We start from the raw sequence: 576,716 nt of genomic DNA on the forward strand, positions 1-576,716 counted from the left end.
ACCCATAGCCCAAGCTACTTTATTTTTAAAAATTCGACGAAACTAACTTTGAAGCCATATTTACAAACACACTCCAGACACGTCCAACAGCTGTAGCGACGCCAGCGCTCGAAGGTGAAAAGAAAGCTTCACGCCACAAGCCCGAAGTGCGGCACTCAGTGTTACGAGCGTTAATGGGTAACATCGTGTGACAGATACCACGTGTAATCTACTCTAGCGCCCTCCGTACCAGCAATCGACGTGGATCACTTCTGGATATTAGACAGACTCACAATCTACAAGTCGACAGAGAACTCTCAGGGCGGACTTTCCAGCAATTAGCTGGGATAGGGAAAACAGTTTCAGTTAAGCTATCAAGGAAATTTAATAAACGCGATATTCCACTTCAGCAAGAAAGATGGCACACTAGCGTCCACTGTAACGTTTCTTTCCTTATGGGTAGTTAAAAGTGAGAGAAATATTCAAATAAATGAAAAGAAATAATCTGCGCATAATTATGAGTTTAACCCCACCGTGGCATCATATTTGTAACGTGTCCTTCCTGTGGCAGTATCTGTACGCGCATATATATATAATTAACCTTTGTAATCTACTGGACCATTACTATTATTTACCCTCTATGCCAACTCTGTTACATTCTTTCAATGTATGAGATCCTGGTGTTACTGAACACCATCGTCAACCGCTGTTTTAAGGCTCGTTGACTGCACGACACTGCTGTCAATGATCTACTGGTCTTCCTGAAAGCAGGCCTTCAGGTCCGACCTATGGAGAATAATTGCTTATCGCAATGTGCCGCTTAAGTATGTCGTTCATCTTGCTTTCAAATAACGTGACCACAATTTCATGATACATCTACCTAAAAAGTATAAAATCATTTAAGTAGTTCAGTGCGGTAGTATTAAAAGGTTCACTACAATAACTGCAGAGACCGATATTTATGAATGATAATCTTATTATTCCATAAAAAAAATAAGACGTAGGAATTTCGGCAACCCTCCTCTTAGTACATCGAATGTCAAAACAGAAGTGAATCATAAGAAGAGAAAGTCTTCGTTTCTTTACAAAATCACTTGGTTTTTTCGAAAACTTAATTTGTTTTTCCTACAGAGGTCTCCTTTTACGTTTCATACATACAAGCTCTGAGTTCTCATCAACATCTGTTACTAAATCAATTGCTTTATATATATTATTCGTGACACAAGAGTTTTTAATATTGGATAGTTCCTCTTTTTTTTTTTTTAGATACACTTCAGTAACCTTATGAATTCTGGAAGCTACTGTATAACAGTATCTCATTCTAGCATTCAGGTAAAATTGGAGTGGTTACTTGACTAGACTACACACCAATTCCTTCCTTCACATATACTTGCAAGTTAACAAAAAATGACTATTTTGGGCAAAACGTTTGTGCCTTCGTTCCAGAAGTGTGGAAATATTTTGTCCTTGTTCCGGACTGATATATTGGTTTGATCACCAAGTTGTTGAGAAAATCGGACCTAAAAAACCAATCTGAACATTTGGACTTACTTAATTTCAATGTTTCTGATTACTTGAATTGTACTGCTTCTTACAGTCTATTACATCAACTTAGAAACTTCTTCTGTGTTCTACTATGGTGCTTTTAGTGTTTCCGCATACCGCAGCACGCAACATGGTTTTGCAGACGATAAGTGAAACTGTTTCTTAGAGAAGAGAGGACAAAGAGACGATCTGGCATTAAGTCGATTCGATAGCAAATGACAAAAACGGGCGGATTTCTCAGGTTTTTACTACATATGAACACTTTTCACATTCTCCCGTGCAACGCGGCTGCTTGTCCTCCTTTCATGCAAAATCTTAAGGTCCTAGCTCATGTCCAAGGCACCACAGCCGGCTAAAAAGTCAATAATCGTTAACTAAAACTTGATTTGTACTGCTTCTTACTGGGTATTACATAAACTTAGGAGCTTCTTTTGTGTCAAATTATTATTTTCAAATCAACAGCTCATTGCATACACTCCTTACTAGAAACATGAATAATCTCCACAAAAATTTGGAAGTTAATTACTTTGGTGCAATAAAGTCTCGATCATTCAGGAAAACGGATTTTCAATAACTTATCAGCAGCCATAAAAGTTTTACTACTGTCAAAATTCATTTTAAGTGCAGCCTAAAGGATTTATTTAACCATCTCCTCCGACACCATTAATGAATTGAATTTTTTAGTAGAACTAGGGCGTGCGCGATTGAGAGTGAGTGAGGAGTGAGTGAGTTAGAATAAGAGAGAGAGAGAGAGAGAGAGAGAGAGAGAGAGAGAGAGAGAGAGAGAGAGAGAGTGGGGGGGGAGGGTGTCAAATAATACGAGTACGATCAGAAGTACGTTTAAATTTTCATCCCTCATTTCACGTCGATGATCAGTCCACTTGCGATCTGTGGAAGGTAAATTAGCATATTAGTTTCCCACTGAGCATCTCCTCATTATGGATCATTTGCAACAGAAACTACATATAGTCTAATCTAACCGTCTTGTCTGTCCTATCTCTGTTGAAGGGTACACATGAGACAGATGCCTTCTTATTGTTGTTGTTGTGGTTTTCAGTCCAGAGACTGGTTTGATGCAGCTCTCCATGCTCCTGTATCATGTGCAAGCGCCATCTCCCAATACCCACTGCAACCTACATCCTTCTGAATCTGCTAGTGTATTCATCTCCTGGTCTCCCTCCTCGACCTTTACCCTCCGCGTTGCCCTCCAATACTAAAATGGTGATCCGCTGATGCCACAGAACGTGTCCTACCAACCGATTCCTTCTTGTAGTCAAGTTGTGCCACAAAGTTCTCTTCTCCCCAATACTATTTAATACCTCGTCATTAGTTAAGTGATCTACCCATCTGATCTTCAGCATTCTTCTGTAGCACCTTATTTCTAAAGCCTCTAGTCTCTTCTTATCCAAACTCTTTATCGTCCATGATTCACTTCCATACATGGCTACACTCCATACAAATACTCGGATAACACACTTCCTGATACGTAAAGCTTTACTCGATGTTAACAAGTTTTTCTTCTTCAGAAACACTTTCCTTGCCATTGCCAGTATACAATTTATATCCTCTATACTTCGACCGTCATCAGTTATTTTGCTCCCCAAATACCAAAACTCCTTTACTACTTTAAGTGTCTCAGTTCCTAATCTAATTCCTTCAGCATCACCAAACATGTTTCGACTACATTCCATTATCCTCGTTTTGCTTTTATTGATGATCATCTTATATCATTCTTTCAGGACACTCCACTCCATTCAGCTGCTCTTCCAGGTCCTTTGATGTCTCTGACAGAATTATGTCATGAGCGAACCTCAAGGTTTTAATTTCTTCTCCATAGATTTTAATTCCTACTTCGATTTTTATCTTTTTTTCCTTTACTGCTTGCTCAATAAACAGATTGAATAACATCGGCGATTGACTAGAACCGCATCTCACTACCTTCCCAACCACTGCTTCCCTTTCATGCCCCCTGACTCTTGCAACTCCCATCTGGTATGTGTACAAATTGTAAATGGCCTTTCACTCACTGCATTTTACCACTGCCACTTCAGTATTTGAAAGAGTTTTCCAGTCAACATTGTCCAAAGATTTCTCTAAGTCTACAAACGCTAGAAACGTAGGTGTGCCTTTCCTTAATCTAGCTCTTAAGAGAGGACGTAGGGTCAGTATTGCCTCATGTGTTCCAGTATTTCTACGGAATCCAAACTGGTATACCCCGAGGTCGGCTTCTACCAGTTTCTCCATTCGTCTGTAAAGAATTGGCTTTAGTATTTTGCGCCTGTGACTTACTAAACAAATAGTTCGATAATTTTCACATCTGTCAACAACTGCTTTCTTAGAGATTGGAATTATTATATTCTTCTTGAAGTCTGACGGTATTTCGCCTGTCTCATACATCTTGCTCATCAGATGGTAGAGTTTAGTCAGGGCTGGCTCTCCCACGGGTGTCAGTAGTTATAATGGAATGTTGAATACTCCCGGGGCCTTGTTTCGGCGTAGGTCTTTCACTGCTCTGCCAAACTCTTCACGCAGTATATCATCTCTTATTTCATCTTCATCTACATGCTCTTCCATTTCCAAATTCTGTTTTCAAGCCCATTGCCCTTGTATAGATCTTCTATATACTCCTTCCACCTTTCTGCTTTCCCTTCTTCGCTTATAACAGGGTTTCCATCTGAGCTCTTGATATGCATACAAGTGGATCTCTTTTCTCCAAAGCTTTTATTTTTATTTATTTATTGTTCCGTGGGACCATATTAAGGAGAAATCTTCATGGTCATAGAACGAGTCAATACATGAAATTATAACACGATAGTAGAAACAGATAAAATGAAATATAAAAACATATTAAGGCGACAAGTCGTAAGTTTAAATAAAGAAAATTAACTACGTAACACTGAAATTTGCATAATTTTTTAGCTCTTCCAGGAGCTCCTCGACAGAATAGAAGGAGTGAGCCATGAGGAAACTCTTCAGTTTAGACTTAAAAGATTTTGGGCTACTGCTAAGATTTTTGAGTTCTTGTGGTAGCTGATTGACAATGGATCCAGCAGAATACTGCACTCCTTTCTGCACAAGAGTCAAGGAAGTGCATTCCACATACAGATTCGATTTGTGCCTAGTATTAACTGATTGAAAGCTGCTAACTGTTGGGAATACGCTAATACTGCTAACAATAAACAACATTAAAGAAAATATATGCTGTCAGGGCAATGTCAGAATTCCCAGACTATTGAATAGGGGCCAACAAGAGGTTCTCGAACTTACACCCCATATAGCTCGAACAGCCCGTTTTGAGCCAAAAATACCCTTTTTGAATCAGAAGAATTACCCAAAGAATATAATACCATACGACCTAAGCGTATGAAAATATGCGAAGTAGACTATTTTCCATGTTGAACTGTCACTAATTTCAGATACTGTTCTAATGGTAACTAAAGCAGCATTTAGTTTCTGAACAAGATCCTGGACATGGGCTTTCCACAACGGCTTACTATATATCCGATCGCCTAGGAACTTTAACTGTTTCGTCTCGCTTATAACATGCCCATTCTGTCTGATCAAAATATCGGTCCTTGTTGAATTGTGAATTAGAAACTGCAAAAACTGAGTCTTACTGTGATTTAGCATCAAATTGTTATCCACAAGCCATGAAGTTAATCCATTAACTACATTATTTGATACTGTTTCAGTATTACACACAAGATCCTTCACTGCCAAGCTGGTGTCGTCAGCAAACAGAAATATTTTTGAATCACCTGTAATACTAGAGGGCATATCATTTATATAAGTAAGAAACAGCAGTGGCCCCAGAACCGACCCTTGGGGGAATGCCCTCTTAACAGAGCCCCATTGCGAATGATTATCACTACCACTCTCAATATCGCAGAGAATTACCTTCTGCTTTCTGTTCTTAAAGTAAGAGGGGAACCAATTGTATGCTACTCCCTTACTCCATAATGGTCCAACTTGTGCAGTAATATTTTGTGGTCAACACAGTCAAAAGCCTTCGTTAAATCAAAGAAAACACCTAGCGTTCGCAACCTTTTATTTTATCCGTCCAAAACCTCACAGAGAAAAGAGAATATAGCATTTTCAGTTGTTAAACCATTTCTGAAACCAAACTGTACATTTGACAGCAAATAATGTGAATTTAAATGCTCCAGTAACCTTGTATATACAACCTTCTCGATAACTTTAGCGAACTCCGATGGCATGGAAATAGGTCTAAAGTTGTCAACATTATCCTTGTCTCCCTTTTTATAAAGTGGCTTCAGTAGAGAGTACTTTAATCGGTCAGGAAACCGACCACCGCTAAAGGAAAAGTCACAGATATGGCTAAGTACTGGGCCAACATACACAGAACAATACTTCAGTATTCTGCTAGATAGCCTGCCATATCCATGAGAGTTCTTGGTCTTTAGTGATTTAATTATTAACTCAATCTCCCTCTTGTCAGTATCATGGAGGACCGTTTCAGGTAACAGTCTCGGAACACTTTTTTCTAAGAGCGCTATATGATTCCCTGTTGGGGCTAGGTTTCTATTTAGTTCACCTGGTACATTCAGAAAGTGATTATTAAATACTGTACATATATGCGACTTATCAGTAACACGAACATTCCCACTACGCACTGATTCTATATCGTCGACCTGTCTCTACAGACCAGCCACTTCGTTTACGACTGACCATATGGTTTTAATTGTATCCTGAGACGTAGCTATTCTATCTGCATACCACTTTTCCATACCAGTTTACATATGATTATATGAATTAAGGAGATCTACCAACATCCTTTTACTTGCACAATCACTTTACAATTAATATTGAAATCACCATATATAAATAATTTTTTGTACTTCCTACAAAGTGTACCAAAAACCTCCTCTAGCTTTAGCAAAAATGTTGTGAAATTGGCGTCTGTGCCTCTATAAATAACAATTAGAAGTTTAGCTCCATTAAATTTAACCATACCTTCACAACAGTCTAACACCTTTTCAGTGCAGTACTTAGAAACATCAATTGACTGTAATGGGATGCTGCTTTTCACATACATGGCTACTCCCCCACACCGAAAAGAGCTCCTAGAAAAGCTGCCAGCCAACCTGTATTCTGGTAAAGGAAGCCTCTGAATTATCTCCTTATTTAAGAAGTGCTCAAATATACCAATAATTTCAGAGTCAACATCTATAAGCAGTTCACTAACTTTATCTCTAACATCTTGTATATTTTGATGAAATATACTAATTCTCTCATTACTTGGATACTTAAGCTTTGTCAAAAGTGGATCTTTTGTTAGAGAGACTTCCCTTAAGCAGGAACACCTATCAGCTGACTGGTACAGCTCTAACATCAACTACTGCAGGAATTTTCCCATGAGTGATCCCACCACCTCGATCTATGCTGTCACTTTAATTTTCCTGTAGGCGGTGTCTATCTTACCCATGGTGATTTTCGCCTCTACATCCTTACATTTGTCCTCTAGCCATCCCTGCTTAGCCACTTTGCACTTCATGTCGATCTAATTTTTGAGACGTTTGTATTCCTTTTCGCCTGCTTCATTTACTGCATTTTTATATTTTCTCCTTTCATCAATTGAATTCAATATTTCTTCTGTTACCCAAGGATTCCTACTAGCCCTCGGCTTTTTGCCTACTTGATCCTCTGCTGCCTTTACTACTTCATCCCTCAAGGCTACCCATTCTTCTTCTACTGTATTTCATTCCCCCATTCCTATCAATTGTTCCCTTATGCTCTCCCTGAAACTCTGTACAACCTCTGGTTCTTTCAGTTTATCCAGGTCCCATCTCCTTAATTTCCCACATTTTTGCAGTTTCTTCAGTTTTAATCTACAGTTCATAACCTATAGATTGTGGTCAGAGTACACATTTGCCCCTGGAAATGTCTTACAATTTAATACCTGGTTTCTTACCATTATATAATCTATCTAAAATCTTGCAGTATCTCCAGGTCTCTTCCACGTATACAACGTTCTTTCACGATTCTTGAACCAAGTGTTAGCGATGATTAAGTTATGCTCTGGGCAAAAACCTACCAGGCGGCTTCCTCTTTCATTTCTTACCACCATTCCATATTCACCTACTACGTTTCCTTTTCTTCATTTCTCTACTATCAAATTCCAATCACTTGTCACTATTCTATTTTCATCTCCCTTCACTATCTGAATAATTTCTTTTATCTCATCACACATTTCATCAATTTCTTCCTCATCTGCGGACTACTTTTAAGATTATGGTAGGTGTGGGCTTCATGTCTATCTTGGCCACAATAACGCGTTCACTGTGCTGCTTGTAGTAGCTAACCCGCATTCGAATTTTTTTTTTATTCATCATTAGACCTACCCATGCGTTAGGTTCATATTGGCCTTCCTAATACTTAAATCTATATTCGATGTTAACAATGACGCCGGTGGATAGACTATATGAAATTACTGATCGTCGATAAAGTCGCGAATATAACCGACATGCTATTGGGCCCTTCGCAGGGAAAGGGTTTTCGCCGCAAAAAGCGGGAAACTGGAATCCAGCAAATGAGTAAAAAATACATATTCGGTGACAAAAAATTAGTGTACGTACACAACAATAGACTGGGATTTCTGTATTACATAAAGCAGTTTTTGTAATTGTATCTTGCAGCTTTAGTTATTTTTAATTAAAAGAGATTTTAAAAGGACAGAAAGAGCGTTTTGGTCTACGCTACACATCGTTCTGTTAGTATAGTCTTGACTTCGTAATCACTTTCGTGGACTTCTGCAACTCTCAATCAAAATCTCCAACCTAATCGAGACAATACGCTACGATACAGCCGACATCATGACAAGAGAATGGGCTACATCAAACTCGAGGTAATTTTATATAGATAAGGATCTCAATGACCTGTGTACGTCTAATATAAAAGATCTCCTAACCATTCTCCTCAAATAGATCGCCATCTTCACTTGACCTTTAACTGAAACTGTTTCAGAATGAAAGACTGAATTCAAAGAAAATTTGGCTTCCAGTCACAAAACTAGAAAAATAAAAATAATAAAAGTGAGAATGTGAAACAGGTTAGCAATAACCACAAACAGGAGATTCTACAGAAAATCAAAGTGAGAAAGGAAATTATTAATATTATCGACCGTTTAGGAACTCTATGCTACGAAAGGGATGAAACCACATATAGAATAACTGGTGTAAAAGTTAGTGTGTTTTAAGATTAAATCCAAACAACAATTAGAGAAAAATATATCGAAGCTAGGCCTATATTACGAAAAATTGCTAAATCTCGAGGCATATTGTGTCCTCCAGTATTTGATGAAGTGTTTGTGCCCCTAGCACGGATAAAACAGGATCTACAGCATCAACAGAAACTTCGGATATGTGTTTCATATTTCATCCAAGCCTACAGTCTATAAATACTAAAACAAAATACCACTACAGGGAAACTACCTACGAAGAAGTTCTTGGTAAAACTATGTAGCTGTAGTTGCCTTGGACTAACGACGTGTGATTATCAATGTAACCTGTACAGACTGTACGCTTTCCAAAGCTGTTATCCATGAAAAAGCTAAACGACGTTTCGTGAACAAAACACAATTTAAGACCGGACCACTAATAAAATTATCTGACAATAGGCACTGTTGAAAATTTGTGCCAGACCAGGATTACCACCCGAGTCTCCTGGTTACTAGGGAGAGGCAATGATCACTGTGTCCGAATTACGCAGTGGTCAACATAATAGCACGAACTGCCCGAGCATGCCGTTCGTCAGATCCAAATTCTCAATTTCTCCATAGACTGCTAATGCAGTGCTCCTTGAACATTATCCTCCTCGCCTTAATTAAACAGACACAGAATATATACAAGCTTGGCCTTACGAACATTGCAGACGCCGTCTATGCAACACGCGTCACACTTCGAAGAGTTTACCAATACATTGCATTGTTTACTATCGACCACGGATCAAGCAACGTAAAAAGCACTGCGTCTACTGAGATCATGATTCAGAGTTTTTTTTTTAAAAAAAAAAGAAACTAATAAGTCGCCTACATATTATAGTTGCTGCCGAAAGAGGAGAATCACTATTTTCCCACAAACGGAAATATAGTTAAAATTACGCTTCTAATTCGGCTAGTTTCGGCGGTTACTAAAATTTGTAGTGAAAGTTACATAGGGAACTCTCCCGTCCCCCCACCAGAAACGTAGTTTTCGTCGCTGTTGTGCGACTTTTGTACACAGCCAGAGAAAGTGTGTTAAACATGGCGCGGACGGAAACACTAGGCTACGCTACAAGGAAATCTGCTTACACAACGTTTACACCGTCAAAGGAAAACTATGCAAAGATGTACACTCGAATGGCACGACTGAGTAGTACACACACAAACACACAAACAGTAATATCTGTAGAACGTCCATCGACACGCGCAGAACGAAATTCTTCTCGCGAACGTACAGCGTCTCCGAAAAAAATCTCGTGACTATATTCCGGCGTTACGGCCAGGTTCTCATTCAAATGAGCAAAAAATGTTATATATTTTTTTTGAGACAGTGAAAATACACTTGAAGGATCTGTTTGGGAGTTACGAGTGATCATACTATGAGCTTTATTTTAGATTTTCAGTAAAAAAAAATGGCGCCCGCAATTATGATTTGATCACGCGGACTGCGTGCAGTGTGGCCTCTCAGATGTTACCTGAAATCAAAAATGGATGACATCAGTTGATACTAAATTACTTCTCTGAAATTGAAAATGGAAAACATCAGTCGATGGTACATAAAATTTATGGGAGCGCATACCTAACCGCAATGAAACAACCGTAAATTTAACGATACGGTACTAATTCGAACTCTGAGTTCGATTTTTTGGGTGGTTTGTTTCACTCCTTATGCCTTCACAAAAATTACTTAATATTAATCAGTGTCATATATTATAGGTATAAGCTCCTAAGAAAATTGTTTACTTTTCTGGGTAAGAGGTAGAAGTTAAGAGATTGAACCATTTTTAGTTAATGCTGCATGCCGTTCTGAGAAAATTGTTTCTCCAAAAAAAAAAAAAAAAAAAAAAAAAAAAAGTTCAACGTCTAGGGAAACCTTTTAGTTATATTATTACTTCGATTTGCATGAACTGAGGGTTACATGTATATTTTTAATGTCGCTGAACACGAATCTGCAGTAAGATTTTCAATATTCAAAACGGCTAATGCAATACGGAGAGCACAGGATTATGCTTTGTCCAATTTTTACCAAAAATGCATTTTCGTTATTTACGTTTAGTGTGCAATCCAAGGAGCACTTTTCAACCCTTCCTCTGGCTGGAATTGTTCCTAGATAGCAACTCCCTGTTCTTCTTGGCAGGAAAAGCCGATCTGTCTAACCTGGATATGCAGCACTCGTTATTCGTCAGTGTTATCGGCGAGTATGTTTGCAGTATGAATCATTTTGTGGACGTGCGTCACGGGACGAGCTTTGATCTACATCTATATGGATACTCTGCAAATCACATTTAAGTGCCTGGCAAAGGGTTCTTCGAATCCCCTTCACAATTGATAGTTAATTGAAACCCTCAGCTGCCGACAGGTGTTGTTGATACACTTCGATGGGGACAGCTGAAAATGTGTGCCCCGACCGGGACTCGAACCCGGGATCTCCTGCTTACATGGCAGACGCTCTATCCATTTGAGCCACTGAGGACACAGATGAATACCGCGACTGCAGGCATTTATCCCTTACACGCTTCCCGTGAGACTCACATTTCCAACCGGCCACAATCCACAAACGTAATGTACGTAATAGGTGTTTGCCCATCCACTCAATTCTGGCCCACACTAAGGTGACGATTCCCGTAAGATTTCGGGCAATCTGTGCGCATTCGCACAGACGAAGGTCAATGGCTGGGTAACGTTTAACCATATATATGAAGATAGTAACTGTTCTCGAAAGAACAGGCGCCACTGACGACCGGGCAGCTTCTCTAGAATACATGGTAGACCGGCCTATGTGGCCGAGCGGTTCTAGGCGCTTCAGTCGGGAGCCGTGCGACCGCTACGGTCGCAGGTTCAAATACTGCCTCGAGTATGGATGTGTGTGATGTCCTTAGGTTAGTTAGGTTTAAGTCGTTCTAAGTTCTAGAGGACTGATGACCTCAATTGTTAAGTCCCATAGTGTTCAGAGCCATTTGAACCATCAGTCCCTGTGCTTACACACTACTTACATTAACTTATGCTAAGGACAACAAACACACACAACGATGCCCAAGGGAGGACTCGAACCTCCAACGGGGGGAGCCGCGCGAACCGTGACAAGGCGTTTGAGACATGGCGGATACCCCGCGCGGCTCATGGCAGTCGTGACACTGCTTCAAACAATGGGCTGTAGAAACTTTTTTAAAGCACGGATTAAAAAAAAAAACTTTTCCGTTCCAAGAGTCTGGACAAGTACACCTTAAAAAAAATGCAACTACAAAGAAATTGAATTTTCGAACTTTTTGGATGAGAACCTGTCCCTATGGAACACCGTTGATAAAATGTCACAGGGATTATGTACTCAGGTTTCACATGTGGATTAACAATTCCTAATCGAGGAATTTGCATCTCCCACCTTGGAATTCTCAGTACAGAATTTTTATCCATTACGAGATTCTCAGCCACTTGCAGAAGTGATTTCCCGTGATTCTGCAAAACTTTTCCGTTAGCCAATCGTAGCAACTATAATATTTGGTTCCTGGTGCATGACATGTGTCTTAACTTAAAGTGACCAACTCATTTGCATAAAGAGCTAACTTATCATCCGCTTCTTTACTTGCGTAGACCGTTTATGGTCTTCAAAGATTTTTTTTCTTTAATCGTTTTTATATGTCTTTTATCAACTGCAACACTTTCTAAACTTAACGCCATTGAAGCATGGTCTTTTACTGAATGACCAAAAAACAATGCCGACAGCTGGAGTCGAAGGTTTTTGTTAATCAAGCCGTTTGTATTCTTGTGGTGATATCTCCATAGAATCTTTCATTCCGCAACACATATTTCTTTTATATAACTGAGAAGTGAAATACCGGTTTTCATAGATGCCGATTTAACATATTTTAATATAACGCAATAAATATTTCATTAAAATTTTCATCCCCTTACTATCGAAGTTCCAAAACCACTGAAACACATAGTTTTTAAAAATTCTAACAGAGGAGCCGAATACGAATTGTCAGATATATTTAGTAATGCTTTCATAATGAACCATTTTGAGAAACATCTCACACCCTTTAGGAGTTAGGTTTTCAAAAACAGTTAAACATGTATTCTTCTATTTAGAACCAAGGAGCCAAATTCAAATCTTCATCCATTTAATTCTAAAAATGCTTTCATAGTGAAATATTTCATAAAACTTTTCATCCCCTATTTCACTCTATTAATGAGTTAAATTTCCAAAAGCAACGAAACACATTCTTTTTACATCCAACTGAGAAGTCAATTACCTATTTTCATAGATGTAACTTTAACAATGCTTTAGTAGTTCTTTAATAATGATTTATTTTCAAAAAACCTTCACTATTTATTCTATCCCCCCCCCCCCAATGAAAGAATTTCGGAAAATGATAAAAACCTTTTTTTTTTGTTTCTGGCTGAGAAACCAAATGTCAATTTTCGTAGTTTTGTAGTTCTAGCTTCAACAGTGACATAGGGACATATTTTTTTTAAAAAAACTTTTCAACTCATATTTCACCCCCTTAGGAGTGGAATTTCGAAAAATCTCTTCTTAAATGGTGCTTTCAGCGTAATATTTACACCTTCATCAAATTTCAAGTCTGTATACTTTGCAGGTTGGGCTGGAAGGCGATGAGTGAGTGGATACATGTGCCCCTATCGCATCTCCTTGGAGGTTGTAGTTCCAAAAACAGTGAAACACGTATATTTCAATAACAGAATTTCCATAGATTTATCTTTAAAAATTCTTTCACACTGAATTATTTTCATAAAACATTTCATCCTATATTCCCCCTCCTTATGAATTGAATGTATCAAAAACAGTGAGACATGTAATTTTTTTTTTATTTTTACTTCAACCGAGAAGCCAAATTCAGGTTTAAATATATTTAGCTTTAAAAATGCTTTCATAATTAAATATTTCATGAAACATTTCATCCTCTATGTAATGGGATTGTGGTAGTGACACACCAAAATCACAATAGTAATCCGTTGTAGTTGCTACACATTTTATTACAATCAAAAGCATTATAAAATCACAATCACAAAAATACAAGAGATTGCCTTATAAGGCCAGATCAGATGGACAAATAATAAATAAATTTCTTTACGTGGAACAAGACCCGTTAATCTTCAAATTTGGATATGACTAGGTAAATATACTTAGGAAAGGCTTTACTTAAATAGTACAAATGTGCATAGAATGCGCAGCAGAACTCTCATTACTTCCAATCAGCAGAGAAACAGATTAAGCCTAAGAAACAGATTTTTTAACGTTTGGCTACCCAACTTTCCATAACAAAACTATATACAAATGATTAAAGCAATTAAGGAGGTACTTTAATTTTGACCAAACCGACCTTCAAATTTACTTACTCAATTGATTAATCAACAATATTCTTAGAATGATTACAACTAGAACATGACCATATGACAATTCCCTTAAAATAAGGTTGCTTCAATATTTCGTGTGAATTGGCGATAGACGCGAGCAGACCAAGGATTCAAATCAATACGAGAGATCCACGAGACAGGGAGTGACATAGAAATATACTCAACTTGACAATGCAATTGAACTTTGGATGCTATAGTTCTCCACCGGAACGATGGAATCACGCGAAAGTGACAACATAACCGAATATGTAAAGGAGAGGACATGGCCTTAAACATCTCTCTGCCGCCGTGGTGCTCTGTTCCCAGTATGCTAGCGTCGACCGCTGCCAGTTATCTCTAACACAACACACATCAAGGGTAGAGAGTTTTCTGAGACATATACTACACAACCTTATCTGGAGAGAAGGTGAGCATTACAACTGAACTGAAACAAATGAGCCTCCGTCAGTTACTTGCCCAGTGCCAGCCCTTAAACTTTGATTAATAAGTTCGCTAAAAGTCATGCCGAAGTTAAGATGACAAGATTTATCTCCAGGTTCCGCATATTAGGGGCAGAGACAATGAATTGGCGACGCTCTTAGCCGTATGTTCGCGGGAGAGTCTGGGGAAGGCAAGGGCCACGTGGAGCCGGATCTTGGAGCGAATTTCCTTCTCTCCGAGACACCCGGTTTCTTCTGCGACTCAGCCGGCAAACAGGCTGTGGACCCCGGGTGGGGACCGAATAGGCAGCAGTAGGCGGATGGCGACGTCGTTACTGGCTGTTGCCCTGTTGCCTTCGGGGGGGCGGGGGGCTCTTGTGTAAAGGGGGAGACAACCGTGGTGAAGTGAAGGTCTCTATTCCACAGGAACGAGTTAGCATGATATATCCACGATTCGGTGGTCGGGGGTCATTTGGCGCTATACAAGACCTAGAACCGAGTTCGGGAACACATGTTTTGGCCCAACCTATATCGCGATGTCAGGAGATTTGTTGGCAACTGTGTCCAGTGTAAGCGCGGTAAGCCCGATGTGGGTCCGTGCAGAGAACTACTACAGTCGCTTAGGGAGCAGTGTCCTCTGGACCGCGACTCAAAGATCGAAGCAACGATCGATGGAAACTGGCGCCAGAAACGCACCAGCTCACTCTATTTCATCCCCTTAGGGGTTGAACTTCCAAAAACACTAAAACACGTATTTTCTTATTTGTAACCTTGAAGTCAAATACCAATTTTCGTAGATGTAGCCTTAAAAATACTTTCATAGTTATTCCATAATTATTTATCTCAAAATAAAATGTTCACCCGCTATTTCACTTCATTCCCAGTAATAATGGAACACATATTTCTTTATTTCTGACCTAGAAACCAGATACAAATTTTCGTATGCCTAGCTTCAAAATTACCTTAATAGCTACATGTTTCAAAAATCCTATAATTTCCTGTGTCTCCCCCTTTCAGTGTAGGAGGGATAGTGTCGTACAAGAGACAGTATACTCAGTAGACAACGAACTGCTAGTTGTGAAATCAGCGACATAGGAACCGAGACTGACACAGAAGGTGCTGAAGGTGAAGCACACTAGACTCGTGTCTACCACGGCTTCTAATAATATCGATTTACCATGAACGGAAGTTCCGAAAAGTGAGCAAGTAATTTTACAGTAAATTCAGTACCGATGGAGAGGATATACAACGAAAAACATTTCTATAAAATTTCAGAAATAATGAAATATTCCACTCAAGTCGCGCGGCAGAACACGCAATGGATATGCTTGCACTTAAGACGGAAAGCCCCACGTGCTTACGCAGGCTTACGACAGATCGCAAAATTCGGCAGTAGGCGTAAGCCAACCTCGTGTGCTGCTACCTGTTGTTGATGCCAGGCATCAAGGTCTCAGTAGTACGGCCATGCACTGGAGAGTAGTTGCTTTGTAAGCACTCCGTCTTCAGTCCACGAGTGGCCTACTGGGACGGGACCATCCGACCGCTGCGTCATCATCCGTGGAGGATGCGAACAGGAGGGGCGTGGGGTCAGCACACTGCTCTCCCCGTCGTTATGGCGGTTTTCTTTGACCGGAGCCGCTACTATTCGGTCGAGTAGCTCCTCGATTGGCACCACGAGGCTGAGTGCACCCCGAAAAATGGCAAGAGCGCATGGCGGCCTGGATGATCACCCATTCAAGTGCCGACCACGTCCGACAACGCATTTAACTTCGGTGATCTCACGTGAACCTATGCAACCTCAGGGGCAAGGCCGTTGCCGCAGATATTTTAGAGTAGTTGCTAACGTTTCATAATTATCTAGTTTACGGGGAAAATGTAAAAATGGCGATTGTCACCAAAGCTACAACTAATCTGAATTTCTGGTTAGTTATCAAGTGGTCTTGTGTGCGAGCCTGAATTTTTCATCCTTTGCGGTGGGAATGATTCAAACCTGTCATGTTCTTCTTATGAAGTGTTCTATTTATTTTACACACAATGATCATTTGTAGTTGTGTTGAGTTACTACCTTGATAAATTTTTGGATGGCGCACGTATCATAACTGAGATCTGCGCTTGCGCTTAATGGCTGAAGGTGAATTAGCGTAATGAGTAGTAGCGAATGTTATAGTAACATGTTTGTACATTATTTCAGGTAAATTACGTTAGTCGTGTAATATTATCCGTATACCAGTATAGTATGTGGGCCAATTACGTTAGTCATGGAATACTATCTGTATAAGACTATGTCACCTTGATGTCCCGGAATTTGCTTCAATTTTGGAATCCACGAAAGAACTGGAAATTTTCCTTTACACAGCTTTCCATATAACTTCTATTATAGTGATTCAGTCTTGTCTGTCACTCGACTTTTCTGATCGGGAAATAAATTCTATCGCTCAGATGCTTATTACCTCTTCGTGTTTCTATTTGCCGATATTGCTCATAAACACTTACATATCTCAAAGTTGCTATGGACAGTGATGGAACGACACACTTTTCTATGGCGACACTGCACTTTAGAGATAGAAAAACCGATCGGTTAAAACGATATGGGTATTTTAGTTCTGAATAACCCATGTCTTTCGGTATTTGTTTGCTCTCGGTTATAACAAGTATCTTTTTTTTTCCCTGATAACCACATAAAAACAGATATATCGATTAGCCACAGCAGCCGCCGTAAAATTTTTAGTTTTCAAGTAAACCTTTTTTTAAAAAAGACGAGTAATTTTTATTCGTAAGATTTCCATAGCTCTGAAATACTGCGTTATTACAGAAAAATGGGAAAAGTGATGTATGCCACTTTAATAACACTGCTGACAGAAACGAGCAACAAATGGATTGGTCCAGCATTGCCGAGACAATATTGTGCCTGTTATACAAGCAGTGCGCGAGACTGGACGCAGTTTCTCGCTGTTGTCGAACGTCAGTTGTAACACAGAATGGCACCATCTGGAAATCTGGAAGTATTTTACGATATGCGGTAACGAGTGAAGCACATGGGTTGATTTGGTCGACTTGAAACATCATACAAGGAAAAAAGTTAAAATTTCCGGGATAGAAATAGAAAGTGCCTGATCTGCTGCCTGTGTCTACGTAGTATGCCGTTATCTGCTTGTAGCCCTTGAAAACAGAGAAATTAAAACGAAAAAGAGTTCTCCAGCCGAAGTATTCACCCTTTATTGCAGGACTATACGTAACTCCCGCATAGTGCTGTGATAACCGATTACAATATAATTTTTGAGCAGAGCTTCTAAAAACTAAAATCAGTAGGAGAATACTGGCAGTTTTCTGTAGTACGGAAGCACTCGCCATATTTTGAGAGAAGCAGCGAACAGCTGACAAAGTTTTATTTGACTATTTATTTTAAATTATGTCCGAAAGAACAGACACTATATCCATATACGTATATGGTTCTGGCAATACCAGCCATGACCTTCTTCTGTGAAGATGCACACGTATTCCCCGAACTGTTACGGCACTTGGTAAGAATGTCTTCCACGAGTAATGAGTGTGTTGGTGTGGGACACTACGAATGTAGTGTGTGCACATACTATGTGAGTCTCGCGGGAGGCCTGTGCGAGATAGTCCCTGCAGTCTGTGCCCTCGGTGGCTCAGATGGACAGAGCGTCTGCCATGTAAGCAAGAGATCCCGGGCTTTAGTCCCAGACGGGGCACACATTGTCACCTGTCCCCGTTGATGTATATCGACACCCGAGAGCAGCTGACCGTATTAATATAATTCTAATTTCGTTCTGGACGGCTGCAGGTCATCATAAAAGTATTTAATTTTACGTGTTGATTCCATTTATCAAGAAACTGAGAAAGTCAAATTTTTTAAATCTTTGTAGGATTCCTACGTTTACTAGAGGAAATAATGTAAATAAAAGACTGAAAATCGGTTATTACAAGCACTGGAATAGTGACGGGCTTTAACAATTAGGTTAAAGTGAGCCGAAAACCAGTTGTTTCAGCGATAACCGACATTCCCACTGGAGTTCTGCGTGGTAAGATTGACGCGCAATTGACGCATGGTGCACGGAATGGCAATTGAATCTCAATGTAGACAAGTGCAATCCGACAACAGAGGAAGTGGGTTACAATACGCTTGTTCGCCCACTGCTTGAATACTGCTCAGCAGTGTGGGATCCGTACCAGATAGGGTTGATAGAAGAGAGAGAGAAGATCCAACGGAGAGCAGCGCGCTTCGCTACAGGATCATTTAGTAATCGCGAAAGCGTTACGGAGATGACAGATAAACTCCAGTGGAAGACTCTGCAGGAGAGACGCTCAGTAGCCCGGTACGGGCTTTTGATAAAGTTTCGAGAACATACCTTCACCGAAGAGTCAAGCAGTATATTTCTCCCTTCTACGTATATCTAGCGAAGAGACCATGAGGATAAAATCAGAGAGATTAGAGCCCACACAGAAGCATACCGACAATCCTTCTTTCCACGTACAATATGAGACTGGAATAGAAGGGAGAACCGATAGAGTACCCTCCGCCACAGACCGTCAGGTAGCGTGCCTAGTATGGATGTAGATTTAGACATCTAGAACAGTTTTTCAGGAAGGTTACTGCAGCTCTGATGTTCTCAAAATGAACGGGCCAGCCATTGGCGTCCTCGAGGGGGAGGGGTGGAGGTGGGGAGGGGAGAAGAGGCAAAGGGGCACTTTCACCCATAGCCCCCAACCCTCCCTGGAATCTGGAGTAAAGAGGTTTTATTCGTTACAGTATACTCATACTCTTCCAGATAAGACTTCTCCACAATACTGCTAAACCTTAGCTTTGACCAGTTGTAGCGCTTATAGAGTTAGGGTCATGCAGCTTGTTGCATCTCGTAACTGACCAGCTGATTTGTACACACAGTGCCAGTTTCAGAATCATGCACTCCAGCCCCGACGCGCCTCCCGCACTCCCCTCCACTGGAAATATTTCTGCAGATTCCAGTCTGCCACTGTGCATATGTTTTGATAACATCCTGGTTTTAATAGCATCGAAGGAACAGCATTGTGCAGTAAAGGGTAGACCTAGCACAGACCACACCATTCACATTGAAACGCATCACTTAGTAGACGGTGAAGTACTCTGAAGCTAGCCAGATAGAAACAGAAGTTCCTGGCACTATATTTGACCCAAATTCTAATCTTACACTAATCTCTTGTATCTACCTACCACGCCCTCAAAAAGCCAACGATTTACTATTATCAGAAGTTCCGAAAAATGAGGAAGAAATTGGCCCACACTTTTTTCCGTTGTGTATTATTTCGATTCCCCCATAAAGGGAATGGACTTGTAGCCACAGGTTACACAAGCGATAGATGGCTTAAAATACATAAAAAGAGATGACAATAAGAGACGATTTTTAAAAACACAATGGTACACGGTATTTTCGATTTTTACAGGAAAATAATGGATGACAAAATAAAGGTTTTTGAAAAATACGCTGGTGGACAATATTGGGGATTTTTTATCTTTATAGATGACTAGCGGAAAAGCATGGCGTTGACCAGGCATTTATTTACAGCTGTGCGTCCACGCCCGTACAATGCAGCGTCTGGCCTTGTCCTGAATTTTTATAACGTATCTCCTGAAACATGTGTCGTACAATGATATAATTTTGTAGGTACGTTCAGCGTCATATGCGGATACTGTCTGCGAAATTTATTGCGAATATAGTAGCAAAGAAGTAACAAATTTAAATGTCACGAATGCTGTGATGCCCACACACTTGGGTGCAACTAATGTACACGGAATGCTTGGCACGATCATTATAGCTACCATCACCTATGGTCGAAATTGGACCATTTGTGTCGACGTAGTGAAAATATAAATGTGCATAACATGGTAAACGTCCATTCTTTCGAGCCATCGGACCTGATCTACGATCAAAAATATCTTGTAAATGTGGTAGGGGCCACGGCCTTGCCGCAGTGGATACACCGGTTCCCGTCTGATTACTGAAGTTTAGCACTATCGGGCGAGGTCGGCACTTGGATGGGTGACCATCTGGGCCGCGATGTGCTGTTGCCATTTTTCGGGTTGCACTCAGCCTTGCGATGCCAGTTGAGGAACTACTCGACCGAATAGTAGCGGCTCCAGTCAAAGGAAACTACCACAACGAGTGGGAGAGCCAGCTCCTCCTCCACCCTCAGTGAGGATAACGTGGCGGTAGGATGGTACTGATTGGCCACTTGTGGCCTGAAGACGGAGTGCTTTTTTAAAGTAGTGCTGCCTAGATAAAACTGACAGTCTAGGCTCAGGGACTGTCCACGGTAAATGCTGCATTGGACCTACGAATACTATTAAAATAACAGTTTGAGTTCTCTTTAATTGTCCAATCATCTGAAGTGAGTCCTTATTACAGTGCGCTGAAAAATAGATTTTACGTTAATGGAAGATAAATTTTATGTTTCCAGAATGAGATTTTCACTCTGCAGCGGAGTGTGCGCTGATATGAAACTTCCTGGCAGATTAAAACTGTGTGCCCGACCGAGACTCGAACTCGGGACCTTTGCCTTTCGCGGGCAAGTGCTCTACCAGCTGAGCTACCGAATCACGACTCACGCCCGGTACTCACAGCTTTACTTCTGCAAGTATCCGTCTCCTACCTTCCAAACTTTACAGAAGCTCTCCTGCGAACCTTGCAGAACTAGCACTCCTGAAAGGAAGCTGTGAGTGCCGGGTGTGAATCGTGCTTCGGTAGCTCAGATGGTAGAACACTTGCCCGCGAAAGGCAAAGGTCCCGAGTTCGAGACTCGGTCGGGCACACAGTTTTAATCTGCCAGGAAGTTTCATATCAGCGCACACTCCGCTGCAGACTGAAAATATCATTCTGGAAACATCCCCCAGGCAGTGGGTAAGCCATGTGCCCGCAATAACCTTTCGTTCAGGAGTGCTAGTTCTGCAAGGTTCGCAGGAGAGCTTCTGTAAAGTTTGGAAGGTAGGAGACGGATACTGGCAGAAGTAAAGCTGTGAGTACCGGGCGTGAATCGTGCTTCGGTAGCTCAGATGGTAGAGCACTTGCCCGCGAAAGGCAAAGGTCCCGAGTTCGAGTCTCGGTCGGGCACACAGTTTTAATCTGCCAGGAAGTTTCAAATTTCATGTTAATGGCGGCAAATTAACTTTACCCTAATGACACACAAGGTCAATGCCGTTCTATCACATAAAGTATTCTCAGATCGAAATGTTTAGCATTACAAAATCTCCAATGTAGATTCATCATGCCACAATTATAATTCTCAAAATAATTTGGAGCTACGTTCAATGCATATTTAAATGCATCTTTCAAAACAATAACAGAATTCTCATTAGATCATCATTACCAGTGGCTAGAGAATTCCTATTATTTCGTCTACCAAAAACCGCGTCTCACTATGGCTACTTCAGTACAGTTTTGTTTTCCACTGCTGACAATAGAAACGATCTGGTAGATGTGGCATTGTAGATGCCCAGTATGCGTGTCTTAATGGAAATAAACCGTCTGGAACGTTTACCCTTGAACGTCCCTGGAATGGGATTTCATGGAACGTTATTACTTTCCTGTGTCCATTTCTATCACACCAGCTGATCGCCATGACTGGGGAGGGGGAGGAGGGGGTGAATTTAAAGTTGGCAGCACTTTGAGTGGCAGAAAAACCGAAGAAAACCTAACGTTTTCGTCATTTGTTTGACGTAGTGCCAGTTCGTCACATAGGACGCTTTTCTTTCGGAAACGTTTACATTCATCGTCTGGCAATCAATGTCGCCTGCCGAGGTATGCAGTCGCACCACTCTGTACGAAACAGAAGCTTAAGTAATGGAGTCGACAGAAGCTTAAGTTGATGGAGTCGACAAGTAAGGAGCAGTGTCTGTCTTGTTTTAGATATGGAAAATTCAATTATAGGCCTTATTTTCTGCCTTGTAGTTGACATAGGACCTTGCGATTTTGCACGACCGAGGTCCGGTAGCCACACCACACGGGAAAATGCGAGGAGTGTTAATGTGTAGTAAAAACCGAAGAAAACCTTACGTTTCCTACATTTGTTTTCCTAATAACGAAATGGGAAATCGTCAGAATGAACGCTTTTCTCTCAGAAACGTTTACATTTATCGTCTGGCAATTAATGTCTCGTGCTGAGGTATGCAGTCGCACCACTCTGTACGAAATACAGTAGGTTCTAAGGTGATTCAGTCGACAAGTATGGTCGCAATATATTGTCACCTCGAAATACATCGACACCTCGAAATAAATCAACACCTCGAAATAAATCGTCACCTCGAAATAAATCGCCACCTCGAAATAAATCGCCACCTCGAAATAAATCGAAACCACGAAAGAAATCGAGACCCAGAGATAAATCAAAACCTCGATATAAACCGACACATCCAAAACAACCGACACATCGAAATGAGTCGAAATATCGAAATGTATAGACATCAAGATGCATTACGACGTACGAAATGGATCGATAATTCGAAATAATTCGAGGTCTCGATATGATGCGTGGTCTAGAAACACATCGATATCTGGAAATATATCGATACCTCGTAATACAAAGATTTCTCTAAAAAGAGGGATATCTAGAAATTTATGGTTACTTGAGATATAGAGATATCTCGAAATATATCGATATCTCGAAAGAAATCGCTATCTGGAGTACACCTATACATGGAAATATATAGATACCTCAAAAAATATAGACAACCCGTATTGTGTCGGTATATCAAAATAAATCGATATCTCGACATAACCGGATACACAGAATCAATCGATATCTCGAAATACGTCGACTACTCGATATAGACAGATATATAGAAATAAATCGACTGCTCAATACAAAACTGGGCCTCGAAATAAAATGGTATATCGAAATGAATCGATAATGTGATATGTATGGATGTCTCAAAATAAATCTGACCTCTAAGAAAACGATTCACGAAATAAATAAATAAATATCGAAATATATCGCTAACTCGATAAATAACGATATCTAGTGGTCAGATATATGTTTCAAGATGACAACACATATCAGTATAGTTCGATATACATGAAAATAGTTTCGATTTTCAATATAACGATAGCTTCCTAGACCTGGGGAAACAAAACGCCGATCCGACCTCGGGACAAAAACGCCGACCTCGGGGGAAAAACGCCGACCTCGGGGAAAACCGCCGACCTCGGCGTTATGACATGGTCATAACAGAAAAGACCCATTCTTTAGAAAGTTTAGAATGAGATGTTCTAAATATTACAGATAATCTATTTACAATAATCTACAAGTACTGCACAATGAGAAGAGACTTTGAAATAGTGCACAGCCAGGAAGACAGAGGTTGCATTGCTGTTTCTAATCTTCTGGTGTTTGAGATTCAGAATCTAGGATTGCCTATAATGAGAACAGCAGGAATGAATGTCCTGCACCAGTATAGAACATACTCTGAAACTCCATAGAAAATCACATGGCACAATTATTTTACATCATTCTCAGCAAGCTACAGAAGCCTCTAATGGACATAACAACGTCGTCACCTCCTTCACCAGTGAAAGATCTTAGTAGCTATTGAGTCATGACTAGGTGGCCAATTAATAATTTGTTGTTCAAAGCTAATTTCAGTATAAATGGGAATACTCAGTGGACATCTATTACAGTCATATTTTACTGTCTAAGATATATCAACTTTCCAGACTATAAGTATAAGCAGAGCTCGGTCTTTCCCATTCCGAGTTTGTTTAGAATGTATCAAGGGAATCAGATCCACTGGGCATTTAGAGCAACCTGCTTTAAACAATATGAGCAGGCAGTAGACACAGACACGGAATTTTTCATTTCTCTCTGAAACGGTTACCTTCATCGTCTGCAAACTTATGTTCCGTGCTGCGGTACGTGGAGGCACTTATAGCAATAAGGTAGAACACAGAAGAAGCTTATAAGTTGATGTAATCGGCCAGTAAGAAGTAGTACAATTGAAGTTTAGTTATCGATTATTGACTTATTAGCCAACTTTGGTGCCTGGGACATGAACAACGACCTTAAGATTTGGCATGAAACGAGACCTAGCAGCCACGTTACACGAAGAATGTGAAAAGTGTCCATATGTATTAAAAACCTGAGAAATCCGACCGTTTTCGTCATTTGCTATCGAATTGACGTAATGCCAGATCGTCACATTGGCCGCTCTTCTCTCGAAAACGGTTACATTTATCGTGTGCAAAGCTATGTCGCGTGCTGCGGTATGCGGAGACACTAAAAGCACCATAGTAGAACACAGAAGAAGCTTCTAAGTTGATGTAATAGACAGCAAGAAGCAGTACAATTCAAGGTTTGTTATCGATTATTGACTTTTTAGCCGGATTTGGTGCCTTGGACATGAGCTATGACCTTACGATTTTGTATGAAGGGAGGTCTAGCAGCCACGTTGCACGGGAGAATGTGAAAAGTGTTCATATGTAGTAAGAACCTGAGAAATCTACCCGATTTCTTCATTTGCTATCGAACCGACTTAATGCCAGATCGTCACATTGGCCGCTTTTCTCTATCAAACGATTACATTTATCGTCTGAAAACTTATGTGGGATGCTGCGGTATGCGGAGACACTAAAAGCACCACAGTAGAACACACAAGAAACTTTCTAACTTGATATATCGGTCAGTTAGAAACAGTACAATTCAAGTTTTAGCTATCGATTATTGACTTATTAGGTGGATTTGGTGCCTTGGACATGACCGACGACCTTAAGATTCTGCATCAAACAACGACTGGCAGTCACGTTGCACGAGAGAATGTGAAGAGGGTCCATATGTAATAAAACCCTGAGAAATCGCACCGCTTTCTTCATTTGCTATCGTATCGACGGATTGCAAGATCGTCACATTGGAAGCTTTTCTCTCTCAAACGGTTACATATATCGTCTGCAAACCTATGTGGCGTGCTGCGGTAGGTGGACACACTAAAAAGACCATAGTAGAACACAGAAGAAGCTTCTAAAATTATGTAATCGGCCAGTAAAGAGCAGTACAATTCAAGTTTCAGTTATCGATTATTGACTTATTAGGTGGCTTTGGTGTCTTGGACATGACCGAGGACCATAAGATTTTGCATGTAACAACGGCTGGCAGCCACGTTGTTGTTGTTGTTGTTGTTGTGGTCTTCAGTCCAGAGACTGGTCTGATGCAGCTCTCCATGCTACTCTATCCTGTGCAAGCTTCTTCATCTCCCAGTACCTACTGCAACCTACATCCTTCTGAATATGCTTAGTGTTTCATCTCTTGGTCTCCCTCAACGATTTTTGCCTTCCATCCTGTCCTCCATTACTAAATACGTGATCCCCTGTTGCCTCAGAACATTTCCTACCAACCGATCCCTTCTTCTGGTCAAGGTTTGCCACAAACTTCTCTTCTCCCCAACACTGTTCAACACTTCGTCATTAGTTATGTGATCTACCCATGTAATCTTCAGCATTCTTCTGTAGCACCACATTTCAAAAGCTTCTATTCTCTTCTTGTCCAAACTATTTATCGTCCACCTTTCACTTCCATACATGGCTATACTCCATAAAAATACTTTCAGAAATGTCTTCCTGACACTTAAATCTATACTCGATGTTAACAAATTTCTCTTCCTCAGAAACTCTTTCCTTGCCATTGCCAGTCTACATTTTATATCCTCTCTACTTCGACCATCATCAGTTATTTTGCTCCCCAAATGGCAAAACTCCTTTACTACTTTAAGTGTCTCATTTCCTAATCTAATTCCCTCAGCATCACCCGACTTAATTCGACTACATTCCATTATCCTCGATTTGCTTTTGTTGATGTTCATGTTATATCCTCCTTTCAAGGCACTGTCCATTCCATTCAACTGCTCTTCCAAGTCCTTTGCTGTCTCTGACAGAATTACAATGTCATCGGCGAACCTCAAAATTTTTATTTCTTCTCCATGGATTTTAATACCTACTCCGAATTTTTCTTTTGTTTCCTTGACCGCTTGCTCAATATACAGATTGAATAACATCGGGGAGAGGCTACAACCCTGTCTCACTCCCTTCCCAACCACTGCTTCCCTTTCATGTCCCTCGATTCTTATAACTGCCATCTGGTTTCAGTACAAATTGTAAATAGCCTTTCGCTCCCTGTATTTTACCCCTGCCACCTTTAGAATTTGAAAGAGAGTATTCCAGTCAACATTGTCAAAAGCTGTCTCTAAGTCTACAAATGCTAGGAACATAGGTTTGCCTTTCCTTAATCTTTCTTCTAAGATAAGTCGTAAGGTCAGTATTGCCTCACGTGTTCCAGTGTTTCTATGGAATCCAAACTGATCTTCCCCGAGATCGGCTTCTACTAGTTTTTCCATTCGTCTGTAAAGTATTCGTGTTAGTATTTTGCAGCTGTAACTTATTAAACTGATTAGTTCGGTAATTTTCACATCTGTCAACACCTGCTTTCTTTGGGATTGGAATTATTATGTTCTTCTTGAAGTCTGAGGGTATTTCACCTGTCTCACACATCTTGCTCACCAGATGGTAGAGTTTTGTCAGCACTGGCTCTTCCAAGGCTGTCAGTAAATCTAATGGAATGTTGTCTACTCCTGGAGCCTTGTTTCGACTTAGGTCTCTCAGTGCTCTGTCAAACTCTTCACGCAATATCGTATCTCCCATTTCATCTTCATCTACATACTCTTCAATTTCCATAATATTGCCCTCAAGTATTTCGCCTGCGTACAGGCCCTCTATATACTCCTTCCACCTTTCTGCTTTCCCCTCTTTGCTTAGAACTGGGTTTCCATCTGGGCTCTTGATGTTCATACAAGGGTTCTCTTATCTCCAAATGTCTCTTTAATTTTGCTGTAGGCAATATCTATCTTACCCCTAGTGAGATAAGCCTCTACATCCTTACATTTGTCCTCTAGCCATCCCTGCTTGGCCACTTTGCACTTCATGTCGATCTAATTTTTGAGACGTTTGTATTCCTTTTCGCCTGCTTCATTTACTGCATTTTTATATTTTCTCCTTTCACCAATTAAATTCAATATTTCTTCTGTTACCCAAGGATTTCTACCAGCCCTCGTCTTGTTACCTACTTGATCCTCTGCTGGCTTCACTACTTCATCCCTCAGAGCTACCCATTCATCTTCTACTGTATTTCTTTCCCCCATTCCTGTCAATTGTTCCCTTATGCTCTCCCTGAAACTCTGTACAACCACTGGTTCTTTCAGTTTGTCCAGGTCCCATCTCCTTAAATTCCCACCTTTTTGCAGTTTCTTCAGTTTTAATCTACAGGTCATAACCAATAGATTGTGGTCAGAGTCCAAATCTGCTCCTGGAAATGTCTTTAAAACCTGGTTCCTAAATCTCTGTCTTACCATTATATAATCTATCTGATACCTTTTAGTATCTCCAGGGTTCTTCCATGTATACAACCTTCTTTCATGGTTCTTAAACCAAGTGTTAGCTATGACTAAGTTGTGCTCTGTACAAAATTCTACGAGGCGGCTTCCTCTTTCATTTCTTAGCCCCAATCCATAATCAGCTACTACGTTTCCTTCTCTCCCTTTTCCTACACTCGTTTTCCAGTCGTCCTTGACTATTAAATTTTCGTCTCCCTTCACTACCTGAATAATTTCTTCTATTTAATCATACATTTCTTCAATTTCTTCGTCATCTGCAGAGCTAGTTGGCATATAAACTTGTACTACTGTAGTACGTGTGGGCTTCGTATCTGTCTTGGCCACAGTAATGCGTTCACTATGCTGTTTGTAGTAGCTTACCCGCATTCCTATTTTCCTATTCATTATTAAACCTACTCCTGCATTACCCTTATTTGATTTTGTGTTTATAACCCTGTATTCACCTGACCAAAAGTCTTGTTCCTCCTGCCACCAAACTTCACTAATTCCCACTATATCTAACTTTAACCTATCCATTTCCCTTTTTAAATTTTCTAACCTACCTGCCCGATTGAGGGATCTGACATTACACGCTCCGACCCGTAGAACGCCAGTTTTCTTTCTCCTGATAACGACATCCTCCTGAGTAGTCCCCGCCCAGAGATCCGAATGGGGGCTATTTTACCTCCGGAATATTTTACCCAAGAGGACGCCATCATCATTTAATCATACAGTAAAGCTGCATGCTCTCGGGAAGGATTATGGCCGTAGTTTCCCCTTGCTTTCAGCCGTTCGCAGTACCAGGACGGCAAGGCCGTTTTGGTTATTGTTACAAGGCCAGATCAGTCAATCATCCAGACTGTTGCCCCTGCAACTACTGAAAAGGCTGCTGCCCCTCTTCAGGAACCACACGTTTGTCTGGCCTCTCAACAGATACCAATCCGTTGTGGTTGTACCTACGGTACGGCTATCTGTATCGTTGAGGCACACAAGCCACCACACCAACGGCAAGGTCCATGGTTCATGGGGGGGGGGGGGGGGGGGGGGGCAGCCACGTTATGCGAGAGAATGTGAAAAGTGTCCATAAATAGTAAAAACGTGAGAAATCGAACCGTTTTCGTCATTTGCTATCCTATAGTCGGAATGCCAAATCGTCACATTGGAAGCTTTTCTCTCTCAAACGGTTACATATATCGTCTGCAAACCTATGTGGCGTGCTGCAGTATGCGGAGACACTAAAAGCACCACAGTAGAACTCGCAAGAAATTTCTAAGTTGATGTTATCGGTCAGTAAGAAGCAGTACAATCAAGTTTTAGTTATCGATTATTGACTTATTAGCCGTGTCCATAAGTAGTAAAAACCTGAGAAATAGCACTGTTCTCGTCATTTGCTATCGTATCGACGTAATGCCACATCGTCCCATTGGCCGCTTTTCTCTCTCAAACGGTTACATTTATCGTCTGCAAACTTGTGTGGCGTACTGCGGTATGCGGAGTCACTAAACGAACCCCAGTAGGACACAGAAGAAGCTCCTAAGTTCATGTAATCCACCAGTAAGAAGCAGTACAATTCCAGTTTTAGTTATCAATTATTGACTTATTAGCCGGGTTTGGTGCCTTTGACATGACCAACGACCCTACGATTTTGCATGAAACAACGACTGGCAGCCACGTTACGCGAGAGAATGTGAAAAGTGTCCATAAGTACTAAACACCTGAGAAATTGCACCGTTTTCGTCATTTGCTATCGTATCGACGCAATGCCAGATCGTCACATTGGCCGCTTTTCTCTCTCAAACGGTAACTTCTATCGTCTGCAAACTTATGTCGCAGAGACACTAAAAGCACAACAGTAGAACACAGAAGAAGCTTCTAAGTTGATGTAATAGCCAATAAGAAGCAGTGAAATTCAAGTTTTAATTATCTATTGTTTACTTTTAGCCGGCTTTGGTGCATTGGACATGAGCCAGTACCTTAAGATTTTGCATGAAGGGAGGTCTAGCAGCCGCGTTGCACGGGAGAATGTGAAAAGTGTTCATATGTAGTAAAAACCTGAGAAATCGCACCGTTTTCGTCATTTGCTATCGTATCGACGTAATGCCAGATAGTCACATTGGAAGTTTTTCTGTCTCAAACGGTTACATTTATCGCCTGCAAATTTAAGTGGCGTGCTGTGGTATGTGGAGACGCTAAAAGAATAACAGCAGAACACACAAAAAGCTTCTAAGTTGATGTTATCAAACAGTAAGAAGCAGTACAAATCAAGTTTTATTCATAAATTATTGATTTATTAGCCGGCTTTGGTGTCTTGGACATGATCGAGGACCATAAAATTTTGCATGTAACAACGGCTGGCAGCCACGTTACAAGAGAGAATGTGAAAAGAGTCCATAAATAGTAAAAGTCTGAGGAATCAGACCGTTTTCGTCATGTGCAATCGTATTGACGGAATGCCAGATCGTCGCATTGGAAGCTTTTCTCTCTCAAACGGTTACATATATCGACTACAAACCTATGTGGCGTGCTGCGGTATGTGGAGGCACTAAAAGCATAACAGTTGAACACACAAAAAGCTTCTAAGTTGATGTTATCAAACAGTAAGAAGCAGTACAATTCAAGTTTTAGTTATCGATTATTGACTTATTAGCTGGCTTTGGTGACGTGGACATGACCAACGACCCTAAGATTTTGCATGAAACAACGACTGGCAGCCACGTTAAACGAGAGAATGTGAAAAGTGTCCAAATGTTGTAAAAACCTGAGAATTCGCACCGTTTTCGTCATTTGCTATCGTATCGACGTAATGCCAGTTCGTCACTTTGGCCGCGTTTCTCACTAGAACGGTTACATTTAACTTCTGCAAACTTATATCGCGTTCCGCGATATGCGGAGACACTAAACGCTCCACAGTAGAACACAGAAGAAGCTTCTAAGTTGATGTAATCGGCCAGTAAGAAGCAGTACAATTCATGTGCTAGTAATTGATTATTGACTTATTAGCCGGCTTTGGTGCCTTGGACATGACCGACGATCTTTCGATTTTGCTGGAAACAACGACTGGGAGAAACTTTACAGGAGAGAATGAAAAAAATATCCACATGTAGTGAAAACCTGAGAAATCGCACCGTTTTCGTCATGTGGTATCGAATCGACTTATACCCGGGCCGTTGAAACATTGCACTTGACGTTTGCGTATGAAGTTGGCAGTGTAACAGAGTAACAAGTGAAGAACGATAGGCACTAGGCGTTCAGCGTGGGGCGCCAGCCAATCACAGCGCAGTGAGCACTGCTGTTACTCACGTGCTGTGACGTTAAAGTTACCGCGTTGCCGGCTTTGTTTAGTGAATGTGTATACAACGTGAGTTGTGTGTTGTTTACCGCGTATTTTCGTTGTACTGTGTGCTATATCGTTGTGACTTTTGTTACGTTGTGAGTTTACGTACTTGGAAAATGCCACCGAAAAGACTTCGTTCACCTAGTGACAATCCTTTGCGTCGAGGGGTGCCGCTAAACAGCCAGGCACTGGAGTTGCTACGCAGAACTCGTGAGTTTTACGAGCAGGAGAAAAGCTACGTAAGAATTCATGGACAGCCATCAATTCCTGCCGACAAAGTGGTGGAACGTACGTCGAAAACTCTTGGTATTAGTGCAAGAACGGTAGTAAGTAAGGGAGTATTACTACAAAACTTTGAAGATACTGAAGTGAGCCGTAACGACTCCGAGCTGTCTGGATCAAATAATACATTTTTATCAACCCCGGGAAAGAAGAAAAAGCGGCGTAGTCCTATCACAGATTTAGATTCTTTCCAGACTGATGCAGTTCGTAGGCATGTTTATGCTTACTACAGCAGAAAAGAGTATCCGACTGTAGCTAAGTTATTAATCTCTTTAAAAGAAAGTGAACTCTTCAGGGGTGGTAAAACATCACTAAAATTTGTGCTAAAAAATATGGGTTTCCGTTACAAAACGCTAGACGGACGCAAAGTACTGTTAGAGAGGGCACATATTGTTACCGCTCGTAGCATTTTCTTGCACAAAATTGTGGGCAGAGACATTCATTCCATAATTTGGCTAGACGAAACGTGGGTTAATGCCGGGGAAGCTGTCAGTAAATGTTGGAGGGATAACACACCCAGCAGTACCGGCCATCAGCCGAAGGGAAGAGGAGCTAGATTAATTGTGGTCCATGCAGGCTCCTCCAGTTGTTTTGTCCCTGACGCACTTTCAGTTTTTAGATCAAAAAAGACTGGTGATTACAATGAAGATATGGATCACGCACGATTTGTTGAGTAGTTCAGGAACCTTTTAAAACAATTTCTTGTCCCTACAACAATTGTAATGGACAATGCTCCATATCATTCGGTGATACAGAACAATGCCCCAACTACAAATGATCGGAAAGAAATTATGGTGCAGTGGTTACAGGCTCGAAATATTGCAGCGGATATGGGTATGACAAAGGTTCTGTTATATTCTCTCGTTAAAGAAAATAAGCCTACGACACCTACATACGTAGTAGACGAAATTGCCAAGGAGCAGGGTCATACTGTAATAAGGCTGCCACCATATCACTGCCATTTCAACCCTATTGAGTTAGTATGGAGTGACGTAAAAATGTATGTAAGGAACAACAACAAGTCCTTTACAATAGCAGAGGTGGAAAAGCTGTTGCGTGAAGCTCTTGTGACTGTGGATGCAGCCTCACGGAGAAAAAAAGTAGAGCACGTCGAGAAGCTTATACGAGCAGCACAGACAATAGAAGGCATTATCAGTGGCCTGAACAATTAATGATTTGTCTTGCCGATGACGACGATGAAGACGGTTTTAGCGATGAATCGGACAACAGTGACGATGGCGAGCTGGATGGAATTGCGCCATTATCGCTGTAAATTGGTGAGTGAAAAAATTCTAATATTGGTTATTTATTGCAATCTCGGTTATTATTTATTTTGTAAACTACGTACATTATTGATTTTAAAGTACCAGTCGTCAGTTGCTTGTTTTTTGTATTTCTATGCTCCGTTATCGAAAGGGTGCGCATTGTTATGCTTTTACATGCATTATTATACGGTTGTTTACTTCCTGTCATTGTAGTACAACTAAAAACGAGTTTTTATATACATTGCAATTGCTCAATCGCTTGCATTTACGAGACGGGACGGAAAACTGTATCGTCTGCTGTGTGTATAGAGGCTGCTGTTACAACATCGCTATTACAGTATAGCCAACCTAGCTAGACAAAAAGCGAACTGTCAAGTGCATTGTTTCTCCGGCGGGGGAATAATGCCAGATCGTCAGTTGGGCCGCTTTTCTCTCTCAAACGGTTACATTTATCGACTGCAAACTTATGTCGCGTGCTATGGTATTCGGAGACACTAAAAGACCACAATAGAAGACAGAAGAAGCTTCCAAGTTGATGTAATCGGCCAGTAAGAAGTTTTAGTTATCGGTTATTGGCTTATTAGCCGGATTTAGTGACTTGGACATGACCGACGACCTTAAGATTTTGCATGAAACAGCGACTGGCAGCCACGTTACACGAGGGAATATGAAAAGTGTCCATATGCAGTAAAAACCAGAGAAATCGCACCGTTTTCGTCATTTGCTATCGTATCGACTTAATGCCAGATCGTCTCTTTGGCCGCTTTCCTCTTTCAAACGGTTACATTTATCGTCTGCAAATTTGTGTGGCGTGCTGCGGTATGTGGAGACACTAAAACACCACAGTAGAGCACAGAAACTTCTAAGTCGATGTAATCGGCGAGTAAAAAGCAGTACAGTTTAAGTTTTAGTCGTCGATTATTGACTTATTAGCCGGCTTTGGCGCCTTGATCATGAGCTAGGACCTTGCGATTTTGCATGAAACGACATCTGGACGCCACGTTGCACGGGAGAATGTGAAAAGTGTTCATATGTAATAGAAACTTGAGAAATCCGCCCCTTTTCGTCATATGCTATCGAATTTACTTAATGCCAGATCGTCACATCGGTCGCTTTTTACTCACTGAAACGTTTACATTTATCGTCTGCAAAGTTATGTCGCGTGCTGCGGTATGCGGAGACACTAAAAGCACTATAGTAGAACACAGAAGAAGCTTCAAAGAAGATGTAATCGGCCAGTAACAAGCAGTACAATTCATTTTTATTTATCGGTTATTGACTTATTTCGCTGCTTTAGTGCCTTGGACATGAGCTTGGACCTTGCGATTTTGCATGAAACGACGTCTGGACGCCACGTTGCACGGGATAATGTGAAAAGTGTTTATATATGGTAAGACTTGAGAAATCCACCCTGTTTCACCTTTTGCTTTCGAATCGACGTAATGCCATATCGTCACATTGTCCCCTATTCTCTCTGAAACGTTTACATTTATCGTCTGAAAACTTATTTCGCTTGCTGCGGTGTGGGGTGACACTACAAGCAACAAAATAGGAGCTTCTTAGTTGATGCAATCGGCCAGTAAGAAGTAGTATAAGTGAGATTTTTGTTACTGATTGATGAATTATTGGCCGGCTTTTATTGCCTTGCATGTGAACGAGGACCCTATGCTTTAGCATGAGCCGAGGTCAGGCAGCCACGTTACACGCAAAAATGCGAAAACTTTTAATATGTATTTAAAAACTGTAGAAGAGCACCCGTTTGCGTCACTTGCCTTATCACGTATTGCTAGATAGTCACATAGGTATCTTTTCTCTTGGAAACGTTTACATTTATGGTCTGGAAACCTATGTCACGTACTGAGGTATCCAGTAGTAACACAAGGAACAAAATAGAAGCTTCTAAGTTGTTGCAATTGACTAGTAAGAAGTAGTACAAGACTAGTTTCGGTTACGGAATGTCAATTATTGGCCAGTTTTGGTGTCTTGCAGTAGATTGAGGACCTGGGAACTTATCTGTCTACTTACGCTCCCCCCTCCCCTCCCGTCCGGTAGATTTCTGTCTACCTATCGCTCTTCCGCTACCGCTACTCTCGTATTAGGTCTGCCTACCTACCACCCCTTGGAAGATCTCTCTCTACCTACCTCACCCATTTGTCTACCTACTCCCCTCCATGGAATATGTCACTCTACCTTCCTCCCATCAGAAGATGTCTGTCGACCTCCCCCTTTCCAGAGATGTCTGATTACCCACCCACGCAATCGGAAGATGTTTGTCTTCCTACCCCCTTGGAAGATGCCTGTCTACCTACCCCATGCCAGGATGTGTCTATCCCCCCCTCCTTGGAAGATGTCTGTCTACCCCCTCTTGGAACATGTCTTCCTACTCCCCCTCGGAAGATGTCTGTCTGCCAACCCTCCCCACAGAAGATGTCTGTCGACCTTATCCCTCACTCGGAAGATGTCTTTCTACCATACACACTGCTTTGGAAGATGTGTGTCTATCTACGCCCTCCCCCCTCCCGTCTTGGAGGATTTCACTCTACCTACCACCCCTAGGAAGAAGGCTATCTAACCAACTGTCGGAAGATGTCTCCCCCCTCTCGGAATATGTCTATCTACCACCCTCTCAGAAAGTATCTAACCCCCTCGGAAGATGTCTACCACCACTCGGAAGATGTCTACCTACCCTCGGAAAATGTCTGTCTACCTACCCCTTCAGAGGATATCTGTCCACCTACCTCCCATCTGAAGATGTCTGTCTACCTACCCGCACCCTTGGAAGATGTCTGTCTACCTACCCCACTTGGAAGATATCTGTCTACATACTCACTCTCTATGAAGAAGTATGTCTCCCTACCCACCCCTCGGAACAGGTCTGTCTACCTACCCCTCCCCCCCCCCCCCTGGGAAGATGTCTGTCTACCTACCCTATACTTTGAAGATGTCTGTCTGCCTACCTCCCCTCGTAAGGTTCTGACTACCTTTTTGTTTAGCCCATCCAGTACTTCACAGAGAAAAGAGAATATACCATTTTCAGTTGCCAAACGACTTCTAAAACCGAACTGTGCATTTGATACAAATCGTGTGATATAAAATGATCAACTAACCTTACATGCACAGCCTTTTCGGTAACTTTTGCAAACACTGATGGCATAGAAATAGGTCTAAAATTTTCTACATTATCCCTTTCTTTTCATAAAGCGGCTTTACAGCTGATTACTTTAATCGCTCAGGAAACTGACCGTTCCTAAAGAAAAATTACAAATTTGGCTGAATACAGGACTAACATGTGCAGCACAGTACTTTAATATTATGCAAGACACTCCATCATAACCATGAGAGTCCTTAGTATTCAGTGATTTAATTATTGACTCAATCTCCCCCTTGTCTGTATCACAGAGGAGTATTTCAGACATCAATCTCAGAAAGGTATTTGCTAAGAAATTTGTATGATTTCCTGTTGAAACTAAATTTTTATTTAGCTCGCCAGCAATGCTCAGAAAGTGATTGTTAAATACCGTACATATATCTGATTTATCACTAACGAAAATATTATTACTTAGAACTAACTTTATATCATCGACCTTGTGCTGATGACCAGTCACTCCCTTCACAACTAACCAAATGTCTTTAATTTTATCCTGTGAATAAGCTATTCTATTTGCATATCACATACTTTTTGCCTTGCTAATAACATTTTTAGGCACCTTATAATCCTGTTTGTAAGGGGCTATGGTAGCTCGATTGTGACTACTTCTAACATTTTGATGTAATTCCCACTATGTTCTACATGATATCCTTATCCCACTAGTCAGCCAACCGGGCTGTCCATGACTGCTAGTACCCCATTTAGAATGTTCTAATGGAAAACAACTCTCAAAGAGCATGAGAAATGTGTTATGGAAAGCATTGCATTTATCCTCTGTATTATTGGCACTATAAACATCTTGCCACTCTTGTTCCTTGACAAGTTTTAAAAAACTCTCTATTGCTGTTGGATTGACTTTCCTATGTTCTATGTAACTAAATATGACATTGGTTGGAGTAAAAAAACCTTTTAGTGTTAAAATTTGTGCATTATGGTCTGAAAGGCCATTCACTCTTTTACTAACAGAATGCCCATCTAGTAATGAAGAACGAATAAAAATATGGTCTATGACTGTGCTACTGTTCCCCTGCACCCTAGTTGGAAAAAAACACAGTTTGCATCAGATCATATGAATTTAGGAGATCTTCTAACATCATTTTTCTTGGGACCGAGCGAGGTGGCGCAGTGGTTAAGACACTGGACTCACATCCGGGAGGACGACGGTTCAGTCCCGCATTCAGCCATCCTGATTTAGGTTTTCTGTGATTTCCCTAAATCACTTCAGGCAAATGCCGGGTTAGTTCCTCTCAAAGGGCATGGCCGACTTCCTTCCCCATCCTTCCCTAACCCGACGAGACCAATGACCTCGATGTCTGGTCTCCTTCCCCAAACAACCCAACCCCCCTTTTTCTTGCACAATCATATACAAAATTAATATTGAAGTCCCCACATATAACTACTTTCTGGTACTTCCTACACAAGTGAATCAAGAACCCTCTCTAGCTTAAGCAAAAATGCTCTGAAGTTGGAGTTAGAGGCCCTATAAACAACAGCAATTAGAAGTTTAATTTCACTAAATTCAACAAATGCTGCACAACTTTCAAATATCTGTTCAGTGCAGTGTCGCAACAAGTCTATGGACTCAAATAACATACTGTTTTTTTGTGTACAGAGACACTTCCCCACCCCGCAAGGAACTCCTTGAGAAACAGCCAGCTAATCTGTAGCCTGGTAAAGCAAGCCTATAAATTATCAATTTATTGAAGTGGTGCTCTGATGTACCAATAATTTCAGCATTAACATCTATTAGCAGTTCACTATCTTTATCTCTAATAAATCTTATATTTTGATGAAATATGCTAATTCCTTCTTTACTTGGAAACATTACATCCTCTGGAGGAGAGCCCTTAAAGGCACTTCCTTTAAGCAGGTATACCTATCAGCTGACTTCAGTATTAAAAAGGTGCAGCTCTAACAGCAACTACTACAGGAACTTTTCCATGAGTGACACCACTACCGCCACCACCACCCACTACACTGTCACCTATAAGCTTAGGTAGCCTCCCCTTCGCATACCTATTGAGGTGCAGGCCATCCTAGTGAAACCCAATTTACTGATAGACCCAACTGGTACCACTGAGATGTGATCCATGCCCTCTGTCATCAGTGCACCCTCCAGCCCCACATTAACGCGCCTAACAGCCGCATTAAGGTGTGGCCGATCATGATGCTGAAACAGTTTCACGAAAAGCACATTAGTGCCACCAGTTTGAGTAGCTATCTTAACCAAGTCACCACTGACATCATACCCCCTGTCCCTATTGCGACTGCTCCCAGCTCCATCCACTATCACTACCTTATCCTCCTTTGTAAAATTCTTACATAACTCCCCTACGCTTTCAGCCACCTGAGCCAACCCTGCACTAGGCTTCACAATGCTTGTGACCTGGTACTGACTCCACAAAACTTCCTGCAAATGCTGGCCCACACCTCTACCGTGGGAACTACCTAGCAGCAGAACCTAGGCCTCCTAATTGCTGAGGACTGCTGCAAGTTACCTACATATACAGCTTCACGAGGCTCCTCTCCGCTCTACTCTGACAGTTTGTCGTATCTATTGCATGTATGCAAAGTAAAACTGTCTGACTACCTCCTTTTCCTAGCTATCTTCCTGCCAACTGCCAGTTCCCATTCCCTAGCACCCTTCACCCTCCTCAACTTATCTAGTTCCTTCTTTGCGCATTGTAACTGCACCTGAAGGGCACAGATCTTACACTCCTGCTCCTCTATTAACTTGTTTCTACTACAGATTCTACATTCCCAGGACAGGATCACCCTAAAATTACCACTGGCTTCCCCAATGCATTTCCCGCAATGAAAACACTTTGAACAAATCCCACAGTGTAATCCACTACTCACAAACCTACGACAGAACCCACACTTCTCACTCATGATAAAATTTTACAGTTACTAAAAAAAACTATACGTCTACGTTACCAAAGTTCAGTTACAAAAGCAGCACTGTTTAAGAACTAACAACTATGGTCTCGAAATTCTCTAACTACTAAGAAAGCAGCTACTTGTATTAATACTACTACAACACAGCCGATACCAATACCAGCAAAACTTCACAAAATTATTGGCTAAAACCAAAAAATTAAAACTAAACGCCAGTTCAAAACTAAAGCACGAAATTTACTGAAAACTCTATAAAACACAGCGAGCGAACGATTACAAAAGTTTATTAAGTCATTATTTCACCACAAACGGCAAGCAACACCACTGTAATCCATTCAATTTAATAACTGTATTACAGAGCACAAACAAGTTCGTCAGTACTTAGCTTATAACCGCTACAGATGCAGTGCACGCCGCAAAATGTAAACACACTGATGAGGCGCGAGGCTTAGACGAACCACGAAAGCACACTCACAAATAATAGACCACTCGAGTCAATGCAACAGGAAGAAAGACGGAGGTAAATGAATATCCACTAATAAGTTGCTTTTACGGCTAAAATAATAACACAAACAAACTATAAAATACGTAAATGAAGCCTAAAAGTTATAAAACATTAACAACCTATTTCAACAGCAGTGCAGCTCACTTGACGTCACACCCATGACCATCTGCCCCCCCCCCCCCCCCTGGGATGGTGCCTATCTACCCCACACTCGAAATATGCCTATCTATCCCCCTCAGAAGATATCTGCCTAGCTACCCCCCCCCCCTCGGAAGATATCTGTCTACCTACCCCTCCTCGGAAGATCTATGTCCACCTGCACCTACCTCCCCACCCCCTCAGATGATGTCTGTGTACCTACCCACACCCTTGGAAGATGTCTGTCTACCTAACCCCCCCCCCCCCCCCTCAGAATATGTATGACTACCTACCACTCCCCTCGGAATATGTATGTCTACCTACCCCACCCCTCGGAAGATATCTACCTACACCTCCCACATCGGAAGATGTCATTCTACCTCTCCTCATTGAAAACTGTCTGTCTCTCATCGCCCCACCACCTAATATGTCATTCTACCTACTTGCCTCCTTAGAAAATATCAGTCTACATAACCCCCCCACAGGCGATGTCTGTCTACCTGCCCCGTGAAATACGTCTATCTGCTTAACCCCCTCGGCAGATGTCTGCCTACCTCAACCCCCTAAGGAAGATGTTTGTCCACCTACCTCACCCTCTGAAGATGTCTATCTACATCCCCCAGAAAAACTTTCTCCCCACCTCGTAAGATGTCTATCACTCTGGAAGATGTCTCTCAACCCTCCACCCCCCCCCCCCCCACTCGCTACGCAGATGTCTATCTACCTACCTGCCCTCTCGGAATATGTCTGTCTACCTATCCCAACCCCCATCCAGCCCCCCGCTCAGAAGTTGTTTACCCCTATCATGGAAGATGTCTAGAGACCCCCAAACTTCAGAAGGTGTCTTCCAGCCCTCATCACCATTCGAAGATGTCTACCCCCTTGGAGGATGTCTACTCCCCCTGGAAAATGTCTGTCTACCCATGTTGGATGATGTCTGTCTATCTACTCAGCCCCCCTGGAAAGATATCTGTTAAACTACCACCCCTTGGAATATGTTTATCTATTATTACCAGCACAAAAGATGTCCATCAACCTACAATCGCCCTCTGAAGATGTCTGTCTACCTGTAGCTCCCGCTTGGAAGATGTCTGTCTACCTACACCCATCAGAAGATGTTGTCTACTTACCACCATCGGAATATGTCTCTCTACCTATCCCCTCTTGGCAAATGTCATTCTACACCAACCCTCTGAAGAGGTCAGTTTACCTACAACCCCCCAGAAGAAGTCTGTCTACCTACCCCCCCTCTCGAAAAATGTCTATAGTCACCCTACCTCGGACAATGTCTCTCTACCTATGCCCCATCATGGAAGATGTCTGTCTACCCACCCACCCATCAGAAGAAGGCTGTCTACTACCATCCCCTCACAGAAGATGTCTGCCAACCAACCCCCTATTGGAAGATGTCTGTCTACCTACCCCACCCCACCTCTGAAGATGTCTGTCTACCAACCCTCCACTTGGAAGATGTCTGTCCTCCTACAACCCCTCAGAAGATGTCAGTCTACCTAACCCTCTCTCAGACGTTATCTGCCTAAATACCCCTCCTCAGATGGTTTCTGTCTACTTACACCCACAACCCCTCATAATATGAATGTGTACCTAAACCCCTCAGAATCTGTATATTTACCTACCCAACGTCGAATGATTTGTGTCTATCTTATCCCTATCTCGGAAGATGTCTGTCTCCCTACCCACCCCCTCTGAGGGTGTCTGTATACCTACCCCCCTTCTCAAAAGTTGTCTCTCTACATTCACCACACATTTGAAGATGTCTATCTATGTACCTCCTCTCGAAAGATATCTATCTATTGCCACCATGGAAGAAAAGTATCTCTCCCCTCTCGGAAGATGTCAGTCTACCACTCCTCTCAGAAGTTATACACTCCCCATCTGAGAATGTCTACACCCCTCTCGGAGGATGTCTGTCTACCAAACTACATCCTTTAGAAGCTGTTTCCCACCCCTTGGAAGATATCTGTCTTCCAACACCCCCATCCCCCCATGGAAGATGTCTGTCTACCAAACCCAGCCTCAGAAGATGTCTCCATACCTACCACCACTCAGAAGATGTCTGTCTACCTACCCACCCCCATCATAAGATGACTGTCGACGTTATCGCCTTCAGAAGATGTCTGTCTACATACCCTCCCTCAGAAGATGTCTGCCTACCTAAGACCAGTGGATGATGGACAACTACCTCCCTCTCGGAGGATGACTACCTCCTCTCTGAAGATATCTGTCTATGTACCCTCCCCTCGAAAGATGTCTCTTCCCCCTCAGATGATGTATGTCTACCAATGCCCACATGGAAAGTGTCTGTCCTTCTAACCCCTTCGGATGATGTCTGTGTACCTACCCACCTGGAAGATGGCTGTCTACCTACCCCCAATCGGGACATGTCTGTCTACCTTCCCACCTAGGCATATGTCTGTATACCTACAGACGGCCGTGGTGGTCTCGCGGTTCTAGGCGCACAGTCCGAAACCGTGCGACTGCTATGGTCGCAGGTTCGAATCCTGCCTCGGGCATAGATGTGTGTGATGTCCTTAGTTTAGTTAGGTTTAAGTAGTTCTAAGTTCTAGGGGACTGATGACCACAGCAGTTGAGTCCCATAGTGCTCAGAGCCATTTGAACCATTTTTTTTATACCTACACCCTTTCGGAAAATGTCTGTCTACCTACCCCATCACCTCAGAAGATGTAATTCTACTTACCACATCTCGGAAAGTGTCAGTCTACTTATGCCCCACCCTCAGAAACTGTCTGTCTACCTTGCCCCTTTGGAATATGTCAGTTTACCAACCCCACTCAAAAGATGTCTGCTTACCTACTCTCCCATCCAAAGATATCTGTCTACCTACCACTTCTCGGAGGATTTTGTCTACCCCCCCTCTGAGATGTCTTCCTACATCCCCTTGGAAGATGCCTATCTAAACCCCTAGGAAGATATCCCTCCCTCTAAAAATGCCTACCTAACCCCTTCCACATCGGAAGATGCCAATCTCGCCCCTTAGGTTGATGCCTACCCACACCCACCTCATAAGATTATCTATCCATTCCCTCCAAAGATGCCAATCTCCCTCCTCGGAAGAGGTCTATCTACACCCCTCAGAAGATGTGTATCTACCACTAATCTTGGAAAATGTCTATCTACCCCCCTTAGAAGCTGTCTCCCTACCCCCATGGAAGATGTCTACCCCCTTCTGAAGATGTCTATCTACCCAGCCCAGGCGGAAAATATCTATGTATCCCTCCACTCGGATGGTGAAAATCAACCAACAGCTTGGAAGATGTCTATCTACCCCACCCTCAGATGACATCTACACCCTCTGGAAGATACCTATCCCCACCTCAGAAGATGTATATCCCCCAGGAGGATGTATATAACCCACCTCATGAAAGATGCCTGTCTACCAACCCCCTCCTCTTGGAATATGTCTGTCTACCTACCCCACCCCTGTAAGATTTCCATCTAGCCCCTCCCCTCAGAGGACGTTTATCCTACACTCAAAAGATTTCTACAGCCTTCCTTCATTTGGAATGTGTCTACCGCCTATTCTGAAGATGTCTGTCTACCTCCAAATTCTAGGAACATGTCTGTATGTCTGTCTTCCTCACAAACTCGGGAAAAGGCTATCTATCCCCCCTATGGAAGAAATCTATCTAACCCTCTCTCGGAAGATGTATACCTACCCTCCTTGCCGAAGATATCTACACCCCATCTTCGAAGAGCTCTATCACCCCTTCACGGAAGATGCCTGTTTATCTACCAGAACCCATTGGAAGATGTAAGTGTACATACCATCACTCCCCACAGAACATGTCTGTCTACTTACCGACCATTCTTGGAAGATGTCTGTCTACCCCCCTCCCCCTTTGAAGATGCCTGACTACTCACCTCCCCCCATGGAAGAATACTATCTCCCCCCCTCCCAGAAGATGTCAATCTACCTCTCGAAAATATCTACCTCCCCCCCCCCCCCAGAAAAATGTCAACCCTCTCTCTCGAAGGATATCTGTTTACCTATCCGGCCCGAATCGAAAAATGTCTCCCCCTTGGAAAATGTCTGTCTACCAAGCTCCCTCCTGGAAGACGTCTGTCTAAGAAACAACCACTCAGAAGATGTCTGTCTATCTACCCCTCCTCGGAATTGTTTGTCTACCATTATCACCACAGAAGATGTCTACTCCCTCCCCCCTTGGAAGATGTCTGTCTACCTACCACCCCCTCAGAAGATGTCTGACCACATACCCTGCTTCGGAATATGTCCGTCTACTTACCCCTCGCAGAAGATGTGTGTCTTCCTACCTCCCCACAGAAGATGTAGGTAAACAGATATCTTTCGAGAGGGAGTAGGTAGACTGACATCTTGCAAGGGAGTGATATGTAGACAGAAATTACCAAGGGGTGGGGATAATTTAGACAGACTTCTTCCGGGGGGGGGGGGGGGGGCGTGGGTATACATACATTTTCTGAGTGTATGTAGGTAGACAATCTTCTGAGGGAGTAGGCAGTAAGGCACCTTCCGAGGGGGGTAGGTAGACAGACATCTCCCATTGGTGGGTTGGTAGACAGCCAACTTCCGAGGGGCGTACTTAGACAGACATCTTCTAGAGGGGTAAGTAGACCAACATCTTCCAAGAGGGGGGGGGGGGTAGGTAGACAGACATCCTCAGAGGATAGGGGGGGGGGGGTAGGTAGATAGACATTATCTGTGGAGGTGTGGATAAACAGACATCTTCTGAGGGGTAGGTAGACAGACATTTTCTGAGTTGTGTTATAGGTAGACAGATATCTTCCAAAGGGGGGTAGGTAGACAGAGACTTCCTTGGTGGTAGTTTGAGAGACATCTCCTGATGGGGGGTTGGTAAACAGACTTCTTCTGAAGAGGGGTAGGTACACAGACATCTACTGTTGGTGCAGGACAGATAGACACAATTCTTCTGAGGCTGGGGATAATAGAAATCTTCCGAAGGAGGGCACATGGACAGATATTTTCCAAGTTGGGCAGGCTGACAGACATCTTCCGGGGGGTAGAAAGACATAGATATTCCAAGGGTGGTAGGTAGACAGACATCATATGTGCGGTGGAAGGTTGATAGACATCATCTTAGTTTGGGTATGTAGACAGGCATCTTCCAAGGGGAGGGGGTATATAGGAAGATACCTTCTGAAGGGGATGATAGACATCTTATGGGAGTAGGTAAACAGACATCATTTGTGTGGATTTGATAGACATATATATTGGGATGGGGTAGTTAGACATCTTCCGAGTGGTGGAAAATAGACAACTTCCAAGGGGGAAGTAGGCATCTTCCTAAGTGAGGGGGCAGGTTGCCTGACATCTTCCATGGGGGAGGTAGCCAATCATCTTCCAAGGATGGGTTCAGTGGACAGATATATTCGATGGGGGGGAGGGGGGTAGGTAGAGAGAGACCTTCCTGGGGCGTAGTTTGACAGACTTCTCCTGATGGAGGGTTGGTAAACATACTTCTTCCGAGGGGGGCTGGAAATAGACATTTTCCGAGGGGGCGGGACAGATAGACACACATCTACTGAGCTTGGTGATGTTAGACATTTTCCGAAGGGGGCATGTTGACAGACATTTTCTGAGTTGGGCAGATAGACATATATTCTTTGAGGGGGTAGACAGACATACATCTACCAAGGGTGATAGATATACATTTTCTGAGGGGACGGGTATGTTGGCCGACATCTTCTGACGAGGGAGTAGATAGACAATTTCTGAGCTGGGGTAGAAAGGCATCTTCGAAGGTGGTTAGATAAGCATCTTTCAAGAGTGGATTGGGTAGATAGACAGACATTTCCCGAATGGGGGGGGGGGAGGGGGGTAGGTAGTGAGACATCTTACATACAGGGGTAGGTAGACTATCATTTTCTCAGGGTAAGATGGGTACACAGACATTTTGCGGGGGGTAGGTTGACAGACATCTTCAAGGGGGTAGGTAGACAGACAACTGGGGGGGGGGGGGGGTGGTTGTTAGACAGACATGTTCCAAGGAGGGGTAGATAGCCAAACATCTTATGGGGGGGCAGGTAGACAGACATCTTCCATGTGGGGTACGTAGACAGACATATTCTAGGGGGTGAGACTGGCATATACCGAGGTTCGTTAGTTAGACAGACATCTTCCAGAGGGGTCCTAGGTAGACATACACCTTACGAGGGTAGTGATAGGAAGTCATACATCTTCCAAAGCGGTTTTTTCGGTTGTCAAATGACTTCCAAAAGGGGGGTATGTACACAGACATCCTCCAGGGATGGGGGAGGGTTTGACAGAGATCTTCAGAGGTGGGGTAGGCAGTTAAACATCTTTCGAAGTGGGGGTAGGTAGGCAGACACCTTCTAAATGGCGGTACCTAGGTAGATGGGCAGACATCTTCTGGGGGGGGGGGGGGAGGTAGGTAGACAGGTATCTTCCAAGGGTGTGTACGAAGAAAGTCATCTTCTGATGGCGGGTTTGAGAACACGTTTTCCGGTTGAGGGGATAAGTAAAGAGACATCTCAGGGGGAAGTAGGTAGACAGACATCTTACGATGGGGGGTGGTGTACGTAGGCTGTCATCTTACGAGGGGGGGTGGTAGATAGACAGATATGTTCCAAGGTACTCTATCAACTGCGAAACACCAAAACCGACAAATAACTGAATTTTCTATTACTAAAACTAGACTTATAATATGTCTTACTTGCCTATTACATCAACTTAGAAGTTTCTATTTTGTTTCTTGTGGAGTCATCACATACATCAGCAGGCGAGAGAAGTTTTCAGATGATAAATGTAAACCTTTCCGGAAAAAAAGAGATCAATGTGACGAGATGTCATTACGTCATTACGAAAGAAAAAGACGAAATCGTGAGGTTTTCTCAGTTTTTTACTACATATTATCACTTTTCGCATTTTCTCGTGTAATGTGGGTGCCAGACCTCGGTTCATGCGAAATCATAAGGTCCTCGGTCAAATGCAAGGCACCAAAACCGGCCTACAGTTTAATTTTCGATACCTAAAACTTGAGTAGAACTACTTCTTACCTACCTATTGCATCGACTTAGAAGCTCATATTTTGTTGGTTGTGGTCCCACCGCATACCTCAGCACATGACGTAAGTATCCAGATGTATATGTAAACATTTCCGTGAGCAAAGCTGCCACTGCGACGATCTGGCATTACGATTAAGCGCGTGAGTGCGTGTGAAATCGCTCTCTAAGTTTTCATACATTTTTAGGTTTCAGATACATATTTTAACGGTTTTTGTGATAATATTTACTATATAAGTTACTTATTAATGGTTTCTTCAGTCACCTCCGCCTTTCTTGAGTTGTGACCCGATCTTTGTGAGTGTTTCGTATCGAGCACCTTAACTTCTTACCTGTGTTTACATTCCGCGCTGACCAGGTACAGCTGTAGCGGCGCATCCAAAGCTAAGTACTAATTACTTGTTTGTGTATAGTGGCTTATTTTGGAACTTTAAGAGTCTTCGTCCGGTGTTCTTATTGTCATCTGGTGAAATAATTTCAAACGAAATTTTCGCGAACTGTTTTCAGTTTCGTTACTGTGTCATTAGACGTTTGATTATCTTTCTGTTTTGTCTTTTGTTATATTTGCTGTTGATAAATACTGTTAATAATAGTAGCTACTTGATTTGTAGAGCAAGATTATGATTATTGTAGCCAGTTTCTTTTTGTACTGACGGAACTTAAATAAATGCGAAAGGTTTTCTCAGGTTTTTACTACATATTAACACATTTCACATTTCTCCGTGCAACGTGGCGGCCAGACCTCGATTGATACAAAAGCTTAAGGTCCACGATCATGTCCAAGGCACCAAAGCCGGCTAATATGTCAATAATCGATAACCAAAACTTGAATTGTACTGGTTCTTTCTGGCCGATTACATCAAATTAGAAGCTTCATCTGTTTTATACTTTGTTGCTTTTAGTGTCTCCGCATACCGCAACACACGACATAAGCTTGCAGACGATAAATGTAACAGTTTCAGAGAAAAAAGCGGCGAATGTGACGATCTGGCATTACGTCGATTCAAAAGCAAATGACGAAAACGAAAGGTTTTCTTAGAATTTTACTACATATGAACACCTTTCAGATTCTCTCGTGTAATGTGGCTGCCAGACCTCGTTCGATGCCAAATCTTAAGGGCCTCGGTCATATCCAACGCACCAAAGCCAGCTAATAAATCAATAATTGATAGCTAAAGCTTGATTTGTACTGCTCCTTACTGTCCGATTACATCAACTTAGAAGCTTCTTCTGTGTTTTAATATGGTGCTTTTAGTGTATCCGCATTACCGAAGCACACGACATAGCTTTGCAGACGATAAATGTATCCGTTGTAGGGAGAAAAGCGGCCATTGTGACGATCTGGCATTAATTCGACTCGATAGCAAATGACTAAAACGGGCGGATTTCTCGAGTTTTTACTACATATGAACACCTTTCACATTCTCCCGTGCAACGTGGTCGACAGACCTCGTTTCATGCAAAATCTTAAGGTCCTAGCTCATGTCCAAAGTACCAAAGCCGTGTAATGAGTAAATAATCGATAACTAAAACTTTAGTTGTAGTGGCACTTGCTGTCCGATTACATCTACTTAGAAGCATCTTCTGTCTTTTACTGTGGTGCTCTTAGTGTCTTCGCAAACAGCAGTATGTGACATAGCTCTGCAAACGATAAAAGTAACCGTTTCAGAGAGAAGAGCTCCCAATGTGACGATCTGGCATTAGGTCGATTCGATAGAAAATGACGAAAACGAGCGGATTTCTCAGGTTTTTACTACATATGAACAGTTTTCACATTCTACTGTGCAACGTGGCTGACAGACTTCGTTCGATGCCAAATCTTAAAGGCCTCGGTCGTATCCAACGCACCAAAGCCAGCTAATAAATCAATCATTGATAGCTAAAACATGATTTGTACTGCTTCTTACTGGCCGATTACATCAACTTAGAAGCTTCTTCTGTGTTTTAATATTGTGCTTTTAGTGTATCCGCATTGCCGCAGCACACGACATAGCTTTGCAGACGATAAATGTATCCGTTGCAGGGAGAAAAGCTGCCATTGTGACGATCTGGCACTAAGTCGATTCGATAGCCAATGGCAAAAAAGCGCGGAATTCTCAGGTTTTTACTACAAATGAACACTTTTCACACTCTCCCGTGCAACGTGACTGGTAGACCTGCCTTCATGCAAAATCGTAAGGTCTTAGCTCATGTCCAAGGCACCAAAGCCGGCCAAAAAGTCAATAATCTTTAACCAAAATTTGAATTGTACTGCTTCTTACTGGCTATTACATCAACTTAGAAGCTTCTTCTGTGTTCTACTATAGTGTTCTCAGTGTCTCCGGTTACCGCAGCACGCAAAATAGCTTTGCCGACGATAAGTGTAACCGTTTCATAGAGAAGAGCAACAAAGTGACGATGTGGCATTAAGTCGATTCGGTAGCAAATGACAAAAACGGGCGGATTTCTTACGTTTTTACTACATATGAACACTTTTCACACTCACGTGCAACGTGGGTGCTAGATCTCCCTTCATGCAAAATCGTAAGGTCTTAGCTCATGTCCAAGGCACCAAGCCGTCACTAATCGAGAACTAAAACTTTAATTATACTGCTTCTTACTATCCACTACATCAACTTAGAAGCTTGTGTTCTACTATGGTACTTTCAGTGTCTCCGGATACCGCAGCACGCAATATAGCTTTCCAGACGATAAGTGTAAACGTTTCATAGAGAAGAGAAGCCAAAGTGACGATCTGGCATGAAGTCGATTCCATAGCAAATGACAAAAACCGGCGTTTCTCTCATGTTTTTACTACGTATGAACACTTTACACACTCTCCCTTGCAACGTGGCTGCTATACTTCCCTTCATGCAAAATCGTAGGGTCTTAGCTCATGTCCAAGGCACCAAAGCCGGCTTAAAAGTCAATAATCGATAACTAATACTTGAATTGTACTGCTTCTTACTGTCTATTACATCAATATAGAAGCTTCATCAATGTTCCACTATGGTGCTTTCAGTGTCTCCGGATACCGCAGCACGCAAAATAGCTTTGCAGTCGATAACTGTAACCGTTCCATAGAGTAGAGCCGCCAAAGTGACGATTTGGCATTAAGTGGATTCGATAGCAAATTACAAAATCGGGCGGATTTCTCAGGTTTTTACTACATATGAACACGTTTCACACTCTCCCATGCAATGTGGCTGTTAGACCGCCCTTCCTGCAAAATCGTAACGTCTTAGCTCATGTCCAAGACACAAAAGCTGGCTTGAAACTCGATAATCGATAACTAAAACTTGAATTATACTGCTTCTTACTGGCTATTACATCAACTTAGAAGCTTCTTCTGTGTTCTACTATTGTGATTTTAGTGGTTCCGCATACTGCAGCACGCAACATAGCTTTCCAGTCGATAAGTGTAACCGTTTCATACAGAAGAGCGGCCAAAGTGACGATCTGGCATTAAGTCGATTTGATGGCAAATGAGCTAAACGGGCAGATTTCTCAGGTTTTTACTGCATTGTAACACTTTTCACATTCTCCCATGCAACGTGGCTGGTAGTCGTCCCTTCATGCAAAATCGTAAGATCTTAGATCATGTCCAAGACACCAAAGCCGTCTAAAAAGTCAGTAATCGATAAGTAAAACTTGAATTGTACTTCTTCTTACTGGCTATTCCACCAACTTAGAAGTTTCATCTGTGTTCTACTATGGTGCTTTCAGTGTCTCCCGATACCGCAGCACGCAACATAGCTTTGCAGACAATAAGTGTAACCGTTTCATAGAGAAGAGCTGCCAAAGTGACGATTTGGCATTAAGTCGATTACATAGCAAATGACAAAAACGTTCGGTTTTTTCAGGTTTTTACTACATATGAACACTTTTCACACTCTCCCGTGCAACGTGGATGGTAGACCTCCCTTCATGCAAAATCGTAACGTCTTAGCTCATGTCCAAGGCACCAAAGCCGCCTAAGAAGTCAATAAACGATAAGTAAAACTTGAATTCTACTGCTTCTTACTGGTTATTACATCAACTTGGAAACTTCGTCTGTGTTCTACTATGGTGCTTGCAGCGTCACTCGATACCGCAGCACGCAACATAGCTTTGCAGACGATAAGTGTAACCGTTTCATAGAGAAGATCGGCCAAAGTGACGTTCTGGCATTAAGTCGATTCGATAGCAAATGTGGAAAACGGTCGGATTTCTCAGGTTTTTACTTTTCACATTCTCCCGTGCAACGTGGCTGCTAGACCTCCCTTCATGCAAAATCGTAAGTTCTTAGCTCATGTCCAAAGATCCAAAGTCGGCTTAAAAGTCAATAATCGTTAACTAAAACTTGAATTGTACTGCTTCTTACTGGCTATTACATCAGCTTAGAAGCTTCGTCTGTATTGTACTATGGTGCTCTCAGTCTCTCCGGATACCGCAGCAGGCAACATAGCTTTGAGAACGAAAAGTGTAACCGTTTCATAGATAAGAGCTTCCAAAGTGACGATCTGGCATTAAGTCGATTCGATAGCAAATGACAAAAACTGGCGGATTTCGCAGGTTTTTACTACATATGAACACTTTTCACATTCTCCCGTGCAACGTGGCTGCTAGACCTCCTTTAATGCAAAATCATAAGGTCTTAGCTCAAGTCCAAGGCACCAAAGCCGTCTAAAAAGTCAATAATCGATAACTTAAATTTGAATTTTACTGTTTCTTACTGTCCATACATCAACATAGAAGCTTCTTCTGTGTTCTACTATGGTGCTTTCAGTGTCTCCGGATACCGCAGCGCGCAACATAGCTTTGCAGACGATAAGTGTAACCGTTTCATAGACAAGATCGGCAAAACTGACGATATGGCATTTAGTCGATTCGATAGCAAATGACAACAACGGGCGGATTTCTCAGGTTTTTACTACATATGAACACTTTTCACATTCTTCCGTGCAATGTGGCTGGTAGGCCTCCCTTCATGCAGAATCGTAAGGTCTTAGCTCATGTCCAAGGCAGCAAAGCCGGCTTCAAAATCAGTAATGGGTAACTAAAACTTGAATTGTACTGCTTCTTACTGGCTATTACATCAACTCAGAAGCTTCGTCTGTGTTCTACTATGGTGTTTTTAGTGTCTCGGCATAGCGCACCACGCAACATAGCTTTACAGACGATAAATGTAACCGTTTCATAGAGAAAAGTGGCCAAACAGACGATCTGGCATTAAGTCGTTTCGATATCAAATGACCAAAACAGGCGGAATCCTCAGGTTTTTACTACATATTAACACTTTTCGAACTATCCCGTGCAACGTGGCTGGTAGACCCCCTTTCATGCAAAATCGTAAGGTCTTAGCTCATGTCCAAGGCACAAAAAACGGATTAAAAGTCAATAATCGATAACTAAAACTTGAATTGTACTGCTTCTTGCTGTGTATTACATCAACTTAGAAGTTTCTTCTGTGTTCTACTATGGTGCTTTCAGTGTCTAGGGATACCGCAGCACGCAACATAGCTTTCCAGACGATAATTGTGACCGTTTCATAGAGAAGAGCGGCCAATGTGACGGACTGTCATTAAGTCGATTCGATAGCAAAAGACAAAAACGGGCGGATTTCTCAGGTTTTTACTACATATGAGCACTTTCAACATTCTCCCATGCAACGTGGCTGCTAGACCTCCCTTCTTGCAAAATCGTAAGGTCTAGCCCATGTCTAAGGCACCAAAGACGGCTAATAAGTCAATAATAATTCACTAAAACTTGAATTATACTGCTTCTTACTGGCTATTACATCAACTTAGAAGGTTCCTCTGTGTTCTACTATGGTGCTTTTAGTGTCTCCGCATACCACAGCACGCGACATAGCTTTGCATAGAGAAGAGCGGCCAATGTGTCGATCTGGCATTAAGTCGATTCAATAGCAAATGACGAAAACCGGCAGATTTTTCAGGTGTTTACCACATATGAACAGTTTTCACATTCTCCCGTGCAACGTGGTTGCTAGGCCTCGCTTCAGGCAAAATCTCATGGTCCAAGCTCATGTCCTAGGCACCAAAGAAGGCTACAAAGTCAATAATCAATAACTAAAACTTGAATTGTACTACTTCATACTGTCTGTTTCATGAACTTAGAAGCTTCTTCAGTGTTCTACTATGGTGCTATTAGTGTCTCCGCATACCGCAGCACGCGACATAGCTTTGCAGACGACATATGTAACCGTTTCATAGAGAAGAGCGGCCGATGTGACGATCTGGCATTAAGTGGATTCGATAGCAAATTAAGAAAACGTGCGGATGTTACAGGTTTTTACTACATATGGACATTTTACTCATTCTACCGTGCAACGTGGCTGCTAGACCTCCTTTCGTGCAAAATCTTAAGGTCCTAGCTCAAGTCCAAGGCACCAAAGCCGGCTAAAAAGTCAATAATCAATAAATAAAACTTGATTTGTACTGCTTCTTACTTGCTATTACATCAACTTAAAAGCTTCTTCAGTGTTTTACTATGGTGCTTTTAGTGTCTCCGCATACCGGAGCACACGACATAGGTTTGCAGACGAAAAGTGTAACCGTCTCATAGAGAAGAGCAGCCGATGTGACGATCTGGCATTAAGTCGATTCGATAGCAAATTTAAAATCGGGCGGATTCTACAGGACTTCACAACATATGAATATTTTTCACATTCTACCGTGCAACGCGGGCTGCTAGACCTCCCTTCATGCAAAATTTTAAGGTCCTAGCTCAAGTCCAAAGCACCAAAGCCGGCTACAAAGTCAATATTCGATAACTGAAACTTGAATTGTACTGCTTCATACGATCTATTACATCAACTTAGAAGCTTCTTGTGTGTTCTACTATGGTGCTTTCAGTGTCTCCGGATACCGCAGCACGCAAAATAGCTTTCCAGACGATAAGTGTAAATGTTTCATAGAGAAGAGCGTCCAAAGTGACGATCTGGCATTAAGTCGATTCCATAGCAAATGACAAAAACGGGTGGTTCTCTCAGGTTTTTACTACGTATGAACACTTTACACACTCTCCCGTGCAACGTGGCTGGTAGACCTCCCTTCATGCAAAATCGTAAGGTCTTAGCTCATATCCAAGGCACCAAAGCCGGCTAAAAAGTCAATAATCGAAAACTAAAACTGGAATTGTGCTGCTTCTTACTGGCTATTACATCAACTTGGAAACTTCGTCTGTGTTCTACTATGGTGCTTGCAGCGTCACTCGATACCGCAGCACGCAACATAGCTTTGCAGACGATAAGTGTAACCGTTTCATAGAGAAGATCGGCCAAAGTGACGTTCTGGCATTAAGTCGATTCGATAGCAAATGTGGAAAACGGTCGGATTTCTCAGGTTTTTACTAAATATGAACACTTTTCACATTCTCCCGTGCAACGTGGCTGCTAGACCTCCCTTCATGCAAAATCGTAAGTTCTTAGCTCATGTCCAAAGTTCCAAAGTCGGCTTAAAAGTCAATAATCGTTAACTAAAACTTGAATTGTACTGCTTCTTACTGGCTATTACATCAGCTTAGAAGCTTCGTCTGTATTGTACTATGGTGCTTTCAGTGTCTCCGGATACCGCAGCGCGCAACATAGCTTTGCAGACGATAAGTGTAACCGTTTCATAGACAAGATCGGCAAAACTGACGATCTGGCATTTAGTCGATTCGATAGCAAATGACAACAACGGGCGGATTTCTCAGGTTTTTACTACATATGAACACTTTTCACATTCTTCCGTGCAATGTGGCTGGTAGGCCTCCCTTCATGCAGAATCGTAAGGTCTTAGCTCATGTCCAAGGCAGCAAAGCCGGCTTCAAAATCAGTAATGGGTAACTAAAACTTGAATTGTACTGCTTCTTACTGGCTATTACATCAACTCAGAAGCTTCGTCTGTGTTCTACTATGGTGCTTTCAGTCTCTCCGGATACCGTAGTGCGCAACATAGCTTTGCAGACGATAAGTGTAACCGTTTCATAGAGAAGATCGGCAAAAGTGACGATCTGGCATTAAGTCGATTCGATAGCAAATGACAAAAACGGGCGGATTTCACTGATTTTTACTACATATTAACACTTTTCAATCTATCCCGTGCAACGTGGCTGGTAGACCCCCTTTCATGCAAAATCGTAAGGTCTTAGCACATGTCCAAGGCACAAAAGCCGGATTGAAAGTCAATAATCGATAAGTAAAACTTGAATTGTACTGCTTCTTGCTGTGTATTACATCAACTTAGAAGCTTCTTCTGTGTTCTACTATGGTGTTTTTAGTGTCTCGGCATAGCGCACCACGCAACATAGCTTTACAGACGATAAGTGTAACCGTTTCATAGAGAAAAGTGGCCAAACAGACGATCTGGCATTAAGTCGTTTCGATATCAAATGACCAAAACAGGCGGAATCCTCAGGTTTTTACTACATATTAACACTTTTCGAACTATCCCGTGCAACGTGGCTGGTAGACCCCCTTTCATGCAAAATCGTAAGGTCTTAGCTCATGTCCAAGGCACAAAAAACGGATTAAAAGTCAATAATCGATAACTAAAACTTGAATTGTACTGCTTCTTGCTGTGTATTACATCAACTTAGAAGTTTCTTCTGTGTTCTACTATGGTGCTTTCAGTGTCTAGGGATACCGCAGCACGCAACATAGCTTTCCAGACGATAATTGTAACCGTTTCATAGAGAAGAGCGGCCAATGTGACGGACTGTCATTAAGTCGATTCGATAGCAAAAGACAAAAACGGGCGGATTTCTCAGGTTTTTACTACATATGAGCACTTTCAACATTCTCCCATGCAACGTGGCTGCTAGACCTCCCTTCATGCAAAATCGTAAGGTCTAGCTCATGTCTAAGGCACCAAAGACGGCTAATAAGTCAATAATAATTCACTAAAACTTGAATTATACTGCTTCTTACTGGCTATTACATCAACTTAGAAGCTTCCTCTGTGTTCTACTATGGTGCTTTTAGTGTCTCCGCATACCACAGCACGCGACATAGCTTTGCATAGAGAAGAGCGGCCAATGTGTCGATCTGGCATTAAGTCGATTCAATAGCAAATGACGAAAACCGGCAGATTTTTCAGGTGTTTACCACATATGAACAGTTTTCACATTCTCCCGTGCAACGTGGTTGCTAGGCCTCCCTTCAGGCAAAACCTCAAGGTCCAAGCTCATGTCCTAGGCACCAAAGAAGGCTACAAAGTCAATAATCAATAACTAAAACTTGAATTATACTACTTCATACTGTCTGTTTCATGAACTTAGAAGCTTCTTCACTGTTCTACTATGGTGCTATTAGTGTCTCCGCATACCGCAGCACGCGACATAGCTTTGCAGACGACATATGTAACCGTTTCATAGAGAAGAGCGGCCGATGTGACGATCTGGCATTAAGTGGATTCGATAGCAAATTAAGAAAACGTGCGGATGTTACAGGTTTTTACTACATATGGACATTTTACTCATTCTACCGTGCAACGTGGCTGCTAGACCTCCCTTCGTGCAAAATCTTAAGGTCCTAGCTCAAGTCCAAGGCACCAAAGCCGGCTAAAAAGTCAATAATCGATAACTATAACTTGAATTGTACTTCTTCTTACTGGCTATTACATCAACTTAAAACCTTCTTCTGTGTTTTATTATGTTGCTTTACGTATCTCCGCATTCCGCAGCACCCGACATAGCTTTGCAGAAGAAAAATGTAACCGTTTCATAGATGATAGCGGCCAATGTGACGATCTGGCATTAAGTCGATTCCATAGCAAATGAAGAAAACGGGCGGATTTTTCTGGTTTCTACTACATATGAACACTTTGCACATTCTCCCTTGCAACGCGGCTGCTAGACCTCCCTTCATGCAAAATCGTAACGTCTTAGCTCATGTCCAAGGCACCAAAGCCGGCTAAAAAGTCAATAATCAATAAATAAAACTTGATTTGTACTGCTTCTTACTTGCTATTACATCAACTTAAAAGCTTCTTCAGTGTTTTACTATGGTGCTTTTAGTGTCTCCGCATACCGGAGCACACGACATAGGTTTGCAGACGAAAAGTGTAACCGTCTCATAGAGAAGAGCAGCCGATGTGACGGTCTGGCATTAAGTCGATTCGATAGCAAATTTAAAATCGGGCGGATTTTACAGGACTTTACAACATATGAATATTTTTCACATTCTACCGTGCAACGCGGGCTGCTAGACCTCCCTTCATGCAAAATTTTAAGGTCCTAGCTCAAGTCCAAAGCACCAAAGCCGGCTACAAGGTCAATATTCGATAACTAAAACTTGAATTGTACTGCTTCTTACTGGCTATTAAATCAACTTAGGAGCTTCTTCAGTGTTCTACTATGGTGCTTTTAGTGTCTCCGCATACCGCAGCAGCAGACATAGCTTTGCAGACGAAAAGTGTAACCGTTTCGTAGAGAAGAGCGGCCAATGTGATGATCTGTCATTAAGTCGATTCGGTAGCAAATGCCGAAAACGGGTAGATTTTACAGGTTTTTACTACATATGAACACTTTTCACATTCTTCCGCGCAACGTGGTAATAGACCTCTCTTCAGGCAAAATCTTAAGGTACTAGCTCATGTCGAAGGCACCAAAGCCGGCTAAAGAGACAATAATCGATAACTAAAACTAGAATTGTAGTGCTTCTTACTGGCTAATACACCAACTTAGAAGCTTCTTGTGTGATCTACGATTGTGCTTTTCGTGTATCCGCATACAGCAGGACGCGACATAGCTTTACAGACGAAACGTGTGAGAGTTTCATAGAGAAGAGCGGCCAGTGTGACGATCTGGCTTTGAGTCGATTCGATAGCAAAGGACGAAAACGGGCGGATTTTAGGTGTTTTTACTACATTCGAACACCTTTCACACCCTTCCGTGCAACGTGGCTGCTAGACCTCACTTCATGCAAAATCTTAAGTTCCTAGCTCTTGTCCAAGGCACCAAAGCCGGCTAAAAAGTCGATAATCGACAACTAAAACTTGATTTGTATAGCTTCTTACTGGCTATCACATCAACTTAGAAGCTTCTTCTGCGTTCTACTATGGTCCTTTTAGTGTCTTCGCATACCACAGCACGCGACGTAGCTTTGCAGACGGAAAATGTAACCGTTTCTTAGAGAGGAGCGACCAATGTGAGGATCTGACATGAAGTCGATTCCATAGCAAATGACGAAAACGGGCAGATTTTACAGGTTTTTACTACATATGAACACCTTTCACATTCTCCCGTGCAACGTGGCTGCTAGACCTCCCTTCAGGCAAAATCTCAAGGAACTAGCTCATGTAAACGGCGCCAAAGCCGGCTAAAAAAACAATAATCGATAACTCGAACTTGAATTTTACTTCTTCTTACTGGCTATTACATCAACTAAAACTTGATTTGTATAGCTTCTTACTGGCTATCACATCAACTTAGAAGCTTCTTCTGCGTTCTACTATGGTCCTTTTAGTGTCTTCGCATACCACAGCACGCGACGTAGCTTTGCAGACGGAAAATGTAACCGTTTCTTAGAGAGGAGCGACCAATGTGACGATCTGGCATGAAGTCGATTCCATAGCAAATGACGAAAACGGGCAGATTTTACAGGTTTTTACTACATATGAACACCTTTCACATTCTCCCGTGCAACGTGGCTGCTAGACCTCCCTTCAGGCAAAATCTCAAGGAACTAGCTCATGTAAACGGCGCCAAAGCCGGCTAAAAAAACAATAATCGATAACTCGAACTTGAATTTTACTTCTTCTTACTGGCTATTACATCAACTAAGAAGCTTGTTTTTGTTCTACTATGGTGCTTTTAGTGTCTCCGCATACCACAGCAAGTGAAATAGCTTTGCAGACGAAAAGTGTAACCGTTCCATAGAGAAGATCGGCCAATGTGACGATCTGGCATTAAGTCGATTCGATAGCAAATAACGAAAACGGGCAGATTTTACAGGTTTTTAATACATATGAACACTTTTCACATTCTCACGCGCAACGTGGTAATAGACCTCTCTTCAGGCAAAATCTTAAGGTACTAGCTCATGTCGAAGGCACCAAAGCCGGCTAAAGAGACAATAATCGATAACTAAAACTAAAATTGTAGTGCTTCTCACTGGCTAATACATCAACTTAGAAGCTTCTTCTGTGTTCTACTATTGTGATTTTAGTGTCTTCGCATACCGTAGCACGCGACATAGCATTACAGACGAAACGTGTAACCGTTTCATAGAGAAGAGCGACCAATGTGACGATATGTCATTAAGTCGATTCGATAGCAAATGACGAAAACGCTCGGATTTTACAGGTTTTTACTACCTACGAACAACTTTCACATTCTACCGTGCAACGCTTGCTGCTAGACCTCCCTTCATGCAAAATCTTAAGGTTCGAGCTCATGTCCATGGACCAAAGATGGCAAAAATGTCAATAATCGATGACTAAAACTTGAATTATACTGCTTCTTACTGGCTATTACACCAACTTAGAAGCTTCTTGTGTGATCTACGATTGTGCTTTTCGTGTCTCCGCATACCGCAGCACGCGACATAGCTTTGCAGACGGAAAGTGTATCCGTTTCATAGAGAAGAGCGGCCAATGTGACGATCTGGCATTGAGTCGATTCGACAGCAAGTGACGAAAACGGGCGGATTTTAGAGGTTTTTACAACATTCGAACACCTTTCACACCCTTCCGTGCAACGTGGCTGCTAGACCTCACTTCATGCAAAACCTTAATGTCCTAGCTGTTGTCCAAGGCACCAAAGCCGGCTAAAAAGTCAATAATCGACAACTAAAACTTGATTTGTAAAGCTTCTTACTGGCTATCACATCAACTTAGAAGCTTCTTCTGCGTTCTACTATGGTCCTTTTAGTGTCTTCGCATACCGCAGCACGCGACATAGCATTACAGACGAAACGTGTAACTGTTTCATAGAGAAGAGCGGTCAATGTGACGATCTGGCATTAAGTCGATTCGATAGCAAATGACGAAAACGCTCGGATTTTACAGGTTTTTACTACCTACAAACAACTTTCTCATTCTACCGTGCAACGCGGTCTGCTAGACCTCCTTCATGCAAAATCTTAAGGTTCGAGCTCATGTCCATGGACCAAAGGTGGCAAAAATGTCAATAATCGATAACTAAAACTTGAATTGTACTGCTTCTTACCGGCAATTACATCAACTTAGAACCTTCTTTTGTGTTCTACTATGGTGATTTTAGTGTCTCCGCATTCCGCAGCACGCGACATAGCATTACAGACGAAACGTGTAACTGTTTCATAGAGAAGAGCGGCCAATGTGACGATCTGGCATTAAGTCGATTCGATAGAAAATGACGAAAACGCTTGGATTTTACAGGTTTTTACTACCTACAAACAACTTTCACATTCTACCGTGCAACACGGTCTGCTAGACCTCCCTTCATGCAAAATCTTAAGGTTCGAGCTCATGTCCATGGACCAAAGGTGGCAAAAATGTCAATAATCGATAACTAAAACTTGAATTGTACTGCTTCTTACTGGCAATTACATCAACTTAGAAGCTTCTTTTGTGTTCTACTATGGTGATTTTGTGTATCCGCATACCGCAGCACGCGACATAGCATTACAGACGAAACGTGTAACTGTTTCATAGAGAAGAGCGGCCAATGTGACGATCTGGCATTAAGTCGATTCGATAGCAAATGACGAAAACGCTTGGATGTTACAGGTTTTTACTACCTACAAACAACTTTCACATTCTACCGTGCAACGCGGTCTGCTAGACCTCCCTTCATGCAAAATCTTAAGGTTCGAGCTCATGTCCATGGACCAAAGGTGGCAAAAATGTCAATAATCGAAAACTAAAACTTGAATTGTACTGCTTCTTACTGGCTATTACACCAACTTAGAAACTTCTTGTGTGATCTACGATTGTGCTTTTAGTGTATCCGCATACAGCAGGACGCGACATAGCTTTACAGACGAAACGTGTGAGAGTTTCATAGAGAAGAGCGGCCAGTGTGACGATCTGGCTTTGAGTCGATTCGATAGCAAAGGACGAAAACGGGCGGATTTTAGGTGTTTTTACTACATTCGAACACCTTTCACACCCTTCCGTGCAACGTGGCTGCTAGACCTCACTTCATGCAAAATCTTAAGTTCCTAGCTCTTGTCCAAGGCACCAAAGCCGGCTAAAAAGTCGATAATCGACAACTAAAACTTGATTTGTATAGCTTCTTACTGGCTATCACATCAACTTAGAAGCTTCTTCTGCGTTCTACTATGGTCCTTTTAGTGTCTTCGCATACCACAGCACGCGACGTAGCTTTGCAGACGGAAAATGTAACCGTTTCTTAGAGAGGAGCGACCAATGTGACGATCTGGCATGAAGTCGATTCCATAGCAAATGACGAAAACGGGCAGATTTTACAGGTTTTTACTACATATGAACACCTTTCACATTCTCCCGTGCAACGTGGCTGCTAGACCTCCCTTCAGGCAAAATCTCAAGGAACTAGCTCATGTAAACGGCGCCAAAGCCGGCTAAAAAAACAATAATCGATAACTCGAACTTGAATTTTACTTCTTCTTACTGGCTATTACATCAACTAAGAAGCTTGTTTTTGTTCTACTATGGTGCTTTTAGTGTCTCCGCATACCACAGCAAGTGAAATAGCTTTGCAGACGAAAAGTGTAACCGTTCCATAGAGAAGATCGGCCAATGTGACGATCTGGCATTAAGTCGATTCGATAGCAAATAACGAAAACGGGCAGATTTTACAGGTTTTTAATACATATGAACACTTTTCACATTCTCACGCGCAACGTGGTAATAGACCTCTCTTCAGGCAAAATCTTAAGGTACTAGCTCATGTCGAAGGCACCAAAGCCGGCTAAAGAGACAATAATCGATAACTAAAACTAAAATTGTAGTGCTTCTCACTGGCTAATACATCAACTTAGAAGCTTCTTCTGTGTTCTACTATTGTGATTTTAGTGTCTTCGCATACCGTAGCACGCGACATAGCATTACAGACGAAACGTGTAACCGTTTCATAGAGAAGAGCGACCAATGTGACGATATGTCATTAAGTCGATTCGATAGCAAATGACGAAAACGCTCGGATTTTACAGGTTTTTACTACCTACGAACAACTTTCACATTCTACCGTGCAACGCTTGCTGCTAGACCTCCCTTCATGCAAAATCTTAAGGTTCGAGCTCATGTCCATGGACCAAAGATGGCAAAAATGTCAATAATCGATGACTAAAACTTGAATTATACTGCTTCTTACTGGCTATTACACCAACTTAGAAGCTTCTTGTGTGATCTACGATTGTGCTTTTCGTGTCTCCGCATACCGCAGCACGCGACGTAGCTTTGCAGACGGAAAGTGTATCCGTTTCTTAGAGAAGAGCGGCCAATGTGACGATCTGGCATTGAGTCGATTCGACAGCAAGTGACGAAAACGGGCGGATTTTAGAGGTTTTTACAACATTCGAACACCTTTCACACCCTTCCGTGCAACGTGGCTGCTAGACCTCACTTCATGCAAAACCTTAATGTCCTAGCTGTTGTCCAAGGCACCAAAGCCGGCTAAAAAGTCAATAATCGACAACTAAAACTTGATTTGTAAAGCTTCTTACTGGCTATCACATCAACTTAGAAGCTTCTTCTGCGTTCTACTATGGTCCTTTTAGTGTCTTCGCATACCGCAGCACGCGACATAGCATTACAGACGAAACGTGTAACTGTTTCATAGAGAAGAGCGGTCAATGTGACGATCTGGCATTAAGTCGATTCGATAGCAAATGACGAAAACGCTCGGATTTTACAGGTTTTTACTACCTACAAACAACTTTCTCATTCTACCGTGCAACGCGGTCTGCTAGACCTCCTTCATGCAAAATCTTAAGGTTCGAGCTCATGTCCATGGACCAAAGGTGGCAAAAATGTCAATAATCGATAACTAAAACTTGAATTGTACTGCTTCTTACCGGCAATTACATCAACTTAGAACCTTCTTTTGTGTTCTACTATGGTGATTTTAGTGTCTCCGCATTCCGCAGCACGCGACATAGCATTACAGACGAAACGTGTAACTGTTTCATAGAGAAGAGCGGCCAATGTGACGATCTGGCATTAAGTCGATTCGATAGAAAATGACGAAAACGCTTGGATTTTACAGGTTTTTACTACCTACAAACAACTTTCACATTCTACCGTGCAACACGGTCTGCTAGACCTCCCTTCATGCAAAATCTTAAGGTTCGAGCTCATGTCCATGGACCAAAGGTGGCAAAAATGTCAATAATCGAAAACTAAAACTTGAATTGTACTGCTTCTTACTGGCTATTACACCAACTTAGAAACTTCTTGTGTGATCTACGATTGTGCTTTTAGTGTATCCGCATACAGCAGGACGCGACATAGCTTTACAGACGAAACGTGTAAGAGTTTCATAGAGAAGAGCGGCCAGTGTGACGATCTGGCTTTGAGTCGATTCGATAGCAAAGGACGAAAACGGGCGGATTTTAGGGGTTTTTACTACATTCGAACACCTTTCACACCCTTCCGTGCAACGTAGCTGCTAGACCTCACTTCATGCAATATTTTAAGGTCCTAGCTCATGTCCAACGGACCAAAGCCGGCTAAAAAGACAATAATCGGAAACTAAATTTGATTTCTACTGCTTCTTACTATCTATCACATCAACTTAGAAGTTTCTTCTGCGTTCTACTATGGTCCTTTTAGTGTCTTCGCATACCGCTGCACGCGACATAGCTTTGCAGACGGAAAGTGTATCCGTTTCTTAGAGAAGAGCGGCCAATGTGACGATCTGGCATTGAGTCGATTCGACAGCAAATGACGAAAACAGGCGGATTTTACAGATTTTTACTACAAATGTACACTTTTCACATTCTCCCGTGCAACGTGGCTGCTAGACCTCCCTTCTGGCAAAATCTCAAGGAACTAGCTCATGTCCACGGCACCTAAGCCGACTAAAAATTCAATAATCGATAACTAAAATTTTAATTGTACTCCTTCTCACTGGCAATTACATCAACTTAGAAGCTTCTTTTGTGTTCTACTATGTTGCTTTTACTGTCTCCGCATACCGTAGCAGCAGACATAGCTTTGCAGACAAAAAGTGTAACAATTTCACAGAGAAGAGCGGCCAATGTGACGATCTGGCATTAAGTCGATTCGATAGCAAATAACGAAAACGGGCAGATTCTACAGGTTTTTACTACATATGAACACTTTTCACATTCTCCCGTGCAACGTGGCTGCTAGACCTCCCTTCAGTAGCTCATGTCCACGGCGCGAAAGCCAGCTAAAAAAACAATAATCGATAACTCGAACTTGAATTTTACTTCTTCTTACTCGCTATTACATCAACTAAGAAGCTTGTTTTTGTTCTACTATGGTGCTTTTAGTGTCTCCGCATACCGCAGCACGTGTCATAGCTTTGCAGACGAAAAATGTAACCGTTTCAGTGAGAAGAGCGGCCAATGTGACGATCTGGCTTTAAGTCGATTCGATAGCAAATGAAGAAAACTGGCCGATTTTACAGGTTTCTGCTACATATGAACACTTTTCACATTCTCCCGTGCAATGTGGCTACTGGACCTCTTTTCATGCAAAATCGTAAGTTCCTAGCTCATGTCCAAAATACCAAAGCCGGCTACAAAGTCAATAATCGATAACTAAAACTTGATTTGTAGTGCTTCTTTCTGACTATCACATCAACTTAGAAGCTTCTTCTGCGTTCTACTATGTTGCTTTTATTGTCTCCGCATACCGCAGCACGTGACATAGCTTTGCAGACGGAAAGACTAACCGTTTCATAGAGAAGATCGGCCAATGTGACAATCTGGCATTAAGTCGATTCGATAGCAAATGACGAAAAGGAGCAGTTTTTAAGGTTTTTACTACATATGAACACATTTCACATTCAAGCGTACAACATGGCTGATAGACATCACTTCAGGCAAAATCTTAAGGTAGTAGCTCATGTCCAAGGCACCAAAGCCGGCAAAAAAAACCATAATCGATAACTCGAACTTGAATTTTACTTCTTCTTACTGGCTATTACATCAACTTAGAAGCTTGTTTTATGTTCTACTATGGTGCTTTTAGTGTCTCCGCATACCGCAGCAAGTGAAATAGCTTTGCAGACGAAACGTGTAACAGTTTCATAGAGAAGAGCGGCCAGTGTGACGATCTGGCTTAGAGTCGATTCGACAGCAAATGACGAAAACGGGCGGATTTTACAGGTTTTTACTACAAATGTACACTTTTCACATTCTCCCGTGCAACGTGGCTGCTAGACCTCCCTTCAGGCAAAATCTCAAGGAACTAGCTCATGTCCACGGCACCAAAGCCGACTAAAAATTCAATAATCGATAACTAAAATTTTAATTGTACTCCTTCTCGCTGGCAATTACATCAACTTAGAAGCTTCTTTTGTGTTCTACTATGTTGCTTTTACTGTCTCCGCATACCGTAGCAGCAGACATAGCTTTGCAGACGAAAAGTGTAACAATTTCACAGAGAAGAGCGGCCAATGTGGCGATCTGGCATTAAGTCGATTCGATAGCAAATGACGAAAACGCTCGGATTTTACAGGTTTTTACTACCTACAAACAACTTTCTCATTCTACCGTGCAACGCGGTCTGCTAGACCTCCCTTCATGCAAAATCTTAAGGTTTGAGCTCATGTCCATGGACCAAAGGTGGCAAAAATGTCAATAATCGATAACTAAAACTTGAATTGTACTGCTTCTTACTGGCAATTACATCAACTTAGAAGCTTCTTTTGTGTTCTACTAAGGTGATTTTGTGTATCCGCATACCGCAGCACGCGACATAGCATTACAGACGAAACGTGTAACTGTTTCATAGAGAAGAGCGGCCAATGTGACGATCTGGCATTAAGTCGATTCGATAGCAAATGACGAAAACGCTTGGATGTTACAGGTTTTTACTACCTACAAACAACTTTCACATTCTACCGTGCAACGGGGTCTGCTACACCTCCCTTCATGCAAAATCTTAAGGTTCGAGCTCATGTCCATGGACCAAAGGTGGCAAAAATGTCAATAATCGAAAACTAAAACTTGAATTGTACTGCTTCTTACTGGCTATTACACCAACTTAGAAACTTCTTGTGTGATCTACGATTGTGCTTTTAGTGTATCCGCATACAGCAGGACGCGACATAGCTTTACAGACGAAACGTGTGAGAGTTTCATAGAGAAGAGCGGCCAGTGTGACGATCTGGCTTTGAGTCGATTCGATAGCAAAGGACGAAAACGGGCGGATTTTAGGTGTTTTTACTACATTCGAACACCTTTCACACCCTTCCGTGCAACGTGGCTGCTAGACCTCACTTCATGCAAAATCTTAAGTTCCTAGCTCTTGTCCAAGGCACCAAAGCCGGCTAAAAAGTCGATAATCGACAACTAAAACTTGATTTGTATAGCTTCTTACTGGCTATCACATCAACTTAGAAGCTTCTTCTGCGTTCTACTATGGTCCTTTTAGTGTCTTCGCATACCACAGCACGCGACGTAGCTTTGCAGACGGAAAATGTAACCGTTTCTTAGAGAGGAGCGACCAATGTGACGATCTGGCATAAAGTCGATTCCATAGCAAATGACGAAAACGGGCAGATTTTACAGGTTTTCACTACATATGAACACCTTTCACATTCTCCCGTGCAACGTGGCTGCTAGACCTCCCTTCAGGCAAAATCTCAAGGAACTAGCTCATGTAAACGGCGCCAAAGCCGGCTAAAAAAACAATAATCGATAACTCGAACTTGAATTTTACTTCTTCTTACTGGCCATTACATCAACTAAGAAGCTTGTTTTTGTTCTACTATGGTGCTTTTAGTGTCTCCGCATACCACAGCAAGTGAAATAGCTTTGCAGACGAAAAGTGTAACCGTTCCATAGAGAAGATCGGCCAATGTGACGATCTGGCATTAAGTCGATTCGATAGCAAATAACGAAAACGGGCAGATTTTACAGGTTTTTAATACATATGAACACTTTTCACATTCTCACGCGCAACGTGGTAATAGACCTCTCTTCAGGCAAAATCTTAAGGTACTAGCTCATGTCGAAGGCACCAAAGCCGGCTAAAGAGACAATAATCGATAACTAAAACTAAAATTGTAGTGCTTCTCACTGGCTAATACATCAACTTAGAAGCTTCTTCTGTGTTCTACTATTGTGATTTTAGTGTCTTCGCATACCGTAGCACGCGACATAGCATTACAGACGAAACGTGTAACCGTTTCATAGAGAAGAGCGACCAATGTGACGATATGTCATTAAGTCGATTCGATAGCAAATGACGAAAACGCTCGGATTTTACAGGTTTTTACTACCTACGAACACCTTTCACATTCTACCGTGCAACGCTTGCTGCTAGACCTCCCTTCATGCAAAATCTTAAGGTTCGAGCTCATGTCCATGGACCAAAGATGGCAAAAATGTCAATAATCGATGACTAAAACTTGAATTGTACTGCTTCTTACTGGCTATTACACCAACTTAGAAGCTTCTTGTGTGATCTACGATTGTGCTTTTCGTGTCTCCGCATACCGCAGCACGCGACATAGCTTTGCAGACGGAAAGTGTATCCGTTTCTTAGAGAAGAGCGGCCAATGTGACGATCTGGCATTGAGTCGATTCGACAGCAAGTGACGAAAACGGGCGGATTTTAGAGGTTTTTACAACATTCGAACACCTTTCACACCCTTCCGTGCAACGTGGCTGCTAGACCTCACTTCATGCAAAACCTTAATGTCCTAGCTGTTGTCCAAGGCACCAAAGCCGGCTAAAAAGTCAATAATCGACAACTAAAACTTGATTTGTAAAGCTTCTTACTGGCTATCACATCAACTTAGAAGCTTCTTCTGCGTTCTACTATGGTCCTTTTAGTGTCTTCGCATACCGCAGCACGCGACATAGCATTACAGACGAAACGTGTAACTGTTTCATAGAGAAGAGCGGTCAATGTGACGATCTGGCATTAAGTCGATTCGATAGCAAATGACGAAAACGCTCGGATTTTACAGGTTTTTACTACCTACTAACAACTTTCTCATTCTACCGTGCAACGCGGTCTGCTAGACCTCCTTCATGCAAAATCTTAAGGTTCGAGCTCATGTCCATGGACCAAAGGTGGCAAAAATGTCAATAATCGATAACTAAAACTTGAATTGTACTGCTTCTTACCGGCAATTACATCTACTTAGAACCTTCTTTTGTGTTCTACTATGGTGATTTTAGTGTCTCCGCATTCCGCAGCACGCGACATAGCATTACAGACGAAACGTGTAACTGTTTCATAGAGAAGAGCGGCCAATGTGACGATCTGGCATTAAGTCGATTCGATAGAAAATGACGAAAACGCTTGGATTTTACAGGTTTTTACTACCTACAAACAACTTTCACATTCTACCGTGCAACACGGTCTGCTAGACCTCCCTTCATGCAAAATCTTAAGGTTCGAGCTCATGTCCATGGACCAAAGGTGGCAAAAATGTCAATAATCGAAAACTAAAACTTGAATTGTACTGCTTCTTACTGGCTATTACACCAACTTAGAACCTTCTTGTGTGATCTACGATTGTGCTTTTAGTGTATCCGCATACAGCAGGACGCGACATAGCTTTACAGACGAAACGTGTAAGAGTTTCATAGAGAAGAGCGGCCAGTGTGACGATCTGGCTTTGAGTCGATTCGATAGCAAAGGACGAAAACGGGCGGATTTTAGGGGTTTTTACTACATTCGAACACCTTTCACACCCTTCCGTGCAACGTAGCTGCTAGACCTCACTTCATGCAATATTTTAAGGTCCTAGCTCATGTCCAACGGACCAAAGCCGGCTAAAAAGACAATAATCGGAAACTAAATTTGATTTCTACTGCTTCTTACTATCTATCACATCAACTTAGAAGTTTCTTCTGCGTTCTACTATGGTCCTTTTAGTGTCTTCGCATACCGCTGCACGCGACATAGCTTTGCAGACGGAAAGTGTATCCGTTTCTTAGAGAAGAGCGGCCAATGTGACGATCTGGCATTGAGTCGATTCGACAGCAAATGACGAAAACAGGCGGATTTTACAGATTTTTACTACAAATGTACACTTTTCACATTCTCCCGTGCAACGTGGCTGCTAGACCTCCCTTCAGGCAAAATCTCAAGGAACTAGCACATGTCCACGGCACCTAAGCCGACTAAAAATTCAATAATCGATAACTAAAATTTTAATTGTACTCCTTCTCACTGGCAATTACATCAACTTAGAAGCTTCTTTTGTGTTCTACTATGTTGCTTTTACTGTCTCTGCATACCGTAGCAGCAGACATAGCTTTGCAGACAAAAAGTGTAACAATTTCACAGAGAAGAGCGGCCAATGTGACGATCTGGCATTAAGTCGATTCCATAGAAAAAGACGAAAACGGGCAGATTTTACAGGTTTTTACTACATATGAACACTTTTCACATTCTCCCGTGCAACGTGGCTGCTAGACCTCCCTTCAGTAGCTCATGTCCACGGCGCGAAAGCTAGCTAAAATAACAATAATCGATAACTCGAACTTGAATTTTACTTCTTCTTACTCGCTATTACATCAACTAAGAAGCTTGTTTTTGTTCTACTATGGTGCTTTTAGTGTCTCCGCATACCGCAGCAAGTGAAATAGCTTTGCAGACGAAAAGTGTAACCGTTACATAGAGAAGATCGGCCAATGTGACGATCTGGCATTAAGTCGAATCGATAGCAAATGACGAAAACGGGCGGATTTTAGAGGTTTTTACTACATTCGAACACCTTTCACACCCTTCCGTGCAACGTGGCTGCTAGACCTCACTTCATGCAAAACCTTAAGGTCCTAGCTCTTGTCCAAGGCACCAAAGCCGACTAAAAAATCAATAATCGATAACTAAAATTTGAATTGTACTGCTTCTTACTGGCAATTACATCAACTTAGAAGCTTCTTTTGTGTTCTACTATATTGCTTTTACTGTCTCCAAATACCGCAGCACCCGACTTATCTTTGCAGACGAAAAGTGTAACCGTTTCATAGAGAAGAGCGGCCAATGTGACGATCTGGCATTAAGTCGATTCGATAGCAAATAACGAAAACAGTCAGATTTTACAGGTTTTTACTACATACGAACACTTTTCACATTCTCCCGCGCAACGTGGTAATAGACCTCTCTTCAGGCAAAATCTTAAGGTACTAGCTCTTGTCCAAGGCACTAAAGCCGGCTGAAAAGTCAATAATCGACAACTAAAACTTGATTTGTATAGCTTCTTACTGGCTATCACATCAACTTAGAAGTTTCTTCTGCGTTCTACTATGGTCCTTTTAGTGTCTTCGCATACCACAGCACGCGACGCAGCTTTGCAGACGATAAATGTAACCGTTTCTTAGAGAAGAGCGGCCAATGTGACGATCTGGCATTAAATCGATTCGATAATAAATGACGAAAACAGTTGGATTTTACAGGTTTTTACTACATATGAACACTTTTTACATTCTCCCGTGAAGCGTGGCTGCTAGACCTCTCTTCATGCATACACTTAAGGTCCTAGTTCATGTCCAAGGCACCAAAGCCGGCTAAAAAGACAATAATCGATAACTCAAACTTGAATTTTACTTCTTCTTACTGGCTATTACATCAAGTTAGAAGCTTGTTTTGTGTTCTACTATAGTGCTTTTAGTGTCTCCGCATACCGCAGCACGTGTCATAGCTTTGCAGACAAAAAATGTAACCGTTTCAGTGAGAAGAGCGGCCAATGTGACGATCTGGCTTTAAGTCGATTCGATAGCAAATGAAGAAAACGGGCCGATTTTACAGGTTTCTACTACATATGAACACTTTTCACATTCTCCCGTGCAATGTGGCTACTGGACCTCTTTTCATGCAAAATCGTAAGTTCCTAGCTCATGTCCAAAATACCAAAGCCGGCTACAAAGTCAATAATCGATAACTAAAACTTGATTTATAGTGCTTCTTTCTGACTATCACATCAACTTAGAAGCTTCTTCTGCGTTCTACTATGTTGCTTTTATTGTCTCCGCATACCGCAGCACGTGACATAGCTTTGCAGACGGAAAGAGTAACCGTTTCATAGAGAAGATCGGCCAATGTGACAATCTGGCATTAAGTCGATTCGATAGCAAATGACGAAAAGGAGCAGTTTTTAAGGTTTTTACTACATATGAACACATTTCACATTCAAGCGTACAACATGGCTGATAGACATCACTTCAGGCAAAATCTTAAGGTAGTAGCTCATGTCCAAGGCACCAAAGCCGGCAAAAAAACCATAATCGATAACTCGAACTTGAATTTTACTTCTTCTTACTGGCTATTACATCAACTTAGAAGCTTGTTTTATGTTCTACTATGGTGCTTTTAGTGTCTCCGCATACCGCAGCAAGTGAAATAGCTTTGCAGACGAAACGTGTAACAGTTTCATAGAGAAGAGCGGCCAGTGTGACGATCTGGCTTAGAGTCGATTCGATAGCAAAGGACGAAAACGGGCGGATTTTACAGGTTTTTACTACATACGAACACCTTTCATATTCTACCGTTCAACGTGGCTGCTAGACCTCTCTTCATGCAATATTTTAAGGTCCTATCTCATGTCCAAGGCACCAAAGCCGGCTAAAAAGACAATAATTGAAAACTAAATTTGATTTCTACTGCTTCTTACTATCTATCACATCAACTTAGAAGCTTCTTCTGCGTTCTACTATGGTCCTTTTAGTGTCTTCGCATACCACGGCACGCGACATAGCTTTGCAGCCGGAAAGTGTAACCGTTTCTTAGACAAGAGCGGCCAATGTGGCGATCTGGCATTAAGTCGATTCGATAGGAAATGACGAAACCGGGCGGGTTTTACAGGTTTTTTACTACATATGAACACTTTTTACATTCTCCCGTGATACGTGGCCGCTAGACCTCTCTTCATGCATACTCTTAAGGTCCTAGCCATTGTCTAAGGCACCAAAGCCGTCTACAAAGTCAATAACCGATAACTAAAACTTGAATTGTACTGCTTCTTACTGGCTATTACATCAACTTCGAAGCTTATTTTATGTTCTACTTGGTGCTTTTAGTGTCTCCGCTTACCGCAGCACGTGTCATAGCTTTGCAGACGAAAAATGTAACCGTTTCAGTGAGAAGAGCGGCCAATGTGACGATCTGGCATGAAGTCGATTCGATAGCAAATGAAGAAAACTGGCGATTTTACAGGTTTCTGCTACATATGAACACTTTTCACATTCTCCCGTGCAATGTGGCTACTAGACCTCTCTTCATGCAAAATCGTAAGTTCCTAGCTCATGTCCAAGATACCAAAGCCGGCTACAAAGTCAATAATCGATAACTAAAACTTGATTTGTAGTGCTTCTTTCTGACTATCACATCAACTTAGAAGCTTCTTCTGCGTTCTACTATGTTGCTTTTATTGTCTCCGCATACCGCAGCACGTGACATAGCTTTGCAGACGGAAAGAGTAACCGTTTCATAGAGAAGATCGGCCAATGTGACAATCTGGCACTAAGTCTATTCGACAGCAAATGACGAAAAGGAGCAGTTTTTAAGGTTTTTACTACATATGAACACATTTCACATTCCCGCGTACAACATGGCTGATAGATCTCACTTCAGGCAAAATCTTAAGGTAGTAGCTCATGTCCAAGGCACCAAAGCCGGCAAAAAGAACCATAATCGATAACTCGAACTTGAATTTTACTTCTTCTTACTGGCTATTACATCAACTTAGAAGCTTGTTTTATGTTCTACTATGGTGCTTTTAGTGTCTCCGCATACCGCAGCAAGTGAAATAGCTTTGCAGACGAAACGTGTAACAGTTTCATAGAGAAGAGCGGCCAGTGTGACGATCTGGCTTAGAGTCGATTCGATAGCAAAGGACGAAAACGGGCGGATATTACAGGTTTTTACTACATACGAACACCTTTCACATTCTACCGTTCAACGTGGCTGCCTGACCTCTCTTCATGCAATATTTTTAGGTCCTATCTCATGTCCAAGGCAACAAAGCCGGCTAAAACGACAATAATTGAAAACTAAATTTGATTTCTACTGCATCTTACTATCTATCACATCAACTTAGAAGCTTCTTCTGCGTTCTACTATGGTCCTTTTAGTGTCTTCGCATACCACAGCACGCGACATAGCTTTGCAGACGGAAAGTGTAACCGTTTCTTAGAGAAGAGCGGCCAATTTGGCGATCTGGCATTAAGTCGATTCGACAGGAAATGACGAAACCGGGCGGATATTACAGGTTTTTACTACATATGAACACTTTTTACATTCTCCCGTGATACGTGGCCGCTAGACCTCTCTTCATGCATACTCTTAAGGTCCTAGCCATTGTCCAAGGCACCAAAGCCGGCTACAAAGTCAATAACCGATAACTAAAACTTGAATTGTACTGCTTCTTACTGGCTATTACATCAACTTCGGAGCTTATTTTATGTTCTACTTGGTGCTTTTAGTGTCTCCGCATACAGCAGCAAGCGACATAGCTTTGCTGACGATAAATATAATCGTTTCATAGAGAGGAGCGGACATTGTGACGATCTGGCATGAAGTCGATTCGATAGCAAATTACGAAAACGGGCGGATTTTACAGGTTTTTACTACATGTGAACACTTTTCACATTCTACGGTGCAACGCGGGCTGATAGACCTCCCTTCATGCAACATCTTAAGGTCCTAGCTCGTATCCAAGGCACTATAGCCAGCTAAATAGACAATAATAGAAAACTTAAACTTGATTTGTATTGCTTCTTACTGGCTATCACGTCAACTTACAAGCTTCTTCTGCGTTTTACTATGGTGCTTTTAGTGTCTTCGCATACCACAGCACGCGACATAGCTTTGCAGACGAAAAGTGTAACCGTTTCATAGAGAAGAGCGGGCAATGTGACGATCTGGCTTTCAGTCGTTTCGATACCAAAGGACGAAAACGGGCGGATTTTACAGGTTTTTACTACATATGAACACTTTTCACATTCTCCCGTGCAACTTAGATAATAGACCTCTCTTCAGGCAAAATCTTAAGGTTCCAGCTCATGCCCAAGGCATCAAAGCCGGCTAAAAAGACAATAATCGACGACTAAAACTCGATTTGTACTGCTTCTTACTGGCTATCACATCAACTTAGAAGCTTCTTCTGCGTTCTACTATGGTGCTTTTAGTGTTTCCGCATACCGCAGCACGTGACATAGCTTTGCAGACGAAAAGTGTAACCGTTTCATAGAGAAGATCGGCCAATGTGACGATCTAGTAATTAAGTCGATTCGATAGCAAATGACGAAAACGAGCTTTTTTTAAGGTTTTTACTAGATATGAAATCATTTCACATTCCCGCGTACAACATGGCTGCTAGACCTCGCTTAAGGCAAAATCATAAGGTACTAGCTCATGTCCATATCACCAAAGTCGGCTAAAAAGTCGATAATCGATAACTAAAACTTGAATTGTACTGCTCCTTACTGCCTATTACATCAACTTAGAAACTTCTTCTGTGTTCTACTACGGTGCTTTTAGTGTCTCCGCATACCGCAGCACGCGACATAGCTTTACAGACGAAACGTGTAACCGTTTCATAGAGAAGAGCGGCCAATGTGACGATCTGGTATTAAGTGTGAGATGATATACATGAGTTCCAAAAGAAATCCGCTGAAATTCCATTACTCGATAAATAGTATAATTCTCAAGGCTGTCAATTCAACTAAGTACCTGGGTGTTAAAATTACGAACAACTTCAGTTGGAAGGACCACATAGATAATAATGTCGGGAAGGCGAGCCAAAGGTTGCGGTTCATTGGCAGGACACTTAGAAAATGCAACAACTCCACTAAAGAGACAGCTTACACTACACTCGTTCGTCCTCTGTTAGAATATTCATGCGCAGTGTGGGATCCTTACCAGGTGTCTCCACATACCGCAGCACTCGTTATAGCTTTGCACACGATAAATTTAACCGTTTCAGGGAGAAAAGTGGCCAATGTGACGATCTGGCATTAAGTCGATTCGATAACAAATGACGAAAACGGGCGGATTTCTCAGGTTTTTACTACAAATGAACACTTTTCACATTCTCCCGTGCCACGCGGCTGCTAGTCCTCCTTTAATGCAAAAATCTTAAGGGCCTAGCTCTTGTCCAAGGCACCAAAGAAGGGTAAAAAGTCAATAATCGATAACTAAAACTTCAGTTGTACTGCTTCTTACTGGCTATTACATCAACTTAGAAGCTTTATCTGTTTTATACTATCGTGCTTTTAGTGTCTCTGCATACCGCAGCACGCGCCATAGCTTTGCACACGATAAATGTAACCGTTTCAGAGAGAATAGCGGCCAATGTGACGTTCTGGTTTTAGGTCGATTCTATAACAAATGACGAAAACGGGCGGATTTCTCAGGTTTTTACTACATATTAACACTTTTCACATTCTCCCGTGCAACGCGGCTGCTAGTCCTCCTTTAATGCAAAAATCTTTAATGCCTAGCTCATGTCCAAGGCACCAAAGAGGGGTAAAAAGTCAATAATCCATAACTAAAACTTCAATTGTACTGCTTCCTACTGGCTATTACATCAACTTAGAAGCCTCTTTTGTGTTGTACTATGGTGCCTTTAGTGTCTCGGCATACCGCAGCACGCGACATTGCTTTGCAGACGATAAATGTAACCATCTCAGAAAGAAGAGCGCCAATGTGAAGATCTGGCTTTAAGTCGATTCGATAACAAATGACGAAAACGGACGGATTTATCAGGTTTTTACTACATCTGAACAATTTTCACATTCTCTCATGCAGCGTGGCTGCTAGTCCTCCTTTCATGCAAAATCTTAAGGTACTAGCTCATGTCCATGGTATCAAAGCCGGTTAAAAAGTCAATAATCGATAACAAAAACTTTAATTTTACTGCTTCTAACTGGCGATTACATCAATTTCGAAGCTTCTTCTGTGTTGTACTGTGGTTCTTTTTGTGTCTCCACGTACCGCAGCACGCGATATGGCTTTGCAGACGATAAATTTAACCGTTTCAGAGAGAAGAGCGGCCAATGTGACGATCTGGCTTTAAGTCGATTCGATAACAAATGGCGAAAAGGACGGATTTCGCAGGTTTTTACTATATATGAACACATTTCATATTCTCCCGTGCAACGTGTGTGCTAGACCTCCCTTCATCGAAAATCGTAAGGTCCTAGCTTATGTCCAAGACACCAAAGGCGGCTAAAAAGTCAATAATCGTTAACTAAAATTTGAATTGTACTGCTTCTTACTGGCTATTGTATCAACTTAGAAGCTTCTTCTGTGTTCTACTATGGTGGTTTTAGTGTCTCCGCATACCGCAGCACGCGACATAGCTTTACACACGAAGGATATAACCGTTTCAGAGAGAAGAGCGGCCAATGTGGCGATATGGAATGAAGTCGATTCGATAGCAAATTACGAAAACGGTCGTATTTTTCAGGTTTTTACTAGATTTAAACACTTTTCACATTCTTTCGTACAATGCGGCTCCCTCACCTCCCTTCATGCAAAATCTTAAGGTCTTACCTCATGTCCAAGGCACCAAAGCCAGCTAAAAAGTCAATAATCGATAACAAAAACTTTAATTTTACTGCTTCTAACTGGCGATTACATCAATTTCGAAGCTTCTTCTGTGTTGTACTGTGGTTCTTTTTGTGTCTCCACGTACCGCAGCACGCGATATAGCTTTGCAGACGTTAAATGTAACCCTTTCAGAGAACAGAGCAGGCAATGTGACGATCTGGCCTTAAGTCGATTCGATACTAAATTACGAAAACGGACGGATATCTCTTGTTTTTACTACATATGAACACCTTTCACATTCTCCCGTGCAACGTGGCTGCTAGACCTCGATTCATGCAAAATCGTAAGATACTAGCTCATGTCCAAGGCACCAAAGCCGGTTAAAAAGTCAATAATCGATAACTAAAACTTGAATTGTACTGCTTCTTAAAGGCTATTACTTCAACTTAGAAGCTTCTTCTGTGTTCTACTATGGTGCTTTTAGTGTCTCCGCATACCGCAGCACGCGACATAACTTTGCAGACGATAAATTTAACCGTTTCTGGGAGAAGAGCGGCCAATCTGACGGTCTGGCTTTAAGTCGATTCGATAACAAATGACGAAGACGGATGGATTTCTTATTTTTTTAATACATATGAACACTTTTCACATTCTCCCGTGCAACGCGGCTGCTAGTCCTCCTTTCATGCAAAATCTTAAGGTCCCGGCTCATGTCCAAGGCACCAAAGAATGGTAAAAATTCAATAATCGATAACTAAAACTTGAATTGTACTGCATCTTACTGGCTATTACATCAACTTAGAAGCCTCTTCTGAGTTCTACTATGGTGCGTTTAGTGTCTCCGCATACCACAGCATGCGACATAGCTTTACACACAACAAATGTAACGGTTTCAGACAGAAGAGCGACCAATGTGGCGGTGTGGAATGAAGTCGAATCGATAGCAAATGACGAAATCGGCCGTATTTCTCAGGTTTTAACTACATATGAACACTTTTCTCATTCTTCCGTGCAACGCGGCACCCTGACCTCCCTTCATACAAAATCTTAAGGTCTTAGCTCATGTTCAAGGCACCAAAGCCAGCTAAAATCAATAATCGATAACTAAAATTTGAATTGTGTTGCTTCTAACTGCCTATTACATCAACTTCGAAGCTTCCTCTGTGTTCTACTGTGGTTCTTTTAGCGTCTACACGTATCGCAACACGCGATATAGCTCACAGTCCATAAAGACAGTCCTGATCGTTCATCATAGTAAAATAGCAGTGTTTTTGATCAATGTCTATGGAGTAAAAGAAAGTGCACACTGAAGTAGTGGATTTCCATGCAGTCTTGAAGAAGTAGTGTTTTCCTTCCAACAGAAAGACAGTGCTGGCTCTTCAGATGCTGACAGGTAATGGGCCACCACATAGCAAACCCACAGCAGAGTCAGCCCAAGTTTTGAAGAATATTGGTAGGTAGGTCGTCACAGAATAGGCCCATTGTAGTCCTGGTAGAGATTACGGTATTGGTGGGCCACCAGAGGTGCAGACCCATTGCAGTCCTTGTAGAAATAATGGTATTGGTGAGTCATCAAAGGTGTAGACCCACTGTAGTCCTTGTAGAGATGGCCAGCAGCTATCTGTTTGACTGTGCAGGCGCACAATCACCATTGAAGAGTCTTGCGGATAATATAACAAGTCCATAACCACCACTTGTGCACTCAGAAAAATTGTTTTTGAATTGTCCTTAGAACCAGCAATGCTGTTATCCATTCCCTTACTGAGTTATTAACACACGTGCAAACACTATCAGTCCCTACTTCTCACATATTGTCCATATACTATGACCAACAGAAACGTGTGACGTGAAATGTAATTTACAAGTTACTTAATTTGATGAACTGGTGTCAATTACAATTTTATAACATAAGAATGCAATAACAAAGGTACAAAATACATCTTTAAAGAACATAACAATACAGATAACATTTGCAGTAGTACAGGCTTTACAAAAGAATCGAAATAGCAAATATATCAGTGTTACAAAAATTACAACAAAAGTACATACATAAGGTTCAGAATAACTTTTGAAACATCAACTTCACACATGAGCATTAAAACAAAACACTATAAATAATGTCTGAACATATTTACAAAGAAAATGACATAGTATTTGAAAAATTCTACAACATAAATCTTATTAGCTAAACACATAAAGACAGGAAAAAGACAAATACACAAGGGTACATAAACACATAGAGGGATAATACGAAAGGAAAGGACAGGGTTTGTTTTACTGCAGTATTTTGCATAGAGATCTCCCTTAGTTCATCATTTTTCCAAAAAGTCCTATCTAAACCTGCTTTCTGTATTCGGTTCACATCCTCTTTCAAAAATAGTTTTTCTCCACTGTACACTACTTTTTTGGCCAAACCAGTTTCTTAAAGCTTCTCAATGCTTTTCTTCCAATTCATCATAGTTAGTTTCTTATATAGTCTACCCCCTCTTAAGCTAACTTAAATCTACTGAGCTCAGATACGAAACTAAGGGACGAGGCAATGCAGCAGCACAAAACAATTAACACAAACAGCAATGATAAAAAAATGGAAATTGGCAAAAAAAGGCAGCAATATTACAACTAATATAAGGCAAACAAGAAAAATAAATCAGTAATAAAATTAGCCTAACCTAGTAATACAAAGTGACATTCAGTAGCACTATGAATGGCAAGCAGCCGCAGCAAATGCTATAACTTATACCTAAACATGACAAAGCTGAAGCAGAAAAAATATTACAGTATAAATGTTTAATACCTATGTCACATCTTAACATTAGAGTGATGCATCACGAAAACATACGCTAGCAGATAAGTTACCAAATCGTAAAAAGATTATTTTTGCAATTCCTGTGAAGGGAAATGTCTATTTGTGTTCTCTTTTCTAAGAAAGTATCATAAAATGATTCTTTACTGGGTCTGTAGACAGAAAATAGTGATATTAGTACATCTATTAAATTTTGTTTTAGCCAATGCTGCAGTGCAGATAGAAACTGGATATTAAAGAAAATGAGCAATCTCTCAGCTATAAAGACAATAGATATAAAATATTTCTCATCATTTCATTTCAGTAAATATCATAAATTAAGAGCTTCACAGTGTAATCATATGTTTTCAGGTTTGGGCGTGGCGTATTTGCGATGCTTTCTACAAAGGAATGAATGTCAATAGCGAGGATAATGGCCTCTTTTTTTTTACCTGTGTCTCTGAAAGTCACACACTAATGGCTTTCTTTTTGTCAGGTGGTTGTCGCGCAGCTGGGTGCCCACGACGCATTACATGCAGTTGGTCACTTAACTGTCTTATCGAAATATTTACGACACCAGTTTCCGCTACAGTGGCAGGCTCATATAAAAAAATTCACAGGTCAAGAATTTGCGTTACACATCTGTAGAAACAAAATACTATTGATATAACAGTGTCCAAAAAATTTTCGTCGGCATTGTAATACGTTCACGCATTTACATACATCTCATAACTCTTAAAGTACGATTCTTGGTTTCCAACAACTTTTTTCACAAACCAGAGTCCCTAACCTCTTCTCATTATTTCTTACCTTATTCGTCGACACTTCTTCAATATTTCATCATAACAGATACATAGCATAATCAAATGACTCATATAGCATCGGCTTATTGATCATAAACATACCGCAAGAGCATAATACACATAGTAATCGTAATAATAACATCATAACACCTCAGTCAACTCTCAAAATCTCCGTAACTTCCTCCAATAATTTCAAAACCTAAAAAAAAAATTCTCTGCTCATGTCAAAAGTGTCATCTGCCTCAAACGTACTTTAAAAATCGTGATCCCATACCAAATATGTCATTCAAAGCTCTCATAGTATCACAATGGTTCCGAAAAAATATGAACAGTTCACAAAGTACAGACAAAATACAACTTCGTAAGTGTGAAGTTATCCAATGGTGTAATTACGTAAACATCTGTCGCTGATGTAGTAAAGTAAATGTTTGTCTCTCTCAGTTAAATGATCAGATAGCTGTGTAATTTATGTGTTAGAGAAATATGGTACCGATGTGTAAAGTTGTATAAGCAAATACCATATTAGCTAGGGCTCCTTGTGCTTGCCAAACACATGGTACACAAAGCATGCGTGTACCCCCCTGAGGATAATGTAATTATATCCTCAAGTGTTACAGATTACAGCAATGGAATGAAATGTATTACGGAAAACTTTCTTTGTAATTAAAATATGTTGAAAAATAAATAGTTTAATGCGTGTCCTGTAGCGCTAAATGTGCGTCTTGCTGTAAGACAATCTCTGTGGAAGTGTCGTAGTTGTTGTCCTCCGAAGGCTAAGTTCTGCAGAAGTCAATGTACTTACCTCATGATAAACGAAATTGAAATGCTATGCGTATAGATATCATAGTTATTACACTTATTGCCGTGATGAAGTAAGTACTGTACTGTACGTATTGTTGTGCTACAGAAAAGGCTGTCTCATTGTAGCTATACCACAAACGTTACTACTAAAACATGTTTTACTTTCCAGAAAAATTCAGAAAAACTGTGTAGATATAAAACAGATAAACTGCAAAAGCAACGTTGTAAATTGTCACTCATCAGTAGCGTCGTGATAAAATCGTGTAGCTGTCACATAAACTAACCACTGTATCATCTGGTATCTCACAGAAAGTACTTTAAATCCAGAATGTATTTTCAAGTAAACCAAAATGTTGCATTAAAATCCCATTAGCAATACTGGTAAATGTTCTAAGTATGTGAACCTTATGGTCGTTACGTAATCGTGCAACTAACAAGCAAGAATGTACACGCACAATAACACTGTGACGTCTGTTCACTATAACAATGCATTCGTAATTTCTGTTTAAATATGTTCCGTAGGTTCTAAACTGGATAGTAAACTTCAAACATTGTTGCATGTTAACAGTTTCTCAGTGTGACAAAGCATACTAGAAATGTGAAGTGAAATGTTTTATGGCAAAGACAAAGTTAAAAAGCAGATTATCTTTCAATAAACGGTTTTACATGTGAAATGTGGTGTAAACCTTTACTCTTCCTAGTACGCAGAGTTTCAACTTCAACGCAATTATCATGTGGTATACGTCGGATTCTGTAAGGTCCATTGTAAACTAGAAAGAATTTGTGACTCAAGTGTTTCTTCTTATGTGACAATGGATGAGCTTTAATGAGAACTTTCTGACCAATATATAATTTCTTTGCATTTGCTTTACCGTGTAATTTTTTCCTTTTGTCTGCAGCAGAATTTATATTTTTAATAGCCAAATCAATTATGTCTTTGTGTCGAAGTTTACGTGTATTCGGAAAAGGTACAAGCTCTCTGATTCTGTTTGGTGGTTCTTTATTCTTCAGTACAAGAACAGGTGGTAAAGCAGTGGAGTCATGAGGCATTTCATTCAGCACGTTTTGAAATAAGTGTAAATATCTGTCCCAATGCTGATGCTTTCTGTGACAATAAAGTCTGCAAAGCTTATTGATTTCTTTCATAATCCGTTCAGACGGGTTACAATGTGGTGAGTACAATGAAATAAAAACAGATTTGATTTTATGGTTACGAAGCATGCGTGACCAAACAGCAGATCTGAATTGCGGTCCGTTATCTGAAATTACTTTACTAACGTGTCCAACTTCACGTAAGAAATTTCTAACAAAGGCGTTGGATACAGACCGTCCAGTGGCTTTACGTAACGGAGTGAAAGAAACGAATTTTGAAGTAAGTTCAACAGCGACTAGAACGTACGAAAATCCATTAGATGTTCTGACAAGCGGTCCCAAGAGATCAACAGCAGCAAATTCTTTTAATTTAGAAGGAATGATAGGAAACAATGGAGCACGATGAGTGACAGTAGATGGTTTCGCCTTTTGACAAAGTTTACAAATAGACAAGACTCTTCGAATTCTCTTTTCCATATTGTTAAAATAACAAGTCGTTCGAAGAATATGATAACATTTTCGTGGACCAAAATGTGCATAGCTGAAATGAATGTACCAAATGAGCTTATTAACAAAATCGTCTGGAATGCAAAGTACCCATAGCTTGTCATCAACAGTGCATCGTTTGAACAGTATGTTGTTTCTAACCAGATAATAAAGCCGAATCTGTGTGTGTGTCTTTTCATGCCATTTACTTTTGATGTCTTTCCAAATCGGATCTTTGTCTTGTTCATGAGCAATGTCCTTTAAAGATGTGGTGATGAAGTTTTCAAAGGCGACTTTCTGGATGTAAAGAATACTGAAATTTCTCTCGAGGTTGCTTTCTGTGTTACTTTTCTCAAGCCCAGCCGGTGCGCGTGACAGTGCGTCCGCAACAATGTTCTCCTTGCCGGGAATGTAGACTATTGTGAAGTGGAATTCTTGCAGAAACAATGCCCAACGTTTTAACCTGTCATGATTTAATTTTGAAGACATAAGAAATTGTAATGCACGGTGGTCACTGTATACTTTTACGTGCTTACCATAAAGAAAGAAACGGAATTTGTTAAATGCCCAAACGATAGCTAAAGCTTCTAATTCAGTAACGGAATAATTTTTTTCAGATTTTGTTAGCACTCGGCTAGCAAAAGCAATGGTTTTCTGAACAGTAATGTCATTTTCTGTGTCTTCTTGAAATAAATGGGCACCAAGACCGACTTTAGAAGAATCCGTGCTTAGGCAAAAGTCTTGTGAAAGATCTGGATGAGCTAGTATTGGCGCGTTAAGGAGCGATTCTTTCAAAGAATTGAATTCCAACTGTGCTTGTTCGTCCCAGTTCCAAATAGTATTTTTTCCAGTGAGAGAACAAAGTTTTGGTGTAACTAGAATTTGCATATTCAGAAAACGACGGTAAAAATTTACGAGACCTAGAAAACTGCGGACTTGTTTTTTTGTGGATGGAATTGGAATGGCTCTGATTGCTTCTAACTTTTCAGGAACCGGCTGGATGCCTTCAGAAGAAATAATATGTCCCAAAAACTTCACTTTTGTCCTACCGAATTCAGACTTTTCCAAGTTAACTGTAATTCCAGATTCTGCAAAAATATGTAACACGCTGTTGAGGATGCGATTATGTTGTTCCCATGAGGCTTCTGCTATCAGAATATCGTCCACATATAAGGTGATGTGACGTTTTAAGAGCTCAGGTAATATGGAATTTAGCCCGCGAATGAATGCTGCCGAGGAAATGTTCAAACCAAAAGGAAGTTTCCGAAACTGATAACAAACGCCAAAACAAAGAAAAGCTGTATATTTTCTACATTCTGGATGAAGTTCGATCTGATAAAAGCTGGATCTGAGATCAATGGAAGACAACACTTTTACACCATTAAAATTTTGAAGAAGTTCTTCCAACGTTTGCGGCCTGTCTGTTTCAGGAATAATGATAGTATTGATTTGTCTCGAATCTAAGACAAGCCTGATCGATCCATTTTTCTTCTCAACAACATGTAATGGATTGTTGTATGAGCTTACTGCAGGCTCAATAATGCCGTCGTCAAGCATGGATTGTATTTCTGTTCTAACACGGTCCCTATAATGTGCTGGAATTACGTATGGTCTAACACAAAATTTAGTATGCTCATGAACACGAAATTGGTATTGAAATCCCTTGATTGTTCCTGTTTTGTGAGTAAAAACTGTGGAATGTGCTTGTAAAATCTCAGAAAGGTCCTGCCTATCAGTGTAATTACAATTCTCAATTGTTTGAATTTTATTCTGAATTAACTCATTAGTTTCAATTGTGCCGTCGATATCATCCCTGTCAGTACTTGCAGAGCGACTGTTAGTGTCTAGTTCCGTAGAAAATTCCGAACTGTTGTCTAACAGAAGGAAAATCCGATTAATTTCCTCGTCATGGTTTGAGAGCCAATCTTCAAATTTCAAAGCTATTGACTTACCTTCTTTCTCTAAACTTATTTCAGCATCGTGAAAGTTTAAGATTGCTTTGTATTCATTCAAAAAGTCTACTCCCAGTATAATTTCCGTCGACAACAATGGAACAATAAGAAAGTTCATAGAGAAGCTGTGGCTCTGACAAAAGAATTCTAAGTTGGTTTGTTGGTGTACATCTACACTTTTTCCAATGACTGCACTTTGTAATTTAATCTTGCGTAACGGAAGTGTGGGGCAATCGTTCGATTTATTGCATTTGCTAAAAGCTGTTTCACTAATTACTGAAATGGGACTGCCTGAGTCAAGTACTGCCGTAAATTTTACGTCATTTACAGTAATGTGAATCACAGGATATGCAATGTTGTTGTGTTTTACGTCGTGTTCCTGGAGTAATATGTCCCTAATTTCTTCCATTTTAACGTAATTACTAGCTACGGCAGCTGCGTCGTCAGTTTGATAACTACGTTTTGAGGCTGCCAGCGGTATGAGTCATTGCCTACTGTGTCTTTGTTGGCGCGCGTCGTTATTGGGATTTGGAGACCTAACTTCTACAAATTCACCTTGTCGAGAGGGCCCTGCTCTGTTTGATTCCCGCCAGTTCTGCTGCAATTCAGGTCTGTCGTTACGATCATATCGTCTGTCGTCATGTCGGTAGATTCCATAGTTTCTTTCTTGTCGGTCACGTGGTGGAGAATTTCTCTCTGAATCGTAACTGCGCGCTGGACCGTTGCGTCTAAAGTTATTCTGTCTCCCTTGATAGTAATTATTTTGGTTCCCATATTGTCTGTTTCTCTGATTGTCTCTGTGATAGTCATTACCGCGGAGAGGTGACCTTTCCCTGTAATTATTACTACTCTGCCAACGGTTGTCATACGGGTGGTGTCTGTTTTGGTCACGATTTGTATTGTGAGAATAGCCTTGTCGTGTCCAGTTATTATTTCTTTCATCGCGGAATTGCGACGGATGTGACCTGTAATTGTTGTGTTCCTGTTTTCGCGTTCCGCGATTGTCAGTGTCAATTTCTAATTCTTGTAAGAGTCCCTGAAAAGCTTCAATGTCGTCTTTGCAACGGCCTGCCAAAATAATATGCCGTAAATGTTCAGGCAATTTGATTAAGCAAATGCGGATGAGTTCTGACAGGCTGTATGGGTTTGACAGGTACTGATTCTTGTGCAACATGTCTTCAAAATATTTCACAAGACTGGAAAATTCAGATTGTTCGAAATGTTTCATCATCATGATGCCATGTTTTACTCGGTCTTGTGTGGCTTGCGGCCAATATGCTGAGAGGAAGGCATGGTAAAATTCTCCTTCACTGTGGCAATCGTGAATGACCGATCGCATTCTTACAGCTGGTTCATTCTCTAAGCAGCCATACATAAATTCTAATCTGTGCTCTAGTGACCAGTTGGGAGGAAAACAATGAGAGAATTGATGGAGCCACGCTTGTGGATGAATGTCGTTGCCAGAATTCTTAAATGTTTTGAATTTACGTGCAGTAATGAACAGCTTATAGTCAAAATCATCGTCTCGGCGGGTAGCATATCGGTCATTGTTACGTCGTGTCGGCGGTTCCATCTCAGAATTCGGTGTACCTTGCCAATTTCTTTCATAATTTCCGAAGTGCCCTGTGATATTATTTTGTGGCTGTTCCGTATTTCTATGTCGCTCTTTCCGTGTTGGAGCGCGAGTGTCCTCTGAAATACGTAATTGTTGTATTACCTGTGTCAGCTGATCCTGTACTTCCCGGATTTCTCTTTGGTGTTGCGTACTAATTTGATTCAGACTTTGTTTGAATTTCCTAATTTGTTCGCACTCTTCTGTGTCATTAAAGACTACCGGTTTTGTGTCATTCAAATTATCATCTACCTTCGTAGATAAATTAGTGAACTGATCCGAAAGTTCGGCTACTTTCTCCGATAGTGAACACATTTCCTCAGTGTGATTTTCTGAACCAAATTTCAGAATGTCCATTTGTGTTGAAATCGAATCTACTGTGTCCTTTAAGTTTTCCTGAGTTCTTGCAAGTTGCATAACCGAATCGGTGGATGCAACTGAGTCCATTTTAGCTTGCAAGGTGTCGTGATTTTAACGAACAACAGTTTGCAATTCTTTTATGGCTGCTTCGTGATTCTGTAATGAGTTTTCATGCCGCGAAAAAATAGGTTGAAAATGCTCACAAATTTGTGTTTTTACGTCATTACAGATTTTTTGACATTTCGATTCAATGTTATGTAACTCAGTAGTTAAATCTTCACGTGTTTGTTCAAGTGTGGTGTCTAACTTCCGAAGATTATGTTCCATTGTGTCCAACTGTTGCTGTGTTTGTCTCTGATTTTGTTCCATTGTGTCTAACTTTTGAAGATTTTGTTCCATTGTGTCTAACTTTTGAAGATTATGTTCCATTGTGTCTAACTTTTGAAGATTTTGTTCCATTGTGTCTAACTGTTGCTGTGTTTGTCTCTTGTTTTGTTTCATTTGTTGCATTAATTGCAATAATAATGTATTAGTGTCTGGAATTTGATCATCTATGCATTTCATCAGTGCATTTGCACCGGCAACATTCACAGTTTGACAAGCAGAAAATGTGTCTCGGCTTATTTGAGAAAACGGTGAGGACGCAAACCTGAATGTACAGTATTTGCAAGATTGTGTCCTGTCATATCGGATTCCTGACGCGAGCTGTTGCCGACCAATCGATCGATAATGCTTCCCTGTTCACTAACTGTTTCACTTCCTACACCATTATTTGCAGCCCGCTCCATTTTCCTATGCACTATTACCAAATTACTACTTTGAACATTTGTGAATTCATTACATGGTGGCGCTAACACATTGCTTCCGTCTTCACTGTCATTTCCCAGTTTACTTTGTAGCCTAGTATTACGTTTTTCACACGCCATTATTGTCACAATATTTCACACGATAAAACAGAAAAGCACAATTTGAAGAGCAAAAATAACAGAACACATTAACATAGCACTGAAAATAATATCTAGTTAATTGCAAGCGCAGCTGCGAAATACTTGGTGCAACTCTACATGCATGCCACAACTGTTGTACTGTACAACAATGAAAGACTACAACTACAAAGGAAATTCACTCTAAGATTAGGCGCTAGCAATAAACAAAAGCTACACTAATTACACAAACTACAAGGAAAAAATCAGAAGATTCCAGTGAGGTATCCTCGGCTAAGGGTCGACATATGAAACGTCCCCTTAGAAAAATTATACAAGACTGTGCTTAAATTGACACACAATAGTTTTTAGCGCAACGCAATCTGACTTTCAATAATCCCTACAAAAGAATGGCCCTGACTAACGTTAACCTATATGTTTCACAAATCACTTACCTCACAAAAATCTTCGTTACTCGAACTACTGCAATACAGCGAGCGCCACTACTGCCAGCTAACTAAAATAATCAAACTGCGGAAGGCACTAACTACTGATAGGTACAGTTAGCAAATGAAAGATTTTGATAGAGAACAAACAATGTATTTACTTTAATAGTCATAATATATATATCAGTTCATGACACCAATTCTTACAAATTTCAAAACTCCGCCATCTCTCTCCCCACGTCCACCACTGCTGGCGGCTCACCTCCAACTGCGCAACGCTACGCGCTGTTAGCATTCAGCTGCCGCTGCCCAACACTACAATGGCAGACAACAATGCAAACTAAACACAGACTGCACACGGCACAGCCAGTGATTTTTTCATACCGAGCGCTATGTGGCGTTACCAATAAGAAGACCTAAACAGCCTACTTACAAGCTCATGTCCAAGGCACCAAAGATGGGTAAAAAATTAATAATCGATAACTAAAACTTGAATTGTACTACTTCTTACTGGCTATTACATCAACTTAGAAGCTTCATCTGTGGTATACTATGGTGCTTTTAGTGTCTCCGCATACCGCAGCACGCGACATACCTTTGCAGACGATAAATGTAACCGTTTCAGAGAGAAAAGCGGCCAATGTGACGATTTGGCCTTAAGTCGATTCGCTAACAAATGACGAAAACGGACGGATTTCTCAGGTTTTTACAACATATGAACACTTTTTACATTCTTCCGTGCATCGCGGCTGCTAGTGGTCCTTCCATGCAAAATCTTAAGGTCCTAGCACATCTACAAGACACCAAAGAAGGGTAAAAAGTGAATAATCGATAACTAGTACTTGAATTGTACTGCTTCTTACTGGCTATTACATCAACTGAGAAGCTTCTTCTGTGTTCTGCAATGGTGCTTTAAGTGTCCCCGCATACCGCATCACGCTACATAGCTTTGCAGACGATAAATGTAACCGTTTCAGACAGAAGAGCGGCCAATGTGACGATCTGGCTTTAAGTCGTAACGATAACAAATGACGAAAACGGACGGATTTCTCTGGTTCTTACTACATATAAACTCTTTTCACATTCTCCCGTGCAACGCGGCTGCTTGTCCTCGTTTCATCCAAAATCGTAAGGTCCTAGCTCATGCCCAAGGCAACAAAGAAGGGTAAAAGGTGAATAATCGATAAGTAAAACTTGAATTGTACTGCTTCTTACTGTTTAATACACCAACTTAGAAGATTCTTCTGTGTTCTACTATGTTGCTTTTAGTGTCTCCGCATACCGCAGCACGCGACATAGCTTTGCAGACGATAAATGTAACCGTTTCAGAGAGAAGAGCGGCCAATGTGACGATCTGGCTATAAGTCGATTCGATAGCAAATGACAAAAACGGATGGATTTCTCAAGTTTTTACCACATATGAACACTTTTCACATTCTCCCATGCAACACTGCTGCTAGTCCTCCTTTCATGCAAAATCTTAAGGTCCTAGCTCTTCTCCTAGGCACAAAGGCCGGCTAAAACGTCAATAATCGATAATTAAAACTTGAATTGTACTGCATCTTACTGGCTATTAAATCAACGTAGAATTTTTCATCTGTAATCTACTATGGTGCTTTTAGTGTCACCGCATACCGCAGCACGCTACATAGATTTGCAGACGACAAATGTAACCGTTTCACATAGAATAGTGGCCAATGTGACGATCTGGCTTTAAGTCGATTCGTTGACAAATGACGAAAACCGGCGGATTTCTCAGGTTTTCACTACATATGAACACTTTTCACATTCTCCCAAGCGACGCGTCTGCTAGTTCTCCTTTCATGCAAAATCTTAAGGTCCTAGCTCATGTCCAAGTCACCAAAGCCGGATAAGAAGTCAATAATCGATAACTAAAACTTGAGTAGTACTGCTTCTTACTGGCTATTACATCAACTTAGAAGTTTTTTCTGTGTTCTACTATTGTGCTTTTAGTGTCTTCGCATACCGCAGAACGCGACATAGCTTTGCAGACGATAAATGTAACCGTCCCAGAGAAAAGAGCGGATAATGTGACGATCTGGCTTTGAGTCGATTCGATAACGAATGACGAAAACGGACATATTTCTCCTGTTTTTTCTACATATGAACACAGTTCACATTCTGCCGTGCAACGCGGCTGCTAATCCGCCATTCATGCAAAATCTTAAGGTCCTAGCTCATGTCCAAGGCACCAAAGCCAGTTAAAAAGTCAATAATCGTCAACTAAAATTTGAGTTCAACTGCCTCTTACTGGCTATTACATCAACTTAGAAGCTTCTTCTGTGTTCAACTATGGTCTTTTTAGTGTCTCCGCATGCCGCCGCACGCGACATACCTTTGCAGACGATAAATGTAACCGTTTCAGAGAGAATAGTGGCCAATGTGTCGATCTGGCTTTAAGTCGATTCGATAACAAATGACGAAAACGGACGGATTTCTCAGGTTTTTACCACATATGAACACAGTTCACATTCTCCCGTGCAACGCGGCTGCTAGTCCGCCATTCATGCTAAATCTTAAGGTCCTAGCTCATGTCCAAGGAACCAAATAAGGCTAAAAAGTCAATAATCGATAACTAAAACTTGAATTGTACTGCTTCTTGCTGGCTTTTACATCAACTTAGAAGCTTCTTCTGTGTTCTACTATGGTGCTTCTAGTGTCACCGCATACCGCACCACGCGACATAGCTTTGCAGACGATAAATGTATCCGTTTCAGAGAAAATAGCGGCCTTTGTGACGATCGGGCTTTAAGTCGATTCGATAACAAATGAAGAAAACGGACGGATTTCTCAGGTTTTTACTACATATGAACACTTTTCACATTCTCCCGTGCGACGCGGCTGCTAGTACGCCTTTCACGCAAAATCTTAAGGTCCTAGCTCATGTCCAAGGCACCAAGGAAGGCTAAAAAGTCAATAATCGATAACTAAAACTTGAATTGTACTGCTCCTTACTGGCTATTACATCAACTACTATGGTGCTTTTAGTGTCTCCGCATACCGCAGCACGCGACATAGCTTTTCAGAAGATAAATGTAACCGTTCCAGAGAGAAGAGCGTCCAATGTGACGATCTGGCTTTAAGTCTATTCGATAACGAATGGCAAAAATGGGCGGATATCTCATGTTTTTACTACATATGAACACTTTTCACATTCTCCAGTGCGACGCGGCTACTAGTACGCCTTTCACGCAAAATCTTAAGGTCCTAGCTTATGTCCAAGGCACCAAGGAAGGCTAAAAAGTTAATAATCGATAAGTAAATTTTTATGTACTGCTTCTTACTGGCTTTTACATCAACTTAGGAGTTTCTTCTGTGTTCTACTATGGTGCTTTTAGTGTCTCCGCATTTCGCAGCACGCGGCATAACTTTGCAGGCGATAAATGTAACTGTTTCAGAGAAAATAGCGGCCAATGTGACGATCTGGCTTTAAGTCGATTCGATAACAAATGACGAAAACGGACAGATGTCTCCGGTTTTTACTACATATGAACACTTTTCACTTTCTCGCGTGCAACGCGGCTGCTAGTCCTCCTTTCATGCAAACTCTTAAGGTCCTACCTCATGTCCAAGGCACCAAAGAATGGTAAAAAGTCAATAATCCATAGCTAAAACTTGAATTGTACTGGTTCTTACTAGCTATTACATCAACTTAGAAGTTTCTTCTGTGTTCTACTATGGTGCTTTTAGTGTCACCGCATACCGCAGCACGCGACATAGCTTTGCAGACGATAAATGTAACCGTTTCAGAGAGAAGAGCGGGCAATGTGAATATCTGGCTTTAAGTCGATTCGGTAACAAAGGAGGAAAATATACGGATTTTTGAGGTTTTTACTACATATGAACACTTTTTACATTCTCTCGTGCAACGCGGCTGCTAGTCCTCTTCTCATGCAAAATCTTAAGGTCTTACCTCATGCCCAAGGCACCAAAGAAGGGTAAAAAGTCAATAATCGATAATTAAAACTTGAATTGTACTGCATCTTACTGGCTATTACATCAACTTAGAAGCTTTTTCTGTGTTCTACTATTGTGCTTTTAGTGTCTTCGCAAACCGCAGAACGCGACATAGCTTTGCAGACGATAAATGTAACCGTTCCAGAGAGAAGAGCGGCCAATGTGACGATCTGGCTTTGAGTCGATTCGATAACGAATGACGACAACGGACATATTTCTCCTGTTTTTACTACAGATGAACACAGTTCACATTCTCCCGTGCAACGCGGCTGCTAATCCGCCATTCATGCAAAATCTTAAGGTCGTAGCTCATTTCCAAGGAACCAAGGATAGCTAAAAAGTCAATAATCGATAACTATAACTTGAATTGTACTGCTTCTTACTGGCTTTTACATCAACGTAGAAGTTTCCTCTGTGTTATACTATGGTGCTTTTTGTGTTTCCGCATGCCGCAGCACGCAAAATAGCTTTGCAGACGATAAAAGTAAACGTTTGAGAGAGAATAGCGGCCAATGTGACGATCTGTCTTTAAGTCGATTCGATGACAAAAGACGAAAACGGACGGATTTCTCAGGTCTTTACTACATATGAACACTTTTCACATTCTCCCAAGCAAAGCGTCTGCTAGTCCTCCTTTCATGCAAAACCTTAAGGTCCTAGCTCATGTCCAAGGCACCAAAGCCAGCAAAAAAGTCAATAATCGATAACTAAAACTTGAGTTCAGCTGCTTCTTACTGGCTATTACATCAACTTAGAAGCATCTTCTGTGTTCAGCTATGGTGTTTTTAGTATCTCCGCATTCCGCCGCACGCGACATACCTTTGCAGACGATAAATGTAACCGTTTCAGAGAGAATAGCGGCCAATGTGACGACCTCTTTAAGTCGATTCGATAACAAATGACGAGAAAGGACGGGTTTCTCAGGTTTTTACTACATATGAACACTTTTCACATTCTCCCGTGCAACGCAGCTGCTAGTCCTCCTTTCGTGCAAAATCTTAAGGTCCTAGCTCATGTCCAAAGCACCAAAGAATGGTAAAAAATCAATAATCGATAGCTAAAATGTGAATTGTACTGCTTCTTACAGGCTATTACATCAACTTAGAAGCTTCTTCTGTGTTCTACCATGGTGCTTTTAGTGTCTCCGCATACCGCAGCACGCGACATAGCTTTTCAGACGATAAATTTAACCGTTTCAGAGAGAATAGCGGCCAAAGTGACGATCTGGCTTTAAGTCGATTCTATAACAAGTGACGAAAACGCACGGATTTCTCAGGTTTTTAGTATATATGAACACTTTTCACATCCTCCCGTGCACCGCGGCTGCTAGTCCGCTTTTCATGCAAAATCTTAAGGTCCTAGCTCATGTCCAAGGCACCAAAGAAGGGTAAAAAGTTAATAATCGATAGCTAAAACTTGAATAGTACTGCTTCTTACTGGCTATTACATCAACTTAGAAGCTTCTTCTGTGTTCTACTATGGTGCTTTTAGTGTCTTCGCATACCGCAGAACGCGACATAGCTTTGCAGACGATAAATGTAACCGTTCCAGAGAGAAGAGCGGCCAATGTGACGATCTGGCTTTAAGTCGATTCGATAACAAATGACGAAAATGGACGGATTTCTCAGGTTTTTACTACATATGAACACAGTTCACATTCTCCCGTGCAATTCGGCTCCTAGTCCGCCATTCATGCTAAATCTTAAGGTCCTAGCTCATATCCAAGGAACCAAATAAGGCTAAAAAGTCAATAATCAATAACTGAAACTTGAATTGTACTGCTTCTTGCTGGCTTTTACATCAACTTAGAAGCTTCTTCTGTGTTCTACTATGGTGCTTTCAGAGTCTCGGCATTCCGCAGTACGCGCCATACCTTTGCAGACGATAAATGTAACCGTTCCAGAGACAAGTGCGGCCAATGTGACGATCTGGCTTTGAGTCGATTCGATAACGAATGACGAAAACGGACGGATTTATCCTGTTTTTACTACATATGAACACAGTTCACATTCTCCCGTGCAACACGGCTGCTAGACCGCTATTCATGTAAAATCTTGAGGTCCTAGCTCATGTCCAAGGAACCAAGGAAGGCTACAAAGTCAATAATCGATAACTAAAACTTGAATTGTACTGCTTCTTACTGGCTTTTACATCAACTTAGAAGTTTCTTCTGTGTTCTACTATGGTGCTTTTAGTGTCTTCGCATACCGCAGAACGCGACATAGCTTTGCAGACGAAAAATGTAACCGTTTCAGCGAGAACAGAGGCCAATATGACGATCTGGCTTTAAGTCGATTCGATTAAAAATGACGAAAACGGACGGGTGTCTCAGGTTTTTACTACATATGAACACTTTTGACATACTCCCGTGCAACGCGGCTGCTAGTCCTCCTTGCATGCAAAATCCTAAGGTCCTAGTTCATGTCCAAGGCACCAAAGAAAGGTAAAAAATGAATAATCGATAACTAAAACTTGATTTGTTCTGCTCCATACTGGCTACTACATCAACTTAGAATCTTCTGCTATGTTCTACTATGGTGCTCTTAGTGTCTCCGCATATCGCAGTACGCTACATAGCTTTGCAGACGATAAATGTAACGGTTTCAGAGAGAAGAGCCTCCAATGTGACGATCTGGCTTTGAGTCGATTCGATAACGAATGACGAAAACGGACGGATTTATCCTGTTTTTACTACAAATGAACACAGTTCACATTCTCCCGTGCAACGCAGCTGCTAGACCGCCATTCATGTAAAATCTTAAGGTCCTAGCTCATGTCCAAGGAACCAAGGAAGGCAAAAAAGTCAATAATCGATAACTAAAACTTGAATTGTACTGGTTCTTACTGGCTTTTACATCAACTTAGAAGTTTCTTCTGTGTTATACTATGGTGCTTGTTGTGTCTCCGCATACCGCAGCACGCGACATAGCTTTGCATACGATACATGTAACCGTTTCAGAGAGAATAGCGGCCAATGTGACAATCTGGCTTTAAGTCGATTTGATAACAAATGACGAAAACGGACGGATTTCTCAGGTTTTTACTACATATGAACACCTTTCACATTCTTCCGGGCAAAGCGGCTGCTAGTCCTCCTTCCATGCAAAATCTTATGGTCCTAGCTCATGTCCAAGGCACCAAAGCCGGCTCAAAAGTCAATAATCGATAACTAAAACTTGAATTCTACTGCTTCTTACTGGCTATTACATACACTTGTAAGCTTCTGCTGTGTTCTAGTATGGTGCATATAGTGTCTCCTCATACCGTAGCACTCGACATAGCTTCGCAGACGATAAATGTAACCGTTTGAGAGACAATAGCGGCCCATTTGACGATCTGGCTTTATGTCGATTCGATAACAAATGAGGAAAACGGACGGATTTCTTAGGTTTTTACTACAAATGAACACTTTTCACATTCTCCCAAGCAATGCGTCTGCTAGGCCTCCATTCATGCACAATCTTAAGGTCCTAGCTCATGTCCAAGGCACCAAAGCCGGCTCAAAAGTCAATAATCGATAACTAAAACTTGAATTGTACTGCTTCTTACTGGCTATTACATCAATTTAGAAGGTTTATCTGTGTTCTACTATGGTGCTTTTAGTGTCTCCGCATACCGCAGCACGCGACATAGGTTTGCAGACGATTAATGTAACCGTTGCAGAGAGAAGAGCGGCCAATGTAACGATCTGGCTTTTAGTCGATTCTATAACAAATGACGAAAACGGACGGATTTCTCAGGTTTTTACTGTATATAAACACAGTTCACATTCTCCCGAGCACCGCGGCTGCTAGTCCTCTTTTCATGCAAAATCTTAAGGTCCTAGCTCATGTCCAAGGCACCAAGGAAGGGTAAGAAGTCAATAATCGATAGGTAAAACTTGAATTGTACTGCTTCTTACTGGCTATTACATCAACTTAGAAGCTTGTTCTGTGTTCTACTATGGTGCTTTTAGTGTCTTCGCATACCGCAGCACGTGACATAATTTTGCAGACGATAAATGAAACCGTTTAAGCGAGAAGAGCGGCCAATGTGACGATCTGGCTTTGAGTCGATTCGATAACGAAAGACGAAAAAGGACGGATTTCTTCTGTTTTTACTACATATGAACACAGTTCACATTCTCCCGTGCAACGCGGCTGCTAGTCCGCCATTCATGCAAAATCTTAAGGTCCTAGCTCATGTCCAAGGAACCAAGGAAGGCTACAAAGTCAATAATCGATAACTAAAACTTGAATTGTACTGCTTCTTACTGGCTTTTACATCAACTTAGAAGTTTCTTCTGTGTTACACTATGGTGCTTTTTGTGTCTCCGCATACCGCAGCACGCGACATAGTTTTGCAGACGATAAATGTAACCGTTTCAGAGAGAATAGCGGTCAATGTGACGATCTGGCTTTAAGTCGATTCGATAACGAATGACGAAAACGGACGGATATCTCAGGTTTTTACTACATATGAACACTCTTCACATTCTCCCGTGCAACGCAGCTGCTAGTACTCTTTTCACGCAAAATCTTAAGGTCCTAGCTCATGTCCAAGGCAACAAGGAAGGCTAAAAAGTCAATAATCGATAACTAAAACTTGAATTGTACTGCTTCTTACAGGCTATTACATCAACTACTATGGTGCTTTTAGTGTCTCCGCATACCGCAGCACGCGACATAGCTTTTCAGACGATAAATGTAACCGTTCCAGAGAGAAGAGCGTCCAAAGTGACGATCTGGCTTTAAGTCTATTCGATAACGAATGACGAAAGTTGGCGGATTTCTCAGGTTTTTACTAGAAATGAACACTTTTCACATTTTCCCGTGCAACGCGGCTGCTAGTCCTCCTTTCATGCAAAATCTTTAGGTCCTAGCTCATGTCCAAGGCAGCTAAGAAGGGTAAAAAGTCAATAGTCGATAGCTAAAACTTGAATGGTACTGCTTTTTAAAGGCTATTACATTAACTTAGAAGCTTCTTCTGTGTTCTACTATGGTGCTTTTAGTGTCTCCGCATACCGCAGCACGCGACATAGATTTGCAGACGACGAATGTAACCGTTTCAGAGAGAATAGCGGCCAATGAGGCGATCTGGCTTTTACTCGATTCGAGAACAAATGACGAGAACGGACGGGTTTCTGAGGTTTTTTCTACATATGAACACTTTTTACATTCTCCCGTGCAACGCACCTGCTAATCCTCCTTTCATGTGAAATCTGAAGGTCCTAGCTCATGTCCAAGTCACCAAATAAAGATAAAAAGTCAATAATCGATAACTAAAACTTGAATTGTACTGCTTCTTACTGGCTATTATATCAACTTAGAGCTTCTTCTGTGTTCTCCTATGGTGCTTTTAGTGTCTATGCATACCGCAGCACGTGACATAGCTTTGCAGACGATTAATGTAACCGTTTCAGAGAGAATAGCGGCCAATGTGACGATCCCTTTATGTCGATTCGATAACAAATGACGGAAACGGACGGGTTTCACAGGTTTTTCTACATATGAACAATTTTCACATTCTTCCGTGCAACGCATCTGCTAGTCCTCCTTTCATGCAAAATCTTAAGGTCCTAGCTCATGTCCAAGGCACCAAAGCCGGCTAAAAAGTCAATAATCGATAACTAAAACTTGAATTCTACTGCATATTACTTGCTTTTACATAAACTTGGAAGCTTCTGCTGTGTTCTACTATGGTGCATATAGCGTCTACGCATACCGTAGCACGCGACATAACTTTGCAGACGATAAATGTAACTGTTTGAGAGAGAATAGCGGTCAATGTGACGATCTGGCTTTAAGTCTATTCGATAATAAATGAGGAAAACGGACGGATTTCTTAGGTTTTTACTACATATGAACACTTTTCACATTCTCCCGTGCAACGCGTCTGCTAGTCCTTCTTTCATTCAAAATCTTAAGGTCCTATCTCATGTCCAAGGCACCAAAGCCGGATAATAAGTCAATAATCGATAGCTAAAACTTGAATTTTACTGCTTCTTACTGGCTATTACATCAACTTAGAAGTTTCTTCTTTGATCTACTATGACGATTTTAGTGTCTCCGCATACCGCAGAACGCGACATAGCTTTGCAGACTATAAATGTAACCGTTTCAGAGAGAAGAACGGTCAATGTGAAGATCTGGCTTTACGTCGATTCGATAACAAAGGAGGATAACGGACGGATTTTTCAGGTTTTTGCTACATATGACCAGTTTTGACATTCTCTCGTGCAACGCGGCTGCTAGTCCTCCTCTCATGCAAAATCTTAAGGTCTTATCTCACGTCCAAGGCACCAAAGAAGGGTAAAAAGTCCATTATCGATAGCAAAACTTGAATTGTGCTGCTTCTTACTGGCTATTACATAAACTTAGAAGCTTCTTCTGTGTTCTACTATGGTGCTTTTAGTGTCACCGCATACCTCAGCACGCGACATAGCTTGGCAGACGACAAATGTAACCGTTTCAGAGAGAAGAGCGGTCAATGTGAATATCTGGCTTTAAGTCGATTCGATAACAAAGGAAGAAAATGGACGGATTTTTCAGGTTTTTACTACATATGAACACTTTTCACATTCTCCCGTGCGACGCGGCTGCTAGTACGCCTCTCACGCAAAATCTTAAGGTCCTAGCTCATGTCCAAGGCACCAAGGTAGGCTAAAAAGTCAATAATCGATAGCAAAAACTTGAATTGTACTGCTTCTTACTGGCAATTACATCACCTTAGAAGCTTCTTCAGTGTTCTACAATGACGATTTTAGTGTCTCCGCATTCCGCAGCACGCGACATAACTTTGCAGACGATAAATGTAACTGTTTCAGAGAGAATAGTGGCCAATGTGACGATCTGGCTTTAAGTTGATCCGATAACAAATGACGAAAACGGACAGATTTCTCCGGTTTTTACTACATACGAACACTTTTCACATTCTCGCGTGCAACGCGGCTGCTAGTCTTCCTTACATGCAAATTCTTAAGGTCCTACCTCATGTCCAAGGCACCAAAGAAGCGTAAAAAGTGAATAATCCATAGCTAAAACTTGAATTGTACTGCTTCTTACTGGCTATTACATCAACGTAGAAGCTTCTTCTGTGTTCTAATATGGTGCTTTTGGTGTCTCCGAATTACGCCGCACGTGACATACCTTTGCAGACGATAAATGTAACCGTTTCAGAGAGAGGAGCGGCGATTGTGACGATCTGGGTTTAAGTCGATTCGATAACAAATGACGAAAACGGACGGAATTCTCAGGTTTTTACTACATATGAATACATTTCACATTCTCCCGTGCAACGCGGCTGCCAGGAATCCTTTCATACAAAATCTTAAGATCCTAGATCATGTCCAAGGCACCAAAGAAGGGTAAAATCTCAATTATCGATTACTAAAACATGAATTGTACTGCTTCTTACTGGCTATAACATCAATTTAGAAGTTTCTTCTTAGTTCTACTATGACGCTTTTAGTGTCACCGCATACCGCAGAATGCGACATAGCGTTGCAGACGATAAATGTAACCGTTTCATAGGGAACAGCGGCCAATGTGTTGATCTGGCTTTAAGTCGATTCGATAACAAACGACTTAAACGGACGGGTTTCTCATGTTTTTACTACATATTAACACTTTTCACATTCTTCCGTGCAACGCGGCTGCTAGTAATTTTTTCATGCAAAATCTTAAGATCCTAGCTCTAGTCCAAGGCTCCAAAGAAGGGTAAAAAGTCAATAATCGATTACTAAAACTTGAATTGTACTGCTTCTTACTGGCTATTACATCAAATTAGAAGCTTCTTCTGTGTTCTACCATGGAGCTTTTAGTGTCTCCGCATACCGCAGCACGCGACATAGCTTTTCAGACAATAAATTTAACCGTGTCAGAGAGAATAGCATCCAATGTGGCGATCTGGCTTTTAGTCGATTCGAGAACAAATGACGAGAACGGACGGGTTTCTCAGGTTTTTTCTACATATGAACACTTTTCACATTCTCCCGTGCAACGCACCTGCTAGTCCTCCTTTCATGTGAAATCTTAAGGTCCTAGCTCATATCCAAGGCACCAAAGAAGGGTAAAAAGTCATAATCGATAGCTAAAACTTGAATTGTACTGCTTCTTACTGGCTATTACATCAACTTAGAAGCTTCTTCTGTGTTCTCCTATGGTGCTTTTAGAGTTTTCGCATACCGCAGCACGCGATATAGCTTTTCAGACAATAAATGTAACCATTTCAAAGAGAATTGCAGCCAATGTGGCGATGTGGCTTTAAGTCGATTCGATAACAAATGACGGAAACGGACGGGTTTCTCAGGTTTTTGCTACATATGAACACTTATCACATTCTCCCGTGCAACACGGCTGCTAGTCCACCTTTCATGCAAAATATTAAGGTCCTAGTTCGTGTCCAAAGCACCAAAGAATGGTAAAAAAATCAATAATCGATAACTAAAATATGAATTGTAATGTTTCTTACAGGCTATTACATCAACTTAGAAGCTTCATCTGTGTTCTACCATGCAGCTTTTAGTGTCTCCGCATACCGCAGCACGCGACATAGCTTTTCAGACGATAAATTTAACATTTTCAGAGAGAATAGCGTCCAATGTGACGTTCTGACTTTTACTCGATTCGACAACAAATGACGAGAACGGACGGATTTCTCAGGTTTTTCTACATATGAACACCTTTCACATTCTTCCGTGCAACGCGGCTGCTAGTCCTCCTTTCATGCAATATCTTAAGGTCTTAGCTCATTTCCAAGGCAACAAAGCCTGCTAAAAAGTCAATAATCCATTACTAAAACTTGAGTAGTACTGCTTCTTACTGGCTATTACATAAACTTGGAAGCTTCTTCTGTGTTCTCCTACGGTGCTTTTAGTGTCTTCGCATACCGCAGCACGCGACATAGCTTTTCAGACAATAAATGTAACCGTTTCAAAGAGAATTGCGGCCAATGTGGCGATCTGGCTTTAAGTCGATTCCATAACAAATGACGAGAACGCACGGATTTCTCAGGTTTTTAGTACATATCAACACTTTTCACATTTTCCCGTGCAACGCAGCTGCTAGTCCTCCTTTCATGCAAAATGTTAAGGTCCTAGCTCATGTACAAAAGCACCAAAGAAGGGTAAAAAGTCAATAACCGATAACTAAAACTCGAATTGTACTGCTTCTTACTGGCTATTAGATCAACTTAGAAGCTTCTTCTGTGTTCTACTGTGGTGCTTCTAGAGTCTCCGCATACCGTAGCACGTGACATTGCATTGCAGACGATAAATGTAACCGTTTCAGAAAGAAGAGCGGACAATGTGACGATCTGGTTTTAAGTCGATTCGATATCAAATGACGAATACGGACGGATTTCTCTGGTTTTTACTACATATGAACACTTTTCACAATCTGCAGTGCAACGCGGCTAATAGTCCTCCTTTCATGCAAAATCTTAAGTTCCTAGCTCATGTCCAAATTCACCAAAGAAAGGTGTCGATGAAAACACAGAAATTGCATCGCGATTGAATACAACAGGCACCATGCGGACTTTTCCCCATGGGAGTAATGTCTCAAACTCTCCACGCTTTGATCGCTCCCTAGCAGACCAATAGTAGTTTCCGAAGCACATCTGGAGGCAGTTTGTAATCTGTGGACCTTCAGAGTGTTGATGAAACACAGAAGTTGCACCGAAATGGAATACAACATTCACCATGCGAACTTTTCTCCTTGGGAGTAATGTCTCAAACTGTCTGCGCTTTGATCGATTCCTTGGAGACCAGTAGTGGTTTCTGAAGCACATCTGGAGGCAGTTTGTAATTGTGGACCTTCAGAGTGTTGATGGATCACAGAAATTGTATCGAGATTGAATACAACAGGCACCATGCGAAATTTTCTCCATAGGACTAATGTCTCAAACTGTCTACGCTTTGATCGTTCCCTGGAAGACCAGTAGCAGATTCCGGAGTACATCTGCAGGAACTCTGTAATCTGTGGACCTTCCTTTCAGAATGTTGTTGAAATATTAAAATTGTATTCTGATTGAATACAACAGGCACCATGAGGACTTTTCTCCATGCGAGTAATGTCTCTAACTGTCTACGCTTTGATCGTTCCCTGGAAGACCAGCAGTAGTTTCCGAAACACATTTGGAGGCATTCTGTACTCAGTGGAGCTTCAGAGTGATGATGAAGCACAGAAATTGCATCGTGATGGAATAAGATATTCACCTTGCGGACTTTTCTGGAAGGGAGTAATGTCTCAAACTGTCTACGCTTTGATCGTTCCCTGGAAGACCAGTAGTTGTTTACAAAGCACAACTGGAGGCATTCAGTATTCTTTGGACCTTAAGAGTGTTGATGAAACACAGATATTGCATCGGGATTGAATACAACATGCCTCATGCGGACTTTTCTCCATGGGAGTAATGTCTCAAACTGTCTACGATTTGATTGATTTCTGGGAGACCAGTAGTGGTTTCCGAAGCCCATCTGGAGGCATTCTGTAATCTTTTGATCTTCAGAGTGTTGATGAAACACAAAAATTGCATCGGGATTGAATACAACAGGCACCATGCGGACTTTTCTCAATGGGAGTAATGTCTCAAACTGTGTACGCTTTGATCGTTCCCTGGAAGAACAATAGTAGTTTCCCAAGCATATCTGGAGGCTGTTTGTAATCTGTGGAACTTCAGAGTGTTGATGAAACATAGAAATTGCATCGGGATTGAATACAAGAGGCACCATGCGGCTTATCTTCATGGGAGTAATGTCTCAAACTTTCTACGCTTTGATCGATTCCTGGGAGACCAGTAGTGTTTTCCGAAGCCCATCTGGAGGCATTCGTAATCTTTGGACCTTCAGAGTGTTGATGATACACAAAAATTGCATCGGGTTTGAATACAATAGTCACCATGCGGACGTTTCACCATGTGAGTAATATCTCAAACTGTCTACGATTTGATCGATTCCTGGGAGACCAGTAGTGGTTTCCGAAGCCCATCTGGAGGCATTCTGTAATCTTTGGACCTTCAGAGTGTTGATGAAACACAAAGATTGCGTCGGGATTGAATACAACAGGCACCATGCGGACTTTTCTCCATGAAGTCACGTCTCAAACTGCCTACGCAATGACCGTTCCCTGGAAGACCAGTAGTAGTTTCCGAAGCAAATCTGGAGGCATTCTATAATCTGTGGACCTTAAGAGTGAAGGTGAAACACAGAAATTGCATCGTGATTGAATACAGCATTCACCATGCGAACTTTTTTCTATGGGAGTAAGGTCTCAAACTGTCTACGCTTTTATAGTTCCCTGGACGACCAGTAGTAGTTTCCGAAGCATATCTGGAAGCTTTGTGTAATCTGTGGACCTTCAGTGTGTTGATGGAACACAGAAATTGCATCGGGATTGAATACAACAGGCACCATGCGGACGTTTCTCCATTGGAGTAATTTCTTTAACTGTCTACAGTTAGTTTGTTCCCTGGAAGACCAGTAGTAGTTTCCGAAGCCCATCTCAAGGCATTCTATAATCTGTGGACCTTCAGAGCGTTGATGGAACACAGAAATTGCATCGGGATTGAATACAACTGGCACCATGCGGAGTTTTCTCCATGGGAGTAATGTCTCAAACTGTCTACGATTTGATCGATTCCTGGGAGACCAGTAGTGGTTTCCGAAGCCCATCCGGAGGCATTCTGTAATCTGTGGACCTTCAGAGTGTTGATGAAACACAAAAACTGCATCGGGATTGAATACAACAGGCACCATGAGGACTTTTCTCCATGGCAGTAATGTCTCGAACTATGTACGCTTTGATCGTTACCTGGATGAACAATAGTAGTTTCCCAAGCATATCTTTAGGCTGTTTGTAATCTGTGGACCTTCAGAGTGTTGATGAAACATAGAAATTGCATTGGGATTGAATACAAGATGCACCATGCGGCTTATCTTCATGGGAGTAATGTATCAAACTTTCTACGCTTTGATCGATTCCTGGGAGACCAGTAGTGGTTTCCGAAGCCCATCTGGAGGCATTCTGTAATCTTTGGACCTTCAGAGTGTTGATGAAACACAAAGATTGCATCGGGATTGAATACAACAGGCACCATGCGGACGTTTCTCCATTGGAGTAATTTCTTTATCTGTCTACGGTTAGTTTGTTCCCTGGAAGACCAGTAGTAGTTTCCGAAGCCCATCTCAAGGCATTCTATAATCTGTGGACCTTCAGAGTGTTGGTGAAACACAGAAATTGCAAAGTAAAGGAATACAACATTCACCACGTGGACTTCTCTCCGTGGGAGTAATGTCTCGAAGTGTCTACGCCTTGATCGTTCCCTGGAAGACCAGTGGTAGTCTCCGAAGCACATCTGGAGGAATTCTGTAATCTGTGCAACATCAGAGTGTTCATGAAACACAGAAATTGCATCGGGATTGAATACAACAGGCTATATGCAGACGTTTCTCCATGGGAGTAATGTCTCAATCTGTCTACGTTTACATCGTTCCCTGGAAGACAAGTAGTAGTTTTCGAAGCACATCTGGAGGCATCCTGTAATCTGTGGACTTTCAGAGTGTTGATGAAACACAGAAATTGCATCGGGATTGAATACAACAGGCACCATGCGGACTTTTCTCCATGGGAGTAATGTCTCAAACTGTCTACGATTTGATCGATTCCTGGGAGACCAGTAGTGGTTTCCGAAGCCCATCTGGAGGCATTCTGTAATCTGTGGACCTTCAAAGTGTTGATGAAACACAAACATTGCACCGGGACTGAATACAACAAGCACCATGTGGACTTTTCGCCTCATTAGTAATGTCTCAAACTGTCTACGCTTTGATCGATTCCTGGGAGACCAGTAGTGGTTTCCGAAGACCATCTGGAGACATTCTGTAATGTGGGGACCTTCAGAGTGATGATGATACACTAAAATTACATCGGGGTGAATACAACAGGCACCATGCGGACTTTTCTCAATGGGAGTAACTTCTGAATCTGTCTACTCTTTGATCGTTCCCTGGAAGACCAGTAGCAATTTCTGAAGCACATCTGGAGGCATTCTGTAATCTGTGGACCCTCAGAGTGTTGATGATACACAGAAATTGCATCGAGATTGAATACAACAGGGACCGTGCGGACTTTTCACCATGGGAGTAATGTCTCAAACTGTCTACGCTTTGATCGATTCCTGAGAGACCTGTAGTATATTCCGAAGCACGTCTGGAGGCATTCAGTAATCTGTGGACCTTCAGAGTGTTGATAAAACTCAGAAATTGCATCGGGATTGAATACAACAGGCACCATGCGGACGTTACTCTATGGGAGTAACGTATCAAGTGTCTACGCTTAGATCGTTCATTGGAAGACCTGTAGCAATTTCCGAAGCACATCTGGAAGCATTCTGTAATCTTTGGACCTTCAGGGTGTAGGTGAAACACAGAAATTGCATCGGGATTGAATCCAACAGTAACCAAGCGGACTTTTCTCAATGGGAGTATTGTCTCAAACTGTCTACGCTTTGAACGTTCCCAGGAAGACCTGTAGCAATATCCGAAGCACATCTGGTAGCATTCTGTAATCTGTGGACCTTCAGAGTGTTGATGAAACACAGAAATTGCATCGGGATTGAATACAACAGACACCATGCCTACTTTTCTCCACGGGAGTAGTGTCTGAAATTGTCTACGCTTTGATCGTTCCCTGGAAGACCACTAGTAGTTTCCAAAGCACAACTGGGGGCATTAAGTAATCTTTGGACCTTCAGAGTGTTGGTGAAACACAGAAATTGCATCGGGATTGAATCCAACAGTAACCAAGCGGACTTTTCTCAATGGGAGTATTGTCTCAAACTGTCTACACTTTGATCGCTCCCAGGAAGACCAGCAGCAATTTCTGAATTACATCTGGAGGCACACTGTAATCTGTGGTCCTTCAGAGTGTTGATGAAACACAAAAATTGCAACGGGATTGAATACAACAGGCACAATGCGGACTATTCTCCATGGGAGTAATGTCCTAAACTGTCAACGCTTTGATCGTTCCATGGAAGACCTTAGTAGTTTCCGAAGCACATGTGTAGGCAAATCGTAATCTGTGGACCTTCAGAGTCTTGATGAAACATAGAAATTGCATCGGGATTTAATACAACATTCACCATGCGGACTTTTCTCCATAGGTGTAATGTTTCAAACTGTCTACGATATGATCGTTCCCTGGCAGACCAATAGTAGTTTCCGAAGCATATCTGGGGCAGTTTGTATTCTCTGGATTTTCAGAGTGTTGATGAAACACAAAAATTGCATCGAGATTGTATACAACAGGCACCATTCGGGCTTTTCTCCATGGGAGTAATGTCTCATACTGTCTTCGCTTTGATCGTTCCCTGGAAGACTAGTAGTAGTTTCCGAAGCACATCTGGAGGCATTCTGTAATCTGTGGACCTTCAGAGTGTTGATGAAACACAGAGATTTCATCGGGATTGAATACAACAGTGACCATGCGGATCTTTCTCCATGGGAGGCATGTCTCAAACTTCCTACGCTTTGATCGTTCCCTGGAAGACAAGTAGTAGTTTCCCAAGCAAATCCGGAGGCATTCTATAATCTGTGGGCCTTCAGAGTGTTGGTGAAACACAGAAATTGCATCGAGATGGTGTACAACCTTCACCATGCGGAATTTTCTCCATGGGAGTAATATCTCAAACTGTCTATGTTTTGATCTTTCCCAGGAAGACCATTAGTAGTTTCCGAAGTACATCTGGAGGCATTCTGTAATCAGTGGACCTTCAGAGTGTTGGTGAAACAAAGAAATTGCATCGTGATGGAATACAACATACAACATGCGGACTTTTCCCCATGGGAGAAATGTCCTAAATTGTCAACGCTTTGATCATTCCCTGGAATACCAATTGTAGTTTCCGAAGCACATCTGGAGGCAGTTTGTAATCTGTGGACCTTCGGAGTGTTGATGAAACACAGAAATTGCATCGCGATTGAATACAACAGCCACCATGCGGACTTTTCTCCATGGCAGTATTGTCTCAAAGTGTTTACGCTTTGATCGATTCCTGATAGACCAGTAGTAGTTTCCGAAGCCCATCTTTAGGCATTCTGTAATTTGTGGACTTTCAGAGTGTTGATGAAACAAAAAATTGCATCGGGATTGAGTTCAATATGCACCATGCGGAGTTTTTTCCATGGGAGTAATGTCTCAAACTGTCTACGCTTTGATCGTTACCTGGAAGACAAGTAGTAGTTTCCCGAAGCAAATCTGGAGGCATTCTATAATCTGTGGACCTTCAGAGTGTTGGTGAAACACAGAAATTTCATCGAGATGGTATACAACATTCAACATGCGGAATTTTCTCCATGGAACTAATGCTCAAACTGTCTATGCTTTGATCGTTCCCAGGAAGACCAGTAGTAGTTTCCGAAGTACATCTGGAGGCATTCTGTAATCAGTGGACCTTCAGAGTGTTGGTGAAACAAAGAAATTGCATCGGGATTGAATACAACAGGTACCATGCGGACTTTTCTCCATGGGAGTAATGTCTCAAACAGTCTACGCTTTGATCGTACCCTGGAAGACCAGTAGTAGTTTCCAAAGCATATCTGGAGGCTTTCAGTAATCTTTGGACATTCAGAGTGTTGATGAAACACAGAAATTGAATCGGCATTGAATACAACACGCACCATGCGTACTTTTCTCCATGGGAGTAATGTCTCAAATTGTCTCCGGTTTGATCGTTCCTGGGAGACCAGTCATAGATTCAGAAGCACATCTGGAGCCATTCTTTAATCTGCGGACATTCAGATTGTTGAAGAAACACAGAAATTGCATCGGGATTGAATACAACAGGCGTCATGGAAGTAATGTTTCAAACTGTCTACACTTTGATCGTTCCCTGGAAGAACCAGTAGTAGTTTCCAAAGCACATATGGAGGCATTCAGTAATCTTTGGACCTTCAGAGGTTTGATGAAACACAGAAATTGATAAGGGATTGAATACAACAGGCACCAGGCGAACGTTTCTCCATGGGAGGAATTTCTGAAACTGTCTACGCTTAGATATTTCACTGGAGGACCAGTACTAGTTTCCGAAGCACATGTGGAGGCATTATATAATCTGTGGACCTTCAGAGTGTTGGTGAAACAAACAATTGCATCGTGATGGAATACACCATTCACCATGCGGAATTTTCTCCATGGGAGTAATGTCTCAAACGTCTACGCTTTGACCGATTCCTGGGAGACCAGTAGTAGTTTCCGATGCAAATCTGGATGCATTCAGGAATCTTTGGGCATTCAGAGTGTTGACGAAACACAGAAATTGCATCGGGATTGAATACAACAGGCACCATGCAGACTTTCCTCCATGGGAGTAATGTCTCAAACTGTTTACGCTTTGATCTATTCCTGGGAGACCTGTCATAGATTCCGAAGCACATGTGGAGGCATTCTGTAATCTGTGGACCTTCAGAGTGTTCATGAATCACAGAAAGTGCATCGGGATTAAATACAACAGGCACCATGCGGACTTTTCTCCATGTTAGTAATGTCTCAAACTGTCTACGCTTTGATCGTTTACTGAAAGACCAGCAATAGTTTCCGAAGCACATCTGGAGGCATTCTGAAATCTGTGGACCTTCAGAGTGTTCATGAAACACAGAAAGTGCATCGGGATTGAATACAACAGGCACCATGCGGCTGTTCCTCCGTGGGAGTAAAGTCTCAAACTGTCTGGATTTACATAGTTCCCTGGAAGACTAGTAGTAGTTTCTGAAGCACATCTGGAGGCACTCTGTAATCTTTGGACCTTCAGAGTGTTGATGACACACAGAAATTGCATCGGGATTGAATACAACAGGTACCATGCGGACTTTTCTCCATGGGAGTAATATCTCAAACTGTCTACGGCTTGATCGTTCCCTGGAAGACCAGTAGTATTTTCCAAAGGACATCTGGACGCATTCAGTAATCGTTGGACATTCAGAGTGTTGATGAAACACAGAAATTGCATCGGCATTGTAAACAACAGGCACCATGCGGACTTTTCTCCATGGGAGTAATGTCTCAAACTGTCTACGCTTTGATCGTTCACTGAAAGACCAGCAATAGTTTCCGAAGCACATCTGGAGGCATTCTGAAATCTGTGGACCTTCACAGTGTTCATGAAACTAAGAAAGTGCATCGGGATTGAATACAACAGGCACCATGCGGATGTTCCTCTGTGGGAGTAAAGTCTCAAACTGTCTGGATTTACATAGTTCCCTGGAAGACTAGTAGTAGTTTCCGAAGCACATCTGGAGGCACTCTGCAATCTTTGGACCTTCAGAGTGTTGATGACACACAGAAATTGCATCGGGATTGAATACAACAGGTACCATGCGGACTTTTCTCCATGGGAGTAATATCTCAAACTGTCTACGGCTTGATCGTTCCCTGGAAGACCAGTAGTAGTTTCCAAAGGACATCTGGACGCATTCAGTAATCGTTGGACATTCAGAGTGTTGATGAAACACAGAAATTGCATCGGCATTGAAAACAACAGGCACCATGCGGACTTTTCTCCATGGGAGTAATGTCTCAAACTGTCTACGCTCTGATCGTTCCCTGGAAGACCAGTAGTAGTTTCCGAAGCACATCTGGAGTCATTATGTAATCTGTGGACCTTCAGAGTGTTGATGAAACACAGAAATTTCATCGGGATTGAATACAACAGGCACTAGATTTTTCTCTATGGGAGTAATGTCTCAAACTGTCTACGCTTTGATCGTTCCCTGGAAAACCAGTAGTAGTTTCCGAAGCACATCTGGAGGCATTCAGTAATCTTTGGACATTCAGAGTGTTGATGGAACACAGAAATTGCATCAGCATTGAATACAACAGGCAACATGGGGACTTTTCTCCATGGGAGTAATGTCTCAAACTGTCTACGCTTTGATCGTTCCCTGGAAGACTAATAGTAGTTTCCAAAGCACAACTGGAGGCATTATGTAATCGGTGTACCTTCAGAGTGTTGATGAAAGATAGAAATTGCATCGGAATTTAATACAACAGGCACCATGCGAACTTTTCTCCATGGTTGGAGAGGAATGTAGAAAATTGGGATGTGGAAGTAGGTGAGAACCAATGATTATGCAACACTGAGTCTGTGACAATGGCGAAAAAGAAGAGAGACAGTGTGTCAGTGAGAAGATACAGCAGCAGTAGGAAGGAGTGAAACAGATAGTAGCAGTAAGATAGAGCAAGGCAGAGACAGTGACAGCAAGAGGAAATACTACTACTACTACTACTAGTACTACTAGTAGTGGTAGTAGTAGTAATAGTAGTAGTGAATGAGTGAGAATGGGCAAGCCGCTGTGAGGGGTATGAGTGACATATTAGTGAGAAGAGAACAAGTATATTTGTGTACCAAAAGTTTTGGGAAATTTTTGGGAAGGTGCTGTGTAAAGTAGGATGAGGCAGCTAGAATCAGATTTTTCAGTCAATTATTTAAAAAGGAGCATATACACTTATTTGTGTTTAGAGAGGAGCATTTTCCCATTGGTAGATAAAACACTCAAAAAATATTACGTGTAACTGAACCAAGACATCAGATTCTTCCATTTTGTCCCTATATAACACTTAAAATGCTGAGATGAAGTGAGAGATATGATGCTGCGCGAAGAGTTTGACAGAGCACTGAAAGACCTAAGTTGAAACAAGGCCCTGGGAGTTGGCAACATTGCATTAGAACTACTGACAGCCTTAGGAGAGCCAGTCCTGACAAAACTCTACCATCTGGTGAGCAAAATGTATGAGACAGGTGAAATACCCTCAGACTTCAAGAAGAATATAATAATTCCAATCCCAAAGAAAGCAGGTGTTGACAGATGTGAAAATTACCGAACTATAAGTTCAATAAGTCACAGGTGCAAAATACTAACGAGAACTCTTTACGGATGAATGGAAAAACTGGTAGAAGCTGACCTCGGGGAAGATCAGTTCGGATTCCGTAGAAATATTGGAACACGTGCAGCAACACTGACCCTATGACTTATCTTAGAAGCTAGATTAAGAAAAGGCAAACCTGTGTTTATAGCATTTCTAGACTTGGAAAAAGCTTTTGACAATGTTGGCTGGAACACAGGGAGTCGTTTCTGAAAGTATTTGTATGGAGTGTAGCTATGTATGAAAGTGAAACATGGATGATAAATAGTTGGACAAGAAGAGAATAGAAGCTTTCAAAATTTGGTGCTACAGAAAAATGCTGAAGATTAGATGGGTAGATCACATTACTAATGGGGAGGTATTGTGTAGAATTGGAGAGAAGAGGAGTTTGTGGCACAGCTTGACTTGAAGTAGGGATTGGTTGGTAGGACATGTACTTAGGCATCAAGGGATCACCAATTTAGTATTGGAGGGCAGTGTGGAGGGTAAAAATCATAGAGGGAGACCTAGAGATTAATACACTAAGCAGATTCAGAAGGATGTAGGCTACAGTATGTACTGGGAGATGAAGAAGCTTGCACAGGATAGAGTTGCATGGAGAGCTGCATCAAACCAGTCTCAGGACTGAAGATCACAACAACAACAACAACAACAACAACAATAACACTAAAAATCTTGAAAACGGCTTAATGTTTTTACCATTTGTGTGTTATTATTAGTGTATCAAAGAAATAAAAGAAGAAACTACTCCATCTTCATCAGTGACCCATTATAAAGTTAGTTAGTTACACATTCCATGGACAATTTTGCATGACAGATTGTAATGATGTGGAGAAAGTCATTTTACATTGACATTCCAAGTTAATTTGTACATATAATTACTTTCTGATCATTTCCTAGTTTGTGTTTTTTCTTTATTATTTACAAAAAGAAAAGTGTGTTCAGATTTAAGTAAGTAATTACTGTTCACCATAGTATCCTTTGCATCACATACATGATGTAGGTATTGTCATAATGAGATACAGCATACATACATCACAATTCTAGATGTTAATATAACTAATATGAAATTAACATTATACAATGTGTTTAAAAAATTTCATAATGGACTAATGGATTGGTATTAGATGTGCCCTATAACAATTCTGACATACAAGCAGTACACTTCAAGAAACAAGAATATACAAACAATATTTAATATTTACAATCAGAACAGCATGTTTGAATGACAATGAAAAGAAAACAAGTGGTTATTAGTCATCAAGGAATTCAAAATACTCATCCATGATATAGAAACATTAATTTAATACTTAAGTTTTATTTCTGACTTAAATTTTTTGTCATCCATAATTCCCTTGATCTAAATTGACAGTGTGTTATACAGCTTTATTCCATAATGGCTCAACCTGTTTTGAGTTTTTGTTTTTATAGCTCTTTCTACATGCAGATTCTTACTGACGTGTGTTGTACTTCTGTAAATCTGAATTCATATGTAAATTACTTGTGTGTGTACTTCTATCAGACATACTTTTGAATATGAACAACAATGGTACTGTAAGTATTATTAAATGCATGAATAAGGGCTTGCAGTGTGTTTGTGGAGAGCTGTATTTAATAATTTTAATGACATTTTCCTGTCATTTCAAAGTATCTGCAAGTGAGGTTTTTTGACACCTCAGAACATTCTTCTATAAGATACAGCAGACTGGAAATAAGCAAAATACAGTAACGTTGTACATTGTTTGTAACAAATTCCATAAATTATGCTCGGTGCAAAACATGCAGAATTGAGTTTTTGGGATATGTAAATGCAATGGCTTTTCCAGCTGAAGACATGGTCAGTGTGCATGCCCAATAATTCTGTAAACTTTACTTTCTCTATTTCGTGGGCACTCAATAAAAACTGGAGGATATACTTCTCATTTCCTTTACTGTACTGTAGCTAATTTATTTTATTTAAATTAAATGTTAACTTATTAGGAAGAAACTGCTGCAGCACGCATTTCACAACTTTTTCAGCAGTAATAGATAAGGATTTTCCATCATCACCAAATTATGGTTGTATGGTCTGCAAATAACATCATTTTTGACAAACTGTTTGGGCTTTTAATGTCAATTATATAGATAAGAAATTATAGGTGGGGCCATGAACAGTACCCTACAGGACACCTTTTGCCACCCTCTTAGCATCTGATAGCCACTTTATTTTTTGCCTGTTTTGAGACCCTGTGAGTTCCAAAACCTGTGTTCTATGTTGTAGATAGGATTAAGTTAGTTCCTTGCCAATATCTTTGATGCTATAGCTTCCAGTTTCTCATGGAGTATTTAGTGGTTTACTGTATCAAAGGCATTGATAAGATCTTGGTTGATTGCTACAACACTTTTGTTATGGTCGAAATTCCTTCTGGCTCCTTCATGAGGCTTGTATGGCTCCTGTGTTATAACCTGTATGAAAGCTGTGTTGATTACAATTCAGAAGATTGGAGGTGTCGAGATAGCTTATGATCCTGATTTTCATCAACTTCCTAAAGATTTATGAAAGAGATTGAAGGAGGGACATACGTCTGCAGTTTTCTACCTAGCATGAATACCCATTTTTGAACAGAGTTCTAACCTTAGAAATTTTCATCCTCTGTGTGAACACACCTTCACTGAATGAGAAATTGGCAGTATGTACCTGTGGCTACAAAATTTGTGGCGCAACTTTTTTATTTGTGACACTTGCACTTTATCCATTTCTGCAGACATTTTTGGCCTCAGACTATTAATTACTTCCACATTTCATATTCATTAGTGGAACTTGGAACTTATTCTCCTACTGATGCCTACTTTGGTGCTGGTTTTTACTTTTGTTTGTTAAAGTTCATGCTTAGTTTCTCAAGTACACTTAGAAAGTAGTTAATAATGTAATTGAGCAATGCTTCTTTTTTTAGTTGATTGTTATCTCCAGATATAAGTATAGTCTCCTGTTCCTTACTGCTTTTCCCAGTTCTCTTTAACTATTTACCATGTTCTGCTTGATTCATTGTCTGACTCCCTTACCAATCTATAATTATGTAATATGTATGCTACATTAATTATCCTTTTTATACACTTACATTTGCAGTTTCATACTTTTTTTTCTTTTTTAGTGACAGAAAAAATTTTCACTTCAGTGTAGAAGTTTCTCAGTGTGTTTTTGTAAGTGTATGTGAGTGGACTTTCATGAATCTTTATAGACAGCACATTTCCAGATCTATCATGGAAAGAGAGAACATGTCATTTGTATTTGTTTGTGACAATACGTATGCTGAGGATTGGTCAGTCAGTGTGGTAGTAAACTGGTGGCAGTTTTCAGGGGAGAAAATTCTTTTGTACCTATGATGTACTATTGTTGTATTTACGGGAAGTGTGAGAACTGTAATGAGTGCATTGTGGTCAGATAAGCCTAGGTCAATGTTCCTTACTTCTAAATCTGAGGTTTCTAGATTTGAAGATGTATTGTCTATGAAACTTTTTGAAGAGTTTGTTAGCATAGCTGGGATATTTATACACATGCCGGAAAAGTTTTGCATCATCCCAGTTCCAAGAACTCCTGAAGATAGATGTTGACTGTTTATATTGTATTACAGACACAGTCCCTTTGACTGTTAAGAGATGTCACTAAACCCACCCAAAGATGTAAACAACCATGCATGAGCAGCACCTATTAGACGGAGGGGCTCCGACAGCCAATAAGTTCGAGTCATTCCACCTGAAAGGAGGTAGACAGCTCATGTTGTCTGAAGTTCAGCCATGCCTAGATGGCCAATACTGTGGTTTGAACACATCCACATAGTTACTTTGTGCTAGGAAGGTCTCTCCACAGGGGAAGTGTCCAGGCATCTCGAAGTGAACCAAAGTGATAATGTTCAAACATAGAGGACCTACAGAGATACAGGAACTCCTGATGACAATCCTCACTCAAGCCACCCAAGGGCTACAACTGCAGTGGATGACTGCTAGCTATGGATTATGGCTCATAGGAACCCTGACAGCAATGCCAGAATAATGCTTTTTGTGGAGCCACAGGATGTCGTGTTATGACTCAAACTGTGCACCACAGGCTGTATGATGGGCAGCTCCACTCCTGACATCCATGGTGAGGTTCATTTTTGCAACCATGACAACATGCAGTGTCTTACAGATGGGTCCAACAACATGCTGAACAGACCACTCAGGATTGGCATCACATTCTCTTCACTAATGAGTATCATATATGCCTTCAACCACACAATCGTTGGAGACGTGTTTAGAGGCAACACGGTGAAGCTGAACACCTAAGACACACTGTACAGCAGGTGTAGTTTCATTATGTGGGGCTGATGTATGTTGCTGCTGGTCATGGAAGGCATCATAATGGCTGCATGATACATGAATGCCATTCTCCAACCAATAGCGCAATGATATCGGCAGCATATTCGTGAGGCATTAATTGTTGTGGACGAGAATTCATACCCCCAAGAATGACTTCCTTCGGGATAATTATATTGTTTAACTAGAGTGGCCAGCATGCTCTCCAGACAGAACCCATCAAACTTGTCTGGGATTTATTGAAAATGGCTGTTTATGGATAACATGACCCGCCAACCACTCTTGGGGATCTATGCCAAATCGCCGTTGAGGACTGTGACAATCTGGACCAACAGTGCCTTGATGAACTTGTGGATGGTATGCCATGACAAATACAGGCATGCATCAATGCAAGTGGATGTGCTATTGGGTATTAGAGGTACCAGTGTATACAGAAATCTGGACCCCCTACCTGTGAAGGTATCACTGTATAGTGGTACAACATGCAGTGTGTGGTTTTTATGAGCAATAAAAAGGGCAGAAATGTTGTTTATGTTGATTTCTATTCCAATTTTCTGTACAGGTTCTGTACTCTCCAACTCTAGGGAATGAGGTTATGCAAAACTTTTTTGATGTGTGTATTAGAATAAAAGTTGAAACTACATAGAAAGTTAAGGAACGGAATTTTATTTGCACTGTGTACCAACATATTGACATTATAAAGTCCCCAGATACAATTATTGACTTTTTCTCACCACATAAGATGCGCAGTCTAATTAATAAAAATGTCTGGATCTCAGTTCTAGTTTCTAGAACACTTTCACAGCTGCAACACTTTCTATACCAAGAAGTCCCTTCCATACAGCCTAGTCATCCATGGCTGTTGCATCAGTAGTGATGAGCAGTTCCTCTGAAAATATGCTGAGGATCTCACTGAGGCCTTCACACACTGTTATTACCTTCCCAGCTTCGTACAACAACACATCCCCGTGCCTTATTGCTCCAGTCACCCACCACCTCCCAAAGGTGCAGCATTCCACTCATGACATGGTAGCACAATCAGGACTGGAGCAACCATATCATATTCTCCTTCTCCCCTGCAGGTCCGGGGTATTCCTGCCTGTCGTACAAGGTGACTAAAAGGAGTTTCACTTGTTTCAGCCTTTATGTGATGGCCCCCTGTAGGGTTTGACTTCCATTCTTCAAACATTTCCAAAAGAATGAGCCAACTGGAGAAGGGAGCCTTAAAAGGTCCATCGTGTTCTTCGTGAATTAAGATCTTTAGACCCATAACCACACAGGCATTGTGCTGCTGATGACTGCACTGTTAACTCCCTGCATATGCCAAGGGGTAGATGCCCATCCTCCTGAGGCATCAGGACTCCCAGCAAAGGCCATCCTATCAGGTGGCGCCTGTTGGGAGGGCCCCTGGTCAGAGTGGGCGGCATCAGGGTGGATGACAAACGATGAAGCGCAGTCCATCACCTCTTGCTGGTGGTGAAACACCAGCAGTCTCTAAGCGATCACAAGCACAATTCAACACACAACAGTACAACAAGTAAGAGCCTAAATGTGGTCCAGGGTATCACATTTCATAGAGACATTCTTTTGCAGTCCGAAATTGAGCTGCTGGCCAATTTAGAGTGACGAGGTGTAAATTTCGTCCAGCATGTCCACCGGGGTCGGAAGGATAATGAGGTTGCCAGCGGTGCCTTCATATTGGCCTTTGAGGGTGATACATTGTTCGAGAAGGTCAAGGTGATGGTCTACTGGTGTGATGTAAGGCCCTGTATCCACCCCCCAACTCGGTGCTTGAAGTGCTGGAAATTCAGCAATATGTTTTCCCTCACTACTTCCAGTGTCACAAACCAAGATTTTGGATGCCCATCACATCCCAATACTCCATGTGCACTGCCTTCCACCTGTGTCAACTGCAGAGAGCACCATTCACCTTGCTCACCTGACTGCAGGATTCTCCAGAAAGAAAGGAGAATCATGGAGTACAAGACCCTGGAATGAATGACCTACACTGAGGATAAGAGAAAATTTGAACACCTGCATCCTGTGTGTATGACATAGTCTTACACCACCACTACAACAGTTCTGACACCATGAGCTCTGCCAACCCAGGTCAACTCTCAGAGCTGGTAGACTCACCTGCCCCCTTGATGTTGGAGAGCATTTCCATCCCTGTTGATCCTGCACCACCTACTTGAGGAGCAACACCACGCTGCCCCCCCCCCCCCCCCCCCCGCCGCCACCATCATTGCGCAACAATCATGGCTGGAGCTGGAGAAGCGTAAGTGTTCTTCAGCTTCTCTCCCTAGGAAGTGGTCCCTTGGGTCACTCCATTCCTAGGTAGCTTCTAGTGGGAAACAAGACACCTGCCAGTGGCCAAAGAGCAAAAAAGCAGCTGGTTGTAGGACGTCACGCTCATCCTCAGTCCTGGAGACTGAGCCAGTGAAGTCCTCCCAGCCAGGGAAACCCAAGGAGCAGTGAGAGAAATCCAAAACGAAAACCGCTAAGACCAAAGAAATTGCGGTCGCACCCACACCACTGCTACCTACAGGCTCTGCAGCTGAGGGTGGGGTGGAGATTTGGGCACCTGCTAAGTACCTACACTCCTGGAAATTGAAATAAGAATACCTTGAATTCATTGTCATAGGAAGGGGAAACTTTATTGACACATTCTTGTTGTCAGATACATCATATGATCACACTGACAGAACCACAGGCACATAGACACAGGCAACAGAGCATGTACAATGTCGGCACTAGTACAGTGTATATCCACCTTTCGCAGCAATGCAGGCTGCTATTCTCCCATGCAGACGATCGTAGAGATGCTGGATGTAGTCCTGTGGAACGGCTTGCCATGCCATTTCCACCTGGCGCCTCAGTTGGACCAGTGTTCGTGCCGGACGTGCAGACCGCGTGAGACGACGCTTCATCCAGTCCCAAACATGCTCATTGGGGGACAGATCCGAAGATCTTGCTGGCCAGGGTAGTTGACTTACACCTTCTAGAGCACGTTGGGTGGCACGGGATACATGTGGATGTGCATTGTCCTGTTGGAACAGCAAGTTCCCTTGCCGGTCTAGGAATGGTAGAACGATGGGTTCGATGACGGTTTGGATGTACTGTGCACTATTCAGTGTCCCCTCGACGATCACTTGAGGTGTACGGCCAGTGTAGGAGATTGCTCCCCACACCATGATGCTGGGTGTTGGCCCTGTGTGCCTCGGTTGTATGCAGTCCTGATTTTGGCGCTCACCTGCACGGCGCCAAACACGCATACGACCATCATTGGCACCAAGGCAGAAGCAACTCTCATCGCTGAAGACGACACGTCTCCATTCGTCCCCCATTCACGCCTGTCGTGACACCACAGGAGGCGGGATGCACGATGTTGGGGCGTGAGCGGAAGACGGCCTAACGGTGTGCGGGACCGTAGCCCAGCTTCATGGAGACGGTTGCGAATGGTCCTCGCCGATACCCCAGGAGCAACAGTGTCCCTAATTTGCTGGCAAGTGGCGGTGCGGTCCCCTACGTCACTGCGTAGGATCCTACAGTCTTGGCGTGCATCCGTGCGTTGCTGCGGTCCGGTCCCAGGTCGACGGGCACGTGCACCTTCCGCCGACCACTGGCGACAACATCGATGTACTGTGGAGACCTCACGCCCCACGTGTTGAGCAATTCGGCGGTACGTCCACCCGGCCTCCCGCATGCCCACTATATGCCCTCGCTCAAAGTCCATTAACTGCACATACGGTTCACGTCCACGCTGTCGCGGCATGCTACCAGTGTTAAAGACTGCGATGGAGCTCCGTATGCCACGGCAAACTGGCTGACACTGACGGCGGCGATGCACAACTGCTGTGCAGCTAGTGCCATTCAACGGCCAACACCGCGGTTCCTGGTGTGTCCGCTGTGCCGTGCATGTGATCATTGCTTGTACAGCCCTCTCGCAGTGTCCGGAGCAAGTATGGTGGGTCTGACACACCGGTGTCAATGTGTTCTTTTTTCCATTTCCAGGAGTGTAGATCTTGCCAGATCCTCTCACATGATGGATATAGACTATTCAGGCAATAAATCAGTGGAAGCAGGTGACTGTGAGCCATACAGTGCTTCACTGAATTTTCCGTGCCTTCCCAGTCTCACGATGTCATCTTCCAGTGCAACTGTGGTGGTTTTATCCACTGCCTGGCTGAGCTACAGCAACTGTTGAGGTTTAAACCTGCCATCTGCATTGCCCTCCAGGTAACCTGGTTCCCTGCCCTCCGTGACTATAAGGCATATTACAGCAACTACAGTGACTATAATCGATTGACAGGTGGAGTTTGCGTTTATGTTCTAAACTCAGTCTGTAGTGAACATGTGCCCCTTCAAAACTCTCTTGAAGCTGTGGCTGTCAGAATAAAGATGATGCAGGAAATAACTGTCTGAAATGTATATCTTCATCTAGATGGTGTAGTACCCCTGAATGTATTAGCTGCACTAATTGATAAACTGCCTAAACCTTTCCTTCTTCGGGATGATTTTAATGCCCATAACCCCTTGTGGGGTGGTACCATAGTTACTGGGCGAGGCAGAGTTGTCGAAATTTACTGTTGCAATTTGACCTATGACTCTTAAATACTGGGGCCGCCACATGTTTCAGTGTGGCTCATGGGAGTTACTAAGCCATTGACGTATCAATCTGCAGCCCAGAACATCTCCCATCCATCCACTGAAGAAGACATGACTACCTGTGTGGTAGTGAGCACTTCCCCATCTTCCTGGCAGTGCCCCAGCATCAGGCACACAGATGCCTGCCCAGATGGGCTTTGAACAAGGCTAACTGGGTAACTTTCACCTTAGCTGTCACCGCTGAATCTCCCCTACATTGTAATATCGATGTGATGGTTGAGCAGATGACTAGCACAATTGTTTATGTCACAGAAAACGGAATCCCTCGCTCTTTAGGTTGCCCAAGGAGTAAGGCAGTCACTTGGTGGTCACCGCAAATCGTTCAGGCAATTGAAGAGTGTCTGCAAGCTTTACAGCCCGTAAGTGGCACCCTTCCCTGGAGCACATCATAGTCTTTAAATGGCTCTGTGCCAGTGTTCGCTACCTTATCGAGCAACAGAAGGAGTGGTGTTGGGAGAGATAAGTCTCCACCATTGGAGGCCACATGTCTTCCCAAGTCTGGAAAAAGATCAAATGTCTCTTTGGGTACCAAGCCTCAATGGCTGTCCCTGGTGTTACCTTAAATGGCGAGTTATGTACCAACACAAATGCGATTTCCGGGCACTTTGCCGGGCACTGCATTGGATAATCACCCCCCAAGGTTTCGCACACTGGAACGGTGGCTGAAAGGTAATGTACTCTAATGCACTACATGCTGTGGTGAATCCTATAACGCCCCATTTACAAAGTGGAAGCTTTTCAGTGCTCTTGCACATTGCACCGACACAGTTCCTGGGCCTGACCGCATCCACAGCCAGGTGATTAAACATATCTCATCTGACTACAAGTGACATATAATCATCATCTTCAACCGGCTATGGTGAGATTGTGTAAAAACGCACTTGATGTGGACAGCTATCACACCATCTGCCTCACCAATGTTCCTAAAAAGCAATGCCACAAGAGTGAGAATAAAACGGATTAAATGTGTAACACAAAACAGAAAGAAAGGAAAAGCCATAAGAATGAAGGGCACACTATGAACACTAAAAGGAACAAAAGAGGACAAGGAAACAACAGAAGAGAGTAAAACATGAAAGCAGATTACAGTGGCTGGCAAGCACGAGAATAGAAAGGGAAAGCCAGTGACTCTGCAACACATTAAAAACTCAACCGTAAAGCACTAGGCTGGAGGACACAGAGGGTCAAAGGATACACTAAACCCTATATAGAAGTATAAAACCCACTCTCACGGATAAAATGTAGAACTAAAGCTGCTGTGGAGTCATTGTGTCCAACACCGAAGGCAGGTTGGTGGGAAAGTTGAAAGTCTGTCACAGAGCGGTTAAATGTGAGTAGTCCAGCAAGAGGTGAACAACTGTCATTTGGAAGCCACATCGACACTTAGGTGGCTTCTCGCTACAGAGTAGTTAACCATGCATTAGCCTCATATAGTCAATGCAGAGCCGGAAGAGGATGACTGATTCCCTGGGAGAGGCCTGCCTGGAAGACTTCCACACATTCATAGCCTCCTTAACGACATGCAGTTTGTTATGTGTGCTGTTATGCCATTCCCTCTCCCAAAGCCAGAAAACCCCATGGTGTAGACAGAATGTAGGTCAGCTTCAGAGAATGCCTATCTCATGAAGCAGTTTCCACGTCGCCTGCTTGGGAGCCATTCCGTGGTTTATCAGTGGACCCCAGGACACGTCATTATCCCTGGCCATGAACTTGTATGATAGGCAGTTGTGAGAAAATGCAAATCACCAAAATGTGAATTTAACTGTTTAATAATATGAAACTAACACAACTGTATCGTTATAAATCCCACTGATGATACCTTAGAACAGGAGAAGGTGAAAAGTGTATGGGATAAATAAAGTAACTAGCAGCAGGGTAAGGCAGCTTTATTTACAAAACAAATTTTTATATGCTTGCTGCAGAGGATGGCCACACAAACAGACTTGTTATTCATACCATGCCAGGCATTTCCACATGGCCCATACCAGAAATTCAGAAGAATCATCTGAACATCCATAAAACCATACAACACACAAAATTCAACATATGCAAATGTAACAATCTGGTACCTAAATATTCAATGTAAAAATTAAAAACAGTTCAACCACCACCCAAAAAGCAATGCATTCTGCTCAGAAAATATGGTTAAAATACGAGATAAAATCCCTAGACTCTAAAAAACAAGAGTTAAATTACGAGTTGTATAAAACATATTTACAACTCACAGACACCATAAATAATATGAAAGTTTTCTCCCATCTGGTCAACAGGGTCGAAAAGCTTACAAAAACTGCTGCACAAAGAATAGAAACAGTTAATAGAAGAAAGATCAACCTACTCAAAAAACTCCAGTTACAACATATTACCTTTACTCACACACACAAATTCTACCCAAGATTAGTGAACCTTACAGACACACAGTTAAACAGTAAAGAAAGACAGCTGTTGGAGAAAGGATGAAAATACAATCTAAATTCAGAAATAGATGAAGGTTACTTATGAAATCTAATTATAGAAGCATAAAGTGTTTTGACAAGGGATGATAGGAATGAAAATAGCAGTGTCAGCATTGGATTAACTAGAGAACTAGTAAAAAAAGAAATCCAGAATATAATAACCAGCATAAAAATGCAACAACACAAAACAACAAAAACTCAGATCTGCAACACTAGGAAAAATTAGGAGAAAACTACAAAAACAAAATGTTATCATTTTAAAATAATAATTCCAATCCCAAAGAAAGCAGGTGTTGACAGATGAGAAAATTACCAAACAATCAGTTTAATAAGTGACAGCTGCAAAATACTAACATGAATGTTTTACAGACGAATGGAAAAACTAGTAGAAGCTGACCTCTGGGAGATCAGTTTGGATTCCATAGAAATACTGGAACACATGAGGCAATACTGACCTTACGACTTATCTTAGAAGAAAGATTAAGGAAAGGCAAACCTATGTTTCTAGCATTTGTAGACTTAGAGAAAGCTTTTGACTATGTTGATTGGAATACTCTCTTTCAAATTCTAAAGGTGGCAGGGGTAAAATACAGGGAGCGAAAGGCTATTTGCAATTTGTACAGAAACCAGATGGCAGTCATAAGAGTCGAGGGGCATAAAAGGGAAGCAGTGGTTGGGAAGGGAGTGAGACAGGGTTGTAGCCTCTCACTGATGTTATTCAATCTGTATATTGAGCAAGAAGTAAAGGAAACAAAAGAAAAATTCAGAGTAGGTATTAAAATCCATGGGGAAGAAATAAAAACTTTGAGGTACGCCTATGACATTGTAATTCTGTCAGAGTCAGCAAAGGACTTGGAAGAGCAGTTGAATGGAATGGATAGTGGCTTGAAACGAGGATATAAGATGAACATCAACAAAAGCAAAATGAGGATAAAGGAATGTAGTCAAATAAAGTCAGGTGATGCTGAAGGAATTAGATTAGGAAATGAGACACTTAAAGTAGTAAATGAGTTTTGCTATTTGGGGAGCAAAATAACTGATGATGGTTGAAGTAGAGAGGATATAAAATGTAGACTAGCAATGGCAAGGAAAGCGTTTATAAAGAAGAGAAATTTGTTAACATCGAGTATAGATTTAAGTGTCAGGAACTCTTTCCTGAAAGAATTTGTATGAAGTGTAGCCATGTATGGAAGTGAAACATGGATGATAACTGGTTTGGACAAGAAGAGAATAGAAGCTTTCGAAATGTGGTGCTAGAGAAGAATGCTGAAGATTAGATGGGTAGATCACGTAACTAATGAGGAGGTATTGAACAGGATTGGGGAGAAGAGAAGTTTGTGGCACAACTTGACTAGAAGAAGGGATCGGTTGGTAGGACATGTTCTGAGGCATCAAGGGATCACCAATGTAGTATTGGAGGGCAGCATGGAGGGTAAAAATCATAGAGGGAGACCAAGAGAAGAATACACTCAGCAGATTCAGAAGGATGTAGGTTGCAGTAGGTACTGGGAGATGAAGAAGCTTTCACAGGATAGAGTAGCATGGAGAGCTGCATCAAACCAGTCTCAGGACTGAAGACCACATCAACAACAACAACAACAACAACAACAACAACAACAACATTTTAAAAGGAGACAAGGAGACCACAATATTACTGATACACAAAGAACAATACATTGAAAAAACACAAGAATTCATTTTACAAAATAGCATTACAAATTTAAAATCAGACATGACATTCAGATTAAAGACAAAAGTAAAAAAAAAAAAAAAAAGAAAACACACTCTGAAAAATATTGACATCATATTGGATAACATAGAGAAAAGAAAGTTGTCATAGATCAGTCCCACTGCGCTGGTTCTCCAAAGCCAACCAAAAATCCACAAACCGAATCTTCTGTGAGGCCAATACTGGATTTCAGAAACTCCCCCCACTTCAGAGCTTGCAGGATACATGTTAAAATTTCTGTCTGAAAATTTCAAAGTACAAGAAGACAGAACCATTAAAAACACTACACAGCAAACACAATGAACAAAAAATATAACCCTCTTTTCATTTGTTACAGAAATCATGTATTGCAACATACCAGTACCAGAAATGGTTCAAATGGCTCTGAGCACTATGGGACTTAACATCTGAAGTCGTCAGTCCCTTAGATCTTAGAACTACTTAAACCTAACTAACCTAAGGACAACACACACACTGTCATGCCAGAGGCAGGATTCGAAATTGCAACCTTAGTGGCTGCGCAGTTCCTGACTGATGTGCCTAGAATGGCTTGGTCACACCAGCCAGGAGTACCAGAAGTAATAGAAATTACAGATAAGTACCTGAAAACTTATAGTCACCTTCCTGATGAACAGATTAAGGAAATATACACACTAATAAAGCTCATAACACAACAAAATTACTTCAAATTCAGTAATGAATATTATTTAGAAGAAGATGGATTACCAATTGGGTCCCCAGTTTCAGAAGCCTTAGCAGATATTTTGGTAAACCACATTTAACAGATCATTTTCACAAAAATATTAGCAAAAGAATACAACATATTATAGTGGTTCAGATACATGGATGACATCCTTTGCTTAACAAATATACCACAAAGTTAAATTGAAAAACTACATACTGACATCAGCAAGATCCATAAAAATATAAAATTCACAATTGAAAGAGAACAGAACAACCAAATTAACTTCCTGGATATAACAATAAAAAAACAGAACCATAAGCATATGTTTGAAATTTACCGTAAACCCACAGCAACAGACAATATGATTCCTCAGTCCTCTAACCACCCGCACACACAAAAGCAAACAGCACTTCAACACATGCTCCATAGACTCAACACAGTACCACTTGCCAAAGAAGGCTACCAAAAAGAATGGGACATAATGATGCAGGAGGCACAAAATAATGGTTACAACAGTAACACAGTAACAAAGCTTAACAACAAAATTAAAAGTAAAATAAAAGCAGAAAGCTCCAAACCACAGACAACAACACAACAGAACCAAACACAAACATGTAGTCCCATAACAACTGCACAGGATAATCAGAAAAAGTTGAAAGAAAACAATAGATGGTACACAATGACATACGAACGCAAACTCACCTATCAAATCACCAACATTTTCAAGAGACAAGGAATAAACATAGCAGACACAACAGACAGTTCTATGCAAAAATACACCCCAAAACTGACTAATAACAGAGACATATACCAGAAAGCAAGTATATATCAGCTACAGTGTAACACTTGTGAAGGCAGTTACATAGAGCAAACAGGGGAACATCTGATGTCAGATAAAAAAACACATGAGAGTTTGGAAATATGGGACAAACCACATCACATTTGCAGAATGCCTAAGAGAAAATGACCACAAACCAACCACTAGAGACAATGACATAAAATAATTTTAATCGACAGTAAAACAACACCTCCTAATAATGCAAGAAAATTACCACATACAGAAAACCAAATCAGAAGGGAAAATCCTGTTGAATGACCAAGTACACATGCCAAGCCATTCATTATTTAAAATAATAGAATACCATCTGCAAAAAGGATTAATAAAATAATACAGTCCAATATAATAATAATAGAATCCAAAAAATCCATGAGCCCCTCCACAGAATATTGAAAGGAAAAGTCAAATCAGCTGTCGCTGTCACCAAAGTTTTCAACCACTCACTGATAGCTTGTATTCCCCCCTCCACTGCCCCCCCCCCCACCCAAATTAAAACTCGTCAGCTCTATCCCCCTCCCTCCCTCTCTCTCAATCATACGCACACACAGTATAAACATCAGAAATAGAAGTTAGTCTCGAACATATACTTCGTTACATTTGCAACAAATAGGTAAATTTCTCAAAGAAGATGAAACAAATAATAGAGTTGCAATATTTACGTTGAGAAAAACGGTGTACGACGAAATAAATGTATTGAGTGACAAAGGAACAATAGTCGACCAAAGAAAGGGAAGAAATATGGTGAATGGTGTATGGAAGGTGAGAACACAAAAATGTGATTATATGGCAGTGATAAAAGTGGTAGTGTGACCTCCAGACCAGATGTGAGGATAAGCAAATTAGCAAATCATAAGTAATTACTTTTTTTTACAAAGTGAACTGTTTAATAATCTAAAGCTAACAAAATTGTATCATTATATATCCCACTGATGATGCCTTAGAACAGAAGTCGAAACACATATAGGATAAATAAAGTAACTAGCAGAAGGAAAAGGAAGCTTTATTTACAAACCAAAAATATATATCATAGTACCCTGGAATGGGGAATGTATTAAGCACTATCTTTTACATCCCTTCCACAGTAGTATTCCACTGACCACTGAACCTAGAGAATATCACTACTACACAACCCCTGCTTGCTGCCCTTTACCTCATGGCTCATGCCCCTGTAATAGACATAGATGCAAGACTTGTCCCATACATCCTCCCTCCACCACCTACTCCAGTCCACTCACAATTATCGCTTGCCCAATCAAAGACAATGCTACCTGTGAAACCAGTCATGTGATCCAAGAGCTAAGCTGCAACCACTGAGCTGTATTTTATGTTGACACGGCAACTGACAAAATGTATGTTCACATGAATGACAACCAAAATCCTGTGATGAAGAAACAGTTGGGCCAATCAATTTCTGAGCATGCTGCGCAGCATGACATTTGTCATTTCAGTGACTGCTTCACAACCTGTGCCTTCTGGATTCTTCCCACCAACACCAACTTTTCTGAATTGCACTAGTGGGAACTCTCCCTACAGTATAGCTTACATTTAAGTAACCCTCAACCTTCATTAGTCACTGTCTACCACCAAACTATACCATTCCTTGTTCCCATTCCAGAACTCAATTCCAGTAATGCACCCACAGTTTTTATAGCTACCTCCTTTTCTGATGGCCCTCCCACCCCCCTGCTGACATCTGTCTAATCTCCTGACTCCAACTAGCTGCCGTACTCTCTCCCCACTTTGTCCCTGTAACCGTCCACAAGCAGCACATAACTGTCCCCCTACCCTACTATCTCTCCCTGCCCCATTCTCCTCCTTCCCTACCACCTGTTTGCTTCTCCCACCATGTGCTTCTGCTTGCAGTCTGGTCTTGGGTGCCAGAGCTTGTGTGCTTTTGTGTTTGTTTTCCTTGCTCTGATGAAGATTTGTTATGATTATTAATATGCAGCCAATATGCAAGGTATCAACATTCTATTAAGGAATGGGATTATCATTGTCTACTGTCAAAGAAAAGCTCTACAGTTGGGTGCATTTCCTTGAAGAAGCTTCTGGCTTTGAAACATTTAAAACACTGTGGGCTCAATCTTATTTCTGTTATCTCTCTCTGAAAATAATGCTAATAATCAAGAACATATATTTAAGATTATTTCTATTTTCTTCCATCTGTGATCAGATTCTACATATTTCAAAAAATTTACTTATTTTCAGTTTTAATATCTATTGAGCAATAGTGACTGTTTACTAGCACTGAAGTTAACTAAATCAAAACAATAGTTGTTAGCAACACTATCCCACAAGGATTTTTGTGCATGATCTTTCACACAGCACTGAAGATGAGCTCCCACTGTCGTATTTGTAGTCCTCTACTATTTCATGTTTCAGGTTCAGAACCCACTAAATTATTGAGATGTTCATCATCATGATTATGGTTCAAGTAAGGTTAAACCCTGTAATGGATAGAATGGGATCTTCATTCCAGATGACAATAGAAAATATACCGTAGGTGTTATGTCACATCAATAGTTGTGATACAAGCCGTTCAGAAGCTGTACAGTTTCAGAGGATCAGCACCTGAAATTACTGTTGATAGTTCCGTACTTAAAATGGATAGCCAGAAGTTTCTTTTATAAGTTCAAAATTATGAGCTCACTAATCTTTAATCATGTCTTTAAGATCCTGTTGGGGATGACCAGATCTCTTACAGTTTCTAATGATGTATGCAGACAGGTACTTAGTATGGACATCTGTGGAGCACAATACTTATTATCTCTTCAGAAAGTAAATGTGCACACAATACAGATGAAGTGATCAAAAGTTGTTTCACATACAGTTAAGTAAAACACAGCAAAGAATGGTTGTTGTAAACACAAATATTACTAAACAAAACTGAAATACACACATAATGATATTTATTGCTCATAATTGTAAAAGGAGTTCTCTCAGCCTGACTCAAATGAATGGAGAGGCAACACAAATAGTTCCCAAGAGTGGTCTAGAATGCAGCCAAGTTAAACTGAAGCCATACCTGAAGAAGATTAACAGCAGAATCAAGAAAGTGGAGTGAATGTAGGCCGTAAACAGATTTGTTCTACGGTATTAATGAATTATGTTAATTTATTATTATTTACAAAACCTGTGAGCCAGAAGGCTAAGTTTTATTGGCTGTGGATATTGTCATTATATTTTGTTTGTAGCAGTATGTTACTTTGCATGAGCAGCGTCTATTCAAAAGTTCAATTCTAATTTATGCCTATGCATTGGAAATCAAGGGCTTATTATTATTATTATGGGACCCATCTTGCATATTAAAATGTAGTTACTGAAAAATCTGTAATTTGTAATTCAGGACTCTTGCTCATTAGTACTGGTGTCAATAGAAATTAGAAAAATCAGATGATCAAAAGTGTATCAACAGATCCTGGAAATTCACAGCAATATGTCCATAACTGGCACTACAAATGTGGATAAAGTTAAACTAACAATTATCAATATCTGTTAATGCATATAACAAAGAAAGTTGCTGTGACTTACCAAATGAGAAAGTGATGGTAGATAGACACAATAAAAAATACACAAACACACACACAAATTTCAAACTTTCACAACCCATAGATGAAGCAACGTCTGTCTACCAGTGTTTTATCATTTGGTGAGTCACAGCATCTTTGTTTTTTATGTATATTTTTACCATGTGGAATGTTTCCCTCTATTATATTCAATATCTGTTAAGATAGTAAAGTTTACTGAAAAGAGGAAAAATAGCCCTTTAATTTGAAAGTGATCTTTCCTTCAAAATATACCTATTAACTCGTAAGACTTTGCATAAAGTATGAACTTCATCATCAGAATTTTGAAAATAAAGTTACCAAAAGTCTTATGTGGATCTTAATATACGATATTGGTGTGGTGCCACTGCTCCACACTTCTCTCCAGTGCTAAACTAGTGATCCGTTAACATCTTAGAATGCATCCTGTCCGCTAATCCTTTCTTTTAGTCAGATTGTGTAGGAAATTTCTTTTCTCTCCAAGTCCATTCACCCACCTTATGTTCAGTATACATCTGTAGCACCACATTTCAGAAGCTTCTATTCTCATCCTGTCTAGCTGTTTGATATCCATGTTTCACTTCGTATATGACAACAATCAATACAAATGTTTCCAGAAAAATCTTTGTAACACCTAAATCTATAAACATGTTTTGAATATTGCAGTTCCATGTTGTGAATATTGCAGTTCTCTTTATTTCTGTGCCTAAGAAAATTAGAGAGAAATTTCCCCTCTCTTTTTTTTTCGGGCATGTTCATAGCTGTGTTTTCACACAAACCTGTTTTAGCATTTTCTGTACTATCTACATCTACATGTCTGAAGATAGCAAAAAAAAGTGCTGAAAAATGTCTCACTGAAAACAAAGCTACAAAGGTGTCTTGCATAAAGTGCAATTACTCTACAACCTAAGTTTATATTCAATGCTCCAAAATTTCTCTTCTTCAGAAACACTTTCCTCTCCATTGTCTGCCTAGATTTTATATCATCTCTACCTTGAACATCATTAGCGATTTTGCTGCCCAAATAGCAAAAATCATCATCTTTAAGTGTCTCATTCATTAATCTAATTCCCTCACATCACCTGATTTAATTTGACTACATTCCATTATCTTCTTTTGCTTTTGTTTATGTTCATATCATATCTTCCTTTCAAGAACTGTCCATTCCGTGCAACTGCTCTTGCAGGTCCTTTGCTGTCTCTGACAGAATTACAATGTTGTCAGCAAACCTCAAAGTTTTTTTAATTCTTCTCCATGTATTTTAATTCCTATTCTGAACTTTTCTTTTGTTTCTTTTACTGGTGGCCAAATATACAGTTCGAATAACGTCACGTATAGGCTACAACCCTGTGTCACTTGCTCCCCAACCACTGCTTCCCTTTCATGCCCCTCAACTGTTATAGCTGCCATCTGGTTCTGTAAAAATTTTAAATAGTCTTTCACTCCCTGTATTTCATCCCTGCTTCATAATTTGAAGAAGAGCATTCCAGTCAACATTGTCAAAAGCTTTCTCTAAGTCTACAAATGGTAGAAACATAGGTTTGCCTTTCCTGAATGCATCTTCTAAGATAAGTTGTAGGGTCAGTATTGTCACATGTGGTCCTACATTTCTCCAGAATCCAAAGTTATCTTCTATGAAGTCAGTATCTGCTGCTTTTTGGTCCTTTTATATAAGAATTTGTGTTTGTATTCTGCAACGACAAATTCCTAAACTGACAGTTTGGGAATATTCACACCTCACAGCACCTTATTTCTTTGGAAGTGAAATTAATACATTCTTAGTGAAATTTGTGGATATTTCACCTGTTTCGTACATCTAGCACAGCAAATGGAATAATTTTGTCATTGTTGTCTCTCCCAATGCTATCGGTAGTTTTGACAGAATGTTGTCTACCCCTGGGTACTTGTTTCCTTGTTTCACTGTGAGTCTTCAGTGCTCAGTCAAATGCTTTTCACAGTATATCTCCCTTGTTACCTTCATCTGTCTCTTCTACTATTTGTATGATGTTGCCCTCAGTTATATCTCCCTTGTATAGATCCCCTATACACCGAGGAGCCAAAACATTATGACCACTGCCCACTGTGATGTCAGACGCCACCTGATAGCGTTACAGGCATATGACACTCTAAAAACAGTAAGTAAGTGGGAAGCAGATGCATATGGGGATCACCCTAATGAAGATACAGGTCCTCACAGCTTTACTTCTGCCAGTATCTCGTCTCCTATCTTCCAAACTTTACAGAAGCTCTCCTGTGAACCTTGCAGAACTAGCACTCCTGAAAGAAAGGATACTGCGGAGATATGGCTTAGCCACAGCCTGGGGGATGTTTCCAGAACAGTTTTAATCTGCTAGAAAGTTTCATATCAGTGCACACTACACTGCAGAGTGAAAATCTCATTCTGGAAACATCCCCCAGGCTGTGGCTAAGCCATGTCTCCGCAATATCCTTTCTTTCAGGAGTGCTAATTCTGCAAGATTCACAGGAGAAAATCTGTAAAGTTTGGAAGGTAGGAGCCGAGATACTGGCAGAAGTAAAGCTGTGAGGACCGGGCGTAAGTCATACTATGGTAGCTCAGATGGTAGAGCACTTGCCCACAAAAGGCAAAGTTTCTGAGTTCGAGTCTCGGTAGGGCACACAGTTTTAATCTGCCAGGAAGTTTCATATCAATGCACACTCCGCTGCAGAGTGAAAATCTCATTCAGGAAACCAACAAAGTGATTGTATTGTGAGGGGGCTTCGTGCAGCTTATGTCCCATAAAGCACTTAGGATTATGGATGAAATGGGATGACTGTTGCTTTGTAGTAACCATACCAACATAGTGTAATAGAGTGAGAGGAGCTTGCTGGAGCTTCTTTCAGAAATAATTCACATAGGGTTTTGGATGAAGTGTGATGATTGTGGCCATGTAGTAACTATACCAACAGGATGATAGTATTGTGAGTGGAGTTTTCTGAAGCTCCTTTCAGAAATAATTCACATAGGACTATGAATGAAATGCAATGATTGTGGCTTTTTAGTAACTGTACCAAAACCCGTGGTATTGGTCGGAAAGCTTTTTACAGTTTCTTTTGGAAATAATTCACATAGGACTACGAATGAGATGAGATGATTGTGGCTCATTAGTAATTATACTGGAAAAGTGATAGTATTGTGAGGGGAGCTTCCTGCGGCTTCTTTCAGGAATAAATCACATAGGCTTATGGATGAAATGCTATGATTGTGGCTTTGTAATAGCTATACCAACAGATTGATACTTGAGTGAGAGGAGCTTGCTGCACCTTCTTTCAGAAATAATACACATATGGTTATGGATTAAATGCAATGGTTGTATGTCTTCAGTAACTATAACAACAAAGTGATAGTATTGTGAGGGAATCTTCCTGCAGCTTCTTTAAGAAATAAATCTCATAGTGTTATGGGTGAGATGCCATGTATGTGGTTTTGTTGTAGCTATAGCAACAAAATGATTCTACAGTGAGAGTACCTTTGTGCAGCGTCTTTCAGAAATAATTCACATAGGTTTATGCATAAAATGCGATGGATATGACTTTGTAGTTACTATACCGACAAGGTGATAGTATTGTGAGCTTTCTGCAGCTTCTTTCAGAAATAATTCACATACCATTATGAGTGAAGTGCAATGATTGTCACTTTTTAATAACTATACCAACACTTTGGTTCTAGAGTGAATGGAACTTTTTGCAGATTCTTTCAGAAATATTTCACAGCATGCTATGAATCAAATGCAATAATTGTGGCTTTGTAGTAACTACACCATCAAGGTTTATAGTATTTTGAGGGGAGCGTTCTGTGGCTTCTTTCAGAAATAATTCACATGATGTTACAAATTAAACGCAACGATTGTTGCTTTGTAGTAGCTATATGAACAGATTGATTGTTAAGGAAGAGCATCTTACTGCAGATTCTTTCAGAAATAATTCACATAGTGTTATGAATGAAATGTGATGATTCTGGCTTTATGGTAACTACACCAAGAAAGTGATTGTAGTGTGAGAGGAGCTTTCTGCAGCTTCATCCAGAAATAATTCACATAGTGTTATGGCTGAAATGAGACGACTGTGGCTTTGTAGTAACTAACTGTGAAAGTGATTGTAGTGTGAGAGGAGCTTTCTGGAGCTTCTTCCAGAAATAATTATCATAGTGTTAAAGATGAAATGCCATGATTGTGGCTTTTTTGTAACTATACCAACAAAGGAATAGTAATTTGAGAGGAGCTTTTGTCAGCTTCTTTCAGATATAATCTTCATAGGGTTATCGATAAAATGCAATGCTTGTTGCTTGTTGTGGACCTTTCCTACAAGAGAGTGCAAGAATTCAAATACCTAGGGGCACTTTCCACTGTGAACTCGTCATGTGATGCAGAGATCAATGCCAGAATACAAGCAGGAAACCGATCTTTCCACAGCCTAGCACAACTGCTTTGGTAGAAATATCTCTCCAGACAGTTCAAGATTCAACCGTACAAAACCTTTATCCAGCCTCTTGTTCTATATGGCTGTGAGATATGGAGTATCCAGAAACAGGGCTTCCATAAGCTCCTTGTTTTTGAGAGAAAAGTGCTTCGGAAGATTTTTGGTACAGTTCTGGATGCAGATACTGGGGAATGGAGGATCAGATACAATGAAGCGCTTGAGGAACTATACCAGTGGCCCAACATAGCAGGTACCCTCAAAGCCAAACAAATGCAGTGGGCCGACATTATAGCTTGGATGGAGGATCACAGATGGCCTCGGAAGCTCCTGGATTTCACACCTACAGGAAAGAGACTTCCTGGGAGACCCAAGAACCATTGGAGTGGTGGATCCCATGAAGATTTAATCCAAGTGTCAATAGATGTGGACGAATGGCAGATAGCAGCATTGGACAGAATACAGTGGAGGAGGTAACTTGTAGATGTGTGTGGTCTACTGGGCCTGATCACGTAGTACTAGTAGTAGTAGTATTGCTTCGTGTAAAATTTCAAACAATGTGACAGTACTGAGAGAGGTGCTTTTGCAGCTTCCTTCAGAAATAGATCACAACTGAACCAACAATGTGATAGTAATGTGAGAGAATCTTTCTGCAGCTTCTTTCAGAAATAATTTCCACAGGGTTGTGGATGAAATGCGATGAATGTGGCCTTGTAGAAACTGTACTAACAAAGTTACAGTACTGTGAGCAGAGCTACAAGCAATTCGTTTCAGCAATAATTAACGTATGGTAGTGGATGAAATCAGAAGATTCTGGCCTTGTTGTAACTATACCATGAAAGTGATAGCAGTGTGGTAGGAGCTCCCTGCAGTTCCTTTCAGAAATAATACTCATAGGGCAATGGATGAAATGTGATGATTCTGTCTTTGTAGTAACTGTAGGATCAAAGTGTAGTAGTGTGAGTGGAGCTTTCTGCAGCTCCTCTCAGAAATATTTCAGGTAGTGTAATGGATAATATGCAATGATTCTGGCTTTTATGTAATCATACCAACAATGTGAAGCTGCTGTGGTATGAGCGTTCTGCTGATTCTCTTGAAAAAAAAAAATTCACATATGGAAATGCATGAAATGCGATGATTCTGGCTTTGTAGTAATCATACCAACAAAGTGATGCAAATGTGGGAGGAGCTTTCTGCAGCTTCTTTCAGAAATAATTTGCATAGGGTTATTCACGAAATTCAATGACTCTGGCTTTGTAGTAATCATACCAACAAAGTGATGCGAATGTAGGAGGAGCTTTTTGCAGCTTCTTTCAGAAATAATTCGCATGGTGTAATTGATGAAATGTAATGATTCTGGCTTTGTAGTGTGATGCAAGTGTGGGAGGAGCTCTTAGTAGCATCATTTAGAAATAATTCTCATAGGGTAATGGATGAAATGAAATGATTCTGGCATTGTTGTAATCATAGCAACAAAGTGACACAACTGCGGCAGGCCCTTTCTGCAGCTCCTTTCAGAAATAATTCACATAGGGTAATCAAAGAAATGCAATGATTCTCACTTTGTAGTAATCATACCAAGAAAACAACGCAAATGTGAGAGGCGTTTTCTGCAGCTTTTTCCGGAAAAAAATTCAAATAGGGTAACAGATGAAATGTGATAATTGAGGATTTGTATTAATCATACCAACAGAGTGACGCCATTGTGGGTGGAACATTTTGCAGCTTTTTTCAAAAGTAATTCACATAGGGTAATAGATGAAAATTGATGATTCTGGTCTTGTAGTAATGACACCAACAAAGTAACGCAAATATGGGTGGAGCTTTCTGTAGCCTCCCTCAGAAATACTTCACATCAGGTAATGGATGAAATGTAATGATTGTGTCTGTGTACTAATCATACCAACAGATGCAAGTGAGGGAGGAGCTTTCTGCAGCTTCACTCATAAATACTTCACATAGGGTAATAGATGAAATGCGATGATTCTGGGCTTGCAGTAACCGTACCAACAAACAAACACAAGTGCGGGTGGAGTTTTCTGTAGCATCCCACAGAAATATTTCACATCAGGTAAGGGATGAAATGTAACCATAGTGTCTGTGTTGTAATCTTACGAACAAACAGATGCAAGTGAGAGAGGGGCATACTACAGCTTGTCTCAGAAATACTTCACATAGCGTAGTAGATGAAATGCGATGTTTCTGGCTTTGTAGTAACCATACCAACAAACAAATCCAAATGAGGGGGGAGCTATCTGTAGCTTCCCTCAGAAATACTTCACATTAGGTAATGAATGAAATATAATAATTGTGTCTGTGTAGTTATCATACCAACAAACAGATGCAAGTGAAGGAGGCGTTTTCTGTACTTTTTCTATGAAAAACATCACACACGGTAATGGATGAAATGCAATGATTCTGGCTTTGTAGTGACCATACCAACAATCAAAATCAAATGAGCTAGGAGAATCCTGCATCCTCTGTCTGAAATACATCACAAAGGGTAATGGATGAAATGCAATTATTGTGGCTTTGTAGTAACCATACCAACAATCAAACCAAAATGAGGTGGGAGCTTTCTGTACCTTTTCTCAGCAATACTTCACATAGGGTAATAGATGAAATGCAAGGATTCCGGCTTTGTAGTAACCTTACCAACAAACAAACACAAATGAAGGAGGAGCTTCTGTAGCTTCCGTCACAAATAATTCACATCGGGTAATGAATGAAATGTAATGATTGTGTCTGTGTACTAATCATACCAACAAACATATGCAAGTGAGGGTGGAACTTTCTGCAGCTTCTCACTGAGATACTTCACATAGGGTAAAAATGAAATGCGATGATTCTGGATTTGAAGTAACCATACCAACAAACACACACAAATGAGGGAGGAGCTTTCTGTAGCTTCCCTCACAAATACTTTACATCAGGTAATGGATGAAATGTAATAATTGTGGCTGTGTCCTAATCATACCAACAACAGATGCAAGTGAGGGAGGATCTTTCTGTAGCTTCTCTCAGAAATACATCACATAGGGTAATAGATGAAATGCGATGATTCTGGGCTTATAGTATCCATACCAACAAACAAACACAAGTGCAGGTGGAGCTTTCTGTAGCATCCCACAGAAATATTTCACATCAGGTAAGGGATGAAATGTAACCACAGTGTCTGTATAGTAATCTTACCAACAAACAGATGCAAGTGAGGGAGGAGCGTCCTGCAGCTTTTCTCAGAAATACTTCACATAGGGTAGTAGATGAAATGCTATGTTTCTGGCATGGTAGTAACCATACCGACAAACAAAATCCAGATGAGGGGGGAGCTTTCTGTAGCTTATCTCAGAAATACTTCACATTAGGTAATGAATGAAATGTAATGATTGTGTCTGTGTACCAATGATACCAACAAACAGATGCAAGTGAGGGATGAGCTTTCTGCAGCTTCTCTCTGAAATACATCACAGAGGGTAATGGATGAATTGCAATGATTCTGGCTTTGTAGTAACCATACCAACAATCAAACGCAAATGAGGGAGGATCTTCCTGCAGCCTCTGTCTTAAATACATCACAAAGAGTAATGGATGAAATGCAATTATTCTGGCTTTGTATTAACCATACCAACAATCAAACCAAAATGAGGTGGGAGCTTTCTGTAGCTTGTCTCAGAAATACTTCACATAAGGTAATGAATGAAATGTAATGATTGTGTCTGTGTACTAATCATACCAACAAACAGATGCAAGTTAGGTTGTAGCTTTCTGCAGCATCTGTCATAAATACATCGCATTGGGTAAAATATGAAATACGATGACTCTTGCTTTCTAGTAACCATACAAAAAATCAAACACAAATGTGGTAGAAAGCTTTCTGTAGCTTTTGTCAAAAATATTTCTCGAAGTCCAATAGATGAAATGTGTTGATTCTGGCTTTGTAGTAACCATACCAACAAACAAACGTAAATGAGGGGCGAGCTTTCTGTAGCATCCCTCAGAAGAACTCAACATCAGCTAATGGATGAAAAGTAAAGATTGTGTCTGTGTGATAATCATACCAACAAACAAATGCATGTGAGGGAGGAGCTTTCTGCAGCTTCTCTCTGAAGTGCATCATTAAGGGTAAAAAATGAAATCCGATGATTCTGCCTTTGTAATAACCATACCAATAACCTAAGGCAAATGTGGGAGGAGCTTTCTGTAGCTATTCTCAGAAATGGTTCACACAGGGTAATAGATGAATTGCGATGAATCTGGCTTTGTAGAAACCATACCAACAAACATATGCAAATGATTGAGGAGCTTTCTGTAACTTCCCTCAGAAATACTTCACATCATGGAATAAATGAAATGTATTGATTGTGTGTGTGTACTAAACATACCAACAAACAGATGTAAGTGAGGGACGAGCTTTCTGCGGCTTCTCTCAGAAATACTTCACATTGGGTGAAAAATGAAATGCTATGATTCTGGCTTTGTAGTAACCTTAAGAACAAACAAACACAAAAGAGGGTGGAATGTTCTGTAGCTTCCATCAGAAATATTTCACATCAGGTGATGTGTGATATGTAATGATTGAGTCTGTATTCTAATCATATCAACAAACAGATGCAAGTGAGGGTGAAGTAACTGCAGTTTCTCTTTGAAATACATCACATAATGTAATAGATGAACTGCGATGATACTGGCTTTGTAGTAACCATACAAACAAACAAACGCAAGTGATGGAGGAGCTTTTTGTAGTTTCACTCAGAAATTCTTCACATTGTGTAATAGATGAAACGCGATGTTTCTGGCTTGTAGTGACCGTACCAGCCAACAGATGCAAGTGAGTGAGGAGCTTTCTACATCTTCCCTCAGAAATACTCCACATCAGGTAATGGATGGAATGTAATGATGGTGTCTGTGTACTAATCATACCAACAAACTGATGCAAATTAGGGAAGAGGTTTCTGGAGCTTCTCTGTGAAACACATCACGTAGGGTATTGTGTGAAATGCAATGATTCTTACTTGGTAGAAGACATACCAACAATCAAATGCAATTGAGGAAGGAGCTTTCTTTAGCTTCCCCCAGATATACCTCACATCTGGAAATGGATGAAATGTAATGATTGTGTCTGTGTACTAATCATACCAACAAACAGTTGCAAGTGAAGGAGAAGCTTTCTGCAGCTTCACTCTGAAATACATCACAAAGGGTAGTTGATGAAATGCAATGAATCTGGTTTTGTAGTAACCATACCAACAAACAACCGCAAATGACGGAGGAGCATTCAGTAGCTTCTCTCAGAAATACTTCACATCATGTAATAAATGAAATATAATTGTTGTGTCTGTGTACTAATCATACCAACAAACAAATGCAAGTGAGGGAGTAGCTTACTGCAGCATCTGTCTGAAATACATCACATATGGTAAAATATGAAATACGATGTTTCTTGCTTTGTAGTAACCATACCAAAAAACAAAACCAAATGAGGTAGGAGCTTTCTGTAGCTTTTCTTGAAAATATTTCACATAGTGCAATAGATGAAATGCGTTGATTCTGGCTTTTTAGTAACCATACCAACAAACAAACATAAATGATGGGCAAGCTTTCTGTAGCATCCCTCAGAAATACTCCACATCAGGTAATGGATGAAATGTAGTGATTGTGTCTGAGTACTAATCATACCAACAAACAGATGCACATGAGTGAGGAGCTTTCTGTAGCTTCTCTCACAAATACTTCATATACGTATAGGATGAATTGCGATGATTCTGGCTTTGTAGTAACCATACCAACAAACAAACGCAAATGAGGGAGGAGCTTTCTGTTGATTTCCTCAGAAATATTTCACATAGTTTAATAGGTGAAATGCTATGATTCTGGCTTTGTACTAACCATACCAACAATCAGATTAAAGGGAGGGTGGAGCTTTCTGCAGCTTCTCTCTGAAATACATCACATAGGGTAATAGATGAAATGCAATGATTCTGGCTTTGTAGTAACCATACCAACAACCAAACGCAAATGAGGGAGGAGCTTTCTGTAGCTTACCTCAGAAATACATCACATCAGGTAATGGATGAAATGTAATGACTGTGTCTCTGTACTAATCATAAAAACAACCATATGCAAGTGAGGGAGGAGCTTTCTGACCTTCTCTCTGAAATACATTACATTGGATAATAGATGAATTCTGATGATTCTGCCTTTGTAGTAACCATACCAACAAACATACGCAAATGATTGAGGAGCTTTCTGTAGCTTCCCTCAGAAATACTTCACATCAGGTGATGGATTAAATATAATGATTGTGATGGTGTACCAATCATACCAACAAACAGATGCAAGTGAGAGATAAGCTTTCTGAGGCTTCTATCTGAAATACACCACATAGGGTAAAATATGAAATACGATGAATTTGGCTTTGTAACAACCATCCCAACAAACTAACGCAAATGAGGGAGAAGCTTTCTGTAGCTATTCTTAGAAATACTTCAATAAGGGTAATAGATGAAGTGCGATTATTCTGGCTTTGTAGTAACAATACTAACAAACAAACGTAAGTGATGGTGCAACTTTCTGTAGCTCCCCTCAGAAATACTTCACATCAGGTAATGGATAAGTAGCTGGAACTATTCTGGAATTTGTATCTATCATCGCCACCAAGAAATGACAGAGTCCAGCAATTCTACCCGCAATTCCACCTACTGACATGCAGTCGCCACTACATTGCGCAATCACTGTAATAGAGTACTATAATGATGTACAGTGATGGATCAGCTAAATGGATGTGTTAGTGTGCTCAAATATAAGGTAATTTATAACTGAGTTTATGTACCTACCTTGATTTTTCTCCTTACCATAACACCTATCAGGTTCCACTCCGTTTGAAGTAAAGAGATTTCCGAGTGTCCCTACTGAAAGAACATTAAAGACCAGTGTTTTTGCTAATTAATGCCTCTTGAACATAAAAAAAGAAAGTTAATGAAAGTAATTTTGCTAATAAAACTGCTTATTAATGCATTGTTGCCAACTTCAAATTAAAAAGTTCGTGAGGCTGAGGCTTATAAAGTTTTGCTTCGTAAATGATCTCATTACTGCCTGTTGTAAATCACAGAAGGTGAGTCAGTATCTTACATATATGTTAATTTTGTGTGTCAATGTAGTAAAAGTGGAAAACTGCTGTGTGGAACATTATATACTCAAGACTGCTAAGTGTATGTCTCTCCTGTGTATTAGAAGTGCTTATTAATAATATAACAGGATCCACAGTTTGTATATTGGGTTAATGCTTGGTAACAAGTAACAGAAAGACCACTAATTAGGAAAACCTTAATTTCTTTAATCAAATGATAGTGAGGAGCAACCTGTAAGTGGATTCAAATTAACTTTTATTTTAAATAGTAACGCACTTAACTGAGAGAGACTTAACCTATATCCAATTAATGATTCTGCAGTTAGTAGTAATAATGTTATAAAGACCATTCAGTTTGTGTAAGCCCTGAAAGTAATAGTGTGTTTCAGTATCTGTTATAATTTTGCAAATAGTTTGTGCTGCTTTAACTGTTAGTTTCAATCTTACCGTACCCACATGAATGTGTCAAGAGTATACTGCTCTCGCATGTGACAATGTATAGGTTGTGTTTATCCATTCAAGTTACTAATAACTATTTTCTTGAACGAGAATGTTAATCATTCTCTTGCCTACTTAGGCTGGTGACCGTTTTCTTTACCTGTTAAACAGTGCAGATAGACAAAATTTTGTTTATTACTGTTCAAATATTTCCGTAATTCTGACTTTCATTTCCGATAAGCCACTTCCGTTAGGTACAACACGGTCAACACAACAAAATTCCTCCCAGAGGGTAACACTGCTCTGTTGCATTATACCATAATTGCTTTAATAATATTGTTTTACTTCACAACCTGCTTTAAGGTTATGGTTCAGCAGCAGCAGACAATAGTGTTATAAGCTTTCATCAGCTTCCCTCAGAAATATTTCACATCAGGTAATGGATGAAATTTAATGATTGTGTCTGTGTAGTAATCATTCCAACAAACAGATGCAAGTGAGGGAGGAGCTTTCTGCAGCTTCCCTCTGAAATACATCACATAGGGTAATAGATGAAATGTGATGATTCTGGCTTTGTAGTAACCACACCAACAAACAAACGCAAATGACGGAGGAGCTTTCTGTAGCTTCCCTCAGAAATACTTCACATCAGGTAATGGGTGAAATGTAATGATTGTGTCTGTGTTCTAATCATTCCAACAAACAGATACAAGTGAGGAAGGAGCTTTCATCAGCTGAAATAAATAACATAGGGTAATGGATGAAATGCAATGATTCTGGCTTTGTAGTAACTATACCATCAAACAAACGAAAATGAGGGAGGAGCTTTCTGTAGATTTCTTTAGAAATACTTAACATTGGGTAATAGATGAAATGTGATGATTCTGGATTTGAAGTAGCCATACTAACAAACAAATGCAAATGAGGGTGGCGTTTTCTGTAGCTTCCCTCAGAATTATTTGAAATCAGGTAATGGATGAAATCTAATCATTGTGTCTGTGTACTAATCATACCAACAAACAGATACAAGTGAGGGAGGAGCTTTCTGCTGTTTCTCTCTGAAATACATCAAATAGGGTAAAAAATTAAATCCAATGATTCTGGACAAACTAATGCAAATGAGTTAGGAGCTTTCTGTAGCTATTCTCAGAAATAATTCTCATAGGGTAATAGATGAAATGCGATGATTCTGGCTTTGTAGTAACCATACCAACAAACAAACACAACTAAGGGAGGAGCTTTCGGTAGCCCCCCTCAGAAATACTTCACATCAGGTAATGGATGAAATGCAGTGATTGTGTCTGTGTACTATTCATAACAAAAAACAGGTGTAAGTGAGATAAGAGCTTTCTGCAGCTTCCCTCAGAAATATTCCACATCTGGTAATGGATGAAAAATAATGATTGTGTCAGTGAACTAATCATAACAACAAACAGATGCAAGTGAGGGACGAAATATCTGCAGCTTCTCTCTGAAATACATCACATATGGGAATGGAAGAAATGCAATGATACTGGCTTTGTAGTAACCATAGCAACAAACAAACACAAATGGTGGAGGAGCTTTCTGTAGCCTCCACCAGAAATACTTCACATCAGGTGAAGGATGAAATGCAGTGATTGTGTCTGTGTACTAATCTTAACAACAAACAGATGTAAGTGAGGGAAGAGCTCTATGCAGCTTCCCTCAGAAATACTTCACATCCGGTGATGAATGAAATGTATCGATTGTGTCTGTGTACTAATCATACCATAAACAGATGCAAGTGCGGGAAGAGCTTTCTGCAGCTATTAACTGAAATACATCATGTAGGGTAATAGATGATATGCAATGATTCAGGCTTTGTGGTAACCATACTAACAAACAAACACAAATGAGGGAGGAACTTCCTCTAGCTTGCCTCAGAATTACTTCACATCATGTAATAAATGAAATGTAATGATGGTGGCTGTGTACTAATCATTCCAACAAACAGATGCAAGTGAGGGAGGAGCTTTCAGCTGCTTCTCTCTGAAATACCTCACATAGGGTAATGGGTGAAATGCAATGATTCTGGCTTTGTAGTAACAATACCAACTAACAAACGCAAATGAGTGAGGAGCTTTCTATAGCTTCCTTCAGAAATATTTCACATCAGGTAATGGATGAAATGTAATGATTGTGTCGGTGTACTAATCATACCAACAAACAGATGCAAATGAGGGAGGAACTTTCTGCAGCTTCTATCTGAAATACATCACATAGGGTAAAATATGAACTAAGATGATTCTGGCTTTGTAATAACCAGCCCAACAAACTAACGCAAATGAGGGATGAGCATTTTGCATCTATTCTCAGAAATACTTCACATAGGGTAATAGATGAAATGCAACGATTCTGGCTTTGTAGTAACCATAACAACAAACCAAAGGCAAATGACACTTGAGCTTCCTGTAGCTTTTTTTAGAAATACTTCACATAGAGTAATAAATGAAATGTGATGATTCTGGCTTTGTAATAACCATACCAACAAACTAAAGCAAATAAGGGTGGAGCTTTCTGTAGCTATTCTCAGAAATTCATCACATGGGGTAATAGATGAAATACGATGATTTTGGCTTTGTAGTAACCATACCAACAAATGAAACCCAAATGAGGGTTGTGCTTTCTGTAGCCTCCCTCTGAAATATTTCACAACAGGTAATGGATGAAATATAATGATAGTGTCTGTGTACAAATCATATCAAAAAGAGGAGCAAGTGAGGCACGAGCTTTCTTCAGCTCCTCTATGAGATACATCACATAGGATAATGGATGAAATGCGATGACTCTGGTTTTGTAGTAATCATAAAAACAAACAAACGCAAATGACACTTGAGCCTTCTGTATCTTTTCTCAGGAATACTTCACATAGTGTGATAGATGAAATGCGATGATTCTGGCTTTGTAGTAATAATACCAACAAAGAAACGCAAATGATTGAGGAGCTTGCTGTAGCCCCACTCAGAAATACTTCACATCAGGTAATGGATGAAATGAAATGATTGTGTCTGTGTACTAATCATAGAAACAAACAGATGTAGGTGAGGGATGAGCTTTCTGCAGCTTCCCTCATAAATACTTTACATCCAGTAATGGATGAAAAGTAATGATTGTGTCTGTGTACTAATCATACCATAAACAGATGCAAGTGAGGGAAGAGTTTTCTGCAGCTTCCCTCAGAAATACTTCACATAAGGTAATGGATGTTATGTAATGAGTGTGTGTGTGTGTATTAATCATTATAACAAACAGATGCAAGTGAGAGTGGAGCTTTCTGCAGCTCCATGCTGAAATACATCACATAAAGTAATAGATGAATTGCGATGATTCTGGCTTTGTAGTAACCATACCAACAAACAAACGCAAATGACACTTGAGCTTCCTGTAGTTTTATTTAGAAATATTTCACATAGGGTAATAGATGAAATGCGATGACACTATATTTGTAGTAACCTTACCAACAAACAAACGCAACTGAGAGAGGAGCTTTCTGTAGCTCCCCTGAGAAATATTTCACATCAGGTAATGGATGAAATGTAATGATTGTGTCTGTGTACTCATCATACCATAAACAGATGCAAATGAGTAATGAGCTTTCTGCAGCTTTTCTCTGAAATTCATCACATAGGTTAATAGATTAAATGCGATGATTCTGGCTCTGTAGTAACCATACCAACAATGAAACGCAAATGAGGGTTGTGCTTTCTATAGTTTCCATCAGAAATATTTCACATCAGGTAATGGATGAAATGCAATGATTGTGTCTGTGTACTAATCATACTATAAACAGAAGCAAATGAGGGATGAGCTTTCTGCAGCTTTTCTCTGAAATACATCACATGGGGTAATAGATGAAATGCAATGATTCTGACTTTGTAGTAACCATACCAACAAAGAAACACAAATGAGGGAGGAGTTTTCTGCAGTTTTTTTCAGAAATACTTCACATTGGGTAATAGATGAAATGTGATGGTCCTGGCTTTGTAGTAACCATACCAACAATCAAACGCAAATGAGGGAGGTGCTTTCTGTAGTAATCATTCCAATGAACCGATGCAAGTTAGATAGGAGCTTACTGCAGCTTCTCTCTGAGATACATCACATAGGATAATGGATGAAACACAATGTTTCTGGCTTCACAGTAACCGTACCAACAAACAAACGCAAATGAGGGAGGAGCTTTTCTGTAGCTTCCCTCAGAAATTCCTCACATCAGATAATGGATGAAATGTAACGATTGTGTCCGTGTACTAATCATACCAACGTTCAGAGCAAGTGAGGGAGGAGCTTTCTGCTGCTCCTCTCTGAAATACCTCATATATGGTAATAGATGACATGCGATGATTCTGGCTTTGTGGTAACCATACCAACAAACAAATGCAAATGAGGGAGTAGCACTCTGTAGCTAATCTCAGAAGTATTTCACATATAATAATAGATGAAATGCGACGATTCTGGCTTTATAGTAACCATTCCAACAAACAAACGAAAATGAGGGAGGAGTTTTTTGTAGCTTCCCTCAGAAATGCTTCACATCAGGTAATGGACGAAATGTAATGATTGTGTCAGTGTACTAATCGTACCAACAAACAGATGCAAGTGAGGGAGGAGATTTCTGCAGTCTCTCTCTGAAATACATCACAAGGGGTAATAGATGGAATGCAATGATTCTGGCTTTGTAGTAATAATACCAACCAACAAACGCAACTAAGGGAGGTTATTTCTATAGCTTTCCTCAGAAATACTTCACATCAGGTAATGGATGAAATGAAATAATTATGTCTGTGTACTGATCAGAACAACAAACAGATGCAAGTGAGGGAATAGCTTTCTGCAGCCTCCCTCAGAAATACTTCACATCAGGTAATGATGAATGTAATGATTGTGTCTCTGTACAAATCATTCCAAAAAACTGATGCGAGTGAGGGAGGAGCTTTCTGCAGCATTTTTCTCAAATACATCACATAGGGTAAAAAAAGAAATACGATGATTCTGGCTTTGTAATAACCATACCAACAAACAAACGCAAATGGCGCTTGAGCTTTCTGTTGCTTACCTCAGAAATACTTCACATAGGGAAATAGATGAAATGCGATGATTCTGGCTTTGTGGTAACCATACCAACAAACAAACGCAACTGAGAGTGGAGTTTTCTGTAGCTTCCCTCAGAAATATTTCACGTCAGGTATTGGATGGAGTGTAATGATTGTGTCTGTGTACTAATCTTAACAACAAACAGATGCAAGTGTGAGAGGAGCTTTCTGCAGTTTCCATCAGAAATAATTCACTTTAAGTAATGGATAAAATGTAATGATTGTGTCTGTGTACTAATCATACAAACAATCAGATGCATGTGAGGGAGTAGCTTTCTGCAGCTTCTCTCTGAAATACTTCATATAGGAGAATAGATGAAATGCAATTATTCGTGCTTTGTAGTAACCATACCAACAAACAAACACAAATGAGGGAGGAGCTTTCTGTAGCTTTTCTGAGAAATATTTCACATATGGTAATAGATGAAATCCAATGATTCTATCTTTGTAGTATCCATACCAACAATCAAACGCATATGAGGGAGGAGCTTTCATTAGCTTCCCTCAGAAATACTTCACATCAGGTAGTGGATGAAATGCAATGTTTGTGTATACGTACTAATCATACCAACAAAGAGATGTATGTGAATGAAGAGCTTTCTGCAGCTTCTCTCTGAAATAAATAACATATTGTAATAGATGAAATGCGATGATTCTGGCTTTCTAGTAACCATACCAACAAACAAACGCAAATGAGGGAGGAGCTTTCTGTAGCTTCCCTCAGAAATACTTCACATCAGGTAATGGATGAAATGCAATGATTGTATCTGTGTACTAACCATACCAACAATCAGAAGAAAGTGATTGAGGAGCTTTCTGCACCTTCTCTCAGAAATACTTCACGTAGGGTTGCGTACTAATCATACCAACTATAAGGCTTTACCATTCTGCACCTTCTCTCCTAAATACATCACATAGGGTTATAGATGAAATGCGATGATTCTGGCTTTGTAGTAACCATACCAAAAAACAAACCCAAATGAGGGAGGACCTTTCTGTAGCTTTTCTCAGAAATATTTCACATAGGGTGATAGATGAAATGCCATGATTCTGGGTTTGTAGGAACTATACCAACAAACAAACGAAATGAGTGAGGAGCTTTCTGTAGCTTCCCTGAGAAATATTTCACATCAGGTAATGGATGAAATGTAATGATTGTGTCTGTGTACTCATCATACCATAAACAGATGCAAATGAGTAATGAGATTTCTGCAGCTTTTCTCTGAAATTCATCACATAGGTTAATAGATTAAATGCGATGATTCTGGCTCTGTAGTAACCATACCAACAATGAAACGCAAATGAGGGTTGTGCTTTCTATAGTTTCCATCAGAAATATTTCACATCAGGTAATGGATGAAATGCAATGATTGTGTCTGTGTACTAATCATACTATAAACAGAAGCAAATGAGGGATGAGCTTTCTGCAGCTTTTCTCTGAAATACATCACATGGGGTAATAGATGAAATGCAATGATTCTGACTTTGTAGTAACCATACCAACAAAGAAACACAAATGAGGGAGGAGTTTTCTGCAGTTTTTTTCAGAAATACTTCACATTGGGTAATAGATGAAATGTGATGGTCCTGGCTTTGTAGTAACCATACCAACAATCAAACGCAAATGAGGGAGGTGCTTTCTGTAGTAATCATTCCAATGAACCGATGCAAGTTAGATAGGAGCTTACTGCAGCTTCTCTCTGAGATACATCACATAGGATAATGGATGAAACACAATGTTTCTGGCTTCACAGTAACCGTACCAACAAACAAACGCAAATGAGGGAGGAGCTTTTCTGTAGCTTCCCTCAGAAATTCCTCACATCAGATAATGGATGAAATGTAACGATTGTGTCCGTGTACTAATCATACCAACGTTCAGAGCAAGTGAGGGAGGAGCTTTCTGCTGCTCCTCTCTGAAATACCTCATATATGGTAATAGATGACATGCGATGATTCTGGCTTTGTGGTAACCATACCAACAAACAAATGCAAATGAGGGAGTAGCACTCTGTAGCTAATCTCAGAAGTATTTCACATATAATAATAGATGAAATGCGACGATTCTGGCTTTATAGTAACCATTCCAACAAACAAACGAAAATGAGGGAGGAGCTTTCTGTAGCTTCCCTCAGAAATGCTTCACATCAGGTAATGGACGAAATGTAATGATTGTGTCAGTGTACTAATCGTACCAACAAACAGATGCAAGTGAGGGAGGAGATTTCTGCAGTCTCTCTCTGAAATACATCACAAGGGGTAATAGATGGAATGCAATGATTCTGGCTTTGTAGTAATAATACCAACCAACAAACGCAACTAAGGGAGGTTATTTCTATAGCTTTCCTCAGAAATACTTCACATCAGGTAATGGATGAAATGAAATAATTGTGTCTGTGTACTGATCAGAACAACAAACAGATGCAAGTGAGGGAATAGCTTTCTGCAGCCTCCCTCAGAAATACTTCACATCAGGTAATGATGAATGTAATGATTGTGTCTCTGTACAAATCATTCCAAAAAACTGATGCGAGTGAGGGAGGAGCTTTCTGCAGCATTTTTCTCAAATACATCACATAGGGTAAAAAAAGAAATACGATGATTCTGGCTTTGTAATAACCATACCAACAAACAAACGCAAATGGCGCTTGAGCTTTCTGTAGCTTACCTCAGAAATACTTCACATAGGGAAATAGATGAAATGCGATGATTCTGGCTTTGTGGTAACCATACCAACAAACAAACGCAACTGAGAGTGGAGTTTTCTGTAGCTTCCCTCAGAAATATTTCACGTCAGGTATTGGATGGAGTGTAATGATTGTGTCTGTGTACTAATCTTAACAACAAACAGATGCAAGTGTGAGAGGAGCTTTCTGCAGTTTCCATCAGAAATAATTCACTTTAAGTAATGGATAAAATGTAATGATTGTGTCTGTGTACTAATCATACAAACAATCAGATGCATGTGAGGGAGTAGCTTTCTGCAGCTTCTCTCTGAAATACTTCATATAGGAGAATAGATGAAATGCAATTATTCGTGCTTTGTAGTAACCATACCAACAAACAAACACAAATGAGGGAGGAGCTTTCTGTAGCTTTTCTGAGAAATATTTCACATAGGGTAATAGATGAAATCCAATGATTCTATCTTTGTAGTATCCATACCAACAATCAAACGCAGATGAGGGAGGAGCTTTCATTAGCTTCCCTCAGGAATACTTCACATCAGGTAGTGGATGAAATGCAATGTTTGTGTATACGTACTAATCATACCAACAAAGAGATGTATGTGAATGAAGAGCTTTCTGCAGCTTCTCTCTGAAATAAATAACATATTGTAATAGATGAAATGCGATGATTCTGGCTTTCTAGTAACCATACCAACAAACAAACGCAAATGAGGGAGGAGCTTTCTGTAGCTTCCCTCAGAAATACTTCACATCAGGTAATGGATGAAATGCAATGATTGTATCTGTGTACTAACCATACCAACAATCAGAAGAAAGTGATTGAGGAGCTTTCTGCACCTTCTCTCAGAAATACTTCACGTAGGGTTGCGTACTAATCATACCAACTATAAGGCTTTACCATTCTGCACCTTCTCTCCTAAATACATCACATAGGGTTATAGATGAAATGCGATGATTCTGGCTTTGTAGTAACCATACCAAAAAACAAACCCAAATGAGGGAGGACCTTTCTGTAGCTTTTCTCAGAAATATTTCACATAGGGTGATAGATGAAATGCCATGATTCTGGGTTTGTAGGAACTATACCAACAAACAAACGAAATGAGTGAGGAGCTTTCTGTAGCTTCCCTGAGAAATATTTCACATCAGGTAATGGATGAAATGTAATGATTGTGTCTGTGTACTCATCATACCATAAACAGATGCAAATGAGTAATGAGCTTTCTGCAGCTTTTCTCTGAAATTCATCACATAGGTTAATAGATTAAATGCGATGATTCTGGCTCTGTAGTAACCATACCAACAATGAAACGCAAATGAGGGTTGTGCTTTCTATAGTTTCCATCAGAAATATTTCACATCAGGTAATGGATGAAATGCAATTATTGTGTCTGTGTACTAATCATACCATAAACAGAAGCAAATGAGGGATGAGCTTTCTGCAGCTTTTCTCTGAAATACATCACATGGGGTAATAGATGAAATGCAATGATTCTGACTTTGTAGTAACCATACCAACAAAGAAACACAAATGAGGGAGGAGTTTTCTGCAGTTTTTTTCAGAAATACTTCACATTGGGTAATAGATGAAATGTGATGGTCCTGGCTTTGTAGTAACCATACCAACAATCAAACGCAAATGAGGGAGGTGTTTTCTGTAGTAATCATTCCAACGAACCGATGCAAGTTAGAAAGGAGCTTACCGCAGCTTCCCTCTGAAATACATCACATAGGGTAATAGATGAAATACGATGATTCAGGCTTTGTAGTAACCCCACCAACAAACACACCAAAATTACGAGGAGCTTTTACAGCATCCCTCAGAAATACTTCACATCCAGTAATGGATGAAATGAAATGATTTTGTCTGTGTACTAATATTGCCATAAACAGATGCAAGTGAGGGAAGAGCATTCTGCAGCTTCTCTCTGATATACATCACATGGGGTAATGGATGAAATGCGATGATTCTGGCTCTGTAGTAATCATACCAACAAACAAACGCAAACGAGGGAAATGCTTTCTGTAGATTCCCTCAGATATATTTCAAATCAAGTAATGGATGAAGTGTTATGATTGTGTCTGTGTATTAATCACAACAACAAACAGTTGCAAGTGAGGGACGAGCCTTCTGCAGCTTCTCTCTGAGATACATCACATAGGATAATGGATGAAACACAATGTTTCTGGCTTCACAGTAACCGTACCAACAAACAAACGCAAATGAGGGAGGAGCTTTTCTGTAGCTTCCCTCAGAAATTCCTCACATAAGATAATGGATGAAATGTAATGATTGTGTCCGTTTACTAATCATACCAACATACAGAGCAAGTGAGGGAGGAGCTTTCTGCTGCTCCTCTCTGAAATACATCATATATGGTAATAGATGAAATGCGATGATTCTAGCTTTGTAGTAACCATACCAACAAACAAACGCAAATGAGGGAGTAGCACTCTGTAGCTAATCTCAGAAGTATTTCACATAGGATAATAGATGAAATGCAATGATTCTGGCTTTATAGTAACCATTCCAACAAACAAACGAAAATGAGGGAGGAGCATTCTGTAGCTTCCCTCAGAAATACTTCACATCAGGTAATGGACGAAATGTAATGATTGTGTCAGTGTAGTAATCGTACCAACAAACAGATGCAAGTGAGGGAGGAGATTTCTGCAGTCTCTCTCTGAAATACATCACAAGGGGTAATAGATGGAATGCAATGATTCTGGCTTTGTAGTAATAATACCAACCAACAAACGCAACTAAGGGAGGTTATTTCTATAGCTTTCCTCAGAAATACTTCACATCAGGTAATGGATGAAATGAAATAATTGTGTCTGTGTACTGATCAGAACAACAAACAGATGCAAGTGAGGGAATAGCTTTCTGCAGCCTCCCTCAGAAATACTTCACATCAGGTAATGATGAATGTAATGATTGTGTCTCTGTACTAATCATTCCAAAAAACTGATGCGAGTGAGGGAGGAGCTTTCTGCAGCATTTTTCTCAAATACATCACATAGGGTAAAAAAAGAAATACGATGATTCTGGCTTTGTAATAACCATACCAACAAACAAACGCAAATGGCGCTTGAGCTTTCTGTAGCTTACCTCAGAAATACTTCACATAGGGAAATAGATGAAATGCGATGATTCTGGCTTTGTGGTAACCATACCAACAAACAAACGCAACTGAGAGTGGAGTTTTCTGTAGCTTCCCTCAGAAATATTTCACGTCAGGTATTGGATGGAGTGTAATGATTGTGTCTGTGTACTAATCTTAACAACAAACAGATGCAAGTGTGGGAGGAGCTTTCTGCAGTTTCAGTCAGAAATAATTCACTTTAAGTAATGGATAAAATGTAATGATTGTGTCTGTGTACTAATCATACAAACAATCAGATGCATGTGAGGGAGTAGCTTTCTGCAGCTTCTCTCTGAAATACTTCATATAGGAGAATAGATGAAATGCAATTATTCGTGCTATGTAGTAACCATACCAACAAACAAACACAAATGAGGGAGGAGCTTTCTGTAGCTTTTCTGAGAAATATTTCACATAGGGTAATTGATGAAATCCAATGATTCTATCTTTGTAGTATCCATACCAACAATCAAACGCGTATGAGGGAGGAGCTTTCATTAGCTTCCCTCAGAAATACTTCACATCAGGTAGTGGATGAAATGCAATGTTTGTGTATACGTACTAATCATACCAACAAAGAGATGTATGTGAATGAAGAGCTTTCTGCAGCTTCTCTCTGAAATAAATAACATATTGTAATAGATGAAATGCGATGATTCTGGCTTTCTAGTAACCATACCAACAAACAAACGCAAATGAGGGAGGAGCTTTCTGTAGCTTCCCTCAGAAATACTTCACATCAGGTAATGGATGAAATGCAATGATTGTATCTGTGTACTAACCATACCAACAATCAGAAGAAAGTGATTGAGGAGCTTTCTGCACCTTCTCTCAGAAATACTTCACGTAGGGTTGCGTACTAATCATACCAACTATAAGGCTTTACCATTCTGCACCTTCTCTCCTAAATACATCACATAGGGTTATAGATGAAATGCGATGATTCTGGCTTTGTAGTAACCATACCAAAAAACAAACCCAAATGAGGGAGGACCTTTCTGTAGCTTTTCTCAGAAATATTTCACATAGGGTGATAGATGAAATGCCATGATTCTGGGTTTGTAGGAACTATACCAACAAACAAACGAAATGAGTGAGGAGCTTTCTGTAGCTTCCCTGAGAAATATTTCACATCAGGTAATGGATGAAATTTAATGATTGTGTCTGTGTACTCATCATACCATAAACAGATGCAAATGAGTAATGAGCTTTCTGCAGCTTTTCTCTGAAATTCATCACATAGGTTAATAGATTAAATGCGATGATTCTGGCTCTGTAGTAACCATACCAACAATGAAACGCAAATGAGGGTTGTGCTTTCTATAGTTTCCATCAGAAATATTTCACATCAGGTAATGGATGAAATGCAATTATTGTGTCTGTGTACTAATCATACCATAAACAGAAGCAAATGAGGGATGAGCTTTCTGCAGCTTTTCTCTGAAATACATCACATGGGGTAATAGATGAAATGCAATGATTCTGACTTTGTAGTAACCATACCAACAAAGAAACACAAATGAGGGAGGAGTTTTCTGCAGTTTTTTTCAGAAATACTTCACATTGGGTAATAGATGAAATGTGATGGTCCTGGCTTTGTAGTAACCATACCAACAATCAAACGCAAATGAGGGAGGTGTTTTCTGTAGTAATCATTCCAACGAACCGATGCAAGTTAGAAAGGAGCTTACCGCAGCTTCCCTCTGAAATACATCACATAGGGTAATAGATGAAATACGATGATTCAGGCTTTGTAGTAACCCCACCAACAAACACACCAAAATTACGAGGAGCTTTTACAGCATCCCTCAGAAATACTTCACATCCAGTAATGGATGAAATGAAATGATTTTGTCTGTGTACTAATATTGCCATAAACAGATGCAAGTGAGGGAAGAGCATTCTGCAGCTTCTCTCTGATATACATCACATGGGGTAATGGATGAAATGCGATGATTCTGGCTCTGTAGTAATCATACCAACAAACAAACGCAAACGAGGGAAATGCTTTCTGTAGATTCCCTCAGATATATTTCAAATCAAGTAATGGATGAAGTGTTATGATTGTGTCTGTGTATTAATCACAACAACAAACAGTTGCAAGTGAGGGACGAGCCTTCTGCAGCTTCTCTCTGAGATACATCACATAGGATAATGGATGAAACACAATGTTTCTGGCTTCACAGTAACCGTACCAACAAACAAACGCAAATGAGGGAGGAGCTTTTCTGTAGCTTCCCTCAGAAATTCCTCACATAAGATAATGGATGAAATGTAATGATTGTGTCCGTTTACTAATCATACCAACATACAGAGCAAGTGAGGGAGGAGCTTTCTGCTGCTCCTCTCTGAAATACATCATATATGGTAATAGATGAAATGCGATGATTCTAGCTTTGTAGTAACCATACCAACAAACAAACGCAAATGAGGGAGTAGCACTCTGTAGCTAATCTCAGAAGTATTTCACATAGGATAATAGATGAAATGCGATGATTCTGGCTTTATAGTAACCATTCCAACAAACAAACGAAAATGAGGGAGGAGCATTCTGTAGCTTCCCTCAGAAATACTTCACATCAGGTAATGGACGAAATGTAATGATTGTGTCAGTGTACTAATCGTACCAACAAACAGATGCAAGTGAGGGAGGAGATTTCTGCAGTCTCTCTCTGAAATACATCACAAGGGGTAATAGATGGAATGCAATGATTCTGGCTTTGTAGTAATAATACCAACCAACAAACGCAACTAAGGGAGGTTATTTCTATAGCTTTCCTCAGAAATACTTCACATCAGGTAATGGATGAAATGAAATAATTGTGTCTGTGTACTGATCAGAACAACAAACAGATGCAAGTGAGGGAATAGCTTTCTGCAGCCTCCCTCAGAAATACTTCACATCAGGTAATGATGAATGTAATGATTGTGTCTCTGTACTAATCATTCCAAAAAACTGATGCGAGTGAGGGAGGAGCTTTCTGCAGCATTTTTCTCAAATACATCACATAGGGTAAAAAAAGAAATACGATGATTCTGGCTTTGTAATAACCATACCAACAAACAAACGCAAATGGCGCTTGAGCTTTCTGTAGCTTACCTCAGAAATACTTCACATAGGGAAATAGATGAAATGCGATGATTCTGGCTTTGTGGTAACCATACCAACAAACAAACGCAACTGAGAGTGGAGTTTTCTGTAGCTTCCCTCAGAAATATTTCACGTCAGGTATTGGATGGAGTGTAATGATTGTGTCTGTGTACTAATCTTAACAACAAACAGATGCAAGTGTGGGAGGAGCTTTCTGCAGTTTCAGTCAGAAATAATTCACTTTAAGTAATGGATAAAATGTAATGATTGTGTCTGTGTACTAATCATACAAACAATCAGATGCATGTGAGGGAGTAGCTTTCTGCAGCTTCTCTCTGAAATACTTCATATAGGAGAATAGATGAAATGCAATTATTCGTGCTTTGTAGTAACCATACCAACAAACAAACACAAATGAGGGAGGAGCTTTCTGTAGCTTTTCTGAGAAATATTTCACATAGGGTAATTGATGAAATCCAATGATTCTATCTTTGTAGTATCCATACCAACAATCAAACGCGTATGAGGGAGGAGCTTTCATTAGCTTCCCTCAGAAATACTTCACATCAGGTAGTGGATGAAATGCAATGTTTGTGTATACGTACTAATCATACCAACAAAGAGATGTATGTGAATGAAGAGCTTTCTGCAGCTTCTCTCTGAAATAAATAACATATTGTAATAGATGAAATGCGATGATTCTGGCTTTCTAGTAACCATACCAACAAACAAACGCAAATGAGGGAGGAGCTTTCTGTAGCTTCCCTCAGAAATACTTCACATCAGGGAAAGGATGAAATATAAGGATTGTGTCTGTGTACTAATTATTCCAACAAACAGATGCATGTGAGGGAGGAGGGTTTTGCAGCATCTCTCAGAAATACTTCATATAGGACAATAGGTGAAATGCAATTATTTTATCTTTGTAGTAACCATACCAACAAACAAACACAAATGAGGGAGGAGCTTACTGTAGCTTTTCTGAGTAATATTTCACATAGGGTAATATATGAAATGCGATGATTCTGGCTTTGTAGTAACTATACCAACAATCAAACGCAAATGAGGGATGAGCTTTCTGCAGCTTTTCTCTGAAATACATCACATGGGGTAATAGATGAAATGCAATGATTCTGACTTTGTAGTAACCATACCAACAAAGAAACACAAATGAGGGAGGAGTTTTCTGCAGTTTTTTTCAGAAATACTTCACATTCGGTAATAGATGAAATGTGATGGTCCTGGCTTTGTAGTAACCATACCAACAATCAAACGCAAATGAGGGAGGTGCTTTCTGTAGTAATCATTCCAACGATCCGATGCAAGTTAGAAAGGAGCTTACTGCAGCTTCCCTCTGAAATACATCACATAGGGTAATAGATGAAATACGAGGATTCAGGCTATGTAGTATCCCCACCAACAAACAAACGAAAATTACGAGGAGCTTTTACAGCATCCCTCAGAAATACTTCACATCCAGTAATGGATGAAATGAAATGATTTTGTCTGTGTACTAATATTGCCATAAACAGATGCAAGTGAGGGAAGAGCATTCTGCAGCTTCTCTCTGATATACATCACATGGGGTAATGGACGAAATGCGATGATTCTGGCTCTGTAGTAATCATACCAACAAACAAACGCAAACGAGGGAGATGCTTTCTGTAGATTCCCTCAGATATATTTCAAATCAAGTAATGGATGAAGTGTAATGATTGTGTCTGTGTATTAATCACAACAACAAACAGTTGCAAGTGAGGGAAGAGCATTCTGCAGCTTCTCTCTGAGATACATCACATAGGATAATGGATGAAACACAATGTTTCTGGCTTCACAGTAACCGTACCAACAAACAAACGCAAATGAGGGAGGAGCTTTTCTGTAGCTTCCCTCAGAAATTCCTCACATCAGATAATGGATGAAATGTAACGATTGTGTCCGTGTTCTAATCATACCAACATACAGAGCAAGTGAGGGAGGAGCTTTCTGCTGCTCCTCTCTGAAATACCTCATATATGGTAATAGATGAAATGCGATGATTCTAGCTTTGTAGTAACCATACCAACAAACAAACGCAAATGAGGGAGTAGCACTCTGTAGCTAATCTCAGAAGTATTTCACATAGGATAATAGATGAAACGCGATGATTCTGGCTTTATAGTAACCATTCCAACAAACAAACGAAAATGAGGGAGGAGCTTTCTGTAGCTTCCCTCAGAAATACTTCACATCAGGTAATGGACGAAATGTAATGATTGTGTCAGTGTACTAATCGTACCAACAAACAGATGCAAGTGAGGGAGGAGATTTCTGCAGTCTCTCTCTGAAATACATCACAAGGGGTAATAGATGGAATGCAATGATTCTGGCTTTGTAGTAATAATACCAACCAACAAACGCAACTAAGGGAGGTTATTTCTATAGCTTTCCTCAGAAATACTTCACATCAGGTAATGGATGAAATGAAATAATTGTGTCTGTGTACTGATCAGAACAACAAACAGATGCAAGTGAGGGAATAGCTTTCTGCAGCCTCCCTCAGAAATACTTCACATCAGGTAATGATGAATGTAATGATTGTGTCTCTGTACTAATCATTCCAAAAAACTGATGCGAGTGAGGGAGGAGCTATCTGCAGCATTTTTCTCAAATACATCACATAGGGTAAAAAAAGAAATACGATGATTCTGGCTTTGTAATAACCATACCAACAAACAAACGCAAATGACGCTTGAGCTTTCTGTAGCTTACCTCAGAAATACTTCACATAGGGAAATAGATGAAATGCGATGATTCTGGCTTTGTGGTAACCATACCAACAAACAAACGCAACTGAGAGTGGAGTTTTCTGTAGCTTCCCTCAGAAATATTTCACGTCAGGTATTGGATGGAGTGTAATGATTGTGTCTGTGTACTAATCTTAACAACAAACAGAAGCAAGTGTGGGAGGAGCTTTCTGCAGTTTCAGTCAGAAATAATTCACTTTAAGTAATGGATAAAATGTAATGATTGTGTCTGTGTACTAATCATACAAACAATCAGATGCATGTGAGGGAGTAGCTTTCTGCAGCTTCTCTCTGAAATACTTCATATAGGAGAATAGATGAAATGCAATTATTCGTGCTTTGTAGTAACCATACCAACAAACAAACACAAATGAGGGAGGAGCTTACTGTAGCTTTTCTGAGTAATATTTCACATAGGGTAATATATGAAATGCGATGATTCTGGCTTTGTAGTAACTATACCAACAATCAAACGCAAATGAGGGAGAAGCTTGCTGTAGCTTCCCGTCAGAAATACTTCACATCAGGTAATGGATGAAATGCAATGATTGTGTCTGTGTACTAATCATACCAACAATCAGAAGAAAGTGATGGAGGAGCTTTCTGCACCTTCTCTCAGAAATACTTCACGTAGGGTTGCGTACTAATCATACCAACTATAAGGCTTTACCATTCTGCACCTTCTCTCCTAAATACATCACATAGGGTTATAGATGAAATGCGATGATTCTGGCTTTGTAGTAACCATACCAAAAAACAAACGCAAATGAGGGAGGACCTTTCTGTAGCTTTTCTCAGAAATATTTCACATAGGGTGATAGATGAAATGCCATGATTCTGGGTTTGTAGGAACTATACCAACAAACAAACGAAATGAGTGAAGAGCTTTCTGTAGCTTCCCTGAGAAATATTTCACATCAAGTAATGGATGAAATGTAATGATTGTAGTAACCATACATAGGGTAATGAATGAAATGCAATGATTTTGGCTTTGTAGTAACCATTCCAACAAACAAACTCCATAAAAGAAATGTAATGATTGTGTCTGTGTACTAATCATACCAACAAAGTGATGCCATTGAGGAGGCCTTGCGCCACTACTTTTATTCCATCTTAGCCACGTATCACGGTTCTGGCATTGTCTACACTGTTGGTTCGATGGTTGTTGGTCGTGTCCGTTATGCCCTAACTCTAGTGGACCATTGTGAACAACTTTCATTACCGGCTGGCTGCAGTTTTTACACTGCTAACGTGGTCACCATCTTTCGAGCTCTAGAGTATCTCTTCTCCTGCTCAGGTGAGTCCTTCATTATCTGTGGTGATTACCTGAGCGGTTTACCAGCTCTCGACCAGTGTTTATCTCATTCTCGTCTGGTGATGGCTATCCAGTTGTCCCTGCATAATCTTGCCCGTTGCGGCGGATCTGTTGTCTTTGTTTGGAACCCAGGCTATGTTGAGATAGCTTGCAATGAAACTGTTGACTGCCTGGCGAAAGAGGCCACCAGTAAAGCATCTCTGGAGATTAGCCTCCCGGAGACTGATTTGCGGGCACTATTACGCCAAAAAGTTTTAGATTTATGGGACAGTGATTGGCGCAACCTGCCCATGCCAAACAAACTCCGTCATAACAAGGAGACGATGACTGTGTGGTGGTCATCCATGTGGGCCATCGCAGGGACTCAGTCATCCTTTGTCGTCTCCGCATTGGCCACACCTGACTGATGCATAGTTATTTCCTGTGTCGTGAGGATCCACCTCTTTGTCGTTGTGGGGCTTCCTTGACAGTGGTCCATATTCTGTTGGAGTGCGCCCTTTTAACTGTGCTCAGGCAGACTTTTGCGATGGCTGAAATGCTCTCTGCGCTTTTAACTTATGACTGTTCCATAGCGGACTTAGTTTTGCATTTTATTCGGGCAGGGGGATTTTATCGCTTAATGTAAATGTGTGTGTTTTTGTGTGTGCTTTGTGTTGATTCTGGCCTATGGGCTACGATTTTAGTCTGCCTTTTTTAATGTGTTTCTCGGTGGTTGGCTTTTCCTTTCTGTTTCTATGGTCGGCCACCCACCGTCACTCTCCGTGTGATTTTAGTTCGTCTTGTCTGGTCTTTGTCTCAGTTTCTCTCATTCTGTGTCATCTGTCCTCTGGTTTGTTGATTGTTCTTATTCTCTGTGGGTGTTTTTAGTATTAGAAAAAGGGACCAATGATCGTAGCAGTCTGGTCTCTTTAACCCCCAAAAACCAACCAATCCTAAGATGTCTACCTCAGTCGGAGATGAAATGTCAGAAATAATTTTATTCATCGACTGTGCCGTCCTCCCACAAGCCAGTCCAGAAGTTTTGACTAATGTGAACAGTCGCTGTGAAAGCCTATGTTGTGTAAATGTGTGCTTGTCTCCTGAAGTGTACCTTGTGAAAGGAGGAGTAGGAGGTGATTTAATGCTCGTGGTGTGAGTAGCTTCGCAGTATTTTCTATCCTTCATGTAACATGTGTTTTCATTCTTGATAAAACACTGAATAGTAGTCATCGAGAAAGTATTTGTTGTAGCTCGTGTATTTAGAGGAAACAGCACTAACCTGGCGTACATGTTTCCTTGGGATTGAACTAGAATGTCGTGAATTTCAGCCACAGTCTCCAACTTTTGTCACTATTTAACTTAAATTATTATAGGACCTGTCTGAGGAAATGTGTGTCAAGTAATGTACTTCAAAAGGCCATTCTGCTGTGCTCTATTTCCTCATGTTCATATACAGGATTGAAGCAGTTGAGAGTTGAGAATCGTTATGGGTTTGGGAAAGAATAAGATCTTTAGTCAACGTGAAAACACAGACAAAGCTATTGTGGTAAACTGCAGTATTAAAAATTCTGTAACTTTACAAAAGGTCTAAAAGAGTCAGTAGAATCAGGTGTGACTGGTAAACCATTCTTTTTCAGGTGGTATACATTTTGTTATTTTTCATTTATAAATGTATATCTATCTGCTCCAGGAGATACATTTTCCTGCCACTGGAATGAATATGCAGGTTTTTCTGCATATCATTAACAATGTGTTTGTTGTAGAACATGTCTTCCACAGTGGCCGACATTGAAAAATGATTTGAGTGAAAGCCATTTCCTTCTGTAAATGAGTGTCCTATGTCTGTGTGGTAAGGCATGGCAACTTGGCCATTGTATTTTATATTCTGTACCATTGCAAGTTGAAATCAAGCTTCACACACACACACACACACACACACACACACACACACACACACACACACACACACACACTAACTACGTAGATCTTCTTTAGTTACATCTGAGCTTCCAGTGAACATAATTCATATTTATGCATTATATTTAGCACATGGGGAACATGTGCAAACTCAGTTGATGAGAAATAAAGGATATAATGTAAGTAACTAATTCATTTTTCACCTAATTAAATCTCTCCTCACTTTCAGGCAGAAAGCTTTAATCTATGTCACAGTGAAAGCCATGTGCAGACAGTGGCCAATAGCCGCTCTCTCCGGTTTCGTAATAGGGACCCGCTCTGCCCTAGTCCAGCCAGTCTGGTACCCGCTCTGGGTTTTGTTTCTATCTCGGTGGTAGTGCATTCTGGTTGTTGCTCGTTGTTGACATTTGCCTGGCTCTGGTTCCGAGTGGATTTACGTTTGGTGTTTGGTGTCCACAAGCCTCTGTTGTTTATCTCTTCCTCCTTGTGTCGCCTATAGTCGGTAGCGGTTGGTTGTTGTCAGATGTCATTGGTCTGTCGTCCGACTTGTCCTGTGTTTACCTTGTGGTGCGTGCTCCACCGCTGGCGTCTTCCCTGCCTGGCGGCTCCGATCCACAGCCCAAGCCATTCCTGCTGTTGGTTGTGGTTACCACAATTTACTTCGCTCCTACCACATTGTCGTCAGTAATTGCAGTAGTCATTTTCAACATCTTCTCAACCATCTTTGAAACATTTGTACCACTTGTAAACTCTTGTACTCGTAGTAGAGTCGCCAAAAGCCACATTCGATGTTTCCAATGCGATACTGCACTTTGTTCCATTTTTAAACAAAATTTAATGGAGAATCTTTGATCCAACTTTTTCGAAAGTAAAAATTCTCTGAGCACTCAAAAACAAAGACCTCCTTTTCCACTGTCAACAATGAACTAAATACTGAAAATAGATGTAAATATATGTACGGTACATCAGGAACACGTGTACTAACAAGAAAACAACAAAAATGTATACAGCCAACAGAATTAAATTCCTGTAACTTTTTGATCACACCTCGTATGCAGTGTCTGGAAAAAGGAAATAAAGCACCCATAACAGTGTAACTTTGTACAAGTACAAACTATTAGCGGGCATGTAAACAATTAGAGCAGTGGTTCTCAGCAAAAGTAGAAAGGCCACTAGTGTTGATGGTGGAGGGTATACAAGAGGTGTGAGCACCATCTGGTAGACTACTGATGAGAGGTGTCACATTGTGTTCAGTGTTGAATCACGGTTCTGCACTATCCCCGATGACCACTGTCAGCACGTGTGGCGGCAGCTTGGGGGACATTCCATTCTTCCAGTGTTTTGGAAAGGCACAGTATAGCCAGCAAATGGTTATGAATGTAGGTTGCAGTTGATAGTGATTGAGGGAACTGTGACGGAACAACAATCTTTCAGATGTCGATAATCCTCGTGTTACATCTTGTATGACAGTATCGTGATGTTATTTCCAACACAACAGTGCTCATCCACATAGTGGCATGTGTATGTATCAATTGTATGCATGGTATTAGCTGCTCCCATAGTCAGCAAAATCCTTAGATATGTTCCCTGCAGAGCATATGTGGCACGAGCTTGGACGTAAACTCTGCCCCAGTGTCAGTATCCAGAATATTGTGGACCATTACAACAGTTTGAGGCCAGCTTGCCCGAGGAAGGAATCTAGTGGCCTTATGACACCCTCCCAAACAAACAAGTGTATGCAAGAAGGGCAATTGGGTGCATGTCATATTGATAAGTGAGCTCATACTGCCAAGTTCTTTGTAAATCTGACTCAATTTTGTAATCACTAAAGTAACATCACATACCGACTGAACCCATGGCATTTCTTTTCTTTCTGTGAATTTCAATTTCTTAGCTGGGCAGTGTTTATGAACATCTTGGGCTGAAAGAAAATCAGCATGATATAGAGACGTAAAACTATTAGAGACGTAATTAAATGTAAAAGTGTCACCAAAAACACATTTAAAGTGAAAAGCCTGAAAAAACACCAAGTTGTGTGTCCAGAAAATCTGTATCACAATGGGTTAACAGTGAGCAGCAACTGCAACCAAATGGGAAAAATATCTTCTTCCGGCCCAGGATGTTGTAGCAGATTTTCTGCAACTTCACATTCCTAATGCTTCTGTATATTTTTTCCTGTTTCTACAAAGTCCATTCCTGGCAACTATAATTTAAAATGATCCAAGTCACTGTCCTTCTTCTTTGTATACTAAGGTGTCTGTCTGTAAATAATTTACTCTTATTTCTGAAGGCTTGGGCATTCCAATTCTTCTCTTAATATCCACTAGCTTTTGCCCTCAACTATGTTGGCACGGATATTGAACCTGCATGAATTTTGAGTAGCCCTGAAACTTATTATACATGGGAAAAATGGATATAAAGAACTGAAAGTGAAGTTGTCAAAACGATCCAATGGTAAAGAATTGATATGTTTGTAAGCACAGATACAGATATTTGAAGTATGAAATAGCAAAACGCCTGGATAGGGGAACAAGCTAGTGGCGTATTTAATGAAAATACAAAAAATTAAAGAATCTGTAGTTACAAATAAGTCAGTTCTTTACTGTTGCACCCTTTTGACAGTGTCACCTTCAGTCTTTTATATCTGTTTTTCTTGCTAACAAGCTTCAGGATATTTATGAACATTCATGTCAATGAAGTCGTTTGCTTAATAAGCTTATCAGTGACAATAGTTACAGTAATTTGTGAATGAATTCAAGAATGTCTGTGGGTAATGGAATTGAACTGTTAACATTAGTAATATTTTGGAAAGTTTCATCATCATAACACTATTTACTACTTTTTACTGATTTTTCTCATTTCTGGTCCCAGTTTGTTTCGTTTAGTTTTATAAAACTTCCACTGTCCCGATGTTTTTTTCTTCCAGTATAATGAAATGATGCTTATATGAAACTGAGTTGATCCACATAAAGCACTTGCAGTCCCTTGCAGGCCTGCATACAATAAAAAGTATTTAATATTGCATTTTTTGTAATCAGTTCAGCATGCATCTCTGTATACATAACCTGTCAGTAGCTGCCCACAGAGTTATTTTCAATTTTCCTGTAATTAAATAACATAAAACATGATAAATAGATGTAAAAACTTTTTATAATATGGAAAAATGCCTGTACACCATTATTATTTGCAGTATGTAGATAGTCACAGGATATGTGATGCATTCCCTTATGGATCTGAGTTACTGGGTACACATTTGTTTCCATACTATTCGGGCCCACATAGTTAAATGTACAGTTCAGTTTATCATGTTTTATAGATAATTTCACTTCAAAATTTCTCTGAGGGTTGAAATGCTTTTATAAATATGTAATGTTGAATCATTGGCTGTTGTCAGCTTAGCATATAATTTTAATGGTCTTTTATCCATTCTGGATCTTCCTGAACTCAACAGCTGTGAACATATGTTCATTAATAATGCAACCAACCATGAGTACTTCTAAAAGTATTTATTTAAATGCCATTACCAGTCTCAAGCTATTATGTCTGTCTACAGGTTTTTATTTTATTTACTTACTTTTTTTTAAGTAATTGCAACAATGTGCTAATATACGTGTATTTGATAAAATATAAAATGAAATACTTACATACCCTCGATTTGTTTTGTCGGTATCATTTAGGCTTTCTTTGGTCCTTAAGCATTTTCAGCATGACACACGAAGAGTTAAGAATTATAGACAATGCACTTATTCTAAACAATCCACTGTGTTGTGCACACACTTCACATTATTTTTCATCAGTTGCAGCCTTTGACAAGTTCTTCACATGTAATGATTTTGCTTACAGTGAAAAGTCTATCCACTGACCAACGATATCACTCATTTCTCAACAAGGAAACATCTCATCTACTGTATGTTAAGTAAAGAATGTGTGGACGATACAAATCTGCACTTCTTACAAGTGAGGAACTCTAATTGTAGCATGTCATAGGAGAAATTAACAAGAAGATTTATCAGGCTACTCTCGAGAAGCAATGGCATGTGTTTTGATTTTGGTCCCTGACAATATTCTTCAATGGATGTTAAGTTGGGCAGCTAGTGGAATAAGGATACCCTTGTTCAGAGTCCTAACACAGACCAATCATGTTTAATTTGTGTGAAAAGTGCAATGAACATTTTCAGGATTGTTTGTTAGCCAGCTGTAGTTGCTCATTTAGAATTTGCTGAGATGAATTGAAGGTGTGAATGCATATTTCTAGTTATTTTAAGATACCCATTTTCCTCCATAAGTTAGTTGTATATTTTGTTTGTAGATTATCTTTAGTGTTTGAAATGCTGTATCTATATTGAGCCATGTGAGTGGCAGTTGCAGATGTAGTTAAATGTTTTTAGTCTAAAAGCATCCTTTTATTTAAGATATCTTGAAGTTGCTGCCAGTCAGGCCAAGATAAAATCTGATGCAATTGCACAATCAGTACTGTGTACTCCTCAGTTTTTAGAGATCCAGCCCAATGGTTTTGGTTTTATGTACTATGTTATGTTGCAGCATTTAGTGTGCATCTATGGGCCTAAAGTCGAAATTGTGCAGAAAATATTAGTAAGTTACTTTATTCAACCATAGAATGTTTATGAAATATTACATATGTCATGTTAATTGAAAGAGGAAACAGTATTTTAATTAACTAATCCATACATACAGCAATAACATCTTTTACAGTTGTAGATGATGATGATCTGCTGTTAATTTTGAAGTGTTTTGTACAATTTTTTATACACATTGCCAAACAAGTTTACAATTTACGTAAAAAAAAATACAGTTTTTGTCAGATAACTACACACTGGGTGAGCAAATATTTGTAGTTTGGGCACTGCGTTTCAGCTGTCTTAAGTACCTTGACAATACTTTTAGCATCCACTTGTATTCTTTGTGTTGTCTCTTTAGCCCATTTGAAAAAGCAGAGTCATCAGCTCACCACAATGTTAAGATGACAAAATTGGATGAAGTATGGAAATTACCCATCACAGACCCTGGGTGCAGAATTTCACATTATTTCTAATTAAATAATAATAATTTTTTCAATGCCTGCTTGATGTTACATAAATAATCATGGACTTTTTAGTATTAACCATTTGAGAGGTATGCTTCATTTTTTTTTAATATTAGGGGTTTAATGCATTCAAAAAATTTATGGTGCAGTTTTATTCCTTTGTAGAAAATACTGGCTGTTGTTTTGTTTATCTTGAAACATGAGTCGGACAAAACTGACATTTACTCAGATCATGTGAATACAGCTGTTTGTGAGATAACTGCTTTGTTCTGTATAAGCCAAAAATATTGTTATTCAGTCTGATATTATGTTATTGCCCAAACTATGAGGTTTGTGGTGGGATTATTTGGGACAGAGATGCTACATATTAGTATGTTGTGCAAACAATAATGTAAAATGAATGACAGACAGAGGATGATGTGAAGTTTGCACTATGTGCATATTTAGACTGCTCAGCTATAACTGAAGTTGTATTTACCAAATGTTGAAAATTGATCTTCTACCTTAAACTTATAATTACCTTTGATGTTTACATTCTGTATGTAGCAAACATCACTATAGAAATCTGCCATTATGCTGCTTGTAAAAGTTGTAACTGCTTGATAGTAATTTGTCATGTTGACATAATGATTATTCCTTAATCTAGAATGTTTCTAGTTACGTAAGTACTTTTATTCATGTTATATAGTAACCTGTTTATACATTATGTATGTAAATGTTTATTGTTCGGTAGGAAACTTAAGTTTGGGTCAACACAATTCCAAACAGACAGTTATAATTTATGATAATAATTAAAATAGTTTATGCACAATTATCTTAAAATATTCAAAATTAAATGTAAACTTAGTAACATTCAGATTAATGTTTAAAGACATTCTTTCCTTTCTTACTGTACACTGATTTCTGCAGGCATTTTTAAGTGTAAAGATGCCTTGCTGGTATCTGATACTTAATGCTGTAAATGTTAGCTGTGTTAGCTTCAGTTTTGCTTGGTTACTTTATATTTGTATGCATCATATAGGAGAAGTCAAAACAATACTACTTTTGTGTAAAACAAATGAGCTCTGTATTCGCATGTTAACAATACTATCAGAGCTAATGACATTCTGTGATAATCAGAAACGTCATTTCTATGATGTTTCTGGATGTAACAGCATAACTAGTGCTACGATGGGGCTGATTTGACGATGGGACTAGTGCTACAATGGGACTGGCGTGGAAATGAAAACATTCTTGAGTGGATGACCATCTCTGGGGTGCAAGAATTTCTCTTGATAGGTGTGCAGCCACCAGGATTACGCTCTGTTCCTAGCTGTACTGGACATTCCATATTTCTTAGACTCCTGGATCAATCTGTACTGCTATCACGCTGTCTACCACACCCTGTTCTTTGTACCTCCCTTTGCAGGTGCAGTGGGTAACATGACACTTGTGAAGAGGCTTCAGTTTCCTTTCCAAGAGAAAATTGGTCCTACACAGACCCATCCTCACTCCACCCATGAACAACAGTTCTCAAATTTTATATGGATATGAATCTGTATGTGCATCAAAGCCCTTCTTATGCAACACAAGACATGGGTAGCCGACATACGTTTGCGGCACTGTGAACTGTAACTTGACAGCTTACCGCTACCTTATCCAAGACTGCCTCTAAAGTAGTGGCAATAAAGGCTGTGCATATGTGGCATGTACTTCTTTTTGAGAACATCCATCAAGGGTTTCAGAGTATTTAATTCTACAGCATCAAATGTGTCACGAAGTGCTCTTTGACCCAGTTAAGTTATAACATTATATAAATAACACACAGCACAGTGAACAGTATTAATGGCGATGATAACGATGTTGATGACATGAACAACAATTATAATAGTCTATTCACTGGACAGTAAATTTGTAATTATTTATTTATTCTGTTAGATGAGTTGATTGTTAATCAGTGCAATGATGACTGCATTACCACCTTAAGCAAGACTGCTTAATACAAATTTCTGCTTTATTCAATAAATTTTTGGTGTGCACATATTTTGCTGCAACAATAAAGTAAAATTAAATGATATGATTGAATTGTTCATTTGATGGAATTCTGTATTCATTTGGATGTTAAATACACCATTGCATCATTTCTTTAATGCCTCATCTGAATCCTGGTCAGTATAGCCATTTTTATCTCGAATTTATGTATAGCATTGCCTAACACTTGTTTGTAATTTAGTTTTCAAAGCTATAATTGTAAAAAAAAAAAAAAAAACATGTTGTTTGTGTTTAATATGTTGTTTAAGTTTAGTATGTTGTTTCACTGTTAGTATGTTCTGAACATTAAAGAATATTACTAACTATCCTGAAATACATTATTAAAGTTATCCCCTACTGTCACTCGCAGTGTTTTTTGTAAGTCATTGTAATATGTTGATGATGATTTACACTTTTATGGCCACTTACCATTATTTTGTTACTGATCTCTTATAAAAGCAAATTCTTGATTTATATACAGCATCTATTTTTATATCTTTATTGCCTGTTGCGGAAAGTGGATGTTAACAATGTTGTTGAATTATAGTGTAAGCGGCTATGCCTTCATCCAGAAAGAAATAAAAATATGTTTGACATGTATAGGTATTTTAATTCATCTCCCTAAGGATATCTCACATATAACTTATTTCATCTCTGGCAGTGTTTATTAATTTGATGTGGTAGTCAGGAAGCAACCTCAAGATGTAAAACAAACTCTTGCAACGTTTTTGTCCATAAAATTTGGAATTGGGAAGAAAGATAATGGTGGCAAGTGCTGTTATCAAATACACAACACTGAGATGGTTGTATCTGAGTGGTTATACACTACATTAGAACAGAATTTTCCAATAATCAAAATTTCTTTTGTGACAGCATTATGGGATAACTTTATCCTATTCCCACATGGGGGTGCACAGATAGCTTGAGCATTTGGGAGCTTCTTCCATACTCAGTTAAGAGAGTTAGCTCTGCCAGTAACACTGTGACAGTTTTTACATACAGAGGATGACAGTGTGCGGTTCAACAGGCAGGTCCTGTCAATAACAGAGAAGCTGTTAAAAGCTTGATTTCTCCCTAAAACCTTAAGGGGCAAGTAAATCTGAAAAACATATCTAAAAATTTCATAATCTTGTTCTGATTGTGTAGAAACAATTGTTACTCCTAAGTAACACTCGGACGCAATAAATAAGCCCTGTTGTGGTAAGTAAATTTACACTCGTATTTAGGGTACGCTAATTATCACATTCGTTTAGGGAGTGACTCTTTATCATGTTAAGGCACCATTTTCAAAATTTTAAGTGGTATGTAAAATCTTGTGGCTTTTGCAAACTGAAAAAGAGGAACTTGCAGTTTATTCCATGCCATCGACAGGAAAACTGTGAAGGCCTAATGATGTAAACAGAAAGGTGTACTAGGGTTTAACGTCCCATTCTTAATGATGCTTTCACCGTGCTCTCCCAGAAAGTGGGTGGTCACAAGTGCATGGCATACTGTCTCATCTGTTCCAAAACACAAATATTAGGGTATGAGATTGATAACCATTTACCATTCATTGTTCCACAGTGAGAAATATTTATTGGATTTTTCAGATTGGTGCAACAGGTAAATCAAATATACTGGTGCCCGTTGAAATTTATTGCTTCAAAATACCTATAGAAACAACTGTGGGAGCTCTCACACAGAATCTTTGGTTTGTCATCTCTCTGTACTTATGTCTGGTTTAGGCAGCGCACGTTCCACATCTCCATTTAACAACCTGTAGTAGTATTCATGGAAATCCATAGGAAACCCACCGTTCCATAGTAACACTCTTGTCTCTCATTTGCTGTGAATAGATCTTTAAATTTGCTGCTGCACTTTGTACTTTCTTGATGCAGTGGAGCTGCTGTGCAGTACCAATACTTCTGGCCATGTAATTTTATTTCTGTTTGCAGATGATTGAGGACCGTAAGAAAGCACATATCTACTCAGACTCACGATAAAGTAATTTAACCACTCTTAACAAACTCCTCTAATGAGATGAGTGTTCAACTGAAACAATGGTATTGTCAGGAATGCCCCTAGGGAAGTGTTTTCTGTAAACATAATGATTTGGCAGGCAGGGTGGGGAATAATCTGCGGTTGTTTGCAGATGATGCTGTGGTACAAGATGATTTAGACAACATTTATGGTTGTGTGTGTGTGTGTGTGTGTGTGTGTGTGTGAGAGAGAGAGAGAGAGAGAGAGAGAGAGAGAGAGAGAGAGAGAGAGAGAGAGGGAGAGACAGAGAGAGAGAGAGAGAGAGAGAGAGAGAAGGATGTGTTAACGGTATTTTCAAATGCCATATAAGTTGTACATAGATGCTTTGGGAACTCGTATGGGAATCCCTGGAGAGAAAGCAATATTCTCTTTAAGGAACACTGTATAGAGAAATTTAGAGAACTGGCATCTAAAGCCGATTGCAGAATGATTCTACTGCCAGCAGCATACATTTTGCATATGAATTGTAAAGATAAGCTATAAGATACTGGGTCTTACACAGACGCATATAGATATTCATTTCTCCCTCACTCTTTATGCGAGTGGAAGAGGAAAGGGAATGACTAGTAGTGGCACAGGGTACACGCACACTACAGCTTCTGGTGGAATATGTATGTAGGTGTGGCCAGGCTCATAACAGGAGCTCTCATTCAATCTGGCTGTGACAGAAAAGTTTCTGGATCATTGTCGCCAGTGTCCATTTTCTCCTCGAGTTCAAAGACACTGCCAAGCCATGACTTCAACCCACAGGTGGACCTCCACAGCAGGGTGGAAGCACAAACACTGCTGTGCCTTGCTGATCTTAATGAGTTAACTCCACTTTTCACAAATCTATACATACACGACAAAGGGCACACACGGTTGGTTGGCCCACACTTACTGATTACTTAAAATATGTTTTTAACAATTACGAATGTCGTTCCTCGGCGTGAGAGATAATACATGCATTTCAAGTTCTTGTTAAGATTGATCACACTTATAACATTTCCAGTTAAGTGTAATAGTATGTAATTAATTCGTAAGGACATAGTTTATAACCATGTTTTGGTGGAAATAGTTTAACTGTTCTTTACCATAGGGAGTCACATGCTGATTCTGGGCTCTGTACTGCACTATGTTACTTCAAATCTGATTTGTGACAAATATTAAATGGTGTCTCTGTATAGGTTGACTTGTCATTTTCCAGCTAAGTCTCTTTACTTTTGACTATTTTGGAGACTATGACATTATTGTGACACAACATCACATTGCAGCTTAAGATATTTGTAGCACCAACATTTACAACTCAATTTTTGGACAGACACTGTGTACATATATTATTTTTGAGATGATATTGTCCCTTCTTTTATACCTCCATACAAAAATAGTATAGGTAATTTCCTCTATGTATCCACCTGACCCCACGTAACACCATAACTCCTATGGGTCTGTCTATGTCCCCCTCACTTCCATACATAAAATGGGGTTCACTGAACTTAAAAATTGAAACTATATCTCTTTCTGTGTCAAAAGTGTCTACATAGCATATTTAAGTTTTACTTGATACATGGGTTTCCTACTACTTTCCATTCTGTCACTCTTACTGTGCCTTTCACAGAGTCATACCTTCCCTCCATGTTATATTAACATTTAATAACGTGCTTTCTCTGATACAACTTAAGATTAACTACAGACTGTTCATTAAGACCTCATTTGCTGTTACACACGGAAATGTTGTTATCCAGTTTGTTCTTATCAATAGAGTTGTGCACCACTCATTTTGAAATCATGAAGTAGTACTGAGAATACAGAAGTTTCCTTCAATTTGTTACTTTTCCTCTCAACTACTTTGTCATATACTAGGTATATATGTGATACAGCAGCTTTTCACTTTCCACTGAGAACACATCTATCTTTTTGTTAATCCCAATTGAAAAAAACATTAAATTATCAAACTCAAAACCTTTATTTATTGTGTGTCAAACACTTTATGCCCAATTATGTAACATATGTATAACTATCAGCTTTTTCATACACTTTGACACGTATAAGGTTCACACACAAGTTAATAGCATTTTCGTTTCGCATGTTGCTACGGGTCTCTTTATCAATTGCCATTTTAATTTGTAGTTCACTGTTGCTATCTCAGTTTACATTTTGCCATTTGGAGATAGTGAGTGGAGCTGTGGACGCTAGAAAGTGGAGTGCCAAATGGAATAATCTGAACATTTTCTTCTTGAGTTCAGTAGAGGGGTGACAGCAGTGAAGGCAGCCAGAAACATCTGCACCATATGTGGGGATAATGCTATTCATCAGAGCACAGCAAGAATATGGTTTTCTCATTTAAAGGAGGACCATTTTCATATTAGTGACCCACTAAGTTCATAAAAATGTGAAGGCCTTCCTGAAGATCATGGAAAGATTAATCCACAGTGATGCATGCCAGTGTATTCAAGATCTGGGTCATTGATGATCATGATCATTCCACCACTGTGCAAATTTTGCATGAAACAGAAAGGTTACAAAATGAGGTGTATGAGTACCGCATGTCCGAAGTGAAAATCGCAAAAATCAGTTGGTGGCCATATCTATCTCTATTTGCTCATCATCAAGCGGCTCATGAAATACTGAACATTACAATTGTGGTGGGGTTAGGGGACAAACCCGGGACTCCACATGGCAGACCAGAAGCTGGAACCCACCACACCGTATTTCGTCAGGAGGCCGAGCAAGTTCAAGAATTTTGAGAGACAGTGCAGAGTGATACAGCAGTATTCAGTAACATTGCTTTATTCAGCTAATTTACAGTATTTGATGGTGAAGCGTAGTGTCAGCGTGCTGCCTGCCCGATGTCCTGCAAGTCCAGCCGGCTCAGCAGACTCCTGGTATGCCGATGCCACTGCTGATGTTATCAAGGCTGCCTGCCAACGGAACTTGGCCGCCGCTCTCCCGGTCACCACCCAGCGATGCGTAGCGCCTTGCGACTTACTCCGCCCCATTAGGCCTGCTCTGCCTGACCAAGGGATGAAGGTGGATGTACTGGTCACCCGTGGCCCTCAGGCTACCGCTGCTCCCAACTAGTGACCTGACTCAAATCCACGCGCACCTGGATTCTGTGCTGAAATTTTCCGCTAATGGTGCTTGCCGGATGGCAACACCCACTGTCATCTCTGGCGCTGTCGTAGCGCTGCTCTGCTACCCTCAGGGTATGCCTCGCCCAGACCCAGTATGCAAGGTGGGAAGCAAACTTGGCCACTACACTAGAGTGGAACTGAGACCCTCCTGGACCTGCTGCAGACCTCTCTCACTGCCGATTTTCAGGCAGACCGTGCTATCTCCAAGTGGAAGGATGCCATTCCACCCTCCCCTGGCGTTGTGTCCCCCGATGCAGAATATAGCCCGAGCAACAACATAGAAACAAAGTACAAATTTATACAGAATGCTTATAATATTGCTGCCAGACTGGCCACTATAAGCATAGAGCAGCACAGGTCTGTCCCGACGTTCCACTGACCTGGCAGCCCCTGTCAAGCTAAACTTGCCCATCTATTTATATTGGTTTCTCCCTTGCTTCTGACATAGTGTCAGAGAGAGACACTAACAATTGCAGGATAAATTTCTACAGGTCAGCCATTTACAAATATCCACTCCTGGCTCTGGCCTAGTGCCCCACCTAATATATCCACTAACTAAGAGCAATGCTGCAGTTTCCTACCTTATTGTTGCTCCACTCAAAACAAATCGTGCATGCAATACCGCTGTCGCAGCTCTGCGCCGGCAGGTGCCATGTTTACCTTGCCTGGCCTGCTGGCTGTCGTCCAATATGCCACTCTGCCAGCGGCCCCAGATTTCATCCCCCAACAGCGCCTTCATTGAATTTCGAAAAAATTTCCCTTTCCCTTGGCTAGATTGACACTAGTGCAGCACTATCCTGGTGATGAAAAATTGTGTCTGTATTCTAACATAAGGAAAGGAAAGGATTGGTTGAGGCCAAACAAAGGAGCAACATTCCATACAAAAATCTACATGCTTTCACAAAAGATAATGTTATGCATCTAGTGGGACGACGATGGTGGGGTGTATTATGAATTGCTTCCGCAAGATGTAACCGTCATTGCTGACATTTTCTGTCAACAGAAAAGATGTCTTGCATATACAGTCTAAGAACAGCAACCAGGAAGTCCATGTGAAGCAATATTGATCCATGAGAGAGCCTGCCTGCATTCCGTACAGTATTTTTTTGTCAGTCTAGCAAAAGTTGGGTTGGGAAGTCATGTCACACCCACCTTATTCACCTGATCTTGTGCCTCAGATTTGAGCCTTTTCCACTCTCTATCAAATAACTTTCATGGAACTTCCCTTTCGGATTAAAAAAGTGTTCTGAAGATGACTCAATGAATTCTTCCCCAGAAAACCATGCCATTTACATTTCGCAGAATCGAAAATTTCCCCAATGTTTGCTGTCCATTGTAAGCACTGAATGATGATATATTATTGTACGCTGAAGTCTCTGTTATGTTTATTAAATCTATAGAAAAAATATACAAACTAATGCACCAGCTACATACCTGTGTTGGGGCCTAGCGCAATGGTTATCATATAAACATGATGTAGAAGGTTGTTGGATCAAAAAACGACAAATGAAACTTTTTTTCAATTTATAAATCCGATCAAAAGAATTTTATTATTATTTTTATTCAATTAATTCGTTTACATGTAATTTTTGATATTATTGTTTGTTTTATTTACCCTTATTTTTTCTTTCTGCCATTCTTTTTTCTCCTGGACTCTGCCTGTGTCACCTATAATGTTGAAATAAATGTTAATGTGTGTGTGTCCGTCTCGAGTTGCTTCATAGAGGTTAGCTTTAACCACCATAAACAAAGCAAGTGCGATTTTTAAATCTGCACAGATTGTTGATTGCTATTCTCTCTTATGCATTTCACATCGTGGGGTTGTGGTTAGCTTAGGACACAAATTTGAATTCAGGGCTTTGTCTGCCATGGTTGTCCTTTCTCACTCAGAATCAGCTGTCCATAGACCATCTCACATTTCCAACGTACCTGGAAGTGGCTGCCTCCGACATTACTCTGCATTAATTGGTGCATAGTAATGAAGTAAAACAAATTAATATTTCTACTTTGACAGCTCTCTGCAATTTATTGCATAATTTGGTAAACCATAGTGTTTTTTCTGACATGCTCTGGTGGTTTCCGGTGATTAAGGGTGTCAGTGTGGTACTGGTGTGCAAGACTCACACTCCCTCTTGGCTATCAAACTTACTTGGAGTTGCTTCCCCGATCATCTTTTCAGGATAGCCAGCTGTGATGTCCTGCACGACTTCTTCTCTGAATATAGGATGCTACATGGAGGAAATTTTTTATACTTTAAAATATTCTCGAGTGTACAGAGTTATTTTAAAACTCAATCTCACTGTATTTTCATCACACACAACAGTTTCTGACAGACCGGAAGGTTCCAAGCTTACAAAAAATGTTTTAGTTGTATGAAAACTATCACATTAATTTTTCCATAAATACAGTCTACAAATCTCACAAAGTTTAACAAGACAACTGTCTAGACCTTACTTATTGATTCTTTCTCTTACATTCGTAATTGTCCCTTCTCTTCTTTCAACAACATTCAAATGTTCACACAGTAATGTTTCATGTCGCATGGAGTACGGCGCGTTTATTCCTTGAGCTGGATGTGTAACTATAGGCGACCACCTGCCCACGCCGATCATCCGTCCCATACACGTCCGTCCTGCACACACATAACTGTGGTGCAGTAGACACAGATCTACTCATCTCTAAAATAACGCGTGTTCAAGACGGTGGAAATACGAGGGTCTCTAGAATTTACTCCGAAATTCCTTAGGCATTACAATGCCTTCCAGAATGCTGGAAGTTAGAAAAGTATAATTATTAAATTGTCATTACTTCAACACCCCCCCCCCCCAAATCAATTTAATAATTTCCTAAATTGCCCATAAAATTCACTATCCCCAGCTTTTAACACAGTCTATTGAAACGTGCACTCTTAGCTACTTTTGGTAAAATATGGGCCATTTGTTCCTAGGAGCTAATGTATTGAACATTCAGATGGCCTTTGTTGTATAGCTCTTGTGTAGAACGGATTTCACATCCACATGCTTCAGTCATCTATGTTCCCACTTCCGTAATTGACATATTCTTCAAGAAGATGCTTAAGCCATGGGGTGTCTGTCATAGCTGTCGACGAAGCTGGATATTCTGCTTCTATTTCATAGTGAAACTCATATGTCTCCTTGTCACAAGAAACAGTATTTTCAAACAAAAAACTATAAGAAAGTGAAGAAGACAGAAGATCTACAACATAACACAGTCAGAATCAACATAGCAGTAATAGCATTTAAAATTTCCTTTTTGTATCACAGGCCAACATCAAGTGTTCCTTTAATATATCAAAGAATTCATTTCAAAAATTTCTACTCTAATTCTGTTGGTTTATTTTGCTGTCTACTAAAATAGTTAAGTGATGCACTTCGTCTGGTCACAGCTGTCATTATATACATTGAAAAACACAGTAATTGTCCATCTGGTTTAAATTCATCCATTTGACCACAAGCATCTCCACTGCATTTGACTTCCATCGATGTTCTCAGTGTTTACAGTCTTCCATGTTGAATCTTTTCAATAAGTATTCAAGATGAACATAGTGACAAAGAAACATTTTGCCACTGTTGCTCTGCATATTTATTCTGAGGAATGATTTTGGTTCTCCAAGTTCTCACATTCGACATTTTAACTAGTTCTTAATGTAGGTGACTTTTTTTTTTACTATTACATCCAGCTGGAATATTATCTACATATGGAAGCAAATTGAGTATAATGATCATCAATGCTTTCAACATAGAGACATCTGCCAATTTTGGGTTGTCGAAACATGATTTCCTTCCTAAAACTGTCAAAAGTTTTTTTTTTAGTTTGCATACAAGACTTTTCTTAATCTTTACACCAGGTCTCAATGCAGGAATCAATTTTGTACATCTGTTTGTTCCATAAATGAATTATGTTCCTTCAACACACTAAGGAGCATTCTTAGTGTTGTGAATTGAGCAAGTGGAGTATAGTCATATCTCTTTCAATATTTCCAGACATGTCTATTTTTACTTTGAACATCCTCTTACTGTCAGTGATACTTATATTTGCTGTAAGTGGTTCATAAGTCAAAGTTCCATTAGATGACAGAGAGCCCAATTTTTCCTTAATTTTTTTTCCATTCTTCTCCTACATCTTCTTCATGATGCCTTACCTGAACGTCTTCATACTTCTGAGGTAAGTTTTCCCATGAATGTTTTTGCATTCAAGGGAAACACTGCATAATACTTGAAAAACCAAAATTTTCTTGTTATTCTATTGCTTTTCCACAAAGTTTCTGCTCGCTTCCACTTCTTCTGACATCGTGGGCCTTGAGTTACCTTCAACAGTTTGCACAAAATCAAGGACTTCAAAACAGAACTAACTTTGAGGAAACTGAAGAATGTTCTGAATTACATTGTTCACTTGAATGGTCTTCTTCAAGATCCAATCATCACTGCTTTCACCTTCAAATAGAAACATATCTTTTTCAAAAATTACATCTCTCCCAAATACAACCTTGTGTTGCTTGGCACACCATATTCTGTGGCTAATTAGACAGTTTCCAGTCACGTAACATTTTAATGGGCTAGTTCCTTTTCAATACTTTCCTTGGAATGTGCCACTATGCAACACACCCAAAGTCATATTTGTTCAAATTTGGCTTTCTTCCATCCGATAGCATTTCTAAAATTTCTGCATCTAAAACTGAAGTATAACTATGGTTAATGATAAAAGTATCTGCCAGTAACTTTTGACTAAAATTGCTTTCAAACTTCGCGTCCAAAAATTGTGCAATGAGCCTTTTCAATGACAGTATGATTTAGTCGCTCTGCCACTCCATTTCGTAATTGACTTTGCAAATATACTCATGACCGTTGTCACTTTTAAATCTCCTGATTTTCAGCAAATACATACTTTGGAAATACGAAGCAAGAATTGTTACCAATATTGTATCGACCACTGTGCCATACAGTTCAGTGAGCAGACACATGGGTATTATATACTGTAGGACTGAAAGTTTCAGAGTGTTTTTCTCGTGAGTGGCTAGCCATCTGGCCGTATGGCTGGGGCGTTGTAACTCTATGGGGTAGTGCTGCCAACACATGCCATCCCACTCTTAACTTCATTTCCCAACCCTCGCACTCCCCTTGTTAGTGTGTGTATATACACAATTGAATCATTTCTGTGAGCTGCAGCTATAGCTATCACACTTTTGAATTGAACCCGCTGAATTTTTAAAAACAAGCATCATCCAGCCATTTATAGTTTATGCACTGACAATTAATTATTTAGTGAACCTGACACTAGAAGAGCACCTTTTAGTTTTAATTTGAAATTCCAGTCCACAAACTATGCTTTCAACATAAATTTCTCCAAACTTTATTCTTATTTGATTCACCAGTTTGTTCACATCCATCAAAGAACAGATTAATTAACTAAATATCCTGTTACCCTCAAATCTAGAAACCAATCCACTTTGCCACCTGGAAAATTTCCAGTAACAGCTGAGAAAGAAAAGTTACTTTCATTTCTGTTTATTTTTTGGAGAGATTTAGCTAAATTTGCAGAACTATACTTCTATGCGTTTGTGGCAATCTAACATTGTATTTTTCCCCAATAATGGCATTGTTTCCCATGTCTGTAACACATATATTGGGTTGATACATAAGTTTGTTGCGTTTTTCTGTACGTTTGAAAAACACAACAGATACACATACACACCCTACTCATCCATAATTATTCTCCTTCACTATTTACAACAGTCTGTCAATGCTGAGATAACTTTTTGATTCCATGACTGTAGACATCGAGTGGTTTTGAGGTGAAGAACTCGCCGAGCCATGGTAGGAGAACCTTTTGCATCTGGCAAAGCTTAGCTTGAAGTTTGTTCGATAGGGAGCAGGAAAAACTGAGGGTGCAAGATCAGTTGAATAAGGTGAGTGCAGAATGACCTCCCAACCCAACTCTAGTATAAAGTTTTTGGTCAGTCTAGCAGAATGGGCGCGGGCGTTATCGTGGAGTAGCATCACTTTTCGCAGTCTGCCTGGTCGTTGTCCTCGAATTGCGTCCACAAGATGTCTCAGTTACTGACAATAAATATCATCAGTGATGGTTACATCTCAGGGAAGCAATCTGTACTACACCACACCATCACTGTTCAACTAGATGCATAATATTATGGATGCATGCAGGCTTTTATATGGGGAGTTGCTGCTTTGTTTGGGGGCAACCATTCTTTTCTTTTCCTTATGATCTTAGGATAAAGACACCATTTCTTGTCACCTATAAGGCTATGACAATACAAGTTAGGAATGGTCAACGTTGCTTTCAAGCAAATTGATCACGAACAATGAGAAAAGCACATACATTCACCTACTGATTTATGTGTTTTCGGCTTAGAGCATGTGGTACCTTTTTTCAACCTTCTCCATTGCATGCAAATGTCGCACGATGGTAGAATGATCACAGTTAATAACATTTGCAGTTCTCAAGTTTGCTGACATTGATTATTGTGGGTTAATGTGTTTAAACAATCTTTATGAAACTTCGACTGTCTTCCTGAATATGCTGAATCACTTATGTCAAAATGATCCTTCTTAAAACGAGAAAACCGCATTCTTGCCATGATCTGTCTCATGGAATTATCCCCCTCCCACATGTGGCGTGAATGTTTCTGACTGCCTCCGTAGCTGTCATTCCTATTGAAATGTAATAGAAAAATACATCAGAAATGTTTAGATTTCTCCACTAGGCACTCCATTTTCTAGTGTCCAAACCTCCACTCATTATCTCTATATAACAAAATGACAATATGTGAACTCATATAGCAACAGTGAACTACAAAGTAAAAAATGACAACTCCTAGCATCCACAATATCAACTAAAATCTTATTTTTAGACAAAGCTTTGGCTGCATCATACATAGCTTGAGACTTGGTTGTCTCTGAATACATCCTTTTACCTTTCTGTCAGATGCTGTCGACGATGGCAATTCATTTACTGTCCAGTTGTTACCTTTAGAATTATTAAGTTTTGCTTCTTTGTCAAGTAATCTACCCTTTAAGAAATCCAGTTCCAATTCCTCACTTGAGAAGGTATTCAGAGCAGTAACAACTACTTAGGATTCTGGTGGAATTGTTTGTAAGTTACCGCATACTATATCAGTTCCTCCAATATTATCATCCGATCCTTCAAATGACCCATTAACTTACGAAACTCCAAAAAATTAATTTCAAGAGTTATTGTCATTTGCAGTAAACTTTAAAGGCCGTTCTTAATAAAAGCCATACCTTTCAGCTCAAATGTTTGAATTAATGTATTTCTTATTTTTGGTGTAGGCCTACTCCAAGCAACTTTGTGAAATTCTTTGGATTACTTGAGACTTACACTTCTTATCGGTTTTGCCGTACAGCTGTCTCAGCCATGTCCATGTATCTCTTTCAGACAAAACTCACTTCCAGCTCACATAGAAGTATTTCAGTCCTAAATTTTCAGTTGCTAAAGTTCTTCCCATTAAACAACAGTACCTTGTATTCCTCCTCTTCTTGAGCCATGACTCTAAATTAGGTACTGGATTAATTTTTTCCACCTTTATTTGTTGTACTGCAACACCTGGCACCTGGGTCCATGACCACTTGCTAAGAAAATAACACTTATTTAGGATAAATAATTTCAACTTGTTACTTCACACAATTTACAATTACAACCAGGGGACAACAATGAAGACAAAATACAAACAGAGCGAAGAAACACAGAAAAAACACATAAAAAAGACAAAGAGGAAATAACTGAAACGATTATTATTACATTATCATCATTTCAACACACTTTGTATTAGATAGGAAACTCCATGTCCAAACAATGAACAATAAACCATTTAACCAAGATACAGAACAGCCTGCCACCACAAGTGAAAAACATAGCCTTGATTTTAGAAATCTGAAATCATTAACTGATCATTGCTCTGAATTGTGTGAATTTTTGGTCCATATGTGTACAGTGAAATGTCAAACAAGCTGCAAGTGCATGAATGATTTTTATAAAAATAATAATCACTGTGAATGAGACTTTTATACAATGTGTAGCTATCTCCATACTGTTGTCTTTGTCCATGTTTGTACTGTATTGTAACACTCTTTTGGTCTCCTTCAACTATTATTTATGCTACTTGTCAACTCAGATTATACAACCTGGGTCCAGCAAAAATTGTCATTTTAACAGCCCTGGACATCTGCTGCCATTTAGGTTACGGAATCTTCTTCTTGATACAGTTATGAAGTGTAGTGGCATGACCGAGAGGGAATTTGTTCTCGCTTGATATGGCTAATAACTATATGACATTGTTTGTCGTCTATCTTGATATATACACTCCTGGAAATTTAAATAAGAACACCATGAATTCATTGTCCCAGGAAGGGGAAACTTTATTGACTCATTCCTGGGGTCAGATACATCACATGGTCACACTGACAGAACCACAGGCACATAGACACAGGCAACAGAGCATGCACAATGTCGGCACTAGTACAGTGTATATCCACCTTTCACAGCAATGCAGGCTGTTATTCTCCCATGGAGGCAATCGTAGAGATGCTGGATGTTGTCCTGTGGAACGGCTTGCCATGCCATTTCCACCTGGCGCCTCATTTGGACCAGCGTTCGTGCAGGATGTGCAACCGCGTGAGACGACGCTTCATCCAGTGCCAAACATGCTCAATGGGGGACAGATCCGGAGATCTTGCTGGCCAGGGTAGTTGACTTACACCTTCTAGAGCATGTTGGGTGGCATGGGATACATGCGGACGTGCATTCTCCTGTTGGAACAGCAAGTTCCCTAGGAATGGTAGAATGATGGGTTCGATGACGGTTTGGATGTACCGTGCACTATTCAGTGCCCCTCGACGATCACCAGAGGTGTACAGCCAGTGTAAGAGATCGCTCCCCACACCATGATGCTGGGTATTGGCCCTGTGTGCCTCGGTCATATGCAGTCCTGATTCTGGCGCTCACCTGCACGGCGCCAAACACGCATACGACCATCATTGGCACCAAGGCAGAAGCGACTCTCATCGCTGAAGATGACACGTCTCCATTCGTCCCTCCATTCACGCCTGTCGCGACACCACTGGAGGTACAATGCACGATGTTGGGGCGTGTCCGGAGCAAGTATGGTTGGTCTGACACATCAGTGTCAATGTGTTCTTTTTTCCATTTCCAGGAGTGTATATAAGGCTGTAAAAATGAATTTTACTGCAGATGTTTTCCCCAGTATTCAGTAAATTAGTATCTCCTGGCGTAATGGTGTACATTAGAGGTGACAAGAAAATAACATAACTGATAGAAATAACTGGTTATTGAGAAGTAGCAGTTACTGTGATAAGGGCTCATCTGATACTAAAAGTTACTTAAATAACAGTGCTTTGCGCCACCTGTTTACAGAAGATCATACTATGCTTTCACGTCAACTAATCTGAGATCTGGCTATGATAGAGAGGGATATATCATCTGGAAGAGCTGTTATTATTCTCTCTAAGTTTCATTCTCTGACACTTAACACGCTACCACTACAGGTAACCCAGTGACATTTCCGGAGAGAATAGTTACTGGAGTGAGCAAAATATTTTTGTACCGCTATGGAAATAAATATCTAGAACCCCCAGTGTCCAGCAGTTGACAACTAATGGGATTCTGTTCTTTCCATTTCTTGTAGTTCCTGAAACAGTTGACCTTCTATCTGACCTTCGGTTGTGTTAGAGGGTATTGTTAATGGTTTTTAGGGTTTTACACATATTGAAATATTTGAGCATTGTAGGTGATCTAAAAATGGAAAATAGTGGAGTACCTTCTCAAAGAATACCATATCCCCAATGCCTAGCTGGACCATTATGATGAAAAAACGCTGCTGCTGTATGTAATTAGTGTATCTGATCAACTTGAGTACAAAAAAACTTGTGTAATTTCATAAAACTTGTCTTTGTGGCTTTACTAAGAAAAATGAGCTTTCTCAATTTGTACATATACACTGCAAATGGACTTTTTTTATTTGATTAATTATTGGCTACTGATTTTGAATCATTTTCCACATAGTATTGAGCACATCAGTTTTATACAGGGAAATAGTACAATGGAATATTTACACTTCACACACAAGTATGGAAAATTAACCATTTGATCGCAGCATAGATGGAATGAATACAGGTATGCTTACAACAATAGTCAGATCAGGTACTTTCTCAGGAGCATTCAAATAAAAATATAGATTTACTTATATTAGGGTCTTCTTGTACTTGGGCATTCTACATGAAATTTTTTGAATAATATATGCTCTTTCTGTTTTGAAAGAGGCCAAGGGAGTTCATTTTGGCCCTTTGGCCCTTTATTTTAAGTGCTCATCTATCTCGTTCATGAATTAGTATAATACATATTCAAATAATGGAAAATCCAGGATAGAATGTAACAATATTACGAGAAAGAAAGCTGCTACTCACTATCTAGCACAGATGCTGTGTCGCTGATACACACAACAACGACTCTCACAATTCACTCACACACACACACAGACACACACACACATACACACAGCAACATTGCATGATGGGAGTGGCAACTGGGTGGGGGTATGGAGGATACTGGGGCAGGGAGGGAGGGTGGGTAGTGATGTAGAGTAAAGTGCTGCAGGTTAGACCACGGGCAGGGGAGAGGTGGGGAGGGTGGCAGAAGTAGCAGAAACGGAGGGAAATAAAAAGACTAGGTGTGGTGGTGGAATAATGGCTGCATAGTGCTGGAACGGGTGCAGGGAAGGTGTGGGATGGATGAGAACAGTGACTAATGAAGGTTGAGACCAGGAGGGTTATAGAAATATCGGATGTATTGCAGGGAAAGTTCTCACCTGCACAATTCAGAAAAGCTGGTCTTGGTGGGAAGGATCTATATAGCACACACTGTGAAGCAGTCATTGAAATATCATGTTTTGCAGCATGTTCAGCAACAGGGTGGTCCACTTGTTTCTTGGTTGCAGTTTGTTGGTGACCATTTGTGTGGACAGACAGTTTGTTGATTCTCATTCCTACATAGAATGCAGCACAGTGGTAGCAACTTAGCTTGTAAATCACATGACTAGTTTCACAGGTAGGCCTGCCTTTGATGGGATTAGTGGTGATGGTGCCTGACCTGGAGTAGGTGGTTTCAGGAGAATGTATGGATGTAGGTGTGTTACAGAGGTATGAGCCATGAGGTAAGGGATTGGGAGCATTGGTTGTGTAAGGATGGGTACATTATGTAGGTTCGGTGGATGACAGAATACCATGTGAGGCATGGGAAGGATAGTGGTCTGGATACTTATCATTTCAGGCCACGACAAGAGGTAATTGAAACCCTGGCATAGAGTGTAATTCAGTTTCTCCAGTCCTGGGTGATGCTGAGTTATGAGGGGCATGGTTGTCTGTGGTCAGACAGTGGGATTTTGGGAGGTGGTGGGAGACTGAATAGATAAGGCATGCAAGATTTGTTTTTATACAAGGTTGGGAGGATAATTATGGTCAGTGAAGGCTTCAGTGAGGTAGTTAGATTGGGGCTGCTCATCCCTGCAGATGCGGTGACCAAGTGGGGATAGGCTATACGGAAGGGACTTCTTGGTATGGAATGGATGGCAATTGTTGAAGTGGAGGTATTGCTGGTGGTTAGTAGGTTTGATAATGACAGAGGTACTGATGTAACCACATTTGAGGTGGAGGTCAACATCTAAGAAGGTAGATTGTTGGGTTGAGTAGGACCTTGTGAAGCAAATGGGGGAGAAGTAGTTGAAGTTCTGGAGGAATGTGGATTGGGTATCCTTATCCTCACTCCAGATAGCAAAAATGTAATCATTGAATCTGAACCAGGAGTGGGGTTTAGGATTCTCTGTTTTTAGGAAGGGTTCGTTTATATGGCCCATGAATAGGTTGGCATTAGATGGTGCTATGAGGGTGCCCATAGCCATACCCTGAATTTGTTTGTGGGTAATGCCTCCAAAGCAGAAGAAATTGTGTGTGAGGATAAACTTGTCATGGTGACTAGGTTGTTGGTTTGGAATCTGTCAATCTTTGGGAAAGGGAGTGTTCAATAGCAGGAAGGCTATGGGCATTAGGAACATTAGTGTACAGGAAGGTGGCACCAATAGTGAGAAGCATGGCACTTTGTGGTAAAGAGTCAGGAACTGTGGAGAGTCAGTGAAGGAAATTGTTCAAATGCCTCTGAGCACTACGGGACTTAACTTCTGAGGTCATAAGTCCCCCAGAATTTAGAACTACTTAAACCTAACTAACCTAAGGACATCACACATATCCATGCCCGAGGCAAGATTCGGACCTTCAACCATAGCGGTCGCGCGGTTTCAGACTGTAGTGCTTAGAACCACTCGGCCACTCTGGCTGGCTGGAGGAAATTGTTGGTATCTTTTAAATAGGAAGGTATGTTAGGGGTAATAGATTGTAGGGGTTGGTCTATGAGAGCAGCAATTCTCTCAGTAACCGGCCACAATGGGGCGTCTTGGGTGATTAGGTTTATGGACTTTAGGAATCATGTAGAAGGTAGGATTTATTAGTGGAGTGAGAGAGGTGAGCCGAGGCATGGACTCCAGGGAGAGGGTCTGATGTGCGCATAAGGATTTGAGTAGTGATTGGAGATCTTGCTGGATTACTGGAATGGAGTCGCTGTGGCAAGGTTTGTAGATAGAAGTATCTGACAGCCAGAAGAGTCCTACTGCCAGGTAATCCTTGCAGTTAAAAACAACAGTGGTGGAGCCTTTGTCCACAGGTAGGATTAGAAGGTCAGGATCAGTTCTTATGTGGTGGACTGCAGCCCATTTCTGCAGATGTAAGGTTAGAATGCATGTTGAGGGATTTGGGGAAAGATAGTGAGGCAACTGTTTATGCCATGCTCTGGCAGTTTCCGGTGATTAAGGGTGTCAGTGTGGTACTGGTGTGCAAGACTCACACTCCCTCTTGGCTATCGAACTTACTTGGAGTTGCTTCTCCGATCTTCTTTTCAGGATAGCCAGCTGTGATGTCCTGCACAACTTCTTCTCCCAAGATAAGATGCTACTTTGGAGGAAATGTTTTATACTTTTAAAATAACTCCGTACACTCAAGAATATTTTGAACTCAATCCCACTGTATTTTTATCACACATAACACTTTTCATACAACTAAAACATTTTTTCCCCTCATGAACCATGGACCTTGCCGTTGGTGGGGAGGCTTGCGTGCCTCAGCGATACAGATGGCCGTACCGTAGGTGCAACCACAACGAGGGGTATCTGTTGAGAGGCCAGACAAACATGTGGTTCCTGAAGAGGGGCAGCAGCTTTTTCAGTAGTTGCAGGGGCAACAGTCTGGATGATTGACTGATCTGGCCTTGCAACATTAACCAAAACGGCCTTGTTGTGCTGGTACTGGGAAAGGCTGAAAGCAAGCAGCCGTAATTTCTCCTGAGGACATGCAGCTTTACTGTATGATTAAATGATAATGGCGTCCTCTTGGGTAAAATATTCTGGAGGTAAAATAGTCCGCCATTTGTATCTCCAGGCGGGGACTACTCAGGAGGACGTCATTATTAGGAGAAAGAAAACTGGAGTTCTACGGATCGGAGCATGGAATGTTAGATCCCTCAATCGGGCAGGTAGGTTAGAAAATTTAAAAAGGGAAATGGATAGGTTACAGTTAGATATAGTGGGAATTAGTGAAGTTCTGTGCAGGAGGAATAAGATTTTTGGTCAAGTGAATATAGGGCTATAAATACAAAATCAAATAGCGGTAATGCAGGAGTAGGTTTAATAATGAATAAAAAAATAGGAGTGCGGGTAAGCTACTACAACCAGCATAGTGAACGCATTATTGTGGCCAAGATAGACACAAAGCCCATGCCTACTAGAGTAGTATAATTTATATGCCAACTAGCTTTGCAGATGATGAAGAAATTGATGAAATGTATGATGAGATAAAAGAAATTATTCAGGTAGTGAAGGGAGACGAAAATGTAATAGTCATTGGTGACTGGAATTCGTCAGTAGGAAAAGGGAGAGAAGGAAACATAGAGGATGAATATGGATTGGGGCTAAGAAATGAAAGAGGAAGCTGTCTAGTAGAATTTTGCACAGAGCATAACTTAATCATAGCTAACACTTGGTTGAAGAATCATAAAAGAAGGTTGTATACATGGAAGAATCCTGGAGATACTAAACGGTATGAGATAGATTATTTAATGGTAAGACAGAGATTAAGGAATCAAGTTTTTAATTGTAGTAGATTTCCAGGGGCAGATGTGGACACTGGCCATAATCTATTGGTTATGACCTGTAGATTAAAACTGAAGAAACTGCAAAAAGGTGGGAATTTAAGGACATGGGATCTGGATAAGCTGAAAGAACCATAGGTTGTACCGAGTTTGAAGGAGAGCATAAGGGAACAATTGGCAGGAATGGGGGAAAGAAACACAGCAAAAGAAGAATGGGTAGCTCTGAGGGATGTAGTATTGAAAGCAGCAGAGGATAAAGTAAGTCAAATGACGAGAGCTGCTAGAAATCCTTGGGTAACAGAAGAAATATTGAATTTAATTGATAAACATGCAGTAAATGACGGAGGCAAAAAGGAATACAAAAGGTCTCAAAAATGAGATTGACAGGAAGTGAAAATGGCTAAGCAGGGATGGCTAGAGGGCAAATGTAAGGATGTAGAGGCTTATCTCACTAGGGGTAAGATAGATACTGCCTACAGGAAAATTAAAGAGACCTTTGGAGAAAAGAGAACCACTTGTATGTAGATCAAGAGCTCAGATGGAAACCCAGTTTTAAGCAAAGAAGGAAAGGCAGAAAGATGGAAGGAGTATATAGAGGGTCTATACAACGGCGATGTACTTGAGGACAATATTATGGAAATGGAAGAGGATGTAGATGAAGATGAAATGGGAGATAAGATACTGCTTGAAGAATTTGACAGAGCACTGAAAGACCTGAGTCGAAACAAGGCCCCAGGAGTAGACAACATTCCATTAGAACTACTGACAGCCTTGGTAGAGCCAGTCATGACAAAACACTACCAGCTGGTGAGCAAGATATATGAGACAGGCGTAATACCCTCAGACTAAAAAAAGAATACAATAATTCCAATCCCAAAGAAAGCAGGTGCTGACAGATGTGAAAATTACCTAACTATCAGTTTAATAAGTCATAGCTGCAAAATACTAACGCGCATTCTTTACAGACGAATGGAAAAACTGGTAGATGTGGACCTCGGGGAGGATCAGTTTGGATTCCGTAGAAATGTTGGAACACGTGAGGCAGTACTGACCTTATGACTTATCTTAGAAGAAAGATTAAGAAAAGCCAAACCTACGTTTCTAGCATTTGTAGACTTGGAGAAAGCTTTTGACAATGTTGACTGGAATACTCTCTTTCAAATTCTGAAGGTGGCAGGGATAAAATACAGGGAGCGAGAGGCTATTTACAATTAGTACAGAAACTAGATGGCAGTCATAAGAGTCGAGGGGCATGAAAGGGAAGCAGTGGTTGGGAAAGGAGTGAGACAGGGTTGTAGCCTCTCCCCGATGTTATTTAATCTGTATATTGAGCAAGCAGTAAAGGAAACAAAAGAAAAATTCGGAGTAGGTATTAAAATTCATGGAGAAGAAGTAAAAACTTTGAGGTTCGCCGATGACATTGTAATTCTGTCAGAGACAGCAAAGGACCTGGAAGAGCAGTTGAACGGAATGGACAGTGTCTTGAAAGGAGGATATAAGATGAACATCAACAAAAGCAAAACGAGGATAATGGAATGTAGTCAAATTAAATCGGGTGATGCTGAGGGAATTAGATTATGAAATGAGACGCTTAAAGTAGTAAAGGAGTTTTGCTATTTAGGAAGTAAAATAACAGATGATGTTCGAAGTAGAGCGGATATAAAATGTAGACTGGCAATGGCAAGGTAACCATTTCTGAAGAAGAGAAATTTGTTAACATTGAGTATAGATTTATGTATCAGGAAATCGTTTCTGAAAGTATGGAGTGTAGTCATGTATGGAAGTGAAACATGTACGATAAATAGTTTGGACAAGAATAGAATAGAATCTTTCGAAATGTGGTGCTACAGAAGAATGCTAAAAATAAGGTGGATAGATTACGTACCTAATGAGGAGGTATTGAATAGAATTGGGGAGAAGAGCAATTTGTAGCACAACTTGACTAGAAGAAGGGATCCGTTGGTAGGACATGTTTTGAGGCATCAACGGATCACAAATTTGGCATTTGAGGGCAGCGTGGATGGTAAAAATCGTAGAGGGAGACCAAGAGGTGAGTACACTAAGCAGATTCAGAAGGATGTAGGTTTCAGTAGGATCTGGGAGATGAAGAAGCTTGCACAGGACAGAGTAGCATGGAGAGCTGCAGCAAACCAATCTCAGGACTGAAGACCACAACAACAACAACAACAAAACATTTTTCGCAAGCTCGGAACCTTCTGGTCCGTCAGAAACTATCACATTCATTTTTCCATAAATACAGTGTACAAATCTCACAAAATTTAACAAGACAACCGTCTGGACCTTACAAAAGTAAGAGAAAGAATGAATAAGTAATTGTTCCTTCTTCTCTTTCAACAACATTCAAATATTCACAAATAATGTTTGACATCGCATTGAGACGGCGCGTTTGTTCCTTGAGCTGGACGTGTAACTCCTTACAAATGGAAGGCCTCAGACATGGCCAACCGATTCGGCTAAAATTTGGCAGGTCGCTTGTGTACCACTTAAAACGGAGGAATCTAAGATATTTTAGGTCAACACCGCCGCGTTATTGAAAAAATCACCCCTAAAAGTTATGAAGGGCAATCGACTCAAAATTGGCGGGATCGATAGATAATTGTAAACAGAGCATTTTTCATCATCAGCTATGGTATCCGAAAACGCATACTATTCCAGAAATCGAGGAAAGAAAGTTTTGCAACTGTCGCTTCTGTTCCAACTTTTTAAACGGTTTTTGCCGACAGCACTGAAAGCGTAACAGCCAAGGTAATTGGCTGGGAATCTGAGAACCCGGGTTCGAATCGCGAGGAAACCCAGTGGATGTTATTATTTTCGTTTGTACTTTTCCATATCTCAATTGATAGGAATAGGAGGGTTTATAAGGTAAGTAAATCTATAAGGAACGATAAAAATAAGGTAGGTAAATAAATTTCTGAAACTTCTTGGGGTAGTAAACATCTAAAATGTTACTCCAGGTCACTTTAGAATGGCTCTTCCAGTCACTGTTACGTGTCCTCATTTTTCGTCGAACAACGAGATGGGTGGTACTTGTCACATAAAAATTTGAAACAAATATACTCACGGCACCAAGAACATCTCATGAATGCAATCTTTCGAAAGCTACACTGTTCCTTCCCAAGAGTAGGCGGAAAACAAACTTGGTTTACATTTCAAAATGTCTTTTTCGGGAATTAATTTTGATGCGTACCACGCATACGATATCATTGCGTGAAAAATCGATGCTGAAAGTTGGTTATGAATTATGTTGTAAATAGTTATTGTATCCGTGCGGTTGTCCATTCCCGCTGGGTTTCCAGAAGCACACTGCAATCCTGAAGCCTGGAAATAAGGTTTTTAACCTGGCGATCGAAATCAACATTACACGGCTGGTACACAGGTGTACAGTTGGGCGGTATTACTTTTACCGTGCACGTTGGCTGACCCTCGCCAACTATAATCATTGTGTCATATAATATAGCATTACTTTGTCCACTCCAGGAATCCACTACTAGAAAAAACTTGCTATCGGAAACGTATGGTTTTAAAACATTCTCAAGAAATGTTCTGTAAATCGCATTCGTCAGTTTGGAGAAGGTAATGTAAAAATTTTTCAACGAGTCGGTTAAACGGTTGACCTCTTCTATAACCTGAGGACCAAATGTAACATTCGTTTCTTGTAAACACAGGAAAACCTTACGTAACAGTTTTCCAGAGGCTGTAGTGGCATGTTGCGCCGTGTACGAATGTGTTACTAGGTTTTTACTACCAACTGCGACAAGGATTAGTTTTTCTCCCTTATGCGATAACGTGCTTCGAATGTTCACCCAATACTCGCATCCTGTATGACCGGTGTTGATCACGTAATCACTATTAAAACCGCTCATAAGTGACGCCGTTTGCCTGTTGAAAAGAGCTCCCACTTTCTGTATATCTTCTATATTTTGTACTTCCTTATGAGAGACGTATTTAGTGACGCGCCGTTGACGAATTTTATACCCCGATCTGAAATTTTTTGCCCAAGATAATGATGCAGCAGACGTAGAATCCTTGTTGGCCGTATATTGAAGCGCTGCACCTGCAGCCCACTCCTGAAGTATTCTCGCTGTTACATTCTCGTTACGTCAACAAGATTCGACAAATCGGTCGTAAGTCCACATATTTATCGCCTGGTATTTGTCGTATCTTGTCCCTCCTTTAACGATATCACTTTCCCACAATTTCAAGTCCTTCTTCCGTTCCAGGGCTGTTGTTGCTCCATTCTTTTGCAGTGTTTGTAAGTTCAAATTTGGATGATTCCAGGCTAGCGCTACCGCCTTAACTTTTACTTCAAGGGGTATAGAGCTGTAGTTAAGTCGTTTAGTAACTGGTTCGTGATACTCATCGGGAACGGATGAAGCACATATTCCCAGAGAAGTGGAGATTTCTGAAGTGTTATGACAATTTAGCGATTCACTAGTCGGGATATCTTCCACTGAATCACCTTCTGCTTCGTCTTCATGGTATAGTACCTCAGTATCAAGAAAAGTCATTTCGTTCGTCACCACCAAAAATCTCTCGACCATAGCCGTTCTTATCAACCTGGAACGCCGAGAAACAGACCTGGCTGCTTCCGGTAGTGCGTTGATAATGCATCTGTATTTTGCAAACCAAAACACAGTGACGGTAACTTCCCGCTTGCCATCGTCTGTGACAGGCTCCCAACTATATATTACAACGCTAGTCGAAGGGTGTACATCCTCCGTTACTCAGATTATGCACCTGAAAGATATGACAACAAATAATAACTAGTTACTACGGCATAAACAGACGAGCTAATTTCTACAAACTACATACAACACTCGTCATATGTTACTTACAGAATAACACTGTATTCATTCACGAAACTTATTTCATTCGGCACATTAATGATGGAAAAATCACTACTGTATCCGCCAGGATCGCGGCAGCCTAATGACGGAAAACAACTCTTTCCGATTTACGTCTATAAGGCTCGTGCTGGACACCTTCTCTTTTCCAGATTCACAACTATGATATGACGAAGAGGCAACCGGGACAACATAAATCTCCCCGCGTGCATTCTGTCCCGTGCCTCGCTGTAAACAACCGTCGCGCGGTTGGCTGTCTGTGATCCCTCGTGAGGAATTCGAAGCACTCTTACAAGGGGAGGCCGCCAATTGTGAAATTCAGATTCAATTCATACTGCGCATAATAAAAGCTCATAGCCAGAGGTGCTATGTGGGAAAGCACCAAGATGTCCTTCTCAGCCGCTGTCGAGAAAATCGACACTTAAAAGAAACCGGCGTGAAATACTCACTACGATTGATAGTTTTCTACAGCGTCGTTGCGCAGCGGTAAGCTCTCGGGTTCGGGTTCGTAATTCCGAAGTTCGCCGGATCGAATCTCGCGCCATGCAACCATTTTTTTTTAGTATTTGTTTTTTGTAATTCAAATGTGTGTACATACATACAATATATATATAATTCCCAGCAATCAGTTGCAACAATTATGCATATAATAAGATGTTGAAAGTCGTTTGTCGTGGAAAAACTGGCAACTTCGAACATCATTATGTTTTCCGCAAACAAAGTTGTATTTCATTAATGTTATTAATTGTCTTCATAATGTTAACCAAGTATAGTTAATGGAAGACGTAGAAACGATATTCCGAAACGAATACGTATAGCGTAAATCAAGCGTTCGAATTAGAATACAAACCCCACGTACACAAATTTGCTGTGGCAGGTATGAAATATAAACTCCGTTACTCGCTCGTTACACTCGAAGGACAGATGTTGAATGGGCCGAAACGAGTCGCCGCATAACAGCGTAGTTGCCTGCCAACTTCGAAAGAAGGTAGGTGCGGTCCCTAGCGCAACTTATAACATCGTCGAAAATCAGTGCGGACGTGAGAGCTTTGGTACACCCTGTTAAACAAACGGAAAAATTGAGGCGGTACAATTGGACAGCGATCCGCCTTCACCAACATGTGTAAGCAATTCATATATGAATTACAAAACACTAATAATAAAAAATGTTGCATGGCGCGAGATTTTGTTTTTTTTTATTTTTCCGCCTCTCCCGACACGCTTCATATACCCTGCACTGCTTATGCTGCTAATTAGTTGGTTAGGCGTTCCAATGATTTTTTTTATTTTGTATATTTGTTTTATTTCATTTTTGTTCATTGTATCTGCTCGGGGCGGACATCGCAAGACACCCGTTTCAGTTAGTCGTTGATCCATTAACTCAGTTTTTTTATTACAGATGGCAGCTAACACACTGACCGAACACGCTAAGCTACCGTGCCGGCTGTTCGATCCGGCCACCTTCGGATCACGAACCCGAGCGTTTACCGCTGATCCACGACGCTGTAGAAAACTATCAATCGTAGAGAGTATTTCACCGCAACGGTTTCTTTTAACTGTCGATTTTCTCGACAACGGCTGAGAAGTGCATCTTGGTGCTTTGCCACATTACACCTCTGGCCATGAGCTTTTATTATGCGCAGTAGGGATCGAATCTGAATTTCACAATTGGCGGCCTCCCCTTGTTAGTCGTAGTTGTGGTCATGTGACAAGCCTTAAAAGTTTAATACTTTACTAACCAATGGCGTTGGGGTAATTAGTTTGCCTACTTTATTATTATCATTCTTTATTAATTTATTTACCTTATTAACCATCCTATCCCTATCAATTGAGATATGGAAAAATACAAACGAAAATAATAACATCCGCTAGGGTTCTCCAATTCCCAGCCAGTTAGTTACCTTAGCTGTTCCGCTATCGCCGCTGTCGGCGAAAAGCGTTTACCATGTGGGTACAGGAGCGACAATTGTAAAAGTTTCTTTCCTCAATTTTTGGAAAAGTTTGCGTTTGCGGACCCCATACCTGATGATGAAAAATGCTCTATTTACAATTATCTATCGATCGCTCTAATTCTGAGTCCGTTGCTCGTCAAAACCTTTAGGGTTGATTTTCTCAAAATTGCGGAGGTGTTGACCCAAAAGATCTTGGACTATTTCATTTTAGGTTCTACACAAGCAACCTGCCAAATTTGAGCCGAATCGGTTGGCCGTGTCTGAGGCCTTCCCCTTGTTAGCCAGGATCGGCGACTACCTGCCCGCGCCTATCATCCGTCCCATACATGTCCGTCCTGCACACACATAATTGTGGTGCAGTAGATACATTCTACTTTACCACACTCGTCTCTAAAATAACCCGTGTTCAAGACGGTGGAAATACGAGGGTCTCTAGAATTTACCCCGAAATTCTCGAGACACTACAATGCCTTTCAGAATGCTGGAAGTTAGCAAAGTATAATTATTAAATTGTCATTACTTCAACACCCCCATCAATTTAATACTTTCCTTAATTACCCGTAAAATTCACTATCCCCAGCTTTTGAGATATTTTACCAAAAGCAACTAGGACTGGACATTTCAGTAAACTGCCATTTGTTCCTCGGAGCTAATGTATTGAACATTTAGATGGCCTCGCCCTGTATAAAGAACAACAGCCGTTCTATCACATTTCGTTGTCTCTGATGAACCCTCACCATCGAGGACAACATACTGCGTACTATTTTTCAAGAAGTTTTCGAGCCATTCACATATCTGTGAACTTATTCGATATGCTCGTAGTTTCTTTAACAATCTACAATGGGGCACGATGTCAAATTCTTTCCGGAAATCTAGAAATATGGAATCTGCCTGTTGCCCTTCATACATAGTTCTCAGTATGTCACGTGAGGAAAGGGCAAGCTGAGTTTCGCACTTACGATGCTTCCTAAAGCCATGTTGATTCGTCGACGTATGTTGCTTAGCCTCACGTAAGTCTATTATAATCGAACTGAGAATGTGTACAGGGAGTTTGCAGCAATCAGAAGTTTGGGATATTGGTCTCTAATTTTACGGGTCCGTTTCTTTACCTCTCTATATACTGGAGTAATCTGCGCTTTTTTTCCAGTCGCTTGGAACTTCGCGCTGGGCGAGGGATCTACGACAAATGCAGGTAAGGGACCAATGACGTATAACACTCCTTGTAAAATCCCAAACCTATAACAATATTAATATACAGAAGAAAACGCTGCGATCTTATGCACCATCCTAATAGCTTGCGATCTCAGAATTTGCGGCGTGAGGCACCGTCACACGTCGCGAGGGCCAGGGAAGACCACCCTCCCTTGGAAAAAGCACTTGCATTAACGTGCCTGTATACTAGACTTGCAGTCATTACGACACTCGCTTTCTAAGTGGCGCACACATTCCGCCAGTATCACGGTTATCGCCTGCTCGTTAGACAGCCAGCTATACACGCCAGCTCCTATCTAGCTCAGCTCCACCTGTCTGTCAAAACAGTGCGCATATAGCCGCGCCAGTCTCTCGTACTCTGCGCGAGAAAATTCAACATTTCTTCTTTTAAAATATGTAAAATTAAATCAATACGTTTTTCAGTTTACTGCAAATATTACTTTTTGAAGCACTGTAATCATTTTCTTTCTTTAACTACAAATAGTGGGGATAATATGAAAAATGTTCTCAAACATAATTTTGAGTGTCGAGTGTAGAGTATATACGAAATTTGGAAGGCTTCCTAACACCAAACGCTGACTGGAAGTATCTTGTATGATGAGGGGCCCTGTAGTCTGCAGGTTGACAGAAACTGTTCCGTCAGTGGAGGCGCGCCTATTTGGTAAAACATCCACACCACGTCTCCGTGCGACTTATCGCCAGCCACGGGTGGGTCTTGCACCTGTCCTGGAGAGTGGTGGCGTGTTTCAGCCCGAATTAATGGAGCGCTCTGTTAGTTCAGAGACAGGTCTCCGTGCCGGCGCTGACGCACGGCGTGGTAGGAGGTCCGCAAAACCTCAGGCGTGGTGGGGATGTTTTGGACTTTGCGAGGGAAATAAGGAATCAACTTTTACATTAGTATGGCCAGTGTAGCGGGCTGTGTGTAGCCTTCTTATCTTGAGAATCTGCAACTCTATTGGAATTTTCGTAAGAATCTTTACATACTTCTGCAGAACTGATATTTTTCATGTTCATTAGTGAATGACGGCGCTGCTGTTATTACGCAGTTTAATCTTAGTGATTCAGCTCATATAATGTGAGTTACTTTTTCGTTGTTTAATGAAGCTGTTTAATTAAACAGTAATAAAGTACCCAATATCAATCTGGAAATATCCACCAGGCTGTGGCTAAGCCATGTCTCTACAAAATCCTTTCTTCCAGGAGAGCCAGTTCTGCAACGCTCGCAGAAGAGCTTCGGTGAATTTAGGAAGGTACAATTGAAGCTGTGAGGACGGGTCGTGAGTCGTGCTTGGGTAGCTCAGACGGCAGAGAACGCCGTGAGGCAAATATCCCGAGTTCGAGTCTCGGTCCGGCACACAGTTTTAATCTGCCAGGAAGCGCCAGTAATAAAGTAAACTTTCATTACATCAGATTGTTGCTGCTTACAAGTGTTACTCCACAGTAATGGCCCATACGAAGGAATGAACACCGCAGCTGCAACAAATCCCAGCCACCAGGTTATGCGATGAAAGCTGCCTCGTTGTGGGATTGTGGTTCTGGCTCGGAACCTGGGTCATTTTCTTGCAGGTATCGCCAGTTTTTCTCATCCAGATCGTTGCCCGAGTCAGAATGTGTGGCATGAGAACACCCATGCGTACCGGTCTAGATATGAGATGCACACAGACGTATATCTCATTAAGGATATTATGAATGCAGTTACCATGTTAGTTTGGTCGCGGTACGTGGTAGTGGCTGAGTGAAGTAGACAAAATCCGCGAAATATGGAGCAATAAATACTCTTCGGTAATACTAAATAATATGCACTGAAGCGCCAAACAGACTGGTATAGGCATGCGTATTCAAATACAGGCTGAATACGGCGCTGCGGTCGGCAACGGCAATATAAGAGAACAGGTGACACGCTCAGTTGTTAGATCGGTTACTACTGCTACAATGACAGGCTATCAAGATTTAAGTGAGTTTGAACGTGATGTTATAGTAGGCGCACGAGCTATGGGACACAGCATCTCCAAAGTAGCGACGAAGTGAGGATGTATGTGTAGTGAACCGTGAATATCAGGAATCCGGTAAAATATCAAGTCTCCCACATCGCTGCGTCCGAATCATTTAACGAAACATCATCGATATGGGCTTTCGGAGCTGAAAGCCCACTCGTGTATCCTTGATAAGTGCACGACACAAAGCTTTACGCCTGCACTAGGCCCTTCAACACCGATATTGGACTATTGGTGACTGGAAATATGTTGCATGGTCGGACGACTCTCGTCCAAAAGAACGGACACAATTGCTGACCTGAGGCCGTCTAGAACGAAATTACGATTGTATTAATACCTTGAGCTGCTGACGGGCGTTGACGTATAGCAACGGGGACTGGTGAAAATGTGTGCCCGACCGGGATAGAGCGTCCTTCATGTAAGCAGGAGATCCCGGGTTCGAGTCCCGGTTGGGGCACACATTTTCACCTGTGCTCGTTTATATATATCAAAGCCCATCAGCAGCTGAAGGTGTTAATGTAATTCTAACCTCAGACATTAGTCAAGCCATGCCACGTCGAGTTGCGGTACTTCCGTGTACTCACGGGGGCTTTACACGATGTTAGGGAGGTGTCCCAGTTTCTTTGGCTCTTCAGTGTATATGACTTAGGAGCATTGCCATATATGTAAAAGTGTTTTGATTGTATCACTTATGATGCAATTTAGTGGTGATAGAGTCTTCAACGTGTTTCATCAGTACTGTGGTGGCCCGAGGTGAGTGATTGTGGTTGGCAGATACCTCAGTGTACTGTGGGATGTAGAACACTTAGTTCTCTCAGAAACCACGTGAATGCATCGCCGGGCGTTGTGGCCAAGCGGTTGTAGGCGTTTCAATCTGGAACCGCGCGATCGCTACTGTCGCAGGTTCCAATCCTGAGTTCTGAGTTGTAGGGCACTGATGACCTCAGATGTTAAGTCCCATAGTGCTCAGAGCCATTTGAACCATTTGAAGCTGAATGCTTCACTTCGGTCGTCTCCCTCGAACTCCTCCAACAGGGTGACTGATTTAGATGTGCGTTTCCGCCCAACCGCTGTAAATCTCACGCTGGCCGCTACGCGGAACACAAACCACAACCACTCTAATAAGTTAAAATGCCCACAAGGTGTTAATGACAGGCTCGCCTGCCATGGATACTCTACGAAATCAAGCATTCCAATGGTGAGCGGCATGGGTGCTCAGCGATAGTAAGCATCCCGATGGGAACAAAATAGTATTACCTCAAAATCTTGTTACCGGATCACGTTAAACGTCGATTCTAAGCAGACACTGGAACCGGTAACCACGTTACACTCTACAGGCCAATTTGGAAGAGTCAAGTAGGTATCCCACTGCTGTCCAGGGCGCCTCCAGACACACTTTCGCTCAGTTCGAAGCGGGACTCAAGAATGAAGACAGCTCTACCCCAGCCAATGAGATTCCAGGCCGAAAGCGTTTGTGGAAACCTCATGGACAGTGGTGGTATACCATCATACGACCCGACAACCAGGAGTCATGCTCCGGGGTGCCATTACTTTTCACAGTAAGGCCTCTTTGGTTGTCAGCCACGACACCCTTACAGCACAGCAGTCCAAGACATTGCACGTGCTGTTTTTTTTTTGTTTTTTTTTTTTTTTTTTTTGGTTCTTCATGAGAAGCCATTCTGGTCTGACACTTCAGAAAGACAATGCCTGTCAGCACACGGCGAGAGTTTCTACTGCTTGTCTTCGTCCTTGCCAAACCATACCTCGGCCGGCAAGATCGCCTGGTCTCTCTCCAACTGAGAACGTTCGGAGCATTATGGGCAGCACCTCATCTGCATGGATACTCTGCAAATTACATTTAAGTGCCTGGCAGAGGGATCATAGAACCACCTTCACAATCCTCTATTATTCGAAACTCATAAACCTCGCGGAAACAACGAACACCCTTATCTTTTCGTACGAGCTCTGCTTTCCCTTATCATGGTGATCGTTTCTCCCTGTGTAGTCAGTGTCAACAATATATTTTCGCATTTGGAAGGGAAGGTTGGTGAATTTCATGACAAGATTCCGTCGGAACGAAAAACGGCTTTCTTTTAATGATGTCCAGCCCAAATCCTGTATCATTTCTGTGGCACTCTCTTCCATATTTCGCGATAATACAATACGTGCTGCCCTTCTTTGAACTTTTTCGATGTACTCAGTCAGTCGTATCTGGTAAGGAACCCACACCACGCAGCAGTCTAAAAGAGGACGGACAAACGTAGTGTAGTCAGTCTCGTTAGTAGATCTGTTACATTTTCTATGTGTCCTACCAATAAAACGGAGTCTTTGGTTAGCCGTCCCCACAACATTTTCTTTGTGTTACTTCCAATTTTTGGTTGTTCGTAATTGTAATTCCTAGGCATTTAGTTGAATCTACGGCCTTCATATTTGACTGATTTATCGTGTAACCGAAGTTTAACGGATTCCTTTTAGCACTCAAATGGATGACCTCACGCTTTTCGTTATTTAGGGTCAATTGACAATTTTCGCAGTATACAGATATATTTTCTAAATCGTGTTGTAATTTGTTTTGCTGTTCTCACGACTTTACTAGTCGATAAACGACAGCGTCATCTGCAAACAATCTTTGACAGCTACTCAGATTGTCTTCCAAATCGTTTATAAATATAAGGAACAGAAAAGGGCCTATAACACTACCTTTGGAACGCCAGAAGTCACTTCTGTTTTGCTCAATGGCTTTCCGTCGATTGCTACGAACTGTGACTTCTCTGACAGCGAATCACAAATCCAGTCACAAAACTGAGACGATGTTCCAAAGCACGCAAATTCACTAAAAGCCGCTCATGTGGTACAGTGTCAAAAGCCTTCTGGATATCCAGAAATACGGAATCGATTTGAAATCACTTGTCAATAGCAGTCAACACTTCACATGTTACATAAGAACGATCTTCACTAAATCCATGTTCACTGTGTGTCAATAGGTCGTTTTCTTCGAGGTAATTCATAATGTTATCCTACTACCTTTCTTGAATATTGGTGTGACCTGTGCAACTTTCCAGTCTTTGGGTATGGATCTTTCGTCGGGATTTCGCCGATCTAACGCGTCAGTTCGACAGAATTTTGGTACGATATACCTCAGGAGAACATCCAACAACTGTACTTAATAATGCCGAATCGAATAAATACCTGAATAAGCACCAGATGTGGATCAACGCGTTACTTACTTGCTCGATTTCTGAAGCACTTTCTGTTGGATAAATCATCCACATTGTTCTGTACATGTACTACACATCGACGGATTTTCGTCTCATTCGCATTATTCTTTCATGACCTATAGTTTTTATGTGTGTTATAACGTATATCCATACTCCCAGAATGACTAGGAAGATGTGTTATAAATATGGTGAAAATACTATTTAATTATTTGCAGTATCCTTAATATGGGAAAACCAATAATAATTAGTCTACAACAGATTGCTGTTCAAAAAGGACTGTCATCTGTTTTTTGCAAAGCATTTGCTGAAGAGAACGATTCTGCTCATATAATGTGTTTACCTTTAATCAGTTTCAACAGATGGTTCAAATTGCTCTGAGCCCTATAGGACTTAACATCTGAAGTCATCAGTCCCCTAGACCTGGAACTACTTAAGCCTAACTAACCTAAGGACATCACACACATCCATGCCCGAGGCAGGATTCGAACCTGCGACCGTAGCAGCAGCCCATTCCCGGACTGAAGCGCCTAGAACCATTCGGCCATTGCTTCCGGGAAATTCCAATAGATCATCGAACATTGAGAACAGCTGAAATCTCTCAAATTGAATGAAGCTCCATGGCTCGACCGATCCCTTAACACGGTGCATTGTATTTGCAGCTGCGTTAGCAGTTCTGTTAACTATAATCCATCGCCCATCGCACGAACAAAAGCCCTGCCCAGTAGTTGGAAGAAATCACAGATCGTACCCGGTATCCTTGATATCGATTTGTTATAGAATCTTCGAATATATTCTAAATTTAAAAAATAACGAGGTATCTCTGACAGAATGACCTCCCCATGGCAACCTGTATGATTTCCGAAAACAATGATCACGTGAAACCCAACTCGCTATTTTATCAGATGACTGCTAAAAGTAATGGACGAAGGCAGATAAATGCAGTATTTTTCGATTTTCGAAAAGTATTTGATTCAGTACCACGGCTATACTATTATCAAAAGTAAGGCACTATGAGGTATCAATGAAAATTTGCGTCAGTTGAGGATATTTGATAAGGAGAATGTAGCTTGTAATCTTGGATGAAGAGTCATCATTAAATATCAAAGTAACTTAGATTGTGCCCCAGGGAAGTGTCTTGGAAGCCTTGCTGTTGATATTGTGCAGGGATATGCTAAAGTCCGTATTATTTCAAAAGTCAATATTTCACGGAATAATGCAGGTAGAGAGAGCCGCACGCGGTAGCCGATTTGTCTTGGGCGCCTTGCCACGGTTCGCACGGCTCCCCTCGGAGGTTCGAGTCCTTCCTCGGGCCACGGGTGTGTGTTTTGTCCGTAATGTAAGTCAGTTTAAGTTAGGGACCGATGGTCTCAGCCGTTTGGCCCCATAGGAACTTACCACAAATTTCCCAAATTTAGGTTTTTACTGAAACTAAAGAAAGTGCAAATGACAAATAATCGTGAGTTAATAACGAGCATCAAAACCGTTATAGGGATTAGTGAACACAGGGTTGTCGTAGTGAGACTGTATATTGTAATCCCGAAATCCTCGAAAAACAAACAAAAAGTATACCTATTCAAAAATGCTGATAAAAATTCACTTGACGCCTTCCTGAGAGACTCATTCCAAATTAATAATATAAGTGTAGACCAGAAGTCGTTTGCATTCAAAAAATAGTATCGGCAGCAATTGAGAGATTTATACGAAATAAACTAAGAAACGGCGGAGCTGATCCTCCGTGGTACACAAAACGGGTTAGAACACTGTTGCAGAAACAACGAAACAAACATGCCAAATTTAAACAGACGCAAAATCCCTAAGATTGCGCTAAATTCCGGGCTTCTCTAAAGGATAGCCAGAGTTCAATGCGAGATGCCTATAACAGTTTCCACGACGAAACTTTGTCTCGAAACCTGGCAAACAAATCCAAGATATTCTGGTCGTATATGAAGTATGCTAGTGGCAATTTACAATCAATGCCTCCTACATCTACATCTACGTCTACATGACTACTCTGCAATTCACATTTAAGTGCTTGGCCGAGGGTTCATCGAACCACAATCATACTATCTCTCTACTATTCCACTCCCGAACAGCGAGCGTGAAAAATTAACACCTAAACCTTTCTGTTCGAGCTCTGATTTCTCTTATTTTATTTTGATGATCATTCCTACCTATGTAGGTTGGGCTCAACAAAATATTTTCGCATTCGGAAGAGAAAGTTGGTGACTGGCACAACTTGCCCAGAAGAAGGAATCGGTTGGTAGGACATGTTCTGAGGCATCAAGAGATCGCCAATTTAGTATTGGAGGCCAGTGTGGAGGGTAAGAATCGTAGAGGGAGGCCAAGAGATGAATACACCAAGCAGACTCAGAAGGATCTAGGTTGCAGTAGGTACTGGGAGATGAAGAAGCTTGCACATGATAGAGTAGCAGGGAGAGGTGCATCAAACCAGTCTCAGGACGGAAGACCACAACAACAACCACAACAACAACAGTGTAATGGACGAAATGCGATGATTCCGAGTTCGTAATAATCTTACCAACAAAGATATGCCTATGAGGGAGGAGCTTACTGCAACATCTCTCAGAAATACTTCACATAGGGTAATGGAGGAAACGCGATGATTCTGGCTTTGTAGTAACCATACCAACAAAGAGAAGCAAATGAGTGAAAAGCTTTCTTCAGCTTCTCTCAGAAATACTGCATATAGGGTAAAGGGTGAAGTGCGATGTTTCTGGCTTCATAGTAACCATACCAACAAAGACATGCAAAGGAGGGAGGAACTTTCTGTAGCTTCTCTCAGAAATATTTCACATAGGGTAATGCATGAAACGTGATGATTCTGTCTGTGTAGTAATCATATCAACAATTAGACGCAAATGAGGGAGGAGCCTTCTGTGGCTCCTCTCATAAATACTTCACATCAGGTAAATGATGAAATGTCATGATTGGGTCTGTGTACTAATCATACCAACAAACAGATACAAGTGAGGGAGGAGCTTTCTGCAACATCTCTCAGAAATACTTCAAATAGGGTAATAGAAGAAATGCGATTATTCTGGCTTTGTACTAACCATACCAACAAAGAGACGCAAGTGAGGGAGGAGCTTTCTGATGCTTCTCCCATAAAAACTTCACATCAGGTAATGGATGAAATGAAATGATTGTGTCTGTGTACTAATCATAGCAACAAACAGATGGAAGTGAGGAAGGAGCTTTCTGTAGCTTCTATCTGAAATACACCACATAGGGTAAAAAATGAAATCCAATGATTTTGGCTTTGTAATAACCATACCAACAAACTAATTAAAATCAGGGAGGAGCTTTCTGTAGCTATACTCAGAAATACTTCACATAGGGTAATAGGTGAAATGCGATGATTCTGGCATTGTAGTAACCATACCAACAATCAAACGCAAATGAGGGAGGAGCTTTCTGAAGCTTCCATCAGAAATACTTCACACCAGGTAATGGATGAAGTGTAATGATAGTGTCTGTGTACTAATCATACCAACAAACAGATGCAAGTGAGGGAGAAGCTTTCTGCAGCTTCTCTCAGAATTACATCAAATAGGGTAGTGGACAAAATGCGATTCTTGTGGCTTTGTAGTAACCATACCAACATAGTAACACAAATGAGGGAGTAGCTTTCTGTGGCTTCTCTCATAAATACTTGACATCAGGTAAAAGATGAAAAGTCGTGATTGTGTCTGTGTACTAATCATACCAACATACAGATGCAAGTGACGGAGGAGCTTTCTGAAGCTACTCTCTGAAATACTTCACATAGGGTAATGAATGAAATGCGATTATTCTGGCTTTGCAGTAACCATACCAACAAAGAGACGCAAATAAGAGAGGAGCTTTCAGTGGCATCTATAACACATCAGTTAATGGATGAAATGTAATGATCTTTTCTGTGTAACAATCAAACCAGAAAAGAGGATGCAAGTTATGGAGGATCTTCCAACAACTTCTCTCAGAAATACTTCACTTAAGGTAACGGATGATATGCAATGATTCTGGCTTTCTAGTAACCATACACAAAAAAAGAAACTCAAATGGGGGATGAGTTTTCTGTAGCTTCCCTCAGAAATACTTCACATCAGGTAATGGATGAGATGTAATGATTGTGTCTGTGTACTAATCATACCAATAAAAGATGCAAGTGAGGGAGGAGCTTTCTGCAGCTTCTTTCTGAAATACATCACATTAGGTAATAGACAAAATGCGATGATTCTGGCATTGTAGTAACCATACTAACAAACAAACACAAGTACGGGAGGAGCTTTCTGTAGCATCCCACAGAAATATTTCACATCAGGTAAGGGATGAAATGTAACCATAGTGTCTGTGTACTAATCATACCAACAAACAGATGCAAGTGAGGGATGAGCTTTCTGCAGCTTTTCTCTGAAATACATCAAATAGGGAAATAGATGAAATGCAATGATTCTGGCTTAGTAGTAAACTTACCAACAAATGCACGCAAATGTGGGGGTGCTTTCTGTAGCTTCCCTCAGAAATTCTCCATATCATGTAATGGGTGAAATGTAATGATTGTGTCTGTGTACTAATCATACCAACTAACAGATGCAAGTGAGGGAGGAGCTTTCTGTAGCGTCCCTCAGAACTACTTCACATCAGGAAATGGATGAATGTAATGATTGTGTCTGTTTAATCAAACCAACAAAGAGATGCAAGTGAGGGAGGAGCTTTCAGCATCTTCACTCTGAAATACTTCACATATGCTAATGGATGAAATGAGATTATTTTCGCTTTGTAGTAACCATACAAACAAACAACCATACCAACAAAGAGACGTAGACGAGGGGGGAGTGGGCAGAGCGTCCTGCAGCTTCTCTCAGTAATAGTTCACATAGGGTAATAGATTAAATGCGAGGGTCTGGCTTTGTAGTAACCATACAAACAAACAAACACAAATGAGGGTGGAACTTTCTGTTGCCTCCCTCAGAAATACTTCACAACAGGTAATGGATAAAATGTAATGATTGTGTCTGTGTACTAATCATACCAACAAACAGATGCAAGTGAGGGAAGAGCTTCCTGCAGCTTCACTCAGAAATACTTCACATAGGGTAATAGATGCGATGATTCTGGGCTTGTAGTAACCATACCAACAAACAAACGCAAGAACGGGTGGAGTTTTCTGTAGCATCCCACAGAAATATTTCAGATCAGGTAAGGGATGAAATGTAACCATAGTGTCTGCGTTGTAATTTTACCAACAAACAGATGCAAGTGAGAGAGGAGCATACTACAGCTTGTCTCAGAAATACTTCACATAGTGTAGTAGGTGAAATGCGATGTTTCTGGCCTTGTAGTAACCATACCAACAAACAAATCCAACTGAGGGGGGAGCTATCTGTAGCTTCATTCAGAAATACTTCACATTAGGTAATGAATGAAATATAAAGATTGTGTCTGTGTACTAATCATACCAACAAACTGATGCAAGAGAGGGAAGAGCTTTCTGCAGCTTCTCTCTGAAATACATCTAATAGGGTAATAGATGAAATGCAATGATTCTGGCTTAGTAGTAAACTTATCAACAAATGCACGCCAATGAGGGAGGAGCTTTCTGTAGCCTCCCTCAGAAATACTCAATATCAGGTAATGGATGAAATGTAATGATTTTGTCTGTGTACTAATCATACCAACAAACAGATGCAAATGAGGGAGGAGCATTATGTAGCTTCCCTCAGAAATCCTTCACATCAGGAAATGGATGAAATGTAATGATTGTGCCTGTTTAATCAAATTAACAAACAGATGCAAGTGAGGGAGGAGCTTTCAGCATGTTCTCTCTGAAATATATCACATAGGGTAATAATTAAAATGCGATGATTCTGCCTTTGGAGTTACCAGGCCAACAAACAAACGCAAATGATGGGGGAACTTTCTGTAGCTATACTCTGAAATACTTCACATAGGGTAATAGGTGAAATGTGATGATTCTGGTTTTGTAGTAACCATACCAACAATCAAACGCAAATGAGGGAGGAGCTTTCCGATGCTTCCGTCAGAAATGCTTCATACCAGGTAATGGATGAAGTGTAATGATAGTGTCTGTGTGCTAATCATACCAACAAACAGATGCAAGTGAGGGAGAAGCTTTCTGCTGCTTCTCTCAGAAATACATCAAATAGGGTAGTGGACAAAATGCGATTATTGTGGCTTTGTAGTAACCATACCAACATAGTGACACAAATGAGGGAGTAGCTTTCTGTACCTTCCCTCATAAATACTTCACATCATGAATGGATGAACTGTAATGATTGTGTCTGTGTACTAATCATACCAACAAACAGATGCAAGTGAGGGAGAAGCTTTCTGCAGCTACTCTCTGAAATACTTCACATAGGGTAATGATTGAAATGCGATTATTCTGGCTTTGCAGTAACCATACCATCAAAGAGACGCAAATAGGGGAGGAGCTTTCAGTGGCTTCTATAATAAATACCTCACATCAGTTAATGGATGAAATGTAATGATGGTTCCTGTGTACTAATCATACCAAAAAAGAGATGCTAGTGAGGGAGGATCTTCCAGCAGCTTCTCTCAGAATTACTCCACTTAAGGTAACAGATGAAATGCGATGATTCTGGCTTTCTAGTAACCACACCAACAAAGAAACGCAAATGAGGGAGGAGCTTTCTGCAGTTTCCCTCACAAATACTTCACATCAGGTAATGGATAAAATGTAATGATTGTGTCTGTGTACTAATCATACCAACAAACATATGCAAGTGAGGGAGGAACTTTCTGCAGCTTCTCTCTGAGATACTTCACATAGGATAAAAATGAAATGCGATGATTATGGCTTTGTAGTAACCATACCAACAAAAAAACTCAAATGGGGGATGAGTTTGCTGTAGCTTCCCTCAGAAATACTACACATCAGGTTATGGATGAGATGTAATGATTGTGTTTGTGTACTAATCATACGAAAAAAATGCAAGTGAGGGAGGAACTTTCTGCAGCTTCTATCAGAGATACTTCACATAGGGTAATAGATGTAATGGGATGATTCTGGGTTTGTAGTAACCATACCAACAAACAAACACAAATGAGGGAGGAGCTTTCTCTAGCTACCCTCAGAAATAGTTTACATTAGGTAATTGATGAAAGGTATTGAATGAGTGTGAGCACTAATCTTACCAACAATCAGATACAAGTGATGGAGGAGCGATCTGCAGCTTCCCTCACAAAAACTTCACATAGAGTATTAGATAAAATGCGGTTATTCTGGCTTTGAAGTAACCATACAAGCAAACAAACGCATATGAGGGATGAGCTTTCTGTAGCTTGTCTCATAAATACTTTACATCAGGTAATGGACGAAGTGTAATAATTGTGTCTGTGTCCTAATCATACCAACAACTGATGCAAGTGAGGGAGGATCTTTCTGCAGCTTCTCTCAGAAATACATCACATAGGGTAATAGATGAAATGCGATGATTCTGGGCTTCTAGTATCCATACCAACAAACAAACACAAGTGCAGGTGGAGCTTTCTGTAGCATCCCACAGAAATATTTCACATCAGGTAAGGGATGAAATGTAACCATAGTGTCTGTATAGTAATCTTACCAACAAACAGATGCAAGTTAGGGAGAAGCGCTCTGCAGCTTGTCTCAGAAATACTTCACATAAGGTAGTAGATGAAATCCGATGTTTCTGGCTTTGTAGTAACCATACCAACAAACAAATGCAAATTAGGTAGCAGTTTTCTGTAGCATCCCTCAGAAATACTTCACATCATCTAGTAAATGAAATTTAATGTTTGTGTATGTGTACTAATAATACCAACAAACAGATGCAAGTGAGGGAAGAGCTTTCCACAACTTCTCTCTGAAATATATCACATAGAGTAATAAATGAATTGCGATGATTCTGGCTTTGTAGTAACCATAAAAACAAACAAACGCAAAAGACACTTGAGCCATCTGTAGCTTCTCTCAGGAATACTTCACATAGGGTAATAGATGAAATGCGATGATTCTGGCTTTGTAGTAATAATACCAACCAACAAACGCAAATGATTGAGGAGCTTGCTGTAGTCCCCCTCAGAAATACTTCACATCAGGTAATGGATGAAATGAAGTGATTGTGTCTGTGTACTAATCATAACAAGAAACATATGTAGGTGAGGGATGAGCTTTCTGCAGCTTCCCTCATAAATACTTCACATCCGGTAATGGATGAAAAGTAATGATTGTGTCTGTGTACTAATCATACCATAAATAGATGCAAGTGAGGGAAGAGCTTTCTGCAGCTTCCCTCAGAAATACTTCACATCAGGTAATGTATGTTATGTAATGAGTGTGTGTGTGTATTAATCATTATAACAAAGAGATGCAAGTGAGGGTGGAGCTTTCTGCAGCTCCATGCTCAAATACATCATATAAAGTAATAGATGAATTGCGATGATTCCGGCTTTGTAATAACCATAGCAAAAAACTAAAGCAAATGAGTGAGTAGCTTTCTGGAGCTATTCTCAGAAATACATCTCATGGGGTAATAGATGAAATGCGATGATTCTGGCTTTGTAGTAACCATACCAACAAACAAATGCAAATAACACTTGAGCTTCCTGTAGCTTTATTTAGAAATATTTCACATAGGGTAATAGATGAAATGCGATGAGACTATATTTTTAGTAACCATACCAACAAACAAACGCAACTCTGAGAGGAGCTTTCTGTAGCTCCCCTGAGAAATATTTCACATCAGGTAATGGATGAAATGTAATGATTGTGTCTGTGAACAAATCGTAACAACAAACAGATGCAAGTGTGGGAGGAACTTTCTGCAGCTTCCCTGAGAAATACTTCACATCCGGTAATGGATGAAATGTAATTATTGTGTCTGTGTACTCATCATACCATAAACAGATGCAAATGAGGGATGAGATTTCTGCAGCTTTTCCCTGAAATACATCACATAGGGTAATAGATGAAATGCGATGATTCCGGCTTTGTAGTAACCATACCAACAAAGAAACGCAAATGAGGGTTGTGCTTTCTGTAGCTTCCCTCAGAAATATTTCACATCAGGTAATGGATGAAATGCAATAATTGTGTCTGTGTACTAATCATACCATAAACAGAAGCAAATGAGGGATGAGCTTTCTGCTGCTTTTCTCTGAAATACATCACATAGGGTAATAGATGAAATGCGATGATTCTGGCTTTGTAGTAACCATACCAACCAACAAACGCAACTGAGGGAGGATTTTATTGTAGCTTCACTCAGAAATTCTTCCCATCAGGTAATGGATGAAATGTAATGATAGTGTCTGTGTACTGATCAGAACAACAAACAAATGCAATGAGCGAAGAGCTTTCTGCAGCTTCCCTCAGAAATACTTCACATCAGGTAATGGGCGAAATGTGATGATTGTGTCTGTGTATTAATCATTCCAAGAAACAGATGCAAGGGAGGGAGTTGCTTTCTGCAGCTTCTTTCTGAAGTACATCACATTAGGTAATAGACGAAGTGCGATGATTCTGTCATTGTAGTAACCATACCAACAAACAAACGCAACTCTGAGAGGAGCTTTCTGTAGCTCCCCTGAGAAATATTTCACATCAGGTAATGGATGAAATGTAATGATTGTGTCTGTGTACTCATCATACCATAAAGAGATGCAAATGAGGGATGAGCTTTCTGCAGCTTTTCCCTGAAATACATCACATAGGGTAATAGATGAAATGCGATGATTCCGGCTTTGTAGTAACCATACCAACAAAGAAACGCAAATGAGGGTTGTAATTTGTGTAGCTTCCCTCAGAAATATTTCACATCAGGTAATGGATGAAATGTTATGATTGTGTCTGTATACTAATCACAACAACAAACAGGTGCAAGTGAGGGATGAGGATTCTGCAGCTTCTCTCTCAAATACATCACATAGCGTAATGGAGGAAATGCTTTGAATCTGGGTTTGTAGTAACCATAATACAAACAAACGCAAATGAGGGGGGAGCTTTCTGTAGCTTCCCTCAGAATTACTGCACATCAAGTAATAAATGAAATGTAATTATTTTGGCTGTGTACTAATCATTCCAACAAACAGATGCAAATGAGGGATGAGCTTTCTGCAGCTTTTCTCTGAAATACATCACATGGGGTAATAGATGAATTGCAATGATTCTGGCTTTGTAGTAACCATACCAAAATCAAATGCAAATTAATGAGTAGCTTTCTGTAGCTATTCTCAGAAATACTTCACATAGGGTGATAGATGAAATGCGATAATTCTTTCTTTATAGTAACCATTTCAACAAACAAACGCAAATGAGGGAGGATCTTCCTGTAGCTTCCATCAGAAATACTTCACATCAGGTAATGGACAAAATGTAATGATTGTGTCTGTGTACTAATGGTACCAACAATCAGATGGAAGTGAGGGAGGAGATTTCTGCAGTCTCTCTCTGAAATACATCACATGGGGTAATAGATGAAATGAGATAATTCTGGCTTTGTAGTAACGATACCAGCCAACAAACGCATCTGAGGGAGGATTTTCTGCAGTTTCCCTCAGAAATATCTCACATCAGGTAATGGATGAAATGTAATGACTGTGTCTGTGTATTAATCATTCCAAATAACTGATGCAGTGATGGAGGAGCTTTCTGCAGCTTCCTTCTGAAAGACATCACATTAGGTAATAGATGAAATGTGATGATTCTGGCATTGTAGTAACCATACCTACAAACAAATGCAAAGGAGTGAGGAGCTTTCTGTAGCTTCCCTGAGAAATACTTCAATCTGGTAATGGACGAAATGGGATGATTGTGTCTGTGTATTAATGATTCCAACAAACAGATGCAAGTGAGGGAGGAGCTTTCTGCAGGTTCTCTCTGAAGTACATTACATAGGGTGATGGATGAAATGCAATGATTCTGACTTCGTAGTAACCATTCCAACAAACAAACGCAAATGAGGGAGGAGCTTTCTGTAGTTTCCCTCAGAAATACTTCACATTAGGTAATGGACGAAATGTAATGATTGTGTCTGTGTACTAATGGCACCAACAATCATATGGAAGTGAGGGAGGAGATTTCTGCAGTCTCTCTCTGAAATACATCACATGGGCTAATAGATAAAATGCGATATTTCTGGCTTTGTAGTAACCATACCAGCAAACATACGCATCTGAGGGAGGATCTTTCTGTAGTTTCCCTCAGACTTACTTCACATCAGGTAATGGATGAAATGTAATGATTGTGTCTGTGTATTAATCATTCCAAAAAACAGATGCAAGTGTGGGAGGAGCATTCTGCAGCTTCTTTCTGAAATACATCACATTAGGTAATAGATGAAATGCGATGATTCTGGTTTTGTAGTAACCATACCTACAAACAAACACAAAGGAGTGAGGAGGCTTCTGTAGCTTCCCTGAGAAATAATTCACACCATGTAATTTTTGAAATGTAATGATCGTGTCTGTGTACTAATCATACCAACAAACAGATGCAAGTGAGGGAGAAGCTTTCTGCGGTTTCCCTCTGAAATACATCACATAGGGTAATGGATGAAATGCAATGATTCTGACTTCTTAGTAACCATTCCAACAAACAAACACAAATGAGGGTGGAGCTTTCTGTAGCTTCCCTCAGAAATACTTCACATCAGGTAATGGACGAAACGTAATGATTGTGTCTTAGTACAAATCATATCAACATACAGAGCAAGTGAGGGAGGAGCTTTCTGCTGCTCCTCTCTGAAATACCTCACATAGGGAAATAGATAAAATGCAATGATTCTGGCTTTGTAGTAGCCATAGCAATAAACACATGCAAATGACGGGGAGTTTTCTGTAGCTATATTCAGAAATACTTCACAGAGGGTAATAGATAAAATGCGATGATTCTGGCTTCGTAGTAACCATACCAACAAACAAATGCATATTAGGGAGGAGCTTTCTGTAGCATCCCTCAGAAATACTTCACATCATGTAATAAATGGAATGTAATGTTTGTGTCTGTGAACTAATCATACAACAAACAGATGCAAGTGAAGTAGGAGCTTTCTGCCACTTCTCTCTGAAATACATCACATTGGGTAATAAGTGACATGGGATGATTCTGGCTTTGTAGTAACCTTACCAACAAACAAATGCAAATTAGGGAGCTGCTTTCAGACCATATTTGATAAATACTTCACATCATCTAGTAAATGAAATTTAATGTTTGTGTATGTGTACTAATAATACCATCAAACACATGCAAGTGAGAGAAGAGCTTTCCGCAACTTCTCCCTGAAGTACACCACAAAGAGTAATACATGAAATTCAATGATTCTGGTTTTGTAGTAAGGATACCAATGAACAGATGCAAGTGAGGCGGGAGCTTTCTGCAGCTTCTCTCTGAAATACATCACATAGGGTAATGGATGAAATGCAATGATTCTGGCTTTGTAGTAACCATACCAACTAACAAACGCAAATGAGGGAGGAGCTTTTTATAGCTTCCTTCAGAAATATTTTACATCAGGTAATGGATGAAATGTAATGATTATGTCGGTGTACTAATCATACCAACAAACAGATGCAAATGACTGAGGAGCTTTCTGGTGCTTCTATCTGAAATACATCACATAGGGTAAAAAATGAAATCAGATGATTCTGGCTTTGTAATAACCAGCCCAACAAACTAACGCAAATGAGGGAGGAGCATTTTGTGTCTATTCTCAGAAATACTTCACATAGTGTAATAGATGAAATGCAAGGATTCTGGCTTTGTAATAACCATATCAAGAAAGTAACGCAAATGAGGTAGGAGTTTTCTGTAGCTATTCTCAGAAATACATCACATGGGATGATAGATGAAATACGATGATTCTGGCTTTGTAGTAACCATACCAACTAACTAAACGCAAATGACACTTGAGCTTTCTGTAGCTTATTTAGAAATACCTCACATAGGGTAATAAATGAAATGCAATGATTCTGGCTTTGTAGAAACCATACCAACAAGCAAACACATATGATGGTGGAGCTTTCTGTAGCTATTCTCATAAATACTTCGCATATGGTAATAGATGAAATGCGATGATTCTGGCTTTGTAGTAACCATACCAACCAACAAACTCAAATGAGTGAGGAACTTTCTATAGCTTCCTCAAGAAATATTTCACATCAGGTAATGGACGAAATGTGATGATTGTGTCTGTGTATTAATGATTCCAACAAACAGATGCAAGTGAGGGAGGAGCTTTCTGCAGGTTCTCCTTGAAGTACATTACATAGGGTAATGGGTGAAATGCAATGATTCTGGCTTCGTAGTAACCATTCCAACAAACAAACGCAAATGAGGGAGGAGCTTTCGGTAGCTTCCCTCAGAAATACTTCACATCAGGTAATGGACGAAATGTAATGATTGTGTCTGTGTACTAATGGTACCAACAATCAGATGGAAGTGAGGGAGGAGATTTCTGCAGTCTCTCTCTGAAATACATCACATGGGCTAATAGATAAAATGCGATAATTCTGGCTTTGTAGTAACCATACCAGCAAACATACGCATCTGAGGGAGGATCTTTCTGTAGTTTCCCTCAGAAATACTTCACATCAGATAATGGATGAAATGTAATGATTGTGTCTGTGTATTAATCATTCCAAAAAACAGATGCAAGTGTGGGAGGAGCTTTCTGCAGCTTCTTTCTGAAATACATCACATTAGGTAATAGATGAAATGCAATGATTCTGGTTTTGTAGAAACTATTCCAACAAACAAACGCAAATGAGGGAGGAGCTTTCTGTAGCATCCCTCAGAAATACTTCACATCAGGTAATGGATGAAAGGTAATGATTGTGTCTTAGTACTAATCATATCAACATACAGAGCAAGTGAGGGAGGAGCTTTGTGCTGCTCCTCTCTGAAATACCTCACATAGGTTAATAGATAAAATGCAATGATTCTGGCATAGTAGTAACCATACGAACAAACTAAAAGCAAATGACACTTGAGCTTTCTGTAACTTTCTTTAGAAATACTTCACATAGGGTAATAAATAAAATGCAATGATTCTGGCTTTGTAGTAACCATACCAACAAGCAAACACATATGATGGTGGAGCTTTCTGTAGCTATTCTCAGAAATACTTCACATATGGTAATAGACGAAATGCGATGATTCTGGCTTTTTAGTAACCATACCAACAAACAAAATGCAAATGACACTTAAGCTTTCTGTAGCATTTTTTAGAAGTACTTTAAATAGGGTAATAGACGAAATGCGAAGATACTGGATTTGTAGTAACCATACCAACAAACAAACACATTTCTCTCAGAAATACTTCACATCAGGTAATGGATGAAATGTTATGGTTGTGTCTGTGTACTGATAACAACAACAAACAGATGCAAGTGAGGGAAGAGCTTTATGCAGCTTCCCGCAGAAATACTTCACATCAGGTAATGGATGTAATATAATGAGTGTGTGTGTGTATTAATCATTATAACAAACAGATGCAAGTCAGGGAGGAGCTTTCTGCAGATCCTTTCTGAAATACATCACATAAAGTAATAGATGAATTGCGATGATTCTGGCTTTGTAATAACCATACCAACAAACTAAAGCAAATGAGGGATGAGCTTTCTGTAGCTATTCTCAGAAATTCATCACATGAGGTAATAGATGCAATGCGATGATTTTGGCTTTGTAGTAACCATACCAACAAATGAAACGCAAATGAGGGTTGTGCTTTCTGTAGCCTCCCTCTGAAATATTTCACACCAGGTAATGGATGAAATATGATGATTGTGTCTGTGTACTAATCATAACAAAAAAAGGAGCAAGTGAGGCACGAGCTTTCTGCAGCTACTCTTTGAGATACATCACATAGGATAATGGATGAAATGCAACGATTCTGGCTTTGTAGTAACCATTCCAACAAACAAATGCAAATGAGGGATGTGCTTTCTGTGGCTTCCCTCAGAAATACTTCACATCAGGTAATGTACAAAATGTAATGACTGTGTCTTTGTACTAATCATACCAACATACAGAGCAAGTGTGGGAGGAGCTTTCTGCTGCTCCTCTATGAAATACTTCACATAGGGTAATAGATGAAATGCGATGATTCTGGCTTTGTAAAAACCATAGCAACAAACAAATGCAAATTAGGGAGGAGCTTTCCGTAGCATTCCTCAGAAGTACTTCACATCATATAATAAGTGAAATGTAATGGTAGTGCACGTGTACTAATAATACCAACGAACAGATGCAGGTGAGGGAAGAGCTTTCCACAACTACTCTCTGAAATATATCACATAGAGTAATAAATGAAATGCGATGATTCTGGTTTTGTAGTAAGAATACCAACAAACAGATGCAAGTGACGGAGGAGCTTTCTGCAGCTTCTCTCTGAAATACATCACTAAGGTTAATAGATGAAATGCGATTATTCTGGTTTTGTAGTAACCATAAAAACAAACAAACGCAAATGACACTTGAGCCTTCTGTAGCTTTTGTCAGGAATACTTCACATAGAGTAATAGATGAAATGCGATGTTTCTCGCTTTGTAGTTATAATACCAACAAACAAACGCAAGTGATTGAGAAGCTTGCTGTAGCCCCCCTCAGAAATACTTCACGTCAGGTAATGGATGAAATGAAGTGATTGTGTCTGTGTACTAATCATAACAACAAACAGATGTAGGTCATGGATGAGCTTTCTGCAGCTTTCCTCATAAATACTTCACATCCGGTAATGGATGAAAAGTAATGATTGTGTCTGTGTACTAATCATACCATAAACAGATGCAAGTGAGGGAAGAGCTCTCTACAGCTTCCCTCAGAAGTACTTCACATCAGGTAATGGATGTTATGTAATGAGTGTGTGTGTGTGTATTAATCATTATAACAAACAGATGCAAGTGAGGGTGGAGCTTTCTGCAGCTCCATGCTGAAATACATCTCATAAAGTAATAGATGAATTGCGATGATTCTGGCTTTGTAATAACCATAGCAAAAAACTAAAGCAAATGACACTTGAGCTTCCTGTAGCTTTATTTAGAAATATTTCACATAGGGTAATAGATGAAATGCGATGACACTATATTTGTAGTAACCATACCAACAAACTAACGCAACTGAGAGAGGAGCTTTCTGTAGGTCCCCTGAGAAATATTTCACATCAGGTAATGGATGAAATGTAATGATTGTGTCTGTGTACTAATCTAAACAACAAACAAATGCAAGTGTGGGAAGAGCTTTCTCCAGCTTCCCTGAGAAATACTACACACCAGCTAATGGATGAAATGCAATGATTGTGTCTGTGTAGTAATCGTACCATAAACAGAAGCAAATGAGGGATGAGCTTTCTGCAGCTTTTCTCTGAAATACATCACATAGGGTAATAGAGGAAATGCGTTGATACTGGCTTTGTAGTAACCATACAAAACCAACATACGCAAATGAGGGAGGATTTTATTGTAGCTTCACTCACAAATACTTCACATCAGGTAATGGACGAAATGTGATGATTGTGTCTGTGTATTAATCATTCCAACAAACAGATGCAAGTGAGGGAGAAGCTTTTTGCAGCTTCTTTCTGAAATACATCACATTAGGTAATAGACGAAATGCGATGATTCTGGCATTGTAGTAACCATACCTACAAACAAACGCAAAGGAGTGAGGAGTTTTCTGTAGCTTCCCTGAGAAATACTTCACATCAAGTAATGGACGAAATGTGATGATTGTGTGTGTGTATTAATCATTCCAACAAACAGATGCAAGCGAGCTAAGAGCTTTCTTTAGCTTTAATTTGAAATACGTCACATAGGGTAATAGATGAAATGCAATGATTCTGGTTTTGAGTTAAACATACCAACAATCAAACGCAAATGGGGGAGGAGCTTTCTGTAGCTTCCCTCAGAAATATTTCACATCAGGTAATGGATGAAATGTTATGATTGTGTCTGTATACTAATCATAACAACAAACAGGTGCAAGTGAGGGATGAGGATTCTGCAGCTTCTCTCTAAAATACATCACATAGTGTACTGGACGAAATTCTTTGAATCTGGGTTTGTAGTAACCATAAAACAAACAAACGCAAATGAGGGGGGAGCTTTCTGTAGCTTCCATCAGAATTACTTCACATCAAGTAATAAATGAAATGTAATGATTTTGGCTGTGTACTAATCATTCCAACAAACAGATTCAAATGATGGATGAGCTTTCTGCAGTTTTTCTCTGAAATACATCACACGGGGTAATAGACGAAATGCAATGATTCTGGCTTTGTGGTAACCATACCAAATACAAACGCAAATTAAAGAGTAGCTTCCTGTAGCTATTCTCAGAAATACTTCACATAGGGTAATAGATGAAATGCGATAATTCCTTTTTATAGTAACCATTTCAACAAACAAATGCAAATGAAGGAGGATCTCCCTGTAGCTTCCGTCAGAAATACTTCACATCAGGTAATGAACGAAATGTAATGATTGTGTTTGTGTATTAATCATTCCAAAAAACAGATGCAAGTGAGGGAGGAGCTTTCTGCAACTTCTCCCTGAAATACATCACAAACAGTAATAAATGAAATGCAATGAATCTGGTTTTGTAGTAAGAATTCCAACAAACAGATGCAAGTGAGGGAGAAGCTTTCTGCAGCTTCTTTCTGAAATACATCACATTAGGTAATAGACGAAATGCGATGATTCTGGCATTGTAGTAACCATACCTACAAACAAACGCAAAGGAGTGAGGAGTTTTCTGTAGCTTCCCTGAGAAATACTTCACATCAAGTAATGGACGAAATGTGATGATTGTGTGTGTGTATTAATCATTCCAACAAACAGATGCAAGCGAGCTAAGAGCTTTCTTTAGCTTTAATTTGAAATACGTCACATAGGGTAATAGATGAAATGCAATGATTCTGGTTTTGAGTTAAACATACCAACAATCAAACGCAAATGGGGGAGGAGCTTTCTGTAGCTTCCCTCAGAAATATTTCACATCAGGTAATGGATGAAATGTTATGATTGTGTCTGTATACTAATCATAACAACAAACAGCTGCAAGTGAGGGATGAGGATTCTGCAGCTCCTCTCTAAAATACATCACATAGGGTAATGGACGAAATGCTTTGAATCTGGGTTTGTAGTAACCATAAAACAAACAAACACAAATGAGGGGGGAGCTTTCTGTAGCTTCCCTCATAATTAATACACATCATGTAATAAATGATATGTAATGATTTTGGCTGTGTGCTAATCATTCCAACAAACAGATGCAAATGAGGAGTGTGTTATCTGCAGCTTTTCTCTGAAATACATCACATGGGGTAATAGATGAAATGCAATGACTCTGGCTTTGTAGTAACCATACCAAAAACAAACGCAAATGAATGAGTAGCTTTCTGTAGCCATTCTCAGAAATACTTCACATAGGGTAATAGATGAAATGCGATAATTCTTTCTTTATAGTAAACATTTCAATAAACAAACGCAAATGAGGGAGGATCTTTCTGTAGCTTCCGTCAGAAATACTTCACATCAGGTAATGGATGAAATGTAATGATTGTGTCTCTGTATTAATCATTCCAAAAAACAGATGCAAGTGAGGGAGGAGGTTTCTGCAGCTTCTTTCTGAAATACATCACATTAGGTAATAGATGAAATCCGATGATTCTGACATTGTAGTAACCATACCAACAAAGAAACGCAAATGAGGGTTGTGCTTCCTGTAGTTTTCCTGAGAAATATTTCACATCAGGTAATTAATGAAATGCAATGTTTGTGTCTGTGTACTAATCATACCATAAACAGAAGCAAGTGAGGGAGGAGATTTCTGCAGCTTTTCTCTTAAATACATCACAAAGGGTAATAAATGAAATGCGATGATTCTGGCTTTGTAGTAACCATACCAACCAACAAACGCAACTGAGGAAGGATTTTATTGTAACTTCACTCAGAAATACTTCACATCAGGTAATGGATGAAATGTAATGATTGTGTCTGTGTACTGATCAGAACAACAAAAACAAATGCAATGAGCGAAGAGCTTTCTGCAGCTTCCCTCAGAAATACTTCACATCAGGTAATGGACAAAACGTGATGATTGTGTCTGTGTATTAATCATTCCAACAAACAGATGCAAGTGAGGAAGGACCTTTCTGCAGCTTCTTTCTGAAATACATCACATTAGGTAATGGATGAAATGCTATGATTCTGGCATTGTAGTAACCATACCTACAAACAATCGCAAAGGAGTGAGGAGCTATCTGTAGCTTTCCTGAGAAATACTTCACATCAGGTAATGGTCGAAATGTGATGTTAGTGTCTGTGTATTAATCATTCCAACAAACAGGTGCAAGTGCGGGAGGAGCTTTCTGCATGGTCTCTCTGAATTACATTACATAGGGTAATTGATGAAATGCAGTGATTCTGGCTGCGTAGTAACCATTCCAACAAAGAAACGCAAATGAGGGAGGAGCTTTCTGTAGCTTCCCTCAGAAATACTTCACTTAAGGTAATGGATGAAATGTAATGATTTTGTCTTAGTACTAATCATACCAACATACAGAGCAAGTGAGGGAGGAGCTTTCTGCTGCTCCTCTCTGGAATACCTCACATAGGGTAATATGTAAAATGTGATGATTCTGGCTTTGTAGTAGCCTAGCAACAAACAAATGCAAATGACGGAGGAGCTCTCTGTATCTATACTCAGAAATACTTCACATAGGGTAATAGATGAAATGCGATGATTCTGGCTTCGTAGTAACCATATCAACAAACAATTGCGAATTAGGGAGGAGCTTTCTGTAGCATCCCTCAGAAATACTTCACACCATGTAATGAATGAAATGTAATGTTTGTGTCTGTGTACTAATCATACAACAAAATGATGCAAGTGAAGGAGGAGCTTACTGCAACTTCTCTCTAAAATACATCACATAGAGTAATAAATGAAATGCGGTGATTCTGGTTTTGTAGTAAGAATACCATAAACATATGCAAGTGAGGGAGGAGCTTTCTGCAGCTTCTCTCTGAAATACATCACATTGGGTAATGGATGAAATGCAATGATTCTGGCTTTGTAGTAACAATACCAACAAACAAACGCAAATGACGCTTGAGCTTTCTGTAGCTCTTTTCAGAAATACTTCACACATGGCAAAAGATGAAATGCGATGATTCTGGCTTTGTGTTAACCATACCAACAACAAAACGCAAATGAGCGAAGAGCTCTCGCTAGCCCCCCTCAGAAATACTTAACATCAGGTGATGGATGAAATGCAGTGATTGTGTATGTGTACTAATCATACCATAAACAGATGCAAGTGAGGGAAAAGCTTTCTGCAGGTTTTTTTTTCTGAAATACATCACATAGGGTAATAGATGAATTGCGAAGATTCTACATTTGTAATAATCATACGAAGAAACAAATGCAAATGAGGGATGAGTTTTCTATAGCTATTCTCTGAAATATTTGACATAGGGTAATAGATGAAATGTGATGATTCTAACTTTGTAGTGATCATACAAACAAAGAAATGAATATTAGGGAGAAGCTTTCAGAAGCAGCCTTCAGTAATATTTCACATCATGTAATAAATGAAATGTAATGATTGTGTCTGTGTACTAATCATACCAACAAACAAACACAAATGAGGGAGGTGCTTTCTGTAGTAATCATTCCAACGAACTGATGCAAGTGAGAAAGGAGCTTTCTGCAGCTTTCCTCCGAAATACATGTGTCTGTGTACTAATCATACAAAAACAGATGCAGGCGAGGGAGGAGATTATTGCAGCTTCTCTCTGAATTACATCTATTGCAGCTTCTCTCTGAAATACATCACATAGGGTAACAAATGAAATGGGATGAATCTGGCTTCGTAGTAACCATACCAACAAACAAATGCAAATTAGGGAAGAGCTTTATGAAGCATATCTGAGAAATACTTCACATCATCTTGTAAATGAAATTTAATGCTTGTGTCTGTGCACTAATAATACCAACATACAGATTCAAGTGAGATAAGAGCTTTCTGCAAACTTCACTCTGAAATACATCACATAGAGTAATAAATGAAATGTGATGATTCTGGTTTTGTAGTAAGAATACCAACAAACAGATGCAAATGAGGGAGGAGCTTTCTGCAGCTTCTCTCTGAAATACATCACATAGGTTAACAGATAAAGAGCGATGATTCTGGTTTTGTAGTAACCATACCAACAAACAAACGCAAGTGACACTTGAGCCTTCTGTATCTTTTCTCAGAAATACATCACAAAGGGTAATAGATGAAATGCGATGATCCTGGATTTGTAGTAATAATACCAACAAACAAACACAACTGAGGTAGGAGCTTCCTGTAGCCCCCCTCAGAAATACTTCACATCAGGTAATGGATGAAATGCAGTGATTGTGTCTGTGTACTAATAATAACAACAAACAGATGTAAGTGAGGGAAGAGCTTTCTGAAGCTTCCCTCAGAAATACTTCACATCCGGTAATGGATTAAATGTACTGTTTGTGTTTGTGTACTAATCATACCATAAACAGATGCAAGTGAGGGAAGAGCTTTCTGCAGCTTTTCCATGAAATACATTACATAGGGTAATAGATGAAATGCAATGATTCTGGTTTGGTGGTAACCATACCAACAAACAAATGCAAATGTGGGAGGAGCTTTCTGTAGCTCTCCTCAGAAATACTTCACATAGGGTAATAGATGAAATGCGATGATTCTGGCTTTGTAGTAACCATACCAACAAACAAAGTCCATAAAAGAAATGTAATGATTTTGTCTCTGTACTAATCATACCAACAATGGGATTCAATTGAGGGATTAGCTTTCTGCAGCTTCCCTCAGAAATAATTCACATCAGGTAAAGGATGAAATGTAATGATTGTGTCTGTGTACTAATCATACCAACAATCAGATGAAAGTGATGGAGGAGCTTTCTGCACCTTCTCTCAGAAATACATCACGTAGGGTAGTGTACTAATCATACCAACGATCAGATGAAAGTGAGGGAGGAGCATTCTGCACTTTCTCTCTGAAATACATCACATAGGGTTATAGATGAAATGCGATGATTCTGGCTTTGTAGTAACCATACCAAGAAACAAACGCAAATGAGGGAGGACCTTTCTGTAGCTCTTCTCAGAAATATTTCACATAGGGTGATAGATGAAATTCCATGATTCAGGGTTTGTAGGAACCATACCAACAAACAAACGAAATGAGGGAGGAGCTTTATGTAGCTTCCCTCAGAAATATGTCACATCAGGTAATGGATGAAATGTAATGATTGTAGTAACCATACACAGGGTAATGAATGAAATGCAATGATTTTGGCTTTGTAGTAACCATTCCAACAAACAAACTCCATAAAAGAAATGTAATGATTGTGTCTGTGTACTAATCATACCAACAAAGTGATGCCATTGAGGGAGGAGCTTTCTGCAGGTTTCCTCAGAAATACTTCACATCAGGTAATGGATGAAATGTAATGATTGCGTCTGTGTACTAATTATACCACATAGTGTATGCTGCCTTGGTGTGTGCCTCGCCCTTGCCTTCGGCTGTAATTGGCACAGTGCCCGAAGGACTCAGTCCCTCCGGATTTCTTGCGCCACCACTTTTATTCCATCTTAGCCACGTATCACGGTTCTGGCATTGTCTACAGTGTCGGTTCGATGGTTGCTGGTCGTGTCGGTTATGCCCTAACTCTAGGGGACCATTGTGAACATCTTTCATTTCCGGCTGGCTGCAGCTTTTACACTGCTGACGTGGTCATCATCTTTCGAGCTCTAGAGTATCTCCGCTCCTGCTCAGGTGAGTCCTTCATTATCTGTGGCGATTACCTGAGTGGTTTACCAGCTCTCGACAAGTGTTTATCTCATTCTCGTCTGGTGATGGCTATCCAGTTGTCCCTGCATAATCTTGCCCGTTGCGGCGGATCTGTTGTCTTTGTTTGGAACCCAGGCTATGTTGGGATAGCTTGCAATGAAACTGTTGACTGCCTGGCGAAAGAGGCCACCAGTAAAGCATCTCTGGAGATTAGCCTCCCGGAGATTGATTTGCGGGCACTATTACGCCAAAAAGTTTTAGATTTATGGGACAGTGATTGGCGCAACCTGCCCATGCCAAACAAACTCCGTCATAACAAGGAGACGATGACTGTGTGGTGGTCATCCATGCGAGCCACCGCAGGGACTCAGTCATCCTTTGCTGTCTCCGCATTGGCCACACCTGACTGATGCCCAGTTATTTCCTGTGTCGTGAGGATCCACCTATTTGTCGTTGTGGGGTGTCCTTGACAGTGGTCCATATTCTGTTGGAGTGCGCCCTTTTAACTGTGCTCAGGCAGACTTTTGTGATGGCTGAAATGCTCTCTGCACTTTTAACTGATGACTGTTCCATAGCGGACTTAGTTTTGCATTTTATTAGGGGCAGGGGGATTTTATCGCTTAATGTAAATGTGTGTGTTTTTGTGTGTGCTTTGTGTTGATTCTGGCCTTTGGGCTACGATTTTAGTCTGCTTTTTTTAATGTGTTTCTCAGTGGTTGGCTTTTCCTTTTCTGTTTCTATGGTCGGCAACCCACCGTCACTCTCCGTGTGATTTTAGTTCGTCTTGTCTGATCTTTGTCTCAGTTTCTCTCGTTCTGTGTCATCTGTCCTCTCGTTTGTTGATTGTTCTTATTCTCTGTGGGTGTTTTTAGTATTAGAAAAAGGGACCAATGACCGTAGCAGCCTGGTCTCTTTAACCCCCCAAAAACCAACCAATCCTAAGATGTCTACCTCAGTCGGAGATGAAATGTCAGAAATAATTTTATTCATCGACTGTCCCGTCCTCCCACAAGCCAGTCCAGAAGTTTTGACTAATGTGAACAGTCGCAGTGAAAGCCTATGTTGTGTAAATGTGTGCTTGTCTCCTGAAGTTTACCTTGTGAAAGGAGGAGTAGGAGGTCATTTAATGCGCGTGGTGTGAGTAGCTTCGCAGTATTTTCTATCCTTCACGTATCATGTGTTTTCATTCTTGATAAAACACTGAATATTAGTCATCGACAAAGTTTTTTGTTGTAGCTCGTGTATTTAGAGGAAACAGCACTAACCTGGCGTACATGTTTCCTTGGGATTGAACTAGAATGTAGTGACTTTCAGCCACAGTCTCCAACTGTTGTCACTATTTAACTTAAATTATTATAGGACCTGTCTGAGGAAATGTGTGTCAAGTAATGTACTTCAAAAGGCCTTTCTGCTGTGCTCTAATTCCTCATGTTCATATACAGGATTGAAGCAGTTGAGAGTTGAGAAGCGTTGTGGGTTTGGGAAAGAATAAGATCTTTAGTCGACGTGAAAACACAGACAATGCTATTGTGGTAAACTGCAGTATTAAAAATTCTGTAACTTTACAAAAGGTCTAAAAGAGTCAGTAGAATCAGGTGTGACTGGTAAACCATTCTTTTTCAGGTGGTATACATTTTGTTATTTTTCATTTATAAATGTATATCTATCTGCTCCAGGAGATACATTTTCCTGCCACTGGAATGAATATGCAGGTTTTTCTGCATATCATTAACAATGTGTTTGTTGTAGAACATGTCTTCCACAGTGGCCGACATTGAAAAATGATTTGAGTGAAAGCCATTTCCTTCTGTAAATGAGTGTCCTATGTCTGTGTGGTAAGGCAGGGCAACCTGGCCATTGTATTTTATATTCTGTACCATTGCAAGTTGAAATCAAACTTCACACACACACACACACACACACAAACACACACACACACACACACACACACACACACACACACACACACACACACACACACACACACACACACTAACTACGTAGATCTTCTTTAGTTACATCTGAGCTTCCAGTGAACATAATTCATATTTATGCATTATATTTAGCACATGGGGAACATGTGCAAACTCAGTTGATGAGAAATAAAGGATATAATGTAAGTAACTAATTCATTTTTCACCTAATTAAATCTCTCCTCATTTTCATTCAGAAAGCCTTAATCTATGTCACAGTGAAAGCCACGTGCAGACAGTGGCCAATAGCCGCTCTCTCCGGTTTCGTAATAGGGACCCGCTCTGCCCTAGTCCAGCCAGTCTGGTACTCGCTCTGGGTTTTGTTTCTATCTCGGTGGTAGTGCATTCTGGTCGTTGCTCGTTGTTGACAATAGCCTGGCTCTGGTTCCGAGTGGATTTACGTTTGGTGTTTGGTGTCCACAAGCATCTGTTGTTTATCTCTTCCTCCTTGTGTCGCCTATAGTCGGTAGTGGTTGGTTGTTGTCAGGTGTTGTTGGTCTGTCATCCGACTTGTCCTGTGTTTACCTTGTGGTGCGTGCTCCACCGCTGGCGTCTTCCCTGCCTGGCGGCTGCGATCCGCAGCCCCAGCCATTCCTGCTGATGGTTGTGGTTACCACAATTTACTTCGCTCCTACCACATTGTCGTCAGTAATTGCAGTAGTCATTTTCAACATCTTCTCAACCATCTTTGAAACATTTGTACCACTTGTAAAGTCTTGTACTCGTAGTAGAGTCGCCAAAAGCCACACTCGATGTTTAGAATGCGATACTGCACTTTGCTCCATTTTTAAACAAAATTTAATGGAGAATCTTCGATCCATCTTTTTCGAAAGTAAAAATTCTCTGAGCACTCAAAAACAAAGACCTTCTTTTCCACTGTCAACAATGAACTAAATACTGAAAATAGATGTAAATATATGTACGGTACATCAGGAACACGTGTACTAACAAGAAAACAACAAAAATGTATACAGCCAACAGAATTAAATTCCTGTAACTTTTTGATCACACCTCATATGCAGTGTCTGGAAAAAGGAAATAAAGCACCCATAACAGTGTAACTTTGTACAAGTACAAACTATTAGCGGGCATGTACACAATTAGAGCAGCGATTCTCAGCGAAAGTAGAAAGGCCACTAGTGTTGATGGTGGAGGGTATACAAGAGGTGTGAGCACCATCGGGTAGACTACTGATGAGAGGTGTCACATTGTGTTCAGTGTTGAATCACGGTTCTGCACTATCCCCGATGACCACTGTCAGCACGTGTGGCGGCAGCTTGGGGGACATTCCATTCTTCCAGTGTTTTGGAAAGGCACAGTATGGCCAGCAAATGGTTATGATTGTAGGTTGCAGTTGATAGTGATTGAGGGAACTGTGACGGAACAACAATCTTTCAGATGTCGATAATCCTCGTGTTACATCTTGTATGACAGTATCGTGATGTTATTTCCAACACAACAGTGCTCATCCACATAGTGGCATGTGTATGTATCAATTGTATGCATGGTATTAGCTGCTCCCATAGTCAGCAAAATCCTTAGATATGTTCCCTGCAGAGCATATGTGGCACGAGCTTGGACATAAACTCTGCCCCAGTGTCAGTATCCAGAATATTGTGGACCATTACAACAGTTTGAGGCCAGCTTGCCTGAGGAAGGAATCTAGTGGCCTTACGACACCCTCCCAAACAAACAAGTGTATGCAAGAAGGGCAATTGGGTGCATGTCATATTGATAAGTGAGCTCATACTGCCAAGTTCTTTGTAAATCTGACTCAATTTTGTAATCACTAAAGTAACATCACATACCGACTGAACCCATGGCATTTCTTTTCTTTCTGTGAATTTCAATTTCTTAGCTGGGCAGTGTTTGTGAACATCTTGGGCTGAAAGAAAATTAGCATGATATAGAGACGTGAAACTATTAGAGACGTAATTAAATGTAAAAGTGTCACTAAAAACATATTTAAAGTGAAAAGCCTGAAAAGACACCAAGTTGTGTGTCCAGAAAAACTGTATCACAATGGGTTAACAGTGAGCAGCAACTGCAACCAAATGGGAAAATTATCTTCTTCCGGCCCAGGATGTTGTAGCAGATTTTCTGCAACTTCACATTCCTAATGCTTCTGTATATTTTTTCCTGTTTCTACAAAGTCCATTCCTGGCAACTATAATTAAAATGATCCAAGTCACTGTCCTTCTTTGTATACTAAGGTGTCTGTCTGTAAATAATTTACTCTTATTTCTGGAGGCTTGGGCATTCCAATTCTTCTCCTAATATCCACTAGCTTTTGCCCTCAACTATGTTGGCACGGATCTTGAACCTGCATGAATTTTGAGTAGCCCTGAAGCTTATTATCCATGGGAAAAATGGATATAAAGAACTGAAAGTGAAGTTGTCAAAACGATGCAATGGTAAAGAATTGATATGTTTGTAAGCACAGATACAGATATTTGAAGTATGAAATAGCAAAATGCCTGGATAGGGGAACAAGCTGGTGGCGTATTTAATGAAAATACAAAAAATTAAAGAATCTGTAGTTACAAATAAGTCAGTTCTTTACTGTTGCACCCTTTTGACAGTGTCACCTTCAGTCTTTTATATCTGTTTTTCTTGCTAATAAGCTTCAGGATATTTATGAACATTCATGTCAATGAAGTCGTTTGCTTAATAAGCTTATCAGTGACAATAGTTTCAGTAATTTGTGAATGAATTCAAGAATGTCTGTGGGTAATGGAATTGAACTGTTAACATTAGTAATATTTTGGAAAGTTTCATCATCATAACACTATTTACTACTTTTTACTGATTTTTCTCATTTCTGGTCCCGGTTTGTTTTGTTTAGTTTTATAAAACTTCCACTGTCCCGATGTTTTTTTCTTCCAGTATGATGAAATGATGCTTATATGAAACTCAGTTGATCCACATAAAGCACTTGCAGTCCCTTGCAGGCCTGCATACAATAAAAAGTATTTAATATTGCATTTTTTGTAATCAGTTCAGCATGCATCTCTGTATACATAACCTGTCAGTAGCTGCCCACAGAGTTATTTTCAATTTTCCTGTAATTAAATAACATAAAACATGATAAATAGATGTAAAAACTTTTTATAATATGGAAAAATGCCTGTACACCATTATTATTTGCTGTATGTAGATAGTCACAGGATATGTGATGCATTCCCTTATGGATCTGAGTTACTGGGTACACATTTGTTTCCATACTATTCGGGCCCACATAGTTAAATGTACAGTTCAGTTTATCACGTTTTATAGATAATTTCACTTCAAAATTTCTCTGAGGGTTGAAATGCTTTTATAAATATGTAATGTTGGATCATTGGCTGTTGTCAGCTTAGCATATAATTTTAATGGTCTTTTATCCATTCTGGATCTTTCTGAACTCAACAGCTGTGAACAAATGTTGATTAAGAATGCAACCAACCATGAGTACTTCTAAAAGTATTTATTTAAATGCCATTACCAGTCTCAAGCTATTATGTCTGTCTACAGGTTTTTATTTTATTTACTTACTTTGTTTTAAGTAATTGCAACAATGTGCTAATATACATGTATTTGATAAAATATAAAATGAAATACTTATATACCCTCGATTTGTTTTATCGGTATCATTTAGGCTTTCTTTGGTCCTTAAGCATTTTCAGCATGACACACGAAGAGTTAAGAATTATAGACAATGCACTTATTCTAAACAATCCACTGTGGTGTGCACACACTTCACAGTATTTTTCATCAGTTGCAGCCTTTGACAAGTACTTCACATGTAATGATTTTGCTTACAGTGAAAAGTCTATCCACTGACCAACGATATCACTCATTTCTCAACAAGGAAACATCTCATCTACTGTGTGTTAAGTAAAGAATGTGTGGACGATACAAATCTAAATAACAGAAAAATGCTTTGTCCAGAAAAGTGCACTTCTTACAAGTGAGGAACTCTAATTGTAGCATGTCATAGGAGAAATTAACAAGAAGATTTATCAGGCTACTCTCGAGAAGCAATGGCATGTGTTTTGATTTTGGTCCCTGACAATATTCTTCAATGGATGTTAAGTTGGGCAGCTGGTGGAATAAGCATACCCTTGTTCAGAGTCCTAACACAGACCAATCATGTTTAATTTGTGTGAAAAGTGCAATGAACATTTTCAGGATTGTTTGTTAGCCAGCTGTAGTTGCTCATTTAGAATTTGCTGAGATGAATTGAAGGTGTGAATGCATATTTCTAGTTATTTTAAGATACCCATTTTCCTCCATAAGTTAGTTGTATATTTTGTTTGTAGATTATCTTTAGTGTTTGAAATGCTGTATCTATATTGAGCCATGTGAGTGGCAGTTGCAGATGTACTTAAATGTTTTCAGTCTAAAAGCATCCTTGTACTTATGATATCTTGAAGTTGCTGCCAGTCAGGCCAAGATAAAATCTGATGCAATTGTCACAATCAGTACTGTGTACTCCTCAGTTTTTAGAGACCCAGCCCAATGGTTTTGGTTTTATGTACTATGTTATGTTGCCGCATTTAGTGTGCATCTATGGGCTTAAAGTCGAAATTGTGCAGAAAATATTAGTAAGTTACTTTATTCAACCATAGAATATTTATGAAATATTACATATGTCATGTTAATTGAAAGAGGAAACAGTTTTTTAATTAACTAATCCATACATACATCAATAACATCTTTTACAGTTGTAGATGATGATGATCTGCTGTTAATTTTGAAGTGTTTTGTACAATTTTTTATACACATTGCCAAACAAGTTTACAATTTATGTAAAAAAAAAGTACAGTTTGTGTCACATAACTACACACTGGGTGAGCGAATATTTGTAGTTTGGGCACTGCCTTTCAGCTGTTTTAAGTACCTTGACAATACTTTTAGCATCCCCTTGTATTCTTTGTGTTGTCTCTTGAGCCCATTTGAAAAAGCAGAGTCATCAGCTCACCACAAAGTTAAGATGACAAAATTGGATGAAGGATGGAAATTATCCATCACAGACACTGGGTGCAGAATTTCACATTATTTCTAGTTAAATAATAATAATTTTTTCAATGCCTGCCTGATGTTATATAAATAATCATGGACTTTTTAGTATTAACTATTTGAGAGGTATGCTTCATTTTTTTTAATATTAGGGTTTTAATGCATTCAAAAAAATTATGGTGCAGTTTTATTCCTTTGTAGAAAATACTGGCTGTTGTTTTGTTTATCTTGAAACATGAGTCGGACAAAACTGATATTTACTCAGATCATGTGAATACAGCTGTTTGTGAGATAACTGCTTTCTTCTGTATAAGCCAAAAATATTGTTATTCAGTCTGATATTATGTAATTGCCCAAAGTATGAGGTTTGCGGTGGGATTATTTGGGACAGAGATGCTACATATAAGTATGTTGTGCAAACAATAATGTAAAATGAATGACACAGAGGATGATGTGAAGTTTGCACTATGTGCATATTTAGACTGCTCAGCTATAACTGAAGTTGTATTTACCAAATGTTGAAAATTGATCTTCTACCTTAAACTTATAATTACCTTTGATGTTTACATTCTGTATGTAGCAAACATCACTATAGAAATCCGCCATTCCGCTGCTTGTAAAAGTTGTAACTGCTTGATAGTAATTTGTCATGTTGACATAATGATTATTCCTTAATCTAGAATGTTTCTAGTTACGTAAGTACTTTTATTCATGTTATATAGTAACCTGTTTATACATTATGTATGTAAATGTTTATTGTTCGCTAGGAAACTTAAGTTTGGGTCAACACAATTCCAAACAGATAGTTATAATTTATGATAATAATTAAAATAGTTTATGCACAATTATCTTAAAATATTCAAAATTAAATGTAAACTTAGTAACATTCAGATTAATGCTTAAAGACATTCTTTCCTTTCTTACTGTACACTGATTTCTGCATGCATTTTTAAGTGTAAAGATGCCTTGCTGGTACCTGATACTTAATGCTGTAAATGTTAGCTGTGTTAGCTTCAGTTTTGCTTGGTTACTTTATATTTGTATGCATCATATGGGAGAAGTCAAAACAATACTACTTTTGTGTAAAACAAATGAGCTCTGTATTCGCATGTTAACAATACTATCAGAGCTAATGACATTCTGTGATAATCAGAAACGTCATTTCTATGATGTATCTGGATGTAACAGCATAACTAGTGCTACGATGGGGCTGATTTGACGATGGGACTAGTGCTACAATGGGACTGGCGTGGAAATGAAAACATTCTTGAGTGGATGACCATCTCTGGGGTGCAAGAATTTCTCTTGATAGGTGTGCAGCCACCAGGATTACGCTCTGTTCCTAGCTGTACTGGACATTCCATATTTCTTAGACTCCTGGATCAATCTGTACTGCTATCACGCTGTCTACCACACCCTGTTCTTTGTACCTCCCTTTGCAGGTGCAGTGGGTAACATGACACTTGCGAAGAGGCTTCAGTTTCCTTTCCAAGAGAAAATTGGTCCTACACAGACCCATCCTCACTCCACACATGAACAACAGTTCTCAAATTTTATATGGATATGAATCTGTATGTGCATCAAAGCCCTTCTTATGCAACACAAGACATGGGTAGCCGACATACGTTTGCGGCACTGTGAACTGTAACTTGACAGCTTACCACTACCTTATCCAAGACTGCCTCTAAAGTAGTGGCAATAAAGGCTGTGCATATGTGGCATGTACTTCTTTTTGAGAACATCCATCAGGGGTTTCAGAGTATTTAATTCTACAGCATCGAATGTGTCACGAAGTGCTCTTTGACCCAGTTAAGTTATAACATTACATAAATAACCCACAGCACAGTGAACAGTATTAATGGCGATGATAACGACATTGATGACATGAACAACACTTATAATAGTCTATTCACTGGACAGTAAATTTGTGATTATTTATTTATTGTGTTAGATGAGTTGATTGTTAATCAGTGCAATGATGACTGCATCACCACCTGAAGCAAGACTGCTTAATACAAATTTCTGCTTTATTCAATAAATTTTTCGTGTGCACATATGTTGCTGCAACAATAAAGTAAAATTAAATGATATGATTGAATTGTTCATTTGATGGAATTCTGTATTCATTTGGATGTTAAATACACCAGTGTATCATTTCTTTAATGCCTCATCTGAATCCTTGTCACTATTGCCATTTTTATCTCGAATTTATGTATAGCATTGCCTAACACTTGTTTGTAATTTAGTTTTCAGAGCTATAATTGTAAAAAAAAAAGTTCTTTGTGTTTAATATGTTATTTAAGTTTAGTATGATGTTTCACTGTTAGTATGTTCTGAACATTAAAGAATTTTACTAACTATCCTGAAATACATTATTAAAGTTATCCCCTACTGTCACTCGCAGTGTTTTGTAAGTCATTGTAATATGTTGATGCTGATTTACACTTTTATGGCCACTTACTATTATTTTGTTACTGATCTCTTATAAAAGCAAATTCTTGATTTATGTACATCATCTATTTTTATATCTTTATTGCCTGTTGCGGAAAGTGGATGTTAACAATGTTGTTGAATTATAGTGTAAGCGGCTATGCCTTCATCCAGAAAGAAATAAAAATATGTTTGACATGTATAGGTATTTTAATTCATCTCCCTAAGGATATCTCACATATAACTTATTTCATCTCTGGCAGTGTTTATTAATTTGATGTGTTAGTCAGGAAGCAACCTCAAGATGTAAAACAAACTCTTGCAACGTTTTTGTCCATAAAATTTGGAATTGGGAAGAAAGATAATGGTGGCAAGTGCTGTTATCAAACACACAACACTGAAATGGTTGTATCTGAGTGGTTATACACTACATTAGAACAGAATTTTCCAATAATCAAAATTTCTTTTGTGACAGCATAATGGGATAATTTTCTCCTATTCCCACATGAGGGTGCACAGATAGCTTGAGCATTTGGGAGCTTCTTCCATACTCAGTTAAGAGAGTTAGCTCTGCCAGTAACACTGTGACAGTTTTTTATATACAGAGGATGACAGTGTGCGGTTCAACAGGCAGGTCCTGTCAATAACAGAGAAGCTGTTAAAAGCTTGATTTCTCCCTAAAACCTTAAGGGGCAAGTAAATCTGAAAAACATATCTAAAAATTTCATAATCTTGTTCTGATTGTGTAGAAACAATTGTTACTCCTAAGTAACACTCGGACGCAATAAATAAGCCCTGTTGTGGTAAATAAATTTACACTCATATTTAGGGTACGTTAATTATCACATTCGTTTAGGGAGTGACTCTTTATCATGTTAAGGCACCATTTTCAAAATTTTAAGTGGTATGTAAAATCTTGTGGCTTTTGCAAACTGAAAAAGAGGAACTTGCAGTTTATTCCATGCCATCGACAGGAAAACTGTGAAGGCCTAATGATGTAAACAGAAAGGTATACTAGGGTTTAACCTCCCATTCTTAATGATGCTTTCACCGTGCTCTCCCAGAAAGTGGGTGGTGACAAGTGCATGGCATACTGTCTCATCTGTTCCAAAACACAAATATTAGGGTATGAGATTGATAACCATTTACCATTCATTGTTCCACAGTGAGAAATATTTATTGGATTTTTCAGATTGGTGCAACAGGTAAATCAAATATACTGGTGCCCGTTGCAATTTATTCCTTCAAAATACCTATAGAAACAACTGTGGGAGCTCTCACACAGAATCTTTGGTTTGTCATCTCTCTGTACTTATGTCTGGTTTAGGCAGCACACGATCCACATCTCCATTCAACAACCTGTAGTAGTATTCATGGAAATCCGTAGGAAACCCACCATTCCATAGTAACACTCTTGTCTCTCATTTGCTGTGAATAGATCTTTAAATTTGCTGCTGCACTTTGTACTTTCTTGATGCAGTGGACCTGCTGTGCAGTTCCAATACTTCTGGCCATGTAATTTTATTTCTGTTAGCAGATGATTGAGGTCCTTAAGAAAGCACATATCTACTCAGACTCATGATAAAGTAATGTAACCACTCTTAACAAACTCCTCTAATGAGACGAGTGTTCAACGGAAACAATGGTATTGTCAGGAATGCCCCTAGGGAAGTGTTTTCTGTAAACATAATGATTTGGCAGGCAGGGTGGGGAATAATGTGCGGTTGTTTGCAGATGATGCTGTGATACAAGATGATTTAGACAACATTTATGGTTGTGTGTGTGTGTGTGTGTGTGTGTGTGTGTGTGTGTGTGTGTGTGTGTGTGTGTGTGTGTGTGTGTGAGTGAGTGAGTGAGTGAGTGAGAGAGAGAGAGAGAGAGAGAGAGAGAAGGATGTGTTAACGGTATTTTCAAATGACATGTAAGTTGTACATAGATGCTTTGGGAACTCGTATGGGAATCCCTGGAGAGAAAGCAATATTCTTTTTGAGGAACACTGTATAGAGAAATTTTGAGAACTGGCATCTAAAGCCGAATGCAGAATGATTCTACTGCCAGCAGCATACATTTTGCATATGAATTATAAAGATAAGCTATAAGATACTGGGGCTTACACAGACGCATATAGATATTCATTTCTACCTCACTCTTTATGCGAGTGGAAGAGGAAAGGGAATGACTAGTAGTGGTACAGGGTACATGCACACTACAGCTGCTGGTGGAATATGTATGTAGGTGTGGCCAGGCTCATAACAGGAGCTGTCATTCAATCTTGCTGTGACAGAAAAGTTTCTGGATCATGGTCGCCAGTGTCCATTTTCTCCTCGAGTTCAAAGACACTGCCAAGCCATGACTTCAACCCACAGGTGGACCTCCACAGCAGGGTGGAAGCACAAACACTGCTGTGCCTTGCTGATCTTAATTAGTTAACTCCACTTTTCACAAATCTATACATACACGACAAAGGGCACACACGGTTGGTTGGCCCACACCTACTGATTACTTAAAATATGTTTTTAACAATTACGAATATCGTTCCTCGGCGTGAGAGATAATAAATGCATTTCAAGTTCTTGTTAAGTTTGATCACACTTATAACATTTCCAGTTATGTGAAATAGTATGTAATTAATTCGTAAGGACATAGTTTATAACCATGTTTTGGTGGAAATAGTTTAACTGTTCTTTACCATAGGGAGTCACATGCTGATTCTGGGCTCTGTACTGCACTACGTTACTTCAAATCTGATTTGTGACAAATATTAAATGGTGTCTCTGTACAGGTTGACTTGTCATTTTCCAGCTAAGTCTCTTTACTTTTGACTATTTTGGAGACTATGTCATTATTGTGACACAACATCACATTGCAGCTTAAGATATTTGTAGCACCAACATTTACAACTCAATTTTAGGACAGACACTGTGTACATATATTATTTTTTAGATGATATTGTCCCTTCTTTTATACCTCCATACAAAAATAGTATAGGTAATTTCCTCTATGTATCCACCTGACCCCAGGTAACACCATCCATTCTATGGGTCCGTCTATGTCCCCCTCACTTCCATACATAAAATTGGGTTCACTGAACTTAAAAATTGAAACTATATCTCTTTCTGTGTCAAAAGTGTCTACATAGCATATTTAAGTTTTACTTGATACATGGGTTTCCTACTACTTTCCATTCTGTCACTCTTACTGTGTCTTTCACTGAGTCATACCTTCCCTCTATGTTATATTAACATTTAATAATGTGCTTTCTCTGATACAAACTTAAGATTAACTACAGACTGTTCATTAAGACCTCATTTACTGTTACACATGGAAATGTTGTTATCCAGTTTGTTCTTATCAATAGAGTTGTGCACCACTCATTTTGAAATCATGAAGTAGTACTGAGAATACAGAAGTTTCCTTTAATTTGTTACTTTTCCTCTCAACTACTTTGTCATATACTAGGTATATATGTGATACAGCAGCTTTTCACTTTCCACTGAGAACACAACTATCTTTTTGTTAATCCCAATTGAAAAAAAACATTAAATTATCAAACTCAAAACCTTTATTTATTGTGTGTCAAACACTTTATGCCCAATTATGTAACATATGTATAACTATCAGCTTTTTCGTACACTTTGACACGTATAAGGTTCACACACAAGTTAATAGCATTTTCGTTTTGCATGTTGCTGCGGGTTTCTTTATCAATTGCCATTTTAATTTGTAGTTCACTGTTGCTATCTCAGTTTACATTTTGACATTTGGAGATAGTGAGTGGAGCTGTGGACGCTAGAAAGTGGAGTGCCAAATGGAATAATCTGAACATTTTCTTCTTGAGTTCAGTAGAGGGGTGACAGCAGTGAAGGCAGCCAGAAACATCTGCACCATATGTGGGGATAATGCTATTCATCAGAGCACAGCAAGAATATGGTTTTCTCGTTTAAAGGAGGACCATTTTCACATTAGTGACCCACTAAGTTCATAAAAATGCGAAGGCCTTCCTGAATATCATGGAAAGATTAATCCTCAGTGATGCATGCAAATGTATTCAAGATCTGGGTCATTGATGATCATGATGATTCCACCACTGTGCAAATTTTGCATGAAACAGAAAGGTTTCAAAATGAGGTGTATGAGTACCGCATGTCCGAAGTGAAAATCGCAAAAATCAGTTGGTGGCCATATCTATCTCTATTTGCTCATCATCAAGTGGCTCATGAAATACTGAACATTACAATTGTTGTGGGGTTAGGGGTCAAACCCGGGACTCCACATGGCAGACCTGAAGCTGGGACCCACCACACCGTATTTCGTCAGGAGGCCGAGCAAGTTCAAGAATTTTGAGAGACAGTGCAGAGTGATACAGCGGTATTCAGTAACATTGCTTTATTCAGCTAATTTACAGTATTTGATGGTGAAGCGTAGTGTCAGCGTGCTGCCCGCCCGATGTCCTGCAAGTCCAGCCGGCTCAGCAGACTCCTGGTATGCCGATGCCACTGCTGTTGTTATCAAGGCTGCCTGCCAACGGAACTTGGCCGCCGCTCTCCCGGTCACCACCCAGCGATGCGTAGCGCCTTGTGACTTTCTCTGCCCCATTAGGCCTGCTCTGTCTGACCAAGGGATGAAGGTGGATGTACTGGTGACCCGTGGCCCTCAGGCCACCGCTGCTCCCAACTAGTGACCTGACTCAAACCTTCGCGCACCTGGATTCTGTGCTGAAATTTTCCGCTAATGGTGCTTGCCGGATGGCAACACCCACTGCCATCTCTGGCGCTGTCGTAGTGCTGCTCTGCTACCCTCAGGGTATGCCTCGCCCGGACCCAGTATGCATGGTGGGAAGCAAACTTGGCAACTACACTAGAGTGGAACTGAGACCCTCCTGGACCTGCTGCAGACCTCTCTCACTGCCGTTTTTCAGGCAGACCATGCTATCTCCAAGTGGAAGGATGCCATTCTACCCTCCCCTGGCGTTGTGTCCCCCAATGCAGAATATAGCCCGAGCAACAACATAGAAACAAAGTACAAAATTTATACAGAATGCTTATAATATTGCTGCCAGACTGGCCACTATAAGCATAGAGCAGCACAGGTCTGTCCCGACGTTCCACTGACCTGGCAGACCCTGTCAAGCTAAACTTGCCCGTCTATTTATATTGGTTTCTCCCTTGCTTCTGACATAGTGTCAGAGAGAGACAGGAACAATTGTAGGGATAAATTCCTACAGGTCAGCCATTTACAAATATCCTCTCCTGGCTCTGGCCTAGTGCCCCACCTCATATATCCACTAACTAAGAGCAACGCTGCAGTTTCCTACCTTGTTGTTGCTCCACTCAAAACAAATCGTGCATGCAATACCGCTGTCGCAGCTCTGCGACGGCAGGTGCCATGTTTACCTTGCCTGGCCTGCTGCCTGTCGTCCGTTACGGCACTCTGCCAGCGGCCCCAGATTTCATCCCCCAACAGCGCCTTCATTGAATTTCGAAAAAATTTCCCTTTCCCTTGACTAGACTGACACTAGTGCAGCACTATCCTGGTGATGAACAATTGTGTCTGTATTCTAACATAAGGAAAAGAAAGGATTGGTTGGGGCCAAACAAAGGAGCAACATCCCATACAAAAATCTGCATGCTTTCACAAAAGATAATGTTATGCATCTAGTGGGACGACGATGGTGGGTTGTATTATGAATTGCTTCCGCAAGATGTAACGGTGGTTGCTGACATTTTCTGTCAACAGAAAAGATGTCTTGCTTATACAGTCTAAGAACAGCAACCAGGAAGTCCACGTGAAGCAATACTGATCCATGAAAGAGCCTGCCTGCATTCCGTACAGTATTTTTTTGTCAGTCTAGCAAAAGTTGGGTTGGGAAGTCATGTCACACCCACCTTATTCACCTGATCTTGTGCCTCAGATTTGAGCCTTTTCCACTCTCTATCAAATAACTTTCGTGGAACTTCCCTTTCGGGTTAAGAAAGTGTTCTGAACATGACTCAATGAATTCTTCACCAGAAAACCATGCCATTTCTATTTCGCAGAATCGAAAATTTCCCCAATGTTTGCTGTCCATCGTAAGCACTGAAGGATGATATATTATTGTACGCTGAAGTCTCTGTTATGTTTATTAAACCTATAGAAAAAGTATAAAAACTAATGCACCAGCTACATACCTGTGTTGGGGCCTAGCGCAATGGTTATCATATAAACATGACGTAGAAGGTTGTTGGATCAAAAAACGACAAATGAAACTTTTTTTCAATTTATAAATCCGATCAAAAGAATGTGATTATTAATTTTATTCAATTAATTCGTTTACACGTAATTTTTGATATTATTGTTTGTTTTATTTACCCTTATTTTTCTTTCTGTCATTCTTTTTTCTCCTGGAATCTGCCTGTGTCACCTATAATGTGGAAATAATTGTTAATGTGTGTGTGTCCGTCTCAAGTTGCTTCGTAGAGGTTAGCTTTAACCACCATAAACAAAGCAAGTGCGATTTTTAAATCTGCACAGATTGTTGATTGCTATTCTCTTTGATGCATTTCACATCATGGGGTTGTGGTTAGCTTAGGACACATATTTGAATTCAGGGCTTTGTCTGCCATGGTTGTCATTTCTCACTTAGAATCAGCTGTCCATAGACCATCTCACATTTCCAACGTACCTGGAAGTGGCTGCCTCCGACATTACTCTGCATTAATTATTGCATAGTAATGAAGTAAAACAAATTAATATTTCCACTTTGACAGTTCTCTGCAATTTATTGCATAATTTGGTAAACCATAGTGTTTTTTCTGACATGCTCTGGTGGTTTCCGGTGATTAAGGGTGTCAGTGTGGTACTGGTGTGCAAGACTCACACTCCCTCTTGGCTATCAAACTTACTTGGAGTTGCTTCGCCGATCATCTTTTCAGGATAGCCAGCTGTGATGTCCTGCACGACTTCTTCTCTGAATATAGGATGCTACATGGAGGAAATTTTTTATACTTTAAAATATTCTTGAGTGTACGGAGTTATTATAAAACTCAATCTCACTGTATTTTCATCACACACAACAGTTTCTGACAGACCGGAAGGTTTCAAGCTTACAAAAAATGTTTTAGTTGTATGAAAACTATCACATTAATTTTTCCATAAATACAGTCTACAAATCTCACAAAGTTTAACAAGACAACTGTCTAGACCTTACTTATTGATTCTTTCTCTTACATTCGTAATTGTCCCTTCTCTTCTTTCAACAACATTCAAATGTTCACACAGTATGTTTCATGTCGCATGGAGTACGGCGCGTTTATTCCTTGAGCTGGATGTGTAACTATAGGCGACTACATGCCCACGCCGATCATCCGTCCCATACACGTCCGTCCTGCACACACACATAACTGTGGTGCAGTAGACACAGTTCTACTCCATCTCTAAAATAACGCGTGTTCAAGACGGTGGAAATACGAGGGTCTCTAGAATTTACTCCGAAATTCCTTAGGCATTACAATGCCTTCCAGAATGCTGGAAGTTAGAAAAGTATAATTATTAAAATGTCATTATTTCAACACCCCCCCCCCCCCAATCAATTTAATAATTTCCTAAATTGCTCATAAAATTCACTATCCCCAGCTTTTAACACAGTCCATTGAAACATGCACTCTTAGCTACTTTTGGTAAAATATGGGCCATTTGTTCCTCGGAGCTAATGTATTGAACATTCAGATGGCCTTTGTTGTATAGCTCTTGTGTAGAACGGATTTCACATCCACATGCTTCAGTCATCTATGTTCCCACTTCCGTAATTGACAGATTCTTCAAGAAGATGCTTAAGCCATGGGGTGTCTGTCATAGCTGTCGCCGAAGCTGGATATTCTGCTTCTATTTCCTAGTGAAACTCATCTGTCTCCTTGTCACCAGAAACAGTATTTTCAAACAAAAAACTATAAGAAAGTGAAGAAGACAGAAGATCTACAACTTAACACAGTCAGAATCAACATAGCAGTAATAGCATTTAAAATTTCCTTTTTGTAACACCGGCCAACATCAAGTGTTCCTTTAATATATTAAAGAATTCATTTCAAAAATTTCTACTCTAATTCTGTTGGTTTATTTTGCTGTCTACTAAAATAGTTAAGTGATGCACTTCGTCTGGTCACAGCTGTCATTATATACATTGAAAAACACAGTAATTGTCCATCTGGTTTAAATTCATCCATTTGACCACACGCATCTCCACTGGATTTGACTTCCATCGATGTTCTCAGTGCTTACAGTCTTCCATGTTGAATCTTTTCAATAAGTATTCAATATGAACATAGTGACAAAGAAACATTTGGCCACTGTTGCTCTGCATATTTATTCTGAGGAATTATTTTGGTTCTCCAAGTTCTCACATTCGACATTTTAACTAGATCTTAATGTAGGTGACTTTTTTTTTTACTATTACATCCAGCTGGAATATTATCTACTTATGGAAGCAAATTGAGTATAATGATCATCAATGATTTCAACATAGAGACATCTGCCAATTTTGGGTTGTCGAAACATGATTTCCTTCTAAAACTGTCAAAAGTTTTTTTTTAGTTTGCATACAAGACTTTTCTTAACCTTTACACCAGGTCTCAATGCAGGGATCAATTTTGTACATCTGTTTGTTCCATAAATGAATTATGTTCCTTCACCACACTAAGGAGCATTCTTAGTGTTGTGAATTGAGCAAGTGGAGTATAGTCATATCTCTTTCAATATTTCCAGACATGTCTATTTTTACTTTGAACATCCTCTTACTGTCAGTGATACTTTTATTTGCTGTAAGTGGTGCATAAGTCAAAGTTCCATTAGATGACTGAGAGCCCAGTTTTTCCTTGATTGCTTTTTTTCCATTCTTCTTCTACTTCTTCTTCATGATGCCTAACCTGAACGTCTTCAGACTTCTGAGGTAAGTTTTCCCACGAATATTTTTGCATTCAAGGGAAACACTGCATAATCCTTGAAAAACATAATTTTCTTGTTATTCTATTGCTTTTCCGCAAAAGTTTCTGCTGGCTTCCACTTCTTCTGACATTGTGGGCCTTGAGTTCCCTTCAACAGTTTACACAAAATCAAGGATTTCAAAACAGAACTAACTTTGAGGAAACTGAAGAATGTTCTCAATTACATTGTTCACTTGAATGGTCTTCTTCAAGATCCAATCATCATTGCTTTCACCTACAAATAGAACCTTATCTTTTTCAAAAATTACATCTCTCCCAAATACAACTTTGTGTTGCTTGGCGCACGATATTCTGTGGCTAATTAGACAGTTTCCAGTCACGAAACATTTTAATGCGCTAGTTCCTTTTCAATACTTTCCTTGGAATGTGCCACTATGCAACACACCCAAAGTCATATTTGTTAAATTTGGCTTTCTTCCATCCGATAGCATTTCTAGAATTTCTGCATCTAAAACTGAAGTATAACTACGGTTAATGATAAAAGTATCTGCCAGTAACTTTTGACTAAAATTGCTTTCAAACTTCGCGTCCAAGAATTGTGCAATGAGCCTTTTCAATGACAGTATGATTTAGTCGCTCTGCCACTAAATTTCGTAAATGACTTTGCAAATATACTCATGACCGTTGTCACTTTTAAATCTCCTGATTTTCAGCAAATACATACTTTGGAAATACGAAGCAAGAATTGTTACCAATATTGTATCAACCACTGTGCCATACAGTTCAGTGAGCTGACACATGGGTATTATATACTGTAGGACTGAAAGTTTCGGAGTGTTTTTCTCGTGAGTGGCTAGCCATCTGGCTGTATGGCTGGGGCATTGTAACTCTATGGGGTAGTGCTGCCAACACATGCCATCCCACTCTTAACTTCATTTCCCAACCCTCGCACTCCCCTTGTTAGTGTGTGTATATACACAATTGAATCATTTCTGTGAGCTGCAGCTATAGCTATCACCCTTTTGAATTGAACCTGCTGAATTTTTAAAAACAAGCATCATCCAGCCATTTATAGTTTATGCACTGACAATTAATTATTTAGTGAACCTGACACTAGAAGAGCACCTTTTAGTTTTAATTTGAAATTCCAGTCCACAAACTATGCTTTCAACATAAATTTCTCCAACCTTTATTCTTATTTGATTCACCAGTTTGTTCACATCCATCAAAGAACAGATTAATTAACTAAATATCCTGTTACCCTCAAATCTAGAAACCAATCCACTTTGCCACCTGGAAAACTTCCAGTAACAGCTGAGAAAGAAAAATTATTTTCATTTCTGTTTATTTTTTGGAGAGATTTAGCTAAATTTGCAGAACTATACCTCTATGCTTTTGTGGCAATCTAACATTGTATTTTTCCCCAATAATGGCATTGTTTCCCACATCTGTAACACATATATTGGGTTGTTACATAAGTTTGTTGCATTTTTCTGTACGTTTGACAAACACAACAGATACACATACACACCCTACTCATCCATAATATATTCTCCATCACTATTTACAACAGTCTATCAATGCTGAAATAACTTTTTGATTCCATGACTGTAGACATCGAGTGGTTTTGAGGTGAAGAACTCGTCGAGCCATGGTAGGAGCACCTTTTGCATCCGGCAAAGCTTAGCTTGAAGTTTGTTCGATATAGAGCAGGAAAAACTGAGGGTGCAAGATCAGTTGAATAAGGTGAGTGCAGAATGACCTCCCAATCCAATTCCAGTATAAAGTTTTTGGTCAGTCTAGCAGAATGGGCGTGGGCGTTATCGTGGAGTAGCATCACTTTTCGCAGTCTGCCTGGTCGTTGTCCTCGAATTGCGTCCACAAGATGTCTCAGTTACTGACAATAAATATCATCAGTGATGGTTACATCTCAGGGAAGCAATCTGTACTACACCACACCATCAGTGTTCAACTGGATGCATAATATTATGGATGCATGCAGGCTTTTATATGGGGAGTTGCTGCTTTGTATGGGGGCAACCATTCTTTTCTTTTCCTTATGATCTTAGGATAAAGACACCATTTCTTGTCACCTATAAGGCTATAACAATACAAGTTAGGAATGGTCAACGTTGCTTTCAAGCAAACTGATCACGAACAATGAGAAAAGCACATACATCCACCTGCTGATTTATGTGTTTTCGGCTTAGAGCATGTGGTACCTTTTTGCAACCTTCTCCATTGCATGCAAATGTCGCACGATGGTAGAATGATCACAGTTAATAACATTTGCCAGTTCTCGAGTTTCCTGACATTGATTATTGTGGGTTAATGTGTTTAAACAATCTTTATGAAACTTTGACTGTCTTCCTGAATGTGCTGAATCACTAATGTCAAAATGATCCTTCTTAAAACAAGAAAACTGCATTCTTGCCATGATCTGTCTCATGGAATTATCCCCCTCCCACATGTGGCGTGAATGTTTCTGACTGCCTCCGTAGCTGTCATTCCTATTGAACTGTAATAGAAGAATACATAAGAAATGTTTAGATTTCTCCACTAGGCACTCCATTTTCTAGTGTCCGAACCTCCACTCATTATCTCTATATAACAAAATGACAATATGTGAACTCATATAGCAACAGTGAATTACAAAGTAAAAAATGACAACTCCTAGCATCCACAATATCAACTAAAATCTTATTTTTAGACAAAGCTTTAACTGCATCATACATAGCTTGAGACTTGGTTGTCTCTGAATACATCCTTTTACCTTGCTGTCAGATGCTGTCGACGATGGCAATTCATTTACTGTCCAGTTGTTACCTTTAGATTTAATAAGTTTTGCTTCTTTGTCTAGTAATCTACCCTTTAAGAAATTCGGTTCCAATTCCTCACTTGAGAAGGTATTCAGAGCAGTAACAACTACTTCGGATTCTGGTGGAATTGTTCGTAAGAAACCGCATACTATATCAGTTCCTCCAATATTATCATCCGATCCTTCAAATTACCCATTAACTTACGAAACTCCAAAAAATTAATTTCAAGAGTTATTGTCATTTGCATTAATCTTTAAAGGTCGTTCTTAATAAAAGCCATACCTTTCAGCTCAAATGTTTGAATTAATGTATTTCTTATTTTTGGTGTAGGCCTACGCCAAGCAACTTTGTGAAATTCTTTGGATTACTTGAGACTTACACTTCTTATCGGTTTTGCCAAGCTCTCCCAGAAGAGTTTTCTTCCATGCACACTATTCAGCTGTCTCAGCCATGTCCATGTATCTCTTTCACACAAAACTCACTTCCAGCTCATATAGAAGTATTTCAGTCATAAATTTTCAGTTGCTAAAGTTCTTCCCATTAAACAACAGTACCTTGTATTCCTCTTCTTCTTGAGCCATGACTCTAAATAGGTAATGGATTAATTTTTTCCACCATTATTTGTTGTACTGCAACACCTGGCACCTGGGTCCATGACCAGTTGCTAAGAAAATAACAGTTATTTAGGATAAGTAATTTCAACTCATTACTTCACACAATTTACAATTACAACCATGGGACAACAATGAAGACAAAATATAAACAGAGCAAAGAAACACAGAAAAAACACATAAAAAGGCAAAGAGAAAGTAACTCAAAGGATTATTATTACATTATCATCATTTCAACACACTTTGTATTAGATAGGAAACTCCATGTCCAAACAATGAACAATGGCACCATTTAACCAAGATACAGAACAGCCTGCCACCACAAGTAAAAAACATAGCCTTGACTTTAGAAATCTGAAGTCATTAACTGATCATTGCTCTGAATTGTGTGAATTTTTGGTCCATATGTGTACAGTGAAATATCAAACAAGCTGCAAGTGCATGAACGATTTTTATAAAATTAATAATCACTGTGAATGAGACTTTTATACAGTGTGTAGCTATCTCCATACTGTGGTCTTTGTCCATGTTTGTACTGTATTGTAACACTCTTTTGGTCTCCTTCAACTATTATTTATGCTACTTGTCAACTCAGATTATACAACCTAGGCATAGCAAAAATTGTCATTTTAACAGCCCTGGACATCTGCTGCCGTTTAGCTTATGGAATCTTCTTCTTGATACAGTTATGAAGTGTAGTGGTATGACCGAGAGGGAATTTGTTCTCGCTTGATATGGCTAATAACTATATGACATTGTTTGTCGTCTATCTTGATATATACACTCCTGGAAATTGAAATAAGGACACCATGAATTCATTGTCCCAGGAAGGGGAAACTTTATTGACTCATTCCTGGGGTCAGATACATCACATGATCACACTGACAGAAAAACAGGCACATAGACACAGGCAACAGAGCATGCACAATGTCGGCACTAGTACAGTGTATATCCACCTTTCACATCAATGCAGGCTGCTATTCTCCCATGGAGACAATCGTAGAGATGCTGGATGTAGTCCTGTGGAACGGCTTGCCATGCCATTTCCATCTCGCGCCTCAGTTGGACCAGTGTTCGTACTGGACGTGCAACCACGTGAGACGACGCTTCATCCAGTCCCAAACATGCTCAATGGGGGACAGATCCGGAGATCTTGCTGGCCAGGGTAGTTGACTTACACCTTCTAGAGCACATTGGGTGGCACGGGATACATGCGGACGTGCTTTGTCCTGTTGGAACAGCAAGTTCCCTTGCCGGTCTAGGAATGGTAGAACGATGGGTTTGCTGACGGTTTGGATGTACCGTGCACTATTCAGTGTCCCCTCGACGATCACCAGAGGTGTACAGCCAGTGTAAGAGATCGCTCCCCACACCATGATGCCGGGTGTTGGCCCTGTGTGCCTCGGTCGTATGCAGTCCTGATTGTGGCGCTCACCTGCACGGCGCCAAACACGCATACGACCATCATTGACACCAAGGCAAAAGCGACTCTCATCGTTGAAGACGACACGTCTCCATTCGTCCCACCATTCACACCTGTCGCGACACCACTGGAGGCACGATGCACGATGTTGGGGCGTGTCCGGAGCAAGTATGGTTGGTCTGACACATCGGTGTGAATGTGTTCTTTTTTCCATTTCCAGGAGTGTATATAAGGCTGTAAAAATGAATTTTACTACAGATGTTTTCCCCAGTATTCAGTAAATCAGTATCTCCTGGCGTAATGGTGTACATTAGAGGTGACAAGAAAATAACGTAACTGATAGAAATAACTGGTTATTGAGAAGTAGCAGTTACTGTGATAAGGGCTCATCTGATACTAGCAGTTACTTAAATAACAGTGCTTTGCGCCACCTGTTTACAGAAGATCATACTATGCTTTCACGTCAACTAATCTGAGATCTAGCTATGATAGAGAGGGATATGTCATCTGGAAGAGGTTCTACATGTCATGGAAATAACAGAGACTATGCGCCATCTATTAATACAACTATGTGTTATTTTGTGCGCTCTCACTACTTTCAGCACAAAAACTAAATAAAGTTAATGTCAGAGTGGTTGCTGATAGGAGCAAACTTAAAGGCATTGTACATGTACTAGAGTTCCCTTGCGTCATTAGTTTGGTCAGTTAGTACAAATAAAGCAATTGGAGCGACAATGGAAATAACTGTCAGAGGTTGTTATTTTTCTCTAGCTGTTATTATTCTCTCTAAGTTTCATTCTCTGACACTTAACACGCTACCACTACAGGTAACCCAGTGACATTTCCGGAGAGAATAGTTACTAGAGTGAGCAAAATATTTTTGTACCGCTATGGATATAACTATCTAGAACCCCCAGTGTTCAGCAGTTGACAACTAATGGGATTCTATTCTTTCCATTTCTTGTAATTCCTGAAACAGTTGACCTTCTATCTGGCCTTCGGTTGTGTTAGAGGGTATTGTTAATGGTTTTTAGGGTTTTACACATATTGAAATATTTGAGCATTGTAGGTGATCTAAAAATGGAAAATAGTGGAGTACCTTCTCAAAGAATACCATATCCCCAATGCCTAGCTGGACCATTATGATGAAAAAACGCTGCTGCTGTATGTAATTAGTGTATCTGATCAACTTGAGTACAAAAAAACTTGTGTAATTTCATAAAACTTGTCTTTGTGGCTTTACTAAGAAAAATGAGCTTTCTCAATTTGTACATATACACTGCAAATGGACTTTTTTTATTTAATTAATTATTGGCTACTGATTTTGAATCATTTTCCACATAGTATTGAGCACATCAGTTTTATACAGGGAAATTGTACAATGGAATATTTACACTTCACACACAAGTATGGAAAATTAACCATTTGATCGCAGTCATTGAAATATCATGTTTTGCAGCATGTTCAGCAACAGGGTGGTCCACTTGTTTCTTGGTTGCAGTTTGTTGGTGACCATTTGTGTGGACAGACAGTTTGTTGATTCTCATTCCTACATAGAATGCAGCACAGTGGTAGCAACTTAGCTTGTAAATCACATGACTAGTTTCACAGGTAGGCCTGCCTTTGATGGGATTAGTGGTGATGGTGCCTGACCTGGAGTAGGTGGTTTCAGGAGAATGTATGGATGTAGGTGTGTTACAGAGGTATGAGCCATGAGGTAAGGGATTGGGAGCATTGGTTGTGTAAGGATGGGTACATTATGTAGGTTCGGTGGATGACAGAATACCATGTGAGGCATGGGAAGGATAGTGGTCTGGATACTTATCATTTCAGGCCACGACAAGAGGTAATTGAAACCCTGGCATAGAGTGTAATTCAGTTTCTCCAGTCCTGGGTGATGCTGAGTTATGAGGGGCATGGTTGTCTGTGGTCAGACAGTGGGATTTTGGGAGGTGGTGGGAGACTGAATAGATAAGGCACGCAAGATTTGTTTTTATACAAGGTTGGGGGGATAATTATGGTCAGTGAAGCCTTTAGTGAGATATTTAGATTGGGGCTGCTCATCACTGCAGATGCGGTGACCGAGTGAGGATAGGCTATATGGAAGGGACTTCTTGGTATGGAATGGATGGCAATTGTTGAAGTGGAGGTATTGCTGGTGGTTAGTAGGTTTGATATGGACGGAGGTACTGATGTAACCACATTTGAGGTGGAGGTCAACATCTAGGAAGGTAGATTGTTGGGTTGAGTAGGACCTTGTGAAGCAAATGGGGGAGAAGTAGTTGAAGTTCTGGAGGAATGTGGATTGGGTATCCTTATCCTCACTCCAGATAGCAAAGATGTAATCACTGAATCTGAACCAGGAGTGGGGTTTAGGATTCTCTGTTTTTAGGAAGGTTTCGTTTATATGGCCCATGAATAGGTTGGCATTAGATGGTGCTATGAGGGTGCCCATAGCCATACCCTGAATTTGTTTGTGGGTAATGCCTCCAAAGCAGAAGAAATTGTGTGTGAGGATAAACTTGTCATGGTGACTAGGTTGTTGGTTTGGAATCTGTCAATCTTTGGGAAAGGGAGTGTTCAATAGCAGGAAGGCTATGGGCATTAGGAACATTAGTATACAGGGAGGTGGCACCAATAGTGAGAAGCATGGCACTTTGTGGTAAAGAGTCAGGAACTGTGGAGAGTCAGTGAAGGAAATTGTTCAAATGCCTCTGAGCACTACGGGACTTAACTTCTGAGGTCATAAGTCCCCCAGAATTTAGAACTACTTAAACCTAACTAACCTAACGACATCACACATATCCTTGCCCGATGCAAGATTCGGACCTTCAACCATAGCGGTCGCGCGGTTTCAGACTGTAGTGCTTAGAACCGCTCGGCCACTCTGGGTGGCTGGAGGAAATGGTTGGTGTCTTTTAAATAGGAAGGTATGTTAGGGGTAATAGATTGTAGGGGTTGGTCTATGAGAGCAGCAATTCTCTCAGTAACCGGCCACAATGGGGTGTCTTGGGTGATTAGGTTTATGGACTTTAGGAATCATGTAGAAGGTAGGATTTATTAGTGGAGTGAGAGAGTTGAGCAGAGGCATCGACACCAGGGAGAGGCTCTGAGGTGGGCATAAGGATTTGAGTAGTGACTGGAGATGTTGCTGGATTACTGGAATGGGGTCGCTGTGGCAAGGTTTGTAGATAGAACGGAGGGGTATCTGTTGAGAGGCCAGACAAACATGTGGTTCCTGAAGAGGGGCAGCAGCCTTTTCAGTAGTTGCAGGGGCAACAGTCTGGATGATTGACTGATCTGGCCTTGCAACATTAACCAAAACGGCCTTGTTGTGCTGGTACTGGGAAAGGCTGAAAGCAAGGGGAAACTACAGCCGTAATTTTTCCTGAGGACATGCAGCTTTACTGTATGATTAAATGATAATGGCGTCCTCTTGGGTAAAATATTCTGGAGGTAAAATAGTCCGCCATTTGTATCTCCAGGCGGGGAATACTCAGGAGGACGTCATTATTAGGAGAATGAAAACTGGCGTTCTACGAATCGGAGCGTGGAATGTTAGATCCTTTAATCGGGAAGGTAGGTTAGAAAATTTAAAAAGGGAAATGGATAGGTTAAAGTTAGATATAGTGGGAATTAGTGAAGTTCTGTGCAGGAGGAACAAGATTTTTGGTCAGGTGAATATAGGGCTCTAAATACAAAATCAAATAGCGGTAATGCAGGAGTAGGTTTAATAATGAATAAAAAAATAGGAGTGCGGGTAAGCTACTACAACCAGCATAGTGAACGCATTATTGTGGCCAAGATAGACAGAAACCCCATGCCTACTAGAATAGTATAATTTATATGCCAACTAGCTTTGCAGATGATGAAGAAATTGATGAAATGTAGGATGAGATAAGAGACATTACTCAGGTAATGAAGGGAGACGAAAATGTAATAGTCATTGGTGACTGGAATTCGTCAGTAGGAAAAGGGAGAGAAGGAAACATAGTGGGTGAATATGGATTGGGGCTAAGAAATGAAAGAGGAAGCCGTCTGGTAGAATTTTGCACAGAGCATAACTTAATCATAGCTAACACTTGATTGAAGAATCATAAAAGAAGGTTGTATACATGGAAGAATCCTGGAGATACTAAAAGGTATCAGATAGATTATTTAATGGTAAGACAGAGATTAAGGAATCAAGTTTTTAATTGTAGTAGATTTCCAGGGGCAGATGTGAACACTGGCCATAATCTATTGGTTATGACCTGTAGATTAAAACTGAAGAAACTGCAAAAAGGTGGGAATTTAAGGACATGCTATCTGGATAAGCTGAAAGAACCAGAGGTTGTACCGAGTTTGAAGGAGAGCATAAGGGAACAATTGGCAGGAATGGGGGAAAGAAACACAGCAGAAGAAGAATGGGTAGCTCTGAGGGATGTAGTATTGAAAGCAGCAGAGGATAAAGTAGGTAAAATGACGAGAGCTGCTAGAAATCCTTGGGTAACAGAAGAAATATTGAATTTAATTGATAAAAATGCAGTAAATGACGGAGGCAAAAAGAAATACAAAAGGTCTCAAAAATGAGATTGATAGGAAGTGCAAAATGGCTAAGCAGGGATGGCTAGAGGGCAAATGTAAGGATGTAGAGGCGTATCTCACTAGGGGTAAGATAGATACTGCCTACAGGAAAATTAAAGAGACCTTTGGAGAAAAGAGAACCACTTGTATGAATATCAAGAGCTCAGATGGAAACCCAGTTCTAAGCAAAGAAGGAAAGGCAGAAAGGTGGAAGGAGTATATAGAGCGTCTATACAACGGCGATGTACTTGAGGACAATATTATGGAAATGGAAGAGGATGTAGATGAAGATGAAATGGGAGATAAGATACTGCGTGAAGAGTTTGACAGAGCACTGAAAGACCTGAGTCGAAACAAGGCCCCAGGAGTAGACAACATTCCATTAGAACTACTGACAGCCTTGGTAGAGCCAGTCATGACAAAACTCTACCAGCTGGTGAGCAAGATGTGTGAGACAGGCGAAATACCCTCAGACTAAAAGAAGAATACAATAATTCCAATCACAAAGAAAGCAGATGCTGACAGATGTGAAAATTACCTATCAGTTTAATAAGTCACAGATGCAAAATACTAACGCGCATTCTTTACAGACGAATGGAAAAACTGGTAGATGCGGACCTCGGAGAGGATCAGTTTGGATTCCGTAGAAATGTTGGAACACGTGAGGCAGTACTGACCTTATGACTTATCTTAGAAGAAAGATTAAGAAAAGGCAAACCTACGTTTCTAGCATTTGTAGACTTGGAGAAAGCTTTTGACAATGTTGACTGGAATACTCGCTTTCAAATTCTTAAGGTGTCAGGGGTAAAATACAGGGAGCGAGAGGCTATTTACAATTTGTACAGAAACTAGATGGCAGTCATAAGAGTCGAGGGGCATGAAAGGGAAGCAGTGGTTGGGAAAGGAGTGAGACAGGGTTGTAGCCTCTCCCCGATGTTATTTAATCTGTATATTGAGCAAGCAGTAAAGGAAACAAAAGAAAAATTCGGAGTAGGTATTAAAATTCATGGAGAAGAAGTAAAAACTTTGAGGTTCGCCGATGACATTGTAATTCTGTCAGAGACAGCAAAGGACCTGGAAGAGCAGTTGAACGGAATGGACAGTGTCTTGAAAGGAGGATATAAGATGAACATCAACAAAAGCAAAACGAGGATAATGGAATGTAGTCAAATTAAATCGGGTGATGCTGAGGGAATTAGATTATGAAATGAGACGCTTAAAGTAGTAAAGGAGTTTTGCTATTTAGGAAGTAAAATAACAGATGATGTTCGAAGTAGAGAGGGTATAAAATGTAGACTGGCAATGGCAAGGTAACCATTTCTGAAGAAGAGAAATTTGTTAACATCGAGTATAGATTTATGTATCAGGAAACCGTTTCCGAAAGTATGGAGTGTAGTCATGTATGGAAGTGAAACATGTACGATAAATAGTTTGAACAAGAATAGAATAGAAGCTTTCGAAATGTGGTGCTACAGAAGAATGCTAAAAATAAGGTGGATAGATTACGTACCTAATGAGGAGGTATTGAATAGAATTGGGGAGAAGAGCAATTTGTAGCACAACTTGACTAGAAGAAGGGATCCGTTGGTAGGACATGTTTTGAGGCATCAAGGGATCACAAATTTAGCATTTGAGGGCAGCGTGGAGGGTAAAAATCGTAGAGGGAGACCAAGAGCTGAATACACTAAGCAGATTCAGAAGGATGTAGGTTGCAGTAGGATCTGGGAGATGAAGAAGCTTGCACAGGACAGAGTAGCATGGAGAGCTGCAGCAAACCAATCTCAGGACTGGAGACCACAACAACAACAATAACAAAACATTTTTCGCAAGCTCGGAACCTTCTGGTCCGTCAGAAACTATCACATTCATTTTTCCATAAATACAGTCTACAAATCTCACAAAATTTAACAAGACAACCGTCTGGACCTTACAAAAGTAAGAGAAAGAATGAATAAGTAATTGTTCCTTCTTGTCTTTCAACAACATTCAAATATTCACAAATAATGTTTGACATCGCACTGAGACGGCGCGTTTGTTCCTTGAGCTGGACGTGTAACTCCTTACAAATGGAAGGCCTCAGACATGGCCAACCGATTCGGCTCAAATTTGGCAGTCGCTTGTGTACAACCTAAAAAGGAGGAATCTAAGATATTTTAGGTAACTGGCTGGGAATCTGAGAACCCGGGTTCGAATCGCGAGGAAACCCAGTGGATGTTATTATTTTCGTTTGTATTTTTCCATATCTCAATTGATAGGAATAGGAGGGTTAATAAGGTAAGTAAATCTATAAGGAACGATAAAAATAAGGTAGGCAAATAAATTTCTGAAACTTCTTGGGGTAGTAAACAACTAAAATGTTACTCCAGGTCACTTTAGAATGGCTCTTCCAGTCACTGATACGTGTCCTCATTTTTCGTCGAACAACGAGATGGGTGGTACTTGTCACATAAAAATTTGAAACAAATATACTCACGGCACCAAGAACATCTAATGAATTCAATCTTTCGAAAGCTACACTGTTCCTTCCCAAGAGTAGGCGGAAAACAAACTTGGTTTACATTTAAAAATGTCTTTTTCGGGAATTAATTTTGATGCGTACCACGCATACGATATCATTGCGTGAAAAATCGGTGCTGAAAGTTGGTTATGAATTATGTTGTAAATAGTTATTGTATCCGTGCAGTTGTCCAATTCCCACTGGGTTTCTAGAAGCACACTGCAATCCTGAAGAATGGAAATAAAGTTTTTAACCTGGCGATCGAAATCAACATCACACAGCTCGTACACAGGTGTACAGTTGGGCGGTATTACTTTTACCGTGCACGTCGGCTGACCCTCGCCATCTATAATCATTGTGTCATATAATATAGCATTACTTTGTCCACTCCAGGAATCCACTACTAGAAAAAACTTGCTATCAGAAACGTATGGTCTTAAAACATTCTCAAGAAATGTTCTGTAAATCACATTCGTCAGTTTGGAGAAGGTAATGTAAACATTTTTCAACGAGTCGGTTAAACGGTTGACCTCTTCTATAACCTGAGGACCAAATGTAACATTCGTTTCTTGTAAACATAGGAAAACCTTACGTAACAGATTTCCAGAGGCTGTAGTGGCATGTTGCGCCGTGTACGAATGTCTTACTAGGTTTTTACTACCAACTGCGACAAGGATTAGTTTTTCTCCCTTATGCGATAACGTGCGTCGAATGTTCACCCAATACTCGCATCCTGTATGACCGGTGTTGATCACGTAATCACTATTAAAACCGCTCATAAGTGACGCCGTTTGCCTGTTGAAAAGAGCTCCCACTTTCTGTATATCTTCTATATTTTGTACTTCCTTATGAGAGACGTATTTAGTGACGCGCCGTTGACGAATTTTATACCCCGATCTGAAATTTTTTGCCCAAGATAATGATGCAGCAGACGTAGAATCCTTGTTGGCCGTATATTGAAGCGCTGCACCTGCAGCCCTCTCCTGAAGTATTCTCGCTGTTACATTCTCGTTACGTCAACAAGATTCGACAATTCGGTCGTATGTTCACATATTTATCGCCTGGTATTTGTCGTATCTTGTCCCTCCTTTAACGATATCACTTTTCCACAATTTCAAGTCCTTCTTCCGTTCCAGGGCTGTTGTTGCTCCATTCTTTTGCAGTGTTTGTAAGTTCAAATTTGGATGATTCCTGGCTAGCGCTACCGCCTTAACTTTTACTTCAAGGGGTATAGAGCTGTAGTTAAGTCGTTTAGTAACCGGTTTGTGATACTCATCGGGAACGGATGAAGCACATATTCCCAGTGACGTGGAGATTTCTGAAGTGTTATGACAATTTAGCGATTCACTAGTCGGGATATCTTCCACTGAATCACCTTCTGCTTCGTCTTCATCGTATAGTACCTCACTATCAAGAAAAGTCATTTCGTTCGTCACCACCAAATATCTCTCGACCATAGCCTTTTCTATCAACCTGGAACGCCGAGAAACAGACCTGGCTGCTTCCGGTAGTGCGTTGATAATGCATCTGTATTTTGCAAACCAAAACACAGTGACAGTAACTTCCCGCTTGCCATCGTCTGTGACAGGCTCCCAACTATATATTACAACGCTAGTCGAAGGGTGTACATCCTCCGTTACTCAGATTATGCACCTGAAAGATATGACAACAAATAATAACTAGTTACTACGGCATAAACAGACGAGCTAATTTCTACAAACTACACTCCTGGAAATTGAAATAAGAACACCGTGAATTCATTGTCCCAGGAAGGGGAAACTTTATTGACATATTCCTGGGGTCAGATACATCACATGATCACACTGACAGAAAAACAGGCACATAGACACAGGCAACAGAGCATGCACAATGTCGGCACTAGTACAGTGTATATCCACCTTTCGCAGCAATGCAGGCTGCTATTCTCCCATGGAGACGATCGTAGAGATGATGGATGTAGTCCTGTGGAACGGCTTGCCATGCCATTTCCACCTGGTGCCTCAGTTGGACCAGCGTTCGTGCTGGACGTGCAGACCGCGTGAGACGACGCTTCATCCAGTCCCAAACATGCTCAATTGGGGACAGATCCGGAGATCTTGCTGGCCAGGGTAGTTGACTTACACCTTCTAGAGCACGTTGGGTGGCACGGGATACATGCGGACGTGCATTGTCCTGTTGGAACAGCAAGTTCCCTTGCCGGTCTAGGAATGGTAGAACGATGGGTTCGATGACGGTTTGGATGTACCGTGCACTACTCAGTGTCCCCTCGACGATCACCAGAGGTGTACGGCCAGTGTAGGAGATCGCTCCCCACACCATAATGCCGGGTGTTGGCCCTGTGTGCCTCGGTCGTATGCAGTCCTGATTGTGGCGCTCACCTGCACGGCGCCAAACACGCATACGACCATCATTGGCACCAAGGCAGAAGCGACTCTCATCGCTGAAGACGACACGTCTCCATTCGTCCCTCCATTCACGCCTGTCGCGACACCACTGGAGGCGGGCTGCACGATGTTGGGGCGTGAGCGGAAGACGGCCTAACGGTGTGCGGGACCGTAGCCCAGCTTCATGGAGACGGTTGCGAATGGTCCCCGCCGATACCCCAGGAGCAACAGTGTCCCTAATTTGCTGGGAAGTGGCGGTGCGGTCCCCTATGGCACTGCGTAGGATCCTACGGTCTTGGCGTGCATCCGTGCGTCGCTGCGGTCCGGTCCCAGGTCGACGGGCACGTGTGCCTTCCGCCGACCACTGGCGACAACATCGATGTACTGTGGAGACCTCACGCCCCACGTGTTGAGCAATTCGGCGGTACGTCCACCCGGCCTCCCGCATGCCCACTATACGCCCTCGCTCAAAGTCCGTCAACTGCACATACGGTTCACGTCCACGCTGTCGCGGCATGCTACCAGCGTTAAAGACTGCGATGGAGCTCCGTATGCCACGGCAAACTGGCTGACAGTGACGGCGGCGGTGCACAAATGCTGCGCAGCTGGCGCCATTCGACGGCCAACACCGCGGTTCCTGGTATGTCCGCTGTGCCGTGCGTGTGATCATTGCTTGTACAGCCCTCTCGCAGTGTCCGGAGCAAGTATGGTGGGTCTGACACACCGGTGTCAATGTGTTCTTTTTTCCATTTCCAGGAGTGTACATACAGCACTCGTCATATGTTACTTACAGAATAACACTGTATTCATTCACGAAACTTATTTCATTCGGCACATTAATGATGGAAAAATCACTACTGTATCCGCCAGGATCGCGGCAGGCTAATGGCGGAAAACAACTCTTTCCGATTTACGTCTATAAGGCTCGTGCTGGACACCTTCTCTCTTCCAGATTCACAACTATGATATGACGAAGAGGCAACCGGGACAACATAACTCTCCCCGCGTGCATTCTGTCCCGAGCCTCGCTGTAAACAAGCGTCGCGCGGTTGGCTGTCTGTGATCCCTCGTGAGGAATTCGAAGCACTCTTACAAGGGGAGGCCGCCAATTGTGAAATTCAGATTCAATTCATACTGCGCATAATAAAAGCTCATGGCCAGAGGTACTATGTGGGAAAGCACCAAGATGTACTTCTCAGACGTCGTCGAGAAAATCGACAGTTAAGAGAAACTGTTGCGGTGAAATACTCACTACGATTGATAGTTTTCTACAGCGTCGTGGCGCAGCGGTAAGCTCTCGGGTTCGGGTTCGTAATTCAGAAGTTCGCCGGATCGAATCTCGCGCCATGCAACCATTTTTTTTTAGTATTTGTTTTTTGTAATTCAAATGTGTGTACATACACACAATATATATATATAATTCCCAGCAATCAGTTGCAACAATTATGCATATAATAAGTTGTTGAAAGTCGTTTGTCGTGGAAAAACTGGCAACTTCGAACATCATTATGTTTTCCGCAAACAAAGTTGTATTTCATTAATGTTATTAATTGTCTTCATAATGTTAACCAATTATAGTTAATGGAAGACGTAGAAACGATATTCCGAAACGAATACGTATAGCATAAATCAAACGTTCGAATTAGAATACAAACCCCACGTACACAAATTTGCTGTGGCAGGTATGAAATATAAACTCCGTTACTCGCTCGTTACACTCGAAGGACAGATGTTGAATGGGCCGAAACGAGCCGCCGCATAACAGCGTAGTTGCCTGCCAACTTCGAAAGAAGGTAGGTGCGGTCCCTAGCGCAACTTATAACATCGTCGAAAATCAGTGCGGACGTGAGAGCTTTGGTACACCCTGTTAAACAAACGGAAAAATTGAGGCGGTACAATTGGACAGCGATCCGCCTTCACCAATATGTGTAAGCAATTCATATATGAATTACAAAACACTAATAATAAAAAATGTTGCATGGCGCGAGGTTTTTTTTTTATTTTTCCGCCTCTCCCGACACGCTTCATATACCCTGCGCTGCTTATGCTGCTAATTAATTGGTTAGGCGTTCCATTGATTTTTTTATTTTGTTTATTTTTTTTATTTCATTTTTGTTCATTGTATCTGCTCGGGGCGGACATGGCAAGACACCCGTTTCAGTTAGTCGTTGATCCATTAACTCAGTTTCTTTATTACAGACGGCAGCTAACACACTGACCGAACACGCTAAGCTACCGTGCCGGCTGTTCGATCCGGCCACCTTCGGATTACGAACCCGAGCGTTTACCGTTGCGCCACGACGCTGTAGAAAACTATCAATCGTAGAGAGTATTTCACCGCAACGGTTTCTTTTAACTGTCGATTTTCTCGACAACGGCTGAGAAGTGCATCTTGGTGCTTTGCCACATTACACCTCTGGCCATGAGCTTTTATTATGCGCAGTAGGGATCGAATCTGAATTTCACAATTGGCGGCCTCCCCTTGTTAGTCGTAGTTGTGGTCATGTGACTAGCCTTAAAATTTTAATACTTTACTAACCAACGGCGTTGGGGTAATTAGTTTGCCTACTTTATTATTATCATTCTTTATTAATTTACTTACCTTATTAACCATCCTATCCCTATCAATTGAGATATGGAAAAATACAAACGAAAATAATAACATCCGCTAGGGTTCTCCGATTCCCAGCCAGTTAGTTACCTTAGCTGTTCCGCTATCGCCGCTGTCGGCGAAAAGCGTTTACCATGTGGGTACAGGAGCGACAATTGTAAAAGTTTCTTTCCTCAATTTTTGGAAAAGTTTGCGTTTGCGGACCCCATACCTGATGATGAAAAATGCTCTATTTACAATTATCTATCGATCGCTCTAATTCTGAGTCCGTTGCTCGTCAAAACCTTTAGGGTTGATTTTCTCAAAATTGCGGAGGTGTTGACCCAAAAGATCTTGGACTATTTCATTTTAGGTTCTACACAAGCAACCTGCCACATTTGAGCCGAATCGGTTGGCCGTGTCTGAGGCGTTCCCCTTGTTAGCCAGGATCGGCGACTACCTGCCCGCGCCTATCATCCGTCCTATACATCTCCGTCCTGCACACACATAATTGTGGTGCAGTAGATACATTCTACTTTACCACACTCGTCTCTAAAGTAACCCGTGTTCAAGACGGTGGAAATACGAGGGTCTCTAGAATTTACTCCGAAATTCTCGAGACACTACAATGCCTTTCAGAATGCTGGAAGTTAGCAAAGTATAATTATTAAATTGTCATTACTTCAACACCCCCATCAATTTAATACTTTCCTTAATTACCCGTAAAATTAGCTATCCCCAGCTTTTGACATATTTTACCAAAAGCAACTAGGACTGGACATTTCAGTAAACTGCCATTTGTTCCTCGGAGCTAATGTATTGAACATTTAGATGGCCTCGCCCTGAATAAAGAACAACAGCCGTTCTATGACATTTCGTGGTCTCTGATGAACCCTCACCATCGAGGACAACATACTGCGTACTATTTTTCAAGAAGTTTTCGAGCCATTCACATATCTGTGAACTTATTCGATATGCTCGTAGTTTCTTTAACAATCTGCAATGGGGCACGATGTCAAATTCTTTCCGGAAATCTAGAAATATGGAATCTGCCTGTTGCCCTTCATACATAGTTCTCAGTATGTCACGTGAGGAAAGGGCAAGCTGAGTTTCGCACTTACGATGCTTCCTAAAGCCATGTTGATTCGTCGACGTATGTTGCTTAGCCTCACGTAAGTCTATTATAATCGAACTGAGAATGTGTACAGGGAGTTTGCAGCAATCAGAAGTTTGGGATATTGGTCTCTAATTTTACGGGTCCGTTTCTTTACCTCTCTATATACTGGAGTAATCTGCGCTTTTTTTCCAGTCGCTTGGAACTTCGCGCTGGGCGAGGGATCTACGACAAATGCAGGTAAGGGACCAATGACGTATAACACTCCTTGTAAAATCCCAAACCTATAACAATATTAATATACAGAAGAAAACGCTGCGATCTTATGCACCATCCTAATAGCTTGCGATCTCAGAATTTGCGGCGTGAGGCACCGTCACACGTCGCGAGGGCCAGGGAAGACCACCCTCCCTTGGAAAAAGCACTTGCATTAACGTGCCTGTATACTAGACTTGCAGTCATTACGACACTCGCTTTCTAAGTGGCGCACACATTCCGCCAGTATCACGGTTATCGCCTGCTCGTTAGACAGCCAGCTATACACGCCAGCTCCTATCTAGCTCAGCTCCACCTGTCTGTCAAAACAGTGCGCATATAGCCGCGCCAGTCTCTCGTACTCTGCGCGAGAAAATTCAACATTTCTTCTTTTAAAATATGTAAAATTAAATCAATACGTTTTTCAGTTTACTGCAAATATTACTTTTTGAAGCACTGTAATCATTTTCTTTCTTTAACTACAAATAGTGGGGATAATATGAAAAATGTTCTCAAACATAATTTTGAGTGTCGAGTGTAGAGTATATACGAAATTTGGAAGGCTTCCTAACACCAAACGCTGACTGGAAGTATCTTGTATGATGAGGGGCCCTGTAGTCTGCAGGTTGACAGAAACTGTTCCGTCAGTGGAGGCGCGCCTATTTGGTAAAACATCCACACCACGTCTCCGTGCGACTTATCGCCAGCCACGGGTGGGTCTTGCACCTGTCCTGGAGAGTGGTGGCGTGTTTCAGCCCGAATTAATGGAGCGCTCTGTTAGTTCAGAGACAGGTCTCCGTGCCGGCGCTGACGCACGGCGTGGTAGGAGGTCCGCAAAACCTCAGGCGTGGTGGGGATGTTTTGGACTTTGCGAGGGAAATAAGGAATCAACTTTTACATTAGTATGGCCAGTGTAGCGGGCTGTGTGTAGCCTTCTTATCTTGAGAATCTGCAACTCTATTGGAATTTTCGTAAGAATCTTTACATACTTCTGCAGAACTGATATTTTTCATGTTCATTAGTGAATGACGGCGCTGCTGTTATTACGCAGTTTAATCTTAGTGATTCAGCTCATAAAATGTGAGTTACTTTTTCGTTGTTTAATGAAGCTGTTTAATTAAACAGTAATAAAGTACCCAATATCAATCTGGAAATATCCACCAGGCTGTGGCTAAGCCATGTCTCTACAAAATCCTTTCTTCCAGGAGAGCCAGTTCTGCAACGCTCGCAGAAGAGCTTCGGTGAAGTTAGGAAGGTAGGAGACGGGGTACTGGCACAATTGAAGCTGTGAGGACGGGTCGTGAGTCGTGCTTGGGTAGCTCAGACGGCAGAGAACACCGTGAGGCAAATATCCCGAGTTCGAGTCACGGTCCGGCACACAGTTTTAATCTGCCAGGAAGCGCCAGTAATAAAGTAAACTTTCATTACATCAGATTGTTGCTGCTTACAAGTGTTACTCCATAGTAATGGCCCATACGAAGGAATGAACACTGCAGCTGCAACAAATCCCAGCCACCAGGTTATTCGATGAAAGCTGCCTCGTTGTGGGATTGTGGTTCTGGCTCGGAACCTGGGTCATTTTCTTGCAGGTATCGCCAGTTTTTCTCATCTAGATCGTTGCCCGAGTCAGAATGTGTGGCATGAGACCAGCCATGCGTAGCGGTCTAGATATGAGATGCACACAGACGTATATCTCATTAAGGATATCATGAGTGCAGTTATCATGTTAGTTTGGTCACGGTACGTGGTAGTGGCTGAGTGAAGTAGGCAAAATCCGCGAAATATGGAGCAATAATTACTCTTAGGTAATACTAAATAATATGCACTGAAGCGCCAAACAGACTGGTATAGGCATGCGTATTCAAATACAGGCTGAATACGGCGCTGCGGTCGGCAACGGCAATATAAGAGAACAGGTGTCACGCTCAGTTGTTAGGTCGGTTACTACTGCTACAATGACAGGTTATCAAGATTTAAGTGACTTTTAACGTGATGTTATAGTAGGCGCACGAGCTATGGGACACAGCATCTCCAAAGTAGCGACGAAGTGAGGATGTATGTGTAGTGAACCGTGAATATCAGGAATCCGGTAAAATATCAAGTCTCCCCCATCGCTGCGTCCGCATCATTTAACGAAACATCATCGATATGGGCTTTCGGAGCAGAAAGCCCACTCGTGTATCCTTGATGACTGCACGACACAAAGCTTTACGCCTGCACTAGGCCCTTCAACACCGATATTGGACTATTGGTGACTGGAAATATGTTGCATGGTCGGACGACTCTCGTCCAAAAGAACGGACACAATTGCTGACCTGAGGCCGTCTAGAACGAAATTACGATTGTATTAATAGCTTGAGCTGCTGACGGGCGTTGACGTATAGCAACGGGGACTGGTGAAAATGTGTGCCCGACCGGGATAGAGCGTCCTTCATGTAAGCAGGGATCCCGGGTTCGAGTCCCGGTCGGGGCACACATTTTCACCTGTGCCCGTTAATATATATCAACGCCCATCAGCAGCTGAAGGTATTAATGTAATTCTAACCTCAGACATTAGTCGAGCCATGCCACGTCGAGTTGCGGTACTTCCGTGTACTCACGGGGGCTTTACACGATGTTAGGGAGGTGTCCCAGTTTCTTTGGCTCTTCAGTATATATGACTTAAGAGCATTGCCATATATGTAAAAGTGTTTTGATTGTATCACTTATGATGCAATTTAGTGGTGATAGAGTCTTCAACGTGTTTCATCAGTACTGTGGTGGCCCGAGGTGAGTGATTGTGGTTGGCAGATACCTCATTGTACTGTGGGATGTAGAACACTTAGTTCTCTCAGAAAAAGCTATATTCTCTATTACCTTTGAACTTTACCGCATTACTTAATATACTCGCTTATACAATCCTCTCCCTGTTGCATCTATACTGGCATTAACGTTGCGTTACGCGACATATTTAACAGCAGTAATACTCTTTTAAAATAATGCTATTTAAATGAAGCTCGAAATGCGAGGAAGCTGCCTTATGTCATTAGGCATGTACTTTTCATTGCATATATGTAATATATTGTTTTCATAATATTTTCTTACAGGCTATATTTGCAGTTACTGACGGAAACGCGCAAAATCGTGAAAAGTATTATACATATGAAGAATAAGCGAAATGCTTATGCGAAATCACTGTAGAGAATCGTTCGGTTACTCATTTGTTTTTACGAGTGGTTTTACCTCGTAGTATATCTGGATTTTTTTTCTTTGGGACTCTGTTGATTGTCGGCAAACTGCAATTAACGAAAACGCACTGGGACATTAAAAACTGATATATTTATTAAAGTTTGAATAACGAAACTGGGCAAGCATCGTATGGCGTCCGTCAAATGAAACAATAAACGCATTATCATATGTACGGTAAAGTTCGTAAATCACAGAGTATGTAGCTCTTCCTAAGAGTATTTGTTGCTCAGTATTTCGCGAATTTCTGTTCGCCACACTTATCTTCTATCACGCACCAAGACAGAAGTCCCTTACTATCTTACTAACAGCGTGAGACCAAGCGATAGCTACTAACATAACAACGAGTCGGTGGCAGTCCGTCATGCAGGAAAGTGTGTAAGTAAAAGAAAGAAAAGAAAAGAAAAAAGAAACATTCCTACGGCCTACCCAAACCATTGTTTCCCAATCGCGGAAGATGGCGCTGTAATCGACAAATATCCACTGTGCCTGTTTTTGCATTTAAGACACAAAGCATTTGATTCTACGTTTCATTTACGATGTAAATGTAAACCTTTCTGTTCAAAAGGTACATACTGATCTTCAGACATTGCTTGAGTGTGTTGTAAATGTGTACGGGGAAAATAAAAGACATTTCTAGCAAATAAGCTACTTGTATGGTAACGTAGTTTTCTGTTTCCTACGGGGTTGGCTGTGATAAGTGCCCAAACCACGTGAATGCTTCGCCGGGCGTTGTGGCCGAGCGGTTCTAGGCGCTACTATCGCAGGTTCCAATCCTGAGTTCTGAGTTCTAGGGCACTGATGACCTCAGATGTTAAGTCCCATAGTGCTCAGAGCCATTTGAACCATTTGAAGCTGAATGCTTCACTTCGGTCGCCTCCCTCGACCGATTTAGATGTGCGTTTCCGCCCAACCGCTGTAAATCTCACGCTGGCCGCTACGCGGAACACAAACCACAACCACTCTAATAAGTTAAAATGCCCACAAGGTGATAATGACAGGCTCACCTGCCATGGATACTCAACGAAATCAAGCATTCCAATGGTGAGCGGCATGGGTGCTCAGCGATAGTGAGCATCCCGATGGAAACAAAATAATATTACCTCAAAAACTTGTTACTGGATCACGTGAAACGTCGATTCTAAGCAGACCCTGGAACCGGTAACCACGTTACACTCTACAGTCCAATTTGGAAGAGTCAAGTAGGTATCCCACTGCTGTCCAGGGCGCCTCCAGACGCACTTTCGCTCAGTTCGAAGCCGGACTCAAGAATGAAGACAGCTCTACCCCAGCCAATGAGATTCCAGGCCGAAAGCGTTTGTGGAAACCTCATGGACAGTGGTGGTATACCACCATACGACCCGACAACCAGGAGTCATGCTCCGGGGTGCCATAACTTTTCACAGTAAGGCCTCTTTGGTTGTCAGCCGCGACACCCTTACAGCACAGCAGTGGTACGTCCAAGACATTGCACGTGCTGTCTTTTTTTTTTTTTTTTTTTGTTCTTCATGAGAAGCCATTCTGGTCTGACACTTCAGAAAGACAATGCCTGTCAGCACACGGCGGGAGTTTCTACTGCTTGTCTTCGTCCTTGCCAAACCATACCTCGGCCGGCAAGGTCGCCTGGTCTCTCTCCAACTGAGAACGTTCGGAGCATTATGGGCAGCACCTCATCTGCATGGATACTCTGCAAATTACATTTAAGTGCCTGGCAGAGGGATCATCGAACCACCTTCACAATCCTCTATTATTCCAAACTCGTAAACCTCGCGGAAACAACGAACACCCTTATCTTTTCGTACGAGCTCTGATTTACCTTATCGTGGTGATCGTTTCTCCCTATGTAGTCAGTGTCAACAATATATTTTCGCATTCGGAGGAAAAAGTTGGTGAATTTCATGACAAGATTCAGTCGGAACGAAAAACGGCTTTCTTTTAATGATGTCCAGCCCAAATCCTGTATCATTTCTGTGGCACTCTCTCCCATATTTCGCGATAATACAATACGTGCTGCCCTTCTTTGAACTTTTTCGATGTACTCAGTCAGTCGTATCTGGTAAGGAACCCACACCACGCAGCAGTATTCTAAAAGAGGTCGGACAAACGTAGTGTAGTCAGTCTCGTTAGTAGATCTGTTACATTTTCTATGTGTCCTACCAATAAAACGGAGTCTTTGGTTAGCCGTCCCCACAACATTTTCTTTGTGTTCCTTCCAATTTTTGGTTGTTCGTAATTGTAATTCCTAGGCATTTAGTTGAATCTACGGCCTTCATATTTGACTGATTTATCGTGTAACCGAAGTTTAACGGATTCCTTTTAGCACTCAAATGGATGACCTCACGCTTTTCGTTATTTAGGGTCAATTGACAATTTTCGCAGTATACAGATATATTTTCTAAATCGTGTTGTAATTTGTTTTGCTGTTCTCACGACTTTACTAGTCGATAAACGACAGCGTCATCTGCAAACAATCTATGACAGCTACTCAGATTGTCTTCAAAATCGTTTATAAATATAAGGAACAGAAAAGGGCCTATAACACTACCTTTGGAACGCCAGAAGTCACTTCTGTTTTACTCGATGGCTTTCCGTCGATTGCTACGAACTGTGACTTCCCTGACAGCAAATCACAAATCCAGTCACAAAACTGAGACGATATTCCAAAGCACGCAATTTCACTAAAAGCCGCTCATGTGGTACAGTTTCAAAAGCCTTCTGGATATCCAGAAATACGGAATCGATCTGAAATCACTTGTCAATAGCAGTCAACACTTCACATGTTACATAAGAACGATCTTCACTAAATCCATGTTCACTGTGTGTCAATAGATCGTTTTCTTCGAGGTAATTCATAATGTTATCCTACTACCTTTCTTGAATATTGGTGTGACCTGTGCAACTTTCCAGTCTTTGGGTACTGATCTTTCGTCGGGATTTCGCCGATCTAACGCGTCAGTTCGACAGAGTTTTGGCACGATATACCTCAGGAGAACATCCTACAACTGTACTTAATAATGCCGAATCGAATAAATACCTGAATAAGCACCAAATGTGGATCAACGCGTTACTTACTTGTTCGATGTCTGAAGCACTTTTTGTTGGATAAATCATCCACATTGTTCTGTACATGTACTACACATCGACGGATTTTCGTCTCATTCGCATTATTCTTTCATGGCCTATAGTTTTTGTGTGTGTTATAACGTATATCCATACTCCCAGAATGACTAGGAAGATGCGTTATAAATATGGTGAAAATACTGTTTAATTATTTGCAGTATCCTTAATATGGGAAAACCAATAATAATTAGTCTACAACAGATTGCTGTTCAAAAAGGACTGTCATCTCTTTTTTGCAAAGCATTTGCAGAAGAGAACGCTTCTGCTCATATAATGTGTTTACCTTTAATCAGTTTCAATAGATGGTTGAAATTGCTCTGAGCCCTATGGGACTTAACATCTGAAGTCATCAGTCCCCTAGACCTGGAACTACTTAAGCCTAACTAACCTAAGGACATCACACACATCCATGCCCGAGGCAGGATTCGAACCTGCGACCGTAGCAGCAGCCCATTCCCGGACTGAAGCGCCTAGAACCATTCGGCCATTGCTTCCGGCAAATTCCAATAGATCATCGAACATTGAGAACAGCTGAAATCTCTCAAATTGAATGAAGCTCCATGGCTCGGCCGATCCCTTAACACGGTGCATGGTATTTGCGGCTGCGTTAGCAGTTCTGTTAACTATAATCCATCGCCCATCGCACGAACAAAAAGCCCTGCCCAGTAGTTGGAAGAAATCACAGATCGCACCCGTTTACAAGAAGGGCAGGACACGTGATCCTCAAAACTTCCGTCCGGTATCCTTGATATCGATTTGTTATAGAATCTTCGAATATATTCTAAATTAAAAATATAGCGAGGTATCTCTGACAGAATAACCTCCCCATGGCAACCTGTATGATTTCCGAAAACATTGATCACGTGAAACCCAACTCGCTATTTTCTCAGATGACTGCTAAAAGTAATGGACGAAGGGAGGTAAATGCAGTATTTTTCGATTTTCGAAAAGTATTTGATTCAGTACCACGGCTATACTATTATAAAAAGTGAGGCACTATGACGTATCAATGAAAATTTGCGTCAGTTGAGGATATTTGATAAGGAGAATGTAGCTTGTAATCTTGGATGAAGAGTCATCATTAAGTATCAAAGTAACTTAGATTGTGCCCAAGGGAAGTGTCTTGGAAGCCTTGCTGTTGATATTGTGCAGGGAAATGCTAAAGTCCGTATTATTTCAAAAGTCAATATTTCACGGAATAATGCAGGTAGGGAGAGCCGCACGCGGTAGCCGAGTTGTCTTGGGCGCCTTGCCACGGTTCGCACGGCTCCCCTCGGAGGTTCGAGCCCTTCCTCGGGCACGGGTATGTGTTTTGTCCGTAGTGTAAGTCAGTTTAAGTTAGGGACCGATGGTCTCAGCTGTTTGGTCCCATAGGAACTTACCACAAATTTCCCAAATTTAGGTTTTTACTGAAACTAAAGAAAGTGCAAATGACAAATAATCCTGAGTTAATAACGAGCATCAAAACCGTTATAGGGATTAGTGAACACAGGGTTGTCGTAGCGATACTGTATATTGTAATCCCGAAATCCTCGAAAAACAAACAAAAAGTATACCTATTCAAAAATGTGATAAAAATTCACTTGACGCCTTCCTGAGAGACAATCTCGACTCATTCCAAATTAATAATATAAGTGTAGACCAGAAGTGGTTTGCATTCAAAAAATAGTATCGGCAGCAATTGAGAGATTTATACGAAATAAACTAACAAACGGCGGAGCTGATCCTCCGTGGTACACAAACGGGTTAGAACACTGTTGCAGAAACAACTAAACAAACATACCAAATTTAAACAGACGCAAAATCCCTAAGATGCGCTAAATTCCGGGCTTCTCTAAAGGATAGCCAGAGTTCAATGCGAGATGCCTATAACAGTTTCCACGACGAAACTTTGTCTCGAAACCTGGCAGACAAATCCAGGATATTCTGGTCGTATATGAAGTATGCTAGTGGCAATTTACAATCAATGCCTCCTCTGCGCTATAACACTGGAGATACTATCGAAGACAGAGCTACCGAAGTAGAGTTACTAAACGCAGCCTTCCGAAATGCCTTCACAAAAGAAGAAGTAGTAAATGTTCCAGAATTCGAATCGAGAACAGCTGCCAACGAGAGCAACGTAGAAGTAAATATCCTTGGAGTAGTGAAGCAACTCAAATCACTTAATAAAAGCAAGTCTTCTGCCCCAGACTGTATAAAAATAGGTTCCTTTCCGAGTATGCTGATGCATTAGCTCCATGCTTAACAATCATATACAACCGTCCGCTCAACGTGAGATCTGTACCCCAAGACTGGAAGGTTGCACAGGTCACACCAATATACAAGAAAGGTAGTAGGAGTAATCCACTAAATTGCAGGACCATATCGTTAACGTCGATATGCAGCAGGACTTTAGAACATATATTGTGTTCGAACATTACGAATTACCTCGAAGGAAACGGTTTATTGACACGCAGTCAACATGGGTTTAGTAAAGATCGTTCCTGTGAAACACAACTAGCTCTTGTTGAGTGCTATTGGCAAGGGATTTGAGATCGATTCCGTATTTCCGGAAGGCCTTTGACACTGTACCGCACAAGCGGCTCGTAGTGAAAATGCGTGCTTATGGAATATCGTCTCAGTTTTGTGACTGGATTGGCCATTTCCTGTCACGAAGGTCACAATTCTTAGTAACTGACGGAATGTCATCTAGTAAAGCAGAAGTGATTTCGGGCGTTCCCCAAGGTAGTGCTATAGGCCCTTTTCTGTTCCTTATCCATATAAACGATTTGGGAGACAATCTGAGCAGCCGTCTTTGGTTGTTTGCAGATGACGCTTCCGTTTATCGACTAATAAAGTTATCAAAAGATCAAATTGAAATTGCTCTGAGCACTATGGAACTCAACTGCTGTGGTCATTAGTCCCCTAGAACTTAGAACTACTTAAACCTAACTAACCTAAGGACATCACACACATCCATGCCCGAGGCAGGATTCGAACCTGCGACAGTAGCAGTCGCATGGTTCCGGACTGCGCGCCTAGATCAAAAGATCAAAATAAACTGCAAAATGATTTAGAAAAGATATCTGATTGTGCGAAAAGTGGCAGCTGACCCTAAATAACGAAAAGTGTGAGATCATCCACAAGAGTTCTAAAAGGAACTCTTTAAACTTCGGTTACACGATAAATAGGTCTAATCGAAAAGCCGTAAATTCAACTAAATATCTAGGTATTACAATTACGAACAAGTTAAATTGGACAGAACACATAGAAAATGATGTGGGAAAGGCTCACCAAAGGCTGCGTTTTATTTTCAGGACACTTAGTAGGTCGGTTACATTTTCTAAGGAGACTGCCTACAGTACACTTGTCCGTCCTCTTTTAGAATACTGCTGCGCGGTATGGGATACTTACCAGATAGGACTGACGGAGTACATCGAAAAAGCTCCAAGAAAGGCAGCACATTTTGTTTTATGGCGAAATATGGGAGAGAGTGTCACCGAAATGATACCGGAAGTGGGTTGGGCATCATTTAAGGCGTTTTTCGTTCTGACGGAATCTTCTCACGAAATTCCAATCACCAACTTTCTCCTCCGGGTGCGAAAATGTTTTGTTGACACCAAACTATATAGGGAGGCACGATCACCACCATAAAATAAGGGAAATCAGAGCTCGTACGGAAAGATACAGGTTTTCATTCTTTCCCCGCGCTATACGAAATTGGAATAATAGAGAATTGTGAAGGTGTTTCTATGAACCCTCTGCCAGGCACTTGAATGTAATTTGCAGAGTATCCATGTAGATGTAGATGCAGATGTACACCAACAGATGGCTCTTTATATGATACAAAAGCAATATTTAGCATAGCAATGGAGTTTTGAAGATGTTACTTATAACAAATGCTCAGTATGTCGGCCGTCATTCACCCACAGTGCCTGTAGTCAGGCGACAACGTTGTGAAATGCTCTGTACAACTTACCAGTTGGTATGGTGAAAAACTGCCGTCCAGTGTTGTCTTTTAGCATCGTTAATGCGGTCGGACGATCGCGGGTGACTTGAGACTTCAGCTAAGCCCACAGCCAATAATCACACGTACTGAGGTCTGGGGAGCCGGGAGTGGCTGCTCAGCTCGTGATCCTCACTAAATAATGTGCGCGAGACATCTTGCACACGTGTAGCAGTGCGGAGTGGGGCGCCGTCCTGGATAAAAGTCGTACCTTTCGGAGAGTGTTTATTAGCCAGACATGGGACGATGCGATTTAGTAACATCGCCCTACCTCGCACCCGCCACGCTGACAGTTTGCAAAGTTGCCCGTCTGTTGCCCAGTTTTACTGTCTTTTTCCATTTCAATAAAAGCCAATGCCATTTCAGGCATTTGTTTCACTTTTTACCACTCGACCGAAATTGTTCTGTGAATTAGGCTACAGGAAAGTTAAGGAGGTATTCGAGAAAAAAAGAGAAGCAGCTGTACGAATATAAAGATCTCAGATGGAGAACCAGTCTTCAGCAAAGATGGGAAAGGTGGGAGGTCGAAGGAGTATGTAGAGGGTCTATACAAAATGTAGGGCAGCGGGTTAACAGTAGTCATTGTAATCACTCACGTTGTTGTTGTTGTTGTTGTTTTGGTCTTCAGTCCTGAGACTGGTTTGATGCAGCTCTCCATGCTACTCTATCCTGTGCAAGCTGCTTCATCTCCCTGCACCTACCCCAAACTACATCCTTCTGGATTTGCTTAGTGTAGTCATCTCTAGGTCTCCCTCTACGATTTTTACCCTCCACACTGCCCTCCAGTACTAAATTGGTGATCCCTTGATGCCTCAGAACATGTCCTACCATCCTATTCCTACTTCTAGTCAAGTTGTGCCACAAACTCCTCTTTTCCCCAATTCTATTCAATACCTTCTCATTAGTTATGTGATCCACCCATCTAATCTTCAGCATCTTTGTATAGCACCACATTTCGAAAGCTTCTATTCTCTTCTTGTCCAAACTATTTATCGTCCACGTACTCCATACAAATACTTCTCAATCTATACTCGGTGTTAACAAATTTCTCTTTTTCAGAAACGCTTTCCTTGCCATTCTCGGTCTACATTTTATATCCTCTCTACTTAGAATATCATCAGTTATTTCTTTCCCCAAATAGCAAAACTCCTTTACTACATTAAACGTCTCATTTCCTAATCCAATTCCCTCAGCATCACAGGCCTTAATTCGACTAAGTTCCACTATCCTCGTTTTGCTTTTGTTGATGTTCATCTTATATCCTCCTTTCAAGACACTGTCCATTCCGTTCAACTGCTCTTCCAAGTCCTTTGCTGTCTCTGAGGTTCGCAAATGACATTTTAACTCTGTCAAAGTTTTTATTTCTTCTCCATGAATTTTAATACCTACTCAGAATTTATATTTTGTTTTCTTTACTACTTGCTCAATATACAGATTCAACAGCATCGGGGAGAGGCTACAATCCCGTCTCAATCCCTTTCCAACCACTGCTTCCCTTTCGTGCCCCTTGACTCTTATAACTGCCATCTGGTTTCTGTTAAAATTGAAAAACGACTTTCGCTCCCTGTATTTTACCCCTGCCACCTTCAGAATTTGAAAGAGAGTATTCCAGTCAACACTGTCAAAAGCTTTCTCTAAGTCTACAAATGCTAGGAATGTAGGTTTGCCTTTCCTTAATCTTTCTTCTAAGATAAGCCGTAGGGTCAGTATTGCCTCACGTGTTACAGCATTTCTACGGAATCCAAACTGATGTTTCTTGAGTTCGGCTTTTACCAGTTTTTCCATTTGTCTGTTAAGCATTCGTACTAGTATTTTACAGCCGTGACTTATTAAACTGATAGTTCGGTAATTTTCACATCTGTCAACACTTGCTTCATTTGGAATTGGAATTATTATATTCTTCTTGAAGTATGAGGGTATTTCGCCTGTCTCATATATCTTACTGACCAGATGGTAGAGTTTTGTCAGGACTGGCTCTCCCAAGGCTGTCAGTAGTTCTAATGGAATGTTGTCCACTCCCGGGGCTTTGTTTCGACTCAGGTCTTTCAGTGTTCTTTCAAACTCTTCATGCAGTATCATATCTCCCATTTCTTCTTCATCTACATCCTCTTTCATTTCCATAATATTGTCCTCAATTACATTGCCCTTGTATAGACCCTCTATATAATCCTTCAACCTTTCTGCTTTCCCTTCTTTGCTTAGAACTGGGTTTCCATCAGAGCTCTTGATATTCATGCAAGTGGTTCTCCTTTCTCCTTTCTTCCTGTAGGCAGTATCTATCTTACCCCTAGTGAGATAAGCCCTCTACATTCTTACATTTGTCGTCTAGCCATCCCTGCTTAGCCATTTTGCACTTCCTGCCGATCTCATTTTTGAGACGTTTCTATTCCTTTTTGCCCGCTTCATTTACTGCATTTTTATATTTTCTCCTTTCATCAATTAAATTCAATATTTCTTCTGTTACCCAAAGATTTCTAGCATCTCTCGTCTTTTTATCTACCTGATCCTCTGCTGCCTTCACTACTTCATAACTCAGTGCTACCCATTCATCTTCTGCTGTATTTCTTTCCCCCATTCTTGTCAATTGTGCCCTTATGCTCTCCCTAAAACTCTGTACAATCTCTGGTTTAGTCAGTTTATCCAGGCCCCATCTCCTTAAATTCCCCCTTTTCGCAGTTTCTTCAGTTTTAATCTACAATTCATAACCAATAGATTGTGGTCAGAGTCCACATCTACCCTTGAAAATGCCTTACAATTTGACGGCCTGAGTGGCCAAGCGGTTCTAGGTGCTACAGTCTGGAACCACGCGACCGCTACTGTTGCAGGTTCGAATGCTGGCTCGGGCATGGATGTGAGTGATGTCCTTAGGTTAGTTAGGTTTATTTACTTCGGATTTCTAGGGGACTGATGACCTCAGATTTTAAGTCCCATTGTGCTCAGAGCCATTTGAACCTTTTTTTGTCATTAAAATTTAAAACCTGGTTCCTAAATCTCTGTCTTACCATTATATAATTTATCTGATACCTTCTAGTATCTCTAAGCTTCTTCCATGTATACAACCTTCTTTCATGATTCTTGAACCAAGTTACATTCACTCATAGGGGGAAATATTTGAAATATTAGAATTATTTAGAATTTCTGTAAATGTTTCTCGCCGTCGTTTACGAGAGCCTGGAACATTTTGATGGTGACAATGTAGTTCGGAATATTTAAACAATTGTGGCACTTTTTTATCCCAATTGTGCAAGGAATTCCATCAACATAACTCACCAAGCGTTATTACACTGTTGAAAATCCTTTTCATCAACCTCATAGCACTGTGCGACCACACCTCCAACCACTTCGCGAGGCTGGCCATTTCGCCTATTTCTTCATGCGGAGGCTGCACTACTCCCACTCAGGTCCATGACTGGCTACTGGCAGAGCGGAAGTTGCACTAATCCCTAAACAAAAGCTTCAGCTGGTGGCAAAGTTTCGATATTTGATACCTGAGAAATTCCTGTTGAAGCACATGCTCTCTCTCTCTCTCTCTCTCTCTCTCTCTCTCTCTCTCTCTCAAGCAGTCACGTCATGTAGTGTGACACTGCCAGGACTGTACGCACCGTTGGTCATGGTTGGTTAAAACCACAAACAAAGCAGCATTTACCTAGTAAACCCCAGGTGTGCATGTCTTGGAAATATTCCCGCACTCTATCTGACTGATTGAGTAATTAATTACATCGATACCCTTTTTGTGGACAGTTTTTCCTTGCTTCCTATTGGTGGATAATAGAACTGGAATATTTGATGGGATGTTATCCTACAACCTCCCAGCCGGCCGGAGTGACCGAGCGTTTCTAGGCGCTTCAGTCTGGATCCGCGCGACTGCTGCGGTGGCAGGTTCGAATTCTGCCTCGAGCATGGTTGTGTGTGATGTCCTTAGGTTAGTTAGGTTTAAGTAGTTCTAAGTTCTAGGGGACTGATGTCCTGAGCTGTTAAGTCCCATAGTGCTCACAGCCATTTTTACAACCTCCCAGTATGCAAACATCGGTCGGTACTAGTACAGTTACGTCATTTGGTAGAAAGTCCATTAAGTTGAAGGTAACTGAAAATTTCGAAGTTCAGTTCAGTTGCACGCTATGTCTATAAACAATCTGTGGAGGGTTTGTACTGGTGCTACAATGAGATGGAGATGGAGGAGAATGAGCAGGAAGGGTCTACTGCCTGATATGATAGAGACAACAGCAAATACCACTGAAAGACAGAGATCACTGTGATGTATTGAGAAGCACTAAACCTGACACACTTAAACCACCTCCTGATCGTCCACACACAGCGCACCTGTCCCCTCGTACACCGCCATTGCCAACGCTCAGAGGTCAGAGAAAACTGTAGCAGCCATGGATGTGCGTGTATACCAGAATGCACCATCCAAGCCATGGGGTGCGTCCAGGGATAATTGGAGTGGTAGGACTTCGGATTTCATCAATGCGTTCAGGACCAACACTTGGCAGTGATCAATACTGAATTGCTCAATTGTCCATGGAGAATACATGCAACACACGCGATCGAAAAGACAGCTCAACTCGTACTGAGTATCAGTTCGCTATTCAGCTATCCAGAGTGCATAATCGCCGGGAGTTGTCCTGCAGCTGCGCGCAAAAAACGACTAGTCCGCTGGCCTGAACTTTTCTTTGTCTCTACCACTAGCAAGAGCTTTTAGCCAACAAAACCATTTGTTCTGGCCACAGTCTATCTCTGCCACGTGCTCCTCATGACGAATTTTGTCGTCCTAGGAAACCAGCGACGTATTTACCACTATAATTACAATCACATAGTTCGATTGCAGCCCCAACCTGATTACATTAAACAGAGATCGAAGTAACAGAAACACCTCCTCCTGAAGACTGTGGCTCTGGAAATATCAATAACCCTCTTATGACAGGGCATCTCCTTATGGCTATCGATGCCTTGAAACTGCAGTCCCCCACGTCAAACCAATATCTCCCTTATGGCTGGACACAGCCGATTTCTTTGTACATGTTGCAACAACAACCACAATCACTTCACACCCCCAAAACAAGCTTTATAAGCATGCCATTCATACCGCCAACTAAGTACAATACTTCGCCAGTAACTGAATGCTGGTGGCTCCAAGCAATATTCAGTGGAGAACCGCGATGGATCGACATGCCTCATTTGTTTACCTTGCATGTGTGTCTTAGGAAGAGAGACATAATCGTCTTATGAGCGACCAGATATTAAAAATACGATCGCAAAGACCGTGTTATTGTAACCCCGCATAAAAATCGGTCTTCGTTCTACAGACACCCAAGTATCAACAACGATATCCATGCTGAAAAGTATACCTTCCTTATAAATCGAGGTATGCTAGTGCTTCTGAATAAAGTAGTCTTCCGCACAAATACCAAGATATTGAATGTGGATAGTGATTGCGGTTTCTGTATTAACAGACCGAAAGTGTAGGTGCACATTGCTAGCGATGTAAGCCCGTAATAAAGTCAACACTATCACCGAATTTAGAAAGTGATGCAGCTAAGAAACATGGTACTAGTCCAATATTTGCAACTGCTTCTTGCAGCTGCTACGTATTTGTCACACTAACAAACAGTATTTGTAGCGTCTTCTATATCGATAGTATGTAGACAGTGTAACAGAGGTTCTGCGACATGTCCACGTGGTTATAGGGGAGGTTGATGGTTGATTGAGAATGATCGCTTACAGTGGATGGTGTGTTAGATGAGCAATCACTTAAAATGCATCACTAGATGGACCTCATAAAATATGTATAAAATCCCATGACTTCTCAGGTCTTTAGTGGCAAGCTTTCAGCCAGAAATGCTGTCTGGTATTTAGTACCATTCAGCCACATATTTTGGGTGCATCCTATCGCGTTGTCTTAATGATTACAGCGTCCGGTCCCGGTAGCTGAGTGGTCAGCTCGACAGAATGTCAATCCTAAGCGACCGGGTTCGTTTCCCGGCTGGACTGGAGATTTTTTCCGCTCAGGGACTGGATGTTGTTGTGTTCTAACCATCATCATTTCATCCCCCATCGACGCGCAACTCGTCGAAGTGGCGTCAAACCGAAAATGTCGTCCTAACCGCCGTCTGATTCACGTCTGCTGTGCAGCGAGCTACGTTATGTAAGTATTAACTGTATTTTTCTTACTTGTCACTTCTTTTTCCGTGTGTTTTTGCTTTTAGGAAGCTTTAATTGTCGATTGCTATTAATAGTGTTCCATAAATTTCCTGTTAGTTTTGAATACAGTCAGAGAGAGTCCCTTTAGTCAGCCATAGTGCCAGTAGTGCTAGTGATTGTTTTCAATACAGTCCAGAGACGGGTAGTGCTATTTTCATTGTTTTCTACAAGAAGTGGCTAGCAATCACAGTTTAGTCAATAATCAGCCGCCTTTAGTGAATTAGCAGTAGTTAAAAGTTGATTAAGTCTCTTCAGTAAATTAATTCCTTAGGATGGATAGGATGTATGACTGCTGTGTACGGACGCACGAGGAGCTGGCCACTCTTCACGAACAGCTGAGCGTGTTGATGGCCGCGGTCATCCGTCTTCAGGCTGCTGCCTCGGAGTGTAGCGGCAGTAGGGAGTCTAGTGCGTCGCAAGGTACACCGCAGGTGTTACATGCTTCACCCACTGTCCCTTCTGTCGAGATACCTTCGCGGGTACCGGGCGCGGTTGGGCCACCCTCTCTGCTAGGGGAGTGGCGGGTTCAGTGGCGTTCGCGGCGCACGAGGCGGAGGGTCAATGTGGAGGCTGGCCGTGTGGCATCGCCCGCTCTGTCTGTGAGTGGACATGTGGCTGCTCCTTCAGCAAGGTCCGAGCAGGCACACGGGGGGAGGGGTTTATTAGTTATTGGGAGCTCCAACGTTAGGAGGGTGATGGAGCCCCTTAGGGAAATAGCGGAAAGGTCGGGGAAGAAGGCCAGTGTTCACTCTGCTTGCCGGGGGGTCTCATCCGAGATGTGAAGGAGGCCCTACCGGCGGCGATAGAGAGCACTGGCTGCACCTGACTGCAAATTGTTGCTCATGTCGGCACCAATGACTCCTGCCGTCTGGGTTCAGAGGTCATCCTCAGTTCGTACAGGCGGTTGGCGGAATTGGTGAAGGCGGAAAGCCTCGCTTGCGGGGTGGAATCTGAGCTAACTATTTGTAGTATCGTTCCCAGAACCGATCGCGGTCCTCTGGTTTGGAGCCGAGTGGAAGGCTTAAACCATGGCCGGATGCGGCTACAAGGCTAGCGGAGTACGTGTGGAGTGCACATGGGGGTTTTTAGGTTAGAGAATTCCCTCCCTAGGCCCTACAAGACGCCTCTTGAGACGCGGCAAGGTAGGAGTAGGCAAAATGCAACAGGGAATAACAATATTAATGTGCTAATAGTAAACTGCAGGAGCGTCTATAGTAAGGTCCCAGAACTGCTCTCATTAATAAACGGTCACAGCGCCCATATAGTACGAGGGACAGAAAGTTGGCTGAAACCAGACGTAAACAGTAATGAAATCCTAAACTCAGATTGGAATGTATACCGCAGAGACAGGCTGGACAGTGAAGGGGGAGGCGTGTTTATAGCGATAAGAAGTGCAATAGTATCGAAGGAAGTTGACGGAGATCCGAATTGTCAAATGATTTGGGTGAAGGTCAAGGTTAAAGCAGGCTCAGACATTGTAATTGGATGTCTCTATAGGACCCCGGGCTCAGCAGCTGATGTGGCTCAGCACCTGAAGAATAATTTGGAAAAAATTTCGAGTGCATTTCCCTACCATGTTATAGTTCTGGGTGCAGATTTTAACTTGCCGGATACAGACTGGGTGACTCAAACGTTCATAACGGGTGTCAGGGTCAAAGAATCCATTGAAATTTTTTTAAGTGCTTTATCTACCTTGAGCAGTTAAACAGAGAACCGACTCGTGGCGATAACATATTAGACCTTCTGGTGACAAACAGACCCAAACTATTTGAATCAGTTAATGCAGAACAGGGAATCAGCGATCATAAAGCGGTTACTGCATCGATGATTTCAGCCGTAAATAGAAATATTAAAAAAGGTAGGAAGATTTTTCTGTTTAGCAAAAGTGACGAAAAGCAGATTACAAAGTACCTGATGGCTCAACATAAAAGTTTTGTCTCAAATACAGATAGTGTTGAGAATCATTGGAGAAAGTTCAAAACCATCGTACACTATGAGTTAGATGAGTATGTGCCAAGCAAGATCGTAAGCGATGGAAAAGAGCCACCGTGGTACAACAACCGAGTTAGAAAACTGCTGCGGAAGCAAAGGGAACTTCACAGCAAACGTAAACATAGCCAAAGCCTTGCAGACAAACAAAAATTACGAGAAGCGAAAGGTAGTGTGAGGAGGGCTATGCGAGAGGCGTTCAATGAATTCGAAAGTAAAGTTCTATGTACTGACTTGGCAGAAATCCTAAGAAATGTTGGTCCTATGTCAAAGCGGTAGGTGGATCAAAACAAAATGTCCAGACACTCTGTGACCAAAATGGTACTGAAACAGAGGATGACAGACTAAAGGCCGAAATACTAAATGTCTTCTTCCAAAGCTGTTTCACAGAGGAAGACTGCACTGTACTTCCTTCTCTAGATTGTCGCACAGTTGACAAAATGGTAGATATGGAAATAGACGACAGAGGGATAGAGAAACAATTAAAATTGCTCAAAAGGGGAAAGGCCGCTGGACCTGATGGGATACCAGTTTGATTTTACACAGAGTACGCTAAGGAACTTGCCCCCCTTCTTGGAGCAGTGTACCGTAGGTCTCTAGAAGAGCGAAGCGTTCCAAAGGATTGGAAAAGGACACAGGTCCTCCCCGTTTTCAAGAAGGGACATCGAACAGATGTGCAGAACTATAGACCTATATCTCTAACGTCGATCAGTTGTAGAATATTGGAACACGTATTATGTTCGAGTACAATGTATTTTCTGGAGACTAGAAATCTACTCTGTGGGAATCAGCATGGGTTTCGAAAAAGACGGTCGTTTAAAACCCAGCTCGCGCTATCCGTCCACGAGACTCAGAGGGCCACAGACACTGGTTCACAGGTAGATGCCCTGTTTCTTGACTTCCGCAAGGCGTTTGACACAGTTCCCCACAGTCGTTTAACGAACAAAGTAAGAGCATACGGACTATCAGACCAATTGTGTGATTCGATTGAGGAGTTCCTAGATAACAGAACGCAACATGTCATTCTCAATGGAGAGAAGTGTTCCGAAGTAAGAGTGATTTCATGTGTGCCGCAGGGGAGTGTCATAGGACCGTTGCTTTTCACAATAAATGACCTGGTGGATGACATCGGAAGTTCACTGAGGCTTTTTGCAGGTGATACTGTGGTGTATCGAGAGGTTGCAACAATGGAAAATTGTACTGAAATGCAGGAGGATCTGCAGCGAATTGACGCATGGTGCAAGGAATGGCAATTGAATCTCAATGTAGACAAGTGTAATGTGCTGCGAATACATAGAAAGATAGATCCCTTATTTATCTACAAAATAGGTCAGCAACTGGAAGCAGTTAATTGCATAAATTATCTGGGAGTACGCATTAGGTATGATTTAAAATGGAATGATCATATAAAGTTGATCGTCGGTAAAGCAGATGCCAGACTGAGATACGTTGGGAGAATCCCAAGGAAATGCAATCCGAAAACAAAGGAAGTAGGCTGCAGTACGCTTGTTCACCCACTGCTTGAATACTGCTCAGCAGTGTGGGATCCGCACCAGATAGGTTTGATAGAAGAGACAGAGAAGATCCAAAGGAGAGCAGCGCGCTTCGTTACAGGATCATTTAGTAATCGCGAAAGCGTTACGGGATGATAGATAAACTCCAGTGAAAGACTCTGCAGGAGAGACGCTCAGTAGCTCGGTACGGGCTTTTGTTAAAGTTTCGAGAACATACCTTCACCGAAGAGTCAAGCAGTATATTGCTCCCTCCTACGTATATCTCGCGAAGAGACCATGAGGATAAAATCAGAGAGATTAGAACCCCCACAGAAGCATACCGACAATCCTTCTTTCTACGAACAATGCAAGACTGGAGTAGAAGGGAGAACCGATAGAGGTACTCAGGGTACCCTCCTCCACACACCGTCAGGTGGCTTGCGGAGTATGAATGTAGATGTAGAAAGACTTGCACCCGGCGAACACTCTACCCGACGGGAGGCCATAGTTACATCAGATTTACATTTTAATGATTACTGCCACTGGTAGATTATATTCACGGCACTCTCCTATCTCAAAACTAGTTACCTCTTTCGATCCTGTCTGCTAAGGACCCTGTACGGCAAAACTCCATCGTGATTTTAATCAGTCCCTCGGCACCTTGTAACTCTCCCTCGGTCTCTGCCACGATCTCACTGCAGCCTTGTCCATGTGGTCATCACAGTTTGAGTCGTAACTGAGCCGAAGTTGGAGAGACAAACACGGAGAGCTGAGTTAATGCAACGGGACGATCTTTTTACCGTCTGGTGGAAATGGGAACATTTTGTCGTAGCTCTGATAACCGTGTGCAATGTGTAAAGCCAGTGCCAAACAAAGCTTTCTCCTGCGACACAAGCTAGTAGGAAAGACAGTACCAGCAGTTACAGTAGTGTTTATGAGGAAAGTTAGGTAGACTCCACATAATATGTCAACTAGAAGATGGACAATGATTTTGCTACAGCTTTGAGGGATGTTTTCAAACTACAAATGGTTCAAATGGCTCTGAGCACTATGCGACTTAACTTCTGAGCTCATCAGTCGCCTAGAACTTAGGTTAGTTAGGTTTAATTAGTTCTAAGGACATCACACACACATCCATGCCCGAGACAGGATTCTAACTTGCGACCGTAGCGGTCTCTCGGCTCCAGACTGTAGCGCCTAGAACCGCACGGCCACTCCGGCCGCCAGCGGCGGACTTAGCGCACAGTATCCCTCAGGGTGCATTTCTATCTGTCACCAAAACATTATCTCTATCTTCGTTATTTTGTACCATCCAATAGAAAGAAACTATGAGCTATAAAAACTTCACTCTCACCCAATAGAGAATTTGATAAGGTGTTACTGTGTTCCTCTCTTCCGATATGTCAAAAACAAGTACCGTCTGTGTGCTATGTGGAGATCCTACTGAAAATATACAGGTACTGCTCGACTGGAGCAGGTAACCAGTGATCGAAGTCGCTTCAGGACCTGCACTGTAGGACCACCATATCCCACAGACTATCAATTAAAATAGAGTGTCATTGGGCCTTTGTTTGATATGTTGCTTTCCGCTGTAACACATCGAAGTAGTATATGTCTGCAGCTTTGTACACCGCCATACCTTTTTTTTTTTTATCCACCACAACTTCAAGGGCTGTGTCATGTGTTAAACCGACATAAACACATTTCGATCCATTGGCTCTCACAGAAAGCTGGACATTGCATGGTGTAAACTATGATGCTGTTCTCACAGCACACAGGATGGTTGAAATAAGAGAGAGGCGGTGTTTCTTACTGACAAAAATGTGAAAAACATCACAACATGTGGAAACTGGAAGAGTTTGCGGCATTGTGGAGCGTTTCCAAACAGCTATACAGAGGTGATGACCTGTACATTTAATCTCACCTTCAATAGTGATGGGGGTAGCAGACGTCTTGGTGTTCCATTATGATTGAAACAGATATCACGTACATAGCTGCAATATGAGGAATCGGTGCTGGTCATCCCTGGAACGTGTTGCTCTCATAAAGACTCTCTCCCCCTCAAACAGGTGGAGTCGGTCAATCATTATGTGGTAATCAACCATGTACCAGTAGATGGAAAAGATGCCACAGATGCACTGTAATAAGCACCACAGTTGATGGTGCTATCAATTTCAGCAATATTATCAGTTTTTCCATAATGTCAACGCGGACCAGTGACATGGTAGCATGTTTCCCAGGTTCTGCATCATCACTAAACTGCCCCCCCCCCCTCTACTTTCCGAGTACCATTGCGAATGTAGGTAGATGACTGGTGCTTATGTACAAGAATTATCGATGAACAGATGTACTGCACAAAGTAGACCAGACAGCATCTCTACTCATGAAGTTTGGTTATCTACATATTTCTAGCAGTTTGATCACAGTGTTTAATTTAGTATTACGATTGCCCATCTTTCCCTGCGTGGATGTGGGTCACAGACTATTCTTGAATTGATTAGATAAAGTTGGATATTGAAAGGTCTCCTTGCACTGTCTTTGACCAACCCTCCCTACAAACTGTCTCCTATTTAATTTTCAACTGACCAGAAGTAGGAGGTTATTATACCCATTAAACCCCAGGTCTCGTGAAGGAACAGAGAGAGCTGAATCCGTAACAGGTGTTCAGGGAGACTATTCTACACCAATCGTTCTCACAGCGCATCTCCAGATGCAGACATGTCGAAGAGGTTAGCACCCCTCATCGGTGTATGGTAGATATGAAAGTGTTGTGATGATATAACAGATGATCGTAAAGAAGAAATTTGTGCATGATTGAGCTCCAGACGAATGTAGTTTAGAACTGGTAGCACAGTAGATTCATATAAAATATTCTAAATTATTGGTCCTGTGTTTGGTGCCCATACAAGTACGGTATCAGAAAGAGAGAAATGATCGTGGAACATAAACACATTCCAAGGGCTACATGTTCCTGCATTAAACACGCTATAATGCTAGAGCTGTGCTGCTTGTGCCTTCTTAGTCGTGTGGAATACAACGCTGTTAATATTCCAGTGTAATAAAGCGCATGATAAACATTCTTTCTGTGAGTTTCTTTATGGTGAACTATGGTGACGCACTGTATGGTGATAAAACTACTACCTATCACGTCAAAGAAGGCATTAATTCTTTGTAAAACAAACACTCAAACTTTGTAAACACCTGGTGTCATACACCTCTGTAAAAGTATGAAGGCCAAATACAGTTCGGAAATTGTGATCTTTTCACAACAGTCCCATAAAATGGTCGTCAGCAGGCAAAAATGCATACGAAGGAACAGCGACATCTTACAAGGAAATAAGCACTACAGGCAGTGCCAGAGATTGTGTAACAGTCCTACAGTTTACCATTGCCCCTTGTAACCTTCCTCTTGCACACTGAAGTCATGGTCCGATTTTAGGTTGTATTGCTCATGTGCACGATAATATTGCCATCTCCGCTATTAAGGTGTCTTTATGTAGCGCCATTCTACCACCCTCACCCAGAATATGCAGTCCTATTGATTTCGCTAACTTCATATCTCATGGCATTCTTCTCTAATTTTGTATATTTAACTAGTTTTTCGCGATTTTACGTATTTTATCGCTTTTCCCTCAATTTCAACGTATTTCACATCAGTATTTCGTGATGAAATCGGTAAAATTCGAGAAAAACCTCGTATAATGCGTTATTCAATTTTTCGTCAAAGTTTCCCATAGGTGTGGTCGTAGTGCTGACATCCCATGTACTGTCTGATATTCTACAAGAATATTTGCGTTTATTGTACACCAAACTATTAAAAATCCAAAGACTTGCCCTCTCCCTTATGGTCCACATGCATGAATGTTGGATACGCCTATCATTAAAAATATAGTAGCAGTCGATTAGTACCTGTATGAGACTCCACTACATCCATCATCTGCGCCAGCCGTTGAAAAACAATTCCGTGTGCTGATATGATCCATGAGAGAGGCTGTCTGCAGACTCATGTAGTGCAGCTCCCGTGGCTTTAGATATTGACTTGTCTTGTGCAACAAATCGCCTCCTTTGCTTTTTCTAATGTTTAGAATTAGCATTCAGTGTAATAGATAGTCTGAACACAAATCAAATGTGCTAATCAGACCCCTACTGCAAGTATCGAGTCTCAACATCTGCATCTCTTGTATATGCCCTGTGACACCGTTTGACGCTGATCCAAATCATCAACCTCCCTTCACTGGATATTTGTCTGCCGGCATTTACTTCTCACCATTCATAACTTGTAGACTGACCTTAAACCCCTGTCTTCCCTTCATCCTCTGTTAGGACACGACAACACTTAAATTCGTGCTGCTAAAGATCATACCACGTTCGATATAATTTATATTACCAATATTTGTGCAAGACATTTCCAGGGGCAGATTTGGACTCTGGCCACAATCTATTGGTTATGAAATGAAGATTAAAGCTAAAGAAATTGCAAAAAGGTGGGAATTTAAGGACATGAGACCTGGATAAACTGAAAGAACCAGAGGTTGTACAGAGTTTCAGGGAGAGCATAACAGAACAATTGACAGGAATGGGGGAAAGAAATACAGTATAAGAAGAATGGGTAGCTTTGAGGGATGAAATAGTCAAGGCAGCAGAGGATCAAGTAGGTAAAAACACGAGGGCTAGTAGAAATCCTTGGGTAACAGAAGAAATACTCAATTTAACTGATGAAAGGAGAAAATATAAATGAAACAGGCAAAAAGGAATACAAACGTCTCAAAAATGAGATCGACAGCAAGTGGAAAATGACTAAGCAGGGATGGCTAGACGATAAATGTAAGGATATAGAGGCTTATCTCACTAGGGGTATGATAGATACTGTCTACATGCAGATTAAAGATACCTTTGGAGAAAGGAGAACCAATTGCATGGATATCAAGAGCTCAGATGGAATCCCAGTTCTAAGCATAGAAGGCAAAGCAGAAATGTGGTAGGAGTATATAGAGGGTCTATACAAGGGCAATGTACTTGAGGATAATATTATCGAAATCGAAGAGGATGTACGTGAAGTTGAAATAGGAGATATGATACTGCGTGAAGAGTTTGACAGAGCACTGAAAGACCTGAGTCGAAACAAGGCCCCGGGAGTAGACAAGATTCCATTAGAACTACTGACAGCCTTGGGAGAGTCAGTTCTGACAAAATTCTAGCATTTGGTATGAGACAGGCGAAATACCCTCATACTTCAAGAAAAATATAATAATTCCAGTCACAAAGAAATCAGGCGTGGACAGATGTGAAAATTAATTAACTATCCGTTTAATAAGTCACAGCTGTAAAATACTAACGCGCATTCTTTACAGACGAATGGAAAAACTTATAGAAGACGACCTCGGGGAAGATCACCTTGGATTCCATAGTAATGTTGGAACACGTGAGGCAATACCTACCCTACGACTTATCTTAGAAGAAAGATTAAGGAAAGGCAAATCTACGATTCTAGTATTTGTAGACTTAGAGAAAGCTTTTGACAATGTTGGTTGTAATACTCTCTTTCAAATTCTGAAGGTGGCAGGGGTAAAATACAGGGAGCGAAAGGCTATTTACAATCTGTACAGAAAGCAGTTGGCAGTTATAAGAGTCGGGGGGTATCAAAGGGATGCAGTGGTTGGGAAGGGAGTGAGACAGGGTTGTAGCCTGTCCCCGTTGTTATTCAATCTGCATATTGAGCAAGCAATGAAGGAAACAAAAGAAAAGTTCGGAGTAGATATTAAAATCCATGGAGAAGAAATAAAAACTTTGACAGAATTACAATGTCATCGGCGAACGTCAGAGGCAGCAAAGGACTTGGAATAGCAGTTGAACAAAATGGACAGTGTCTTGAAAGGAGGGTATAAGATGAACATCAACAAAAGCAAAACGAGGCTGATGCTGAGGGATTTTGATTAGGAAATGAGACACTTAAAGTTGTAAAGAAGTTTTGCTATTTGGGGAGCAAAATAACTGATGATGGCCGAAGTAGAGAGGATATAAAATATAGAATGGCAATGGCAAGGAAAGCGTTTGTGAAGAAGAAAATTTTGTTAACATCGAGTATAGATTTAAATGTCAGGAAGTGGTTTCTTAAAATATTTCTATGGAGTGTAGCCATGTATGGAAGTGAAACATGGACGATAAATAGCTTAGACAAGAAGAGAATAGAAGCTTTCGAAATGAGGTTCTACAGAAGAGTGCTGAAGATTAGATGGGTAGATCACATACCTAATGAGGAGGTATTGAATAGAATTGGGGAGAAGAGGAGCCTGTGGCACAACTTGACTAGAAGAAGGGATCGGTTGGTAGGACATGTTCTGAGACACCGAGGGATCACCAATTTAGTATCGGAGGGCAGCTTTGAGGGTAAAAAACGTCGAGGGAGACCAAGAGATGAATACACTAAGCAGATTCAGAAGGATGTAGGTTGCAGTAGGTACTGGCAGATGATGAAGCTTGCACAGGATAGAGTAGCATGGAGAGCTGCATCAGACCAGTCTCAGGACTGAAGACCAAAACAACAACCAATATTGTCTAGATTCTCCAGTAATAATAAACATGCAAGGTGTACGATTGCTCCTATCACACCTCCTTTTATACTCTAAAAATCCACAGTGATGGCACATGATCACCCCAATGAAACTATTTTGTGAGCTGGATGTCCATTGTACTAATGCACCAATATCGCCAAGGAGGATGAAGCATTTTATGTGTTAATCTGTACCCAGTTATAAGGGGGATATTTCCAGAGTTAGTGTCGAATGTTATGAGATTAGGGCTGCAAGTGTAATATTTAATTCTAATTACAGCGATAAATAAATTTTGCTGGTTTCCTAGGACGACGCGGTTTCGAATGTGAGGCGTGTGCCAGAGGAGGCATGTGGCCAGAACAAATGGGCTTTTCTGGCAATCCGTGGTTACAACGAAAAGTTCCAGTAGGCCAGCTAGTCGGTTATTGCACACAGCTACAGGAGTAAGTCCCAGCCACAGTGCCCTTTCGATAGCTAAACAGTAAACTAATACACAGTGTGCATTGGGCTGTCTCTGTGATCGTATGTGTTGCATGTATTCCCCTTGGAAAATTGAGTCATTCAATATCGATAACTGCCAAGTGTTGGCAATGAACGTGTTGATAACATCCTAATTCCTACCACTCCCATCACTTCCAGACGCCCTCCACGTCAGGGTGGTGCACTCTGGCGGACACACGCGTCCACCAAACTGGCTACGGCCGTCCGACCTCTGAGCGTTGGCGCTGGTTGTTCATGAGGAGATTGTCGAGTGACGTGTGGACACTGGGCATGTGCATTTAAGCGATATCCAACATCTAGCCATGACAACTACTGCTACGGCCTGGATTGTGGTATTTTCTGTGTCTTTGTCCTATCCCCTAACACACCCTTTCTCCTTCTCCTCCTCCTCCTCCTTCCGAATGTAGTGGAGAGAACCAATTTAGGAATTCTATAAAGGTTTAAAAATCCAATCGCAATATCCAATCCCTGTTTAATCAATTTATTGTTGTTGCTTTATTGCGAGCACACATACCAGTCCAAAATCTCCACAGATTTTCTATGGACACAGCATGCAGCTGAGCTGAAATTTGAAATTTTCAGCTACCTCCAGCTTAATGGACTTTCTATAAATGACTTAACTGTATCAGTATACACCAATAGGAGGCAACGGGAATAAATAACAGTAGGGTTCGGAAATTGGGAAGCTGTAGGATCGAATCCCATCAAATATTCTAATCCTAGTAATCCACCAATAGAAAGCAACGGAAAACTGTCCCACACGAAGGGCATCGATTTAATTAATTAGACAATCAATCTGATGGAGATATTACCTCACTCTAAGAATTGCACAGGTGGGGTTTACTAGGTAAATGCTGCTTTGTGTGTGATTCGATCCGACCATGGCCAATGGTGCATGCAGTCCTAGCAGGGTTACACTACAGGACATGACCGGTTGTGAGGAGGGGGCGGTGGAGGGAGAGAGAGGGGGATAGGGGAAAGAGAGAGAGCGCATGTGCTTGAACAGGAATTTCTCAGCAATCAAATAATAAAGGACAGCCACCATCAGAAGCTCTTTTGTTTGGGGAATACTGCAACGTCTGCTCTCATAGTGGCCAGTCACGGACCTGAGCAGGGGTAGCGTGGCCTCCACATATAGTAATACGTGGAATGACAAGCCCAATGAAGTGATTGGGCGGGTGGGCTAAAAAAAAATTTCGAAGTTGTTTAATATTCCAAGTATCTTCTCACCCTCAAAGAATTTGTAGGGAATGGAATTTTGTCTATTTAAATATTTAAAGTAAATAAATGAACTATATGATATACACTGCCTTGTATCCCTTAAATTGTTTAAATAAAGAATCTTTCACACATTGTCTTGTGTATGAGAAACTTTTTAACCCTTTATTTGGCAAATGGTGAAAATTAAAAAAAATTAAGTGCTTATATCTATTTATTATACTTAAAGAAATACAATTCAGTCAGTTTTAGAAATTTTTGACAAAAATTATGAAAATTATGAAACGTTGCTTACAAGCAACATTGCCAGCAGTAGATCACACTTATACATATTATAGGAAAAAGGAGTTTGCCGATAACCTGAAGCAAAATGTTTGCCGTACGTGAATAATTTAATTTATAAACACATTTATGCATTCCTGCTGTGTAATAGAAGTGTTTCATTTTCCCTTCTTGTTCTTCTTGCAATGGAATTTTTGGAAACAGTTCCTCTTTGGATCGAAGTACAATACTAGATTGCAATTGGAACACATGACTGTAGAATACTCAGACGGACAATAACGACAACGACCTTTGGGACCGTATACAGGCCAATGCTCCATATTATCAAATCGGACATCTTGTGTAACAGTCGGAGCTGTTGCCTTCCTCCTATTCTTTTATGGTGGTGGTTTGTCTGTTGAAGGTCTTCCTACTTTACTTTTACCTGAAAATATCAAACCATTGGCAGTATCTGCCCTAAATGACTTTGATGAGGTCTTCTTGTCCAGAGATTCTCTTCGAAAAATGCAGGAAAGCATTTAAAACACTCAGATCTAGAATAAATCCAAACCATCTCATGTACCATCGCCTAGTTTTCATTGGTACTCTGTAGAGCTCTATCAGCATACCAGCAAGATCAACTCCTCCCATGTGCTTGTTGTACTGACGTACAATACTGGGACAGGGCACATCAATTCTTTTTTGATTGCTGTCCCATCGTTTTCCTGTTGAGAGTAGTTGGACACCAAAAAACGAGCTTGCAAGTGTCACGATTTTATAGCCTGCCCACCTTACTAAAATGAGGTCTGAGTGACTGTCCTTCCTGTAGTCATAGCTGACTCGTCATTCAGTAACCGCTTCTCGTCATGTAGAGGACAGTTGTTTATTCAGTTCTTCCTTATGGTGCCCATGGACTCATTGTTTGATGTTTTGTAAGTATGTTTTAAGTTCAAGGCTGCAAAATAAATTGTCAAAATAAAAGTATTCCAATTCCATTATTTTCTCGTCATCAGCAAGATCAGTTATCATCCCCTTGCCAGTATAGGGAAGAAAATCATAGACAACTCTAGACACACCAGCACGAACAAAAATCTTAAAACGCCACTTGTGTGGCTTATTTGAATATATTGACGCAAATTACCTGCTCTTGTACCTTTATATGCAACCATCTTCTCATCTGTAGAAAATGCCGACTCTTGTTTCTGCTCACGGCAGTTCTATACAATTGACTCAAGAACAGGTCTTATTTTCAAAAGTCTTTCAGAACAGTTCACAGCATTCTCATTGCTCGTAAAATGCAGGTATCGGCGGAGTTTCTGAAAGCGCTTCAAACTGAAAATGCTGGTGAATTTTTCACAGTTCATTGACTGAGACCAATAGTCAGTCTACTAAGACATAGAAACAAGACCCATGTATATCAGAACACCGAAAAATTGTTCTATTTAAATTAAATTGCTGTTTACTGACGTGTAGTTCGTTGGTCAGAGTTTAAGTTCGTTTCCTGCACAATTAGTTCTGAATCAAAGAATCTTCTGAAATAACCCAGTGGTGTATTGCCTTCATCAGAAAACACAGGAGAGAGACTTTCTGCCCTAGCAGTTGTATCTTCCTTTACCCACATGTAAGTGACTGCTTTTGTAATTTACTTTTTCACTTGACTGCCACTTTCATTAGAAGGATTCACTGCAGAAGGTCCTTGCACATGTTCAGCTTCTGAGATTTCACTTCCTAAATCAGAATCAGTGTCTGGTATAACTTGGTTATGGAACTGAGATTGACGCTCTGGAATATAGTCTGGATCATCATCACTACAGCCTGCAAAAACTTCGAGTGCAGTGTCTTCAGATTCACTTAGATCAGACAAAGTCGGGTTTTCTAGTGGAACTACTATTCCTCTAGCTTTTTTAATTCCATAAAATATTCTGGAATCCATTGCTAAAAAGCCCCTAAAAATAAAAACATCTTCTTTGTCACGCCGTAAACATGTGTAATATACTAATGTCACATGTCCTAACTATAGGCAATGTTGCTCACAGGCAACATAAAAGTTTTATACTACTTACGTATTTCAAAACAAAGATTGAAATATTACTGCTCTAAACACACCTCTGGGTATATCTTGCCAGTAATCATAGCAGTTTTTCTTCAATCTATTTAAATCCACTCTTTTAGAACCAAAATAAGACACCCCTGTTGCTCACACGAGGAGATCTCTGTAACACCACTGCACAAACTGCTATCTCGTGTGGAAAACCTTAAGCTATTACAAAAACTGGCGTTCGCAGTGTGTAAAGGAATGTTGCCTGGAGGCAGTAATGCCAGTGAAATGCACTGGGAAGAGTTTGTTGTCCCATAAGGCCAAGGTAAATTTGATGTTGCTTGAAAGCAACACTGCCAAATAAAGGGTTAAACAATATTCCGTACACTGAAATCAATTTTCCACCTGCTAGCCAATCAATTGAGTCTTTTTCCAGACAAATTCCTGGAGGGGGAGGGGAGGGGAGCTGCCGGGGGTGTCCCCGATAGGGAGGGGTTAATTAATTGGTCGATTTAATTAATTAGTCAAATAGGTCCATATCATAAGTGTGCTTGTATTGAGAGACAATTTCCAGAGTGGTGGTGGAGAAGGAGGAGAAGTGGGGAGTAGGAGAGGGAAGGGAGGAGTGTGGAGGGTTTCTTGGAATGACGGATTATCCTCAGATGGTCATAATCCACTTAGCAAAATAGTAAGTTAAGGACTCGTCAATCAAAAGAGTACAATAGGTTTTCCACTGAATGTATGCTTGCTCCTGATGTAGGCAACCTGCGCTAACAAAATGTGCGGATCCTTTCCTTACCCAACTGCTCCTGTTCACAGACAAATGTGAGTTCACTGGGGAGGGACTGTGTTCTGAATTCGCTAAACAGCCATGTCTGGCAGCCAAAAAGCCCCATGCGAAGCACATTCCGAGGCTTCGGTGCCTGTTGGATATTTGTTTGTTGGCAGGCATTCCAGACTGTCGTGTAACTGGGCCGTACCTCCTTCCACTCTAACTGGTCTTGCATATCTTATGTTTCTACAAAAGATATTGGGGCCGTTCTTGAAAGTTGTGCCACTGATTGCCCATCAGGAAATGTGGTTTAAGCATGATGATGCACCAACTCGCTTGTATCGTGCAGTTCGCAGACATCTGAACAAACGATATGGTGACAGATGGACAGGGCGAGGAGTCTTAACACAAACAAATGTGCTTAAGTGATAAACAGGTGTTCCGTTATGTTTCATTTCGAATTGTTTTGTATTGCCTTATGCGTAATTTAATCCCTCAAACAGAAGTGGATGAGTTAAAAATCGAAGTTGAAACCATTGTAGAACTGAAACGGTACATTCCTGGGCATGGGTTTGTACTCAAAATATTCTTTCCTGTCTCCCTTCTAAAAGTCCTAGAAGTTTGTCCGAACACCCAGCATTCAGATTTTTAGTTCGACTATCGATCGTTTATATGCTTGGACAGCGTTTTGTGTTTGTTCTTAGTTTTGACAATTATTAGCGAAAAGTGTTTTACCGTGGAACACACTTCAGACTTTCACACTTTAATAGACCTTTACTCCATTTTGTTATTCTATTTTGAAATGACAGCATTCACTTTAGGAGTGGTGCACTTTCTTTCTGAAATTACAATTACTCTGGAAAAGTAAGATTTTTGACAAATGAGAGACTGTTCCAAGATACAACATGGTCATGTACCTAGGTACAAATATCAGTTCAGATCGTTGCAATCGAGAAAAAATTTTGTCAGTAGTCTATTTCTCTATGAGAAATGTCTTACGTTATTACTCTACTACACAAGAATAATCAGCAAGCGAAATCAATCGTTTTATCAAAAACCAGTTAGAAGTTAACAACGATCTGAAATAGAAGCTGTTGCAGCTATCAAAAATTTCCCTTTTCGAGACAGGTAACTTCGTTAATACATTACATAAACTTACTTCTTTTGCAAATCTCATATACTCCATGGTGCAAGGTCTTCCGTTTGAAGGTACGAGATGGTTTGTGACTCACGAACTATAACTTATTCATCCACACGTTATGTAACTAGTCAAAATTTAACAATATTTTATTCGCCACAAAATTCTTTAACCATAGAACAGACAGTATCCTCCAAATATCTTTAATATATTACACAACACTAAATATGTAGAACTCGTTATATTTGCAAACCCTGCAGAAAACAAAACCTCAGGCCCCACAACAGCAGCAGTCGAAAATGCCAGGAACTACTTACCGCGTCCTCTAGTACGCGTTGCTTCATATAGTTCTAAAATCGGTGACTAACTGAAACACCGACCAAGAAAGAAGATGTGCTTGTAGGTACACTATCCTATGCCCCCCCCCCCCCCCCTATTCTCATATTGTCATAAATGGAGCACCAGAAACCGATATTGCTTACATACAGTTGTAGTCAGTTTCGTATTCTAGGATCCCAGTCACATTTCTTTGGAATAGTAAATAGCGTTTTCAGGAGCTCTTAATTTTAGTCTCTGAAAGTAGCGGTTCACATGCGATTAACTTTAATCTTCAGCATATACTCGACAAATGAAGATCAAGTACTTTCAACTAAATTCAGTCCTTCATACAATAAAGCAGCCGCCACAGTGGTATGGAATCAGCTCCCGTGGTCTCACTTCACCCCAATAGACCCCGTCAGACCTTTTTCGTTTTCGATTATAGTGCTTTGCGAAACTCCGGGCCAAAGTAACTTTCACATGTTGTGTCACTGTCAAGCAAAATAGAAATAATTGCTGCTGCATGGTACAGATGGTAACAAAGAAACATGCAATGATACGAACATAACTGACGTTTTTGTTCAAAGACAGTAGTCACATTGCAAAAGGCAGAACGTGTTCTCCATAAAGCATGTGATCACCAAACACAGCTATGCGTGCTCTGTAACCAGCTCCCAAGCTGGGCACGAGGTTGGTAAGGAAATGTGGTAGAGCGTTCCATTCCTCAACAAGTTTGACTGAGAACTCTGGATGGTCGGTGGAACATGTAGGCGAGCTGCGGTATGCATCCCCAATGCATAACGACGTGGCCCACGGGGTTTAAGTTTGCCGAACATCCACTCATTCAAAGACCTCCTACATCAGTGCTTTCGATGCGATCACGCATTGTCGTCCTTAAAAGTACAGTGACGGTCGCATACAGCCTGAAAAGATACGCATTGGAAACGAATGCAGTGTCACAATGCCGCTGACCTGCGAGTGTACCATGATCAATTTGCCCAACCAACGGTATGCCTCTCCAAAACATAACACGTGAGCGCATCGGAACGATTATATGGAGAATTCTCGTCGTACCCTCATATGGCCAGAAGTGGGAGCACGTAATGCACCCAGGAACGTCGCCGAATTTCAAGATCACTTACTGCCCTCCAGTTTTTGAGGGGCAAGACGACCCGCAAATAATAATTATAACCTCTTCTATTCGTAAGCTGTTCATCGCAAGGAGACGGTATTTGCGTTGTGCACAGCGATGAACGATCAGTTACTTAACACATTTCGCTCGTCTTGTATGATTATAGAGATCGTTTATTTATTGGCGGGAGATAGTAATTTCGATTTTCCCTTGGTTTGTATTGTTTCAAGATACAGAGATCACAGCTTCCGCAGCAAAAGGAGCAAAAAAGGTCATGCGGACATATGGCCGGAAATGCGTTCCCAGTGAGGTAGGCCATTTTGATGGCGAAGGTAAGAGATCATTATCAGAGAAGGTATCAATGACACTTGAGAGCGCACCAGACGAATGGGAATGTTCTGCCTCTATCAGTGTTCCAGCTGCACACTCTAGGGGGCGCAATGTTATCCACGAGGGCGGTGCACTCGCACTTTGTTATCAGGGGCAACGGCCGTGCACCGCAAAGTTATGTGCAGACTATGAACGTAACTATACAGCCGATTTTGGTAGGCTTTACGTTAGTCAAATATTCGAATCAGTTACATTTTTTGAAAATTTGAAGCAAGCCATGTTAATAAGCCAGTATCTTTCACTACTACCTCATTTATCGCTTTCGCCGGCCGTTGTGGCAAATCGTTTCTAGGCGCTTCAGTCCGGAACCGCGCTGCTGCTACGGTCGCAGGTTCGAATCCTGTCTCGGGCATGGATGTGTGTGCTGTCCTTAGAACTACTTAAACCTAACTACCCTAGGTCTATGGGACTGATGACCTCAGATGTTAAGTCCCATAGTACTCAGAGCTATTTGAACCATTTATCACTATCTCTGTTGGTGTCTCGTTGTTTACATTGACAATAATTCATTAAGATCTTAAGAAAGAACTAATTCATTGACCGGAGACTGTTGAATGACGGAAGTCTGTCACCTGTCATAATGTTTTTATTGTACACTAGCTGACAGCCGGCACTGCCGGTCGGGGTGTTCACTTTGCCAGTTTTCCACAACGAGGAACCTTGCACGCACACCTGCCAGTAGGCTCGGCGTGGGATGATGCGCTTGGCACAGCTGCTTCAAGTATCTGCACGCCTCTGTGGCGAGGCCTACAACCGTTTGCGCCTCATAGTTGAAAGCTGCCAAAAGCGCTGCCTGGAGTCACTTTACTCGACTGCACGAGTGGCTCGGCAGTAAAGAGTCCTACAACGATGCATTCATGTAGGCGCATTCAGCGGCGTATGTCGATACCGTCAGCAAAATATGTTGCTAACAAAGTGAGCAGCAAGGATAAATATAAACATTAGGCACACTCCAGCAGTTCTTCACACATCTTGGTGTTCATGACGTCGGATCTCCCGAATTATGTGTGGCATCATGATATAATTTTGTATGTGCCTTTCGCTTCGAATGTCTGCGAAATTTGTTACGAAGAGAGTTAGTAGTGCAGAAGCAAATTTCAACATCAGGCATGGTGCGGCTGATTTTCATGCATCTCATTGTTTATGATGCCGCACCTCCTGAATTATGATTGTTACCTGTCAGTAAGGGGTATGTGCACAAACTTTGGTCCATATCAGTCCAGTGGTCTAGGGGGAGATGTGCCACATACGTACATACATCAATTTTTTGTAATATGTGTGGGTTCTTTCCACGTAAACAGTGCAGTTACAATCGTCTACTGTGTGTATCTGAATAACCCAATTCCTTCTGTCCTTCACTTGAGACAGTTCCACACCACCAGTCAGAGACGTTAATCTCACCCACCGTTATCTAAGATTAACACAGCTATTTCATGGAGACTACGAAAATATTCAGATTTCGTAAGTCCCCCAAATAAAAAATAAGAGTAGTCATAACAGTTATGAGAGAACTAGTTCTGTATTTGTTTTTCGCATTTACCACTACATATTTCCCGTGTGTCTTTCCTAAAATAAGCTCGTATAGCATATTGAAATAGTACTGTGTTTACGACACAATAAATTCTTTTAAAGCTGAGGGCCTCCTGAGCTAAATGAAGAAGAGAGTTTCAACTACAGGGTGAGGCATAAGAAAGAGCGATTTTTGAAAAGCTGTTAAATAAAGACACTTTTTCTATTTCATAATCTTAAAATATACGAAAAAGTGTTTTCTGTAACAGTAAAACGTCAGTTACTTTTTCACCGAGCGAGGTGGCGCAGTGGTTAGCACACTGGACTCGCATTCGGGAGGACGACGGTTCAATCCCGTCTCCGGCCGTCCTGATTTAGGTTTTCCGTGATTTCCCTAAATCGCTTCAGGCAAATGTCGGGATGGTTCCTTTGAAGGGCACGGCCGATTTCCTTCTCCATACTTCCCTCACCCGAGCTGGCGCTCCGTCTCTAATGACCTCGTTGTCGACGGGACGTTAAACACTAATGTCCTCCTCCTCCTCAGTTACTTTTTCAAGATAACTGTCTTATTATGGCGTCCGCTTAGAAGCACGCATTCCTCCAGCCAGACCTTGTACTGGCTCATCACACTTCCTGTCGCATCCACTCTTTCAGGGCTTCAGTTGTTCGAGGTGGGTTATCTTGCTAAACTTTCCGCTTCAGACAACCCCAAAGAAAATGTCACAAACATGTGTCGTCCAGTGAACGAGAGGGCCATGCAATGTACCCATTTCGGGAGGCCATATCTTTGGAAACAAACGACTGACTATATTCATGATTACTAGCGTATCTCTGCGAAGTCAGTGTTACAACTTAAAAATCGTTTGGCCTTATGATCCCTAATTGAAGACATTACGAACCACACAGTAACTTTTGCCCAGTGCAGTGGTTGCTGATGCAGTTCTCTAGTATTAACGTCACTGCAAAATCGAAAGTTCTGCTTGTTCACATAACTGGAGAGACGGAAGTGAGCTTCATCCCTCATCCACAAACGGTTTACAATGTCCTGGTCCCGAATAATCATGACCAAAACTTTTAATCAGAAGCGGCTGCGGATCACATAATCTATTCCCTTAAGGACCTGTACCGTTTAGATTTTGTAGGGGTGAAAGTGCAAATCCTGGGGTTAAATCCTTCCTACCGTTCTCTTTGAAATCCCAAGTTTAGCGCGCGTTTTTGCAACTTCACAGGTTCAAATGGGACCGCGCAAACTGCGACGCGACGCGACTGGGACGCGACACGCGCCTGCGCCAGGTCGCGCGGCTTTGTGGTAGCGGCGCAGTTTCTCGCGCCGCGCGTCACGCGGGTACTGACGGATGTGTGAGGCGGGGAGCGGGAGGGCAGTTCTGCCATATACTCACTTCGGCATGGCGCATACGGACAGTGGAAGTATTGTCCATCCGAAGAGTACGGCCTGTAATGTAAACTGAAGTTTTCTATCACTGAGCATTATTCTTTTTTTCGCTGTTTAAGCGCTCCGTCCATTTTCGTTAGCACGTAATAGTTTTCATTTACATACATATGTACAGTTCTTTTGTTTTGTTTATTCTTTGTCAAAAAACCCAATGCACAGTTCAATAACCGGTGAGCCATTAGCCACTGAAAGTATATCGTTTGCCTCCACAATTTTTTCAGAACGTAAGAAGGGACAGACGATTTACCGTGAGGGTAGTGAATAAGGAAGTAAGGAATATTATAAAATCGTGTCATCTAGAAGGAAGACAGGAAAGTAAAACAAGGTTACCTACTTGCTGCCTCTTATGCTGAAGTATCTCTGCGATCCATTACAAAAAGTCGGAAACGCATAATTTCCACAGGTATGACCCCTTTGCGCTCCTGGTAAAAAGCGTCCGAGATAGTAAAACTTACGTACTTCATATCATCATGTGGATATGGGTCTAATAAGAGACGTTAAACTTCGTACATGTGGACGTGACATTTCCATTGCAAGCCCGAAATAGTCGAGAAGCCCTCGTAAATAACGATGTTTTAATCGGCTCGTCGTGACGAGGAAAAGTATTTCAGTGGTTGCATACACGCTATCAGCATTAATAAACTAATTACACAACAGGCTACACAAAGGAATTAGTGGTCGGTACTATTATAAAAGTAGGAATATCCTGAAAGAGTGTGGTGATATGTAGAAATGTAATGGTGACAATGTTTTCGGAACGATGTGAACTCTTCCTCTCACAAAGCATACTTGCTGGCTTCCGCATTCCTGTCGCGCGATTTATTCCCAGCTGCTGACGATACACTGGCCATTGTGTTGTGCCACGTATCAGTTGTTTACTTTTCTCAGTAACAACTATTTTATTCGCGAACCACGGACTGTCAGTTTGGCAAGGCGTTGGTGAGGAACCGGCATCAGTAGTGTGCGTGGTATCCCGCCTGAAGACCACGCTCTTCATTACTTTGCTATTGCTCAGATGAAGGAAAGGAATAAAACTCTTTGGTAAGTTTCCATTTCAGTCGCTCGGTTTTAAAAATAAAATGGGTTGTGAGATTCAACAAAAATTCCAACAGAATTAGCGATTTATTTTCGTGTGAGTTGTTAACCTCGTCTCATTCGAAGATGCAATACCATTTGCGAGTAACGGCCACACTTCTCTTGTTGAAGGGTTTGAGAGCACTTCTTTTGCCAAAACACAATATGATTTGCATAAACTCATTTTTGCACCAGTTATTGTGACACACTGTTTTAGAAATCTGTCTCATTAAACAAGTAACTGGCGACCAGAGAGCCGAATATCTTATCAAAAAACTCATTGTGACGGTTTGTGGCAACATAAGAGAAGAAATTTCATGTTTACTTTCATATTAGGACACTCTTGTCTCACTAGCTGTCGATAACTCTAAAAAAATTAGACAGTGGAATGAAAAAAAATAAATAAATAGGGAAGTGTAACTACTGATATACCGTGATAGATAAGAAAGCTCAGTGTGTTTACGACGTGGCAAAATATGGTTCAAATGGCTCTGAACACTATGGGACTTACAATCTGAGGTCATCAGTCCCATAGAACTTAGAACTACTTAAACCTAACTAACCTAGGGGCATGACACACATCCATGCCCGAGGCAGGATTCGACCCTGCGATCGTAGCGGTCGCGCGGTTCCAGACTGAAGCGCCTAGAACCACTTGGCCACACCGGCCGGCGTGGCAAAGTACTCTCTTCCTTGTTTCATCATTAACCAAAATCTTGTTTCCATGTCTCGAGCGGTTTAGGAAATACCAGTGATGTAGGAATATTTCATTCCCGTGGCGTAAGATTCTGAGTGAATGCTCTACATGGGATCCATTTTCTCGAAATCGAAGACAGATGGAGACCTCCTCCTAAGTCTAAACAAAAATTTAATATGTTAGCTGAATTTCATACTCATAAACATATGGTGTAATACGCACCAAACGCTAAATCATAGCGCCCTCTATTTTTCATTGCAAACTTTTTGAGTTTTGCGTAGTGACTTACTAAAATGTGTAGATCACAGTAAGCATGACTATTAGCCAGATGATAGGCACTTGGCCAAGAAGTTCACACGTAAAGCCACAAGTACGGAAAAAAATCAAATATTTTCAGTGAATAGTTTCTGTAAATTATTAGAGAAAGATAAAAAGGTGCGCGCGCTTCGGTTCTGTCAGCGCAGAGCGTCGCCAGTCGGCGCGTGCTAAGTACGGTGTACGTGTCGCAATATGCACTGCAGCCGCGCGACTCGTGCGGCACGTGCGTGTCGCGCTGTAGTGTCGTGTCAAATCACACGTGCTATACGCGTTTCATTTGGCGTACACGTTCGATGTTTTTCAGGCGAGCGCACAGTTTTTGGTCTCCCAGTTGGCGCTGTCTCCTCAATGTTCCCCAGCCACTTTCTAATCGCCCAGGCAGGTGCACCGGCCGATTTCGATTAACGCTGAAGTGGTTGCGGATTGCACGACGTGCTAGCTGGTACGAACTACCGTTTTGATAAAAATGCTTTGACAGTGTACGCTCCATTATGACTAAATGCTATTTCGCGTCAAACGTAACTGAAGCTATCCCCTCCACCTCTATCCGACGCAGCTTGATTCACTCGCTTTTTAAAATCGCTAAATATTATATCTCACTGTGCATAAAACTATAAAAAGGTAGCACGTGCAAGAATGTAATGAATCATCAAGAAATCCCAAAAAAGATCATCGAAATGCCAGCAAGATTATTACCGAAGTAGACGCCTTGTGATTAACCGAAGAACCTTAACTTGGAAGCCACGGTCACATTATTTGCTACTTGTGGATGTCTGCTCATGTCCGAGAAAAGTGAACTAATAATACAAATTAAGCCCATAATACTGAAGTAGCCAGATCAGTTATTCATGTTTTCCGAGTGAGCTACGTGGTGTGCTTACAATTTAAAGCCACAGTGGCCACAAGACGGCAGCCTTTTCTGATGAACGGAGTGCTCCAGTATTCATCTACAGACAAGAAAACGAAGTAAACGCGCTCTCATACGGCTTCTATTTGACTTTCTCTGCAGGAAAGCCACAACAAACGACAAGACTAAAGAAATACTTGCATTAAGGTCTATGTCCATTCTGTTTGAATGTTTTTTGTTTTGTCATATTTTGCCTGATAAAGAGGTGATAGCTCGAAACGCGTTGCAATATTAAATAATTTAAGTAAGTGAACTGGTAGGAATTTCTGAAAAACCTGTTTGTAAAGTCCTGTGATAATATTCTTTTGTACTCGCTTCGAAAGATGTATTCGAATCCAGACCGATTGCTTCGGTTTACGCTTTCGACGACACCACCTCAGAATGAGTTTTTGATGTCGCCGTAGAGAACGTCACAACTACTTCTCACCTCAGGTTGTGTACAAAACGGTGGGACCCCGAGTGAGTAAACAAAAGAGTTACTATAACGGATTCAGTTTTTAGACTACAATAACGCACCGATAACTGATTACCGCCCGAATGCACGGTTATTGGTTGCGGGACTGAATTAACGCAAAAGATAACAACAGGAACGAATCGCCTTACGTAACAGGTTAAAGAGTGACTGATACGGCGCACTCGGAGTGTCTCTTAAAAACAGTGTAAATTACCAGTCTGTGTGAGAGGATCTCTTGAAAAATACTCAGCCAGTAAGCAACTACGTCGTTCCACTATACGAAAGGTATCGACTGCCTTTATTACCTAATTCTGCCTCAAGTAAAACGTGTGAAAATTTAATTTTATTTACGTTTCGTACTCCTAACACAAAGTACCTCTTAGAAAGCCACCGAATGATTTTATAAAATAAGGGCAACAAAATATATTAGGAAAATACTTTAATCGGTCTTCATGATCAACTCCATTAGCCACGATACACTTCTGGCTACATTTATAAAGCTGGAACTGTTTTTCGGACAGATTGAAGCATTACCGCCACACTACTTCGGATGTCTGTTCGGATACCAACCACACAGCTATACCCAACTACCGTAAAGGCTACCTAAACCGTTCTGGATTGAACTATTAGTACTACGTTTTTTTGAGGATCAACCTCAATAACCACGAGGCTAACGATGTAGCTTGGATTCTTATGGGAAACCATTTCGATAAGGGAGAAACCACGAATAGATCTTACATCAAACCTCCTCCATCCTTTCTGGTGCGATAGAAACGCTTGCATATAATTTTATATGCAGGGAACAAAACCAGATCTAGACATAGGGTGGAAAAAAGTTAGCATAAATCAAGAGAACCACCCACAACGTTAATAAATATTGACGGCATCTTATGTTCGTCACTCTTCTTTCAACCTGTAGTGCAAAGTGTCGAATATTTGGAGAGGTGGGGCTGTCCACCAAAACAAGAAAAAAAAATCCATTACACGTTGTAACATTACAGGACATATTGGGACATATTGAAGTATTCGATACTGTAGACTTTTAGGGGATGTCGATACAGATATGCAAAATGTAAAGGGAAACTTTGGTGGTGTTTAAATATTGTGCTGTGTCAATATTAGGACTTTTGCACAGAAAGAACAAAAATAGAATTAATGTAAATATATATTAGTGTTAGTAATCTATTTTCATTCAATTTTGTAATTATATTTCATTTTGTAAAAGAAAGACTCACTGTTTGCTGTAGCTCTGATTAATTGTATAAATTATCAGTTTTGAGCTAAATTATTTCGTATAATATGGACAAGATACTTTTAAAAACTCTCCAGCTAACGAGAAAGTCTGTAAATGAACGTTTAATGCACACTTCTGGAACTTTCAATGGAGAAATTCTATATTATGATCGCAAAAATACGAAAACTTGTGAAAACTGTTTCATAACCTAATTTCGAAAGACGATTTGTATCAAGAAATATTGCTAAAAAGATTTATTTACGTTTTGAAACACGATTTAAATCATTTTACATATAAATAGTTGTTCTAAATCACTCAAGAAATATCCAGAATCAAATGTCAAAATATTTCTGGAAACACCGGTACAAATCTGGTGAAGGTTATCCAGAAGCTGGTAGAAAAACGTTATGAAATCTATTTGTAAATAATGCTTGTAAGAATTTATATGTACTGATCCTCTTCCTTACTTTAATCTGTACTAAAATTCTGTAATGTCTAATTTAGTTTTAAGTCGTGAATTGCTATCGTATTGTAAACAAAACATTGTCAAAGACTCTCATTGTTTGGAAAGATATTAATACACCTAGGAGTTGTCAGTTGCCAGTTCGGATATGCAGTGCGGTTAGCTTGGAGAGTCAGTTATTGAGTTTGTGAAGTCTGTCAGTTCTGTTTGTATATAAACGTCTGTAACGAAGAATTACTTGTTGTCGTCAATATGAACTCAAGACCTTTTGCACAAAGGAGACACCTCCTAATGCAACGTTTTAACTTGGTGTTGAGGAGCTGAAATGTTATAATTTGGTGCAGAAAGTCCTGGGACGTTATAATTTGGTTGAGGAAGCTGGGATGTCATAATTTGGTGGAGGCGCTGGAGCTGGGATATTTTAATTTGGTGGAGGAAGCAGACGATTTGACGACCACCTAGTGATTCTTCTAAATAAAATACGTCTCTTCTGGGATCACAAGAAGTAAATACGTCGATTCTGGGGTCACAAGAAGAGGAGTGAATCAACCGAGTGAAACCATCCTGGAATTGAAGAAATTTCGCAAAACACGGACACCAACGACCGCCGACGGACACTAAGATAAGTAACTGCTTCCTAAAATAATGGAAAAAGACGCAGATTTCAGTACTGACAGCGGTGTAGCGAGTACACCTATTAGGGAAAGTGCTTCTGACAGTGTAATAATGTTGGAAATGTTAATACAAATGTTTTCAGAGTTAAACTCGAAGATGGACGATTCTCGTGCCGAATTACGTCAACAAATTGAACAGACACAACAACAGATGGACAGGTCGATTTCGAAGGCTGTGTGTGATTTAAAATCAGAAGTAAACTCAAATACAGAACAGATTGCTCACACTAATCAGGTTCTCGAAGAATGGCGAATTACTTTTGAGTCAAACCAAAAAGAACTTAGTTGTCGTGTGGACACGGTTGAGTTCAAAATTTCTGTCCTTCAAACTGATTTAAGTAACAAAATTTTAAATAACAGTCAAAACTTAAAAAAGTTGTTGATTTTGTAAATGAGGAAAATTCTCAATTGAGAAATGAATTTGACCAGACAAAACGATTTTTTGAAAACGAAATTGAATCTTTCAAATCTGATACGGAATCTGATACGGACAAAAAGGTCACAGAAATTTGTAGTAGAGTAGGTAATGTCGAAAAAACTGTAGACAGAAAATTTGTAGAAATACAAGAAACTATGTTTCAAAAAGGTTTTAGTAATAGTTGTAATGGGATATGGGGAAATTTTCCAATTAAAACTTATCCCGGTGACAAGAATATACACCCAAAAGACTTCATGCTATTCTGCAAGGAGCAGTTCACGTCCATAATGACAGATAGTGTTAAGACAAAATTTGTAAAGAAATTACTTGATGGTGAGGCGCTTTCGTGGGCCAATCAGAATTGTTATGCGGAAATGTCCTTTGAAGATTTCGAAAAAATGTTTTCTAACCAAATTTTGGTCTGAAACTGAGCAAGCTCGAATCAAAAGTGAATTCTTGAATGGTCCTAGTTACAGAGAATCTGATGGGTCAATGAAAGCCTATTGTGAGAAACAGTTGCAAAAATTAGTGCATCTGGATAAGCCATTTGATGAGCTAACTCAAATTGATGCACTAAACCGGAGACTTCCGAAAAGAGTACAATGGGGTTTAGTTTATGGTCCAGATGAGTCCATAGAACAATTCTTGAAATATGTGGACAAACTTGATAGAGCCTTTGAACAAAACAACACATTCAACGACTTTGTAGGTTCAGCACACAGAGGGTGGGAACCGAACCGTGCTAATAATAACAGTAATAGTGAACGAAGAAACTTTAACAACAACAGGGATAATTATAATAGCAATGACAGAAGAAATTTTGGTAGGAATGATCAGCACTTTAATTCAAACAGAGAATGGGAAAATCGAAACAGGTCCTGGGGTAATGACATGAGAGAAGGTAACCCGAGGCAGGGAAACGACAGACATAGGCCTTTAAACGACTAAATGCTCCACTGGGAGTCTGTCAGTTTGAGGCAAGGAATTTTCAAAATCAGGCTAATTTCACCCGGAACAGACAGCACTATAATCAGAGACCTAACCAGTATAGACAGTATGCTATGATCGATCTGTAGATAGAGGTAATGAAAAAATTAAATTTGACAGGAAATTTTGGAACGTCATCAGAGAAAATACTAGAAACAACTGTAATAGGAACCAGGCTACCGTTGATGAAGTAGGCCTAGAAGATGATATAATTGCAAATTTATATAATCAAGAAGAAGCACCTAATGCTGAAATGAAAGGTAAGAATAACTTTGATAATTTTGGATTGTACAAACTTATGTGTGGTGATGTTTTAGATGTAAGTTGTCATAATGATGTTCGTACTGAAGTTTCTGGAGAGTCTGATATTCATGTGGATGTGGTTGGTGAAGATGGTGTTGTGAGTAATGTTGGTGATACTAGTAGTGTTTGTAGTGTAAGCTCAGGCAATGATGATGATAATGTTGATGATAAGGCTAATGGTGATTATGTACTAGAAGATTTTGATGGTGAATTGGATGGAATAGTTTATGTTGAGGTTAAAGAGAATGTTATAAGCAATAGTGTTGAGAATAGTTGTGCCAGGAACTCTAACTACATTCCACATGAGAATCAGATTGTGCCAGTTCAGCTTAGTAATACATCAGGAGACAGGGGGGTTGATTGTGCTGATGCATCTGTGATTATTTTGAAATCTATTTGGGACAAATTTAAAGATTACAGTGATGACAATGATGTTAAGATCAAATTAAGGGAAATTTGTGAACCAGTTTCTGCTTTTAAGCCTAATGAAATCATCAAACGGGGTACTAGTCAGGATGTGAGTGAGGTAAATAGTAATCCAGACATTCCAGTAAATTCCAGTAGATCTAGAAGTTTGAAGAAAGTATTGCCTAATAAAGAAAACCTAAATATGGAACAGAGGTATGATGAGATAGCAGAAGATCTTTTGTATGAAGAACAGGAAGAAAGGGAAAACACCACTATGGGTTGTCCATACATAAAAATTAAAGCTGCAGGTTGGGAAGGGTATTTTTTGATTGACACATGGAGTCCAATTAGTGCCATTTCAAGCAAATTAAGAGATATAATTAACCATGATCCTGACTTTGTTGAATTACCAGTTGTTGGAATAAAAATTAGAGGCATTACTGGCAAACTGAGCAAAATTGTTAATAGACAGATGCTGTTGTCCTTCAGTATAAATGATGTACAGTTTACTCGAGGATGTCCTGTAATAAGTGACCTAAATGAGAATGTACTGTTGGGTATGGACTGGATATTAAAAGCTAATGCAGCATTTGATTGGGAAAAGAGTTTGTTTACCTTTATTGATCCTAAGACGAGAGTATGTTCCAGTACTGACATGTCGGTTCAAAACTGTGCTGATAAGGGAATTGAAATTAGGGACGTTACATTTTCTAAAGACAGTGGTTATTGTGTAGAGGAAATTACTGAGGATTATGATGATGGAGAATATGGGGATATAGTTCAAGAAAAATTATGGGAATCAGATAATTTGAACCAAGAACAGAAGGTAGAGTTAGAAAGATTATTGTGGAATTACTGTGATGTTTTTGATGATAGACCTGGCAGAGTAAAGAATTACCAATGTAAACTCAGGTTAAAACCACATGAGCCATTCTTTATAAAACCTTATAGTGTACCCATTGCAAAGAGAAAAGATGTAGAAAAGGAACTTCAAAAGATGGAAGAGTGGGGCATCATTGAGAGAAGTAAGAGCCAATACAATAATCCTTTGGTAGTGGTTGCAAAACGTGATGGCAGTGTCAGGCTTGTACTAGATTCAAGACACCTAAATAAGTATGTGGAAAGAGAGACCGATCATCTCGAGAATATAGACGTACTACTTCATAAATTTGAAAGAATGAAATACATGACCAGTTTAGATCTCACACCAGGATTTCACCAAGTAGAATTAGAAAATGATTCCAAAAAGTATACTGCCTTTTTGTATGGGGGAATATGTTACCAGTATTGTGTGGTACCATTTGGGCTGAATGTCTCAGTAGCCGAATTCATTAGAGCAATTGACTTTGTTTTGGGAAAAGATCTTTTATCAAAATTAACTGTGTATGTAGATGACATTTTGATCACTGGAGAAACTTGGGAAGAACATGTTAATACTTTGAGGGAGGTTTGCAATAGATTAAGGAAAGGGGGAATGTCACTTAAATTATCTAAATGTAAGTTTGGTATGAAAAAATTGAAGTTTCTGGGGCACAGTATTTCTGAGGAAGGTATTTTGCCAGATCCTGAAAAACTCAAGGCAATTCCAAAATTCCCAATTCCAAAAACCAAGAAACAACTCAAGTCAATTTTCGGGATGTGCGGTTACTACAGAAAGTTCATTAGTACCCAAGCTCTAAATGCTCCAAGTCTTAACAGATTGCTGAAGAAAAACGCAATGTGGGTTTGGGATCAGGAATGTGAAGCGGCTTTTGAAGAAATAAAAACACAGTTATGTAACAGTAATATTTTGTACCGTCCTGATTTAAGTTTACCTTTTTGCATTATGGCAGATAGTAGTGATTATGGCCTAGGTGCTCACCTTTTCCAAGAAGTAAATATAAATGGGAAAATAGAACACAGGTCTACTGCTTTTGCTAGTCGAACCTTGAAAAAACATGAGAGGCAATACACTGTTACCGAGAAAGAGCTTTTGGCCATTTACTGGGCATTTTCTAAATTCAGAAATTGTTTATTGGGAAACCAGGTAGTTGTCTACACAGACCATAAGGCATTAATTTATATTGAAGAATGTAGGTTGCATCATGGAAGGATTACCAGGTGGGCACTCTTGTTACAACAATTTAATTACTCAATAAAATATCTTAGAGGACCCGATAATGTAGTTGCTGATGCTTTATCTAGCCTACCTGTGGGGGCTGACTTTGAAGATGACAGTGGGGAATGTGAAAAAGAATTCAAAATTATGTATTTAAGAGGGGTGGACAATGAACAAGAAATCAGAGACATTTGTAATGACATCCGACAGAATCAGAAACACGATGAGAACTGTAAACTGGTCAAAAGTTATTTAGGGAAAAAGGGACATGAAAAAGTGGGAGATTATTACAAAATCTACAAAGGGATTCTATTCAAGAGAAACAGTGTACATAGCGATGTATGGAAATTATGTTGGCCTGAATAGTACATCAATGTACTCATCAAGTACATTCATGAAAGTTTTGGTCATTGTGGGATTCAAAAGTGTATCCAGAAAATCCAAGAAAATGTGTACTTTAACAACATAGCCAGGAGGGTTAGAAAAATTTTAACGGGTTGTGACAGGTGCCAAAGAGTAAAAGTATCCAACCAAACTTGTCGAGGATTGATTCAAAACATCTTACCGAAAGAACAACACGAGTTTGTCGCTGTCGACTTATATGGACCATTACCAAAGACCAGAGGAGGCTATTGCTACATTTTTGTTATGGTTGATGTTTTTTTCAAAATTCATTAAGTCATACCCTCTTCGCAAGGCAAACAGTAAGAGCATTATTTCAAAAATCAGAGGAGACTATTTTGGCAGGGTTGGAAAACCTCAGAAAATCTTATCAGACAATGGGACTCAATTTACTTCTGGAGTATGGAAAGCTTTTGTTGAAGATGAAAATATAAGTCACATTCTTATTTCAGCTTATCATCTGTCAGGAAACCCTTCGGAGAGATACATGAGGGAAATTGGGCGATTCTTTAGAACCTACTGCAATACTGATCATGCTAGTTGGATTGACTATGTTGAGAAATTCGAAGATGTTGTGAACAGCCTACAGCATTAGTGTTTTCGCCGTATGAAATACAGTATAATAGCAAACCACCACATCCAATTAGTGATTTCATTGATTTTCCAGTCTGCAAACCATTAAGTACTCAAGAGAGAGAGGAAATAGTGAGAAAGACCATGAAATCTCAAGGTGATAAGAGGAAATGTAGACATGACAAAAGATTGAAGCCTACTCAATTTAAAATTGAAGACTTGGTCCTTGTTGAAACACAAGAGAAGTCTAAAGCCATCAGTGGTGAATTAAAAAAGTTTTTTGACATATATATTGGACCTTTCAAGATTCAGGACAATCCTCATCCGAATGCTTACCGTCTAGTCTACCCAAATTCTGGCAGACTGTTTGACCTACGAAACGTGACCGAACTGAAATTGTACAAAAAAATGTAAAAAAGTATTTTAGATAATAGATGTTTATAGACTTTTATATGTAATCTTACCAGGATATTTTTGTATACTTTGTTATGTTGTATTTATCTGATTCCTCAGGGGAGCATACATTCTTTGTGTGCTAAGTGTTTGGCGAGCACTAGGTCCCCTAGCTATGCAATTGTCATATTTCATGTTCGTATTCTGGCATTGCATCTTACACTTATTCTGTGATCCTGTATAATCAATTTTCTCCACCTGTCAGTCTATCCTCTCTTAGCTTTAAGAAATTATTTAGAGTAAATTTTCTTGAGTAATTAGACTTTAGAGAATTCAAATTTCTGTGTCCTTAAAAACCGGTGCACCGACTATTAAATGCTTTTGCTAATGTTTAACTGGGTTTGACCACTGTGTGCTGTATATTCATAGCGGACTGTGCTATTGCAGCCTGTGATAGCATGCAGTGTATATGGAAACCATACGGACTGTGAAGATGAGACTGAAATACAGTGTGCGGCATTGAGGTATACCGACCTTTAAGGAAGAAGATCACTGACCTTCAAGAAAGAAGATCACCGGTCTTCAAGAAAGAAGACACCAAAGATATGTGTAAAACTTTTCTGTTTTGTAATGTAAGGACATCAACCCTTCCGTGTTTCACGTGGAAGTGCTGATGGGGGGGTTGTGTAACATTACAGGACATATTGGGACATATTGAAGTATTCGATACTGTAGACTTTTAGGGGATGTCGATACAGATATGCAAAATGTAAAGGGAAACTTTGGTGATGTTTAAATATTGTGCTGTGTCAATATTAGGACATTTTGCACAGAAAGAACAAAAATAGAATTAATGTAAATATATATTAGTGTTAGTAACCTATTTTCATTCAATTTTGTAATTATATTTCATTTTGTAATAGAAAGACTCACTGTTTGCTGTAGCTCTGATTAATTGTATAAATTATCAGTTTTGAGCTAAATTATTTCGTATAATATGGACAAGATACATTTAAAAACTCACCAGCTAAAGAGAAAGTCTGGAAATGAACGTTTAATGCACACTTCTCTAACTTTCTATGGAGAAATTCTATATTACGATCGCAAAAATACGAAAACTTGTGAAAACTTTTTCATAACCTGATTTCGAAAGACGATTTGTATCAAGAAATAGTGCTAAAAAGATTTATTTACGTTTTGAAACACGATTTAAATCATTTTACATATAAATAGTTGTTCTAAATCACTCAAGAAATATCCAGAATCAAATGTCAAGATATTTCTGGAAACACCGGTACAAATCTGGTGAAGGTTATCCAGAAGCTGGTAGAAAAATGTTATAAAATCTATTTGGAAATTATGCTTGTAAGAATTTATATGTACTGATCCTTTTACTTAATCTGTACTAAAATTCTGTAATGTCTAATTTAGTTTTAAGTCGTGAATTGCTATCGTATTGTAAACAAAACATTGTCAAAGACTCTCATTGTTTGGAAAGATATTAATACACCTAGGAGTTGTCAGTTGCCAGTTCGGATATGCAGTGCGGTTAGCTTGGAGAGTCAGTTGTTGAGCCTGTGAAGTCTGTCAGTTCTGTTTGTAAATAAATGTCTGTAATGAAGAATTACTTGTTGTCGTCAATATGAACTCAAGACCTTTTGCGCGAAGCAGACACCTCCTAATGCAACGTTTTAACTTGGTGTTGAGGAGCTGAAATGTTATAATTTGGTGCAGAAAGTCCTGGGACGTTATAATTTGGTTGAGGAAGCTGGGATGTTATAACGTGGATCGGGAAATGTATACTTTCTGTGATCTGTACACTTGTCCATACGAGCCGTCCATCCTGATATCCGTTAATGACATTTCTCATATGAGGTGCTCAACGTGACGTTCCTCCAATGGAAATGTATCACTCTGATCCTCAGCTTAAGAGATCACGCACTCTCCGAAATACGCTTGCTCGTTGTTGCGTCGAAGACGCGATCCTGTAGTGTCTGGGTATCATTGACCGGCGTGGCGTCGGCTGAAATGTTACAAGCAATCTGGGTTGCTCCATCCATTGATAAAATAACACCACCCACTCCTTATGACGGAGAAATGCTGGAACACGATTCTCATCACTTTATTAAACTCTCATTAATATACTTGATTTTCACTATTGTGCCTGATAAAAATTCCAGAGGTTGTGTGTCTTAACTTACATCACTTCAGCTGAGAGAATTCGTGGGAACCTCGGAGTTCGTTTCCCCAAGAGTTGTAGAACGTACGAGGCACACAACAATGGGAATAAGGGAGGGACAGCCTGCTCACCGCTCAGAGCATTGAGTCCCCGGTTAGAAGTCCGGCAGGGCAGCTACATTGGGGCCCGCAGGGGTCACGCGCCGTTTGGAGGAGGGTGGGATCTTTGGTGTTGCGTGCGCCACTGGCGGCTAGCAGGTCTGAGTCTCAAGACCCGGCGTTAATTCCTTAGCTTTCTGGGATTGTGACTCCCGACGTCGCGCCAAAGGTACCCAGAGCTGCCGCTAGGTGTCACACTCAGCGAGTCGGCACCAGAGACGGAGAGAGAGAGAGAGAGAGAGAGAGAGAGAGAGAGGGAGGCCAACGCCGCGACTGTGCGGCAACCGGGTTTCTCTCCAAAAATGTAGCGGAACATACGAATGGATGACAGCCAAGCGCAAACTCTGTTGTTGTACCTCTGACACTGAGGCAAGAACGTAAGATCAAATTGCGGAAAATGAGGTAGTAAACGAGTTTTGAAGTATTGTACGCTTACTGAATCTATAATGCACCTCCCTAGCGCTATTTACGCTAACAGTGTATACAGTTCTGTACAGACAAAGTAAAAATGTACATACATCAAAAAAGTTTCGCATCACCTTGGCTCCAAGAGCTCCAGAACCTGTACACAAAATTGGAATTGAGATCAACATGAATATCCTTTGCACCCTTTTTATTGCTAATGAAAGTCAGGCATTGCATCTTGTACCACCATACAGGGACACCTTCGGAGGTGGTGGTCAACATTGCTGTACACACCTCTCCCTCTAATAGCCAGTAGCACGTCCTATTGCATTGATTCGTGCCTGTATTCGTAGTGGCATTTTAGCCATAAGTTCATCAAGGCACTGTTGGTCAAGATTGTCCCACTTATCAACGGCGATTGGGCGTAGATCCCTGAGAGGGTTGGTGCGTCACGTCTTCCATAAACAGCCCTTTTCAATCTATCCCAGACATGTTCTATAGCGTTCATGTCTGGAGAAGATGCTGGCCACCCTAGTCGAGCGATGTCGTTATCCTGAAGGAAGTCATCCACAGGATGTGCACGATGGGGGCGCGAACTGTCGTCCATGAAGACGAATGCCTCGCCAATATGCTGCCAACATGGTTGTACTATCGGTCGGAAGGTGGTATTCACGTATCGTACAGCCGTTACGGCGCCTTCCATGACCACCAGCGGCGTACGTCCGCCCTCCATAATGCCATCCCAAAAGAGAAGGGAACCTCCACCTTGCTGCACTCGCTGGACAGTGTATCTTGAGGCGTTCATCCTGACCGGGTTGCTTCCAAACACGTCTCCGACGATTGTCTGGTTGAAGGCATATGCGACACTCATCGGTGGATAGAACGTGATGCCAATCCTCAGCGGTCCATTCTGCGTGTTGTTGGGCCCACCTGTACCGAGCTGCAAAATGTCGTGGTTGCAAAGATCGGCTTCGCCATGGATGTCGGAAGTGAAGTTGCGCATCATGCAGCCTGTAGCGCAAAGTTTGAGTCGTAACAAGACGTCCTGTGGCTGCACGAAAAGCATTATTCAACACGGTGGCGTTGCTGTCAGAGTTCCTCCGAGCCATAATCCGTAGGATACGGTCATCCACTGCAGTAGTAGTCCTTGGACGGTCTGAACGAGGCATGTCATCGACATTTCCTCTCTCTGTGTGTATCTCCTCCATACCCGAACAACATAGCTTTGGTTCACTCCGAGACGCCTGACCCCTCCCTTCTTGAGAGACCTTCTTGGCACAAAGTAACAATGCGGACGCGATAGAATACGGTATTGACCGTCTAGGCATGGTTGAATTACAGATAAGACGAGCCGTGTACCTCCTTACTCGTGGAATGACTGGAACTGATCTGCTGTGGGATTTCCAGCTATTTTGGTGGAACGAATTATGTTTGCAGAAACAAAATAATATAGTCACATAAAACTCTCAGAGTTCATGTGAATAAAGTGAAAGAGCAAATAAATATCGTGATAAGCATCCTTCACAGAAATAGATTATAGTACTTAAAAATTCAAAAGGATAGACTGTATATGCAGAACGATCTGCTGGTCAACTGCAAATGTGTATTGATTGCCCTTTTTGTACATACTCTAGTCACTGTGAATGTCGAGTAATTCTTTTTTCTCCATTACATGGAGAAACGAACATATAAAGCGCACCAGTATTACTGATGGAACCTTCTGGCAGATTATTCTAGTTCTGAGAGGACGTTTCATCGCAGCGCACTCTCTGCTGCAGAGTGATATTCTTTCTGGGAGTTTTATTAGTATAGACAAGTCATTTCACATGTCTGAATCAAATTTTAATTTATTTGATTTGACTCAAATAAAATCGTATTTTCATTAGAATATTATAATTCAGTATTTCCAGTTGACAAAAAAATACAATATTAATACAATTAAAGAAACTGCTGAAAATGAGGTTCTAACCTCGAGACTGTTTCAATATGAAACTCAAATAGTTACGAACAGATTTGTATTTAAGTGAGCCGGAAAAATATCTCCCTTTTTTAGAATTAACACTTTTGAGTTTTACAAAATTGTCACGTTGTTTTAGTAAACTGATGTCTGGGCACAGATTTTCGAATTACATAAATGTACGTAAAGGAAATCGAACAGGGCCAGTCCACAAGCTCCGCTAGCCACATAACAACGTATATATACGCTCACAAGCGTAAAATCTATACCAGCTGCTGTCTGAGCAGGGTGAAAGCACATACAGAGCGCATAACAAATCCGGCAATAACTCACGCATTACAGTCATTTTCACGCCTTGAAGAAGAAAGTTTTTCCGAGTCTGACATCCAGTGGCACACATAGTGACGTCCCGAGTCACGACCCCAGGAAGCTCAGAATTTGACGCTCAGTGTCTTACCCGGTAACATCTGGAGAGAACTGACCAGTTCTTGACGAGGAGCGGCCTGCTGCTGTGTGAACCTGACCTGGTGGGGTTCCAGCGGCGTTTGCTTGGCTTGTTGGAAATTCTGAGTTGTTTATACAAGGCTCTGTTCCGTCTGCTGTCATTGGACAGAAGTACATAACGTTTTACCTGACACGCTTGTTGCCATGACGGCCCAAACTGAGGAGTTGAATGTGGATGATCGAACACTCTTGGGTCGATCGTCGTAGAGGAGACTTCTCGTGCTCGATCGCTGAGGGGAGGCGAACATTCTGGTGTTCTGCACTAGGAAGTCGTCCCGACAACTTAGCTCGGTCCACAAGTTCCATGGGGGCGCAGATCTCGTGTTGACGCACACATCTTAGTGTTGCAGGCCCTTTGCTGTTCCTTATCCGTATAAACGATTTGCGAGACAATCTGAGCAGTCGCTTAGGTTGTTTGCTGATGACGCTGTCGGTTATCGACTAATAAAGTCATCAGAAGATCAAAACACATTGCAAAGAAATAGATAAATGGCTATGAGCACTATGGGACTTAACATCTGTGGTCATCAGTCCCCTAGAACTTAGAACTATTTAAACCTAACTATCTTAGGGACATCACACATATCCATGCCCGAGGCAGGATTCGAACCTGCGATCGTAGCGGTCACGTGGTTCCAGACTGTAGCGCCTAGAACTGCACGGCCACACCGGCCGGCAGACAAATTGCAGCGACCATAAATAACGAAAAGTGTGAGGTCATCCACATGAGTGCTAAAAGTAATCCGTTCAACTCCCGTCACACGATAAATCAGTCAAATCTAAAGGCCATACATTCAACTAAATACCTAGTAATTACATTTATGAACAACTTAAATTGTAAGGAACACACAGAAAATCATGTGGGGAAGGCTAACCCAACACTGCGTTTTTAGCAGGTACATCGAAAAAGTGCAAAAATGGTAGCATGTTTTGCATCAACGCGAAATAGGGGGGAGAGTGTCACTGAAATGATGGAGGATTTGTGATGGAGATTATTAAAACAAAGGCATTTTTCGTTGCGGAGCAATCTTCTCACGAAATTCCAGTCACCAGCTTTCTCCTCTGAATGCGAAAATATTTTGTTGACGCCGATCTAGATAGGAAGAAACGATCACTAGGATAAAATAAGGGAAGTCAGAGCTCGTACAGCCGGTCGTTGTGGCCAACCGGTTCTAGGCGCTTCGGTCTGGAACGGCGCTTCTGCTACGGTCGCAGGTTCGAATCCTGCCGCGGGCATGGATGTGTGTGTGGTTAGGTTCGTTAATGTTTAAGTAATTCTAAGTCCAGGGGACTGATGACCTCAGATGTTAAGTACCATAGAGCTTAGCGCCATTTGAACCATTTGAAGAGCTCGTACGAAAAAGATGTAGGTGTTTGTTATTTCCGAGCGCTATACGACATTTGGAGAATAGAGAATTTTGAAGGTGGTTCGAAGAACCCTCTGCAAGGCACTTCAACGTAATTAGCAGAGTATCGATGTAGATGTGGATGTAGATCGAGATGGCTAGTGATTGGTGAGCACATTGTAGCGGCACCAATTTGTCTGGGAGATTACCATTTTATAGTTGTACACCACCGCAGTACCGTAAGATTACAGATACGAAGAGAGGTTCTTTTCATTTTAGTCCCGACAAGGAACCACTACATAGTAAAATTCAGATTCGTAGGGTTTATTCACATTGTAATGACACATTCCGACGCAGAGGCATACAACACCTCAAAGGCTGCGCCAAAGATCAAATTGAGAGGGATGTAGAATATAATCTCTGTAATGTTCATATTGGATTCGCTTTTGTTTCATACTCCAAGAAGGAGCTAAGAGACACTTTCGATTGTTGCCTTGTGGAGGACGGACGTAATTTCGGACTGTGCGGAAAGGCAGCCATGTTGTTAGTAATCATGATTTGTGCGACGAGCAGAGCAAGTCTTATTGTCTTGTGAATAAATAATTTTCGTAACACTTCGATACTTCTCACTATTTTTTAAAGTGACGTAGCATTGTATTTCCTTGGTTTCCACCGTCTACGTGAAGTGAACCGATGCCGACTTAGGAAGGTACACACGGTCAACAAAGAGAAGAACATCGAGGGCGACTAAAGAATTAATATTGTGGCAGAAGGACTAATTCTACGTCTAAGGTGAGAACTCTGATTAAATCAACAGTGACGTAGAATTCAAAAATGTAATTAATCGGAATGGTAAATTATATTACAGGCATATTTCACGCAGCACTGAATTTGTCCGCATTCAAGCTGGTCAATACATCCCGTAAAAAAAGAAAGGCCTTTCAAAAATTCTGAAGTTATAATTCCATGTCCACAATTTTTCCTCTTTACAAAAAACCAAGAAATTTAATTTTTTTATTTATTCCGCCTCAACATCGTGGAGGGAATGTGCAGCATGAACACATTATCCTTCCCTGGACATTATGCTTTTGCTGATTGTCAGTATTAGTCTAACATGATAGACAGTTAGTCTATTGGTTTTCTTGTGTACGAAGAAGACTTTTTGCAATAAATCACCAGTTCATTTTTTACTTGAATTTCATTTAAAGAATGTAGTGTTCCTTTCATTCGATTTGCATTATTAATTGTTTTTAAAATACAGTTATTAAGTAATTTTATACAAATTGTTCACCCTAGGACCTCAGGTAAGGGCCAAATTTCAAGTAGCATATTTCCATTGTATTATGTATATCAAAACTGTATCTAAAGGGATTTGTCAGAGTCTAAATAGTCTCCAACTCTGGTAACGATTTCTAATTTCACATACATGTGGTACTGCAAGACTAACGCATTGAACTGTTCCCATAACCAAAACTACACAGGACTGAAGTCGAGGGAACAGGGGACCAAGGTGTGCCCCCTCCGCCCCAACCATTCCAAAAGACATGAAGCGTCAGCATCCGATATTCACACACATTGCAGATGAAATGTGACATAATGCATAAACCACATTGGTAGTCTTTACTGATGTGGTACCTCCTCAGACAAGGTAAGCAAAATGTTAACAAGAAGTTGACGATAATGAGCTCCATTAAATGTTTGGAGTAGGATATATGGCCCTAGTAACTTATCACCAAGAATGTCTATCCATTAGTTGACGGAGAAATGAGGTTGATGTACTCTTTGTACAGCAGCATAGGGGTTTTCATAAGCCCACACGTGCTGAGTATGGAAGTTCACAGCACGACCCTTTGTGAACCGCACAGGATCAGAGAAATAAATTCTTCGTCGAAAACAGTGGACCTGCAGCACGCTTCTGTATGGGCCAATGACACAACTATGATAGGCTATCGTGGTCCTCTGGAATTAGTGCCTGGATGTGTTGAAGGTGTTACGGATACAGCAATAGCTCAAGCAGTACCAGCCGGACAACAGGATGACTTATGCCTTCTGTTGGTGTCAATCGCCAAATCTCCACACTGCTGTTGCACGTCTTTCGTCCAGCAAATCTGGTATGTCCTCCTGCATCTTAGGTGTGTGAACTGACTCATACCGTCCACTACTCGTCTTTTGGAAGCTAGAAAATCCGTGTCCTTAAGAAGCAGAAAACTTTGGGTCAACAATTTATCGCATGGTACTCTGCAACGTGGGTATTTTTCTGCGTAGTGGGAACGTGCTTACGGGCTATTTCCAATTGCTAACCCATAGCAGATAATTATATCCGTCATGTCACTTTAGGAGTAGTACGCTTCCATTGTTAACAAGCAGAAGAGAAATGGAAATTTACCAACCCATTCGTGCACAGTGCATTACAAATATCACAGTGACAGTAAACATTGCGATATGACTTACAGGGACTAGATGTTTGTCTGTGAACACATGTAATATAGAATAACGTGATGCAATTCTGAAATGTACTTAAATGCCATACTCCGAATAAATAAATGCGATACATACCCATAGTTGCAGGCAATTTACTACAAAATAACACACACTAACAACGCTAAAACTATAGTACATGCAACACAACTGCCTGTAGATTACCCAGTGCTCAGACTTGTGTGCACTGGAGTACGTCAGTACGGAAAGACACGTACAGTAGTGAACGCTATTGACGGATCATGGGTTGGGGTTCGGTTGTTTGGGGAAGGAGAGCTGACAGTGAGGTCATCGGTCTCATCGGATTAGGGAAGAATGGGGAAGATAGTCGGCCGTGCCCTTTCAAAGGAACCATCCCGGCATTTGCCTGGAGTGATTTAGGGAAACCACGGAAAACCTAAATCAGGATGGACGGACGCGGGATTGAACCGTCGTCCTCCCGAATGCGAGTCCAGTGTGCAAGCCACTGCGTCACCTCGCTCGGTTCACGGATCATGGGGGCAGCACCTGTCGCCATACATCACTTGTTTATTTAATATCTACCTTGTGTGTCAGGCGGACATATTCACACCCGAACGTCTTCAGCCACTATGGACAAGTGTAGAGATCTCACAAAGTATGCATTTCCAGACCCACGTTCAAGGTATTTTTTTTCTTGTTCTTGTGGTTGGTATCACCTATCAAAATATTTGCCACTATTTCTCCAATATCCTGTGTAGGTATTCCACCCAAGAGTCTTCAGGCGCATTTGCTCTGGTGTTCCGACAGATATTTTCGATTTCGTTTTTGGAATGTGTAGGTGGAGTGAGTCGAAATTAATACTGTTCATTACGCCTGTCATGATGTGCCACTGTCGCCGCAAAGCGTCGGTTTGTTCCCCATTAAAAAAAAAAATAATTTATTTTCAAAGCGGAATTTCACGTACCCATTCGGATGGACGGGCCACAAACTAGTCTACAACGTTTTTCGCTTCATCCATTTGTATTAACAGGAGCGGGAAAACTCTAAGAATAACCGATACTCTAACAGCGACAACAAGGCCCTGGCCCAAATTGATAGCTACCGCCACTCTCCGTTCTCCAGTTTTCCTGCTAATACGTATCGCTAAAACGAATACCAATCTGGACTAATCTCGGGCCGCCCTAACGAATGAGAATGTAAAATTCCGCTTCAAACAGCATTTCGCGTGTAACGGAAACAAACCGAAGCTTTCCGTCGACGTGATGACCAGTACACGTTTGGACTGACTGCATCTACACATTTAAAATATCTACTGAAAAACCAGAAGAAATGTGCCTGAAGACTTTTAAGAGAGACATCCGGTACATTTATACACTGAAGTAGCAAAAGTCACGGAGCACGTCGTAGCATCGTGTCGGACCTCGTTTCACCCAGTACAGAGCATCATCTCCGTGTGGCGTGTACTCAAAAAGTCGATAGAAGTCCCTTGCAGAAATATTGCACGCTGCCTCTGTAGCCACACATAGTTACGAAACACTGCCTCACCTGTAATAGAACACAGGCAGATGCAGCTCAAGTGCGTTCTGGGTACTGATACTCTAATAGAGGTGGTGATATCTGGTATAAAAGCTGAAACCTTACTGCCTGCAGCCTCCTGTAACAAATCGTCCCGTGTGCTGGATTTTTCCACGTGTAGAACATTCGCACTTACCTTGCTCAGAGATCCGTCCTGTTCCGCACCATTCTGTCGCGAGAGTTCCCGCCACTCATTGTCGTTAAGTGGATTATGTTGTGGATCAGCGGGTTCGATTTTCTCCAACTGTGGTGGTCCCGCCAAGGCATTCCTATTCTGCTCACGGTCCCCTCATGAGCAGTCTCTGCTTTCGTGGTGTAACGTTCTCTGGCAGCATGCATCCAAAGTGAAAGTTAAAAGAACATTTCGATGTATAATGTTCATTGCAACAAATAATTTATATGTATTTCTGTTAATTGTATTTCAAAAGGACATTTAAAAGATAATTATGAATTTTGCTATTATAAATGATTATTCAAAGACTGTTAAATACTATCTGTGGCGGAGGATGTGAAAACCGCTACAGAAGAAAGGATATGTTATCAAAAACGACAAAGACTGTACAAAAATTAGGTAAGATATAAATTGGCAATATATTGTAGTAGAATCGCTTGCCTTCTGCACAGACTGAATGGGAGAGGAACCCGTAACGTTGCATTAGGCTATTACGTAGTCTTCATTTGTCATAAGTCGATGATCGACGCCATTTGTAGCTCGGATTGTAAACGGTGTGTAAAGATTTTAATTGTTTCTGTTAAAATATATTTATCTAGTAAAATCTGTTTGTCACAATTACTGCAAAGTTCGCACCGGACATTACCCATTTTATTTTAGAATTTCCAGCATTTTATTGGATATCGCTGGCAGTACGGAGCTGCACCGTGAGCGAGCATTCTGGAACAGCGGCAGATTAAAATATACCATCGCAATAACGACCACATCCTAAAAAGGGTACAGGTAGAGGTGAACGAAAATAAAAACGTGTTTCTTTTCACAGCATTCCATAGGCAGAATACAAAGAGATAGTAGATTTTATCTTGTGCATTCACAGGTGGATACAAGCTGCAGCTCTTTTAAATTTTCATTCAAAAAGTGATAAATTCTGAACATAACGTGAAGTGTATTTAAAAGTGGATAATTCTTCAGGAGAGCTTAGAAATATAAAAAAGAATTCATAAAGTAAAGATAGTCTTATGCTTCAAAGCTAGTCGGGCTATATCCAGTAAACAAAAATCCAGTGCAACGTGAAAATCTTTGCTAAGTTCGATGGAAAATTATATTTTCATTCTTGTACAAACAGCTGTAGTCCTTGAATAAAAATAAAACTTGAACATTATTTTGGGAACATTCAAAGAAATTCGTCTTTATTAATCTGCAATAGAATATTTCATATGTAAAGTAATAATCATAGATGAAAAATTTATTGCAACCTTTGAAACCTCCCTTTAGAAAAATTTATGAATGATTGTGCTGATAATCTCCTTTACGTTATTTGATTTTCAAACAGCTGAGCAAAACTCAACGTACTCAGACATTTCTCTTTACTTACTCTGATCATCACTAAACGGACTCACAATATTTTAGCGCAACGCAATCTGACTTATATAATCCCCACAAAAGAATGGCCCCGACTAACAATAACCTATACCTTTCACGAATCACTAACCTCATAAAAATCTTCCTTACTCGAACTACTGCAATATAGCGAGCGCCAGTACTGCCAGCTACATAAAAGATTCTAACTATTGAAGGCACTAACTAGAAATCCAGTCCTACAAATTTACTCTGATGGACACACGTCCAGATCATCCGCTCTCAAAACTCTTGTCATCTCTCTCCCCACATCCAACACTGCTGGCGGCTCACCTCCAACTGCGCTACGCTAAGCGCTGTTCACATCCAACTGCCCAACACTACAATAGCGAATATTTCAACAATGCCAACCAGCCACAGACTGCACACAGCACAATCAGTGATTTTCATACAGAGCGCTATGTGGCGTTACCAACATAAAAACCTAAACAGCCTACTTACACCTTTCATTTCTCATGTCCATCCATGTATATGTTAAGTTTAATCTCAACGGTTTCCCAATCAAATTAAACGCAGAAAACAAAGTTTAAAACCAAACGGTCAGCTCCCGAATAATTAAATAGACAGAAAGGCATTAAAGTGGTTTCTGATCCCACTGCTTCCAGGGTTTTGTGATTGCGTTCGCGTGTCTCTTCATTCCTGTACTGATTTGCCCTATCTTTTTCTATTTCCCAGTTGTTCCCAAATTACCGCCACCCGTTATTGCTATCACCACTCAGCTGATTCAAGCCCCGTAATCGAACTCACTACGACCGCCCGTTGTTGTCGCTACTACATCTACATTTATATTGCGCAAGCCACCCAACGGTGTGAGGCGGAGGGCACTTTACGTGCCACTCTCATTACCTCCCTTTTCTGTTCCAGTCGCGTATGGTTCGCAGGAAGAACGATTGCCGGAAAGCCTCCGTGCGCGATCGAATCTCTCTAATTTTACATTCGTGATCTCCTCGGGAGGTATAAGCGGGGGGAAGCAATATATTCGATACCTCATCCAGAAACGCACCCTCTCAAAACCTGGACGGCAAGCTACACAGTGATGCACAGCGCCTCTCTTGTAGAGTCTGCCACTTGAGTTTGCTAAACATCTCCGTAACGCTATCACGCTTAATAACCCTGTGACGAAACGCGCCGCTCTTCTTCGGATCTTCTCTATCTCCTCCGTCAACCCAATCTGGTACGGATCCCACACTGATGAGCAATATTCAAATATAGGTCGAACGAGTGTTTTGTAAGCCACCTCCTTTGTTGATGGACTACATTTTCTAAGGACTCTCCCAATGAATCTCAACCTGGTGACCGCCTTACCAAAAATTAATTTTATATGATCATTCCACTTCAAATCGTTCCGCACGCACACTCCCAGATATTTTACAGACAGAAATGCATAAAAATGGTTTTTGATCCCACTGCTTCCAGGGTTCTCGTGACCGCGTACGTGTGCCCCTTCATTCGTGTACTGATTTACCCTACGTTTTTCTATTCCCCAGTTGTTCCCAAAGGAACTAGGGTGGCCGCGTACGGTCAGTCACTCTGGTCTAGGTTTTCGACAGCGCCCGCAACTGGAATCGTGCGTTTGCGCACCGCGTGACTAGATCGTATACTTAGACACATACTCCCCCAAATCGTACTCGAACTCTTATTGCGCCGCTTTAAATGCTTCCACATCATCCTTTCATTTTGCAAAACGATGAGGTATCAGTCCCCTATAACTTAGAACTACTTAAACCTAACTAACCAAATGACATCACACTGAAGCGCCTAGAACCGGCCGGCTGCATTTGGCAGCTGGGATGATGTGACACATGTGGGTTGGCATTATAGTCAGGCAAATACTGATCAGCTCTGCTGCTCCGAACGTATAAAATAAAAATTGATTAGCCTGTACCATGTGTTCGAGCAAACGGGCGGCGCTCGTAAATCCAGAATATTTAAGGAAGAGTATTACTATAGTGTTGTGTGGGCTGAAAGGAATGTGTGTGAGTGAATTCCTAAAGTACCAAACTGCTGAGATCATCACTTACACTAACCCCACCTAAGAACAACACACAACCCATGCAAGAGACAGGACTCGAACCTCCGGCAGGAAGGGCTCTCAATCCGTGACATGGCGCCTCAAACCTCGTGGCTACTCCGCCCGGCGCTGAAAGGAAAGCCTGCCGAAATTCCCTTACTGTCTCACAACGCCGCTATCTGGTCCTCATTGGCATGGCAGGTTCCCCTGCTAAGAAACAACGCACGAATTCAGTTGTGTGTGCTGGGCCACACTGGGGAAAGCACAAATTCGAACAGTTCCGACCAGGCATTGGGTGAATTCAGTTAACCGAGTTCAGGAACAACTCAAACTAACGTAGTGAAAGGAAATGCTTAAAACAGAAGCTTTGCTTTTCTCTCGCGAAGGTCTGTCCTCCGCCGCGAGAACCTCCCGCAACATTGCTTTCCCTGTAATCGCACTTATCCTCGCGTTCCGAGTCCCTCTTTGCACTTTATTCCCTGAGGCTCCAACTCCATCAGCCCCTATACATCTACATTTACATGGATACTCTGCAAATTATATTTAAGTGGCTGGCAGAGGGTTCATCGAACATCGCGTGACCTTTACGGTTGCAGGTTCGAATCCTGCCTCGGGCATGGATGTGTGCGATGTCCTTAGGTTAGTTAGGTTTAAGTAGTTCTAAGTTCTAGGGGACTGATGACCTCAGATGTTGAGTCCCATAGTGCTCAGAGCCATTTGAGCCATTTCGTCGAACAACCTTCACAATTCCCTATTATTCCAATCTCGTATAGAGCGCAGAAGAAACTAACATATATATCTTTCAATGCTAGGTCTGGTTTCCCTTATTTTATTATGCTGGTCGTTTCTTCCTATGTTGGTCTCCGTCAGCAGAATGTTTTAGCATTCGGAGGAGAACGTTGGTGATTGAAATTTCGTAGGAAGCTTCCTCTGCAACGAAAAACGCCTTTGTTTTAATGATCTCCATCCCAAAGCCTCCAACATTTCAGTGACACTCTCTCCCCTATATCGTGATAATACACTTTTTCGATGCACCCCGTCAGTCCTATGTGGTAAGGATCCCACACCGCACAGCAGTATTCTAAAAGATAACGGACAAGCATAGTGTAGGCATTCTCCTTAGCAAATGTATTACACTTCCTAAGTCTCCTGCCAGTAAAATGCAGTCTTGGGTTAGCCTTCCCCAGAACACACTCTGTGTGTTACTTACAATTTAAGTTGTTCGTAATAATAATTCCTACGTATTTACGGCCTTTAGATTTTTCTGATTTATCGTGTAACCGAAGTTTAACGGATTACGTTTAGCACTCATGTGGATTACCTCACACTTTCCGTTATTTAGGGTCGATTGCCAATTTTCGCACCATCCAGATACCTTTTCTAAATGGCTTTGCAATTTGTTTTGAACTTCTGATGACTTTATTAGCCGATAAACGACAGGGTCATCTGCAAACAATCAAACTCGTTTATAGAGATGAGGAACAGCAAAGGACCCTGGAGAACGCCAGGAATCACTTCTGTTTTACTCGATGACTTGCACCACCAAACTCTGATAGGAACCTAATTGGTATACACTCTGGGCCAGAAGACTTGCCTTTATTAAGTAATTCATGTTGCTTCACTACTCCAAGGATATCTACTTCGACGTTACTCATGTTGGCACCTGATCTTGTTTCGAATTCTTGAATATTTACTTCGTGTTCCTTTGTGAAGGCATTTCGGATGACTGTGTTTAGTAGCTCTGTTTTGGCAGCACTGTCTTCGATAGTATCTCCATTGCTATTGCGCAGAGAAGGCATTGATTGTGTCTTGCTGCTAGCATACTTCACATACGAACAGAATCTGTCTGAATTTTCTTCCAGGTTTGGAGATAAAGTTTCGTTGTGAAAACTATTATAAGCATGTCGCATTGAAATCAGCGCTAAATTTCGAGTCTCTTTAAAAGATCGCCAATGTTGGAGATTTTGTTTCCGTTTAAATTTGGCATGTTTGTTTCGTTGTTTCTGCAACAGTGTTTTGACGCGTTTGGCGTACCAATGAGGATGAACTGCGTCGTTTGTTAATTTATTTGGTGTAAATCTCTGAATTGCCGCCGATACTATTTCTTTGCATTCAAGTCACATCTGGCCTGCAGTGACATTATTAATGTGGAAGGAGTGGAGGAAGATGTTATGTGAATTTTTATGTGCTTTTTTTGAACAGGTATATATTTCGTTTATTTGTGGAGGACTTGGGGATCTGGGTACGTTCAATAATACCAGTATACGTTTTAATCCTCGTTACTAGTTCAGGATTATTCCTTGTTGATCTGGGTACGTTCAATAATACCAGTATACGTTTTAATCCTCGTTACTAGTTCAGGATTATTCCTTGTTAACAGGTAAAGCGCGGTTTTCACAACCTTTTACTATTCATGAAGTAACTGCTCGAAATAGTTGTCGGAGAAAGCGTTTAGCAAAATTTCGGATGATGTTTTATGCGTACCTCCGGAATTAAACATGTATTTTCACTAACATATCGAGGATAGATTAAAGGCACCACGAACTATATTTGTATGAGTCGGGTACGCGTTTGAAATTAAACTCAACTCGTCTTTGAACCTTTCAGCTACTGTATCATCTGAATTGGGAGGTCTGTAAAAGGATCCAGTTATTATTTGATTCCGATTGCCAAGAATGTCCTCTGTGCATACTAATTCGCAGGAACTGTCTACTTCAATTTCGGGACAACCTGCTTTGAGGTGAGCCACACGTTTCTTCAAGTCAGGAGTTACGTATCGTCCCCTCCGGACCAAACCTGGGTGTTGCTCACAGTAGCCGGCAGTCTGTTGCTTTATCGCCACCGCCTGCGGCCGAACTGGTGCTCGCTGTCTCTGCGACGTTAACTCCCGGCTCTCGGCAGCTCTTTGGAACAGGAACTCGGGCGCAGCAAAAGACGGAGTACGTATCGCGCTGATTCTCTGCTCTGCCTGACCCTTCGTGGCTTCCAAACGCCCGGCAGCCGCTCTCTCAGCTCGGGACAGTAGCTCTACGCGTTCACTTTGGGACAGCCACGAACGTCGCCATAACCCTGCTCTCCTGTTCTTCGAGCACTCTGTTTAGCGGCAACTGCTCGCTTTCAGCTTCACAGACGCTTCTCGACGACCCTCGACGTTTTCGCTAACTCGATCGCTATTTCATCCTGTAGCATCTTCTAAAGTCATTCGCTTTACTTTCCACGTTCCGTTCGAGCTTAAGATTCGCAGCTTCTAAGTCATCAAATAGCTTTTCATTCACTTTCCTCGGCTCATTAAATTTCTCTTCAGTCCCTTCGTGAGTTCACCAACCGGCAGAGAGGTTGTTTGAGCATAGTGGAAAAAAAATTTGCATGCAGTTAATGCAATACTAAATCTAACCATAGTACATAACATCGTTAAATGAACCTGTATAATTAATCAATGGATTGTGAATTTGGCACATTAGTTCTACTCATTCCTCTCTCTGGGTACTTCGTTATCACTGTCTTTTTGTGCAGCATATAAAAATCAGGCTAATATTTCAAAGAAAGAAGCCGTTAAGAGCATCGAGTTGCAAGTCTGGCAGCTATTTGGTGCGTTCTGAAGTAGTTAGAGGACACACGATTTGAGTTTTCATGAAACACATTTATTCAAAAATAGCCACAAAGAATTATGGGTGGACATTCTGTAGATATACTTAAGTTGTGCCTGAACACGAAATAAACTAATCTGATCTGGCAAGAAGAAATTACATAGCGCAATTTAACTATGCATACGTGAGGGAAAAGAGAGGAAAGGGAACAGGAACATATGACTTCAGTTATCCAATCAAGCTTCACACGAAAACGACGAAATTCAGAGGAACATTACCTGCATTGCCTGCATGCACTAACATCAAAGGGGTTTACACCGATTGAAACATCTTGTTACAGCAAATACACCACCTGAGAATTCACGCAAGCATCATGAAAAGAAGTCACCTGAGTTGCACATCCAACTGTTTCAAACAGATGTGAGTGAAAATCGCTAAATGTATAAATCAATGAGAGTACACCACTGTAAGAACGAATAGATCATGAATCACGCCGAATTCATAATAAAACCATCAAGGCGGAAGGCCCCAATGATTCGAGAAACATATGGCCCCCATTAAACAAAGGCAGCTGCTACACGTTCCCACAAAACACGGAAATGCAGTAACGCAAATATTCACCCATCACTTATCAGTTAAAATAACACGGACCAACTATTGAGATTCAGTAATAGAGCGCAACGCTCACAGAATAAAGACAACTCGAGATCACAGCAGAAAATAGAACATGCGATAAACTACAATACATAAAAAGAAATATCGCACATACACGAAAACACAAGTTCTGTCATATTCACAAAGCTTTAAAGCACATTAACTCAGGCTAACCATATCCCGTAGAGCGCATTGACACCACAATAGTAGAAAGGAACAAAGCAAACTCCGGACACTGACAAAATCATAGACTCAAGCATTGCCTATCAAGAGCAATATAAAACAAGAAGTAATCGAAACACTTCATTCAGGCCAAGAGGTTTTCCGAACGGCTCCACGCATGAAGACCGCGTTTGAAGCTACGACCTATCTCATCACTGGCAGGAGAGGGCTCACTTAAGAGCACAGCTACATCCACCGAGTTCAGTCCGGAACCGCGCGACTGCTACGGTTGCAGGTTCGAATCCTGCCTCGGACATGGATGTGTATGATGTCCTTAGGTTAGTTAGGTTTAAGTAGTTCTAAGTTCTTGGGGACTGATGACCTCAGATGTTACGTCCCATAGCGCTCAGAGCCATACATCCACCGACAGCCACCGCTCGGCTCGGAGCGCATGGAAAGCCCACACGGGAAACGGACAATACCAACTTGACAACCACGAAGCTGTCGAACAGCACCGATAGAACTCTTTGCCCACGTAAGAGGTACAAAATTGGTTATCCTGTGCTTCTAGCAGACGAAAAGCAGCTCAAGTACCAAACCCAAGACAAACCTGAAAAGACACATAAAAAGACCTGGTCACACAAGGTAGGCTAATGGACGAACTTTATAAATATGGGGCTAGATTACACATGGAATATTAATGGATCACTTAAAGTACTGACATACTGATGCGCAGAACGAGTTGCTTGCACTTAACGTCAGATTATCACTGAAACTTCTCAGTCCTTCTGGGAGGGTTAGTAGAACAAACTGCAGACAAACAGAATCAAACAGGGCAACAGTCTTATGAAGCGACTCTACACAGACATTTCAACATATCATAAACACACTAATTATAATCCTTCATGCAGTGATTTTTGCGTTTTCTCCTGTGGAGTTACGGGGTACTTTTATTGATATGAGCGTCCACTGTCTACATCTATATCTCCATGGGTAGACTGCAAATCACACTTAAGTGCATGGCAGAGGGTTTATCGAACCACCTTCACAATAATTCTCTATTATTCCAATCTCGAACAGCGTGGTGGAATAACTAACACGTATATCTGTCAGTGCGTGCTCTTATTTCCCTTATTTTATTATGATGATCGTTTCTCCCTATGTAGGTCAGCGTTAACAAAATATTTTCACGTTCGGAGAAGAAAGTTAATGACTGAAATTCCGTGAGAAGATTCCGCCGCAACGAAAAACGCCTTCGTTTTGATGACGTCCTCCCCTAACTGTGTATCATGCAGTGACACTCTCTCCCCTATTCCATATTAATACAAAACGAGCAGCGCTTCTTTGAAGTTTCTCGATGTACTCCGTTAATTCCATCTGGTAACAATCCCACACCGCGCAGCAGTACTTCGAAAGGAGACGGACAAGCACAGTGTAGCTAGACTCATCAGCAGATCTGTTACATATTCTAACTGTTCCGCCAAAAAAACGCAGTCTTTGGTTTGTCTTCCCCGCATCATTTTCTCTCTCTTCTTTCCACTTAAGTAGTTCGTAACTGTAATTTTTAGGTATTAATTTAAAATTACGGCTTTTAGATTTGATTTATCGTGTAGCCGATGTTTAACGGATTCCTAGTAGCACTCTTGCGGATAACCCCACACTTTTCATAACTTTGCGCTAATTGCCAACTGCCAACTTTCGAACCATACAGATATCTTTACTAAATCGTTTTGCAACCGATTTCGATCTTCTAATGACTTTACTAGACATTACCTACAAACAGTGATCGTAGATGGCAACTACTCATGATCGCAACAGAGTTTCACTGGACACGGGGATAAGAACATTTTTCCATAACACATCCGTCAGTAGTTCTCTTTGATGAACAGGATGTGCTTCACTTCAGCAACTGCTTCATTTCTGCGCTACAATAGGGTGTCTCACGGAGACCTAGGAGCTATAAAGGGCTTGGAAAATCTCTGTCGGCTAGTCTCATAGTCTTTAAACCGGAGATGCTTATTTTGCTGTAATTGGTTTTGTGGAACCGAGAATTCATTGAGATCTTCTCTTGCAATGCTGCGTGGTGATTGCCCTTTAATCGCCTTAATGAGCTCCGGTCTTATTGCCAAAGGTAATTCAAACTGAGTTCGAGGATGTTATAAATGCATAAGATCCAAAGTTGATGAGATGTAGATTGTTTACATAGGAAAGTATCACTTTGCTTATGTCACCGAGAAATACTGGCAATGAGTGTTGTGTATAGAGTTACTAACTTATACTTCTCCACAGTACTGCTTGTGAGTCAGGTAGATCTGTGGTACATCTACATCTACATCTACATCTACATGACTACTCTGCAATTCACATTTAAGTGCTTGGCAGAGGGTTCATCGAACCACAATCATACTATCTCTCTACTATTCCACTCGCGAACAGCGAGCGGGAAAAACGAACACCTAAACCTTTCTGTTCGAGCTCTGATTTCTCTTATTTTATTTTGATGATCATTCCTACCTATGTAGGTTGGGCTCAACAAAATATTTTCGCATTCGGAAGAGAAAGTTGTTGACTGAAATTTCGTAAAAAGGTCTCGCCGCGACGAAAAACGTCTGTGCTGTAATGACTTCCATCCCAACTCGTGTATCATATCTGCCACACTCTCTCCCCTATAACGTGATAATACAAAACGAGCTGCCCTTTTTTGCACCCTTTCGATGTCCTCCGTCAATCCCACCTGGTAAGGATCCCACACCGCGCAGCAATATTCTAACAGAGGACGAACGAGTGTAGTGTAAGCTGTCTCTTTAGTGGACTTGTTGCATCTTCTAAGTGTCCTGCCAATGAAACGCAACCTTTGGCTCGCCTTCCCGACAATATTATCTATGTGGTCCTTCCAACTGAAGTTGTTCGTAATTTTAACACCCAGGTACTTAGTTGAATTGACAGCCTTGAGAATTGTACTATTAATCGAGTAATCGAATTCCAACGGATTTCTTTTGGAACTCATGTGGATCATCTCACACTTTTCGTTATTTAGCGTCAACTGCCACCTGACACAGCATACAGCAATCTTTTCTAAATCGCTTTGCAACTGATACTGGTCTTCGGATGACCTTACTACATGGTAAATTACAGCATCATCTGCGAACAGTCTAAGAGGACTGCTCAGATTGTCACCCAGGTCATTTATATAGATCAGGAACAGTAGAGGTCCCAGTACGCTTCCCTGGGGAACACCTGATATCACTTCAATTTTACTCAATGATTTGCCGTCTATTACTAAGAACTGCGACCTTCCTGACAGGAAATCACGAATCCAGTCGCACAACTGAGACGATACCCCATAGCTCCGCAGCTTGATTAGAAGTCGCTTGTGAGGAACGGTGTCAAAAGCTTTCCGGAAATCTAGAAATACGGAATCAACTTGAGATCCCCTGTCGATAGCGGCCATTACTTCGTGCGAATAAAGAGCTAGCTGCGTTGCACAAGAGCGATGTTTTCTGAAGCCATGCTGATTACGTGTCAATAGATCGTTCCCTTCGAGGTGATTCATAATGTTTGAATACAGTATATGCTCCAAAACCCTACTGCAAACCGACGTCAATGATATAGGTCTGTAGTTAAATGGATTACTCCTACTACCCTTCTTGAACACTGGTGCGACCTGCGCAATTTTCCAATCTGTAGGTACAGATCTATCGGTGAGCGAGCGGTTGTATATGAGTGCTAAGTAGGGAGCTATAGTATCAGCGTAATCTGAAAGGAACCTAATCGGTATACAATCTGGACCTGAAGACTTGCCCGTATCAAGCGATTTGAGTTGCTTCGCAACCCCTAAGGTATCTACTTCTAAGAGACTCATGCTAGCAGCTGTTCGTGTTTCAAATTCTGGAATACCCCATTCGTCTTCCTTGGTGAAGGAAGATCGGAAAACTGCGTTCAATAACTCCGCTTTAGCGGCACAGTCGTCGATAACAGTACCATCGGCACTGCGCAGCGAAGGTATTGACTGCGTCTTGCGGCTTGTGTACTTTACATACGACCAGAATTTCTTCGGATTTTCTACCAAATTTCGAGACATTGTTTCGTTGTGGAACCTATTAAAGGCATCTCGCATCGAAGTACGTGCCAAATTTCGCGCGTCTGTAAATATTAGCCCATCTTCGGGATTTCGCGTTCTTCTGAACTTCGCATGCTTTTTCCGTTGCCTCTGCAACAGCGTTCGGACCTTTTTTGTGTACCACGGGGGATCCGTTCCATCTCTTACCAATTTATGAGGTATAAATATCTCAATTGCTGTTGCTACTATATCTTTGAATGTGAGCCACATCTCGTCTACATTCGCATAGTCAGTTCGGAAGGAATGGAAATTGTCTGTTAGGAAGGCTTCTAGTGGCACTTTATCCGCTTTTTTAAATAAAATTATTTTGCGTTTGTTTCTGATGGATTTGGAAGAAATGGTATTGAGCCTAGCTACAATGACCTTGTGATCACTAATCCCTGTATCAGTCATGATGTTCTCTATCAGCTCTGGATTGTTTGTGGCTAAGAGGTCAAGTGTGTTTTCGCAACCATTTACAATTCGCGTGGGTTCGTGGACTAACTGCTCGAAATAATTTTCGGAGAAAGCATTTAGGACAATCTCGGCAGACGTTTTCTGCCTACCACCGGTTTTGAACAAGTATTTTTGCCAACATACCAACTATAACCGTATGAGTGGGGTATTTATTTGTTACGAGACTCAAACTTTCTCTGAACTGTTCCGCAACTGTATCATCGGAGTCTGGGGGTCGGTAGAAGGAGCCAGTTATTAACTTAATTCGGCTGTTATGTATAACCTCCACAGACACCAATTCGCACGGAGTATCTACTTCGACTTCACTACAAGATAAACCACTACTGACAGACACAAACACTCCACCACCACTTCTGCCTGATCTATCTTTCCTGAACACCGTCTGAGACTTCGTAAAAATTTCTGCGGAACTTATTTCAGGCTTTAGCCAACTTTCTGTACCTATAACGATATCAGCTTCTCTGCTTTCTATTAGCTCTTGAAGCTCAGGGACTTTTCCAGCGCAACTACAACAATTTACAACTATAATTCCGACTGTTCCTTGATCCAAGCACGTCCTGTATTTGCCAAGCACCCTTTGACATTGCAGCCCATCCCGCACTTTCCCGAGGCCATCTAACCTAAAAAACCGCCCAGTCCACGCCACACAGCCTCTGCTACCCATGTAGCCGCCAGATGAGTGTAGTGAACTCCTGACCTATTCAGCGGAACCCGAAACCCCACCAACCTATGGCGCAAGTCAAGGAATCTGCAGCCAATACGGTCGCCAAACCGTCTGAGCCTCTGATTCAGACCCTCCACCCGGCTCTGCACCAAAGGTCCGCAGTCGTTTCTGTCAACGATGCTGCTGATGGTGAGCTCTGCCTTCATCTCGTAAGCAAGACCGGCAGCCTTCACCAAATCAGATAGCCGCTGGAATCCAGAGAGAATTTCCTCAGATCCAAAGCGACACACGTCATTAGTGCCGACATGTGCCACCACCTGCAGCTGGCTGCACCCTGTGCTCTTCATGGCATCCGGAAGGACCCTTTCCACATCAGGAATGACTCCTCCCGGAATGCACACGGAGTGCACACTGGATTTCTTCCCCTCCTTAGCCGCCGTATCCCTAAGGGGCCCCATTACACGCCTAACATTGGAGCTCCCAACTACCAGTAAGCCCACCCTCTGCGATTGCCCGGACCTTGAAGGCTGACAATGATCCTCTGAAATAGGGCAGGCAGCTGCATCTGGCTCAGCCAGAGACAGTGCCTGAAACCGGTTTGTCAGACACACCGGGGAGGCTTTCTGATCAGCCTCCGGGGACGCCTTTCGCTGCCTGCCAGGCCTTGGAACGACCTCCCAATCAACCACAGGCGAGGGCTCAGCCCCACTGCGGGCGGCAACCGGGGCAACCACAGCGGCAGACCAATAACTTAGGTTATCTGAACATGAGAGAAACTACAGATTAAGAAAGAAAGGTTAAACCTTTGCTAATTATCTGATAACAGAAAACTAATCGCTCAAATTACGTTGATTGTAAGATTTTACATTCTGTAAAGAATATCAAAAGGATGATCCACCTGGAAATACTTGAAATGAAGAAACATATGACTCAGAATGCCATGTTAGTATTAAATGACAAAACTCAGTTTCCTTGGGTCTCTGAGTGGAGGACCATCCTGCAGGTGATGTGCTGTTCATTAGGTAGGTTTGTTGCAGATACTGCTCACCTCTCCAGAGGCATATTTTGTAGTGCTGTTGTACAAACACAGTAGCTTTGATTGGAAGCATCAAAATATCGCTATGACATCACACAATCTGACGATGTATTTGGTATTTATGTATCACAGTGTGGTATTTGTTATACATAGAATATCTTTGGTTAGAAATTCTTTGTTATGTATTAGACGAGACGTCACTATTTCTACCAATTTCTTCATTTCTAACACTATGACGTAACACACACACTAGTAATGGAGTGGTGGCTTAGCAGTGATCCGTAAATCGTAACCACGCTGGACTGTGATTGGCAGATAGAGTCACAATGGCGACGTGACGCCGGGAAAAGTGTGGTGGAAAATACGTAAAATTGTGGAAAATCTGGTAGCAATAAGAAAAAGAAAGAAAAATACGTAAAACTGAGGAATACACAAAAAAATATGAAAATGGGTGAAAACTACAAAAAATATGGAATAATGAGAGTACTTCCTGTATGCGGCATCCGCTGGTGCCTCTAATTATATAATACTGGTATTAACAAATATAACTCAAGTGACATGACTTAATGTAATTCGTTACAAACAAATAGCCATTGGCTGATGCCCCCCCCCCCCCCCACGTGCTTTACAGCTCTGGAGTAGCCCCTCGCACTCAAGTGTCCCAGTTATAAAAGAGGGGAGGAGGTAATGCTTGATCCTCACTGCTTAGAGGGGAGAGTAAGTGAGCCGGTTGTCGTCACCTTTGTCACATGACAAAGTTGCCTCGATGACTACTCTGGGGACTTTAATCAATTCTCACTGGTTCTCGGGGAATAGGGAGGGGGGGGGGGGGGAGTTTACCAAGCATTCCCAAGTTGGTGACCTGACACCTAATGTAAGATATTTGCAGATTCAGCACACCTATCCTGCAGTCCTCCATTGCCTCAATAGACATCTCTGCTGGCCAACGTCCCGTACTGAACAGAAAGACTTGCTATGTGGGTCCCATTAAATAATGTAGACGGCATTAGCACATCTGCATCTTAGCAGGATGACCAACTGAAAATAGAATGTTTGCAGTTGTGCACATGTACATTTAGATTGGAGATCTGCATCTCAAGATTGCACATAGACCGAGTATTGGGGACTGAAGACGCCAAATAAACTGTTTCAGCGCAGTGGCTCCGGGGTAAACTGACCTTATGGCATCTTCCTCAACCGAATCAGTGCATGGCAGCTAGCAGAGAAGGAGCGCAACGTCAAACTGATAAATGGGCTCATACTGTCAAGTTCTTTGTAACTTGACATGATTATGTAATCACTGAAATAGCGTCACACATGCAGTAACCACTCACAGACAGCAAGTGCAGCTCTAGCAGTGGAGGGTGTACGCATAGCGTGTCAGGGGACGCGGAAAACGGTGCAGTCGTTGATAGGAAAAGGAGAAACTGAATTGGCGACCAAAAGGGCACGACAATTGTTTTTCGAGCCAGGGATAGAAAGGGCTAAGTTTAAAAATTGTTCGCTGTCACCGTGGCTGAAGCATGAAGTCAACGGTAAGACGGCGCTAACCAAACCTGGCGCCAGTGGAAGTTTAGTGCAGCGCGCCCCACAGATGACAGGAGTGAATGATGGCTGTGGAGACGTGTACGGCCGAAGAGACGAGCAGCTGTTGAGCAGCTGGCCGCCCATCTTAGCCGAGGGGCTGCCGACTGCGTCTCCTCAGCGGCCGTTCACCACACGTTGCTGTGTCTGAACCTCTACAGCAGGCGCCCGCTTCAGGTCAGCATGCTGACCGCTGTTCGTCGTCGACAGAGGCTGGAATTCGCAGCCCAGTACCGTAATTGGACGTCCACCCAGTGGCAACAGATGGCCTCATCACGTGGTTCCCGTTTTTATGGTCCACTAGACTGACGGCTGCTGGCGCGTATGGCTAGAAACATCTAAAAGAAAACACCCGGCAACAGTCGTCAGAAGAGTCCAGGCCAGAGGCGGGAGCGTTGTGGTATTGGGAACGTTTTCATGGCAAACCCTGAACAGTTTTGTGAACGAAACGGCATTCGTCATCTAACAAGTGCTCCGTTTCACCCGCAGACCAGCGGACAAGCAGATCGCTTCATACGGACTTGCAAACAACAGTGGCCAAGCTTCTCACCACCTACACATTTACTATAATACAGAATAAAATCTGATTAATAGTTTAAATTAAAAACCTCGGAATGGTGTTTTATTGTAAAATTATTAAGATTCTAATTCGGAACAGGCGCTGCAACTCTTTTCCACCTCCTATCGCTCACACCCACGAGACGAACCATCACTGCCGGAACTTCTGCACGGCCGCAGCCATAGGTCAGTGCTTCACTTGCTACACCCACCACAGCACCCGGTGCCGCGAATGGGCCTTAGGTACCGCTTCGTGCCGCGTAATCTTGTTTTTTTTTGTACTGTTTATGGCAACAGTGAGCGCTGGTGCAAGAGGCGTGGTTCAGGAACGCATTGGCTCTTTACACATTTGATTGCAGCTCCGAATGGTTTGCACCGCCGCCATCAGAACCAAATTCGTGCGTGTCATCTCTCCACCATTCTGCTGCTTTCCTTTCCCCATGTTCACTGCCTCACAGGAGCGCACGGCCTTCGCAGATGCCCGCTGGTGCCACCAAGGAACAGATGGACGATACGCCCTCGCCCTGACCGTACCCGCTCGCCGACCCAATGGAGGTGGACATGGCATCAGCATCGCCGTCGCCCTCGTCGCCCCAGGACACGCCCTTAGGCCTGGATGTGCGGCCTGGCAGCAGTTTTCTGGAGTGCGTTGCTGTTGCCTCACAAGCCACAAGGCAGGGTACAGCCAGAAGCACGCCATTCTCCACAGCTACGGCTCCTCGCTCATCTCTACGTCCAGCATCGTGCCTCCCTCCCCATTGTCATTAACTGCCTCACTACACGGCAACGGTGTGCCATTTCGGGGGGAGGGGGGGGGGAGGTAATGTGTTGGCATAAGATCTCGCCAGCACAGCAGGTGACACAGAGGTTGTGAGAAGATTGATTGTAGTCACCGGAGCAAGCGAGCCTATCGGGAGAGAGGCCAAAGACACACTCGCAAACAATGCGCCGCCAGCGCCCTCTCGACCTCCAGTATTTAGATCGCCACCGCAGATTTGGGGTGGAGAGGGGGGTAGTCAGCAGGCGTCCAGTGAGTCAACGAACTGAGTCATCAGTCACAGCCTAATGGGAGTCGAAATCGCAGTTAGCTCAGCCTCTAGCTCACAGTCACTACCTAGCCATCAGAATAGTGTGCATAGTCCAGGTCTTGTGTGAAGTAAAAGTCGGCCGTCTTAAGTAACTTCTTGTTCTTATAAGTAAAGAACCCTGTTAATACACCCATGCACTTTTTGTTATAGAAGAGGATACTGGCCACCAAACAACATGCTCTCCTTGCTTCCCACAATACAAGTCTACAGTGACAACAAGACGACACAAAATTCCTTGAATGATCTTGTCATTCTGGAAACCACAGTGGATCAACACAAATATGCGTCGATGTCAACCTCTACATGCAGTTTGTTTTTCCTAAGCGCGATGGCATCTACCAGCAGGACAATGCAACGAGTCACACAGCTCACAGTGTACGAGTGGTTTCAAAGAGTGGCTGGATGGGGCTGCTCGTTCCATGCTTGCTCAGCTGAGACAAGTAGCCAGGCTGGCCACGGCTGTAGACTTGGCACGGCTCCACATCCCTGCCGGTACCTTCCAGAAACTCAGCGACTCTCTTCCCACGCGTCTCCCAGCACTCTTAGCCGCAAAGTCATCCGACAGATGTTCACATTAATGTGAGTGCACATTGGAAGTCACAGGCAGCACTGCAGCCCTGCACGCCTTAGAGCTGAAGAGTGGGAAGCAATCAGGGCGCCATGGTTCTCAGACACTTCGTACCTCCTGTAAACCTCCAGAGGCAAAGAAGTAAGGAAGGCTGCATAGCACTGGCGTAACGGGATATTAAAGTTTGTGTTGGGATAGCAACTTTCTAACGAAATACGACACAATTAAATAAGAAACACCTCGAATATATCGCTCTTGAATATCATAAGAATTCTCTTCATTATTAAGTACCGTACAAAAAATTTATTACCATTAACGTATTCACTGGCATTGAAATGCATAGTGTAAAGGCCTTGGCCATGTATGTGTGTAATGTGCATAGAACTACTTAAACCCAACTAACCCAAGTTCTAAGGGACTGATGACCTCAGATGTTAAGTCCCACAGTGCTCAGAGCCATTTCGTAGAGGCCTGTAAGCGTAAAATCGTTAGTTCCAATTTCGCTATTAGCATCCACTTTTACTTTTATTTAAATACCGAATTTGTGATGATATGGAAACGTTTCTTATCAAGTATCGAATCACATTTTTTAATAAAAATAACGTCCTTTTTAAAATTTATTGGGTACAAAAATGCGAAACACCAGATACAAAATAAACCCTATTTTCATTTCTAGAGATTGAACTACGTTGTTGATGTACAACTTTCTTATTTAATAAACGCATTTCGCCTCTCTATATCAAATTTTTACGCGGTCAGTAATTGGAAATGGAGAGATTTTATTATCATTAAAGACTATGAGATAATGTCAGTTAATAACATTTTCATTTGTTAATAAATGTGAAACATAAATACTAAAAATAGACATTGCTACTAGCAAGATTCGAATCACAGCTACGCTCCTTTTTACTTTTCCCATTTAGCTCCGTCTTACGCTCACCATAAAAGAATTCCTAAGTTGATGGAGGCTTGTAGCTCGTAACGGTATTTTCCTCACAGGATTCGACCTGATTCCTCTTCCAGAATGCTTAAGTAACCCTCTCAAAACTATAACCTGGTCTTTGTACAAGGTGAGCTGCTTCGTGAAAAGCAGAGAAACAACTTCTTCATACAAAAGAATGGAATAAACTGTGAAGTAACACTCCTCATCGCGAAATTTTTAAACATCGTCACGCGAAGAAAGGAAGTTATAACAAATTACTCTGGAAGACAACAAGAAAAAGGCTCCTCTTCACAGGAAAAACAAGCAATAACAACTCTTCTTAAAAAAACAATCAAAATACATGTACAGCGGGCATTAATCTATTTTACTGGGAGAAATTTCTAGAAAATTGCAGGAAAATTATTTCTATTTCTGTTGTAAGTTGGTTATTAAAACTACTGTTGCATATTTAAGTAGTCACTAACGCCCGTTGTGTCTCTCGTTGAAGTGAGTATGTAAGGGACAATGTGAGTCACGTACCACACGCAAATGTTATGTTAGAACTGCCAATCCGATGGTAATATACACTGAAGAGCCAAAGAAACTGGTACACCTGCCTAATATCGTGTAGGTCCCCCACGAACACACAAGTGCCGCAACACGACGTGGCATGGACTCGACTAACGTCTGAAGTAATGCCGTAGAGAACTGACGCTGTGAATCCTGCAGGGCTGTCCATAAATCCATAAGAATACGAGGGGGTGGAGATCTCTTCTGAACAGCACGTAGCAAGGCATCCCAGATATGCTCAATAATTTTCGTGGCTGCGCACCTTGGTGGCCAACGTAAGTGTTTAAATTCAGAAAAGTGTTCCTGGAGCCACTCTGAGGCAATTCTGGACGTGTAGGGTGTCGCACTGTCCTGCTGAAATTGCCCACGTCCGTCGGAAAGCACAATGAAAGTGAACGGATGCAGGTGATCAGACAGGATGCTTAGGAACGTGTCAGAGTAGTATCTAGACGTATCAGGGGTCCCATATCACTCCAACTGCATTGCAATTTGCAGCAATTTTCGAAAGGACTGCACTTCTGTCACATTGAACGATTCTCTTCTGTCGTCGTTGGTCCCGTTCTTGCCGAATATTTTTCCGGCCACAGCGATGTCGGGAATTATATGTTTTGCCGGATTTCTGATATTCACGGTACCCTCGTGAAATCCTCGTACGGGAAAATCCCCAATTCTTCGCTACCTCGGAGATGCTGTGTCCCATCGCTCGTGCGTGGACAGTAACATCCCGTTCAAACTCACAATCATGACCTATTGTAGCAGCCTTGACAGGTCTAACGACTGCGCGAAACACTTGTCTTACGTAGGCGTTGCCGACCGCAGCGCCGTATTCTCCCTGTTTACATACCTCTCTGTTTGAATACGCATGCCTATACCAGTTTCTTTGGTGCTTCAGTCTATTTTCTAGCGGTATGGTTGAAGGCGCCGTGTGCGTGACACGGGCCAATCATTTCGCTGCACACTCACTTGCGGAGGAATATATTAAGAAGATAACTATAAGAGTTCTGTGAAGGTTACAGAACTTCCGAGTATATTAAGCAAAGGCGATATTTCAACCTTTTTTGAGAACTGTGTCGTACTATACGTACGCAAGGAAGTACACGTGCGACACTGACCTTGAACAGCGGTAGGTATGAAGGAAGTGGCAGAGGTCAATTCAGCAAGGTCCTCTCGTCTGCCCCAGAGCAGGTTACAGCAACGGAGCGTATCCGGTATCGGGACATCATTGTCGTTTCTTTCGTGTCAGAAGCGCTACTTGAAATTTCTCTATAGACCGTAAGAACACGTTTGCTAGAAATTGTTGGTCCACTTTATCAGTTTTGATGCAATTTTTGTGATGGCGTAGTGGCGCTATCGCAGGTCAAAAACGACACACTCAGAAAATGTTCGTTAAAAAAAATTGTTAGTAATGCGAGCAATATCGTTTCTTTTTTGCGAGTTAGTAGTATATCGGTCAAATATAGTAATGGAAATCCTAATCACTTACAGTCTTGACCAGTAACCCTCGCAATACTCGCATTACCAGGGGGGGGGGGGTACTTTGTACCCACCTTTTGAAAATATTGAAATCTACTCGGGTACTTTATTTTCTTAAGTTTTGTAAAAATTGTTTGTTGTCTTTGATGAAATCTTCTTACAGATTTTATGATTGTTTTACATTTTTCGTTTAAGATTAATCCGAAATTTTAAGTTGAAGGGAGGTGGTCATAATGTCTTACCCCCTTGGTAGTAGATGAGACTTCCCACAATGTTTGTCTTACTCCACAAATAACAGCATTATATGACCTTAGAACACATGGAAATTATATTTCTCTGGACTGATAGCAACAATAGTCCCAACAATGATTCATTTCCCTTTGTTTCTTTATTGTTTCCTGTTCAGTGGCACTTAGTTCAGTCTTAATACAACTGTGCTTCAAAACTTGTCGACATTCACTTACTGATGGAGAAATATCACAGATTTTGGAAGAAGCTACGGCTTCTCAAATGGAATCTGATCAAACTGAAGCTGTAGTGAGTGGACCTGAAGAGGATTGTGTTGTGCGCTAGGATGTGGACAGTGATAGAGCACTTACAGAAGCTGATGATGAAATCTGGGTACCTGAAACTGATGACGTCGCAGTTTGCGAGGTTAGTGACAAGGATATTACAAGCACTGGAAAAATTTATACCTCCAAACCACCTCAAATTAGAAGACGATTAGCAGAAAACACAGTGAAAGAAAGAGAAGGCATAAGAGACGAAGGTAAACTAGGAACAATAACAGACATATTTGAAGAGTTTTGGTCTCCAGAAATTGTCAACATCATAATAAAGCATACCAATCAAGATGCATTGAGGCAGAAAATACCCAAGACAGACCGACAGACAGACAGACAGACCTGCGTTCATGGCGTATATAGGACTATTTATTATAATGGGGAAGGAAAAAGACAGTAAGTCATCATTTACAGATTTATGGTTCTTTACTTAAGGAACGTTTGTTTATACTGCTACGAGTCGTACCAGATTGGAGCAGCTTACTAAAGTAATAAGATTTGATCACAGAGAGTCACGAAGCGATCGCAATAAACGTGATAAGTTTGCTGCAATACAAGAAGTTTTTGATAAAAAGAATGAATTTTGTCCAAAATATTATTCTGTTGGGATGCACACTGTTATTGATAAAAAGTTTCCATTGTTCCGTGGCAGGTGTCCCGTCAAGGTCTTCGTGAAGGAAAAGCATGGTAAATACGGTGTACTTACACGCATGCTCACAGACGCTAAAACCAGATATGTTATCTGCACGGAGCCTTATGCTGGGAAAAGAAATAATGGTACACAGCACTCAAATTCCGCTGCAGCTGTGGTCAAACGCCTGAAAGTTCCTATACATAATTCAGTGAGAAAGGTCACCACATATAGATATTACACTTCAATTGATTTGGCCGAAGATCTATAGAGGAATCACAAGCTGACTCTCGTGGGAACATTACAAGCTAATTGGAAACACATACCTCAAGAACTGAGAGACATCTCAAGACGAGAATTACATATTAGTGTTGGAAATATTCCAATCACAATTGTATCCCCCGTAAAAAACCCAAAAGAAATCTGCTATTTCTATCATCTGATCATAAATTTATACTATAATGAGACTAAAGGTGGCGTTGACACGATAGATCAAATGGTGAGAAAATATTCAACTAAGAGGGCTACAAAAAGGTGGGCGCTATCTCTTTTCTGTACTCTTGTGTACATAGCAGTGGTGAATAGGTCTACACTATTTTTGTTGAACTTGCCGGACTGGGATAAGAAGAACCTAGTAAGTGACGACTTATTCTTCAAGAACTTGGACTACAGCTCGCGAAACCATACACTGAAGAAAGGGCTAAAAAAATTTCTGGACTGCCAAAGCCTGTAGTTTCAAGAATGGAGGGTATTCTCAGAGGAAAATCCAGCAGGACTACGGTGCAAAGGAAGCTCATGGAGGTAAAGGTAGATGTCTTTTGTGTGTTAGTGAAGGCCTTTCGAAAGCAGAAAAGTACAACAAAGTGAACAAAACAATAATAGTCTGCCACAATTGTAAGAGGTACATATGTGCAAAACAGCAAAAAACTGTTGTATGTTCCAAGCCCAAGAAAGTCGTGAATAATTACTCTCACGACACTATGTTATGTACATAACATATATTTCTATATTACGTCAGGTATTTGTAACTATTTTAATTATAGTAAAGTGCACTTCAATAGTATTATAACGACTTTTACTACTAATTTTTCTCAAGATAAATAGACTTACTTAACTTAAAAGTGAAGTAAGTGAAGTAAGTGAAAGGTTAAAACTGTTTTCAAAAATGCATTTTATAAGACATATTGAGGTACTGGATCCTGATTATGTTCATAACGCAATTTAAAAACAAGTAATGAAACGTTTTTATTTTATAAATTCTTTACGGTGTGTACAAAGTAGCCCCCCGCCCCCCTCTCTTTGGTAATACACGTTACTGAAAATGGCTTGGTATTGAGAGTGTTAAAACTGCACTGGAAGGAGAGTAAATAACTAAATCTTCTCACTGTGTACTTCACACAAATTATATACATGTTTGTATGTATATGTGTGTGTATGTATGTATGTTCGTTCCACACCTCTGCCTAAACCACAGGACGAATTTCAACCAAACTTGGTGCACGTATCATTTACTGAGTGGAAAGGAGCACTGTGGTGGTAAGGACCACAAGGGTTGGGGGTGGGGGGTGGGAGTGCAAAACCAGCGCAGCCCACGAGCGAGAACACCCACTCTTCAGTCATCCAGCATTTGTAGCTCAGATCACTTACAGACTTGCAATAAACTTGACACATAATTTCAAATCTTTAGGAAACTTTTTCTTTCTCATAACACCAAAAAATGATGAAAACAAAAAAAATGTCGCTTACTACAGTGTTGCTGTTCACTTGGCAAGCGACGTTTTAATTAATTGGGTATTTGTTGCTAACGTTGTCGTGGAAAATTTTTTATGCAGACAGTATTCGCCTATAGCTCTGAATGTAGCAGAAAATTACATCGTGGAACGACATTTACACTCCTGGAAATTGAAATAAGAACACCATGAATTCATTGTCCCAGGAAGGGGAAACTTTATTGACACATTCCTGGGGTCAGATACATCACATGATCACACTGACAGAACCACAGGCACATCGACACAGGCAACAGAGCTTGCACAATGTCGGCACTAGTACAGTGTATATCCACCTTTCGCAGCAATGCAGGCTGCTATTCTCCCATGGAGACGATCGTAGAGATGCTGGATGTAGTCCTGTGGAACGGCTTGCCATGCCATTTCCACCTGGCGCCTCAATTGGACCAGCGTTCGTGCTGGACGTGCAGACCGCGTGAGACGACGCTTCATCCAGTCCCAAACATGCTCAATGGGGAACAGATCCGGAGATCTTGCTGGCCAGGGTAGTTCACTTACACCTTCTAGAGTACGTTGGGTGGATCGGGATACATGCGGACGTGCATTGTCCTGTTGGAACAGCAAGTTCCCTTGCCGGGCTAGGAATGGCAGAACGATGGGTTCGATGACGGTTTGGATGTACTGTGCAATATTCAGTGTCCCCTCGACTATCACCAGAGGTGTACGGCCAGTGTAGGAGATCGCTCCCCACACCATGATGCCGGGTGTTGGCCCTGTGTGCCTCGGTCGTATGCAGTCCTGATTGTGGCGCTCACCTGTACGGCGCCAAACACGCATACGACCATCATTGGCACCAAGGCAGAAGCGACTCTCATCGCTGAAGACGACACGTCTCCATTCGTCCCTCCATTCACGCCTGTCGTGACACCACTGGAGGCGGGCTGCACGATGTTGGGGCGTGAGCGGATGACGGCCTAACAGTGTGCGGGACCGTAGCCCAGCTTCGTGGAGACGGTTGCGATTGGTCCTCGCCGATACCCCAGGAGCAACAGTGTCCCTAATTTGCTTGGAAGTGGCGGTGCGGTCCCCTACGGCACTGCGTAGGATCCTACGGTCTTGGCGTGCATCCGTGCGTCGCTGCGGTCCGGTCCCATGTCGACGGGCACGTGCACCTTCCGCCGACCACTGGCAACAACATCGATGTACCGTGGAGACCTCACGCCCCACGTGTTGAGCAATTCGGCGGTACGTCCACCCGGCCTCCCGCATGCCCACTATACGCCCTCGCTCAAAGCCCTCAACTGCACATACGGTTCACGTCCACGCTGTCGCGGCATGCTACCAGTGTTAAAGACTGCGATGGAGCTCCGTATGCCACGGCAAAATGGCTGACACTGACGGCGGCGGTGCACAAATGCGGCGCAGCTAGCGCCATTCGACGGCCAACACCGCGGTTCCTGGTGTGTCCGCTGTGCCGTGCGTGTGATCATTGCTTGTACAGCCCTCTCACAGTGTCCGGAGCAAGTATGGTGGGTGTGACACACCGGTGTCAATGTGTTCTTTTTTTCATTTCCAGGAGTGTAGTTTAGGCGACAAGACTTCATAAACACTGACTGCGTGGAAAACTACCATATCATGCAAGACGTTTAAATCTATTACTTAGTTGCTACTTATTCTATTCGCAACATTTTTTATAGACAATATCCACATTTGTCTCTGAATGTACCTACAATATATAATTCTACAACTCATCTCAGTATTTGACATGTCTCCTGAACCATGAGTGAAAAACGTTCAGATTATGCATGACGTTTTAATTTATCACTTATTTGAAACCAACTCTAGTCGCAAACATCATCCATATATGCCGCTCAACGTAACTACAAAAATATATAATTATATAACAAATAGTTCAAGAGATATTACGTCATAAACAGTGAGATGCGCGAGAAACTGTCAGATGATGTGTGACGTTTTAATTTATTACTTCTTTACTGCCAACTGTGTTCACAACGCATTTCGCAGATAGTGGCCACGTATACTGCTGGATGTACCTGGAAAATTATCTTTTTGTACAACACATATTTCAGGATATACGACGTCATAAACATTTAGCTATATGAAAACACAACAGCAGGGTGAAAATTCGCTAGGCATACAGGTGAAATATGTATACAAATATGATCGAAATTTGTCTGAAATTAGGTGACGTGTACGTATACGAGCAAACTAGCGGTAAAATGCTCATCCTAATCCTTCGAACGACTTCAGTCATATTTGGCACACATATTAGTCGCTGTCTAGAATGAAGAGCTAAAAACCACCAGCTTCCTGCTGGGGTGAGCGTGATAGCGTGGAGAGAGACGAGGGGAGGAGGAGGAGGAGGACATGGACAGCAGAAGAGAGGAAATGGACAGAGAGAGGGGAGGGGACGAGATGGCAAGAGACAGGGGAGGTGTGGAGGCCGTGGATAAAGGAGGGACGGGAGAGAAGAGTGGATAAAGAGAGAGAGAGGATGGCTAGAGAAAGGGGGGAAGAAGGTGGACAGAGTGAAGCGGGAGGAAGAGATGGAATAACGGAAGACTAGAAGAAATAAATACTTGCTCAATGCCTGGTTTCTCTTCTAGTTAGAGTACTTAATTTTTTGTTCATTCAGGCTTCGAAAATTAATAGACAGTGAAGCTACATCAGGCAGTGACAAGCGGCAGCACATCGAGTCGAACTAAGCTCGTGTGACAGACAGGGGTGCCGCGAGGCATTCCACGCTGATACGACTCTGTATCGTACTGAATGGAGGGTGGTGATCCGCCACACAGAATACCAAAATATCACAAGAGTAGCGACTATGTTAAGGTACGGTCGCAGAAACCGACACTAGCGCTCCAAATGGCCTGGCGGTGAACTTTGAATTCGGGGAAATATGACGTGATAATCTGTATTCTTGCTCTGCAAAATGCGAGTACTATATGATAATATTTTTCATTTATATGAGTGGGTCTGGTGCCAAAGTGCATTTATTTTAAAACCCAATAATGCAATTTCTACCGCTTGGCTGTAATCGAGTTGAAATTATGTTCCCGATTAAGATATCTCTACCGCGCGACCGCTACGGTGGCAGGTTCGAATCCTGCCTCGGGCATGGATGTGTGTGATGGCCTTAGGCTGGTTAGGTTTAAGTAGTTTTAGGAGACTGGTCACCTCAGATGTTAAGTCCCATAGTGCTCACAGCCATTTAAACCACTTGAGGACCTCTCTATGTGTATTGCAGTCTTTGAATTGCATTGCAAATACGTTGCTCGTACTCTGTTTAATTTTTGCTGACATCCGTATTATAGGGTGAACTAAATGCTTCTGTATTTGTTTTTGTTGCATGCTAAAGGACGCTGGTTTTGTCTCGCGGTGTTCTGCAGACTCACGTATTTTTGTTACAGCTTAAGAACCTCGATTGAAATCCATTGTTAGTGTACTCTTCGTATCCTTTGTTATTTTTGTTCCCATTCGTTTTTCGTACTCCACCAAAATTTTCATTGACTTCTGCTAAAATGCACTATCTGCACTGCCTGTTAATAACGTGTGAAAACAAACACAGAACCTAAAGATCATCCAATAAGAAAGCGACATGATGCATTAATAAACTTGCAGCACTGCAAGTGCCCTGACAGCGAACCGAAGTCGTGTTACGTGTAGCCCCTACACGGGTTTCACCCCCTGTTGTGGCTGTCTCTGCACAGTTCGTAGCCAGTGTTTCTGGTGTCTGTTTAAAGCAACAGTCTGGAACGCTCTGTATCGACGCAAAGAGGATTATATACTGAGCATGGTGGCGCAGTGGTTACCACACTGGACTCTAGTTAGGGAGAACGACGGTTCAAACCCATTCCGCCATCCTGATTTAGGTTTTCGGTGATTTCCCCAAATCGCTTCAGGCAAATGCCGGGATGGTTCCTCTGAAAGGGCATAGCCACCTTCCTTCCCCATCCTTCCATAATGTGAGGGACCGATGGCCTTGCTGTTTGGTGCCCTCCAACAATTCAACCAACCAACAGTGGATTACATGTACCGAAATCCTGGCCAAAATTATTTTTGATAGTTTCAAACCTTTAAAGCACTCCCTTTCACTACTAGGTTAACTGTAGTTGTGAATACCCCTAAACTACTCCACTGCCGTCCATAGAGATGGGCCTGGGATGACTCGGCATGCATTTGTTAGTTTGTCTGCCTGTCTTTCAGTTTGTACCATGCCACTTTCCACTAGTTCTTAACCTTTTGTACTTGAAAATTTCAAAGTAGATTCGTGTGATACCCTTAATTTGCTGTACCGATTTTACTGGTGACGTGATGACAGGACTGCTTCTACTAGGGCACCGAATTGCTCGTCACGTGTGTGATTGTTCCATATGTAGTTACTTTGCCATACTTTTCTCGCAATTTTTAAATGCGCCTTCAAACTAATTATAGCTATGTACTGTGTTATATATGTGCGTATTGAGAAGTGTATGTTAGTGTGTGTAATCTAGGTTGGTTCTGCTACGTTCACTTGTCTAATGTTACCGATCACAGCAGGTGATTGTCCCAGGCCTCTCGCAAAGTTCTTTTCAATTGCACGTTGGTTTATTGTCTTACTTCTCGCAGTTCACAGCCTGATGCGATAGATGGTGCTGCATGCAGCGCTAGATTGCAAGCAAAATCTATCTACGTAGGGGGGCAACACATCTGTATGCTCCACCGTGACGTAATCCAGCAAATCAGATGCCTTCCTATGAGTATGAAAGAGGGAACCTTGCCAGTTCACGACAGTCAGTTTTAGTCCCTGACGACGATGGTGGAGGGTATCATCGAAAGCGTGGAATTTTCTGAAAATTTGACGAGGCAAGTGAACCGAGAACCTTTCATGTACTTGCTACAATAGTTGACCAAACGTCCATTTTTGCCATTTTGGCCATAATTTCGGTAAATATACTCCGGTGTGCGGCACAGGTCAGCACAGCATGGGAAACATGCGATGTTGGTGTAATGTGTTGAAAGATAATGTCATGAAGATCTCGGAGAAGGGTCATAGCCACCGTCCTTAAGGCGCCAGAAATGTGATAGGTACAGTCCACATTACCATCTGTGTGGACAAGATGCGGTCATCTTATTTACCCAGTGGTACCCCATACCAACAAGTCAGATGATGAGCCCATGAGAAGATGACGAAAGCATTCTGGCAACGTTCGTCCTCCTCAGAGCTTGCATGCATGGATACGTCCAATGTGATGTTGTACACAGGACTGGGACTCGTCTGCAATGACGACATAGTGCCACTTTGGTATGTCCAGTCTCCTTGTTGGGAGTTCCACTGTCGGCCGCCTCGGTCTCCTGCCGCGTCGATGTGGGCTTCGACAGGAGTTGTCGCTGGACGTCGCCGCACTGTCCGTGAGGGCGCTCTTCTGGCCACCAGTGAGCTCGCTGCGTTCCATGACACAGGGAACCTGGTGTGTCTGTGTGGTCCTGCACAGCCAACCAAACAGCACGTCGAGCCTCTCAGGCGCTAGTCACGTAGGGCCATTAACAGCCTACGTGACCCTCGCGAACCGATGGGCACCGTATTCACGTGACAGCGCGAGCAGCGTAACGACAAACTGCAGTCTCGGACTTTGGTAAGTGCTGGTAGACGTTTCCCCTTCGTACACAAGGTGTCACACAGTCTTCCCACAAACAAACAACACTCAAATGCGATTTCTGAACGACAAACCCGCTGTAAAATCTTTACTTACATACAGAGCATAGTGGCAGCTGTGGAAAATCACTGGTCCACATCTACCCTATACCTTGCAAGCCGTGTAATATGCTGTGGCAGATGGTGGAATCCGTGCTGGATACAGTGGCCGATGCGCAGGGAACAGTTACTGAGCGATTTCATTTGTTTCTTTAGGCGGGGCCGACCTTGTCTGGCCACTTCCAGACGGCTGGCGACACACTGCGATGGCAGAAGCGAGCCACACGCCCTGCGTTCTTCCTCAAACGATTTTACAGATACTATTCCGTAAAAAAAAAAAAAAAAAAAAAAAAAAAAAAAAAAAAAAAAAATCTTTTTTCCCTACTTATAGCTTTATATGCCAGCTTCGTGTGACGTGCCCATCATTTCGTTAATGGTGACAGTTATTATGGTACTTTGATTTAAGTAAGACATTGCATGAAATATGAAAAAGTTTAAAATAGAAAATAGGGGTTGCTAAGATTTTGCGTTTGGTACACATTACATAATATGTTGCCGCGTATAAAATTCAGCTGAGATAATGAATTTTTCTTTAGACTTTGGTGGAAGTCTCAGTCACCAATGACGGAAAAATTAATCTGATGTAGCGCACTCATCTGCAACCGTCCGAGCCAGCGAAAAAGCCAGAATGAGATATTCTCAACATTCCTCACATCTCAAACGGTTTGAGATATGGAAACAAGATTTTCGCAAATGACAGCACGCAAAGAGAAGAGTGCTTTGCCGTATGGTTAACATGCAAAACTTAATTATTGACCGCATTATACGATGAAACAATGTAATTATTAAGGGGCATCGATAGCTGGTGAAACGAGACATACTGTGGGATATAGTACAACGTAAGTGAAGACATTACAAGCTCATTTTTGAATCGGCGATGTGCTTTTTCATAAACGTTTCCTCCCTATTTTTCCTCAGTTTCTCACTTAAAAAACTTCATAACCACTGTCCATTTTCAATTTCTCGCGGTGTAATGAACAGTCCATTAAATTTTGGGCACGCAGCCACGCAAATAAAATTTCCTCCGCTGATATTTCGGCCGCGTATCGTCCGGCCATCCTCAGAGTGAGTCATAAGACTGACGACAAGATGCCAAGCGCGGCCTTAGATGCTCCACCGCGGCGGTACTGCGCATGCGATTGAGAGATGTTGGTCGGCGGCAAAGAAATACGCTTATACATGCACCGCCTGTGGCGAAGGCGTACAGATATTCGATTCGCTTATCGATGTATGATCGGCGGCGGTGACACCGTGACGACTTCTCTGCAGTTCAATTACCCCAAGAGCCGGATTCCATGCTTTGTCCAAATTAAAACAATTATCTCTGTTTATTAAATTATTAGCTGCTCTCATCTCGATACCTTGACGGCAGATTCCCAAAAGGAAGACGTGGATGTTAAAATATTCACATCACTGTAATTCATGGAATGACCTGTACCAAGACAATGTTCGGCCACAGCTGACTTGTCTGGCTGTAATAAGCATTTGTATCTTCGATGCTCTACACATCTCTCATGAACGGTGCGTGTTGTTTGATCTCTGTACGATTTCTCACAATTTCCGCTATAAATCTGATACACACCCGCTTTTCGAAGCTGTAAATCGTCCTTCACAGAGTAAAGCTGCAGCAGTCTTCGTTGGGGGGGATGGGGGGGGGGGGGGTGAAAGACCACCACAACACAGAATTTCTCAAGAATACACCCACATCGGCAAAAAAGTACTAGATTTGAAAGAATTACTATCTTCTTCCTAGGTTTTACATTGAATGCTCTACAAATTTGTTGCGGAGAAAATCCATTCGATTTAAAAATGCTCTTAAGGTATGTGAGCTCTTGTTGCAAATTGTCTTTATCGGAAATACAGTGTGCCCTATGCACTAAGGTCTTAAGAACACATACGGTCTGTGAAGGGTGATAGCAGCTACTGGCATGAACATTTAGATTTGTATACGTTGGTTTCCGGTATACGGCGTGTCCTAATGTGCCATCAACTTTACGGCGAGCGACAACATCCAAAAATGGGAGGTAGACTTTTTTTATATTTCCATAGTAAATTTGATACTAGAATGGATGGAATTCTAATGCTCAAGAAATCGATGTAATTCATTCATCCCGTGCGTCGATACCACAAATGTGTCGTCCACGTACCTCCAGAAGACCGTTGGTTTAAAACTTGCTGAGTGCAGTGCCTTGTCCTCGAAGTCTTCCATGAATAAATTATCTACCAGAGGGTAGAGGGGGCGTCCCATGACAACACCATCGATCTTGTATGAATGCATGGTTTCTCGGCGATATGAATTAATAAAATATTCTCAGGCTTCCAGCGGTTAAAATCGCACGAGCTTCCGACCGAGCTCTTCCCGGTCATTGTCAAGTGGTAAGACTGACTGCTGTGTCGACGTGGCCGCGTCGTTATACAGCCGCACTGCTAGCTGTGACGTCACTGGTGCTCTCTTCCTCGACAAACAGGGTGTTGCAAAAAGGTACGGCAAACTTTCAGGAAACATTCCTCACACAAATAAAGAAAAGATGTTATGTGGACATGTGTCCGGAAACGCTTAACTCCATGTTAGAGCTCATTTTATTACTTCTCTTCAAATCACATTAATCATGGAATGGAAACACACATCAACAGAACGTACCAGCGTGACTTCAAACACTTTGTTACAGGAAATATTCAAAATGTCCTCCGTTAGCGAGGATACATGCATCCACCCTCCGTCGCATGGAATCCCTGATGCGCTGATGCAGCCGTGGAGGATGGTGTATTGTATCACAGGCGTCCACTATACGAGCACGAAGAGTCTCTACGTTTGGTACCGGGGTTGCGTAGACAAGAGCTTCCAAATGCCCCCATAAATGAAAGTCAAGAGGGTTGAGGTCAGTAGAGAGTGGAGGTCATGGAATTGGTCCGCCTCTACCAGTCCATCGGTCACCGAATCTGTTGTTGAGAAGCACATGAACCCTTCGACTGAAATGTATAGGAGCTACATCGTGCATGAACCACATGTTGTGTCGTACTTGTAAAGGCACATGTTCTAGCAGCACAGGTAGGGTATCCCGTATGAAATCATATTTACGTGCTCCATTGAGCGTTGGTGGAAGAACATGGGGCCCAATCAAGACATCACCGACAAATAATGCCTGCCCAAACGTTCACAGAAAATCTGTGGTGATGACGTGATTGCACAAATGCGTGCGGATTCTCGTCAGCCCACACATGTTGATTCTGAAAATTTACAATTTGATCACGTTGGAATGAAGCCTCATCCGTAAAGAGAACATCTGCACTAAAATGAGGATTGACACATTGTTGGATGAACCATTCGCAGAAATGTACCCGTAGAGGCCAATCAGCTGCTGATAGTGCCTGCACACGCTGTATATGGTACGGAATCAACTGGTTCTCCCGCAGCACCCTCCATACAGTGACGTGGTCAACGTTACCTTGTACAGCAGCAACTTCTTTGACGCTGACATTAGGGTTATCGTCAACTGCACGAAGAATTGTCTCGTCCATTGCAGGTGTCCTCGTCGTTCTCGGTCTTCACCAGTCGCGAGTCATAGGCTGGAATGTTCCGTGCTCCCTAAGACGCCGATCAATTGCTTCGAACGTCACCCTGTAGGGACACCTTCGTTCTGGAAATCTGTCTCGATACAAATATACCTCGCCACGGTTATTACGCCGTGCTAATCCATACATCAAATGGGCATCTGCCAACTCCGCATTTGTAAACATTGCACTGACTGCAAAACCACGTTCGTGATGAACACTAACCTGTTGATGCTACGTACTAATGTGCTTGATGCTAGTACTGTAGAGCAATGAGTCGCATGTCAACACAAACATCGAAGTCAACATTACCTTCCTTCTATTTTGCCAACTGGAGGTGAATAGAGGAAGTAGGGTACATACTGACGTAACTAAAATGAGCTCTAACATGGAAATTGAGCGTTTCCGGACACATCTCCACATAACATCTTTTCTTTATTTGTGTGTGAGGAATATTTCCTGAAATTTGGCCGTCCCTTTTTGTAACACACTGTATATAGTCATGTTTTCATTCCGCGTCCGTCGCGCCCGTTTTAACATCGCGATAGTCGGGTTCCGTCCTTGTTGATGGTGTTTTCAGCGGTTTTTATTTCAATAGCTTCTTTTATGACGCTATCGCAAAATCCCTCCTTCATATCGACATGTTTCGTCGAATAGAATTCGATGTCCACTTTCTAAGGCGTGTTCTTCCACGGCTGAATTTTCTGGATAGCGTAGGTGTAAGCACCTCTCGTGTTCCTTCCCGACGTTGCTCTACCATGCGTACTGTTTGGCTGACGTAGTAACAGCCGCACTGACATGGTATCTTGTACACTCGAAGCGTTCTAAGATTTAGATCGTCCTTGATGTGGCCGAGGAGAGCTCGGTCGAAAGTTCGTTGGATTATAACCACCTGACGCGGCTGGAAGCCCGAGAAAATCTTATTAATTCATATCGCCACGAAACCACGCATTCATACATGGCGTACCTCTACGGGGGGGAAACGTGGCGCCTAGGGAACCTGCTTGGGAAGAAGGCTAACCTGTTAAGCTCTCTAGCCTTCCTGCTACGCTGTCGAGATGAGAACGCGATTCCACGATTTACCTCGGCAGCCAGGTGAATCTACCGTTCAGCCAGCTCTGCCCTGTTGCGGGAAACGATACACTTCACCAGGCGGCAGCTGGATTTAAAAGGTCGCGAACTGCTGGCTATACATCTGCAGTTGACAGAGGTACTCTCACAATTAGATTTTGAGTGGGTCGACGCGGCCACTACAGCAAAAGAAGGCCACAGAGAAACAGAAAGGGTAGTTCGCGCGGATTTCTTAACAACAACACGGTGCAGAACGGAAATCAACAGAAGGAACTGTCATCAATATGACGGAGAAAGAGGTCGATGCGGGTGCCATTTCGGCGCTTAAGAAAGGTATTAACTTCGCACCAGCGCTTCAGAGAATCCCTGTCTGTGATGATATAAGTGGGGTTGAACAAACAATCCGTAAGATGCCTAGTGAGAATGCTGACTAAATTCATCGCGAAACGTGTCGCATCATTTCAAAATCTAAACCACCGAGGTCTAACTTGACTAGGGCTAAACGCAATGGTCTTCACGCACTCCGCAACGACGCACTCATCGTGGTTCTGCCAGTCGACAAGGGCAATGCATCCGTCATTGTAAATAAAGCTAACTACGATGCCAAAATTCAGTTAATGCTTGAAGAGGATATATAGCGTTAACTGCCACGGGACCCGACGTCAAGAATAATGAGGAAGACATCAGAGCTTCTAAAACAGTCAATGCTGGAAGAGGGCGTTATTAAGACTCTCCTCCCTCAGGCGCCGAGACCACCTACGCTTTCTGGACTACCAGAAATCCACAACCGATTCTCCTCTTCGTCCCATTGTGAACAGCATTGGGTCACCAACTTATAGACTGGCAGAACACCTGACCAGCCTCCTTGCACCGCATGTGTTTCGTTGTGTGCATCACATCAAGAACACCGTCGACTTTCTCAACAGAATTAAACAACTGCGTCTTAGTCAAGGAGATTTGATGGTTAGTTTTGGTGTGGTCTCCCTGTTTACACGTGTTCCGGTCAAAGACTGTATAGATCTCCTCTCCCAATTATCTGATAGCACAATTGTGGGACTGTTTAAGCACACAGTGACATAGTCGTACTTCCTACATGGCGGCCAGTATTTCGACCAGTTGGACGGCGTGGCTATGGGAAGCCCTCTGGCTCCATCCATAGCCAAACTTTTTATGGCAAAATTTGAAGACTTCGCCTTGGACACGGTTCCAGCTAAACCAAGTTGCTTTTAGCGTTACGTCGATGACACTTTCATCATGTAGCTCCATGGTCGTGAATTTTTGGAACACCTGAACAGCATTCACGGCCACATCAAGTGTAAGATGGAAGTCGAAACAGAGGGTACATTGCCCTTGCTTCACGTCCTCATTCGACGGAAAACCAAGGGGCACCTCAGCCGCAGTGTCTACAGAAAACCGACACACACACACACACACACACACACAGATCAGCATCTGCACGCTCTCAGCCACCACCATCCGGCACAAAAACGTGGCGTTCTGAATACCCTCGTCCATCGTGCTAAAGTCGTCCCAGGCGCAGCAAGTCTGCCACTAGAACTGAGCCACCTCCGAAACGTCTTCCGGGAAAACGGGTACAGCCACGGACAGGTGTCCAGGCTATATCTGGCGTGACACGCAAGAAACACACCAACAGAGAAGAGAACACCACCGAAGAAGAAAGCAAGAAACTTGTGTTTTAGCCTTTCTGTGGTACAGTGTCGGGAAAGATTAGCCGACTCCTGAAGAGATGTAACATTTCATCGGTGTTCAGGCCCCCAGCAAAAATTCGTCAGCTCATAAGGCCTGTGAAGGACTACCTAGGGCTAAGAACGCCTGGAGTGTACAAGATACCATGTCAGTGTGGCTGTTACTACGTCGGCCAAACAGTACGCATGGTAGAGCAACGTCGGAAAGGAACACGAGAGGTGCTTACACCTACGCTATCCAGAAAAATCAGCCGTGGAAGAACACGCCTTAGAAAATGGACACCGAATTCTATTCGACGAAACATCTGTCGTTATGAAAGCGGAGGGATTTTGCGATAGCGTCATAAAAGAAGCTATTGAAATAAAAAACGCTGAAAACACCATCAACAAGGGCGGATGTTTGCAACTCAGCACAGCCTGGGACCCGGCTATCGCGATGTTAAAACGGGCGCGATGAACGCGGTATGAAAACATGATCATATATGACGTGGAAGAGAGCACCAGTGACGTCACAGCCAGCAGTGCGGCTGTATAACGACGCGGCCACGACGACACAGCAGTCAGTCTTACCACTTGAGAATGACCGGGGAGAGCTCGGTCGAAAGCCCGTGGGATTTTAACCACCCGACGCGGCTGGAAACCCGCAAATTTTTATTAACTATCAATCTTCTCATAAAATTCACCATTAAACTGGAAATAAGATGATAAAAGCACATGTTCAAATAAGGCCGTAATGTTCGTATCAAGATGTTGGCTGATAAGAGAAAGAGTCCTTTAAAGGTACCGGTGCATAATGACAGCAACGTCAGGCTAAATAATAATGATGTGCTAGTTAGTTTTGAATTGTTAAGTCTCTGAATAAAATCCATAGAATTACGAATGTGGTGACTCCGTTTTCCTACCAATTGTTTTAATTAGGAAGTCAAGTGTTTGGCAGAAAAATACGTCGGTGAACCAATAGCGCTCGTTATAGGTCTCATAGACCTCTACACTCTCATACTTAGACATTTTGTGAACTTTAGGAAGACCATAATATCTCGGTGGTACTTCTTTTGACTTCCTTTGGTAGTGATGAAGCGTTCAGCAAGGCAGCAGTCCATACTGTCACCTTGATAGTAGGATCTTTGTTAATCTTCCGGTATGCACCAGAACTAAGTAGACCACATAGCTCTTCCTTGTAGACTTTCTGAGGCAAAAGGACCGCAGCATTACCCGCACGCGCTGCAGTCGGAAAACTATAAGCGCGACGCCATAGATAGTACAAGGGTACTAATATCGATACGCGCTGCTGCTGCGACTCACGGAGACAGAGGATAACAGCATAACCGCGAGAGACTAATCACAGAATATCAACCAAAACCAAGATTTAATGGGAAGCATAACACGAGCCAGCCACGGCTCAACCTCCCGCCCTCAAACAAACACGATGCTGGAAGGGGGGGGGGGGGGCTACTTAACCATCAGACTAACTAACTGGATTTAACCTGGCTAAGGTGAACCCAGTACTTGTTACCGGAATGGTTATCCTTAAGCAGCAGATTCACCGGGCCTAAAATGCGCAAATTGGTGCTAGGCCCCAGAAAATGAGGAGTAAATTTACTCATATTTCCGACACGCAGCTGCCTACTGGGGAAACTACGGACATAGACCTGATCTCCTAGCCTCCCTCTAAAGGTTCGCCGATTACGATTGTAACGCTCACCTTGATTATTATGGACCCTGAGTATATTACGTCTGGCACGGTTCCAGTTTTCATTGATGACTTGAGGAACTAGATCTTGAATTCCCCACAAGTTCTAAAAAGGGGAATTAACAGGATAGGAAAGGATCAAAGAGGCGGGAGTAGCTCCCAAGGCTTCATGATTGGTGGTATTAAAAGCAAAACTAAGCCAAGGAAGACTAGAGTCCCACTTACTAGGCGTTTTCTGAAATCAAAGCGGATTTACGATTTCGGTTAACCCTCTCCGTAAAGCATGCCTGCGGATAATACGACGCAGTCGTGATATGCTTGACACCGTTCTGAAAATAGAACGCCTTGAAAGGAGCCGAAAGGAAGGCCGGCGCATTATCGCTAACAATTTTCTTAGGGGGGCCAAGAACAATGAAAACTTTAGTTAAATGAGAAATAGTGGTGGTAGCAGTGACGTTACGGCTCGGAAGGAGCCAAGTGAATCCGGAGAACGCATCAATAGTAACTAACACGTATCGATGACCTTTCTTAGTACGAAGAAAGGGTCCTAGATAATCGATATAGAGCTTGTGCGTAGGTCAGGACTCGCGCTCAGAGCTCAGCAAACCCTGTTGAAGAGCATTCTTGGGTTTGACTACATTATACAGCCGATATTGCTATACCATCTCTCTGACATTTCGCTCCATGGAGGGCCAAGAGGCTTTGACTTTTTTCAGAGTCTTAGGAACTTATAAGTGGCTACCCACCAACGAATCATGAAAGTACCGAAAAACCGGGCGCACCAGAGCTACTGGCAAACTTCTTTAACTGCTTCGCATGCCCGACCCTTTTACGCAGAATGCAACTGTTAATAATATACTCATGCGACAGTTCCCCAGCCAAATAGGGTCCTGATCCCGACGCTGAGCGACATCAAACTAAAGAGGAATTTCTCCCAATCCTGCCTCCATCTGTCTCCCGGGTTCCCTCACTAGGTGTAGATTCGGCGAACTACCGGCTGAGGACATCCGCAAGGATATTTTCAGTGTCTCTCACGTGTTTAACTTCAAATTAAATGCGTACCTCTCATCTGGCACTACGGCCAGTTTTACGGCTAAAATACCAGCATTAGATGTGTCATTTTGGACAATAAACCTTTTATTAAAGTATGGTACTCCTAGAAATGGACGATTGGCTACAGCTGCCTTAATATACTCAAACGCGGGCTCCTGGACAGGTCCTTATTCAAAACGCACTCTCTTCCGGCACTGTTCGTTTGAGGTCGCGGCCAACTAAGCAAAATTAGGGACAAAACGATAAAATAGTTCAACATGCCTATGAACCTAGCAAATTCCGCGTTTATCAGTAGGCGGAGGCAACGCCCGTATGGTCTTAGTTCGCTCTTGTTCGATGCGAATACTCTGACCTGACACTAGGTGACCTAAGAAGAACACCTGCTGCGTTTCTAATGTCATCTTACTGGGTTTAACAGTCAGCCAGGCTCCCTGAAACCTCGAAAGAACTTTCTGGATATGATCCAAATGGACTGAAACGAACAGCTATAGATGACTAAATCGTCCAAATAATTATAGGCAAACACTAATTTCAAGTCCCTAAGGATATTATCCAGCAAACGAGTTGCCAAACCAAAAGGAACTCTGTCAAACAGATTCCAATCAGTACAAAATGCGGTAACATGTTTACATTCTTCAGCTAATGGAATCTGACAACAGGCTTGGTTCAAACCAAGAACAGTAAACCAATTAGTACCGGCAAACCAGGTAAAAGTTATGCAGATCAGAGGCAGAGGCACATTCGAAGACAACCTTAGTGTTCAAGCACCCGGTAGTTAACCACAGGTCTGAAATAGTGCTCCTGATCCTTGGGAACATGGCATATGGGGGAAGCATAAGTAGATGTAGAAGGCGTAATAACTCCTTGTTGGAGCATTTGTGATATTCTCGCCTTCAGTATCTTCACCTTAGGAGGTGAGAGGTGACGTGGGGGCTGCCTGACAGGACTATCGTCGGATAGAAGGATATGGTAATTAAGAACATTAGTGACACTCAAGTTATCACTAAGAAGCTCAGGAAAACTCTGTAACAAATCCCGTAATTGAGAAGCGTGATGCGGCGAGAGATGGGTAAGATCAAACTCATTAGCCACATCCTGAACGGCCAATGCATCTGCATTTCGATGCACAATACGTTTAGCGCACTTATAAAACGAAACATAAGGTGGCTTGCGGAGTATGGATGTAGATGTAGAAACTTCTCCACAGGAGCTAACTTAAAGAAAAAGGTGTGCCCAGAATAATCCAAGAATAACCCAGTATTTACTGAAATCACATCCCAAAATTAGATCGACCGGCAGCTCCTTGACCGAGGCTAATGACAAGGGCCAGGAAAAATCCCCCATCGATATACTCCCTCGGACCCAATCATGCAGAGGCAACACCTGGTCATTGGCCACCCGACATCTCTGCACCGGAGAAAGCACCGACCGAAGTTTCGTAAAATGACCAACTTCCAAAAACCACTCGAAGCACAATAATGAAAATGAGCTACCAGAATCGGAAAGAGCACAGATCGGTTCGCCACCTACTCGAGAACCAACGTAAGGCGATGGCGGTGAAGAGGGAGCGACAACACGGGTACGCCAGCGTGTAAAGGCTCGATCACGAGATAGCTGCCCAGTCCGGCGTCATTTATTGGCTCTGAGAGCGCGAGGCTGAATCCAAGAGCGCTCCAAGTGAGCCGTGCTGCCGCACCTGAAACAACCCCGGGGTTCCAGTTTTACGGCTTCAGCGGATGCAGACACTTCGGAATTTCCCTTGCCAGCGCCGGTGGCCTGCCCCTTAACTTCGTGACATACATCGTATCCAAGCGGCAACGCCCATATCGCTACAACCGCGGCACGGAGTTCTTCCCAAGCTGAAGGCTGATTACGGAAAACATAGTGCTACTTATCCGCAACGCGCATTCCCCTAAGAACAATAGACACCGGCTGTTGTTCAGGCAAATCGATTAACAAAGCCAAGGACGCCGTCTGAACTCTGTCCACATACTGATGTAACTGCTCTTTATCCCGCTGCATCTCCCAAATGTAACGACATTCAAGCTGTTTTCGAACTCCGGTGGTCAATCTCTGCCTAATGACGAGCTCCCTCAATTGCTGTAAGGAGAACACTTCAGTCATGGCTCGGAAGAGGAGGTTCTGCAACTCACTTCTAGCTAACAGGTACGGCAGTGACAAAATTACTTGGTGTGGAACCACGAAAGGGAGAAGCATAAAGTTCAAGACGAACCGACAACCGTAATAATTTTTCGACCTGTTCAAGCCACTCCACGACTAATTCAGTAATATCACGAGAGGATTAGGCAACTTGGCAAACATTGCGTCTAACTTCACCGAGGACGTAACAGTACCATCCCGGGCAGGCTCTCGCCCTCTCCCGAACACAGCAAGTTCCGCTCCTCAATCCTCTTCTCACCAAATCTAAACGCGTAACATTAAACTGCAATGCACTAACCAAAGAGCCCAATTCGGCGGCTAATTTTTTATGGTGATCTTCCAAAGCTAACATGCCCAAATCCGCTTTCCGATTTGTTAAATACATTAACTGGGCCTACACCCTATCCAATAGACTGGCACTAGGTTGAGTGCCTTCCAAAACGCAAATAGTGTCCTCAAGGCCCCTAACAGCCTTCAACAAAAATTCAGTGGCCGCTCCTGTCTCACCCAACACCGCCGGCGTGACGTCAACCGGCTGAAAAACGGCAGCACCTAAACGGGCCACTAAATCCGGATCACTGCTCTCAGTAGCTTGGCGCCTTATTTCCAACTCGTAAACAAGATGTTCCTGAGCAGGCCGATCCCCGGACTCTGACTGACCGCCATTACAATACACCTGAAACAATCAACACCCAAAACAATGTGGTGTCACAGAACAGAAATAAAATTGTAACTAACAGTAACTGAAATGGCAAGAACACAAACGTAACCACGCTCTGCTACCAGTGAAATCCCTGGGCTAGCAGGACGGAGCGGATGCGGTTATATTTGTGGAAAGAGGTCAAAATATGTTACTGTCAGTTGCACACCATCATACAAAATTTATTTCTTAAAACACACAATCAGACAAGCAAGAATCAAAACTCTCAAGGTTTTAACGAAAGACCTCCTTTGATTTAATTTAGATCGGCTGAAGGCCACATCGAAAATCCAAGGCACAAGGCCTAAGCAAGGTACAGGAGTTCTTCTGGCGGTTTCACTTCTTCAGAATTTTTTATCTTCAATATAAATAGGCTGAAAGCCTTAGCTTTAATGTTATCCCATATAACGCGGCTGAAGGCCTCACGTTAATCAAGAATAGTGTCGCGGCTTAAGGCCGAGACAAAGATTTTCAAAGTTTAATTTAAATTGGCTGAAAACTCGGTTGAAGGCCGCATTTCAACAAAACAATTTTACGGATTTTGCCTGGGAAGAAGAGCTTTCAATTTGAAAAGGCTGAAGGCCTGATCTCAAAATACTTCGTGTAAAACTCTGCTGCAGGCCTCATATTAAAAAATAACAGTCTTATGACTTAAGGGCAAGACAAGGATTTTGAATTTTTAATTTAATAGTGATTAAAACACACATCATGGAGAAAACAATTTTACGACATAAGGCCTAAAGGAAGAGATTCTGAATTTCAACTAAAATAGGATAAAGTCTTTATCCTAAAATGCTTCACATAACTCTCGGCTGAAGGCCACATACGAAACCCAAATAATCTCACGTCTTAAAATTAAAAATTGGAAATTTCTTTGTCTGGGCTTTAACTGAAAAACTCGGCTGAAGGCCACATAAAAACTACAAAATATTTCTTCCGGCTTAAAACCTAGACAAAATTTTCAACTCTTGATTTGAAAAGGCTGAAAACTCGGCTGAAGGCCACATACCTACTTGAAACCAATTTACGGCTTAATGTCTAGGCACAAGGAATTTGCAATTTTAATTTTGAAAGGCTGAAACTCGGCTGAAGGCCACATACCAGTCAAGAAACTTTTTTACGCCTTAAGGCCTAAGAAGAAAAGCCTTGAAATTTCAATAAGCAAAAACTCCGCTGAAGGCCACACACAGTACTTAAGACTAAAAAGGAAATCACTCTGTAATACACAAGGAGCGGCGCTCAGAAGGTTCCAACCTGGGGAAGTAACTAACGCACTTTTAGGTGAAACAGGCAGCCAGACCGACAACTTCTTAATCAAAAGGCAACCCAACAAAAAGCCAGCCGAGGAACCAACCAACAACATCACTTCTACTGCACCTGAACAGCAAAACGACAACAAGATGTCAATCGCACAACGTTCCGGATACTGGTGGCCAATCAAGCCAAATGAGAATAAACGCCCAAAACTACCAACACCTCAGCTGTCACACTACACGCTGTGCTGTACAATACCAACACGATGTGGAAAATACACTGCCAGAAACTACGTCAACAACCACTTTAGGTCACTGGAACGTCAACGGCCACAACACAGGAGATACCTCTGGTACACTTAATTTAAGTCATTCCTTCATTAATGAAGTTTAACACCACACAGGAAGACGGCTGCAATTCTAATCGACTTGAACGCACACACGTTGTTGCTCGCGTGGATCTCTCAGAAAGTGACAACCAGGATCAAACCAAGAGATGTGATAGCAGTTGAGGCTTGATAGTAGGTTAAGTGAGCACTCAACTTTAGTGTCCAGTTTCGGTGGCTGACGAACTTCGTAACCCTTGCAAGAAGTGCCTCACAACTACAACCGCACGTACACGCCGCCAGCGGCTCCGGTCTGACCACGCGCCACAGAGACTTCCTCGTTGCTCTGACCCAACGGACCGACTGTCACACACAGCACACCCGGAAAACATATCCGCCACACCAGACATAGTACAGCAGTACTAGTATCGATACACACTGCTACTGCGGCTCACGGAGAGAAGACAGCAACGTTATTGCGGTAACCACTGGGCTACAACAAATGATTAAAAAACAAGGCACTCATCCAGCCAGCCACGGCTCACATACGTTGCAAAGAGCAATGGTGCTGACAATTCTTTTCGGTATTCAATACTGCCTTCTCACGTTGCCATCCTGATAAGTCAATGTTGACTTTTATAGAAGAGATATTCATTTTCCAAAAACATCGCAGTTCTTCCACATAAAACATGTTCCTTAATTCTACAACACTTATTCAAAAAATGGCCCTGGGCCCTATGAGACTTAACATCTATGGTCATCAGTCCTCTAGAACTTAGAACTACTTCAACCTAACTAACCTAAGGACAGCATACAACACCCAGCCATCACGAGGCAGAGAAAGTCCCTGACCCCGCCGGGAATCGAACCCGGGAACCCGGGCGTGGGAAGCGAGAACGTACAACAGTTATTGTTTCTATACAGGCTACACTTTAGTTTCTTTTTTTGGCGTGCTTTTGCCTAGAGCGGAATGCTGTCTGTGTATTTCATTGGTCAAATTTTTCAGTGTAACGAAAATATGATTCTCTATAAATTGTTCGAAGCAAAGAGTAGGATATGACCAAATGAGGAAGCAAATAGACCAGCGTGAGGCCTAGTTGTGCGAAAAACGATTTAACTTCTTTAAATAAATCAGGGTAACTGAGAAAAACTTAAATCTTCCGTTTCTGTCATACTAAAGTCATACGCAGTGTTTAGAATTGTCACGTCGATGTCTCATATCTGCCTAGTGGTAGCGAGATGCTTTAGGAGCTTTAAGTAGAATGCTATGGACCACAGGGTGTACTCAAAAAATGTCTGAAGTAACTAATTGTGTTTTCTTATACATCATAGTTATTGTTTTGCAACACTACTATAAATCTCAGAAATTCTGCTGGTTTGTACATAATGCGGATGTAGTGGAACATAGATGCTCCAGAAAATGGCGCAAAATGTGCAAAATATTGATTTGTGTTATGTCAAAGTCATGTGTAAATATTATGTCGATATTTTGTGACCATACTTTGTCCATAATTAGCGTCCTGATACAATCGCTCTAAAACAAAAAAATTAAGTCTGAAATCCTAGCTTCACTTGAAAATATGTATCTATTAGGCTGGTGCAGAAGTTCACAGCTTTTTTTTTTTGTCAGCTGGTATTCAGGTTGCTATGGGTTTATTTAACGATTGTCAGTTTTTATTGTTAGTTCACTGTTGCTATTTGAGTTTACATGTTGAAATTTTGTGTCTGAAGATAGTGAGTGGAGCTGTCGACGCTACAAAATGGAGTACAAACAGGATAAATCGGAACATTTCCGACATTTTACACGGTCTGAGTTCATTCGAGGAGCTACAGCAGCGGAGGCACCCAGAAACATTTGCACCGTGTGTGGGGATAATACTATTGGACAGAGAACTCTAAGGAAGTGGTTTTCTCTTGTTAAGGAGGATCGTTTTGACGTTAATGATTTCGCTGTTTAATGGAAGTCGTTCACACTCATGAACCCACAATGATCCACGCGAGTGTACTCGAGAGCTGGTAAATGTGGTAAACTGCAATTATTTCACCACCGTACGAATTTAAGTGCAATGGGAAAGGCTCAAACATCAAGAGTACGGGTGCCGCATGCCCTAAGCCAAAATCACAAAATCAGCAGGTGACCACACGTGCATCATTGCTTGGCTCGTGAACAACACCGGCGATGACTACTCCGTACCGCTATTGGGGTGCAAAATAACTGATGATGGTCGAAGTACAGAGGATATAGAATATACACTGGCAATGGCAAGGAAAGCGTTTCTGAAGAAGAAAAATTTGTTAACATCGAGTATAGATTTCAGTGTGAGGAAGTCGTTTCTGAAAGTATTTGTATGGAGTGTAGTCATGTATGGTTCAAATGGTTCAAAGGGCTCTGAGCACTATGGGACTTAACATCTATGGTCATCAGTCCCCTAGAACTTAGAACTACTTAAACCGAACTAGCCTAAGGACAGCACACAACACGCAGTCATCACGAGGCAGAGAAAATCCCTGACCCCGCCGGGAATCGTACCCGGGAACCCGGGCGTGGGAAGCGAGAACGCTACCGCACGACAGCCGTGTATGGAAGTGAAACATTACGATAAATAGTTTGGACAAGAAGAGAATAGAAGCTTTCGAAATGTGGTGCTACAGAAGTATGCTAAAGATTAGATGGGTAGATCACATAACTAATGATGAAGTATTGAATAGAATTCGGGAGAAGAGGAATTTGTGGCACAACTTGACAAGAAGAAGGGACCGGTTGGTAGGACATGTTCTGAGGCATCAAGGGATCACAAATTTAGCACTGGAGGACAGCGTGGAGGGTAAAAATCGTAGACGGAGACCAAGAGATTAGACGGAGACCAAGAGATGAATACACTACGCAGATTCAAAAGGATGAAGGTTGCAGTAGGTACTGGGAGATGAAGAAGCTTGCACAGGATAGAGTAGCATGGAGAGTTGCATCAAGCCAGTCTCAGAACTGAAGACAGCAAACAACAACAATGCTAACACAGGGAAACGAAAGGAATGGTTGAGCCCAGCAAAGCAGCAACTCCCCGAACAACGACCTGTAATCATCTACAAAAGATGATGTTATGCATCTGGTGCGCTACGAATTGCTTCCCCGAAGTGTAACCATCACTACTGACGTTTATTCTCAGCAACCGAGACGTTTTGCAGACGCAATCCAAGAACGACAAGGAGGAAGACCGCGTGAAGTGATGCTATTCCACGATAATGACCACCCGCATTTTGCTAGGCTGAGGGAATACACTATACGGGAGTTGTGTTGGGGAGTCCTTCCGCAACCACGTTATTCAGCTGATCTGGTGTCCTCAAACACAGATACAACCTTGAAGGAACTTCCCTTTCCAATGAAGATGCTCTATGAACATGGCTCGACGAGTTCTTCGCCTCAAAACCACGTGATTTCCACAGTCGCGGAATATAAAACGTACTCCAGCGTTGACAGATTGTTTTAAATAGAGAAGGAGAATGTATTATTGATAAACGTCTGTGTTACGTTAGAACTTATGCACCAGACAAATACCTTTTCTGCATGAGACACGGCAGTCCGCAGAGCTTACCGGTGTGACGGGATGCCGCAGCGTGAGGGGAACGTGCATCCAGCCATGAGGTTGCCCCGCTGAACTGCAGGCGTTCATGAACAGTACAAGGCGTAGGGTAGTATCTGACAACTTCTCGGGCTTCAAACTACCCATTTCAGCGATAGTATTGCTCGTAACGGGAATATTTTTCAATCTCTGAGTTTTGACGTTATAACAACAGCAGCTGCCGAAGAGCACTGAAACACATAAATCAAAAGAAGGCAGCTGTAGTAGACGAAATTCCTTCAGAATTCTTGAAACTTTGGGTGAACTTACCTTCGTAGCACCATTCCACTTAGTAAGCGAGATATATGTATCGAGTAACACATACTCTGACATCAATAAAAAATATAAAACAGCAATTCGGAAGATGCTGACATCTGTGAAGAATATTACGGCTACGAAGAAGTCTCGGACGAAATATCAGCACAGGTCAGTTACTGGATGCAGCAGTATTCCGAGCACTTTATACACCGTGGTCGTTTCTTTACGTTTGATTAGCCAGATAGGATTCTACAAGCAGTCAGCTGAATTACTTCTTAGCAGCTTCCCTTACGGTTGGGCAATGCCTTTGCCACACACATAAAAAAAGACGTATTTCACAAAAAGATTGTCAATGTAAAAGGATTCCTTTCCTGGTTAATGGTTGGTTTACGATATCTCTCAGCATTCGCAACCACTGTATCCTGATGATTAGTAAATCTTCTTGGCCGCAGTATCATCCACGGGCAATTATCGTCCTAACTTACAGGCAAAGCAAGTGGATGTCCTTTCTGTGCATACAAAAGCTTGGTGAATGTTGGGCGGTCACATCATTGTCCGGCGAGTTGCCATACCTACCTGTCACTCTGGGAATGATGGGATTCCCTCAAACATATATACATGAGATAGTCCTTCAGATGTACGCGTGAGACTCCTAGCAGTTGACGTCTAAATGTGGTTTTTTATGTATTTATTTGCAATGGATTTCGGTGTCTCTCCATTTTCTGGCATGTCTACGGTACCACGTGATCAGGCGTGTACCGGGTAATCATCAATATACACATGTCTCATAGAGGGTATAACACCAAAAATGCAGACAAAGTACCGTCTGCAACATCCAAAATTTTCGCCGTTTAATTTTCGTTGATATCTTGCACTATACTCTTGATTCTGATGCTATATGCTGTACTACAGAAACTAAATACATCAATACTTCGATTACGTATTAAATAAAAATTTGACGTTATATAATTGATTGTAATTATAATAGAAATATTATAAATTGCCGGGTAATAGCCAAGGGAACTTTATTGAGATGTATCAATAGCAAAGACGAAATGATAATAGCTGTACCGATGTTTATCTTTGCGCATGGAGAGCCTCTGTCGCGTGGCGTGCAGATGGGAGGCAGAGCAGTTTGTGTCATGAAAGAGTGCGGAAGTTTTTGTTGAACGCTCCGGCCGACCCGGTGTGTACCTATACTCGCGCCAGTGTAGACATCCCTCACTCGTTAACCTGCGATTACTGAGAGCACGGTAGGAGTGGACCGGCGGGGGAAGCTGCAGTTTCAACTGTTGCCTGTCCCGTAAGTATCCGTGGCTCTGGAGACGACTCGGGGTTCCTCTCATCAAGCAGCAGCAGCAACAGCAGCTCCGCATTGTCGTCGGCTACATACTTGTCATCCGCACAGCTACAATATCGAAGGACTGTTAATTGACAAACATTGTAGTGTAGAGAGGCTTCAACCAGCAACATTCACAGAGTGTGAATAACTTGAATAATAACTTGCAAAAGTTAAAATTTCTAGGACACCTGTGTTGCATTGTCCTCATACATTATTACCATGCAGGGTCCCTTTCCTTTCCATGCAATCGTCGAGTGTCATAAGAATATCAAAACTGATTAAATATTTACTGCTAGTTTCGTGTACTTCATACTGACCAGTTTCAGTCTAAATTTTCTGCCTTAGTAACTACATTGTTGTATTGCTTAACAGAAGCTACTTACAGCAAAATAAGTTTCGCTGGCAAAACAAATAACTACAGATACAATATAAATCTCCCACATGAACCATGGACCTTGCCGTTGGTAGGGAGGCTTGCGTGCCTCAGCGATACAGATAGCCGTTCCGTTTGTGCAACCACAATGGAGGGGTATCAGTAGAGAGACCAGGCAAATGTGTGGTCCGTGAAGAGATGCAGCAGCCTCTTCAGTAGTTGCAGGGGCAACAGTCTGGATGATTGACTGATCTAACCCTGTAACACTAATCAAAACGGCGTTGCTGTGCTGGTACTGCGAACGGTTGAAAGCAAGGGGAAACTACAGCCGTAATTTTTCCCGAGGGCATACACCTTTACTGTATGCTTAATGATGATGGCGTCCTCTTGGGTAAAATATTCCGGTGGAAAAATAGTCCCCCATTTGGATCTCCGGGCTGGGCTACTCAAGGGGATATCGTTATCAGGAGAAAGAAAACTGGCATTCTACGAATCGGAGCGAGGAATGTCAGACCCATTAATCGCGCAGGTAGGTTAGAAAATTGAAGAAGGGAAATTGATAGGTTACAAATAGATATAGTGGGAATTAGAGACGTTCAGTGGCAGGAGGAACAAGACTTCTGGTCAGGTGAATACAGGGTTATAAATACAAAATCAAATAGGGGTAATGCAGGAGTAGGTTTAATAATGAATAAAAAATAGGAGTTCGGGTAAGCTACTACAAACAGCATAGTGAACGCATTATTGTGGCCAAGATAGACACGAAGCCCACGCCTACTACAGTAGTACAAGTTTATATGCCAACTAGCTCTGCAGATGACGAAGAAATTGAATAATTTCTTTTATTTCATCATAAATTTCTTCAGATGGTGAAGGAAGACGAAAATTAAATAGTCATGGGTGACTGGAATTCGGTAGTAAGAAAAGGGAGAGAATAAACATAGTAGCTGAATATGGATTGGCCTTCGGTTGCTTCAATTTCTTCATCTGCAGAGCTAATTGGCATATAAACTTATACTACTGTAGTAGACGTGGGCTTCGTGTCTATCTTGGCCACAAAATGCGTTCACTATGTTGTTTGTAGTAGCGCGTAATGGGGCCCCTTAGGGATATGGCGGCTAAGAAGGGGAAGAAATCCAGTGTGCACTCCATGTGCATTTCCGGAGGAGTCATTCCTGATGTGGAAATGGTACTTCCGGATGCCATGAAGAACACAGGGAGCAGACAGCAACAGGTGGTGGCACATGTCGCCACTAATGACGCGTGTCGCTTTGGATCTGATGAAATTCTCTCTGGATTCCAGCGGCTATCTGATTTGGTGAAGGTTGCCGGTCTTGCTTACGAGATGAAGGCAGAGCTCTCCATCTGCAGCATCGTTGACAGAACCGACTGCGGACCTTTGATGCAGAGCCGGGTGGAGGGTCTGAGGGTCAGAGGCTCAGACGGTTTTGCGACCGTGTTGGCTGCAGATTCCTTGACTTGCGTCAGAGGATGGTGGGGTTTCGGGTTCCGCTGAATAGGTCAGGAGTTCACTACACTAAGCTGGCGGCTACACGGGTAGCGGAGTCTGTGTGGCATGGACTGGGCAGTTTTTTAGGTTAGAAGGCCTCGGGAAAGTACGGGGTGGGCTGCAATCTCAAAGGGTTCATAGCACATACAGGACGTGCTTGGATCAAGGAACAGTCGGAATTGCAGTTGTAAATTGTTGTAGTTGTGCTGGGAAAGTCCCTGAGCTTCAAGCGCTAATAGAAAGCACAGAAGCTGAAATCGTTATAGGTACAGAAAGCTGGCTAAAGCCTGAAATAAGTTCTGCAGAAACCTTTACAAAGTCTCAGACGGTGTTCAGGAAAGATAGATTAGGCAGAATTGGTGGTGGAGTGTTTGTGTCTGTCAGTAGTGGTTTATCTTGTAGTGAAGCCGAAGTAGGTACTCAGTGCGAATTCGTATGTGTGGTGGTTATACTTAACAACTGAATTGGCTCCTCCTACCGACCCCCAGACTCCGATGATATAGCTGCTGAACAGTTCAGAGAAAATTTGAGTCTCGTAACAAATAAATACCCTCACTCTAACGGTTATAGTTGGTGGGGACTTCAACCTTCCCTCGTTATGTTGGCAAAAATACTTGTTCAAAACCGGTGGTAGGCGAAAACATATTCCGAGATAGTCCTAAATGCTTTCTCCGAAAATTGTTTCGAGCAGTTAGTCCACGAACCCACATGAATTGTAAATGGTTGCGAAAACACACTTGACCTCTTAGTCATGATGCTATTAGCTCTGGACTGTTTGTGGCTGATACAGGGATTAGTGATCACAAGGTCGTTGTAGCTAGGCTCAATGCCATTTCTTCCAAATCCACCAGAAACAAACGCAAAATAAAAGCGGATGAAGTGTCACTAGAAGCCTTCCTAAGAGACAGTCTCCATTCCTTCCGAACTGACTACGGAAATGTAGACGAGATGTGGCTCAAATTCAAAGATATAGTAGCAACAGCAATTGAGAGGTTCATACATCATGAATTGGTAAGAGATGGAACTGATCCCCCATGGTACACAAAACAGGGCCGAACGCTATTGCAGAGGCAACTGAAAAAGCATGCGAAGTTCAGAAGAATGCGAAATCCCGAAGATTGGCTAAAATTTACAGACATGCGAAATTTGGCACGTACTTCGATGCGAGATGCTTTTAATAGGTTCCACAACAAAACATTGTCTCGAAATTTGGTAGAAAATCCGAAGAAATTCTGGTCGTATCTAAAGTACACAAGCGGCAAGACGCAGTCAATACTTTCGTCGCGCAGTGCCGATGGTACTGTTACCGACGACTGTGAAGGTAAAGCGAACTTACTGAACCCAGTTTTCCGAAATTACTTTACCAGGGAAGACGAACAGAACATTCCAGAATTTGAAACACTAACAGCTGCTAGCATGAGTTTCTTAGAAGTAGATACCTTCGGGGTTGCGAAGCAACTCTAATCGCTTGATAAGGGCAAGTCTTCATGTCTAGATTATATACCGATTAGGTTCCTTTCAGATTACGTTGGTACAATAGCTCCCTACGTAGCAACCCTTTACAACCACTCGCTCACCGATAGATCTGTACCTACAGATTGGAAAATTGCGCAGGTCGCACCAGTGTTCAAGAAGGGTAGTAGGAGTAATCCATTTAACTACAGACCTATATCATTGACGTCGGTTTGCAGTAGGGTTTTGGAGCATATACTGTATTCAAACATTATGAGTCAACTCGAAGGGAACGATCTATTGATACGTAATCAGTATGGTTTCAGAAAACTTCGTTCTTGTGCAACGCAACTAGCTCTTTATTCGTACGAAGCAATGGCCGCTATCGACAGGGGATCTCAAGTTGATTCAGTATTTCTAGATTTCCGGAAAACTTTTGATACCGTTCCTCAAAAGCGCCTTCTAATCAAGCTGCGCGCCTATGGGGTAACGTCTCAGTTGTGTGACTGGATTCGTGATTTCCTGTCAGGAAGGTCGCAGTTCGTAGTAATAGACGGCAAATCATTGAGTAAAACTGAAGTGATATCAGGTGATCCCCAGGGAAGCGCCCTGGGACCTCTGCTGTTCCTGATCTATATAAATGACCTGGGTTCTCTTAGGTCGTTCGCAGATGATGCTGTAATTTACCGTCTAGTAAGGTCATCCGAAGACCAGTATCAGTTGCAAAGCAATTTAGAAAAGATTGCTGTATGGTGCGGCAGATGGCAGTTGGTAAATAACGAAAAGTCTGAGGTGATCCACATGAGTTCCAAAAGAAATCCGCTGGAGTTCGATTACTCGTTAAATAGTACAATTCTCAAGGCTGTCAATTCAACTAAGTACCTGGGTGTTAAAATTACGAACAACTTCAGTTGGAAAGAGCACATAGATAATATTGTGGGTAAGGCGAGCCAAAGGTTGCGTTTCATTGGCGGGACACTTAGAAGATGCAGCAAGTCCACTGAAGAGACAGCTTACACTACACTCGTTCGTCCTCTGTTAGAATATTGCTGCGCCTTGTGGGATCCTTACCAGGTGGGATAGGCGGAGGACATTGAAAGGGTGCAAAAAATGGCAGCTCCTTTTGTATCATCGCGTAATAGGGGAGAGAGTGTGGCAGATATGATACGCGAGTTGGGGTGGAAGTCTTTAAAGCAAAGACGTGTTCCGTCGCGGCGAGATCTATTTACGAAATTTCGTTCACCAACTTTCTCTTCCTAATGCGAAAATATTTTGTTGAACCAAACCTACATAGGAAGGAATGATCATCAAAATAAATTAAGAGAAATTAGAGCTCGAACAGAAAGATTTAGGTGTTCGTTTTTCCCGCGCGCTGATCGGGAGTGGAATGGTAGAGAGATAGAATGAATGTGGTTCGATGAACCCTCTGCCAAGCACTTAAATTTGAATTGCAGAGTAGTCATGTAGATGTAGATGGGGGGTAAGATATGAAAGAGGAAGCAGCCTGGTAGAATTTTGCACAGAGCCCAACTTAATCAAAGCCAACACTTGGTTCAAGAATCGTAAGAGAAGGTTGTATACATGGAAGAATCCTGGTGATACTAGCAGGTATCCGATAGAGATTTAGGAACCAGGTTTTAAGTTGTATCTTACCGTTGTATAGTCTAAGAGGTTTCCAGGGGCAGATGTGGACTCTTACCACAATCTATTGGTTATGAACAGTAGATTAAAACTGAAGAAACTGCAAAAAGGTGGAAATTTAAGTACATGGGACCTGGATAAACTGACTAAACCAGAGGTTGTACAGAATTTCAGGGGGAGCATAAGGGAACAATTGAAAGAATGAGGGAAAGGAATACAGTAGATGAAGAATGGGTAGCTTTGAGGGATGAAATAGTGAATGCAGCAGAGGACAAGTAGGTAAAAAGACAAGGGCTAGCAGAAATCCTTGGGTAACAGAAGATATATTGAATTTAATTGATGAACGGAGAAAATATAAAAATGCAGAAAATGAAGCAGGCAAAAAGGAATACAGACGTCTCAAAATGAGAACCACAGGAAGTGCAAAATGGCTAAGCAGGGTTGCCTACAGGACAAATGTAAGGATGAGGAGGCTTATCTCACTTGGGGGAAGATAGATACTGCCTACAGGAAAATTAAAGAGACCGTTTGAGAAAAGAGAACAAACTGCATGAATATCAAGAGCTCCGATGGAAACACAGTTCTAAGCAAAGAAGGGAAAGCAGAAAGGTGGAAGGAGTATATAGAGGTTCTATGCAAGGGCGATGTACTTGAGGACAATTTTATGGAAATGGAAGAATATGTAAATGAAGATGAAATGGGAGATACGATACTGCGTGAAGAGTTTGAGAGAGCACTGAAAGACCTGAGTCGAAACAGGGCCCCGGGAGTATATAACATTCCATTAGAACTACTGACAGCCTTGGGAAAGCCAGTCGTGACAAAACTCTACCATCTGCAGACGAAATACCCACAGACTTCAAGAAGAATATAATAATTTCAATCCCAAAGAAAGCAGGAATTGACAGATGCGAAAATTACCGATCTGTCAGTTTAATAAGTCACGGCTGCCAAACACTAACGCGAAATCTTTACAGACGATTGGAAAAACTAGTAGAAGCCGACGTCAGGGCAGATCAGTTTCGATTCCGTAGAAATATTGGAATACGTGAGGCAATACTAACCCTACGACTTATCTTAGAAAATAGATTAAGTCTACAAATGCTAGAAACGTATGTTTCCCTTTCCTTAGAGTATTCCAGTCAACACTGTCAAAAGTTTTCTCTCTTTCAATTTCTGAAGGTGGCAGAGGTAATATACAGGGAGCGAAAGGCTATTTACAATTTGTACAGAAACCAGATGGCAGTTATAAGAGTCGAGGGGCATGAAAGGGAATCAGTGGTTGGGAAGGGAGTGAGACAGGTTTGTAGCTTCGCCCCGATGTTATTCAATCTGTATATTGAGGAAGCAGTGAAGAAAACAAAAGAAAAATTCGGAGTAGGTATTAAAATCTATTGTAATACTATCAAAGTTTTTATTTCATCTCAATGTCATCGGCAAACCTCACAGACAGCAAAGGACTACGAACAGCAGTTATGCGGAATGGATAGTGTCTTGAATGAAGGATAAAAGATGATGTCAACAAAAGCCAAACGAGGATAATAGAATGTTGTCGAATTAAGTCGGGTGATGCTGAAGGTATTAGATTAGGAAATGTGACACTTAAAGTTGTAAAGGAGTTTTGCTATTTGGGGAGAAAAATAACTGATGTTGGTCGAAGTAGAGAGGATATAAAATGTAGACTGGCAACGGCAAGGAAAGCTTATCTGAAGAAGAGAAATCTGTTAACATTGAGTATAGATGTAGGTGTCAGGAAGTCGTTTCTGAAAGTATTTGTATGGAGTGTAGCCATGTATGGAAGTGTAACATGGGCGATAAATAGTTTAGACAAGAAGAGAATAGAAGCTTTCGAAATGTGGTGCTACAGAAGAATGCTGAAGATTAGATGGGTAGATGACATAACTAATGAGGAGGTACTTAATAGGATTGGGGAGAAGAGAAGTTTGTGGCACAACTTGACTGGAAGAAGGGATCGATTTCTAGAACATGTTCTGAGACATCAAGAGATCACCAGTGTAGTGTTGGAGGGGAGCGTGGAGGGTAAAAATCGTAGAGGGAGACCAATAGATGAATACACCAAGCAGATTCAGAAGAATGTAGGTTGCAGTAGGTACTGGGAGATGAAGAAGCTTGCACAGGATAGAGTAGCATGGAGAGCTGCATCAAACCAGTCTCAGGACTGTAGGCTACAACAATATAAATTAAGAGAGCGCTATTTCATTTACTCTGTATCAACCTTAGAGAGTGACTTCTGCTACCTTGGTATTTATTTGATTGTTGTTATTTTAAAAGTGAAACCGATTTCTCATATGCTTAAAGGTAATTCAGTTCAATCTTTCAATAGTAAAATATAAATGCTTCCCGTTTTCTAAATTTTGCATTAAGTTACACTGAGGTTACTGAACGTCTTTTTTTGCATAACATTTAACGTTACTTTCAAAATTTAGTGTTTCAGAATGAGTAACTTCAAGTAGTGGGGCAACTGATGACGCGATTGATGTTAGCTGATGACACGATTACCGTTATCCAAGATGGTGGCTTTTGGAGGGAAGATAGCTCAATTGCGCTACCTCTACTAACCTAAAAAAATGGCGGGAAAGAATTGGCTATTTCCACTAACCTAAGTCAACTCTTCCTAGGAAGTAGGCATAAGTCTTTATTTAAACCATTAGAGGTAGTACCACTATCAAGTGTTTTCGCTATGCTCTTGTCAAATGTTCACGAATTTTCCTCTAAGAGCTTACTCCTGCAGCTGATGCAAGTTATTATGATATTGTCACTCAATTCGAATATAATTTTTATAAATTTGTTTAAATAAGTTTAAATTTGATTAGATTTCTTTAAATTTATTATCTACCTACGGCATTAGTGTGTTACCACCACGAGGCTAAGATATAGGTTGTCGGTATGTTACATGAAATCATTCAACTCTACACATAAGTCCTTATTAAGCAGTTAGAGTGAAATTAACGTGCATTTTCCAAGAGGATTGTGGTACTGCCTCTAAGAGCTTACTCCCACAAATCATGGGAGTTAGTGTTGTGTTGCCTCCACTAGAGCCTGCTCATTCAATTCGGATATAATTTGTTTAAATTTATTATCTACCTACAGCATTAGTGTCGTGTTACCGCCATAGGGGGCTAAGATATCGATAGCTCTATTACTTGCACTGGACATAAGTCCTTATTTAAACAATTAGAACCTCTACAACCATCAAGTGTGTTCGCCACCGTCTTTGAGAATGTTCACGAAATTTGCTCTAACACTTTATTCTTGCAGCTGATGAGAGTTAGTATGGTGTTTCCTTTCAATTCGAATATAATTTGTTCAAATTTTTATAAATTTATTGCCTATCTGCTGCATTAGTTTCATGCTACCGCCATAACAGGCTGAGATATGAATAACTGTATTACATGAACTAGACATAAATCTTTTTTTTTAACGACTATAGCACTACAACCATCCACTCTGCTCACGAAATTTGCTCTAGCAGCCGATGGGAGTTAGTAGCGTGTTTCCAATTCACTTCGAATATAATCTCTGTAAATTTGTATTAATTTCTTTAAATTTGTTTAAATTTATTATCTACCTACAGCATTAGTGTTGTATTACCGCCACAAGAGGCTTAGATATCGATGTTTTAATAGCTGTAGTACATGCACTGTATCTACGTGACAGCGTTGTGTTTCGTCCTCGGATAATAAACATCGTCCAGGTAGAGTAGAGTGCGGGAATCGGCATAAGAGGGTGACATACGTAAAAAGAGAGCCAGACTTTGACGCTCGAAACACCAGATCTCTTCCACTGGCCCACAACGGAGCCGGTGTTGGTCTGTATTCTAGACGTTACAGTTCACACATAAGGCGAATCTGCAAGATGGGTTCTATGGAGAGTCCCTCGAATACCAGGTCGAACGTACACCAGGATCGAGCGTCACCGCGTTGACAGAGCACCATACTACGTTCCAGTGCACGGTAGGACACGTCAATTCGACGACATTAAACGACCGGCGGCGAAGTAGTGTGCGGCAGGTGACTGGCTGTTGGTAAGCGAGAGACGGGGAGGTTGCCGTACTCCAGGTAAAGCCTGCCAAAGCAGGAAAAGGGCACCCGTGTCTGACCTGAGGGTCAAGGGAACACGGTGCCAGGCCATCCGTCAGTAGGCCGGTGAGGCTGGTCGGTCATCGTCGAAAAAGCCTGCGGTGCAAACTAACAAAGAGAAATACTTCTCGATAGTGAACACTGACAAGGCCAAGACCGGCCCGTTCTTTTGGAAGGGTGACGGAGTAATATCGAACCTTTAATATCATTCCAACGCTGACAAAGGAACCGAATGCGGCCACGATGCTCCGAGATATGTGTTTAGGCATCGGTAGTGTTTGCGCTACGTGCGGAATTCGCGATGCCCGATAGACGTTAACATATTCGGTCCGTTGATGTAGGTCCTACACACGAAGACGAAGATCCACAAGCCCAGCACTTGCAAGAGACTCCGATAATTGATGGTGGTCGTGCGTGAGATGTAGTCCGTGAAGTCGATACCGAGACAACGGATTTTATCGAGCAGTGCCACCCTCGCAGGTGTCATCCCACGCCAGTGTTCAAAGCCATTGATTTATGTACATTTACACGGCATCTCGAAGCTTCGAAGTGGCTAACCAATCCAATGCTTTGCGAACATCACGTTCGTCACGAAGAGGTAACATCAGATCATCTGCATACGCAGTGCACCTAAAAAAGAAGCCACCAAGAGAAAAACCCGTGAGGCGGTGTCGCAGCCCGCACAACAAAGGTTCTAATGCTAAGGCGTACAGTATTGTCCATAATAGGCGTACCTGTGTAACACAGCGACGAATTTACAAGGTGTTCGACAGTCTAACGTTGACAAGCGCTTTCCCTGTTGCGCCACGTAGGAGACGAGTAACACCTCGGAGGAAGCGTCGGGGTAATGCTTATTCTGAAGAACAGCAGTTTAGTACGTATGACTGACGTAATCAAATGCTTGACGAATATCGCAGCCAGAGCTCCCGATACGCGACGCACCTTAGCGAGGGCAATCAGCGGCACAGGGCGGAGCGGATATTATGCGTCCCACCTATCGATGACTCATCCATTGATAGGACACGGGATGTCGTACGCAGAATTCGAGCTGCTACTCGACGCGTGAAGTTTTTCGTATCACGGTTCAACCAAGTCAATGGTCGGTAGACTGTAGTACGTGAACCTCCGTGAGGTTTACGGATTGGGATGGTGGTACCTTCCACAAATGCAGCGGGATGTTGCGCCTCTATTGTCATGAGCTCTTGACATATAGTAGTCCAATAGGGCACCAGTAGTCTCTGGAACGTCCTATAAATCTCCAGAGGTAACCCATCCGGTCCTAGTAGCTCATTGGGTGGCCCTTTTCCTATGGCATCCAACATTTCTTCTTCAGTCACCGGTTCTAGCAGTTCCTGTTGGAGTTCCGGAGTAACCGCTGCGTGTGTCAAACCAGCGACAACACTAATGATCTCTTGATCAGATCTCGTCCTCGTGTACAGGTGAGAATAAGGGGTAAAGTATGCATTGCTTATGTCTCTTTGCGTGGCGTGACGGACGCCGTTTTCTGTAGTCACTTCATAGATCAATCCCCCGTGTATCTGCTCTCATTCCATGGCTATATGGTACATGCCCCCCCCCCCCCCCCCCATGAACCTTGGAACTTGCCATTCGTGGGGAGCCTTGCGTGCCTCAGCGATAACGATAGCCGTACAGTAGGTGCAACAAGAACGGAGGGGTATCTGTTGAGAGGCCAGACAAACGTGTGTTCCTGAAGAGGGGCAGCAGCCTTTTCAGTAGTTGCAGGGGTAACTGTCTGGATGATTGACTGATCTGGCCTTGTAACACTAACCAAAACGGCCTTGCTGTGCTGGTACTGCGAACGGCTGAAAGTAAGGGGAAACTACAGTCGTAATTTTTCCCGAGGGCATGCAGCTTTACTGTATGGTTAAATGATGATGGCGTCCTCTTGGGTAAAATATTCCTGTGGTAAAATAGTCCCCCATTCGGGTCTCCGGGCGGGGACTACTCAAGGAGACGTCGTTATCAGGAGAAAGAAAACTGGCATTCTACGAATCGGAGCGTGGAATGTCAGACCCATTAATCGCGCAGGTAGGTTAGAAAATTTAAAAAAGGGAAATGGATAGGTTAAAGTTAGAGATAGTGGGAATTAGTGAAGTTCGGTGGCAGGAGGAACAAGATTTCTGGTCAGGTGAATACAGGGTTATAAACACAAAATCAAATAGGGATAAAGCAAGAGTACGCTTAATAATGATTAAAAAAAATAGGAGTTCGGGTAAGCTACTACAAACAGCATAGTGAACGCATTATTGTGGCCAAGATAGATTCGAAGCCCACGCCTATTACAGTAGTACAAGTTTATATGCCAACCAGCTCTGCAGATGACGAAGAAATTGATGAAATAAAAGAAATTATTCAGATAGTGAAGAGAGACTAAAATTTAATAGTCATGGGTGACAGGAATTCGACAGTAGGAAAAGGGAGAGAAGGTAACGTAGTAGGTGAAGATGGATTGGGGGTAATAAATGAAAGAGGAAGCCGCCTGGTAGAATTTTGTACAGAGCACAACTTAATCATAGCTAACACATGGTTCAAGAATCATAAAAGAAGGTTGTATACATGGAAGAGGCCTGGAGATACTGACAGGTTTCAGATAGATTATATAATTATAAGACAGAGATTTAGGAACCAGGTTTTAAATTGTATGACATTTCCAGGGGCAGATGTGGACTGTGACCACAATCTATTGGTTATGAACTGTAGATTAAAACTCAATAAACTGCAAAAAGGTGGGAATTTAAGGAGATGGGATCTGGATGTACTGAAAGAACCAGAGGTTGTAAGGAGTTTCAAGGAGAGCATAAGAGAACAATTGAGAGGAATAGGGCAAACAAATACAGTAGAAGAAGAATGAGTAGGTTTGAGGGATGAAGTAGTGAAGGCAGCAGTGGATCAAGTAAGTAAAAAGACGAGGGCTAGTAAAAGTCCTTGGGTAACAGAAGATATATTGAATTTAATTGATGAAAGGAGAAAATATAAAAATGCAGTAAATGAAGCGGGCAAAAAGGAATATAACCGTCTCAAAAATGAGATCGACAGGAAGTGCAAAATGGCTAAGCAGGGATGGCTATAGGACAAATGAAAGGATGTAGAGGCTTATTACAAAAAACTCGATGGTTTGTCACCTCATGGTTCCATGTCACAGACATCAGCGAAAGTTCTTCACCAAGTGTTATGCACAGATCACATCTGGATCACCAGTGACGACGGAACAGGCTAATATTGTTGCTCACATGCCAGTTGCGCAGTGAACTAGCTTTATTGCTGTACACTTGTACTGTGTTGAGGGACAAGGATAAAGTGATGGCATGGCGATGGAACTTGATGAGGTTTGTTTGCCATAGATACATTGACTCTGCACAAAAGAGTAAACAAGTAATCGGCAAATGAAATCTATTTATAATGTCCAGTAGCTGGTGAATGCGGTAAATGATGTTCTCACAGGAGTGCACCTTGAGGGCATACAGGCCTCAGTGATATGAGCATGTCGTCCGATCACGTGACCACGGAATAACAATGGACGTAAGTCTGGAGTGAAGCAAAGTTTCTTTATGAACCACCAGGCACACTGTACTTATGAACGAAAGCGAAATATGTGGACAGCCCTAAATAAAGCCAAACACATCAGTAGCTCACGTTAAGCTCAACCCAAGTAGTCCATGGCTCGTGCACCAGACCCAGAATACGTGTATACACGGTACTATAGCCCATCTCAAACTGGTTTGTTTTTTACTCCTGTGTGCATCATACCATTGCCATAATTTGGCCTAACAGAATATTTGCTTGTGAGTGGACACCACGTGCCACACGCTTTGCGCTGATTGCCGTCCACATATTTCTGCGGGACAGCTGTCGTGATAGTCACTAGGGGAAAGACAGACTCTGCGTACAGGAAAATTAAGGAGACCTTTGGAGAAAAGAGAACCACTTGCATGGATTTCAAGATTTGAGATGGAAACGCAGATCTAAGCAAAGAAGGGAAACCAGAAAGGTGGAAGGAGTATATAGAGGATCTATACAAAGGCGGTGTTCTTGAGGACAATATCATACAACCGGAGGAAAATGTAGATGAAGTTGATATAGGAGATATGATACTGCATCAAGAGTTTGACAAAGCACTGAAAGACCTAAGTCGAAATAAGGCCCCGGGAGTAGACACCATTCAATTAGAACTACTGACAGCCTTGGAAGAGCCACGCCTAATAAAACTACCATCTGGTGACCAAAATGCATGAGACAGAAAAATTACCCTCAGACTTCAAGAAGAATATAATAATTCCAATCCCAAAGGAAGCAGGTGTTGGCAGATGTGAAAATTACCGAACTATCAGTTTAGTAAGTCATGGCTGCAAAATACTAACGCGAATTCTTTACAGACGAATGGAAAAACTGGTAGAAGCCGACCTCAGGGAAGATCAGTTAGGAAATATTGGAATACGTGAGGCAATACTGACCCTACGACTTATCTTAGAAAATAGATTATGTCTACAAAAGCTAGAAACGTAGGTTTGCCTTTCCTTAGAGTAATCCAGTCAACACTGTCAAAAGTTTTCTCTCTTTGACTTTCTGAAGGTGGCATGGGTAATATACAGGGAGCGAAAGTCTATTTACAATTTGTACAGAAACAAGATGGCATTTATAAGAGTCGAGGGGCATGAAAGGGAATCAGTGGTTGGGAAAGGAGTGAGACAGGTTTGTAGCCTCTCCCCGATGTTATTCAATCTGTATATTGAGTAAGCAGTGAAGTAAACAAAGTTTTTATTTCTTCTCCATGGATTTTAATACCTACTCCGAATTTTTCTTTTGAGGTTCGGCGATGACATTGTAATTCTGTCAGAGAGGGCAAAGGACTTGGAAGAGCAATTGAAAGGAATGGATAGTGTCTTGAAAGGAAGATATAAGATGAACACCAACAAAAGCAAAACGATGATAATGGAATGTAGTCGAATTACGTCGGGTAACGCTGAGGGAATTAAAATAGGAAATGAGACACTTAAAGTAGTAAAGGAGTTTTGCTATTTGGGGAGCAAAATAACTGATGATGGTCCAAGTAGAGAGGATATAAGATGTAGACTGGCAATTGCAAGGAAAGCGTTTTTGAAGAAGAGAAATTTGTTAACATCAAATATAGATTTAAGTGTCAGGAAGTCTTTTCTGAAAGTATTTGTACGGAGTGTAGCCATGTATGGAAGTGAGACATGGACGATAAATAGTTTGGGCAAGAAGAGAATAGAAGCTTTCGAAATATGGTGCTATAGAAGATTGCTGAAGATTAGATGGGTAGATCACATAACTAATTAGGAGGTATTGAATAGAATTGGGAGAAGTTTGTGGCACAACTTGGCTAGAAGAAGGGATCGGTTGGTAGGATCAAGGGATCACCAATTTAGTATTGGAGGGCAGCGTGGAAAGTAAAAATCGTAGAGGGAGACCAAGAGATGAATACACTGAGCAGATTCAGAGGGATAGAGAAGCATAAGGAGCTGCTTCAAACCAGTCTCAAGACTGAAGACTCCAACAACAACAACGTGGGATATGGAGGGCAGTCGTTGATGATTCCCACCATTTGACGAGTACAAATGATGGTCCCTTCACAGAGTTGATGTGCTCGGTTGACAGTCATCTGTGGAGCCCGTGTTTGTGGCATAACGGAACACTACCTGAGGATGGCGTAATAAAACTCTGTGATTCCCGGGGGGGGGGGGGGGGGGGGGGTCAGGGATTTTCTCTGCGACGTGATGACCGGGTGTTGTGTAATGTCCTTAGGTTAGTTAGGTTTAAGTAGGCACAGTCTACACGTGTCTCCAACTGACATTCCGGTGAGATCAGGTAAGCGGGCAGCGGCTACGCCACAGTAGTTGTCGTCGAAGCTTGATGGTACAGGCGTAAGCAGTGTGATCAGTAAATGCAGCTGGCCACAACTCGGCTGCCTTGACTGCATCCTCGAGAGAGCGGGATGTATACATCCTATTAATGTAGACTGGCAATGGAAAGGTAACCATTTCTGAAGAAGAGAAATTTGTTAACATCGAGTATAGATTTATGTATCAGTAAATCGTTTCTGAAAGTATGGAGTGTAGTCATGTATGGAAGTGAAACATGTACGATAAATAGTTTGGACAAGAATAGAATAGAAGCTTTCGAAATGTGGTGCTACAGAAGAATGCTGAAAATAAGGTGGATAGATCACGTAACTAATGAGGAGGTATTGAATAGAATTGGGGAGAAGAGCAATTTGTAGCACAACTTGACTAGAAGAAGGGATCCGTTGGTAGGACATGTTTTGAGGCATCAAGGGATCACAAATTTAGCATTGGAGGGCAGCGTGGAGGGTAAAAATCGTAGAGGGAGACCAAGAGCTGAATACACTAAGCAGATTCAGAAGGATGTAGGTTGCAGTAGGATCTGGGAGATGAAGAAGCTTGCACAGGACAGAGTAGCATGGAGAGCTGCAGCAAACCAATCTCAGGACTGAAGACCACAACAACAACAACAACAACAACAAAACATTTTTGCAAGCTCGGACCATCTGGTCCGTCAGAAACTATCACATTCATTTTTCCATACACTCCTGGAAATTGAAATAAGAACACCGTGAATTCATTGTCCAAGGAAGGGGAAACTTTATTGACACATTCCTGGGGTCAGATACATCACATGATCACACTGACAGAACCACAGGCACATAGACACAGGCAACAGAGCATGCACAATGTCGGCACTAGTACAGTGTATATCCACCTTTCACAGCAATGCAGGCTGCTATTCTCCCATGGAGACGATCGTAGAGATGCTGGATGTAGTCCTGTGGAACGGCTTGCCATGCCATTTCCACCTGGCGCCTCAGTTGGACCAGCGTTCGTGCTGGACGTGCAGACCGCGTGAGACGACGCTTAATCCAGTCCCAAACATGCTCAGTGGGGGACAGATCCGGAGATCTTGCTGGCCAGGGTAGTTGACTTACACCTTCTAGAGCACGTTGGGTGGCACGGGATAGATGCGGACGTGCATTGTCCTGTTGGAAGTTCCCTTGCGTTCTAGGAATGGTAGAACGGTGGGTTCGATGACGGTTTGGATGTACCGTGCACTATTCAGTGTCCCCTCGACAATCACCAGAGGTATACGGCCAGTGTAGGAGATCGCTCCCCACACCATGATGCTGGGTGTTGGCCCTGTGTGCCTCGGTCTTATGCAGTCCTGATTGTGGCGCTCACCTGCACGGTGCCAAACACGCATACGACCATCATTGGCACCAAGGCAGAAGCGACTCTCATCGCTGAAGACGACACGTCTCCATTCGACCCTCTATTAACGCCTGTCGCGACACCACTGGAGGCGGGCTGCACGATGTTGGGGCGTGAGCGGAAGACGGCCTAACGGTGTGCGGGACCGTAGACCAGCTTCATGGAGACGGTTGCGAATGGTCCTCGCCGATACCCCAGGAGCAACAGTGTCCCTAATTTGCTGGAAAGTGGCGGTGTGGTCCCCTACGGCACTGCGTAGGATCCTATGGTCTTGGCGTGCATCCGTGCGTCGCTGCGGTCCAGTCCCAGTTCGACGGGCACGTGTACCTTCCGCCGACCACTGGCGACAACATCGATGTACTGTGGAGACCTCACGCCCCACGTGTTGAGCAATTCGGCGGTACGTCCACCCGACCTCCCGCATGCCCACTATACGCCCTCGCTTAAAGTCCGTCAACTGCACATACGGTTCACGTCCACGCTGTCGCGGCATGCTACCAGTGTTAAAGACTGCGATGGAGCTCCTTATGCCACGGCAAACTGGCTGACACTGACGGCGGCGGTGCACAAATGCTGCGCAGCCAGCTCCATTCGACGGCCAACACCGCGGTTCCTGGTGTGTCCGCTGTGCCGTGCGTGTGATCATTGCTTGTACAGCCCTCTCGCAGTGTCCGGAGCAAGTATGGTGGGTCTGACACACCGGTGTCAATGTGTTCTTTTTTCCATTTCCAGGAGTGTATAAACTCCGTTACTCGCTCGTTACACTCGAAGGACAGATGTTGAATGGGCCGAAACGAGCTGCCGCATAACAGCGTAGTTGCCTGCCAACTTCGAAAGAAGGTAGGTGCGGTCCCTAGCGCAACTTATAACATCGTCGAAAATCAGTGCGGACGTGAGAGCTTTGGTACACCCTGTTAAACAAACGGAAAAATGGAGGCGGTACAATCGGAGAGCGATCCACCTTCACCAACATGTGTAAGCAATTTATATATGAATTACAAAACACTAATAATAAAAAATGTTGCATGGCGCGAGATTTTTTTTTATTTTTCCGCCTCTCCCGACACGCTTCATATACCCTGCGCTGCTTGTGCTGCTAGTTAGTTGGTTAGGCATTCCATAGATTTTTTTATTTTGTTTATTTTTTATTTAATTTTTGTTCATTGTATCTGCTCGGGGCGGACGTCGCAAGACACCCGTTTCAGTTCGTCGTTGATCCATTAACTCACTTTTTTTATTACAGACGGCAGCTAACACATTCCTCCCCCCATGAACCATGGACCTTGCCGTTGGTGGGGAGGCTTGCGTGCCTCAGCGATACAGATGGCCGTACCGTAGGTGCAACCACAACGGAGGGGTATCTGTTGAGAGGCCAGACAAACGTGTGGTTCCTGAAGAGGGGCAGCAGCCTTTTCAGTAGTTGCAGGGGCAACAGTCTGGATGATTGACTGATCTGGCCTTGCAACATTAACCAAAACGGCCTTGCTGTGCTGGTACTGCGAACGGCTGAAAGCAAGTGGAAAGTACAGCCGTAATTTTTCCCGAGGACATGCAGATTTACTGTATGATTAAATGATGATGGCATCCTCTTGGGTAAAATATTCCGGAGGTAAAATAGTACCCCATTCGGATCTCCGGGCGGGGACTACTCAGGAGGATGTCGTTATCAGGAGAAAGAAAACTGGCGTTCTACGGATCGGAGCGTGGAATGTCAGACCCATTAATCGCGCAGGTAGGTTAGAAAATTTAAAAAGGGAAATGGATAGGTTAAAGTTAGATATAGTGGGAATTATTGAATTTCGGTGGCAGGAGGAACAAGACTTCTGGTCAGGTGACTACAGGGTTATAAACACAAAATCAAATAGGGGTAATGCAGGAGTAGGTTTAATAATGTATAGGAAAATAGGAATGCGGGTAAGCTACTACAAACAGCATAGTGAACGCATTATTGTGGCCAAGATAGATTCGAAGCCCACACCTACTACAGTAGTACAAGTTTATATGCCAACTAGCTCTGCAGATGATGAAGAAATTGAAGAAATGTACGATGAAATAAAAGAAATTATTCAGATAGTGAAGGGAGACGAAAATTTAATAGTAATGGGTGACTGGAATTCGAGTGTAGGAAAAGGGAGAGAAGGAAACATAGTAGGTGAATATGGATTGGGGCTAAGAAATGAAAGAGGAAGCCGCCTAGTAGAATTTTGCACAGAGCACAACTCAATCATAGCTAACACTTGGTTTAAGAATCATGAAATAAGGTTGTATACGTGGAAGAACCCTGGAGATACTAAAAGGTATCAGATAGATTATATAATGTTAAGACAGAGATTTAGGAACCAGGTTTTAAGTTGTAAGACATTTCCAGGGGCAGATGTGGACTCTGACCACAATCTGTTGGTTATGACCTGTAGATTAAAACTGAAGAAACTGCAAAAATGTGGGAAATTAAGGAGATGGGACCCGGATAAACTGAAAGAACCAGAGGTTGTAAAGAGTTTCAGGGTGAGCATAAGGGAACAATTGACAGGAATAGGGGAAAGAAATACAGTAGAAGAAGAATGGGTAGCTCTGAGGGATGTAGTAGTGAAGGCAGCAGAGGATAAAGTAGGTACAAAGACGAGGGCTGCTAGAAATCCTTGGGTAACAGAAGAAATATTGAATTGAATTGATGAAAGGAGAAAATACAAAAATGCACTAAATGAAGCAGCCAAAAAGGAATACAAACGTCTCAAAAATGAGATCTACAGGAAGTGCAAAATGGCTAATCAGGGATGGCTAGAGGACAAATGTAAGGATGTAGAAGCTTATCTCACTAGGGGTAAGATAGATACTACCTACAGGAAAATGAAAGAGACCTTTGGAGAGAAGAGAACCACGTGTATGAATATCAAGAGCTCAGATGGCAGCCCAGTTCTAAGCAAAGAAGGGAAGGCAGAAAGGTGGAAGGAGTATATAGAAGGTTTATACAAGGGCGATGTACTTGAGGACAATATTATGGAAATGGAAGAGGATGTAGATGAAGACGAAATGGGAGATACGATACTGCGTGAAGAGTTTGACAGAGCACTGAAAGACCTGAGTCGAAACAAGGCCCCCGGAGTAGACAACATTCCATTAGAACTACTGACGGCCTTCGGACAACCAGTCCTGACAAAACTCTACCAGCTGGTGAGCAAGATGTATGAGACAGGCGAAATACCCTCAGACTTCAAGAAGAATATAATAATTCCAATCCCAAAGAAAGCAGGTGCTGACAGATGTGAAAATTACTGAACTATCAGTTTAATAAGCCACGGCTGCAAAATACTAACGCGAATTCTTTACAGACGAATGGAAAAACTGGTAGATGCAGACCTCAGGGAGAATCAGTTTGGATTCCGTCGAAATGTCGGAACACGTGAGGCAATACTGACCTTACGACTTATCTTAGAAGAAAGATTAAGAAAAGGCAAACCTACGTTTCTAGCATTTGTAGACTTAGAGAAAGCTTTTGACAATGTTGACTGGAATACTCTTTTTCAAATTCTAAAGGTGGCAGGGGTAAAATACAGGGAGCGAAAGGCTATTTATAATTTGTACAGAAACCAGATGGCAGTCATAAGAGTCGAGGGGCATGAAAGGGAAGCAGTGGTTGGGAAAGGAGTGAGACAGGGTTGTAGCCTCTCCCCGATGTTATTCAATCTGTACATTGAGCAAGCAGTAAAGGAAACTAAAGAAAAATTTGGAGTAGGTATTAAAATTCATGGAGACGAAGTAAAAACTTTGAGGTTCGCCGATGACATTGTAATTCTGTCAGAGACGGCAAAGGACTTGGAAGAGCAGTTGAACGGAAAGGACAGTGTCTTGAAAGGAGGATATAAGATGAACATTAACAAAAGCAAAACGAGGATAATGGAATGTAGTCAAATTAAATCGGGTGATGCTGAGGGAATTAGATTAGGAAATGAGACGCTTAAAGTAGTAAAGGAGTTTTGCTATTTAGGAAGTAAAATAACTGATGATGGTCGAAGTAGAGAGAATATAAAATGCAGACTGGCAATGGCAAGGAAAGCGTTTCTGAAGAAGAGAAATTTGTCAACATCGAATATAGATTTATGTATCAGGAAGTCGTTTCTGAAAGTATTTGTTTGGAGTGTAGCCATGTATGGAAGTGAAACATGGACGATAACTAGTTTGGACAAGAAGAGAATAGAAGCTTTCGAAATGTGGTGCTACAGAAGAATACTGAAGATAAGGTGAATAGAGCACGTAACTAATGAGGAGGTATTGAATAGGATTGGGGAGAAGAGTAGTTTGTGGCACAACTTGACTAGAAGAAGGGATCCGTTGGTAGGACATGTTTTGAGGCATCAAGGGATCACAAATTTAGCATTGGAGGGCAGCGTGGGGGGTAAAAATCGTAGAGGGGGACCGAGAGATGAGTACACTAAGCAGATTCAGAGGGATGTAGGTTGCAGTATGTACTGGGAGATGAAGCAGCTTGCACAGGATGGAGTAGCATGGAGAGCTGCATCAAGCCAGTCTCAGGACTGAAGACAACAACAAACAACCTTATTATTATCATTCTTTATTAATTTACTTACCTTATTAACCATCCTATCCCTATCAATTGAGATATGGAAAAATACAAACGAAAATAATAACATCCGCTAGGATTCTCCGATTCCCAGCCAGTTAGTTACCTTAGCTTTTCCGCTATCGCCGCTGTCGGCGAAAAGCGTTTACCATGTGGGTACAGGAGCGACAATTGTAAAAGTTTCTTTCCTCGATTTTTGGAAAAGTTTGCGTTTGCGGACCCCATACCTGATGATGAAAAATGCTCTATTTACAATTATCTATCGATCGCTCTAATTCTGAGTCCGTTGCTCGTCAAAACCTTTAGGGTTGATTTTCTCAAAATTGCGGGGGTGTTGACCCAAAATATCTTGGAGTATTTCATTTTAGGTTCTACACAAGCAACCTGCCAAATTTGAGCCGAATCGGTTGGCCGTGTATGAGGCCTTCCCCTTGTTAGCCAGGATCGGCGACTACCTGCCCGCGCCTATCATCCGTCCCATACATGTCCGTCCTGCACACACATAATTGTGGTGCAGTAGATACATTCTACTTTACCACACTCGTCTCTAAAATAACCCGTGTTCAAGACGGTGGAAATACGAGGGTCTCTAGAATTTACCCCGAAATTCTCGAGACACTACAATGCCTTCCAGAATGCTGGAAGTTAGCAAAGTATAATTATTAAATTGTCATTACTTCAACACCCCCATCAATTTAATACTTTCCTTAACTACCCGTAAAATTCACTATCCCCAGCTTTTGACATATTTTACCAAAAGCAACTAGGACTGGACATTTCAGTAAACTGCCATTTGTTCCTCGGAGCTAATGTATTGAACATTTAGATGGCCTCGCCCTGTATAAAGACCAACAGCCGTTCTATCACATTTCGTTGTCTCTGATGAACCCTCACCGTCGAGGACAACATACTGCGTACTATTATTCAAGAAGTTTTCGAGCCATTCACATTTCTGTGAACTTATTCGAAATGCTCGTAGTTTCTTTAACAATTTGCAATGGGGCACGATGTCAAATTCTTTCCGGAAATCTAGAAATATGGAATCTGCCTGTTGCCCATCATACATAGTTCTCAGTATGTCACGTGAGGAGAATGTGTACAGGGAGTCTGCAGCAATCAGAAGTTTGGGATATTGGTCTCTAATTTTACGGGTCCGTTTCTTTACCTCTCTATATACTGGAGTCATCTGCGCTTTTTTTCCAGTCGCTTGAAACTTTACGCTGGGCGAGGGATCTACGACAAATGCAGGTAAGGGACCAATGACGTATAACACTCCTTGTAAAATCCAAAACCTATAACAATATTAATATACAGAAGAAAACGCTGCGATCTTATGCACCATCCTAATAGCTTGCGATCTCAGAATTTGCGGCGTGAGGCACCGTCACACGTCGCGAGGGCCAGGGAGACCACTCTCCCTTGGAAAAAAGCACTTGCATTAACGTGCCTGTATACTAGACTTGCAGTCATTACGACACTCGCTTTCTAAGTGGCGCACACATTCCGCCAGTATCAGGGTTATCGCCTGCTAGTTAGACAGCCAGCTATACACGCCAGCTCCTATCTAGCTCCGCTCCACCTGTCCGTCAAAACAGTGCGCATATAGCCGCGCCAGTCTCTTTCACTCTGCGCGAGAAAATTTAACATTTCTTCTTTTAAAATATGTAAAATTAAATCAATACGTTTTTTCAGTTTACTGCAAATATTACTTTTTGAAGCACTGTAATCATTTTCTTTCTTTATCTACAAATAGTGGGGATAATATGAAAAATGTTCTCAAACATAATTTTGAATGTCGAGTGTTGAGTATATACGAAATTTGGAAGGCTTCCTAACACCAAACGCTGACTGGAAGTATCTTGTATGATGAGGGGCCCTGTAGTCTGCAGGTTGACAGAAACTGTTCCGTCAGTGGAGGCGGGCCTATTTGGTAAAACATCCACACCACGTCTCCGTGCGACTTATCGCCGGCCGCGGGTGGGTCTTGAACCTGTCCTGGAGAGTGGTGGCGTGTTTCAGCCTGAATTAATGGAGTGCTCTGTTAGTTCAGAGACAGGTCTCCGTGCCGGCGCTGACGCACGGCGTGGTAGGAGGTCCGCAAAACCTCAGGCGTGGTGGGGATGTTTTGGACTTTGCGAGGCAAATAAGGAATCAACTTTTGCATTAGTATGGCCAGTGTAGCGGGCTGTGTGTAGCCTTCTTATCTTGAGAATCTGCAACTCTATTGGAATTTTCGTAAGAATCTTTACATACTTCTGCAGAACTGATATTTTTCATGTTCATTAGTGAATGACGGCGCTGCTGTTATTACGCAGTTTAATCTTAGTGATTCAGCTCATATAATGTGAGTTACTTTTTCGTTGTTTAATGAAGCTGTTTAATTAAACAGTAATAAAGTACCCAATATCAATCTGGAAATATCCACCAGGCTGTGGCTAAGCCATGTCTCTACAAAATCCTTTCTTCCAGGAGAGCCAGTTCTGCAACGCTCGCAGAAGAGCTTCGGTGAAGTTAGGAAGGTAGGAGACGGGGTACTGGCACAATTGAAGCTGTGAGGACTGGTAGTGAGTCGTGCTTGGGTAGCTCAGACGGCAGAGAACGCCGTGAGACAAATATCCCGAGTTCGAGTCTCGGTCGAGCACACAGTTTTAATCTGCCAGGAAGCGCCAGTAATAAAGTAAACTTTCATTACATCAGATTGTTGCTGCTTACAAGTGATACTCCATAGTAATGGCCCATACGAAGGAATGAACACCGCAGCTGCAACAAATCCCAGCCACCAGGTTATTCGATGAAAGCTGCCTCGTTGTGGGATTGTGGTTCTGGCTCGGAACCTGGGTCATTTTCTTGCAGGTATCGCCAGTTTTTCTCATCCAGATCGCTGCCCGAGTCAGAATGTGTGGCATGAGACCAGCCATGCGTAGCGGTCCAGATATGAGATGCACACAGACGTATATCTCATTAAGGATATTATGAGTGCAGTTACCATCTTAGTTTGGTCGCGGTACGTGGTAGTGGCTGAGTGAAGTAGGCAAAATCCGCGAAATATGGAGCAATAAATACTCTTCGGTAATACTAAATAATATGCACTGAAGCGCCAAACAGACTGGTATAGGCATGCGTATTCAAATACAGGCTGAATACGGCGCTGCGTTGGCAACGGCAATATAAGAGAACAGGTGTCACGCTCAGTTGTTAGATCGGTTACTACTGCTACAATGACAGGTTATCAAGATTTAAGTGAGTTTGAACGTGATGTTATAGTAGGCGCACGAGCTATGGGACACAGCATCTCCAAAGTAGCGACGAAGTGAGGATGTATGTGTAGTGAACCGTGAATATCAGGAATCCGGTAAAATATCAAGTGTCCCACATCGCTGCGTCCGAATCATTTAACGAAACATCATCGATATGGGCTTTCGGAGCTGAAAGCCCACTCGTGTATCCTTGATGACTGCACGACACAAAGCTTTACGCCTGCACTAGGCCCTTCAACACCGATATTGGACTACTGGTGACTGGAAATATGTTGCCTGGTCGGACGAGTCTCGTACGAAAGAACAGACACCATTGCTGACCTGAGGCCGTCTAGAACGAAATTACGATTGTATTAATACCTTGAGCTGCTGACGGGCGTTGACGTTTAGCAACGGGGACTGGTGAAAATGTGTGCCCGACCGGGATAGAGCGTCCTTCATGTAAGCAGGAGATCCCGGGTTCGAGTCCCGGTCGGGGCACACATTTTCACCTGTGCTCGTTTATATATATCAAAGCCCATCAGCAGCTGAAGGTGTTAATGTAATTCTAACCTCAGACATTAGTCGAGCCATGCCACGTCGAGTTGCGGTACTTCCGTGTACTCACGGGGGCTTTACACGATGTTAGGGAGGTGTCCCAGTTTCTTTGGCTCTTCAGTATATATGACTTAAGAGCATTGCCATATATGTAAAAGTGTTTTGATTGTATCACTTATGATGCAATTTAGTGGTGATAGAGTCTTCAACGTGTTTCATCAGTACTGTGGTGGCCTGAGGTGAGTGATTGTGGTTGGCAGATACCTCAGTGTACTGTGGGATGTAGAACACTTAGTTCTCTCAGAAAAGGCTATATTCTCTATTACCTTTGAAGTTTACCGCATTACTTAATATACACGCTTATACAATCCTCTCCCTGTTGCATCCATACTGGCATTAACGTTGCGTTACGCGACATATTTAACAGCAGTAATACTCTCTTAAAATAATGCTATTTAAATGAAGCTCGAAATGCGAGGAAGCTGCCTTATGTCATTAGGCATGTACTTTTCATTGCATATATGTAATATATTGTTTTCATAATATTTTCTTACAGACTATATTTGCAGTTACTGACGGAAACGCGCAAAATCGTGAAAAGCATTATACATATGAAGAAAAAGCGAAATGCTTATGCGAGATCACTGTAGAGAATCGTTCGGTTACTCATTTGTTTGTTACGAGTGGTTTTACCTCGTAGTATATCTGGATTTTTTTTTCTTTGTGACTCTGTTGATTGTCGGCAAACTGCAATTAACGAAAACGCACTGGAACATTAAAAACTGATATATTTATTAAAGTTTGAATAATGAAACTGGGCAAGCATCGTATGGCGTCTGTCAAATGAAACAATAAACGCATTTTCATATGTACGGTAAAGTTCGTAAATCACAGAGTATGTAGCTTTTCCTAAGAGTATTTGTTGCTCAGTATTTCGCGAATTTCTGTTCGCCACACTTATCCACTGTCACGCACCAAGACAGAAGTCCCTTACTATCTTACTAACAGCGCGAGACCAAGCGATAGCTACGAACATAACAACGAGTCGGTGGCAGTCCGTCATGCAGGAAAGTATGTAAGTAAAAGAAAGAAAAGAAAAGAAAAAAGAAACATTCCTACGGCCTACGCAGACCATTGTTTCCCAATCGCGGTAGATGGCGCTGTAATTGACAAATATCCACTGTGCCTGTTTTTGCATTTAAGACACAAATCATTTGATTCTAAGTTTCATTTACGATGTAAATGTAAACCTTTCTGTTCAAAAGGTACATACTGATCTTCAGAAATTGCTTGAGTGTGTTGTAAATTTGTACGGGGCAAATAAAAGACATTTCTAGCAAATAAGCTACTTGTATGGTAACGTAGTTTTCTGTTTCCTACGGGGTTGGCTGTGATAAGTGCCCAAACCACGTGAATGCTTCGCCGGGCGTTGTGGCCGAGCGGTTCTAGGCGCTTCATTCTGGAACCGCGCGATCGCTACTATCGCAGGTTCCAATCCTGAGTTCTGAGTTCTAGGGCACTGATGACCTCAGATGTTAAGCCTCATAGTGCTCAGAGCCATTTGAACCATTTGAAGCTGAATGCTTCACTTCGGTCGCCTCCCTCGAACCCCGCCAACAGGGTGACCGATTTAGATGTGCGTTCCCGCCCAACCGCTGTAAATCTCACGCTGGCCGCTACGCGGAACATAAGCCACAACCACTCTAATATGTTAAAATGCCCAGAAGGTGATAATGACAGGCTCACCTGCCATGGATACTCAACGAAATCAAGCATTCCAATGGTGAGCGGCATGGGTGCTCAGCGATAGTAAGCATCCCGATGGGAACAAAATAGTATTACCTCAAAATCTTGTTACTGGATCACGTTAAACGTCGATTCTAAGCAGACACTGGAACCGGTAACCACGTTACACTCTACAGTCCAATTTGGAAGAGTCAAGTAGGTATCCCGCTGCTGTCCAGGACGCCTCCAGACGCACTTTCGCTCAGTTCGAAGCGGGACTCAAGAATGAAGACAGCTCTACCCCAGCCAATGAGATTCCAGGCCGAAGGCGTTTGTGGAAACCTCATGGACAGTGGTGGTATACCGCCATACGACCCGACAACCAGGAGTCATGCTCCGGGGTGCCATTACTTTTCACTGTAAGGCCTCTTTGGTTGTCAGCCGCGACACCCTTACAGCACTGCAATGGTACGTCCAAGACATTGCACGTGCTGTTTTTTTTTTTTTTTTTTTGTTCTTCATGAGTAGCCATTCTGGTCTGACACTTCAGAAAGACAATGCCTGTCAGCACACGGCGAGAGTTTCTACTGCTTGTCTTCGTCCTTGCCAAACCATACCTCGGCCGGCAAGGTTGCCTGGTCTCTCTCCAACTGAGAACGTTCGGAGCATTATGGGCAGCACCTCATCTGCATGGATACTCTGCAAATTACATTGAAGTGCCTGGCAGAGGGATCATCGAACCACCTTCACAATCCTCTATTATTCCAAACTCGTAAACCTTGCGAAACAACGAACACCTATATCTTTTCGTACGAGCTCTGATTTACCTTATCGTGGTGATCGTTTCTCCCTATGTAGTCAGTGTCAACAATATATTTTCGCATTCGGAGTAGAAAGTTGGTGAATTTCATGACAAGATTCCGTCGGAACGAAAAACGGCTTTCTTTTAATGATGTCCAGCCCAAATCCTGTATCATTTCTGTGGCACTCTCTCCCATATTTCGCGATAATACAATACGTGCTGCCCTTCTTTGAACTTTTTCGATGTACTCAGTCAGTCGTATCTGGTAAGGAACCCACACCACGCAGCAGTATTCTAAAAGAGGACGGATAAACGTAGTGTAGTCAGTCTCGTTAGTAGATCTGTTACATTTTCTAAGTGTCCTACCAATAAAACGGAGTCTTTGGTTAGCCGTTCACACAACATTTTCTTTGTGTTCCTTCCAATTTTTGGTTGTTCGTAATTGTAATTCCTAGGCATTTAGTTGAATCTACGGCCTTCATATTTGACTGATTTATCGTGTAACCGAAGTTTAACGGATTCCTTTCAGCACTCAAATGGATGACCTCACGCTTTTCGTTATTTAGGGTCAATTGCCAATTTTCGCACTATACAGATATATTTTCTAAATCGTGTTGTAATTTGTTTTGCTCTTCTCACGACTTTACTAGTCGATAAACGACAGGGTCATCTGCAAACAATCTATGACAGCTACTCAGATTGTCTTCCAAATCGTTTATAAATATAAGGAACAGAAAAGGGCCTATAACACTACCTTTGGAACGCCAGAAGTCACTTCTGTTTTACTCGATGGTTTTCCATCGATTGCTACGAACTGTGACTTCTCTGACAGCGAATCACAAATCCAGTCACAAAACTGAGACGATGTTCCAAAGCACGCAATTTCACTAAAAGCCGCTCATGTGGTACAGTGTCAAAAGCCTTCTGGATATCCAGAAATACGGAATCGATTTGAAATCACTTGTCAATAGCAGTCAACACTTCACATGTTACATAAGAACGATCTTCACTAAATCCATGTTCACTGTGTGTCAATAGATCGTTTTCTTCGATGTAATTCATAATGTTATCCTACTACCTTTCTTGAATATTGGTGTGACCTGTGCAACTTTCCAGTCTTTGGGTACGGATCTTTCGTCGGGATTTCGCCGATCTAACGCGTCAGTTCGACAGAATTTTGGCACGATATACCTCAGGAGAACATCCAACAACTGTACTTAATAATGCCGAATCGAATAAATACCTGAATAAGCACCAGATGTGGATCAACGAGTTACTTACTTGCTCGATTTCTGAAGCACTTTCTGTTGGATAAATCATCCACATTGTTCTGTACATGTACTACACATTGACGGATTTTCGTCTCATTCGCGTTATTCTTTCATGGCCTATAGTTTTTATGTGTGTTATAACGTATATCCATACTCCCAGAATGACTAGGAAGATGCGTTATAAATATGGTGGAAATACTGTTTAATTATTTGCAGTATCCTTAATATGGGAAAACCAATAATAATTAGTCTACAACAGATTGCTGTTCAAAAAGGACTCTCATCTCTTTTTTGCAAAGCATTTGCAGAAGAGAACGCTTCTGCTCATATAGTGTGTTTACCTTTAATCAGTTTCAATAGATGGTTCAAATTGCTCTGAGCCCTATGGGACTTAACATCTGAAGTCATCAGTCCCCTAGACCTGGAACTACTTAAGCCTAACTAACCTAAGGACATCACACACATCCATGCCCGAGGCAGGATTCGAACCTGCGACCGTAGCAGCAGCGCATTCCCGGGCTGAAGCGCCTAGAACCGCTCGGCCACATCGTCCGGCAAATTCCAATAGATCATCGAACATTGAGAACAGCTGAAATCTCTCAAATTGAATGAAGCTCCATGGCTCGGCCGATCCCTTAACACGGTGCATGGTATTTGCGGCAGTTCTGTTAACTATAATCCATCGTCCATCGCACGAACAAAAAGCCCTGCCCAGTAGTTGGAAGAAATCACAGATCGCACCCGTTTACAAGAAGGGCAGTACACGTGATCCTCAAAACTTCCGTCCGGTATCCTTGATATCGATTTGTTATAGAATCTTCGAATATATTCTAAATTAAAAAATAACGAGGTATCTCTGACAGAATGACCTCCCCATGGCAACCTGTATGATTTCCGAAAACAATGATCACGTGAAACCCAACTCGCTATTTTCTCAGATTACTGCTAAAAGTAATGGACGAAAGCAGATAAATGCAGTATTTTTCGATTTTCGAAAAGTATTTGATTCAGTACCACTGCTATACTATTGTCAAAAGTAAGGCACTATGAGGAATCAATGAAAATTTGCGTCAGTTGAGGATATTTGATAAGGAGAATGTAGCTTGTAATCTTGGATGAAGAGTCATCATTAAGTATCAAAGTAACTTAGATTGTGCCCCAGGGAAGTGTCTTGGAAGCCTTGCTGTTGATATTGTGCAGGGAAATGCTAAAGTCCGTATTATTTCAAAAGTCAATATTTCACGGAATAATGCAGGTAGAGATAGCCGCACGCGGTAGCCGAGTTGTCTTGGGCGCCTTGCCACGGTTCGCACGGCTCCCCTCGGAGGTTCGAGCCCTTCCTCGGGCACGGGTGTGTGTTTTGTCCGTAATGTAAGTCAGTTTATGTTAGGGACCGATGGTCTCAGCTGTTTGGTCCCACAGGAACTTACCACAAATTTCCCAAATTTAGGTTTTTACTGAAACTAAAGGAAGTGCAAATGACAAATAATCCTGAGTTAACAACGAGCATCAAAACCGTTATAGGGATTAGTGAACACAGGGTTGTCGTAGCGAGACTGTATATTGTAATCCCGAAATCCTCGAAAAACAAACAAAAAGTATACCTAATCAAAAATGCTGATAAAAATTCACTTGACGCCTTCCTGAGAGACTCATTCCAAATTAATAATATAAGTGTAGACCAGAAGTCGTTTGCATTCAAAAAATAGTATCGGCAGCAATTGAGAGATTTTATACGAAATAAACTAACAAACGGCGGAGCTGATCCTCCGTGGTACACAAAACGGGTTAGAACACTGTTGCAGAAACAACTAAACAAACATGCCAAATTTAAACAGACGCAAAATCCCTAAGATTGCGCTAAATTCCGGGCTTCTCTAAAGGATAGCCAGAGTTCAATGCGAGATGCCTATAACAGTTTCCACGACGAAACTTTGTCTCGAAACCTGGCAGACAAATCCAAGATATGCTGGTCGTATATGAAGTATGCTAGTGGCAATTTACAATCAATGTCTCCTCTGCGGTATAACACTGGAGATACTATCGAAGACAGAGCTACCGAAGTAGAGTTACTAAACGCAGCCTTCCGAAATGCCTTCACAAAAGAAGAAGTAGTAAATGTTCCAGAATTCGAATCGAGAACAGCTGCCAACGAGAGCAACGTAGAAGTAAATCCTTGGAGTAGTGAAGCAACTCAAATCACTTAGTAAAAGCAAGTCTTCTGCTCCAGACTGTATAAAAATTAGGTTCCTTTCCGAGTATGCTGATGCATTAGCTCCATGCTTAACAATCATATACAACCGTCCGCTCAACGTGAGATCTGTACCCCAATACTGGAAGGTTGCACAGGTCACACCAATATACAAGAAAGGTAGTAGGAGTAATCCACTAACTTGCAGGACCATATCGTTAACGTCGATATGCAGCAGGACTTTAGAACATATATTGTGTTCGAACATTACGAATTACCTCGAAGGAAACGGTCTATTGACAGGCAGTCAACATGGGTTTAGTAAAGATCGTTCCTGTGAAACACAACTAGCTCTTGTTGAGTGCTATTGACAAGGGATTTGAGATCGATTCCGTATTTCCGGAAGGCCTTTGACACTGTACTGCACAAGCGGCTCGTAGTGAAAATGCGTGATTATGGAATATCGTCTCAGTTTTGTGACTGGATTGGCCATTTCCTGTCACGGAGGTCACAATTCTTAGTAACTGACGGAACGTCATCGAGTAAAGCAGAAGTGATTTCCGGCGTTCCCCAAGGTAGTGCTATAGGCCCTTTTCTGTTCCTTATCCATATAAACGATTTGGGAGACAATCTGAGCAGCTGTCTTCGGTTGTTTGCAGATGACGCTTCCGTTTATCGACTAATAAAGCCATCAAAAGATCAAATTTAAATTACTCTGAGCACTATGGGACTCAACTGCTGCGGTCACTAGTCCCCTAGAACTTAGAACTACTTAAACCTAACTAACCTAAGGACATCACACACAGGATTAGAACCTGCGACAGTAGCAGTCGCACGGTTCCGGACTGCGCGCCTAGATCAAAAGATCAAAATAAACTGCAAAATGATTTAGAAAAGATATCTGATTGTGCGAAAAGTGGCAGCTGACCCTAAATAACGAAAAGTATGAGATCATCCACAAGAGTACTAAAAGGAACTCTTTAAACTTCGGTTACACGATAAATAGGTCTAATCGAAAAGCCGTAAATTCAACTATATATCTAGGTATTAGAATTACGAACAAGTTAAATTGGACAGAACACATAGAAAATGTTGTGGGAAAGGCTCACCAAAGGCTGCGTTTTATTTTCAGGACACTTAGTAGGTCGGTTATATTTTCTAAGGAGACTGCCTACACTACACTTGTCCGTCCTCTTTTAGAATACTGCTGGGCGGTATGGGATACCTACCAGATAGGACTGACGGAGTACATCGAAAAAGTTCAAAGAAAGGCAGCACATTTTGTTTTATCGCGAAATATGGGAGAGAGTGTCACCGAAATGATACCGGATGTGGGTTAGGCATCATTTAAGGCGTTTTTCGTAGTGACGGAATCTTCTCACGAAATTCCAATCACCAACTTTCTCCTCCGGGTGCGAAAATGTTTTGTTGACACCGAACTATATAGGGAGGCACGATCACCACCATAAAATAAGGGAAATCAGAGCTCGTACGGAAAGATACAGGTTTTCATTCTTTCCCCGCGCTATACGAAATTGGAATAATAGAGAATTGTGAAGGTGTTTCTATGAACCCTCTGCCAGGCACTTAAATGTAATTTGCAGAGTATCCATGTAGATGTAGATGTAGATGTACACCAACAGATGGCTCTTTATATGATACAAAAGCAATATTTAGCATAGCAATGGAGTTTTGAAGATGTTACTTATAACAAATGCTCAGTATGTCGGCCGTCATTCACCCACAGTGCCTGTAGTCAGGCGACAACGTTGTGATATGCTCTGTACAACACACCAGTAGGTATGGTGAAAAACTGCCGTCGAGTGTTGTCTTTTAGCATCGTTAATGCGGTCGGACGATCGCGGGTGACTTGAGACCTCAGCTAAGCCCACAGCCAATAATCACACGTACTGAGGTCTGGGGAGCCGGGAGTGGCTGCTCAGCTCGTGATCCTCACTAAATAATGTGCGCGAGACATCTTGCACACGTGTAGCAGTGCGGAGTGGGGCGCCGTCCTGGATAAAAGTCGTACCTTTCGGAGAGTGTTTATTAGCCAGACATGGGACGATGCGATTTAGTAACATCGCCCTACCTCGCACCCGCCACGCTGACAGTTTGCCAAGTTGCCCGTCTGTTGCCCTAGTTTTAATGTCTTTTTACATTTCAATAAAAGCCGATGCCATTTCAGGCATTTGTTTCACTTTTTACCACTCGACCGAAATTGTTGTGTGAATTAGGCTACAGGAAAGTTAAGGAGGTATTCGGGAAACAAAGAGAAGCAGCTGTACGAATATAAAGATCTCAGATGGAAAACCAGTCTTCAGCAAAGATGGGAAAGGTGGGAGGTCGAAGGAGTATGTAGAGTGTCTATACAAAGTGTGGGGCAGCTGGTTAACAGTAGTCATTGTAAATCACTCACGTTTTGTTGTTGTTGTTTTGGTCTTCAGTCCTGAGACTGGTTTGATGCAGCTCTCCATGCTACTCTATCCTGTGCAAGCTGCTTCATCTCCCAGCACCTACCCCAACCTACATCCTTCTGAATCTGCTTAGTGTAGTCATCTCTTGGTCTCCCTCTACGATTTTTACCCTCCACACTGCCCTCCAGTACTAAATTGGTGATTCCTTGATGCCTCAGAACATGTCCTACCAACCGATTCCTACTTCTAGTCAAGTTGTGCCACAAACTCCTCTTCTCCCCAATTCTATTCAATACATTCTCATTAGATATGTGATCCACCCAACTAATCTTCAGCATCTTTGTATAGCACCACATTGCGAAAGCTTCTATTCTCTTCTTGTCCAAACTATTTATCGTCCACGTACTCCATACAAATACTTCTAAATCTATACTCGGTTTTAACAAATTTCTCTTCTTCAGAAACGCTTTCCTTGCCATTCTCGGTCTACATTTTATATCCTCTCTACTTAGAACATCATCAGTTATTTTTTTGCCCAAATAGCAAAACTCCTTTACTACATTAAACGTCTCATTTCCTAATCCAATTCCCTCAGCATCACAGGCCTTAATTCGACTACATTCCATTATCCTCGTTTTGCTTTTGTTGATGTTCATCTTATATCCTCCTTTCAAGACACTGTCCATTCCGTTCAACTGCTCTTCCAAGTCCTTTGCTGTCTCTGAGGTTCGCGAATGACATTGTAACTCTGTCAAAGTTTTTATTTCTTCTCCATGAATTTTAATACCTACTCCGAATTTATATTTGGTTTTCTTTACTACTTGCTCAATATACAGATTCAACAGCATCGGGGAGAGGCTACAATCCCGTCTCAATCCCTTTCCAACCACTGCTTCTCTTTCGTGCCCCTTGACTCTTATAACTGCCATCTGGTTTCTGTTAAAATTGAAAATAGACTTTCGCTCCCTGTATTTTACCCCTGCCACCTTCAGAATTTGAAAGAGAGTATTCCAGTCAACACTGTCAAAAGCTTTCTCTAAGTCTACAAATGCTAGGAATGTAGGTTTGCCTTTCCTTAATCTTTCTTCTAAGATAAGCCGTAGGGTCAGTATTGCCTCACGTGTTACAGCATTTCTACGGAATCCAAACTGATCTTTCTTGAGTTCGGCTTCTACCAGTTTTTCCATTCTTCTGTTAAGAATTCGTGCTAGTATTTTACAGCCGTGACTTATTAAACTGATAGTTCGGTAATTTTCACATCTGTCAACACTTGCTTCCTTTGGAATTGGAATTATTATATTCTTCTTGAAGTATGAGGGTATTTCGCCTGTCTCATATATCTTACTGACCAGATGGTAGAGTTTTGTCAGGACTGGCTCTCCCAAGGCTGTCAGTAGTTCTAATGGAATGTTGTCCACTCTCGGGTCTTTGTTTCGACTCAGGTCTTTCAGTGCTCTTTCAAACTCTTCATGCAGTATCATATCTCCCATTTCACCTTCATCTACATCCTCTTTCATTTCCATAACATTGTCCTCAATTACATTGCCCTTGTATAGACCCTCTATATACTCCTTCCACCTTTCTGCTTTCCCTTCTTTGCTTAGAACTGGGTTTCCATCTGAGCTCTTGATATCCATGTAAGTGGTTCTCCTTTCTCCTTTCTTCCTGTAGGCAGTATCTATCTTACCCCTAGTGAGATGAGCCCTCTACATTCTTACATTTGTCGTCTAGCCATCCCTGGTTAGCCATTTTGCACTTCCTGCCGATCTCATTTTTGAGACGTTTCTATTCCTTTTTGCCCGCTTCATTTACTGCATTTTTATATTTTCTCCTTTCATCAATTAAATTCAATATTTCTTCTGTTACCCAAAGATTTCTAGCATCTCTCGTCTTTTTATCTACCTGATCCTCTGCTGCCTTGACTTCTTCATCCCTCAGAGCTACCCATTCTTCTTCTGCTGTATTTCTTTTCCCCCATTCTTGTCAATTGTGCCCCTATGCTCTCCCTAAAACTCTGTACAATCTCTGGTTTAGTCAGTTTATCCACGGTCCCATCTCCTTAAATTCTCCCCTTTTCGCAGTTTCTTCAGTTTTAATCTGCAATTCATAACCAATAGATTGTGGTCAGAGTCCACATCTACCCCTGAAAATGCCTTACAATTTGTCGGCCTGAGTGGCCGAGCGGTTCTAGGTGCTACAGTCTGGAACCGCGCGACCGCTACTGTCGCAGTTTCGAATCCTGGCTCGGGCATGGATGTGTGTGATGTCCTTAGGTTAGTTAGGTTTATTTATTTCCGATTTCTAGGGGACTGATGACCTCAGATTTTAAGTCCCACTGTGCTCAGAGCCATTTGAACCTTATTTTTTGTCATTAAAATTTAAAACCTGGTTCCTAAATCTCTGTCTTACCATTATATAATCTATCTGATACCTTCTAGTATCTCTAAGCTTCTTCCATGTATACAATCTTCTTTCATGATTCTTGAACCAAGTTATATTCCCTCATAGGGGGAAATATTTGAAATATTAGAATTATTAGAATTATTTAGAATTTTTGTAAATATTTCTCGCCGTCGTTTACGAGAGCCTGGAAAATTTTGATGGTGACAATGTAGTTCGGAATATTTAAACAATTGTGGCGCTTTTTTATCCCAATTGTGCAAGGAATTCCATCAACATAACTCACCAAGCGTTATTACACTGTTGAAAATCCTTTTCATCAACCTCATAGCACTGTGCGACCACACCTCCAACCACTTCGCGAGGCTGGCCATTTCGCCTATTTCTTCATGCGGAGGCTGCACTACTCCCACTCAGGTCCATGACTGGCTACTGGCAGAGCGGAAGTTGCACTAATCCCTAAACAAAAGCTTCAGCTGGTGGCAAAGTTTCGATATTTGATACCTGAGAAATTCCTGTTGAAGCACATGCTCTCTCTCTCTCTCTCTCTCTCTCTCTCTCAAGCAGTCACGTCATGTAGTGTGCCACTGCCAGGACTGTACGCACCGTTGGTCATTGTTGGTTTAAACCACAAACAAAGCAGCATTTACCTGGTAAACCCCAGGTGTGGATGTCTTGGAAATATTCCCGCACTCTATCAGACTGATTGAGTAATTAATTACATCGGTACCCTTTTTGTGGACAGTTTTTCCTTGCTTCCTATTGGTGGATAATAGAACTGGAATATTTGATGGGATGTTATCCTACAACCTCCCAGCCGGCCGGAGTGACCGAGCGTTTCTAGGCGCTTCAGTCTGGAACCGCGCGACTGCTCCGGCCGCAGGTTCGAATCCTGCCTCGAGCATGGATGTGTGTGATGTCCTTAGGTTAGTTAGGTTTAAGTAGTTCTAAGTTCTAGGGGACTGATGTCCTGAGCTGTTAAGTCCCATAGTGCTCACAGCCATTTTTACAACCTCCCAGTATGCAAACCCTACTGTTATTTTTTTCACTTGCCTCCTATCGGTCGATACTAGTACAGTTACGTCATTTGGTAGAAAGTCCATTAAGTTGAAGGTAACTGAAAATTTCGAAGTTCAGTTCAGTTGCACGCTATGTCTATAAACAATCTGTGGAGAGTTTGTACTGGTGCTATAATGAGATGGAGATGGAGGAGAACGAGAAGGAAGGGTCTACTGCCTGATATGATAGAGACAACAGCAAATACCACTGAAAGACAGATCACTGTGACGTATTGAGAAGCACTAAACCTGACACACTTAAACCACCTCCTGATCGTCCACACACAGCGCACCTGTCCCCTAGTAAACCGCCATTGCCAACGCTCAGAGGCCAGAGAAAACTGTAGCAGCCATGGATGTGCGTGTATACCAGAATGCACCATCCAAGCCATGCGCGGAGTCCAGGGATAATTGAGTTGTAGGACTTCGTATTTCATCAATGCGTTCAGGACCAACACTTGGCAGTGATCAATACTGAATTGCTCAATTGGCCATGGAGAATACATGCAACACACGCGATCGAAAAGACAGCTCAACTCGTACTGAGTATCAGTTCGCTATTCAGCTATCCAGAGGGCATAATCGCCGGGAGTTGTCCTGCAGCTGTGCGCAAAAAACGACTAGTCCGCTGGCCTGAACTTTTCTTTGTCTCTACCACTCGCAAGAGCTTTTAGCCAGCAAACCCATTTGTTCTGGCCACAGTCTACCTCTGCCACGTGCTCCTCATGACGAACTTTGTCGTCCTAGGAAACCAGCGACGTATTTATCACTGTAATTACAATCACATAGTTCGATTGCAGCCCCAACCTGATAACATTAAACAGAGATCGAAGTAACAGAAACACCTCCTCCTGAGGACTGTGGCTCTGGAAATATCAATAACCCTCTTATGACTGGGCACCTCCTTATGGCTATCGATGCCTTGAAACTGCAGTCCCCCATGTCAAACCCATATCTCCCTTATGACTGGACACAGCCGTTTTCTTTGTACATGTTGAAACAATAACCACAGTCACTTCACACCCCCAAAACTAGCTTTATAAGCCTGCCATTCACACCGCCTACTAAGTACAATACTTCGCCAGTAACTGAATGCTGGTGGCTCCAAGCAATATTCAGTGGAAAACCGCGATGGATCGACATGCCTCATTTGTTTACCTTGCATGTGTGTCTTAGGAAGAGAGGCATAATCGTCTTATGAGCTACCAGATATTAAAAACACGATCGCAAAGACCGTGTTATTGCAACCCCGCATAAAAATCGGTCTTCGTTCTACAGACACCCAAGTATCAACAACGATATCCATGCTGAAAAGTATACCTTCCTTATAAATCGAGGTATGCTAGTGCTTCTGAATAAAGTAGTCTTCCGCACAAATACCAAGATATTGAACGTGGATAGTGATTGCGGTTTCTGTATTAACAGACCGAAAGTGTAGGTGCACATTGCTAGCGATGTAAGCCCGTAATAAAGTCAACACTATCACCGAATTTAGAAAGCGATGCAGCTAAGAAACATGGTACTAGTCCAATATTTGCAACTGCTTCTTGCAGCTGCTACGTATTTGTCACACTGACAAACAGTATTTGTAGCGTCTTCTATATCGATAGTATGTAGACAGTGTAACAGAGGTTCTGCGATATATCCACGTGGCTATAGGGGAGGTTGATGGTTGATTGAGAATGATCACATACAGTGGATGGTATGTTATATGAGCAATCACTTAAAAATGCATCACTAGATGGACGTCATAAAATATGTATAAAATCCCATGACTTCTCAGGTCTTTAGTGTCAAGCTTTCAGCCAGAAATGCTGTCTGGAATTTAGTACCATTCAGCCACATATTTTGGGTGCATCCTATCGCGTTGTCTTAATGATTACAGCGTCCAGTCCCGGTAGCTGAGTGGTCAGCTCGACAGAATGTCAATCCTAAGCGACCGGGTTCGATTCCCAGCTGGACTGGAGATTTTTTCCGCTCAGGGACTGGATGTTGTGTTGTTCTAACCATCATCATTTCATCCCCCATCGACGCGCAACTCGTCGAAGTGGCGTCAAACCGAAAATGTCGTCCTAACCGCCGTCTGCTTCACGTCTGCTGTGCAGCGAGCTACGTTATTTAAGTATTAACTGTATTTTTCTTACTTGTCACTTCTTTTACCGTGTGTTTTTGCTTTTAGGAAGCTTTAATTGTCGACTGCTATTAATAGTGTTCCATAGATTTCGTGTTAGTTTTGAATACAGTCAGAGAGAGTCCCTTTAGTGAGCCATAGTGCCAGTAGTGCTAGTGTTTGTTTTCAATACAGTCCAGAGACGGGTAGTGCTATTTTCATTGTTTTCTACAAGAAGTGGCTAGCAATCACAGTTTAGTCAATAATCAGCCGCCTTTAGTGAATTAGCAGTAGTTAAAAGTTGATTAAGTCTCTTCAGTAAATTAATTCCTTAGGATGGATAGGATATGTGACTGCTGTGTACGGACGCACGAGGAGCTGGCCACTCTTCGCGAACAGCTGAGCGTGTTGATGGCCGCGGTCATCCGTCTTCAGGCTGCTACCTCGGAGTGTAGCGGCAGCGGGGAGTCTGGAGCGTCGCAAGGTACACCCCAGGTGTTACATGCTTCACCCACTGTCCCTGCTGTCAAGATATCTTCTCGGGTACCGGGCGCGGTTGGGCCACCCTCTCCGCAAGGGGAGTGGCGGGTTCAGTGGCGTTCGCGGCGCACGAGGCGGAGGGTCAATGTGGAGGCTGGCCGTGTGGCATCACCCGCTCTGTCTGTGAGTAGACATGTGGCTGCTCCTTCAGCAAGGTCCGAGCAGGCACACGGGGGGAGGGGTTTATTAGTTATTGGGAGCTCCAACGTTAGGGGGATGATGGAGCCCCTTAGGAAAATAGCGGAAAGGTCGGGGAAGAAGGCCAGTGTTCACTCTGTCTGCTTGCCGGGGGGTCTCATCCGAGATGTGAAGGAGGCCCTACCGGCGGCGATAGAGAGCGCTGGGTGCACCTGACTGCAAATTGTTGCTCATGTCGGCACGAATGACTCCTGCCGTCTGGGTTGAGAGGTCATCCTCAGTTCGTACAGGCGGTTGGCGGAATTGGTGAAGGCGGAAAGCCTCGCTCGCGGGGTGGAATCTGAGCTAACTATTTGTAGTATCGTTCCCAGAACCGATCGCGGTCCTCTGGTTTGGAGCCGAGAGGAAGGCTTAAACCAGAGGCTCAGACGATTCTGCGGAGAGCTGGGGTGCAAATTTCTTGACCTCCGCTATCGGATGCAGAAATGTAGGGTCCCCCTGAATAGATCAGGCGTGCACTACAGGCCGGATGCGGCTACAAGGGTAGCGGAGTACGTGTGGAGTGCACATGGGGGTTTTTAGGTTAGAGAATTCCCTCCCTAGGCCCGACAAGACGCCTCCTGAGACGCGGCAAGGTAGGAGTAGGCAAAATGCAACAGGGAATAACAATATTAATGTGCTAATAGTAAACTGCAAGAGCGTCTATAGAAAGGTCCCAGAACTGCTCTCATTAATAAACGGTCACAGCGCCCATATAGTACTAGGGACAGAAAGTTGGCTGAAACCAGACGTAAACAGTAATGAAATCCTAAACTCAGATTGGAATGTATACCGCAGAGACAGGCTGGACAGTGAACGGGGAGGCGTGTTTATAGCGATAAGAAGTGCAATAGTATCGAAGGAAATTGACGGAGATCCGAATTGTCAAATGATTTGGGTGAGGGTCAAGGATAGAGCAGGCTCAGACATCGTAATTGGATGTCTCTATAGGACCCCGGGCTCAGCACATGAAGAATAATTTGGAAAACATTTCGAGTACATTTCCCCACCATGTTAGAGTTCTGGGTGGAGATTTTAATTTGCCGGATACAGACTGGGTGACTCAAACGTTCATAACGGGTGGCAGGGACAAGGAATCCAGTGAAATTTTTTTAAGTGCTTTATCTGAAAACTACCTTGAGCAGTTAAACAGAGAACCGACTCGTGGCGATAACATATTAGACCTTCTGGTGACAAACAGACCCGAACTATTTGAATCAGTTAATGCAGAACAGGGAATCAGCGATCATAAAGCGGTTACTGCATCGATGATTTCAGCCGTAAATAGAAATATTAAAAAAGGTAGGAAGATTTTTCTGTTCAGCAAAAGTGACGAAACGCAGATTACAAAGTACCTGATGGCTCAACATAAAAGTTTTGTCTCAAATACAGATAGTGTTGAGAATCAGTGGACAAAGTTCAAAACCATCGTACACTATGCGTTAGATGAGTATGTGCCAAGCAAGATCGTAAGCGATGGAAAAGAGCCATCGTGGTACAACAACCGAGTTAGAAAACTGCTGCGGAAGCAAAGGGAACTTCACAGCAAACATAAACATAGCCAAAGCCTTCCAGACAAACAAAAATTACGCGAAGCGAAAGGTAGTGTGAGGAGGGCTATGCGAGAGGCGTTCAATGAATTCGAAAGTAAAGTTCTATGTACTGACTTGGCAGAAATCCTAAGAAATGTTGGTCCTATGTCAAAGCGGTAGGTGGATCAAAACAAAATGTCCACACTGTGATCAAAATGGTACTGAAACAGAGGATGACAGACTAAAGGCCGAAATACTAAATGTCTTCTTCCAAAGCTGTTTCACAGAGGAAGACTGCACTGTACTTCCTTCTCTAGATTGTCGCACAGTTGACAAAATGGTAGATATCGAAATAGACGACAGAGGGACAGAGAAACAATTAAAATTGCTCAAAAGGGGAAAGGCCGCTGGACCTGATGGGATACCAGTTTGATTTTACACAGAGTACGCGAAGGAACTTGCCCCCCTTCTTGCAGCAGTGTACCGTAGGTCTCTAGAAGAGCGAAGCGTTCCAAAGGATTGGAAAAGGGCACAGGTCCTCCCCGTTTTCAAGAAGGGACATCGAACAGATGTGCAGAACTATAGACCTATATCTCTAACGTCGATCAGTTGTAGAATATTGGAACACGTATTATGTTCGAGTACAATGTATTTTCTGGAGACTAGAAATCTACTCTGTGGGAATCAGCATAGGTTTCGAAAAAGACGGTCGTTTGAAACCCAGCTCGCGCTATTCGTCCACGAGACTCAGAGGGCAACAGACACTGGTTCACAGGTAGATGCCCTGTTTCTTGACTTCCGCAAGGCGTTTGACACAGTTCCCCACAGTCGTTTAACGAACAAAGTAAGAGCATACGGACTATCAGACCAATTGTGTGATTCGATTGAGGAGTTCCTAGATAACAGAACGCAACATGTCATTCTCAATGGAGAGAAGTCTTCCGAAGTAAGAGTGATTTCAGGTGTGCCGCTGGGGAGTGTCATAGGACCGTTGCTTTTCACAATAAATGACCTGGTGGATGACATCGGAAGTTCACTGAGGCTTTTTGCAGGTGATACTGTGGTGTATCGAGAGGTTGCAACAATGGAAAATTGTACTGAAATGCAGGAGGATCTGCAGCGAATTGACGCATGGTGCAAGGAATGGCAATTGAATCTCAATGTAGACAAGTGTAATGTGCTGCGAATACATAGAAAGATAGATCCCTTATTTATCTACAAAATAGGTCAGCAACTGGAAGCAGTTAATTGCATAAATTATCTGGGAGTACGCATTAGGAGTGATTTAAAATGGAATGATCATATAAAGTTGATCGTCTGTAAAGCAGATGCCAGACCGAGATACGTTGGAAGAATCCCAAGGAAATGCAATCCGAAAAAAAAGGAAGTGGGCTGCAGTACGCTTGTTCGCCCACTGCTTGAATACTGCTCAGCAGTGTGGGATCCGCACCAGATAGGTTTGATAGAAGAGACAGAGAAGATCCAACGGAGAGCAGCGCGCTTCGTTACAGGATCATTTAGTAATCGCGAAAGCGTTACGGGATGAAAGATAAACTCCAGTGGAAGACTCTGCAGGAGAGACGCTCAGTAGCTCGGTACGGGCTTTTGTTAAAGTTTCGAGAACATACCTTCACCGAAGTGTCAAGCAGTATATTGCTCCCTCCTACGTATATCTCGCGAAGAGACCATGAGGATAAAATCAGAGAGATTAGAACCCCCACAGAAGCATACCGACAATGCATCTTTCTACGAACAATACGAGACTGGAATAGAAGGGAGAACCGATAGAGGTACTCAGGGTACCCACCTCCACACACCGTCAGGTGGCTTGCGGAGTATGAATGTAGATGTAGAAAGACTTGCACCCGGCGAACACTCTACCCGACGGGAGGCCACAGTGACACGAGATTCACATTTTCATGATTACAGCCACTGGTAGATTATATTCACGGCACTCTCCTATCTCAAAACTAGTTACCTCTTTCGATCCTGTCTGCTAAGGACCCTGTACGGCAAAACTCCATCGTGATGTTAATCAGTCCCTCTGCACCTTGTAACTCTCCCTCGGTCTCTGCCACGATCTCACTGCAGCCTTGTCCATGTGGTCATCACAGTTTGAGTCGTAACTGAGCCGAAGTTGGAGAAACAAACACGGAGAACTGAGTTAATGCAACGGGACCATCTTTTTACCGTGTGGTGGAAATGGGAACATTTTGTCGTAGCTCTGCTAACCGGGTGCAATGTGTAAAGCCAGTGCCAAACAAAGCTTTCTCCTGCGACACAAGCTAGTAGGAAAGACAGTACCAGCAGTTACAGTAGTGTTTATGAGGAAAGTTAGGTAGACTCCTCATAATATGTCAACTAGAAGATGGACAATGATTTTGCTACAGCTTTGAGGGATGTTTTCAAACTACAAATGGTTCAAATGTCTCTGAGCACTATGTGACTTAACTTCTGAGCTCATCAGTCGCCTAGAACTTAGGTTAGTTAGGTTTAATTAGTTCTAAGGACATCACACAAACATCCATGCCCGAGACAGGATTCTAACTTGCAACCGTAGCGGTCTCTCGGCTCCAGACTGTAGCGCCTAGAACCGCACGGCCACTCCGGCCGCCAGCGGCGGACTTAGCGCACAGCATCCCTCAGGGTGCATTTCTATCTGTCACGAAAACATTATCTCTATCTTCGTTATTTTGTACCATCCAATAGAAAGAAACTATGAGCTATAAAAACTTCACTCTCACCCAATAGAGAATTTGATAAGGTGTTACTGTGTTCCTCTCTTCCGATATGTCAAAAACAAGTACCGTCTGTGTGCTATGTGGTGATCCTACTGAAAATATACAGGTACTGCTTGACTGGAGCAGGTAACCAGTGATCGAAGTCGCTTCAGGACCTGCACTGTAGGACCACCATATCCCACAGACTATCAATTAAAATAGAGTGTCATTGGGCCTTTGTTTGATATGTTGCTTTCCGCTGTAACACATCGAAGTAGTATATGTCTGCAGCTTTGTACACCGCCATACTTGTTTTTTTTGTCCACCATGACTTCAAGGTCTCTGTCAGGTGTTAAACCGACATAAACACATTTCGATCCATTGGCTCTCACAGAATGCTGGACATTGCATGGAGTAAACTATGATGCTGTTCTCACAGCACACAGGATGGTTGAAATAAGAGAGAGGCGGTGTTTCTTACTGACAAAAATGTGGGAAACATCACAACATGTGGAAACTGGAAGAGTTTGCGGCATTGTGGAGCGTTTCCAAACAGCTATACACAGGTGATGACCTGTACATTTAATCTCATCTTCAATAGTGATGGGGGTAGCAGACGTCTTGGTGTTCCATTATGATTGAAACAGATATCACGTACATAGCTGCAATATAAGGAATCAGTGCTGGTCATCCCTGGAACGTGTTGCTCTCATAAAGACTCTCTCCCTCTCAAACAGGTGGAGTCGGTCAATCATTATGTGGTAATCAACCATGTACCAGTAGATGGAAAAGATGCCACCGATGCACTGTAATAAGCACCACAGTTGATGGTGCTATCAATTTCAGCAATATTATCAGTTTTCCATAATATCAACGCGGACCAGTGACATGGTGGCATGTTTCCCAGGTTCTACATCATCACTAAACTGCCCCCCTCTACTTTGCGAGTACCATTGCGAATGTAGATAGATGACTGGTGCATATGTACAAAAATTATCGATGAATGGATGTACTGCACAAAGTAGACCAGACAGCATCTCTACTTATGAAGTTAGGTTATCTACATATTTCTAGCAGTTTGATCATACTGCGTAATTAGTATTACGATTGCCCATCTTTCCCTGCGTGGATGTGGGTCACAGACTATTCTTGCATTGATTAGATAAAGTTGGATATTGAAAGGTCTCCTTGCACTGTCTTTGACCAACCCTCCCTAAAAACTGTCTCCTATTTCATTTTCAACTGACTAGAAGTAGGAGGTTATTATACCCATTAAACCCCAGGTCTCGTGAAGGAACAGAGAGAGCTGAATCCGTAACAGGTGTTCAGGGAGACTATTCCACACCAATCGTACTCACAGCGCATCTCCAGATGCAGACATGTGGAAGAGGTTAGCACCACTTATCGGTGTATGGTAGATATGAAAGTGTTGTGATGATATAACAGATGATCGTAAAGAAGAAATTTGTGCATGATTGAGCTCCAGACGAATGTAGTTTAGAACTGGTAGCACAGTAGATTCATATAAAATATTCCAAATTATTGGTACTGTGTTTTGCGCCCATACAAGTAAGGTATCAGAAAGAGAGAAATGATCGTGGAACATAAACACATTCCAAGGGCTACATGGTCCTGCATTAAACACGCTATAATGCTAGAGCTGTGCTGCTTGTGACTTCTGAGTCGTGTGGAATACAACGCTGTTAATATTCCAGTGTAATAAAGCGCATGATATACACTCCTGGAAATGGAAAAAAGAACACATAGACACCGGTATGTCAGACCCACCATACTTGCTCCGGACACTGCGAGAGGGCTGTACAAGCAATGATCACACGCACGGCACAGCGGACACACCAGGAACCGCGGTGTTGGCCGTCGAATGGCGCTAGCTGCGCAGCATTTGTGCACCGCCGCCGTCAGTGTCAGCCAGTTTGTCGTGGCATACGGAGCTCCATCGCAGTCTTTAACACTGGTAGCATGCCGCGACAGCGTGGACGTGTCCTGTATGTGCAGTTGACGGACTTTGAGCGAGGGCGTATAGTGGGCATGCGGGAGGCCGGGTGGACGTACTGCAGAATTGCTCAACACGTGGGGCGTGAGGTCTCCACAGTACATCGATGTTGTCGCCAGTGGTCGGCGGAAGGTGCACGTGTCCGTCGACCTGGGACCGGACCGCAGCGACGCACGGATGCACGCCAAGACCGTAGGATCCTACGCAGTGCCGTAGGGGACCGCACCGCCACTTCCCAGCAAATTAGGGACACTGTTGCTCCTGGGGTATCGGCGAGGACCATTCGCAACCGTCTCCATGAAGCTGGGCTACGGTCCTGCACACCGTTAGGCCGTCTTCAACTCACGCCCCAACATCGTGCAGCCCGCCTCCAGTGGTGTCGCGACAGGCGTGAATGGAGGGACGAATGGAGACGTGTCGTCTTCAGCGATGAGAGTCGCTTCTGCCTTGGTGCCAATGATGGTCGTATGCGTGTTTGGCGCCGAGCAGGTGAGCGCCACAATCAGGAATGCATACGACCGAGGCACACAGGGCCAACACCCGGCATCATGGTGTGGGGAGCGATTTCCTACACTGGCCGTACACCTCTGGTGATCGTCGAGGGGACACTGAATAGTGCACGGTACATCCAAACCGTCATTGAACCCATCGTTCTACCATTCCTAGACCGGCAAGGGAACTTGCTCTTTCAACAGGACAATGCACGTCCGCATGTATTCCGTGTCACCCAACGTGCTCTAGAAGGTGTAAGTCAACTACCCTGGCCAGCAAGATCTCCGGATCTGTCCCCCATTGAGCATGTTTGGGACTGGATGAAGCGTCGTCTCACGCAGTGTGCACGTCCAGCACGAACGCTGATCCAACTGAGGCGCCAGGTGGAAATGGCATGGCAAGCCGTTCCACAGGACTACATCCAGCATCTGTACGATCGTCTCCATGGGAGAATAGCAGCCTGCATTGCTGCGAAAGGTGGATATACACTGTACTAGTGCCGACATTGTGCATGCTCTGTTGCCTGTGTCTATGTGCCTGTGGTTCTGTCAGTGTGATCATGTGATGTATCTGACCCCAGGAATGTGTCAATAAAGTTTCCGCTTCCTGGGACAATGAATTCACGGTGTTCTTATTTCAATTTCCAGGAGTGTACATTCTTCCTGTGACTTTCTTTATGGTGAACTAGGGTGACGCACTGTAAGGTGATAAAACTACTACCTATCACGCCAAAGAAGGCATTAATTCTTAGTAAGACAAACACTCCAACTTTGTAAACACCTGGTGTCATACACCTCTGTAAAAGTATGAAGGCCAATTACAGTTCAGAAATTGTGATCTTTTCACAACAGTCCCATAAAATGGTCGTCAGCAGGCAAAAATGCATACGAAGGAACAGCGACAGCTTACAAGGAAATAAGCACTACAGGCAGTGCCAGAGAATGTGTAACAGTCCTACAGTTTACCATAGCCCCTTGTAACCTTCCTCTTGCACACAGATGTCATGGTTCGATTATAGGTTGTATTGCTCATGTGCACGATAATATTGCCATCTCCGCTATTAAGGTGTCTTTATGTAGCGCCATTCTACCACCCTCCTCCAGAATATGCAGTCCTATTGATTTCGCTAGCTTCATATCTCATGGCATTCTTCTCTAATTTTGTATATTTAACTAGTTTTTCGTGATTTTACATATTTTATCGCATTTCCCTCAATTTCAACGTATTTCACATCAGTATCTCGTGATGAAATCGGTAAAATTCGAGAAAAACCTCGTATAATGCGTTATTCAATTTTTCGTCAAAGTTTCCCATAGGTGTGGTCGTAGTGCTGACATCCCATGTACTGTCTGATATACTACAAGAATATTGCGTTTATTGTACACCAAACTAATAAAAATCCCAAGACTTGCCCTTTCCCTTATGGTCCACATGCATGAATTTTGGATAGGCCGATCATTAAAAATATAGTAGCAGTCGATTAGTACCTGTATGAGACTCCACTACATCCATCATCTGCGCCAGCCGTTGAAAAACAATTCCGTGTGCTGATATGATCCATGAGAGAGGCTGTCTGCAGACTCATGTAGTGCAGCTCCCGTGGCTTTAGATATTGACTTGTGTTGTGCAACAAATCGCCTCCTTTGCTTTTTCTAATGTTTAGAATTAGCATTCAGTGTAATAGATAGTCTGAACACAAATCAAATGTGCTAATCAGACCCCTGCTGCAAGTATCGAGTCTCAACATCTGCATCTCTTGTAGATGCCCTGTGACACCGTTTGACGCTGATCCAAATCATCAACCTCCCTTCACTGGATATTTGTCTGCCGGCATTTACTTCTCACCATTCAGAACTTGTAGACTGACCTTAAACCCCTGTCTTCCCTCCATCCTCTGTTAGGACACCACAATATTTAAATTCGTGCTGCTAAAGATCATACCTATTTCGATATAACTTATATTACCAATATTTGTGCAAGACATTTCCAGGGGCAGATTTGGACTCTGGCCACAATCTATTGGTTATGAAATGAAGATCAAAGCTGAAGAAATTGCAAAAAGGAGGGAATTGAAGGACATGAGACCTGGATAAACTGAAAGAACCAGAGGTTGTACAGAGTTTCAGGGAGAGCATAACAGAACAATTGACAGGAATGGGGGAATGTAATACAGTAGAAGAAGAATGGGTAGCTTTGAGGGATGAAATAGTCAAGGCACCAGAGGATCAAGTAGGTAAAAACACGAGGGCTAGTAGAAATCCTTGGGTAACAGAAGAAATACTCAATTTAACTGATGAAAGGAGAAAAATATAAAAATGCAATAAATGAAGCAGGCAAAAAGGAATACAAACGTCTCAAAAATGAGATCGACAGCAAGTGGAAAATGACTAAGCAGGGATGGCTAGACTATAAATGTAAGGATATAGAGGCTTATCTCACTAGGGGTATGATAGATACTGCCTACAGGAAGATTAAAGAGACCTTTGGAGAAAGGAGAACCAATTGCATGGATATCAAGAGCTCAGATGGAAACCCAGTTCTAAGCATAGAAGGGAAAGCAGAAAGGTGGAAGGAGTATATAGAGGGTCTATACAAGGACAATGTACTTGAGGATAATATTATCGAAATGGAAGAAGATGTAGGAGAAGGTGAAATAGGAGATATGATACTGCATGTAGAGCTTGACAGAGCACTGAAAGACCTGAGTCGAAACAAGGCCCCGGGAGTAGACAAGATTCCATTAGAACTACTGACAGCCTTGGGAGAGTCAGTTCTGACAAAATTCTACCATTTGGTATGAGACAGGCGAAATACCCTCATACTTCAAGAAGAATATAATAATTCCAATCACAAAGAAAGCAGGTGTGGACAAATGTGAAAATTACCTATCAGTTTAATAAGTCACAGCGGTAAAATACTAACGCGCATTCTTTACAGACGAATGGATAAAACTTATAGAAGCCGACCTCGGGGAAGATCACCTTGGATTCCATAGTAATGTTGGAACACGTGAGGCAATACCTACCCTACGACGTATCTTAGAAGAAAGATTAAGGAAAGGCAAATCTACGATTCTAGCATTTGTAGACTTAGAGAAAGCTTTTGACAATGTTGGTTGTAATACTCTCTTTCAAAATCTGAAGGTGGCAGGGGTAAAATACAGGGAGCGAAAGGCTATTTATAATCTGTACAGAAATCAGATGGCAGTTATAAGAGTCGGGGGGTATGAAAGGGATGCAGTGGTTGGGAAGGGAGTGAGACAAGGTTGTAGCCTGTCCCCGTTGTTATTCAATCTATATATTGAGCAAGCAATGAAGCAAACAAAAGAAAAGTTCGGAGTAGGTATTAAAATCCATGGAGAAGAAATAAAAACTCTGACAGAATTACAATGTCATCGGCGAACGTCAGAGACAGCAAAGGACTTGGAAGAGCAGTTGAACGGAATGGACAGTGTCTTGAAAGGAGGATATAAGATGAACATCAACAAAAGCAAAACGAGGGTGATGCTGAGGGATTTCGATTAGGAAATGAGACACTTAAAGTTGTAAAGGAGTTTTGCTATTTGAAGAGCAAAATAACTGATGATGGCCGAAGTACAGAGGATATAAAATATAGAATGGGAATGGCAAGGAAAGCGTTGGTGAAGAAGAAAATTTTGTAAACATCGAGTATAGATTTAAATGTCAGGAAGTGGTTTCTGAAAATATTTGTATTGGAGTGTAGCCATGTATGGAAGTGAAACATGGACGATAAATAGCTTAGACAAGAAGAGAATAGACACTTCCGAAATGTGGTTCTACAGAAGAGTGCTGAAGATTAGATGGGTAGATCACATACTTAATGAGGAGGTATTGAATAGAATTGGTGAGAAGAGGAGCTTGTGGCACAACTTGACTAGAAGAAGGGATCGGTTGGTAGGACATGTTCTGAGACACCGAGGGATCACCAATTTAGTATCGGAGGGCAGCTTTGAGGGTAAAAAACGGCGAGGGAGACCAAGAGATGAATACACTAAGCAGATTCAGAAGGATGTAGGTTGCAGTAGGTACTGGCAGATGATGAAGCTTGCACAGGATAGAGTAGCATGGAGAGCTGCATCAGACCACTCTCAGGACTGAAGGCCAAAACAACAACCAATATTGTCTAGATTCTCCAGTAATAATAAACATGCAAGGTGTACGATTGCTCCTATCACACCTCCTTTTATACTCTAAAAATCCACAGTGATGGCACATGATCACCCCAATCAAACTATTTTGTGAGCTGGATGTCCATTGTACTAATTCACCAATAGCCCCAAGGAGGATGAAGCATTTTATGTGTTAAACTGTACCCAGTTATAAGGGGGATATTTCCAGAGTCGGTGTCCAATGTTATGAGATTAGGGCTGCAAGTGTAATATTTAATTCTAATTACAGCGATAAATAAATTTTGCTGGTTTCCTAGGACGACGCGGTTTCGAATGTGAGGCGTGTGCCAGAGGAGGCATGTGGCCAGAACAAATGGGCTTTTCTGGCAATCGGTGGTTACAACGAAAAGTTCCAGTAGGCCAGCTAGTCGGTTATTGCACACAGCTACAGGAGTAAGTCCCAGCCACAGTGCCCTTTCGATAGCTAAACAGCAAACTAATACACAGTGTGCATTGGGCTGTCTCTGTGATCGCATGTGTTGCATGTATTCCCCTTGGAAAATTGAGTCATTCAATATCGATAACTGCCAAGTGTTGGCAATGAACGTGTTGATAACATCCTAATTCCTACCACTCCAATCACTTCCAGACGCCCTCCACGTCAGGGTGGTGCACTCTGGCGGACACACGCGTCCACCAAACTGGCTACGGCCGTCCGACCTCTGAGCGTTGGCGCTGGTTGCTCATGAGGAGATTGGCGAGTGACGTGTGGACACTGGGCATGTGCATTCAGGATGTATTTCAGCGATATCCAACATCTGGCCATGACAACTACTGCTACGGCCTGGATTGTGGTATTTTCTGTGTCTTTGTCCTATCCCCTAACACACCCTTTCTCCTCCTCCTCCTCCTCCTCCTTCCGAATGTAGTGGAGAGAACCAATTTAGGAATTCTACAAAGGTTTAAAAATCCAATCGCAATATCCAATCCCCGTTTAATCAATTTATTGTTGTTGCTTTATTGCGAGCACACATACCAGTCCGAAATCTCCTCAGATTTTCTATGGACACAGCATGCAGCTGAGCTGAAATTTGAAATTTTCAGCTACCTCCAGCTTAATGGACTTTCTATAAATGACTTAACTGTATCAGTATACACCAATAGGAGGCAACGGGAAAAAATAACAGTAGGGTTCGGAAATTGGGAAGCTGTAGGATCGAATCCCATCAAATATTCTAATCCTAGTAATCCACCAATAGAAAGCAACGGAAAACTGTCCCACACGAAGGGCATCGATTTAATTAATTAGACAATCAATCTGATGGAGATATTACCTCACTCTAAGAAATGCACAGGTGGGGTTTACTAGGTAAATGCTGCTTTGTGTGTGATTCGATCCGACCACGGCCAATGGTGCATGCAGTCCTAGCAGGGTTACACTACAGGACATGACCGGTTGTGAGGAGGGGGGTGGAGGGAGAGAGAGGGGGATAGGGGAAAGAGAGAGAGCGCATGTGCTTGAACAGGAATTTCTCAGCAATCAAATAATAAAGGACAGCCACCATCAGAAGCTCTTTTGTTTGGGGATTACTGCAACGTCTGCTCTCATAGTGGCCAGTCACAGACCTGAGCAGGGGTATCGTGGCCTCCACATATAGTAATACGTGGAATGACAAGCCCAGTGAAGTGTTTGGGCGTGTGGGCTAAAAAAAAATTTCGAAGTTGTTTAATATTCCAAGTATCTTCTCACCCTCAAAGAATTTGTAGGGAATGGAATTTTGTCTATTTAAATATTTAAAGTAAATAAATGAACTATATGATATACACTGCCTTGTATCCCTTAAATTGTTTAAATAAAGAATCTTTCACACATTGTCTTGTGTATGAGAAACTTTTTAACTCTTTATTTGGCAAATGGTGAAAATTAAAAAAAATTAAGTGCTTATATCTATTTATTATACTTAAAGAAATACAATTCAGTCAGTTTTAGAAATTTTTGACAAAAATTATGAAAATTATGAAACGTTGCTTACAAGCAACATTGCCAGCAGTAGATCACACTTATACATATCATAGGAAAAAGGAGTTTGCCGATAACCTCAAGCAAAATGTTTGCCGTACGTGAATAATTTAATTTATAAACACATTTATGCATTCCTGCTGCGTAATAGAACTGTTTTATTTTCCTTCTTGTTCTTCTTGCAATGGAATTTTTGGAAACAGTTCCTCTTTGGATCGAAGTACAATACTAGATTGCAACTGGAACACATGACTGTAGAATATTCAGACGGACAATAACGACAACGACCTTTGGGACCGTATACAGGCCAATGCTCCATATTATCAAATCGGACATCTTGTGTAACAGTCGGAGCTGTTGCCTTCCTACTCTTCTTTTATGGTGGTGGTTTGTCTGTTGAAGGTCTTCCTACTTTACTTTTACCTGAAAATATCAAACCATTGGCAGTATCTGCCCTAAATGACTTTGATGAGGTCTTCTTGTCCAGAGATTCTCTTCGAAAAATGCAGGCAAGCATTTAAAACACTCAGATCTAGAATAAATCCAAACCATCTCATGTACCATCGCCTAGTTTTCATTGGTACTCTGTAGAGCTCTATCAGCATACCAGCAAGATCAACTCCTCCCATGTGCTTGTTGTACTGACGTACAATACTGGGACAGGGCACATCAATTCCTTTTTGATTGCTGTCCCATCGTTTTCCTGTTGAGAGTGGTTGGACACCAAAAAACGAGCTTGCAAGTGTCACGATTTTATAGCCTGCCCACCTTACTAAAATGAGGTCTGAGTGACTGTCCTTCCTGTAGTCATAGCTGACTCGTCATTCAGTAACCGCTTCTCGTCATGTAGAGGACAGTTCTTTATTCAGTTCTTCCTTATGGTGCCCATGGACTCAATGTTTTGATGTTTTTTAAGTATGTTTTAAGTTCAAGGCTGTAAAATAAATTGTCAAAATAAAAGTGTTCCAATTCCATTATTTTCACGTCATCAGCAAGATCAGTTATCATCCCCTTGCCAGTATAGGGAAGAAAATCATAGACAACTCTAGACACACCAGCACGAACAAAAATCTTAAAACGCCACTTGTGTGGCTTATTTGAATATATTGGCGCAAATTACCTGCTCTTGTACCTTTATATGCAACCATCTTCTCATCTGTAGAAAATGCCGACTCTTGTTTCTGCTCACGGCAGTTCTATACAATTGACTCAAGAACAGGTCTTATTTTCAAAAGTCTGTCAGAACAGTTCACAGCATTCTCATTGCTCGTAAAATGCAGGTATCGGCGGAGTTTCTGAAAGCGCTTCAAACTGAAAATGCTGGTGAATTTTTCACAGTTCATTGACTGAGACCAATAGTCAGTCTACTAAGACATAGAAACAAGACCCATGTATATCAGAACACCGAAAAATTTTTCTATTTAATTTATATTGCTGTTTACTGACGTGTAGTTCGTTGGTCAGAGTTTAAGTTCGTTTCCTGCACAATTTTGTCAATTAGTTCTGAATCAAAGAATCTTCTGAAATAACCCAGTGGTGTATTGCCTTCATCAGAAAACAAAGGAGAGAGACTTTCTGCCCTAGCAGTTGTATCTTCCTTTACCCACATGTATGTGACTGCTTTTTTAATTTACTTTTTCACTTGACTGCCACTTGCACTAGAAGGATTCACTGCAGAAGGTCCTTGCACATGTTCAGCTTCTGAGATTTCACTTCCTAAATCAGAATCAGTGTCTGGTATAACTTGGTTATGGAACTGAGATTGACGCTCTGGAATCACTACAGCCTGCCAAAGCTTCGAGTTCAGTGTCTTCAGATTCACTTAGATCAGACAAAGCCGGGTTTTCTAGTGGAACTACTATTCCTCTCGCTTTTTCGATTCCATAAAATATTCTGGAATCCATTGCTAAAAAGCCCCTAAAAATAAAAATATCTTCTCTGTCACACCGTAAACATGTGTAATATACTAATGGCACATGTCCGAACTATAGGCAATGTTGCTCACAGGCAACATAAAAGTTTTATACTACTTACGTATTTCCAAACAAAGATTGAAATATTTCTGCTGTAAACTTACCTCTGGGTATATCTTGCCAGTAATCTTAGCAGTTTTTCTTCAATCTATTTAAATCCACTCTTTTAAAACCAAAATAAGACACCTCTGTTGCTCACACGAGGAGATCTCTGTAACACCACTGCACAAACTGCTATCTCGTGTGGAAAACCTTAAGCTATTACAAAAACTGGCGTTCGCAGTGTGTAAAGGAATGTTGCCTGGAGGCAGTAATGCCAGTGAAATGCACTGGGAAGAGTTTGTTGTCCCATAAGGCCAAGGTAAATGTGATGTTGCTTGGAAGCAACACTGCCAAATAAAGGGTTAAACAATATTCCGTACACTGCAATCAATTTTCCACCTGCTAGCCAATCAATTGGGTCTTTTTCCAGACAAATTCCTGGAGGGGGAGGGGAGGGGAACTGCTGGTGGTGTCCCAGATAGGGAGGGGTTAATTAATTGGTCGATTTAATTAATTAGTCAAATGGGCCCATATCATAAGTGTGCTTGTATTGCGAGACAATTTCCAGAGGGGTGGTGGAGAAGGAGGAGAAGTGGGGAGAAGGAGAGGGAAGGGAGGAGTATGGAGGGTTTCTTGGAATGACGGATTATCCTCAGATGGTCATAATCCACTTAGCAAAATAGTAACAGAGAACAATAGGTTTTCCACTGAATGTATGCTTGATCCTGATGTAGGCAACCTGCGCTAACAAAATGTGCTGATCCTTTCCTTACCCAACTACTCCTGTTCACAGACAAATGTGAGTTCACTGGGGAGGGACTATGTTCTGAATTCGCTAAACAGCCATGTCTGGCAGCCAAAAACCCTCATGCTAAGCACATTCCGAGGCTTCGGTGCCTGTTGGATATTTGTTTGTTGGCAGGCATTCCAGACTGTCGTGTAACTGGGCCGTACCTCCTTCCACTCTAACTGGTCTTGCATATCTTATGTTTCTACAAAAGATATTGGGGCCGTTCTTGAAAGCTGTGCCACTGATTGCCCATCAGGAAATGTGGTTTCAGCATGATGATGCACCAACTCGCTTGTATCGTGCAGTTCGCAGACATCTGAACAAACGATATGGTGACAGATGGACAGGGCGAGGAGTCTTAACACAAACAAATGTGCTTAAGTGATAAACAGGTGTTCCGTTATGTTTCATTTCGAATTGTTTTGTATTGCCTTATGCGTAATTTAATCCCTCAAACAGAAGTGGATGAGTTAAAAATCGAAGTTGAAACCATTGTACAACTGAAACGGTACATTCCTGGGCATGGGTTTGTACTCAAAATATTCTTTCCTGTCTCCCTTCTACAAGTCCTAGAAGTTTGTCCGAACACCCGGCATTCAGATTTTTAGTTCGACTATCGATCGTTTATATGCTTGGACAGCGTTTTGTGTTTGTTCTTAGTTTTGACAATTATTAGCGAAAAGTGTTTTACCGTGGAACACACTTCAGACTTTCACACTTTAATAGACCTTTACTCCATTTTGTTATTCTATTTTGAAATGACAGCATTCACTTTAGGAGTGGTGCACTTTCTTTCTGAAATTACAATTACTCCGGAAAAGTAAGATTTTTGACAAATGAGAGACTGTTCCAAGATACAACATGGTCATGTACCTAGGTACAAATATCAGTTCAAATCGTTGCAATCGAGAAAAAATTTTGTCAGTAGTGTATTTCTCTATGAGAAATGTCTTACGTTATTACTCTACTCCACAAGAATAATCAGCAAGCGAAATCAATCGTTTTATCAAAAACCAGTTAGAAGTTAACAACGATCTGAAATAGAAGCTGTTGCAGCTATCACAAATTTCCCTTTTCGAGACAGGTAACTTCGTTAATACATTACATAAACTTACTTCTTTTGCAAATCTCATATACTCCATGGTGCAAGGTCTTCCGTTTGAAGGTACGAGATGGTTTGTGACTCACGAACTATAACTTATTCATCCACACGTTATGTAACTAGTCAAAATTTAACAATATTTTATTCACCACAAAATTCTTTAACCTTAGAACAGACAGTATCCTCCAAATATCTTTAATATATTACACAACACTAAATATGTAGAACTCGTTATATTTGCAAACCCTGCAGAAAACAAAACCTCAGGCCCCACAACAGCAGCAGTCGAAAATGCCAGGAACTACTTACCGCGTCCTCTAGTACGCGTTGCTTCATACAGTTCTAAAATCGGTGACTAACTGAAACACCGACCAAGAAAGAAGATGTGTTTGTAGGTACACTATCCTATGCCCCCCCCCCTCCCCCTATTCTCATATTGTCATAGCCGGAGCAGCAGAAACCGATATTGCTTACATACAGTTGTAGTCAGTTTCGTATTCTAGGATCCCAGTCACATTTCTTTGGAATAGTAAATAGCGTTTTCAGGAGCTCTTTATTTTAGTCTCTGAAAGTACCGGTTCACATGCGATTAACTTTAATCTTCAGCATATACTCGAGAAATGAAGATCAAGTACTTTCAACTAAATTCAGTCCTTCATACAATAAAGCAGCCGCCACAGTGGTATGGAATCAGCTCCCGTGGTCTCACTTCACCCCAATAGACCCCGTCAGACCTTTTTCGTTTTCGATTATAGTGCTTTGCGAAACTCCGGGCCAAAGTAACTTTCACATGTTGTGTCACTGTCAAGCAAAATAGAAATAATTGCTGCTGCATGGTACAGATGGTAACAAAGAAACATGCAATGATACGAACATAACTGACGTTTTTGTTCAAAGACAGTAGTCACATTGCAAAAGGCGGAACGTGTTCTCCATAAAGCATGTGGTCACCAAACACAGCTGTGCGTGCTCTGTAACCAGCTCCCAAGCTGGGCACGAGGTTGGTAAGGAAATGTGGTAGAGCGTTCCATTCCTCAACATGTTTGACTGAGAACTCTGGATGGTCGCTGGACTATGTAGGCGAGCTGCGGTATGTACCCCAATGCATAACGACGTGGCCCACGGGGTTTAAGTTTGCCGAACATGCACTCATTCAAAGACCTCCTACACCAGTGCTTTCGATGCGATCACGCATTGTCGTTCTTAAAAGTACAGTGAGGGTCGCATACAGCCTGAAAAGATACGCATGGGAAACGAATGCAGTGTCACAATGCCGCTGACCTGCGAGTGTACCATGATCAATTTGCCCAACCAACGGTATGCCTCTCCAAAACATAACACGTGAGCGCATCGGAACTATTATATGGAGAATTCTCGTCGTACCCTCATATGGCCAGAAGTGGGAGCACGTAATGCACCCAGGAACGTCGCCGAATTTCAAGATCACTTACTGTCCTCCTGTTTTTGAGGGACAAGACGACCCGCAAATAATAAATATAACCTCTTGTATTCGTAAGCTGTTCATCGCAAGGAGACGGTATTTGCGTTGTGTACAGCGGCCAAAATGAACGATCAGTTACTTAACACAATTCCCTCGTCTTGTATGATTATAGAGATCGTTTATTTATTGGCGAGAGATAGTGATTTCGATTTTCCCTTGGTTTGTATTGTTTCAAGATACAGAGATCACAGCTTCCGCAGCAAAAGGAGGAAAAAAGGTCATGCGGACATATGGCCAGAAATGCGTTCCCAGTGAGGTAGGCCATTTTGATGGCGAAGGTAAGAGATCATTATCAGAGAAGGTATCAATGACACTTGAGAGCGCACCAGACGAATGGGAATGTTCTGCCTCTATCAGTGTTCCAGCTGCACACTCTAGGGGGCGCAATGTTATCCACGAGGGCGGTGCACTCGCACTTTGTTATCAGGGGCAACGGCCGTGCACCGCAAAGTTATGTGCAGACTATGAACGTAACTATACAGCCGATTTTGGTAGGCTTTACGTTAGTCAAATATTCGAATCAGTTACATTTTCTGAAAATTTGAAGCAAACCATGTTAATAAGCCAGTATCTTTCACTAATACCTCATTTATCGCTTTCGCCGGCCGTTGTGGCCGATCGTTTCTAGGCGCTTCAGTCCGGAACCGCGCTGCTGCTACGATCGCAGGTTCGAATCCTGCCTCGGGCATGGATGTGTGTGCTGTCCTTAGAACTACTTAAACCTAACTACCCTAGGTCTAGGGGACTGATGACTTCAGATGTTAAGTCCCATAGTACTCAGAGCCATTTGAACCATTTATCACTATCTCTGTTGGTGTCTCGTTGTTTACATTGACAATAATTCATTAAGATCATAAGAAAGAACTAATTCATTGACCAGAGACTGTTGAATGACGGAAGTCTGTCACCTGTCATAATGTTTTTATTGTACACTAGCTGACAGCCGGCACTGTCGGTCGGGGTGTTCACTTTGCTAGTTTTCCACAACGAGGAACCTTGCACGCACACCTGCCAGTAGGCTCGGCGTGGGATGATGCGCTTGGCACAGCTGCTTCAAGTATCGGCACGCCTCTGTGGCGAGGCCTACAACCGTTTGCGCCTCATAGTTGAAAGCTGCCAAAAGCGCTGCCTGGTGTCACTTCACTCGACTTCACTCGACTGCACGAGTGGCTCGGCAGTAAAGAGTCCTACAACGATGCATTCATGTAGGCGCATTCAGCGGCGTATGTCGATACCGTCAGCAAAATATGTTGCTAACAGAGTGAGCAGCAAGGATAAATATAAACATTAAGCACACTCCGGCAGTTCTTCACACATCTTGGTGTTCATGACGTCGGATCTCCCGAATTATGTGTGGCATCATGATATAATTTTGTATGTGCCTTTCGCTGCGAATGTCTGCGAAATTTGTTACGAATAGAGTTAGTAGTACAGAAGCAAATTTCAACATCAGGCATGGTACGGCTGATTTTCATACATCTCATCGTTTATGATGCCGCACCTCCTGAATTATGATTGTTACCTGTCAGTAAGGGGTATGTGCACAAACTTTGGTCCATATCAGTCCAGTGGTCTAGGGGGAGATGTGCCACATACGTACATACATCAATTTTTTGTAATATGTGTGGGTTCTTTCCACGTAAACAGTGCAGTTACAATCGTCTACTGTGTGTATCTGAATAACCCAATTCCTTCTGTCCTTCACTTGGGACAGTTCCACACCACCAGTCAGAGACGTTAATCACACCTACCGTTATCTAAGATTAACACAGCTATTTCATGGAGACTACGAAAATATTCAGATTTCGTAAGTCCCCCAAATAAAAAATAAGAGTAGTCATAACAGTTGTGAGAGAACTAGTTCTGTATTTGTTTTTCGCATTTACCACTACATATTTCCCGTGTGTCTTTCCTAAAATACGCTCGTATAGCATATTGAAATAGTACTGTGTTTACGACACAATAAATTCTCTTAAAGCTGAGGCCTCATGAGCTAAATGAAGAAGAGAGTTTCAACTACAGGGTGAGGCATAATAAAGAGCGATTTTTGAAAAGCTGTTAAATAAAGACACTTTTTCTATTTCATAATCTTAAAATATACGAAAAAGTGTTTTCTGTAACAGTAAAACGTCAGTTACTTTTTCACCGAGCGAGGTGGCGCAGTGGTTAGCACACTGGACTCGCATTCGGGAGGACGACGGTTCAATCCCGTCTCCGGCCGTCCTGATTTAGGTTTTCCCTGATTTCCCTAAATCGCTTCAGGCAAATGTCGGGATGGTTCCTTTGAAAGGGCACGGCCGATATCCTTCCCCATCCTTCCCTCACCCGAGCTGGCGCTCCGTCTCTAATGACCTCGTTGTCGAAGGGACGTTAAACACTAATGTCCTCCTCCTCCTCAGTTACTTATTATGGCGTCCGCTTAGAAGCACGCATTCCTCCAGCCAGACCTTGTACTGACTCATCACACTTCCTGTCGCATCCACTCTTTCAGGGCTTCAGTTGTTCAAGGTGGGTTATCTTGCTAAACTTTCCGCTTCAGATAACCCCAAAGAAAAGTCACAAACATGTGACGTCCAGTGAACGAGAGGGCCATGCAATGTACCCATTTCGGGAGGCCATATCATTTGGAAACAAACGACTGACAATATTCATGCTTACTAGCGCAGTATGGGACGTTGCTCCGTCCTGCTGGAAACATTTACTCCACAACTTGCACACAATGAAGTGAACGATGAGACATAAGTTTTCTAAAACGTCTGCGTATCTCTGTGAAGTCACTGTTACAACTTAAAAATCGTTTGGCCTTATTATCCCTAATTGAAGACATTACGAACCACGCAGTAACTATTGCCCAGTGCAGTGGTTGCTGATGCAGTTCTCTAGTATTAAAGTCACTGCAAAATCGAAAGTTCTGCTTGTTCACATAACTGGAGAGACGGAAGTGAGCTTCATCCCTCATCCACAAACGGTTTACAATGTCCTGGTCCCGACTAATCATGACCAAAACTTTTAATCAGAAGCGGCTGCGGATCACATAATCTATTCCCTTAAGGACCTGTACCGTTTAGATTTTGTAGGGGTGAAAGTGCAAATCCTGGGGTAAAATCCTTCCTACCGTTCTCTTTGAAATCCCAAGTGTAGCGCTGTGCCGGCGAACTGAGCGACGAGTGTGTCTCTCAATGGCAACTCTAAAGGCTAGGCGCAGCGCAGCGCGCGTTTTTGCAATTTCACAGGTTCAAATGGGACCGCGCAAACTGCGACGCGACGCGACTGGGACGCGACACGCGCCTGCGCCAGGTCGCGCGGCTTTGTGGTAGCGGCGAAGTTTCTCGCGCCGCGCGTCACGCGGGTACTGACGGATGTGTGAGGCGGGGAGCGGGAGGGCAGTTCTGCCATATACTCACTTCGGCATGGCGCATACGGACAGTGGAAGTATTGTCCATCCGAAGAGTACGGCCTGTAATGTAAACTGAAGTTTTCTATCACTGAGAAGTGTTCTTTTTTTCGCTGTTTAAGCGCTCCGTCCATTTTCGTTAGCACGTAATAGTTTTCATTTACATACATATGTACAGTTCTTTTGTTTTGTTTATTCTTTGTCAAAAAACCCAATGCACAGTTCAATAACCGGTGAGCCATTAGCCACTGAAAGTATATCGTCTGCCTCCACAATGTTTTCAGAACGTAAGAAGGGACAGACGATTTACCGTGAGGGTAGTGAATAAGGAAGTAAGGAATATTATAAAATCGTGTCATCTAGAAGCAAGACAGGAAAGTAAAACAAGGTTACCTACTTGCTGCCTCTTATGCTGAAGTATCTCTGCGATCCGTTACAAAAAGTCGGAAAGGCATAATTTCCACAGGTATGACCCCTTTGCGCTCCTGGTAAAAAGCGTCCGAGATAGTAAAACTTACGTACTTCATATCATCATGTGGATATGGGTCTAATAAGAGACGTTATACTTCGTACATTGCAAGCCCGAAATAGTCGAGAAGCCCTCGTAAATAACGATGTTTTAATCGGCTCGTCGTGACGAGGAAAAGTATTTCAGTGGTTGCATACACGCTATCAGCGTTAATAAACTAATTACACAACAGGCTACACAAAGGAATTAGTGTCGGTACTAATATAAAAGTAGGAATATCCTGAAAGAGTGTGGTGATATGTAGAAATGTAATGGTGACAAAGGCAGATCTACTTTCATGACAATGTTTTCGGAACGATGTGAACTCTTCCTCTCACAAAGCACACTTGCTGGCTTCCGCATTCCTGTCGATCGATTTATTCGCAGCTGCTGACGATACACTGGCCATTGTGTTGTGCCACGTATCAGTTGTTTACTTTTCTCAGTAACAACTATTTTATTCGCAAACCACGGACTGTCAGTTTGGCAAGGCGTTGGTGAGGAACCGGCATCAGTAGTGTGCGTGGTATCCCGCCTGAAGACCACGCTCTTCATTACTTTGCTATTGCTCAGATAAAGAAAAGGAATAAAACTCCTTTGGTAAGTTTCCATTTCAGTCGCTGGTGTTAAAAATAAAATGGGTTGTGGGATTCAACCAAAATTCCAACAGAATTAGCGATTTATTTTCGTGTGAGTTGTTAACCTCTTCTCATTCGAAGAAGCAACACCATTTGCGAGTAACGGCCACACTTCTCTTGTTGAAGGGTTTGAGAGCACTTCTTTTGCCAAAACACAATATGATTTGCATAAACTCATTTTTGCAGCAGTTATTGTGACACACTGTTTCAGAAATCTGTCTCATTAAACAAGTAATTGGCGCTCAGAGAGCCGAATATCTTATCAAAAAACTCATTGTGACGGTTTGTGGCAACATAAGAGAAGAAATTTCATGTTTACTTTCATATTAGGACACTCTTGTCTCACTAGTTGTCGATAACTCTTAAAAAATTAGTCAGTGGAATGAAAAAAAATAAATAGGGAAGTGTAACTACTGATATACCGTGATAGATAAGAAAGCTCAGTGTGTTTACGACGTGGCAAAGTATGGTTCAAATGGCTCTGAGCACTATGGGACTTAAAATCTGAGGTTATCAGTCCCATAGAACTTAGAACTACTTAAACCTAACTAACCTAGGGGCATGACACACATCCATGCCCGAGGCAGGATTCGAACCTGCGATCGTAGCGGTCGCGCGGTTCCAGACTGAAGCGCCTAGAACCACTTGGCCACACCGGCCGGCGTGGCAAAGTACTCTCCTCCTTGTGTCGTCATTCGCCAAAATCTCGTTTCGATGTCTCGAGCGGTTTAGGAAATACCAGTGATGTAGGAATATTTCATTCCCGTGGCGTAAGATTGGAAGTGAATGCGCTACATGGGATCCATTTTCTCGAAATCGAAGACAGATGGAGACCTCCTCCTAAGTCTAAACCAAAATTTAATATGTTAGCTGAATTTCATACTCAGAAACATATGGTGTAATACGCACCAAACGCTAAATCATAGCGTCCCCTATTTTTCATTGCAAACTTTTTGAGTTTTGCGTAGTGACTTACTAAAATGTGTAGATCCCAGTAAGCATGACCATTAGCGAGATGATGGGCACTTGGCCAAGAAGTTTACACAAAGAGCTACAAGTACGGAAAAAAATCAAATATTTTCAGTGAATAGTTTCTGTAAATTATTAGAGAAAGGTAAAAAGGTGCGCGCGCTTCGGTTCTGTCATTGCAGAGCGTCGCCAGTCGGCGCGTGCTAAGTACGGTGTACGTGTCGCAATATGCACTGCAGCCGCGCGACTCGTGCGGCACGTGCGTGTCGCGCTGTAGTGTCGTGTCAAGGCACACGTGCTATACGCGTTTCATTTGGCGTACACGTTCGATGTTTTTCAGGCGAGCGCACAGTTTTTGGTCTCCCAGTTGGCGCCGTCTCCTCAATGTTCCCCAGCCACTTTTTAATCGCCCAGGCAGGTGCACCTGCCGATTTCGATTAACGCTGAAGTCGTTGCGGATTGCACGACGTGCTAGCTGGTACGAACTACCGTTTTGATAAAATGCTTTGACAGTCTATGTTCCATTATGACTAAATGTTATTTCGCGTCAAACGTAACTGACGCTATCCCCTGCACCTCTATCCGACGCAACTTGATTCACTCGCTTTTTAAAATCGCTCGATATTATATCTCACTGTGCATAAAACTATAAAAAGGTAGCACGTGCAAGAATGTAATGAATCATGAAGAAATCCCAAGAAAGATCATCGAAATGCCAGCAAGATTATTACCGAAGTAGACGCCTTGTGATTAACCGAATAATACTGAAGTAGCCAGATCAGTTATTCATGTTTTCCGAGTGAGCTACGTGGTGTGCTTACAATTTAAAGCCACAGTGGCAACAAGACGGCAGCCTTTTCTGATGAACGGAGTGCTCCAGTATTCATCTACAGACAAGAAAACGAAGTAAACGCGCTCTCATACGGCTTCTATTTGACTTTCTCTGCAGGAAAGCCACAACAAACGACAAGACTGAAAGAATACTTGCATTAAGGTATATGTCCATTCGGTTTGAATGTTTCTTGTTTTGTCATATTTTGCCTGATAAAGAGGTGATAGCTCGAAACGCGTTGCAGTATTAAATAAGTTAAGTAAGTGAACTGGTAGGAATTTCTGAAAAACCTGTTTGTAAAGCCCTGTGATAATATTCTTTTGTACTCTCTTTCGAGAGATGTATTCGAATCCAGACCGATTGCTTCGGTTTACGCTTTCGACGGCACCACCTCAGAATGGGTTTTTGATGTCGCCGTAGAGAACGTCACAACTACTTCTCACCTCAGTTGTGTACAAAACGGTGGGACCCCGAGTGAGTAAACAAAAGAGTTACGATAACGGATTCAGTTTTTAGACTACAATAACGCACCGATAACTGATTACCGCCCGAATGCACGGTTATTGGTTGCGGGACTGAATACACGCAAAAGATAACAGCAGGAACGAATCGCCTTACGTAACAGGTTAAAGAGTGACTGATACGGCGCACTCGGAGTGTCTCTTAAAAACAGTGTAAATTACCAGTCTGTGTGAGAGGATCTCTTGAAAAATACTCAGCCAGTAAGCAACTATGTCGTTGCACTATACGAAAGGTATCGACTGGCTTTATTACCTAATTCTGCCTGAAGTAAAACGTGTGAAAATGTAATTTTATTTACGTTTTGTACTCCTAACACAAAGTACCTCTTAGAAAGCCACCAAATGATTTTATAAAATAAGGGCAACAAAATATATTAGGAAAATACTTTAATCGGTCTTCATGAACAACTCCATTAGCCACGATACACTTCTGGCTACATTTATAAAGCTGGAACTGTTCTTCGGACAGATTGAAGCATTACCGCCACACTACTTCGGATGTCTGTTCGAATACTAACCACACAGCTATACCCAACTACCGTAAAGGCTACCTAAACCGTTCTGGATTGAACTATTAGTACTACGTTTTTTTGAGGATCAACCTCAATAGCCACGAGGCTAACGATGTAGCTTGGATTCTTATGGGAAACGATTTCGATAAAGGAGAAACCACGAATAGATCTTACATCAAACCTCCTCCATCCTTTCTGGTGCGATAGAAACGCTTGCATATAATTTAATATGCAGGGAACAAAACCAGATCTAGACGTAGGCTGGAAAAAAGTTAGCATAAATCAAGAGAACCACCCACAACGTTAATAAATATTGAAGGCATCTTATATTCGTCACTCTTCTTTTAACCTGTAGCGCAAAGTGTCGAATATTTCGAGGGGGGGCTGTCCATCAAAACAAGGGAAAAAAATCCATTACACGTGGATCGGGAAACGCATACTTTCTGTGATCTGCACACTTGTCCATAGGAGCCGTCCATCCTGATATCCGTTAATGACATTTCTCATATGAGGTGCTCAACGTGACGTTCCTCCAATGGCAATGTATCGCTCTGATCCTCAGCTTAAGAGATCACGCACTCTCCGAAATACGCTTGCTTGTTGTTGCGTCGAAGACGCGATCCTGTAGTGTCTGGGTATCGTTGACCGGCGTGGCGTCGGCTGAAATGTTACAAGCAATCTGGGTTGCTCCATCCATTGATAAAATAACACCACCCACTCCTTATGACGGAGAAATGCTGGAACACGATTCTCATCACTTTATTAAACTCTCATTACTATACTTGATTTTCACTATTGTGCCTGATAAAAATTCCAGAGGTTGTGTGTCTTAACTTACGTCACTTCAGCTGAGAGAATTCGTGGGAAACTCGGAGTTTGTTTCCCCAGGAGTTGTAGAACGTCCGAGGCACACAACAATGGGAATAAGGGAGGGACAGCCAGCTCACCGCTCAAAGCATTGAGTCCCCGGTTATGTGCGGCAGGGCAGCTACATTGGGGCCCGCAGGGGTCACGCGCCGTTTGGAGGAGGGTGGGATCTTCGGTGTTGCGTGCGCTATTGGCGGCTAGCAGGTCTGAGTCTCAAGACCCGGCGTTAATTCCTTAGCTTTCTGGGATTGTGACTCGCGACGTCGCGCCAAAGGTACCCAGTGCTGCCGCTAGGTGTCACACTCAGCGAGTCGGCACCAGAGAGGGAGAGAGAGAGAGAGGGAGACCAACGCCGCGACTGTGCGGCAACCGGGTTTCTCTCCAAAAATGTAGCGGCACATACGAATGGATGACAGCCAAGCGCAAAATCTGTTGTTGTACCTCTGACACTGAGGCAAGAACGTAAGATCAAATTGCGGAAAATGAGGTAGTAAACGAGTTTTGAAGTATTGTACGCTTACTGATTCTATAATGCACCTCCCCAGAGCTATTTACGCTAACAGTGTATACAGTTCTGTACAGACATAGTAAAAATGTACATACATCAAAAAAGTTTCGCATCACCTCGGCTCCAAGAGCTCCGGAACCTGTACACAAAATTGGAATTGAGATCAACATGAATATCCTTTGCACCCTTTTTATTGCTAATGAAAGTCAGGCATTGCATCTTGTACCACCATACAGGGACACCTTCGGAGGTGGTGGTCAACATTGCTGTACACACCTCTCCCTCTAATAGCCAGTAGCACGTCCTATTGCATTGATTCGTGCCTGTATTCGTCGTGGCATTTTAGCCATAAGTTCATCAAGGCACTGTTGGTCAAGATTGTCCCACTTCTCTACGGCGATTGGGCGTAGATCCCTGAGAGGGTTGGTGCGTCACGTCTTCCACAAACAGCCCTTTTCAATCTATCCCAGACATGTTCTATAGCGTTCATGTCTGGAGAAGATGCTGGCCACCCTAGTCGAGCGATGTCTTTATCCTGAAGGAAGTCATTCACAGGATGTGCACGATGGGGGCGCGAACTGTCGTCCATGAAGACGAATGCCTCGCCAATATGCTGCCGACATGGTTGTACTATCGGTCGGAAGGTGGTATTCACGTATCGTACAGCCGTTACGGCGCCTTCCATGAACACCAGCGGCGTACGTCCGCCCTCCATAATGCCATCCCAAAAGAGAAGGGAACCTCCACCTTGCTGCACTCGCTGGACAGTGTATCTTGAGGCATTCATCCTGACCGGGTTGCCTCCAAACACGTCTCCGACGATTGTCTGGTTGAAGGCATATGCGACACTCATCGGTGGATAGAACGTGATGCCAATCCTCAGCGGTCCATTCTGCGTGTTGTTGGGCCCACCTTTACCGAGCTGCAAAATGTCGTGGTTGCAAAGATCGACTTCGCCATGGACGTCGGAAGTGAAGTTGCGCATCATGCAGCCTGTAGCGCAAAGTTTGAGTCGTAACAAGACGTCCTGTGGCTGCACGAAAAGCATTATTCAACATGGTGGCGTTGCTGTCAGAGTTCCTCCGAGCCATAATCCGTAGGATGCGGTCATCCACTGCAGTAGTAGTCCTTGGGCGGTCTGAACGAGGCATGTCATCGACATTTCCTCTCTCTCTGTGTATCTCCTCCATACCCGACCAACATAGCTTTGGTTCACTCCGAGACGCCTGAACCCTTCCCTTGCTGAGAGTCCTTCTTGGCACAAAGTAACAATGCGGACGCGATAGAATACGGTATTGACCGTCTAGGCATGGTAGAATTACAGACAAGACGAGCCTTGTACCTCCTTACTCGTGGAATGACTGGAACTGATCTGCTGTGGGGTTTCCAGCTATTTTGGTGGAACGAATTATGTTTGCAGAAACAAAATAATATAGTCACATAAAACTCTCAGAGTTCATGTGAATAAAGTGAAAGAGCAAATAAATATCGTGATAAGCATCCTTCACAGAAATAGATTATAGTACTTAAAAATTCAAAAGGATAGACTGTATCTGCAGAACGATCTGCTGGTCAACTGCAAATGTGTATTGATTGCCCTTTTTGTACATACTCTAGTCACTGTGAATGTCGAGTATTTCTTTTTTTTCCATTACATGGAGAAACGAACATATAAAGCGCACCAGTATTATTGATAGAACCTTGTGGCAGATTATTCTAGTTCTGAGAGGACGTTTCATCGCAGCGCACTCTCTGCTGCAGAGTGAAATTCTTTCTGGGAACTTTATTAGTATAGACAAGTCATTTCACATGTCTGAATCAAATTTTAATTTATTTGATTTGACTCAAATAAAATCGTATTTTCATTAGAATATTATAATTCAGTATTTCCAGTTGACAAAAAGATACAATATTAATACAATTAAAGAAACTGCTGAAAATGAGGTTCTAACCTCGACATTGTTTCAATATGAAACTCAAATACTTACGAATAGATTTGTATCTAAGTGAGCCGGAAAAATATCTCCCTTTTTTAGAATTAACATTTTTGAGTTTTTTAAAATTGTCACGTTGTTTTAGTAAACTGATGTCTGGGCACAGATTTTCGAATTACATAAATGTACGTAAAGGAAATCCACAAGCTCCGCTAGCCACATAACAACGTATATATACGCTCACAAGCGTAAAATCTATACCAGCTGCTGTCTGAGCAGGGTGAAAGCACATACAGAGCGCATAACAAATCCGGCAATAACTCACGCATTACAGTCATTTTCACGCCTTGAAGAAGAAAGTTTTTCCGAGTCTGACATCCAGTGGCACACATAGTGACGTCACGAGTCACGACCCCAGGAAGCTCAGAATTTGACGCTCAGTGTCTTACCCGGTAACATCTGGAGAGAACTGACCAGTTCTTGACGAGGAGCGGCCTGCTGCTGTGTGAACCTGACCTGGTGGGGTTCCAGCGGCGTTTGCTTGGCTTGTTGGAAATTCTGAGTTGTTTATACAAGGCTCTGATTCGTCTGCTGTCATTGGACAGAAGTACATAACGTTTTACCTTATATGCTTGTTGCCATGACGGCCCAAACTGAGGAGTTGGATGTGGATGATCGAACACTCTTGGGTCGATCGTCGTAGAGGAGACTTCTCGTGCTCGATCGCTGAGGGGGGGGGGGGGGGGGGGCGATCATTCTAGTGTTCTGCACTGGGAAGTCGTCCCGACAACTTAGCTCGGTCCACAAGTTCCATGGGGGCGCAGATCTCGTGTTGACGCACACATCTTAGTGTTACAGGCCCTTTGCTGTTCCTTATCCGTATAAACGATTTGCGAGACAATCTGAGCAGTCGCTTAGGTTGTCTGCAGATGACGCTGTCGGTTATCGACTAATAAAGTCATCAGAAGATCAAAACACATTGCAAAGAAATAGATAAATGGCTCTGAGCACTATGGGACTTAACATCTGTGGTCATCAGTCCCCTAGAACTTAGAACTACTTAAACCTAACTATCTTACGGACATCACACATATCCATGCCTGAGGTAGGATTCGAACCTGCGATCGTAGCGGTCACGTGGTTCCAGACTGTAGCGCCTAGAACTGCACGGCCACACCGGCCGGCAAACAAATTGCAACGACCATAAATAACGAAAAGTGTGAGGTCATCCACATGAGTGCTAAAAGTAATCCGTTAAACTTCCGTCACACGATAAATCAGTCAAATCTAAAGGCCATACATTCAACTAAATACCTAGTAATTACAATTATGAACAACTTAAATTGTAAGGAACACACAGAAAATCATGTGGGGAAGGCTAACCCAACACTACGTTTTATTAGCAGGTACATCGAAAAAGTGCAAAGATGGTAGCATGTTTTGCATCATCGCGAAATAGGGGGGAGAGTGTCACTGAAATGATGGAGGATTTGTGATGGAGATCATTAAAACACAGGCATTTTTCGTTGCGGAGCAATCTTCTCACGAAATTCCAGTCACCAGCTTTCTCCTCTGAATTTAAAAATATTTTGTTGACGCCGATCTAGATAGGAAGAAACGATCACTAGGATAAAATAAGGGAAGTCAGAGCTCGTACAGCCGGTCGCTGTGGCCAACCGGTTCTAGGCGCTTCGGTGTGGAACGGCGCTTCTGCTACGGTCGCAGGTTCGAATTCTGCCGTGGGCATGGATGTGTGTGTGGTTAGGTTCGTTAATGTTTAAGTAATTCTAAGTCTAGGGGACTGATGACCTCAGATGTTAAGTCCCATAGAGCTTAGAGCCATTTGAACCATTTGAAGAGCTCGTACGAAAAAGATGTAGGTGTTTGTTATTTCCGCGCGCTATACGACATTTGGAGAATAGAGAATTTTGAAGGTGGTCCGAAGAACCCTCTGCCAGGCACTTCAACGTAATTAGCAGAGTATCGATGTAGATTTGGATGTAGATCGAGATGGCTAGTGATTGGTGAGCACACTGTAGCGGCACCAATTTGTCTGGGAGCTTACCATTTTATAGTTGTACACCACCGCAGTACCGTAAGATTCCAGATACGAAGAAAGGTTCTTTTCATTTTAGTCCCGACAAGGAACCACTACATAGTAAAATTCAGATTCGTAGGGTTTATTCACATTGTAATGACACATTCCGACGCAGAGACATACAACACCTTAAAGGCTGCGCCAAAGATCAAATTGAGAGGGATGTAGAATATAATCTCTGTAATGTTCATATTGGATTCGCTTTTGTTTCATACTCCAAGAAGTAGCTAAGAGACACTTTCGATTGTTGCCTTGTGGAGGAAGGACGTAATTTCGGACTGTGCGGAAAGGCAGCCATGTTGTTAGTAATCATGATTTGTGCGACGAGCAGAGCAAGTCTTATTGTCTTGTGAATAAATAATTTTCGTAACACTTCGATACTTCTCACTATTTTTTAAAGTGACGTAGCATTGTATTTCCTTGGTTTCCACCGTCTACGTGAAGTGAACCGATGCCGACTTAGGAAGGTACACACGGTCAACAAAGAGAAGAACATCGAGGGCGACTAATGAATTAATATTGTGGCAGAAGGACTAATGCTACGTCTAAGGTGAGAACTCTGATTAAATCAACAGTGACGTAGAATTCAAAAATGTAATTAATCGGAATGGTAAATTATATTACAGGCATATTTCACGCAGCACTGAATTTGTCCGCATTCAAGCTGGTCAATACAGCCCATAAAAAAAGAAAGGCCTTTCAAAAATTCTGAAGTTACAATTCCATGTCCACAATTTTTCCTCTTTACAAAAAACCAAGAAATTTAATTTTTTTATTTATTCCGCCTCAACATCGTGGAGGGAATGTGCAGCATGAACACATTATCCTTCCCTGGACATTATGCTTTTGCTGATTGTCAGTATTAGTCTAACATGATAGACAGTTAGTCTATTGGTTTTCTTGTGTACGAAGAAGACTTTTTGCAATAAATCACCAGTTCATTTTTTACTTGAATTTCATTTAAAGAATTTAGTGTTCCTTTCATTTGATTTGCATTATTAATTGTTTTTAAAATACAGCTATTAAGTAATTTTATACAAATTGTTCACCCTAGGACCTCATGTAAGGGCCAAATTTCAAGTAGCATATTTCCATTGTATTATGTATATCAAAACTGTATCTAAAGGGATTTGTCAGAGTCTAAATAGTCTCCGACTCTGGTAACGATTTCTAATTTCACATACATGTGGTACTGCAAGACTAACGCCTTGAACTGTTCCCATAACCAAAACTACAGAGGACTGAAGTCGAGGGAACAGGGGACCAAGGTGTGCCCCCTCCGCCCCAACCATTCCAAAAGACATGAAGCGTCAGCATCCGATATTCACACACATTGCAGATGAAATGTGACATAATGCATAAACCACATCGGTAGTCTTTACTGATGTGGTACCTCCTCAGACAAGGTAAGCAAAATGTTAACAAGAAGTTGACGATAATGAGCTCTATTAAATGTTTGGAGTAGGATATATGGCCCTAGTAACTTATCACCAACAATGTCTATCCATTAGTTGACGGAGAAATGAGGTTGATGTACTCTTTGTACAGCAGCATAGGGGTTTTCATAAGCCCACACGTGCTGAGTATGGAAGTTCACAGCACGACCCTTTGTGAACCGCACAGGATCAGAGAAATAAATTCTTCGTCGAAAACAGTGGACCTGCAGCACGCTTCTGTATGGGCCAATGACACAACTATGATAGGCTATCGTGGTCCTCTGGCATTAGTGCCTGGATGTGTTGAAGGTGTTACGGATACAGCAATAGCTCAAGCAGTACCAGCCGGACAACAGGATGACTTATGCCTTCTGTTGGTGTCTATCGCCAAATACCCACACTGCTGTTGCACGTCTTTCGTCCAGAAAATCTGGTATGTCCTCCTGCATCTGAGGTGTGTGAACTGACTCATTCCGTCCACTATTCGTCTTTTGGAAGCTAGAAAATCCGTGTCCTTAAGAAGCCGAAAACTTTGGGTCAACAACTTATCGCATGGTACTCTGCAACGTGGGTATTTTTCTGCGTAGTGGGAACGTGCTTACGGGCTATTTCCAACTGCTAACCCATAGCAGATAATTATATCCGCCATGTCACTTTAGGAGTAGTACGCTTCCATTGTTAACAAGCAGAAGAGAAATGGAAAATTTACCATTCGTGCACAGTGCATTACAAATATCACAGTGACAGTAAACATTGCGATATGACTTACAGGGACTAGATGTTTGTCTGTGAATACATGTAATGTAGAATAACGTGATGCAATTCTGAAATGTACTTAAATGCCATACTCTGAATAAATAAATGCGATACATACTAATTGTTAAAAGCAATTTACTACAAAATAACACACACTAACAACGCTAAAACTATAGTACATGCAACACAACTGCCTGTAGATTACCCAGTGCTCAGACTTGTGTGCACTGGAGTACGTCAGTACGGAAAGACACGTACAGTAGTGAACGCTATTGACGGATCATGGGTTGGGGTTCGGTTGTTTGGGGAAGGAGAGCTGACAGTGAGGTCATCGGTCTCATCGGATTAGGGAAGGACGGGGAAGAAAATCGGCCGTGCCCTTTCAAAGGAACCATCCCGGCATTTGCCTGGAGTGATTTAGGGAAACCACGGAAAACCTAAATCAGGATGGACGGACGCGGGATTGAACCGTCGTCCTCCCGAATGCGAGTCCAGTGTGCAAGCCACTGCGTCACATCGCTCGGTTCACGGATCATAGGGGCAGCACCTGTGGCCATACATCATTTGTTTATTTAATATCTACCTTGCGTGTCAGGCGGACATATTCACACCCGAACGTTTTCAGCCACTATGGACAAGTGTAGAGATCTCACAAAGTATGCATTTCCAGACCCACGTTCAAGGTATTTTTTTTCTTGTTCTTGTGGTTGGTATCACCTATCAAAATATTTGCCACTATTTCTCCAATATTCGGTGTAGCTATTCCACCCAAGAGTCTTCAGGCGCATTTGCTCTGGTGTTCCGACAGATATTTTCAATTTCGTGTTTGGAATGTGTAGGTGGAGTCAGTCGAAATTAATACTGTTCATTACGCCTGTCATGATGTGCCACTGTCGCCGCAAAGCGTCGGTTTGTTCCCGGTAAAAAAAAAATTAATTTATTTTCAAAGCGGAATTTCACGTATCCATTCGGATGGACTGGCCACAAACTAGTCTACAACGTTTTTCGCTTCATCCATTTGTATTAACAGGAGCGGGAAAACTCTAAGAATAACCGATACTCTAACAGCGACAACAAGGCCCTGGCCCAAATTGATTGCTACCGCCGCTCTCCGTTTTCCAGTTTTCCTGCTAATACGTATCGCTAAAACGAATACCAAGCTGGACTCATCTCGGGCCGCTCTATCGAATGAGAATGTAAAATTCCGCTTCAAACAGCATTTCGCGTGTAACGGAAACAAACCGAAGCTTTCCTTCGACGTGATGACCAGTACACGTTTGGACTGACTGCATCTACACATTTAAAATATCTACTGAAAAGCCAGAAGAAATGTGCCTGAAGACTTTTAAGAGAGACATCCGGTACATTTATACACTGAAGTGGCAAAAGTCACGGAGCACGTCGTAGCATCGTGTCGGACCTCGTTTCACCCAGTACAGAGCATCATCTCCGTGTGGCGTGTACTCAAAAAGTCGATAGAAGTCCCTTGCAGAAATATTGCACGCTGCCTCTGTATCCACACATAATTACGAAACGCTGCCTCACCTGTAATCGAACACAGGCAGATGCAGCTCAAGTGCGTTCTGGGTACTGATACTCTAATAGAGGTGGTGATATCTGGCATAAAAGCTGAAACCTTACTGCCTGCAGCCTCCTGTAACAAATCGTCCCGTGTGCTGGATTTTTCCACGTGTAGAACATTCGCACTTACCTTGCTCAGAGATCCGTCCTGTTCCGCACCATTCTGCCGCGAGAGTTCCAGCCACTCATTGTCGTTAAGTGGATTATGTTGTGGATCAGCGGGTTCGATTTTCTCCAACTGTGGTGGTCCCGCCAAGGCATTCCTATTCTGCTCACGGTCCCCTCATGAGCAGTCTCTGCTTTCGTGGTGTAACGTTCTCTGGCAGCATGCATCCAAAGTGAAAGTTAAAAGAACATTTCGATGTATAATGTTCATTGCAACAAATAATTTATATGTATTTCTGTTAATTGTATTTCAAAAGGACATTTAAAAGATAATTATGAATTTTGCTATTATAAATGATTATTCAAAGACTGTTAAATACTATCTGTGGCGGAGGATGTGAAAACCGCTACAGAAGAAAGGATATGTTATCAAAAACGACAAAGACTGTACAAAAATTAGGTAAGATATAAAGTGGCAATATATTGTAGTAGAATCGCTTGCCTTCTGCACAGACTAAATGGGAGAGGAACCCGCAACGTTGCATTAGGCTATTACGTAGTCTTCATTTGTCATAAGTCGATGATCGACGCCATTTGTAGCTGGGATTGTAAACGGTGTGTAAAGATTTTAATTGTTTCTGTTAAAATATATTTATCTAGTAAAATCTGTTTGTCACAATTACTGCAAAGTTCGCACCGGACATTACCCATTTTATTTTAGAATTTCCAGCATTTTATTGGATATCGCTGGCAGTACGGAGCTGCGCCGTGAGCGAGCATTCTGGAACAGCGGCAGATTAAAATATACCATCGCAATAACGACCACATCCTAAAAAGGGTACAGGTAGAGGTGAACGAAAATAAAAAAGTGTTTCTTTTCACAGCATTCCATACGCAGAATACAAAGAGATAGTAGATTTTATCTTGTGCATTCACAGGTGGATACAAGCTGCAGCTCTTTTAAATTTTCATTCAAAATTAGGAACATATCGTGAAGTGTATTTGAAAGTGGATAATTCTTCAGGAGAGCTTACAAATATAAAAAAGAATTCATAAAGTAAAGATAGTCTTATGCTTCAAAGCTAGTCGGGCTATATCCAGTAAACAAAAATCCAGTGCAACGTGAAAATCTTTGCTAAGTTCGATGGAAAATAATATTTTCATTCTTGTACAAACAGCAGTAGTCCTTGAATAAAAATTAAACTTGAATCATTATTTTGGGAACATTCAAAGAAATTCGTTTTTATTAATCTGCAATAGAATATTTCATACCTAAAGTAATAATCACAGATAAAAAATTTATTGCAACCTTTGAAAACTCCCTTTAGAAAAATTTATGAATGATTGTGCTGATAATCTCCTTTACGTTATTTGATTTTCAAACAGTTGAGCAAAACTCAACGTACTCAGACATTTCTCTTTACTTACTCTGATCATCACTAAACGGACTCACAATATTTTAGCGCAACGCAATCTGACTTATATAATCCCCACAAAAGAATGGCCCCGAGTAACAATAACCTATACCTTTCATCAATCACTAACCTCATAAAAATCTTCCTTACTCGAACTACTGCAATATAGCGAGCGCCAGTACTGCCAGCTACATAAACGATTCTAACTATTGAAGGCACTAACTAGAAATCAAGTCCTACAAATTTACTCTGATGGACACACGTCCAGATCATCCGCTCTCAAAACTCTGTCATCTCTCTCCCCACATCCAACACTGCTGGCGGCTCACCTCCAACTGCGCTACGCTAAGCGCTGTTCACATCCAACTGCCCAACACTACAATAGCGAATATTTCAACAATGCCAACCAGCCACAGACTGCACACAGCATAATCAGTGATTTTCATACAGAGCGCTATGTGGCGTTACCAACATAAAAAACTAAACAGCCTACTTACACCTTTCATTTCTCATGTCCATCCATGTATATGTTAAGTTCAATCTCAATGGTTTCCCAATCAAATTAAACGCAGAAAACAAAGTTTAAAACCAAACGTCAGCTCCCCAATAATTAAAACAGACAGAAAGGCATTAAAGTGTTTCTGATCCCACTGCTTCCAGGGTTTTGTGATTGCGTTCGCGTGTCTCTTCATTCCTGTACTGATTTGCCCTATCTTTTTCTATTCCCCAGTTGTTCCCAAATCACCGCCACCCGTTATTGCTATCACCACTCAGCTGATCCCAGCCCCGTAATCGGTCTCACTACGACCGCCCGTTGTTGTCGCTACTACATCTACATTTATACTGCGCAAGCCACCCAACGGTGTGTGGCGGAGGGCACTTTACGTGCCACTCTCATTACCTCCCTTTTCTGTTCCAGTCGCGTACGGTTCGCGGGAAGAAAGACTGCCGGAAAGCCTCCGTGCGCGCTCGAATCTAATTTTACATTCGTGATCTCCTCGTGAGGTATAAGCGGGGCGAAGCAATATATTCGATACCTCATCCAGAAACGCACCCTCTCAAAACCTGGACAGCAAGCTACACCGTGATGCACAGCGCCTCTCTTGCAGAGTCTGCCACTTGAGTTTGCTAAACATCTCCGTAACGCTATCACGCTTAATAACCCTGTGACGAAACGCGCCGCTCTTCTTCGGATCTTCTCTATCTCCTCTGTCAACCCAATCTGGTACGGATCCCACACTGATGAGCAATACTCAAGTATAGGTCGAACGAGTGTTTTGTAAGCCACCTCCTTTGTTGATGGACTACATTTTCTAGGGACTCCCGCAATGAATCTCAACCTGGTGCCCGCCTTACCAACAATTAATTTTATATGATCATTCCACTTCAAATCGTTCCGCACGCACACTCCCAGATATTTTACAGACAGAAACGCATAAAAATGGTTTTTGATCCCACTGCTTCCAGGGTTCTCGTGACCGCGTACGTGTGCCCCTTCATTCCTGTACTGATTTACCCTACGTTTTTCTATTCCCCAGTTGTTCCCAAAGGAACTAGGGTGGCCGCGTACGGTCAGTCACTCTGGTCTAGGTTTTTGACTGCGCCCGCAACTGGAATCGTGCGTTTGCGCACCGCGTGACTAGATCGTATACTTAGACACATACTCCCCCAAATCGTACTCGAACTCTTATTGCACCGCTTTAAATGCTTCCAAATCATCCTTTCATTTTGCAAAACGATGAGATATCAGTCCCCTATAACTTAGAACTACTTCAACCTAACTAACAAAATGACATCACACTGAAGCGCCTAGAACCTCATGGCCACACCGGCCGGCTGCATTTGGCAGCTGAGATGATGTGACACATGTGGGTTGGCATTATAGTCAGGCAAATACTGATCAGCTCTGTTTCTCCGAACGTATAAAACAAAAATTGATTAGCCTGTACCATGTGTTCGAGCAAACGGGCGGCGCTCGTAAATCCAGAATATTTAAAGAAGAGTATTACGATAATGTTGTGTGGGCTCGTGCAGCCTCCGACCAGTAGGCTGAAAGGAATGTGTGTGAGTGAATTCCTAAAGTACCAAATTGCAGAGATCATCACTTACACTAACCCCAACTAAGAACAACACACAACCCATGCAAGAGACTGGACTCGAACCTCCGGCAGGAAGGACTCTCAATCCGTGCAATGCGCCTCAAACCTCATGGCTACTCCGCCCGGCGCTGAAAGGAAAGCCTGCCGAAATTCCCTTACTGTCGCACAACGCCGCGATCTGGTCCTCATTGGCATGGCAGGTTCCCCTGCTAAGAAACAACGGACGAATCCAGTTGCGTGTGCTGGGCCACACTGGGGAAAGCACAAATTCGAACAGTTCCGACCAGGCATAGGGTGAATTCAGTTAACCGAATTCAGGAACAACTCAAACTCACGTAGTGAAAGGAAATGCTTAAAACAGAAACTTTGCCTTTCTCTCGCGAAGGTCTGTCCTCCGCCGCGAAAGCCTCCCGCAACATTGCTTTCCCTGTAATCGCACTTATCCTCGCGTTCCGAGTCCCTCTTTGCACTTTATTCCCTGAGGCTCCAACTCCATCAGCCCCTATACATCTACATTTACATGGATACTCTGCAAATTATATTTAAGTGGCTGGCAGAGGGTTCATCGAACCCCGCTCGACCGTTACGGTTGCAGGTTCGAATCCTGCCTCAGGGATGGATGTGTGCGATGTCCTTAGGTTAGTTAGGTTTAAGTAGTTCTAAGTTCTAGGGGACTGATGACCTCAGAAGTTGAGTCCCATAGTGCTCAGAGCCATTTGAGCCATTTCATCGAACAACCTTCACAATTCCCTATTATTCCAATCTCGTATAGAGCGCAGAAGAAACGAACATATATATCTTTCAATGCGAGGTCTGGTTTCCCTTATTTTATTATGCTGATCGTTTCTCCCTATGTTGGTCTCCGTCAGCAGAATATTTTAGCATTCGGAGGAGAACGTTGGTGATTGAAATTTCGTAGGAAGCTTTCTCTGCAACGAAAAACGCCTTTGTTTTAATGATCTCCATCCCAAAGCCTCCAACATTTCAGTCACACTCTCTCCCCTATATCGTGATAATACACTTTTTCGATGCACCCCGTCAGTCCTATGTGGTAAGGATCCCACACCGCACAGCAGTATTCTAAAAGATAACGGACAAGCATAGTGCAGGCAGTCTCCTTAGCAGATGTATTACACTTCCAAAGTCTCCTGCCAGTAAAATGCAGTCTTGGGTTAGCCTTCCCCAGAACATACTCTGTGTGTGACTTACAATTTAAGTTGTTCGTAATAATAATTCCTAGGTATTTACGACCTTTAGATTTTTCTGATTTATCGTGTAACCGAAGTTTAACGGATTACGTTTAGCACTCATGTGGATGACCTCACACTTTCCGTTATTTAGGGTCAATTGCCAATTTTCGCACCATCCAGATACCTTTTCTAAATGGCTTTGCAATTTGTTTTGATCTTCTGATGACTTTATTAGCCGATAAACGACAGGGTCATCTGCAAACAATCAAAGACGGATGCTCAGATTGTCTCCAAAATCGTTTATAGAGATGAGGAACAGCAAAGGACCCTGAAGAACGCCAGGAATCACTTCTGTTTTACTCGATGGCTTGCACCTCCAAACTCTGATAGGAACCTAATTGGTATACACTCTGGGCCAGAAGACATGCATTTATTAAGTAATTCAAGTTGCTTCACTACTCCAAGGATATCTACTTCGACGTTACTCATGTTGGCACCTGATCTTGTTTCGAATTCTTGAATATTTACTTCGTGTTCCTTTGTGAAGGCATTTCGGATAACTGTGTTTAGTAGCTCTGTTTTGGCAGCACTGTCTTCGATAGTATCTCCATTGCTATCGCGCAGAGAAGGCATTGATTGTGTCTTGCCGCTAGCATACTTCACATACGAACAGAATCTGTCTGAATTTTCTGCCAGGTTTGGAGATAAAGTTTCGTTGTGAAAACTATTATAAGCATGTCGCATTGAAGTCAGCGCTAAATTTCGAGTCTCTTTAAAAGATCGCCAATGTTGGAGATTTTGTTTCCGTTTAAATTTGGTATGTTTCGTTGTTTCTGCAACAGTGTTTTGACGCGTTTTGCGTACCAATGAGGATGAACTGCGTCGTTTGTTAATTTATTTGGTGTAAATCTCTGAATTGCCGCCGATACTATTTCTTTGCATTCAAGTCACATCTGGTCTGCAGTGAAATTATTAATGTGGAAGGAGTGGAGGAAGATGTTATGTGAATTTTTATGTGCTTTTTTGAACAGGTATATATTTCGTTTATTTGTGGAGGACTTGGGGGTCTGGGTACGTTCAATAATACCAGTATCCGTTTTAATCCTCGTTACTAGTTCAGGATTATTCCGAGTTAACAGGTAAAGCGCGGTTTTCACAACCTTTTACTATTCATGAAGTAAATGCTCGAAATAGTTGTCGGAGAAAGCGTTTAGCAAAATTTCAGATGATGTTTTATGCGTACCTCCGGAATTAAACATGTATTTTCACTAACATATCGAGGATAGATTAAAGGCACCACGAACTATATTTGTATGAGTCGGGTACGCGTTTGAAATTAAACTCAACTCGTCTTTGAACCTTTCAGCTACTGTATCATCTGAATTGGGAGGTCGGTAAAAGGATCCAGTTATTATATGATTCCGGTTGCCAAGAATGTCCTCTGTGCATACTAATTCGCAGGAAGTGTCTACTTCAATTTCGGGACAACCTACTTTGAGGTGAGCCACACGTTTCTTCAAGTCACGAGCTACGTATCGTCCCCTCTGGACCAAACCTGGGTGTTGCTCACAGTAGCCGGCAGTCTGTTGCTTTATCGCCACCGCCTGCGGCCGAACTGGTGCTCGCTGTCTCTGCGACGTTAACTCCCGGCTCTCGGCATCTCTTTGGAACAGGAACTCGGGCGCAGCAAAAGACGGAGTACGTATCGCGCTGATTCTCTGCTCTGCCTGACCCTTCGTGGCTTCCAAACGCCCGGCAGCCGCTCTCTCAGCTGGGGACAGTAGCTCTACGCGTTCACTTTGGGACAGCCACGAACGTCGCCATAACCCTGCTCTCCTGTTCTTCGAGCACTCTGTTTAGCGGCAACTGCTCGATTTCAGCTTCACAGACGCTTCTCGACGACCCTCGACGTTTTCGCTAACTCGATCGCTATTTCATCCCGTAGCATCTTCTAAAGTCATTCGCTTTACTTTCCACGTTCCGTTCGAGCTTAAGATTCGCAGCTTCTAAGTCATCAAATAGCTTTTCATTCACTTTCCTCGGCTCATTAAATTTCTCTTCAGTCCCTTCGTGAGTTCACCAACCGGCACAGAGGTTGTTTGAGAATAGCGGAAAAAAAAAATTGCATGCAGTTAATGCAATACTAAATCTAACCATAGTACATAACATCGTTAAATGAACCTGTATAATTAATCAACGGATTGTGAATTTGGCACATTAGTTCTACTCATTCCTCTCTCTGGGTACTTCGTTATCACTGTCTTTTTGTGCAGCATATAAAAATCAGGCTAATATTTCAAAGAAAGAAGCAGTTAAGAGCGTCGAGTTGCAAGTCTGGCAGCTATTTGGTGCGTTCTGAAGTAGTTAGAGGACACACGATTTGAGTTTTCATGAAACACATTTATTCAAAAATAGCCACAAAGAATTATGGGTGGACATTCTGAAGATATACTTAAGTTGTGCCTGAACACGAAATAAACTAATCTGATCTGGCAAGAAGAAATTACATAGCGCAATTTAACTATGCATACGTGAGGGAAAAGAGAGGAAAGGGAACAGAAACATATGACTTCAGTTATCCAATCAAGCTTCACACGAAAACGACGAAATTCAGAGGAACATTACCTGCATTGCGTGCATGCACTAACATCAAAGGGGTTTACACCAATTGAAACATCTTGTTACAGCAAATACACCACCTGAGAATTCACGCAAGCATCATGAAAAGAAGTCACCTGAGTTGCACATCCAACTGTTTCAAACAGATGTGAGTGAAAATCGCTAAATGTATAAATCAATGAGAGTACACCACTGTAACAACGAATAGATCATGAATCACGCCGAATTCATAATAAAACCATCAAGGCGGAAGGCCCCAATGATTCGAGAAACATATGGCCCCCATTAAACAAAGGCAGCTGCTACACGTTCCCACAAAACACGGAAATGCAGTAACGCAAATATTCACCCATCACTTATCAGTTAAAATAACACGGACCAACTATTGAGATTCAGTAATAGAGCGCAACGCTCACAGAATAAAGACAACTCGAGATCACAGCAGAAAATAGAACATGCGATAAACTACAATACATAAAAAGAAATATCGCACATACACGATAACACAAGTTCTGTCATATTCACAAAGCTTTAAAGCACATTAACTCAGGCTAACCATATCCCGTAGAGCGCATTGACACAACAATAGTAGAAAGGAACAAAGCAAACTCCGGACACTGACAAAATCATAGACTCAAGCATCCTATTAAGAGCAATATAAAGCAAGAAGTAATCGAAACACTTCATTCAGGCCAAGAGCTTTTCCGAACGGCTCCACGCATGAAGACCGCGTTTGAAGCTACGACCTATCTCATCACTGGCAGGAGAGGGCTCACTTAAGAGCACAGCTACATCCACCGAGTTCAGTCCGGAACCGCGCGACTGCTACGGTTGCAGGTTCGAATCCTGCCTCGGGCATGGATGTGTGTGATGTCCTTAGGTTAGTTAGGTTTAAGTAATTCTAAGTTCTTGGGGACTGATGACCTCAGAAGTTACGTCCCATAGCGCTCAGAGCCATACATCCACCGACAGCCACCGCTCGGCTCGGAGCGCATGGAAAGCCCACACGGGAAACGGACAATACCAACTTGACAACCACGAAGGTGTCGAACAGCACCGATAGACCTCTTTGCCCACGTAAGAGGTACAAAACTGGTTATCCTGTGCTTCTAGCAGACGAAAAGCAGCTCAAGTACCAAATGCAAGACAAACCTGAAAAGACACATAAAAAGACCTGGTCACACAAGATAGGCTAATGGACGAACTTTATAAATATGGGTCTCGATTACACATGGAATATAAATGGATCACTTAAGGTACTGACATACTGATGCGCAGAACGAGTTGCTTGCACTTAACGTCAGATTATCACTGAAACTTCTCAGTCCTTCTGGGACAGTTAGTAGAACCAACTGCAGACAAACAGAATCAAACAGGGCAACAGTCTTATCAAGCGACTCTACACAGACATTTCAACATATCATAAACACACTAATTATAATCCTTCATGCAGTGATTTATGCGTTTCCTCCTGTTGAGTTACGGGTTACTTTTAATGATATGAGCGTCCACTATCTACATCTATATGTACATGGGTAGACTGCAAATCACACTTAAGTGCTTGGCAGAGGGTTTATCGAACCACCTTCACAATAATTCTCTATTATTCCAATCTCGAACAGCGTGGTGGAATAACTAACACGTATATCTGTCAGTGCGAGCTCTTATTTCCCTTATTTTACTATGATGATCTTTTCTCCCTATGTAGGTCAGCGTTAACAAAATATTTTCACGTTCGGAGAAGAAAGTTAATGACTGAAATTCCGTGAGAAGATTCCGCCGCAACGAAAAACGCCTTCGTTTTGATGACGTCCTCCCCTAACTGTGTATCATGCAGTGACACTCTCTCCCCTATTCCATATTAATACAAAACGAGCAGCGCTTCATTGAAGTTTCTCGATGTACTCCGTTAATTCCATCTGGTATCAATTCCACACCGCGCAGCAGTACTTCGAAAGGAGACGGACAAGCACAGTGTAGCTAGACTCATCAGTAGATCTGTTACATATTTCAACTGTTCCGCCAAATAAACGCAGTCTTTGGTTTCTCTTCCCCGCATCATTTTCTCTCTCTTCTCTCCACTTAAGTAGTTCGTAACTGTAATTCTTAGGTATTAATTTAAAATTACGGCTTTTAGATTTGATTTATCGTGTAGCCGATGTTTAACGGATTCCTAGTAGCACTCTTGCGGATAACCCCACACTTTTCATAGCTTTGCGCTAATTGCCAACTGCCAACTTTCGAACCATACAGATATCTTTACTAAATTGTTTTGCAACTGATTTCGATCTTCTGATGACTTTACTAGACATTACCTACAAACAGTGATCGTAGATGGCAGCTACTCATGATCGCAACAGAGTTTCACTGGACACGGGGAGAAGAACATTTTTCCATAACACATCCGTCAGTAGTTCTCTTTGATGAACAGGATGTGCTTCACTTCAGCAACTGCTTCATTTCTGCACTACAATAGGGTGTCTCACGGAGACCTAGGAGCTATAAAGAGCTTGGAAAATCCCTGTCGGCTAGTCTCATAGTCTTTAAACCGGAGATGCTTATTTTGCTGTAATTGGTTTTGTGGAACCGAGAATTCATGCAGACTTTTCCCCATGGGAGTAATGTCTCAAACTTTCTACGCTTTGATCGATCCCTGGAAGACCAGTAGTAGGTTCCGAAGCACATCTGGAGGCATTCTGTAATCTGTTGACCTTCAGAGTGTTGATGAAACACAAAAATTGCATCGGGATTGAATACTACATGCACAATGCGGACTTTTCTCCATGGGAGTAATGTCTCAAACTATCTACACTTTGATATGTTCCTGGGAGACCAGTAGTAGATTCCGAAGCACATTTGGAGGCATTCTGTAATTTGTGGACCTTCAGAGTGTTGATGAAACACAGAAATTGCATCGGGATTGAATACAACAGGCACCATGCGGACTTTTCTCCATGTGAGTAAAGTGTCAAAATGTCTACGCTTTGATCGATTCCTGGGAGACCCGTAGTAGTTTCCGAAGCCCATCTGGAGGCATTCTGTAATATGTGGAACTTCAGAGTGTTGATGAAACAAGAAATTGCATCGGGATTGAATTCAACAGGCACCATGCAGACTTTTCTCCATTGGAGTAATGTTTCAAACAGTCTACGCTTTGATCGTTCACTGGCAGACCAATAGTGGTTTCCGAAGCACATCTGGAGGCACTCTGTAATCTGTGGACCTTCAGGGTGTTGATGAAACACAGAGATGGCATCGAGATTGAATAAAACTGGCACCATGCGGAGTTTTCCCCAGGGGAGTAATGTATCAAAGTGTCTATGCTTTGATCGATTCCTGGGAGACCAGTAGTGGTTTCCTAATCCCATCTGGAGGCATTCTGTAATCTTTGGTTCTTCAGAGTGTTGATGAAACACAGAAATTGCATCGGGTTTGAATACAACAGGCACCATGTGGACTTTTCCCATGGGAGTAATGTCTCAAAATGTCTACGTTCTGAACGTTCCCTGGCTGACCAGCAGTAGTTTCGGAATCGCATCTGGATGAATTATGTAATCTGTGGACCTTCAGAGTGTTGATGAAACACAGAAATTGCATCGAGATTCAATACAACAGAACCATGCGGACTTTTCTCCATGGGAGTAATGTCTTAAACTGTCTACGCTTTGATCGTTCCCTGGAAGACTAGTAGTAGTTTCCGAAGTACATCTGGAGGCATTCTGTAATCTGTTGATATTCAGTGTGTTGATGAAACCCAGAAAATGCATGGGGATTGAATACAAAAGCCTCCACACCCACGTTTCTTTACGGGAGTAATGTCTCAAACTGTCTACGCTTAGATATTTCCCTCTAGGACCAGCAGTTGTTTCTGAAGGACATCTGGAGGCATTCTGTGATCTGCGGACCTTCAGAATGTTGTTGAAACACAAAAATTGCATCGCGATTGAATACAACAGGTACCATGCGGACTTTTCTCCATGGGAGTAATGACTCAAATTGTCTCCGCTTTGATGGTCCTCATGAAGACCAGTATTAGTTTCCGAAGCACATCTGGAGACATTGTGTAATTTGTGGACCTTCAGAGTGTTGATGGAAGATAGAAATTTCATCGCAATTGAAAACAACAGGCACCATGCGTACTTTTCTGGATGGGAGTCATGTCTCAAATTGCCTACGCAATGATCGTTCCCTGGAAGACCAGTAGTAGTTTCGGAAAGCAAATCTTGAGGCTTTCTATAATCTGTGGACCTTCAGAGTGTTGGTGAAACACAGAAATTGCATCGAGATGGAATATAACATTCACCATGCGGACTTCTCTCCATGGGAGTAATATCTCAAACTGTCTATGCTTTGATCGCACCCTGGAAGACCAGTAGTAGTTTCCGAAGCACATCTGGACTCATTCTGCAATCTGTTGATCTTCAGTGTGTTGATGAAACACAGAAATTGCATCGGGATTGAATACAAAAGCCTCCATACCCACGTTTCTTCATGGGATTAATGTCTCAAACCGTCTACGCTTTGATGGTTCCCTGGAAGACTAGTGGTAGTTACCGAAGCACATCTGGAGGCATTCAGTAATCTTTGGACCTTCAGAGTGTTGATGAAACACAGAAATTGAATCGGCATTGAATACTACCGGCACCATGCGGACATTACTCCATGGGAGTAATGTCTCAAATTGTCTACGCTTTGATCGTTCCGTGGAAGAACCAGTAGTAGTTTCCAAAGCACATCTGGAGGCATTCAGTAGCCTTTGGACCTTCTGAGTGTTGATGAAACACTGAAATTACATCGAGATTTAATACAACAGGCACCATGCGGAATCTTCTCCATGGGAATAATGTCTCAAACTGTCTACGCTTTGATCGATTCCTGGGAGACTAGTCATGGTTTCCGAAGCCCATCTGGAGGAATTCTGTAAGCTTTCGACCTTCAGAGTGTTGATGAAACACAAAAATTGCATCGTGATGGAAACAACATTCACCATGCGGACTTTTCTCCCTGGGAGTAATGTCTCAAACTGTCTACGCTTTGATTGTTCCCTGGAAGACTAGTAGCAATTTCCGAAGCAGATCTGGAGGCATTCTGTAATCTGTGGACCTTCAGAGTGTTGATGAAAACAGAAATTGCATCGTAAGGGAATACAACATTCACCATGCGGACTTTTCTCCATGGGAGTAATGTCTTGAACTGTCTTCGCTTTGATCGTTCCCTGGAAGACCAGTAGTAGTTTCCCAAGCAAATCTGGGGGCATTCAATTATCTGTGGACCTTCAGAGTGTTGATGAAACGTAGAAATTGCATCGACCTTGAATACAACATTCACCATGCAGACTTTTCTCCATGCAGTAATACTGAAATTGTCTACCCTTTGATCGTTCCCTGGAAGTCAGTAGTAGTTTCCGAAGCACATCTGGACCCATTCTGTAATCTGTTGACCTTCAGTGTGTTGATGAAACAAAGAAATTGCATCGGGATTGAATACAAACGTCTCCATACGCACGTTTCTTCATGGGAGTAATTATCAAACTGTCTACGCTTAGATATTTCCCTGTAGGACCAGTAGTAGTTTCCGAAGCACATCTGGAGGCACTCTGTAATCTGTGGATCTTCAGAGTGATGATGAAACACAGAAATTGCATCGAGATTGAATACAACAGTCACCATGCGGACATTTCTCCATGGGAGTAATGTTTTAAACTGTCTACGCTTTGATCGTTCCCTGGAAGACTCGTAGTAGTTTCCGAAGCACATCTGGAGGCATTCAGTAATCTTTGGACATTCAGAGTGTTGATGAAACAAATAAATTGCATCATGATTGAATACAACAGGCACAATGCGAACGTTTTTGCCTGGGAGTAATCTCTCAAATTGACTACGCTCTGATCGATTCCTGGGAGACCAGTAGAGGTTTCCGAGGCCCATCTGGAGGCATTCTGTAATCTGTGGACCTTCAGAGTGTTTATGAAACAAAGAAATTGCATCGAGATTGAATACAACAGTCACCATGCGGACTTTTCTCCATGGGAGTAATGTCTCAAACTTTCTACGCTTTGATAATTTCCTGGAGGACAATTAGTAGTTTCCGAAGCACATCTGGAGGCATTATGTAATCTGTGGATCTTCAGAGTGTTGATGAAACACAGAAGTTGCATCGGGTTTGAATACAACAGGCACCATGCTTACTTTTCTCCATGGGAGTAATGTCTCAAACTGTCTACGCTTTGATCATTCCCTGGAGGACCAGTAGTAGTTTCCTAAGAACATCTGTAGGCATTATGTAATCTGTGGACCTTCAGAGTGTTGATGAAAAAAATACATTGCTTCGGGATTGAATAATACATTCCCCATGAGGACTTTTCTCAATGGGAGTAATGTCTCAAAATGTCTCCGCTTGGATCGTTCCCTGGAAGACCACTAGTAGTTTCCCAAGCAAATCTGGAGGCATTCTATTATCTGTGGACCTTTAGAGTGTTGATGAAACACAGAAATTGCATCGGGATGGAATACAACATTCATCATGCGGACTCTTCTCCATGGGAGTAATGTCTCAAATTGCCTACACTTTCATTGATTCCTGGGAGACCAGTAGTAGTTTACGAAGCACATCTGGAGGTATGCTGTAATCTTCCGACCTTCAGAGTGTTGATGAAACAAATAAATTGCTTCGGGATTGAATAAGACATTATCCATGAGGACTTTTCTCTATGGGAGTAATGTCTCAAACTGTCTCCGCTTGGATCGTTCCCTGGAGGACCAGTAGTAGTTTCCGAAGTACATCTGGGCTCATTCTGTAATCTGTTGATCATCAGTGTGTAGATGAAACACAGAAATTGCATCGGGATTGAATACAAAAGCCTCCATACCCACGTTTCTTCATGGGAGTAATGTCTCAACTCTGTCTACGCTTAGATATTTCCCTGTAGGATCAGTAGTAGTTTCCGAAATACATCTGGAGGCATTCTATAATCTGTGGACCTTCAGAGTGTTGGTGAAACATAGAAACTGCATTGTCATTAAATACAACAGGCACCATGCTTACTTTTCTCCATGGGAGTAATGTCTCAAACTGTCTACGCTTTGATCGTTCCCTGGAAGACCAGTAGTAGTTTCCGAAGCACATCTGAAGGCATTCAGTAATCTTAGGACATTCAGAGTGTTGATGAAACACAGAAATTGCATCGGCATTGAATACAACAGCACCATGCGGACTTCTCTCCATGTTAGTATTGTCTCAAATTGTCTACGCTTTGATCGTTCCCTGGAAAACCAATAGTAGTTTCCGAAGCACATCTGGAGGCATTCTGTAATCTGTGGACCTTCAGAGTGTTGACGAAAGATAGAAATTGCATCGGGATAGAATACAACAGGCACCATGCGGACTATACTCCATGGGAGTAATGTTTCAAACTGTCTACGCTTTGATCGATTCCTGGGAGACCAGTCGTAGATTCCGAAACACATGTCGATTCATTCATTAATCTGTGGACCTTCAGAGTGTTGATGAAACACAGAAATTGCATCGGGATTGAATACAACAGGCGCCATGCGTACTTTTCTCCATGGGAGTAATGTCCCAAACTGTCTATGTTTTGATCGTTCCCTGGAAGACCGGTAGTAGTTTCCGAAGCACATCTGGACTCATTCTGTAAACTGTTGACCTTCAGTGTGTTGATGAAACACAGAAATTGCATAGGGATTGAATAAAAAAGCCACCATACGCACGTTTCTTCATGGGAGTAATGTCTCAAACTGGATACGCTTTGATCGTTCCCTGGAAGACTAGTAGTAGTTTCCAAAGCACATCTGGACTCATTCTGTAATCTGTTGATCATCAGTGTGTTGATGAAACACAGAAATTGCATCGGGTTAGAAACCAACAGGCACCATGCTTACTTTTCTCCATGGGAGAAATGTCTCAAACTGTGCACGCTTTGATCGTTCCCTGGAAGACCAGTAGTAGTTTCCAAAGCACAACTGGAGGCATTCTGTAAACGGTGGACCTTTAGAGTGTTGATGAAACACAGAAATTGAATCGGGATTTAATACAACAGGCACCATGCCGACTTTTCCCCATTGGAGTCATGTCTCAAATTGCCTACGCAATGATCGTTCCCTGGGAGAGCAGTAGTAGTTTCCCAAGCAAATCTGGAGGCATTGTATAATCTGTGGATCTTCAGAGTGTTGGTGAAACACAGAAATTGCATCGAGATGGAATACAACATTCGCCATGCGGACTTATCTCCATGGGAGTAATGTCTCAATCTGTCTATGCTTTGATCGTTCCCTGGAAGAACAGTAGTAGTTTCCGAAGCACATCTGGACTCATTCTGTAATCTGTTGATCTTCAGTGTGTTGATGAAACACAGAAATTGCATCGGGATTGAATACAAAAGCCTCCATACCCACGTTTCTTCATGGGAGTAATGTCTCATCTCTGTCTACGCTTAGATATTTCCCTGTAGGATCAGTAATAGTTTCCGAAATACATCTGGAGGCATTCTATAATCTGTGGACCTACAGAGTGTTGGTGAAACACAGAAATTGCATCGGGATTAAATACAACAGGCACCATGCGGACTTTTCTCCATGGGAGTATTGTCTCAAACTGTCTACGCTTTGATCGTTCCCTGGAAAACCAGTAGTAGTTTCCGAAGCACATCTGGAGGCATTCAGTAATCTTAGGACATTCAGAGTGTTGATGAAACACAGAAATTGCATCGGCATTGAATACAACAGGCACCATGCCGACTTTTCTCCATGGGAGTATTGTCTCAAACTTTCTACGCTTTGATCGTTCCCTGGAAAACCAGTAGTAGTTTCCGAAGCACATCTGGAGGCATTCTGTAATCTGTGGACCTTCAGAGTGTTGATGAAAGATAGAAATTGCATCGGGATAGAATACAACAGGCAACATGCGGACTTTACTCCATGGGAGTAATGTCTCAAAGTGTCTACGATTTGATCGATTCCTGGGAGACATGTCGTAGATTCCGAAGCACATGTCGAGGCATTCATTAATCTGTGGAACTTCAGTGTGTTGATGAAACACAGAAATTGCATCGGGATTGAGTACAACAGGCGCCATGCGGACTTTTCTCCATGGGAGTAATATCTCAAACTGTCTACGTTTTGATCGTTCCCTGGAAGAACCAGTAGTAGTATCCAAAGTACATCTGGAGGCATTCAGTAATCGTTGGACCTTCAGAGTTTTGATGAAACACCGAAACTGAATCGGGATTGAATACAACAGGCACCATGCGGACGTTTCTCCATGGGAGGAATGTCTGAAGCTGTCTACGATTAAATATTTCCCTGGAGGACCAGTACTAGTTTCAAAAGCACATCTGGAGGCATTCTATAATCTGTGGACTTTCAGAGTGTTGGTTAGACACAGAAATAGCATCGTGATGGAATACAACATTCACCATGCGGACTTTTCTCCATGGGAGTAATGTCTCATATTGTCTACGCTTTGATCGTTCCCTGGAAGACTAGTAGTAGTTTCCAAGGCACAACTCGAGGCATTCTGTAATCGGTGGATCTTCAGAGTGTTGATGAAACACAGAAATTGCATCGGGATTGAATACAACATTCACTATGCGGACTTTTCTCCATGGGAGAAATGTCTCAAACTGTCTATGCTTTGATCGTTCCCTGGAAGACTAGTAGTAGTTTCCGAAGCACATCTGGACTAATTCTGTAATCTCTAGACCTTCAGTGTGTTGATGAAACACAGAAATTGCATCGGGATTGAATACAAAAGCCTCCATGCGCACGTTTCTTCATGGGAGTAATGTCTCAAACTGTCTACACTTTGATATGTTCCTGGCAGACCAGTAGTAGTTTCCGAACCACAGCTGGAGGCATTCTGTAATCCTTGGACCTTCAGAGTGTTGATGAAACACAGAAATTGCATGGAGATGGTATACAACATTCACCATGCGGACTTTTCTCCATGGGAGGAATGTCTCAAACTGTCTACGCTTAGGTATTTCCCTATAGGACTAGTAGTAATTTCTGAAGCTCATCTGGAGGCACTCTGTAATCTGTGGACCTTCAGAGTGTTGATGAAACACAGAAATTGCATCGGGATTGAATATAACAGGCACCATGCGGAATTTTCTCCATGGGTGTAATGTCTCAAACTGTCTACGCTTTGATCGACTCCTGGGAGACATGTCGTAGATTCCGAAGCACATGTGCAGGCATTCTGTAATCTGTGGACCTTCAGAGTGTTGATGAAACACAGAAATAGCATCGGGAATGAATACAACAGGCGCCATGCGGACTTTTCTCCATGGGAGTAATGTCTCAAACTGTCTACGCTTTGATCGTTCCCTTGAAGACCAGTACTAGTTTCCGAACCACATCTGGAGGCATTCTGTAATCAGTGGACCTTCAGTGTGTTGATGAAACACAGAAATTGCATCGGGATTGAATACAACAGGCACCATCCAGATGTTTCTCCATGGAAGGAGGGTCTGAAGCTGTCTACGCTTAGATATTTCCCTGTAGGACCAGTAGTAGTTTCCGAAATACATCTCGAGGCATTCTACAATCTGTGGACCTTCAGAGTGTTGATGAAAGATAGAAATTGCATCGGGATTGAATACAACAGGCAGCATGCGGACTTTTCTCCATGGTTGGAGAGGAATGAAGAAAATTGTGAAGTAGAGGTAGGTGAGAACCAATGATAATGCAACACATAGTCTGTGACAATGGCAAAAAAGAAGAGAGACGGTGTGTCAGTGAGAAGATACAGCAGCAGTAGGAAGGAGTGAAACAGATAGTATCAGTAATATAGAGCAAGCCAGAGACAGTGACAGCAAGAGGAAATACTACTACTACTACTACTACTACTACTACTACTACTAGTAGTAGTAGTAGTTGTTGTTGTAGTAGTAGTAGTGAGTGAGTGAGAATGGGCAAGCCATGGTGAGGGGTATGAGTGATATATTAGTGAGAAGAGAACAAGTATATTTGTGTACCAAAAGTGTTGGGAAATTTTTGGGAAGGTGCTGGGTAAAGTAGGATGAGGCAGCTGGAATCAGATTTTTCAGTCAATTATTTATAAAGGAGCATACACACTTATTTGTGCTTAGAGAGGAGCATTTTCCCATTGGTAGATGAAACACTCAAAAAATATTACGTGTAACTGAAGCAAGTCATCAGGTTCTTCCATTTTCTCCCTATATAACACTTAAAATGCTGAGATGAAGTGGGAGATATGATACTGCGCAAAGAGTTTGACAGAGCACTGAAAGACCTAAGTTGAAACAAGGCCCTGGGAGTTGGCAACATTGCATTAGAACTACTGACAGCCTTAGGAGAGCCAGTCCTGACAAAACTCTACCATCTGGTGAGCAAAATGTATGAGACAGGTGAAATACCCTCAGACTTCAAGAAGAATATAATAATTCCAATCCCAAAGAAAACAGGTGTTGACAGATGTGAAAATTACCGAACTATAAGTTCAATAAGTCACAGCTGCAAAATACTAACGAGAATTCTTTACGGATGAATGGAAAAACTGGTAGAAGCTGACCTCGGGGAAGATCAGTTCGGATTCCGTAGAAATATTGGAACACGTGCAGCAACACTGACCCTATGACTTATCTTAGAAGCTACATTAAGAAAAGGCAAACCTGTGTTTATAGCATTTCTAGACTTGGAAAAAGCTTTTGACAATGTTGGCTGGAATACAGGGAGTCGTTTCTGAAAGTATTTGTATGGAGTGTAGCTTTGTATGGAAGTGAAACATGGATGATAAATAGTTGGACAAGAAGAGAATAGAAGCTTTCGAAATGTGGTGCTACAGAAGAATGCTGAAGATTAGATGGGTAGATCACATTACTAATGCGGAGGTATTGCATACAATTGGAGAGAAGAGGAGTTTGTGGCACAGCTGGACTAGAAGTAGGGATTGGTTGGTAGGACATGTACTTAGGCATCAAGGGATCACCAATTTAGTATTGGAGGGCAGTGTGGAGGGTAAAAATCATAGTGGGAGACCTAGAGATTAATACACTAAGCAGATTCAGAAGGGTGTAGGCTACAGTATGTACTGGGAGATGAAGAAGCTTGCACAGGATAGAGTAGCATGGAGAGCTGCATCAAACCAGTCTCAGGACTGAAGATCACAACAACAACAACAACACTAAAAATCTTGAAAACGGCTTAATGTTTTTCCCCATTTGTGTGTTATTATTAGTGTATCAAAGAAATAAAAGAAGAAACTACTCCGTCTTCATCAGTGACCCATTATAAAGTTAGTTAGTTGCTCATTCCATGGACAATTTTACATGACAGATTGTAATGATGTGGAGAAAGTCATTTTACATTGAAATTCCAAGTTAATTTGTACATATAATTACTTTCTGATCATTTCCTAGTTTGTGTTTTTTCTTTATTATTTACAAAAAGAAATGTGTGTTCAGATTTAAGTTAGTAATTCCTGTTCACCATAGTATCCTTTGCATCACATATATGATGTAGGTATTGTCATAATTAGATACAGCATACATACATCACAATTCTAGATGTTAATATAACTAATATGAAATTAACATTATACAATGTGTTTAAAAAATTTCATAATGGACTAATGGATTGGTATTAGATGTGCCCTATAACAATTCTGACATACAAGCAGTACACTTCAAGAAACAAGAATATACAAACAATATTTAATATTTACAATGAGAACAGCATGTTTGAATGACACTGAAAAGAAAACAAGAGGTTATTAGTCATCAAGGAATTCAAAATACTCATCCATGATATAGAAACATTAATTTAATACTTAAGTTTTATTTCTGACTTAAATTTTTTGTCATCCATAATTCCCTTGATCTAAATTGACAGTGTGTTATACAGCTTTATTCCATAATGGCTCAACCTGTTTTGAGTTTTTGTTTTTATTTTTCTACATGCAGATTCTTCCTGATGTGTGTTGTACTTCTGTAAATCTGAATTCATATGTCAATTACTTGTGTGTGTACTTCTATCAGACATACTTTTGAATATGAACAACAATGGTACTGTAAGTATTATTAACTGCATGAATAAGGGCTTGCAGTGTGTTTGTGGAGAGCTGTATTTAATAATTTTAATGACATTTTCCTGTCATTTCAAAGTATCTGGAAGTGAGGTTTTTTGACACCTCAGAACATTCTTCTATAAGATGCAGCAGACTGGAAATAAGCAAAATACACTAACGGTGTACATTGTTTGCAACAAATTCCATAAATTATGCTCGGTGCAAAACATGCAGAATTGAGTTTTTTGGATATGTAAATGCAATGGCTTTTCCAGCTGAAGACATGGCCAGTGTGCATGCCCAATAATTCTGTAAACTTTACTTTCTCTATTTCATGGTCACTCAATAAAAACTGGAGGATATACTTCTCATTTCCTTTACTGTACTGTAGGTAATTTATTTTATTTAAATTAAATGTTAACTTATTAGGAAGAAACCACTGCAGCACGGAATTCACAACATTTTCAGCAGTAATAGATAAGGATTTTCCATCATCACCAAATTATGGTTGTATGGTCTGCAAATAACATCATTTTTGACAAACTGTTTGGGCTTTTAATGTCAATTATATAGATCAGAAATTATAGGTGGGGCCATGAACAGTACCCTACAGGACACCTGTTGCCACCCTCTTAGCATCTGATAGCCACTTTATTTTTTGCCTGTTTTGAGACCCTGTGAGTTCCAAAACCTGTGTTCTATGTTGTAGATAGGATTAAGTTAGTTCCTTGCCAATATCTTTGATGCTATAGCTTCCAGTTTCTAATGGAGTATTTAGTGGTTCACTGTATCAAAGGCATTGATAAGATCTTGGTTGATTCCTACAACACTTTTGTTATGGTCTAAATTCCTTCTGGCTCCTTCATGAGACTTGTATGGCTCCTGTGTTATAACCTGTATGAAAGCTGTGTTGATTACAATTCAGAAGATTGGAGGTGTCGAGATAGCTTATGATCCTGATTTTCATCAACTTCCTAAAGATTTATGAAAGAGATTGAAGGAGGGACATATGTCTGCAGTTTTCTACCTAGCATGAATACCCATTTTTGAACAGAGCTCTAACCTTAGAAATTTTCATCCTCTGTGTGAACACACCTTCACTGAATGAGAAATTGGCAGTATGTACCAGTGGCTACAAAATTTGTGGAGCAACTTTTTTATTTGTGACACTTTATCCATTTCTGCAGACATTTTTGGCCTCAGACTATTAATTACTTCCACATTTCATATTCATTAGTGGAACTTATTCTCCTACTGATGCCTACTTTTGTGCTGTTATTTTCTTTTGTTTGTTAATGTTCATAATAGTTTCTCAAGTACACTTAGAAAGTAGTTAATAATGTAATTGAGCAATGCTTCTTTTTTTAGTTGATTGTTATCTCCAGATATAAGTATAGTCTCCTGTTCCTTACTGCTTTTCCCAGTTCTCTTTAACAATTTACCATGTTCTGCTTGATTCATTGTCTGACTCCCTTACCAATCTATAATTATGTAATATGTATGCTACATTAATTATCCTTTTTATACACTTACATTTGCAGTTTCATACTTTTTTTTCCTTTTTAGTGTCAGAAAAAATTTTCACTTCAGTGTAGAAATTTCTCAGTGTGTGTTTGTAAGTGTATGTGAGCTGACTCTCATGAATCTTTATAGACAGCACATTTCCAGATCTATCATGGAAAGAGAGAACATGTCATTTGTATTTGTTTGTGGCAATACGTATGCCGAGGATTGGTCAGTCACTGTGGTAGTAAACTGGTGGCAGTTTTCAGGGGAGAAAATTCTTTTGTACCTATGATGTACTATTGTTGTATTTACGGGAAGTGTGAAAACTGTAATAAGTGCATTGTGGTCAGATAAGCCTAGGTCAATGTTCCTTACTTCTATATCTGAGGTTTCTAGATTTGAAGATGTATTGTCTATGAAACTTTTTGAAGAGTTTGTTAGCATAGCTGGGATATTTATACACATGCCGGAAAAGTTTTGCATCATCCCAGTTCCAAGAACTCCTGAAGATAGATGTTGACTGTGGATATTGTATTACAGACACAGTCCCTTTGACTGTTAAGAGATGTCACTAAACCCACCCAAAGATGTATACAACCATGCATGAGCAGCACCTCTTAGACGGAGGGGCTCCAACAGCCAATAAGTTCGAGTCATTCCACCTGGAAGGTGGTAGACAGCTCATGTTGTCTGAAGTTCAGCCATGCCTAGATGGCCAATACTGTGGTTTGATCACATCCACTTAGTTACTTTGTGCTAGGAAGGGCTCTCAACAGGGGAAGTGTCCAGGCATCTCGAAGTGAACCAAAGTGATAGTGTTCAAATATAGAGGACATACAGAGATACAGGAACTACTGATGACAATCCCCGCTCAAGCCACCCAAGGGCTACTACTGCAGTGGATGACTGCTAGCTATGGCTTGTGGCTCATAGGAACCCTGACAGCAATGCCAGAATAATGCTTTTTGTGCAGCCACAGGATGTTGTGTTATGACTCAAACTGTGCACAACAGGCTGCATGATGGGCAACTCCACTCCTGACATCCATGGTGAGGTTAATTTTTGCAACCATGACAACATGCAGTGTCTTACAGATGGGTCCGACAACATGCTGAACAGGCCACTCAGGATTGGCATCACATTCTCTTCACTAATGAGTATCAAATACGCCTTCAACCACACAATCGTTGGAGATGTGTTTAGAGGCAACACGGTGAAGCTGAACACCTAAGACACACTGTCCAGCAGGTGTAGTTTCACTATGTGGGGCTGATGTATGTTGCTGCTGGTCATGGAAGGCATCATAATGGCTGTATGATACATGAATGCCATTCTCCAACCAATAGTGCAATGATATCCTCAGCATATTCGTGAGGCATTAATTGTTGTGGATGAGAATTCATACCCCCATGAATGACTTCCTTCAGGATAATTATATTGTTTAACTAGAGTGGCCAGCATGCTCTCCAGACAGAACCCATCAAACTTGTCTGGGATGGATTGAAAATGGCTGTTTATGGATAACATGACCCGCCAACCACTCTTGGGGATCTATGCCAAATCGCCGTTGAGGACTGCGACAATCAGGACCAACAGTGCCTTGATGAACTTGTGGATGGTATGCCATGACAAATACAGGCATGCATCAATGCAAGTGGATGTGCTATTGGGTATTAGAGGTACCAGTGTATACAGAAATATGGACCCCCACCTGTGAAGGTATAACTGTATAGTGGTACAACATGCAGTGTGTGGTTTTTATGAGCAATAAAAAGGGCATAAATGTTGTTTTCTATTCCAGTTTTCTGTACAGGTTCTCTACTCTCCAACTCTAGGGAATGAGGTTATGCAAAACATTTTTGATGTGTGTATTAGAATAAAAGTTGAAACTACATAGAAAATTAAGGAACGGAATTTTAATTGCACTGTGTACCAACATATTGACATTATAAAGTCCCAAGATACAATTATTGACTTTTTCTCACCACATAAGATGCTCAGTCTAATTTATAAAAATGTCTGGATCACAGATCTTGTTTCTAGAACACTTTCACAGCTGCCACACTTTCTATACCAAGAAGTCCCTTCCATACAGCCTAGTCATCCATGGCTGTTGCATCAGTAGTGATGAGCAGTTCCTCTGAAAATATGCTGAGGATCTCACTGAGGCCTTCACAGACTGTTAATACCTTCCCAGCTTTGTAGAACAACACATCCCCGTGCCTTATTGCTCCAGTCACCCACCACCTCGCAAAGATACAGCATTCCACTCATGACATGGTAGTACAATCAGGACTGGAGCAACCATATCATATTCTCCTTCTCCCCTGCAGGTCCGGGGTTTAGAGTAGGCCCGAGGTATTCCTGCCTGTCGTACAAGGTGACTAAAAGGAGTTTCACATGTTTCAGCTCTTATGTGATGGCCTCCTGTAGGGTTTGACTTCCATTCTTCAAACTTTTCTGAAAGAATGAGCCAATTGGAGAAGGGAGCCTTGAAAGGTCCATTGTGTCCTTCGTGAATTAAGATCTTTAGACCCGTGACCACACAGGCATCGAGCTGCTGATGCCTGCACTGTTAACTCCCTGATATGCCAAGGGGTAGATGTCCATCCTCCTGGGGCACCGGGACTCCCAGCAAAGGCCATCCTATCAGATGGCAACTGTTGGGAGGGCCCCTGGTCAGAGTGGGCGGCATCAGGGTGGATGACAAACGATGAAGCGCAGTCCATCATCTCTTGCTGGTGGTGAAACACCAGCAGTTTCTAAGCTATCACAAGCACAATTCAACACACAAAAGTACAAGTAAGAGCTTAAATGTGGTCCAGGGTATCACATTTCACAGAGACATTGTTTTGCAGTCCGAAATTGAGCTGCATGCCAATTTAGAGTGACGAGGTGTAAATTTCATCCAGCATGTCCACAGGGGTCGGAAGGATAATGAGGTTGCCAGCGGTGCCTTCATATTGGCCTTTGAGGGTGATACATTGTTCAAGAAGGTCAAGGTGATGGTCTACTGGTGTGATGTAAAGACCTGTATCCATCCCCCAACTCGGTGCTTTAAGTGCTGGAAGTTCAGCAATATGTTTTCCCGCACTACTTCCAGTGTCACAAGCCAAGATTGTGGTTGCCCACCACATCACAATACTCCATGTGCACTGCCTTCCACGTGTGTCAACTGCAGAGAGCACCATTCACCTTGCTCACCTGACAGCAGGATTCTCCAGAAAGAAAGGAGAATCATGGAGTACAAGACCCTGGACTGAATGACCTACACTGAGGCTAAGAGAAAATTTGAACACATGCATTCTGTGTGTATGACATAGTCTTGCACCACCCCTACAACAGTTCTGACACCATGAGCTGTGCCAAACCAGGTCACCTCTCAGAGCTGGTAGACTCCCCTGCCCCCCTGATGTTGGAGAGCATTTCCATCCCTGTTGATCCTGCACCACCTACTTGAGGAGCAACACGACCCCCGCCCCCCCCCCCCCCCCCCGCCCCCACCGCCGCCATCATTGCGCAACAATCAAGGCTGGAGCTGGAGAAGCGTAAGTGTTCTTCAGCTTCTCTCCCTAGGAAGTGGTCCCTTGGGTCACTCCATTCCTAGGTATCTTCTAGTGGGAAACATGCTGGCCAGGGTAGTTGACTTACACCTTCTAGAGCACGTTGGGTGGCAGGGGATACATGCGGACGTGCATTGTCCTGTTGGAACAGCAAGTTCCCTTGCTGGTCTAGGAATGGTAGATCGATGGGTTCGATGACGGTTTGGATGTACCGTGCACTATTCAGTGTTCCCTCGACGATCACCAGAGGTGTACAGCCAGTGTAAGAGATTGCTCCCCACACCATGATGCTGGGTGTTGGCCCTGTGTGCCTCGGTCGTATGCAGTCCTGATTGTGGCGCTCACCTGCACGGCACCAAACACGCATACGACCATCATTGGCACCATGGCAGAAGCTACTCTCATCGCTGAAGACGACACATCTCCATTCGTCCCTCCATTCACGCCTGTCGCGACACCTCTGGAGGCTGGCAGCACGATGTTGGGGCGTGAGCGGAAGACGGCCTAACGGTGTGCGGGACCGTAGCCCAGCTTCATGGAGACGGTTGCGAATGGTCCTCGCCGATACCCCAGGAGCAACAGTGTCCCTAATTTGATGGAAGTGGCGGTGCGGTCCCCTACGGCACTGCGTAGGATCCTATGGTCTTGGCGTGCATCCGTGCATCGCTGCGGTCCGGTCCCAGGTTGACGGGCATGTGCACCTTCTGCCGACCACTGGCGACAACATCAATGTACTGTGGAGACCTCACGCCCCACGTGTTGAGCAATTCGGCGGTATGTCCACCCGGCCTCCCGCATGCCCACTATACGCCCTCGCTCAACGTCCGTCAACTGCACATACGGTTCACGTCCATGCTGTCGCGGCATGCTACCAGTGTTAAAGACTGCAATGGAGCTCCGTATGCCACGGCAAACTGGTTGACACTGACGGCGGCGATGCACAAATGCTGCGCAGCTAGCGCCATTCGACGGCTAACACCACGGTTCCTGGTGTGTCCACTGTGCCGTGCGTGTGATCATTGCTTGTACAGCCCTCTCGCAGTGTCCGGAGCAAGTATGGTGCGTCTGACACACCGGTGTCAATGTGTTCTTTTTTCCATTTCCAGGAGTGTAGATCTCACTAGACCCTCTCACATGATGGATATAAACTATTCAGGCAATAAATCAGTGGAAGCAGGTGACTGTGAGCCGTACAGTGCTTCACTGAATTTTCCGTGCCTTCCCAGTCTCACGATGTCATCGTCCAGTGGAACTGTGGTGGTTTTATCCACTGCCTGGCTGAGCTACAGCAACTGTTGAGGTTTAAACCTGGTATCTGCATTGCCCTCCAGGAAACCTGGTTCCCTGCCCTCCGTCACTATAAGGCATATTACAGCAACCACAGTGACTATAATCGATTGACAGGTGGAGTTTGCGTTTATGTTCTAAACTCAGTCTGTAGTGAACATGTGCCCCTTCAAAACTCTCTTGAAGCTGTGGCTGTCAGAATAAACATGATGCACGAAATAACTGTCTGCAATGTGTATCTTCATCTAGATGGTGCAGTACCCCTGAATGTATTAGCTGCACTAATTATTAAACTGCCTAAACCTTTCCTTCCTCGGGAGATTTTAATGCCCATAACCCCTTGTGGGGTGGTACCATAGTTACTGGGCGAGGCAGAGTTGTCGAAATTTACTGTTGCAATTTGACCTCTGACTCTTAAATACTGGGGCCACCACATGCTTCAGTGTGGCTCATGGGAGTTACTCAGCCATTGACGTATCAATCTGCAGCCCAGGACATCTCCCATCTATCCACTGAAGGGCACATGACTACCTGTGTGGTAGTGAGCACTTCCCCATCTTCCTGGCAGTGCCCCAGCATCAGGCACACAGATGCCTGCCCAGATGGGCTTTGAACAAGGCTAACTGGGTAACTTTCACCTTAGCTGTCACCGTTGAATCTCCCCCATATTGTAACATCGATGTGATGGTTGAGCAGATGACTAGCACAATTGTTTCTGTCACAGAAAACGGAATCCCTCGCTCTTTAGGGTGCCCAAGGAGTAAGGCAGTCACTTGGTGGTCGCCGCAAATCATTCAGGCAATTGAGGAGTGTCTGCATGCTTTACAGCCCGTAAGTGGCACCCTTCCCTGGAGCACATCATAGTCTTTAAATGGCTCCGTGCCAGTGTTCGCTACCTTATCGAACAACAGAAGGAGTGGTGTTGGGAGAGATAAGTCTCCACCATTGGAGGCCACATGTCTTCCAAAGTCTGGAAAAAGATCAAATGTCTCTTTGGGTACCAAGTCTCAATGGCTGTCCCTGGTGTTACCATAAATGGCGAGTTATGTACCGACACAAATGTGATTGCCAGGCACTTTGCCGGGCACTGCATTGGATAATCACCCCCCAAGGTTTCGCACACTGGAATGGTGGCTGAAAGGTAATGTACTCTAATGCACTACATGCTGTGGTGAATCCTATAATGCCCCATTTACAAAGTGGAAGCTCTTCAGTGCTCTTGCACATTGCACCGACACAGTTCCTGGGCCTGACCGCACCCACAGCCAGGTGATTAAACATATCTCATCTGACTGCAAGTGACATATAATCATCATCTTCAACCGGCTATGGTGAGATTGTCTAAAAACTCACTTGATGTTGACAGCTATCACCCCATCTGCCTCACCAATGTTCCTAAAAAGCAATGCCACAAGAGTGAGAATAAAACGGATGAAATGTGTAACACAAAACAGAAAGAAAGGAAAAGCCACAAGAATGAAGGGCACACTATGAACACTAAAAGGAACAAAAGAGGACAAGAAAACAACAGAAGAGAGTAAAACATGAAAGCAGATTACAGTGGCTGGCAACCACGAGGATAGAATGGCAAAGCCAGTGACTCTGCAACACATTAAAATCTCAACCGTACAGCACTAGGCTGGAGGACACAGAGGGTCAAAGGATACACTAAACCCTACATATAAGTATAAAACCCACTCTCACGGATAAAATGTAAAACTAAAACTGCTGTGGAGTCACTGTGTCCAACACCGAAGGCAGGTTGGAGGGAAAGTTGACAGTCGGTCACAGAGCGGCTAAATGTGAGTAGTCCAGGAAGAGGTGGACAACTGTCATTTGGAAGCCACAGCGAGACTTAGGTGGCTTCTCGCAACAGAGTAGTTAACCATGCATTAGCCTCATATAGTCAATGCAGAGCCGGCAGAGGATGACTGATTCCCTGGGAGAGGCCTGCCTGGAAGACTTCCACACATTCATAGCCTCCTTAATGGCATGCAGTTTGTTGCGTGTGCTGTTATGCCATTCCATCTCCCAAAGCCAGAAAACCCCATGGTGTAAGACAGAATGTAGGTCAGCTTCAGAGAATGCCTATCTCCAGAAGCAGTTTCCACGTCGCCTGTTTGGGAGCCATTCCGTGGTTTTTCAGTGGACCCCAGGACACGTCATTATCCCTGGCCATGAACTTGCTGATAGGCACATGTGAGAAAACGCAAATCACCAAAATGTAAGTAGTTACTCTTTTTAAAAAAAATTGTGAATTTAACTGTTTAATAATATAAAACTAACACAACTGTATCGTTATAAATCCCACTGATGATACCTTAGAACAGGAGAATGTGAAAAGTGTATGGGATAAATAAAGTAACTAGCAGCAGGATAAGGCAGCTTTATTTACAAAACAAATTTTTATATGCTTGCTGCAGAGGATGGCCACACAAACAGACTTGTTATTCATGCCATGCCAGGCATTTCCACATGGCCCATACCAGAAATTCAGAAGATTCATCTGAACATCCATAAAACAATACAACGCACAAAATTCAACAACATATGCAAATGTAACAATCTGGTACCTAAATAATCAATGTAAAAATTAAAAACACTTCAACCACCACGCAAAAAGCAATGCATTCTGCTCAGAAAATATGGTTAAAATACGAGATAAAATCCCTAAGACTCTAAAAAACAAGAGTTAAATTATGAGTTGTATAAGACATATTTACAACTCGCAGACACCATAAATCATATGAAACTTTTCTCCCATCTGGTCAACAGGGTCGAAAAGCTTTCAAAACTGGTGCACAAAGAATAGAAACAGTTAATAGAAGAAAGATCAACCTACTCAAAAAACTCCAGTTACAACATATTACCTTTACTCACACACACAAATTCTACCCAAGATTAGTGAACCTTACGGACACACTGTTAAACAGTAAAGAAAGACAGCTGTTGGAGAAAGGATGAAAATACAATGTAAATTTAGAAAAAGATGAAGGTTCCTTAGGAAATCTAATTATAGAAGCATAAAGTGTTTTGACAAGGGATGATAGGAATGAAAATAGCAGTGTCAGCATTGGATTAACTAGAGAACCAGTAAAAAAAGAAATCCAGAATATAATAACCAGCATCCAAATGCAACAACACAAAAACAACAAAAACTCAGATCTGCAACACTAGGATAAACTAGGAAAAAACTACAAAAACAAAATGTTATCTTTTTAAAATAATAATTCCAATCCCAAAGAAAGCAGGTGTTGACAGATGAGAAAATTACCAAACAATCAGTTTAATACGTGACAGCTGCAAAATACTAACACGAAAGTTTTACAGACGAATGGAAAAACTAGTAGAAGCCGACCTCGGGGAAGATCAGTTTGGATTCCGTAGAAATACTGGAACACATGAGGCAATACTGACCTTACGACTTATCTTAGAAGAAAGATTAAGGAAAGGCAAACCTATGTTTCTAGCATTTGTAGACTTAGAGAAACTTTTGACAATGTTGATTGGAATACTCTCTTTCAAATTCTAAAGGTGGCAGGGGTAAAATACAGGGAGCGAAAGGCTATTTGCAATTTGTACAGAAACCAGATGGCAGTCATAAGAGTCGAGGGGCATAAAAGGGAAGCAGTGGTTGGGAAGGGAGTGAGACAGGGTTGTAGCCTCTCACTGATGTTATTCAATCTGTATATTGAGCAAGAAGTAAAGGAAACAAAAGAAAAATTCAGAGTAGGTATTAAAATCCATGGCAAAGTAATAAAAACTTTGAGGTACGCCGATGACATTGTAATTCTGTCAGAGTCAGCAAAGGACTTGGAAGAGCAGTTGAATGGAATGGACAGTGTCCTGAAACGAGGATATAAGATGAACATCAACAAAAGCAAAATGAGGATAAAGGAATGTAGTCGAATAAAGTTGGGTGATGCTGAGGGAAATAGATTAGGAAATGAGACACTTAGAGTAGTAAATGAGTTTTGCTATTTGGGGAGCAAAATAACTGATGATGGTTGAAGTAGAGAGGATATAAAATGTAGACTGGCAATGGCACGGAGAGCGTTTATAAAGAAGAGAAATTTGTTAACATCGAGTATAGATTTAAGTGTCAGGAACTCTTTCCTGAAAGTATTTGTATAAAGTGTAGCCATGTATGGAAGTGAAACATGGATGATAACTAGTTTGGACAAGAAGAGAATAGAAGCTTTCGAAATGTGGTGCTAGAGAAGAATGCTGAAGATTAGATGGGTAGATCACATAACTAATGAGAAGGTATTGAATAGGATTGGGGAGAAGAGAAGTTGTGGCACAACTTGACTAGAAGAAGGGATCCGTTGGTAGGACATGTTCTGAGGCATCAAGGGATCACCAATGTAGTATTGGAGGGCAGCGTGGAGGGTAAAAATCATAGAGGGAGACCAAGAGAAGAATACACTCAGCAGATTCAGAAGGATGTAGGTTGCAGTAGGTACTGGGAGATGGAGAAGCTTGCACAGGATAGAGTAGCATGGAGAGCTGCATCAAACCAGTCTCAGGACTGAAGACCACAACAACATCAACAACAACAACATTTTAAAAGGAGACAAGGGGACCACAATATTACTGATACACCAAGAACAATACATTGACAAAACACAAGAAATCATTTTACAAAATAGCATTACAAATTTAAAATCAGACATGACATTCAGATTAAAGACAAAAGTAAAAAAAAAAAAAAAAAAAACACTCTGAAAAATATTGACATCATACTGGATAACATGGAGAAAAGAAAGTTGTCATAGATCAGTCCCACTGCGCTGGTTCTCCAAAGCCAACCAAAAATCCACAAACCGAATCTTCTGTGAGGCCAATACTGGATGTTAGAAAATCCCCCCACATTAAAGCTTGCAGGATACATGTTAAAATTTCTGTCTGAAAATTTCAAATTACAAGAAGACAGAACTATTAAAAACACTTCACAGCAAATACAACGAACAAAAGATATAACCCTCCTTTCATTTGTTATAGAAAACATGTATTGCAACATACCAGTACCAGAAATAGTTCAAATGGCTCTGAGCACTATGGGACTTAACATCTGAAGTCATCAGTCCCCTAGATCTTAGAGCTACTTTAACCTAACTAACCTAAGGACAACACACACACAGTCATTCCTGAGGCAGGATTCGAAACTGCAACCTTAGTGGCTGCGTGGTTCCTGACTGATGCGCCTAGAATTGCTTGGTCACACCGGCCAGGAGTACCAGAAGTAATAGAAATTATACATAAGTACCTGAAAACTTATAGTCACCTTCCTGATGAACAGATTAAGGAAATATGCACAGTAATAAAGCTCATAACACAACGAAATTACTTCAAATTCAGTAATGAATTTTATTTAGAAGAAGATGGATTACCAATTGGGTCCCCAGTTTCAGAAGCCTTAGCAGATATTTTTGTAAACCACATTTAACAGATCATTTTCACAAAAATATTTGCAAAAGAATACAACATATTATACTGGTTCAGATACATGGATGACATCCTTTGCTTAACAGATGTACCACAAAGAAAATTTGAAAAACTACATACTGACATCAGCAAGATCCATAAAAATATAAAATTCACAATTGAAAGAGAACAGAACAACCAAATTAACTTCCTGGATATAACAATAAAAAAACAGAACCATAAGCACATGTTTGAAATTTACCGTAAACCCACAGCAACAGACAATATGATTCCTCAATCCTCTAACCACCCGCTCACACAAAAGCAAACAGCACTTCAACACATGCTCCACAGACTCAACACAGTACCACTTGCCAAAGAAGGCTACCAAAAAGAATTGGACATAATGATGCAGGAGGCACAAAGTAATGGTTACAACAGTAACACAGTAACCAAGCTTAACAACAAAATTAAAAGTAAAATAAAAGCAGAAAGCTCCAAACCACAGACAACAACACAACAGAACCAAACACAAACATGCAGTCTCATAACAACTGCACAGGATAATCAGAAAAAGTTGAAAGAAAACAGTAGATGATACACAATGACATACAAATGCAAACTCACCTATCAAATCACCAACATTTTCAAAAGATAAGGAATAAACATAGCAGACACAATAGACAGTTCTATTCAAAAATACACCCCAAAACTGACAAATAACAGAGACATATACCAGAAAGCAGGTATATACCAGCTACAGTGTAACACTTGTGAAGGCAGTTACATAGAGCAAACAGGGGAACATTTGATGTCAGATACAAAAAACACATGAGAGTTTGGAAATATGGGACAAACCACATCACATTTGCAGAATGCCTAAGAGAAAATGACCACAAACCAACCACTAGAGACAATGACATAAAGTAATTAGAATCGACAGTAAAACAACACCTCCTAATAATGCAAGAAAATTACCACATACAGAAAACCAAAGCAGAAGGGAAAATCCTGTTGAATGACCAAGTACATATGCCAAGCCATTCATTATTTAAAATAATAGAATACCATCTGCAAAAAGGATTAATAGAATAATACAGTCCAATATAATAATAATAGAATCCAAAAAATCCATGAACCCCTCCACAGAATGTTGAAAGGAAAAGTCAAATCAGCTGTCGCTGTCACCAAAATTTTCAACCACTCACTAATAGCTTGTACTCCCGCCTCCACTGCCCCCCCCCCCCCCACCCAAATTAAAACTCATCAGCTCTATCCCCCTCCCTCCCTCTCTCTCAATCATACGCACACGCAGTATAAACATTAGAAATAGAAGTTAGTCTCAAACATATACTTCGTTACATTTGCAACAAATAGGTAAACTTCTCAAAGAAGATGAAACAAATAATGTAGTTGCAATATTTACGTTGAGAAAAACAGTGTACGACGAAATAGTTGTATCGAGTGACAAAAGAACAATAGTCGACCACAAAAAGGTGAGAAATATGGTGAATGGTGTATGGAAGGTGAGAACACAAAGATGTGATTATATGGCAGTGATAAAAGTGGTAGTGTGACCTTCAGACCAGATGTGAGGATAAGAAAATTAGCAAATCATAAGTAATTACTTTTTTTTACAAAGTGAACTGTTTAATAATCTAAAAGTAACAAAATTGTATCATTATATATCCCACTGATGATGCCTTAGAACAGGAGAAGGCGAAACACATATGGGATAAATAAAGTAACTAGCAGAAGGAAAAGGAAGCTTTATTTACAAACCAAAAATATATATCACAGTACCCTGGAATGGGGAATGTATTAAGCACTATCTTTTACATCCCTTCCACAATAATATTCCACTGACCACTGAACCTAGATATTATCACTACTACACAACCCCTGCTCGCTGCCCTTTACCTCGTGGCTCATGCCCCTGTAATAGACATAGATGCAAGACTTGTCCCATACATCCTCCCTCCACCACCTACTCCAGTCCACTCACAATTGTCACTTGTCCAATCAAAGACAATGCTACCTGTGAAACCAGTCATGTGATCTAAAAGCTAAGCTGCAACCACTGAGCTGTATTTTATGTCGACACGGCAACTGACGAAATGTATGTTCACATGAATGACAACCAAAATCCTGTGATGAAGAAACAGTTGGGCCAATCAATTGCTGAGCATGTTGCGCAGCATGATATTTGTCATTTCAGTGACTGCTTCACAGCCTGTGCCTTCTGGATTCTTCCCACCAACACCAACTTTTCTGAATTGCACTAGTGGGAACTCTCCCTACAGTATAGCCTATATTTAAGTAACCCTCAACCTTCATTAGTCACTGTCTACCACCAAACTATACCATTCTTTGTTCCCATTCCAGAACACAATTCCGGTAATGCACCCACAGTTTTTATAGCTACCTCCTTTTCTGATGGCCCTCCCGCCCCCCCTGCCGACATCTGTCTAATCTCCTGACTCCAACTAGCTGCCGTACCCTCTCCCCGCTTTGTCCATGTAACCGTCCACAAGCAGCACATAACTGTCCCCCTACCCTGCTATCTCTCCCTGCCCCATTCTCCTCCTTCCCTACCACCTGTTTGCTTCTCCCACCATGTGCTTCTGCTTGCAGTCTGGTCTTGGGTGCCAGAGCTTGTGTGCTTTTGTGTTTGTTTTCCTTGCTCTGATGAAGATTTGTTATGATTATTAATATGCAGCCAATATGCAAGGTATCAACATTCTATTAAGGAATGGGATTATCATTGTCTACCGTCAAAGAAAAGCTCTACAGTTGGGTGCATTTCCTTGAAGAAGCTTCTGGCTTTGAAACATTTATAACACTGTGGGCTCAATCTTATTTCTGTTATCTCTCTCTGAAAATAATGCTAATAATCAAGAACATATATTTAAGATTATTTCTATTTTCTTTCATCTGTGATCAGATTCTACAAATTTCCAAAAATTTACTTCTTTTCAGTTTTAATATCTATTGAGTAATAGTGACTGTTTACTAGCACTGAAGTTAACTAAAACGAAACAATAGTTGTTAGCAACACTATCCCACAAGGATTTTTGTGCATGATCTTTCACACAGCACTGAAGATGAGTTCCCACTGTCGTATTTGTAGTCCTCTACTGTTTCATGTTTCAGGTTCAGAACCCACTAAATTATTCAGATGTTCATCATCATGATGATGGTTCAAGTAAGGTTAAACCATGTAATGGATAGAATGGGAACTTCATTGCAGAAGACAATAGAAAATATACCAAAGATGTTATGTTACATCAATAGTTGTGATACAAGCCGTTCAGAAGCTGTACAGTTTCAGAGGATCAGCACCTGAAATTGCTGTTGATAGTTCCGTCCTTAAAATGGATAGCCAGAAGTTTCTTTTATAAGGTCAAAATTATGAGCTCACCAATCTTTAATCATGTCTTTAAGATCCTATTTGGGATGACCAGATCTCTTACAGTTTCTAATGATGTATGCAGACAGGTACTTAGTATGGACATCCATGGAGCACAATACTTATTATGTCTTCAGAAAGTAAATGTGCACACAATACAGATGAAGTGATCAAAAGTTGTTTCACATACAGTTAAGTAAAACATGGCAAAGAATGGTTGTTGTAAACACAAATATCATTAAATAAAACTGAAACACACACATAATGATATTTATTGCTCATAATTGTAAAATAAGTTCTCTCAGCCTGACTTAAATGAATGGAGAGGCAACACAAATAATTCCCAAGAGTGGTCTAGAATGCAGCCTAGCTAAACTGAAGCCATACCTGAAGAAGATTAACATCAGAATCAAGAGAGTGGAGTGAATGTAGGCCGTAAACAGATTTCTTCTATGGTATTAATGAACTGTGTTAATTTATTATTGTTTACAAAACCTGTGAGCCAGAAGGCTAAGTTTTATTGGCTGTGGATAATGTCATTATATTTTGTTTGTAGCAGTATGTTACTTCGCATGAGCAGCGTCTATTCAAAAGTTCAATTCTAATTTATGCCTATGCATTGGAAATCAAGGGCTTATTATTATTATGGGACCCAACTTGCTTATTAAAATGTAGTTACTGAAAAATCTGTAATTTTTAATTCAGGACTCTTGCTCATTAGTACTGGTGTCAATAGAAATTAGAAAAATCAGATGATCAAAAGTGTATCAACAGATCCTGGAAATTCACAGCAATATGTCCATAACTGGCACTACAAATCTGGATAAAGTTAAACTAACAATTATCAATATCTTTTAATGCATATAACAAAGAAAGTTGCTGTGACTTACCAAATGAGGAAGTGCTGGTAGATAGACACAATAAAAAATACACAAACACACACACAAATTCCAAACTTTCACAACCCAAAGTTGAAGCAACCTTGGGTTGCGAAAGCTTGAAATTTGTGTGTGTATTTGTGTATTATTTATTGCGTCTGTCTACCAGTGTTTTATCATTTGGTGAGTCACAGCATCTTTGTTTTTTATGTATATTTTTACCATGTGGAATGTTTCCCTCTATTATATTGGATATCTGTTAAGATAGTTAAGTTTACTGAAAAGAGGAAAAATAGCCCTTTAATTTGAAAGTGATCTTTCCTTCAAAATATACCTATTAACTCGTAAGACTTTGCATAAAGTATGAACTTAATCATCAGAATTTTGTAAATAAAGTTACCAAAAGTCTTATGTGGATCTTAATATACGATACTGGTGTGGTGCCACTGCTCCACACTTCTCTCCAGTGCTAAACTAGTGATCCGTTAACATCTTAGAATGCATCCTGTCCACTAATCCTTTCTTTTAGTCAGCTTGTGTAGGAAATTTCTTTTCTCTCCAAGTCCATTCACCCATCTTATGTTCAGCATACATCTGTAGCACCACATTTCAGAAGCTTCTATTCTCATCCTGTCTAAGCTGTTTGATATCCATGTTTCACTTCGTATATACCAACAATCAATACAAATGTTTCCAGAAAAATCTTTGTAACACCTAAATCTACAAACATGTTGTGAATATTGCAGTTCCATGTTGTGAATACTTCAGTTGTCTTTATTTCTGTGTCTAAGAAAATTAGAGAGAAATTTCCCCTCTCTTTTTTTTTCGGGCATGTTCATAGCTGTGTTTTCACACAAACCTGTTTCAGCATTTTCTGTACTATCTGAAGATAGCAAAAAAAAGTGCTGAAAAATGTCTCACTGAAAACAAAGCTACAAAGGTGTCTTGCATAAAGTGCAATTACTCTACAACCTAAGTTTATATTCAATGCTCCAAAATTTCTCTTCTTCAGAAACACTTTCCTCTCCATTGTCTGCCTAGATTTTATATCATCTCTACCTTGAACATCATTGGCGATTTTGCTGCCCAAATAGCAAAAATCATCATCTTTAAGTGTCTCATTCATTAATCTAATTCCCTCACATCACCTGATTTAATCTGACTACATTCCATTATCTTCTTTTGCTTTTGTTTATGTTCATATCATATCTTCCTTTCAAGAACTGTCCATTCCGTGCAACTGCTCTTGCAGGTCTTTTGCTGTCTCTGACAGAATTACAATGTTGTCAGCAAACCTCAATGTTTTATTTCTTCTCCATGTATTTTAATTCCTATTCTGAACTTTTCTTTTGTTTCTTTTACTGGTTGCCCAATATACAGTTTGAATAACGTCACGTATAGGCTACAACCCTGTGTCACTTGCTCCCCAACCACTTCTTCCCTTTCATGCCCCTCAACTGTTATAGCTGCCATCTGGTTCTGTAAAAATTTTAAATAGTGTTTCACTCCCTGTATTTGATCCCTGCTTCATAATTTGAAGGAGAGTATTCCAGTCAACATTGTCAAAAGCTTTCTCTAAGTCTACAAATGGTAGAAACATAGGTTTGCCTTTCCTTAATGCATCTTCTAAGATAAGTTGTAGGGTCAGTATTGTCACATGTGGTCCTACATTACTCCAGAATCCAAAGTTATCTTCTATGAAGTCAGTATCTGCTGCTTTTTGGTCCTTTTATAAAGAATTTGTGTTTGTATTCTGCAACGACAAATTCCTAAACTGACAGTTTGGGAATATTCACACTTCTCAGCACCTTATTTCTTTGGAAGCGAAATTAATACATTCTTAGTGAAATTTGTGGATATTTCACCAGTTTCGTACATCTAGCACAGCAAATGGAATAATTTTGTCATTGTTGTCTCTCCCAATGCTATCGGTAGTTTTGACAGAATGTTGTCTACCCCTGGGTACTTGTTTCCTTGTTTCAGTGTGAGTCTTCAGTGCTCAGTCAAATGCTTCTCACAGTATATCTCCCTTGTTATCTTCATCTGTCTCTTCTACTATTTGTATGATGTTGCCCTCAGTTATATCTCCCTTGTATAGATCCCCTATACACCGATGAGCCAAAACATTATGACCACTGCCCACTGTGATGTCGGACGCCACCTGATAGCGTTACAGGCATATGACACTCTAAAAACAGTAAGTAAGTGGGAAGCAGATGCATATGGGTATCACCCTAATGAAGATACAGGTCCTCACAGCTTTACTTCTGCCAGTATCTCGTCTCCTATCTTCCAAACTTTACAGAAGCTCTCCTGTGAACCTTGCAGAACTAGCACTCCTGAAAGAAAGGATACTGCAGAGATATGGCTTAGCCACAGCCTGGGGGATGTTTCCAGAACAGTTTTAATCTGCCAGAAAGTTTCATATCAGTGCACACTCCACTGCAGAGTGAAAATCTCATTCCGGAAACATCCCCCAGGCTGTGGCTAAGCCATGTCTCCGCAATATCCTTTCTTTCAGGAGTGCTAATTCTGCAAGGTTCGCAGGAGAGCATCTGTAAAGTTTGGAAGGTAGGAGCCGAGATACTGGCAGAATTAAAGTTGTGAGGACCGGGCATAAGTCATGCTTTGGTAGCTCAGATGGTAGAGCACTTGCCCACAAAAGGCAAAGTTTCTGAGTTCGAGTCTCGGTAGGGCACACAGTTTTAATCTGCTAGGAAGTTTCATATCAATGCGCACTCCGCTGCAGAGTGAAAATCTCATTCAGGAAACCAACAAAATGATTGTATTGTGAGGGGGCTTTGTGCAGCTTCTGTCCCATAAAGCACTTAGGATTATGGATGAAATGGGATGACTGTTGCTTTGTAGTAACCATACCAACACAGTGTAATAGAGTGAGAGGAGCTTGCTGGAGCTTCTTTCAGAAATAATTCACATAGGGTTTTGGATGAAGTGTGATGATTGTGGCTTTGTAGCAACTATACCAACAGGATGATAGTATTGTGAGGGGAGTTTTCTGAAGCTCCTTTCAGAAATAATTCACATATGACTATGAATGAAATGCAATGATTGTGGCTTTTTAGTAACTGTATCAAAACTCGTGGTATTGGTCGGAAAGCTTTTTACAGTTTCTTTTGGAAATAATTCACATAGGACTACGAATGAGATGAGATGATTGTGGCTCATTAGTAATTATACTGGAAAAGTGATAGTATTGTGAGGGGAGCTTTCTGCGGCTTCTTTCAGGAATAAATCACATAGGCTTATGGATGAAATGCTAGGATTGTGGCTTTGTAATAGCTATACCAACAGATTGATACTTGAGTGAGAGGAGCTTGCTGCACCTTCTTTCAGAAATAATACACATATGGTTATGGATTAAATGCAACGGTTGTATGTCTTCAGTAACTATAACAACAAAGTAATAGTATTGTGAGGGAATCTTCCTGCAGCTTCTTTAAGAAATAAATCTCATAGTGTTATGGGTGAGATGCCATGTATGTGGTTTTGTTGTAGCTATAGCAACAAAATGATTCTACAGTGAGAGTACCTTTGTGCAGCGTCTTTCAGAAATAATTCACATAGGGTTATGCATAAAATGCTATGGATATGACTTTGTAGTTACTATACCGACAAGGTGATAGTATTGTGAGCTTTCTGCAGCTTCTTTCAGAAATAATTCACATACCATTATGAGTGAAGTGCAATGATTGTCACTTTTTAATAACTATACCAACACTTTGTTTCTAGAGTGAATGGAACTTTTTGCAGATTCTTTCAGAAATATTTCACAGCATGCTATGAATCAAATGCAATAATTGTGGCTTTGTAGTAACTACACCATCAAGGTTTATAGTATTTTGAGGGGAGCGTTCTGTGGTTTCTTTCAGAAATAATTCACATGACGTTACAAATTAAATGCAATGATTGTTGCTTTGTAGTAGCTATATGAACAGATTGATTGTTAAGGAAGAGGATCTTACTGCAGATTCTTTCAGAAATAATTCACAAAGTGTTATGGATGAAATGTGATGATTCTGGCTTTATGGTAACTACACCAAGAAAGTGATTGTAGTGTGAGAGGAGCTTTCTGCAGTTTCATCCAGAAATAATTCACATAGTGTTATGGCTGAAATGAGACGACTGTGGCTTTGTAGTAACTAACTGTGAAAGTGATTGTAGTGTGAGAGGAGCTTTCTGGAGCTTCTTCCAGAAATAATTATCATAGTGTTAAAGATGAAATGCCATGATTGTGGCTTTTTTGTAACTATACCAACAAAGGGATAGTAATTTGAGAGGAGCTTTTGTCAGCTTCTTTCAGAAATAATCTTCATAGGGTTATCGATAGAATGCAATGCTTGTTGCTTGTTGCGGACCTTTCCTACAAGAGAGTGCAAGAATTCAAATAGCTAGGGGCACTTTCCACTGTGAACTCATCATGTGATGTAGAGATCAATGCCAGAATACAAGCAGGAAACCGATCTTTCCACAGCCTAGCACAACTGCTTTGGTAGAAATATCTCTCCAGACAGTTCAAGATTCAACTGTACAAAACCTTTATCCAGCCTCTTGTTCTATATGGCTGTGAGACATGGAGTATCCGGAAACAGGGCTTCCATAAGCTCCTTGTTTCTGAGAGAAAAGTGCTTCGGAAGATTTTTGGTACAGTTCTGGATGCAGATACCGGGGAATGGAGGATCAGATACAATGAAGAGCTTGAGGAACTATACCAGCGGCCCAACATAGCAGGTACCCTGAAAGCCAAACAAATGCAGTGGGCCGACATTGTAGCTTGGATGGAGGATCACACCTACAGGAAAGAGACTGCCAGGGAGACCCAAGAACCATTGGAGTGGTGGACCCCATGAAGATTTAATCCAAGTGTCAATAGATGTGGACGAATGGCAGATAGCAGCATTGGACAGAATACAGTGGAGGAGGAAACTTGTAGATGTGTGTGGTCTACTGGGCCTGATCACGTAGTAGTAGTAGTAGTAGTAGTAGTAGTATTGCTTTGTGTAAAATTTCAAACAAAGTAACAGTACTGAGAGAGGTGCTTTTGCAGCTTCCTTCAGAAATAGATCACAACTGAACCAACAATGTGATAGTAATGTGAGAGAATCTTTCTGCAGCTTCTTTCAGAAATAATTTCCACAGGGTTATGGATGAAATGCGATGAATGTGGCCTTGTAGAAACTGTACCAACAAAGTGACAGTACTGTGAGCAGAGCTACAAGCAATTCGTTTCAGCAATAATTAACGTATGGTAGTGGATGAAATCAGAAGATTCTGGCCTTGTGGTAACTGTACCATGAAAGTGATAGCAGTGTGGTAGGAGCTCCCTGCAGTTCCTTTCAGAAATAATACTCATATGGCAATGCATGAAATGCGATGATTCTGGCTTTGTAGTAATCATACCAACAAAGTGATGCAAATGTGGGAGGAGCTTTCTGCAGCTTCTTTCAGAAATAATTCTCACAGTGTAATGGGTGGAATGCGATGATTCTAGCTTCGTAGTAAAGATACCAACAAAAGTGTGTCTGCTGTGGGAGGAGCTTTCTGCTGCTTCTTTCAGAATTAATTCACATAGGGTAAAGGATTAAACTGCAATGATAATTTCTGTGTAGTACTCAAGTCAACAATGTGACACAAATGTGGGATTAGCTTTCTGCAGTATCATTCAGAAATAATTCGCATAGGGTTATTCATGAAATTCAATGACTCTGGCGTTGTAGTAATCGTACCAACAAAGTGATGCGAATGTGGGATTAGCTTTCTGCAGCTTCTTTCAGAAGTAATTCGCATGGTGTAATTGATGAAATGTAATGATTCTGGCTTTGTAGTGTTACGCAAGTGTGGGAGGAGCTCTTTGTAGTAGAAATAATTCTCATAGGGTAATGGATGAAATGAAATGATTCTGGCATTGTTGTAATCATAGCAACAAAGTGACACAACTGCGGCAGGCCCTTTCTGCAGCTCCTTTCAGAAATAATTCACATAGGGTAATCAAAGAAATGCAATGATTCTCACTTTGTAGTAATCATACCAAGAAAACAACGCAAATGTGAGAGGCGTTTTCTGCAGCTTCTTCCGGAAAAAATTGAAATAGGGTAACAGATGAAATGTTGTAATTGAGGATTTGTATTAATCATACCAACAGAGTGACGCCGTTCTGGGTGGAACATTTTGCAGCTTTTTTCAGAAGTAATTCACATAGTGTAATAGATCAAAATTGATGATTCTGACTTTGTAGTAATGACACCAACAAAGTAACGCAAATATGGGTGGAGCTTTCTGTAGCTTCTTTCAGAGAAAATGCACGTAGTGTAATGGATGAAATGTTTTGATTCTGGTTTTGGAGTAATCATACCAACAATGTGACGCTGCAGTGGGAGGTTCTTTTGGCACTGCCTGTGAGAAATAATTCATATAGTCTTAAGGATGAAATGAGATGATTATGGCTTCGTAGTAATCATACCAACAAAGACACGGTGCTGTGGGAGGAGATTTCTGCAACTTCTTTCAGAAATAATTCACATAGCATGATGGATGAAATGGGATGTTTCTCACTTTGCAGTAATCATACGAACAATGTGACTCTGCTGCCTGAGGAGCTTTCTGCAGCTTCTTTTAGAAATAGATCAGATACGGTTATGGATGAAATGTTACAATTCTGGCTTTGTTGTAATGATACCAACAAACAGATGCTGCTGCAAGAGGAGCTTTCTGCAGCTTCTTTCATAAAATAACCACATACAGTAATGGATGAAATTGGATGATTTTGGCTTCGTAATAATCATACGGAGAAAAAGACGCAGCTGTGGGAGACCCTTTCTGTAACTTCTTTGAGAAATAATTCACATAGGGTAATGGATGAAATGCGATGATTCTGGCATTGTAGTAATCATAGCAACAAATAGACACTGCTGCCGGAGGAGGGACAGCAGCTTCTTTCAGAAATAATTCGCATAGGGTACTGGAAGAAATGCGTGATTCTGGCTTTGTAGTAATCATATGAACAAAAAGATGCTGCTGTGCTAGGAGCTTTTCTGCAGCTCCTTTCAGAAATAATTCACATAGTGTAATGGATGAAATTCGATGATTCTGGCTTTGTAGTAATCTGATGAAAAAAGAGAAACTGCTGTGGAAGGATATTTCTGCACCTCTTTTCGGAAATAATACACATATGGTAATGAATGAAATGGAATGATTCTGGCTTTGTAGTAATCATATGAACAAAAAGAAGCTGCTATGTGAGGAGCTTTTTGCAGCTCCTTTCAAAAATAACTCACATATGCTAATGGATTAAATGCAATGAATCTGGCTTTGTAGGAATCATACAAGCAAGGAGACGCTACTGTGGAAGGAACTTTCTTCTGCTTCATTCACAAATAATTCACTTAGTGTAATGGATGAAATGCGATGTTTCTAGCTTTGTAGTAACCATACCAAGAAACAGGTGGTGCTGCGAGTGAAGCCTTCTGCATCTTCTTTCAGCAATAATTCACATAGGATAATGTATGAAATGTGTTGATTCTGGCTTTGTGGTAATCATACCAACAAAGAGACGCTGCTGTGGGAGGAGCTTTCTGCAACTTCTTTCAGAAATAATTCACATAGCGTGATGAATGAAATGGGATGATTCTAGCTTTGTATTAAATATACGACCATAAAGACACTGATGTAGCAGGAGCTTTATGGAACTCCTTTCAGAAATAATTCACATAGGGTAATGGATGAAATGCAATAATTCTTGCTTTGTAGTAATCATACCAATATAGATATGCTGCTGCAGGAGGGGCTTTCTGCAGCTTCTTTCAGAAATAATTCACATATGGTAATGGATCAAATGCGATGATTCTGGCTTTGTAGTAATCATACCAACAAAGAGACGCAAATGATGGAGGAGCTTTCTGCAGCTTCTACATCTACATCTACATCCATACTCCGCAAGAGACCTGACTGTGTGTTTTTGGAGGGTACCCTGAGTACCTCTATCGGTTCTCCCTTCTATTCCAGTCTCGTATTGTTCATTGAAAGATGTATTGTCGGTATGCTTCTGTGTTTGCTCTAATCTCTGATTTTGTAGCCATGGTCTCTCTGCGAGGTACATGTAGGAAGTAGCAATATAATGCTTGACTCTTCGGTGAAGGTATGTTCTCGAAACTTTAACAAAAGCCCGTACCGAGTACTCTCCTGCAGAGTCTTCCACTAGAGTTACTCTATCATCTCCGTAACCCTTTCGAGATTACTAAATCATCCTGTAACGAAGTGCGCTGCTCTCCGTTGGATCTTCCCTATCTCTTCTATCAACCCTATCTGGCATGGATCCCACGCTGCTGAGCAGTATTCAAGCAGTGGGCGAACAAGTGTACTGTAACCTACTTCCTTTGTTTTCGGATTGCATTTCCTTAGGATTCTTCCAACGTATCTCAGTCTGGCATATGCTTTACTGACGATCAACTTTATATGATCATACCATTTTAAATCACTCCTACTGCGTACTCCCAGATAATTTATGGAATTAACTGCTTCCAGTTGCTGACCTGCTATTTTGTAGATAAATGATAAGGGATCTATCTTTCAGTGAATTCACAGCACATTACACTTGTCTACATTGAGACTGAATTGCCATTTCCTGCACCATGCGTTAATTCGCTGCAGATCCTCCTGCAGTTCAGTACAATTTTCCGTTGTTACAACCTCTCAATACACCACAGCATCATCTGCAAAAAGCCTCAGTTAACTTCTGATGTCATCCACCAGGTCATTTATGTGTATTGTGTATAGCAACAGTCCTATGGATGTCTCTATAGGCCCCCTGGCTCATCAGCTGTTGTCGCTGAGCACCTGAAGGATAATTTGGAAAATATTTTGAGCAGATTTCTCCACCATGTTATAGTTCATGGTGGAGATTTTAATTTGCCAGATATAGACTGGGAGACTCAAACGTTCACAACGGGTGGCAAGGACAAAGAATCCAGTGATTTTTTTTTTAAGTGCTTTATCTGAAAAATACCTTGAGCAGTTAAACAGAGAACCAACTCGTGGCGATAACATATTAGACCTTCTGGTGACAAAATTATCTGAACTATTTGAAACAGTGAATCCAGAACAGGGAATCAGCAATCATAAAGCAGTTACTGCATCGATGATTTCAGCCATAAATAGAAAAATTAAAAAAGGGAGGAAGATTTTTCTGTTTAGCAAAAGTGACAAAAAGCAGATTACAGAGTACCTGACAGCTCAACACAAAAGTTTTGTCTCAAGTACAGATAGTGTTGAGGATCAGTGGACAAGGTCAAAACCATCGTACAATATGCGTTAGATGAGTATGTGCCAAGCAAGATCATAAGAGATGGAAAAGAGCCACCATGGTACATCAACCGAGTTAGAAAACTGCTGCGGAAGCAAAGGGAACTTCACAACAAACATAAACATATCCAAAGCCTTGCAGACAAACAAAAATTATGCGAAGTGAAATGTAGTGTGAGGAGGGCTATGTGAGAGGCAGTTAATGAATTCAAAAGTAATGTTCTATGTACTGACTTGGCAGAAAATTTAAGAAATTTTGGTCTTATGTCAAAGCGATAGGTGGATCAAAACAAAATGTCCAGACACCACAGATGACAAAAGGGTAGATACCGAAATAGACGACAGAGTGATAGAGAAAAAATTAAAATCACTCAAAAGAGGAAAGCCCACTGGACCTGAAGGGATACCAGTTCGATTTTACACAGAGCACACTGTGGAACATAGCCCTCTTCTTGTAGCAGTGTACCGTAGGTCTCTAGAAGAGCATAGCATTCCAAAGGATTGGAAAATGGCATGGTCTTCCCCATTTTCAAGAAGGGACTTCGAACAGATGTGCAGAACTATAGACCTATATCTCTAATGTTGATTAGTTGTAGAACTTTGGAACATGAATTATGTTATAGTATAATGAGTTTTCTGGAGACTACCAACCTACTCTGTAGGAATCAGCATTTGTTTTGAAAAAGATGGCCATGTGAAACCCAGCTCTTGCTAATCATCCACAAGACTCAGTGGACCATAGACATGGGTTCACACTTAGATGCCGTGTAACTTCTTTCAGAAGTACTTCACTTAAAGTAATGGATAAAATGCAATGATTCTGGCTTTGTAGTAACCTTACTAACAAAGAGAAGCAAATGAGACATTAGCTTTCTGTAGCTCCTCTCAGAAATACTTCACATAGTGTGATGGATGAAATGCGATGAATCTGGCTTTGTAGTAACCATACCAACAAGGAAACAGGAATGAGGGACGAGCTTTCTGTAGCTTCTTTTATATACCTCACATCAGGTAATGGATGAAATGTGATGATTCTGTCTGTGTAGTAATCATACCAACAAACAGATGTAAATGAGGCAGGAGCCTTCTGTAGCTTCTCTTATATACACCACATCAGGTAATAAATGAAATGTGATGATGCTGTCTGTGTAGTAATCATACAAACAAAGAATTGCAAATAAGAGAAGGGCTTTCTGTAGCTTCTCTCAGAATAACTTCACATAGGGTAATTGATGAATTGCGATGATCCTGGCTTTGTAGTAACGTTACCAACAAATGTACGCGTATGAGGGGAGAGCTTCCTGCAGCTTCTCTCTGAAATACTTTGCATGGGGTTATAGATGAAATGCGAATATTCTGGCCTCTGTAGTAATTATACCAACAAACAGTCACAAATGAGGGAAAAGTTTTCTTTAGCTTCTTTCAGAAATACTTCACATTGTTTAATGGACACCCCATGAACAATGGACCTTGCCAATCGTGGGGAGGCTTGCGTGTCTCTGTGATACAGATAGCCTTACAGTAGGTGCAACCACAACGAAGGGGTATTTGTTGAGAGGCCAGACAAGTGTGTGGTTTCTGAAGAGGGGCAGCAGCCTTTTCAGTAGCTGCAAGGGCAACAGTCTGGATGATTGACTGATCTGGCCTTGTAACAATAACCAAAACGGCCTTGCTGTGCTGGTACTGTGAACGGCTGAAAGCAAGGGAAAACTTCCTGAGGGCATGCAGATTTACTGTATGATTAAATGATGATGGGGTCCTCTTGGGTAAAATATTCCAGAGGTAAAATAGTCAACCAATTGGATCTCCGGACGGGGACTACTCAAGAGGATGTCGTTATCAGGAGAAAGAAAACTGGTGTTCTACGGATCGGAGCATGGAATGTCAGATCCCTTAATCTAGCAGGTAGGTTAGAAAATTGGTGAAGTTCGGTGGCAGGAGGAACAAGACTTTTGGTCAGGTGACTACAGGGCTATAAACACAAAATCAAATAGAAGTAATGCAGGAGTAGGTTTAATAATGAGTAGGAAAATATAAATGCGGTTAAGCTACTACAAACTGCAGAGTGATAGCATTATTGTGGCCAAGATAGATACGAATCCCACACCTACTACAGTAGTACAAGTTTATAGGCCAACTAGCTCTGCAGATGATGACTAAATTGAAGAAATGTATGATGAGATAAAAGAAGTTATTCAGATAGTGAAGAGAGGTGAAAATTTAATAGTCATAGGTGACTGGAATTCGAGTGTAGGTAAAGGGAGAGAAGGAAACATAGTAAGTGGATATGGATTGGGGCTTGGTAGAATTTTGCACAGAGTCCAACTTAATCATAGCTAACACTTGGCTTAAGAATCATGAAAGAAGGTTGTATACATGGAAGAACCCTGGAGATACTAAAAGGTATCAGATAGATTATATAATGGTAAGACAGACATTTTGGAACCAGGTTTTAAATTGTAAGACATTTCCAGGGGCACAGGTGGACTCTGACCACAATCTAATGGTTATGACCTGTAGATTAAAACTGAAGAAACTGCAAAAAGTTGCGAATTTATGGAGATGGGACCTGGATAAACTGAAAGAACCAGAGGTTGTAAAGAGTTTCAGGGAGAGCATAAGGGAACAATTGACAGGAATGGGGGAAAGAAATACAGTAGAAGAAGAATGGCTAGCTTTGAGAGATTAAGTAGTGAAGGCAGCAGAGGATCAAGTAGGTAAAAATATGAGGGCTGCTAGAAATCCTTGGGTGACAGAAGAAATATTAAATTTAATTGATGAAAGGAGAAAATATAAAAATGCAATAACTGAAGCAGGCAAAAAGGAAATCAAACATCTCAACAAACAGATCGACAGGAAGTACAAAATGGCTAAGCAGGGATGGCTAGAGGACAAAGGTAAGGATGTAGAAGCTTATCTCACTAGGGGTAAGATAGATACTGCCTACAGGAAAATTAAAGAGACCTTTGGAGATAAGAGAACGACTTGTATGAACATCAAGAGCTCAGATGGAAACCCAGTTGTAAGCAAAGAAGGGAAAGCAGAAAGGTAGAATGAGTATATAGAGGGTCTATACAAGGGTGATGCACTTGAGGACAATATTATGGAAATGGAAGAGGATGTAGATGAAGATGAAATGGGAGATACGATACTGTGTGAAGAGTTTGACAGAGCATTGAAAGACCTGGGTCAAAACGAGGCCCCCAGAGTAGACAACATTCCATTGGAACTACTGACAGCCTTGGGAGAGCCAGTCCTGACAAAACTCTTACCATCTGGTGAGCAAGATATATGAAACAGGCGAAATACCCTCAGACTTCAAGAAGAATATAATAATTCCAATCCCAAAGAAACCAGGTGTTGACAGATGTGAAAATTACTGAACAATCACTTTAATAAGCAACAGCTGCAAAATACTAACACGATTTCTTTACAGACGAATGGAAAAAATAGTAGAAGCTGACTTCAGGGATGATCAGTTTGGATTCTGTAGAAATACTGGAACACATGAGGCAATACTGACCTTACGACTTATCTTAGAAGAAAGATTAAGGAAAGGCAAACCTATGTTTCTCGCATTTGTAGACTTAGAGAAAGCTTTTGACAATGTTGATTGTAACACTCTCTTTCAAATTCTAAAGGTGGCAGGGGTAAAATACAGGGAGCGAAAGGTTATTTGCGATTTGTACAGAAACCAGATGGGAGCCATAAGAGTCGAGGGGCATGATATAGTAGCAGTGGTTGGGAAGGGAGTGAGACAGGGTTGTAGCCTCTCACTGATGTTATTCAATCTGTATATTAAGCAGGCAGTAAAGGAAACAAAATAAAAATTCAGAGTAGGTATTAAAATCCATGAGGAAGAAATAAAAACTTTGAGATTTGCCGATGACATTGTAATTCTGTCAGAGACAGCAAAGGACTTGGAAGAGCAGTTGAATGGAATGGAGAGTGTCTTGAAAGGAGTATATAAGATGAACATCAACAAAAGCAAAATGAGGATAAGGAAATGTACTCGAATTAAGTTGGGTGATGCTGAGGGAATTAGATTAGGAAATAAGACACTTAAAGTCGTAAAGGAGTTTTGCTATTTGGAAGCAAAATAACTGATGATGGTCAAAGTAGAGAGGATATAATATGTAGACTGGCAATGGTAAGGAAGGCATTTCTGAAGAAGATAAATTTGTTAGCATTGAGTATAGATTTAAGTGACAGGAAGTCATTTCTGAAAGTATTTGTAAGGAGTGTAGCCATGTATGGAAGTGAAACATGGACGATAACTTGTTTGAACAAGAAGAGGATGCAAGTTTTCTAAATGTGGTGCTAAAGAAGAATGCTGAAGATTAGATATGTAGATCATATAACTAATGAGGAGATATTGAATAGGTCTGGGGAGAAGAAAAGTTTGTGGCACAACTTGACCAGAAGAAGGAATCGGTTGGTAGGACATGTTCTGAGGCATCAAGAGATCGTCAATTTAGTATTGGAGGCCAGTGTGGAGGGTAAAAATCGTAGAGAGAGGCCAAGAGATAAATACACCAAGCAGACTCAGAAGGATGTAGGTTGCAGTAGGTACTGGGAGATGAAGAAGCTTGCACATGATAGAGTTGCAGGGAGAGGTGCATCAAACCAGTCTCAGGACGGAAGACCACAACAACAACAGTGTAATGGACGAAATGCGATGAATCTGACTTTGTAATAACCTTACCAACAAAGATATGCCTATGAGGGAGGAGCTTACTGCAGCATCTCTCAGAAATACTTCACATAGGGAAATTGATGAAACACGATGATTCTGGCTTTGTAGTAACCATACCAACAAAGAGATGCAAATGAGTGAAAAGCTTTCTTCAGCTTCTCTCAGAAATACTGCCTATAGGGTAAAGGGTGAAGTGCAATGATTCTGGCTTCATAGTAACTATACCAAGAAAGACATGCAAAGGAGGGAGGAACTTTCTGTAGCTTCTCTCAGAAATGTTTCACATCGGGTATGGATGAAATACGATGATTCTGGCTTTGTAGGAACCCTAACATCAGAGAGATGCCTATGAGGGAGGAGCTTCCTGCAGCTTCTCTCTGAAAAACTTCACATAGGGTAATGAATGAAATGCGATTATTCTGGCTTTGCAGTAACCATACCAAAAAAGAGACGCAATTAAGGGAGGAGCTTTCAGTGGCTTCTATAATAAATACCTCACATCAGTTAATGGATGAAATATAATGATCGTTTCTGTGTACTAATCATACCAAAACAGAGATGCAAGTTTTGGAGGATCTTCCAGCAGCTTTCTCTCAGAAATACTTCACTTAAGGTAACGGATGAAATGCGATGATCCTGGCTTTCTAGTAACCATACCAACAAAGAAACGCAAATGAGGGAGGAGCTTTCTGTAGTTTCCCTCAGAAATACTTCACATCAGGTAATGGATGAAATGTAATGATTGTGTCTGTGTAGTAATCATACCAACAAACATATGCAAGTGAGGGAGGAGCTTTCTGCAGCTTCTCTCTGAAATACTTCACATAGGGTAAAAATGAAATGGGATGATTCTGGTTTTGTAGTAACCATACCAACAAAAGACACAAATGAGGGAGGAGCTTTCTGTAGCTACCAACAGAAATAATTCACATTAGGTAATGGATGAAATGTATTGAATGTGTCTGTGCACTAATCTTACCAAGAATCAGATGCAAGTGATGGAACAGCGATCTGCAGCTTCCCTCAGAATAAGTTCACATAGAGTATTAGATAAAATGCGGTTATTCTGGCTTTGAAGTAACCATATTAGCAAACAAATGCAAATGAGGGAGTAACTTTCTGTAGATTCTCTCAGAAATATTTCACATCAGGTAATGGATGAAATCTAATGATTGTGACTGTGTATTAATCATACCAATAAACAGATGCAAGTGACGGAGGAGTGTTCTGCAGCTTCTCTCAGAAATACTTCACATAGTGTAGTGGAAGAAATTCAATGATTCTGGCTTTGAAGTAACCATACCAACAAAGTGACGCAAATGGGGTAGTAGCTTTCAGTGGCTTCTCTCTTAAATACTTCACATTAGGCAATGGATGAAATGTAATGATTGTGTCTGTTTACTAATCATACCACAAAGCAGATGCTGGTGACTGAGGAGCTTTCCGCAGGTTCTCTCTGAAATACTTCGGGTAGGGTAATTTTAATGATTCTGGCTTTGTAGTAACCATAGCAACAAACAATGCAAATGAGAGAAGAGCTTACTGTAGCTTCCCTAAGAACTACTTCACATCAGGTAATGGAGGAAATGTAATGATTGTGTCTGTGTACTAATCATACCAACAAACAGATGCAAGTGAGGGAGGAGCTTTATTCAGCTTCTCTTTGAAATTCATAACCTATTGTACTGGATGAAAGGCAATGATTCTGGCTTTGTAGTAACCATACCAACAAAGGAACGCAAATGAAGGAGGAGCTTTCTGCAGCTTCTCTCTGAAATACGTAACATACGGTAACAGATGAAATGCGATGATTCTGGCTTGGTAGAACCATACCAACAAACAATTGCAAATTAGGAAGGATCTTTCTGTAGCATCCCTCAGAAATACTTCACATCTGGTAATGGATGAAATGTAATGTTTGTGTCTGTGCACTAATCATACCAACAAACAGATGCAAGTGAAGGAGGAGTTTCCCGTACCTTTTCTCTGAAATACATTTCAGAGGGTAATGGATGAAATGTAATGATTCTGGCTTTGTAGTAACCATACCAACAGTCAAACACAAATGAGGGCGGAGCTTCCTGCAGCCTGTGTCTGAAATAAATCACAAAGGGTAATGGATGAAATGCAATTATTCTGGCTTTGTAGTAACCATACCAACAATCAAACCAAAATGAGGGGGAGCTTTCTGTAGCTTTTCTCAGAAATACTTCACATAGAGTAATAGATGAAATGCGATGATTATGGCTTTGTAGTAACCATAACAACAAACAAACGCAAATGAGGCACTACGTTTCTGCAGCTTCTCTATGAAATACATCTCATGGGGTAATAGATGAAATGTGACAGTTCGGCTTTGTAGAACCATACCAACAAACAAACGCAAATAAGGGAGGAGCTTTTTGTAGCTTCCGTCAGAAATAATTCACATCAGGTAATGGATGAAATGTAATGATTGTGTCTATGTACTAATCATAGCAACAAACAGATGTAAGTGAGGGAGGAGCTTTCAGCAGCTTCTCTCTGAAATACATCACATAGGGAAATAGATGAAACGCGTTGATTCTGGTTTTGTAGTAACCATACCAACAAACAAACCTAAATGAGGGAGGCCCTTTCTGTAGCTTCCCTCAGAAGAACTCAACATCAGCTAATGGATGAAATGTAATGATTGTGTCAGTGTACTAATCATACCAACAAACAAATGCATGTGAGGGAGGAGCTTTCTGCAGCTTCTCTCTGAAATACATCACATTGGGTAATAGGTAAAATGCAATGATTCTGGCTTAGTAGTAAACTTACCAACAAATGCACGCCAATGAGGGAGGAGCTTTCAGTAGCTTCCCTCAGAAATACTTCACATCAGGTGATGGATTAAATATTAAGACTGTGATGGTGTACCAATCATATCAATAGAAAGATGCAAGTGAGGGAGGAGCTCTCCGTAGCTTCTATCCGAAATACACCACATAGGGTAAATAATGAAATACAATGATTTTGGCTTTGTAATAACCATCCCAACAAACTAAGGCAAATGAGGGAGAAGCTTTCTGTAGCTTTTCTCAGAAATACTTCACATAGGGTAATAGATGAAGTGTGTTTATTCTGGCTTTGTAGTAACAATACTAACAAACAAACGCAAATGATGGGGCAACATTCTGTAGCTTGCCTCAGAAATACTTCACATCAGGTAATGGATGAAATGTAATAATCGTGTCTGTGTACTAATCATACCAACAAACTGATGCAGGTGAGGGAAGAGCTCTCTGCAGCTTCTCTGTGAAACACATCACAAAGGGTACTGGGTGAAATGCAATGATTATTACTTTGTAGTAACCATACCAACAAACAAACGCAAATCAGGGAGGAGCTTTCTGTAGCTACCCTCAGAAATATTTCACATCAGGTGTTGGATGAAATGTATTGATTGTGTCTGTGTACAAATCATACCAACAAACAGATGCAAGTGAGGGAGGAGATTTCTACAGTTTCTCTCTGAAATACATCACATTGGGTAATGGATGAAATGCAATGATTCTGGCTTTCAAGTAACCGTACCAACAAACAAACGCAAGTGAGGGAAGAGCTTTTTGTAGCTTTTCTCAGAAATATTTCACATAGGGTGATAGATGAAATGCGATGATTCAGGTTTTGTAGTAACCATACCAACAAACAAACGCAAATGAGGGAGGAGCTTTCTGTAACTTACCTCAGAAATATTTCACATCAGATAATGGTTGAAATGTAATGACTGTAGTAACCATACATAGGGTAATGGATGAAATGCTATGATTTAGGCTTTGGGGTAACCATACCAACAAACAAAATCCATAAAGGAAACGTAATGATTGTGTCTCTGTACTAATCATACCGAACAAAGGGATTCAATTGAGGGATTAGCTTTCTGCAGCTTCCCTCAGAAATAATTCACATCAGGTAATGGATGAAATGTAATGATTGTGTCTGTGTACCAATCATACCAACAAACAGGTGCAAGTGAGGGTGGAGCTTTCTGCAGCTTCTCTCTGAAATACATCACATATTGTAATTGGTGAAATGCAATGAATCTGGCTTTGTAGTAACCATACCAACAAACAGATGCAGGTGAGGGAAGAGCTTTCTGAAGCTTCTCTCTGAAATACGTTTTATAGTGTAATAGATGAAATGCAATGATACAGGCTTTGAAGTAACCATACCAACAAACTTATGCAAATGAGGGAGAATCTTTCTGTAGCTTCGATCAGACATACTTCACATCAGGTAATGGACGAAGTGTAATGATTGTGTCTGTTTACTAATCATACCAACAAACAGATGCAAGTGAGGGAGGAGCTTTTTGCAGCTTCTTTCGGAAATACTTCACATAGGACAATAGCTGAAATGCAATTATTCGTGCTTTGTAGTAACCATACCAACAAACAAACACACATCAGGGAGGAGCTTTCTGTACTTTTTCTGAGAAATATTTCCCATAGGGCAATAGATTAAATGCAATGATTCTATCTTTGTAGTAACCATACCAACAATCAAACGCAAATGAGGGAAGAGCTTCCATTAGCTTCCCTCAGAAGTAGTTCACATAAGGTAATGGATGAAATATAAGGATTGTGTCTTTGTACTAATCATTCCAACAAACAGATGCAAGTGAGGGAGGAGCTTTCTGCACCTTCTCTCTTAAATACATAACATATTGTAATAGATGAAATGCGATGATTCTGGCTTTGTAGTAACCGTACCTACAAACAAACGCCAATGAGTGAGGACCTTTCAGTAGCTTTTCTCAGAAATATTTCACATAGGGTGATAGATGAAATGCCATGATTCTGATTTTGTAGGAACCATACCAACAAACAAACCAAATGAGGGAGGAGCTTTCTGTAGTTTCCCTCAGAAATATGTCACATCAGGTAATGGATGAAATGTAGTGATTGTAGTAACCATACATAGGGTAAAGGATGAAATGCAATGATTTAGGCTTTGGAGTAACCATACCAACAAACAAAATCCATAAAAGAAATGTAATGATTGTGTCTCTGTACTAATCATACCAAACAAAGGATTCAATTGAGGGATTAGCTTTCTGCAGCTTAACTCAGAAATAATTCACATCAGGTAATGGATGAAATGTAATGATTGTGTCTGTGTACTAATCATACCACATAGTGTATGCTGCCGTGGTGTGTGCCTCGCCCTTGCCTTCGGCTGTAATTGGCACAGTGCCCGAAGGGCTCAGTCCCTCCGGAGGCCTTGCGCCACCACTGTTATTCCATCTTTGCCACGTATCACGGCTCTGGCATTGTCTACACTGACGGTTTGATGGTTGCTGGTCGTGTCTTTTATGCCCTAACTCTAGGGGACCATTGTGAACTACTTTCATTGCCGGTTGGCTCAGCTTTTACACTGCTGACGTGGTCACCATCTTTTGAGCTCTAGAGTATCTCCGCTCCTGCTCAGGTGAGTCCTTCATTATCTGTGGTGATTACCCGAGCGGATTACCAGCTCTCGACCAGTGTTTCCCTCGTTCTCGTCTGGTGATTCCTATCCAGTTGTCCCTGCATAATCTTGCCCGTTGCGGCAGATCTGTTGTCTTTGGAACCCAGGCCATTTTGGGATACCTTGCAATGAAACTGTTGACTGCCTGGCGAAAGAGACCACCAGTAAAGCATCTCTGGAGAGACTGATTTGCTGGTGACTGATTTGCGGGCACTATTACGCCACGAAGTTTTAGATTTATGGGACAGTGATTGGCGCAAACTGCCCATGCCAAACAATCTCCGTCATAACAAGGAGACGATGACTGTGTGGTGGTCATCCATGCGATCCACCGCAGGGACTCAGTCATCCTTTGCTGTCTCCGCATTGGCCACACCTGACTGATGCCCAGTTATTTCCTGTGTCGTGAGGATCCACCTCTTTGTCGTTGTGGGGTGTCCTTGACAGTGGTCCATATTCTGTTGGAGTGCGCCCTTTTAACTGTGCTCAGGCAGACTTTTGCGCTGGCTGAAATGCTCTCTGCGCTTTTAACTGATGACTGTTCCATAGCGGACTTAGTTTTGCGTTTTATTCGGGCAGGGGGATTTTATCGCTTAATGTAAATGTGTGTGTTTTTGTGTTGATTCTGGCCTATGGGCTACGATTTTAGTCTGCTTTTTTTAATGTGTTTCTCGGTGGTTGGCTTTTCCTTTTCTGTTTCTATGGTCGGCCACCCACCGTCACACTCCGTGCGATTTTAGTTCGTCTTGTCTGGTCTTTGTCTCAGTTTCTCTCGTTCTGTGTCATCTGTCCTCTCGTTTGTTGATTGTTCTTATTCTCTGTGGGTGTTTTTAGTATTAGAAAACCCTTTTTTCGATGACCGTAGCAGTCTAGTCTCTTTAACCCCCACAAACCAACCAATCCTAAGATGTCTACCTCAGTTGGAGATGAAATGTCAGAAATAATTTTATTCATCAACCGTGCCGTCCTCCCACAAGCCAGTCCAGAAGTTTTGACTAATGTGAACAGTCGCTGTGAAAGCCTATGTTGTGTAAATGTGTGCTTGTCTCCTGAAGTGTACCTGGTGAAAGGAGGAGTAGGAGGTGGGTTAAAGCTCGTGGTGTGAGTAGCTTCGCAGTATTGTCTATCCTTCACGTAATATGTGTTTTCATTCTTGATAAAACACTGAATATTAGTCATCGACAAAGTTTTTTGTTGTAGCTCGTGTATTTAGAGGAAACAGCACTATCCTGGCGTACATGTTTCCTTGGGATTGAACTAGAATGTCATGAATTTCAGCCACAGTCTCCAACTGTTTTCACTATTTAACTTAAATTATTATTGGACCTGTCTGAGGAAATGTGTGTCAAGCAATGTACTTCAAAAGGCCTTTCTGCTGTGCTCTAAGTCCTCATGTTCATATACAGGATTGAAGCAGTTGAGAGTTGAGTGTTGAATCACGGTTCTGCACTAACCCCGATGACCACTGTCAGCACGTGTGGTGGCAGCTTGGGGGACATTCCATTCTTCCAGTGTTTTGGAAAGGCACAGTATGGCCAGAAAATGGTTATGACTGTAGGTTGCAGTTGATAGTGATTGAGGGAACTGTGACGGAACAACAACCTTTCAGATGTCGATAATCCTCGTGTTACATCTTGTATGACAGTATCGTGATGTTATTTCCAACACAACAGTGCTCATCCACACAGTGGTATGTGTATGTATCAATTGTATGCATGGTATTAGCTGCTCCCATAGTCAGCAATATCCTTAGATATGTTCCCTGCAGAGCATATGTGGCACGAGCTTGGACATAAACTCTGCCCCAGTGTCAGTATCCAGAATATTGTGGACCATTACAACAGTTTGAGGCCAGCTTGCCCGAGGAAGGAATCTAGTGGCCTTATGACACCCTCCCAAACAAACAAGTGTATGCAAGAAGGGCAATTGGGTGCATGTCATATTGATAAGTGAGCTCATACTGCCAAGTTCTTTGTAAATCTGACTCAATTTTGTAATCACTAAAGTAACATCACATACCGTCTGAACCCATGGCATTTCTTTTCTTTCTGTGAATTTCAATTTCTTAGTTGGGCAGTGTTTATGAACATCTTGGGCTGAAAGAAAATTAGCATGATATAGAGACGTAAAACTATTAGAGACGTAATTAAATGTAAAAGTGTCACTAAAAACATATTTAAAGTGAAAAGCCTGAAAAAACACCAAGTTGTGTGTCCAGAAAATCTGTATCACAATGGGTTAACAGTGAGCAGCAACTGCAACCAAATGGGAAAATTATCTTCTTCCGGCCCAGGATGTTGTAGCAGATTTTCTGCAACTTCACATTCCTAATGCTTCTGTATATTTTTTCCTGTTTCTACAAAGTCCATTCCTGGCAACTATAATTAAAATGATCCAAGTCACTGTCCTTCTTTGTATACTAAGGTGTCTGTCTGTAAATAATTTACTCTTATTTCTGGAGGCTTGGGCATTCCAATTCTTCTCTTAATATCCACTAGCTTTTGCCCTCAACTATGTTGGCACGGATCTTGAACCTGCATGAATTTTGAGTAGCCCTGAAGCTTATTATCCATAGGAAAAATGGATATAAAGAACTGAAAGTGAAGTTGTCAAAACGATGCAATGGTAAAGAATTGATATGTTTGTAAGCACAGATACAGATATTTGAAGTATGAAATAGCAAAACGCCTGGATAGGGGAACAAGCTAGTGGCGTATTTAATGAAAATACAAAAAATTAAAGAATCTGTAGTTACAAATAAGTCAGTTCTTTACTGTTGCACCCTTTTGACAGTGTCACCTTCAGTCTTTTATATCTGTTTTCTTGCTAATAAGCTTCAGGATATTTATGAACATTCATGTCAATGAAGTCGTTTGCTTAATAAGCTTATCAGTGACAATAGTTAAAGTAATTTGTGAATGAATTCAAGAATGTCTGTGGGTAATGGAATTAAACTGTTAACATTAGTAAGATTTTGGAAAGTTTCATCATCATAATACTATTTACTACTTTTTACTGATTTTTCTCATTTCTGGTCCCGGTTTGTTTTGTTTAGTTTTATAAAACTTCCACTGTCCTGATGTTTTTTTCTTCCAGTATAATGAAATGATGCTTATATGAAACTGAGTTGATCCACATAAAGCACTTGCAGTACCTTGCATGCCTGCATACAATAAAAAGTATTTAATATTGCATTTTTTGTAATCGGTTCAGCATGCAACTCTTTATACATAAACTGTCAGTAGCTGCCCACAGAGTTATTTTCAATTCTCCTGTAATTAAATAACATAAAACATGATAAATAGATGTAAAAACTTTTTATAATACGGAAAAATGCCTGTACACCATTATTATTTGCAGTATGTAGATAGTCACAGGATATGTGATGCATTCCCTTATGGATCTGAGTTACTGGGTACACATTTGTTTCCATACTATTCGGGCCCACATAGTTAAATGTACAGTTCAGTTTATCATGTTTTATAGATAATTTCACTTCAAAATTTCTCTGAGGGTTGAAATGCTTTTATAAATATGTAATGTTGGATCATTGGCTGTTGTCAGCTTAGCATATAATTTTAATGGTCTTTTATCCATTCTGGATCTTTCTGAACTCAACAGCTGTGAACAAATGTTGATTAAGAATGCAACCAACCATGAGTACTTCTAAGAGTATTAATTTAAATGCCATTACCAGTCTCAAGCTATTATGGCTGTCTACAGGTTTTTATTTTATTTACTTACTTTTTTTAAGTAATTGCAACAATGTGCTAATATACATGTATTTGATAAAATATAAAATGAAATACTTACATACCCTTGATTTGTTTTGTCGGTATCATTTAGGCTTTCTTTGGTCCTTAAGCATTTTCAGCATGACACACGAAGAGTTAAGAATGATAGACAATGCACTTCTTCTAAACAATCCACTGTGTTGTGCACACACTTCACAGTATTTTTCATCAGTTGCAGCCTTTGACAAGTACTTCACATGTAATGATTTTGCTTACAGTGAAAAGTCTATCCACTGACCAAAGATATCACTCATTTCTCAACAAGGAAACATCTCATCTACTGTAGGTTAAGTAAAGAATGTGTGGACAATGCAAATCTAAATAACAGAAAAATGCATTGTCCAGAAAAGTGCACTTCTTACAGGTGAGGAACTCTAATTGTAGCATGTCATAGGAGAAATTAACAAGAAGATTTATCAGGCTACTCTCGAGAAGCAATGGCATGTGTTTTGATTTTGGTCCCTGACAATATTCTTCAATTGATGATAAGTTGGGCAGCTAGTGGAATAAGGATACCCTTGTTCAGAGTCCTAACACAGACCAATCATGTTTAATTTGTGTGAAAAGTGCAATGAACATTTTCAGGATTGTTTGTTAGCCAGCTGTAGTTGCTCATTTAGAATTTGCTGAGGTGAACTGAAGGTGTGAATGCATATTTCTAGTTATTTTAAGATGCCCATTTTCCTCCATAAGTTAGTTGTATATTTTGTTTGTAGATTACCTTTAGTGTTTGAAATGCTGTATCTATATTGAGGCATGTGAGTGGCAGTTGCAGATTTACTTAAATGTTTTTAGTCTAAAAGCATCCTTGTATTTATGATATCTTGAAGTTGCTGCCAGTCAGGCCAAGATAAAACCTGATGCAATTGTTACAATCAGTACTGTATATTCCTCAGTTTTTAGAGACCCAGCCCAATGCTTTTGGTTTTATGTACTATGTTATGTTGCAGCATTTAGTGTGCATCTATGGGCTTAAAGTCGAAATTGTGCAAAAAATATTAGTAAGTTACCAGATTCAACCATAGAATGTTTATGAAATATTACATATGTCATGTTAATTGAAAGAGGAAAGAGTTTTTTAATTAACTAATCCATACATACAGCAATAACATCTTTTACAGTTGTAGATGATGATGATCTGCTGTTAATTTTGAAGTGTTTTGTACAATTTTTTATACACATTGCCAAACAATTTTACAATTTACGTAAAAAAAAATACAGTTTGTGTCGCATAACTACACACTGGGTGAGCGAATATTTGTAGTTTGGGCACTGCCTTTCAGCTGTCTTAAGTACCTTGACAATACTTTTAGCATCCCCTTGTATTCTTTGTGTTGTCTCTTTAGCCCATTTGAAAAAGCAGAGTCATTAGCTCACAACAATGTTAAGATGACAAAATTGTATTAAGTATGGAAATTATCCATCACAGACACTGCATGCAGAATTTCACATTATTTCTAATTAAATAATAATAATTTTTTCAATGCCTGCTTGATGTTACATAAATAATCATGGACTTTTTAGTATTAACTATTTGAGAGGTATGCTTCATTTTTTTTAATATCAGGGTATTAATTCATTCAAAAAATTTATGGTGCAGTTTTATTCCTTTGTAGAAAATACTGGCTGCTGTTTTGTTTATCTTGAAACATGAGTCGGACAAAACTGACATTTACTCAGATCATGTGAATACTGCTGTTTGTGAGATAACTGCTTTGTTCTGTATAAGCCAAAAATATTGTTATTCAGTCTGATATTATGTAATTGCCCAAACTATGAGGTTTGTGGTGGGATTATTTGGGACAGAGATGCTACATATTAGTATGTTGTGCAAACAATAATGTAAAATGAATGACTTACAGGGGATGATGTGAAGTTTGCACTATGTGCAGATTTAGACTGCTCAGCTATAACTGAAGTTGTATTTAACAAATGTTGAAAATTGATCTTCTACCTTAGACTTATAATTACCTTTGATGTTTACATTCTGTATGTAGCAAACATCACTACAGAAATCTGCCATTGCGCTGCTTGTAAAAGTTGTAACTGTTTGATAGTAATTTGTCATGTTGACATAATGATTATTCCTTAATCTAGAATGTTTCTAGTTACGTAAGTACTTTTATTCATGTTATATAGTAACCTGTTTATACATTATGTATGTAAAAGTTTATTGTTCGCTAGGAAACTTAAGTTTGGGTCAACAGAATTCCCAACAGACAGTTATAATTTATGATAATAATTAAAATAATTTATGCACAATTATCATAAAATATTCAAAAATTAAATGTAAACTTAGTAACAATCAGATTAATGCTTAAAGACATTCTTTCCTTTCTTACTGTACACTGATTTCTGCAGGCATTTTTGAGTGTAAAGATGCCTTGCTGGTACCTGGTACTTAATGCTGTAAATGTTAGCTGTGTTAGCTTCAGTTTTGCTTGGTTACTTTATATTTGTATGCATCATATGGGACAAGTCAAAACAATACTACTTTTGTGTAAAACAAATGAGCTCTATATTCGCATGTTAACAATACTATCAGAGGTGATGACATTCTGTGATCATCTGAAACGTCATTTCTATGATGTTTCTGGATGTAACAGCAAAACTAGTGCTGCAATCGGGCTGATTTGACGATGGGACTAGTGCTACAATGGGACTGGCGTGAAGATGAAAACGTTCTTGAGTGGATAACCCTCTCTGGGGTGCAAGAATTTCTCTTGATAGGTGTGCAGCCACCAGGATTACGCTCTGTTCATAGCTGTATTGGACATTCCATATTTCTTAGACTCCTGGATCAATCTGTACTGCTATCACACTGTCTACCACACCCTGTTCTTTGTACCTCCCTCTGCAGGTGCAGTGGGTAACATGACACTTGTGAAGAGGCTACAGTTTCCTTTCCAAGAGAATATTGGTCCTACACAGACCCATCCTCACTCCACCCATGAACAACAGTTCTCAAATTTTATATGGATATGAATCTGTATGTGCATCAAAGCCCTTCTTATGCAGCACAAGACATGGGTAGCCAACATACGTTTGCGGCACTGTGAACTGTAACTTGACAGCTTACCACTACCTTATCCAAGACTGCCTCTAAAGTAGTGGCAACAAAGGCTGTGCATATGTGGCATGTACTTCTTTTTGAGAACATCCATCAAGGGTTTCAGAGTATTTAATTCTACAGCACTGAATGTGTCACGAAGTGCTCTTTGACCCAGTTAAGTTATAACATTATATAAATAACACACAGCAGAGTGAACAGTATTAATGGCAATGATAACAATGTCGATGACATGAACAACAATTATAATAGTCTATTCACTGGACAGTAAATTTGTAATTATTTATTTATTCTGTTAGATGAGTTGATTGTTAATCAGTGCAATGATGACTGCATTACCACCTGAAGCAAGACTGCTTAATACAAATTTCTGCTTTATTCAATCAATTTTTGGTGTGCACATATGTTGCTGCAACAATAAAGTAAAATTAAATGATATGATTGAATTGTTCATTTGATGGAATTCTGTATTCATTTCGATGTTAAGTACACCAGTGTATCATTTCTTTAATGCCTCATCTGAATCCTTGTCACTATAGCCTAACACTTGTTTGTAATTTAGTTTTCAAAGCTATAATTGTAAAAAAAAAAAAAAAACATGTTGTTTGTGTTTAATATGTTGTTTTAGTTTAGTATGTTGTTTCACTGTTAGTATGTTCTGAACATTAAAGAATATTACTAACTATCCTGAAATACATTATTAAAGTTATCCCCTACTGTCACTCGCAGTGTTTTTTGTAAGTCATTGTAATATGTTGATGCTGATTTACACTTTTATGGCCACTTACCATTATTTTGTTACTGATCTCTTATAAAAGCAAATTCTTGATTTTTTATACATCATCTATTTTTATATCTTTATTGCCTGTTGCGGAAAGTGGATGTTAACAATGTTGTTGAATTATAGTGTAAGCAGCTATGCCTTCATCCAGAAAGAAATAAAAATATGTTTGACATGTATAGGTATTTTAATTCATCTCCCTAAGGATATCTCACATATAACTTATTTCACCTCTGGCAGTGTTTATTAATTTGATGTGGTAGTCAAGAAGCAACCTCAAGATGTAAAACAAACTCTTGCAACGTTTTTGTCCATAAAATTTGGAATTGGGAAGAAAGATAATGGTGGCAAGTGCTGTTATCAAATAGACAACACTGAAATGGTTGTATTTGAGTGGTTATACACTACATTAGAATTTTCCAATAATCAAAATTTCTTTTGTGACAGCATTATGGGATAATTTTCTCCTATTCCCACATGAGGGTGCACAGATAGCTTGAGCATTTGGGAGCTTCTTCCATACTCAGTTAAGAGAGTTAGCTCTGCCAGTAACACTGTGACAGTTTTTTACATACAGAGGATGACAGTGTGCGGTTCAACAGGCAGGTCCTGTCAATAACAGAGAAGCTGTTGAAAGCTTGATTTCTCCCTAAAACCTTAAGGGGCAAGTAAATCTGAAAAACATATCTAAAAATTTCATAATCTTGTTCTGATTGTGTAGAAACAATTGTTACTCCTAAGTAACACTCGGACGCAATAAATAAGCCCTGTTGTGGTAAATAAATTTACACTCATATTTAGGGTACGCTAATTATCACATTCGTTTAGGGAGTGACTCGTTATCATGTTAAGGCACCATTTTCAAAATTTTAAGTGGTATGTAAAATCTTGTGGCTTTTGCAAACTGAAAAAGAGGAACTTGCAGTTTATTCCATGCCATCGACAGGAAAACTGTGAAGGCCTAATGATGTAAACAGAAAGGTATACTAGGGTTTAACCTCCCATTTATATTGATGCTTTCACAGTGCTCTCCCAGAAAGTGGGTGGTCACAAGTGCATGGCATACTGTCTCATCTGTTCCAAAACACAAATATTAGGGTATGAGATTGATAACCATTTACCATTCATTGTTCCACAGTGAGAAACACACGGTTGGTTGGCCCACACTTACTGATTACTTAAAATATGTTTTTAACAATTATGAATGTCGTTCCTCGGCGTGAGAGATAATAAATGCATTTCAAGTTCTTGTTAAGATTGATCACACTTATAACATTTCCAGTTAAGGGTAATAGTATGTAATTAATTCATAAGGACATAGTTTATAACCATGTTTTGGTGGAAATAGTTTAACTGTTCTTTACCATAGGGAGTCACATGTTGATGCTGGGTTCTGTACTGCACTGCGTTACTTCAAATCTGATTTGTGACAAATATTAAATGGTGTCTCTGTACAGGTTGACTTGTCATTTTCCAGCTAAGTCTCTTTACTTTTGACTATTTTGGAGACTATGTCATTATTGTGACACAACATCACATTGCAGCTTAAAATATTTGTAGCACCAACATTTACAACTCAATTTTTGGACAGACACTGTGTACATATATTATTTTTGAGATGATATTGTCCCTTCTTTTATACCTCCATTGAAAAATAGTTTAGGTAATTTCCTCTATGTATCCGCCTGACCCCAGGTAAAACCATCCCTCCTATGGGTCCGTCTATGTCCCCCTCACTTCCATACATAAAATGGGGTTCACTGAACTTAAAAATTGAAACTATATCTCTTTCTGTGTCAAAAGTGTCTACATAGCATATTTAAGTTTTACTTGATACATGGGTTTCCTACTACTTTCCATTCTGTCACTCTTACTGTGCCTTTCACTGAGTCATACCTTCCCTCTATGTTATATTAACATTTAATAACGTGCTTTCTCTGATACAAACTTAAGATTAACTACAGACTGTTCATTAAGACCTCATTTGCTGTTACACATGGAAATGTTGTTATCCAGTTTGTTCTTATCAGTAGAGTTGTGTACCACTCATTTTGAAATCATGAAGTAGTACTGAGAATACAGAAGTTTCCTTTAATTTGTTACTTTTCCTCTCAACTACTTTGTCATATACTAGGTATATATGTGATACAGCAGCTTTTCACTTTCCACTGAGAACACATCTATCTTTTTGTTAATCCCAGTTGAAAAAAACATTAATTTATCAAACTCAAAACCTTTATTTATTTTGTGTCAAACACTTTATGCCCAATTATGTAACATATGTATAACTATCAGCTTTTTCATACACTTTGACACATATAAGGTTCACACACAAGTTACTAGCATTTTCGTTTTGCATGTTGCTACGGGTTTCTTTATCAATTGCCATTTTAATTTGTAGTTCATTGTTGCTATCTCAGTTTACATTTTGACATTTGGAGATAGTGAGTGGAGCTGTGGACACTAGAAAGTGGAGTGCCAAATGGAATAATCTGAACATTTTCTTCTTGAGTTCAGTAGAGGGGTGACAGCAGTGAAGGCAGCCAGAAACATCTGCACCATATGTGGGGATAATGCTATTCATCAGAGCACAGCAAGAATATGGTTTTCTCGTTTAAAGGAGGACCATTTTCACATTAGTGACCCACTAAGTTCATAAAAATGCGAAGGCCTTTCTGAAGATCATGGAAAGATTAATCCACAGTGATACATGCCAGTGTATTCAAGATCTGGGTCATTGATGATCATGATCATTCCACCACTGTGCAAATTTTGCATGCAACAGAAAGGTTACAAAATGAGGTGTATGAGTACCGCATGTCCGAAGTGAAAACAGCGAAAATCATTTGGTGGTCATATCTATCTCTATTTGCTCATCATCAAGTGGCTCATGAAATACTGAACATTACAATTGTTGTGGGGTTAGGGGTCAAACCCGGGACTCCACATGGCAGACCTGAAGCTGGGACCCACCACACCATATTTCGTCAGGAGAGCGAGCAAGTTCAAGAATTTTGAGAGGCAGTGCAGAGTGATACAGTGGTATTCAGTAACATTGCTTTATTCAGCTAATTTACAGTATTTGATGGTGAAGCGTAGTGTCAGCTTGCTGCCCGCCCGATGTCCTGCAAGTCCAGCCGGGTCAGCAGACTCCTGGTATGCCGATGCCGCTGCTGTTGTTATCAAGGCTGCCTGCCAACGGAACTTGGCCGCCGCTCTCCCGGTCACCACCCAGCGATGCGTAGCGCCTTGCGACTTTCTCCGCCCCATTAGGCCTGCTCTGTCTGACCAAGGGATGAAGGTGGATGTACTGGTCACCCGTAGCCCTCAGGCCACCGCTGCTCCCAACACGTGACCTGACTCAAACCCACGCGCACCTGGATTCTGTGCTGAAATTTTCCGCTAATGGTGCTTGCCGGATGGCAACACCCACTGCCATCTCTGGCACTGTCGTAGCGCTGCTCTGCTACCCTCAGGGTACGCCTCGCCCAGTCCCAGTATGCCAGGTGGGAAGCAAACTTGGCCACTACACTAGAGTGGAACTGAGTCCCTCCTGGACCTGCTGCAGACTTCTCTCACTGCCGTTTTTCAGGCAGACCGTGCTATCTCCAAGTGGAAGGATGCCATTCCACCCTCCCCTGGCGTTGTGTCCCCCTATGCAGAATATAGCCCAAGCAACAACATAGAAACAAAGTAGAAATTTATACAGAATGCTTATAATATTGCTGCCAGACTGGCCACTATAAGCATAGAGCAGCACAGGTCTGTCCCGACGCTCCACTGACCTGGCAGACCCTGTCAAGCTAAACTTGCCCATCTATTTATATTGGTTTCTCCCTTGCTTCTGACATAGTGTCAGAGAGAGACAGGAACAATTGTAGGGATAAATTCCTACAGGTCAGCCATTTACAAATATCCACTCCTGGCTCTGGCCTAGTGCCCCACCTCATACATCCACTAACTAAGAGCAACACTGCAGTTTCCTACCTTGTTGTTGCTCCACTCAAAACAAATCCTGCATGCAATACCGCTGTCGCAGCTCTGCGCCGGCAGATGCCATGTTTACCTTGCCTGGCCTGCTGGCTGTCGTCCGTTACGGGACTCTGCCAGCAGCCCCAGATTTCATCCCCCAACAGCGCCTTCATTGAATTTCGAAAAAATTTCCCTTTCCCTTGACTAGACTGACACTAGTGCAGCACTATCCTGGTGATGAAAAATTGTGTCTGTATTCTAACATAAGGAAAAGAAAGGATTGGTTGAGGCCAAACAAAGGAGCAACATCCCATACAAAAATCAGCACGCTTTCACAAAAGATAATGTTATGCATCTAGTGGGACGACGATGGTGGGGTATATTATGAATTGCTTCCGCAAGATGTAACCATCGTTGCTGACATTTTCTGTCAACAGGAAAGATGTCTTGCATATACAGTCTAAGAACAGCAACCAGGAAGTCCACGTGAAGCAATACTGATCCCTGAAAGAGCCTGCCTGCATTCCATACAGTATTTTTTTGTCAGTCTAGCAAAAGTTGGGTTGGGAAGTCATGTCACACCCAACTTATTCACCTGATCTTGTGACTCAGATTTAAGCCTTTTCCACTCTCTATCAAATAACCTTCATGGAACTTCCCTTTCGGATTAAAAAAGTGTTCTGAACATGACTCAATGAATTCTTCACCAGAAAACCATGCCATTTCTATTTCGCAGAATCGAAAATTTCCCCAATGTTTGCTGTCCATTGTAAGCACTGAAGGATGATATATTATTGTACGCTGAAGTCTCTGTTATGTTTATTAAACCTATAGAAAAAGTATACAAACTAATGCACCAGCTACGTACCTGCGTTGGGGCCTAGCGCAATGGTTATCATATAAACATGACGTAGAAGGTTGTTGGATCAAAAAACGACAAATGAAACTTTTTTTCAATTTACAAATCCGATCAAAAGAATGTGATTATTATTTTTATTCAATTAATTCGTTTACATGTAATTTTTGATATTATTGTTTGTTTTATTTACCCTATTTTTCTTTCTGTCATTCTTTTTTCTCCTGGAATCTGCCTGTGTCACCTATAATGTGGAAATAATTGTTAATGTGTGTGTGTGTGTCCGTCTCGAGTTGCTTCATAGAGGTTAGCTTTAACCACCATAAACAAAGCAAGTGCGATTTTTAAATCTGCACAGATTGTTGATTGCTATTCTCTCTGATGCATTTCACATCATGGGGTTGTGGTTAGCTTAGGACACAAATTTGAATTCAGGGCTTTGTCTGCCATGGTTGTCATTTCTCACTTAGAATCAGCTGTCCATAGACCATCTCACATTTCCAATGTACCTGGAAGTGGCTGCCTCCGACATTACTTTGCATTAATTGGTGCATAGTAATGACGTAAAACAAATTAATATTTCTACTTTGACAGTTCTCTGCAATTTATTGCATAATTTGGTAAACCATACTGTTTTTTCTGACATGCTCTGGTGGTTTCCAGTGATTAAGGGTGTCAGTGTGGTACTGGTGTGCAAGACTCACACTCCCTCTTGGCTATCAAACTTACTTGGAGTTGCTTCGCTGATCATCTTTTCAGGATAGCCACCTGTGATGTCCTGCACGACTTCTTCTCTGAATATAGGATTCTACATGGAGGAAATTTTTTATACTTTAAAATATTCTTGAGTGTACGGAGTTATTTTAAAACTCAATCTCACTGTATTTTCATGACACACAACAGGTTCTGACAGACCGGAAGGTTCCAAGCTTACAAAAAATGTTTTAGCTGTATGAAAACTATCACATTCATTTTTCCATAAATACAGTCTACAAATCTCACACAGTTTAACAAGACAACTGTCTGGACCTTAATTATTGATTCTTTCTCTTACATTCGTAATTGTCCCTTCTCTTCTTTCAACAACATTCAAATGTTCACACAGTAATGTTTCACGTCGCACGGAGTGCGGCGCGTTTATTCCTTGAGCTGGACGTGTAACTCCAGGTGACTACCTGCCCACGCCGATCATCCGTCCCATACACGTCCGTCCTGCACACACACATAACTGTGGTGCAGTAGACACAGTTCTACTCATCTCTAAAATAAAACGTGTTCAAGACGGTGGAAATACGAGGGTCTCTAGAATTTACTCCGAAATTCTTTAGGCATTACAATGCCTTCCAGAATTCTGGAAGTTAGAAAAGTATAATTATCAAATTGTCATTACTTCAACACCCCCCCCCCCCCAATCAATTTAATAATTTCCTAAATTGCCCATAAAATTCACTATCCCCAGCTTTTGACACAGTCTATTGAAACGTGCACTCTTAGCTAATTTTGGTAAAATATGTGCCATTTGTTCCTCGGAGCTAATGTATTGAACATTCAGATGGCCTTTGTTGTACAGCTCTTGTGTAGAACGGATTTCACATCCACATGCTTCAGTCATCTATGTTCCCATTTCCGTAATTGACAGATTCTTCAAGAAGATGCTTAAGCCATGGGGTGTCTGTCATAGCTGTCGCCGAAGCTGGATATTCTGCTTCTATTTCCTAGTGAAACTCATCTGTCTCCTTGTCACAAGAAACAGTTTTTCAAACAAAAAACTATAAGAAAGTGAAGAAGACAGAAGATCTACAACATAACACAGTCAGAATCATCATAGCAGTAATAGCATTTAAAATTTCCTTTTTTGTAACACAGACCAACATCAAGTCTCCCTTTAATATATCAAAGAATTCATTTCAAAAATTTCTACTCTAATTCTGTTGGTTTACTTTGCTGTCTACTAAAATAGTTAAGTGATGCAGTTCGTCTGGTCATAGCTGTCATTTCCTTCATAAAACTTTCAAAAGTTTTTTTTTAGTTTGCATACAAGACTTTTCTTAATCTTTACACCAGGTCTCAATGCAGGAATCAATTTTGTACATCTGTTTGTTCCATAAATGAATTATGTTCCTTCACCACACTAAGGAGCATTCTTAGTGTTGTGAATTGAGCAAGTGGAGTATAGTCATATCTCTTTCAATATTTCCAGACATGTCTATTTTTACTTTGAACATCCCCTTACTGTCAGTTATACTTTTATTTGCTGTAAGTGGTGCATAAGTCAAAGTTCCATTAGATGACTGAGAGCCCAATTATTCCTTTATTGCTTTTTCCCATTCTTCTTCTTCTTCTTCTTTATGATGCCTAACCTGAACGTCTTCAGACTTCTGAGGTAAGTTTTCCCACGAATGTTTTTGCATTCAAGGGAAACATTGCATAATCCTTGAAAAACCTAAACTTTCTTGTTATTCTATTGCTTTTCCACAAAGTTTCTGCTCGCTTCCACTTCTTCTGACATTGTGGGCCTTGAGTTACCTTCAACAGCTTGCACAAAATCAAGGACTTCAAAACAGAACTAACTTTGAGGAAACTAAAGAATGTTCTGAATTACGTTGTTCACTTGAATGGTCTTCTTCAAGATCCAATCATCACTGGTTTCACCTTCAAATAGAAACTTATCTTTTTCAAAAATTACATCTCTCCCAAATACAACTTTGTGTTGCTTGGTGCACCATATTCTGTGGCTAATAAGACAGTTTCCAGTCACGAAACATTTTAATGGGCTAGTTCCTTTTCAATACTTTCCTTGGAATGTGCCACTATGCAACACACCCAAACTCATATTTGTTCAAATTTGGCTTTCTTCCAGCCGATAGCGTTTCTAGAATTTGTGCATCTAAAACTGAAGTATAACTATGGTTAATGATAAAAGTATCTACCAGTAACTTTTGACTAAAATGGCTTTCAAACTTCGCGTCCAAGAATTGTGCAATGAGCCTTTTCAATGACAGTATGATTTAGTCGCTCTGCCACTCCATTTCGTAATTGAATTTGCAAATATACTCATGACCGTTGTCACTTTTTAATCTCCTGATTTTCAGCAAATACATACTTTGGAAATACGAAGCAAGAATTGTTACCAATATTGTATCGACCACCATGCCATACAGTTCAGTGAGCAGACACATGGGTATTATATACTGTAGGACTGTAGGTTTCTGAGTGTTTTTCTCGTGAATGGCTAGCCATCTGGCCGTATGGCTGGGGCATTGTAACTCTATGGGGTAGTGCTGCCAACACATGCCATCCCACTCTTAACTTCATTTCCCAACCCTCGCACTCCCCTTGTTAGTGTGTGTGTATACACGATTGAATCATTTCTGTGAGCAGCAGCTATAGCTATCACCCTTTTGAATTGAACCCGCTGAATTTTTAAAAACAAGCATCAGCCAGCCATTTATAGTTTATGCACTGACAATCAATTATTTAGTGAACCTGACACTAGAAGAGCACCTTTTAGTTTTCATTTGAAATTCCAGTCCACAAACTATGCTTTCAACATAAATTTCTCCAACCTTTATTCATATTTGATTCACCAGTTCATTCACATCCATCAAAGAACAGATTAATTAACTAAATATCCTGTTACCCTCAAATCCAGAAACCAATCCACTCTGCCACCTGGAAAACTTCCAGTAACAGCTGAGAAAGAAAAATTATTTTCATTTCTGTTTATTTTTTGGAGAGATATAGCTAAATTTGCAGAACTATACTTCTATGCATTTGTGGCAATCTAACATTGTATTTTTCCCCAATAATGGCATTGTTTCCCACATCTGTAACACATATATTGGGTTGGTACATAAGTTTGTTCCGTTTTTCTGTATGTTTGATAAACACAACAGATACACATACACACCCTACTCATCCATAATATATTCTCCTTCACTATTTACAACAGTCTATCAATGCTGAGATAACTTTTCGATTCCATGACTGTAGAGTTCGAGTGGTTTTGAGGTGAAGAACTCGTCGAGCCATGGTAGGAGCACCTTTTGCATCCGGCAAAGCTTAGCTTGAAGTTTGTTCGATAGGGAGCAGGAAAAACTGAGGGTGGAAGATCAGTTGAATAAGGTGAGTGCAGAATGACCTCCCAACCCAACTCTAGTATAAGGTTTTTGGTCAGTCTAGCAGAATGGGTGAGGGCGTTTTCGTGGAGTAGCATCACTTTTCGCAGTCTGCCTGGTTGTTGTCCTCGAATTGCATCCACAAGATGTCTCAGTTACTGACAATAAATATCATCAGTGATGGTTACATCTCGGGGAAGCAATCTGTACTACACCACACCATCACTGTTCAACTAGATGCATAATATTATGGATGCATGCAGGCTTTTATATGGGGAGTTGCTGCTTTGTTTGGGGGCAACCATTCTTTTCTTTTCCTTATGATCTTAGGATAAAGACACCATTTCTTGTCACCTATAAGGCTATAACGATACAAGTTAGGAATGGTCAACGTTGCTTTCAAGCAAACTGATCACTAACAATGAGAAAAGCACATACATCCACCTGCTGATTTATGTGTTTTCGGCTTAGAGCATGTGGTACCTTTTTTCAACCTTCTCCATTGCATGCAAATGTCGCACGATGGTAGAATGATCACAGTTAATAACATTTGCCAGTTCTCGAGTTTGCTGACATTGATTATTGTGGGTTAATGTGTTTAAACAATCTTTATGAAACTTCGACTGTCTTCCTGAATGTACTGAATCACTGATGTCAAAATGATCCTTCTTAAAACGAGAAAACTGCATTCTTGCCATGATCTGTCTCATGGAATTATCCCCCTCCCACATGTGGCGTGAATGTTTCTGACTGCCTCCGTAGCTGTCATTCCTATTGAACTGTAATAGAAGAATACATCAGAAATATTTAGATTTCTCCACTAGGCACTCCATTTTCTAGTGTCCAAACCTCCACTCATTATCTCTATATAACAAAATGACAATATGTGAACTCATATAGCAACAGTGAATTACAAAGTAAAAAATGACAACTCCTAGCATCCACAATATCAACTAAAATCTTATTTTAGACAAAGCTTTGGCTGCATCATACATAGCTTGAGACTTGGTTGTCTCTGAATACATCCTTTTACCTTGCTGTCAGATCCTGTCGACGATGGCAATTCATTTACTGTCCAGTTGTTACCTTTAGAATTATTAAGTTTTGCTTCTTTGTCTAGTAATCTACCCTTTAAGAAATTCGGTTCCAATTCCTCACTTGAGAAGGTATTCAGAGCAGTAACAACTACTTCGGATTCTGGTGGAATTGTTTGTAAGAAACCGCATACTATATCAGTTCCTCCAATATTATCATCCGATCCTTCAAAATACCCATTAACTTACGAAACTCCAAAAAATTAATTTCAAGAGTTATTGTCATTTGCATTAATCTTTAAAGGTCGTTCTTAATAAAAGCCATACCTTTCAGCTCAAATGTTTGAATTAATGTATTTCTCATTTTTGGTGTAGGCCTACTCCAAGCAACTTTGTGAAATTCTTTGGATTACTTGAGACTTACACTTCTTATCGGTTTTGCCAAGCTCTCCTAGAAGAGTTTGCTTCCACGCACACTATACAGCTGTCTCAGCCATGTCCATGTATCTCTTTCACACAAAACTCACTTCCAGCTCACATAGAAGTATTTCAGTCCTAAATTTTCAGTTGCTAAAGTTCTTCCCATTAAATAACAGTACCTTGTATTCCTCCTCCTCTTGAGCCATGACTCTAAATTAGGTACTGGATTAATTTTTTCCACCTTTATTTGTTGTACTGCAACACCTGGCACCTGGGTCCATGACCAGTTGCTAAGAAAATAACAGTTATTTAGGATAAGTAATTTCAACTCGTTACTTCACACAATTTACAATTACAACCACGGGACAACAATGAAGACAAAATACAAACAGAGCGAAGAAACACAGAAAAAACACATAAAAAAGACAAAGAGAAAATAACTCAAAGGATTATTATTACATTATCATCATTTCCACACACTTTGTATTAGATAGGAAACTCCATGTCCAAACAATGAACAATGGCACCATTTAACCAAGATACAAAACAGCCTACCACCACAAGTAAAAAACATAGCCTTGATTTTAGAAATCTGAAATCATTAACTGATCATTGCTTTGCATTGTGTGAATTTTTGGTCCATATGTGTACAGTGAAATATCAAACAAGCTGCAGTGCATGAATGATTTTTATAAAATTAATAATCACTGTGAATGAGACTTTTATACAATGTGTAGCTATCTCCATACTGTTGTCTTTGTCCATGTTTGTACTGTATTGTAACACTCTTTTGGTCTCCTTCAACTATTATTTATGCTACTTGTCAACTCAGATTATACAACCTGGGTCCAGCAAAAATTGTCATTTTAACAGCCCTGGACATCTGCTGCCGTTTAGGTTACGGAATCTTCTTCTTGATACAGTTATGAAGTGTAGTGGTATGACCGAGAGGGAATTTGTTCTCGCTTGATATGGCTAATCACTATATGACACTGTTTGTCGTCTATCTTAATATATACACTCCTGGAAATTGAAATAAAAACACCGTGAATTCATTGTCCCAGGAAGGGGAAACTTTATTGACTTACACCTTCTAGAGCACGTTGAATGGCACGGGATACATGCGGACGTGCAATGTCCTGTTGGAACAGCAAGTTCCCTCGCCGGTCTAGGAATGGTAGAATGATGGGTTCGATGACGGTTTGGATGTACCTTGCAATATTCAGTGTCCCCTCGACGATCAGAGGGTGTACGGCCAGTGTATGAGATCGCTCCCCACACCATGATGCCGGGTGTTGGCCCTGTGTGCCTCGGTCGTATGCAGTCCTGATTGTGGCGCTCACCTGCACGGCGCCAAACACGCATACGACCATCATTGGCACCAAGGCAGAAGCGACTCTCATCGCTGAAGACGACACGTCTCCATTCGTCCCTCCATTCACGCCTGTCGCGACACCACTGGAGGCGGGCTGCACAATGATGGGGCGTGAGCGGAAGACGGCCTAACGGTGTGCGGGACCGTAGCCCAGCTTCATGGAAACGGTTGCGAATGGTCCTCGCTCGCCGATACCCCAGGAGCAACAGTGTCCCTAATTTGCTGGGAAGTGGCGGTGCGGTCCCCTACGGCACTGCGTAGGATCCTACGGTCTTGGCGTGCATCCGTGCGTCGCTGCGGTCCGGTCCCAGGTCGACGGGCACGTGCACCTTCCGCCGACCACTGGCGACAACATCGATGTACTGTGGAGACCTCACGCCCCACGTGTTGAGCAATTCGGCGGTACGTCCACCCGGCCTCCCGCATGCCCACTATACGCCCTCGCTCAAAGTCCGTCAACTGCACATACGGTTCACGTCGACGCTGTCGCGGCATGCTACCAGTGTTAAAGACTGCGATGGAGCTCCGTATGCCACGGCAAACTGGCTGATACTGACGGCGGCGGTGCACAAATGCTGCGCAGCTAGCGCCATTCGACGGCCAACACCGCGGTTCCTGGTGTGTCCGCTGTGCCGTGCGTGTGATCATTGCTTGTACAGCCCTCTCGCAGTGTCCGGAGCAAGTATGGTGGGTCTGACACACCGGTGTCAATGTGTTCTTTTTTTCATTTCCAGGAGTGTATTTTAAACGACAAGACTTCATAAACACTGACTGCGTGGAAAACTACCATATCATGCAAGACGTTTAAATCTATTACTTAGTTGCTACTTATTCCATTCGCAACATTTTTTGCAGACAGTATCTACATTTGTACCTACAATATATCATTCTACAACTCATCTCAGTATTTGACATGTCTCCTGAACCATGAGTGAAAAACGTTCAGATTATACATGACGTTTTAATTTATCACTTATTAGAAACCAACTCTAGTCGCAAACATCATCCACATATGCCGCTCAACGTCCCTACAAAAATATATAATTTTATAACAAATAGTTCAAGAGATATTACGTCATAAACAGTTAGATGCGCGAGAAACTGTCAGATGATGTGTGACGTTTTAATTTATTACCTCTTTACTGCCAACTGTGTTCACAACGCATTTCGCAGATAGTGGCCACGTATACTGCTGGATCTACCTGGAAAATTATCTTTTTGTACAACACATATTTCAGGATATACGACGTCATAAACATTTAGCTATATGAAAACACAACAGCAGGGTGAAAATTCGCTAGGCATACAGGTGAAATATGTATACAAATATGATCGAAATTTGTCTGAAATTAGGTGACGTGTACGTATACGAGCAAACTAGCGGTAAAATGCTCATCCTAATCCTTGGAACGACTTCAGTCATATTTGGCACACATATTAGTCGCTGTCTAGAATGAAGAGCTAAAATCCACCAGCTTCCTGCTGGGGTGAGCGTGATAGCGTGGAGAGAGACGAGGGGAGGAGGAGGAGGAGGAGGAGGAGGAGGAGGAGGAGGAGGACATGGACAGCAGAAGAGAGGAAATGGACAGAGAGAGGGGAGAGGACGAGATGGCAAGAGAGAGGGGAGATGTGGAGGCCGTGGATAAAGGAGGGACGGGAGAGAAGAGTGGATAAAGAGAGAGAGAGAGAGGATGGCTAGAGAAAGGGGGGGGGAAGGAGGTGGACAGAGTGAAGCGGGAGGAAGAGATGGAATAACAGAAGACTAGAAGAAATAAATACCTGCTCAATGCCTGGTTTCTCTTCTAGTTAGAGTACTTAATTTTTTGCTCATTCAGGCTTCGAAAATTAATAGACAGTGAAGCTACATCAGGCAGGGACAAGCGGCAGCACATCGAGACGAACTAAGCTCGTGTGACAGACAGGGGTGCCGCGAGGCATTCCACGCTGATACGACTCTGTATCGTACTGAATGGAGGGTGGTGATCCACCACACAGAATACCAAAATATCACAAGAGTAGCGACTATGTTAAGGTACGGTCGCGCTCCAAATGGCCTGGCGGTGAACTTTGAATTCGGGGAAATATGACGTGATAATCTGTATTCTTGCTCTGCAAAATGCGAGTACTATATGATAATATTTTTCATTTATATGAGTGGGTCTGGTGCCAAAGTGCATTTATTTTAAAACCCAATAATGCAATTTCTACCGTTTGGCTGTAATCGAGTTGAAATTATGTTCCCGATTAAGACATCTCTACCGCGAGACCGCTACGGTGGCAGGTTCGAATCCTGCCTCGGGCATGGATGTGTGTGATGGCCTTAGGTTGGTTAGGTTTAAGTAGTTTTAGGAGACTGGTCACCTCAGATGTTAAGTCCCATAGTGCTCACAGCCATTTAAACCACTTGAGGACCTCTCTGTGTGTATTGCAGTCTTTGAATTGCATTGCAAATACGTTGCTCGTATTCTGTTTAATTTTTGCTGACATCCGTATTATAGGGTGAACTAAATGCTTCTGTATTTGTTTTTGTTGCATACTAAAGGACGCTGGTTTTGTCGCGCGGTGTTCTGCAGACTCAAGTATTTTTGTTACAGCTTAAGAACCTCGATTGAAATCCATTGTTAGTGTACTCTTCGTATCCTTTGTTATTTTTGTTCCCATTCGTTTTTCGTACTCCACCAAAATTTTCGTTGACTTCTGCTAAAATGCACTATCTGAACTGCCTGTTAATAACGTGTGAAAACAAACACAGAACCTAAAGATCATCCAATAAGAAAGCGACATGATGCATTAATAAACTTGCAGCACTGCAAGTGGCCTGACAGCGAACCGAAGTCGTGTTACGTGTAGCCCCTACACGGGTTTCACCCCCTGTTGTGGCTGTCTCTGCACAGTTCGTAGCCAGTGTTTCTGGTGTCTGTTTAAAGCAACAGTCTGGAACGCTCTGTATCGACGCAAAGAGGATTATATACTGAGCATGGTGGCGCAGTGGTTACCACACTGGACTCTAGTTAGGGAGAACGACGGTTCAAACCCATTCCGCCATCCTGATTAAGGTTTTCCGTGATTTCCCCAAATCGCTTCAGGCAAATGCCGGGATGGTTCCTCTGAAAGGGCATAGCCACCTTTCTTCCCCATCCTTCCCTAATGTGAGGGACCGATGACCTTGGTGTTTGGTGCCCTCCAACAATTCAACCAACCAACAGTGGATTACATGTACCGAAATCCTGGCCAAAATTATTTTTGATAGTTTCAAACCTTTAAAGCACTCCCTTTCACTACTAGGTTAACTGTAGTTGTGAATACCCCTAAACTACTCCACTGCCGTCCATAGAGAGGTGCCTGGGATGACTCGGCATGCATTTGTTAGTTTGTGTGCCTGTCTTTCAGTTTGTACCATGCCACTTACCACAAATTCTTAACCTTTTGTACTTGAAAATTTCAAAGTAGATTCGTGTGATACCCTTAATTTGCTGTAACGATTTTACTGGTGACGTGATGACAGGACTGCTTCTACTAGGGCACCGAATTGCTCGTCACGTGTGTGATTGTTCCATATGTAGTTAGTTTGCCATACTTTTCTCGCAATTTTTAAATGCGCCTTCAAACTAATTATAGCTATGTACTGTGTTATACATGTGCGTATTGAGAAGTGTATGTTAGTGTGTGTAATCTAGGTTGGTTCTGCTACGTTCATTTGTCTAATGTTACCGATCACAGCAGGTGATTGTCCCAGGCCTGTCGCAAAGTTCTTTTCAATTGCACGTTGGTTTACTTTCTAACTTCTCGCAGTTCACAGCCTGATGCGATAGATGGTGCTGCATGCAGCGCTAGATTGCAAGCAAAATCTATCGACGTAGGGGGGCAACACATCTGTACGCTTCACCGTGACGTAATCCAGCAAATCAGATGCCTTCCTATGAGTATGAAAGAGGGAACCTTGCCAGTTCACGACAGTCAGTTTTAGTCCCTGACGACGATGGTGGAGGGTATCATCGAAAGCGTGAAATTTTCTGAAAATTTGACGAGGCAAGTGAACCGAGAATCTTTCATGTACTTGCTACAATAGTTGACCAAACGTCCATTTTTGCCATTTTGGCCATAATTTCGGTAAATATGCTCCGGTGTGAGGCACAGTTCAGCACAGCAAGGGCAACATGCGATGTTGCTGTAATGTGTTGAAAGATAATGTCAGGAACATCTCGAAGAAGGGTCATAGCCACCGTCCTTAAGGCGCCATAAATGTGATAGGTACAGTCCAAATTACCATCTGTGTGGACAAGACGCGATCATCTTATTTACCCAGTGGTACCCCATACCAACAAGTCAGATGATGAGCCCATGAGAAGATGACGAAAGCAGTCTGGCAACGTTCGTCCTCCTCAGAGCTTGCATGCATGGATACGTCCAATGTGATGTTGTACACAGGACTGGGACTCCTCTGCAAAGACGACATAGTGCCACTTTGGTATGTCCAGTCTCCTTGTTGGGAGTTCCACTGTCGGCCGCCTCGGTCTGCTGTCGCGTCGATGTGGGCTTCGACAGCAGTTGTCGCTGGACGTCGCCGCACTGTCCGTGAGGGCGCTCTTCTGGCCACCAGTGAGCTCGCTGTGTTCCCAGACACAGGGGACCTGGTGTGTCTGTGTGCTCCTGCACAGCCAACCAAACAGCATGTCGAGCCTCTCAGGCGCTAGTCACGTAGGGCCATTAACAGCCTACGTGACCCTCGCGAACCGATAGGCACCGTATACACGTGACAGCGCGAGCAGCGTAACGACAAACTGCAGTCTCGGACTTTGGTACGTGCTGGTAGACGTTTCCCCTTCGTACACAAGGTGTCACACAGTCTTCCCACAAACAAACAACACTCAAATGCGATTTCTGAACAACAAACCCGCTGTAAAATCTTTACTTACATACAGAGCATAGTGGCAGCTGTGGAAAATCAATGTCCACATCTACCCTATACCCTGCAAGCCGTGTAATATGATGTGGCAGATGGTGGAGTCCGTGCTGGATACAGTGGCCGATGCGCAGGGAAAAGTTACTGAGCGAGTTCATTTGTTTCTTTAGGCGGGGCCGACCTTGTCTGGTCACTTCCAGCCGGCTGGCGACACACTGCGATGGCAGAAGCGAGCCACACGCCCTGCGTTCTTCCTCAAACGATTTTACAGATACTATTCCGTAAAAAAAAAAAAAATCATTTTTCCCTACTTATAGCTTTATATGCCAGCTTCGTGTGACGTGCCCATCATTTCGTTAATGGTGACAGTTATTATGGTACTTCGATTTAAGTAAGACACTGCATGAAATATGAAAAAGTTTAAAATAGAAAATAGGGGTTGCTAAGATTTTGCGTTTGGTACACATTACATAATATGTTGCCGCGTATAAAATTCAGCTGAGATAATGAATTTTTCTTTATAGACTTTGGTGGAAGTCTCAGTCACCAATGACGGAAAAATTAACCTGATGTAGCGCACTCATCTGCAACCGTCCGAGCCAGCGAAAAAGCCAGAATGAGATATTCTCAACATTCCTCACATCTCAAACGGTTTGAGATATGGAAACAAGATTTTCGCAAATGACAGCACGCAAAGAGAACAGTGCTTTGCCGTATGGTTAACATGCAAAACTTAATTATTGACCGCATTATACGATGAAACAATGTAATTATTAAGGGGCATCGATAGCTGGTGAAACGAGACATACTGTGGGATATAGTACAACGTAAGGGAAGACATTACAAGCTCATTTTTGTATCGGCGATGTGCTTTTTCATAAACGTTTCCTCCCTATTTTTCCTCAGTTTCTTACTTAAAAAACTTCATAACCACTGTCCATTTTCAATTTCTCGCGGTGTAATGAACAGTCCATTAAATTTTGGGCACGCAGGCGCGCAAATAAAATTTCCTCCACTGATATTTCGGCCGCGTATCGTCCGGCCATCCTCAGAGTGAGTCATAAGACTGACGACAAGATGCCAAGCGCGGCCTTAGATGCTCCACCGCGGCGGTACTGCGCATGCGAGTCAGAGATGGTCGGCGGCAAAGAAATACGCTTATACATGCACCGCCTGTGGCGAAGGCGTACAGACATTCGATTCGCTTATCGATGTATGATCAGCGGCGGTGACACCGTGACGACTTCTCTGCAGTTCAATTACCCCAAGAGCCGGATTCCATGCTTTGTCCAAATTAAAACCATTATCTCTGTTAATTAAATTATTAGCTGCTCTAATCTCTATACCTTGAAGACAGATTCCCAAAAGGAAGACGTGGATGTTAAAATATTCACATCACTGTAATTCATGGAATGACCTGTACCAAGACAATGTTCGGCCACAGCTGACTTGTCTGGCTGTAATAAGCGTTTGTATCTTCGATGCTCTACACATCTCTCATGAACGGTGCGTGTTTGATCTCTGTACGATTTCTCACAATTTCCGCTATAAATCTGATACACACCCGCTTTACGAAGCTGTAAATCGTCCTTCACAGAGTATAGCTGCAGCAGTCTTCGTTGGGGGGGGGGGGGGGGGGGGGGTGAAAGACCACCACAATACAGAGTTTCTCAAGAATACACCCACATCGGCAAAAAAGTACTAGATTTTAAAGAATTAATATCTTCTTCCTAGGTTTTACATTGAATGCTCTACAAATTTGTTGCGGGGAAAATCCATTCGATTTAAAAATGCTCTTAAGGTAAGTAAGCTCTTGTTGCAAATTGTCTTTATCGGAAATAGAGTGTGCCCTATGCACTAAGGTCTTAAGAACACCTACGGTCTGTGAAGGGTGATGGCAGCTACTGGCATGAACATATAGATTTGTATACGTTGGTTTCCGGTATACGGCGTGTCCTAATGTGCCATCAACTTTACGGCGAGCGACAACATCCAAAAATGGGAGGTAAACGTCTTTTTATATTTCCATAGTAAATTTGATACTAGAATTGATGGAATTCTAATGCTCAAGAAATCGATGTAATTCATTCATCCCGTGCGGCGATACCACAAATGTGTCGTCCACGTACCTCCAGAAGACCGTTGGTTTAAAACTTGCTGAGTCCAGTGCCTTGTCCTCGAAGTCTTCCATGAATAAATTAGCTACCAGAGGGTAGAGGGGGCGTCCCATGACAACACCATCGATCTTGTATGAATGCATGGTTTCTCGGCGATATGAATTAATAAAATGTTCTCAGGCTTCCAGCGGTTAAAATCGCACGAGCTTCCGACCGAGCTCTCCCCGGTCATTGTCAAGTGGTAAGACTGACTGCTGTGTCGACGTGGCCGCGTCGTTATACAGCCGCACTGCTAGCTGTGACGTCACTGGTGCTCTCTTCCTCGACAAACAGGGTGTTGCAAAAAGGTACGGCAAACTTTCAGGAAACATTCCTCACACAAATAAAGAAAAGATGTTATGTGGACATGTGTCCAGAAACGCTTAACTCCATGTTAGAGCTCATTTTATTACTTCTCTTCAAATCACATTAATCATGGAATGGAAACACAAATCAACAGATCGTACCAGCGTGACTTCAAACACTTTGTTAGAGGAAATGTTCAAAATGTCCTCCGTTAGCGAGGATACATGCATCCACCCTCCGTCGCATGGAATCCCTGATGCGCTGATGCAGCCCTGGAGGATGGTGTATTGTATCACATCCGTCCACAATACGAGCACAAAGAGTCTCTACATTTGGTACCGGGGTTGCGTAGACAAGAGCTTTGAAATGCCCCCATAAATGAAAGTCAAGAGGGTTCAGGTCAGTAGAGAGTGGAGGTCATGGAATTGGTCCGCCTCTACCTGTCCATCGGTCACCGAATCTGTTGTTGAGAAGCATACGAACCCTTCGACTGAAATGTATAAGAGCTACATCGTGCATGAACCACATGTTGTGTCGTACTTGTAAAGGCACATGTTCTAGCAGCACAGGCAGGGTATCCCGTATGAAATCATAATTACGTGCTCCATTGAGCATTGGTGGAAGAACATGGGGCCCAATCAAGACATCACCGACAAATAATGCCTGCCCAAACGTTCACAGAAAATCTGTGGTGATGACGTGACTGCACAAATGCGTGCGGATTCTCGTCATCCCACACATGTTGATTCTGAAAATTTATAATTTGATCACGTTGGAATGAAGCCTCATCCGTAAAGAGAACATCTGCACTAAAATGAGGATTGACACATTATTGGATGAACCATTCGCAGAAGTGTACCCGTAGAGGCCAATCAGCTGCTGATAGTGCCTGCACACGCTGTATATGGTACGGAATCAACTGGTTCTCCCGCAGCACTCTCAATACAGTGACGTGGTCAACGTTACCTTGTACAGCAGCAACTCCTCTGACGCTGACATTAGGGTTATTGTCAACTGCACGAAGCATTGTCTCGTCCATTGCAGGTGTCCTCGTCGTTCTCGGTCTTCACCAGTCGCGAGTCATAGACTGGAATGTTCCGTGCTCCCTAAGACGCCGATCAATTGCTTCGAACGTCATCCTGTCGGGACACCTTCGTTCTGGAAATCTGTCTCGATACAAACATACCTCGCCAGGGTTATTACCCCGTGCTAATCCATACATCAAATGGGCATCTGCCAACTCCGCATTTGTAAACATTGCACTGACTGCAAAACCACGTTCGTGATGAACACTAACCTGTTGATGCTACGTACTGATGTGCTTGATGCTAGTACTGTAGAGCAATGAGTCGCAGGTCAACACAAACATCGAAGTCAACATTACCTTCCTTCTATTTTGCCAACTGGAGGTGAATAGAGGAAGTAGGGTACATACTGACGTAACTAAAATGAGCTCTAACATGGAAATTGAGCGTTTCCGGACACATCTCCACATAACATCTTTTCTTTATTTGTGTGTGAGGAATATTTCCTGAAATTTGGCCGTCCCTTTTTGTAACACACTGTATACAGTCATCTTTTCATTCCGCGTCCGTCGCGCCCGTTTTAACATCGCGATAGTCGGGTTCCGTCCTTGTTGATGGTGTTTTCAGCGGTTTTTATTTCAATAGCTTCTTTTATGACGCTATCGCAAAATCCCTCCTTCATATCGACATGTTTCGTCGAATAGAATTCGATGTCCACTTTCTAAGGCGTGTTCTTCCACGGCTGAATTTTCTGGATAGCGTAAGTGTAAGTACCTCTCGTGTTCCTTCCCGACGTTGCTCTACCATGCGTACTGTTTGGCTGACGTAGTAACAGCCACACTGACATGGTATCTTGTACACTCGAAGCGTTCTAAGCTCTAGATCGTCCTTCACAGGCCTCATGAGCTGACGAACTTTTGCTGGGGGCCTGAACACCGATGAAATGTTATATCCCTTCAGTAGCCTGCTAATCTTTCCCGACACTGTACCACAGAAAGGCTAAAACACAAGTTTCTTGTTTTCTTCTTCGGTGGTGTTCTCTTCTCTCTTAGTTTGTTTTTTGCGTGTCGCGCCAGATATAGCCTGTGATACCTGTCCGTGGCTGTACCCGTTTTCCCGGAAGACGTTTCGGAGGTGGCTCAGTTCTAGTGGCAGACTTGCTGCGTCTGGGACGACTTTAGCACAATGAACGAGGGTATTCAGAAGGCCACTTTTTGTGCCGGATGGTGGTGGCTGAGTTACCGATCTGTGTGTGTAGGTTTCCTGCGGGGACTGTGGCTGAGGTGCCCGTTGGTTTTCCGTCGAACGAGTACGTCAAGCAAGGGCAGTGCATCATCTGTCTCGACTTCCATCGTAAACTTGATGTGGCCGAGGAGAGCTCGGTCGAAAGTTCGTTGGATTATAACCACCTGACGTGGCTGGAAGCCCGAGAAAATCTTATTAATTCATATGGTTACGAAACCACGCATTCATACATGGCGTACCTCTACGGGGGGGGGGGGGGGGGGGGACGTGGCGCCTAGGGAACCTGCTTGGGAAGAAGGCTAACCTGTTAAGCTCTGTAGCCTTCCTGCTACGCTGTTGAGATGAGAACGCGATTCCACGATTTACCTCGGCAGCCAGGTGAATCTACCGTTCAGCCAGCTCTGCCCTGTTGCGGGAAACGATATACTTGACTAGGAGGCAGCTGGATTTAAAAGGTCGCGAACTGCTGGCTATACATCTGCAGTTGACAGAGGTACTCTCACAATTAGATTTTGAGTGGGTCGACGCTGCCACCACAGCAAAAGAAGGCCACAGAGAAACAGAAAGGGTAGTTCGCGTGGATATCTTAACAACAACACGGTGCAGAACGGAAATCAACAGAAGGAACTGTCATCAATATGACGGAGAAAGAGGTCGATGCGGGTGCCATTTCGGCGCTTAAGAAAGGTCTTAACTTCGCACCAGCGCCTCAGAGGATCCCTGTCTATGATGATATAAGTGGGGTTGAACAAGCAATCCGTAAGATGCCTAGTGAGAATGCTGACGAAATTCATCGCGAAACGTGTCGCATCATTTCAAAATCTAAACCACCGAGGTCTAACTTGACTAGGGCTAAACGCAATAGTCTTCACGCACTCCGCAACGACGCACTCATCGTGGTTCTGCCAGTCGACAAGGGCAATGCATCCGTCATTCTAAATAAAGCTGACTACGATGCCAAAATTCAGTTAATGCTTGAAGAGGATATATAGCGTTAACTGCCACGGGACCCGACGTCAAGAATAATGAGGAAGACATCAGAGCTTCTAAAACAGTCAATGCTGGAAGAGGGCGTTATTAAGACTCTGCTCCCTCAGGCGCCGAGACCACCTACGCTTTATGGACTACCAGAAATCCACAACCGGATTCTCCTCTTCGTCCCATTGTGAACACCATTGGGTCACCCACTTATAGACTGTCAGAACACCTGACCAGCCTCCTTGCACCGCATGTGGGTCGTTGTGTGCATCACATCAAGAACACCGTCGACTTTCTCAACAGAATTGAACAACTGTGTCTTAGTCAAGGAGATATGATGGTTAGTTTTGGTGTGGTCTCCCTGTTTACACGTGTTCCGGTCAAAGACTGTATAGATCTCCTCTCACAATTATCTGATAGCACAATTGTGGGACTGTTTAAGCACACAGTGACATAGTCGTACTTCCTACATGGCGGCCAGTATTTCGACCAGTTGGACGGCGTGGCTATGGGAAGCCCTCTGGCTCTATCCATAGCCAAACTTTTTATGGCAAAATTTGAAGACTTCGCCTTGGACACGGCTCCAGCTAAACCAAGTTGCCTTTAGCGTTACGTTGATGACACTTTCATCATGTAGCCCCATGGTCGTGAATTTTGGAACACGTGAACAGCATTCACGGCCACATCAAGTGTAAGATGGAAGTCGAGACAGAGGGTACATTGCCCTTGCTTGACGTCCTCATTCGACGGAAAACCAAGGGGCACCTCAGCCGCAGTGTCTACAGAAAACCGACACACACACACACACACACACACACACACACACACACACACACACACACAGATCAGTATCTGCACGCTCTCAGCCACCACCATCCGGCACAAAAACGTGGCGTTCTGAATACCCTCGTCCATCGTGCTAAAGTCGTCCCAGGCGCAGCAAGTCTGCCACTAGAACTGAGCCACCTCCGAAACGTCTTCCGGGAAAACGGGTACAGCCACGGACAGGTATCACAGGCTATATCTGGCGCGACACGCAAAAAACAAACTAAGAGAGAAGAGAACACCACCGAAGAAGAAAACAAGAAACTTGTGTTTTAGCCTTTCTGTGGTACAGTGTCGGGAAAGATTAGCCGGCTCCTGAAGAGATATAACATTTCATCGGTGTTCAGGTCCCCAGCAAAAATTCGTCAGCTCATAAGGCCTGTGAAGGACTACCTAGGGCTAAGAACGCCTGGAGTGTACAAGATACCATGTCAGTGTGGCTGTTACTACGTCGGCCAAACAGTACGCATGGTAGAGCAACGTCGGAAAGGAACACGAGAGGTGCTTACACCTACGCTATCCAGAAAAATCAGCCGTGGAAGAACACGCCTTAGAAAATGGACACCGAATTCTATTCGACGAAACATCTGTCGTTATGAAAGCGGAGGGATTTTGCGATAGCGTCATAAAAGAAGCTATTGAAATAAAAACCGCTGAAAACACCATCAACAAGGACGGATGTTTGCAGCTCAGCACAGCCTGGGACCCGGCTATCGCGATGTTAAAACGGGCGCGATGGACGCGGTATGAAAACATGATCATATATGGCGTGGAAGAGAGCACCAGTGACGTCACATCCAGCAGTGCGGCTGTATAACGACGCGGCCACGGCGACACAGCAGTCAGTCTTACCACTTGAGAATGACCGGGGAGAGCTCAGTCGAAAGCCCGTGGGATTTTAACCACCCGACGCGGCTGGAAACCAGCAAATTTTTATTAACTATCCAATCTTCTCATAAAATTCACCATTAAACTGGAAATAAGATGATAAAAGCACATGTTCAAATAAGGCCGTAATGTTCTTATCAAGATGTTGGCTGATAAGAGAAAGAGTCCTTTAAAGGTACCGGTGCATAATGACAGCAACGTCAGGCTAAATAATAATGATGTGGTAGTTAGTTTTGACGTGTTAAGTCTCTGAATAAAATCCATAGAATTACGAATGTGGTGACTCCATTTTCCTACCAATTGTTTTAATTAGGAAGCCAAGTGTTTGGCAGAAAAATACGTCGGTGAACCAATAGCGCTCGTTATAGGTCTCATAGACCTCTACACTCTCATACTTAGACATTTTGTGAACTTTAGGAAGACCATAATATCTCGGTGGTACTTCTTTTGACTTCCTTTGGTAGTGATGAAGCGTTCAGCAAGGCAGCAGTCCATACTGTCACCTTGATAGTAGGATCTTTGTTAATCTTCCGGTATGCACCAGAACTAAGTAGACCACATAGCTCTTCCTTGTAGACTTTCTGAGGCAAAAGGACCGGAGCATTACCCGCACGCGCTGCAGTCGGAAAACTATAAGCGCGACGCCATAGATAGTACAAGGGTACTAATATCGATACGCGCTGCTGCTGCGACTCACGGAGAGAGAGGATAACAGCATAACCGCGAGAGACTAATCACAGAATATCAACCAAAACCAAGATTTAATGGGAAGCATAACATGAGCCAGCCACGGCTCAACCTCCCGCCCTCAAACAAACACGATGCCGGAAGGGGAGGGGGGCTACTTAACCATCAGACGAACTAACTGGATTTAACCTGGCTAAGGTGAACCCAGTACTGGTTACCGGAATGGTTATCCTTAACCAGCAGATTCACCGGGCCTAAAATGCGCAAATTGGTGCTAGGCCCCAGAAAATGAGGAGTAAATTTACTCATATTTCCGACACGCACCTGCCTACTGGGGAAACTACGGACATAGACCTGATCTCCTGGCCTCCCTCTAAATGTTCGCCGATTACGATTGTAACGCTCACCTTGATTATTATGGACCCTGAGTATATTACGTCTGGGACGGTTCCAGTTTTCATTGATGACTTGAGGAACTAGATCTTGAATTCCCCACAAGTTCTAAAAAGGGGAATTAACAGGATAGGAAAGGATCAAAGAGGCGGGAGTAGCTCCCAAGGCTTCATGATTGGTGGTATTAAAAGCAAAACTAAGCCAAGGAAGACTAGAGTCCCACTTACTAGGCGTTTTCTGAAATCAAAGCGGATTTACGGTTTCGGTTAACCCTCTCCGTAAAGCATGCCTGCGGATAATACGACGCAGTCGTGATATGCTTGACACCGTTCTGAAAATAGGACGCCTTGAAAGGAGCCGAAAGGAAGGCCGGCGCATTATCGCTAACAATTTTCTTAGGGGGGCCAAAAACAATGAAAACTTTAGTTAAATGAGAAATAGTGGTGGTAGCAGTGACGTTACGGCTCGGAAGGAGCCAAGTGAATCCGGAGAACGCATCAATAATAACTAACACGTATCGATGACCTTTCTTAGTACGAAGAAAGGGTCCTAGATAATCGATATAGAGCTTGTGCGTAGGACAGGACTCGCGCTCAGAGCTCAGCAAACCCTGTTGAAGAGCATTCTTGGGTTTGACTACATTATACAGCCGATATTGCTATACCATCTCTCTGACATTTCGCTCCATGGAGGGCCAAGAGGCTTTGACTTTTTTCAGAGTCTTAGGAACTTATAAGTGGCTACCCACCAACGAATCATGAAAGTACCGAAAAACCGGGCGCACCAGAGCTACTGGCAAACTTCTTTAACTGCTTCGCATGCCCGACCCTTTTACGCAGAATGCAACTGTTAATAATATACTCATGCGACAGTTCCCCAGCCAAATAGGGTCCTGATCCCGACGCTAAACGACATCAAACTAAAGAGGAATTTCTCCCAATCCTGCCTTCATCTGTCTCCCGGGTTCCCTCACTAGGTGTAGATTCGGCGAACTACCGGCTGAGGACATCCGCAAGGATATTTTCAGTGTCTCTCACGTGTTTAACTTCAAATTAAATGCGTACCTCTCATCTGGCACTACGGCCAGTTTTACGCGGCCTAGCCAGCACCCAGCTCAAAGCCTGATTGTCGGCTTCTAACTGAAATTCCCGATGCTCAAGGCAGAAGTGATACTTCTCCAATGCAAACAAAACGGCCAACGCCTTGCACTCGTAGATGGAGTACTTAAGTTCGGCGCCAGTGAACCGACGAGACGCGTAAGCTAATGGCTGCGTCTGACCTTCGAACAGCTCAAATACCAGCATTAGATGTGTCATTTTGGACACTTTATTAACTATCCAATCTTCTCATAAAATTCACCATTAAAGTGTGGTACTCCTAGAAATGGAGGATTGGCTACAGCTGCCTTAATATACTCAAACGCGGGCTCCTGGACAGGTCCTTATTCAAAACGCACTCTCTTCCGGCACTGTTCGTTTGAGGTCGCGGCCAACTAAGCAAAATTAGGGACAAAACGATAAAATAGTTCAACATGCCTATGAACCTAGCAAATTCCGCGTTTATCAGTAGGCGGAGGCAACGCCCGTATGGTCTTAGTTCGCTCTTGTTCGATGCGAATACTCTGACCTGACACTAGGTGACCTAAGAAGAACACCTGCTGCGTTTCTAATGTCATCTTACTGGGTTTAACAGTCAGCCAGGCTCCCTGAAACCTCGAAAGAACTTTCTGGATATGATCCAAATGGTCCTGAAACGAACGGCTATAGATGACTAAATCGTCCAAATAATTATAGGCAAACACTAATTTCAAGTCCCTAAGGATATTATCCAGCAAACGAGTTGCCAAACCAAAAGGAACTCTGTCAAACAGATTCCAATCAGTACAAAATGCGGTAACATGTTTACATTCTTCAGCTAATGGAATCTGATAACAGGCTTGGTTCAAACCAAGAACAGTAAATCAATTAGTACCGGCAAACCAGGTAAAAGTTATGTAGATCAGAGGCAGAGGCCCATTCAAAGACAACCTTAGTGTTCAAGCACCCGGTAGTTAACCACAGGTCTGAAATAGTGCTCCTGATCCTTGGGAACATGGCATGTGGGGGAAGCATAAGTAGATGTAGAAGGCGTAATAACTCCTTGTTGGAGCATTTGGCTGCCTGACAGGACTATCGTCGGATAGAAGGATATGGTAATTAAGAACATTAGTGACACTCAAGTTATCACTAAGAAGCTCAGGAAAACTCTGTAACAAATCCAGTAATTGAGAAGCGTGATGCGGCGAGAGATGGGTAAGATCAAACTCATTAGCCACATCCTGAACGGCCAATGCATCTGCATTTCGATGCACAATACGTTTAGCGCACTTATAAAACGAAACATAAGGTGGCTTGCGGAGTATGGATGTAGATGTAGAAACTTCTCCAAAGGAGCTAACTTAAAGAAAAAGGTGTGCCCAGAATAATCCAAGAATAACCCAGTATTTACTGAAATCACATCCCAAAATTAGATCGACCGGCAGCTCCTTGACCGAGGCTAATGACAAGGGCCAGGAAAAATCCCCCATCGATATACTCCCTCGGACCCAATCATGCAGAGGCAACACCTGGTCATTGGCCACCCGACATCTCTGCACCGGAGAAAGCACCGACCGAAGTTTCGTAAAATGACCAACTTCCAAAAACCACTCGAAGCACAATAATGAAAATGAGCTACCAGAATCGGAAAGAGCACAGATCGGTTCGCCACCTACTCGAGAACAAACGTAAGGCGAGGGCGGTGAAGAGGGAGCGACAACACGGGTACGCCAGCGTCTAAAGGCTCGATCACGAGATAGCTGCCCAGTCCGGCGTCATTTATTGGCTCTGAGAGCGCGAGGCTGAATCCGAGAGAGCTCCAAGTGAGCCGTGCTGCCGCACCTGAAACAACACCGGGGTTCCAGTTTTACTGCTTCAGCGGATGCAGACACTTCGGAATTTCCCTTGCCAGCGCCGGTGGCCTGCCCCTTAACTTCGTGACATACATCGTATCCAAGCGGCAACGCCCATATCGCTACAACCGCGGCACGGAGTTCTTCCCAAGCTGAAGGCTGATTACGGAAGACATAGTGCTACTTATCCGCAACGCGCATTCCCCTAAGAACAATAGACAGCGGCTGTTGTTCAGGCAAATCGATTAACAAAGCCAAGGACGCCGTCTGAACTCTGTCCACATACTGATGTAACTGCTCTTTATCCCGCTGCAACTCCCAAATGTAACGACATTCAAGCGGTTTTCGAACTCCTGTGGTCAATCTCTGCCTAATGACGAGCTCCCTGAACTGCTGTAAGGAGAACACTTCAGCCATGGCTCGGAAGAGGAGGTTCTGCAACTCACTTCTAGCTAACAGGTACGGCAGTGACAAAATTACTTGGTGTGGAACCACGAAAGGGAGAAGCATAAAGTTCAAGACGAACCGACAACCGTAATAATTTTTCGACCTGTTCAAGCCGCTCCACGACTAATTCAGTAATATCACGAGAGGATTAGGCAACTTGGCAAACATTGCGTCTAACTTCACCGAGGACGTAACAGTACCATCCCGGGCAGGCTCTCGCCCTCTCCCGAACACAGCAAGTTCCGCTCCTCAATCCTCTTCTCACCAAATCTAAAAACGTAACATTAAACTGCAATGCACTAACCAAAGAGCCCAATTCGGCGGCTAATTTTTAATGGTGATCTTCCAAAGCTAACATGCCCAAATCCGCTTTCCGATTTGTTAAATACATTAACTGGGCCTACACCGTATCCAATAGTCTTGCACTAGGTTGAGTGCCTTCCAAAACGCAAATAGTGTCCACAAGGCCCCTAACAGCCTTCAACAAAAATTCAGTGGCCGCTCCTCTCTCACCCAACACCGCCGGCGTGACGTCAACCGGCTGAAAAACGGCAGCACCTAAACGGGCCACTAAATCCGGATCACTGCCCTCAGTAGCTTGGCGCCTTATTTCCAACTCGTAAACAAGATGTTTCTGAGCAGGCCGATCCCCGGACTCTGACTGACCGCCATTACAATACACCTGAAACAATCAACACCCAAAACAATGTGGTGTCACAGAACAGAAATAAAATTGAAACTAACAGTAACTGAAATGGCAAGAACACAAACGTAACCACGCTCTGCTACCAGTGAAATCCCTGGGCTAGCAGGACGGAGCGGATGCGGTTATATTTGTGGAAAGAGGTCAAAATATGTTACTGTCAGTTGCACACCAACATACAAAATTTATTTCTTAAAACACACAATCAGACAAGCAAGAATCAAAACTCTCAAGGTTTTAACGAAAGACCTCCTTTGATTTAATTTAGATCGGCTGAAGGCCACATCGAAAATCCAAGGCACAAGGCCTAAGCAAGGTACAGGAGTTCTTCTGGCGGTTTCACTTCTTCAGAATTTTTTTTATCTTCAATATAAATAGGTTGAAAGCCTTAGCTTTAATTTTATCCCATATAACGCGGCTGAAGGCCTCACGTTAATCAAGAATAGTGTCGCGGCTTAAGGCCGAGACAAAGATTTTCAAAGTTTAATTTAAATTGGCTGAAAACTCGGTTGAAGGCCGCATATCAACAAAACAATTTTACGGATTTTGCCTGGGAAGAAGAGCTTTCAATTAGAAAAGGCTGAAGGCCTGATCTCAAAATACTTCGTGTAAAACTCTGCTGCAGGCCTCATATTAAAAAATAACAATCTTATGACTTAAGGGCAAGACAAGGATTTTGAATTTTTAATTTAATAGAGATTAAAACACACATCATGGAGAAAACAATTTTACGACTTAAGGCCTAAAGGAAGAGATTCTGAATTTCAAATAAAATAGGCTAAAGTCTTTATCCTAAAATGCTTCACATAACAGTCGGCTGAAGGCCACATACGAAACCCAAACAATCTCACGTCTTAAAATTAAAAATTGGAAGTTTCTTTGTCTGGGCTTTAACTGAAAAACTCGGCTGAAGGCCACATAAAAACTACAAAATATTTCTTCCGGCTTAAATCCTAGACAAAATTTTCAAATCTTGATTTGAAAAGGCTGAAAACTCGGCTGAAGGCCACATACCAGTCAAGAAACTTTTTTTACGCCTTAAGGCCTAAGAAGAAAAGCCTTGAAATTTCAATAAGAAAAAACTCCGCTGAAGGCCACACACAGTACTTAAGACTAAAAAGGAAATCACTCTGTAAAACACAAGGAGCGGCGCTCAGAACGTTCCAACCTGGGGAAGTAACTAACGCACTTTTAGGTGAAACAGGCAGCCAGACCGACAACTTCTTAATCAAAAGGCAACCCAACAAAAAGCCAGCCGAGGAACCAACCAACAACATCACTTCTACTGCATCTGAACAGCAAAACGACAACAAGATGTCAATCGCAAAACGTTCCGGATACTGGTGGCCAATCAAGCCAAATGAGAATAAACGCCCAAAACTACCAACACCTTAGCTGTCACACTACACGCTGTGCTGTACAATACCAACACGATGTGGAAAATACACTGCCAGAAACTACGTCAACAACCACTTTAGGTCACTGGAACGTCAACGGCCACAACACAGGAGATACCTCTGGTACACTTAATTTAAGTCATTCCTTCATTAATGAAGTTTAACACCACACAGGAAGACGGCTGCAATTCTAGTCGACTTCAATGCACACACGTTGTTGCTCGCGTGGATCTCTCAGAAAGTGACAACCAGGATCAAACCAAGAGATGTGATAGCAGTTGAGGCTTGATAGTAGGTTAAGTGAGCACTCAACTTTAGAGTCCAGTTTCGGTGGCTGACGAACTTCGTAATCCTCGCAACAAGCGCCTCACAACTCCAACCGCACGTGCACGCCGCCAGCGGCTCCGGTCTGACCACGCGCCACAGAGACTTCCTCGTTGCTCTGACCCAACGGACCGACTGTCACACACAGCACACCCGGAAAACATATCCACCACACCAGACATAGTACAGCATTACTAGTATCGATACACACTGCTGCGGCTCACGGAGAGAAGACAGCAACGTTATTGCGGTAACCACTGGGCTACAACAAATGATTAAAAAAAAAAAAAAAAAAGCAAGGCACCCATCCAGCCAGTCACGGCTCACATACGTTGCAAAGAGCAATGGTGCTGACAATTCTTTTCAGTATTCAATACTGCCTTCTCACGTTGCCATCCTGATAAGTCAATGTTGACTTTTATAGAAGAGATATTCATTTTCCAAAAACATCGCAGTTCTTCCACATAAAACATGTTCCTTAATTCTACAACAGTTATTCAAAAAATGGCTCTAAGCACTATGGGACTTAACATCTATGGTCATCAGTCCTCTAGAACTTAGAACTACTTCAACCTAAGGACAGCATACAACAGCCAGCCATCACGAGGCAGAGAAAGTCCCTGACCCCGCCGGGAATCGAACCCGGGAACCCGGGGGTGGGAAGCGAGAACGTACAACAGCTATTGTTTCTATACAGGCTACACTTTAGTTTCTCTTTTTGGCGTGCTTCTGCCTAGAGCGGAATGCTGTCTGTATATTTCATTGGTCAAATTTTTCATTGTAACGAAAATATGATTCTCTATAAATTGTTCGAAACAAAGAGTAGGATATGACCAAATGAGGAAGCAAATAGACCAGCGTGAGGCCTAGTTTTGCGAAAAACGATTTAATTTCTTTAAATAAATCAGGGTAACTGAGAAAAAGTTAAATCTTTCGTTGCTGATGGGATACATCTGTCATACTAAAGTCATACGCAGTGTTTAGAATTGTCACGTCGATGTCTCATATCTGCCTAGTGTTAGCGAGATGCTTTAGGAGCTTTAAGTAGAATGCTATGGACCACAGGGTGTACTCAAAAAAAGTCTGAAGTAACTAATTGTGTTTTCTTATACATCATAGGTATTGTTTTGCAACACTACTATAAATCTCAGACATTCTGCTGGTTTGTACATAATGCGGATGTAGTGGAACATAGATGCTCCAGAAAATGGCGCAAAATGTGCAAAATATTGATTTGTGTTATGTCAAAGTCATCTGTAAATATTATGTCGAAATTTTGTGACCATACTTTGTCCATAATTAGCGTCCTGATACAATCGCTCTAAAACAAAAAATTTAAGTCTGAAATCTTAGGTTCACTTGAAAATATGTATCTATTAGGCTGGTGCAGAAGTTCACAGCTTTTTCTTTTTTTTTTTTTTTTTTGTCAGCTGGTATTCAGGTTGCTATGGGTTTATTTAACGATTGTCAGTTTTTATTTTTAGTTTACTGTTGCTATTTGAGTTTACATGTTGAAATATTGTGTCTGAAGATAGTGAGTGGAGCTGTCGACGCTACAAAATGGAGTACAAACAGGAGAAATCGGAACATTTCCGACATTTTTCACGGTCTCAGTTCATTCGAGGGGCTACAGCAGCGGAGGCACCCAGAAACATTTGCACCGTGTGTGGGGATAATACTATTGGACTATTGGACAGAGAACTCTAAGGAAGTGGTTTTCTCTTGTTAAGGAGGATCGTTTTGACGTTAATGATTTCGCTGTTTGATGGAAGTCGTTCACACTCATGAACCCACAATGATCCACGCGAGTGTACTCGAGAGCTGGTAAATGTGGTAAACTGCAATTATTTCACCACCGTACGAATTTAAGTGTAATGGGAAAGGCTCAAACATCAAGAGTACGGGTGCCGCATGCCCTAAGCCAAAATCACAAAATCAGCAGGTGACCACATGTGCATCATTGCTTGGCTCGTGAACAACACCGACGATGACTACTCCGTACCACTACTGGGGTGCAAAATAACTGATGATGGTCGAAGTACAGAGGATATAGAATATAGACTGGAAATGGCAGGGAAAGCGTTTCTGAAGAAGAAAAATTTGTTAACATCGAGTATAGATTTCAGTGTCAGGAAGTCGTTTCTGAAAGTATTTGTATGGAGTGTAGTCATGTATGGTTCAAATGGTTCAAGTGGCTCTGAGCACTATGGGACTTAACATCTATGGTCATCAGTCCCCTAGAACTTAGAACTACTTAAACCTAACTAGCCTAAGGACAGCACACAACACGCAGTCATCACGAGGCAGAGAAAATCCCTGACCCCGCCGGGAATAGTACCCGGGAACCCGGGCGTGGGAAGCGAGAACGCTACCGCACGACAGCCGTGTATGGAAGTGAAACATGAAGATAAATAGTTTGGACAAGAAGAAAATAGAAGCTTGCGAAGTGTGGTGCTACAGAAGTATGCTAAAGATTAGATGGGCAGATCACATAACTAACGATGAAGTATTGAATAGAATTCGGGAGAAGAGGAGTTTGTGGCACAACTTGACAAGAAGAAGGGACCGGTTGGTAGGACATGTTCTGAGGCATCAAGGGATCACAAATTTAGCACTGGAGGGCAGCGTGGAGGGTAAAAACCGTAGACGGAGACCAAGAGATGAATACACTAAGCAGATTCTAAAGGATGAAGGTTGCAGTAGGTACTGGGAGATGAAGCAGCTTGCACAGGATAGAGTAGCATGTAGAGTTGCATCAAGAAAGTCTCAGAACTGAAGACAGCAAACAACAACAATGCTAACACAGGGAAACGAAAGGAATGGTTGAGCTTAGCAAAGCAGCAACTCCCCGAACAACGACCTGTAATCATCTACAAAAGATGATGTTATGCATCTGGTGCGCTACGAATTGCTTCCCCGAAGTGTAACCATCACTGCTGACGTTTATTCTCAGCAACCGCGACGTTTTGCAGACGCAATCCAAGAACGACAAGGAGGAAGACCGCGTGAAGTGATGCTGCTCCACGATAACGACCACCCGCATTTTGCTAGGCTGAGGGAAGACACTATACGGGAGTTGTGTTGGGGAGTCCTTCCGCAACCACGTTATTCAGCTGATCTGGTGTCCTCATACACAGATACAACCTTGAAGGAACTTCCCTTTCCAATGAAGATGCTCTATGAACATGGCTCGACGAGTTCTTCGCCTCAAAACCACGTGATTTCCACAGTCGCGGAATATAAAACGTACTCCAGCGTTGACGGATTGTTTTAAATAGAGAAGGAGAACGTATTATTGATAAACGTCTGTGTTACGTTAGAACTTATGCACCAGCCAAATACCTTTTCTGCATGAGACACGGCAGTCCGCAGAGCTTACCGGTGTGACGGGATGCCGCAGCGTGAGGGGAACGTGCATCCAGCCATGAGGTTGCCCCGCTGAACCGCAGGCGTTCATGTACAGTACAAGGCGTAGGGTAGTATCTGACAACTTCTCGCGCTTCAAACTACCCATTTCAGCGGTAGTATTGCTCGTAACGGGAATATTTTTCAGTCTCTGAGTTTTGACGTTATAACAACAGCAGTTGCCGAAGAGCACTGAAACACATAAATCAAAAGAAGGCAGCTGTAGTAGACGAAATTCCTTCAGAGTTCTTGAAACTCTGGGTGAACTTACCTTCGTAGCACCATTCCACTTGGTAAGCGAGATATATGCATCGAGTAACACATACTCTGACCTCAATAAAAAATATAAAACAGCAATTCGGAAGATGCTGACATCTGTGAAGAATATTACGGCTACGAAGAAGTCTCGGACGAAATATCAGCACAGGTCAGTTACTGGATGCAGCAGTATTCCGAGCACTTTATTCACCGTGGTCGTTTCTTTACGTTTGATTAGCCAGATAGGATTCTACAAGCAGTCAGCAGAATTACTTCTTAGCAGCTTCCCTTACGGTTGGGCAATGCCTTTGCCACACACATAAAGAAAGACGTATTTCACAAAAAAATTGTCAATGTAAAAGGATTCCTTTCCTGGTTAATGGTTGGTTTACGATATCTCTCAGCATTCGCAACCACTGTGTCCTGATGATTAGTAAATCTTCTTGGCCTCAGTATCATCCACGGGCAATTATCGTCCTACCTTACAGGCAAAGCAAGTGGAGGTCCTTCTGTTCATACAAAAGCTTGGTGAATGGTGGGCGGTCACATCATTGTCCGGCGAGTTGCAATACCTACCTGTCACTCTGGGAATGATGGGATTCCCTCAAACATATATACATGAGATAGTCCTGCGGATGTACGCGTGAGACTCCTAGCAGTTGACGTCTAAATGTGGTTTTTTATGTATTTATTTGCAATGGATTTCGGTGTCTCTCCATTTTCTGGCATGTCTACAGTACCACGTGATCAGGCGTGTACCGGGTAATCATCAATATACACATGTCTCATAGAGGGTATAACACCAAAAATGCAGACAAAGTACCGTCTGCAACATACAAAATTTTCGCCGTTTAATTTTCGTTGATATCTTGCACTATACTCTTGATTCTGATGCTATATGCTGCACTACAGAAATTAAATACATCAATACTTCGATTACGTATTAAATAAAAATTTGACTGTATATAATTGATTGTAATTATAATAGAAATATTATAAATTGCCGGGTAATAGCCAAGGGAGCTTTATTGAGATGTATCAATAGCAAAGACGAAATGATAATAGCTGTACCGATGTTTATCTTTGCGCATGGAGAGCCTCTGTCGCGTGGCGTGCAGATGGGAGGCAGAGCAGTTTGTGTCATGAAAGAGTGCGGAAGTGTTTGTTGAACGCTCCGGCCGACCCGGTGTGTACCTATACTCGCGCCAGTGTAGACATCCCTCACTCGTTAACCTGCGATTACTGAGAGCACGGTAGGAGTGGACAGGCGGGGGAAGCTGCAGTTTCAGCTGTTGCCTGTCCCGTACGTATCCGTGGCTCTGGAGACGACTCGGGGTTCCTCTCATCAAGCAGCAGCAGCAACAGCAGCTCCGCATTGTCGTCGGCTACATACTTGTCATCCGCACAGCTACAATATCGAAGGACTGTTAATTGACAAACATTGTAGTGTAGAGAGGCATCAACCAGCAACATTTCATTCACAGAGTATGAATAACTTGAATAATAACTTGCAAAAGTTAAAATTTCTAGGACACCTGTGTTGCATTGTCCTCACACATTATTACCATGCAGGGTCCCTTTCCTTTCCATGCAATCATCGAGTGTCATAAGAATATCAAAACTGATTCAGCAGATTGTAGCGCAGTCGTTAGGCATTTGTACAGGTTAGTTGATATATTCTTTGCGTGTTCCGCTTGCGTTATCTAGGCACGTTCTCGTGTTTCGGTAACTGTTGTGAAACATCGATTAGAATGGACAGGGACTGCGATTGCTGTGTTCGGATGAGGGTTGACTTGGCATCCCTTCGCTCACAGCTGCAATCGGCGCTGACTTCGGTCGCGCAGCTTGAGGCTGTTGCCAATGGGCACCACTGTGGGGAGCCGGGCTCGGGTATCACAGGGATGTCAACCTCGTCCCGTCTGTCCCCAGATCGGTCTGCCGCTGTGGTTGCCCCGGTTGCTGCCCGCAGTGGGGCTGAGCCCTCGCCTGTGGTTGATTGGGAGGTCGTTCCAAGGCGTGGCAGGCAGCGAAAGCCTCCCCTGTGCGTCTGACAAACCGGTTTCAGGCACTGTCTCTGGCTGAGCCAGATGTAGCTGCCTGCCCTGTTTAAGAGGATCATTCTCAGCCTTCAAGGTCCGGGCAATCGCAGAGGGTGGGCTTACTGGTAGTTGGGAGCTCCAATGTTAGGCGATGTAATGGGGCCCCTTAGGGATACGGCGGCTAAGGAGGGGATGAAATCCAGTGTGCACTCCGTGTGCATTCCGGGAGGAGTCATTCCTGATATGGAAAGGGTCCTTCCGGATGCCATGAAGAGCACAGGGTGCAGCCAGCTGCAGGTGGTGGCACATGTCGGTACTAATGACGTGTGTCGCTTTGGATCTGAGGAAATTCTCTCTGGATTCCAGCGGCTATCTGATTTGGTGAAGGCTGCCGGTCTTGCTTACGAGATGAAGGCAGAGCTCACCATCTGCAGCATCGTTAACAGAACCGATTGCGGACCTTTGGTGCAGAGCCGGGTGGAGGGTCTGAATCAGAGGCTCAGACGGTTTTGCGACCGTATTGGCTGCAGATTCCTTGACTTGCGCTATAGGGTGGTGGGGTTTCGGGTTCCGCTGAATAGGTCAGGAGTTCACTACACTCAGCTGGCGGCTACACGGGTAGCGGAGGCTGTGTGGCGTGGACTGGGCGGTTTTTTAGGTTAGAAGTCCTCGGGAAAGTGCGGGATGGGCTGCAATGTCAAAGGGTGCTTGGCAATTACAGGACGTGCTTGGATCAAGGAACAGTCGGAATTATAGTTGTAAATTGTTGTAGTTGCGCTGGAAAAGTCCCTGAGCTTCAAGCGCTAATAAAAAGCACAGAATCTGATATCGTTATAGGTACAGAAAGCTGGCTAAAGCCTGAAATAAGTTCTGCAGAAATTTTTACGAAGTCTCAGACGGTGTTCAGGAAAGATAGATTAGGCAGAATTGGTGGTGGACTGTTTGTGTCTGTCAGTAGTGGTTTATCTTGTAGTGAAGCCGAAGTAGGTACTCAGTGCGAATTCCTATGTGCGGTGGTTATACTTAACAACTGAATTGGCTCCTCCTACCGACCCCCAGACTCCGATGATATAGCTGCTGAACAGTTCAGAGAAAATTTGAGTGTCGTAACAAATAAATACCCTCACTCTAACGGTTATAGTTGGTGGGGAATTCAACCTTCCCTCGTTATGTTGGCAAAAATACTTGTTCAAAACCGGTGGTAGGCGAAAACATATTCCGAGATTGTCCTAAATGCTTTCTCCGAAATTGTTTCGAGCAGTTAGTCCACGAACCCACTTGAATTGTAAATGGTTTCGAAAACACACTTGACCTCTTAGTCACGATGCTATTAGCTCTGGAGTGTTTGTGGCTGATACAGGGATTAGTGATCACAAGGTCGTTGTAGCTAGGCTCAATGCCATTTCTTCCAAATCCACCAGAAACCAACGCAAAATAAAAGCGGATGAAGTGTCACTAGAAGCCTTCCTAAGAGACAGTCTCCATTCCTTCCGAACTGACTACGGAAATGTAGACGAGATGTGGCTCAAATTCAAAGATATAGTAGCAACAGCAATTGAGATATTCATACCTCATAAATTGGTAAGAGATGGAACTGATCCCCCATGGTACACAAAACAGGGCCGAACGCTATTGCAGAGGCAACGGAAAAAGCATGCGAAGTTCAGAAGAATGCGAAATCCCGAAGATTGCCTAAAATTTACAGACATGCGAAATTTGGCACGGACTTCAATGCCAGATGCTTTTAATAGGTTCCACAACAAAACATTGTCTCGAAATTTGGTAGAAAATCTGAAGAAATTCTGGTCATATGTAAAGTACACAAGCGGCAAGACGCAGTCAATACCTTCGTCGCGCAGTGCCGATGGTACTGTTACCGACGATTGTGAAGCTAAAGCGGACTTACTGAACGCAGTTTTCCGAATTTCCTTTACCAGGTAAGACGAATAGAACATTCCAGAATTTGAAACACGAACAGCTGCTAGCATGAGTTTCTTAGAAGTAGATATGGGCAAGTCTTCAGGTCTAGATTGTATACCGATTAGGTTCCTTTCAGATTACGTTGGTACAATAGCTCCCTACGTAGAAACCATATACAACCGCTCGCTCACCGATAGATCTGTATCTACAGATTGGAAAATTGCGCAGGTCGCACCAGTGTTCAAGAAGGGTAGTAGGAGTAATCCATCGAACAACAGACCTGTATCATTGAATACAGGATATGCTCCAAAACCCTACTGAAAACCGACGTCAACCATTATGAATTACCTCGAAGGGAACGATCTATTGATACGTAATCAGTATGGTTTCAGAAAACATCGTTATTGTGCAACGCAGCTAATTCTTTATTCGCACGAAGCAATGGCCACTATCGACAGGGGATCTGAAGTTGATTCAGTATTTCTAGATTTTCGGAAAGCTTTTGATACCGTTCCTCAAAAGCGCCTTCTAATCAAGCTGCGCGCCTATGGGGTATCGTCTCAGTTGTGTGACTGGATTCGTGATTTCCTGTCAGGAAGGTCGCAGTTCGTAGTAATAGACGGCAAATCATTGAGTAAAACTGAAGTGATATCAGGTGTTCCCCAGGGAAGCGCCCTGGGACCTCTGCTGTTCCTGATCTATATAAATGACCTGGGTGACAATCTGAGCAGTTCTCTTACTTTGTTCGCAGATGATGCTGTAATTTACCGTCTAGTAAGGTCATCCGAAGACCAGTATCAGTTGCAAAGCAATTTAGAAAAGATTGCTAAATGGTGCGGCAGGTGGCAGTTGCTAAATAACGAAAAGTCTGAGGTGATCCACATGAGTTCCAAAAGAAATCTTCTGGAAATCGATTACTCGATAAATAGTACAATTCTCAAGGCTGTCAATAGCACTAAGTACCTGGGTGTTAAAATTATCAACAACTTCAGTTGGAAGGACCACATAGATAATATTGTCGGGAAGGCGAGCCAAAGGTTGCGTTTCATTGATAGGACACTTAGAAGATGCAACAAATCCACTGAAGAGACAGCTTACACTACACTCGTTCGTCCTCTGTTAGAATATTGCTGCGCGGTGTGGGATCCTTACCAGGTGGGATTGGCGGAGGACATTGAAAGGGTGCAAAAAATGGCAGCTCCTTTTGTATCATCGCGTAATAGGGGAGAGAGTGTGGCAGATATGATACGCGAGTTGGGATGGAAGTCATTAAAGCAAAGACGTGTTCCGTCGCGGCGAGATCTATTTACGAAATTTCGGTCACCAACTTTCTCTTCCTAATGCGAAAATATTTTGTTGAGCCCAACCTACATAGGAAGGAATGATCATCAAAATAAATTAAGAGAAATTAGAGCTCGAACAGAAAGATTTAGGTGTTCGTTTTTCCCGCGCGCTGATCGGGAGTGGAATGGTAGAGAGATAGAATGAATGTGGTTCGATGAACCCTCTGCCAAGCACGTAAATGTGAATTGCAGAGTAGTCATGTAGATGTAAATGGGGGGTAAGAAATGAAAGAGGAAGCAGCCTGGTAGAATTTCGCACAGAGCACAACTTAATCAAAGCCAACACTTGGTTCAAGAATCGTAAGAGAAGGTTGTATACATGGAAGAATCCTGGTGATACTAGCAGGTATCCGATAGAGATTTAGGAACCAGGTTTTAAGTTGTATCTTACCGTTGTATAGTCTAAGAGGTTTCCAGGGGCAGATGTGGACTCTTACCACAATCTATTGGTTATGAACAGTAGATTAAAACTGAAGAAACTGCAAAAAGGTGGAAATTTAAGTACATGGGACCTGGATAAACTGACTAAACCAGAGGTTGTACAGAATTTCAGGGGGAGCATAAGGGAACAATTGAAAGGAATGGGGGAAAGAAATACAGTAGATGAAGAGTGGGTAGCTTTGAGGGATGAAATAGTGAATGCAGTAGAGGACAAGTAGGTAAAAAGACAAGGGCTAGCAGAAATCCTTGGGTAACCGAAGAAATATTGAATTTAATTGATGAACGGAGAAAATATAAAAATGCAGAAAATGAAGCAGGCAAAAAGGAATACAGACGTCTCAAAATGAGAACCACAGGAAGTGCAAAATGGCTAAGCAGGGATGGCTACAGGACAAATGTAAGGATGTGGAGGCTTATATCACTTGGGGGAAGATAGATACTGCCTACAGGAAAATTAAAGAGACCGTTTGAGAAAAGAGACCCAACTGCATGAATATCAAGAGCTCCGATGGAAACCCAGTTCTAAGCAAAGAAGGGAAAGCAGAAAGGTGGAAGGAGTATATAGAGGGTCTACGCAAGGGCGATGTACTTGAGGACAATATTATGGAAATGGAAGAGTATGTAGATGAAGATGAAATGGGAGATACGATACTGCGTGAAGAGTTTGAGAGAGCACTGAAAGACCTGAGTCGAAACAAGGCCCCGGGAGTATATAACATTCCATTAGAACTACTGACAGCCTTGGGAAAGCCAGTCGTGACAAAACTCTACCATCTGCAGGCGAAATACCCACAGACTTCAAGAAGAATATTATAATTTCAATCCCAAAGAAAGCAGGAATTGACAGATGTGAAAATTACAGATCTGTCGGTTTAATAAGTCACAGCTGCCACATACTAACGCGAAATCTTTACAGACGATTGGCAAAACTAGTAGAAACCGACCTCGGGGAAGATCAGTTTCGATTATGTAGATATATTGGAATACGTGAGGCAATACTAACCCCACGACTTATTTTAGAAAATAGATTAAGTCTACAAATGCTAGAAACCTATGTTTGCCTTTCCTTAGAGTATTCCAGTCAACACTGTCAAAAGCTTTCTCTCTTTCAGTTTCTGAAGGTAATATACAGGGAGCGAAAGGCTATTTACAATTTGTACAGAAACCAGATGGCAGTTATAAGAATCGAGGGGCATGAAAGGGAATCAGTGGTTGGGAAGGGAGTGAGACAGGTTTGTAGCCTCGCCCCGATGTTATTCAATCTGTATATTGAGCAAACAGTGAAGGAAACAAAAGAAAAATTCGGAGTAGGTATTAAAATCCATTGTAATTCTATCAAAGTTTTTATTTCATCTCAATGTCATCGGCAAACCTCAGAGACAGCAAAGGACTACGAACAGCAGTTGTGGGGAATGGATAGTGTCTTGAAAGGAGGATAAAAGATTATATCAACAAAAGCCAAACGAGGATAATAGAATGTTGTCGAATTAAGTCGGGTGATGCTGAAGGTGGAAATGTGACAAAGTTGTAACGGAGTTTTTCTATTTGGGGAGAAAAATAACTGATGTTGGTCGAAGTAGAGAGGATATAAAATGTAGACTGGCAACGGCAAGGAAAGCTTATCTGAAGAAGAGAAATTTGTTAACATTGAGTATAGATGTAGGTGTCAGGAAGTCGTTTCTGAAAGTATTTGTATGGAGTGTAGCCATGTATGGAAGTGTAACATGGGCGATAAATAGTTTAGACAAGAAGAGAATAGAAGCTTTCGAAATGTGGGGCTACAGAAGAATGCTGAAGAATAGATGGGTAGATGACATAACTAATGAGGAGATATTGAATAAGATTGGGGAGAAGAGAAGTTTGTGGCACAACTTGACTGGAAGAAGGGATCGATTTCTAGAACATGTTCTGAGACATCAAGAGATCACCAGTGTAGTGTTGGAGGGGAGCGTGGAGGGTAAAAATCGTAGAGGGAGACCAATAGATGAATACACCAAGCAGATTCAGAAGAATGTAGGTTGCAGTAGGTACTGGGAGATGAAGAAGCTTGCACAGGATAGAGTAGCATGGAGAGCTGCATCAAACCAGCCTCAGGACTGTAGGCTACAACAATATAAATTAAGAGAGCGCAATTTCATTTACTCTGTATTAACCTTAGAGAGTGACTTCTGCTACCTTGGTATTTATTTGATTGTTGTTATTTTAAAAGTGAAACCGATTTCTCATATGCTTAAAGGTAATTCAGTTCAATCTTTCAATAGTCAAAAATAAATGCTTGCCGTTTTCTAAATTTTGCATTAAGTTACACTGAGGTTACTGAACGTCTTTTTTTGCATTACATTTAACGTTACTTTCAAAATTTAGTGTTTCAGAATGAGTAACTTCAAGTAGTGGGGCAACTGATAACGCGATTGATGTTAGCTGATGACACGATTACCGTTATCCAAGATAGTGGCTTTTGGAGGGATGATAGCTCAATTGCGCTACCTCTACTAACCTAAAAAAATGGCGAGAAAGAATTGGCTATCTCCACTAACCTAAGTCAACTCTTCCTAGGAAGTAGGCATAAGTCTTTATTTAAACCATTAGAGGTAGTACCACTATCAAGTGTTTTCGCCATGCTCTTGCCAAATGTTCACGAATTTTCCTCTAAGAGCTTACTCCTGCAGCTGATGCAAGTTATTATGATATTGTCATTCAATTCGAATATAATTTTTATAAATTTGTTTAAATATGTTTAAATTTGATTAGATTTCTTTAAATTTATTATCTACCTACGGCATTAGTGTGTTACCACCACGAGGCTGAGATATAGGTTGTCGGTATGTTACATCAAATCATTCAACTCTACACATAAGTCCTTATTAAGCAGTTAGAGCGAAATTAACGTGCATTTTCCAAGAGGATTGTGGTACTGCCTCTAAGAGCTTACTCCCACAAATCATGGGAGTTAGTGTTGTGTTGCCTCCACTAGAGCCTGCTCATTCAATTCGGATATAATTTGTTTAAATTTATTATCTACCTACAGCATTAGTGTCGTGTTACCGCCATAGGGGGCTAAGATATCGATAGCTCTATTACTTGCACTGGACATAAGTCCTTATTTAAACAATTAGAACCTCTACAACCATCAAGTGTGTTCGCCACCGTCTTTGAGAATGTTCACGAAATTTGCTCTAACACTTTATTCTTGCAGCTGATGAGAGTTAGTATGGTGTTTCCTTTCAATTCGAATATAATTTGTTCAAATTTTTATAAATTTATTGCCTATCTGCTGCATTAGTTTCATGCTACCGCCATAACAGGCTGAGATATGAATAACTGTATTACATGAACTAGACATAAATCTTTTTTTTTAACGACTATAGCACTACAACCATCCACTCTGCTCACGAAATTTGCTCTAGCAGCCGATGGGAGTTAGTAGCGTGTTTCCAATTCACTTCGAATATAATCTCTGTAAATTTGTATTAATTTCTTTAAATTTGTTTAAATTTATTATCTACCTACAGCATTAGTGTTGTATTACCGCCACAAGAGGCTTAGATATCGATGTTTTAATAGCTGTAGTACATGCACTGTATCTACGTGACAGCGTTGTGTTTCGTCCTCGGATAATAAACATCGTCCAGGTAGAGTAGAGTGCGGGAATCGGCATAAGAGGGTGACATACGTAAAAAGAGAGCCAGACTTTGACGCTCGAAACACCAGATCTCTTCCACTGGCCCACAATGGAGCCGGTGTTGGTCTCTATTCTAGACGTTGCAGTTCACACATAAGGCGAATCTGCAAGATGGGTCCTATGGAGAGTCCCTCGAATACCAGGTCGAACGTACACCAGGATCGAGCGTCACCGCGTTGACAGTGCACCATACTACGTTCCAGTGCACGGTAGGACACGTCAATTCGACGACATTAAGCGACCGGCGGCGAAGTAGTGTGCGGCAGGTGACTGGCTGTTGGTAAGCGAGAGACGGGGAGGTTGCCGTACTCCAGGTAAAGCCTGCCAAAGCAGGAAAAGGGCACCCGTGTCTGACCTGAGGGTCAAGGGAACACGGTGCCAGGCCATCCGTCAGTAGGCCGGTGAGGCTGGTCGGTCATCGTCGCCATAGCCTGCGGTGCAAACTAACGAAGAGAAATACTGCTCGATAGTGAACACTGACAAGGCCAAGTCCGCCTCGTTCTTTCGGAAGAGTGACGGAGTAATATCGAACCTTTAATATCATTCCAGCGCTGACAAAGGAACCGAATGCGGCCACGATGCTCCGAGCTATGTGTTTAGGCATCGGTAGTGTTTGCGCTACGTGCGGAATTCGTGATGCCCGATAGACGTTAACATATTCGGTCCGTTGATGTAGGTCCTACACACGAAGACGAAGATCCACAAGCCCAGCACTTGCAAGAGACTCCGATAATTGATGGTGGTCGTGCGTGAGATGTAGTCCGTGAAGTCGATACCGAGACAACGGATGTTATCGCGCAGTGCCACCCTCGCAGGTGTCATCCCACGCCAGTGTTCAAAACCATTGATTTATGTACATTTACACGGCATCTCGAAGCTTCGAAGTGGCTAACCAATCCAATGATTTGCGAACATCACGTTCGTCACGAAGAGGTAACATCAGATCATCAGCATACGCAGTGCACCTAAAAAAGAAGCCACCAAGAGACAAACCCGTGAGGCGGTGTCGCAGCCCGCACAACAAAGGTTCTAGTGCAGGGCGTACAGTATTGTCCATAATAGGCGTACCTGTGTAACACAGCGGCGAATTTACAAGGTGTTCGACAGTCTAACGTTGACAAGCGCTTTCCCTGTTGCGCCACGTAGGAGACGAGTAACACCTCGGAGGAAGCGTCGGGGTAATGCTTATTCTGAAGAACAGCAGTTTAGTACGTATGACTGACGCAATCAAATGCTTGACGAACATCGCAGCCAGAGCTCCCGATACGCGACGCACCTTAGCGAGGGCAATCAGCGGCACAGGGCGGAGCGGATATTATGCATCCCACCTATCGATGACTCATCAATTGATAGGACACGGGACGTCGTACGCAGAATTCGAGCTGCCACTCGATGCGTGAGATTTAGGAACCAGGTTTTAAATTGTATGACATTTCCAGGGGCAGATGTGGACTGTGACCACAATCTATTGATTATGAACTGTAGATTAAAACTCAATAAACTGCAAAAAGGTGGGAATTTAAGGAGATGGGATCTGGATGAACTGAAAGAACCAGAGGTTGTAAGGAGTTTCAAGGAGAGCATAAGGGAACAATTGAGAGGAATAGGGCAAAGAAATACAGTAGAAGAAGAATGAGTAGGTTTGAGGGATGAAGTAGTGAAGGCAGCAGTGGATCAAGTAAGTAAAAAGACGAGGGCTAGTAAAAGTCCTTGGGTAACAGAAGATATATTGAATTTAATTGATGAAAGGAGAAAATATAAAAATGCAGTAAATGAAGCGGGCAAAAAGGAATATAACCGTCTCAAAAATGAGATCGACAGGAAGTGCAAAATGGCTAAGCAGGGATGGCTATAGGACAAATGTAAGGATGCAGAGGCTTATTACAAAAAACTGGATGGTTTGTCACCTAATGGTTCCATGTCACAGACATCAGCGAAAGTTCTTCACCAAAAGTTATGCACAGATCACATCTGGATCACCAGTGAAGACGGAACAGGCTAATATTGTTGCTCACATGCCAGTTGCGCAGTGAACTAGCTTTATTGCTGTACACCTGTACTGTGTTGAGGGACAAGGATAAAGTGATGGCATGGCGATGGAACTTGATGAGGTTTGTTTGCCATAAATACATTGACTCTGCACAAAAGAGTAAACAAGTAACCGGCAAATGAAATCTATTTATAATGTCTACTAGCTGGTGAATGCGGTAAATGATGTTCTCACAGGAGTGCACGTTGAGGGCATACAGGCCTCAGTGATATGAGCATGTCGTCCAATCACGTGACCACGGAATAACAATGGACGTAAGTCTGGAGTGAAGCAAACTTTCTTTATGAACCACCAGCCACACTGTACTTAGGAACGAAAGCGAAACATGTGGACAGCCCTAAATAAAGCCAAACACATCAGTAGCTCACGTTAAACTCAACCCAAGTAGTCCATGGCTTGTGCCCCTGACCCAGAATACGTGTATACACGGTACTATAGCCCATCTCAAACTGGTTTGTTTTTTACTCCTGTGTGCATCATACCATTGTCATAATTCGGCCTAACAGAATATTTGCTTGTCAGTGGACACCACGTGCCACACGCTTTGCGCTGATTGCCGTCCACATATTTCTGCGGGACAGCTGTCGTGATAGTCACTAGGGGAAAGATAGACACTGCCTACAGGAAAATTAAGGAGACCTTTGGAGAAAAGAGAACCACTTGCATGGATTTCAAGATTTGAGATGGAAACGCAGTTCTAAGCAAAGAAGGGAAACCAGAAATGTGGAAGGAGTATATAGAGGGTCTATACAAGGGCGGTGTTCTTGAGGACAATATCATACAACAGGAGGAAAATGTAGATGAAGTTGAAATAGGAGATATGATACTGCATCAAGAGTTTGACAAAGCACTGGAAGACCTAAGTCGAAATAAGGCCCCAGGAGTAGACAACATTCAATTAGAACTACTGACAGCCTTGGGAGAGCCAAGCCTAACACAACTACCATCTGGTGACCAAAATGCATGGGACAGAAAAATTACCCTCAGACTTCAAGAAGAATATAATAATTCCAATCCCAAAGAAAGCACGTGTTGGCAAATGTGAAAATTACCGAACTATCAGTTTAGTAAGTCATGGCAGCAAGATACTAACGCGAATTCTTTACAGACGAGTGGAAAAACTGGTAGAAGCCGACCTCAGGGAAGATCAGTTAGGAAATATTGGAATACGTGAGGCAATACTGACCCTACGACTTATCTTAGAAAATAGATTATGTCTGCAAAAGCTAGAAACGTAGGTTGACCTTTCCTTAGAGTATTCCAGTCAACACTGTCAAAAGTTTTCTCTCTTTGAATTTCTGAAGGTGGCATGGGTAATATACAAGGAGCGAAAGGCTATTTACAATTTGTACAGAAACAAGATGGCATTTATAAGAGTCGAGGGGCATGAAAGGGAATCAGTGGTTGGGAAGGGAGTGAGACAGGTTTGTAGCCTCTCCCCGATGTTATTCAATCTGTATATTGAGTAAGCAGTGAAGTAAACAAAGTTTTTATTTCTTCTCCATGGATTTTAATACATACTCCGAATTTTTATTTTGAGGTTCGGCGATGAAATTGTAATTCTGTCAGAGAGGGCAAAGGACTTGGAAGAGCAAATGAAAGGAATGGATAGTGTCTTGAAAGGAAGATATAAGATGAAAACCAACAAAAGCAAAACGATGATAATGGAATGTAGTCGAATTACGTCGGGTAACGCTGAGGGAATTAGATTAGGAAATGAGACGCTTAAAGTAGTAAAGGAGTTTTGCTACTTAGGAAGTAAAATAACAGATGATGTTCGAAGTAGAGAGGATATAAGATGTAGACTGGTAATGGCAAGGTAACCATTTCTGAAGAAGAGAAATTTGTTAACATCGAGTATAGATTTATGTATTTATTTCATCTCAATGTCATCGGCAAACCTCAGAGACAGCAAAGGACTACGAACAGCAGTTGTGGGGAATGGATAGTGTCTTGAAAGGAGGATAAAAGATTATATCAACAAAAGCCAAACGAGGATAATAGAATGTGTTCGAATTAAGTCGGTTGATGCTGAAGGTATTAGATTAGGAAATGAGACACTTAAAGTAGTAAAGGAGTTTTGCTATTTTGGGAGCAAAATAACTGATGATGGTCCAAGTAGAGAGGATATAAGATGTAGACTGGCAATGGCAAGGAAAGCGTTTTTGAAGAAGAGAAATTTGTTAACATCAAATATAGATTTAAGTGTCAGGAAGTCTTTCCTGAAAGTATTTGTATGGAGTGTAGCCATGTATGGAAGTGAGACATGGACGATAAATAGTTTAGACAAGAAGAGAATAGAAGCTTTCGAAATATGGTGCTAGAGAAGAATGCTGAAGATTAGATGGGTAGATCACATAACTAATTAGGAGGTATTGAATAGAATTGGGGAGAAGTTTGTGGCACAACTTGACTAGAAGAAGGGATCGGTTGGTAGGATCAAGGGATCACCAATTTAGTATTGGAGGGCAGCGTGGAAAGTAAAAATGGTAGAGGGAGACCAAGAGATGAATACACTAAGCAGATTCAGAGGGATAGAGAAGCATAAGGAGCTGCTTCAAACCAGTCTCAGGACTGAAGACTCCAACAAAAACAACGTGGGATATGGAGGGCAGTCGTTGATGATTCCAACCATTTGACGAGTTCAAATGATGGTCCCTTCACAGTGTTGACGTGCTCGGTTGACAGTCATCTGTCGAGCCCGTGTTTGTCGCATAACGGAACAATACCTGAGGATGGCGTAGTAAAACTCTGTGATTCCCGGGGGGAGGGGGGGGGGGGTCAGGGATTTTCTCTGCGACGTGATGACCGGGTGTTGTGTAATGTCCTTAGGTTACTTAGGTTTAAGTAGGCACAGTCTACACGTGTCTCCAACTGCCGGTTGACATTCCGTTGAGATCAGGTAAGCGGGCAGCGCCTACGCCATAGTAGTTGTCGTCGAAGCTTGATGGTACAGGCGTAAGCAGTGTGATCAGTAAATGCAGCTGGCCACAACTCGGCTGCCTTGACCGCATCCTCGAGAGAGCGGGATGTATACATCCTTTTAATTCTGCCTGATTAATGTCCCGTAAAGTGCGCGAAACCCTATCAGCACAGATGATGATCCAAGTGTCTATCTAATCGAGCTCGCAAATGACAGTGCCGAGTTCTGGGCGTAGTGTATGCTGAGGAATTTGGTCATAGCGAATTGTACAATAAAACTGCCCCCGATCACCATATCATCTATCCTGCCTGGGCATAACTGTGTTAATTCCTCAGTAAAGAACTGAGGAACGTTCACGCCTTTTGTTGGTACCGGACGCTGCGTAATCATTGACGAGGAGTATCTCTGGGATTATAAGAGCCATGCCCCTGGCATTTGATAGGTAACTTATATCGGTCGCTATTAAACTTTCTTTGAAAAGTTTTGCGGGGCCACTGCCTGTATCCAACGCATGTGATACGCGTGTCGTGCATCCAGAAATGTCCTGGAAGCCAAGAATGTATATTTCCTGCAATAAGGCCACCTCAGTGTCGGCTGAATAAAGTGTGTCGCGTAACAATGCAAGATTCTCGCGCAACTGGATGATATTGATGTTATCCTTCACGAATCGACATGACTGTCGTTCGCCCTCGACGGCAGCGTCAGTCATCGGTGCACCCGGTGGCGACAGGTTCGCTCACCCGCACGCCACCCTGACGTTACCATTACCATGTTGTCCGCAGGAGATGGGTAGGATGATGTAACTCCCCCTCTTCTGCATGTGGTGTGCCCACCTGAGAGTCGTCCGCCCACGAGTTACTGGAGAGAGGCTGTCGGTGTGGTTCATCGGCTATCAAAGAAGCCCCTCTTGTTACGATTCCTCGCGGCTGCGTCGGTGTTCCATCGCCCCTCCATCCCCGCACTAGTGTCAGCAAGAAGAAAAGTCCGTCGTGGCAGTTCCTAAGAGTGAGCAGCGTCGGTCGACAACTCCGGAGCACGGACATCCACGACACTGTCTACATCGGTGTGATCGTTTGCCCCTGCCCACAAGAGACAGTCCCGAGACGGCGTGCCTCCGTGCCTCGGCGCCTTCAGAGAGGAAAGTTCGGGTTGGCACGACTCGTGAATCAACATCCAGCCGCTCGTTGTGAGGTGACGATTGCTGTTCAGGTCAATCAGGCGACTCCGTCTGCATAAGGAGGACCGTATGTGGCTCATCAACAGCGTCTTCGCCCGCCTGCGGTGGCAGCATGTCCCGATCCCCGCCGCACGACGTCGCAGATGTACATAAGTAACTGGCAGGATCGATGGAGGAACGTGCTGTGCCGCTTCTCTTGAAGGACTCTTGGCGATCCGCCCCTGCAAATAATCAGAGCGAATGTGACTCTCCTGGCTGCTTCCTGAGCATGTGCCCGGTTGTCCATCGTACGCGATAATTGTACGACATCTCATTTTCATTTTGTTCGTTGCATCTGCTCGGGGCGGACGTCGTAAGCCATCCGTTTAAGTTCGTTGTTGCTCGATTATCTCAGTTTTTTTTTAATACAGAGGGCAGCTAACCCTCTGACCGAGCACGCTGAGCTACCGTGCCGGCGTCCATCTAAGCCACCAAGGGCACAGAGGATAGCGCGACTGCAGGGATTTACCTCTGGCACGCCTCCTGCGAAATCCACATTGTGCGAATGCACGAACAGTGCCCGAACTCTTACGGGAATCGGCAATGCGCCGTGAGGAATGAGTATAATGGGCGGGGACACAACGAATGTAGTGCGGGACAATACGTTGAGAATGTGGGTATCGCAGGAGGCGTGCCAGAGATAAATCCCTGCAGTCGCACTATCCTCTGTGCCCTCGGTGGCTCATATGGATAGAGCGTCTGCCATGTAAACAGGAGATCCCGGGTTCGAGTCCCGGTACGGGCCACACATTTTCATCTGCCCCCATTGACGTATGTCAACGCCTGTAAGCAGCTATGGGTGTTCATTTCATTGCAGTATCATTCTAACGAGCTGCATGGTCAGCGATGGTATCTGTTCTTTCGGACATGTCCAAGAGAACAGATACCATATATATATATATATACTTGAGAGGGGGGGATAACGGACTTCGTGGATACCTCAGAAAGTGGCCTTACACCCCTGCCTGCGTGTTCAGCGGTATCAGCGCCGTTAAGTCCATCAAAGTACGTAAACTGTGGTTTGTCGGCAGTGCACTGTTCTTCGTCAATCATCTAAATATTGACTACGCTGGCTGTGTGCTAAAAGTGAATACCAGTTGTGTCCTTTGGATCTAGACGCAGTTTTTCACGCAACAAGTTTTCTACTTCGTGTGCTCGCGGTCTCGGATATTCGGCTTGGAATGTAATCTTGGTAGTGTTCTTCCTAAATGAGTTCGTCATGTCATTGCAGTGAGCTTGTAGTAAGCGTCTCGCGCTCGCGAACGCCACGAGGCCGGCGGGGCGGCGACGACGCGTCCTCGCCGGTCCGTCACTGACGGCCAACTTTGGTCGCAGTAATTCTACCGACGTGGAATTCTTATATTTCGACCGTGTCTACGAGTTCGAATAATGATTTCCAAACGAAGCGAAAGGATGAGTTAAATTGCAATGTATCTTGACAAATACTATATCCTAACTATTGTGTTGCTTCTATTTGCAGTCGTAAACAGCAAGCTGAATCTCCACAAATCGCTGAGATGTGAATACAGGCTCTTCTGAACTGGGCATTGGTAATGCTCTGTTCTTGGATTCTAAATTATTATTTTGCCTAAATTATTATTTTGCCCCTCATTGTACATTAGTCATAGCAGGACGTCAGGTTTTGCCGGCCTCTGTGGTCGAACGGTTATAGACGCTTCAGTCCGGAAACACGCGGCTGCTACGGTCGCAGGTTCGAGTCCTGCCTCGGGCATAGATGTGTGTGATTTCTTAGGTTAGTTAGGTTTAAGTAGTTCTACGTTCTAGGGTTAAGTCCCATAGTGCTCAGAGCCATTTGAGCCATTTTAATAATATTGTTTACTTTTTTCGCACTCCACGGGGTCAGTAATCGTGTTCTGATGCAACCCCAACTCCAATTGCGAGACGAGCTGCAATAGGTATCCAGGTTGAGGATCCGTGGTGCGAACACACGGATCCAAGTGGTCCCCCAGATTCTCGACTGGTTTTAAATCCGTGGAGTTTGGTGACCTGGTCCTCTTCGAACTACACACGTACACTGCCAACTGTGTGACAAGTTGCATTGTACTGATGATAGATGCAGTGGTGCTGAGGAAAAACGAGCTGCATATAGAAGTCGACACGGTTCACAGTGGTGGATGCATACATGTTATGATCGACTGTGCCTTCCGGAATGACGATATCACCCACGGAAGGCCACGGAAAGATTTCCAGGTCATAACGTTGCCCCCCCCCCTTCCCCATCACCCCCTCCCCCGCCTGGACCATTCCGATGACTGTTGAAGGGTACCTGCTTTCAGATGTCTCATTCAGATGAAGCGTAAAACGTGATTTACCTGAAAAGGCCACTCTGTGGACGTCCAGTTGCAGTACTGGCGTGCAAACTCCACCCTTCGTCGCCAGTGAATGGCAAACAGCAGTCACCACGGGCGCAGGAAGCGGGCGCCTACTGCTCAAGCCCACAAGTAGCACCGTAGGAGTACGCATTACGAGTGATTTAAAATGGAATGATCATATAAATTTGATAGTCTGTAAAGCAGATCCCAGACTGAGATTCATTGGAAGAATCTTAAGGAAATGGAATCCGAAAACAAAGGAAGTAGGTTACAGTACGCTTGTTCGCCCACTGCTTGAATACTGCTCAGCAGTGTGGGATCCGTACCAGATAGGGTTGATAGAAGAGATAGAGACGATCCAACGGAGAGCAGCGCGCTTCGTTACAGGATCATTTAGTAATCGCGAAAGCGATACAGATATGATAAACTCCAGTGGAAGATGGAGAGATGCTCAGTAGCTCGGTACGGGCTTTTAAAGTTTCGAGAACATACTTCACCGAAGAGGCAAGCAGTATATTGCTCCCTCCTACGTATATCTCTCGAAGAGACCATGAGGATAAAGTCAGAGAGATTAGAGCCCACACAGAAGCATACCGACAGTCTTTCTTTCCACGAACAATACGAGACTGTAATAGAAAGGGAGAACCGATAGTGGTACTCAGGGTACCCTCCGCCACACACCGTCAGGTGTCTGCAGGGTATGGATGTAGATGTAGATGTAGATGTAGATTATGTCAACGACTGGCAAAGGTCCCGAGTTCGAGTCTCGGTCTGGCACGTAGTTTTAATCTGTCAGGAAGTTTCAACGACTGTATTGTTTTCCGCTTCCCTTGACATCTTGCATGTACCCTCCACTGCCACTGCTGCGGCGTGCTGTCTGTGAGTGATTATTGCACGCTGACGTCAGACTTAGGCAGTGGTCACGTGGACTGTCTACATACAGACCATGCACGCCACTGAGCGAGGTGGCGCAGTGGTTAGCACACTGGACTCGCTTTCGGGGGATGACGGTTCAAACCCGTGTCCGGCCATCCTGATTTAGGTTTTCCGTGATTTCCCTACATCGCTTCACACAGATGCCGGGATGGTTCCTTCGAAAGGGCACGGCCGATTTCCTTCCCTATCCTTCCCTAATTCGTGCTTGTGCTCCGTCTCTAATGACCTCGTTGTCGACGGGACGTTAAACTATAATTTCCTCCTCCACAAGGCACGCCCTGCCTCCACCACGCTTGCGTGTGACACCAACTGAGCCGTGCTGCGGTCACGTTGGTGCTGTTCTACAACGTACAGTTTTCGCCCTCTGTTTGAGGCCAGACGGTATCGTTTAGTTGGCACGGTTGAGTTTGTTTGTCAGCTTCTCGTGTTGACTGGCGCCACTCGGTTTCGCAAGGGTTGCATGCCAGCTAGTGGCAGCTGCGGCTGTTATCGATATGTAGTAACTGTTGCCCCATCTTTGGGGCGACGTCGTTGGTTTTCTGGGTCGTGTGAGTTGGCCAGTTCGGTTGGGGACTCAGGAGGAGCCAGGCCCGCACAGTGCCAGAACACGTCGGGGCCGCTGGCGGTACGCACGGACTGCCGGATGGAAGGGCTGTGTTCACGAGGGAGTACGACCTCGTCGTAAACCGGATCCAGCAAGCTTTAAGGTCAGTGCATTTCAATCCATGTACAGAAACCTCCACCAATGTGATATCTCGCGATTCTCCAGTGACTTGGGTTCGTGTTGCTGCTCGTAGTTTCGCCGACGCGAAGAGTAGCGAGTGGAGTGCTTGGGAAAGGCAGATCTGATTAGCTTCTTATTACTATTTACTGCGTTCAACTTGTTACAATTTGTTAAGTTCAACAAACGGTAATTTTTTTTGCCTGGTGGCCGCTAACGTCCCAGTTACCTACCCTGGGGGTTAGTGTGCGTAACGGCAGTGTAAGTTTCCTCGCCTTTCCTCTGCTGTCCAGTAAAGCGCGTAGTTTTGGAAGCTTTCTTGATCGTAGGCCGGCTGGTGATTCTTCTACTCCGGTTGTAGTGATTGCTTTCTCGTTCCGGGGGCTCTAAACACAGTATTCTGGGGACGTAATACAGACTGCCGGTTCCAGCTTTGGCGTATTGTTCCATCGTTGCATTTGGTTTATCAGACGTCAGGTAGCTTCACCAAAATTACCATTAGTCATTCGTCTGAATTACCATCTCGTGAAGTGAATGCAACTCTCGGCTGTCAATCTCATCGCTCGCGAAAGTGTTTGTTGCCGGAGCTTCTCTGAGGTCGATTCCTGGAGCACCGTCTGTGGCCCCTTGGTTCTTGTAAGACATGTGTGTTCCAAAAGGACTGATGGCCAATAGTTCTGTGTTACGCTCCTTCAGCTCACGCCTTCTGCGGGTATAATCTGCCTCAGTATCCTTTAGGGAACTTATGTACTGGTCCTTGTGTTTTAGTATTGTATTATTTACTACAATACCTTGTAATGCCTACATTAGAGGTTATATATGTCTACTTAATAGTTCTGGTCACCTTCTGGAATAAATCTAGCAGTGTAGTGTTCAGTGGTTGGTTAACTTTGAAAGCGTTGTTTTTTAATTAACCTTTGCTATTGTATTTGCTGTTTTACAGCAGATTTCTAAACTTTTTATATTATGGCCGTTCCTGGCGTGATTGTGGCCATCTGCCTTAAAATTATAATTTGTCATTCCTGGCCTCTGATGCCTTCTGCTGTGTTTGTGGCGACTTACCTTTAATATTCCAATACCAGTAAGTTGTGAATTGCAGCTAGTTCTTATACAATTCTTAATATATTGCCATTCCTGGCGTGTAAGACTTTCTGCCCAGATCACAGTGGCTTGCTTTTAAAACATTATCTGCTGTATCTGTATTTAATGGTGATTTGCTAAATTCTAACACACTGAAAACTCTTTTTTAGACAGTTGTTTACTTCTTCATTATTAACGTGTGATATTTTTTATTTATTGTTGAGTATGGAATTACTGGTTTAAAATAAATTGTGTATAACGGCCCCGTCCACAAGCGTAACCAAATCCTGCTTTCTCTTGCCTAGCAGGTTTCACCAATAACTAACAACGTAAGCCACATGAAGGGGAACGGAACAAAATCGGCAGATGTAAAGGTAATATGCAGAGTACCACAGGGACGTGTTATAGCACCGTTGCTGTTTACACTATATATATATATAAGCGTGGGATGCCTTTCAAGGCTATTCGCAGATGATGCAGTTGTCTATACCATAGTAGCAACGCCACAAGATGGTACGAATTTGCATAACGACCTACACAGATTCGATGAGTGGTGCAGGCTCTGACCGTTGACCCTGAACGTAAATAAATGTAACATTGCATATAAGTAGGAAAAGAAATCCGCAACTACACAGCTATACCATTGATGACAAGCACCTGGAAATAGCATATGCCGTAAAATATCCGATAGGCGTAACTATCCAGAGCGACCTTAAGTGGTATGACCACGTAAAAGAAATAATGGGAAAAGCAGACACCAGACTCCTATTTCCTTACGATTCTTGCGATCAGTCTAACTCAGCAACGAACGAAGTGGTTTATAAGGCGCTTGTTCGCCCGATTCTTGAGTATTGTCCATCCATCTGGGATCCCTGTCAGTTAGGACAGAAGTTCCAACGAAGAGCGGCGCGTTTCGTCACGGGATCGTTTAGCTGGCGAGAGACCATCACGGAGATGCTAAACAAACTCCATTGGCAGACGTTACAAAAGAGGCGTTGTGCATCACGGAGAGATTTACTACTGAAATTTCGGGACAGCACTTTTCAGGAGGAGTCGGACAACATATTACTTCCCTCCACATACCACGCGGAGAAAATTACAGATCTTAGAGCCAATACAGAGGCTTACAGCCAATCATTCTGCCCACGCAGTATTCGCGAGTGGAACAGGGCTGGAGGGATCAGATAGTGGTACCGTAAGTACCCCCCGTCACACACAATTTGGTGGCTTGCGCAGTATGATGTAGACGTAGACGAAAATCTGAGTTTCTATCATTAAACACGATGTGAAGAGGAGCTGACATTTGCAGTTATTCTCATTTGTAATTAAAAATCAAGCACTCATTTTAACAACTGAACGAATTATATTAGTATTACTCTTGTAATACGTAGTTAGTGTAATTTTTACGAAATTCGTAGTTTTAATGCGATTATTAAAGTTTTTACATCTGGCCAGGTGAAACGTATTGACAGTCCTTTTTACAGGCGACACAGCTACAGTTCTACAATGATTTCCTGGTTCTTGTTTCATTATGGGCCATTAGTTCACTGCTTCCGCAACAGTAGAAGAGAGAATGTTAGTTTGGCAGGAAGAATAGTTTCCTGACGATTCCTGAAAAATGTTTTTCACCCTTTTGTAACAAATGAGTCTCCCTTTCTGTCCACAGCGTCTGGTTCTTACACAAAGAGAGCGTTTATGTTTTACGACTTTTACTTACTCCAATGCATACACGGAAACATTATCAAGACAAGGTCTTCATATAAGGGTTGATCAAAATGTTTCTGTTCGAAGGCCGTACAATCCAGAAACGATATTTCAATCCGGCGAAATCCCCGTCAGCATTGAGGTACTCGCCCCATCGGTGCACCATGTTGATGAAACACGGTGTCCTGCTGCGTGAAGAAGTCCGTTGCTGCGTGCTACACATCGTCCATCCTTCAGTGGCTTTTCTGAAGGGACGAAAGGTATGACAATCACATGGGGCAGAGATCAGTAGTTGGCACAAATGCGTCACGGCATGTGCAATGTGGAGACGTACGTTATCGTGAAGCACCAGCAGCCCTTAGCGCACGCATTCTTCATTCTCTGAAGGGCGTCTACCGCTGCTTATCCTTCGGCAGTGAAGGAAACAATAACAGCACGTTGGTCCCTTTTCGACGCATTTGGTAATATGCCACGTTTAGACATTTACCGAACACACGTCGGATAGAAAGGGATACCACACTAATCCCTTGCCTGCATCTTACTGTTTATATACCCACATATACGTCAAGTTACGTTATATATATGCTGCAGCAACGCCCTAAAACGGAACTTTTTGGTCGACTCATATTATACAGAGTGTTACAAAAAGGTAAGGCCAAACTTTCAGGAAACATTCCTCACACACAAATAAAGAAAAGATCTTATGTGGACATCTGTCCGGAAACGCTTAATTTCCATGTTAGAGTTCATTTTAGTTTCGTACTTCCTCTATTCACCGCCATGATTTCATATGGGATACTGTGCTGTTCGAACACGTGCCTTTACAAGTACGACACAACATGTGGTTCATGCAATATGGAGTTCCTGCACATTTCAGTCGAAGTGTTCGTACGCTTCTCAACAACAGATTCGGTGACCGATGGATTGGTAGAAGCGGACCAATTCCATGGCCTCCACGCTCTCCTGACCTCAACCCTCTTGACTTTCATTTATGGGGGCATTTGAAAGCTCTTGTCTACCAAATATACAGACTCTTCGTGCTCGAATTGCGGACGGCTGTGATACAATACGCCATTCTCCAGGGCTGCATCAGCGCACCAGGGATTCCATGCGACGGAGGGTGGATGCATGTATCCTCGCTAACGGAGGTTATTTTGAACATTTCCTGTAACAAAGTGTTTGAAGGTACGCTGGTACGTTCTGTTGCTGTGTGTTTCCATTCCATGATTAATGTGATTTGAAGAGAAGTAATAAAATGAGCTCTAACATGGAAAGTAAGCGTTTCCGGACACATGTCCACATAATATATAATCTTTCTTTGTGTGTGATGAATGTTTCCTGAAAGTTTGGCCGTACCTTTTTGTAACACCCTGTATATATTATACAACGTTCGTTATGGAGCAAACCTTCTAATGAGTTACATATTAACATGTTGTCGTCTTACGATCCTCGTCATTCCCGGAGGTTTAGATCTGAGTACCAACATAGCAATCTCCAAGCCGTGTAAATATCTCTACAAGCACTGTGAAATACTGAAATTTATTCCTGAAATTCAACTTAACTGTAAAAGGTATAGATGTACTACCGATGCGACATTTGAAAATCTGATACCAGGGCCGGCATAAATTTGTTTACAAGGTGTACAACTTTGCTTCCCCCGTTTTTCCCCAACATTTGAGGCTTTAGAGACAAAAATTGATTACACTTGTATCATTCAAGGTATTTTCGACCGGTGGCCAATACGTTCTCCCATCTTTCGGGCACTGTACGAATCCAGCGTCGAAAAAGTTGTTCATCTTTTGAAACGTTCCAAGAATAGATCCAATTTCCTACTTCTTCACGAGTTCAGAACTTTTCGTCAGCCAGGCCATGCGCCATTGATCTAAACAGGTGATAGAGGGAGCAATGTGTGAAGAATACGGCGAGTGGGGTAGGACCTCCCATTTTAACGTTTCCAAGTACATTTTGACCTCCTTTACAACGTGGGTCGAGGGTTGTCGTGCTGCAAAATCACTTTATCGTGCCTCTCGCTCTATTGCGGCCGTTTCTCTTTAAATGCTCTGCTCAAACGCATTAACTGCGTTCGATAACGAGCACCTGTGATTGTTTCACTTGATTTTAACACCTCATACTGCACCACACGACGCCGAGCTGGTTCCACCAAATGCAGAGCATGATCTCGGAGTCGTGAATATTCGGTTTGGACGAGATATCCCCATGATTTTCTGCCTTTAGGTTATCGTAATGAACCCATTTTTCGTCCCCGGTCACAATGCGATGCAGATCCCTTCCGTTTTTGTCTCTGAAGCAACTATTCACACAAAAACGCCGTTCAACATCTCTCGGTTTCAGTTCACAGGGGATCCACGTTCTTTCTTTCTGAATCGTGCCCATAGCCTTGAGACGTTTTGAAATATCTTGCTGTGTCACTCCCACTAATCGTGCCAATTCTTCTTAAGTTTGACGAGAGTCTTCACTCAGCAATGCCTCCGATTCTGCATCTTCGAAAACATTCTCTATTCCACCACTATGCCGGTCTAAGACGTTAAAATCACCGCTCTTGAATCGTTGAAACCACTCACGCAACGTTCTTTCACTAATAGCGTCCTTACCATACGTGCTTGAGAACATTCGATGAGACTCGCCGCTGTTTTGTTGATATTGAAACAAAACAGTAACACCTCCCGCAAATGACGAGAATTAGGATCGTAAACTGACTTTATTACGCAGACACAAATCGACTAATGTCTGAATGAGGTTATGTTGACCGAGGTCAAGGCTAACTGCCTGACGTCTGCGATCTGTTTCTCTCGACCGCTACTTATCGTTGCCGCCACCTATCGGCAAACGGCGGAAGCAAAGTTGAACACCTTATATATTACAGTTAAGTTGAATTTAAGAACTAAGTTTCTGTGTTTGAAACTGTAGTTCGTCATCAAATATAAATTCAGAAATATTTTTGCTGCTTTGACGTTTAGCTTAAAATTATATTTTCAAAATAAGGGTCCAACCATTCCTTCGCACTTCAACTGTGGGAGAACCGTAACCAGAGTTAAGATTACTCAAGTGCGGTGAACAGGAAACAGTAAAAAAGAAAAGACCTTGTAATTTATTTTTCATATTTCATTAATATCTGCAGGTACTTTTACGAAATAGACATTTGATAACCCTTATCAATCAGTTTCCAATTGTAACTGCTAGGTTCCAGATTTTCATTGTGTGAGTATGTGATCCTTACGGAAGCTTGTACAAGACTCGAGAATAAACTATCGGTAGTAGACAGTGGGGAGCGAGATTGTCGCGCAGTGCGGATACTAGTTGAAAATAACATGTGGAGTGGATTCTGACCGACCGCAGGAGAACAGTGACATTGCATTGCATTGTACTGTATGTTAACCGGGAACCTAGAAACGACGGAGAGGCTCCGTCCCGGCCGCAGCCGCAGTGGTTCACAACCCCACGACGACTACCGCAGTCCACTTCACCGCTCCGCCGCCCCACACCGAACCCAGGGTTATTGTGCGGTTCGGCCCCTGGTGGACCTCCCAGGGAACGTCTCGCACCAGACGAGTGTAGCCCCTATGTTTGCGTGGTAGAGTAATGGTGATGTACGCGTACGTGGAGAACTGTTTTGCGCAGTAATCGCCGACATAGTGTAGCTGAGGCGGAATAAGAGGAACCAGCCCGCATTCGCCGAGGCAGACGGAAAGCCGCCTGAAAACCATCCACAGACTGGCCGGCTCACCGGACCTCGACACAAGTCCGCCGGGCGGATTCGTGCCGGGGACCAGGCGCTCCTTCCCGCCCGAAGACGTGCGTTAGACCGCACGGCCAACCGGGCGGGCGAACACTGACATAGTCGGATTAAAGTTTACATTGTCACGGTGAATTAAATACGTTAGGTCGTCTACTCGCAGTTGAAACAATTTTGGAGTAATATTAATAATGACAGCACGAAACAGATTAGTAACTGCAATGCTGTCGGCAATAAAGCTAACATGACACAAATCGAAACTCAGAGTGAGTTTGATGGATATCAGAAATCAAACTTGACAGTGCCGCCCATGACTTGAGTTGGGAACTGTCGCAGAGCTCGAACTCTGGCTGTGTCGATTGGCTAGGGTATGAGAGAGTGCTGCAATTAGGTGCCAAACTGATTCTTATAAACCGGATCCAATCCCCGCGAGTAACCCTTTCGCTACGATGAACTTCTGTAGAAGTCGGGAGCGAATGTGGCGCTCAACCGGTGGACTGGTGCAGCAGTTCCGCTTCGCGTCATACTTCTCCGCTTCACTACGCTCGACTTGTGTGGAAGCTTGACCTATGCACCATCTAGCGGCTTTGTTCAACGTCTGTAGTTAACAACAGTCGCTAGATGCAGTTGCAATCACTTTCAAAGTGTTTGTTTCGCTCATTTCCCGCCTTGATTCTGATCTGAAGTGACGTGTTGTTAACTTCTGTTTCTACTAGAAGTGATATGGCAGGTAAGCGATATACTGTGGATGAAACTCTTTCTCACATACTGGATAGTGACTCTGAAGGTGAAAGGGAATCATCGTCCGAATCTGACGATTAATATGGAACACTTATGAGTGATTTGTATAAATCTTGCCTAATAAATATATAGTACAAAGTCCAATAATGGCGACAGCACTACGAGTGTGAAAGCAGGACAGAGCAGAGCTGCAGGGCGCGCAAAAAATGCGGCGTGCAGCGGGCACTGGTGCTCGGCCACAGCGCACGGCGCCGGCATCAAAGGCTGAATATGAACTGCACTCACATAACGCACCAAACACACCACAAAGTTAATCCTTTTCTCAACATTCATTCCCACGGTACCATTTTTCTGGCAATTTTTGAAGCAGTACATATACACGTGAACTAATATTTAATGCGGATAACAAAACTGTCATGTTACAATTATGCATGTAATAGATATTTTTAACGGAATTCGTGTACGTCTCCAATGTAACAACACTTTTTAGTTTCTGTGATGTGTAAAGTGTAAAACTAACTTGCAGAGACGTTAATCAGCCACACTCAAACTAAATTGGAGGACCGAATAAAATAGTAGAAGTAGACGAATCTTATATATATTAGACGAAAGAACCAGAGAGGACGGCCTTCTAAAAGTGAAGTAGATCATATTTGGGTTATCGGTGGAACAGAAAGGGTGTCCAAATAAAATGGCTCTGAGCGCTATGGGACTTAACATCTATGGTCATCAGTCCCCTAGAACTTAGAACTACTTAAACCTAACTAACCTAAGGACATCACACAACACCCAGCCATCACGAGGCAGAGAAAATCCCTGACCCCGCCGGGAATCGAACCCGGGAACCCGGGCGTGGAAAGCGAGAACGCTACCGCACGACCACGAGATGCGGGCAAAGAGAGTACCGCAAGTGTTGTGAGGGTATTGTCCCGAGACAAGTTGAGTTTAATCGGTCTCATAAAACACTTCATACTGCCTCGAACAAAAGTAATCACACAAGATTTCAGTCGTACCAGACTCTGAAGGCTGAAGGGTTCTACCACGAATTTGTGAACCACTCTAGCGTCTTCCAAAGAGACAAACTCCACAGTGTCCACACCCAGAATATAGAATGGCTGTGGAAGTCTGTCAAGTCTCCCATAAAAAGAGAAGGGCGTCCAGGACAGAGGAACGGACTGTACTCCTTCCAGTACCTGTACTTCCACAACTTGGCGTTTGCAGGGAAAAGTCGATGCATGCGACACTCTTCCGATATTCCTGCGCGATATTGGCAGAGTTTATCCTGGCCACAGGAAAATGGAATTGCCCCTGTACTTTATACATCACACGGTCTGTTACAAGACGATAACACCAACGACGAGTAAGGTAAGTCGTCTCCTTTGAATTTACAAATGCTTCTCCAACACTTTTCTTTGGTCGTTTTTGTAGTGACAACTTGAAACATACTCATAACGCCCGCCACGAGACTTCCGTAATCGATTTACTATCGCACGTTCGATATGTATCGTTTGGACCCCACCAACTTCGATAGGCAATCATTCTTGGGAATTACCAAAATTTCAGTATCTGTGCACGTACCGGAGACGTCAATATATGAATCTATTTTATACACAAAAATTAGGGCTAACATCCTGAGCAGTGAATCTGACAGACTATATTTTATTTTTCAGATCAGCAAAATTTTATGGAGAAGGTCTGTACACGGCATATAATCTGATATAACAACTAGCATTTTTCTATTATTGCAGTTAATGGTGCCGAATTTAGCGCACGGTCTGTCAAAGATCATTATAAACAGTGAGCTACTCAGCGAGGAAGGCTTTCCGTTGAGATGTCAGTGAGGAAGAAGTTCACCTGAGAAAGTAAGTCGTCGTTCTTTTCGTTGTCTAAACAAAACTGTTGCACCCATCGTATGAAAAACAAAGAACAGATACGTAGATGCCCTACACAGAGTTATCATCAATTATCGAAAAGCTTACTGAAGGCTTACAATAAATATTAACTAGATGACGTGAAGTGTTAAAAGTACAACAAAAAAGACAGTTTCAACACAGGAATGTAGATCGTCACTATTGTGTTTTAATTTAACGGTATTTCTCGCAGCTGATACTGAGTAAATGATTTAGATTTATTTGATAATTCGCGTTACTCGACTCGAAGCTATCAATTTAATTTTGTGATTTTCTCGTGTTACATTAGTTGTGTGATGAAGGCGTTGTATGAGAGTTTGATTTATTGGTGACAGACAATGATAGTTCAGTCTAGCTAAACGAATCACGATGCACTGAAGTACGATTCTTTCCTTTTTTGGCAGTATAGACTTGGTGGATCGAATATTAACACTCGATTGCAGCCCAAGTTGCAAAGAAGACGTGTGTGAAGTATAAAAGCGTATGTATATTGAACAATTGTTACCAGTAAGCTGGTTTGTTAATCGTTTTAGTTCAAAATTAATTGTTGACAACTTAAATTTTGTTAAACTGTCTCGGGAGGGTGCAGTACATGAGTGGCAGAAGACGCAGTTGAACCAAAAATGGATCCATACCTGAGGCGAAAAAAATTAGTTAACAAGTTGAGAGACTGTGTAGATGATATAAACTGAAAACGGAAGAAAATTGACTCTTTAATAGTTTATAAGTTACATAGCCACTTTTGTATCGGAATATTTAAACAACTCCACAAAATATATAAAAGAGTGTCTGTGTCGATGATTACACATTAACAATGAGCGTTTTAATAAAATACCAGCGCGAAAATAATGAGTAATGAAAGAGAGACTGACGACACACATGAAATACTTCCACTTTTAACTGAGTAAGCTTGGTGTCCGCCATTATAAGTGATGCTCGCTAACTTTCCATTACCTGTCATGTGTTCTTGTAGCTTTATAACTGCACCACGTGCTGCATTAGTTTGGCAGCCAGTGGACATCTTTTTTTATTTTTTTTACATTACGTGGGGTGTTTACGTTTACATAATAGGTATTTTCTCGTTAGCTAATATACATTAAACCATATTATCGATCCGTACTTGTACTGTATGCCTGTAGTCAACTAACTTCAATGCCACCTAATAATAATAAAATATATTTTGGGTTCTATGTTTTTATGGGTGATGGGCTGTTTAGGCTCTTTGAATAAGACCAGTGTACGACTAGCGCAATAATTTCATTTCTTTGTTATGTTATACGTGGAACTGTTTCATGTTTGACTAACATATTCAAACAGAAAGATTTTAAACAAAACGAGCTTTGGTCACCACTTTTATACTGTCAATCATACTATTAAAAAACTACATCGAACATGCCATTGTGTTAAAATCCTATATCGATCCTATGTGACAACATATAAAACTAACTGACAAGTTCATTTGTAAAATGAAATGAAATGTCGTGTGACGAGGTCCTCCAGTCGGGTAGACCGTTCGCCTGATGCAAGTCTTTCGATTTGACGCCACTTCGGCGACTTGCGCGTCGATGAGGATGAAATGATGATGATTAGGACAACACAATACCCAGTCCCTGAGCGGAGAAAATCTCCGACCCAGCCGGGAATCGAACCCGGGCCCTTTGGATTGACAGTCTGTCGCGCTGACCACTATTTTTTAATTTTTATTTTTATTTCTTTTAACAGTAAGGAACAGAAAACTAGTAAGTGCACTCGTTGCGTCGAGTTGGGGACGCACGTAACTAAAACCATACTAATAGTTGTAGAAAAGGGCATAAAGAAAGAGAGCAAAGTGCGGGGCGAAGGAAACCATGAAACAAAACTGAAGGGTGGAATCCATACCACCATTAACCAGTGCTACATCTTGCACCGGATGGGAAAACTAAAACTGCGAAGACCTTTTCGCACCGGGGACAAAAAGAGGAAATGGGACAAATACTGCTACAGAGTGTGAGGGTTCCCAACGAAACTCTCCATCTGCTGTATCATCCAGGTATGACTTCTCTTAATGATGAAAGTAGATCCCACCTTGTACCGTGTAGTGTTCTATTATCGTATTGTAATTTTAGCTTCTCTTACCCGTGATGTTCCAGCTACCTGGAGGGTCGTGGAACGCACTCCACAAAAAATTGGAAAAATATTGTCGATACTTTGGGTTACGGAGGATCTTGCAATGCCGTTCCTGCAAATAGTTCCAAAAGTCTAAAGTGTCCTTAGTGCCGTCTTGAAACAAATAGTGCACTGCATGTCCACGAAGCCACGTCGTTGCATTAGTTTTAGTGCGTGGGTAATACGTTTCATCCGGGTATAAGATAGTCTTGGGGTCGATATGATGCGGCGTTACCCGAAGGAAGTATGCTGACATTTGCCTCACTAAGTGCCACACTGCTGTAGACTCGCCACAGCTGAGACGGTGTTCATCGTTGTCTTGAACGCCACAGCTCGTGCACATGGGTGAGTCTACCATGTGGATCGCATGAAGCCTTGATCTGGTCACCTGCTTACCGTTGATAGTGATATACCACATCGCCGTGACGTCAGTGTCTAGTGTTACGTGGTGAATTGTCCTCAACACTACTCGCTAGTTGACGTTTGGGTGCTTCCTCTCCACGACGTTATCGGGTCGTCCACGTTGCAGGACCCTACAAAGAGTCTTTGCCGTCGCCAGTTGAGTCGCTGGTAAGGCAAGTCGAACGTAACTGAGTTCGAGGTAAAAGACACCGATGTAGAAGAGCGAAGAGGGGACGTGGTGTATTGGCACAGGCGGCAACAGGGAGGGCGGTGCTAGTTCTTCTATTAACAAACTGGTCAGACTGTCCGGACGGCGGTGCCATAGTTTGACTAATGTGCTGACAAATAGGGCGACCGCTTTGTCATAAACGTGATAAAGGCCAAGCCCTCCCCGATCCGGGGGAAGGGTGAGAGTCTCATATTTGATCTTGAAAAGCATTCCAGAACTCACGAAGGACCCAAAAGCCGCAAGTATACGGCGAGCTAACATCACCGGTATAGGTAATATCTGGGCGTAGTGCGGAATGCGTGACGCTAAATGTGTGTTGACATACTGGGTCCGTTGGACGATATCCAGGGCTCGTAGGCGGTTGTTGGCAATTCCAGTCCGAACATTTCGTAAAAGCCTTCGAAAGTTGTGAGCAGCGGTCCGTCGTATATCGTCTGTAAAATCAATGCCGAGACATTTCAAACTATCACTGAGCTGTAAGGGGGTGACACTGTTCTCAGACAATCCGACCCCGATGTTCATCGCCACCAATTTTGCGACGTTGATACGACTACCAGTGGCCATGCCATATTTCGCTATCCAAGTTAGTGCGCTAGCGGTGTCGTCACCGTTGCGGATGACAATCACCAGGTCGTCAGCGTACGCTTTACATCGGAAAGTGTGGCCTCGTAACGTCATACCCGTTAGTCGTTGGCGCAGGCCGCAGAGGAGAGGTTCTGTGGCCACAGCGTAAAGTATAAGTGGACAGAGGGCAGCTTTGGCGTATCGATCGAGAAATGGTGAGGGGCTGCGTAGGTCGGCCGTTGACTATCACCTTGGACGTCGCGCCGCGGAGTAGTCGCATGACGACAGTGACGAATGGCTGTGGGTACCGCATATGTTGGAGGACCGCTTCGAAATAGTTGTGGTCGAAAGCTTGACTAAAATCGATGGTCGCCAGTGCACCCTTCAGACTACATGCCCTCGCCAGTGAGATCAAGTCACGATATTCGCTGAGTGCCGTTTGAATATTATTGTCGCCTCCCAATGACGTCTGATCGGGTGAGATAACATTGCGTAGCGTCTGGCGTATCCGCGCCGCCAACAGTCGAGAAAAGATCTTAAAGTCGCAGTTCAATAGCGTCAACGGGCGGTAGTCCTGCAGTCGTGAGCCACCGGACGGTTTGTGAATAGGAATAATCATCCCTTCCACAAGGGCCGCAGGGAGCGGCACGTAAGGGGATAGTAGTTCGCGACAGATGTCCGTCCATCGGGAGGCTAATAAATATTGAAAAGTCCGGTAAAATTCCAAGGGGAGCCCATCAGGACCCGGAGACTTGTTGACAGCCCCTTTTCTAATGGCGTTGATCACTTCTTCTTCTGTAATTTCTTCCATCAAGGCCGCTTCTATTACCGGGGTGACGGTGCCGTAAATCGTCTGAGAGACGTCCTCCAGTGCTGTCGGATCAGGGGTCTGTGCGGAATTGAGCTGGGATTAATGATTGTAGAACGCTGTGTTTATGTCTTGTTGCGTGGTGAGGCGATGACCGTCCTCCGTGTCGATGAAGCGTATCAGCGCTCGTTGGCGTCGTTTACGTTCACGAAGGACGTGGAACATTGACGGGCGTTCGCTAGACATCCGATCCTACGTCCTCGAGCGGATGACTACCCCCCCTAGGTGGCGTCGCATATGAACGAGAATATGAGCCTTGGCACGGTGGACCGCCGTTTGTCGTTCCGGAGACGGCGCCATAGTATCGCAGTCGCGCTGGACCCGGAAGTAAAAGTCGAGTGTATGTCTTCGCCAAGTAGCGTGGTCGCGATCGTAGGTTATCAACGTTCGCCTCAGTGACGGTATGGCGCAGTCCAACCACCAGCGGATCGTTGTGGGATATGCACGGAGGGGATTTTCACACGAATGCCACGTATCCTCAACGGCTTGGCGGCAATCCGGGTACGACAGGTGAGCGATGTTTAATTTCCACGGGCTGCGGCTTCTCCACACTTGTTGCCGCCGCAGGGTGACGGCACAAATGTAAGCTGAGTGGTCCGAGAATGCTGCAGGCCACAGTTCCGCATCTTGTGTTCCAGCGGCGAGAGAGCGTCAGACATAAATCCTGTCGATACGACTGGAAGAGTGACTCGTGAAGTGCGTGAATCCCGGTCGGTGGCTGTGAAGATGTTCCCAAGTGTCCACCATCTGCAGGTCTCGAATTAGCGTCTCCAGTTCCGGGCAAGGATTATGTCGTGGGAGTTGGTCTCTGGGCGCCAGTACGCAATTTTAGTCACCTCCAAACGACAGATGGACGTGGGGGCCTTGGAAGAGCGGGGCGACGTCTTCCGCAAAGAATCGTGAACGTTCGCGACGTTTGTCCGTCCCGGAAGGTGCGTAGATATTGATAAGGCGGACACCCAGTACTGTGAGTGCCGTTCCTCTTGCCCCAGGCAGAAACAGGATATCGTCTGCCACTACCCCTTCCCGAAGAAGTACAGCGACACCGCTGCCTTTTGGGGAAGCTGGAGAGACGCAAGCATCGTAACCGTACATGTCTGGGAAGTCGTCGACGTACACTTCCTGGAGGAGGGCTATGTCGATGGAAGCCGAGTTCAACATATCCTGAAGCAATGATAACTTAGCGCGCGTCCGTATAGTGTTGATGTTTATATTTGCAATGCGATAAGTTTGAGGTCTATCCACAGCATCTGTGTTGGCCATCAGTACCCCTGTAAGGCTGTCTCGTCACTCTACCTAATGGCGGGAAAGCGTCAGCACTGGTGGGATAAATTTCCCCCCGTGTCGTCCGACACGATGGGCAAGGAGTGTGCCTCACAGTCGTCTGCCCAGTCGCCATGAAATACCATCGGCTGTTGGTGGCTGTTAGTGGCTGCTGTGGCACTCGGCGCTGACTCCATCGGCTCTTCTGGCTGGGAATCGGCAGCGGCTGTCTGCTTGTGATCCTGCTGTTCTGTGGGGTCGGAGGGGCTGAAGCCGTCACCACGGCGATCTGTTGAGTTTAAAGTTACAGCGGCCTCTGTACCGCCGGTACCGTCGTCGGAATTTCCACAGTCCATGGCAGACGATTGCTGCAAACACTCGTCCGATGGAGCACGCCGCCGTCTCTTGTGTTTTCGCGGGGAACGCTGTTTACGGACGTGTGCTTCAGTATCTGAATGTGGGTAGATTTCTTCAGCTGCTCCGGTGTCTGGAAGAAAAGCTGCTGTCGGCACAACCCGTGGGTCAATGTCCATCCTGGCATCTACGCCTTCTTGCAAGGTCGGTCGGTGATTATCTTCAGGTGGGGGTGCCGGATCCTGTACTGCAGAAGCCATTATGTTCTCACCATCGAGGGCGGTTATCGGACTAATGTCGTCAGCAGCGGTAAAGGTTGCTGCCCGTGTAACTTCGGCGTAATTGAGAGGAAGGGTCGTCACCGTAGAAGGAGTCATAGATTCACCTGTCGGGATTTGAGTAAGCCGTCGTCGGAGTCAATCCGAACGGACGTGCCCTACTTGGCCACAACCAGAGCAAGTGCGTGGCTGACCGTCATACATAATGATCGCCCTACATCCGCCGATGACAGATATGACGGAACATGTTTGGTCAATTCAATTTTAATCTGTCGTACCCCGTTAAGAACGGGGTACGTTGTAAAGGTGGTCCATTTTTCGGCCATATGGCTGATTACTCTGCCGTTGGGCTGGAAAGCCGCGGTGACTACGTCCAGTGGTACTTCAAAAGGGAGTTCGAAGACGCGTATCGTACGTAGGCCAAGCCCAGCGTGATCGATAGAGACCGCCCGAATATGGCCATCAGAATGTTTGAATTTCAGACCGTTGGCATGTGCGCTCACGATTCTGTTGCACACCTCGTCACTTACTAGCTTGACGTAGACAACACTGCTCGTGATAGAGAGATGGATACCAATTACGTCTCGCGGGTCAATTTTAACGTCGTCATGAAGGAAACGTTCCACTTCAAAAGCTCGCGGTCGTGCATTATCGGGTTGAAAACTGATCTTGATGGTGGTTTGTCTGTATGAATGTGCCATGTTCCGTCGGTAGTCATGGACGCTAAACTAGCGACAACGCAGTAGTAAACAACTACGAGCACTCGCGACCGCGCGGACGGGACGTAAACAAGACGTCCTCGCCACAGCGCTGCGGAAAGCAGACTGAATCAGCTACCGGGGGCGGACCATTTGTATAAGATTTAGTCATCACAAAATTTCTGATATATGTGCAACCTACACGACACTTGGTGAAATGCACATGTGAGCATTCTGAGCATTCTTCGTTTTCTTTTATACACGCAAATGAATAACGCAAGTGGGTTATTCAGTAACAGGGAATGGTAGTGCAACCAGATGACATGATCACCACTAGAAATGTAAATAACAAAGTAAAAATTTATTCGAAGATTCGAAATATCTCTGACAGTAGATTATTATTTCAGCACTATCATCCCAAAATACCTTTAATAAAGATTCATATCATTGTCCAACTGAGACTCTATTCCGTTGGTGTAACTACTTAATCACCAATAGAGCGCTTCACCACGTTAGAAATCCCTGTGTTCGTAAATGACAGAAGTGGATTCAAATCTATGAACAGGGGTAACGATTTCTCTTACACCAACGTCCTCAAAACACAGACAAACTTAATTGATGTTCAGTTTTCATTCCCTTCAGCAATTTTACAGGAGGGCATATGACTCCGCTTTCGATGTATTAACAGAGAACTGTAAAGTTTTCACTCCAAGAAGCAGTTAACATATGTGCTGTTCCTTTACTTCGGTGACTGAACCTCTTCTTTATGTTGTCCGAAACACACAACCGCGGCCAGGGAATGTTTGTGGAGGCACAAGGACGACGACAGGACAAAGTGTCATGTTTGTCTGCAGATTGCTAATGTGGTTACTGCAGACAACTGGCGTCGCCCTCCCGTCACCCTACCGCTGAGTGACGTCTTATATAACGTCAAACAAACAAAGGCGGGCTGCCGCCACCCCTAGCCTCGCAGCAGGAGGTCACTTCTGGGAAAGCACCGGCCCTCCACAAAATGCAGCTCCAGATTTGTTTTGCGCCGAAGCTCTGAGGGCGCAGTTAAGAAAGCACACAAACACTGAGAAGGCTTACTTAGCGAGTGGCTACACGTGTTCGAGGCCCT

This window comes from Schistocerca gregaria, unplaced genomic scaffold, assembly GCF_023897955.1.
Source record: "Schistocerca gregaria isolate iqSchGreg1 unplaced genomic scaffold, iqSchGreg1.2 ptg000474l, whole genome shotgun sequence".
In the NCBI taxonomy this organism is placed as follows: domain Eukaryota; kingdom Metazoa; phylum Arthropoda; class Insecta; order Orthoptera; family Acrididae; genus Schistocerca; species Schistocerca gregaria.